The sequence below is a fragment of the Aythya ferina genome (genome assembly GCF_964211825.1).
Source record: "Aythya ferina genome assembly, chromosome: 14".
Classification (NCBI taxonomy): domain Eukaryota; kingdom Metazoa; phylum Chordata; class Aves; order Anseriformes; family Anatidae; genus Aythya; species Aythya ferina.
The window spans coordinates 10,156,538-10,727,448 of NC_140312.1; the positions used below are offsets into that span (position 1 = coordinate 10,156,538).

General features: G+C 48.4%; 10 protein-coding genes and 4 long non-coding RNA genes across 24 annotated transcripts; 4 read left to right on the top strand and 10 right to left on the bottom strand.

Moving 5' to 3' along the window:
- Positions 1-16,275: 16,275 nt before the first annotated feature.
- BNIP1 (BCL2 interacting protein 1) lies at positions 16,276-21,403 on the bottom strand. Its single transcript, XM_084536131.1, has 6 exons — positions 21,257-21,403; positions 21,039-21,131; positions 20,775-20,866; positions 20,209-20,310; positions 19,419-19,537; positions 16,276-17,326 (listed from the first exon to the last, which is right to left on the bottom strand). Exons 1-6 carry the CDS (start codon positions 21,338-21,340, stop codon positions 17,130-17,132), a joined length of 687 nt encoding a protein of 228 aa, XP_084392257.1. The 5' UTR covers positions 21,341-21,403; the 3' UTR covers positions 16,276-17,129.
- A 693-nt stretch (positions 21,404-22,096) lies between these two features.
- Positions 22,097-45,562, bottom strand: CREBRF (CREB3 regulatory factor). Of its 3 annotated transcripts, none has more exons than XR_014698049.1 (9): positions 45,423-45,562; positions 38,284-38,461; positions 37,108-37,233; positions 35,411-36,488; positions 30,986-31,180; positions 29,039-29,228; positions 28,490-28,607; positions 28,275-28,397; positions 22,097-28,033 (listed from the first exon to the last, which is right to left on the bottom strand). XR_014698049.1 is itself a non-coding variant. In XM_084536130.1 (9 exons), exons 2-9 carry the CDS (start codon positions 38,290-38,292, stop codon positions 27,918-27,920), a joined length of 1,911 nt encoding a protein of 636 aa, XP_084392256.1. In that variant the 5' UTR covers positions 38,293-38,461; positions 45,423-45,562; the 3' UTR covers positions 22,097-27,917. The 3 variants fall into 3 exon arrangements, 1 of the variants encoding a protein (XP_084392256.1); XM_084536130.1 differs by having other exon boundaries at positions 28,534-28,607; XR_014698048.1 differs by lacking the exon at positions 28,490-28,607.
- A 1,618-nt stretch (positions 45,563-47,180) lies between these two features.
- Positions 47,181-56,673, bottom strand: ATP6V0E1 (ATPase H+ transporting V0 subunit e1). The gene is made up of 4 exons (XM_084536132.1): positions 56,517-56,673; positions 54,981-55,028; positions 50,515-50,642; positions 47,181-47,689 (listed from the first exon to the last, which is right to left on the bottom strand). Exons 1-3 carry the CDS (start codon positions 56,618-56,620, stop codon positions 50,549-50,551), a joined length of 246 nt encoding a protein of 81 aa, XP_084392258.1. The 5' UTR covers positions 56,621-56,673; the 3' UTR covers positions 47,181-47,689; positions 50,515-50,548.
- A 674-nt stretch (positions 56,674-57,347) lies between these two features.
- Positions 57,348-61,703, bottom strand: RPL26L1 (ribosomal protein L26 like 1). Its single transcript, XM_084536133.1, has 4 exons — positions 61,592-61,703; positions 60,568-60,740; positions 59,732-59,872; positions 57,348-57,519 (listed from the first exon to the last, which is right to left on the bottom strand). Exons 2-4 carry the CDS (start codon positions 60,733-60,735, stop codon positions 57,391-57,393), a joined length of 438 nt encoding a protein of 145 aa, XP_084392259.1. The 5' UTR covers positions 60,736-60,740; positions 61,592-61,703; the 3' UTR covers positions 57,348-57,390.
- A 2,610-nt stretch (positions 61,704-64,313) lies between these two features.
- ERGIC1 (endoplasmic reticulum-golgi intermediate compartment 1) lies at positions 64,314-122,076 on the bottom strand. Its single transcript, XM_084536134.1, has 10 exons — positions 121,898-122,076; positions 100,563-100,624; positions 94,091-94,163; positions 83,749-83,843; positions 82,997-83,121; positions 80,225-80,329; positions 76,162-76,222; positions 75,028-75,128; positions 72,161-72,283; positions 64,314-66,413 (listed from the first exon to the last, which is right to left on the bottom strand). The coding sequence occupies exons 1-10, from the start codon at positions 121,915-121,917 to the stop codon at positions 66,306-66,308; spliced, it is 873 nt and encodes a 290-aa protein (XP_084392260.1). The 5' UTR covers positions 121,918-122,076; the 3' UTR covers positions 64,314-66,305.
- Positions 122,077-149,170: 27,094 nt separating this feature from the next.
- On the top strand, positions 149,171-151,908 carry DUSP1 (dual specificity phosphatase 1). The gene is made up of 4 exons (XM_084536138.1): positions 149,171-149,712; positions 149,858-150,006; positions 150,126-150,345; positions 150,875-151,908. Exons 1-4 carry the CDS (start codon positions 149,343-149,345, stop codon positions 151,243-151,245), a joined length of 1,110 nt encoding a protein of 369 aa, XP_084392264.1. The 5' UTR covers positions 149,171-149,342; the 3' UTR covers positions 151,246-151,908.
- Positions 151,909-155,189: 3,281 nt separating this feature from the next.
- LOC311444765 lies at positions 155,190-169,592 on the top strand. Its single transcript, XR_014698051.1, has 3 exons — positions 155,190-155,592; positions 168,403-168,594; positions 169,127-169,592. It is a non-coding gene; the product is annotated as an uncharacterized lncRNA (long non-coding RNA).
- A 3,085-nt stretch (positions 169,593-172,677) lies between these two features.
- NEURL1B (neuralized E3 ubiquitin protein ligase 1B) lies at positions 172,678-290,015 on the top strand (the record flags this gene model as incomplete). 3 transcript variants are annotated; one of them, XM_084536135.1, is made up of 6 exons in its annotated part: positions 205,724-205,984; positions 218,504-218,590; positions 281,081-281,641; positions 284,340-285,047; positions 285,873-285,998; positions 286,301-290,015. In XM_084536135.1, the coding sequence occupies 6 exons, from the start codon at positions 205,924-205,926 to the stop codon at positions 286,543-286,545; spliced, it is 1,788 nt and encodes a 595-aa protein (XP_084392261.1). In that variant the 3' UTR covers positions 286,546-290,015. The 3 variants fall into 3 exon arrangements, with proteins under 3 accessions (XP_084392262.1, XP_084392261.1, XP_084392263.1); XM_084536136.1 differs by lacking the exons at positions 205,724-205,984; positions 218,504-218,590 and adding an exon at positions 172,678-172,720; XM_084536137.1 differs by lacking the exons at positions 205,724-205,984; positions 218,504-218,590 and adding an exon at positions 258,042-258,143.
- LOC311444766 lies at positions 234,009-236,197 on the top strand. The gene is made up of 2 exons (XR_014698052.1): positions 234,009-234,422; positions 235,044-236,197. It is a non-coding gene; the product is annotated as an uncharacterized lncRNA (long non-coding RNA).
- LOC311444764 lies at positions 284,635-287,702 on the bottom strand. Its single transcript, XR_014698050.1, has 2 exons — positions 287,573-287,702; positions 284,635-285,989 (listed from the first exon to the last, which is right to left on the bottom strand). It is a non-coding gene; the product is annotated as an uncharacterized lncRNA (long non-coding RNA).
- A 4,574-nt stretch (positions 290,016-294,589) lies between the features above and the next one.
- Positions 294,590-364,429, bottom strand: SH3PXD2B (SH3 and PX domains 2B). Of its 5 annotated transcripts, XM_084535330.1 has the most exons (15): positions 364,228-364,429; positions 351,687-351,767; positions 332,222-332,297; positions 322,081-322,157; positions 319,063-319,154; positions 308,857-308,882; positions 308,411-308,446; positions 302,639-302,773; positions 301,079-301,183; positions 300,285-300,368; positions 299,194-299,311; positions 297,782-298,008; positions 297,189-297,238; positions 296,944-297,069; positions 294,590-296,144 (listed from the first exon to the last, which is right to left on the bottom strand). In XM_084535330.1, exons 1-15 carry the CDS (start codon positions 364,297-364,299, stop codon positions 294,714-294,716), a joined length of 2,736 nt encoding a protein of 911 aa, XP_084391456.1. In that variant the 5' UTR covers positions 364,300-364,429; the 3' UTR covers positions 294,590-294,713. The 5 variants fall into 5 exon arrangements, with proteins under 5 accessions (XP_084391456.1, XP_084391457.1, XP_084391458.1 ...); XM_084535331.1 differs by lacking the exon at positions 308,411-308,446; XM_084535332.1 differs by lacking the exon at positions 300,285-300,368.
- A 6,436-nt stretch (positions 364,430-370,865) lies between these two features.
- STK10 (serine/threonine kinase 10) lies at positions 370,866-418,846 on the bottom strand. The gene is made up of 19 exons (XM_084535730.1): positions 418,387-418,846; positions 406,806-406,970; positions 391,880-391,928; positions 389,944-390,093; positions 388,151-388,223; positions 387,218-387,412; positions 386,012-386,093; positions 384,722-384,856; positions 382,950-383,510; positions 378,995-379,125; positions 377,542-377,665; positions 376,150-376,329; positions 375,821-375,913; positions 375,529-375,658; positions 374,995-375,119; positions 374,446-374,634; positions 374,055-374,180; positions 373,695-373,808; positions 370,866-373,585 (listed from the first exon to the last, which is right to left on the bottom strand). The coding sequence occupies exons 1-19, from the start codon at positions 418,540-418,542 to the stop codon at positions 373,445-373,447; spliced, it is 2,919 nt and encodes a 972-aa protein (XP_084391856.1). The 5' UTR covers positions 418,543-418,846; the 3' UTR covers positions 370,866-373,444.
- A 12,819-nt stretch (positions 418,847-431,665) lies between these two features.
- Positions 431,666-486,293, bottom strand: UBTD2 (ubiquitin domain containing 2). 2 transcript variants are annotated; one of them, XM_084535415.1, is made up of 3 exons: positions 486,178-486,293; positions 455,710-455,946; positions 431,666-432,936 (listed from the first exon to the last, which is right to left on the bottom strand). In XM_084535415.1, exons 1-3 carry the CDS (start codon positions 486,245-486,247, stop codon positions 432,539-432,541), a joined length of 705 nt encoding a protein of 234 aa, XP_084391541.1. In that variant the 5' UTR covers positions 486,248-486,293; the 3' UTR covers positions 431,666-432,538. The 2 variants fall into 2 exon arrangements, with proteins under 2 accessions (XP_084391541.1, XP_084391542.1); XM_084535416.1 differs by lacking the exon at positions 486,178-486,293 and adding an exon at positions 482,739-482,963.
- Positions 486,294-553,617: 67,324 nt separating this feature from the next.
- LOC311444820 lies at positions 553,618-557,809 on the bottom strand. 2 transcript variants are annotated; one of them, XR_014698087.1, is made up of 5 exons: positions 557,708-557,809; positions 555,378-556,691; positions 555,187-555,283; positions 554,130-554,222; positions 553,618-553,753 (listed from the first exon to the last, which is right to left on the bottom strand). It is a non-coding gene; the product is annotated as an uncharacterized lncRNA (long non-coding RNA). The 2 variants fall into 2 exon arrangements; XR_014698086.1 differs by lacking the exon at positions 554,130-554,222.
- Between the last annotated feature and the right edge of the window lie 13,102 nt (positions 557,810-570,911).

The window sequence follows — 570,911 nt, forward strand, 5'->3', positions numbered from 1 at the left end:
AGGATCTCAAAGTCCCCTCTCCTCCCTTCCCACTGCAGCTCACCTGTTAGTCCTCAGAAAGCACTGAGCAGAAAGTATCACCAGGGGCACCAACTGAACTAGGTCTGTGTTGATTCTCACCACACTGAAGGTTGTACGGCTGTCCCTCAGCTAACCAACCAGCTTTAAAGCATCTCTACCACTGCCAGCACACTACTGCATATGCTTGCCCCAAACTGTTGGCTGAAATGCATATTAGAGCCTGTGGGCTGCCTGAAATCAGTAAAAGAAAAAAAAAAATAATAATAGATTAGCTTATTTGTGTAAAAGGATTGCTGGAACTGCAGATCACACACGAACAGTGTAAATGGAGCCCTGATGAATACACTAAGATGCAGAATAAGACAAAAAATAAACTGTTTCCTGAACACAAGCAAAAGGAAAAGATGACAGAAACCCAGGAAGGGAGATGAGAATTGAGAAGAGCAAAGCAGGGCACGCTTAAACCACCTCTCTGTGCTGAACCACTGATGCACTGACTCCACCAAGACCATAAAACAGTTGTTAAGTCATCCCTGCTTAAAATAACATTTGTTTGGTGTCAACAAAGCAGCACAGGCTAATGGCTAAAACACAGGTCTGCACGTCAGGGACCTGTGCTGCTTTCCCAGCTCCATTACAGGCGGAGGCATCCCATTTGCAACGGGGTCAGCGCAGGCAGACCCCTGCACCTACACAAAGAGGGGGCCACACAAGCGCAGCGCTCATCCCATGGTCTGCAGAGAGTGCTCAATGCCTGCCCAGTTTGATGTGCTGGAAAAAGAAGTTGTCCAAAATAAAAATCAACTTACAAAGGGGCAGAATCTCTTAGCAGCCAAAACCATTTTATTCCTTAGGTTTGGATAGCATTTATTGGTTTTGGGGAGACCTTCTGGAACTAAATCACTATTTGTGGAGATGGTGAGGCTGAAGGAGAAACAGGCATGAATGATGCTACTGTAGAGTGGGTAAGGTCAAGAGTTAACAGGCCCAAGAAGGAAAAGTAAGTTTGTCCAGCACTTCAAATTCTATGAAATGCTCTATTATTTATTAGGAAACAAACAATTTTAAAAGATTTTTTTATATTATTTATTTTAGAGTTTTGGTCCTGGAACCAAGGAATCTGGTTGTTTAAGCAGATGACTAATTTTCAGGGTTAAAAACACCTCCTCTCAGAAATATTTTATAGGTGTTCTGGATATTGGGACTAGGATTTGGTGCACTCTGCTGCTGCAAGAATATAACCAGAGTTTATTTTAGCACAGCAGACGTTTCCTAAATAGATTGCTTTGTCCTCCAGCATAGGCTTTGAATAAGTCACAGTACTGGCTCCTAGAAATTGTCCCCAGATCCCATCTTCCTGGCCAGGATTTTCTGTACCCCTTACTATCTGTGAGAAATAAAAGCTGCTTTCAGAGCAGCCAGTGGAGGTGCAGCACACAAACATGTGCAGCGCTGGCTGGCTGTCATCAAGAGAAGCCGTTAAAAAACAGGCCACCACCACCATCCCCAAGAAAAAGTGCTTCAGTCAAATAAGTAAGTTTTTTAAATATATTTTTAAGTAAAAAAAAAAAAAAAAAAAATACTAGAATAAATTTGTACTGCCTGGCTTCAGCAAGTCAGTTCTAATGATATCAATGGGATGATTTATGCTATTTCTGGGAAGGAAAACATAAATCTTGGTTAACTTGAGGTTCCGTGTGCTGCTTTATGCTTTGTGCAGTGTCAGCTGCCGCTTCCCTCACCACCACAGAGACAGGTCCAGATCCACCCCGCAAGTACACACACTTCACTTTATGGCCGTGGTTAATCCCAATGAAGGTTCTCATACCAGCACAGACAGCATGTGAGACTTTGAGTGGAAGTAATGGACACGCTGACACCCGGCTGCATTTCTGGCATCCTCCTGTACTGAGGCTCTAGCATCCTGCTGCTGTTTGTTTCTGTCTGGGAGGGCTAGGGGAGTTGTTATGCACCATACCCCAGAGCATGTATACCTGTTGCATGCCCAGGAAGCAATCCACACCCTGCACATCCGTGGGTATTGCAAGAGTCCTGTGCTGTCACCATTAAAAGTACAAAAACCCCACAGAGGGAACGCAGCTCCTCGCTGGCATCTTTATGGGCAGCCCCTTTAGAGCAACGCTGAAAAGTTGCTTTACTCACCCATAGTTCTTAAAACAGGAAAGCTGAATTGCTGCTCTAAAAAGAGATGTTCTGCAGCATCTCTCCCCCAACCACTCACAGGCATCAGCACGCCCGTCTGGGACCTTGGGCTAATTTCTCCTTTTAGATGCACAAAAACAAATCCACAAGAGCCGCTGGTCTGCAGCACCTCAGGGAGCCAGGCCCAAGATGCCAATTTTGAGCCCACTGTTGTTTCTCCTTGAGAATTTAAATCTAAATTAACTTCTTATATGATGAGGCATTAGGACTGGAAGCCAAGTTTCCTTATTCAGTCCTTATCACTAACATTATAGCATGTCATTTTTATACACACAAGGATTATTCCCCAGGTAACAAGGTGGAAATGAGTACTTGATGCTTTTCCCTCAAAATAAGAGCACAGGAGAACTACATCTAGTGCAGCACACTGAGACAGGGATGTTTATAGGTTAATTTCCAATTATCTTTTCTTTCTTTCCCAACCACATTTCTAGTCCCATTGGTCTCAATATACTGGTTGTGAAAACACCGCACTCTGCCCCTTTGATCAGCTAGTGAAAAGCCCTTTCATGTCTTGCTGTCCTCATTACCTTACGTTTTAATTGCTGGCCTTGCATGGGACAGACAGGTGGTACAAGGTCACAGCAGGAGATGATGGATGCCTTTTGGCCGTGCAGGTCCAGATGACACGTGCTGAAGTCAACCTGTGCAGCACCGATCCGTGCTGCATGTGGGGATCGGCAGGGCACCCACAGGAGCTGACAGCTACAGCCAAACATCTACTTTAGAACCCATTAGAAACCAATAATCAATACTGCTTCAGTTCTTTTAATTTGGCATTTTAAAGCACTACACACACAATGCTACTCAGATGAGCGCCACCCTCCCTGCAAACTACTGGGATCACCATTTACACGTTGCTAAGATGACGCATCAGGGCAGAGGGATTTAAATCAAATCAGGAGTTAGGGGCAAACCCCAAAATTTTAACACCACAGCCCCTGAACCCTGGTGGAGTGAAAATTTCTGAACAAAAGAATCAACTTCAGGTGCCAGCCTTATTTTACATTCCACAAAAATCTTGGGAAGCAGAAGTGTTGGCTTCCCTCCCCCCTTCCTTTTTACGCACCCAGAGCTTCCCTCATTGTTCCACAGAGGACAACAGCTCTGTGGTTTGGATCCCTGTCATACACAAGCTTCAGTGTTACCCTTACTCCACCTTTCTACAATTCCTAAATACATACACCCATCGTTACCATGATACAGGAGGTCTCTTCTCCAATACCTTAGATTTGCTGGGCTTCTTGGTCATGACAGGAGTTACACAAGCCTTGCTGCAAGGATGGCTACGTTGGGTAGTAGGCATCATCCTGCTCTTTTAGTTACTCAAACAGAGAAGGGACAAGAAATAACAAGGAAAATACCAGGCCAGGCCATCAAGATTTTTGGCCTTAAAAGCTGAACACAGAGCAAATGGGCTACCAAAGCAAAGGCTGAACATGGACATGTTCCTAAGTGTCACGTAATTCAGATCCAAGCTTCAGTTTGAGTAACTTTTTCAGCACGAAAAAGCCATGATCAGAGTTGTGGTGACACAAGACACTGTTCTGTTGAGGGTCAATACCGTTACGCTCAACTTATCTCAGGTAGAAAGGCAAATTAGGGGTAAATCCACTCAAATCTCAGCATATAATCAAAACAGAAAAGAGGTTTATTTTGCTGAGTCAGACGATTATTTGCTCCCACTAGTAAAACTCACCCTTAACACATTAATTTTGTGTTCTCAGTTAAAGATTCTTCTGCAGGAAAGCCAAGCTGGCCCTCCAAGACTTGTCCTGAAAGGCAGAGAGCCTGACTAACTGCAGAGCAGAAGGAAATGCCTCCTATCTCCTCCTCCCCCTGCCTCCCAGATGGCCATTCCTTTCATTTGCTGGGCAGGTTCCTTCCCCACGCGCAGCTGTTCCCAACTGCAGCCAAAAATCAAGACGTTGGCACTCATTAGCTCTACTCAGTCCTTTCATCCCGAAGTCAACGGGACACACTTAAAGAGCATAAATGACAGGAGTCGAGTTTAGGCTGAGGTACAGGTGGCTGGGACTGGAGAGGCCATTCAAGCAATTAGTTCCCCACTTACAGTCTTTTTTTTTTTTCCTCTGGTGAAATACCATTTAGGAGAAATAAATTTTGCAGATTATTGTGTGTCAGTTGAAGAGCGTCACCCTCTACAAATGTCTTGAGGCCATTCCTGTTGTATCAAGCAGGATACCAGCACGACACCCACCTTCCGAGGGAAAATAAAACTATTTAGAGGAGATCCAGAATCAGTCAAGAAAACCTTGTGGGCTACAGAAATTTTATATTATTTTTCCTTAAGAAAGGAACAAATAACTTCAGAATTTTTGAGTCACTGATGTGTTGTGGAAAACTTTTAGGGATAAAGCACAACCACTCTGAAAATAGTTTTGCAGTGATTAGCTGTTCTGCAGGGCGCTCCTTATGTGTTTTCTATGTAGTATGCACTTCTTGCAGTCTTTTTTTTTGTTTGTTTGTTTGTTTTTTTAGGTAAGCTCCAACTTGCTGAGATCTTGAAATTGGGAAGACCCTATTTAAATTTTAGCCCTAACACTCAACACAGAACCTCACAGGGGTCATCTAAGCTCACATACAGTGCTGCAAACAGCAGCAGATGGCTCAGGTGAGGAACGAGGTCCTCCACTGCCTACTGAACGCAGGCAGCCTGAAAAGGCACGGAGAGAAATCCCTGCTTTGCAGCAGGGATTAGCTCGCATGCTAAATGGATGGAAAAATGGATGGGGGCGAGCGGAGGGAAGCCTCGCAGAAAGAGGAACTGACTTTTCAAAGAGAGAAAACACTTTCTGGTGACCTGAGCTAAAGATAGGATGAGCACAACCAGCAGCTTTTTAAAGCAGCACATCCCATCTTATCAGCAAGAGCCCTAGAAGGGGAAATAGCTTTCACCAAATGCAGCGTTTTACAGAGCTCTTCCTCCAGCCACCGGCCAGCTCTAACAGTGCCACAGGAAAACACACCTGCGAGCACACACAGGGCTCAGAGCTGGCTTTCCCCAGGTTATAGGATGCCCTGCAGGGCCAGCGTCTCGCCGAGCCCCACCGGGGGGCTGGCTGCACCCCACAAGCCCAGAGGAGCCCTCCCTGAAGGCTCCCCCATGGCTGTGCCCGGGTACCACAGACCCACAAATCCTTTATCATTTTGACTTCTGACCTTGAGACGGGTGTGGGGCTGCCCTGCCACCATCATCGCTTCCTTCCAGCTCCCAGCAATGGGGATGCTTAAAAAAAAGAAAAAGGGTATTGTGGTGATAGATTTGTCAAGACCAAGGGTCAAGTTTATGTTGATCTACAGGTGTCAGAAGGGTACTGATCCAGTGATTAAGTTCCCCAAAGGGTCACCATAAATCCTCAGGGGGATGAGAATACCACATAACTTATTTGCAGATGTTGCAGACGTAACCAGATAAGGCAGAGCAACTGCCCAGCAAGCACTCACAGACACAGCCAGAGCAACAGGTGATGCCAAAATGTTCGTTTCCTGTAAGCCTCGGTGGCCAAACATATAAAAAGGTGAAAACATCGACCCATTCAGAATAAGGGCATTTGTTTCAGCTTAAATTGGGATATCTTTGGCTTACACAAGATGAAAGACTCTGTAAACATAGTCCTTGGTCACATTACTTCCCTGATTCAAGAAATACTTTTGGGAACGTAATTACTTCGCAGATGGAAAAGCTGTTACATGAGGTGCGGCAGATACCGGATAATAATTTCCTGCTCCTCATTTCCAGCTCCGCAGCGCAGGCTGATGCTAAAGTTTTCCAAAGCCTTTGACACCAAGCGGGGTGCGATCACAAGCCCTGCAGCCAAGGAGCAGGCAAGCTTTTCCAGCGGCGGTGGCTCGGTATTTCTGCAGCTCAAGCATCCAAGGCCGTCAGTTCCCGCAGAGCTCGATGCTCAGTCCCTTTATCACAGCTCCTCTCCCTGTGGCCGTCAGAGCAGGATCTAATTTTAAAAAGCAGCGATATGGCCCCGCTGCAGTCCCGCAGAAATACCCAGCAGCTAACTAATGCAAGTGTGCACGAGCCCTTATGCAGTTGCAGAGCTGCACTGAACAGAACGCAGAAAGTGAGCTCGCTAACTTGAAGCTCAAAGGGTTTTTTTTGCCAATTTTATTTTTAGAATAGTGCTGGGATTAATGTATCAGATAAATACTTGGGATTAACTGAAGTAATTTTAATAAAAACAAGTCAGTAACTAAAAACCAAGCTTTATCTAACTCTGTTCCTTCAGAAGAATAGCCTTTAATGTAACAAAATCAATACATTTTCCCTTGTGATATATTCCAAAGGAAATTAGAAATATATAGGAATTAAGAAATCTCTTTGAGATAGAAGAAACTCAGTTTAACTTAAAATAGTTTTGAGCACCGAACTGCACACTAGTTTTTCATAAATTCTACATAGGAAAATTGGAAATTACATTCCAGTAGAGCAAAACAGTTTATTATGAGAATAATATGCCATATAGCTGGGTGCAGCACATCTCAGTTAAAACATGCTGCTGTCGCCACCAAAGCCCAAAGATTTATCGTTTTGGAAATGCCTGTAGCATCTGCGTTGCAGTTTATTGTGCTTCTGAGTGACTGTCAGCACTGAAAGCAGAACACCTTGCTGGGTCCAAATGAGGGCTTTCCTCTGGTGGAGCAGGGCAGAGGCTCACACAACACAAGCAGGCAGCTCACTCACGTACCCAGTGGGTGCACGATGAAGTAGTGCTGAATAGTGCCCCAAAATGTCTAAGAGCACATACAGCAGCAAGTATCACAGCTGGTTTCTCCCTGCCTGAAGCCAGAGAGTTTCAAAACCGCCCTTAACTCAATTATATTGAGCTTCAGCTCTATTATATTGAAATTCAACCTCATGGAATCGGGCTTCGCTTTGTGCCGAGGAGGCGCAGCTGGAAGGTGAGCGCTGAGGCGGTGCAGGGCTCGGCAGAACTTTATTTCACAGTGCGACCTAGTGGCTTCTGGGATGAACGATCACCGAGTCAGGAGGAGACCTTGGTGCAGCAGCTCAGTACGAGGCAAACCCAGACCCGTGTAAATGCAAACCGACCTCCTCACCTGCCTGAGCAGAGCAGGAGCTAGCTGTTGACACTGCAGGAGAGGGAAAAAAATAGAGAGAGGGGAGAGAGAGCTGCCTAAGATCACTAACCCAAGCACTTCCAATTGGATATTTGTATATAAATTCACATCAGCAATCCACACTCCAGCAGCTGCATCCCATGCCAGGCAGGTAGCCCCTTTATTCAACAATTCCGATTTTTCCTTCCTTCCTGCTGCTGGAGATTAGCATGGGAAAACTGAGCTAGTGCCACTGGAGGCCTTTCAGAGACTGTCCCTCCCTTTTTCATCCTCTCTCAGTATCAAGATGTCAACACCAGGCTCTGATGAGGCTTTCAGACAAGCCTCTTTGTGCTTCCCCACATTTCCTGCCAGCACAGGGACACTCTGGAAACAGCCACCCAGCCTTCTCCCCATCAGAAACCTTTCCAACCTCTTTTCAAACCTCCCTCTGCTCCAAAACAGGTCAGCAACTGCCACCACTGCCTTTTGCACAGCACAGCACCACCTTGTTCCTTCATCTGCATCCATCCATCTTCTTTCCTTGGGGGGCCCTAGCTGCAGGAGCCACACCATTGCCCCATGCTCATGCAGAGAGCAACGAGCAGCACCCAGGTGCTACACCAGTACAAGGAGATGATTAAAAGGAGATGTTAAAACTCATCAGGGTAGACAGGGAGCCAAGTCTGGCAACATTCGGTGGGAGAAGTCAAACCCTGGTATGAGACAGCCACCAGACACGATGGTTTTCCCATATTTAGAAAGGGGAGAAGGATCCCGGCCTCCCCGGGCAATGCCTCCTGATCGCCAGATGAAAGGAGTCGTGTAAGTACTAAGTAGTATTAATAGTCAGAGGCGCAGTACGTATATATGGGACTAATAGAGTCAAACAAAACTTCAGTGATTTCCAATAGCAACATTTGTATAATGCCATCGACACTCAGCTGCTGATAAGTGGGACACACTTAAGGAATTTTAATAAGCCTTTGAAAAGGTTTAACTGATGTGAATTAAGCCCCGAGATAATTTAGACACAGGGCTATCATTCTCCAGTTAAAAATAATTGATCGCAAATTGAAACACCCCATCTAATGCCCTAGTGTACAAAGGCAAAGAAAATGTTATTTGTCAGCAGCAGCACCTGGGGCTGATGAGCACATTTCTGGAGCAAGCTGCAGCGAGGCGGAGGTGTGCACGGGCTGCAAGAGATACAGAGCAGCTCCACTTACCTGGGGGAGCTTTTTCTTTCACTGAGTCATGGGCAAGGTACTTCATAACGTTTGGATATGTTAATTAACAATACAGGTCTGGTTTCTACTCCAACACTAAATCCCGTGCCTTACGCATCATAGGTCAGTGTGGAAAGGGCTGTTAACGTCAGCTTCAATCCCCCAAAATAGCTCTGCCAAAGCAAAGACTTAATCAAAGTTTATAAATAAACGCAGGAGGGTTGGGGGTTTTTTGCCCCCTTCCCGAAAGGAGCATTCTATATTTACGGTTTGTTATTTTAGGTATTATACGCTGCTGGCATTTTCTCTCTTAAAGCTCACTAACGTTTGCAGGCTCCTCTAACAGCGGTAATTCAATGTGCTTTTCACAACGCAGTAACACCAGAAGCTCTTGTTGCAGTATGTAAACCTGAATATCCACATACGTCTTCACAGAAATTAATCGACTTGTAGTAACGACCAGAAGTGAATCCCCATTTGCTGTCTTTCATTGCAAATATTCTCCAATTGCCTATGAAGCTATTTAGAGTTCGGTCTGTGGGAGATCAGGAGCTAACTCTGGGTCAAAGTCTGCTATCTAGTAACAGCAGATACCAGTACAAAGACAAAACTACTAAAAAAATAAAAATCAGCACATGAAGAAATCCCCTCCCTTCCTTTTTGGCTGGTTCTGAAGAAGCAGACCGCTTACTGGCACAAAGCAGCCACTACCTGAGAGCTGGGAGTCGCTGGCACCAAACTACTCGCATTGAGCTCCCTGCATTTGTGCTTCAGCTATTTGCAAATACGCTCTGACACAAACTAACGTGAGCAACATTATGATCTTTAGCAGCCCACGCAATTTTACATCCAAATGATAAGAGGCAAAGGAAGAATGTTTTGTCGAACATGGCTCAGAAAGGAACTCATTTGTTTAATCCCAAACACACAGCATTGTATCGGAGCGCAGACTCAGCCGAAGGGAAGGCTCCCTTCTCTTGGATGCATTAAGCATTTGCTATTATCAGCCACGGGATAGGAGGCCAACTGGATCAATAGCCTTACTCAATATAGAAAATCTTATCTCCCTTTCAGACTAGCTAGCAATAATGTCAGCACCTAGATGCCACTGACAGAGTTATCTCAGATCAGCAGCAGCACCAACTGCTGGGGAGTTGGGTGACACCTCCGAAAAGCCAATAATCCAAACAGAAATTTTTTCCTTGCTGTCCTTTTTGAAGATAAAGGGAAACCAATCCACCTCTCCGCTCTTGGCGTTTATCAGGACTACAAACCAACACCCTGCAGGGGCCGCGGGTTTCAGTTTCAAATCTGCGTTCCCGTTGGGACGAGGCAGAGCGAGGGCCTGGCGGGCACAGCCAGAGCAGACCCCTGCAGGGGTCAGGTCCGAAAGCGTCCCTGCACGCGATACGTAGCCGGCCCGCTGTTGAAAAGAAGCGAGCAGAAAGCTTTCATGTCGTTCTATATATATGTGGTTCTATCTATAGGGCCTGGTGTGCGCTGATCCCCGCGGAGACGTTCTCCCTGCCTGCCCTTTGGGCGCTTATCGCGGGAGCGGAGGGACGCACGCAGCATTATCACCAGGCCAGGCTCAGAGCAGCCGAGTGGCATTTTCCTTTCATGCAGAAACCGACACCAAACGCAGGGCAAAGCGGCTCGCGGGACGGCGGCACAGCCCGCGACCCTGCCTGGCAGCCTCGGAGCAGGGAGATAAGCGGGACGCGCGCGGCAGCTCCGCCACTGCAGCAGGAGACAAAGGTTGGCAGCGATAGCATCTCATCGGTCTCACGCTGCCCGTTTAAAAATAAAATGACTTAAAAATTTCAATGACTTCGCAAGGCTGCAGAAGCCTCGCGATTCACCCAGCGCTGTGGCATCTGATACTCATTGTTTCGTGAGAAGTGAGACCGGTATTTATCGCATCTCTTCTTCGCAGTACTACCTGAAGTCTGTGCTGGAAGCGTGCCATTCCCCTCGGCTGCCAGTTGCATGAAACCCACTTACATGCAGCACCAGAACTGACATGTTAAGGAAGGAGCCTGTCAAGAGCTGCAGCATCACTGATCTTGTACTAGAGGCGTAGGAATACGCATCCTTTAAAACCCTCAGTAAGTCACCTAACAAGAAGAAATAGATCAGAAAAACTGGTCACCTCTGATGATAAAGAGAAATAATTAGCTTTATTAAAGCTTGTATTTCTCTCTCTTTTTTTTTTTTTTTTAAAGCAATTGTGAGCAAAAAAAGCACATAAATCCAAGACTTCCTACCTATCCAGGTGGGATAGCAATGGCTACAACATCCCATGGAAACACTCCAAGCTAAGTGAAACTGGACTAAGAAATATTCTTTCTAAAAACTAGGTCCTTACAGATGTGCCCTTATTAATCAGTGTGTCTGTAGGTTTAGCCTTACTCAGAACAGAAGGCGGAAAGCAGACCTTTGTTACTCAGACCCTCGCTACCCATTTAGATAGCAGTGAAGTGACACAAGAGCCCCTGGATGCACTCATTCAACCAAAAACCTGACAGCACAGTGGGACCAATGCAGAGGAAGACGGAGCAAGAGCTGGTTCTGCACCTCCCAGCTGCAATTAGTCCACGAGTCGAAGACACTCGCAGTGTGAAATGCAACTGGAAAGATGACAGCGCTCCAGATACTGCAGTATAACTGGAAAGGAGCATGAAAAGTCTGTCTTCACTACCTGTGAGCATTTTAGGTTCAGTTAACCTTCCTGCTTCTCTATAGATCATGACAAATCCTACAGCCATCGAGTCTAGGCAAGATTACATTGTCATCAACTAATCCCATTATTCCTTAAAAAGCATGCCTAGAGATGTACACAATTGAGAAGTGCTTGGTGATACCATCGACAGCTGCATTAGAAAGGTGAACATTATATACTGAAATTCAAAACGTAACACAGGTTCTTTCCACCTCTTCAGCTGAATTTGTTTTTCAGCTACTGTAAAAAAAAAAAATAATAATAATAATAATACCCTACATCAAGGTACAAATAAGGACTGAACGTGGGCTGAAAGAGCTGCGACTCTTCAGCCTGAAAAACAGAGGGGTCAGGGAGACCTTATCAACATATATGAATACCTGAAGGAAGGGTGCGTAGAGGACAGAGCCAGGCTTTTTTTTAGTGGTGCCCAGTGCCAGGACAAGAGGCCAGGGTCAACACCAGAGCAAACTTCCAGCCCTACAAAATGCATTGTGTTTCCGAGCTTTGGTCATGTCAGCAGCTGGAAGAAACCCATCGAGGATACCTGGCACTGGCACCACGGGGCATCAGGAGCAGCCACACTGCTTTGGTAGAGCTGGGTGCCTTCGGCAGGCTGCACCTGCTGCTGGTTTGGGGAACTGTCACCCTACTGGAGGGGCAGCACACAACAAGCACTCCGGCACCAATTACACAAAGGGCTTGGTACACTCTGCAGCAATACAGAATCCCAAAGGCACCACATCTCATTAAAATATCTCACTTCTGGTGGGATCACACCGTTACAAACACGTTCGGATAATTCCCCCCCCCCCCTTCAAAAGAAGGGCGCAGCATATTTGCAGACAAGCACGCACATGCCCCCTGGATATTCTCAGCCCCCAGAGATTCCAGCCTGGCTCGCTCTGGACCACTTGGCATGCGATAGCAGCCGCACGCATTTGGCAGAGACATTTTTAGAAACTTCCAAGCTATGAATTCACCCTTCCATTTCGGTAAAGCCAGTTATGTGGAAAGCATTTCAAAAGGAGAAGTTCAAATACGCGCTTAGTTTTGCCTCAATTCTTAGAAGGCAGAAAAAAAAATTACATTCTTCTTTTTTTTTTTTTTTTCTCCCCACAGAGAATTATCCTGCAGTATTCCTGTATTTGCTGACACCATAACCAACGTCAAAGCATTACAGATCAAGCAAGTCTTTACAGCACAATTACACAGTGTTAGAACTATTCCCATTTCTCTCCCTCAGGTTCATGCTGAACTGCAGCCGCTGCCTGTTCAGCAACCACCTCATTTATTATTTGTTAAATTCTGTGAATAAGCATACATGTATGTGTGTCAAGACTGAGGATCAACTCCCATTCCTCTTCCCCTTTTCCACAGGTGTTCAGAAATCACAACCTTATCTCAGTTGGTTGGACCCCACAGACAAGAACTGAAGCGGACTTCCACAAACCAGCAATTTTTTTTTAAGTAAAGAACTTACAAATCCACCAAACCACTAGAATTGCCCCCACCCTCATCCCTAAGAGCCCCAGCACCACAACAAGACACCAACATCCTTCAAATGGCTTCTGCCAGGGCTGGGCTGGAGGCTGCACAGGTACTTAATGAGGAGCTCATTAACTCACAGCTCTTTGATTGCTGCCAGCTGCCTGTCCCAGCCCCCAAACTCCAGGGCAGGAAGACTTCAGTACTTTTTATAAAAGCTCATAACAGTTACATGCTCCTTGTTTTAAGGGACAGTAGTCTTTGAAGGAACAAGCTTTTAAAGTAGAATTGTTTTTCAGCAATGGATCCTGCTATCAGCTTACAGCCACCACATTTATGTATTTATTTATTTATTCCACCACTGGTACCTGCTGCCTGGGGCAGAGGAGCAGTTCAGAGCACCAGGAGCAGTGCTGTTTGCTTTGACTTGTGTGTAAGCCATGGGTAGCAATGCTGTCACACAGGTGCCTTCATGTACAAGCACAAACCCAAGCACCAGCTCATCTAACACCAGAACTGATGCCACTAAATGGGGCTGAAGAGAGCTGAGGTGCCCGTGCTCACACATGGTATTTTGCAAAGAAAGTGCAGTCCTTTGGCACAGCCCCAAACTCTCTTCTTTTCTTACTCCAAAGCTCCCCAAACACCTTTTGTTTCTTGGAGCTCCCACTCTCAGCAGAGCTCTGACCCATGTTCCCCAAACGACATCCAAGCCAAAACACATGGTAGGAAGGGGAATTGTCTTCTTCTCAGCACCCCAGTGGCTCAGGGCAAACCCACAGGGTGACATGCCTTAGAAAACACTACTTGCTTTCAAATAAACTGCTGTGATGCCAGCTTTTACCTTTCACAACACGACCTCAGACACACAGCAGCAGCAGAACCTTGAGACACACCACCCTGGGCAATTCTTCCCATTCAGGAGATGGCCACCAAGCCCACCCAGAAGGCAGAAGATACAAATAAAACCCCTCTCCAGAGACAGGGGAACCAGACAAACCTAGTTTTCCACAGTTACAGGACAAACATTGCAAATATGAGACAACAAAAGCCAGGAACAATCACCTCCTCTCCCTCCAGTACTGCTCCTGCTTGGTTATTCAAAAACTTAGATGTAAGCACGTACCTTGAGGGCAGGAGAGAGGTCTGGAGGGCAGGAGTGAGCCAGATGCCATGCTGCAGCATGCAGGGCTGATGTCTGAGTGCACCCCTCAGCTGGGGGCAATATGGGCTGATTTCAGCATCCTGCCAAGCCCAGGGGAGCTCCAGCACCCAACCACCAAGCAGAACAGTCCATTAAGGCACCTTAAATCACCTTGGGGTGGTTGGCCCCACCTGCTGGAGATGGTGCTTCATCAAATCACCTGTCTTACCCCAAAGAGGAAACAGCATTCATCTCACTACCTCCACTAATTAATTATTCCAGTCTGTGGCCTGTTAGGAGGCTGGATGCTTTCTGCCTTCCCATGGAGGGAAATGGTTTGAGTACCAAGTGCTGCCAAATGACCCCATGTGTTCCAGGCAAAGTTTCTACTCCTCCTTCTCCCAAAAGGTCTTGCCTTTGATCTTTTTTTCCTTTTTTTTTTTTTTTTTTTTTAAACTTATTTTGCTTGTCTCCAAGGGCTGTAAATTTGAAGTCTGTTTATACAGAGAAGGTAGTTATGTATACAAAAGGGCTAGAATTTTTTTTTAATGAAATCCGGATGTGACAGAGAACAAATGTCACACAGAAGATCCTTAACAGTTATTTTTTGCTCTCAGTGCATGCCAGCGGGTCAAGGTCTGAGAGCTACAATTTCAGTATCACTGCAAAAACAGAGCAAATGACGTTTGGTAATACTTCTATTTCCCCTCACTCCACTACTTTACAATGCCCATACATAAAGATCACCCCTTTGAAACAAAATGTACTGAAACTCGCAGCACTGTGAGAAGGCTGCTTGGTTTTTAAGGTTTGTGTCTGTTCTGAGGGGAACACGTAGCAAAGATAAACCAAGTGAAACTTCCTGCAGACGGTCGCACTGCATCGCTGCTTACAGCACAGCTCTATCATCTGCTTAGCGTCCCAGTATCTCAGAGATTAACAGCAACCTATTTTTGTATTGTGTCCACACGAGGGAGGAAATACTGAGGCAGCTAGTGTCTGACCACCTGCAGGTGCTGCGTTTCAGGAAGACAAGAGTGGTTTGCTCAGGGAAAAAATAAAGCACTGCTGCAGTCAGCCTAGAAGTAAGAAAATCATTTAGAAAGGAGAATCCTGCCTGCTCTGCATGAAACAGCACTGCAGTGCTGGTCCAGAAAACAGGAGCTGCTACACAGCAACTTATCTGAGATGTATTTGTAAACTAAATAATCTGCATGCTTTAAATATTAGTTGTATTTAAAGACTTTCGAAGACTGGGGGGACAGAAGTCCATGCTCTGCACACAGATATCAATGCACAGACACTTCTACGCATCAGTGCAGAGGGGAACAGGTTGAGAATGTTCTAGCCTGCTGCTGGAGGCACTACACGTAAGCTGCACAGCCAGCCAGAGGAAACGTTCTTTGTTGTGAGCCTAGTCCATGGACATTTATTTATTATTAAAAAGTCCAAATGTGTGGATTTTCTGTAACATATCTTTTCTTAAACAAAGTAATTCCCCTCTTATTTAAAACTGGAACGTGCACAGTTTCAACTTACTTCAGTCTTTGTGTAATTCTGCATCTCAGGAGAAGCAGCTAGGACGGCTGCACTGAAATACGATGAGTACACAGAATGGATGTGTTGTTTTTTTTTCATACTATTTAGCCTGGGCGTTACAGCACTGCCAGAGCAAGAAAACGCTCACGACAGATACGCAGCACTGCCCTCTATGGGATGGATCAGTCCTAGTGGAAAGGCTTCCAAATTCCTGTTCCTGCACCAGGAAGAAAGGCTCAAATATTTTAACTCTTCAAACAGAGGCTTTGATTTTAACTTAGATGACAGATTCCAGCTTTTATCATTTATGCACATAGTCACACAATCACCACTTCCACTGTCCTGTACAGGGGTTTGGATTATCACGGTCTACTGCTACTTGCTTATTTAACTAAGCTTGTAGCAGCTGCCGGTGGAAAGGTAAATTGTGCCCACTAATAAGATCTAGAAAACAACTATCACTGTGATAAGATAATCCACTAGTCACCTGTTCTCTCTAAACATTAGGGACTTCATGCAGTATTTCTTAAGATACATTTAGCACTGCCTTTTAAAAAAGTTTACTTCCATCAGTGAAATTAAGACACTATTTAACCATTCTGTGAGAACTTCCTAAACAGAACATCAACTTTACCAGTCAGCTCTGAAGAAGCGATGAAACAATTTCATTAGGGGAAGGTGACACCACTTTGAAGAACACTGCAGTGCATTTCTGGTACTTCAATGCAATGTGAAGAGTGTGGCATGTTGCTACCTACATTATTAAAGCAAATCAACTCCCGTTATGAGAGCACAAGAGATGGGAAAGGCAGTCTTGAAAAAGATTTTACTAACGGAGAAAAGACCAACTGTATGAGTAAGAAACATGTTCAAATGTAGAACTTGTCACTATTTTGCAAATATAAAATATTAAGTGGAATTCCATAAAGTAAAGCAAAAAACAAAAAACAAAAAACAAAAAACAGTCTTTTGATTTCAACAGATTGACTGTACAAAATCTCAAACACTATATGAGTTAATCATAACAAATGAGACTTCCATTTGTCTTTGTTGAGAGTCCTTTGATGCCAGAAGAACAGAGCAAATGTGCTACTTTCTTGGAAAAAAAAAACATTTCAGAAGCACCTACTACTGCAAGCATTAAGCAGAATTTTTACATTGAAAGTTATTCAGGCTCTTTCAGTCCATTAGACTTTGTTTTTAAACAAAATCCAGTTTATATAGATACAATAAATAGTTTATTAACGGAATGTATGTGACTTTCTCTCTTCCATCTTTCCTCTTATTCTCAGCACTTCGCACACAGATATCAACGCAGCTTCCAGTTCAAGCCAAAGACAAAAGTTAATTTCATGGCAAAATGAAGAGAGGATAAAAGATAAGACTGGCACCTCTGAGTGCCTAGTTCCTCAAGTGTTTGTCTGCTTCCCCAAACCTACAGGCAGATTGGTGTTTCTTCTCTCCACACTTTGATCTAACCGCTTCTTCCCAACTTGTCTTCATTTAAGCTCTTCTTAGTCAGGTTGTGTACTCCATGGGGACAGTATGAAGTCATGCCTGCTCTAACACTCTTTCAGCTATTGCAATATCCCTTTTATAATAAGCCTAACATTATTATGCCATCCCTTTCTGATCTTTCATAATAGTTCAGTTTAGCTTTGGAATTTTACAAGAAGGGGAAGAGTCTTTTTTTCAAAATATAAAGCACAGTGGCCAGGAATAAGGCAAGGGCAAGAAAGATTAGCAGCTTGTCTGTCAGTTCCCTGCGATTGTACTTTGTTATTAGCTTTCGCCCCAACTGAATTGTCCCAGACATGGACTTAAATTCTTCATTTGCTTCCAGGATGGTTCGTGAAGAATTGGCTGCAACAAACAAAAAAGAAAAAGATTCAGCTGGTTGTGCTTCAAAAACACCTGACAACGGACGTAAACATGCAATACAGGTAGTGACTGTGAGATCCTCCTGGGTCAGACTTATGGCTAAGACAAAATCAGGCTGTGTTCTGGCAGAATTTTTTTACAACTCAATAGTCCTGACGTGATAAGGAAAAATGGAAAGCAAAATAAAAGTATTGAATGACTTAAAGGCCCTACGTCCCATTACTGAATTCTTTAATTTTTAGGTTAACAGATCAAATCTAGTTTTATAAACAAAGTCAGTTCTACCTGAGAGCTCCCTGAAGTAGAGTGAAATACATGTAAGAATGGCGTTAGAACCACCAATTTAAGAAAAAACACCATCACTATCAGCATCAGTTCTAGCAGCAGCAGATCAAGTCATTATTTGAATATATCCAATGGACAACTGAAACTGTTCCCCAAAGTCAAAGCTGTATATCATTATGATTCAGATGGAGCTAGAGAGAGTGCAAAAGCAGAATGGAACAGCATGAGCTCCTTAATTCTTCTCTTCAAATGATTAAAAATTTGTTTTATGGTTACCATTTTTGACAAACACAATTCTTTTTGACAAATGAATTCTTGTTGTTTTTCTTCTACTCAGAAAGACAAAATCAACTACAGAAAAAGCATATTAATAAACCTTGATTAAAGACAGAATTTGAGAATATGCCAAAACTGAAAGATGGAACATTGATTGTTTTCAGCTTCATTTTCCCTGTGAAAACAGCCAATCAAACAACCAAATCCCTGAGACCCACCAGTCTTCCTTCTTTCAAATTACTAATGGACAGAAAGCAAATGCCCTGGAATCCCCTTCTTCCAGTATAGGATGCGTACTTTGTACTAGAGTGAACGCTGGTATATCACTCTGTACTGATCTGACTGATTAAAGAAAGTACTCTAAGTATGTTGTCTGGTTCACAAAAGCAAGCATAGTGGAAGTACTTCTGCAATACTTTGCAAATCATTTTGTTCCATCTTAAGGAAGTATTCTGATCTAAGTGAAAAAAGAAAACCTGTTGCTTTCCATTACTGAGGACAAAGCAGAGCTTCCTAGCTGCATATATTCACCATGTACTAGGATAAGACTTGTCCAGAAAAAAAAAGGAAGTTCTAACTGCCAATTCAAAATTTGCAGCTGGGTTTTGTAAATGACCTTTTATAGCTTTTCCCTTGATGAACTCCAAGTGTTGTTCAGTCAGAAACAGGGTGACAAAGTGTCTGCCAAACTGTCTTTTTAATGGGAGAAGAAACATGCTACTTTCGCATGAACAAACTGTGCCCAGCTGCCATCCTCGGATGGGGGTAGAAAGCCCCCGAAGGAGGGCAAAAGTTGCATTATTTATCCTAGTCATTAAACCGTTCTCTCTTCTGCACAAAAGCACAGCTAGTGAGAGGCCCAGGCAATGCAGATCCAACTTCTAAATGGTTCATGAATCACCAATTTTGACAGGTCACTTGATTTATTGTCTTAGGAGTCTAAGCCAAAGAACAGAGTGAAATCTTGGTTTCACAGTCCCTGATGCACTGCTGACAGAGCAAATGACCTTGGGTTCAAGTCACTCGATCGCCTCATCTCTTAGTCATCCCAGCTGGAAAAGGGATGAAAACAGTCTTCCTACTCATACCAAGCTTCCTCTAAGTATGGACTTGTACCTATGCTTTTATTTTCTCTGTTACCAAATGCATGCCAGGACAGTAGCACACAGTAACACCAAACACACTCAACACCGTGTGAGCTCACACTGCTTTTACAACTGCTTTTATATGAAACTAGAACAAGAGCTCCTCATCCTATCCCCTACTCCTTGTTTATTCACACTCACGAAACAAAAACTCCAGCAAACAGCTTCATGCAATGTACGTTAATATTTTCTGTTTACGCTCAAATGTTAGAGGAGTTCTGTCTTTACTTATCATCACAGCAAGTTCTCCTACAGCACTTTCCACTGTGCTCCACATCACGACAGTTTACCACTCCTCATCCTAACAGAACCAGTGAAAGGACCATCAGTCATCCAACCCCCACCCTTTCACCCAGTTACATCTGTACCTAGGGTCTGCACAGTCTCCTCGCTCTGCTGGACTTGCTGTGACATCATCCTGCTAATGCCCATCAGACTCTCCGTGATGTTACTTGCACTCTCTGCCAGACTTTCCTTCGTAGTTTTCCTGAAAAAAGAAGAGAAAAAAAAACCTAAAGCATGAAGGGATAAAATTGTGTCTTTGGGTACTGCAAGAAAGTACGACTGTACTCAAAAGACGCAAACAGGTTCTACTGCATAAGAACTAGAGATTATCTTCACTAAACCACCACAGAAAAATTGCAAAATATTAAAGTCATGAGCCAAAATAACTGTGGCTCAGTCTCAAATAGGCCTACATTTTACCAGTTATTCATCCATGATGGTACAACTTCAAGAGGTGGCATGGAAGCACTGATACAAACTACCACTTCATTATCCTAGGTATCCCATGTGCTGCTTCATGATAGTGAATAAGAAAATTTCTCAATACACAAATTATAGAAGCTTATATCCAGTTTTAAATGTGGAAACAGCTTGCACAATGATCCATTACACTTTTATGACCTCAGTTGGAATTAATATAAAAGATTGTCAGGAAAACTGTGAAGTCTACCACAACCCCTTCTCTGCTTCGAGATGCCAACACCTTGAAATTATCATAATTCTTAACAGTTTAAACCTCCACAGAAAACAGCCACCCTCCTTAAAAGAAAAGTTATGTTCAAGATGCAACCTAATAACTTCGAAATATTACATCATTTCCACTTACACTAGTGAATATAGCATATGCTGTTTAAGTTTCACATCATTCAATACCTTTGTCTCAAGGAGTCTCTTCCCTGCAGCAGTTGATCTTTCTCAGCATTGTCAATAGCAATTTTGCAAGCCAGGTTTGCCTTTCTCCAAGCCGCCTGATTGCTGAAATCACAAGAGCACAAAGTTGTGGTATGATGGTAGCACCCTGCAGGCTGAAACACTTTTCACAGTCATCTTAACTGAGCATATGATATGTATGATACATACACGGGCTTTCTCTGTATCATATCATAGAATAACAATACACATTCCTTTCATTTCTTCTTCTAAGTGTAGCATTTATGGAGAAAGGGGAAGAATACTGGGCTAGGAGTCAAAAAATACTCTCAAGCCACCTGCTTACAGGTCCAGCTGCTCAAAGGAAGAGCGTCTGGTCAGAAAACCAGAACAGGAGAGACACAGGAGAAGTGAGCCCTATCCTTTTTGTCCCTGATCCACTCTTGATCTTGGGCAAAACAGCACAACGCCACTGGCTGTATTTGCAAACCAGGATCTGAAATTCCATGTGGAAGTCAGGTACCTGAGGGCACAGGGGACCCGTCAACAGCACTGGCCTCCCAGCCTACCTGAGCATTTGCTTCTTGTGGTTTTCCACCTCCTGCAGCAAGGCCTGTTTCTCGGACTCTTTATCTTGCTCCCTCGCCATCTGCTCCAGCTCCTTGGGCAGAAAAAGAAAACTCAGCCCAACCGCTGCCACCTGCAGCCTGGATCCCCCCTCACACACACACACACCTCCCCTCCGCGAGGGGGCGAATTAGCAGCCATTAATTCGGGGAATTAACACCCTCACGGCCTCAAGCCCTCCCTCAGCTCATCCCCTCCTGCCTCACCTGGATGCGGCCCCGGAGGTGCCGGAATTTCTCCTTCACGGCCGCGTTGAGCTCCGTGAGGGCGCTCAGCGGCCCCGGGCAGTCCCGGATATCCTGAAAAACAACAGCCCGGTCAGCGGGGGCCGCCTGAGACCGAGGGCGCCCTCGCAGCCGGGCGGGGAGAGAGAGGGGAAGAATCGCGGCCTCGGTGGGGTGAAGGGAGCCCCGGGCGGCGCTACCTGCACGGCCGCCTTGATCTCCAGGTCGAACCTGACGATCTCCTGGTGGCAGACCCGCACCGGCACGCAGGCGGCTGCCGCCATCTTGCGAACAGAGGCCCCAGCGCCCGCGCCTCCAGCGCCGCCTGCGGGCGCCGCTGAGGGCACGACCCGGCCGCCGAGCTCGCCCTGAGGCAGCCGGCGGGGCTGGGGGGGCTCCTCCGGCCACAGCCGAGCCCCTGAGGAAGCGAGGAGGCGTCCTCAGGGTGGATGAGGGGCAGGCGGCTCGGCCCTAAAGCGGCTGCGGCCGAGGGAAGCGATGCTCGCTGGGTTTGGGGTGTGGGGCTGGGGCTGTAAGGTCTGTGAGGGGCAGGGGCTGGGGTCACAGAACGGCGTCCCTGAACGAAACGGGAGGCAGCGCAGTGACCTTTTTGCTTCTTTTCTACAGGCTGCTGTTCGTCTTCCCCCCCCCCCCCCCCCCCCCCCGCCTGCAGAGGATGCTGTGAAAGAAAGATTTGGACAAAACGAGCTGCTGGTGGAAGACAAGAGACCACCTTCAAGGGCATTATGGAATGCCAGGGAAGCACCGTGTGGGAGCGCTGACCGGAGAGCAAGGTACCTTGTGTGATCCCTCCCAAAGGAATGCTGTCAGTGCTGCCATGTCCTCCATCACGTTACTGTACCGGTTCTACCAAGGGAGGCCTTCAAGGCTATGCTAAGTGTTAAGCCAGCGTTTTTCATGAGGAAACCCAAATCAAGAATCATAGTAACTCTAAGAAAAGTTATGCCCCATACCACAGTGCTGGGAGAGAGCACACACCATTCGCTGTCACTCCACACACACAATGATTTGAGACAGTATTTCCTCCACAATTTTTATTTTAAATTACAAAGGATGTTGCATACATTGATGAATTTGTATCTGAATAGAAGTGCTAGGGATCAAGGGTGACAGAGTAAACAAAGTCAATAGTTTAATTGTGCCTCTTTTCGAAGAAAAGAAAAAGAAAAACTGCACAACTATTAACCAACATTAAACATTGCAACTCTTAACAAATCATGCTTTTAACAAGGTAAATTTTTCTCTAACAGAGACAAGACTTTCATTAAGTTTTTCTGAGCTCCAGTTGGAAGTAGATTATAGAGTATCTAGGCAGAACACGATGCCATGTTTTGCTTAAAATGCTTTTTTTTTTTTCCTGTCAATCACCTACATCCCCATGTGCCATCAGCCTTAGAATTCACCAAACCACAAATACTGAACAATGACAAGTTTTACTTCAACAATTCAACAGAAAGATTCAGATAAGAATGTATGAATACCCATTATTGTAAGAAAATGGGTAAAATTAAATACTACTACTAGGCTCTGTTCTTAATCAAAAGAGTTTAATAGGGTGGAGTGTGCCAAATTCAATCCACTTTTCCTTACTGTAGCTAGATAACTCATTCAAGTTCAACATTCAGATACATAACAAATATTCTTTAAAAAAATATTCTGAAAAACAACTCAGAACACTGATGTTATCTAAAATGACTAGAATTTTATTTATGAAAAAAAGTGTGGCTTAAAATAGCTCTCGTTCCACATTTAGCTCCACTACTAATTAGAAAGACAAGGAATGCATAGTCAGTATTTGTTCTTGTGGAAGTTCATGAATGTCTAAGAGGCTGAGGATTGTAATTCAGTGTGCACACGCACCTTCTTATCATGCTAAAAGCATTGAGGGAAAAACATGGCATATTGAGAAATGTAAATTGTATGAAGACAGAGATATTTTTGTACACTGCAAAGAAGTTAGAGCCTAAAAGTGCCATCTGTCATTAATGATATTTAAGAATCCCAATTTGTATTGGGATATATTAAAGAGTGGTGTTTTCTCAACATACTAATGCCCTTAATACAGTTACAAGAAGAATAGTCATTGAAGCAGCAACTGTTTGAAATGTACTTCACACGATCCCTGGGGTAAACATAAACTTCAGCTCTGCGCAAGGCTGTGTCAATAAGCCAAGATGCCAGCCATGTCTAGCAGCACACTTAACTAGGTGATTCCAACTGAAGCCTCCAACTTAAAAATAAAAACATCATCATGATTAGATGCATTATTGAAATTCAGGTCTCAAGGCCAATACAGATCCTAACATTCATGGTACATAATTGGGTTATGCCTCAACAGAATTTCAGGAAGACTAGCAAGCAAGTTTGAGGAACAGAATTGCATTTGCTATTTCTGTTAAAGGCAACTTATATACAACCCTTTGAAATTCTCCTGACAAAGCCTTTTAGAGCTTTAAAAAATAGCTATGTTTAAATGATTTACGTCAAAGAAAAGCACACCCATTCTTTACAGTTTGTGAAGAAGCTGTTTTATTAATGAAGGCAAATACCAGATAAATACTGGGGGGGAGGGATGGGATCTTTTTCAGATAAAATAAAAAATGACACCACTGTATTTCAGAAGCGTCTGGTTGCTTTTAGGTTAGTTAAAAGACCCTTCATCCATTTCAGATGGTTTTTTTGTTTTGTTTTGTTTTGTTTTTAAAACTTTTTCCTAGCCTTCTTTTCTAAGTATGGAAAAAGTCTACTATCTAAAAAGGATTAGGAACTGAACACAGCTGAGCCTGACTCTCACATCAACTTTGCAGCAATGCAACTTCATTAAATCACAATGATTTCAACTGGTATGGTAAAAAAATCCAGCCAGTCCACACCTAAACACAGTTTTAGTAATAAGTCTCTCTCATCCAAGAAAAGAACTCACCAAATATCAGTAAATGTGTTCAATAAACCCTAAAAGAAAGTGTTAGCAAAAAGGGGTTTAGGGCTAAAAACGCCCTTCGTGAGCACCCCCACATTTTGCAAGGCCATTCAAAAACTGTTCTTCCATATAAATAGAAAATGACTGCTATTGAGAGAAACTAAAATAGATCTATCCAAACTCTTCTTTTATAGTTTTGATTCACTTTAGGAAGGGTTAGGTTTGAAGTGTTCAGGGGGAATGAAAAACATTTAGTTCTAGATGTACAAGTAAGGCACAATATAAAGCCACATCATAATCTGTAATGAAGGAAGTAGGAAAGGACAAGAATCATACATGGTACAGTAGAACAAGCAGTCCATCAATTCAAGAAGTGTGGCACCTAGTTCAGACTGACGAGATTTTAACAAGAGCAGTTATAACAGCATGCTTTTAATATGGAAACAAATTCTAGAGAATCCAGTGTATCAGAAAAAGGAAGAGCTTTTGTTTGTATTAAATCAAAAGTATGTAATTGTTTTTGGATATAGGATTAAAAGTGAATATTCACAATGCCTACACTCAAAAACAAACAAAAAGAATCCAGGACTTCATTAAGATCCACATACCATGTATGAACACTGAAAATCTTTAGAAAATGGCCTTCTCTAAAGATCACCCAAAAATGCATGCCACAATTGCCAAAAAACAGAACATGTACATTTGTTGTTTTTTATACCCTTATAAGATTTTTTTTTTTGTGATAAGTATACACTAAATGTATATATTTTAATGACACTAGAGGAAGCAGATTGTTACTGGCATTAAAGTACAACCATTTCTAGACGGTTTAAATGCCACAGAGTCCCCTGGTTAAAATGTAAAGCTGCACAGCTTGCCTATGTCACCTTTATGATAAAGTTAAACCAGCAAAAGGTCTTATCTTTACTCTACATTTTACTGCCAGGTTTTATTTATATCAAGTATCGCTGCAGCATTCTGACCAGCCCAGAGTTAGCAGCAAGTGGCAGGAATCATATAAAACGCTTTTTTTTTTTTTTCCTTTTTAAACAAAGTGCTTTTCTAAGATATACATACATATAAATAGGTACAAAATAAAGTGTCAACATTAAAAAGCTCAACTATTCAAAAGCTTTAACTTAAAATAATACATAGAAAACACTGAAATGCAAAGGTATGGAATTCACTAAAGATTCAAAGTCTACTTTGAAATGCTAGACCAAAATCATATTCTGGTTTTCAGACAAAAATTAAGAGCTATAAAGTTATATTTGCCCAGTATTTCTGAGCAGTAAAAAAGGGATTTTTTAATACCTTGTCAGTTTAATTTGTCATAAAAAGTTTTTACCTGATTGCAAGACTGCTCTCTTAATATTTAGAACTGCTGCCTTGTCTACACAGTTTTGATATAGCATAAAGGACCTCTCTTATCTGAGCAGTGTGTTAACACCATTCATCAGAGAGAAGCAACAGTATTTAAATCTTTGTACAGACATGGCCTTAACTTCACAAGAGACATTCTTTGTTGAGGTTTAATGGGCAGTATGCATCTCTGGAATAACTGTAACATTGGCAATGCTTATAATAAGAATGCATCTGACCCACTGTGTAAAGCAGCAGCCAACTCTCACCTCGCCCTAACAGCGACAACAAAAACACCTGAAACAAAAACACCCAAAGTCCACTCAGTTTGTGCAAATCTTAAGTGGATTTACAAAGTTTTGCCTAATTGCCCTGGGTATTTGTTCAGTCTTGTGAAGGAAAATCTTTCTGTACAGCTCAGTAGTGGTATTTTGGCCTCCTCCCTTTTGAGTTTTCTGAAGTACTTAGATACAAAGTAAGCTGTGTGCATGCTCATAAGTATGTGGCAGGATTGCCACCTTCATCTGCAACTCTTAATGCACTATGACCAATTCAGACTTTTTTTTTTATATAGTAGAAGCTTTGATATAAAAATAACCTACGTATAAACAGAAAGGAATCACAGTACAAACAAACTTAGACAAACTAGAAATGAAGTGGAGAAATTCCCCAAAGGGAGCGGGGAGAAAGCCTTCATGAACTTTTGCATTTTTTTTTCAGCAGCTACATTTGAAAATATTTGGTATTTCTATTTTCAGTAAACAGTGTTTTGTCATCTTTAAATAGGGAGAGAAAGAAGAGGGAGGAAAAGGGGGTCCATGAAACCAGAGAATGATCTTGCCTTGAGATAAAGGACTTTCATCAAGGGCTAAAGCTTTTAATCTGTACGTTAACACTGACTACAAAGCCAACTCTTATTAGCAGAAGAGCAAATAAGAACTGTGTTAATATTCCCCAATCATAGAAACTAATGAATTAACAAGAATAAGTCACGTATAAGTTTGAAGAAGCTAGTTTCGAAATACCTGTACAAAAATATAAAAGTCTATAAATTTTTTTTTTGTTTTGTTTTGTTTGAAGCCTGTGTTGATCCTTGGAAACATCACATGCATAATAATACATAAACTGGAAAAGTGGCAACTAAGGAATTAGGTATTTGTAGCTCTTTTTTCTCTTTACATATATACACATTACAATAAAAATAATTTTATTTTGGTTGTTTGTTGGAAGTATACTACAACAAGCTAAATATTTTTTTTAAATTCTCAAAGTTGAAAACTATTTTACCAATAGCTTACTAAAATCCAAATATATTAAAATCTCCTACAGTAAGTGCAGAGAAAAAAGATTTAAAGACTCCGAGACGGCCACCAAGTTATCTACCATGGAAGCGAACTACAAGAACAGCAAAATAATATTGTTATGTATGAATGCTCCTTCTGTAGATAATTGGACCCAAACAAAAAAATTCACAGTTCAGTAAGATCCCTAACCCTGACCTTTAATTTTTTTTCTTTTTTTTTTTCATTTGTTTTTTTTTTTTTTTTTTTTTTTTTTACATTCAGTACAGTATCATATAAGCTGTGCAAAACTTTACTTAGACTGGCAGTTCGCCATATCAGTTGCATTTGTCTTTGGTACAAAAATAAACAATCGCATTAATGTGCAAGTATTTGTTTTCTTCCGGCCAAAGTACCGAAATTGAGTTTCTAGAGCCATCTTTTATACAATACATAGACTCTGTGGCATATATCTACATTTTCAACATATTCCTATATACATTCAAAAATTTTAAGAGCTGGAACAAATACATTAAAACCTATAATCTCACCATCTGTACAGCTTGTTTTCTCCCCTCAGGGTTTTCTTCATACAAAACTTTACCAGCTTATACTGATAGCTCTCCCCCCAAAATACAAGGCACAAAGAATATACTTTTTTCTCTTGCTTGCACAGACATTTAAATACTATATTAAGCTTAGAAAATTAAAGTCTTATATAGCACACTAGCTCTAAAGCCATGTGTGCTATGTACAAGTTAATGGTTGCAAAGAAACCTTACTGTTTTTTTTAAGAACAAAGAAAACCCAATTATTCCAAAACAAACAAACAAATTTTAAAAAGAACAAAAAAGAACCAAAAAAAACTCCTAAAGTGACAGCTTTACCAAAAAAATGCTTCCTCTTATTTTGCTTGGAGCATAAACCTGCCACAATGTCTGGCATATGCTAAAAATTTTTACTAGCAAAAACATGTTTTTGCTTCTAAAATAAAAGTGATAAATCTGGTCCTAGATAACTTAATTTTAAAAAGAATCCTCGAGTCTGTATTTAATCTTAAAGCAGCTTTAGAACTATCTAGTTTATGCTCCAAAAATGCTATTAAGCATTTTATATCATGCTCTGATTTGTTTACTACATTGTTATTTAAAAACAATGGAACCTAATTGTAAGTGTTTACATAATGCTAAACTGACATGCAGACCAGAATGCAATTTACAATGAAATACTTGACAACACAGGAAGAATCTGACCGATGAGAACAGGTGAAATCATGTCTTAAACTTTTGACATTGGTATTCGTAACCCTACAAGGCCACCCGTTGGGTCTCCTTCTGCAGTCTTCTCTAACACTTGATTCACAAATTCTGATGTTTGTCCAGCTACAGGCAGTCCTAAAAACAGAGGGTAGGAAAACGCACTGTAAGGTTAATATTAATTGCACATATTTGCACGTTCCTGTAAGTAACAAAGGCAAAGAACATTTTGTTTAGTAACCAAGCAAAAGGCTTAGTTACAGCTGTAGTTACGAAATGCTTCTTTCTTTTCTCTATGCCACAAATTGTTTGCAATCTAACAGACTGCAGATGACATATCTCTTCACATACATGCAAATACATTACATTTACTGCTTACCAAGTGTATCTTTAATGAGTACGTTCAATCTCTGTTCCATGTTGACTCCTCTATCATCTTTAGGCACCTGCACTCGATTAACAATTTCTTGTTTAATGGAGTTGATCACAAACAGTAAATTATCTGCAAAGAAAAAAATGGATTAGATTTACACCACATTCCCCCCAGAACAAAAGAGATGCTCATTTGTCCACACACAGTTAACACAAACTTGCCTTAAGAACACAAGAAAAACTAACATGTGAAGAGTTGTATTTACCATATTCTGTGTTGAGACCCCAGAGTTTTACTTTATTGGCTTCATACTGGGCTTTCTTCTTTAGTCTACAAGCCCTATAGTAAGAAGAGTGGAAGAATTAGAACATTTTAACAAATGTTCCGGAATACTAAGAGCATCTGTTTCAGTTAGCCACACCAACTTATCAACCAGTGCTCCCAGAGCTTTGACAAACGAAATCACGTATCGACTCACTCACGTCCACTGAAAGCACACTACTGCCTCTATTTGCTTACATTTCACATTTGCGAGACTGTAACAACCATTTGCATTGCAGCTGAGACAGCTTCCAGTGGAAGTATATCTAGTAGGGACTAGGCAAACTGCATCTCCATAGAGCCAGTTGTCCTGCTTTCCGATTAACAGTTAAAAAAACCCCCATCAACAGGGACTGCCACAGTGAAGCAGGATCTCAAGACAAAAATTAGTCTTGGACAGCTCTAGTAACGCAAATGTACTCATCCAAGTAGTGTGAGCGAGTATTTACCTGGAAGCCAGTTTGTTCTTTTCTTTTCTTGACCTTGGTCTGGCAGTTAAGGGAAGTTCACTGACTGGAGTCAGGTCACTGATCACCTTATTCAGTTTCCTCAGTTCATTACCGATCTGTAGAAGTTTTTTGGGATTGGGAGTCAGATCTTCCACATCAGTCCTCCGTGACTTCTTTGCTGCATATTTTCCTGTTTTGAATATGCAGAAAATTGGGTTGGGAAGTGACACAATATGTACACAAACCTGTGAAAAAACATTCTTAAATATGTATTATTTTTGGTGCAGTTTAAGTTCCTTTGTTTGTCACAAGAGAATGGTCTGGCATCATGTGATTTCTGTGGCCTTTCACAATAGAAAGAGCATTTCCAGACAAACTGCTCTGTACAATTCATATTATATCCAGATCAGATAAGAGCAAATACTGCTGGCTGGGCTAGCAATGTATTAGATGTGATGGACAGTACGCACATAACTGTGCTGAAAAACGTACATCACAAGTTCAAACACAGTCATTTTGCCCCAGCTGTAACTTGCTAACTCATCTGTTCAGCCAGCATATTCTCTTGGGACACTCAAGCTGGTTAAATTCCTAAATAATCTTATTCTGAAAGCTCTGTGTTAAGAAAGATTTGAGAGGCCTGGTACCAGCATGATCTTCATTGATATCAAGCTTAAATAACCCACAAAGTTCAGCTGATCCTTTTTTTGATGTATTTGAAGCTATTTAAGGGCTGCTTTTATGGTGGAAATGCACATTCAAGACAAAATCCTTATTCCTCGACATTTTCTACATGTCTTAAATGTCAATTATTACTGATACTTACATGAAAATGTTAATAAAACTGACAAAACCTGCTCCAGAAATATTGATCAGGGAGATGATAATTTATCTGAGGTGGCAGATGACCTTGGTACATGTGTAATGCAAAAATCCTGCATGTGTAATATTCTGTAGTTTCTGGATGTTAACTAGCATTTGATCCTATAAATCCCTTGCATACACAACTCACTGACTTAAAGGGCATTTGCTCCCACCAGAGCCTAGTAAGACTGAATCCTCAAGTTAATTAATGGATTTACCTATAAGTAAAGTAGAAAAATCTTTATTTAACAGAAGGTAAACTGCAATGTTAAAGATAATTTTCAGTTGTAAGGAAATATTCATGTTACAGCCAGAGAAACTGGTTTAATTTTGTTCCTTCAAAACCACAACCAAATGGAACAGCCTACCAAAGAGGTCCTGTGACAAGAGAACAAACATCATTGCTACATGTGTTTTGATCTCAGTGGTGTTAGTCATGTTTAAAGTACAGCAAGTTAGTAATCAAAAAGTCACGGGAATGAAAGACACAGTTATTGGACCAATCAGTCTAAGTTTCTGAAAGGGTATTTTAAAGAAATAGTTCATTCCCAGAAAAGTAACTGCTTCACTGTGTTGCATTTACACAGGTAGGAGAAACACTTAAGGAAGAGCAGCAAGACACAGTTACACCTTATCACCTGCCTGTCCTTTAGTTCACATCGCAGTTAATGTGAACTTTGCATCGCAGATCACTTGCTGCTTACTTGAACACAAGCAAGACTGATACTGTCCAACAGCTCCAAGGAGCAGGTATCAGTCATGAGCCCTACCCATGCTGTTTACAGCATCACACTGAGAAAATTCTGAGCTCTTGGGGTTTCCACTGAAAGCTATTGGAAGTTACAATTCCCGATTCATCCGCCTTCCTCTGGAAGAAACCACACTGAAAGTTACTACTGTACATTCACTGTGCCCTCCTTGGACACAGCACAGAACTCTGCTAATTAAGCAACAGACTTGCAGTGTTTTAAGGATTTATTTCCATGGCCAAAATGCAGCTCTCTGCCATTTCGCATATGGGAATTCGGCTATTGACAGTGTCAGCATGAAAGCCATTCACTTGTACGAGGACTCTATCCTTACCATGGTGGAGACCATTCTTCTGATACATGTTACTTGGTAACGTATCTCGATTCCACTCGGATGGCCTCAGCATCCTTTCTTGCTGTGACGGTGTTAGCTGCTCGCTGTACTCCCAGAAGTATCTTCGCTTGCCTCTTTTTCGAGAGGATATTGCAGTCATTTCTTTTAAATCCTCCACAGAATCATTTTCATACCCTAAAATAACGCATTGCATTGTTTATATAATGTTTACAAGACTATTTCTAGCCTTTTAACTGCAGGCTGAACGTTCAAGGTAAGCACAAAAAGAGCGACAATGGCTTGTTTCACGTTATCTAATCTACTTGGTTTTCAACCTCGACAACTACTGGGCATTTGCTTTAAATCCAAGGACAGACACTGAGCTAGTAATGGTGCTGAATAGAGACAAATTATTTATGCATTGAAAGCTCCTTTTGGTTCTTTGACCCCTTAAGCTCTATCACTCTTCTCCCCCACGATCTCACTACTGTAGAGTATGGACAACAGCTGTTGGAGAGCGTCCCTCCACTTTTACAGCGTCCTCCAGTAGTTTGCATGAACATAATCCTAACTCTCCTCCACATTTTAATTAGTCTTCAATCAAAAAACATAGAGAAGTAGATGATAAAAATAAAGATGGATTAGCAAAAGCCTAATAAATAAAGCAAAATCATTGCTCTACCTTGAGTTTAAGTACCCTTGGGAAATAAATCAAACCATCCATCTCTATTAGACTGCAGGAATGGGGATCTGTTACTAGGACAATGACCCAAAGTCCGTACAAAAAAAACATCTAAATTGAAAGGGTTTGGACACAAGCTGTTCAATCTCTTCTCCACCTCTTCAGTAAGATGAAGAGAAATTATCCACAGTAAAGCTACAGAATATTTTAGAGGTGTATTACAATGCATTTGATATGGCAAACTGTTCTTCAAGTACATGGCAACTATAATGACACTACCCACATTGCATAAATGTTTAGACTGTAACTATGTAAACACAAAATACAATTTTTAAAAGTCTACTAATGCTTTAGGAAATAAATGCAACTTGTACTAAGGTTAAAAAAAATGCTGCATCACCTTTTGTACTAAAGTGCTGTATCATGCTTCATATTTAATTAAAAAAGAGTAGATTTCAAAACACCTTATACACCAACAAAGCTTAAAAAAAAAACAACCACTGCCTGGACTGTAAGCTCAATGGGCCCATGTGCTTGAGTTCTGCATCATCTGGTAATGACAGCACAAAGAACGCCTTCTTTATTTTAAAACAGTCCGTTCAATTATCTGTTTTCACTTGAAAAAGCATTTGAAAGACAAAAAACAAACTTTCTTGCTTTGTCTGACTCACCTCATAACCCAACATACGAATAAAAGTTAGCTACATGGAAGGATGATACCAGCTCTAAAGTTCTGTTTCTAATCATGCCATCAACTCGTTTACTTTGATTCTCTGGTTTATTAAAAGGACAGTATTTTAAAAGGAAAAATCAAATGAAGCATGCTTTGAAGAACATGTTTTTTCTTATATAGACAAAGTGATTATGGCAAATTACATTAAATATAGTTTCAAATACCATAGATATTTTGAATTATACTTCCCTTTGACCCAAATGCTGTTTGACATAAGTATCAAAATACTCTTTTAAGAAAATGCACCTTACTTTCCACTTTAACATCACATAAGCTACATAACTCATTATACAGCTAGGTATAAATTCAGCCTATCTTCATGATAACACAGAATTAAGCCAACCAATGAAAACAAATCTCTTCAATAGCTGATGTGTACAAATGTAAAACAAGGTTAAAAACAAGACTTCCTGTTTGCTTATTTAAACCATAATTAAGTTGGCAATTTAAATTATGTTGACTTAATGCATCCTGCCTTGCAAGTCTAACATTGGCCTGCCATCATTTTAGAGCTACATAGAATAGTCTAGTGCACAATGTCCTAACGTAGTCTGCAACATACAGCAGTGCAAAAGATGTATGTAGCTTTCCTGCATTGTATCAAACTTCACTGAATTCTCCTCCTAGCAAGCAACATACAGCAATCTCACTTTCTTCATCGAGCTTCTAAAAAATCTGTGTAAAAGTTCTTGCATTTACTTTTCAAGTCCCTAGCAAGTCACTCCTAACAATCTTTGCTCACATCCCTTACTAATTTAGGGTTACAAGAGTTAGACTAAGAAAGATAGAGAACAGCACAGACATGACTTCTGCATTTTACCACATTAAAAGCAAAAATAACCCAACCAAAACAAAACCAAAAACACCCTTCTCTGAAACCATTTAATCATAATGATTTCTGTAAAACCACTTATGGAGCCCTTTTCCTCCAGCTGACAGTACAGGTGCTCAAACAGGCAGTGCAACTTTAAACAACCTCTGTTGCTACATGCACTTTTTCCTTTAGTTCTCTCTTCTCCGGTACTACTGAAAACTGAATCAATTTTTGCATCTTTCCTTTCTCGAACATCTTCACTACTTGATAGCAAAGCAGTCATTCATAAATATTTCTAGTAAATGGGATAGATAAAATACACTAGAAATGGCAAAAAAATAATATATATTAAGTGCTAGAACAGATCTGGGCTCCTAATTCCCCCAATAGTTAAGCTTTATAGGGGACCAAAAATGCTAAATCTGTATTCTGATTACAATAAAAGCGTTGGTGAAAGCCAGTCACATTTTCAATTATGTTCCCAAGTCCCTGAAGAACACTATAACTAAGTACTTCCTCAGAGAACACTGACTCCAATGCTCTAAGAAAGCATATCACACATTCCCAAAACACATGCGAAGAAGAATAAACAAAGGCAAACTGTATGTAAAGTACACACATCAGAGGGTCAGCAAATACAAAGTTTTTGTCCTATCTTCACTTCTTTATGAAGAGATTTTGGTTTCATGGAAACTCTGGAAGGTTAAGTCTTCCAGAGCTATGCTCATTTAGACGCCTTTTCCATAGAATTTGCCTTTACTGTAAAGTTTTTTTTGGAGGAAAAAAAAAGGCAAAACAAAGTATGAGTGACAGAACTCAAATACCTGGAAACAATATCTCTTTATATACTAAAAAATATGTGCTGATACTATTTTTTAATATCACTGTACTGGAGGTTGAATGTCTTCATTGACTTGTAGCAGGCTTGTAGAAGCCAATTTCCTCAGTTCCTACACTGCACCATACAGTTACATTTAGAAGGTGAGAGTTTGTCAGCAAAATCTGAACGAACAACCAGCAGCTAATGTAATTCCACCAACTGAAATCCCAGCATTTTAATACAACATCTCTTTTTCAAGATTACCAGGCTTTCTGTGCAACATGCCTCTGTGGGCTGCAAAGCACTGTGTAGTACAGCAGTCATTACAGAGCTGTAATAGCTACTGAAAGCCTCGGCAAGTAAAGGGAGTTCAATTCAGAAGAAGGGAGGAAGTGATTTTAAAATGCTAATACGAATGTGTTATGTACCTGAAAAAGTAACATAAAGGGCACAGTGCTTAACAAGTTTAATTCTAGCTCAGGAAATCTACTTAGAAAATAATTTAATCTCAGAGCGCAGTATGACAAACAACAGCAGGTTTCAGAGAAGCTGCTGTTTTTAAAAGGGAAGAATTTCAGCTGGTTTTCTTCTCCCCCAAAGTTACATACTGCCAAATGTCTGAACACCTTAATTCTTATACTCTACTACAAAGCATTCATAAACCGGGAATACTATATATAATACTTTCTACAATTAACTTAATACTTGGTTACAGTCCTGTCCCTGTGGATTTTCTTTTGACAGAATCTTACCACTCTGTTACCTTCTGGATGAAGGTTGGTTCTTATTTTTGTTGTTAACGCTCCGTTTGTACTTGCAGACCCACTAAGCGTTACTGTTGAAAGCCACCAAGAAATAGTTCTATTAGTTTCAGTGGTAGGTATTATGTGGATTCTGTGGAAAAATATACCTACAGTAGCACTTAAGTAATTATGAAACGCATTCGCTTGGGCTACAATTTCATACCAGCTACCAAGAGGTACAACTCTGGATAAATTCACAGCACAGCCTACTGAAGCCCTAGAAAGCTCTGCACATCCTATCATTCATTAATCCACAAAATGGGAGATACCAATTGCATCTAGTTGCTCTATGACCTTAGGCTACAAACTTGTTTTCTTCTATTGTCCATTACCACTTTTGAAGTATGACCACCATTTATCCCTTTTTTATCCCCCAAAAACAGGGAAAACACAGTCCTTGTACAGTTTTCATTAATTACATTTTGAATAGTGCTTAAAAAATCTGGGATGAATGCTCAGAATTTAAGACCAGTGTTGTTCACCTGTAATTAGAAAGCATTCAAAAGCATTCTTTCTCTCCTGGCAGACAAATCCATTAACCGTAACGTTAATAAGCCCCAACATTGCTGGTACCTGGTTCTGAGAAAGTATCGCTGATGTCATCGTCTTTATCATCCTCATAATCTTCTTCCTCATCATCATTTTCAGAGAGCTCATGCTCACTGCCGAATCCTTCATCGTGGTCCTCATCTTCAATATCTTCCTCATCCTCCTCATCTTCATCAGGGTCTCCTTTGGCTGACTGCTCACCCAGACTGTCCGTTACAAAAAGAGAATAGTTGTGCTCTTCTTTCTTCTGTGAAGAATCCGACACTGATGTGCTGGCAGAAAGACTGCTCTCCCCCACAATAAGTCCTGCGGTTTCCTGGGGTGGACTGAGGAGCAGTTCTTGAGTCTCTTTAAAAGGCAAAACAGGAGGTGTACTGTGACTGTGTGGGGACTCTTTCCTTTCTTGTCGCTTTGCTACGGCACCACAATAACAGGTGTTTTCCTTTGCTGCATCTGCATGTGTTTGGCTCACCACTGGTCTGCTCTGCGGTAAAGGATTGATCTTTACTTTTGCCTTTTTAACATAGTCTTTACATTCAACATGAATGTTCACCTTTTCATTGCTGTACACGTTGGTCTTCACCATGATTTGTGTACTGGAAGCAGGCTGAGTTGCAGGTTTGCTTGCCTTCTGAACATAGTCCGATAGAGGTGCCTCAGCCTGAACGTTCTTGGAGGAACAGACCGGGGCCGCTGCTCTACTTGCAATTTTTTTGCCAGGTAACAGAGGGTTTAAAGGGTTTTGTTTTACACTAAAGAGTGAATCGGGGTAATAGAGCGAATCTGAAACAGGTTGGGAGTCCTCACTGTTAAGCTGAGCCAGAGTCGGTGTTTTACTTATCACCTCTTCATCTTGGTATGGGCTTGAAAAGTCATCAAGGCCCAGATAATCCACCTCTTTTGTTCCCCAGATGTCACAGCTGGTTAGTTTAGTGTACTTAGTTAAGTCTTCACAGTACGTGTCCCACTGCTCCCACTTGGAGGTGAGAGCAACTTCTTTGTCCAGGATGTCCGTAAAAGACTCGAAGTTCTCAAGGTCTTTGCAGTCCTCCATTGAAAGCAGGTTGTCTCTGGAGCTTTGATGGTAGTCCATTTCTCTGTCCTGTAAATTGTAAGACAAGTTAAAATGGAGTTTAAAAAAAAAAAAAAAAGGTATCAAATCATATCTGTCATCTACTTAAATACATACGGTGAACCACAGGCAATGTGTTCTAGTTTCCATTAACGTAGGACAAACCTTAATTAACAGAATGCGCTGAAGTTTACCAGTCCCTGGAAAACTTCCTTCTAAGCCGAGCAGTTAACAGTGAGCTACCTTTCTCCTTTGATGCAGGAAAAAATCATGAATGCTACTGTAAACAGCTCATGAGTCAACTTGTATTTTGCTTCCCTTGCATTCACAGCCTGGGTGAAGTAGCACAGAGCTGCTCTTGCAGAAAATATGGTTTTTAAGGAAGCATCTCAAGCACAAAGACGTAAACACCAACGCAGCTCCATTTGAGACGTGTGTATCAAGCCTCTCCTGATGACCAGCTGTAACGAGCGTCTACGGAAGAAGCATTACATTTGCTGGCCAAGCAGTTAGGCCCTTCCCTAGGCAGTGGCAAGCGGTAACGAATAATTCTACAGCGTTCTTGAACAAATACACCTTTATTACTACGTGAACTCAGGGTGTTAGTCAAGGAGCAGGACGCATGCACACACACAGAAAGATGACCTACCAGTTCATACATGAAGTCTGGATCTGAACTGCTTGCCAAGAGATCTGTGCTCATCAGAGTCTGCTCTGAAAACACATGGCTCCGAAAGGCGTCCCCAAAAGGAGGGTCCATTCCACTCACACTGGGCTACAACAAAATTGATACTGAATATTGAAGCATGCTATAAAAAAGCAGATTCTTTACTTCAATAAAACGTAAAGGGTGTTGTCGTTTCATCCAAGTCTCTGAACTTGTTATACTTGCATCTGGAAGGTTTTTACCTACACGGATAAGTACGTCACTGCTCAGAGTGAGAGAATGCTTTCAGAGCAGCTAACAACATGCAGCTCTTAATCAAAGGACACATTTGTATTCACTATATGGCCGCAAGAGCATTGCTCATTCATTCTATTTGGTTGGTTTGAAATTCTCACGTGTTTGCCAAGTTTAGGGATACATTAGGCATTTGTAGAAGAGGAGAGTGAGTTGCTGGCAAGATCTGGGAATATCAACAGGACTATATGCCTGCAGGGCCTTCACCCTAATACACACCATTTTGGACCAAAGCAGCGTTGGCTGTTTTTAGAACCATTGGAACTTGTTAAACTTCTACCAGAGATTGTAACAACAGCAAAAAATATTATAACGAAATCAAGAGCGTTATCTCTCAAGAATAAAGCAGAACGCTGGAAAAAAGAAAAAAAAAACAAACAACACCATTATGCAGGATGACTAGGCATGCAGGCAAAAGGCAGCACAGCCTTCTGCAACATTTAATGCCAGACCTCTATTTCTCAACTAGACAAACTCGCCTTGAGGGTTGGGAAGAGAGAAACAGTACACTGCTGAAAGTCACTCAGTGTGCTGATGTGTGAATCACTGCAGTAATAAAAGGCTGCTCTCCAGGCATTCACCCTCATCAAGCAGACTGCTGATTCTTGCCGTGTGAACAAATACAGCACCAAGAGCAGAAACACAGCTCCCACCATAGATACCACCAGGACCCTAAAAACAAACTCTTCTGAATTCTTTCCGCTGATTCAAGTCTGCCAGGACCCTGAAAATATATCCCATTTAGTCTCTTCTACGTTCCTCCTACTGATGCCAGACAAATTTGTTCTTACATTTTTCTATTCTTTAAACAAGGAAGCAAAATTATTTGCAGAAGCAAATACAATCGTAACATTTCAGACTTACCTGAGGCATTTCCAAGCCCAGATTACCCAAATCCAATTCCAAACTTCTTGTTTTATTCACTTTTAGGTTCCTTTCCAGCTTTACTTCAGTCTCAGTGAGTTTACACAATCCATGCAATTAATTTTTTCCTTAGGATAACTTCAATTCACCCTTATGGAGCTCTTCTGTTTGTAGATCTCTGTGTAGAATAAACACCAAGGAGGTAAGTATTCTGTCACCAAAACCAACAGTGCTTAAAAAACAGCCAAAGTGAACTAAAACGAAAATTTCTCCCTGAAAAGTGATTATTGCTCATGCTAGAATGTGCAGCAATTTTCTTCCCCTGCCATTTTTCACCAGATGAAAAGCCGTTGATGCTACAGAACAGAGCTCCTGTGAAAACCTTTTTGGCTGAGTTACATTTTGTTGCCTTTTTTCCTCACTACCTAAACTGTGCGCTCTACAGCCATGTGAAAAGAAAAGCCTGCCTAATTGGAAAAATAACTAGCATACCGCTGGGCACACGAAAAGAAAAAACCTTTATGACTAATATAACAGAGCCAATGAATTCTAAAAATGTTTCAGACAAACGTCTCAAAATACTAGTTTTGGAATAGACAGTAACACTGCTTTAGGAATATCTCCTCCTTTTCTTAGGAGTTCAATCCATGCAGCTTCAGATAAGATTACATCAATCACTCATATAGCAACATCTAGTGGTAGAGGGATTGCAGCAGGTACGCTCACTGTCCGGAAAGTATAGGAAGGGAAGGCACAGACTTGCCCAACAGAATTCCTAAGTAACAGGAATTTTAGAAAAAAAAAAAAAAAAAAAAAGTAAAAAAAAAATAATATATATATATAAATATATAAAATAAGATTTAAAAAAATCCGTGCTATCAGATGTTAGTATCTAATGTGACTGCCTTCGCGGAGGCTGCTTTCTTATTGTCTAGCTTTCCCAGGACATCCCTACCCATATACAAAATGCTTCTTTTAGAAGAAAATGCTGTTAGAGAGGCACAGTCCAAAAAACCCGAACCATCACACCGTTTTTCAGCATTATCAGTGAAAACACAGTTGTTTTTCTGACCAGAATTCTTCACTCGGCATTGCTCTAAGTCAGTTTGGTGCAATCTGCTCCAAGTGTTTATTCTCTTGCTTTGAAAAGCACCCAGCAAAGTAAAAGTGTTCTCCTACACTCAGGAACCTCCTCCCACCAGCACATGACAGCAGATTATTCCTGCTTCCAGATACTACCTCAGCTGTTCTGTTAAGTTTCGCATATATATCATCAAACTGAGGTAAAAACAGACATTGTTCAAAAAATTCTTCAGTCATCAAAACATGCTGCTTTTCAAACCTCAGCTGGAGTATAAAGAGGAAAACAAAAGCTGCAAGTCCAGTCCTGCACAAATCACAGTTCCCAATAAAACCACGCTACCGCTGCCAAGCCCAGCCGTTCCCTTCTAGGGTCCTGCGGCAAGTAAGAGCCAGCGCCTTCTGAGAAAGCTTTCCTTCCGCTCTAAAACTTCCAGGGAACTCCTTTTACTTATCTGAAAGTGACATTTAAAGGCTAAGTTTGTGTCCCAGGGCAACGTGCTAAACAACCCGTCTTCCTTCACACAGGGAAGGCGACACAGCAACAGAGCTGGTCCTTCCTACGCTGATAACTTTGGCATGGATGACAAATTCACTTTTTGGCCTTGCCTAATGCTTTAGAAAGGGCCTATTTAAAACAAAAAACAAAACAGAACAAATAAACGGTGTTCACATGCAATGGAAGAGGTGAGAAAGATACCGTCTTTAATATCAGTCTACACATTAGTGCTGTCTTTCTTTCTTTCTCGATAGTTGCAGAAATAATGCCTTTTTCTCTGGAATATCACATTAATACTTTCTGGTGTCGGCAGCAGGACGCCACCCACAACAGCTGCGTTCACATGGAAGTTCTGCCACTGCGTGATATAAAGGGGAACGGAAGGAGAAGCTTGCTTCTTCTCTACCAGGGAATCTTTATGTTTCTGTCAGAACACACAGAATCGTAGAATGTCCTGAGTCGGAAGCGGAGCACAAGGATCACCGAGTCCAACTCCTGGCTGTGCACAGGACCACTCTAAAATCAGACCCCAGTCAAACGCTTATACCGAAACTTAGATGTAAACCCTGAACTGCCTGCAAAGGAAACTTTGTAGACTTCAGCTTCAGCTGAAGCCCAGTTTTTACAAAATGTATCATCGTGGACAGCCTCAGCTCAAGGCTGAGTTCGAACAGACCAGCACAGCCCTGGCACTACCTGCAAGGAATACAGACTGCAGTGAAGCGAGAGATCCAGGGCAGAGCTCAAGAACAGCAATATAAGAATTACCGAAAATAGACACAGCAGGAATTTCTACTTTAGGACAACTTCCATTAATGCCTCACATTAACCTCTCCCACACGCAGGGATCCACAGGTGAAATCCCACGGCTGCCTCACAGCGGCTTCACCGCAGGTGGAATACGGCGCCCGGGGCGCTGGGCAGGGTGCCGCCGCTCCTCCTGGCAGCGGCCTGCAGTGAAATCAGATCACGGTGATTAAGGAACCAGCCCCTGAGCTGGGTCCGTGGCTGCGGACTGAGTCACATCGGCATGGAGCTGCAGCCCTGCTCCTGAGAAAGGTTCGCTCACCAACTTGGGCGAGACATCTGAGAGCAGCTACGTTCACTGAACGCTGAAGAATTTGGGGTACGTATATACACCTACAGCATACACACACCCACTGCTCATGTTTGAATGAAAGTAACCAAAAACTGTGTTACAGAGTTAACAATTCCTTAATCTAAAGCCAAATCCTAACAAAAACCCTCTGCATGTTTACTCACTTACTGAAAACGCGCATCAATAATAGTTTAATAGCAGTCCCAAGGCACCCGGGAAGCCTGAACTTCAAACACCCTAATGGCAGGCTCGTTACAGGACATTACTGATGGAGCAGGGCATCTGAACTGGCAGATAGCAGGACCTGAACTCAAAACACGCGGCATTAAGGAGACAGATGGCAATTCCCATGCGTGTGCCATTTGCCAGACGAGTAAAAACCCTTCTGCAACAATACCTCACCTCCAAAGAAGCCCCTATGAGAGAAAAACCTCCTCTGCCAGCTTACAGCCTGACAAGTCTGAAAGTCTTCCCCAGCCACCTGTACGAATCATTTGCGCTGCAGCTCTAACTAAAGTCGCTATTTCTGTCTGAATTCAGATGTATTTTGTACAACTCGAAAAGCACGCGGAGCACAGCTGTAGCACTTCATGGACTGCACAGTGCCCATTATCACAGCAGCCAAACACTCCCGCAGGCACATCAGGTGCACAATTACACTTCCCATGGCAGTGACTGCGTTGTACAGCACGGCTTGTCAAAGTCACAGTTCTTGATGCAAACAGTAATAATGAAAGCATGTCAGGAGAGCCTGTCAATACCGAGCCTCCAAAGCCAGGGTAAAACATTCAAAAAGCCACACTTGTTTCCAGAGAAGGCACAAGAGCGATGCCACATGCTTTAAAAGAACCTTTCTGTGCTGCGCGCTGGTTGCTGTATCCGAGTGTTTTATAAAGCAGTACAGTTAGAGGTGCAATAAGTACTCCTACGCTTCTCTTAATTTTTTTTCCTTCCAGGGTTTGTGCCAATTTGTTTCCTATTACAGAACATACTCTGTTCAGTGCAGTCTTCAGGCACAGAACATATTTTTCTTAGTTTTGTTTCTCAGTGTAACATTCTCGGTTTTTTTTCTTCCTTCTACATCAATCTTCAATTGTTAACCAGACTTAAAAACAAAACAAAAAAAACAACCTTTTACTTTTCTCCCCCAACATGAAGTCACTCAAGTTTTCTTTTCTTGCTTTTGTCTATTTATTTATTTAGTAGCGGGTGAGCAGAGACAGTCCTGTAAAAGGTCTTCCTCTGCTTCCACCCACTGTAGCATCGTTCCCCTGCTCACCCAGCGAAGTTCCTCTACCTTCTCAGTGAGGTTTTTGCATCAAGACGTCAGCAGAAGCATCTCAGACATTATACGTTTTGCCTTCTCTGTCCTGGAGAACAAACATCAGCTGCCTACGACATCCAGATCCTAGGTCTGACGGAGTGCTGCCATTTAAAAGTACTGAAGGCACAAAGATTGTTTCACTTCTTTTAAGCCTCTTCCCTTCAGGAGACAGAAACTGCTACTTCGCTGTCGTCGTTCCCTTTCCTCTACTGACCTTCCCTATAATTTTATTCTTCAATCCCACTTGCTCAGAGCAGACGTCAAGATCTGGAAGCGATACAGCAAAGACAACCTCTGGGCTCCAATCACGCATGCAGCACCCCAGGCAAAAGAGCGGGTAAAACTCCAAAAAGAACCCAGTGGCATATTTCCCTCTGAACTGCTATTCCCTTTTATATCAGCTCCCAGTAGCTAACTTCAGAGGGGTATTCCACAACAGCAGGGCTGCAGAAGCAAATAAGCAGATGCAAATAACTGATCACTATACAAAAAGCAGAAAAGTGATTTAAAAACCAAAACCAACTGCACAGCATCTGCATGTTTTACAACAACTGCGTCCAGAATACTATTTTCCTGTTAGAACCGTTAGCTTTTCTGTACATTCTGAGACTTTATTATTAGGTAAGGACTGAGACTTTATTATTATTTCACTGCCAAGAGCAGGAAATGCAGCATGTTAAACTTATTAGAACTATGCTAACATACTTCAATCCATTAAAAAAAAAAAAACAACTTTTAACGGTTAAAATATTAATTGCATTAAATTACCACTGTAGAGTTAGGAGAGTTAGAAGACTAATATTCAACTTTTTATTATTTTTTTTAGTTTTTATTGCTAGAAATCTCCCCTGAAACAGCGTGCCATCAAAGCCGTGACAGAAAACAAAAGCAATGCTAGACAACAGTTTAAATTACAATCTCCAGAAACATTTTACATCCCTACACCATGGCTGTTTCTATGTATTTTTTTCTGACAGTGCAAAGTCTGAAGAAAAAAAAATATATTTCTCCAGTGCCCAGAAAAAAATATCTTAGGATGAAGTGAATGGTACAACCTAGTCTACTTCTACTTCATACTGTAAAATTATGTTTTGTTAGAAAGAGGTTATCAGCACAGCACACTCCAAAACCAGCCAAGAAGAGGAGCCTACTGTCCCTCGACTGCTGAACTCGTAAGTGAAGGTAAGTCAGAAAAAAGTCAGAAACACCACCAGTCCAAACAGTCAAAAACCAGCGGAAGAGTTCAAAAGCAGCATGGGGATATTTTTTCTTATAATAATAAAAAAGTGAAAGTATTATAGTAGGGTATAAATCTAAACGTCAGTTCTCCAGAAATTTTCCGGCTTCATTTTCAAGGCAATACCAACTTCCAAGTGCTTCTTAAGAAGTGCCAAATATCCTTATTAAACTTGTATTTCAAAACATGATTTAGTTAGATTTCACAAGCCACGTACCACAGACGTGCAAGTCGCCTGAATCTAAATCTGCATTCATTTCTTTAGACCATCCCGTATCAGGCTATTAGTCAGGCAGAAACTTTTTCTTATTCCCCATTAATTCCTATTAATTGTGAAGGGACTTCAAAGCAGTCGTGCACTGAAAGTTTGGGTATTTTTTCTTGGAACCTTCATTACTTAGAAAAATACAGCAAAGATGCTCAGTGGCCTGATGGCTCTGCTGCAGGTTTCTCTCCACAAACACACAATTATTTTTTTGCTCAGGTCAACACACGGCCACAAAGCTGGTGGCTGTGAGCTGTCCGTGTTATTTATGCCCGTCAGAAGTCCCACCGCTGAGCACTGACAGCTCTGTAAGAAACCTTTCCTGCTCCAAGTACCCCCGAGCTCTTTTCCCCGCAGCAGCCCGGCTCCTCGCCGAACCTGCCGCCACCGAACCTGCCTCAGCTTCTGAGCACCTGCCCCTCTGCAACCCTGTACGTAAACACACGCGATTATAATTAACTTTCCCCACAAGGATGCGAAGAAGCCACTTGGCTGGGCGACTTCAGGCCAAAAGCTAACAGCCTGATGTTAAAAAACACTGAAAATACATTAAAAACTCCGTCAGACCGGGTGTGTTTGGCGGGCGCAGCCCCGTCCCCGCCGCCCCCACCACACCTCCCCGCCAACATGGCCGCCCCGCCGGGCAGCTCGGAGCGCAGCCTAGCCCTGCCGCCACCGCCCCGCCCCGCCCCCCGCGCCCCCTCATTGGTTCACGTCTCCTCGCCGCGCGCTCCCATTGGCCGCCTCGCACGTCGCTCAGCCGCCCAGCGGCTCTTTCAAGCTTGGCTGAGGCGACATGTAAACAAACCCCCTTCCGCCGCGCCGCGGGGCAGCGCCCCCGGCCCGCACCGGGCCCCGCGCCCCGGCCCCCCCCGGGCCCGGCGTGCAGCGAGCTGGGGGCTCCCCCTGCCCTGTGGGGGCCGCCCCCCGCCCTGCGGCCCTCCCGGCGGCTGGGGACGGCCGGCACCCACCCACCCACCGCTCCCCCCGGCGATGCTCCGTCCCCGCGGGCTGCCACCGACCGCCGGTGCAGCCCCGCGGCCCGCCCGGGCGGCTCCGCGCAGCCCCGGGGGCGAGCAGAGGGGGCCCGGCCCCCGCTGTGGGTTAGAGCCGGAGCCTCCCGGCTTGCAACAGGTGGGAAGCGGGGAGCTGGAGAGGAGGCAGCGCGGCGGGGCGGCGGCGTCCCGGAGCACGAGTGCGGCCGGCGGCACCCCGGGGAGGGGCCCCCTCACAAGGAGCCCGGAGCCGTCCCGCGGCTCCCTCAGCCCGCACGGCCCCGGGCTGCTCCTGCCAGCCTGCAGGGGCTCCCCGCCAGCTCGCAGCCCGATCCCGGCCCGTTGGGACGCGGGCAGCCCCCCGCAGCCCCGAGCAGCGGCACAGCCACACCCCCCCGGCTGTGCAGCCAGGGGGCGGCGGGGCTGCTGCGGCTCCGCTCCCAGCCGCTTGGCGAGCCCCAGCCCGCGCTGCCCGCACCCCCCTCACGGCCTCCTCCTCCTCCTCCTCCTCACCCTTCCCACAGGGGTCTCCCCCCCCCACCTCCCCAGGGCTCAGCCAAGCAACCGGGGCCGCCCCCCCCGGGGCTGGGTGAGGCCGAGTCCCGGCGCCTCCGTTCCCTCCCCGCGGCCCAGCACTCACCGGGCGGCCGGGGCTCAGCAGGGGGCGCCGCCCCGCGGGCTGCGGGCCGGACCCTCCATGCGGCTGCGGGTTTGTTTTGTTTATGTCCCTTCCTGACGGGTTCCCGGAAATCGCGTGACTCGCCCCCCTCACGTGAGGAGGGCGGGAAGGAGAGGGAGGGGGGGAGGAGCCGCCCGCCCGCCCCTCGGCCAATAGGGTGCCGCCCCTCCGGGCACGTGATAGGGGAGAGGCGCGCGGGGGGGTATTTAAGGGAGGGTGGCGGGCTGGCAGCGGGCAGAGGGAGGTGGGAGGGCCGTGGGCGTGGGATGTGCTCTGCTCGTCCTCCTGTCAGTTTTGGGAAATGTTCCCCGGGAGGGGTTTCGTGTCAGAGGGGACGATGCAAGAGCCCCGCTCGGCTGTGGGTGCAGTTTCACACTTAGAGCATTCGTCCGTGCCTCTCCTCGATGCTGCCTTGAGTTTGTGCTACTGCTACAGCTTACAGGTGGACAGCCTCAGTTACTCACAAAACATGAAATTACTAAATAAAAGAGGCCCAGCCATTCTTATCCCTTCCTATCATGCCACGTGTGAAGAACTTTCAATTGTTTTCTTCACTTTTTGCAACTCACTCATCCATGTTAATACCACTGCTCCCCACTATACCCCACAGCACCTATAGCTGGAAACACAAATAATGCCTTTTTTTTTTTTCCCCCCACACATGTTGATAACACAGCTCTGGAAACAAGGGGCCAACCACCCACCCTGACAACTCGTCATTCTCAGCACAGGAAACCCAACCTCCATGAAGAGCAGCTCCCTGTGCAGATACTTGCATTTCCCAAACAATACTGACAAAACCAGTTAAAAGCACGCAAAATGACACTAACGCTTTCTCAACAGGCTGTCAGCTTATGACTCGAAGTCTTCAAGACTTCACTTTCTTTAACACTCTTTTTTCTTCTTAAACTTCTGAAAATTATCAAAATCCCTCAGGAGATCAGAGCGTTTCGCTGCAGATCCAGGCTACCTATTTCAAGCACTAACAAGCTTCTCTCATACATATTTTAACTTTCTGCATCCTCTCCTGTTGTCACAAACCAAGAAACTGTCACAGGCTTTGATACCTGAGTTGTTTGTTAAACACAGTGACTGGATCTCTCTTCTAATTTCCTGCAGTCACACACGCACAGTCTTCAGCAGTGTTAATTTCTGGCACACAGGTAGTAGGCAGTCACAAGGCAGACAACAGGTCGCACAACATTCACAAAACAGAGGCAAAACAGTCTCTTTTATCTTCTTGAATCATGCTACTAGCTGGTATCTGTTTCAAAGAAAATATTAAGCATTCAGACAGAGGGAAATTTCTTTATCTGAAAAGCATCTAAATATAAAATCAAGAATGGCTTGTTTGTCCGGGCTTTGAATTGAAATAGAATTCTTTGCATGAAATTCACCACCAGCAAAATATGCCGTGTGAACTGTTTTATTGCTCCTGTAGCTTCAGCAGTGAGAGCTTGGAACCTAAAATAGAAAGCTTTTTAAAAAAACAGTAAATACTAATATATACTGATACCACTGAATATTAAATATGATGAGCAGATCGAGATATTTTAAACTGCTACATATTCAACGTCTTCAAGCATTTCTCATCCCCTCCCTATGTTATATCAATAGATCTTATCCTCCCCTCCCAAGTACATCGTTAGTCCTCAGAGGAACTCTGGCTAACTAGCATCCGATTAAAACCACAGAAGAGTTAAACATGGCACAATAGCATTTTGTATAAAGCAAAGGATTAGTTTTATTTCCAAGTACGAGAAATTTAAGGCTGAATTTCCCCCAAACATAACTCACTTAAAAAAAAAAAAAAAGGCAATCAACATGTGGCAGCATTATTTCTCTTCTCCTCGTACAGTTTCATTGCATACTTTTTTCCAAGTGCAGTCAAACAGAACAGAGGTGAACAGCACAGACGACAAACCTCTAGCTAGTGTTCCTACAGAGTAAAATGAACAGGGAAACTATGTCTCTGTAAGAAACATTAGAAATTTTAATCACATCTGAAGGTAACAGATAAAAGTGTACAGTACTGAAGAGGAGTTAGAAATTGTATTAGGCACACTCTTAAACAGTATAGTAGGAAAAAAATAGAGGGCTTTTAACAAGCCATTTAAAGCACAATACAAGTATTAAGGCATTAATGCAGGCTTGGTATCCAACCAGCTACGTTAAGGGCATCTTTGGATCTGTGGAGTTTTTTCATCTGCAGGAAATCTCTTCTTTACCTGCAAAGCAAGATGCAATTTAATTACTCCTTTCCATGGAGGTGTTTTACTAATTGAAGACCAGGTTGTTGAGTTAACCACAACTATTTCCATTCCAAAAATGCACCAAAAAGTTGTTAAGAACTGTAGGTAATTCATCTTTATGGAGTTAAAAGAACAATCTCTACTTCCTTGCTTTCCTTACAATTTAATTTCCAAAGTTACGGCAGGTAGTTTTAGTTATATTATGAGCTGGTGGAACAATTATGCTACTCTTAGAAAGTTTCAAGTAATTCTGCTGGCTGTAGCAGCATCCAGCCATCAAGATGACAGACCTTGTGCAAAGGCAGTTCATGGTCTGAGAATACACACTGGAGAGACAAATGTAAGGACAACAGCAGGCATTGCATCACACAGCTTAAAAGGAAAGAGGCTGCAGCCCGTATTTACCACAGCTGAAGAAGTTTGCATATCCTTACATACTGCTCTCCGAGCCATTAACTTGATTATAGTCAGCCATCTGATGCATCCCTTAAATTAGAGGGATACTGACCACAGAGAAAGACCAAACTTCTGTAATTTGGTATAGATCAATCAAGTCAGCATCCATAGAGGCATTACTAGAATGCAGTAAGCCTTCTGCATGTATTTTCGGCCTGTTCCACTGGTAAAGTTGAATAGGTTTGCTTACACTACCTTCATTTAAAAAAAAAAAACAAAAAACAAAGAACAACAGTCTCTCTGCTCTGGGAGTTAGTATTTCATTTTCTTTTAACTCCTCACACTCTGTCCATACTAATCCATCCCCACCTCAGTTGAAACAGAGGCTAAAGAGAGAAAGGAGTATATTGCATGCACCTTGAACACTGCAAAGGCACATCTTAGCCAAAAACAACTGATCAAGAAATAAACAGTAGCTGTATTTAAATACAACCATATTTAATAAAACTGAAAATAAACAGTAGCTGTATTTATGGAATTAATTGCAAGGTCAGAGAGAAGGACCCCAACTCTTTCACATGGAATCCAATTCACAGCTCCAGTCTGGTGAGAAACTCGTCTGGAGCCCCTAAGTGCACAGAAGTGACAGGCAGGACACCGCAGCCTGCCCACAGCAGCCACCTTCGTGCAGCCAGACTCACCCAGCTCTGCAGGGGTAATTGGAACAAGACCATGAAGAACTGTGAGTACTGCAATAGCACATTTCTGCTACCGAAAGGCAAGAATGAACGTGGTATCTAACCATGGTATTTGAGGATTATTATTTGCTTCTACTTCTTCTTTAAACACGCTTTTCCCTCAAGGACTAGAATTTTCATTTTATTTCAAAATTAAATCAATGTAATCACATGCATCAGAGGTTAAAACAAACTACTTCATGTAGCAGCAATGTGTACACTACATACAACTTAAATTCTCCATTAGTAAGTTTAGAACCCCTCACGTAATCTCTGTCCATTCCAGAATGCATTAGTTCCCTCTCCTCCTCAGTACAACTTTAAAGTGATAAGAGGAAAGTGGAGATAAGCCCAGATTCTTGTAGCAGACGCCTAGACTACAAGTGTCATACCTCATCTGCAGTTGGTCTTTGCTGGTAGCAACACACAGTCCGTGTATCAGCCAGGAGTGAGCCCAGTTTTTAAATCCAAGGCATCTGCTTCTCCAGATAACTACACTTCAGGTCTCCATTTTTGCTAACTATTTCTGTGTTACCACCACACAAGAGCAATGAAAATGCACCCGGGACATTCAGCTTGCCCGAGCTACCTAATCACAGGCCTCTGCTTGAAGCAGGGCCAAGTCTGCCTTTATTGCTTGCTGCTTAGAAGAGAAGACGCAGGCAAATCCACATGCCAGTGTCTGACACTACCCCAGTTTGGATGAGTCCTACTTTGAAGCAGTGGAGCTTTGCTTCAGGGTGAATGTTCAGGATGCTTTACAGCCAGCATTTAACTGAACTATAACATCCACTGCCATTTGTCTGCTGCTGCTGGACTTCTGCAAACAGAAGTTAAAGTAATAAGAGCAAAGGAGCAGGCAGTAAGAGGAAAAAACAAAAAACAGGTAAAAACCCTAAGGGCGTTCAGCTACTTTGTGTTATCAGCATAAAAACAAAGATCACAGGTAAATCCTTCTGCAGCAAAACCTTCATTTGAACCTTTAATTCTAAACGTTGCCCTTTCAGAGATACCTGAAGTCACCGTGCTACTTTTAATGCAAAACTGTGTATTTTTGCTGGTCATGTCAGAAGGCACGCCTCACAACTGTGACAATGCAATCACCACCAGGCTGAGCTACGACTCAGCACAGCCAGGCTGGCATTGAAACAAAAGCCATCTGCAAGGTAGGTGCTGGTGGTGCACATCGACAGCAGGTGAAGAGCCCCTGGACCTGCAGCTCCCTCTCAGGCTTCCCAGACGAATGGAGGCAACTGGACGCTGCCTTGGAAACCCGGACAGTTCTTGGATGAAATGGTGGTGTGCTGGGAGAAGGGCTCAACAGTTGTAAAAGATTAGGAAATCCACTCATGCTAGCTGTTAATGGAGAGGCCCTTCCCTCCTAACTACGTTTTTTCAGTCGGATGAAGAAATGCGGCGTTCTCCCTATAAATACTGCGTGCTGAACACACGTGACCGGGTGGCAGAGGCTGCCCAATGATTCAGCCCAAGCCTTTCACAGTGTCTGGCCAAGATTAACACCCAACGTTTGTTTTGTTGCCGTCCCTAGAAAAATCATTATCTCCTGCAAAACAGTTAATGATGCCGAACCTGCTGCTTACACTGCTGTTCAATTTCTCCTGAATCATTTAACACACCACGCGTACTAATAGATGTGAACATACTCACCTGGTCAATAAATTGCAGCAGTGGGCAGCCGTCCTTAAGGCCAGTGATATTTGAGGTACCAGATTGTTTCATTGGTTAACTGCGGCCCAAAGAGAGGGTTGAGTTGAGCCAGAATCGCAATCAGCCAACTGCAAGACAACCCCCCAACCCAAAAGAGAGAACATCAGCCACATTACAGGACTTATTACACAGGGAAGGCTTGGCCAAAGCACAGGCACTATCAGAGGAGACAAGACAATATTCAGCAAGGGCTCGAATCAGCTCAAAACCTTGCTCAAGCTCACACAGTGCCTGGATACCAGCAATGAAGACCTGGGACCAAATCATCCCAGCTGAAACAAGTTGTCCTCTTCCATCTGAAGCAGCACAAAACCACCGACAGCACTCTCGCGTAGTTTCTCTTTGGCAGGAAATATATGACAGTCAGATAAATGTGGGTTCAGAATATAGAAACATAAAAAAGTCAGCCCTTTTCTTGGTGCCTTTGAAGCATCCTTTAAATAATCAAAAATAAATAAATAAGTAAATACAACCAAGCTAAGAGAAACCCACTCTCCCTCATCTGCTGTTATTTTCCAGGTACAGCAGCCTGCCCTTGCAAGCCTGGCATAATTTCCATCAGTGCTTGAGCAAAAGTTGATTAAACCTGGCACAGACGTCAAAGAAACAGGGACCTGAAGCAAAATTGTAGACAAACCCCCCAGAACATAAAATAAATCAGGTAATCAATCAGCACAACGACATGCTCATCAGGCACAGCCATCTTGTCATCGCAGCACTCCCAAACCGACGCTGCAGAAGCCACAGCCACCGCCCAGAACAAGAGGAATGCAGTTTGTGGAAAATATCCAGGAAAGCTAAACAGAAATAAATATTCCGCTGCTACAAGACACATTTGCTTTGTAAATATTACAAGGTTCAGAGAGAGCCATGGATGCTTCCATGGATTTAAGTCTCCGTTAAATGCTAACTGTATAAACACGGTTAGCGAACACACTGGTTCATCTATCTGCTATTTCCAGAACGCTTTGTAAGGAGGAGAAAAAGCAGAGCAGCTTTGTAATGGGAGCTGCCACAAATGGATCAGAGTGCTCAGGCAGTCATGGAAAATTCCACACAAACCTGGATGCTTTGACCAGCAAACGAAGTGCAGGTCGGCTGTAAGAAGGCTACAGCAGCCACGGGCAAAAGGTGTTGGCCAGACTTAAAGACAACGAAACAGTAATACTCTTAAACATTACAAATATTTATTTTCAGTGTTGCTTTTGGTTTTGTGCAAATTAGGGCTCCAATTAAAATGAAGCACCGAGCTTGCAGCAGTCTATCAGCCACGCAAGCCTTGAAATACCCAACAGAGACCACAAAGCAACCGAAACATCAGCAAGACACCAGCAAGACGAGCCAACAGCCACTAGGTTGACTTGCTTCTGGCCTTGCTAACTGAAGTGATGACAACGTATTTTGGAACCCTATTAATCATTACATTAAACTTACGTATGGTAAAAGCAAATTAGTTCTTAAAAATTGCACAGAATTCACTCTGAATGGTTCATTTTCAGAGAGAAAAGATAGAAAAAGGGGTGCCAGAGCACTGTACCATCTGCCTTTAATACCCCGGACTACCAGCAGTGGGAGGAGGACAGAACACTGAAAGCCTGAAGGACACGCTTCTCCTCGCGCCGTGCGGCAGGGAGGGACGCTGTGCACCACCACCTCCCCTCGCTGCTGCCTGAGCTCAGACCAGCACGGCTGTGCACTAAACGAGCTGGGAGCACGTTCTAAGTATCAGCGTCATCGCCGTGTCACCAGGCTTTCAGCAGAAGCTGTGCACTTTTCTAAAGCTGTTTGTTGGGACCACGCTGGATGCCTGGCTCCGAGCACGGCGGCATTACAGGTCTGTAGCGTGTTCCTCCTCCCTGCACGGCTAGGGCCTCATCATTTACAGCTCTGAGCTCTGTGGCTCCCCTGCGTTCAACACAGGGCTTGAAAAAGCTTTCCCTGCGTCTCGCCAAGTGACAATCTATCGTGACAACGCAGAACAAAACGCGGCATTCAGAGCAAGACAAAGCAAGCCCCTGTGCCCAACGTGCAGCGTGCTGGAGCTGCTAAAATCAGGTATGGCGTTCGAGCCACCCACGGGTCCTCAAATCCTGCTGGATAGCAGCTACAACAGCTAGTGCTAATTACCCAGCTCATACAAGGAAACTAAAGTCCCTTATGTTCTACCAGAAAGATTTTTAAAAGGTCTTCCTACCCTAACTGCCATCTGTCTGTGCTGCATGTTACAAATTAAGGTCCTCTTATCTCCGTTTAAATGTCAAATTGGGCAGCCGTATTTTAATCCTTTTAGGATCAGTACCAGATAATATTATTTTTCAAACATCCTGTCCTCTGCTAGTAGAATATCACAGTACTGCTGCAGGAGCTGCTTTGTAAACTGCAGAAGAGATTTAGGCTCTTTAGACAAAAGGGTGCAACCTGGAATTTCTGCAGCAGTAACCCCCCACGCTTTACCTTTTATTTTTATCAGATTGTATGTTCTCCTTCAAAAGGCGGCTGGATACAAAATCTGTACACAAATTACACACACACAACAAATTCTGCACAGAACAAGCACAGTAACACCACGTGATCAATGTGGTTACTCGAATTGATCACTGTTAAATCGAAACACAGAAGAAATAGGTTTAAGTTGAAATGTGATCGACTCAAACTTAGTTAAATCCAGTCTGATTCAAATCAATTTGTCAATCAACTGGTGTTTAATAGTAACAGGAAATTCATTTTTTTCCCTCTCCATTTCAACTGGAAAGAAAAGATCAAGAACACAAGAGTAGCTGCAGTGGAGTTTCAAACCACCCTATGAAGAAGTAGATGAACAGTACCAGCCACCTGCTAAGGACACACAAAGACCTGAGATGAGAAGTTATTTCAGCCCCTAACACTGTATCTGATGAAGAATCCTCAGAAACCATTCTTTGGCCTTTCAGCAAGACTGGAACATTCCATACAGAATTCATGACAACACAATGACTCTGCGATGAGGCAAGTTCTGTCCTGGAACATCGGGTGCAAAATCTGCTTTTTGTTCCATCTTGGCAAGCAGAAACTACACATAAACTTACGTGCTTAACTACTGATGGCTTAGAACACAGTAAGGTTTCCTTCTTTCTTTTTCTTCTTTTTTTCAAGGTGCAATTGGAGAAAGCCAAAGGAAACACGGAACACAAGATACAGCCCACAAGGTTAAGAATGAAGACAGAGGCACCCACTCACTGGGCATGCAAAAGCAGACTGTAAATCACATTAATGACATCAGCTTTGTAATAGATCTGCTTCAGTACAAAAAACACTAGACCTACAATGAAAGACCACTGAAAATTTGAAGTGCTCAAAACACTAAGTCAAACTTAGGAAGCTCTGTGACAAATACGTTCCAGATCATAATTGGGAGGATTTTGTGGATGCCACGTGGCCTTGACTTCAAGGAAACTGTCCTTCCTCAAAGAGCAATGCCAAAACCAGCAAACTCTGAACTCGAACTGGAAGACTAGGACATGATTTCTGTTAAAATGCAGCATAGGAAGAAATTCAACAAGGAAACTAAACTTAAATAAATAAATAAATAGATAAGCATCCCCCCAATCTTACCATAATCCAAACCCCATTTTGACACTTTTGCCAAAATAAGCATCCAGTTGCCCATTCTTACCTGAGCGTTTGGAACCTAGCATGAGATTAGGTTGCTAAATAATTGGTGCATAGGGTAGGGAGCCTTCACGGCCCAAATAAAACCTGAATATCACATTAAAAAAGTAAATTAAATGTGCATAAGCCTGTGCAGTAGGCAACCCAACAAGGCCTCTCCTGAAACGTGGCAACACTGATAACGTGGTTTTTGGCTGCCAGTTCTTAGGAATGAATAGAGATGCATTTCTCTAAATATGTTAAGCTCCTCACAGTATGTAAATAATAGCTAAATACTCAAAGTATAAATACTATTCAAGTAGTACTTGAAATTACTCAAGTAATCGTTTTATTACTAGTTATCCTGAAAGATCTAATTACTTTCACCAGTCTAATCTCCATACTAAGTTCTTTCCAAGTACCTTTCAAAGTCACTTCTGCACATAGCTTCCCTGACACGCTGTCATTAAACTTGTGAATGAATAATCCAGTGACCTGGAAAGGAGCAACATCGAGTCACTGCACTGCAGTACTCAACAGTACGTGCCACAGGGCAATGACACAAAACAAGAGGAATTATGGTTTATTTTAATGCACTTTCCACCACCAGGAAAACATTTTCTTCTCCATGTTGAAGGCCTTTAGGATCAAGAATTGTAAGGGCTGTCGAGGAACATCACGTATCCAGGCCTCTGTGAGTCATTTGCTCGAGTTTCCTCCCAAATTTCTTACATGAGAAACGTACCTTGATTAAGAGGCAAGACAATATTTATACTTACAACAGGTAGCAGCAAACAGCACAGGTCACCAGCATTGTGTTGATAACACTGCAAAAAGAACGAGACACAGCTGATTAAGAGTCATGTTGTGACTGACCACAAGATACATAGGGAAAAAAAAAACAAGTTCAGCTGTGATCATATGCAACATGACTCAACGTTAACATTCTAACTGCTTCCAGCTGAGCACACTGCAGAGGCTAAAACTGCACAAAAGAACTGACACTGGGCAAACAGAAGCATGCAGCAGTATTTAGCTGGAATAAAATCCAGCGCAGGGAGTGTCCTTGCTCCATTACACACACTGCCATGTGCACCAGCAAGTTATCCAACTTCTGAAGCTGGATTTTCTAATACCACAGGAAAGTGTTTTCTTCATGTTCAAAACTTTGCTTACAGAAATCTTCCCTGTCAAAGAGATTTCAATTTTTTATCATTGATGTAATTTTTTTTTGCACACAGAACAACTTAAAGTGGCCTTGAGATTTTATCTGCAGAATCAGCTTCCTTTCTTACTGAAAGTAAGAAAATAGTGACAAATGACAGTTAAGCTAAGAAGTAAAAGCCGGCCTGCTCTTGGAACTGGCAGTAGTAAGTCTACAAAAATGGTATTAAAACAAGAGGATAGGAAATAAGTTTACACTGAACTTAGTAGCAAAGTGGGGGAGGTTGTTGGTTTGTTTTAATTTCCTTTTGCATACGCCCAAAGTGAGGAACAAGAACCCGTGCTAGGTGAGCATCTTCCAACACTTTTGTGACATGGGTAACATTCAATACGTGTGTGTGTATAAAAATACATAAATAAAAACAACCCATCCATACACATTCCTCTGGTCAACCTTCAGACAAGGGCTACAGAACCAGCACAGCCTGCACAGAGCTCAAGGCGCCCCTCCTAACCACATGGTCCCAGGCAGGAGCCATCGCTTGGAAGTTTCAACTAGCACAATGTGAATTCCTAACACTGTTAAAATCTGCACTGACTTCCTTGGTTAGAATACGAAGAGGCCAATTCAAACACAGCCTTTGGTTGGTGGTTTTTAAACGAAGAAAGAAACGAAACGAGATGAGAAGTTAGCGGGCCATGCAGTGTCAGCACAGAATCAAAGAAAGCAGCGGTATTAAACGATAAGATTGAGGAAGAAGAACAGCAGCGGCCTGTTACTGGTTGCTAAAGGGTAAGATCGAGGAAGCAGCACAGCCCTGCAACACCCACATTAGCCGGAGCTGAGGCCGAGGCAGGGCTGCCTGCCGGTGCCCGCTCCCCACAGCCAGCAGCTCCCCTTCCGCACCCCTCCCGGGGACACCCGAGGCCAGCGAGGCCCCGGGGCACGAACCCAGCTCAAAGCCGGGCATGGGGAAGGAATTACGGGCAGCGCCTCGGGGGCAGAAGCGAAGGCAGCGCCGGAACCCGGCCCCGGGAGCCGCCTCACCTCAGGGAGCCCCCTCACAGCGCAGCGAGGCCCGGCCCGGCCCGGCCGCGGCTCACGGGGACGCCTCAGGGGGGAGCCTCGGGGCTTGTCCCCGGTCACTCACCCGCGGTTGGGCCCCTTGGGGACGAGCCAGGGCAGGAGGGCGCCGACCACCCCCCAGAAGGCGGTGACGGCCGCGATGGGCACGGCCAGCCCGCTGTACGCCATGGCCGCCGCCTCAGCCGGCCTCGGGCACGGCCGCCGCGGGGCCGCCTCCTCCCCGCCCCGGCGGCCAATCGGAGGGCGCGACGTCACGCGGGGGCGCGCACGGGAGGGACTGCGGGGCGCGTGCCCGCGAGGGGGGAAGCACCCAAGGGTGCTGGTGGGGGGGGCAGGGCCGAGTGCGGCGCTGGGGGCACCAAGGGGAGAGGCTGGGGCAGTGCCCGGCACATGCAGTGGCCGCAAGGTGCCCCGCAAAGGCCTCGATGGCCCCGCCTGCTGTCAAATTCCGTAGATTGGGGGAAAAATGTTAAATGAAGGGGATTGCGGAAAAAGGCTGAGGGCCAGAAATAGTTTGGTTCAAGTAGCCGGTAACACGTTCAATGTGTATGGCACACAGCATTAACGTCTTCATTTAAAACTGTCGACTTCTCTAAGCGAATGTCAGAGATCAGAAAAAGGTTTACCAGGCACTAGATGTGTTACCCAGATTGTACCTGTCCTGCACCGCTCCTCCCGGCTTTGGCTGAAACACACCTTTACAGGGAAAAGGTCAATGGTTTCTTAAAAGCAAAAATGATTAGAAAACTTGTAGGTTACTGGGCTTTTGACATAGCCACCATTAAGCACTAAACTTGTAAGTATTACTTAAAGCATTAACTTTTAAGCGTTAAGTATTTCAACGCTGAGCGGACGCTGTATCAAAACTTGCTAACGCAGAAGACACAACACCAGGTTTAGTTTTAGCAGTTCTTTAATGGTGTCAAATAGAAAACAATCTACTCTTGCATCTTTTCGATTGTTTCTTCCTTGTATTTGCCTTTCTCCTTGCCAACCTGGCGAGATTTTGCTTTACGCTCCAAGATCTTCTTGCGATCTTTGTCCAGCTTTAGCCTTGTGATCACCACCTAGGGAAAAGACAAAGAATTCAGCGTCCTCGGCATGAAGTACAGCAGCCTGACAGCACAGAGCTAACACAGCGTGGCCTGGGCCCATCACCTCCAGCACACTACCAAAGCACAGTTTATTACCACACATTCTTTAAGTTGGTTTGAGTAGAACTGAGGTACTGAGCTGCCCACATGTTCCACAACACTGCGGTGTATTGATTTCTCCAGGTGCATTCAAGGAATCAAAATATATGGACTGTGGCTTGGATGCATGGCCACATTTGAGCTAACTGAAGAGCGGTCAAATTTCGACCCAGCTACAGAATGAAATCATTACTTTGAAGTAAACCCAATTTCCATCTTTTCATTGGAACGCTGTCTGTTACACCAGGCACTGCTCAAACACGATGGACACTGCACCGGCATACAGCTGACTCCTTCCCAGCACCACAAAGGAAAGCAATGGAGCCTGGGGATGCGAGGAAAACAGCCTCAAACTGTGCCAGAAAAGGCTTAGGTTGGCTAATGGGATGAATTTTGGCGCAAGAAGGGTGGTCAGGGCTGGACCAGGCTGCCAGGGAGGTGGTGGAGTTGCCGTTCCTGACACCATTTCAGAGAGGTGTGAACGTGACGCTTTGGGACATGGTTTAGTGGTGGACTCCGGTGGATGGTTGGACTTCATGAGGCTTTTCCAACCTAAACGATCCTATTAATTTCTCCATGTTTTAAACAATGCTACCTGCATTTTGGAACACTAGAAAACCACGCAGCTGCTGGCCGCTGTTGTGTCATTGCTATACTGCCTGGAGTAACCAAACATCTGGCGTTACTGCAGGGAACAATGAAGTCCACGCATCACTGACTCGTACATGGAGAACGCTTTCAAGAACACAATCTGCTACTGACCAGTTGTAAAATGGACAGGAATTATCAATTATTACTACCATGGGCATATAAAAGATAATCTGCCCAATCCATCCGCTACCAGATCCTTAGCGACATTTTGTAACAACGCAGAAGAAAACCCAAGGGCTGATTTTCAGCCCCTGGACAGCTTCAGTTCTTTTTCTGCCCCCAAAACTGGCAAAGAAATAAATACTTTGATATTATTGAAAGGAACACTTTAAAGATACAATTGACATAATCAAATCCTAGAAAATTGATATAGGCTGCAGTACAGCTAAATGCTCCTGGTTAGTTCCCCTGTGCAGTCCGGTCTCAATCATCCCTTCACATAAAAAAAAGGGCGGGCAAGACACCACTGACCCATCCCACTGCCAGTTTGCAACCAAGTGTTCCCCTGTTCCCATGCATTAACAACTAGAACCTATACAAAGCTTTCCCAAGGTCCAAATCGCAGTTAAGGAGAGATTTCACAGAACCGCAGGACCAGCACAAAGCTCAATTTCTTCCACTGCTATTTATCAGGGAAGTAATACCCAGCTGTAGGTACACTGCTTCCATCAGTGTCACCTTGTACCTCAAGTGTTAGTACTGCACACAGGTCATTAGGCTGTTTTGGAACCATTCTGCTCTGCCTCTCCCGTACATACCAACCTTTCAGACCAGAAAACCTGCTACAACTGGATTTCCTCCACCAGCACTTCAATACCCATGCCCACATGGCAGGCTTGAAGCAGACTCATTTCATCTGCTTCAAACTAGGTTTCCGTCTAGTTGTTCTGTTTAAGTGGAAATGTTTTGCTATTATGACCTAAACAGGCTTTGCCTGTTTTTTGCTAACTCTAAACACTGTAAAACACTTCAGGCTAAAACTAGATTCAGGTGAAATTAGTGCCTAACAGTCGCAAGAACAAATCACAGTTCTGAGCATCTATCCAAACATTTCCAACACTTCCTTAGTGCAGTGCCAGACAGCAACAATGAAGGGTTGTTCTACACAATCCGTTCCAAAAACGATCATTAAAAAAAGTAAAACCATTTGTGCTTTAAAAACGCCAAGCTCTTCCAAAAAGCATTTCAGGAACACTCTGAAGTCTGTAGCAACTTCTCTACCAAACAAGCCTCCAAAACATCTGAGCGCTCCTGGTTCCAACCACTACTTCCCTGCTACTGTGACACTGTAGCTTTTCTTTGTTAATTAACGCCCATCCCAATCAATCTCAGCCTGTTATTCCACATGCTGTGACAAGGTTCTACTTATGCAAGTAGCAGATTTTTGATTTGCCAGCAAGGCCTCTTTGTGCACCACCGATGTCACTTTACGCACCTTGCTAGGATGGATTCCCACGTGCACAGTCGTGCCGTTGGCCTTCTCACGCTGCACACGTTCGATGTAGATGACGTATTTCTTCCTGTACACCTGGACCACCTTGCCGATCTGCTGCCCTTTGTAATGCCCCCGGACAACCTACAAGAGAACATAGAAAACGTGTTCCCAAAACTTACAAAATACCCCTGTAATAATTACTAGGCCGTAACAAACACAATGTAATTATCTCAACAGAAAACCAGAACTGCAGAGGTTGAGCTCCCAACTCTACTCACGCCAGAAAGCTATCAGTTACTGGATTCAGGTGATCACTAACATGGAAAATACCATGGATCAAAACTGTCCTTTTCCCTCATTTTGCCTGCAGTAAGCCCTAATCAAGTAACTTCCAATCTTTTCAACCAGAACAGTCAACCTCAACAGTTTTACATCTTAATTTGTCTCTATCATTACATTTTAAAACAAAAAGGCCACCTAACTTCATTCATTTCTAAACTGATCCTGCCCATAGCACAGGTAGCAAACAGCCTACAAAAATGAGATCATTTTTTCACTTTATTCTTTAAAGTCTTTAATCCAGAGTGATCATCAATGCACGCAACTAAATGACACATGTGAACAACGCATATAATTCTACTGCCAGATTTATGTTCCTCTTATCTTCCTTCTCACTGACATGACCTTAAGAAATACTCAACAGGCCAAAGCTATGATTACATTAACTTGTATTATTTTTACAAGACTCATGGCAACGCTGTAGCATCGATTTGAATTTGGCATGGAAAACAAAATACGAATGAACTTCAAGTGTGACAGTACAGCCTGAAAGATACCTGGACTTCATCGTCCTTTCTGATGGGCATCGAGCGGACGTTGTATTTCTGCCGCAACTCCTTGGAGAGCGGGGAGGACATTATTTTTCTTCGGATGTGCGAAGGTGCATTGAAGTGCCGTTTGCGGTTCTTGCTGCGGTCTGAGGTCACAAATGGATTGAACTTCATTTTGGCTGCAGGAAGAACAACAGCATTTTGAGAGACTTATTACTCAAACGCGTTCCTGTTATTGCCTGCCTATGCTAAGTATGCTAAAAGTTAAAAATGCAGTTGAGCTGTTTTTACTCCCACTCCAAATTTGTACAGCTTTGCAATATGGAATTTAAACAAGGTTTAAGGCTCTTCCATAATTGGCAATGACCCTATGGATTGTCAAATGTGCTCTGTGTGTGCATGAGACCGTTCTTTCTAATCCAGAGCTAAGTGCACTCAGAGTTTGGGACATCTGATTGAGCAGTCTTAATTTTGCACCAATGTAAACATCTGCTTTATTTATGAAGGGAGCATACGTTTCAGACTTGCAAAGATAGAATACTTGTAAAGCTTAGAGGTTACAATATTAGTGCACTGCAATATCAGACTTTGCAGCACGTAACAGATTTGCTAAACGAACTGCATTTGGCCATCCCTAAGCCTCAATAACCACGCCTAACGCTGTCTGCCCGGACACAGCTATGCCCTGCCTGACAGACTGGCCCCGGGCGCTTCTGTTTACCCACGCCAAGCCTCCCCGCGCTGCTAACCAGAAAATCTCAGCCTTCCACTGTGTTATTCCATAAAATCAGCCAGGTCTGCGCGGAGCCTGTCCCCCCCACCCCCTCCCACCACCCCCGCGCGCCGCCCGGTGCCGGCTCCGGGCCCCGCCTGAGCAGACAGCCCCGGCTGCGGGCCGGAGCGGCCCCTCCGGGCCCAGCGGCGCCCGATCCCGTCAGCAGGGCCCGGTCCCGGCCGCTGCCCGCCCCCAGGCGCGGCCGATGCCGGCGGATGGCGACCGATGCTCGCAGCCCGCCCGCGGAGCCCTCACCCCGCTGCTGCCGCCGCGCCGCTCGGCCGGAAAGAGAAGGAGGCGCTTCCGCTTCCGGCAAGAGGCCGCGGGGCTCGCGCGAGAGCTCGCGAGGGGGGCGGGCGCCAGCAGCGCCCCCTGGCGGCCGGAGGCCAGCGGTGGAGGCGGAGAGGGAGGGGGCGTGGCCATGTGGGGATGTGGGCGTGGCCAGGTGAAAGGGGGCGTGGTCAAGCGGGCGGCCCTCCCCCGCCCCTCCCGGGCCCCCTCAGAGCTCCCCTGAGGCGCCGAGGCCCGGCCCCAGCCCCCCTCAGGGGAGCCCGCCTTTTTTAACCTTCCCCACAACTTCATTTTTTAGGAAATTATTCCCAATTGCTTCATTCTGGTAGAAATGAAGCTTCTCCCCTCAGAGCTCATTCCCAAAGGGAGGTGCTGGGAGTGCCCGGTGTAGGGCAGGAGCGAGGCAGGAGCAGCCCCCCAATTAAAAATAACTAATTACCGAACGTGGTGCGGACACACTGCGCCCATGCTCAGTCTGGCGTAACCCTGCGCAATTCAATCTTCCCTAATTACCTCAGTGTGATTTCCAAATACTGCGTGAAGCAAGACGAGACGGAAATTAAAAGGTGGGGGGTCAAAACCGGGGTTATTTTACACATCAACTCACCGAGGAAACAAAGCCAAAACCAGCGAGTCCCAAGCACAATCCACGCACCTCATTTAAAAAAAAAAAAAACAAAGGCAAAAAAAACCAACCCCAACCTGAGGTTAGGACACTTGGTACCATGCAAAGCCGAGCACTGAACGTCCAGCCCTGACTCAGGGCTGATTACAAAAGAGCCCCCGTTAACCCTGGCAGTGATCACATTGTGCCATAACACTGAGCTCATTGGAGCAATAACTAAAAACAAACACAAAAACCCTTTCAGAATGATTTTGCAATGGCAGTGCAACAAGAAAGCAATCAAAACACGAGAGATTTATTTGTAATCGTAGAACTAAAAAGCCTAGGATTTTATTAACATCAGGTTGCAAACTAAAAGGGAAAGGTGAGAACTCCTGAATAAACTCCACTGTAAAAATGCTTTTGACTTGTGCTTTAAACATTGCCGTACCGCGTTACAGGACTACAACCCCTGCCCCTCTCCCCCTTCTTCCGAGGACTATTGAGAAACACCTCATCGCCATATCCCAGCTGGAACTTCAAAGGGCTGTTCTAAAGCAGATACTCATTGCAGTCATTTTCAGCCCCAAAAGTTTGTGTATCACACAACCAGGAAGCAACTTTAAATGAGAAATAGTCAGAAAATTAACTATAAACATTGCCATCTACACTGCAGATTTCACTTTTTACAGAGCAGTAGTTAAATGCAGATACTTGGTACATCAAACATTCATAAATGCATCTCAATTTTTTTCTTCTCATCCAATTTCCATTTTCTTAAAAAAAAAAAAAAAAAAAAAAAAAAAAAACACTTTAGCAGTCCACACAGTTCTTGAACATGCCAAAGCACAGCTTCACAGCTTCCCCTAGAGCTGAAATTCCGACTCCACCACCGCAAAGCATCCCGTGCTGCAGGTTCTCATTGTATGATGAAGCGCAGCTTCGAAGAGGTTTATTTAAACCAGAATATACACAAGTGCTAAATATTTTACTTCCTACAGGGATGTCGTTCTTGGATAACCACAAATACTTCTGTCAAAACACTGATTTGAAAGAGCAAAGTCAAGATGAATGAACACCTAAAATCAACAGCTTTCCTTCCACTATGGCTTGAGATTATTGTTGTTTGCATTGATGTTTCAAAGCATCGTTTTATCTCTAGAAAATGTCTGAGAATAGAAGTGAAATCCAGTGACACATGTATGCACGGGGCAGGACTGCTACGACAGTAACCACTGCACTTTGGAGAGAAGAGCAAATCCTTCTGTAAATACACGATGCAGCAACATTACCTGATCCAAGCCAGCCATGCCTGAAGGACAAGCATGCCACAATGTATGGCAAACCCTGAAGTCAGCCTTGGCTTGGTAGTGCTCAAAGGCTTAGACCTGGCTTAGAGAACTAAGGTGCAGACTGTTTCTTCAGCAGAGCTTCACCAGAACTTTATTAGAATTTGGTTTCCACATTTAGGAAAAAAAAATAAAGTGATTTATTACATTATTGCAGTGGACATTTTGGCAGAGAAAGCAAGCACACTGAAGTATGCATCTGTTATTTCCAAAAAAAGCGAAACATTTTCACTGATCTGGTTTAAAGAACTGGCCTGGACTGTGCAGAAGGCAGCATTTAATTCAGATGATGGGGGGGAAGGAGAAGGGCAGAAATTACACACCGGGGGCAGGAGACACGCAGGAATCTGCAACCAACTTTTCTAGTTTGTGTTGAAGAAATTATAACAGGGAAGAAACTTCAGAAAACTGACAGCGCAATCCACCGTGCTGCAGAGATCTTCTCTTGCATCACTCAGGAGGATGCCCTGCTAAGACATTAACATTGCATCCCTGAAATCCATCAAGTTCGCATGCTGTAAGCAAAGATCCAACAAATTCAAGAGGAAAAACTAGGATTTTTTTTGCTTTAAGTTTCAGTTGGTGACAGTGGATCAGAGGAAAGAAATCCTTCAGGCAGCAGGAGAAGGAATTGCAATGGAAAAACCCCAGGCTGCCACTAGGCAGGCGCCGCCACCTAGTGGGTACTGCTCGTGGACAGACGGACACGCGCACCGAAATGAAGACAAGCATCTCGTTTTCAAGTTGATTTTTGTAAATGGCAAAAATGTATAAAATCTATCCATACATTAACAGATACAGGAAATTACACAGTCCAGTTTACACCTAAAGGAACAGCAATCAGTCCATAATAAGAACAAGGAAAAGTTCCAATGCTGTAACTGGTCAGGAATCACTACAGGGCAGAAAATGGGCCAGGGTAGGGCGGGGGGGTTGTTGGCCTTTTTATTCTTAGGGGGGTGTGGGCATGTACGTGTGTGTGCAGATAAAACTGGCTACCTTCCCTACTTCCAAAAGAATGAGACAATTTCAACAGACATGTATTAGGAATACTTTTGAAATGTATTTGACTCTAGCATTAACACTGAATATTCAAAGATTCATATTATTACAACAAAATGTTTGGATACTTTGGCCTCCAGGAAAAGGCAATGGACAGCAGATATTATCCAAGAGAAATCCTGCACCCGTCTTAGAATTTATACCATCGATTGAGTTAAGGATTTTAATTTGTTATGATTTTTGTCTATCCTGGAACACTTAAAATCTGTGTATCCTCGGCTCAGACACTCACAAAGCATGCAGAGACTGTTACTACTCAAGGAACATTTAGGAGGCTATGCAGAATGCACTGGTGGGCATTGGTCTCATTTTCAGTGAACTCATGTCTACTGTTGCATACAAGCCACGCTTGGCAGTAGCTTCCCCCTCACACCTCCATTTCCTGGAGGTCTCAGAAGACGAGGCTTGAATGAACGGGCATGGAAGTTCAGGTACCGTTTTAAGGAATAGAAGAAAATTGCTAGCAGGGGCCGGGTTGTGGGAATGCCTGCCCTGCTGTCGGTGTACCTGTGGGCAAACAGTGTCAGTCTGGGGCTCAGGAAAGATGCCTGATTGGATTTTAAAGAAACAGGTAGGCACCTTGAACCGTGAAGAGACAGACTTCCTGTGTTTTCCAGGTGTATTCAATATACACACACAAAGCAAGACAGTAAGCTGTGCTCATCCACCCAAAAGACTGCATCATTTTTCTGGACACATAGAATGGGCAACCCCTTTTCAAAATAACAACAACAGTAATAATAATAATAATAATATTAAAGCAGAATTGCAGAGTCCAGACTGCTGGGTGGTCTGTGTTTAAAGAAACAAACACAGAAGAAATTAAAAAAGCTAATGCTGTAAAGACAACTATTCCCTTTCAAAGCAAAGGCCACATAAAACTGTGTTGCTCGGTTTGGTTTTTACTTCATGCCACCTGTAAACACAAGACTGGATATTCAGTTTCTGGGAAGAAATTAAACCACTTTTACATCCAGAGTAAAAGAAAGGCCCTTCCTCTGCCTGGATCACAGATCATCCAGGAAAAAGTAGCTGGGGGAAAGCTTCCTTTTCAAATTTGCTCATTTCATTAGAAAGGTCATATCTGAGCAAAAGAGCTTTCCATAAAAGCCCAAGACATTTCTTGATGTTATTTCTGCCCTCTGTCTCTAAAGCTTGCTACAGGAACTAACACTTTCCATTCCTCACCAACAGATACATCACCTTTTTGGCACCACGGGTGGAATTTCTTCCTAATGTATAACTTTGCGTTATATAAAAGTCGATTGTCTAATCATGCAAATCCAACAAAATCCCAAAAGTGCCAAAAGACAGCTTAACTCTTTGTAATCTACTACCTAGTTTGTACACTCCCATCAGAACCTCCCACAGACGATACTGTTCTCCTTACTTAGATCTGACAGTACATTTCATATATAGCATTTCAACCTGTTTCTGGGGGGAGAGAATCAAAATCTAAGCCCTGATTCCATTGATTTTATTTTTTTTTTCTTCTCAGAGCTCTGAAATGCATGGAAATTTCTTTGATTTGTTGAAGAGGTCTTCACTGAACAGCCTCATTAGAGAAAAACTTACTGATTCAATCAAATAGAAAATAAAGACAAAAACAGGTAGTGGTAGGTTTCTCAATCTTTGACCCTGTCCTTGGAGACGAGCTTCACTGCTACTGCATCTTCCCCAGCTGGATCTTCTTCCAGGCTTCTGATGCTGTGAAAATGCAGGAGTCAAGGATCCCAGCTACAGTAAACGTTCCCCCAATGATGGCACATATCTGAAACACACAAAAGAGGAAACAAACGTTAGCAAGGAGGCAAACATTTACGCAGCTTGAAGCTGAGAGGAAAGATATTGCCTACTGCTAGGGTATCTTCTGGAAGCATGCTAAGAACTGAGTAACAGTGCAGTAATTACATGACAATCATTCAGGAAAATTGTTCTCTGTAGTGGAATAATTTAGTGTTATCCAGAATCATCACAGCTTGAGCCAGTCATAAAACCCAGCTCCTAGGAGTACAGCATAAACGCTGTTCTTTTCCAGGCTGAACTCCACCTAACAAAGCTTTCTAGAAGCTCTGTGTTGCTCACATCTTCCTACTACTGTTTTCTATTATAAATATCACGGCCTTGTAGTCTTTTCCCTATTTCACAAGATACAGCATTTGCAAACAGGCAAAAGACACTTAAATAGCATGTTAAGGATAGTGACTAACAGAAAAAAGTAGCTACCAGTGACACCTACAGCTAAGTCTGTCTAACACTTTCCATTACAAGGGCTGCTTACAAAAGCTCTGCCAACTTAACCGCTTGTGAGCCAAGGTTTTCCATACAAGAAGTCTCGGGTAGAATTACATAAACATACAATCATTTTCAAGAACAGATGTAGGGAAAAGTTTAATCTTCTGATAAGCGTAACAGCCTAAAGCAGTTCTCGAAGGTTAGAAAAACACAGCAGTATTCGGAAATGTCAAACTAACGGCAACTTGGCATGGAGCACCCAAAATCAGGGGGCACCAGTTGCAGGCACTGCACCACATCGCTTCAGCTCTTTTATCTATGAAGTGGGGACAAGGCCAAAATTGCCTCCCAGGGAAACCACGAAGGAAAACGCCTTTGAAGTGTCCAATACCACGACAACAGCTGTCTCAGAGTCCTTGTGGAAGCACACAGCCTGAGGCTGGGTTAACACAGACCACCCGAGAGCAACACGGTGGTAGGCAGGTGAACACCACACAATGAGAAGGAACGGTGCTCCCGGGGTGCCACCCCACCACACACCGAGCTGGGCTGGGCTCACATGGAAAGTGTGATGCACAGTAACATAACCTAATGACATTTAACAGCTAAGTTCTAATTACACAGGACGTGGCATTTCCTAACGCCCACATTTTTTGACTTTGTAACTGTGATGCTCTTTTAATTCGGGCTTTTGCATATAATTCGTTGGGTTGGATTAGGTGGCTCTGAGGAGGAGAGACGGTGGGTCAGCGAGGATGGGACACGACGCAGGGCTTATCATCTCCTGAGAAGGGCCTGCCTAGGAAAAGAGGAGCTGGCTGTGAGCGAGAAAAGCAGGGCTTCAGGGAAATGCAATGCAACTAACGCAGAGGGGAAGCGGAGCCACACTGACCTACTGTGCCCCAAAACCCACTAAATCCCACGGGCAGAGTTACAGACAAAAGAGCAACGTAAGAGCAGCAGCGTTGGGTTCAGCATGGAGTTCACAATGGCAACAGAACAAACAGGTCATTAATGACGAGGGAAGGCAGAGAGAAATACATCACTCATTTAGACACATATTTATAACCAGGGTATTTGTGTGTAGTCAGCTCAGTGAGACGTGGAGAAGCAGCAGGGACAACAAGGCAAGGTAAACATGGCTTTTTGAGGGATGGCTGGCATTCCAGAAGATAAGGGCTTCAGAACCCAGAGCAGCAGCCTGAGGCAAAGTTAGTGATTTTAGGGAACAAGGCCAGCTCCTGCCCTCTGGGTCCCCCAAATCCCCACAGCCTGACACAGGGTGATTTTTCAGGGAAAATGACAGCAATGGCGTTGGGTTAGTTCAGTTCAGAGCAGCTCAGCTGACGGGAGATTTTACTCTGCAAACAGCAAAACCGTCCAACACGAAGATTTTGCATCATACGGTAGGAAAATGTGACTTCAGTGCAGCAGCGCAAGGTGGGGGGGGGAAGAGAAAAAAAAAATATATTCATCTGCACTGCTCCGTGCCGCTGAGTGTTTATGACTCACACACACCTGGCACTCGCTTGGAGCCTGCCTCCAAGCACACACACAGTGCTCTGCTTTGTTGCGACAAAAAAAGGCAGCGCCGGGGTTGGTCTCTAGGTCAGCACGGAAGCTGCACCACCACACTCCTGGATCATCGCTGCTCTCATACGTATGGAGCTCTGTTCCTTTGCAGCGCTGAAGGAAGGCAGGCATCGTGCCCTTATTCATATTTAATGGGGTTTTATGCTGCGAATGATTTGTGCTTGGCCCCAGGAGTTTGACTCAGGTCTAAGCATTAAAGGAGGAAGGAAAAGGAATACAGAAATGTAGTCATTACAGAAGTGAGAGACCATGCAACATGGGAGGTACAAGAGGCTTTTTAACAGCATACGATTATCGGATAGTTGCTGGGATGCAGGCTAAGTCTAAAGCAGAACACTAGTGGATATGCAAGAGGTAAGGATGCAAGCAAGACGACAGAAAGGCAAAGGTCAGACATGACTGTGAACCTCTGGCAGGTCTTAAATCTGAAGGTGATTTAAAGGACAAAGGAGACCAGTAGGAGCACCACACAATTCCTCATACAGTAAGCTGCAGAATTCCACCCAGAGGCTTCTGGCTGACCTGCAGCACATCTTGTAAAACTACACTATCTTGGCTCTACAAAAATCCATGGGACTGAGTCTGTGCTACCTGTTGGCAACAAGTCCCACAGCGGAAATAATTCTCCCTGAAACCCATATCTTCCCATTACTTCCAGCTTAATTCTTTTCACACCTAGCAGGCTGACTAGTCCTATCATATCAGGAAAAAAAATAGACTGTTTTTTCTTTTCTTGGATTTTGAACGCTTCACCAGAAATTTGGCTTGTTTTCTGCCTGCTGTCCCCTTCCAGTCCTTAGACTGACCTCACGATAAAACGCTTCTGTCAGCTTGGCCACTTGCAAGAGAACTCATGAATTTTCAGCAGTGAAACTTTCCCCTCTGCACCACAACCTCAACCACAAGGCTATGAATGGCTTCTCTTTACTGGGATGTATCTTGATTTTACACTGTATGATTTAACGGGCAAAAACTACTGTGTGTGACACTCTGCTAGGTGTGTGGTTAACCCCAGGATCCATGGCAAATTCACAATGTGGCAACAGTGGCAGCACTGATTTACAAGCAATTCAAAACCCTCCTTAGTACTGAATTTTCTGAAGTGTGACACGTAAAGTAAAACCTACCCTAAACCAATGCCTTTTGTCCTACCCAGGAGGCACCTCTAGCATGGTACAGAAAATTAGGATAATTCTGAGTACCACAAAAGCCAAGGAACAGGCATGAGTTTGAGTGCTGAAATACACAGTGCAGTGGTTCAGCTGGGAATACAGAGGGCCAGCGACCAATGCTAGGCATGTCACCCTTAGCAGCACTGAAATTTTTGGGAGGCAAGTGCAATACCAACAAAGAGCATCAGATAACCGTCCCAACAGCAGAATGAAATTCCTTGGGCTCTCTGCTGAGCAGCCAATCCCTTTCTCACCTGATCACTCCACATGGGATCGTCCCTTTTCAGCATATCTGTCCCTCCAATATCAACACTGCTTACCCTGACACACCATGCTACATCTCCAACCCTGCTGAAGTTTCTTTCAAACCCTAAGGATCCTCTCACCTCCCCAGGACACACTTATTATTCTGGAAGTCACACGGGTGCCTTAGTAAGTAATCTGCTCGATAAAAGGTGTCACAGCACCCACCCCAGAGCCCCTCTTGTCATTTTAAAATTAAGCAGCTGCTGCTCAGAAAAAGCTGACGCGTTTGCACAGCCCCATTCAGGAACGACTCCAGATGCCCCAGCACAATGGGCCAGATGCCTGGGCCAGGTAGGTGCAGCCTCAGCCCGGTGGTGATGATCATGAACCGGTCTCCAAAGCAACTGTGATGCAAAATGCCACGCAGGAAATACAGGATGGGGCTGGAGCAGCGGAAAGGACAGCAGAGCAGCCTGTGTCATCAAAACAGGGCAAAGAAACCTAGGACAAAAGGTGTGCTAATCCTCTGCAGCCCTGCTCCCCTCCAACCTTTCCGGTGCCACCTGGAATGCTCTAACACCCATGCTAAGTCAGAGCTGCCCTAGCGTAAAACTTTCCTAGCCTAAACGGATGCGAGAGCAGATCGTCTGCACTAGGGCCAGATGGGTCGTGCTGAAAGCCACGGCACAGCACCTGTAACAGGATCAGCTGCCTTTCAGTCAGCCCCGTCTGAAAAGGGTCTGGAAAACCTGCGTCTGACACGCTGCGTAACAGCTCCTGCAGATACCATTGCCACCCGCATGACTCCACAGGAAGGATGTTAAATTGGCACGGCCCCAAGTGAGCTGCTTCAGACTACAGCCAATTAAGACTGAAGTAGACAAAAATCAATTCTAAATCTCTTCTTCAGCAATCTAGCAGCCAGAAAGCACCTAACTGTACAGACAGGACGGGGCAAAGCTCTAAGTGGGCGATCCTAAATCCAAAAGGTCATCGTGGCAATCAGAAAGGAAAGCCTCTCCTCTGAACTCCTGGTGTGAGCTCTGAAGCACAGCATCACATTCAACAAAGATGCTATTTATATGCATACAGGGGCATATCAGCAGTAAATCAATACTAGCAACAGACACGGCAAAAAATAGTGCCAGCCATCAGTGATTTCTAAACATTGTTTCCTGTTAAAAACACCTCCACACTTCCACCCCCACCAAGAAGCTTAAGTAACCTACGAGAGCATAGTGCTCAGGAAAGAAATACATGTAGAGGCAGTGTGAGATGCCAAGTAATAAAATGCTGATGTTTGACCTTTTTTAGGATTATCTTTGGAAGCCAGACATACATGCTAAGATGAGAAGGTCTTAAACCATGACTTTTAGGTTTTGCTTCAAGCCCCTCTGTCTCGGTATGTGTGTATCCTGGAGGTCACACACATCTCCAATGCTAAGTGAAAAGAATTTGGTGTTTATCAGAAACTGCAAAATCAAAATCCTTAAGTGCAACATAGCCACACTGTTTATGTTAACTTCCAATTAAAATATTCAAACAGTTTAAAAATCAAAATCCGAGGTCTTCATTCCAGACAATTTATCAACTACTTCATGTTGCATCATGCCTCACTGGCACAAAGGGACTGCAGTTTACATTTTAAGCCAACTCCCTCAAGACATTTTTTAAAGTTCTGGAAGATCTTGAAATAACTAGCAGTTTGGACAGTACAGCTTTGTTACAGATGCTGAGATCAGTACTGCAGGATGCTATCTGGATAGATCAAAACACAGCTGGTCAGGAAAACACCTCTGGAATTTGATAATGCTGCTCTTCTCCACTTCTGCCCAGGAGCAGAATTCTGGAGCTGGCATACCCATTTAAACCAAGCAGCTATACTGAATAAAACTGCCTTGTCTTCTCTCCAAGTTAGACCTCATCATCAGAGAGGTCTTACTGAAGCCTGCTTTACTGCACACATTAGTTTTAGTTCCAAGTTTCTGACATGCTGCAATCATGCTCATCCTGCCTAGATAGAGTTTGGCATTTCTGTAATAGGGTAATTTTCTTCCTTCTTGTGCCCAACTATTAAATCAAGTTGTTGGAGTATAGGACTTACCGGTTACCTCACTTACACTTCAGTACAAGCGTGGTGATGCACTGCTTTATTTCAATTATGTCATAACGCTCTGAAGCAGAAACTCAATTTTTTCTGGGAAAGTAAGGCTCAGAAAAGAAATGGAAGGCAGGCGGGAAAAAGGAGAACCAGAGATTTAGAGTAACTCACCGATGTTATAAACCTGTACAAAGGCTGTCGCCTCTCTGTGTATTTCACTGTGATGGGGCTCAAATCGTAGCGAAACCAGATAGCTGGTATAATGCGGCCAGTGTGACTGTAGGCTACATACTCCTAGAAGAGAAAGTGGGGAAAAATGTCACAAAGTGTGAGCAGTCTCATTCCATGTACAGCATCTGCAATAAAACAGCACCTGTGGATCTGGTCCTTAACTGGCTGTTCTGTACTAATGATCAGACAAAGAAGTAAATAGCTAATTCTAGTATGATATTTCTTCCCCTATCCTGTTCAAAGAGGAAAATAATTTCTTCAGAGTGTGATTATGATATAGATGGGCACAGAGTGATGATGTTATGTTCACCTTCATTTGAAGTTACAGAAATAAGCAGAAAGACGGTCACTGATTAGCCTAGCTTAGATCTGCTCTACTGAAATGCAAGGAGTCTCTAAATAGTTGCAGATGAAGTTTTTGTACTGTCAACATGTAAATTATATGCTGGGACATTCATCAAACAAACAGAACTTAGTTTGCAAGAACCTGAAAATCCCTGCTTGTCTATGCCCTCAGAATAGCAAGCGGCAATTCCTGTCTGTAAGGCCCCCTTCACATGGGGACCAACAACGCGAATGCTTTGCTCACTACTCAGTATGAACCACGTAGAGCCCTTAAAGCAGCTCTTTTAAAGACCCATTTAGTGGGTTTAAAAATCATGCTGAAAGCTGGAATGAAGCTGTATACAGAAGAATATTGGCAAAGGTTACAAAAATATTTCAAGCTGGTTCAAGAGACCCATCTTTAGATTTCCATTGATAATCTCCTTTAATCCATTTAATTAAGAAGAGGCACAGTGCTATGTATCAGCCACAGGACAACGCCCTGGTAAGACATAGTGCACAACGCCAATGTAGAACAGATACTAACATCAGCTTAGTATCAAGTGTTACATCTTTCTGAGCTAATATTTTGTCTGTGCTCTCAGTGGAAACATCTATCAAGTTTCAAGCAGCAGGACACTGATCTCAACTGACAAGCGAAACCAAAGAAAAATCTGCTAGGAACTCAGGTCAGAGCCATCAGCATTTGCATGGCACACACCGCCTCTTTACCCAGCTGCTCTTCCCTTCTTTTATCCCTGTGACATGCCTGCCAACTCAGATGACCTTTTCAGTCTCAGTTCTCCATGCGGAGGCAAAGACAAGCTCATATACTTTGGAAAGAGGAAGAAATGACAAGCAATATGACACCCATGAGCATGATACAAAAAAGACAACTACTTTTCCCTCTGAGATCAGAGGGAAACAATGAGCCAGCATCAATCTCTTACCAATCTCTTTCATTGGTCTCACATAACTCCCAAATTTTGCTCTATTTAGGTTGGGTTTTTCTGTTTGTTTGTTTATTTCCCCTCCATGAATGACAAGAAAAGTAAAATGGTGCTGAAATGTCAGGATATTTTCAGGACTCTTATTTGCAGACATTTTCTGCAGCATATGTTGAGAGCGGCTACCTGGAGAAGTGAGGAAAAAGGATCTAGCAGCTAAAACTTTCTTCATCTCATCACACTATCCTACCTATGCCAGACTATTCCAATGGCTTCCAATTCCTTTTTCCCACTAATGAGAAAGGCAGTCAAAGACTAAAAACAGTGATATGAAAATTTTCATTTTTAATGAGAAGAAAATGCAGAGGCAGTGCTGTTTCTCCGCTCTTCAGTTTTGACAGAACTGACTTCATTTCTTCCTTCCTCTCCTGTTTTCTCCACCAGCAATTCTACCTTAATGAGTCAGTCTTGGCTGAACTTGCAACCATGTTCACAGAAGTGTCAAAAGCTCCTGCTGTCTGTTTTCCAAATTACTTTCAGAGCTTGTGTCACAAGAGTCTTATCAGAACAGCAGTAGTGACATAAAGCAGAAAGAAGACATTGTTATCTGAATAGAGAGAGACATCCAAATCATTGGGACAAGCAAACCCCAAAATCACTAGACAGGAACACTAATCTGAGAACTAGCCCATGAAAGTGCGTGTTTGAATCTCAGTTATGACACACTAGCAGTCATTAGCTATTAGAAACAGATTCTGGACTTTCACTTAGCACCTGGGTGGCAAATTATTTTAAAATGAATGAGGAATTTTACCTTAATAATTAAATATATTTTTTAAAGAAGAAAGTTCAATACATTTTATTATTAAAATGCAAGTATCTACACATTTATTGTAAATTCATTCAAGAATTATAAAGTTACAGTAACTATCATAATCCAGTATAATAAAGTAGATAACGTGAACTAGTCGAGCTTTGCATATTTGCTGCTGCAGATTCAATGGCTGAGTATCAGAAATCAACATTTGTAAAATGCTGAAAATTCTGGTACAAGTCTTTTCTGCTAATTCAGAGGGTGTTATTTCCTTCATTTCAGTTTATTTAGCTACTTTTATACTGGCTGTTTTCTGCGTTAATAAAAAAAATACTGGAATTGAAAAATTAAAGAAAGCCCAAGAATTCCTATCTCCCCTTCTGACACACACTTAAAATGCAATGTAATAGGAGAGATCTACTACTTATAAAATCCTGAAGAAGAAAAAAATCAGAAATGAGTCTCCTCCCTAGTCAGCTCAACTAACTGACTGAATTTCATAAGCCAACTAGTAAACCAGAACCAGGAGCAACAGAAAGCCCTACTCTGAAGAGCTTCAGTTCCTCCTTCTCCCAGCAGAGGCTACTGCTCACCTACAAACAAATGTACATGGCTGTAGAGCAGAGGAGCAAGAGGGACGAGGAATGATGACTGAAGATCCTCCATGCATCCACTGGGCTGCAATGAGGAGCTTCTCTGAGAACTACCTGCGGCTTCTTTACCTTATTTGCTACAGTATATTGGTACGAGTATCGCTGCTTGCCGCTCATGTCTTCATACACCGTTGGGACTATCTTCAGTATGTAATCATGAGAGGCTAGAGCTGCAGTCAGAAAAGGAAAGGAAAGTATAAATTAGCATTCAGAGAACAGAATCACAGCCTGCATAACATTTCAAAGTAAATATGGGAAATCAACTAAAACAAGTATGATTACAGAAAAGGTATCTCCTTCCTCATTACCTTCCAAGTTTGGATCACTTGAAACTTCCTAGCTGTTTGCAGTTAAAAATGATTAACACCATGAAAAGCAGTCCTGGTTAAATCAAGAAGTAGCTAAGGTTAGAGCTCAGATGCTTTTGACAGAAAGTGCTGAGGCACAACCTGTGTGCCTATTTCTTTTGTGCACCCATCTCTACTCCTTTCTCTTCTTCCTTCTCCTACAGCTGCTTAACAATTACTCATTTTACATTATTTTAATGGCTTGGGCCATTTTTTGTGTCTTTTGTAACAGTTATAAAATATAATTTAAATTGTTTTTATTCAAGATCCTTTGGTCAAATGTAACACAAAGGCATTTGACTCTTGGAGAAAAAAAAAGAGCTATCTTCATGAATGGCCATAGAAATTTTGTTCCAAGAAATGGGCAAAACTGATATCCTACAGGAACATAAAGAATTGAATGAGAAAAACTAAGCTGAATTGTAGCGTATGTTAGAAATTTATTTCTGTGGTGTTGGTAATGAAGAAGGGCAATGAAAAACAACTTATCCTTCCATCCGCAGGGTAGAACTTATGGTGTTAACTTACAATACAACAAGGAAAAGCCTTAGTGGTGGTGGCAGCAGCAAAGGGGAGCTAAAGGAATATAATGTGGATAAAAAAACCATGATCTAATTCTACAGCAGATGGTCATACAGCAGAGGGCAATGCCCAGAATGCAGAAGAACTGCAAAGGACCTTTTGGATGAAAAGTTATCTATAGTATTGGAGGAAATGGAAACGTCTGTCAGAAATGTCTGGATCATTTTGGTTAAAGCAGCAAATTAAAGACTTCTGGATACACCAGTGTTGCATGAATGGCCCTGTTTTCCCTCCTGCAGAGTGGCTAAGACCTGTAATCACCAAGAATACATACGATTTGAGCTGAGTTTGTCTGCTCCCTCCAAGGCATTGAATGCTCCATGAATGTTCTGGACCTGGAAAGCACAAAGACAGATGAAAAAGCTATGCTCTAACTTGTTATTCTTGACCTTTGCTTCCCTATCCTACCCTGTAACAAGATCAGCCTGATTCAACCTCTCTAAAAACAAAGCCTCAACCCAGTACAAGATGACTTGAAATATCTCTCAGTGACCATCAGCACAAGGGTTGGTTCCAAGGAAAAAAGTTGATTTCACAATGTCTTACAAGATGAAACTCCAAAGCCACTCCAAAGGTAAAGGAATTGCAGTTGGAAGAGGCCAATTGAGAAATAGCATAGTGAGATATTTCTTAAGAGCTTTGCATAGCTAACTGTGAAATTCACCTATCAGGCTGAAGGGAAATAAATGGGAGTCAGATTCAGGATAAACTCCAGAGTCCTCCTGCAAAGGTACCTTATGTCAGAGCAGCTGGGTTTGTACAGTTTAATTCATTAGCCCAGCCCTCACACCATGCACACTATGCCCTTGGAGCTGGGAAGGACACATGCCAGCACTGCCATCCATTCAGCTTTTCCTACAGCTGGTCCCAGGCACGCAAGTATTGCTTTGCCCAGAATAACAGGATTTCCGCCCCATACCTTCCACATACTATGATCATCTGGAATCTAATGTCCACCACCAGAATAATCAATTTGTGAACTCTAGACAAGGGAAACCCCACAGAACAGTTGTAGAATCGATGTTGCATCATTCACATAACGTACAGTAAGCTATATAGAAGGAACAAATAACTGCAACCCAGAAATTCCTGACCTTTACTCAGACAGCAGGGAAGAGAAGTTAGGAAGAAGTATTTGGTCATGTGTGAGTTTTACCCCACTAGCAGGACAACATAAAAGAATTTCCTTCCCAGACCCTCACAGTCAGCATGTGGATGCATTTTTCTGATACTAATGGCTGTTTCCCTGTTCTGAATGCTACAGAGTAGATGATGATTTGGAGGAAGAAGCAACTGCACTAGTTTCTCTACTCAGAAAGGAAACTAAAGACACAAAAATCATCAGCAAATTCAACTAGCAAGGTGCTGGTAACAAACACGGAGTGAAAGGAACAGCAGAACCTCCGATGGTGCTTTTCACTCTGCTGGGATTCCAAATATTTTACACAACAGCAACTATTTCTGAACTACACCTGCACCTACACATTCTTAGTTATTATACATGGACAATGTCTATGTAAAAAAGCTTTCAAAGACAGAGAAGCCACCAGCTTGGACTATGGCACTACGTACCATGCCCAATGCTGCTGAGAAGTAAGCTGCTTACTGCATACCCAGGCCAGAGATTTTAAGGTCCATTTAAACCACTCTAACAGCAATATTTAAGTCACTATTCAGCAAACAACTGTATCTATCCTGTGAAGTACCTGTACGTTTGGACTTATGTTCTCGTCCTTGGTTCCCCAGCTTCCACACTGTCTGATCTGCTCTCTCTAAAGGAGTTTGCAGAGCTGTAAAGTACAGCACTTCCACACAAAGTCACCAGACATCTCCACAAGCTCTCGTTTCTGTGTCATCAGGCCCTTTGCTGCACTTGCTTCTCCTGCCTTCGCAGCACGGATGGCACCTGTAACTCCCAGCCCGATGTTTTACCGTGATTTCCCTTGTGGAATATTCTGGACTCCCAGTGCTGTACTTGCTGTCTGTAGACTGCTAATTAATCTCTGCTCTGCAAAGTGCACAGGTGTGTTCCTTGGGGGAACATACTTGTTTGTACCTTGTTAAATACCTGGAGGGACTTCAAGAAGCAATAAGATTTTGGCCACAGTAACAGAATTGTTTTGCAACAGAGAATTTAAGCAAGCCTGTTTAGCCGGACATTCTCAGGACTACACTGCAGTACACTAAGGCCAAACCTCGTGCTTTGAGCAGTGGCACTGAAAGCAAAGGGGGCTATTCAGTTGCTTGTTAGTGCCAACACTTGATCCTCACACAAGATGGACCTCCAGAAAAAAAGATGCTTGCCAGGGCTCTGAGCACCCCAGGTTTTAGCCTCTAGAAGTGCATTCAAAGACACATATAACTTGACTGATCAGGCAAAGTCCAACAGCAAGTTAAAATAACTTCCAACCTTGTAACTATCATGGGAAGACAAGACCTCTTGTGAAAACTACAATTTTTCAACACAAAGGTTCGGCACCCAACACAATTTTACAATTTAAAACGTATAATCTCCTATTTTCCACATCTGTTTTTTTACTTGATTACCTGTCATGCAATAAGCTAAACAGTTTGAGTTTTGGTATTGTTTGCATTAGAAAAAAATCTACAAAAGCCCGCCACTATGGTACATGAACTAACATAGAAGAACCAATGCTCATTCAATGCCAGATAAGATTTAAATCTCTGTTTCAAACAGATTTTTATTTTTTTTTCTGGAGAATGCAGCATGCACCTTAGTGACAGAGCTGGCAACAATCTACAAAGAACTAACTCCCAGCACATGACACGTGTGAACCAGACAAGCTCCTCAGCCCCCTTTAAGTAATTCGAGTGTATATTATATCAAAGCAGGTGGAAGACAAACCAAAAAAAAAATATTTAAAGATGCATCTACATAGCTGTAAAGCTCTCCATACTTGCTGGCTCTCCACACTGCTTGCTGAGTCTTGATAGCACCTGTTTGGTGAACACAGACTTCTTTAATTTGTGCTGTTAAACTCATGTTTGCCTACAGGATCGGCAGCACCTACATGCTCCATTCTTGTGTATGGGGATGATGAGTAGTTATTTTGAGCTTTGAAAAGACTAATCGGAACTTGTCCAAATCATGAGCCAACTGCAGATCTGCTAAACAGGTTTCTCACCACCAGCACAGAAGACGCTCGCTCCTTTGCCCCCAACTGCCCAGGCTTCTCGTCTCATTGATGCTGATTCACATCAATAAGAATTGATGCTACATCATGAATTCAGCTACGCTGCTCAAAGACTCCATGATAAAACAATGGGAACACTACCTTATAGCACCGATTTCCCACGCAAACTGCAGAACTCCCTATTAGCACTTACCTAATATTTTTCATAATCTCAGTGTGCTTTACAGACATTAAGCCAAGCTTATTTATATGCTAATATTGCAGCGTTCCCACACAAGATATTTCCTAAAAGAAGCCGGGAGCAGAGTCAGAAGACTACAAAGCAACGCTTAGACTTGTTAGCATGAAAAAGGGTTTTGGAAGTGGGTGTACAAGAAGCAGACTAATGAGACGTCTGTGCTGAGGAAAGAAGATTACAGAGAGACTACAGGTAAGCAATGTTTAGGGTGAGTCGCAAACTGGGTGTGCACATATATAACTCCCACCTATGATGCTAGCTCCTTGGAAGTAGGCTAGAGAAGCACTGTAATCTGTCCTTATTGAGAAATCAGGAATTATTACATAACTTGCAACACCTGGTGAAACTCTATCCACAGGGCAAGTGCACGCGTTCAGCTTCTTCCCAGCAGGGAACTGGCAATTCTAAGTCTAACTTGTGTTTCACAGAACAAATTTGACTAATAGGTGTCTGCTATAGAAGTCTGGTGATGTGAATTAAAAAGAACTTGCTTGGTGCCACAGTAAATACAGAAGAGAGCACACATCTTCCCTCAGTATACTTACTCACTGCTCCTCTGCAAAGAGGGTCAAGACATGCTTGCTAAATTAATACTAAAAACAGTACTGCATGGTATTTTACAGAAATGCTCCCAGCAGGAACACGGACCCAGTTTTTCAAAGGCACGTTCGGTTTCAGATGAAAATATCTACAACTGAAAACTCTGTGACTGAACATTGCTCTTTCCTGAAGTGGTGGCATGCAAACACTTGCAAACTGCTCTGGACTGAGTGCGTACTGCATGGATCCACAGGATGTGCTTGCTTATTACCCAGGCAGTTCATTCTTTCGTTCCCCCCACACTGTACACGGTCCCTTCATAAAACCGAACAGTCCAATACCCAACTTACTCTGTTTGCATTCAGTTCCCTAGAGAAAGGAAATTTTCAGGGAAGCAAACTCACTTGTAACTTGTCCCCAAATGAGAGCTTGTGGATGATGTGAGTCATGTCAGGATTCTGAGGCTGCGCACTGGCACTGTGCGTCGACACATGAAAGTTACCAGGGACCTAAAATTAGTCAAGACAAGGAAGACAGGATTTCACATTTTATCCCTCAAGGCATTGCTAGGCTCTGTGATATGAAGCTGAAATGCCTGGATCCATCCAGCCTGGCAGGCTGTATCTACTTTGCAGCGGACAACTTCTGGCATGTCAGAGAAAGGCTCTGAAATATCTTTCTGCACATGATCAGCACCACAGTGTTTTATACAGAGCGGAGATCTGTTACATCTCAGGAGTCAGGCATCTTCTCTTTGCTACTGCTGCTGACTAGGAGGTGATGAGTGGATCACTCCCAACTTTAGGGATTCCTAACACTTAAGGCTATGTCTTTCTTTCCCATTAAAATAAGATTCACGTCTCTGACAGGCAACAAACAATTGCTTAACATTTTACTCCCACATCTCACATTTGTAAATGGGCCCACTGTCGCAGAACAACCTAAGAAAGCTGTGCATACTTTCTTACTTTAGTGCCGCTCATGAAAAAAATCATATTTGAGAAGACTGGTAGTTTTCTTTTGATATAAAACTCGTTCTTACCCACAAGAACTTTGGGGCACCCTATATAAATTGTGCCAGGTCTTCAGCTTACAGCCCTGGCAAGTAGCTGGCTTCTAGACACTGGTTCTACCAATACAGAATTTGCTATATATATTTTTTTTTTAATTGAAGGAAATACAAAGTTCTGAAAAACACAGATTTCACCTAAGGTCTCAGTTTCAATACAGGAAACGAGCACGGGTGTCATTCTGACTGGATCAGTCTAGCATGCACAAACTTTTCAGGTCTCTAGACCCACACTATGAAGTCTTTCAGCAACTTCAGCTGAAGCACTGTTAGAGAGCATGCAAGAAATTTTTCCTAGGGAGAAAAGGCTGGGAAATTCAATGGGTTTCATTTGCAAACCCTTTGGCAAAGCTGGGAATCAACCTGACAGTGCCTCAGACAACAGCAGGATGACAGCTATACAGCAAGGGCCCACTGTGCTTACTGCAGAGACTTCACCATCAAGGCCAAGGGAGGCCACATGCTGGTTACATGTGCTTTCAGGAAAGCTAAACTAAATGACTTGAGGAACACCAGTGCACTCCTGAGAACACTTTCAGGCGTGGACATAAGCTGTGTCATCCACAGGCTTGGTAAACAGGGTGGCAGAGTCTGCAGTAAGAATTACACACAATCATCTCACTGTTACCTTGTCCTTCCCCTCCAGGTTTGATGCCCTGCCATGTACTATCATGTGTCCTGGCTCTAATCAAGCCACCAGCTGCTCCTATAACTAACTTACATAAGCTCTTTAAAAAGAGGAGTGTCTTTGTTATGCATGCGTATGGCCCCACAGAATAATGCCCAACCGTAACACTTGGTCACGTTTCAAAGCAGGTCTGTGTCCCACTCTAGTTACCAGCTCACACAGAAACCCCTAAAACTTCTGCTAAGGGTCTGAAGACTTTCCCCTCAGACACGAGAGCCTCAGGTTTTCAGAGACAGGAGCCCTGGGTGAGGCTCCCTCCCTCTAGTCCCAGGCACTACGTGGGACAAGGTGATTAGTGGCTTTGCACAAACGAAGCAGAGAAGGGTGCTCCTCAAGCCCTCGTACAGCAACTCCCTGTCGACTTGCTTTGCTGCGCAGAATGCACAACATACACTGCACAAATCCCGAAGTGTTTTAGCTCTGTGCTTCTGGGATTAACAGAACAAGAACTACCTTTCAAGAAACCCTTTCCCAGTTTTGTGGACTACCAGCTGCCAGTAGTTTTGGTGGCTTAGAGGTCAGGAAAGAAACGTCTTTTTTTTTTTTTCTTTTTTTTAAGTCCCTAATCCTTTCCATGCCACAGAATCAGTAAGAGGTTCTGCCTGTTATTTTTAGATGCGATTTAACATGACCTGGGAGGAGAAGGAAGTAGGATTTTGTAGCCTGTGGTACATGAGGAGGCGTGAATAAAGGGTGTGCCCTTCTTAAGACATCAGTGGGCCCCACCACTGCCTCCCCCACCCCATCTAGTCATCTCTAGCATTACATAGCAAGATTATTCAATTCTGAACACACCCAGCCCAGAGAGGAGCCTCCTCCAGGCCTGGATTTTCATTCTTTGAGGCAGAAGCAAAGCATTCCTACAAAGCATGCGCACAGGCCTCATGCATGTATTCCAAACATCTCAGCATGGAGCCGTTTCTGTTATGTTGGCATCCTCTAGCAGGAACATTCCTGTCATTCTGCAGCTCTAGGAACAAAAGAGCACTAGGATAAAGACACTGCCAAAGACCTCTGCATAGTGAGTCACATTTTGGAGGTGCAAAAATCGTGACGAGTCAACACAGAAGCCATTCGGCATTCGCAGGGAGTTCATACATCCCCTAGACATCAGGCTGCTGCACTGAAAGAGAGCACTGGCCGCAACACAGAGCCACTCTACTGTTAAGGAATGCTATCTGGATTACCTGCTTTGGAGAGTAAGTCTGATCTAACATGTCCTCTGTGGCTCTAACTACACAGCCTCCTCTCCCCATATTGTTCTGCAGCACCAAGAGCATCAACCTCACCTACTGATTAGGGGCATGAACGTAATCCCTGCAGGAGAGACACGAACACAGATTTTCACGAGCTTTTTACAAATAGATCTTCCTAGCATTTCCCCAGCCAGCCCAAACTCACCCATTGTCACATACTCACCTTGTTGATGCTGAAATGTCCCTCAAACCTGCAGCCATCCCCATTATTAAGAGGTATCCTCATCGAGTTGTCAATATGACCCACTTCATGCCTTCCCATTTCATCCTGGATGTCTAGTCCAACTACTGCATGGGTGGGAGGGGAGGAAACAAAAATCAAAATCTAAGAAATAACAGAAAAGGTTGCATAGGAAAAGTGTGCACTGCTCTTACCGGGAAAAATTACAGATCTTTTTACTTGACACATGACTAAACTGTGCATCATCTGTCAAATACTGCTATACCAGAATGAAGTTTGTAACCACACTCTTCAGACTGCTTATTTGACATAAATATATCTCCTATGACCTGCCAGGCAACTTCAATCTCAATTTCAGAATCAGAAAAACTTTAGGTAGAAAAGGCAGGTGATCTGTGAAAAGGCAATAAATGGCTGGTGTGCTCAGAGTTACAAAAGAAACTTGGGAGGTTTCTGGCTTCCAGACACTAAAAGGTCACTATAAAAAAGGAAACAAGACTTAGAAAGAAGCCAGCAAGGGGGATCAGCTACTGACATGGGCTGCAGAGAGCACAGGGTCCAAGAAAACAGGTGGCCTGGCCTGGAATACAAAGCTGTTGAATATTGGCAAAGGCTGCAGTGACTTGATCTCCATCCACCCTATTACAGAAGAAGGGTCACTGTACTAACTCAAGCCTAGTCCAAGTAGTACTTAAAATACAACAAAAAACGTGTAATTGAAAGAGGGTACTCACATTCACAATTCAGGTTTGGTAAACTGATGTTCAGAGTCACTTCTATTTTGCCTCCACTGTCTTTGTCTGGGTCATCCACATACAGCTCATTAACTCTAGAGGACAGAAGACACAGGTGGGTTCAATCACAGCTACTTTTCACAGAAGGGAAAAAAAATTAAACTCAACAACCAGCTTTGCATGGAAAGGGAAAAAGGACATTTTGAGGCACAGGATTTGACTGCATGACAGCCTGAATTACAAGACAGAGCAGGAAGAGCCCTCCATAACTGCATGGGGACAAATCCCTTAAATTTTCCTTATCGCTTGACAAGTGCAGCATATGGTGGCTTTAGGCAACTACTCCCTTGTCCCAACAGAAAAACTGCTCTGATTTATGCTTCCTACCCCTTCCCTAACCTGGGCTTCCATGACTGACACAAAACAAGAACCTAATGCTGAAGAGATGGCAGGAGGTCTGCTAGCCCTCTGCACACCTGGGATGTTACTCCTTTTAAGAAAGAAGGAAGCATGAGCTTTTCCACTTATTTCATAAGTAGTTTTAGAGAAAGGCTGCTTTCAACTATCCCACAGGAAAGCTTATTTGTGTAACTAATTGCCATTTGTTATTGCCACCCAGTTGACACAGCAGTGGCAGGAGAAGGCAACACAGCAGGCCAGTGGGCATGAGAGGCCCTCAGTGTGATTAACCATGCCAGGCAAGAAAGCTGCCTGCATTTCTTCCTTTTTCTTCACTTCCCATCACTGGTACTCCATTTTTGCATGCCAACGTCTCCTCTTACACTTTTCCCCTTGTACCTCTCTCCTTAATGTTTCATTTCAATCTGTGAGCCATAATCAAAAGGAATGACTGAAATTGAGGAGAAAAGGATTCAAGCCAGGAAACAGATGGAAGGAAACATCCTGGGCAGCAGGATCTAACACACTACGCAACAGTCTCCCAACAAGTAATGATGTGCCAGCACTGTGGGTGCTATGAAACAGATTTCACAGAAGACAAAACAGAGATACAGTAAAAAAGAATACAAGAGTATAAATATTTATTGTTGGCACATGCAATCCATCTGAGATAAAATATAAACCAAAAGAACCAACACAAGCACAAACAAATGAGCTAAAATGTCCTTGAAACCCAATACAGCAAAACACACCACACTGACCCAAGAAGATGCCGAGGGTACCTAACTGCTCTTTCTCCCTCTCGAAGTCTGACACGGTTCAGCTTCATCAAGTGAGAAGATTTGACAATTTATCTTTCAGCAGGACAGATAATAAAGCTACTGGAACTTATGTTTAGGCAAGGTGCATAAAATAAACTACCTTTGCTACGAAGCGCTCTGTTTTATTCTTATTTAATGCTCAAAGTGCACGAAACCCTTTGACAAGCCCTTGCCAAAGAATACATATGCTAATAGACAAACCAGACTAAGTGCAGCTAACAAGACAGAATCAAAGTGATTTTGTTCAGGTGATACATCTCTGGTCCATAATGAACTGTTTGCCCTGTGGATTCAGAAGAAACAAGTCTTCAGACTGAGAAACACACGGCTGCCAATTTTTTCTGAGGTAATTACTCACGGGTCAGTGGGGTTTACAGACACTCATTTAAAACCAGCACAGCATTTGTCTTCAGCTTCGCAGCCCTACCTTTCTCTGTTTTTAATTGGCTTGACAAGTTGCTTGCAATCATTACTCAACGTATTTTTCAAGTGATTAACAAAAATGACACAGAGGGAGAGGCAAGATTGCTCATCAGCGACCTAGTTAGTAGCTTCTTGGCTGAGCCTTCTCCTTCCAGGTGGAATGCACTAAATCTTCTACGTGTTCATTACTGGCAGATTGGGTAGTGATCAGGATTAAGTCATATGTCCAAATACGGCGGTGAGGAGCACTCCAGCCAGGAGAGGCGTTAGTTCCCCCAAGCAACGCACCTTTCTGCATTCTCCCATCCAGATCCCAGTCGCCAGCCAGCCTCTTTCGTAACCACACCTGGCTTCTCCCCAGCTCTCTGCTGTCCAAGATGGGTCTGTGCCCAGCCAGCATCGCAGGCAACCTGATGTCAGTGGCAAAAAGGAGCATCCACACCAGGGCCAGCAGAGAAGCACGTGAGGTTTGGCACCTGAGCTGATAAATCCCAGCTCCTTGGAGAAAAATCCTAGGAAGGTCAATGTTTGTAGTTGCTGATTTCCAATTTTGAACAAACTAGAAGATGTGCAGTCAGGCGTGCTGCATGAAGCAACGCCCGTAGGCCTTTCAGTGATACGTGAGCAAGAAGCGGTTGCTGGTAGAAGTCGATGGATACACTGCCCACACGGGGCCTTTACGTGTAAAAGAAGCTTTTACATTTGAAGGCAAAGCAGTGAGGTCACCTGGTTGCAGACTGGATCACTGAGGCAAAGAGAAATAGGTCAGCCTGCCCACGTCACGCCGCCCATCAGTCGCAGAGATAAAGGGAACCGGCGTCCCGTCCTAGCTCCGGTCACTGGACCGATGTCTCCCAGCCTGTCTCTTGGGCAAGGCTCGCGGCCGCTTCCTCCTCCTCCTCTTCACCTGGTAGTCCCCTACTCCTCCTATCCATGAGGAATTTCACAGCCCTGTCTATCACCATGTAGACATCTGGCAGCTTATAACAATCTCCTCACTTCCCCTCCCTCGGGCCTGCAGCGCTGCCTCTGGTGGGGCACCCTGCCTGCTGGCTGCTGCTGCCTCCTCCCAGCTCGTTAGGAGGGCCTGTGCTAACAAACACAGCAAGGTTTCTTAGCGGGGGCTCCAAACTGCACCCCTCACACTGATCTGCTGTTACTGAGGTGTATCTCACCAAGGGGAACCTTGGGCACGGTGAGAACGTACCACAGGCCAAGCTTGCCAGGGCAAACCTCTTTCAACAAACTGGAAATCTCACTCTCAAAACACTTTCTGGAAATCTCACAGGTAAAGCAGACTTCCAGGGTCAAGGCTGCTCCTTCCAGATCTCCCCCAAAAATCTAGATGGAGTTAGCAGAGAACTGGCACTCACATCTCAGCTGCCATCCTCCTCCTCAAGGCCAAAAAAAAACAAAAACAAATTGCACACAGGCTTCTTATTTCATCGGACAGTTCTGGGATGTTGGGGAAGGCAGTATTTGCCACCTCTAGCAACTCCCCCTGAAGGGATAACGTCTCCAGAAGAAGAAAAGTTGGCTGTAATTTATACCTGTCTCTTCTGGAATGTAATGTGTCCCAGGATCAGAGCAACTGTGCCTAACAGTGAATAGGGGACAGTCAGAAGGGAAATAAAATCTGAGGTCGGGCAGGACGCCATAAACACAGCTGCTTCTACAGCTCTTTAGAGAGGCAGCATACAGGGCTGTATTGTGACTCCAGAGGTGGCACATACCTCCTCCAAAGACCCCAAGCAAGTAGGAATTGGTATTTTACTGGTCGATGTTAAGGTCTGTTTGAATAAAAGTGGTATAATAAAGCAGAGGTGAGATGCGGAGCTATGAAAGTATAACGAGGGCAATAGCAAATGTAGGAGGTGTACCTCTCCCTCACCAGGGCCTCCCATCACTGCTTCAAGGAAATAGAGGAAAGTTTCTCTGCGCAGCAGGGGCTATGAGCTACACAGAAAGAATCTGCTTCACTTCTAGAAAGAGCCACTTTGAAATACTTCGCATTCCTAAGCAATGCTGCTGGTGATAGATGTTCATCCCGTTTGCTTATAAATTTGTAGCATTACACAGAAACAGTCATCTAGGATTGCAGATTGTGCAAGTGGCACAAGAGACAGAACGAAAGGGGGGAAGAGCAGCAAGAGGGCTCAGCATTTCTGTAAGATTTTATCCAAAGACGGCCAAAACTTGTTCTCCAAGCTCTGGCACTTAGATTTATGATACAACAGCTTTGTTTCCCCAGAAACAAAACTTCCCCAATAACTTATTTCTATCCAGCAATCCTGGCTACCCTCATTAGACACTTGAGCACTTCCACAGCTGAAGAGCCTGCGGCCCTTTGAAGACAAGAGGAGACATGAGGAGACACAAGGCATCAGCCTTTCAGGGCTTCACACTCTGCCTTGGGTGCTCTCTAAGGACATCGTCCTTGTCCTCTGTCCTCCTTGGCTTAGCATTTGCTTCAAATAGCAGTTTTTTTTTCCCTTTCCTCTTTCAGAGGGAAAAAAACAAGCACTCTCCTCCCCAGTCATCTCCCATACAGACAAAAAATACAACCACTTACTCCAGCAAGCTGCATTTTACCTTCTCCTCTAAATCCCGGGAGGAATTCTTCACTCTCCAGCTAAAATCTTCTCTCAAAAGACTTTCTCAGGCAAACTCTCCAAGCCCTCTTGGCTCTGCTTGCCATTTCATCTCATCATCACAACTGTCCTAAGCCTAGAGTCCTGAGCTACCTCCTTCTCGTTTGTGCCAAACAAGAGACAACCCAACACAGGACAAACAAACCATCGTGTCCTCAATTTGTGGGAAGAAAAAATAAGCAAATCTGCAAATTCTCTGCTGTGTAATAAATTGTGCACATCTATTGCTCTGCCATTAGTAAGCTTCCTTCTTACGCTCTGAATCTTAATCGATTTGTCATCTAGAAGGTCTTTGTCCCACATTAGGTCTTTGCTCAGTGTGTTTTCTATGCTTCACAGATGTCCTACAAAGGAAGGAATTACAGTTCTCCAGGAGGCAGGAAGAAGAAGGGTTCAAAAGATGTCAATGTAGATTTGAATCAGAAATTGCAAATGACATCATGACAGCACCTTCCGCTTCCTGCTAACCCATACACGTACATTAGGACAAATGGCATAACGACACTTCACAAATATATAGCACCTTATATTAGGTAATCTCCAAGGTACTACGCAAACATTAATTAAGCTTCTTAACACCCCTGAAAGGTAGGCAGCTAAGCATTACGTCCTTCTACAGAAAACTATCTCAAGGTCAGACCGTGGAGAGAGCAAGACTGCAGCTCCCATTCCCCTCCGACTACCAGGCCATATTTCACCTGCTGGTCTAGCTTGCTCCAGCATTTCGTCTGCCTCAACTGGATGTGTTGGAGGAGTTGCAGTTGCATCTCCAACCGGTGTCTGGGGCCCGGAGTTGTAGCACTGTGCTCCTGGTGCATGCAGCACATGTTCCGAGGCTACGGTTTCCTGCAGCAGAAATGCTTATTGCACCTGCTGCTTACAACAGGTACCGCCTGACCCTGCAAGTCATGGTGAGAAATCGTCACGGGCCAAGAGCCACAAGACACGTTTCAAATACTTTGGAGAGCTAAGGGACAGAAAAGCTCTCGAGGTAGGTATGATAACAATTGTGCTTCGCTGCAGGATCAGTCTCAGACATGCAAATGAATCCAGTGTGAACAAGCAATCACATGGCTTTTTGCTTCCTCTCATATTTGGGGTACCCAAAAGCCTGCATGAACAGTTGAGTTGTGCTGCCTGGCCCCAGCACAGGAGCTGGGCTGTGTGATATTCACAGACCAGCCAAAGTATTTTTCCTAACGATTAAAGCAAGCAGGTGCCCCCAGTGAGTGCCACAGTCACCTTAAATGAACGAGGGATTTGGACATAGCTGATGATTTACACTTGTATAGAAAGGCAGTATTTTTATTACTGATATCCTTGCTTACATAATTAATTGCCTTGCAGGGGGACACAGCCTTCCAAGCAACGAACTCATCACTTCAGCTTGTTCAGTGTCATTACTTCAATTAAAACAAACAAACAAAAATTAAATAAATAAATAAATAAAACACCACCCACACACCACCACCACTACCAGAAAAGGTCTTCTGCTTTCTACACAGTGTGTTGTGGCAGAGGAATTGTTGTCGAGCAGAAACACTCATACCACAGATACCACATTCATACCCTCCTACCCCTTAACCCTGGCTGCCAATGCAAGGTAGTCTAGATTAGTTAATTACATCTTTCCTTCTTAATAATGGAATACTTGGAAAACTCTTATTGATCCTGCAGAACATAATTCATGACCTAATTACGGCCATAAAACTCCAGGATTATCATCTTGCCGGCTATTAACTTCTGGAACTGATCTGGGTTAATTAGAAAAGAGAGGTGATTTCTACGTTCTTGATTTGCAGCATGACAGCAAGATGAATGAGGAAGGCCGTTAAAGGTATGCCAAGCAATTTCTACCCTTCAATCTACTCTCAACCTGTCAATCCTGCCCAGGAAATACCGGACACAGTTAACACTTTGGCTTTATGTCTACAGCCATTTGAGTCATTTGCTCAGTGGGACAAATGTGTTTGGTACTGCCAGTTTTGCAGATGTTCAAATGTGGGACAAGGACCTCCTTTTCTTTATCTGTCTTTTACAGAATTAAGGAGTTTGATCTAAGGTCTTGTTTTGGACCGTTCTGAAGTCTTCAGTCACTTCCAGTATGGGTTGAAAAAAAAAATCATGACTATCTTTGATTTCCAGAGTTAAACTCACCCCCTCCTTAAGGGCAATGATAGGTTGTGGTTGAGTAAAGAAACAAAAATCTCTTCCCTCACCAGAACTTCGCTGTGCTTTTCCGGAAGAGGATCTAGTCCCACCTAAGAACCAAGCTTTGGTTTCCTTTGTGGCTGCTCAGAGGACTGCCTGCTAGGGTCATGCAGTGGATCCTTAACACGAGCAGCTAGGACGTTTCTAGCCTGCTCAGGGCTCATCTACACAGGAAGCCAGTAAGCAGCAAAATAGGATGTGCAGTTATAGTGCGTTACCTATGCCACATTAACTTCCTGCATGTCCTCTGTAACGTGTACAGCATCTTAATTCAGCTTCCTAGCTGAAGCAAGCTCCCCGCCACAGACGCAATCTGAACGCTCATTAGAAATGCCCACACGCTGAGCTGTGACGTAACCACCGTGATGCACGCTGGTTTCCTCACATTGGCAATCTGTTTGGGTTCAGTGTTATGACTGTTATCCTCAAGATGAAGGTGTGATTTCTTGGCTTTCTGCCACCCAGACAAGTCTTTAGTAGTCGAGACTGTAAGCACTAAGACAACGGGCTGGTCAAGGAAAAACAGATTTGGAGTTGGGCAAGAGTGACCAAACAGACTTCTAGTAATAGCAGGAATTTAAGTTGCTACAGTCACATGAATGTAGAAGGAAGTCCAACAGTGGGGAGAAACTAGCAAGTATCAGGGCTTAGTGTGGTGCAGAGCTGATCTTACTTTCTCATGGTACAGTGAACATGAGCTCAGCAAACCACACCAACCTCCTGCTTCAGATCCATATACCAAAAAAAGCCATTGGTAAGAGTCAGACAGTTAATCCTCTGGGTACCACTGCTGTTGAGGTTGCTGCTGACTTGCCCTCAAGCGGGCTGTCAGTGCACACACGCCGCACACAATTACCGGCTGTAATAGGGCTGTGAGGCAAGTGCGAGTCCATATCAGCAAACCTGGTACTTCTCTGAGGCTGTAAGGCACCAGGCCAAGTGCTCTCAGTTTCACCTTGCTATCAAAAATGTGCAGCTATCCCCATGCAATCTGGCTCTGTAAAGCACGTGACTGCTTTAAGGGAAATGTTACACAAGAGGAGAAAGACTGATACAGCTGGCACTAGCAAAGCAGGAAAGCTCACCCCATGCTGGTGCACACACTGGTTAATCATTCAAATCCTGGCTGACCTAGGAAGTTTCAAGATGGGAGGGATATGTGTTGCAAGAGATGTAACAGATATAAAAAAGAAACCTGGTGCAAAAGAAACTTGAAACCTGCAATAAAAGGTGATGGGAATTGAACCGTTTGCACAAAAGGCATCTCCTGCATCTTCAAAAGTATTTGATTTGTGGGCAAACAAGGCTCAAAAATATTTCTGAGCTAGCATCTCCCTTGTTACCTACCACCACCCAGTTTATAATGGTGGTACAGAGTTCTCACACTGTTCCAGACCACATATAGCTCCACACTTCTGCACCCATGTTCCAAACCATGAGACTATACTGCCTCACAACATAGTGCCAGTAATGCACTAGAGGAAAAAAAAAGGTTAGCAACATCTTTGTACACTTTTAAGGCATGAATTTCCCAGAAGAGAAAGCAATGAGTAAGAAATGGAAAAAGAAAAGTGTACTTCTGCTTTAGAGTTGCTGAACTGGGAAGCACTTTGCTGTATGACATTCTGAAGTATTTCCGCTGTTACAGGGGGAGCCTATTCACAAATGCTGTGGCTGATCTTTCCCAGCAAGAGATTTTGCTGACCTATAACTCATCGAAAGGAGGTTTGCATATTCAGCGAGCTGTTGTGTTGGTCTGCCCATGACGAAGCAGTTTTCCTGCATTCATTTGTCTCAGTCTCTTCCATGACATCCCCTCTAAAATTTTACTGTTTTATTGCTTGTAGACACCTCCTCCCTCTTCCCAGTTCCTGCTGGGAAAGACAGTTACCAACTCTCTGAGGTTTTAACAAGAATCCTGTCAGCTGAACGTTCAGGAACTTAGAGCACTTCTAACATCTTTGTGGAAAATGCATCATCTTGTTCAGAAAGTCACAAGGTGAAACAAGCATGAAGAGGCGTCAGAGAATTATACAACTTTGCTGTTCAAAAAAGAAACCTGTAGTCAGGAAACTATCACTACCTAATGGCACAGACGCTCAATTTGATCAAAATTAGGTAAACATTACTCATTCCTCCGATAAAACATTAGCTAAAAAAAAATTAAGAAAATGAGATCTAAAAGGATAGCAAGATAAGTACTATTTTACTTGAAGCAATTTGTCTTGCTTTTCTCTATTTTTTATAAACAAGAAAAACAAGAAAATTTAGCTCCTGAGAGAAGTGGTTTGATAGGGTGACCCTAGTATTTCACAAGCAAATGCATGGAACTGAATTCAAAGAAACTTTCAAGGACTAAGGGACATGATCTCTGAAGCAATTGAGCAATAGGCATAAAAATAGCTAGAGCTAGATTACAGTACTGTCTTAACATTAAACATTACTCAAGGTTAAAGTTATTCTTGAAGTTAAACTCCTGACCCAAGTCAGAGATACATAAAAACACTGAAAAATTACATGGTCATCACAAGCAACACAAAGCATGGTCAGTGAAACTATGGCACACAAGTTCAGTGGCTTTCAGAGCTTTTGTGCTCACAGTGACATGTGTGTCTATCAACCAGTACACAAGTCTGACAGAAGTTCCACCCTTCCTAACTCTCCAGGAAAACCGCATCACAGTCCAGTGAGCTCACTGCCACATCAGCAGGATGATGGAGAATGTTTCCTAGAACCCTGAAGCTACTTAGGTAAATAGTTACTAAGAAAAGTTAACTTCAAGACAGGAGGAACGTAAGAACAGGGAAAAAAAAAATCCATTTAACTAAAATATTTATTCTATGAGCAATTTTTAAAAGCAGAAATAATTTCTATTTTGCTCAGAGCAGATCCCAAAGAGGTCACTTAGGGACAACTCTTCAGACAAAAAACCTGTCAACTAAGTTTTCAAATAAGGCTTAACAGGTACAAAGAAATAAGATAAAACTCATTGCATGAGTAAAGCTACCTAAATGTATTAGACATCCAGTTCTACCTGACATAGCAAAAATGCTATTATTAACACTAAACTAGTAAGCATTCCTATTTTATGCAATTCCTTTTCCCCAAAAGCATCTCTGAAGACATCCAGTGAAGACTGGCAGAATGGGGTACCCATTCTACCCACAGGGAAGTGAGGGGAAAAGAGAATGACTTGTCTGAGATCAGCCTTGTTGCCTTATCAGCAACAAGACCCAACAGTCTCGGAGCACAGACCACAAGGTTTCAACCAGTTGGCACCACACATTTAAACAGGAGGCACCAGTGAAAAAAAAAACCACTATTTTTCCAGAATCACTTTGAATCGGTAGAGAAAAGCACGTAGTCAGGAGGAGAGCAGAAACAAATCCCAGATGAGGACAAGAAATCAAGAACTTAAGGAGAAAAAGGGAATGTCAGCTGACTGGCATTGATCTTAGCGCTCACAGTGCCTTACACCTATCATCAGAGGACTGAAAGGGGATGAAAGCTTTTTATGGGATCTGTGGTCACATCAAAAATATCCACCTTGCTCAACAGAAAAATCTAGTATGCAACTGATAAATGATCAAGCAAGTCTGGAACAATTTTCTCTAACAAAATTATTTTAGAATCAAGTTTGCCCAGTCTACCTTAGTAAATCTGAAAGCTGTATGAGTGTCTGAGAATTTTAACTCAACCTAAAGGAATCCTAAACTATTAACCAACTAACTGGGCCAGTGAAATTACTGGCATATTTTTCCAATATAACAGAGTAAAGCTGTAAAGAATCATCTATAAAAATACATTCCAACAAAGGAAAACGTGATTTTTACTTACATTTCAGTGGCTATGAATCCGGTGAGCTCAGACAGGAAGAGAAACAGTATGAAGAGACAGCAGCAGACAGAGACTGGAAAAGAGGAGAGTAGAGGAAAAGGTTAATTTCATATCTCTAACAAAGACACAAACTGTTTTCACGCAGGCAGATTATTCCCCCGTATATATGCCACCCAGACATACGTGAGAACTAACACTCTCCTGAGACAATGACTGAGATGAGGCCATCAGAGCAGTGACTTCCATGGCATACCAACACCCAGCATCCTGCTGTGTATCTTAACCCTAGTCAGCTATGCAATATTTCATGAATTAGGAGGCATTTCAGTTCTTTGTCAATTCCTAAGGCTATCTGTAAGTCATCTTGCAGCCTCCCTCCACTAACCACTAGATTGAGTCGGTACAGCAGAGTCACTGCTATAATGGACTCATCTAAATAACGCCTGATACTTCTCTAATTTCTCCATTTGGCAACAAATTGACTCTTTAGAAAAGAAAAATTCCTAATAAAGTAAATGCTAAGTACCTGGACACAAGGCTCATGTTATTTCTAAGAAAGCCAACCTATGGTTAAAAGAAGGGAACCAAAAGTTACTGGTGTATTACTGGTTACTCTTCATCAGAAAACTGTTCAAAGCATCGCAGGGTGCCCTTCAAGCAGCAGTGATGAGCAGTGTCCTACACAACAAAGGCTGGGAGGAAGGACAGCTGGAAATCTTACTGAGTAGGGATGACTGGAACAGACAGGGATGTGTCAATTCAAAGAGACGGGGTTGCAGCGTGCATTTACATTCAATAAAATATCCAAGTTCACCGTGAATCACTATGAAAAAGAGTGAAGAGGGCAATGGCATGCTATTCCAGGATTGTGACAGCAGGCATACAGTCTGGTTCACCCCTCAGTCCCAGCACAGTAACGATGACCAAGCACTCTTTGGACAAGACCATTTTACCATAGCCACTAATTAAGGTTGAGAAATAAATAAGAAAAAAAAACGGGTTCCTCAACTTCATTCCACATGACCTATACAGCCCGAAAACCCATTCCGTTGGAAGGTTCAAGCCACAACTGGCCAGGGAGCAATTTTAACCAAACTGCCTCGGTGGAGAATGTGAGAGGCATGGGAAGGAAAGAGGAGGTACTCAGGGCAAATGCTGAGACAGACGCCTGAGTGACCCAGAGCCTTGTGCCTCATCCATCACATTAGTCAGCAGATAGTTCTGAGGAAGGAGAAGTGCACTGCTTCCCCTTCCTCGTCTGTCACTCCAAGGGTGGGTTCATTTACTGACCCTTTCAGAAGTGCAACAGATTAAGAGAGACGCCCCCAAAATTCATTAGGTAGGATGAAGAAGAGGAGAAAAGGAAAAAACAAACCCAAAGACCAGTAGGAAAATGGGAAGCAAGAGGGGATATTCATAGGAAAAGAAAACCCTCAGATGGTCACACATTTCCTGGCTGTGAAGGCACAGAAGAGCACTGCTGTAACCCAGCTGAGCCGCTGGCACAGTGCATCATGCAGCATGGGGGTGGAGGAAGGTCTACTTAAAGCACAGCAGCAAATTCTTCTGAGAACATCTACTCCTACGTAAGAGCACAAAAAAGCAACCAGTCAGACACAGGACTAGTTGATCCAGTGTTTCGTACCATTAATCACCCAAGAGCAGACACAGAGGATCTCTGATCTTTGGCAGAAAGCAGGGGAGAACATTATGAGAGAGACAACTCTTTCTTCTTTAACTGCTTCCCGTATTCCCCTCTGCCCTGCTATCATCCTGCAAGGGCTTTCCACAGCAGCAGCTCTGCTCTCCATCACTTCTGCACAGCCTGGTACTGCTGTTATAAATTCCTTGCCAGAGTGTTCTTTTTCTTCCAACTTTTCACTTTCTTTTCTACCATTTCCATCATCAAACTCCCTTCTTCTTTCCTGGTATAGAAAGTATCATCTCCCTCAAGCTCACTTTCCAATTCAACTCTTCCAGTGAAGACTTGTTATGATACTTACCAAATACTGCACAATAAAATTATAGGAACCTGTATTTAAGTCCCATAAGAATACCCCAAAACACCTGTCAGGGACTTTCAAAGGCTTTCTATACTTTTGCCAGTCTCTGAACTGCAGTCAGTTTTCAACCTTAAAAAAGAGCTTACAGATAGTGGTCATGACAGGGGTCTACGAAGTCATGAGCAGCCTGGAGGAGATGAATGGGAACAACCACTCGCTGTCTCTTCTACTACAAAAATGGGATGGAAGGTGGCAGTTCAAAACAAGAGGAGGAAGGTTTTCCTCTACATGACACCTAAGTAAGTTCTGAAACTTCTTGACATTGGATGCTGTGGACACTAGAAAAAGTCTGCAAGACTTCCAAAAAGAATCTTCAGGGCAGGGGGTGTCTTTAGTGAAAGTTTAGTGTCTTGAACAGACTCCTGTGCCAAAGTTTTCTCACACAGAACACACATTCCTGTCCTTCGTGTGGAACTGCAGGCACACACAACATTCCCAGTGTAACGATCTACACACTCTGTGCTTCAGCTACTTATTCCATAGTGAAGGACTTTACTTGCTTCCATGTAATGCACAGTTCCTGCCATCCACAATTTGACAATTGTATTACATTTGGAAATGTAGATTAAAAACTGAGATCAGACAAAACAATAAAAATTAATGCATAAAGCTTAACTTAACTGCAAGAGTGCTGTGGTGTTCCCACAGAGCTTGAAAGACCATCTAAGACAGGTTTCTTAAAGGTTTCTTTTTCTTTTTTCTTTTAGTATGATAACACGATCAATATATCAAAGGCTGTTGGCATTAGGCACACAGGAACATACTGCTGTTGGTTGATTAGAAACCCCAAAAGGATAAGAAGCTCTCCCAAGCATTTTTTCCTACTCTGTTTTCTAGAACCTAGCCCTTTTGTACAAATCCCCTTCTGATATACGCTCCATCGAGGTACATTCCTGACTCTTCCTCCCCACCCTGCAAGAAATGAAAGAAATGCAAACTGTTTAACACAGCATGCAGACTGAGAATGTGAACCCATGTCTATATTAAGGCATAAAATTAATAGTATTTATTGTACAATGAAGCAAACTGCTACGAAGTGCAAGGATTGGGTCTCGTTACGGATGCCATGTGAATCATAACTTTGATATTTCCTGATGTGTATTTAAAACTCCAGCCTCCATACAGCATGGAGTATTTCTGGATAACATTACCATGTGTGCATACAACACGTGCACGCAAACTATGCGTCCACACTGACTGTTGAACAGAAGGATCGCTACAGCAGCTGCCTGAGTTGCAAGCCCCTCTCTTAAGAAGTCACACTGCTGCTGTCCAGCTGCCAGATGGCACGTGCCACTGCTGCCTACATACCCTAACATGGCCAATCTGTCACCATGACACTCAGGTCTGTTAGAACGGCTGTGTGCTGGCATCACATACACACTGCACAGGGGTGGGAAGGCTCGCAAAGACTGGCACAAGCACCTGGTGGAAGAGGGACAGCAATAGCACGGCTGAGTGGCACACAGACTACAACGTGGTCTGGAAGAAGAGATCTGTATTGAGAAAAAGGGGATGCCTAACTACCGCGTGCGTTTCGGAGAAGTCCAGGGCAGTGGGTGTGTTGTTCTGTGCAAAACCCACTCCACTGAACTACAGGGGATGTTTCTTGTTTCCTTAGTTCCCACCAGTTTTGAGTAGCCAGAAGGGTTTCTACACAGATCTGAAACACCTTATATGCAGTGTTCACTGTAACTTTTGAAATTACAAAAACCTACATAACAGAAAGACTCTCAATAACCTGCCAGTTGGCTTCTGAACTTGCCTGTGTTCGACACTGTTACGGTGTTTTGGTGGAGAAGAGCAGACACTTATTCTGAGCTGCATCTTTCCAACAGGAGCTGGCCACTTCATCCATGGTGGGTGGAGGCAGTGTTGGTACTTACATCTCTTTTCCGCTGTAATTTGATCTATTCCTTCTTCCCTGATAAACATCAAGCTTCTTACAGACCAAAAGCAACTGGAGGAATCCTGCAGAAAAGCCATTCTCATTCCAGAAAGCCTTCAAAGCTTTCAGCACCAGAACTGATACTGAGCTGAAGTCTCAAGAGAAATCCCGTGAAGAGGGCTTAGGTCAATAGTCAGCTACTGCAGTTTGGATCTGCTCTGTAAACTTTGGAAGACTTAAAGAAAGACAAAATACAGATGCTGCCATAGCCATTTCAGATTTACTACACCCTACCAGATTTTCTGTGAGGAAGCACCTTCCCCTGCCTAAAGCCCCTATTATTCTTACCATCTGAATACCCTGAAGCATTTATCACAAAATCATGAGACCTTCCCAGACTTCAAACTGGCATGGCAATGGGCCGGTCTCATTCATGGCCTCCTACAACACTCAAGATTACTGGATTTCAAATTACAAGTCACAGGCTTGGTCAGACAGAAAGCCCATTAGGAAAGCTGCAGCCAGGATCCTCATATGCAAAGCCACTACAGGTTGTTGGCTGCCTGTGTGGTTCAAAAGCTTCTATCAACCTGTCTGCAAACACTGACAAAAAGAAGGAGAACCAGTTAGAGAAGAAAATCAAAGCCTGAGAAGCTGCAAATAACAATAGAAAGAAATAAGTCAGCTAATAATTTTAAGTAAGAGTCACAGCCTCCAAGCCTTCCCACAACACACTTATCACTTGAGCTGTTTACTGCAGATCTGAAAGCCTAACACTGCTGGATGGCCTTTGATGGGTTTTTTGTTTCTAAAACATTCTCTTTTGCAGGTGATTCATAACAAGACAAATTCTCAAAGGGAAACCAGTTACAGTGTGGGAACTCTTCGTTTCCAAAACAGAAGAGAAGGCAGGATCACTAAGCAAGTTCAAAGTGTTCTTGAAAGAACACTAAATCTTATACGCCTCTAAATTACTAAACAATTTTACTCAAGCTTTGTTCACCGTCTCAGCAAACCTAGGAGGGAGTCAACATTCAAGTAATTCAGTGGTCAGGAGAACAGGGAGGACAAGGACTCCATGAAAGTAAATATTTACAGTACGGTGCTATCTTCACAGAAGCACAGAATAGTTGAGGCTGGCAGGGACCTCTGGAGATCATCCCATCCAACACCCCGCTGTTGCTTGGGGCTGGATCTGGTTGTTTTGAGTATCTCCAAGGTTGGAGACTCCACACCACTCTGGGCAACCTATTTTAGTGTTCAGCCACCCTCACAGCAAGGAGCGAGGAGTTTCTCCAGCTCACGAAAGGCTTTGCTTTGTGCCCCATTGATTCACTGCTATTGACTCAGTTCTATTTGATGCCTGCTGTCATCAAGGGATATGACATCACTCACGTCAGCCGTGACATACAGGGCTACTGACCCATCTACAAGAATGGATGAATGGATCACAGCTCTGTGATCAAAGGAAGTCACTGTTCAATGGAACAGGAAAGCTGCAATAGGCGCCTAATTACAGACTTGGCAGGATCAACCTGATCAATGTTTACCTCTGCACAGTGCACTCACTGGATATAATTGTGTGAAATTGCATTACTCAGCCTACAGCCTACCTTGGGAGAAGGAAGGAAGGAAAAGAGGCCCAAGGCAAGAGATTTATATCAGCTGAAGTCTATGTATTGATACATGGGAGTGAGAGTGGATCACTATCGGTGGCTTCTGACAAAGTAACTTTTCTCCTTTAAAAGCATGAGAAATAATGACAAAGAAAGATCTCTGTTCATTAAGTCCTATCTAAAACATCAAATGAATCCCCTTAGGATGTCAGAAATATCCATTTTTCAAACCATCCTCACTGTTGGCCACTGCATGTTGCCATCAGCCCCGCTCTTATGGATCCAGAATTCAAACTTGGATTCCCCGTTTGTAGCAGCTTGATTCCTCGTGTCTCTTCAGCAAGCAAAAACTTGAGCTCAGTAACTGTGAACACAACTGTTTTCGGCTGTTTTTCACACTAAGAGGATGCCTATCACAGAAAGGCAAAAAAAAACCTGCCGTCGTTCACTCCCCCAGTGTTTGGAGCAGACTCATAGCTTCTGTTCCTGGGAAGATTAGCAGAAAGCTTCACTAGCTACTTCAGTAGCTAGCAGAGTAGGTATTTCAGCATTAGCTTTTAGGAGCTGCCTTTCATAACAATATATCTTTGCTACTTTTTGTTACCGAAATTCCAAATCACAGAATCACAGAATTTCTAGGTTGGAAGAGACCTCAAGATCATCAAGTCCAACCTCTGACCTAACGCTAACAGTCCCCACTAAACCATATCCCTAAAATCCATGCAAACTACCCCGTCGTTTAGTGCAACCTTACAGATTGGGTAAAATGAGCTGTCTCAGCAACAAAGGATACCATTTCCAGTGTTTAATATCCCTTTAAAAATATCTTTAAAGACACAGAAGCCAAAAGATCTTTAATTTTAGATCAGGGGTATGCAAGGACAGCAAAATGAAGTGCTACTTACTAATAGCCCCTGTGTAGGTTGGCTGTGTAAGGTCTTTTGGCACCTTCCTGTAGATGTCAAACCTGAAAAAGGAAAAGTAACAGCCATAAAACAGGTGGAATATTTCAATACATTTCATGTCCCCACAGGGATGAACAATGCTGAACGTTTTTCCATCCAGCTTTCCAACAGCATTTTTTCAGTCTGCAGACGGATGTGAAAAGGAAAAACAAAACAAAAAAAAAGAGTGCTTTTTCTTCTGTACAATTATGTAACTGCTCTGCTTTTTGGCTCCAGTTTCCAGAGCACTTCCCTCCACCTCCCTCTGCTTTGCTGTCATGGATCTTTGCAATCTGAGCTGCTACAGGTGCCAGGGAAGAAGTCACGCTGGACAAGTTTACAGACCACCGTAAAAGGAAAACGATACTCTACAGACTCCTGAATATAATAAAGGCCTCACAAAAAATACAGGGAGGGACAATCTACATTGCACTTAGTGTTTTGTATCCCACGGTAGCCAAAGACTGCCAATACCAAAGCCAGAAATCAAGGTGTTGAGGCAAGAAACCTACCCTTGGACACTGGATACACAGAAGTTCAGTTAACCCAAGAAGTCTGCTACTCCCCCAACAAAATCCAACTTAATATTAGACAGTTGTTTTGATTCAGTCATACCTTTTAATATCCATATGGCTCAACTTTGCTATTTTAAACTCTCCGTGGTTAAACTTTCACTGCCCTTATGATGTTAGCTGTATTATTTCCTACCACCTTGTGTTGCTGCATGTCCAGCCGCAATGCAGCGCTGACATCAGTTTTTCCACCACTCAATAAAAATTAATTAATGCATTAAAAACACACACACCCTAAAGAAGGAAGTGACTGGTTCTCCCCCAGAATAGACTTTTTTGGATACGCCATTAGCAAGTGAGATTTGATGCTTTTTCCAGTCCTGAACAAGCATGAGAGACGCTGGCTTCCAAATTTCTGCTCTATCCAGCACCAAGATGAAACAGCCCCATGTTGATTCAGTGCTTCCTACTACGCCAAATTTTATATTCAGAGCTCCAAAACTACATCAGCCTTCTTTCCTTTACTCTGTATCTAATTAAATCATGGGTACAACGGGTGAACAAAACAGCGTTTGTCACACACAGGATTGGGACACTATTGCTGTGCTTGCCCAGGAGTCGAAGCTGGAGGAAGAACGGGTAGGCCAAGGAAGGAGAGCTGGTTATTACGGTAGCTCGCCTGTGCAATTCAAGCCCTGAACATGCTCACCCATCCTATTTACCTATAAAGTAGGAAGAGTACATCCCTGAAGGGTCTCGTGAGGATGAGCTCAGTATCTGCAGCACATCCAGGCCCTGTGCTGCCGTGGCCACACCAGCACAGAGCGAGATGAAGCCGGCACACTTGCCAGCAGCACACAGCTCTTGCTCATGAGATAAAATTGACAGAGCATGCTGCACAGGATAGGCACGGAGCTGTATGTTTTTATGACTCCGCTCCCTGCCATCCCCTAGATGGATCAGTAACATTCCTGAACCAAAGAGGCCATTTATGGATCTCCAGCTGCCCCGAGAACATCTGGAAAGAGCTGTTTACATTCCTTCCCTGTGCACCACAGCAACAGCAGCAGCGGATGATAAAGCAGCCCAGAGCAGCTGCTGACATCACGGTCTCACGGGCAGAGGAAGTAGCTGATCTTTCCTCCTCGCAGCCCATTAAATGCTGAAAGCTGGCGTCCTCTCACTACAGTCACAATAATGGAGCACCGGGGAGAAAAAGCTGAGAAAGAAAGAGCACATTAAAAAAAAAAAAAAAAAAAAGAGCTGTTTGGTGAGTGAGCAATTAGAAATAGGAAATAGCTCTACAGCGGATTCAGTAGAAACAGCAGTATGGGGATACTATAAAAGGAAGTTTTTTTCTTACGATCAGAAATATTTACGAGTTTTGAAAGGATGACCTATCACAGGTTTAAAAAAAGCAACCTAGCTTTTTAAATAACTCAGTGGAAAGCCGATGTCACAGCATGGCTCTCTCTCCTCTGTCATTTTAATCACATAAGTAACAACCAAAACACACAAATCAAGTTTTACGTGGCTAAAGTACGCTAGGAACAGGCTACACTAGAGAAAGCTGATGATCAGCGTCTGCCAGCCACATTCATCTCCTGGCTTTAAGTGCTTAAAAGGCAGTTCACCCTCTCAGCGTGCTCTTCTGCTTCCCATCTCTTCAGCTACGTTATGTTCCCTCTCCCCTTCTCATGCCCCAACTAAGAAAAGATTTAAGCAAATCTCCGGATCTGATTTGCCTAGAGTTTTGAAAACTTCTAGGTCTATCCTTAGAAGCTCAAGCCTCTCTGTAAGGACAGTATGGCATATGTGCAGCATTTGTCTCACGAGGCCCTTAAAGCACTTCAAGGATCATTTAATATACGAGCACAGTGAACAGACACAGCTAACGAGGCACGAACATTGGGCTAACAACTTCCCAGCCTTGAATTTACAGTCTAGAGGCTCATACAGAGTACAGAACAACCCAGGAGGACTGCATAGATGGGTACATTTCAGAGAATTAACATGTTTCTAGAAAAGAACAGACACTAAGTACCCACGCTGAACCAAGAGTGGACAAGATCTCCAGGAGAGGCCACGAGAGCAGCCTGGGTGGCAGGGAGGAAGGAGAGCTCAGCCGAGATCTTACAGACGAGTGCAGGAGCTTGAAGGATGATGTCCAGAGCCGGACTCAAGCAGCAGAAGGGAACGCCAACAGGGGAGGTGTGTTTAAGCCTGGAAAAGGATGCTGAAGTGGTCAAAATGATTAACAGAAAGGGAATGGAAAGAGACAGGTTTGGAATTAGAGACAAACACTACTGGCTCACATTGCTCACTGACCCTTGATACTATGAAGTCCAAGAGACCAGCAGATCAGAAGAAAAAGGACTGGATATATGCAAGTATCCTGAGAGAATATTCATCTGCTTTGAAAAGGCGTGCTCTGGGTTCAGAGGGTTTATGGTTTGGTAACTGAAAACTACTCTGCAGGTACCAGGTATCTTCACATAAAGCATATGGCACTGGCCACAGCTTGAGGAAGTGTAACTCAGTCTGATCCAGGAAGATGGAGGCAGCAGCTGGGTTTGCATATTTAGAGAAGAAAGGAGAAAACAAAAAGGAGAGCAAGACGTTGGACGTTGAAAAGAATGATGGAGATACTGGCCTGGTCAGGGAAAAAAGGTACCTTCAGTTAACTCTAATTTAAACTCACAGTTAAAAGGAGATTAAAAATTGCACAGGATTCAATGACAGCTGGAAAAGCATGCTTGTGGGACAGCAGAGAGATGAGATCCCAGCAATAACCAAAACAAGACTTCATTAATTAGAAATCATTTTAGCAAATAAATAAATCAAGCAAACTTCTTAATTTTGTGAAGTTGGGAAGAGTTACTGTAACAGGAGAGCCTATGCCCCAAGAAATCAGGTATGTGTGAAAGCCACAGCTCCTATCAGAACTAAGGTTTAAAAATCTGATTAATTTCTATGCTTCACTCAAAGCCACTGGCTTCTTGCCTCTGTCACAGAGTTCAAAGCAATTCCAGGGGATCACTTACACTGTCCTGGGAAGAGGAAAGAATGAGGATTAGCCATCACAGATGATTTGTAACCTAGGAGGGAGGAGGCCTGCAGTTGGATGCATGGAAAAGGGGAACAGGTTTTACTTGCCCTCAGGTCAGATGTTCCTGCAAGCACCTGCAGTAAAAATTCCAGAAAGCCTCAAGGTTCCTGAAGCATTGGTCACTTGGAGGAGTATTTATACCCTGGGAACAGACAGGAACCTTGTGCCCTCTATGTTGCAAAAGCTGCCTTATGGATGTCTGATACCAGCACGTTAAAAGCAGCGGAAGGTATTACTAACGCTGGAGGAAGACGGGATGTTCGGAAAAGTTCTACCAGACAGCTCACGATGCAGCGAGACACACTGTACTACGCTGTGAATACCCACTTTGGTATTTGTGCAGTTAGATCCTAAACAATCACGAGAAACCAGGGCGTAGATTTACAGCATGTTCATCACCTCTCAGTAACGGCGAAGGGAACTCAGCTGGCAGCATCGTGTAGAGTTTACCCCGCTCTCACAAAGGGATGCATCACTTTACGCTTCCAAAGAGTGCACACGGACAGTTTCCACAGGAGGGACAGCAGGTTATTTATATCGAGCTTTTGGCAGCTTTCTTCCTTTGCTCAGATAGGCGAGACTTGTAAGGCAAAATAACATCCTACAGCTGACACGGTTGTAGGATGGAAACAACAAACTTTTCGCTAGGAAAGCTTCTCCTCCAGGTCACACAGAGCCGCATAAAGGCAGAGCTGGACCTCGCAGTACCAGAATACAAGGCTAAAGATAGCACTGGGCTGTCATCAGTATAACAAAGGAATTTCCTGACACATCCAGTGTATCTATTGTCTTGTGTTTCAATGGACAGCATGGTTACAAACAAAGAAACGAAAAAGGGCTGGTGGTAATGTCAGAGTTCCACTGGAACCAACATCGATGATTAACGTCAGGGAACACTACAATACTTTTTTCCCCTCTCCAAAGCTAGAAGGACAAAACCAGAAACTTTCTCACCTCCCTGGCAGGAATGTCAATGAACTGGTCAAGCAGCATGTTTAACAATGATCCTCGAGCAGCTCTTCTTTAGGAAGCTCAAGCAGAATCCACAAACCTTAAGATGATTAAAGGAGATCCGAGGCAGAGCTCAGGCTGTCTGACGGACAGGTGTGCAATAGTCCTCTCCGAGACACGGACGTGACATGTCTGGTCTCACCTTCCCGCAGTTGCACAAGTGGATGGCCAGGTAAAATTGCAGGCAGGCGTACCTCGATGGACCCAAGAAATAGATGGCACATGCAAAGTGCCAGCAACTAGTAGATGAACTTCAGGCTGTATCTAGACTAACATGAGCTGTTACTATTCAAGCATTTTTTCTTAAAGTATATGCTCTTCCTGTTCAGTTTTCAGGGTCTCCTAGGGCCACAGAGAGCATCAAAATGTTTAACAAGCCCCAGGCAGATGCAGCAGCACTCATCTGAATGGGACAGCCACGAGCAATTACGTCCAGAGCCAGCTCAGCAAAGGCGCTGGTCGGTCAAACCAACAGAATGAAGCAAGTCGACATCCCCAGCCCCGGGGTGGTTCCTGACTTTCCTTTCAAATCCATCTGATTGACAGAGCAAGATGGGTGACAGAGAGGGCAGAGGATGCCTACCCAAACGTTAAATTTTCTTCTAGAGTGGATACTCAAAATGTCTGCCTGGGGAAGAGGGATGAGCTCACTCCTGCAGCAGGAGCTCCTACAGGTTGGGCTTCCTGCCAAGGCGTGCTTTGCATACACCTGAACAGTTTCAAGTCTGGATCTGAAATATTTCAGGAAATTAAGCAATAAATACTTTATTCTGTTCAAGATTACCACCTCCCTGAATAGAAAAATCCTGTCTGTTATATTTGGAGTCTGAAAGAAGCTTCAATAAAACACTAGAGTAACACCTCTGTAAGATGCTGTTATCTTTTTTTGGGAGCAGGAAGTAAAAAAATTGAGGCAATACAAAAAAAAAAAAAACAACACAACAGTACTTGTAAGTACAACTCAATGGTGATTTGAATGTCTGGTAGCAAAGGGAAAGTTGGATATGTAAAGGAGCTAATATCAGAGAAAGACAAACACAGATTCCAGTTAACCAAGCAGCCACGCTGAAGTGCAATGCACTCACACTGCACTTGGTCACAGAGCAGAATCTGGGCACTCCAAGTCAGCAGCAGATTAATTTTCCTCCCTCGCCACTTCTCAGGTGATTCAGAAATTTAGCTTTAATGCTTGCAGACAGGGGAAAAACATTTTTATGCTTTATGCAGAGTTTATTTCTCGCCAGAATAAAAACAAATATTTAAACATCAGTCTTCTTTTTGAAGCATATTGGCTCTATCACAGGTAGGTCTGCAGCACGCACTGAAGAGGGAAGGTGTCTAGAGGACACAATCATACATTACAGGAAATTACATTTCTGATGTCAAAAACAATTAAAAAAATGATATAAGGTCTGACATTCCACCTCTAGCTGGTCAACAGTGGCGTAAATACAACATGTCATCTTGTCTTAGCAGCAAGGGTCCGTGGCTGTGATTCACACAGAAGAATGTGGGTGTTTAAACAATGCTCGGTTCCTCCACCTCCCACGTTAACCAGCTTTTTGAAGCAGCATCTGTTTTTCAGCAGATACTGCATTTCAAGTTGAGGCCACTAATTTCTGATGCCATTACTCACTCTCAATAGCTGGTCCACGGCACAGTGAAAAACTACCTTGATTTTACTATGCATCAGTAGCTTTGATGTCTGTTTGAAAAAAAAGATGATGTGGTACTATTGAACCAATTTGCTTCATTAACTAATAACTCTACTTGAAGTGATCTGCCAAGTACCACACATCTAAAAGCAGAAATGTAACTTCACTATTAAGTTTACTGAGAAACCAAAGATTCAAAGATTGGGGGATTGGACTAGATCCCCCAAGGTCCCTCCCAGTCCCGAACATTCTGTGATTCTACAGCAGATATGACTAAACTGGACAAAGAAGAGGCTACTGAGTACAGATACAGAAAAATAACTCTGAAAATAGTATAAAGATCCTCATTTTACTACAATAAGAAGTCTGAAGTACTGCAGAGCCCGAGTTAATATTCCAGCATGCTGTATATTGTAGGCCCACTGCTAAAAATGTGTCACGGTTTTGGCTGGGATAGAGTTAATTTTCTTTGTAGAGGCTCATATTTTTTGGATTTCTGTTTTATCTGTTTTGGATTTCTGATGAAAACAGCAGTGATAACACACTAATGTTTCAGTTATTGCAGAGCAGTGCTTACACAGAGCCGGGGAATTTTCAGCTCCTCGTGCTCCTCCCCAGCAAGGAGACAGGGGTGTACAAGGAGCTGGGAGGGGACAGAGCCAGGACAGATGGCTCAGACTGGCCAAAGATAGAACCGGAGTAAAGCAGAAGGAAGGGGGGATGTTTGGAGTGACGTTTGCCTTCCCAAGAACCCATTATGCATGCTGAGCCCTGCTTTCCTGGGAGTGGCTGCACACCTGCCTGATGGTGGGACGTGGTGAATGGATTCCTTGTTTTGCTTCGCTTGTGCAAGCGGCTTTTGCTTTACCTCATCCCGTGAGTTCTGTCACTTTTACCTTTCCACTTCTGTCCCCTATTCCACCTGGGGAAAGAGAACGAGCGGCTAGGTGGTGCCCAGCTGCCTGTCAGGGTAAAGCACAACAAGAAGGACTCATTCAGTGTGAGCAGGGAGCATCAAAAGCCATCAGATACAACAACATCTCCCAAATAAAGGGTGTGGGGGAGATCTCCCTAAGGTTTTTAAGGAAAAAAAAAAAAGGTTAAAAAGAGCCCACTGGTGAAGTCTTGCAGCGTGAACTGTCCCAAGGGGCTTTTAGGGTCAATAAGAACTCCATCCTCAATTGGTTCCTTCTTGGCAATAAACATCACTGCTTGGAGAAACAGAGGGGCTGCAGGCTGAAAAAGAGAAAGGCAGGACATCTGTGACACACACAGACAGGATTTTTGTCCTGAAGTGAAGTAGAACAAGATTAGGTTGGTATTTGAAGAACTATTTCACACAAGAAATGTTCCCTTGCCACTACACAGGGGAATATAGATTTGTCAGAGTTTTCAAAACTTATTTCCCCTTGTACTTCTGCCCACGTGCTGGTAATGCCCTTACCCAATTCAACAGCAAGTAGCACAGCTCCTACGAACAGGAGATATCTCCAAGTGCAATTCCACTGCTGTTTTTTTTTCCTATTTGTCAAGTCCTTCTTGCAAACCAAAGAGAAGTGAATCAGTGTGGCTGCAGGCCTCAAGTAAAAGCGATCCAAGAAGGCCTGATGTCAGTGTTTCTCCACACACACGCCAATTCCTGACTAACACAACAAAGCTTGCCTGTTCCTCACACAGTCCATTCATTACGTACTGCCCAGCAAACGGAGTTACAACGTGGAAGAGACAACTTCTACCGTTACACACTGTACTTACATTCAAGAAATACAGAGAGAGGTATCTCATGCAGATTACACACTAACAAACTCATAAAAAAAAGCTTTTCCTCAAAAGATAAGGCACTCTATTTGTTGATCCTACTGCCTTTTTCCAGATGGGTAGGACAACTGCCACACGGGGAATTTCTAGGAACACGCGAGGAACATCACTTGGAACAACCACCGCAGACTGCGCTTCATGAAATCTGCCTACACCATGGGAGGGCCTCAAGGAGCCAAATCCACCCCAGCATCCACTTCATCCTCAGTAGCAGGCATCCCAAGGCAGCTCCACCTGGTATCAGGTTAGAAAACATTGGAGTATCTTTTCTTGGTAAGCAGCTAGACATCCTACATCTAAATTTAGACATTCTAAATAAATTCATTTCTAGGCCACATCCTTCTGAATTACACTATGCTCTTTAATTACTTCATGCAGACATCAGCGAATTCAGCCAACTCACATTTTTATTCAGATGCCATAGCAGAGACAAATCATCCTTAACTCTCAGAAGGATTAACTCCCCCTGGAGACAGGGACATAACCTTGGGATTCGTCACTCTCCGCATGCTTTTATTCCTCCTCTTGCTGCTTACCTATCTGCCTTCTCAAACACTTCTGTTTTATCGTCGTGGTACAGGCATATGATTCAGAGCACGGAGACGGTTGGTTCAGTCACCTTCATTCTGCTCCTCACAGGAGCTCTAAGCCTGATGCACAAACACACAGCCAGCTCTTCCCACAAGATCTGTGTGGCCGCATCTATTTTTAAGTTTGTCATTTCACGACAGAAGAGCTGCATTAGCAGTTCAGGAAACCAAGGCAGGTGTGAAGTGAGGAGAGGAGAATGAGCAACCTCGACCCTGCTCCAGGAGCCACGTTTAAGTGCACAGAGGATGAGCTGGAACAGTGGCCCCCAGGAGTTTTCAAGCAGCCTGCAGCAAAGCTGACTGCACAACTTGCCTTCCTCTCATTACTGCTGCTCCCACCTCTGGGAGAAGCATCCCTGGAGACGGGAAGAGTTCACGGACTATGATTCACTCAGTACCTGCTGCTATTAAGGCTCTTACCAGGGATACCACTTACAGCTTAGAACCCTGCAATACGCTTTGCATGAAATGATTTATCACTTCTAAGGAGGACACGGGATGCAGGAAGAAACTCAGTCATTATAAATGTAAGTTGGATTAAGTCCTACTGACATTCAAAGACAACCGTGTGCAACCAGACCCTAGTCTCTCTCCCCAGGAAAATGTTAGTGGAGGTTGGCATTGCGAAGGGGAGCTTAGAATTTAGTCACCGTGTTTGTCTCTGAAGCCTCTTTCTGCACCATCACCATCAGGGTAGCTTGGAGGCAGAAGGAAAAAATAGCAATACAGAGGCCACGCTGGATGCCTTCTCTGTGCATTCACAGAATCAAAACAAAGCTACAAACACACTGTTGTCAGAGCAAGATCATTCAGGCTGGAGACTAATGGCAGAAGGGAAACACCCTTCTTTCACTCCCCAGTGGCATTTCTAGAGAAACCTTCCCACCAAAAGCATGCTGTTTGGTGTCAAGGCGCATTTGTATCTGTGTGATATGTGGCTGCTTGGGCAAGGAGATGTCCGTTACCTAACCAAAGCCTACAAACCAGGTGTACAGATCACCTAAGTGAAAACCTACCTCTCCAGCAGCTCAAGATGCCATGGGGTCTGCGCTCACCGATGTAGTAGAAGTCTCACAAAGCAACTTGGTGCTGGATTACAGAAAGTACCCACCAAAACATCCAGTAACTGGCAACCCTCATCCATCTCCTGATATTCAACAACACAAGTAGGAAGGAAAACAGACTCTCAGGCTGTAGCCACTAGATGGAGAAGGGAAGAAATCGCTGCCCCAGAACATGACACCTCAGTGCTTCTTTAATGGAGACAGAAAGACAGAAAGATGACAGACAGAAACTAGGAAGGCATTCAGAATACTCCAGGGTTACCAGAAGAAGAAAAGATTTTTAACCAAAACAACAACAACAAAAAAATCACTCATCTAAGAGTGATTCAAAAAAAAAGAAAAAAAAAAAAAGCTGTTTAACAGGCAGCAACCATTTCTCCATTTCCTTGGGTCACTGCTCTCAAATAATGGCTTTGGGACAATTCATCCCTGCTTGTCAATAAAGCTGCTTTAACAGCTTTTGAACACCAGGCAGTAAGAGCAGGCAGGCAATGCCAGCAGAACAACACAAACTGCCAGGCATTCAACCCTGGCTTGCTAGCTTTTAACCTCTTCAGAGGCCATTTAACTGCAAATAAAAACAAGCAGGTTACGCCTTTACATACATACGCCTTTACTCCACCAAACACAGGCAGGTCCCTCGAACACGGAGCGTACCTTTCCGGCTTTGTTCTTTCCTACGAAGCACATCGCACAGAAAGATCCTTAAAAGCACAGCTGTTACTTTTGTATAATGAACAAATCCAAAAACACCAATTTAGTTTTCAATGTGACTGTTCAGGCTGAGTGAAATGTCAAGGTAGAACAAACAGCACAGCCAGGCAGGTTTGCACACATAATGCTCTTTTGATTAACGAAAAAAAAATCTACTTAAAAATAAAATCCCAGTCATCCACTTGAAGCTGGGGGGGGACGGGGACTGCTACCATTCACCGTTGTTAAAACCATACCTGCAACTACTGTGACCATGACCAGAGAGAAAAAGATTATTCCCTTTACTTGTTAAATTGATTTTATTCAACAGCATAACAGCAGGCTGACTCTGAGGATATGCGAGGTGGCCTTAAGGACCAATTACCCTGTTCCAAGCACCTAATAACAGAATGTCTGAAATAATCACAATAGCAAAGAAGATGGCCCCAGAGAACTGCGAGTACCTGGGACAATGGTGATAAAGGAACGAGCGGGGAAGACTCCCCTCTGCCTACTGACCCAGATAGGGCTCAGACGTCATTAGGCTGGCGTGGGCGAGAGGACAGGGACGAGCAGACGGCTGGACAGGTGACACAGCACAGCTCAGCGATCGTTGCGGGCAGGATTGTGCACCTCGGGTGTCTGAGAGCTGCAACACAAAAAAAGTCAGACCTGGCCTGACCAGCAGTTTGGAGCGAATCACTATGTTGGGAAAGCATGAGCTGAGAGTAGCTGTCATCTCTGATGGAGCTAGGGACCCCTAAATGACACAGAGAAGGAACCCACCTGATGTGTTGTATTCCCTCCTAAATAATGTCAGAATAAAGAGGGTCCAATTCCTCTCAGGAACGTGTGAAAGAACATGGAAATCAAATTACAAGGTTTAGGAAGTAGAATTTCTGTCAGAACTAAATTGCTTGGTTGATTTTATTTCAATTTTAATTGGGAAAGCTTCTCTTGAAGCACATCTTTCTTACCTGACTCTAAAAAAAAGCAGTGACTTCCAGCTGCATAGGCTTTTCAGCTCCTTACGGCCTTCACTGTAGCTGTTTGTTCTGGACATAAATCCAGAATTTTATTCTACAGATCTGTCAAACAAAGAATTTATACATACCAGTAAATCCACCCTGGAACAGTCAATAGGAAATTGACAGATGCCTTATCCTAACACCTTCTTCTACACATATATAGGAAGCATTAATTTTTCAGTTTTTAGGGGGAAATATTAGTTCAAGAGTTCTTTCCAAAATCCTTCCTTTAGCTCATGGCTGCTTTCCTGCCCATCCAAAGGCAAGCACCTCCTCTGACGGCTCACTCAGCCCTTACCCAATCCAGCACAGATAAAAAGAACCAACCCTGCCAGCAGAGTAGGTGAGATCTATCACCCTGGTTTATAGACCGAGAAGAACAATGGCAGGAAGTCAGCAGCAGGGGAAGAAAATAGGAACTGCTGACTCCGAACGCTTCATTTTGAGATTGATAATTCTTTGTTTAAATGAAATTTCTGTGTTTCCTGTCTGACGGCAGATGAGAACATAATGTGCAGAGAGCAGCTCAGGACAGCTTCTGGCACAGCGACAGGCTGGGATCACGGATGGGATGCAGCAGTGGGAGCCAACAGACCTGAACTCTGTCCTGCTCCCAGCACTGACTCACGGCGTAATTTCTCCTCCGGCCAATTAAGTCTTTCTTCTTTAGCTTCTTCATTTTGCAGAGAGGCACCTGGAGACATCTGCCCGCTTTTCATCAAGCACGTTGAAATCTACAGACTAAAAACTCTGCAAAAGCATGAAATATGACTGATCAAAGTCCCAGTTTCTTTGAAAGCCTCCAGAAGGAAACCTCCAGGAAGATGTTTTTATGAAAACAAACTGTGATGTGCACCGTATGAGCCGAGCCTTGGTTCAGTGACAGGGTTGTGCCTAGAGTGCACGTTTATGAACAACCTTGATTAGGAATGGTTTCCTCAACCGGGACCCAAAAAAAAAAAAAAAAGATCCTGTTAATGTAAGTGTTTACACATGGAAAGTAAACATGTAATATACAGCTATCAAAGTCGGGCCCTGAATGTGAGTTCAAGATGCAAATAAAGATTCAAAGCAGGACTAATAAATTGATACTTGTAAATACCAAGCTGTTATTAACACATTTAATAAGATTAACACCTGCGTAACAGCAGATAACATACAAACATCATTAAGTAATCAGCTAGTCCTCATTTACACACAATGAAGTATTAACACCAATACTGCACAAGTTGAGCTTTAACGAACAAACTCTCAAGGCTTCAAAACCACATTGGAAACTGCTTAATCCTGAGCTATTTTGAGCCAATTCTGGGATGCAAAGGACTAGACAAGGAGGTGGAGGAGCTAATACAGATTTAACCATCTTATCTATACTGCAAGCAAGCAAAGTCTGGAATTCTCAAATTTTGCACGACTTACATTTCATCCCAACATCACATCACGCCATTTTTAAAGCATAATCCTCCAGCAATTTTCCTTCTTTTTTTTTTTTTTTTGACCTGCTGACTCTCCACACTCATAGGCCAAGGAGTGAAATGCAGGAATAGGTTTCCTTGCCAGCCAGCTCCTCCCTCTTAATTCTAGTTCCAAGAACATAATGAAACTAACAGAGGAAGTTTCTGAAACAAGGAGGAGTACTGAGAATGAGAAAACAAGGTTAGCCACGAGGACTGTCATTCATTATATAATTCAGCCTTTGGGTAATTGGACATTTAGGGAAAGGGGCCGAGAGAACTTCGGAAGTATGCTCGGCGGCCGCTTCTGCGGTGTTATGTCATCTGGGCTTCTAGTTACTTGGCAGGTATGGGATTTGTATAGGAAAGAATTTGAACAGAAAAATAGCAAAACCATTTATTTCTAGGACAACAGACTACGAACCCTCACAACACTTGCAGAAAGAAGGCACGAAATGCTTAGATTCCGCTCCTGTTTGAACTGATTTCTTACCAAGGAGCTATTTCTCCTGGTTCCTCCCTTCTGCCAGCCTCCCTCACTCCACTGTGCTGCCCTGCACAATGTATTTTTGTCTACCATCTGCTAAATTTTGTGCTCTTATTCTTTCAGTGTGTGTAAGGAGCTTGGTCTTTATGGCCCAGGAACACGTAGCAATCGCTACTGCTGAGCTACCCCAATTGTGTAAACTATTTCAGATGTCACCAAAGAATGGAAGAGAGGAAGCAGTACAACATGATTTTTTTTTTTTTTTTCAAAATAAAACATTAGGCTCAAGCATATTTCAAAGATAATTATGAAGAGGAATGTACTTATAATCTCAGATGGTGGAGTCCTGCCAGCAAGCATTTTATTTCCTCTTAGGCAGTGAGGCAGGTGTCAAAATGAAGGATGAAAGAGAAATGTATTTTTAATAAAGTGAGCAAACTATGCTCTGCTTCATCAAAACAGGGGAAAAGAGTCACGAAATAAAAATGTTCAAGTAAGGGGACTGGCATTTAAAGGGACCCAGCCCTGCACTAGACTGAAAGTAAAAGATCATATTTCTGTGTGGTACCACCATATCCTGGAGATCTGAGAGAATGGAGGAATAGAGAACAGGATAAAACATATATAGCTGCTACCCAAACTAATTAAATTGCTGCAATCCTTAAAAGTAAAAAAAAAAAAAAAAAAGTAAATGAAAAAAATTGTAAGGTATCTTCCCACATTTTCTAGAAATCACCAAACATGAAGACTTTGTTTCTGCCCAGTACTGCTGAACACCTTGAAACATGATGTTGTAACAGGAATGTAGCATCAGACCCTTGTACCTTTCCTTTGTGCTAAACCTTCTGAAAGGTTTAAGCCCCAGATGCCCTAGGACACCCCACAAATCGGAGATTTGGACCATGCACCTCTACGTTCCCCAGAACTGCACAAAGAAAACAAATAACCTCTGCCAGAAAAAAACTAGAGGACACTAAAAAAAAAGGAAGAATAGCTCCAGCTTCATAAGGCTTTGCCCCAAAAGCACAGAGGCTGGTTCACACTGCTGCGGGACAGCAGATTTTTCTGTATCAGCAGGGAATTCCTGACGTGACCAGTTCAGGTTCTCCTATTTAAATCCCAATCTAAAAGAATTCCTGTCCATGCCTCACCAACTCAGTGCTGTTTTTCAGCTGCACGTAACTGCACTCCCTACAAGCAAGTACAGCTCAGCAGTATCACCTGGCTTCCCCGTGCAGCTCCTGGCTTTGACTCGGTTTTCAAGCAGCCCCCACATCGATCCCACTCCCTACAGAAACCCGGCCGACACAGACCCAAACCAGAGCCACAACTTGCAGCTGGGACCGGGTTTCCCAGCGCTTGTTGGTCGAGATATCGCCTGCCACAACCCAGCAGCCAGACTGAGGTGCCCGTTCAGTTTGCTCATGTTTGATTTAGCAACGTGGAATCAATCGATGAGGCTCTGGGACCACATCTTTATCTGATATCACGAACTTATATTTACATTACTGGCTGCACTGGTGTTTTAGTGGAGATGGACAGCAATTCAGAATGCAAGTGATCTGCCTTAGGACATGACTATTCAATAAATACCAACCAACCATGACTACCTGAAAGCCTGTTACCAGTTCTACATTAACACAGCATTTCGAAGCCTCCTGTATCAAAAGCCACTCTGTGTTTCTACCTGCTCTGGATTAAACTATATACACCAAAATTTGGAATATCCTTAAAAAAAAGTAAAGCAAAATGAGAAACATCCCAACACACAGTTCAAATGCAGCCAACTGCACTGTCCACCTGACTGCAGTCCTTCCTGGTACGTGTCTGCCATGAGCACTACTGAAATAGTCAAATATTTCAGTATAAGAAGATTCTGTAGATCGCGACAAGATTGTTGTTAATAGTTTTTTTGGCAGAATAAGTTTTCCATTCCAGGGGCAGCTGGCTTGGTGCAGGAATACCTAGACAACACTTCAGAGCTTGTGCTTGGATAGAAGACAAAAAAAACAGATGACTTCTTCTTTGGTTGCAAGACTATTCTTTTCTTGCCACCTCCGCTGTTTGAATTACATACCTAAAAAAACACACATGCACTCTTCAAAATACAAGCTGTACAACTTGTGCAGCTTCTCTCACTCCATGGGATTGCTTCAACTCTGTTTACTGTGTGATTCAGTCATTTTTACAGCAATGAACTATGATGCCATGAAGAAAGCATCTGTGTCATCAACGAATGAACAAAGCAGGACAGTTAAAGTTCAGAAGGAACAATTCGAAACTTTCCTACAAAGCCAGACTTTAATGCTCCTGTACTTACTCAGCTGGAGTAGGTAACTTCTATTTTAAGACAAGGATTAAGGAAACTTGGGAAGAAATATTTACACACATGCACTGTATACTCAGTTATTGGTGGCATAAACATCAACAGGCTCTGTCTGTACAGCTCCGTGTGCCCATCCGACTGCAGAATAATTTTTCAGGTGCTCTCAAAGGGCTATTGTTTTAAGTTAGTCACGCTGCTGCCTGGCACCACCACCAACCCTGGCCATTACGTAAGGCAGCAGCAATAGCCCTGGGAAGGCTTGTTTACCAGCACGTTGCACAACGCCGAGAGGAGCACGCTTGCCAGGCATGGTTAAGTTCACTATGGAAATATGCTTGTAGAGTTAGCAGGTGGGCTGAAACAGTCAGCTGGCATTGCAGAGGCTAAAGACAAAAGTGTGGGTCTCTGCAAAGTGGAAAGAGGCAGACATCTAACTGACACAGCACAGTGTAACACCACGAGTTGGAAATGTAGGAGCTGCTTTAGGAAGTCAGCTACCGAGTAAATCCCATAGAGGATTTAAGATCTTGAACAGAGTTATACAAGTGGCAAAAAGTTTAGGGCTGCGGAAAGGAGCATGACCACAGACAACTTAGTACAGGGCACATGCAAACCTTGTTGTTACACCACTGCTGCATGCACAAGGCATCTAACCAGGAGAAACCGTCCCAGCTGGCCTCGGCTGCTCATTCTCCTTTCTTATCCTCCCCACGCCGTTTCAGCCAAGAGCAGGTGATACCTGCTGCTATCACCACTGCACACACTCTGTGGGACAGACACCGCGAGCTCATTTGTAAAGTTCAGTGAGTAATTTTGCCAAAGGAACCACTATGTATTTATGTGGCTTGTTAAACAATGTGCTGAGAGAGAGCAAACAGGTGGATGGAGTGCTGCAGTCTGATGGGAAGCTGAACCGCCTCAGACTTCACAAAGAGACTGCAAATTAAAGCTCCTGAACAAATATGTACATTTCCACCAGCATCTGATACTCGCTAGGCAGTGCCAAAACGTCATTTAGTCATTATTGTTGCTTTACAACTGGAAAATGTTCAAACACAAGCTGAACAGCTCCCCAAAAATCTAAGCCAAATCTTTCTGTAACCCCTCAGATTTCAAGCCGTGACCCCCACAAACCCATCAAACAGTACGATTAGGAGAGCTTTGCTCCTTCTTTCCTTAAGCCTGAAGACTAAAAGCAAGCTATTTTCCTTCAGCTTGCAAGTGAATGGGAAATCGTTGTCCAAGGGGCTGCTTAGTTCAGAAAAAGGTTTTTCTCTTTAGCCTCCAAATCGCCGACAATCCGCCGGTTTGATCTCACTGATCTGGTGGGGAACCGAAGGTGGACAAGCAGACCTCCCTGCTGCTGCTGTATCGCCAGTTTCGCAACCGTGCCAGGTCAGCTGTCTCGAGCATCAGTCTGCCTATTAGCCATCACACCTTGCAGGTCGAAATTAAAAACATTCATAAACATACTGCCTCTCCTGAAAGCAATCACGTCGAAAGTGTGTCAGCTTCTGTTAAGACTGGACAACTTGATTTAAAAAAAGACTACGGGGAAACAAAGCCAAGACCTTCCTGTGTCCCAAAATAACAAATATATATATATATATTTATAAATATATATATATTATTTAGATTTGAATCAGAATACCCATGCAGAATGCATCAATTATTACTATTCTTGCAAAAAACGGCAGACTGGGGCCCCATTGTACTGTGCAGAGGGAGTAAGAGTCTTTGCCACAAAGAACTTCCACTCCAAGTTAGCGCTTAAGTCAAAATCCTTTCTAAGCCTGGTTCCTTTCCCATGACCCCCAAAATCCAGGTATAACATACTGGTGAACAACAGTACTTCAGTTAGGTTGTTAAGCCGTAAGGGGGAAAAAAAAACAAAACAAGAAAAACCCTAATCAAAACATCATGATGATTTGTAGTGGGAAATAAATTCTGAACTGTTCAATTGAATATACCAATGAGGATTCACAGATACTTGCTGCCCTATGCCCATGAAACAGTGGTCAGAACATAACTGAGAATTGCCTGCAATTAGAACAAAAACTTGCTTTCGGAATGGTCTATTTTAGTTCCTCCTGGTCCAATCAGTTATGGTTACCAAAATAGTTCCGAAGTTTCAGAAGCTGATACAAAGCCATCAGGAACCTTCATGCAAATAGGCAGCTGCCAAGAAAAGCCACCAGGTTCAAGAGCCACGTTTCTCTATGCCACGTCCACTTCCAGTGTGCAGGAGTCACTTCATTTTTACTTCTGTAATTCCCAGCACCAGAGCAGGCTCAGTTCCAGCACTGCTGTGCACCACCAAAGCTAAGCCTCCCTGCTAAGTGGATCACACAACATGTGAGAAACCTGGCCTGCGATCACCATTCAAGATGACCCAGGCTTTATAGTTTAATCTCATTATGATTTTTACATCTAGGGAAGCTGCAGAAACACAGGTGACACCGAGTCTTAAAGGCTTGAGGGGGAAGCACCCTTTCTGCTCCAGCTGCATACCTCCAAATCCTCAAATAGGTATGAAGCTGCTCTGCCGACACAAGTTCTAACACACAGGGGGAAATGCAACAAGCAAAAACCTCTTTTGCTCTCTCAGCCAAATATGTTCTAAAAATTAAGAAGGAACCGGGCATTCCAGAAATACAAACTGATTTAGTAGTTCCACAGGAGGGCTGGTGTCTCGTGACAGGCACTGAACAGACCTGTACCGAAGCCTCCAGTCTGGAAAATAAAAGCTTGGTTCCTTACTAACATCACAGCAGGACTGTAGAGATTAGTGAACATGAAATGCTTTGAAAAAGTGAAAAGCATTAGGCAAGTACTAAGGATTACTAATGGCCTAAAGTTACTCGGGACAGAATTAATTATTTATTCACTTGAAATTACTTTGCTGTAAAAGATATTCTTTTATTTATGACTTAAATGTACTTTTTATCAGCAAAGAGTATCACTGATAAGCCAAGAACACAGACGTCTTACAGAAAAAGTACAGAACAAGCAACAAAACAAACTATTTCCACATCTGATACCAACCAATATGCCTCAGACCCTGAACCTGGTAGATAACTTCCAAGAAACTGGTTTAAGCACTTTGGGTTCTTCAATCTGGACAAATTTGAACCTAGAGTCTAGGAGATACAAAAGATTTAGTCAAATGGCTGGAAATGTTTTGATTTTTACTTGAAGAATAGAGATTTCTTTGGTGAAACCTGTGGCTTCCAGAAAATAACAATACCTTTCCACCTGAACCTCTAAATTCTGGACTCTAAAAGATATGTAGGGGCATTTTAAAAACATTTTTTAAAGAATCCAACCCTCTAAGTATACAAAAGGGTAACACACTTTAAAGTATTTAAGTATTATTTTAAGGTGCCAAGCTGTACCTTGCCAAGGGAACATCCAATTGAAATCTCTGAAAGAAAATCCTCGCATTTTACGTGACAAAAAACCTCTTCACCTCTTCATTGAGAAATGTTACAGGTGGTAACTTTCTTTCTCTAAGAATATTGTGCTGTGTGTTATGTCATTGTCAGGAAGCAACTGTAAGTTCTTTAATGCATGCATCATTCTTTACCTACGACAGTAAAATTTTCCAACCTCAACAGATTTTGTTCCACTGGCAGCACAATGAACAAAAACCACATCAGCTAAAAAGACTGTCTCTAACCTTTGAAAAAATTTTGTTCCTGAACTTTGTTCATGTTGCTAAAACAGGAAAGCAGTTTGTTGCACATGACAACAGTCTCTCTGTACAATAAAATATAGTTCTTGGCTATACCAACTGCAGCCTTTTGAAGTCTCATCTCTGCAGAAAAGATGAACCTCAGTGCGCTTACATCATACCAGCAGGTGCTTTGAAATGCCTACTTCGAATCCTCCAACCTGGTGACATAGAAATTACTTGGGACTGTGAATCTTTAGAATGCAGGCTGGAACTGATGCCTCTGTGTTTTTATAACTCAATAATCCAACCTCTGAAACTCAGCTTTTATTCAATGCCTTTGTACCACTCTGAAGTTTAGCACTAGTGCTTTCTCTTAAGGTGATTACTCTTTATGAGCCTGTTTCCCACATGTGCATTTTGAGACCCAACAAAAATTACATCTTTAAGACATCAGAAATAACACTTTCTGTATCTGCTGTTATAAAGTAACAGCCACAACCCAGGATTCCTCATTGTTCGTGTATTCTACAAGTCTGAAAACAGACGGCAACAGGACTTGCAGCTGGCAGAATGTCTCCAAAGCCGAGAAGAATTTTTCTACCAACTTTTAGACAAAAGCAGAAACAGGGCTCTGGGACCCGGATCCCACATGATCCAGCAGATGCTGTTTCCAGCGTCAGCAAGTTTTCATTCAGAAGCAACTGCCTCCATGTTCAATAGTGCCTCACGGATCACATACAAGATCATGTTAGCCTGTATAAATGAGAGGCCTGATTTAGAATTACAGCAAAAACACAGTACACAGCTTTTGTTTGGGAGAACTAAAAAACAACACCCTATCGCTGTTTTCTCCGGCCACCTCACAGGGTTGGTTTTGGATGGCTCGTGATGGTTTAACATGTGAAGCACCAAGAAGCACCTGACACCTCTGAATTCCCCCAACCTCATGTATTCTTATTGAAATCCTAATGTTCTGATGAAACCTAGGTGAGACTTATCTGAGCAGTTTTCATGTAGTGTGTACGAATCTGTGCACTTTGCATGTAGTGTGTATGAAGTGCATACAAATCGACGTACTTTGCCTGCAATGCGTATGAATCTGTGCAGTCTGCATGTAGTGTGCATGAAGTGTGTACAAATCTGTGCACTCTGCATGCAAACTGCATCAGTCTGTGCAGTTTGCATGCAGTGTGTACAAATCTGTGCACTTTGCACGTAGTGTGTATGAAGTGTGTACAAATCCGTGCACTTTGCATGCAATGCATACAAATCCTTGCACTCTGCATACAATGTGTACAAATCTGTGCACTGTGCATGCAACGTGTACAAATCTGTGCACTGTGCATGCAATGTGTACAAATCCTTGCACTTTGCATGCAACGTGCATGGATTTGGACAGCTCTTAGGGTCTGGAGAGGGTCATGCGGGAAACGAATGGTTTCTCCCCCGGCTCCACCATAACCCGAGGGGTCTCTGGGCATTCAGCAGCTCCCACCAGGAGGGCTCCAGCCCCGGGGCCCTGCAGGAGGAGCCCCCCCGGGGCCGAGGCGCTGCCTGCGGCCGTGCAGCCCCCGCCGCTCCACCCCCGGCCCCCGGGGGCGCCCGAAACTCCGCACGCCCCGCTCCCCTTTGCACAACGCCATTATATAAGGCTAATTACCGCCCGCCTGCCTTTCCCACGTCCCTTCCCAGCCCTACTTCTCGCCTCCCTGCCGCTCCTCCCTACCCCGGGACGAGCCGCCCGGCTTCACCCACCCGGGGGAGGCCTCGGGGCCGGGCGGGGAGAAGAAGAGGAGGAGGAGGAGGAGGAGGCGGCGGCTCCATCCCCATCCCTATCCCTATGCCCTGCTCCGCCCGGCCGGGCCGTGCTCACCTCCTGAAGTCAAAGGGCATGGTGCTGGTGGAGGGCGCCGGGCTCAGCTGCGGGCCCCCGGCCCCGGCTCTCGCCCCGCTGCCGCCGGCTGCAAGGCCCAGGAAGTGCCGGCCCCGCCGCCGCGCTGCACCAACCCATTGGGCGGCCCGGCCCGGCCGTCGTTTCCGCCGCCGGGTTAACGGGCATCGAGGGGGCGACGGCCCCGGTTATGCCCACCGGGTCCGGAGGAAGCCGCCCCGATGGGCTGGAGGAGCCCCGGGGTCTGGCGGTGCCCCGCAGCCCTGAGGCAGCCCCCGCCATGGCGCCCCGCAGGCACCCCGAGGCTGTGAGGGGTGCTCCTGGCTCCCTCAGCGCCTCCCCGGGTCCTCTCAGCGGCTGTAGCACCCCGATGAACACCCTGGGGAGCCCAAAACCCTTGGGAACCCAAAACCCTTGGGATCTGCACCCTTGGGATCCACACCCCTAGGATCCGCTGCCACACAGCCCCTGTCCTGCAGGGAGGTGATCCTGCCTAGCTCCCCACTCCCTGGCTTTCCACAGGCACCATCTGTGTTTGCGAGAGGTCACCAGCTCCTCAGCAGTCCTCAAAAAAATTAAATATATATATATATAGATGTAAAGATCCAAATCACGGCCTGCCCTGGATGATCCAGTGGGAACGGCCAGGCACGTGGGTCACAGCGTGGCGGCTCACATGGGTGCGGTGTTGTGGGTTTTGTCAGGCATCTCTTGTGCTTTCAGCATCGCAGTAATGACAGCTTATGTTTGGGGACAGAGGAAAGCTGCAGTGATAGACAGAGAGATGTGTCAGGGTTCAAAGTGACCGTAAAGGACGGAGAAGCACCCTGGCATTGCTGCTGCACCTGCTGACACGCGCTGGGTGAACTCTTTTGGTGCCAGCACGGCTCTTTGCTTTCTCTTGAATATCTTTCTGCAGTTTTGTAGGAGGACAAAGACTTAAAGTATGAAAAAGCTCCCTATTCCGCAGGCAAGACATTTCCCCATCACCAGCGTCTCTCTGATCTGCTGTCTTGCCATGTTGCCTGAAGCACTGATGCTTTTGTCTGGCTTCATCCCTGCTGGGTTTAATGCGATGCACATCGCTAGTGCCACACTGCTCCGTGTACCAGCCTGCGCCACAGGTTGTTTCCTAATGTCTCCAGCTAATAGCATCAGCCAGGGACTTTTTGCTGCAGATAAACTGTGTCCAGGACTGCAATTGGGAGTGGTATCACTCACATACTCTGAATGTTCAATTACAGTGCAGGAACAGAACACAACTACTTTTGTCTTCTCACTCTAAAAGCAGAAATGACAGCAGTCTAAATATGCTTTCTGCTAAATACGGTTTTTCTTCTTGGTTCTGCAGCTTGCTTTCTCATGTTATCATCATCTCCATGCTTAGAGATTCACATCTTTCCACTCTTCCCTTTCACCCAGAAACCTGACCCATACTTGGAAAAAAAATTCCAGATTGAAACAAGCAGAGGAAAACTACCTAAGAGTCAGAGCTGTTAATCAATGCCAATCAATGCCATAGCCTTTCAAAGGAAGAGAGAATAATTCTTGCTGGGAGTATTTAAAACTAAAGTGGAGGAATCCCAGGGATGAGATAACAAGGCACAATCCCTCAGAAGCCCCCAGGGAACAGATAAAAATACCTAATTGTTTTTTTGATCTCAGACATCTAAATGATCCAAACTGCATTGTGCAAGCATATTCAGCAGATTGCAAACTGATCGGCCACGAAATCCTGCTGCACTTTGCATTGTGCTCCAAAATTGAACAACACGCTGAAATTAATGAGACAGTTCTCATCTCTCATGAGGTCAAACAGATTACGTAGGCATAGCCAGCGGGTACTATCTGTAGTGGAAAAAAAAAAAAAAAAAAAAAAAGCAACACACAACAAAACAGTGCCTATCAAGTTCTAGTTACACAACCAAGTGCTAGTCTGGGCTCCTGGCAAGGCCCGGATATCATTAACTATTATTAACTATCTGGTGCAAAGACAAACTCTGTCAGGAGCCAAGATAGTGCTGAAGTGGTTACAGAAGCACTTAACTTGTACGGTAGAGAAATATGGAGGTGGCCTTGAATGTTTTTGTTCCGCAAGTAGTAAGAGCTCACATTGGGAAGATTTTATTTGCAACTAAAGGGTCAAACTCTGAAGGAACTAATGGACTCAGAGCAGCGCCAGGACAGCTTTCCAATTTGATCCAGTTCACTTACATCCTTGCCAAGGGAAGAAGAAGTTAATGCTCTGAGATAAGACCCTCGTCACAATATTGTTTAATTACATAAGGCTTCTAGTGAGACTGAGATAAGCATTGGAATTTGTCCTCAGTCCAGCTGGGTGCGGCTGCTTAGATCATGTTGTGTATTAGAATGGGAACTGAAAGCCCGGATTTATTTGAGGTGCTTGTCACATCATTAGAACTGGAATAAGTAAACCGATACTGACAACTGATTTAAAAGTTAACTATATATTTTTTTCATGTAAGTAATAAGGTAATATTTTCCTGATAATAGTAGCCTTAAAACTATTAATCATTTCTCTTCAAATAGCATTAATAGCGTTGAGCCAAACTAGTACTCTGAAATCAGTAAGTAAAAATTTTGAGAACTCTTTCACTAATGAAGAAACTGAAGCAGAGGGATGAATTGACTCACCTAAGATTACAGAGTAAGGTCACCTTCACCTCTAAAATTAGCAAACAAATCCCCTCATTTCTAATTCTGTGTTCATCATTCTGATCTCACACACACACACACAAAAATGAATATTTTCCTCATTTTAGTTCATTTTCTTATAGATAAATCACATCATGGATGACTATCTGGATTCGTAACTAATGCTTTATAGAAACAAAACTGCTGCCCCCTTCCTAGGGAAGACAAAGACAGAAAGAAAGAAAGAAAGACAGAAAGAAAGGAGAGAAAGAAAGGAGAGAAAGAAAGAAAGTGACCCACAAGTGCTTTATTTTAATCATCTTCCTTAATACTTACTACATAAAGTTGTTCTTACAAGTAAGTTTTTGCCTGTCCAGGTTTTCTAGATCTTCCTCATTTCTCAGTGACATGCTATTCTTTACTTTTAACTTCATGCTAATACAGTTTATAGTAATCTGTGCTAATTCTGATGACCTCTATTTTGTCACCTTTGTTCCTAAGAAAGTGTAACCCATTAAGTATAACTTTATATAATAAAATGCCCTGTAACACTCATGTGTGATTTCCTCTTTTGTTTTGTTTGCGATTCCTTACACATGGCTGAGTTTTATGTGAGCCTCTTGCTCGTACTACAGCTCTCGAACTGAGAACATATTGTAAGTGCTGTGACTGGGTCATGAGCAGCATTGTTTGCTAAAGGTAAAGCAGGGTACATACAGTCATCGTTTAGGTCACCTAGGTTTTGTTCATCATTTGGGAATGTGAAGTGACTGTTAAGGAAGGTGCAGTGCTTATTCACTTCTGCTCCTGCTACCGAGGTGTTTGCTCACAGCTGATCTGAGGCTTTTACTTTGGGACAGTGTGTGGCAGGGTATATACGCTGCGACATTTTACCATTGTGCATGTATTCACAGGACATGCTTGCAGCACTTGTGTCAGGGTGGGTTTGGGATTTAAGTGAGTGCATTGCTTTGCAGGGTGTGTTTACTTGATTATGTGTTGTATTCTGCTGGGTGTGTCGCTGGCTGCATGAAGCATTAAACAACTGCCGTTCAGGAAAAGGAAAAAACATTTTAGAGAATGAACAGAAAATGTTATAAAACATTAAAAAATATAAATAACAGCATATGAGGAAGTCTTTTTGAAGGAACAGGATGCGCATGGAGGTGAGGAATTCAAATACAAGTGCTGTGCTAAGTATAATCAGTAATGAAAGTTCAGCCCTTCCTCTTTGGATTTTAGTAAGCTGCTTGTTGATAATACTTTACAAATACTGGGGAACAGAAAACCAAGCTTTAAGTCTTGACACAGCATAGTATGTGTTTTTCATTATCATATATGGTATTATAGCTATCAATCCATTGAGAGACTGGACTTAAATGAACAGTAGAATAAATTAGTATCTAGTCAACTTGCTACTTAAAAAGGTCCTTCTTCATTGACTGCCTAAGCTTTTCCCTTAAGATGACATAAAAACAAACTTTCTTCTTCCTGCTCAACACACAGAAGTAATAACCTGATTATTTTATAGATCCCAGGCTTGGCTACAGCTGCCGTGTGTATGTTTGTGTACGTGGAAGGGGGCTGGTACAGGCACATGTCCTCTTTCTTGCCATATGGCAGTGGGCAAGCACTGCACTGGGCAATGCTAATGGAAATCTACAGTTATTAAAGTCCCCGGAAAAACTATCCTGTTTTTAAGATGGTTTGTCTTTTCTTGCTTGTTTGCTTTACTTTTCAGTATGTCAGGAATTTACTCAGGGAAAGTCACAGTGAACAGAATATTTTTGTATTTCCTTCCTTTTCCACCGTGGAAATGAATTCCATGAACAAGTTTCAGCTGCTGTCACAGGCTTACCTCAGCTTTCATTGTATCAGTGACCTTTATTGATCAGTGTTTAGTTTAGTTCAGGTTACTGAAAATGCTTGAGGTCATGCCCAAAGGGAGATGCAAGTTAACAGTTAACTAGAGCAAAGTCTCATGGTTGAGGACATGGTTCAGGACTTTGAACACTAAAAGAGAGCACTAAATCTCAAAGAGATTTGGATTAATAGCAAAGATGAGTTGAGGATTAGCACCTGATTTTCAAAGGAGGACTGTTCTGTAGTGAGTTAAATGCCTGAACTCCTTGTACATTGAAAAGGAAGAGTAAGGAACCTAAGGACTTGATATGTCCACAGCTAGTACACTGAGTGGTGAGATGCCTGCATCAGCCAGTAGGAAACACCTGGGAGAAGGGGGCATCTGAATATGTCCCTCTGAAACTCTGATATGGGACCAAAAACCGATTGTGGGTTTAAGTAAGTCACACATTTAGTGTAGACACCTGAATCAGTCTTGTCAGTGAAAATACTCCTGGGAGATGAGCCACCCCCTCTGTTTTATGTATTCCCAAGTCCAGTTCTGGACCTTTGAACTTAAGGGGACAGCGAGTGCTGCAAGAAGCTTAGGGCATTGAGAGGAAGGAAGGAGAGCACTCTCTGTTAGCATCTTAAAGCTGAGCCACTGCGTAACCAGGAGTGCAAAATGCCTTGTGTCAAAACAGAGTGCTTGGTTAGGGCTCTTATCTGGAAAACAGTGGCAATATTGAGACTGGGACACTGGTGGGAGGAGTCCATGACTTACTAGTGTTAAATACATATAAACACATAGGCACTCCGGAGAGTTCCCTTCTGCTTTGTCCTTGGAGTCCCATTCAGTCACAACATGCCCAGGAAATTGGGTCCTTAAGACCTTACTGGCAAAAAAGCCCACCTGATTTCTGGCTGGACTTAGGTAAGAAGTAGCTTGAGAAGTAAGCAAGAGAATTTCAGCCCAGCCAGAGCAGGGGGGCTTCTGGGCACAAAAAGGTGCCAGACCTTTAGGCGCCTGAAGAAGCTTTTGCCAGAAACTGTAGGCACTTACAGCATCTGACGTAGCTGAGGGAGGCTAGGCAGGGCTTTCCTGGGTTGCTCGCATGAGCACAGGCGCCAGCAGTCTGCATAAGTTGCACTTTGGTGCCTGAGTGCTATTTTGGATCTCTCCCAGAGCCCTTGCACCAGCATGCTCTCAGTGGGGAGTCAGCGTGAAAGCTCAACAGGGGCTGGTGATGCTGAGTGCCTGGCTCGCTGCATTACAAACGACCTTCTCAGAATGAATGGCTTCTTCCTAGGTACGGGCTGTGGAAGGCAGCTTGAGCATCCTGACTGCCAGGCAAGTCTGTGCCCATATGGCTGTCTAGAAGGAGGGAATGCTACCCTGTGGGCAGCAAGAAAATGGCATTTTTCAACAGAATGAGTATGGGAGGACTCAACAGCACTGGGTCATCACAAAGGCCCACAGACAGTGGACAAGTTAAACAAGACAAAACCTTTTCAAGGGGTAACATTTCAAAGGAGGCAGTGGAAGGTTTGTTGCACGACTTGCCAAATCTGCAGCAATCTGCGGGCACCCAGTCACGGTAGTGCAGCTTAGTTTCTCACCCATCATTTGACCTATTGGAACTGGCCGTGTGCGTGAGATACTGAATAGCTCTTCACCAACTTGGTTTTGGCGTGCTAGTGTTGCTGCCTTATCAGCTCTCTCAGTGGTTTCCTCCAGATATTATGCAGTGTTCAGGAGCCGAATAAGCCCAGTGGGGCTTTTCAGAAAAGAGATACATACTCTTTTTTCATTTTTGTTGTAACACGGATATGGATTTTTAATTGTTTATTCTGTGATTTGCTAGCAGGCTGCCTCTTCTGCAACTGACACTTGTGTTTTCATCATTCTTGCTTGGTCGCTTGCCAGTACTGTGATGGTCACTGTATTGGGAAGGTTTTCTCAGTGCTAAAGAATCTGTTGCAGAAGTCAGGGTGTGGCCAGTAGAAAATCTTCCAAAAAGAGGTTTTATTAACCCTTTAATGAATGAAGCCAGAGGTGGCTGCTTTTGGCATTGCACTGATTTGACCCAGGGCCTGTGGACTCAGCACTTCTGAAACGCCACCATTAGGGTACAACTTCCCAATACCTGGCCTCTGATTTGGAGTGGGGTTAGTTTTGGGTGGCCAGGTTCAGATGACACGGGGTCCGTTCTAGCATCTGTCCTTCTTGTTGACTTCGGCAAGCAGCCATTTGGTCAATCAGAGGCTCCAAACTGGTGATTATCTCCAGGTGTTGTCTTTTATTATTAATGGAGGCATTGAGAGAGAACAAGTACCATAAATACACAGAGCACAGAAAGTGTGGAAAGATACAAAAGAATGAAGAGAAATTGCTTGAGATGTGAGTATCCCTCAGAAGGAAACTAGGAAGAAATGAGAACAGATATATGAGCTTGTTCAGGAACTTAGAGGTGAGGTTAGAAAGTTTTGTTCTATGGCAGAAGCTAAGAGATGTATCTGGGGAGCTGGTTCATCAGAAACCAAGCTTAGGTGAAAGGTCATAAAATCAGAAACCAAGCTTAGGTGAAAGGACAGTGTGCATAAGGAGAAACCACTAAACCAAATTGAATAAAGCAACAGACAAACACTTACAGAAAAAATCCCCCTGCCTTAAGAGGAAGCCAGGCCCCGCAGTCTCCAGACTCACCCTCGGCAAGAAAGACCCCTTTCAGTCTGTCTCCTGTGAGGCCTTTCAAGGTTCCTGCTCAACCATCTCATAGAAGAGCAAAATGCTGCCCTCCTGATGATAAGCCTGTGGTGAAGTTATCTGGGGTTTATTTTAATTGGACTCTTTTACTTTTTTCCTGGCACTTTAAAGTTTATGAACGGAAAGGATCAGTCTGACTCAGAGACTGGGCCACTTCCAAACATTATTTTAGCTGCCGTATGTTAATGTAGTTTGGCTCTGCAGCATCCTATGGTGTAAAGTAGGATGCCTGTACCCTTTCAACTCTGGTGTCAGAGGCTACTAAAGGGGGTATGTCTGAGACAAGGGCAGATTGGGATCACTTGCTCTACAGTCTATGGGTATTTGATGAGGTTCTATAAGTAAGATGTGGCCTAGAAAACATTCAGATTCTGTTCTCCTGAAATTCATATTTTATCATTCTACGATTCTGGTCACTAAAATGATAATGTCCAGAGCAACTGTTTGGCCTGTGCTGACTCTGAAATCTATATGTAGGTTTTGGTTATCACAGTATCGAGCTAAAAGAAGGAAACCTTGGTGTATTAGGTTGTGTTCAGTGGTAAAATATGTTGCCTTTTGGTTGGATTTGTAGTACTGATGTAACAAACAGATGAACAAAGATGACTGTCCTGTTCATCATTTTTCCATCACTAAAGCATGAGTCTCTCAGCATTCCTGTTTCACTTTCTTCAGTTCTGCTTCCCAAACGCTTCCACTCTACGGTAACTATTTTCAAATTTTATCCATCCTCTCAGGGTGTACACTCAGAGTATTTGCTGTTTCCCTGCCTCTTCCTCATCTTCTTCTTACTCATGCACTGTCCTCCCTGAAATCATCATGGAAACAACCCTATGCAAAAAAAGAAAAAAAAAAAAAAAGTGCGAGAGAGAAGTTTCCAATTCTATTTATTTCAGTGGAATTTCCCCGCTGCCCTTTTTCCGTATTAGTGGATGTTTTTATCCAGAGACAGTAGTGTGAACAGCATCAGGAAGATGAGAACCTCATGGGTTATTTACACAGGGTATTCACAAGGCTAACATTAGTCTAATGAAACCAATTGTCCTAGATTCCTTCTCTTAGCCTATGTGCAGGGAACGGTTCCTCCATAGGCTCAGAGCAGGAACCTCATTTGACGGAGAACTTAGGGTATTCAGAGAGATTCACTGCCTGATCTTAAAACATAGTATCTTAAAAGATTGAAATCCATTCCCGCTGTTGCAGATGTATTGGCCTTTTATGCTGACATAACAAAAGATGTTCTCAACTGGGTAACCACTGGCTTGGTGTACAGGACACCATCCCTTTGTTCTGTTCCCAGCTCTGCAGCCAAGTTTCTGAGCAGTTCTTAGCAGGCAGCCTTCTGGCCTTAGTTTTCTGCATGGGAAATCTTATTACGTTACTATGTTAATTAATACATTACTTTTCTCCAAAAGGACATGGATTGGATGGACAGCTGATGGTCATTCAACGATAGATACCAAAGGCTTAAAGTTGAGATATCAGCTTGTGATGGCGTGGGTTACCAATTGACGGTTAGTTCCCTTCCACTGCAAGAGAGGCTAGACACACGACGTTCCCACACTGCAGGGAAATTTTATGTGCACATTTTACATATCTCGATTTCCCCAGTGCAGGCGCTGAAACAGCCGGGCCGACATTTGTGAGCATATGACTGACGAATGGCACAGTACGTTCACTTATGATCTAGAGAGTCGTCAGAGTGACAAGTTGGAGCTGTAGAAGATGGAGATGACTCATGGTTGGAGCTTTATGTAAATGAAGAACCTCTTCTGTTGCTTCCTGTTGTGCCAACGAGGCCACGTATAGTTCACGTCAGTGACATTGCGTTCCCTTGTCCCCTCCGCTGTTGAGCCAGGGCAGGGATGTGGGGTAAGAGAGGAGTGGTTCCCCCAGAGAGGGTGTTAGGTCAAAACTGATAGTGAATCTGAATGTGAAACCCCTGGAACACCAGGCTGAAGATTCCTTCCCAGCAGCAGCGCCTGAAGAAAGTTTGCTGTTGCCTTTTGCTGTCAGTTGCAAAAGCGATAGGGCCTCTCACCACTGCCTGTAAACTTCGAGGGGGAGACAGATAAGGGGGAAGTTGCAAATTTCAGCAAATTGCTCTCTCCCTGGGAATTAATCACTTTTAGTAAGATGCATGGGTCATCTCTGACATGGCTAATAATCTCATTTAGCTTATCCAAAGCATGAAAAAAAAGCCCTGCTGCTAAGCGGCATAATGCTGCATGCCCTCTCGTAACAGCTTCATGTAGGCAGCGTATCCTAGGCAAGAGTGATGAGGAGGAGTGAAAGCATTAAAACCCAGTGCAGCTGAATTGTGTCTATCCAAAGGCACAGATAATATTAGTCCAGGTGGAGGGCCAAATTCTCTGACTCACTCACAAGAAAAAATGAAAATAATAATTCTGAAGTTTACTGAAGACAATGGAATTAATCTAGTGTGAAAATAATATGAGAGAGGAGAATGTCAGACTCCAAATGTTGACCTCCTTAGCTGCCTTATTTCTAGGGTGCAATGACTCATGTGTGTGTATTGCTAGCAGATATAGCATAGGCTGACTGCTGCAGATGACTGCAGAGAGCCAAAAGGTATGAAAAAATGACAAACTCGATAGGATTTGTCTTGCATTATATACATTGTTCAAAAGTAGAAGGAAGATTTAATTGACACCAGTGGGAGTTTTGCTTGAGTAAGGACTTAGTAGCTGAAATGAGAGATGAAAAAAATCTATCTCACTAGCCCAGAGCTCAGAGAAGAGTCACTGCCTCTGCCTACTCCATGTAATTCTGTTCAGAGAGGCACAGGTAACTTCCCTCAAATCCTTTCAGAGCCCATATCACTTTTTCTCAGTATTCTGCATATTTATTTTCATATGTGATTCTGTTCCTTTACCTCTAGGTATTATCTTACTGAAACACTATATTTTTTTTCTCATCCATTGCAGACACTAAAATTGCAAATCATACTTTACAGTCATCCTAATCTGATAATGCTGAATACATTTAGTGCATTTACCTTTGTTTTGGTTTTTCCTTTTCTAATTGACTCAGGCCTCCATGTGAGGCAAGCAGTCCTATCTATTTTAACCCTACACTTGCTAGAATGCAGACGCAGAACTAATCTGTGTGCTTCGACTTCCAGAGAAGTCTTCAGTAAACCTCCCAGACAGGTGATGAGTGTATTCAACTCAATTTCTCACTGGTCTTTAAAGGTCAGTCTTATGATACTGAGAGTTCCTCCACGAGCTAAGTCCTTCATAGATTTTTGCTCTTTCCTTTGCCTGTTCTCCACTCTGTCCCCTAATGTAACAGCTGATAATTATGCTCTTTTCAGTGGTTTATCTCTAAGTCTCTTGAAGGTAGGACTTTTTTCTCAGCAGAAGGCTGACTCATAAGGTATACTGCCTGCTATCCTTAGAAAAAATGAGTCACTAATGGATTTTCATTATACATTCAAGTGCCATAGACCAAAATTTTGTCCTACCAGTCTAGTCCTGTGATAGATTTTTCAGTTTGGTATTTTAGTTATGTCTTAGTAAGGCTCTGGGAGATTCAATAGATGCTGTACAAGTAGCAGTATTTTATTATATACAATGAGAATTCCCTTTAGCTGCAGCAGTTCCATGGTTTCACTCTTTGTGTGCTGAGTGCTTCCCTAGCTAAAATACAGAACTCCCTTATACCTGCATCATGATATGTTCAGCATCTGTTTTCACCCAACACAAATAGCTTACAGTTGCTTTTCCAGGCTGTGTGAAACATGAGGGGATTAAGGCATGCCTAAAATAATATGAGTAACACTGGTACTACTGGATTAGTACAAACAGTCCTTTTGTTTTAGCAACACCAATTTGGTGATCTTTGAAACACTTACTGAAGATTCACCAGTTCTCACAATGTCACATGGAAAAATAAATTAATTAATTGGAAGCTAAATGCTATTATTTCTATTTTGTGAACAAGGGAATTGAGGCTGGGGCAGATTACGTTGCCATAAGGATGCAATGGAAGCATTGAGGATGGAACTGCACACTCTTTTAATGGAACAATACTGTGTATAAAAGATTTTGCTGCATTTACATTCACTAGCATTTAACTCTGAGTGATGTCAATGTGAACGAGCATCTGGCAGAACCTCTGTAAAATTGCAACATAGTCTGCAATTCACAAGAGGGTACCAGCTTTTGCATATCCATATTGTTAAACTGGCTTTTCAGGGTATTTTGGGGAGAGAGGTCTTGAGTCTCTCTGACACCATCAGAAGCTGTTATTTAAAACTGGATGATGAAGATGCAAAAGGGATGCTGTTAGGGTGGTTGCTTTGTTCTTCATTACACAAAAGTGGATATGCTGCAATGACAAGTTTGTAAATCATAGTTAGTTCCGTTCTCACACCACCCAATAACCTTCCAATCTCTCTGTCAACTTCCTGAAGACCTTGGGAAGCTATAATTTGTGATAAAAATGGGAGTTGAAATGTTACGTGTATATCAAAGCTGAAAATTTGTGGCTGGATGACCTTTTCATTTTGAGCAAATGCACTCATTTCCTTTGCATTGCTTACTGTTTTCCTCTGAAGCTTGGCATAATAGGAAATCCTCCACGATTGTTCTCATTAATCAGTGGCTCCATTGTGCCGGCTGCTGTTCCCTTCAGTGAGCAGTGCAGAGCATCTCGGCATGCTCATAATGGAGAGTCGCTCTCTGGGCTGTCAAGCATCAGTGCCCCAGAAACTCAAATGTTTCAGTTCAGCTGTGATGGACGAGAGAATACCACAAGCAGCATGTGCTAAATTCAGTTTGCTGTCAGAATAAGGAAACAGCCCCCTTATTTTCAGTTTAGGGAAAAAAAAAAAAAAAAAAAAAAAAAAAAGACAAAACAAGCACTCACTGGATTTTACGGTGATATTTCCCATGCTTGTGATTAAGCTTAGATGAATAATGAAAATGAAGTGTTCTTAAATTTAGATTTCAGTTCATTTCTATACATGGGGTAATATAATTTGTCATGTTACCGCTAATATTTGCATAGTCATCCGACAATTATAAGGAAGGCCTATGATTCCTTAGGACAAATAACGTCTCTAGAAATATAGTCTGAAATGACTAATAATTATTACTAGTACATCGGTTTTCATTTTTGGAATTATTTCTCTTTGTCATCCACTCAAGGGTCAGAAGTTCTGCATTGTGACCATACACCGCAAACCGCAGATGGTGTAGCATTTAGGTACATGCCTCTTGCTAAAATTTAGGCAAGAATTTTGAAAGAAAAGATGCATTTGCAATACCTTAAACAGTTTGTGAAATAATCAGAAAAAAAAAAAAAAAAAAAAGGAAAAAGTTGCCAAAATCATTTGTAATGCCAACCTGTACTTCGCAAAACATAAACAAAAACACAGTGACAGATTGGTGCTCAGGAAGCTGATGGTTCACCAAGTCTTATCTTTTGCTTCCTGTTGCAGCACAGTGCTGTTGACATTATGTTCCTGCACATGCAGTATGCAAAAAGCTCCGGGTTTGTAATTTGGTGTTGGCACAAATAAAGAATTGTGCTTGTTGCTATTGATTTTCTGCTGCTCTGCTTTTCTCCAATAAAGCTGATGTCTGCAGGGAGCCAGGCAGTCAGTCTCTGCGGATGTTTTACAGTACATCCAGGCTCTTGCTTTCCTATCATATGGCTCTCAAGTGAAGCTTGCAATAAAAAAGACAGAGCAGTGTCCAGAGGACTTTACTCTGTGTGCAACCCATTCTTTATTCAGAAGTTTAAGTCACCAGAGATGACAGAGGGGGGTTGTGTGACCATATGGTTAACAAAAATGGAGTACAAACCCCAGGATATGGTCTCAGGCATTTGTACTGGAGTCAAATCTCTAGGGAAATGAGGTTAGTGGCGGCGATGATGATAATAATAATAAATAATGCACACTCCTCTGGGATCTTGGCTGACTATCAAGACAGACTTCCCGATGATGAGATGCATATGTCTGTCTCCAGTCTCTTCAAGGTATCTGCAAGGCACCATTTTTTGCAATTACAAAGGACCGGGGATGAGAACATGCACCATAAGAAGCAATCCAGGAACATTTGTCCCAGACTTCTGTCTCTGATTTCCATAATCGCTCTCATCTCAGCTTCTCAGACATTAGCAAGCCAAATCTCAGAACAGCTCTGTCAAGTGCTGACAGCGGTGGCAGTGGCCGCCCAGAGGCTTGCAGGCTTTTCCTTCTGCCCGTCACGCTGCGCCTGGTTTGCATGAGGATGAGACAAGAGGCCCTGCGGTGTCACACGAGGAAGAGCTGGGGTCACTGGACACAGCTCGCCGCTTCTGGAAGGGGCTGGGGCTCTGTGCGAGCGCGTGTTGCTGAGGGCTGGCTCGTGAGCCTTGCAGAAGACACCAGCCCCAAACGGCACGGCCGTCGTCTAGGGAAGTGGCTTTCTGCCAGTTGCCAAACGTGACTGAAGCAAGGCCACAGTGACGTTTGTGGCTTTTCTGTTGGCTGCGTTGCTGATGATGCCCTGTTTCTTCAGATAGGAAGGGAGAAGAGCAGCCCCATGGGAAGCACCAGTTTGGCTGCAGAAAGGCTGCTGCCCTCCTCCATAGCCACCCAGTGCCCCCCAGTGAAATGGGACCAGAGGGCTGCCCTTCCACCCAGGTGCTGAACGAGCTATTCTGGTGTCTAAGAGAAGAACAAGAGGCATCTTGGGTTGCTGGTGTGTCTATGGGAACCCCTTCTTCACTGTTGCAGGGAAACCAAGCTGAATCCTAGTCAGTCATTAAATGAGATAAGTAGATGCTGGCCAGCACAGGTTCCCCCACCACGTAGACCTGTAGCACTCATGTGTGAGTGCATTCAGCAGGTATATCACTCAGGTATCACTCATAAATATTACTTCATCTGCTAAAAAGTAAACAGAAGTTGGCAAATATTAGCAGTGACATTATAAGTCATATTACCTCACATATGGAAATGAAGCACCCTCCTGTCTAATCCTGTAGTCATCCGAGGCTGGACCAAGTGTTTGTTTCAGTTTGTTCCCCGTGTGTTTGATAACGAAGAAGCGAGTGCTGCCTGGCTCATCCACTCTGCCTGACACCAGGCACTGGTTTTCCATTGCTAATGCTCGTAATTTTATCATTGGTCTCATGGCATCGAGCTGTTCAGGTTTAGTCATAGGTACATTTATGATTCTACATGTCTTGTTCAAATAGTACACAACTAATAACCTTTGTTCATGGCATTTCGTATTGATCCTTGCTTTCATAAAGCCGCCATTAGTCACTATTATAAAAAGGGACAACCCCGTGAAATTAACGCTAGGTTAATTCCCCATGAGAGCATTGTCCCAGCTACACTATGAGCTGAGGTGGACTTTTTCCTCTCCTAGGAAGGGAGGAAGGTTTCTTGTATGGGATCGCTTGACTGAAATTGTAAAGAAGCTTTGGTACCTAACTCACTGATAGCTCCTGAACACCCAGACTGTATTGAGCTGTCAGATAGGAACAGGGGATGGATGATTCCTTGGACAGTCCCTGTGTGTGTGGCAGCTTCCCAAGCCTGTGAGATGCTTGGGGCTGTGATGGTGAGCACTGCTCCATCACCAGCTAGCAGAGCCCTCTGTTCTGCCTTCAGGAGAGTTCATAAGACCAAGAGGAAAAGCGTGCTGGGGAGCACTCCACAGGCAGGCCCATCATGGGTGGGAAACTGGATGGGAAACAGAGCAGCTTTAGGACTCCACTGGATACGTCTGTCAGCCCGTCTCTTTCTGCCCACGTAAACACCCAGGCACTGTAATTGCCACATAAACAGTCAGGCATCACTTTTGCCAGAGGATTTTTTTTTTCATACTTTGCAAACACAGCTCTGGATAACTATCCTTCTTCCGCAGGCAGAGAAGCTGAGGCATGGAGAATCTGAAGGGCTTGTACAAGCCCTGAATGTAGCAAATCACCAGGTGTCCTGATTTCTTCTCACCCATATCAATCCCTAGAATTCACCATCTCCCATAATTGAGCTTAACTCAGAGTCTTATTTTGAGATTTAATTAATATGCAAAATGCTTTGATCCCCTTTGATGAAAGATTCAATGTAATTCACTAGAATATTTCAAACTAATACCTCTAATTGTTATGCAGCAGTAAAATGGAATATGGATAACTCATTTGCTATTTTTAGGGAAAAACCACTAGAGTATTTCACTCCAGTGGCTTTAAGTTACAGTCATTTTCAAGAGAAGAGCTGTGAGATTTCTGCTGCTGTTGAAACAGTTAGAAAGCAAAGCTTAGCAAACACGGTGTGCCCTGGGATACTGGCTTTGTAGGGGTGAGTTCCCCCAAGAGGGTGACTAACAGCAGGATGTGGGGCATAATTTGCATGTTCTCTGACTCTGCTGCAATCATTTGTGTATTGGAGACTTGAATTATACATTACACAGGAGGTCGCCCACTTGCCAAGCTGACAGCCCTGCCGAGCAGTGCACAGCCCTTGGATGGGGGCTGCGGGAGGAGGGCTGATGTTATTTCAATAAATGGTTAGTGTTGGTTCAAAAAGAGAGCTCCATGCACAAGGGGACTTGGAAATTGTCACTGAATACTTTGGGGATCTATTTACTCATTCTGCACCACACTCCTGATAGCTCTGACTTTCAGGCTTTTTGCATCTGCTTCTGTTCTCGTCCTGTGGTGAATTTGATGCTGTTGATAGGTGCCATAAATCATCCCAATACACTCAAATGCTCTCCCGTGCAGGAGGCTCAGCATGGGCAGTGGAGCCTTGCCCTGCTCTGTCTGCTGAGGCTGCCACTGGTTTATCTTAGGGAGCTGAGAGGGCTCCCTGCTGTCATTGCAGCCAGCTGAGCTAGGTTTCTGCTGAGACAGAGACCAGCGGGTGCTATCATGCTCAGAAAAAGACTGAGAAAGACACACAGACTCATGTTTATAGATCACCTGTCCAGGAGAAAAGGTGATCGGGGTGGGAACTGATCCTCTGTTCTCACAATAGCAGCTGGCCTCAAAGAGAAATTGTCTTTGTCACATTCATGTTTTGATGAAAAGAATGCTGATCACATATTTTCCCTTTGAAACATATTTTTTCCTGTCAGTACTGCCAGTAAAAAAAAAAAAAAAAAAAAAAAAAAAGCAAAAAAGGGAAGTGATGCAAAGCTAACTGACAGGGTCCACTTGGCTCATCGTTAGAGTGGCTCTCACTGCCTGGCACGCTGCCGTGCTGCTGCCAGGCCTAACAGCCAGGGCTGAGGGCAACCACTGTGTTTTGTGGGTTGGTGTGCTTGCACCGGTCCCAGAACAAAATGCGGGTTTTGGTAGGCGATGTCTCTCTACAGCGTGCTGGCTTCATGAGCTGCCAGCTTGAGGTCAGGAGCCCAGGCTGTGGGGCCCTGCTGCCAGCGCCACCAGCACAAGGCCGGGCTGGCAGGCAAGGCCTCCTCCCTCCCTGCTCCAGCACCATCCCGAATTCTCTTTCCCAACCCAAGTAATCTCCTTTAGGAACAAGTTTCTATAAGCTGAACTCTTTGCTGTTGCTTTCTTCTGCTTAGGGTTGGATACTGCTGGAAGCGCAGTGGTAGTGGGAACCGTTTTATCGAAGGCCTTCTTCCAAAACCTGTTTTTCTTTTGGGGCCCATAGGAAATATGTGAACAGTTTTCTTCAGCGTTTCCACCGAGAGCTCAGATCTTTTAGTTAAGAATTGTTCATTAGACCACATTCAGGTTTCAGCTCTTTATTTCCTCATGTGTTTCATAGGGGCAGCTGCTGTGTGTGAAGTGCTTTGAAACACTACATTTGAAAAGCTCAAAGCATCTTATGAACAATCCTGAAAGTTTTTCTGTTTCATTTGTGTCATTTTTTGTGAAGTCACAGACTGGCTCATACATATCAACACTCTCTTCTCTTCTCTTCTCCCCGGCTGCTGATGAGAAACTTAGAGCATTTTCCTATGGAATTAGTTTTTCTCTCCCTGTGCTCTGGACAGAGCAGAGACCTCTGGCTGACCAACAGGGGTTTCAACACAAAATGTGCTATGACGAGCCATGCTAGATCTGCTTTTTTATTTAAGTCACAAATGCCTCCAAGGCTGGTGTATTTCTGGGTGGATGACTGACCATGTGCCTTATAAGCAAAGCCAGCAGAAATCAGAACTTCTCTTATCTCCGCCCGGAGCAAAGATCTTCACGCAGTCGACCGCGCTCCTTCTTGCTGAGTCAGGCTCCTGCCTGGTATAATTCAACGTTTTTCCATTGATTTAATCCACAATTGCAAAATACATTGACCAGGGAGACTAGAAGCTCTCTGCTGCCAACCTCCCCCAGGAGCACTGCCTGGCACTGGATGTGTTTATGCTCTGGTGCTGGGGAAGTGGCCCCATGGTCCCCACAGCCCCATGATGGCTTGTGTGGTGCCCTGGTGGACTCTGCACTTTAACACCAGGCAAGACACTGGCCTACAGTAGTAATTCAGATATTTTGTCAATGGCACATTTTAACAAAAAGTCATCAGTTTCAGCTTAATGTGCCATCCTCCTATTTCTAAGTAAAAGAGAGATCATAAAGTCCTCAGGGAGAAAGGTTGTGAGTAATAGCAGTGGCACAGGGCCTGCAGCCTAGCCAGCATGCCAAACAATATTCCAAGAAAATATTTCTAAGTTACAGAAGTTGCGTAACAGTGATTATTATTTTTAAAGCACAGAGAATGAAGACCAGTTTCTAAAAAAGCAAACACATATTTTTAGCCTTGCTGGTCTCTTGATCCTACAGTAATGGGAACCATCTGCGCTGGGACTGGCTGACGTTCCTGGTAAATAACATTTTGCTGCAACATTCCAGATGTTTCAAAGGCTTCTTTGCGAAGAAGTGTTTGTCTCTCTGCCTGTCACTCTCACTTTCTGTCTTTCCTGCCCATGTTTACTTCAGTAATATACATTCTTTTATTAAAACAGTTTTTGTTAAAAATAGCCTGTCAGAATTTTGGCAAATCTTCATTATGATCCCTGCTTGCTAGCTGAGTTTGAAAGATTTAGTTCCGTAGTGTTAAAGTCTAAATTGAAGACTCGAGAAGGAACCTGGAAGATTTAGACAAGAAAACACGGTAAAAATATTTGGAGATGGATTTCTACCTCATTGTGATCCCCCTGAGGATTCCAGCTATTGAATACAGATACATTTATTCTGGTATTGAGAGTTTTTAATGTGACAAACTGTTATGGAATACACAGATGTACTTTATAGCAACCAGCCACTTCCCTACAAAACCTTTGCAACTCGTTATGTAAAAGAATCCTGTGGTTTGCTTTGCTTCCTCTGCTGTGCTATATTCTGGAGGTAACTGCCTTTCCTACGTGAATGAAAACATCCCTACACACAAGGGTCACTTTTTTATCCCAGCTGAGCTAAGCTTAGCCAGAAGGGTAGAAAGAAAATAAGGGGATTTTAAACCATCCTTTAGCCTGGTCGTTACCTCTGCCTAGAGTCTGCCCCAAACCTGGTGTGTTACAGCTTCATTAACGCTGTAGCTTAGGCTCAGGCACAATTAGATAAGAAGAGATGTGTTTCCAGTGTCAAACCTCCTACTCAGGTCTCTAACAGAGCGTCTGCATTACCAGCTGATGGTACGATCCTCGGCAGCAATGAAGCCTTAGTCAAGTATTCTCCAGTGGGCAAATCATTTATTTTAAAAAACTTTGTCACAGCCGAAGTGTAAAAGCTCTAGAGGGTGAAGAAGAGTCTGTCTTTTGGTTTCTGAAGCACCCGGTGCTGTAAGGCTCAGCAGTGGCCAGGACATGGCTATTGCAATTGAAGCAAACTTTTCGCTTCTCCCAGGGACAGGGACACGCGGCAGATCTGAGCGATTGCCGTGCTGCTAGGAAGCTGCCTCTTTGTTCTTTTGTTATCAGTTATCACATTTGTTTCATAACAAAGGCTTCCTGAGCTTGGGGGTTTTGTGTGTGTTAATACTGGTAATATGATTTAAATATTCTGATGATTCATTTTCAGTCCAGTGAGCTGAATCAGCCGTGTAGAACATAACTTTCTTCTCCCAAACCGCTACCTTTTCCATCCTTTCTCGTCATTTCTATAAGAGGATGATTCATGCTCCTCTTGTATTTACCATCTGAGAATGTGCATGATTCCTTTAGCTAATTTCGCTTCTTGTTCCTCTTTTTGTTTTAAAAAATATGAGTGTGAAGGCAAGCAAAGCGATTGCTGATTGATGTGATCTGTCCCACTGGAGGTCCTGGCATGTGAACTAAAAACCTGAACTGAACAGAGACAAAACAGAAAGGAAAAATACTTTGAATTATTGCATTTACCAGAGCCCATACTGTGAAATTCAGCCTTTGGCCCACATTTCACGTTTTCAAAATTCTGCGTGTTCAAGCGAGATGTTGTGTTCAAATGTAACTCCAATGTAGTGATCTTATCGTCGTTTGTTTAGAAGAAGTCCCTTTCTTTAGTTATCCAACTCTAATTTGTTTTCTCTGAAGCCTGATCGTAGCTGTGAGTGGCTCAATCAAACCCGGCGGGGGGCTGATTATTGATTTATCTGGTTCCATGAGGGAGCTGCCTGTTCTCAGTAAGGGTGTATAAGAACACAAGGAAATCTTTACGGTGGGGCTCTGGAAAACACCTGGGCTGTCATTCCCCCCTCTCCGCCTAAGACACTGCAATAATGATCCTAAAACCTGGGGGCGTTTTCCCCCCACCTCCGCAGCTCAGACCCAAGGCAGGCATTGCCGTGGCAGGGGGCAGATGCTGAGGCACCTGGGATGCCCTGTCCCTGCCACATGTCCCCAGGGACAAGGATGCTTTTATCCACCTGCTTGTGTAGTCCAGGGGCTGACAAACTGGCAGAAAAGCCTCCCTTGACCCTCAACCCCTCTCATTTCAGGGCTCCCCTCACCCCACTGCATTTACTTCTCGCTTAATGAGGAAGGGAGGTTTTTTTTTACACTGCAGCAGTTGTAAAAAAATACTCTCTAAGAAGCGCCTTAGTGTGAGAGTCCCTTTGGCTGGGCCTCTCTCTGAACAGAGCTGAGCGCTTTGCGCGGTGGCTGAGGTGAAATCACAGCTTGTGACGGGCTCCAAGAGCCACAGCACGGCCGTCCCCCCCCCCGTGCCCCCCCCCGCAGAAACGCCCCATGTTTGGGCAAATTCATTTCAGCCAGCTCTGCCGTATGACTTCACTTCTTATTCATCCCTGTCAAGAAACAGTTTGTCCAACACTTCGGAGAAAGCCAGCACGAATATTTCCTAAACTCACCTGAGGGGAGGAGGTTTCACAGCAAGGCAATGCCTCAGGTTTTGGGTTTTGATAAAACAAAACAGTTTTTTGTGTTTTATTAAGTCAAATGGGGCATGAGCAACGTGGACAGGTCCTGGGTGGCTGTGACAAGGCGTTTCATGGACAAAGAAACGGGTCATTATATGCCTCTCCTGAATTTCACAGTGTGTCCCACTTGAGGTGACTGACGCTCAGAGGACACTGCACCGTGACTCACTCCGTCCCATATGTTCTCATATACTTCTGAAAACAACACAGTGGGCCAAAGTTTGGCTTTTTCCACAGCCTAAAGGTTTTCATATTCAAAACAGTCAAGTTATTCTCTCCTATGACTAACGCTGTGTTTTCACTAACCGCTATTACACACAAACATCACCTCACTCTATCACATGAGAGAATCATGTCATATTGCAAATATTTTAACAAACTGCATAGCAGAAAATGAATAAGCAGTTCTGTATTTACTGATAGGGGGATATTTTTTAACAGTTATGAATTAAATACAAAGACTGGCTATGAATTAAATACAAAGACTGGCTATAAACACCTTGGAAGCTATACTAAAAAAGCACAGAAAAAATAGATGAACACTGAGACGCAGATGGAGCATGTGTAATGTAACACACACTAGCATTTCTTTGTGCTTTTCTTCCTTTAAATGCTTCTCTATCTTTTTACGTCTACCCTTATGAAGTGTACTCTTTGGTCTTCACTCTCCAGAGTCCAAGAACACGGGAGTTGTGATTTTTGATAGCAGAAACCTTACCCCATACAGTTTTATATTTTTGCTTGTTGTTTTTTCAGTGCCATTGGGCAGTGAGGCAAATGCTGGGCTGATGGAGAGGAAACTGGTGTGGGTAAGTCCTGGGAGCACGCCACGAGAGCTCGACGTCTGCACCCCTGCCCCTAGCACAGGACAGCAGAGGCAGGCAGGAGCACCTTCCTATCACCCCCACAGCTGCTAGCCCTGACAGTCCTCAAGCCTTCCACGCTGCCTCTATCCACCCATGGTTATTCCTGTGTTGGAGCAGTCGGGTATGCACGGGGCTCTGGGCACAAAGCTTGTTCCCAGACAGGGTCTTTGTGCTGGGGAAGTCCCACGGTAGCAGGTTGTGCTGGCTTTGCAGACCCTTGCACCAGCAAGCTGCTGGGAAGATGCAGCTGTGGTGATGGAGAACAGGTTTGGGCTCCCTCCAGGACAGGTAAGGAGATGCCAGACTCTGGCTGTATCCCTGCCTTAATGGGCACAACCCAAAATAACCCTGACCAGCCCCTCCACCTCCCTGCTGGTTACTGTGTGCCATGTGCATTTATGATGCCTTCATCTCGCTGTAAAGATAACACAGATAAGGAGAACAGAAGAACAACCTGCAAATTGCAGTGCCTCAGCAGCTCTTATCTCAATCTTTATGAGAGCTGATGGTTCTGGGAATTGGAAGCTCATACATAGTCACTGCGCCCACAAAACACTGATATCACATGACTGGCAATAAACTGTGGCTCACATTTCTGGAGAGCAGAGCACGCCTCTCCCTGCCTCTCGATGCAAGGTACGTCATTTGTTTTCTATTCAAATTCGCCCTCCTCCCACAGAAGCCTTGCCTCGCCATCCTAGCCATTAGACAATGTTATTGAGAAAACACTCGCTGGGGCGGTAGGAAGAATAATTTCCCATAAGTATATTTTGCTATAGATCTAATACCTTTCATCTCGAAATATGAGAACTTTATGAATACAGTGATTTTATTGAATAAATACCCTCATGCCTGGTGCATGTCATGATTCATAGCAGATTAATAGAAGCAATTAAATATAAGATTAAATTGCTGAAACCATTTGCCCTACTAAGCTGATCCTGGTGCTGAGAACTGTATCAGTGCCACTAATTCCCAGAGATTTTCCTTCGGAGGCAGTTATTTAATGATTTTGAATATCAAATCCATGGTATCCCAGACTGGCTGCCTAATGCCTGTAATCATGTTAAAACGCAGCACTAAGCAACTTGCCCAAGGCGTTTCAGTGAGTCACTGGAAGAGAAAGCAGAGCTCCTGCCTCGCGTTAGCTGCTCGAGCAGACGCAGAGACACTTGCAGAATGACGATGGGGGACCATCCCTGCGGCAGACTTCCCAAATGCCTTGGGTTTCAGGCCATGAGGTGCCATATGCTGGGCCCTGGGACAGCCACACACACACAGGTACTAGGTTATATGATGCCAGGCTCGCTGTCTGGGCACCTCAGCTTGTGCAACTAAGTGCAGCTGCAGAGCTGATGGCAAGCCCCAGCTGCAGCGCAGGGCTGCCTCGGTGGGCTGTCATGTTTTGGAGCCAGCAGCCCGCAGCCCTGAATTACAAATACAGCAGGGAAAGGCCCGAGCGGGGAGCGGGGAGCTCCAGGAAGAGTGTTAGGGATGCAGGATAGGCAGGCAGGCACCCACCACCCGAGTGTGGGCTCTTGCCCCTCTGCTGCCCAGAGCCTTCGAGCAGGAGGCAGCCACTGGTCTGGGACAGGCAGGAAAGCAGGGAGTGGAGAAAAAGGGTGTTTTTCCCATTCCTCAGATGGACATCTATACCCAAGACATGTCCTCGGTGAAAATACCCAGGCTGCTCCCCAACCACTTTGCACTCAGCCAGGACCAGTTGTGCCTTCGATGTGGCACGCAGAAGTAAGGCCATGCACAGCAGGTTTGCAGGCTGTCTCCAGCAGTGGGGCCCAGCCCCAATCTGGCTTTCGTGTTGTCTGGGCTGCCCCTTCTGCCTCCTGGGTCCCCCTCCTCATCACCTCTCGCATGCAGAATCTGAGGCACCCTGAGCTCAACAAACCCTGGCAAAAGGGCTCAATCGCAGGATTTAAAGGCATTAAAAATGCTGTTTTCATTGCAATATGACTCACCAGTAATTCTATATTGTTCATACGCTGTTTGTTGTAACCTTTCGTCACTGAATCCTTTCTGTGTCTCATCGTTCTTTTTTTTCTGTTCTTTCTTTTGCTGACTCTCCCTCTCTCCCCCTATCTTTCCTTTTTCCTTCTGTTTCTTATGACTTTGTGCCTCTACAAAGTCCAAATATTTACAAAAGGAAACGCTGGGTTGTGAAACTGAATTCGGAGAAAATGTTACACATGCAGAAGAAATGCATCCAGCACGGTTTCCAAATTTTCCCACATGAATTTTTGTTCTCTGTCTCAAGTGCTGAGGCTCGGTGCTCCGTATCTTTATTCAGGCAAAACTTGCACCGAGAGCAGTGAGATGCAGGCTGGGGTCAGGTCCAACGGTGCTGTCATCCTGGGTTGGCTGGAACGGTTCAGGGCTGATTTTGGCCATGGGTGACTGGTTAAAAGGCCCGAGCAGCCAGTTTTACCGGTTAACCAGCTTGTGCAATGGGCCAGTTCCAGGCTAGGGGTTATCTACGCTTGTCACCAAGTTGCTAACAAATTGGCACCGGTGTCAGGCCGTGCAGAAGCTGTCCGCAGCCCTCACTTTATCCCCTCGCAGATAAACATCAGCCAGGCTGCACCAGGAGACCCGCAGCCTCTGAAGGAAGCCGGCAAGGTCCCCGGCCGGGCTGAGAAGACGACAGCGCGCTCAGCTACGGCATTATGATGAAATTGTCAGGGAATTATTTTCCCAAGAAGTCCCTAATCCCACAAGCGGAGGATCACACTCATGGGCCTTTCGTGTCATTATGGACTTGTAAATATTTTGGCAGAGTAACATGGGAACTGCTCCGGCCCAGGGAATAAAGGAGGGCCGCAGCAACGCGGCAGCGGGTCCCATCTGCTGAAAGAAAAGCATCGCCTTGCACCCCCACCCTCGGGGGCAGCACTGCCGTCGTTTCTATTATTACCTTTACAATGTCATTGTGGCCCAAGTGCAAACACGGATTTGTTTTGGAGGAAGGGGTTAATTTTGTCTTTCCTGCCTTTTGTTAAGACAGGAAATCAAGCCCTTAAGAATGTCATTCAGGTCAGCCTGAGCTCCTAAAAGGCACTTCAGTCCTGCTTTGTATTTTCCTTTCTTTCATTCTTATGGCAGGTTTATTTAAGAAAAGAAAACAAAAATAGAGTAAAGCAAGGAAATAGCTAGTCCAGGATTATAAGTGATTAAATGCACACTGCCACATGTGATTAATTTTTTTCTTCCTGATTTGCGCTGGGTGTAAACAAGAGCAGATTCAAAAGTCCCGTAATTAAATAAGTCCATCAGAGAGCGATTATTATCGCTGTGTGCTCTCGCAGAGGCAGATTCCCCTTGCGCAAAGGCCTCAGCTGAACATCTTCCCTGTGCTGGCCTAGAGCAGCTGAGGCACCTGGCCCAGGGTGCCCGGCCCACGTTTGATATTTGCACCAAGCCAGCTGGCAGCACGGCTGGCACGGCGGTTGCCACGAGAGCACAATGCCTACCTGCGCAGGGGGCACCCACGGCAATGTTGTTAAACTTGGGGAAAACTGAGGTTGCCAAACAGGAAAAAAAAAAACACTCAATCTTTTAATTTTCTTTTCTGTGTAGGAGAAGAGTTTGGGACAAGAAGAGAAATACTGTCAGCAGCATGGGGATACCCCATCCGTGAGCCAGTGGCCATTTGCACTGACAAGGCACCGGTGGCGCTGCACATTAAAATACCACTTTCCATTAAAGAGTTCAAATCCACGCTTCCAGCCCATGCTCCTGCTTCTGGAAGGCTTTGGGCTTGCTGGAGGAGCTCAGCATCCTGATGGAGTCCCCTGGGAGAAGGACGGTGCCTGCTCAGACCCATAAGTTTGGGGCACGGTCTGAGGTCATCATCAAAATGAGGAGAATTGCAGTGAGAAAAACTGATGAATGAAGGCCTGCCTCACGGCCATCTGCCGTTCTGCTGCGAAAAGTTGGCAAGCCATCAATCATCGTTAATTCCCACTGCTGGGATCCTCAGCACAGCCTGGGATGGCTTTTTGGCAAGGTCACCAGAGCTCGGCCACGCATGGTGCTGTCACAGCGATGCCACTGCCAGCTGCAGCACAGCCCATGCGCCCTGCCCACGTGTGCGTGGCACGGAGGGACGGGTGTCACCCATCAGCTGCTGGGGGCTGTTCTTCACACCCAGCAGCGGGCTGTGGACCACCAGAGGGTCCCAGTAACAGCGTGGGTGACCGCATGGTCGAGCGGAGTTGTTTCCCGGCACTAAAGCATATGAATGTTTCTCCCGCAATCTGTTTCCAACCCGCTGTTAAAAGAACAATAATAAATAAATAGAATGAAAAGTGCAAGCCAGTGTTTATTTTTAAAAGACGTGTTTAAAAAAAAAAAAAAAAAAAAACAGATCTGCTTTGAGGCTGCAGTTCTGGCAAAAAAAAAAAAAAAAATCAAAACAAAAAAATGAAAGAAAAAGCCAACATTGCTCAGCAGAGCAGAGCCATCCCTGCAGCAAGCGGGTGAGCTGGGGCCGATGCTCGCTCGGCTGTGTCTATCCCTGTGTCCCCTCCTCCTGGTCACACGCCAAGAGCCTGGAAAGCCCTGGAGCGCTCGGCCAGATCCAGAGGTGTGCTGGTTTGAGAAGGCTGGAGGTGGCCAAAGACTGGTGGAATCTGGTGGAGGAGCGACTGGAAAGTTCGAGAAAGTTGACAGCCAGCAGCCCACGAGGCTGGGAGAGCTCGGAGCTGGGAAAGGCACCCTGAGCCGTGGGAGGGGACCCTGGGGCAAAGGGGTGCATGGGGAGGGCTCCTCTGGAAGGGGAGCAGCTGGGGAAGAGAGGTGACAACAGCTACCTGCTGCACGGGGCGAGCAGGGAGCAGCACAGCAGGGGCAGGAGGTGCTGGGGGAAGGAGGAATTGCTGGAAAGGGGCTGTGGGAAAAGGGTCGAAGCCGGGGATGGTGCTGGGGGCAGGCGGAGGCCAGGGCAGAGTGCGCTGGGGAGCTCATAGGGCCGGGGAGAAATCGCGAGGAGACAGGGGAAGTGAAAGCGGCGCTGCCTGGAAGCCGTGTGTAAGAAACACCCCAGTGTTTTGGTGGCAGCCGGTCGCCCACGGGGAAAAGAGAACTTTTGGGAAGCGCTGATACACTACCAAGGGGAAAAAAAAAAAACAGAGCTCCAGCTGCTTCATTGCCCGTTACCGGGCCGCCCTAACATCTGGGGAAACGGAAAACAAACTACCACAGATTTTTTCCTCGCACACAAAACGTGAGAACAGCTTCTCACAGACATTTCCATAACAAATGCCCTCACAGATACCCGTCTCCGTGTGCACACATTCACGTTTGCCTGTGCCTGTACCTGTGTGTAATTTGCCTATGCACGAACCCAAATCACAGAACCGCCGCGCCAGCATCAGGCTCACGTACACGCGTGCGCTCACACGTGCTGACACGCGTGTGTCAGGAGCACGGCCACGAACACGACCCCCCCGCGACCTTGCGGCCCCCCGATTGCCGTGGGGGGGCTGCTGGGGGGGCAGAGGAGCCACGCAGCGCTGCGTGTGCCCGCAGGCGCGTGCACACCCTTGGGGACGTGTCCGGCTGCGCGTGCACGCGCGTGTGCGCGCTCCCTGCGTGCCCGCGCACGGCTGGATGCGGGACCCCACGCGTGCCCGCCCCGCCGCCCCCCACCCCCCCCACGCGGTTGTAGCCGGGCGGGCGCGCGCGCGCGCCCGGCGGCCCATGACGTCACGCCGGCGGGGCCGTGGCGCGCCGCCAAGGTGACGTCAGCCGCGGGGCGGCCCCACGTGACCCGGCCCCCATTGAGAAAACGGCGGCGGCGGCGGCGCGCCCCGATATAAGGCTGCGGGGCCGCGCTGTGCCGAGCCGAGCCGCGCCGCCCGGGAGCGCTTCGTTTTTTTAAAATTTTCGTGGTTTTTTTTTGGTTCTTTGCTTCGCTCCTCGGGGCCCGACCGAGCCATGGTGAACCTGCGGGTGTGCGCGCTGGAGTGCGAGGCGCTGCGGGGGCTGCTGCAGGAGCGCGCCGCGCAGTGCCTGGTGCTGGACTGCCGCTCCTTCTTCTCCTTCAACGCGGCGCACATCCGCGGCTCCTGCAACGTGCGCCTCAGCACCATCGTCCGCCGCCGGGCTAAGGGAGCTCTAGCCCTGGAGCACGTCGTCCCCAACGAGGAGCTCCGCTCCCGCCTGCGCCAGGGGCTGGTGCACACCGTGGTGCTGCTGGACGAGCGCAGCGCCGACCTGGAGCTGCCCAAGAGGGACAGCACCCTGCTGCTGGCCCTCGGCACCCTCTGCAGGGAAGCCCGTGGTGCCCGCATCTGCTTTCTCAAGGGTGAGTGGCCGGCCGGGGTCCCTCGGGGACGTGGCCGCCTCCTCCTCCTTCTCCTCCTCCTCCTTCCCCGCCGCCGGCCGCGGGCTCCGCTCGCCCCCGGCCGCGCAGCGCTCACCCCGCGCCCCTCTCCCCTTTAACCCCGCAGGAGGTTACGAAGCTTTCTCGGCCGCCTGCTCCGAGCTGTGCACCAAGCCGGCCGCCCCCACCGGACTCAGCCTCCCCCTGAGCGCCAGCAGCGCCCCCGGCAGCGCCGACTCGGGGTGCAGCTCCTGCGGCACCCCCTTGTACGATCAGGTGAGTGGGGGAGACGTGTGGGTGCCGGCACCCCGGGGTGCTCGAGGGGTGTTGGGGATCACCATGGGGAGCTGCCCGAGCGGTGCTGACCGGTTGTCTGTCTGTCTGTCCGCTTCCAGGGTGGCCCCGTGGAAATCCTGCCGTTCCTCTACCTGGGCAGCGCGTACCATGCCTCCCGGAAAGACATGCTGGATGCCTTGGGGATCACGGCGCTGATCAACGTCTCGGCCAACTGCCCCAACCACTTCGAAGGGCACTACCAGTACAAGAGTATCCCGGTGGAGGACAACCACAAGGCGGATATCAGCTCCTGGTTTAATGAGGCGATTGATTTCATAGGTAAATGAGCTCTCTACTGTTCTTTTGTCTCGTGTGGTGTACCCTGTGAGTGATTTTTTTTTCCTTTTTTTTGGGTGGGGGTGGTATTGTCTTCCTCAGCGCAGCTTCATCTGAGATTGGGGAGCCTTTGTTCCAAGGGGATAAATGCCCAGGGACTGTTTCCATTAATTTTATTCAGCTGAGAGGAATAGTCTTGGCTTTACAAAACTGTTTGAAATCTTGAATCAAGAGGCATTAGTCTTGCAGAAGAGAGCTAGTGAACTTAAGCGGATCAGTATTAAAGTAATCTTGCGAGACTGCTAAAGTGACCTGGAGGACCTATTAGTATAATTGGAATTGGAGCCCAGAATGAGAGTAGCTAGAGTGCTGTTTCCCTCAGGACAAAGGCTCTCTTTGTCTCGAAAGCACCGGGCTCACCTATTCGGCTAAGGAAGGGATGGATTAAAGACATGTAAAACGGCAGGCACTGCTTTCCCACCTCTGGAAGCGGTGGGACTTGTTTGCCAACTGTGTATTTTAATTCTTTCAGACTCTGTTAAAAACGATGGAGGAAGGGTGTTTGTGCACTGCCAGGCTGGCATTTCCCGGTCAGCAACCATCTGCCTTGCTTATCTCATGAGGACCAACAGAGTCAAGCTGGATGAAGCCTTTGAGTTTGTGAAGCAGAGAAGGAGCATCATCTCCCCAAACTTCAGCTTCATGGGGCAGCTGCTCCAGTTTGAGTCGCAGGTCCTTGCCCCCAACTGCTCAGCAGAAGCCGGGAGCCCCGCTATGTCAGTATTGGACAGAGGAGCATCGACCACCACAGTCTTTAACTTCCCAGTCTCCATCCCTGTTCACACCTCGTCCAGTGCTTTAAGCTACCTTCAGAGTCCCATCACCACTTCCCCAAGCTGCTGAGAGGCAGGTGAAAATCCAGTCAGAACTCAGATGTACTGTGTCAGAAGTGCAATAACTGTGGGGACAGTGTCATCGGTCACTTGTGTCTTGTGGGGAACCATCCGTGCATCCCAGAACACTGTCACAAAGAGGAGCTCACCTGATGCCAGAGAACTAGGTGTTACAGACTCTCCTGCTGTCTTCTAAAGCCAATATCTGGATGCCTACGCAAAGAGCAAAGGACGCTGTGTTATCCTGAGCTGTTCCCCCTTGTCTTCTGTTTGTCCTAAGCCTGCTGCACATTTAGTAGTGTGCTCACCAGTATTCCCATTCCTGGACACTTTAAGCAACACTGATGCTGTCCCCTCTTATGACAATCCTATTTATTTATTTTTACATTAGAGCATTGTTTTGCCTTCATGAACTTACAGTTTCATTTCTAGAGAAACTAAATACCTCAGCATTTTTTGGTACTGTAATCCTGTGTATATATCTGTCAGCTCTTCTTGTTTCCCAAGCACTGACATGAAAGCACCAGGCGCGTGCTTTTTGAGTTGCCAAGGGTTGTATGTTTGATTTATTTATGATGTGAAATAATATATTTCTTCTTATGAAGACATAGTTTTGTTACGTGACTATAACTTTTTTATACAAACAGAATAAATTATGGTATTTCTATTGAAAGCTGGATATGTTATTTAAAGTCTTGTGCATCTTACTGTTCTAAAACTTCTCTACAAGCTCCCAGATAACAAGCAAAATAAGTCAGTCTGAATTTCTAATGGTGTTTGGCCCCAGGTAATGCAAATTCCTGGGGTCTTGACTGAACTAGACAGAAAAAGGAGTTTAAAAGCAACATACTTGACTAGAAACTTCTGCCTTTTCTTAACCTGAGTTCTTTGTCCCTGTATAATTATGTGCTGTGGCAAACAGCCAAGGCCAGACTCTCAGCTGTAAGGTGGCTTTGGCTGCAGTATTGGCAACAGAGCTGTAATAGTTTGAACCAACTGAGACTTGAGCAAGGGACTACAGGGGAGTTAAAATAGTCCTCTCCCAGGAAGGAGGAAGAAGCTTCCTTATTGCTTGTTTACTTCAAATGCTTCAAAGGTTAAGTCTAAAAATTAACCTGTTGCTAGCTGATCTCTGGTGCTGCTGAGTTTGTGCCAAGGTGTTTTCTTTTTCTGTCTTGCCTCCTTAATTCCTTTTTGCAACTCAAAGCGCCTCTGATCCCTACAGTGAAATATTTGGCTGGCAGTGCTATCTCTGGAGATAAATCAGGGCATAACAACAGGCCAGGTTACCAGCAGTCATATAATTTTTACCAGCGGTCATATAACTTCTTACACAGACCCAAATAAATTCTCTGGCTGCAGATTCCCACTAGACTGGACTTTCCTCCAGCATTTAAGCCGAGGCAAGGAGTTTTATCCGGCATAACAAAAAACAGGGAGACAAGCCCTAACTGGTTAGTGCTGCTGGCAGCTCGTGGGCAGGAGCTGCGGGGCAATGGTGGCAGCAAATGGTGCGGGGTTGGTGCTGTGGATGGGGTGTGACATCCGTGGGGTGTGTGGGGGAGCAGTGTTGCTGTGACATGTCCTTACTGGGGGCAGCTAATGTGCAAGAACTGCAGCTGGAGGGTTGTTTTTAAAGCAAGTTGGTGGTGGCAGTGCCAGCTAACTGGACGTGGGGGGGTGCTGGGACAGCAGATGTTCTGGCTCTGCATCCACTCCAGGAGGAAGCTGCCCGTCCTCGCATCGCTGAAGTTCAAGGAGTCACGTGCTGCTTTTGCCCTGTCAAAAATGGATTTGCTCAGGCAGATAAGAGCTGTTTATGGTACTTTGTGTAATATTAAGGCGTCCTAATCGCTACAATCCAAAGTCTACGTTTATAAATGAGGGTCTTTAAGCACAAAGCAGCTGCAGTCCTGTCACGTAACCGAAGGCGTGCTGAGCACCACAGCCTCCTGCTGAAACCCTGCAAGTTACCTGGAGCGCTCGCGGTGCTAAATCCCGGGCCCCTTGAAGCGAAGGTGCCCTTGAAGGCCGGGATGATGCAGCGCTGCGTCTGAAAGGCTTCCACGTGCGCTGCTCCGCAGACGCAGCTCTGTCGTCAGCGCCGCGCTCCGACCTGACGCCAAGGGATAAAAACAAATGGAGCAGCTAAAAGGGAAGTGAGGAGAGCTCCCCAGGCTCCAAGAACCGAAGTTAAAAGTCATCTTTCTGCAGTGTGAAGCACCTCAAAGCGAACTGTCCTCCCCCAAAGTCTTTCTCTTCCTGCAGAGCCTGCAGAACCCCTTTCTGCCTTCCATGGAAAGTCCCTGGGCAGGTTGTGCTGCTCCATGGGGTCGCACCCAGCGCTGCATTCCTCGTAAAATGCACAAGGCTCTTTCTGGAAACGTGAGCCTTTTTTTTTTTTTTTTTTTCTTCACCTGCAGCAAACAGTGGAACAAACTTTCACCTTCAAAGCCAAGCAGAGCTCGTTCAGTGGAAAAATACAACCTTGGCAGCCCTGGCCGTGCAACTGATAAAAAAAATCCTGCCTGTTAATCACAGTTCAAACAGAAATCCGCTCTCCGTCAGCCGGGGGAGGTTGTTTATGTGTTTCTTGGAACAATAAAACTCATTACCTGGCAGCCGATCAGCTTTATAACCTAAGCAGGCACCTGACAGAGGGGCACAGAGAGCGGCTTCAGCACAAAGCCGGGCTCTCGGAGCTAGCCGCTGAGGGCACCCAGAGGCGCTGTTGGCTCGCAGCGACCTTCGCCGGCTCCGTCGTGACCCTCCTGCTGCCACCCGAGTCCTGCGGTGCTCCCAGCCCCCAGATTCCTGCAAATCATCTGTGAACAGGATCGTGCCCTGATCCCAAAGTGCTCCTGGGCCGTACAAGTGAGGGATAAGGGGGAGACAACAGCCACCAGAAGCAGGAGAGGTGCAAGCAAGAGAGCAAATGCCACATCAGTGTGCCAACGTGTCCGCTGGGGGAGATGGATGGACACAGCCAAGCTGAACTTTGCTCCCTGTGCACGTGCTGGGGGGCATTTTCCCTTCTCCTCCCTCATTTATTCTCCCTGGTTGGCCAGACTTTGAACTCCTGCTATCCCGGCTCCCTGCCGTGCTAATAGGGCTCAGCTGAACTCCTGCCCCCCTTCTGGGGGCCCGAGACCCCCAGAAACCAGGCACACAGCGGGTGTAAGTAGGGCTTAGGCTTATATAAACCCATAATTATACAGTTGCATATGTCCCCATGGAAACCACGAGGAGTTTCCCTTTGCTGAGGACGGCAGTAACATCACTTCCTGCTGCTGACACACCAATTTGTCACAAAGTGATAAAAAGACATTTTTTTGCATTTCGGGAACTGGCTCCCGGCCTCGTTCCTCCAGGCCAGGAGCCGCTCACCCACCCCGAAGGCAAACAGGAGGCACAGACAAGAGCCCTTCAGGTCCCCAAAACGGCCGAACAAGGAGGGCAGCTGGGTGCAAACACACAAAGAACGGGTGCAGCGGCGTGAAGCCCATCGCACGTGGTGTCCCAGCTGCGAGGGGCGGGCGCAGGCAACACAGGACCCCCGTGGGGGCACAGCACACGAGCAGCATGTAATGCCCCCTGCAAAAGGCAGTACCCGGGGGATGTGGTGTACCCGGTTATCACATGACAGGCAGACCCAGCTCCAGATTAGAGCGTCTGGGGTAATCCCCTTGTCTCAAAGCTTTTGCCTTTCTTTTGTAATCAGCGCTCCGAGAGGTGCTGGGCACACGGCCGCTTAGGGACTGTCCTGCATTAGTCACCCCGGTATCAGAGCAGCAGGGCCACAAGGCTGTGTCGTGCATTTAGGTTCAAAAAGAACATTACATCCTGATCATACACAGGCAAATCTAAGTTGCCCAGTTACCACTTTTTTTTTTTTTTTTTTTTTTTTTTTTTTTTTCCCCTCTGGCTCCAGGACAGCAGAAAGGGCATTTGGAAATTGCATAAATTGCATTTCAGTGCAATCCTGGCTTTCCCAAATCTGCTCCGATCCAGGGCTGTAGACAGGTAGGGAAAACAGTTAAAACCCAGGCTAAAACATCCATGCTGAAAGAACAGATTATTCAAGCTTTGTACTGTGTGTGGACACATGTAGCCTCCCCTCTACGTGCTCTTTCCTACATGTAGAGCACAGCCAAGGCACCAGGACAGGTGGGCACAGTTAGCACCCGTCAGGGTTAAGTGGACCAAGGTGTTAAAGGAGGGAAGGCAGGCCTGGGGGGAGAGAGCTGAGAGCCTGGGGGTGAAGTGGGAGCTGCAGGGGCTGGTGTTCTGGTGAGATACTTGGAATCGCTCCGAGGACTTCAGCCTGGACAGATAGCTCTGCGTGGGACCTGCTCAGGTCTGTGCCTTCTGCTCTTGTGCAAATCGTGGCATGTAAAGTTGAGGGCAATACCCAAGGGACGTGCCTGGTACCCAGAACAGGTAAAGGTTATCTGTTTTGAGAGCTATTCCCCATTTTGGAAGTGTAGTGTGCAGATCTGTGCCTGTCAGGAGAGCAGTGCCAGGGTCCTACGTGGACCTAGACTGGCTCCATTACCAGTCACAGAGCAAACTGTCTCCCTCATTTTAGGACTAGCATCCGAAGCCAGGGAGAAGGCAGGTTTGTTCTTTGTCCTTACAAGGTGTGGCACGGCCTGTCCTCTGGGGGATTTTTCCCCTGGGAATTTCCCATTCCCGGGGTTTCAGCAGCTGTGGGGGCTGCGCATCCCTCCTGTGGGGCTGTGTGTGCCCCCAGCCTCGCGGGCACCTGTGGCAAGGCCGGGGTAGGGCTGAGACCCTGGGATGTGCCTGAGCCCCCAGGACACCGTCAAGCTGGGGATTTCCTGCGTGGCTCGCTCAGGATCCTACATTTGCGTGCGTTTCCTGCGAGACGCAGAAATGACTCGTTCTGGGCTTCCCCTCCGGGGCGCTGCTCAGAGACAGATGAGTGGGTGCGATGAGACACTCGGTGCAGCCCGCAGGTGACTTCCAGCTCCCTTCCCACCGCTGTCACCACGGTGGGTGGCCCTGTCCCCATGGCAGGCGCTCTGTGGTGGCGCTGGGCTCTGCGGGGTTGAGGGCAGAAAGAGCTAAAAGAGGGGACGCTCGTGAACACGCTTGGTGTGTGGGGATGGAGATGAAGCACAACTACTAACCGTAGGTGTTAGCATCTCCCTTGCTTCTCCCTGACTTATCTAGGGCTTGCTTGGCGTTCACTGAGTCACAGAGGGGTTGAGGTTGGAAGGGACCTCTGGAGGTCACCGTGTCCAGCTCCCTGCTCAAGCAGGGTCACCTACAGCAGGTTGCACAGGGTCACGTCCAGGTGGGTTTTGAATATCTTCAGGGAAGGAGACTCCCTCAATCTTTCCTCACATGAGAGAAGCTCCCATGCCATCACTTTGGCCTTCTGCTGGATGCCCCCAAGGAGCTCCACGTCCCCCTCACACTGGAGGGCCTGGAGCTGGGCACCACACTCCCTGCAAGGCCCCAGCAGGGCTGACTGGTGGGGAGGATCATCTCCCTGACCTGCTGGCTGTGTTTTTCCTAATGCAGCCCAGGATACCAGCGGCCTTCTTGGCCCAACGCTGTCTCATGGTCAGCTTGGTGTCCACCGGGACCCCCAGGTCCTTCTCTGCAGAGCTGCTCTCCAGCAGGTCAGCCCCAGCCTGTCCTGGTGCTGGGGGTTATTCCTCCCCACGTGCAGGACCCTGCATTTGCCTTTGTTAAATTTCAAGAGGTTCCCATCTGCCCATCTCTCCAGCTTGTCCGGGTCCCTCTGAACGGTAGCACAGCCTTCTGGTGGGCCAGCCACTCCTCCCCGTTTTGTGCCACCAGCAAACTCACCGAGGGTACCCTCTGCTCGTGGTGGTTGAGTCAGGTCTGTGGGAACGGCCATCAGCCAGTTCATCACAACATCCACGCAGGGGCTATCCCAAGTGCCACAGAAAATGCTTCATTTCTCAAAAAATGGTTGTATGACACCAGTCCATCTCATTTCAGTACTTGTTGGTTTCCAAACCATACGCTGTATTTAAAAACAAGCTCCCAGAGCGCTCTGATATGACGTAGTCACTGTCGATCTTGGTAACCACTTGCCTACAAATACTCACTATATAACACTTTAAAATATAATTATAATTTCACATACATGTCTTTTTTTTTTTTTCTTTTCCCAGAGCCAAATGTAGTTCCCACTTGTACTAAATGATCAACTGCAGTGTGATTTAGACTTCCAGCTTCTGATATTAACTAATTTCATTTGAAAGGTGATTTTTTTTTCCTTCCCATAGCAATTTTGGTGGACATATCTAAAAATAGCTTTTTCACATCTTTTACATACTGGAAATAGGTTGTTTCTTTCCAGCGTCTTCCATAAACTCTTGTTGAAATATCATTTATGGTAAATTTGCTTGCACATTGTTATCTTGTTCTTTTAAATCTTGTTATGATTTTGTTAATTGGCAATGGGGTCAAGCACTGTGGTTCCAACGGCAGGTTTTTCTAATTTATAGAGGATATAAACTGTGGGTGTTCATTAACTAATAGATCTTCCTGACACTGCAATACTTGCAGACCAACTGATGACTTCTATCCTTTATTGCTTTCTGCAATTAAATCTTTATGATTGGAAGCATATATCAGGGGGCTTTTGCATGATGAACCTTTTAGAAATTGCATCTACTCTTTATCATATGTGACTGTTTTCGATCCTGCATTCATATGCAATCCATCTGTACAAAATGCCTGACAGCAAGGTGAGAACTTTCCTGCTTTTGAGTGGTTTAACATTAAAACAAGAAGTCAGCAGTCCTACGTGCATGTCGGCTGTGACAGCAGCAGTTGCGAGCCTGGGCTGGGTCTGGGCACGTGTGGGATTTCCCCCTGTGTCGCTGGGCTTCGCTTTGGTGTTGCAAGAGATCAGGGCTTTCAGTTAATGGCTGTGGTGTTAGGGGGTGCCAAGCGCGCCTTTCTAGAGCCTAAGTGGGATCATACGGCTGTGTCTATGTGAAGTCTGCTTCTCCCAGTGCCTGGTCTAGGTGGAGCACCTCTGCCCCTCCAGGGGAGGAGGTGACCTCTGGAAGCATCTTTGGGCCTTGCTGGCAGCTCGGTGTGAGGAGTCCAACAGCTCCACAAACTGCAGCACCTGCTGTGATGGGTGCAGGTGGAGCAGGGAGGTCAGTGCTGGTCTCACATATGAGCCCTGTCGGCTGCTGTGGCTTGGCTGGGACGGCTGTTGTGTCAGCCGGGGGCCTGGAGCTGCAGGATTTCTGCCTGCCCCTGGGAGCCCTGCAAGGAGCCAGCTGTGCAGCACTGAACAATAGCTCCCACCCTTCCCTACTGACTGGGAGGAACAGAAAGGAACAAAGTTAATTGCAAGGAGGAAAAAAAAAAAAACCTGTTGGTCCTAGTCTTTTACTATTCTGACTCCTTTTGGAGAGCTTCCTCTCCCCAGGAGCCAGCAGACACCTGGGCACAGAGCAGACCCCAAATTTCAGCACCTCCACTTGCTCCTTTTCTTTTTTCTTTAAACTCCTGTCTGCCGGCGCCGAAGAAGATGGTCTTTTATAACTTTTTTATTTTTTTATAACTGCCTTTTGTTCCTCTGTTTACAGCTTCCCTTCCAAACGGCAGGGATGGCTGACGTCAGGGTGCTACATTTGGGCTCGCCGCGCCTGTATCTGGTGTTGATGCCTTCCAGGAGCAGCAGGAACGCGGGCTGGGGGGCGAGCAGTGGCGGGGGGGGGTGGGCAGGAGGGAGGCAGGCACAGCATTTGGGATCCAGGGCGATGCTGCTCACCACCTCTCCCCGCCAGGCACCAATTGGCTTGCTGGAGAGCACCATGGTCATTTATGGCCTTGTGCGGGCAGGACCTGCCCACTGGCACCCTGTCCGTCTGTCCAGGCAGCTGGCAGAGCTGTGCGTGGCACTGCGAGCTACGCGCCGAGCTATTTTTGAGAAGCCCAGGCTGCATCCCAAGAATAGCGTACTCTATTTCTGGCGCAAAATGATCTTCCTGGGTGGGGGATGCAGGGATTTTTTTTTTCGTATGAAATGCATGGGTTTGTGCTCGCAGTCGTCGAGAGAAACAACTGATGCAACTGGAAGAGAAGGGCAAAAAAAGGCATGGAGAGCTCACGGCCGAGGAGCTCATACCCAGGGGGAGAGCTCGGTGCTTGCTTCCATCAGTGTGTGCTCATTGCCAGTGATTTGCTCATGGAGCAGGAATTAAAAAGTGCTGGGTTTGGTTTACAGCTGGGGTGTAGTGAGGACACTGGAGGGCTTTGCATTTGTTTGAAATAGGCTGCTGGGGCAGCTTCAGATTCCAAAACATTTAACAAGGCTAAAAGGGATGAACAAGGATGCTAAATGCAGAGTGTAAGCTTGTTGTTTGCTTTCACCAATTTTGGACCCATATCTCACTCCAGATCGGCTGGATCTCAAGGGCAGCAGAACACCATTTGTTTGCCAGGGCATAAAGAAATTCCTAAAAAGAAAGGAGCTGTTTGTTTGCTACGGGTCTTGTAGTAATACCAAGAGGTCCTGAACAGTGTTGCAGGCTCCTTTGTGGTGGGGATGTCTCCTTCACAGGACTGGGAAGGGAATGTCTCCGGAGCCTCCAGCTGCTGGGGCAGATAGATCAGACTATCACCCACAGCCTGCCTGGCTGCTCAGTGCAGAGACCTATTTTACCTGTTTTAGGTGAAAATTGCCATACATGGCCATGGACTGACTTCCAGTGGTTGTGGGGTTTAGCAGGGTAACTTCTGCACCTACATTGGAAACCAGAGATCTGAAATGTTTCCTGTTCTTATGGCATGGGTGGGTGCTGATTGCATAAAGGCTTCTGAAAAAAATAGAGAAGGTTGTAAACTTCTTACCTGAAGCTTACCTTCTTATTTATTTATTTATTATTTTTTTTTCAGCCAACTTGTAAGGGTTGATATCAAAACCAATTCCCAAATTCAAAGAGGCACAACAATGCTGTGACTACAACACTCATGCTGGTGCTGATGAAATTGTTCCTCTTTGAAACCTCCTCTTACCCCTGTCCACCTGTGCACCAGGAAGATCTCTTCCAAAATCATAAAACCAGAGTGGATATACTTCCAAACCTAGCACAAAACTGATGACAGCTTTTTCTTTTTGATGTTCTGGGGGAGTGTTTATTTTTTTTTTGAGGCCGGATGAAAATTTTCCACTTTGATTTCCAATCAGGGCTGCTATAATAATGTCTGTGTATAAAAACTTGGCTCCCAGGGGGGTAGGGATACAAAATGCTTCCCTTACACTTACTACCAAAGCACAGAAGTTAGGGGAGAATAATCTCATTTAGAAAAAGAACTAGGTCTGTTTGTAGGTAGAGACAGACTCAGGAGGCTGGGCTGGAGCTGTTTCCCATCAACTTTTTCTGGTTACCAGTGGTAGCAGATGTAAAGACACAAACCTACTTCTAAGGCCAGCACAGGCTATTTTGATCATGTGGTCTGAAACCTGCGTAATGTAAGCCAAACTTCTGGTCGAAAAGTTTATATCCTTTAGAAGGACACTGTCCTGATGGAAATTTTTAAATGATGGGAATATCATTTTTTACAGAAGAATTTTTGGATGGTGCTCTAGTGGAAAGAGCAGATGACAGTCAGAAATCATTGATTTCCAGCATGGCTCTGTTTTTCTTTCACAGCATCACCTCCTGGTTTACGACCTCACTTTAGTTTTCTTTAGAATGAAGACTGAGGTGCTCAGCCTTAATGCTGCCAGCTTTAATTAGGCAGATCACTGGCTGCTGAGAGCAGAGCAGCTCTTTGGGGAGGGCTCTATCATACTCTATCCGCCAGAGTATTCTGGGCGTTTTTTGGGGAGCCAGAGAGGATGGGCTTGCAGGAATGGTGCCGGTGACTGCTAGAGGCTTGGCCAGCTCAGGCATGGGGCTCTTGAGCTCACCTGTGAAGTGGCCTTGGCAAGAGAAGGTGGGAGGGAAAGTCTCTTTGTATTTGTAGTGGTTTTCTCTTACACGTTGTGGTTAAGATTCAAGGTGGAGAGCTGTGGAGCCTGGCAGCAGAAAAGGAGGCTTAGACAGAAAGACAAGGAGGGTTTGTGAAGCAACATGGCAGAAAATCAGGTCAGAAAGGGGCATAACAAGATGAGAGGTGGGGAACATGATTTCCCTTTCAGGGCGGAGTGCTTGCATCATGCTGGGTCCTTCAGGGAGAGAGCTCTGCATTTCTGACCAGTACTTCTGTTGTCATGTTATTGTTCTGTTTTGGGAGGTTCACCAAAGTCTCCATTGCTCAGTGTCAAAGCCGCGCAGAGGCTGGCAGCGCACTGCCTTTCTAGGACATCCATTTCTGCTCACAGGTCTGTGACCAAAGATGCATTTCCTGAACAGCAGATCTCTGCCTGCTGTCTCCAGCTCAACTGCGTTCGCTGTGAGAAGTTGCTCTGTTCCTTGAGCACAAATGCCTTGGCGAAGTGTTAGGTCCAATAGCTTCCAGCACCAGTATATCCCGGGGAAGAGCTGTTTCACTGGGATGTCTCCGTTCACATCAAACTGGCCCATGCTGAGCTGTGCGCTGCTGCAGTGGGGTTTCTTTTCCCTTGTAACAACCAGCTGGGGCATTTCTCTCCCACGGGCAGGTGCTGCGGGTGGTCCTGCAGCATTTCCAGCCTTCCAGACCTCATTCTTTCCTCGTGCAAGTGAGAGGCACAGAAATGCGGAGGGAAGATGAAGCTGCAGATCCATGTACGTTATGTTGGTGATTTAAGGATCCTGTTGACTGTAATTTGTTGCTCAAGGCTCTCCCCACTGTTGCGGCTTTGGCCGGGTTGTTGCTCCATTTCCCCCTTGCACTGCACTGGCTGCAGTCCCTGCTGAGGGGCAGTTTAACCCCTGGGAACCAGGGGCCTGCTTCTCCGTTGTTTTGTCCTTCCCACCATGACAAAAAGCAGGTATAAGATATTACCACATCAGAATTCTCTTCTTGCACCTCCTTTCCATAGGGAAATAATTGTTTCAGGATAAGGCATGGAAAGATAGACCCATTGGGTGACTGCTTTATCTGGGGCCCGTTGCTCCAGGCCCTTCTTACAACCTGGCTCTCCACCAGATTGCAAGCCCTAGATCCTGCCAGCAATCTCCATTTCCTCACCCTCCTCTTCTTTATCATTTTTTTTTCCCTTTTTCCTCCCCTTCAAGCCAGTACTGGGGCTGTGAGAGGCAGCTAAAGGATGGTGAAATGGCTTTGCAGGAGGAGCAGAGCAGGCGGACCGGGAGCACGGTGGCCATGGCTGAGCTGCTCCTTGTCACGGCCGGTGGGGCTGTGGCTGCAGAAGCACCGCGCTGTTTGCCCTGTTGCCTGGTGGCTGCTGTAATGTGTTTATTCCCTTCCTGAGCTGCCTGGATGGCTGTTTCCCTCATGCTGCAAAGTTCAGGCAAGGTTGCCGAGCTCATAGGCTATAAAAAGTAGTGAGGGCCTGGCGAGCGTGCCAACCGCTCTGCCGGAGCTGCTTATGCAATGGGGATGCGGAGCCCGTGCAAGGAGCAAAGGGTGCATGGGCTGCTGCAGGCTCAGCTCGCCAGCCGTGCAGCCAGCTCCTCCCACATGGTGACCATGCCAGTGTCACTGCCTGCACAGGTTTTGTCAGTGCTCTCCTTGCCGAGGTGTCCCAGCGCGCAGGTGATGTGTGCAGGGGGTGTGCGGTGCCCCCAGGACTGTGTGAGGGCAGGGAGCAGCCTCTCAGGGCTGGGCATGGAGCAGGAGAGGCCCAGCTAGTGGGCACCCCACCACTGCAGCCCCATTTCCCCCAGCCCTTCCCCAAGACCACATAGGAGGACGACGAGAAATGGGGAGCGCTTGGATGTGGTGGTGCAGGAGATGCTTCATACACACCCTGTGAGGTGCTGGCTGTGCTAGGAACCCCTCTGTGACTCTGAGGGGGACAAGTTTCACATCAGAGAGGGCCGTGGGGCACCACCAGCTTCCCCCATGCCACCTGGAGACGCCTGCATCCCACGGTACAGCCGGGACCGGGACTGGAGAGCTTTAACCCCCTTCCCTCCGATCCCAGCCCCACGTGTTCCCCTCTCTCCTCCTGCGGCCCCCCGGAGAGGGGCTGCTTGCGCAGGCCCCGGGGCGGAGGAGCCTTCCTGCCCTGCCGGCGGTGACGTTGGCGCCGCAGGAAGGAACAGCGGGTTCCTGAGGGAGCTGGGGACATTCCTCCCATAGCTGCGTGGGGCCCCTCGCGTCCCGCGGGGCGCTCGGCCTATTATTGCAGCCCGTTGCCGTGGCACGTTTCCAGACCTGTGTTTCTTCTCACACGCAAGGGTGGAAGCGGCTCCCCCCCTGCCTCCACCCCAAGTGCTCGTCCAGAGCCTTCTCGCATGGGCTGTACTTTTCCAGTGCGTGGAGGGAGGGAGCCCTGCGGCTCTGAGGAGAAAGCAGCCGGGGCAGTGCATGGGCTTGAATTTGGGGTCCCCACCAGTAAAGGCACACGTGTCATTGTTCTCTTCACCCCTTTTCATACTGGCTGCTTCTTATTTGCTGGTTATGGTTGAATTAGTGTCCAGAGATTACTTTGAAAACAAAGTGTTGTGTAAAAGGTTTGTTCCTCGCTGCGTTTTGCTTTTGTATTTGCAAACATTCTCAATTTTGCAGCAGTTTTGTTTCTTTCTTTCATCTGCCATAGGACAGCACTAATGATTTTTTGGCCGACGGTGCTTTGGCAGCTGTAGCAAGGTTTCAGTGACAGGAACGTGTGCTTGTCCCTTCCACATCTGCCTTCTGGGGCCAGGCTCCCTCCTGCCAGGTCAAGGCAGCAGCGGCGATTATTAGGCCGATTTCTGTATATGGCTATATCTGCCCTGCACAGCTGCGGTGCTGAGATGTCTCAGAGTTTGTTACCCACACAACAGACACCAGGTCCCTCTGAAAGGCAGTGCTTGAGGCTGAAACTGAAAGTTCGGAGAGAATGAGTCACTCCTGGTGCCCTGGTAACGTTGGCGAAAACCAGCCTTAAACACGGCGCGGCTGAGGGTTTTGCAATCCGAGTGGAGGCCCCAAGCTCCTTCTCACACAGAGGGGCTGGTAGGGACTGAGAATCCTGCTCCTTCGTCCCAACCACTGCAGGGACTTGTTTGCCTTCATTTTAGAGGAGAGGGGAGATGAGATTTTTGGGGGTAAGGGGAGACAAGTCTCCTCAGCACGAATGCATTTGAGTTGTCTCCACATCTCTGCTCTTGCTCCTCCTCCCCCAAATTGCCAAGGGCTGTGAAGCACTGTGAGGCTTTTTCTCCTTTGTTGCCTGCTCAGGGTGATGGGCACCTGCTGCTCCGGCAGTCTGTGCCCCTAGTTTTGCGGCTTTCCACACAGGATTTACTTTCCCCAGTGTCTGCCATGCTGTGTGAGACAGCAAACACAGCCTGAAACCTCTGGGTGGCTTCCCATGTGGTGTTAAATCCAGGGACCCCATGGCACCCCATGTGGTGTTAAATCCAGGGACTTGCTCCCAGCCTGGGCCCAGAGCCGTGCACATCCCAAATTCACTGTATTTGGGAAGGTTTTGAGCCCAGTTCCAGTACTTTTGGGCCCGATCCTTCCCCGAGCAGCGTGACACACTTTGTGGCGGAGCTGCCCTCATGCTTTGCCTCTCGGTGGGGCTGCCGGCAGGGCAGCAGCGATGCTCTGGGGCCTCTTCGACTCCTTCCAGATCCACCGGGTTCACGTCAGCGCCTGCAACAGGAACCTTGTGGCACTTCACCACCGCAAAACATAGCAACAGGGGCACCCGTGCCAGCACAAACAGCTCGAAACAAAACCCAACGGGTTCTTCAGGCTTGCCTGGGCTTTGCAGCGAGGAAAAGGGCAAAGCTTCCAGGGAATGGCAGTCGGGCCGCAGACGGGCTGGTCTGGGTGCTCTGGAAACTCCTGGCTCTGTCAGCAGGGAGGGTTCAGGCAGGGCTGCTGGGGTCCTGCCTCCCCTCTGCTGCCTGCCCCATGCAGGCTGTAAGTTCCCCGCTGTCCGGGCATGGCTTGGAGCCTCTGACACTGAATTGCTCCGTGCTCAGGGCAGCTGCTGCCCTCCTTGAGCTGTCAGAGGATTGCGGGTGTAGGAAGGGGCCTCAGTACTGCCCCAGGGGAAGTCCTGTTTGGACCTAATTTCCAGAAGGTTCCTGAGTGCCAGAAGATGCACCAGGAGATAGGGACAAGTCACAGGGAGCTCCCAGGAGATGTGAACCCCCGTGTGTATGTGACATCGGCTGCTCATCTCCACAGCAGGCCCAACTGCTCTGCTGTGCCTGGCCACCCTGACCCTGAGGGAGCTCAGAAGGGGCAATCCAACCCCACATCGGAGCGGGAGAGATGCGTCCTTGTGCCAGTAGATGACCCTCCTTCCAGCCCCAACACACCCCACTACTGGAGGGGGCACTTTGCCTTGCACCTCCTGCTGGTCCCAGCCACCCCAGAGTCTCCATCCTGCCCTCTGCTCAGGTTGCTGCCCTGCTTCTGGCATGGGACAGATGGAAAACGCCAACGTGCCCGGCTCCAACCCGCCTCCTGACATGCTGCTGGGCAGCAGGGAGGTGGATGGACCAACTGATACCCTCTGGCAAGAGCCAAGATTAATGCTATCGTAACTTCAAGTGCTATTAGTAGTTAGAAAAACAGGCTGTCCTTTAAAAATTCGCTTGCACAATTTGGCTCTCTTGACCCTTCTGGCCATATATTCTCCGGCTTGCTGAATGCTGCAGGACACAGCGTTTCCTTTTATTGCTCCTCACTTGACCAGCCATTTATAACCTCCTCCTCAGACTGTTGGGTCTCGTATTTTGAAGCGGCACGAAGGTGTGGGATGGCTCAGCTTTCCTTCTCTGCCTCCTCCCACATACCTTGGTCACACTACCTCCAGCATTTCCCCTTCCCACACTAAATAAGCTCCCTCAGCGCAGCAAGCGCAGCCCACGATGCTAATTTTATTTGCTGCTTGATCTTTTTTTTGGGGGACTTTACAGGCTCCGCTCTATGCAGGCACATAGCCGTGTGGTCCCAGGACACTGGGAAACATGTGCTTGGACAACTCAAGGCTTTAATGGTGGAAATCTAGAAGCAAATACTGCAGAAAGAGCTGGGGAGGGAAAAGCAGGTTATGGCTCACTGGCCTGCACCTTGAAAGCCATCCTGGGACGTTAACAGGATGCTGAGACGTTGACAGACCACCTGGAGCCTGCTGATGAAACAAAAAAAAAAAGAGGCAGGTGCCTCTCTTCAGCCCAAATTTGGCAGCCTGGGGAGGAAACATGGGCTCTGGCTATGTGCAGGTCCCCAGCCCAGCAGTGTCACCACAGAAAGGCTGTGCAGAGTGACTGTACCTATTCGTCAGCCAACACTTAGCCACTCTGTTAGACACCACATCAGCAGAGTGACCACCGCAGAGATACGATGGGTTGGGGTGATCTCAGGCTCTTATTCAGCCTGTAGTCACATCAACAGTAGATCTTGAAGTGCTTTATCAAGGAGGTGAGTCTCCATCTCCTTAACACAGAGGAAAGAGGTAACTGAGTCATGAGAGTAACTTGTGAAAAATCATCCAGAAAGTCAATGATAGGGGAGAGAGAGAAAAAAATGGGGCTCACATCTCTTGAGTACCTCTGCCAGGTCCAGAAATCAGCTGCTAGTGCTTTTATCAGCTTTCACATGCTTTGAAATATTCCCCGGCACATTTTCCACTATTTTTTTCCATTCAAAAAGAGAGGCCTTTAAGTCCTGTGACTTACAGGAGTGACTCATGTTAAGCCAAAGCAGAAGTTGCTATTGCATACCTAACACATCTGGGCTTCCAGCCCCATGTCAGGCTTCTGACACTTCTCAGGGGTCGCTCTGAAACCTGCAGCGTTACCCCACTATTTCTTGGTGTTAAGGGATAGATGGAACCTTGTGTCTTCAAGGTGTGACGGGGAAAATGTCATACCCTAATTTTCAGTGCAGTAGAAAGTTATGTGAGCACCCTAATACATGTGATTTGACTTGTGGTTTTTCATCTCCTGCCATAGACTCTTGTACGGCACTGCTGTCACTGCCAAACCGCTGTTTCTCGTCACCCCAAAGTGGTGGGTGGAAGCCATCACACCCACAGAAAGACACAATCCCACCTTCAGAGAGATTTGTCTTGTCCAGATTTGCTGTCACAGTAGCTGAGAGGCTTTTTTTTTTTTTTTTTTTTCTTTTCTGTTTCCTTCTCATATGACACCCTCTAAAATAGCTACTGCAGAATGAATAAATAAAAAGCTGCCAAGAGTTTAAATACGGCTACCTTGCTCATGGTGTTTTCTAGAAGTAGCTTCTTTCCTACAGAGGGATATTTTCCAGGCTGAATTTAAGGAGCTGGGACATTCATCTGTGATTCCTGGATATTGTGAGGCCAGAACAATGTAACTGAGCTGGCAGTGGGCAGACGGGGACGGTGGGGGAAAGGATGAATGGGTCCAGGGAGCAGCTCTGGCTAAGGACAACCTGCACAGAGTGCGTGCAAGCTCTCAGTGCAGGATTTATACCCTTGTCTCCATCTACGGAGTTCAAAACACATTTATTTCACAGTGTACACGTCCTGGGCCAGAAATATGGCCTGTTTGGCCCTGCAATAACTCTAGGGTGAAAAGTGCCATAGAAATGTCATCCTGTCATGCTCAGCCCAATAAAACTTGGAATTGTAATCAGGAGGTATTGGGTACTGCTCTACAAATAATAACCGTGTTTGTAATTAATAGTGTGTTCTTCCCCTTCCCTGTATGTCTTTCTGCCATCTGCTGGACTTTGAGGCACAAAATAGGATGGCTCTGTGTGGCTGGCAGAGGCTGGCTTGGCTGGTGTCTGGGAGACAAAGCTCTGGGAGCAGTGGTGAGGAACTGCCAGTGACTTCATTTCATGTGGCCTGCAGCCGCGTCATTTTTTTTTTTTTCCATGTTCTTATCAGATGACATTTAGGTGTGTGTTGATACACGGCCTGCCAGAGATGTCTGAAAAGTTTGCTGTGGCATCAGCAAGGACGTCTCCTTCCTTCCTGCCCTCTCCTCTCCTAGGGGAGATTGTTTGCAGAAGGCGGCAGTGGAAGGTGAACGGACGTCTGCCTGATACCATTTCCCTTCCCTCCTCATACCGGTGTCTGTGGTTACTGCAGAAAACTACTCCAGACCGAAATCTTGCCTAGAGTTTTTGACATCTTGCAAAAAAACCTGTAACAACATGAAAATGTTTGGCTGTGTCTGAGGAGGACCCTGGACATGCTCACTGAAGGATGTCATCCTTCTGCCCGTGCTGGCTGGCTGGACATTGGTTTTGTACCAATGTGTACTGATTTTTACTTCCAAAGGTGAACCCCGAGGTACAAGCAGAGCTGCGGGGGCACATGTCGACCAGCAGATGTAACAAGCCCATTTCCAAGTGGCATAAGCTAAGCTGAAAGGGAAACTCTTACACTTGTCCGGGAGCACTGTCAGTGCAAATCCATCTCTGGAAATCCGTGCTCAGTTTATACTTACAAAGCTTTGCTGCTGGTTCGTAGGGAAAAGCTCCCCTCTAGTGGGCGATCCTGGCAGCTGCCACGCACCCAGAGCAGCCCAGAGGCGCTGCCCTACACCAGAAGGCTGCAGAAACTGCACAGCAGAGGCATTTACTGCATCTCTGGGTGCAGGCAGCACAAGAATATAATCATAACTGATTATATTCTGTAATGAGAATGGTGATAATGACGTCATTGAGGTATACAGTTGTAACAATGCTTGCAGACCATTTTAGATATTATCTATACTTCCATTTAGGTATTTAAAAATAAGTGTCTATTTAACTCCCACAGCATCCTGAAAGCAAAATTCATATCTATTGTTATTTTATGCTTTCTACAGAGGGAGAAAGTGCTGGAAAGATACGTGAAGGACTTTGCCTGGTGTAGTCATCTGAGGTTAGGATTCAAGAGATGTTGGAGAGTCTGATCTGTCACATCACTCAGCTGCTCTTCACAGAAAGAACAAATTTCTGTCATTCTACAAGTGGCCCTTAATGGAGTTGTACACTGAAAAAATGTAAAGTGACTCAATATATATATTCTTTGCTCTTCAACAGCTTCTTACTGGGAGCATGGGGGAGTAACACGCAAGTGTCCAGGATATGAGCAACAGCATGCCCTAACACTGCAGGGATATAAAACCAGTGAGCACTGGGAGATGTGTGGTTTTGTACCAGGTCTGCCACCAAGCGACCTCGATGGAAACATCATTCCTGCTGTTGCCCAGGGATGGAGTTCTCTGTCTGCAGTTTGGGGATCAAGATTTGCGGAGTGCTTTGAGATCTGTTAATAAAATTGTTAAGTAAGAAGCTAGGCATTCATATTATTATTGCTGCAACTCTCAGAGTTTCAGGAAGGAAGACATTGAGTTTTCCAGGATTATATTGTGACAGAACCCAAAATATCTCCTTGCGGGGCAATGGGACAGGGAATTACAAGGGCTCCTTCACAACCACCGGTCAGTTCATGGACACCTTAGGACAGGCAGCACAATTACAGTGTATGCAACCATATGCAGCTGCAGGGACTGGCCTGAGAACATGGATGTGCCCTGGGCAGTAGCTCCAGTGCTCTCCTTGTGTAAGGTCTGCTCTCATTTCTGTTTGTTTGGCACATTGCGTTAGTCTCCCAGTGCTTCCAGAACAAGGGCTGATGGGGAGAGGAATACAAATGGCATGTTTTGTTACTTGCTGAGCTAATTCGCTGTCCTGTTGCTCAGGGGTTGTGGCCTTGTATAACCCATAGCCCCTGTTAAAGATCGCATCCTCCTGCTTCTGCAGCAGTGAAGACAAGGCTGGCCCAGCCCTGACCGGACCTACCCTGCAGAAGTGACCGTGTGTGTGAGTGAACTCTGAAGTCTCCTTCTGTCTTGCTGGGAAAGCTGTGGGCTGCACCACGCAGCTGGAACAGCTGGCTGAGTCGTGGTGCAGATGCCGAATCCCTAGAGCTGAGGTGTGACAGCTTATGGGAGCTAAAGCTTTCATTTCTGAAGGCTTTTGGATCCAGTCCAATAACACATGCTGAGCGTTAGCACTGCCTGACAGCCGCTCGGTGGTCTCGGTATGAAATGAGCTGGTGAACCTCAGCTTGGTTCCCAACGGAGACAGATGTTCATGTTTTAAAAAATCATTACCATGGTCATTGCTAGCCAGACTGCTTCTTGGCAACAGTAGAAAGTTCAGAGCTTGAATAAACACAGAAGAATGTAAAAAAGCCTTTCTACAGGTCAGGATCGATGCATTTTGGCTTCAAATCCGCTTGGGAAATCTGTACTCTTCATGATATGGTAACTGTGGAAAAAAACATTATGAAAATTTAGCCTGATCAGGTCTTCTTCCAGAGAAAAATACTCAGGAACAGCACAGAATTGTGCGGGGGTATTTTAGGCAGCGTGGTGCTAGACAGCCCTTTGTCAGAGCTGCAGTATCACCTTCTGCTGACCAGCAGGCGAGGCTGTACCTCCTGGGAATCCTGTCCCTGGGCAGCGTTTCCATCTGTGATGGGAGCAATCAGTGGGTGCAAAGTGGGGACAGGCTGCAAGGCACAGTCAGAGAAGGTTTCTGCTTCCGTCCTCAGAGCAGTGCTGCCAGGCTCCCTTCAGCCTGCCCTGAGTGCCTGCGAGTGTCCAGCTGAGGGCCGTGGAGTGGCTTGTCTGGGTTTCTCCTCCTCCTGGGGACAGCCTGGAGGCTGCTCCAGCAGGGATGGGAGCAGATGGAGATAAAAGGAGGCTGTTCTTATCCATCTGGAAATTCTTGCTGGGGCTGTAGGGGCTGAGATCCTGGCTACACTGCAGGAAACGAGATGGTTGAGTAATGGAGAGTGTTGAGCATGCCAACCACATGGCTCCAGGGCCCATTTCCCTGGCCTTGGGGTGATCACCTCGCAGTAGGCAATCCGGGGACTCAGTGCTTCTGAATACAGGTTCCCATTGCACCTGCTTAGGGAGCTGCAACTTCCCTGTTATTAGAGGGCTGGGAAAGCTTCTCAGGGCGCTACTCACCCTCCTCAGGAATGAAAGCGTGTCTAAGTGCCTTTTGGGAACCAAGAGGGCAAGGCGTCTCCTCCCTTTTGCTTTGAGAAAGTCTGAGAACCAAGTGCCCTTTCGTTGCAACTGCTGCTGTTACTCAGGGCTCCAGGTCGCGTCCTGCCGCTAGCCCCGACTTGCCGGGGATGTCACAGGATCTGCTGCGAACACTCAGCAGTTCTGCATTGTGCTGCTGCTGCTGGTGATATTATTAGAAACCCAAACCACACAAATGACCCCAAACCTGGTGATGAGACGGCTACAACTGCCATGTGCGAGGATATCACCGACGGCTCCGGAGGCCGCTTTGGAAGTTGCTGAAGCACTCGAGATCTTGCTGTGTTGCTCCCACCTAATGGAGAAGATAAAAAGTGCATTAGCAGATAGATAAGGAGCATCCGCATGTCCCAGACACCGCTAGGCTCGCACTCAAGAAAGACATCCCTGCCTCAGCGGGGCTCTCATCGCATAACTGTGCTGTCTGATAAGGGGCACTGGGATGCTGGGGCACGGTGGAGGCTTTGCTGTAACTCTTCTCCTGGACCCAGCCCTTTCCCTGGCTCGAGGCAGCAGTGTGCTCACCGATCTGCACGCTGTGTTCTCGCCGTGTCTTTCTTTTCCAGGGCAGGACACGTCTTTATCTACATCTAAGCAATTCAAAGCTGCTGGCATCCAGTAACCGTGATCTGGTTGAGGCTGTGAAAGAGGAACTTGGCACTGGGATAAATGGTGCCCCCCCGCTGCCATCTTCTCCATTCTCTCTGTTTTCCCCAGGGGTGGCCAGGCTGCCGTGACAGCTCAAGAATCTCACACCTCCCGTTTTGCTCATTTACAGCTTCCACAACCCACATCGGCCCCGTGGAAAACATATGTGGAAATGGAGTAATGGGGGAACAGAGTGCCTGGGGGGGGGGGGGGCAGCAGGACTCATTTCTGCTATAAATCTGCCAGCTCGCCGTCACGAGAGGATGGCGGGGCACAGATCTGAAACGGGGGCACAAATCCTGGTCCTGTTCGAAGCTGTCTTGCCAAAGCTTTTCCAGAACACAGCCCCAGCAGCGCACCCCGCTGCGGGCACGGGCAGCCCTCACCCCACACCCTCACAGCGCCGGGCGCCATGAGGCAGGTCCATGGCCCCGGGGGCGGGCAGGCGGGCACCCGGCCGCCCTCAGGCCGCTTCCAAGCCGCTTGTAGCCGCCCTGAGGCCGCCTCCCAGCCTCTCGCAGCCGATCCCGGGCGGCCCCAGCCCGGTGCGGCTCCTCCCGCAGGCTTGCGGTTGGCGGCGGCGGCCTCGGGGCGGGGCGGGCGCCAGCTTCGAACCGGCGGCGCGGCGCTGCCCGCCCGCCTCACAGCGCCCCGCTACCTCCATGGGGAACGCCGAGTCCGTCCTGCGCGGTGCCGCCGGCCCCGGTAAGTGCGGGGACGGCGCTGCCCTTCCCCTCAAGCCGCCTTCGTCCCCGTTGTCCCCTTCCCTTCCCGTGCTGTCCCCCTTCGCTGCCATCATCCCAACCCTTTCGCCCCCTCAGCCGCCCGCCTAGCCGCGCTGACAGGCTGAGGGGGTTTAGGGGGGAAGCGAACAAAAGGGTTGGCATTGGGGTTTTGCAGCCGGGTGGCAGTTTTGAGGTGTTTTAACGTGGTTTTGTGCCTGGCCTCCGTGTTCCCCCCCCCCCAGCCGCCTGCTTGGTTGGCTGGGTTTGAAGGGAGCTGCTGGCGGAGCTCAGCCAACCCGCGCCAGGTGCCAAGGCTGCGACCTACAAATAAATAACGCGGGCTGGGGATGCCAAGGGAACGGGCAGCTCCCAGAGGCTGCCACCGCCGCTGCTGCCACCCTCCCGTAACGGCTTTCCGCAAGGCCGGGCTTGTTTCTCCTCAGCCTCTCCTTGGCTTCGAGCCCTTGGCATCTCCGTGCCGCTTCCCAGATGCCCGGGAGCTGCCACGGGCCATCGGGATGAAGCGTTGTCCTTCCTCACGCCCCGCGCTCGGTGGGAAGGTGAGGAACGCGATCAGATTTTCAGGTGGTTTGATAGGGTTTAATGGCTACTTTCAAAAAGTTGTCAGTGTTTGCTTTCGTTTTCTCTTCGTCTGGGGGAAGAGCAAAGCGTCTTGTTGCTGGCAGCGTTCCCTGAACATGAGCAAGTCTCACTTGACATGGTCTGCACGAAGGCAGCGCTGGGTGCTCCTGCCTCAGCGCCCTGCCAGGAGGTCGGGGACCCTCCAGGCTGTGCCAGGAGCCCCAAACCACGCTGCCCTCCTCTCTGGTGAGTGCCAAACACATCTGCAGAGATCCAGGTCATCTGCATTGAGTATGCTCACACTGATGCCAAATGCTGCCCAGTGCAGGAGAAAAAGGCACCCTGAGCAATACAGGCTGTGATTTCGGGGTATTTCCTGCAGATTTAGGCACCTCGCTTCTGGAAATGGGTGAGTGCAGGCAGTGGGCAGAACAAGAGAAAAAAAAAAAGTGACTTTTGATCCTGGTTTCCTAGTCCTGTTGCTCACGTGTGTGGGGCAGTACTGAGTTCAGGTGTGTATGTACATTAAGGGAGGGCCTCTGCTGTTCTGCAGGGTGTTGCTGGCACCAGGGGATTAGGCACTGATTGTGTTCCTGGGGACTGTGTGCCCGGGGTGTAATGTTCTGCCCTAGCTGGTTCCCTTGTTTCTTGTATTTCTTTCTCCTGGGAGCTGCTCCTGCTGTGTTTGTTTTTTGGGGTAGTCAGTCACCATTAGGCTTACATGTTTGCTATGTAATGGAAGATTGTTTCCAACCGATGCGTAACCGTGCTTCCTAATGTCAGTTTTTGAAATCCAAACATCGAGGCTTTGATTATAAAGCCAGTTCTGCAACACAGTACCCGAGATAACATTTTTAAAGTTAATGTACTGTCAGGCAAGTCAGCCCTCGGTAATACATTATGTCAACAGCTACTGCTGCGCTCCCGTTTGCTCAACAGGGAAGACAAATAAATGCGTTCACTGGCGGTTCCAGCAGTGGATAGCAGGGTTTGGACAGAGGTGGAATTAATTGTCAAGGACTGAGAAAGAAAGAACATATAAAAATCTCAGCCTGCTCTCAACCTGAAGTAATTTCTCCATTTGCACAATGTAGTGACAGAAAAATGTGAGTGCTCCGAGCAGTGAGACGTGGAGCCTGGTGCATTGGTGGCAGTTCTTGGTTTGCTCTCTTCCTTATGCATTTCCCTTAAAAACTGGAGCTGTGGCTAAGGTACGAGGGAGCTGTACTTATAAATACTGCTGTGTGTGTCTCCGTACAGAGCAGCAGGGCAGGGGCTTGGGTACCGGGGTGAGCTGTGCAGGACGAGGCTGCCCCTGCTCCAGCAGAGCCTCGCTGACAGCAGGGCACCAGGCTGCGATCCCTCGCTAGAGGGCAGCCGGGATTAAAGAAGGCAGCTCTGCTCTGCGTAACCGGCCCAGGAAAAAAAAAAAAAAAAAAAAAAAGAGCTGAATAAATGCCAGGAAAAGGACACTGCCAAGCAGGTTGCTTAAGGGATTGAGCCTGGCCAAAAGGAGAGCAAATACCATCCTGCAGCTCGTCCCCAAGGGGAGGAAACCTCTCCTGGTAGCTGGGGGGGGCACATCTCAGAGTGGTTCTTGTTTCTTGTGTGTGCTTCTGCAGAAGGGGAAAGGCAAAGCTCCTTTCCCTTGGAGAACCAGGACAAGTTGTAGCAGTTGACAGCTTGTGACAGCTTAGCTGTGCTCATAGCGTGAGCGCTTGTTAAATCTGGACGGAGGTGTAACTCTTCTGCACCCCGAGTGCGGGTGCCTTTCATGTCACGGCAGACTGATGCTTGCATGGGACTCTCTCAGATGGACGTGGCTGGGGGCTGATGCCAGGCTCAGACCTTTAGGTTGGGACCTGTACGGGGTGGTTGGATATCACAGCGTCTGGTCTAACTCCTGGAGAACAGTTTACAACAGACAGACAGGTCTCCAAGGAGTGATTACCTCTTGATCCAAAGAAGCATTCCTTTCAGGGAGAGTTTCTGGCTAGCCATGCCACCTGTCTTTTCTTTTTTCCTATTTTTTTTTGCGTGTCAGATCTTCCTTCAGAGCAACTGCTGACCTGCAGCGTCCTCCAGGAGCAGCGTGCATCCTTGTGAGCAGTGGGAAGCCTCGCGGTGTGGCAGGAGCTCTGAGTTGTTTGCGTCTTGTGCAGCTCGACAATGTCAAAAGTCAGGGGAAGTTTTCTTTGCGTAATACAAATCCACTTATGTCTGCATTAAACAATCATTCCCTGACTGAACTCCGCTAATGGTCTGTGAGTGTAAAACTAGATTGCAGTGCTAGGGAGCATTACAAGTCAGCACAGCGCCCACAGGCCTCTGTGCCGAGCTTTTGGCTGCTGGTCTGAAAACTCTGCCCGCTGCCCTGCTTGTTGTCAGCACGTGTGTTCTGCCAGCAACCCGGTGCTGAGAAGCACGAAGGTTGGTCACGGACAGGCTTCCTTTCCCTGCTCTGAAGCCAGGCAGCCCAGCCCGAAGGACGTACACAGCTCTCCGGTGGTGCCAGACCCCAGGAAAGCTCCCTGCTGGGGTCTGCTCTGCCCCACCGGGCTCAGCACTTGGCCTGTGTGGCTTGTGCAGGTGGTGAGAAGGAGTGAGGCTGCCTGAATGTCGTGGGTTTAAGCGTACTGTTTGGCTGCTATCTTGCACTCACAGCTGGGAACTTAAGCACTCAGGTTTTGTCCTCGCTGCCGTGCCTCTTACTCCGAGTCGTTGTACCCAGCTGCTGAAATACTCCGTACCAGTTAGCTCTTCTATGAGCTGTGTTCTCATGCACTGCCTATCTCATGTGGATTAACAGCAGTTACATTTCTCAGCTAACCTGCACACCTGAGGCTGCAGGTGGGCTCACTTAGCTGCAGGGAAATAGATCACTCTCTTCGTGTTCAGCATGGTTTACTCGAAGACACTTTGTTTCTGCGCTGTATCTTCTATTTTCTTATTAACAAACTGCTGCAGAGCTACATTTTAGCACTCGTACCATTGACTGTGCCGAGCGCGGCTCACTTAGCATCTTGGGACCTTGCTGTACGTGGTAGCCTGAGGTGTGTTTGTCCTGATAAATGAACAGTGGGTACGTAGATTTATCACAAAGGTAACGAGGGAGAGTGCGTGTTGTGTTTCCTCATCAGGGGACCGACTGATACTCTTGCTATTTCTCTGTGGCTCTGAAATGCAGGGTATGGGGGCTGCTCACCAGGTGGCTTCTTTGGGGTTGTTTTTTTCCCCCTCTCTTGTTCTTGAGCACTGTAGGATGACCCCTTCTCTTCCCAGCTCACTACAAGTCCGCTGCTGCATGCTGCATCTTTGGGCTGAACGCCTGCACAGTCCTCCCTCCACAAATACTTCTGATTTCTGGAGCTGCTTTTTTAGTAAAGTGAAAAAAAGAAAGGAACCTGAACTCTGTTTGCTTTACAAAACACAGACAAATGTGTTAGGGCCCAAACGAAATGACTAACTACAGCCTCGAGGAGGGATGGGAATGCTGCTGGTGTTGCGTTCCCATTAGGTCACCCTGGTACAGCCCTATCTGGGGCTCTTCACTCAGGGCAAGTGCCTTATCTTCTCTGCCGGCTGCTACAGATTCCTAAAAAGGAGCATCCGTGTGCCCTGATGAGAGAGGACTCCAGTTCTCAGAGGGTTTGGCATTCAAATAGCACAGTTATAAACGCCTGCTCTTGCCTTGAACTGGAACATAAATGTTTATTGCTTCTGCTACTCTCCTGACGTTTTTCCCGTTGATTTAGTGCTCAGAAAACCTCTCATTCCTGACTTCAGCGGGGTACCAGCCTGAAAGTCTGTTCAAGTTGCAGGCTTCCCCCATCAAGGGCAGGAACTGTGGTTTTGCCCTCAGTTTGTGGAGGTGAAGCTTCTCCCCCTCCGTGCATCTCGTCCCTTCCAGAGATCGCTGCTGGCTCCTGGGGTGCAGGCACACAGCCTGTGACGTGGGGTGAGGGAGCAATGAGAAGCTTTGAGACCTAAAACGATGCTCAAATTCACCCAGCCCTCTATTGTCTCTATTTCAGGGTTCCCGATAAAGCTGAGGCTGGATTTGAAATAACATGCAATATTTCAGCAAGGAAAGGCAAGACAAAGAGCATTTAAATGCTCGGCTATTTAAAGCTGCCGTCCTTCCAGGGCTTGGCTCTCAGGCTCTGCTGCTTTTGTGTCATTGTGTCTGTGGAAAACACATACAAGAGGCTAACGAAATACAATGTGCACTTCACAGGACAAATTTAGAACACATGCAAAGGGCAGGTGTGGTCTGCGCTTGGGGTCGGGCGAGGGAGATTTTGGGCTGCTACGAAGTGTAATGCAAAAATAAATCCTGGAAACGGGCACTAGAAAAGCACTTAGACACTCTATATGTGATACACTGCAGGCTGTGCAATTCAAAACCTGCACAGCCCATTTCTGGGTGCTCGTTTTTGGGTCTGGAAGTTGAGGCATTGCCTTCTAGTCATGGCTCTGCTGTCTTGCTCTTTGGCTTTGGATGAGTCTCTTCCACTAGGGGTATCCTCCCGTGCCCTTGGTGGTCCAGGGAGGCTGTGTGTATCCATAAAATGTTTTGATATCTATAAATAAGAGCACAAAGCCTCACAACATGTGCCCTGCTTGAAAGAAGTGATGAAACTGCCCCAGAGGCTGCTAGGTTGGAACATCTTTGTTCTGGCAATAGGACGAACGCAACAAAAGGACCTGCTAAAGGCTGTGCTGCAGGGACCTGGTTGTCTGAGGACAGGACGTGGGAGGAAGGCTGGAAATTCCCCAGGAAAAAAGGATAACACAAGGGAAGTGCTAAAATCACAGTTAGGAGGGTTGTGCTGTGCTGGTGGGAGAGGGGAGAACCCGTCTGAATATGGGACCTGCCTGAGCTGTGGGGTGGAGGGACAGCCTGAAAACTGGGCAGGAGTTTGGGATCCTGAAGGAGCCCGTAAAAAATCTGAGGAGATGGGGCAATGCTTTTTGTAAAGTGTGTGTGTGTGTATTTAAAAGGTTATAAGAGAATTTTGAAGCTAAGAAAAACAGCTCTTAGGTGTTGTTCAAGGTTAAGGCTGGGATAGCCAGAGAGGCAGAGCAGGCATTGGGGCTTGGCTGAGTTACTGGGGGGAGGTCCGTGATGCTGGTGTGCTCCCAGTAAGAGGGATGCTGGGGAAAGGGACAGGAATGAGGTCTCGGCATCGTTCAGTCCCTGTGGGTGTGGGACCAGCCTGGGCTCCACTTTGGTTTGGCAGTGATGGGAGGACACCCGGTCCCCTGTCTACCCTGGCTTTATGCTAAGGGATTCTGTGATCCCAAACTCTCATACAGACATCAGTGCCGCATTCATTTCTCCACAAGATCTTAAAAAATAAAAAAAAAAAAATCATAGTTATGGGTTTGTCCTGCTGTTGGGGTTATCTGAAGGGGGAATTAAGGCACGAGAGACCACAACCTGTCTGTAGCAGTTCGTAATACCCGTTTGTGGAAGGAGAGCTGCTATTCCTCTTCTCCTGCTTGCAGCAATCCCCCAAAGCTTGAGGGAGATGGAGAGCCCTGGCTGGGATCCCCGCTGTCTTCCTGGTGCTGAGGGGTATAAACCACGGGGTGTGTGTGTGTGTGTGAGCTGTGTCTGTGCCTCCTTTCTTCGGCGTTGTGATGGATTTTTGGCCCTGTTCAAGTAACCTGCGAGGATTTATCTATTTTTCACGTGTCAAAGGCATAATTTATTTTCTTTTAGAAATTCTCCACGCTGAATTAATTTGCTCTCTGTCAAACCTGTTTTGCTTTCTGCTTGTGCCTTCCAAGTGGGAGCACCCAGCTGCCGGGTGCTGCGTGCGCCTCTCTTCCTGCATGTGGCACTCGCGTGCCGAGAAACTCCAACCCTCAGCCTGCGGAGCCCTCCGGAGTCACAGCCACCCCACCGGCAGGATTTGGGATCCCAGCTCGGGGTCCCCGCTCTGCAAAGAGGTTTGGAGCAGCGGGACTCCCCACGCGAGCCATGCGTGGCCACAACGCCTTCCCCTGGGGCAGGGCTGCCAGGTCTACATGGTTTGAGTCTCAGTAAATCAAGGTTTGTGCCGTGAGCTGGAAGGGCAGGTTGGTTGGAGCCCCGGAGCTGCTCTGCCTTTTGTTTTAAGCTCTGTTTGTAATTTGCTGCCTGCTCACGGGGCCGAGACAAGCCTCTTACATACAATAACCCAAATGTTTCCTGTCTGGGGCTGTGACCTGGGGTGCTGCCCGCTCCCTGTCCCCTGGGGATGCCATGGGGTTTTTGCAGCCACCACCAGCCCTGTGGGAGCAGCGGGTGCTGGAAGGGGCTGGGGAGCACCAGGAGCTCCTCTTCCCTCCCTCCTTTAATGCAAGCTGTGCTTTTGGGGGCTCTCCCCCTCCCCAGGTGTGTGTTTTTGGTGCTCCTTGCCCGTTCCCCCCTCCTGCGTGCCCCGAAGCCTGGGCTGGGCTCTGGGGGCAGCCAGGGCTCGCAGGAGGATGGGGAGGAGATGCAGGATCAGAGAAACAAGCAGCAGTTGTTGTGCTGCATCGCCTCGTTCTATTTCTGTACCTAACCTTTTGCTTCTCGAAGCAATAATAATAATAATAAAAACCCTTCAGAAAATATTCCAGCCTGTTTCTTTGTGTGCTGGCTCTGAGCTGTGCCTCGTAAACCGGGGGCTTTTTGCGTAAACACAGCCCCGGCAGAGGGTTTTATCTGCCTCTCTGCTTCCAGTCAGCATCCCTGCTCCCCAGCAGCCTGTGCACAAAGGGGGGCACCGGGCTGCTCCTGATGGGGCTGGGGCTGCCCCCCTGGTCCCAGCCCCACCGAGGGACTGGGGCTGCTTGGTGTTGGATGCCTGAGGCCCGCTGGTCATCGTCTGGGCCATGGGAAAGCCCAGCTCGACTCCCCGGAGCCCCAGACTGAGGATGTGACAGCCAGGGTGGGACACTCAGAAAGCCCCTCGGGCCGAGCCTTTGGGGAAATACTTTCTCAGGCCCAGAACTATGCAGTTGGAGATGGTTATCTCTGGCTGCCCTCTGCGCTTCGGTCCCATGTCAGAGCTTGGGTGGCAGCAGAGCAGTGTCTGATCCCTGATTGCTGTGTCTCTGCGTCCTCAAAGCCTCCAGCCAAAGCTGACCCGAATCCAGGAGCTGCCGGAGATGGGGGGAATTTCCCATCCGCCCCGCAGGCTGGGTCTGTGGGCTTCAGGGACTTTTTTTTTTTTTTCCAGATAAAATGAACAAAAGTTCTGCGTCCCGTGACGGCCCTGATAAGCTGGAGGCTCCAGACATGGCACGGTACCGACGCCACATTGCAGGCCTTTGTTTACTTTAAAAAAATAACCCACTATCTTGATTATGGGAAAAAAAAAAAAAAAGTCACCTAGTGCCAGAAGCGTGTTTGGTGCCAGTGGAAACCAAAAGTGACGCTTCCTTTCCCCCTCCACCCACATTTTCGTGTTTGCAGGCTGGGATGGAGGGGATGGAGCTTTCCCTAGGCACTGCTGCGGGGCCCCTTCCTGTGGACCAGAGCCCTCTGCAAAGCACCCCCTGTGTGCTGCTTCCCGGGATGGTGAAAGGAGCCCTGCTAAAAACCCAGGTGAAGTCATCCAGAAATTGTCACTGGAAGCCTTCGGAGGCTCTCCTAAGGGCAGTACTGACACGCTGTAGAAGCATTTATGAAAATCTCGTTATCAGCACCTTTTACAGCTGTGGATAGCCCTGCGATTTAGATAATTGGGCAGCCTGCTCCCTTTGCTCCTGCCTCGCCGCTGGCTGGCTGCCGGGCTCCGTACCGCGGTACCGGGCTGCGTCCCCCGGGGCACCTTTCCTGCCCCATCCAGGAATGCCAGCACGGTGGTGGCGCTGACCTTCAAAAGCTCCAAAGCTTTCCCAGCAAAGACGCAGCTGGTGCAGAGCGTGCCCTGAGCGAATTTGGTGCTGCCAGGGGTGAGTTGGGTGCCCAGGAGCCCGGGGAAGCCAGCAGGGGTGCAGGCAGCCTGGTGTTTGTGGCCGGGGCTGAGCGAGGGTTTCCAGCAGGAGCCCCGTGGTGCTGGCCTGCTGGGTGCTGTGTTTGTCGGGAGGATTCTTGCAGCACAATGCGCCTTTGTGCAATTACGCGGTGTCTTTTAAATCATTTCCTCTGACAAGTCTGTCCACGCCCAAACCAAAATAGCCGTGGTGAAAGGCCACAGAGATAAACACACAAAGGTTATCCTTCAATGCATCCTCTCCCCCCCAGTGCAGACACCTGCTCCTGTTGCTGTACAACACCTAGGAAGGCCGAGTTAAGATTGCCCAGTATAAACTTTGGCCATCGCTGACTTTCAGACCCTTCATTCACAGCCTCAGCCTTTCTTGGAGAGGAGGAGGGGGGCGCTGGGACTCTGCCACCCCCTTGATCTGCTCTTTTAAGGTGTGGGTTTTCCTTTCATCCCCATCTTTGAGGCCCTGTATCGCTCCCAGCACTGGTCTCCATGGCTGTAATTGGGCCTGTGAGCATTATTCCATCACTAATTTGCTTTATTTCAGCCTGATTCATTTCCAGGTTGTCCTCTTACCTATTTTTGGGCAGGGGTCACGCCCAAGCTGCCCGTGCCCCTTCCTGGCTGGGTGTGGATCCTGTTGGGGGGTGAACAAATCCGATTTCTTTTCCCATTCTGTCAGCTTGGCAGGGCCGAGTTTTGCTCCTGGGGATTTTTCACAGCTTCCCTTTGGGAATATTTCGGGGAGGGGAGAGGGGATTTCAACCCCTCTTTACTCAGCCTGCTTTCTGTGTTGATAAACCTGTGAATCAGCACGGGGATCTGGTGCTCTGAGGTGAGAAAGCTGCTCTAAAGGATCTGCCTGTTGATTTCTCCCCCTCATTCACTCTTTAACTGATCTCCTTCCTTGCCATTTCCCACGACTGCTCGGTTTCTTTAGCAGCCTCTAATGAAGGGGCTCATCAAAGACCATCTGAAAATCCAAATGCGCTGCCAGCCGGCTCTCCTGCACTGCCTTCTTTGCTCACCCGTCCCCTTTCCTTGGTGAGAGCTGCTCTGGCTTTATGGCTTTAGCTCATCTCTATTGCGAGCCCCAGACGGGAGAGCGCTCTGGTTTTAATTAGCATCTTAATTAGTGTACTGGGTAGCAGCACCACGCTAACTGACTTGTCATTCCCGGGTGCCCTTTTCAGGAGCTCTATCGTCGTTCTCCTGCGGTGCTTCGCTCTTCTGCTTTTCACAACGTGCATCTTCTGCCAGCTCAGGGATATATTCCTCTGAAATTCAGCGTGAGCCGAGCAGGGTGACGTATCTCTGCATCCAAACACCACCGTGCTTCAGCTTCTCTTCTTCTTCTAGTTCCAGATATCACCTGATCATTAATCCCAGAACTGCACCGTGGTAGGAAAGGTGGAGCACAGGGACAGGAGAGCTGGATTGACATAAGTAATTTAGTTTCTGTCTACCCTCCTTTTCTTCCTGAACTGCTGGAGGTGGAGGTGACCCACAGAGCCGTATGAAATTCTGCAAATAATCTCCTGGTTTGATTTTTTCAACTATCTGGCAGCTGTAATTTATGGTCGCACTCCGCTGGCGGCACTAAGATTGTTTTTTCTAGATTTTCGTATCATTTTCTGCTAGAGTACAAGCAGGAAAAACAGATATTTTTGTCTGTTTACTTTTTTTGTGTGATCCAAGCTCCGAATAGTGGATTTCCCCCCTGTGGGCTCTAATCAGGCTTCTCTCTGTGGCCGCAGCAGGGGCCCTGCTGCCTGTGTTGTGCAGGGAGTTTGGGTGCTGAGGGGCTTGGGGGCACCGGCTGCTTCCTTGCCTCTGGTACTGGACCTGCTGGAGGGTCCGTGTCTGCCTGGCATGGTACCAATTTCTTCTCCTAAAGACATGAATATCCCGAAGGCTATCCCTTCCTGAAGCAGGGCAGAGGCTCTCCCAGGTGGCTTCCCACCCACGGGGCTGCAAACGAGGGGCAGACCCCAGAAGTGGCTCCATCAGAGGAAGTACGTGGAGGTGAGGGAGCTCCAGCGAGCCCCTTTTCTGGTGACCCCATGTAATTTGCTCCCTCTGTAACCTCACCAGTCTCTACGCCATGGGGGCTTGTGCCTGAAAACCCTTCCCGTTGTATTCAGGCCCACGTTGCTCCCTCAGGGAGGCTCACCCACCTCCGCCTGACCTGTTGGTAGGCAAAAAATCAGAGTCCATATGACCAAACCCTCCTGGCCAGCTGGTGGAGGGAAGGTCCCCGTGAATTATTCCCAGGACACAAGCTAGCAGGGCCCTGAGCAAGGGGCTCTGAGCTGACCCAGGCGGGCAGATGTGGTGTGTCAGCGGGGCGTTAACGCGTTGCTGGCAGGGGTTAGTGTTATCTCGGGGATTTACAGCCTGTGGGAATCAAACTGCCGCTCATGCTCTGAACCTTTTGGGGAAAAAAGCTCCCCTGGCTTTTCGCTTGCAGTCTTGCTGGCGATCCAGCTGATGGGGAATGTCTTGGCTGCCGAGCCTGGAGTAGGGTGGGGGATCCAGGCAGAGCTTTCTTCATGCATCTCTGCTTTAGTGACTCACTTGACACTTGCCTTCAGTCTTTAATTGTGACGTTTTAACCTGAAGCTTTGCAGATGGAGAGCTGATACAAGCGGAGCGAGGTCACTGTGCTCGCTTGGTGTGAGCAGATCTAACCCGGGGGCTGGTGTTCCTTGGCAGGTTTCTGCCTCAGCCCTTCCCCAGCTTCGGGCCTGATCCAGTTCCCAGTGAGAGCGATGGAAATACCAAGTCCCGGTGTGCTCCTTCAGACCAAGGTGCAGAGCAAGCCCGTTGATGGTGATGGTGGCCTTCAGCGAGGCTGTCTGCGCTTCCACGGCCCCATGTCCTCCAGCTCTTTGTGGGGATGCCATCAGCATTGCCGGCGTTTTCTAAAGCCTCTTGGAGACCTGCTGGGAAATTAAATGTGTTTGTGGTGTGTTGGCTGAGGGGACTGTGAGCCCTCAGCCTGGCTGAAGGCAAGCCGTGATTTCATGCAGCTCTTCCTATCGCACTTCTGTGTCATGGAGTGGTTCCTCTTGACCCAAAGTTTTGGTAAAGAGAGAAGTGCTTGTGGGGTGAAACGGATGCCACAGCCATTTTCCAAGGCCCTGAGCTGTCTGAAAGATAGCGTGGGCAAAAAGGTGCTCGTGCAAAATTAGCACCGGGCATTTTTGGCACTGGAATAGCTTTAAAAACCATCTCTATGGGAGTGGCGTTCTCGCTGCCGTCACCAAATCCACCGAGTGCAGGACAGGGCCCAGCATCTGATTCAATTCCTGATGAATCATTATTTCCACTACTTGTTTTTCATAATTGCTTTCGCTAATCCTCAGCTGCATTTGCATTTGCTCGGTGCTTGTGATCCTCTCTGCCTTCATCCATGGGTACAAGTCATGGAGCGTCAACATCCTGCTCGTGTCCCTCGCGTCCCTTGCGATGCTCGATGCTCGGTGGAGCTGTGAACACAGGAGAGGAAGGTCTTTGTCTGGTGTCAATGATCAAAGCAGCGCTGGGATGAGCGAGGCTACCGCAATTTGCACCAGCTGCAGAAATGCCCACAGGATATTTCATTCCTGCTGGCTGGAACAGCAGAAAGCTGGTAGGGAAAATGGACTCAATCCAAACATACCTGACGTGAGGAAGAGACAGCTGAGCCATTCTCTGCTCCTTTGTCTTGGTCTGTTTGGGGCTAGCAAGAAATCTTTCTGTCTTCCGTGCTTATTCCTGCAGAGAGGCAGGTGTGTTGCACGCTCTGTGTGTCCACACGGACATGGAGCATCCCGTTGAATTGTTGTGCCAGGAAAGATGCTTTCTGGCAGCAAATAGGGACGTACTTCTGGTGAAAAGGACTGCTGGATTAAATAAGGTTTAGGTGCCTAAGATGAGAATTTCCCTTGCATATAACCAGAACCAGAGTTCAGAGCTGTAATTTTTGCATTTTCCGGCGCTAATTCCGATCAGGAGCCTCGCAGGGGAAGGGATGGGAAGATGTGGGGTTTGTCTGCATTCGGCTGCATTAACCCCGTGGTGCTGTGTCAGAACAGAAAATGCTGCAGGAAAATAAAAGCACCCAAGTCAAAGCTTGTAACAATGAAAGGAAACGATCCTTTCTGGACTTGAGCTGAATTTGCAGAAAGTCCTTACCCCGGCGTGTGTCACGTATAATTGACCCCATTTTGAAGGGGTTAAGTAACTATTTCACTCAACTCTCCACAGAACAGGAGGAGAATGGGGGCCAGGAAAAATTATCAAATGGAAAAGGACGAGTTTTTTTTTTTTGGTTTGTTTTTCATTTAAGGAAGAAGCAGCTCCTTCCCAGCTTCTCGGAAGGAATCGCAAACAATGGAGGCGAACGTAAAACCCGAGATGCAAAACCATCTCCTGCAATTAACTCTCCTGCAATTAACTCCCCTGTGTGGGCTGCTGGGCTCCCGCAGCCATCCGGCCCTGTGACCCTCTGCCAGCTCGTGCTGGGCTCAGCATTTCCCCTCCCGGCTCTGCCGCTACAGGCTCGTGTCCCCCCCGTTTCCATCGAGGAGCAACGTTGCCAGTGGGCAAACACTAATCCATCCTGACAGCTCTGCCCATCTTCCTGCTTTGGTCTGGCATCCAGCAAACAGCTTGATTAAGGTCCCCGGGGCTCTATTAGTGCAGCTTGTTGCCTGCAAATTAATCAACAGGTTGCGTTGTTTAACTCTTTGCTGGGGCTGCTCGGGGAAGTGTCCGGCTCTGCTGCGGGCTTTGGATCGAGCCCTTTGATGCGGCTCCTCAAGGCAGAGCTGCAGAAATAGCCCCAGGTGGGGTCGCAGCCTCGATCTCTTGGGCAGGAGGGGAGGGGATCCCGTGGGCTCTGCGGGCTCTGATCAGGCTTCCAAGCTCTAATAGGAAATTTTTGAAATCTGCTTGATTTTGTCCGCCCTTTACCCATCTTCTGTAAAATACCTGCTATTCGTGGGCAGCCAGGTGAAACTTTCACTTTGCTTAATCACCCCGAAGAAGCCAGATGTCCTCTGGGCTCCTCCAAAGTGGAAGTGCGGAGGGGAACGGGACCCTGCCAGCTCTGAGGCTTGTTCTGCCGGAGCTGCATCGGTGTTGGGTTTTGTGGTGTTCCTTTCCACGCTTTGGTCTCCTTTAACAGTTTGGTCTGTGCTGTGTTTCCCAGGGTTAAAGGGAAAGGGGAAGAAAAAACCCACCGCAACCACCAACAAAAATTAAAACTCCCCCAAAACATCAAACCCATGTAGGCACTGTGCTCTACACCCCAGCTTTGGTAATAAGCAGAAATTCCCAGCTCCTCAGCTCTGATTTTCCATTTCTGTGGATGTCCTCACACCTCCCCGCTGCTGCCCTGCTCTGTGCTCCGCTTGGGGATGAGCAGTGTGCGCTGGGGGCTTTGCCAGCCCCCTGCCTTCAGCAGCTGGCCAACATCTGCTTTCTGGAGGGTGCAAAAACGGTCACAACTTGATCGTTTTCATGCCTATCTTAACAGGAGCTGTCAGGGCATCTCAGTCCTTGGTTTGACTTCTCTGTGTCCAGGTGAGAGCAGTTTTGTCTCTGTGCACCAAGGGGATGAGTGACCCAGAGAGCTGAAGCGGAGTGCTCTGAGGATCTGAGGATGATGTTCAGCCCTCGACCTCTGCTGTGAGCTCCTTGCTGGCCTCTCCGTGAGCCCTGGTGCTGGTGCTCTGGTGATGGGAGCTCTTGCCAGCCCTCTGCCTGGGGTCACAGACGGTCTGTGCACTTCCACGGTGGGGCTTTTCCTCCTGCTGCCGCCTTCTCCACCTGTAACTGCCTGGGGACCTTTCTAGGTCTTGGGACAACAAGCACAGACACGGCTTTGTACGCCTTTTGCAATGCACTTACCATTAACGCACTCTTTTGTGGAGGTTCTTTGGGCTGGACAGAAGGAAAAAAGGTCTTTCTGAAGGGAGATTTTAAACCAAATGACTTCTGTTCATGTAGTCTTGAGGGTCCAGGGGGTGTTGGTGGGAACATGGAGAGAACAGGTACCAGGGGACAGAGCACTGCCAGTCCGCTGGGACAGCCCCGCGTGAACGGGCGAGGTGGGACAGCCCCAGACATAGCCTGAGATGACTTCACGAGCTGCTGAAGTTTTTAAATGCATGTCATCTTTTTTTTTTTTTTCTTTTTTCCCTTTAATTTAAATTTCCTCTGACATTTCATAGGCTTCATCGCTCGACGTGAAGCCAAAATCCATGCGAGTGTGTGCGGTAGGATTGTTTTTAAATTTTATTTTAAATACAGATGTCTGGAATAACTTTTTTGCACACACTGTAGGAGTGTAAAGGTTTCCAAGCAACATCGTTTCATGCTGTTTGCATTAGAGAATGTAAAACAGGGTTCCTTTTTTTAAAAGTCTCTGCAGTGCAGGCATAATTACAGGATCCCATTATGCAGCATTGTGTCTACGGTGAAGCCTGCCTTAATGGAATATTCTGCCTTGTGCTCAAGTCTTACCTGCTTTTTACCGAGACACTTAAGGACTTAATTAGCGTCGTTATAGGCTGCCACCCCCTCCCTCAGCCCTGTGCGTGAAGGGATAATGATCTGCCCAAGCCAGCGCGTTGGCTTCCCATGGCTAGCAGCGGAGGGAGTGTTTCATAGCTCGCTGCCGCTATCTCGGAGCGAACATGGAGGAGGAGGGGGGGGAAGAAATGAAAGCGTTTCCTCGGAGCAATAAATACACGTTGTGTTTACTTGGCTGATCGGAGCCATTGAGCTGGGATGGCGTTTGTCACGGGGAGATGCCTGAGGAGTTCCCCTGCGTAATGCCTCGTCACCGGCTGCCCCGCGTTCCCCTACCCTCAGCCCTCGGCTCCCCAAAAGAGCCCTGGGGACGGGGCAGGAGCTGTAGGTGCTGGGTGGCACCGAGGGAACAGGCTGGAGGGGCTGGGGATGGTGGGCAAGGGGACACCTCGGTGGGGACGGCACCAAAAGGGGCTGGGGGTGCAGAGAGGGTCTGGGTGCTGCCCAATGCCTGGGTGCAGAGCCGCCAGCAGCTGCCCGGGGCCGTGCACGAGGTGCCGGGGGTTTCATTTCACCCCTAAAGCTTCTCTGGTGAGCAACGCTTGTGCTGAGCTGCCCGGCGGAGTTTTATAAACGTCTGGGGGCTTTCTTGCAGTTTACGAGCTGAAGTGTTGGCTTTCGTACCTGAGAAGGGGCCAGAGGAGGTTTTATGGCTGGTTAGGTAAGTGCTCTGGCATGCTGCGCTGGGGGCTCTCGCCGTCCCAAACGAGGTGCACGCGCATCCAGCGGGGCCGTAGCTGGGAGGTTTTCCTGCAGGTGTTCAGCTCCCTGCCCCCTGCGTCCCTCCTGCCCATCCTGCACTGTGTCATCTCCTTCGTGCCCCCAAGGCAGTGATCTCCCAGCAAGTTTTCTTTGGAGCTTTTCTTGCATCTTGCAGAGGAAAATTTCCGCAGCCCCTGCCCTTTGCCCGTCCCTGCAGTGGGAAGGGGCTCTATGAGCACGGTTAGGGGACGGGAGCTGCCCTTTTGGGGCCTGGCACTCCTCTGCCTGCAGCGCTGCCTCCAGAGGAGCTCCTGGAAGACTCATGGCCCCATATCCTGTGCCACGTAAAAACAAGAAAGGAGGAGCTGTGGTGCTGATGGATTTCCTTTATTTCCTTTGTTTTGGGGTCCTGAACGTTGCCTGCTTGCTCCCTCACCTCAGCCTGTCCAAGCTCTGCTGCCCTTTGTGCTCTCTGGTGACACAGCCAGGGGTCCTGGGCAGCGTTTGCCCCATTTTGCTTCCCAAACACTGCAGATGGTGCCAGGTGAGGTTTTGTAGGACCGTGTCCTCGGCCCTACGCTCTGTGTATTTCAGACGAGCCTGGGAGGGGGGTCCGGGCTGGATCCTTGTTTGTTCTTGCAGGGATTGATGCAGGCTTCAGAGTCCTCATCCATCCATCTTCCATATGGAGATTAAAAGTTTTGGCTGAACACTGCTAAATGTGCCGTCATCTATCACAGCGGAGGCGGGATTGTGTCAAGGAAAAATAATCCACCATCAGGCTCAAAAGGAGGAGGGAAAAAAAAAAAAAAAAAAAAAGGGAAGAACTGAGACTTGCAGTGAAATGCATTGCTTTCAAAAACCCAACGTGCTCTTTGCCAAGTCATTGTTTGGTTTGAGACTCGTTTGACATGAAGGCAGCCTTTAAAGGTTACTTTTATCCCTCTTTAATGAGCGATAGGAACGAGCCTCGCCTGCTGCGGGGCAGAGGCCAGGGGACGGGACCGCGTGCGGGGCTGCTGCGCCTCGGTGCGGCTGCGCGGGCTGTGCCGCCGGCTGCCGGGCTGCCAAGTCCTGCAGCCAGCAGCTTTCAGCAAGAAAAATGAAAGAGGATCATTGAAGTACATCTCTCCCCGTGCCGTGCCGCGGTGGAAATTAGAGATGCTGCAGCGTGTGGGGGAGAGAGAGCGCACGCTGCTGTGTCTGTTTTTCTGGAGCATTGCGCTTTGTGGGGTTTGCACCCCGGGGGGCTGGTTTTCTGAATGCATCCCGAGCTGGGTGCTGAGCTCCCGAGAGATGGGTCCCGCTCGGTGCTGCTGGAAACCCAACCCCGGCAGCGAGTGCAGCGTCCTTCAGCATCCATGCAGCAACGTGGTGGTGTGAGCTGACGGGCTCAGTGGTGCTGCTGGGGTCCTGCTGGGTGTGCGGGGAGGGGAGGGGGTCACCAGCTGCTGGACTTCTGCCTTGGGGAGTTTAGACCCTCACACGTCCCAGCACCAGCTCACAGCACCCTGGACCTTGGACCAAGAGCCCTGGAACATCAGATCCGTCCCTGGTGCTGGTGTTGCTGTCGTCATCACTCAGGTGGGATAGGGGAGAGTAAAACGTGGTGCAAGGCAGCAGAGGGACTTCAAAGTGGCCACAGTACCCAAACTGCTGGCCCTGGGGCTGCACAATGGCAGCAGGGAGGTGTTTGCCCTCCTTACAGGTATTTTTCCCCGTTCAGATCAGCTCTGCCTTCCTTACAGGGCTCGTTTGTACGAGGGAAGCGAGGGCTGCGATGGCTTTGCCATTTGTTGGATGCAGAAGGGAGCTTCCCAGCGCAGCAGGAGCTCCGGCACCCGAAATGCTCAGCACAGGCAGGACGTGGTGGCCGGGACGAGGGGCTGGCGGACACGGAGCTGTGAGCCTGGAGGAAAATCCCTGCTCAGCAGAGCCGAGGATGCTGCTGCTCCACAGACGTGTCAGCGGGCCCCTGGGGGGCAGCGGGCAGCGGAGAACAACTTTCCTATGGGAAAGTAAGGACTTGTTCCATTTTTAACCCTTGCTAATTGAGTCCAGGGTGAAGCGTGACCCCAGGTTACATAGTTGTAATGCCTTCCCCGCGCGCTGGGCCCTCAGGAGGGGGAAGAGCAGCAGTTTGCTGCTTTTGGCCCCGCTCCCTGAAGGAGAGGATTTTTTAGCAGCTGGAAATAAGGAGAACGGAGAGGCAGGAAGCGGACGTCTCCTTAACGGCCAGCGGAGGATTAAGGACACGTCCTGCAGGGACGTGGGGACGCCTTGGCAGGGGTCTCGCTGCCCACTGGAGGTGCAGTGAACTTCCCATGCCCGGCACCCTGCAAAGCTTTACGGATGGAGCCAGCCCACGGGCATGGAAACAACGCCAATGTCACGGGTGGTGGGAGCCAGCGGGGAGCCCCTCGGTGCCACCACCGACCGTCCCAGTGCCTGGGGAGGGGACCCTGGGCCGTGGGGTCTCCTCTCCCCGCCTGCTGTTTGCGGGAGGCTTCAGGATCTGGGGTTACGCCACGGCAGCAGTCACAGGTCACTCGTCTGAGCCTTGGCATGAAAAATAGATGGCTGGAGCCTGGAGGAGGCTTGTGGTGTCATCGCTGTTCTGCTTGGTTATGAAACCTGAAATTGCTGTTGGCTCTAGGTGCTTCTGCCCCACCAGCCACCCGTTTAATTTCTTCAACCTTACGATTATTAACCGTGCCATGCTGGATGGTCGGGCTGGTGGCTTTGGGAGAGCTGCCCCTTGGTAACCTCCCTTGCCATGAGAGCCTCAGCGGATCATTCCTCCCGAATGAGGAAAAGCATGGATGTGAGTGCAGGGAGGAAAAAGACAAGGGGGTTATCAGGAGTCAGCAGCTGCTTCAGACTCCCTTCTTCCACTGTCCTTGTACTAAATTCCCCGTTTGTCTGCAGAGACTTCGAGGAAAAAGGGGCAGGGTAGACAAGACAAGATGTTTTACCACTAAACATTTCCAGACCTCCACGGGCCACCAGGAAGGAGCAGCCCAGCTCCTGGTGAGGCTCCAGACGCTGTGTTTGGGAACGGGTGTCCCACGGGACACGGCTGGCTGCGAGCAGTCTGCAAGGTGCCTTCCTCTTCTGTCTATGGGGGACGCTTCTTATAGGGGCCTCGTCCCCCCAAATGGCGTGAGATCTGTCTCTGGGGCTGGCCTGGGAACACGGGGTGGGCAGGAGGGAAGGGTGAGGAGTCGATGGAAAACCCTGAGGTCTTCAGCTCTGTGCAGCGGCCTCCAGGCTGGACGCAGCTCAGATGGGTGAGGACGGGGCGAGAAGCACACAGGTTTGGCCGTGCTCCTGCTCTGTGGGCAGCTGAGCAGGCATTTCCTCGGGGGCTTTGCCATCGCTGGAGACCCTCACCAAACGTGTGCCATCGCTGCACGGTGATGCTGCCAGCGTGGGCCACGTCGCACAGTACAGAGCTTCCCCAAAATCAAGGGGATGTCCCTTTCCTTCGTAAGGACAAAGGGCTCTCTGGATCCCTTCCAGGTCGCGGTGCTTTGGTGAGGAACAAGAAACGCTCGGTTAACCAACCCTCCTCCCCTCTCCTCCCCGTAAACAGGAGGCACTGAGCAATCCACTCGCTCACCTCTTCCGCCTCTCGGAAATCCTGGAAATAAATGTTTTGCTTCTAGTCCCAAAACAATTAAAAAAGGGGATTTCTGCTTTCTCGCTGGCTGTATCTCTTCCCACCTCCTTGATTAATCTTGGAGGCAGATGCTGGTCGTTAGCCGTGCAGCTCAGGATCTGCAGCCTGCTGCCAGGACCTGACCGGTGCGTCTCGGAGCAACAAAAGCAGCTGAAACATCTGGCCAGAGGGAAAAAAATAACCCTGCCGAGCTTCCTGCCAGCTTGGCTGGGAGGGAGGAAGGGACAGGCGGGTGGAGAGGGTGCAAACGAGGTTCTGGTCAGGGTGGAAAAAATGTGATCTGGATTCTCCATAACAAACTCGCCCGCTGTGCTGCCTCGGGTTTGTGCAGTGCCTGCAAGTCCAAACCTCCCGGTCCCCGAGGACGACGAGGGGCAGTTTGCAGAGGGGCAGCTGGGTGGGGACGTCCTCCCCAAATCCTGTGGGGAGGTGTCGGTGAGGGGCCCTGCTGATAGCTGATTGCCTGCTGCTGAACGGGGGGAAAAAAGGTGGTGTCAGCTGGAGGCTGTCAGCTGGGGGGCAACGGGGCCGTGCCACGCCGTGCTGCTGTCCCCACGGAGGGTGTCACTGCTCAGTTAGCTGCTCTCGCTGTGTGGCTGCTCGGGGAAGGGACAGAGGATGCTCCACATCACCCTCCTGCACAGGGGAGTGGGGACAGGTAGCGGGTGGTGCCAGGAGCCAGGCAGCTGCTGGGACAGCAGCATGGTGGGCTTGGAAAGGTTGCTGTGGAAGTGATGCTCGTTTTATCCAGAGCTTTCTTTTTGGTCTTTGTCTGAGGGAGTTTGCATCTGCCCTAAGCTTCGCTGGGCAGAAAGGGGCAGTTCCTGTAGGACCAGCGAGGAGCCTGCCTGGTGTTGTGCTTCGGCTGCCGTGTGGCCCTGCACTGGGCGTTTGAGATGTTGTACTGCAGGATCTGAACTCTGTGCAGAAAGGTTTTGTGGAAAAGATGCTCACCCCAGAGGCAGAGGGCTGGATTTCAAAGGCAGCTTCCAAGAGGAGAGCGCGAGCATCCTCACAGCCAGGGTAGCAACGGGAAGCTCCCCTCTATGGCCGCCAAAGGCAAACATCGTTATAAAAAAAGGAAAAAAAACACACATCACGGGCAGTTAGAGACCTTGCTCGTGACCACAAGCAAATCAGCGTGGAGATTCAGAGGGCAGCCCTTTCCCGGCAGGCAGCTCCACGCTCAGGGTCCACGTGTGCTGCCCACCCCAGGCTGGGACAAGGATGAAAGCCCGGCCGGCTGGGCTGCCGAAAGCTTCCTTCCTGACGCTGGGAAGGACATCGGCTCTTCCTCGGGGTGAATCACGCTCCCGGGGCCCGGCAGCTAATCCCGCCGGCTGTGCCTGGCCCTGATAAGCTATCCGGCCACCCCTGATTAGTTTCCAGCGACTTCATTAGAAAAATAACGTTAGGAGCAATTGGGAGTCAATTATGTTTGATGTGACTGATGTTGTTAATAATTATCGCTTTTGTTAGCCTGCCTAAGGCAGCAAGATCCTCCCGTTAATAGATGTTGCTCATTTGGACCCACGCTGCACCGACTTCCACCAGTGGATTTCAGAGCCTCTCCCCAAGCTGCACTCTAGTTTGTATTTACTGCGGATCACCATTTTATTTAAAGGTAATTATCTCGAGCTGTAAGTTTCCATGGTGTCCTATAAACATCGAGGAAGCTTTGCAGACTGCGTTATTTTTACAACGTGTCAGGCAAAGAAACCCAGGATAACGGCTGGGGAACGCTGGGAGACGTAGGACTGGAAATGAGAACTGGCAGATGAAGGAGCTGGCAGAGCGAACCCCTCTCTGTGCAGGAGGCAGGTATCATGCTGCTTGTGGAGGGAGGAAAGAGTCAGAAGAATCACGAATTTCTTGCCCACAGACACAGGGCAACTTTCACAGCTACACGTGGGACCTGGGGATTCCTCCCTGTGCTCCGGCGTGAGATGATTTAGCACAAGGAGTTTTTGCAGAAATGCAAAGCGGCTCGGGAACCATTAAGGCAGTAGGCTGGAGGTGGAGGAAAATCCTGTGATCAAAGCTTTTGTTGCATTTCCTCTCATTTTTCCTCCTTTTTTTTTTTCCCCTCCATGAGCAGCTGCACCAGGGAAACGCAGGCCATCGCCTCGTGATGCTGAGCGGAGCAACCGGGCTCGTGGAGCTGCTTGCTGGCAAGTGGGCTTCTCTGGTGTGCGCTGCCCCTTGCATCCCCGGGCACTGCCGGGCAGGTTGGTTTGAACACAAGCCCACGAGAGCAAGGTTTAAAAACAGACGGAGGGCTGCAGGCGATCGCTGCAGCTTGGGCGCGTGCTCGAGCAACCTGTGTGCACAGCTCGGGCGTGCAGTTGTGTTAACACAGCTCCCTGCCTGCCAGCGGCTGTTTGTTTGGATACGGCGCTGTGGTCTGCGCGGGTGTGTGCAAAGCTTATTTTCATTCCTGGGGAAAAAAAATAGCCCCCGAAACTGGAATGTATCGGACAGAAGGAGCAGGAGGAGGCCGGTGGCTGTCTGAGCACAGCACCAGGGGCTCCGATTGTTGTGTTTGGCTTCGATGGAGAGTCCCGGTGTGAATGTTGGGGCCGCAATTAATCCCCAGCTGGTCTGGCTTCCTCCTTGGGTGGAGGAACAATACCTGCCTGTGCTGCAGGGGAGGTCACCCAGTGGCCCCAACCTGCACTGGGGGCTTGCTGGAGGTAGGGGTGGCCCAAAGGGACCCACCTCGCCTAAATGCTTTGGGATGTGAGGCCAGCAGATGGTCAGGGATTCCCCCTACCCCACCCCATTTTCTTTTTGTTAGCAGCCCAGTTCTGTCTGTGCATTGTGTTAGTACAAATGCATCACACATTATCTTAATTTTATCTTAGTCTACACCCTAAGCGCTTACGTTAGCTACCCGCTGGCCCCAAACATTAATAAAATTCTTGATCTTGAAGCAGGAGGATGCGGTGCCGGGGGATTTCACGTTTGGTCCAAGGCATTGATCAGGTTTGTGGAGCTGAACTGGTTCTGGACAGCTGACAGCAAACCTGCATCCTTTGCACTGCAGCTGATTTGCCGTGTCTCTGCTCGGGTCACTCAACTTCCTGCTCTTGCTGCAGTTCTCCACCCCAAATTAGCACGATATTAATTTATTTCTCAGCTTTGATTATGAGTACAACTGTAATGGAAATGTTAATTTACACCGAGTACTTCATAGAGTGGAATTTGGGAAAATGCTCTGAAGTTTTCCATCTGGTTATCAGATAGTGACTGCAGAAAAAAAACACCAAAACCCCCAGACCTCTGCTGGACCTAAACTAACCGGGCTCGTAACAATGGGTACTGAGAACAGAAGTGGCTCGCAGTCTGTTAATGTTCCATGTGATTATTTATGGGTATTTCGGACCGTCTGGTGAGCAGCATTATGAACTCTGCAATTAGCTACAGGGCAAAAGCCACCGAGGGACGTGTTAAGGTGGTGCTTCTGGTGTCGGGGTTGTGCTCTGCAGCAGCCCTGGCTCTGCTGGTGGGGCTGGGCTGGGCATTGCCCTTCCAGCAACTGCGCTTGCAAAGGAACAAAGAAAAATCCCTTTGTGTTTATTTATTTACCTTTGTTTTGTTTCCTAAATGCTTTCCTGCTGAGGATGGGAAGCTTGCAGCAGCCCTCGGGGAGCGTGCCTGGCACTGCGGGCAGCAGAGCACGACGCCTTGGCTGTGAGCAAACACCCAGGCAGGTTTTCAGGTGGGGATGTTGACACCCGGTGAGCACTTCAGACACGTCCCTTGTGCTCTCCTTGCAGTTATCTGCTGTCAGAAAGTGTCCACTGGGCACCTCGCTCAGGGGTCCCTACTGGTCTTACTGGCCAGCCCTTTTACAGTGGGAGAGGAGGGATGCTCGTTGTTATGGGACTGCCCCTTCGCTGCCTCCTGCTTCCAGCGTGAACTCAGACAGACCACTTATTCCCTCTCCACGTTGATTTCCCACCTCAGAAATGGCAATGAGGCAGTTTCCAGCTTTCTGCACTTAGATTCAGAGATCAGCAGCCCCTTAGATATCTTAGACAAAGCGCGGGTGAAACGTCTCTCATCTTCCCCTGCGTCCAAATGGCTCCTCAGTGCTGGCTGGTCCTCAGCATGGGGCTGAGGTGACAAGGTTTTAGGGAGGTGGTGTGGTGGCAGCAAGGTGGGATGAGGGTTGTGAGCTGGTCAGAGCGGATTTTGGAGAGGGCAGTTGTGTAGGATCCCTCCTGGCTGTGCCCTCGCCACTGCCCTGGACACGGGAGCACAGGGCAGCTCAGCCTCGCCTTTTAAGAAAAAACAAAAAAAAAGTTTGCTGAAAAGTATTTGGTTGGGTGCAGATGTTTTGTGTCTCTCATCCATCGAGGTCAGTTGGAGTTCTGCCAACGCGAATGACGTGCGTGGAGAGGAGGCCAAAATCCTCCCGCGGATGAGCGCGGTGGGACTCGGCCGTGCACGCCGCAGGACGGTAGCTTGGCTTCGCTGCATTGCCGAGCAAACGGGGCCAGGGGCTGCCTGAAGCTAGCCTGGTGGCACCGGGGTGGGTTGAGAGCAAGGAGGTCCCATCTAGCACCGCTGCTGCCCATGCACTATTTCCCCTGGGAACCCGTGAGCCCCTTGTCTCCTCTCCCTTGGGGCATCTCGCTGCGACGCTGGTCTTCAGACCCTGTCTGTGTGATGCCCTTTGCTCTATTTATAGAGAATTTAATAAGATATCAATTAAAGAAATGAAAACAAACTGAAGACGTCTGCCAGTGGAAAAACTCAGAGTGAGGCGAAGTTATTGGTAGCAGTTGTTTAGGAGCTTGTCAGCTCTTCTGATAAATGGTCCCGGTCGCCGTGGGATGCTGGAGCTGGGGCAGCTGCTGGCAGCCCCCCCGTGGGACCGGCGCTGGCTGCACCTCCCTGCTCCTACCAGGGGAGGGATGCTGATGAGAAGTGGGCTTGAGGGAGCCCCTCTTGGTAAAGAACTCGCTGGATGGATGCTGCTAATTAGCTCTGGTGATTTAATGTTTTCCTGTTTGCATCCAGCGAGTTTGGGGGTTATGGGATTTACGGTCCTGTGGGGAGGATGTGAGCTGGCACGGAGAAAGGAGATTTCTGTTCCTTCGGTGCTTTGTGACCCCCTTTCCTCTAGAAAACTCCAGCTGTGGGAAGACCAGGAAATCAGAGCTTGCTTTCTGAGCGAGTTAGCGTCTGTCTTTCCAAAATCTGCTTCTCTGTCTGTTTTGCTGCACCCTCAGCATCACTTTGGCTCGCTGCCCCGCACCTCTGCTGTGTCAGCACCGGGAGAGCCTCTCTCTATAACCAGGGACCATCCCAAGGAGCCTGCAGCCTCGGGGGCTGCTCGGGGTCTCCGCTGTGTTCAGTTGGCCTCTGGGTTCAAGAAGGAGGAGGTGAACATATGGAAATCCTCCGGGACAGCATCTCCTCTGCTGACCCCATTGGCACCACGCTGCCTGGGTGCCACCAGCATCTCTGTGCCCTTCTTTCAGAGTTACCTGAAAGCAAATCATTTCTGTTCAGGAGCTGGAGCTCCTCCTGCTTTGTGTTCCCAACCTGGTGACCTTATCCCTTGCTTGGTGTTATCTCATGGGAGGCTGTTGTGATGTACAGAGCAAGGACATCATGATCTTTGCCCGGATGAAGTCCTAACCCCTCTCATCCTTACTGTTACCGTCACCTCTTTGTGATCTTTTCTGCTCTGCTTCTTGTCTGCTGCCGTGCCCACCTCTGCTCCAGCTGCCTGGGGCTGCTTTGGGCAGGTGCTGCCTGCTCTGCCTGCCCACCTGAGAAGTTACCGTGCAGAGCAAACCATCTCCTCCAGCCTCATTAACACCACGGGGGACAGATCTGCATACGCATGGCCCCTGGGCCCCGTTGGATATGGTTTGATCAATTGAGGGCAAGAGGAAGGAAAGTGCTGAGTCCAGGGAATTCAATAGGGGCTGTTAAAAAAAGATCTGTCCAAAAACACAAACATGATCTCATGCAACATAGGCGTTGTGATCTGGGAACTACAAAGGGCTGATTCTTTGTGTCTGGGCGAACAAAGGAACAGAAATAGCAACCCAGAAATATTAGTTCATTGTCAAAGCGACCCTCGCTCCCTGGCCATATGATTTATATGGAGCAGAAACCAGGGCAGCTCCGCTCCCTGCTTTACGTAACCGAAGAAGTGAAAGGACCAGCGAAAATCTTTGTGCTGGGCTTAGCCCTGGGTGCTCCTGGAGCATCAGAGAAAAAGCACTGCCGTGCTCTCCTGGTCGCCGGGGGGTGGCTTCTTTGTGCCTACGTTAGAAAACTCAGCCTGCAGGTCATGCTGAGGCTGAAATGCATCCGGTGCCACTGCTGCTTCTAACACAGGAATGTCACTTGGAGGTTATCGAACCAGCAACACTTTGATCCTGCCTTGGCATCTGCAGAGCCAGCAGCATCCCAGGGCTCGCTCTGGCTGCCCTTCTTAGCACCCGTCCCCCCTTACCATTTCTGTCCCGGAAAGCCAGCCCGAGACCCTCCCTGGAAAAGGAGAACCAGGACAAGCTGGGTTCTCCAGATGCTCTGGGGGAAAGGGAGCTCAAGGAAGAAGGAAGCATGTTTCAGAGCTTGGTCTCGGTCTGTTCTACTTTTTATTTAGGCTGTCCCAGGCACCGCACGTCCTGTGATACGCAGCTGGCCGGTAACTACCTCGGACCTGCCCCGTAATGGGGCAGCATGTGGGCAGCATGGGGCTGTTCAAATTGCATTTCAAGGGGCGAGACGTAGAGCTGGCACTGTGCTTGTGGGGCAGCACGAGCCCCTGCCCTGCTGAACCATCTGCCTTTTGTCTTGCTAGTTTTGTGGATTTTTTTTTTCCTTTTTTTTTTTTTTTTTTCCCTTTCCTCTCAGGGTCCCTATTGTTTTCTTCTTCGGATGCCTGGGTCCGCACAGATCAAACAACATACTTGCATCATGACAAGTCAGTGAGTCACAAGAGCCGTAATGACTCTATCTTAAAAATAACCCCCAAGCCCTCCTGCAATTGCTGTGCAGGCTGGGATGTGTTCCTGCATTCCCCAGGGACAGCTGGAGGCAGACTGAGGAAGAGACCCGGGGAGAGCCGTTCGTTCTCATGAATAGGCTTTGCTGACTTTCCATCTCTGCTTTTTGTCCTGCTTGCAGGCAGTTTTATGCTCTGGTGCAAGTTATCTGCAGCGGATGCCTCCCTTCAATCCTCCTCTACCTCCGTTCCTTTTGCCTGTGCCTCTCCTTCTTCCCCAGGAGTTATATCAGTGACTTGTCCTGAGCTGCCCTTTTCTGACCCGAGGAGTGACCCCATGAGGACGAGGGCTGCGTGGGGTGAAGGGGCACGTGCTGCCACCTCTGTGTCACCAGGGACACGCTCTGGTGGCCTCAGCTTGATCCTGCAGAGCTGCTCCCTTTGCCTGCCTCCCCAGAGCGGGGTGGTGTTGGCGAGTGGCTGTCCTAGAGCGATCCAGCTCTAATGGGCTTAGGCATGAGACGAGGCTTGCTTAGAGACAGAAAAATCCAGACGCATTTAACGAGAGACACAGACAGAACAGGTCACTCCTAAGGTATTCCTTTATTTTGTTTTTCAGCGACGCTCGTTATATGAAAAATAGGGAACTGCCCTTGCTAGGCCTTTTATTGGTTTTCCTGTTTGTTTCTGCTTTTTTTTTTTGCTGTTTGGAACAGAAAGTGTGACTCTTCCAGCTGTCAAGTTTCAAGTTAACCTCCTCTGTGCATGCATCTGTGGGTCTGCAGCGGTGCAGCTTTTTGGGGTGAGTCCCCAGCACCTCCCTGCAGAGCTGTGCAGCTGCTGCAAGGGTTCCTGGTAGGCAGCTGGAGAGGGGTTGTGCCCGTGGCTCTGTCTGGGAAGGAGAAGTCCCAGAGCGCTCAAAGCCTTCAGGAGGGTCGATCTCCTTACAGAAATCTCAACTTGGGCGTTTTCATTCAGAAAGGAAAAGCTGCCGAGGGCCAGAGCTGCTTGGTGGTGCGTGGTGCTTAAAAGAGGAACAAACAAACAGAGCAAACAACAACAAAAAGCAAAGGAAAGGTTTCCTGGAGAGACAAGAGGACAGTGGGTCCTTTGTACTCCTGCAAGTCCTCCTGTGAATTAAGGACCATTTGGTCGCTGGTTCCTAATCTGGGTTCAGGTGCAGTATGCCCAGAAGACCCTCAGCATTACCCGCTTTGAAGAAGCAGCTGCAAACTTTATTGAGTTGCCCAGGTACAGATAATGGCCGGGAAGCCAGGTGTAGGCAGATGCCGTGCAGGCTTCTCCTGCCCGTGTCCTCCAGTCCTGTGTCCTTCATCTCCTGACCTCCAGAGATTCCTGGTGCCCCCCGTGTCGGGCTCCCTGAGCTTGGCTGCGGTGCCTGCTCCGGCCGTGGGCTCTCCACCCGCTCCTCAAGCACACTGAGATCGTCACCTGCACTCTGTCTGCTCTCAGCTCTGGGCTGTGGCCCAGGAGAACCATACATCACGCTGAACTGTGTCATCCTGTACCGGCTGCCTGCGGGAGGAGCGAGGCTGCTGAACTCATTTTGCCTCTGACCTGAGCAGATCGGAACGGAGGTCTGCGGGTGGGCAGCCAAAGGGCTGTGCTGAGTGCTGGTGCTCCACCTCACCGGGACCTGCCTCTTCCAGGAAAAAATCCTCCGATCCCTGCGGCACGAGCCAGACCTTTGGGCTGTCCCCAGAGCGCCGAGGCAGCGCGCTCACCCGCTCTGCTTCCCGAGTGGGGTTTTTATCAGCTGCCTGCTTCGGCCCGAGCTGATACTGAGCTGGTGCTTGGGAGCGTGTGCTCGGAAGTGGCTAATTGTTTAATGCATGATGTTATCGCTCTTTCTAGTGATAGCCGTGGTGCAAAATGAAGTAAAAGCTCCGGCTCTCCTTGCTATCGCTTTCCCAGGAACTCCTAACCTTGTGAGTGCTGGCTTGTCCTTTCCGAGGCTTTCTCAGCCTGGCTCCAGCTTCTTACCTGCACGGACACCAGCTCAATTTCTTTGCTGCTTCCAAGTCATTCCCATTAAGATTTCGAAAAGCCAATTCCCTCTATAAAATATGCACCGAAAAAGAGGAACCACTCAGCCCCTCCAAAAGCAGCACCAAAACCGGGCCCTGTTAGGAGATAATTCTGCATGTGGCTCTGTGGCTGCGTGCTTTGTCCGGCGGGGTCACCAGGCAGCGAGGGCTTCGTGCAGTCGTGTTTATCAAAACCAATTCTCCAAAGGATGTAGGAATCGAGCATCTTTTCTTGCAGTTTCTTGCATGCAAATCTTTGGCATGGCATGTTGCTTAAGATAAGTTTCTCCAAGTGGTTATAAATTATTAGCAGCTGTGGCTAATTAATCTCAAGGGTTTACTGGTAAGATTGTCTAGCACATAAAATAAAGCATTCATTCTGTTCTTACTCGGCCGTTCCTTGTAGTGTACAGTCTGGATCTGCTGGTTGCTTCACACGTGAATTTGGGCAAGTCATGTACCTCCTGCGACTTAATTTCTTCCATCGAATGCTAATTCTGGTAGCTCCTAGCAGCTTTTGTGGGCTACTTTGAAATCGTACGAGATGACAACCACAAGTGAGTTACTAACTGGCCTTGGCAGAGTTCCACCAGTAGTACGTCTGTTGATATGGGGGCTGCAGGGAAAGGCACCGGTCTGTCTTGGTGGCGATATTACTGGAATGAGGTTTTGGTCCAGAGCTGTGGAGACACGTGAGGCTTCTTCAAAGGAACACATTGGGTCATTCCTTGCCTGTAGAGCTCTAGGTATGGAAAGGCACTTTGTGACATGGCTCTTATTTATTACTTTAACTGGAGGTGAAATTGAGAGGAACCACTCTCCAAAATGTCTTAGGATCCTAAATGTACCTTGAAAATAAGTCGAGTTCAAGTCCTTCAATTACTTAGATTATGTTGAATTTTTTTCTGCTCTGTTTTAATTAAGTTGTACAGCGTGTAGTAGCAGGGATGTGTGCTGTGATCAGCAGCGAGCCGCACTCCCTGCTCTACCTACGTACGCTCAATGTATAGAGATCATGTCTTCACCGGTGGGCGGCTGGCATTCTGGATAAGGACCTGCCTCTGAGTCAGCTCTAATGGATTTAATTCTCCCGTTAAGGCAATAGTGGCTTACGCTTCTCAAGTGAAAAGCCCTTCTGGGTTGTGTTGCTCCAGATAAAGTATTACACGCTGTACTAGCCCATAGCATGCTTCAGAGGCTGCTTCCAAAGCCGTGCTGCGCTCCCAGCTTTAATGTGCTACAGAATAGGCAGGACCTTGACAGCTCGCTAAATCAGAGCTGTGCTTTGGAGCCATTACTCGCAGCACGTGTGCGGCTGGCTGAGCAGCCCGAATCGTAGAGAAGCTGCAATTAATGGTGCATCGCTGGGAGGTGCTGGCCTGGGTTCCTGGGTTCCTGCCCTGGTCCCACGTAGGAAACGATCCCAGAGCAGGCAGGGTGGTACGAAGCACAGCAGGAAACAGGCTGGCAAGTCTTGGTGATGGTGAGTTGGGCAGGGTGGGAGAAGAGGAGCTGCCAGGTATTTCTCACTGGTGATACCTGGCCTGGGGAAAGATGCTGCTGTAGGGCATGGCTGCTGTCATCCTGTCACCAGGCTCACTGCCTGCAGCCTCCTGTGCTGTGTCCGTGTCCAAAGGGCCCTTAGTGCATCGTGTGAGACTTGAAATGAAGCGTTTGCCATCCTACCCATAGCTGCCCGGAGAGAAGCACAGCTAAGTACGTGGACAATGCTCAGGCAGGTGATGTTTTCAGAGTTTCTCCCATGTGACAGCCATGGAAACAGAAATTTGATTTTTATTTTTTTATTTTTGCAGGGGGAGCAAAATTTTCTAATTCCTCTGCTCTATTTTTTTTTATTTTGTCTGTTTGGATGCTTGGAAGTTACAGGGTCAGTCCAAAAGAGTCCATGAGCATGGTAACACAAGCAAGCCAGTGCCTGCATGCTCACTAGACTGACATCTGCACCACCGCTGGAAATACTCTCAGGGTTTGCAAAGCAGAGATTACTGAACTCAACCAGTCCGTGCTTTTATCAGAATTTTATAGGTTTTGTAAAATGGGAGGGGAGACAGGAACGTGGTTAGCTATTTTCAGCTGAAGTGACAGCTGACTGGGCTGTGCACAATGCGTGGTGCAGAGCGCACAGGATGTGGAGAGCCATGTTGTTTACAAGGCTCCTCTTTTTTTTTCTTTTTTTTTTTTTTGCCTGAAGTGATTCAGGACAATCCACTGCTCATGACAATGAGAGGACGAGAGCATTGGTTTGACTCCAAGCCGGCAGTAGGTCTCCCACCTGTGGTGCTGCCATCCCTTTAGCTCCTTTGCCCTGCGCTTCCCCCACGTGCCTCAGGCCGTAACCAGACCCTCTGGTGGATGTCCCCAGCTCTGGCCTTGCCTATCCTGTACCCCTCTGTGGAATGGTGAGATTAGACCAGAAATATATTTTCCATTCTCCTAATTTTGGTTGAGTGATCAGATTTTAACTGTGACAGCTGTGATTTGTGCTGTTGGAGTAAGCTCTGGGCTGTCAGCCCGCCCAGGACAGCAGCCTGTCCCGTCCTTTGCATGGCCTTTACGGAGGTGCCCGAGTGCCCCGTGCACGCCGGGAAGCTAAACCACTCCTCAGCATGAAGTACTGCTCCTAGGGGTGTGAGGCTGGAGCCCCGGGGCTCAAAACTTACTCCAAGACTGCAGCCCAAGCAATGCAGCTGTAAATGAGGCCGATTGCTGGGCACAGGCAGTTCTCTTGCCCATGTGGAGCTGAATGGCTCCGTCCAGACTTATTTCTGCAGGGCGTTCGTTTATCAAAGTAAGCGACTTGTCTAGCAAAGAGTTGCCCATCTGGAGGATTTGCTTGACCACAGAAATCAGTGGTACGAGTCCCACCTCCTCTCCGAGCAGAGGCTTTGGCTGCAAGGAAGCAACAGCAGGACCATCGCTCGTGGACAAGGATACGAGGCAGACGCACGGTGTCTCTGGAACATCTGCAGACAAAGTTTTTTTGATGTCTGCTTTATTCAGTACATGTATGTGCCTGTGGATTCTCATTTTCACTGCTGCTTATCTGTCTGATAAGTATGTCCGTGTGAATTAGAGGAAAAATAGACCAGGCTTTTCAATGAGTATCTCAATTAAGGTTTTTTTAAAACGTATTTTCTCAAGGATATTTTTCATTGACACAGTGGTAACATCTAAACCTGCTCTGAAAAGCTGATATCTGAAGCATCTTGCTGTACTTAACGGTGGATATGTAGATAGTGCCTTCCTTTCCTACCACGTGTGGCCTCATAGTTAACCCTCACGGCTCCACCGAGACCTGGAAAGATCTCACTGAGCAACTGCAAGGCAGGAGAACTGCTCCAGGTCAGCGGGAAATTGGTGTGGGAGCTGGGACGGGATCCAGATCTCCCAAGGCAGTAAGAAGTTTGGGTTTTGAGGAATGTCTTCAAGTACATCTGGAAAGTCAGTTTGCATTAAAAAAAAAAAAAAAAAAGTTCTCCATTCCACAGCCATTGCAGAAACAGCGTCTCATTTGTTCAGAGGTAAGAATAGGAAGTTTCTAAGCAGCCTGGTGGAAAGGCTGAAGGGAATTCTTATATCTGAAATCCTCTAATGGTTATTGCAAACCTCTCCTCTGCGGTGGATACGGGTTTGTACTGGGAAATTGAATTAGGGCTTCTTTCTGTGATTCTGTGATTCTTATTGCAGACAGGTCCAGTGAGACCTGGGTAACCTCAGCTGAATCTCCTGCGGGTGAGGACACGGTTACCTGTGCAAAACAGCTCTGCCCTTCCTAAAGATCCCAAAGATCAACCTCCTGGCCGATCCCTCAGCAGATGGCACAGGGCATGGGTGGAAATCTGGCTTGGAGATGCTGTCGGTATGAGCTCTGTGCTCCTTACAGGCTTGGGAAAGCTGCATTTCTGAGGCCGCTGCGGGAGGCTCTCTCCAGCACTGAGGAACTCCCGTGCCTCCCGTTCCCTATTATTCCCTTAATTACCAGAGATGCTCAGCTGGCAGCGTGGGGCTGGATCCTCCTCTGTGGTGCTGGCCAAGGAGACTGCTGGTGCTGTGTTCGATCCTGGCTTCTCTGCTTGCTTTGTGCATGAGGGGAAGCTGCCTGGGGGAGAAGATGCCTCTGCTCATAACGTGGCAGTCCTGCTCCTCTCAGCCTCACAGCAGTTTCCATCTATTTATCTAAAAATATTTTGTGAGGAGCCCAGAGGAGGGATCTCGGGGGATCCAGATTAGCTATCGGCAGCCCTTCAGCTGAGAGTTAGTGAGGCGGAGAGCTCTAACCCCACAGGTGGGTCAGGCTACACGAACCACCTACCCCTTTTGCATAATTGATGATCCCCCCGTGCAGAAACCCGCTCGCCAGTGCTCCTGGCTGGGTTACGAGCACCCAGCCACCTGGTGTGGCTGTAACGAATCCCTCCGTGCCCTGCGGTGGGCAGGTGCTGTGGTGTCCCACGGGGATTTGATGTCCGTCATACCCCAGGTATTGGGTTGCTGGGATGCAGGAACAGGAGCTCTGGTGTCGGGAGGTGACACCGGAGCTGGTGCTGAGCCCTCCTGGGCACGCGGGTGCAGGAGCCGGGGAGCAGCGCTCCGGCTGGGAGCAGCTACAGCAGGTACCCGGGCATGGATGGCACCATGTCCCTGAGGAACGAGGCAAGGAGAGGGCAGCACAGCGGTTTCCAAGGTAGGAATGCTGAATTAGCCATAAAACTGTAATTAACACAGCCGGGTGCTTGGCACGGTTGGTTATCGGTTAGACCTTGTGCTGGCAACGTGTGCGACCCGTGGACAGCAGCTGGGTTACAACTGCAGAAGTATAAACCCCCTGCACCTCTCCTAATGGTAGTGGTGAGCTCCTGGTGTTCTGTACCAATTTTAGTGATTTTTTTCTTTTTCGGTTCTGGGAGCAAAGCTCCCATGTGGTTCCTCTTGCTTTTGCAGCTTCCTCCATTCGCAGTCGGACTGTGCTGCCAAACAGCTGATGCCTTCTGCTCCAGTAGCAGCTGCCTTGTGTTGGGGGTTAAAAAAATCCTCTTGAGCTTTAAAATCTGCGATGAATGGGGCTAGGCAGACTGGACAAGTCACTGTTTATGCTCCAGATAGGGCGTGTGGAGCTTGAATGATGGATCTGAATTCAATTCATCACCCTCGCTGGGCTGATGGACCTCGGCGGAGCCGCTTGGGTTTACACGGGCTGGCAATCTGATGTTTGTTGATTGGAGTTGCTTTGCTTCTAGACCCTTTTTTGGAAAGCACTCTGAAGGGCGACGGATCCCCTGGTGCTGCACTTTCCCTCGATGGCTGGGCTGGCAGGGCTGGAGCACGGGATTTTGGCTTCTGCAGGAGGGCCGGGCAGCCTCCCACTGCTCTCCCCCCGGGCGCTGCTCGGGGCTCTGGCTGCGCTGCAAGGGGTGGAAGGGTGCAGCTCCCAGCACGGGCTGCCTGGAGCAGAGCCAGCTGTGCTGTGATGTGCTGGGCTCACCAAGCTTGGTTGGTTTTCGTGATTCTGGTACCCCTCGCTCTTGGTAAGCACCCTGCTGCGGGGAAATCTCACTGGGTTCAGGTGATGGGCACGTTCATAGCCTCAGGGAACACAGCAGGGCCACGCTGCGTGGGCTGGGGCACTCAATCTTCGTGTTTTGCCCCGAGTTTTGTGTTGAGACAGCAACTCTAAAAGTGACAAACGAGCACCGGTCCAGTGCCTTGTCGGGTGCTGTGCAAAAGCAGACAGACACGGGCGGTTTCTGAAATTCCCAGCCCACCAGGCCATTAAACCGTGCTTCGTAAAGCAGCTGGAGAACTACCCTGTTCCTAGATCAAGGGAAACCACGTGCACTTGTACCGCGACAGTGAGTGGGGCCTTTCTGGAGCTTCTTTGTAGCCTCCTGACTGCAGAAGAGCGTAAGAAATACCTTTTAAATCTGGGGCGGTAAGCTGTAAGACAGCTCAAATTCTGAAGGGAGAATGCTGCTCCCCTCAGCACCTGAATTAAAACCTTTGCTTGCTTGGCCAGGCACCACTTTTTTAAAAAAAAAAATTTATTTCCATCTTGTTTTGTTCCTTTCTGTCCCCGGAACAGCAGCCAGGGGGACACCAGCGTTTTCTGTGAGCTGTTTTTCTGGGAAAGGTGCTGTCCGTAGGGTGCATGCTGCCTGCACTAACTCCTCCTCTGAAGTACGGAGCGCTTGGAATTGCCAAATTTGGACTTTCTCATTCCTTTTGTTTCCCCTCTCAGTCTTTATTCAGGGAAAAATGAGATGTGGGTGAGCCTGGAGGGGGGAGCAGCTCGGGAACCCCTGCCTGCGAGCGTGTCTGCTTTGAGCAGGAGCAGGAGGGGAAGCAGCAGGAGCTCAGCATGGTGGGGACCACCGGGGCCTCGAGCCCCACATTTGCTCATATCACTTCGTGTCTCAGAGGCCGGGGATCCCTCCTTGGCTCCAGAATTCACGTCTCTGCACACCCTGCACCGCCAGGCCTGCCTCCCTCCCCGGGGCAGCCTTCTGCCACAGCCCAGTGGGGTTTTGCAGCTAGTCACGTTTATTGTCACTTAAGAGATTTGGATCTGTGATGCACATGGGATTTCCCTCCCTGACTTGCCCTCTCCGCCAGTAGCTTTTATTTTTTTCTCCCCTTTATTGCTGGTTCCTGCCATTTTGGAGAGCAGCGAGCGTTAGCGCTGTGAAAACAACGAAACCACCAACCTTGAGAAAAACCTCAAGGAGTCGAGGGGACTCGTTTTCATTTCAGTTGGCAACTTCTGCAAGTGCTGAGCAGGAAAACATGATCTTCCCTCTTGTCATTTCTTTATAAGAAACAGCTTGAGCCCCGTGCGCGGGGCTGCGAGCTCTCCGGAGGGCTCCCCGGTGGGGCAGGCAGCCGGGGCCCCGCCAGCGGCCTCCTGCAGTTCGTGCTCCTCTCTTAATCTCCTGCTGCAGAAATCGGGACAGATCTCTGGATTTTAGCGGTGTGTTGTACTTTATCTTCTCTTTTCTTCCCCTTAATTTTGTTTTAGAAAGCAGCCGCCTCGCTCCGACCTGCCAACCACAACAAACAGCGGAGGCTCCTGTCGCCTGCGCGTCTCCCCCCGGCAGCCCCTCGCCGGTCAGGGTTTATCTCCGAGCTTGGAGCCCAGCCTGGGCTGCGGATAACTTGGCGTTTACAATTCAGAGCACTACAATAAACAAGCAAATAGCCGCCCCTTTCCCACACACACACATATACGGTGCACGTATACATGCGGGGCGATGCTTAATGCTTGCTGTCCGTGGGCCTGGGGGCTGTTTATGTACAGCGCCGCGTGTTTATACATGGAGTTCATCTCCTCAAGTGAAGACAGATTAAGCAGCGGGGTGAATAGACCGGTTATGTGAACTGTGGGATTTCCAACCTCGAAATACTGCCAAGACCGAGCCAGACAAATTGGTAGCACAGCAGTGTTTCTCATTAATGTACATGGAAAGTTGTGCCTTGCTGATAATGCACAACAGCATCCTGTTGGGAGCTTTGGGAACCCATCGGGGAGCAGCCAGCAGAGCAGCATTCGAGGCTGGGCTGTGTCTTCTCCTTGCCCTCTCTTTCTCCTCTGAGAACCTCGCAGGAATAAAAAAAAAACATGCAACTCCCCCGTGCTGACATCCTGCAGTTTGTGGGAATGGCAGCGTGGGGATGGCACGGTTTGCCGAGCAGAAATAAGGCTGCTTGTTAGGGCCTCCCTTCTCGCCCCACGGCCACTCCCTGCTGGATGTGGTTTCCTGGGTACGTGGCTGTGGTTCCCACCTTCCAGCCCAGCACGATTTATTTCAAACTTGAAAATAAGCCTACCTGCCTTCATCGTACGTGGTGGTTTCCTTTGCTGCCCCAAGCGTTGATGCTGATGCACAGATCTGTGGGTTGGCTTCTGGGTTCTGCACTGGAGAGCTCTCCCGTGCCCTCCAGCCCCGGCACTCCCAAAACTTCACCTCCTAGAGACCGCGGAGAGCAGCAGCACCGGTGGTGATGCTGGGCTGCTCATTCTGCTGGGAACCTCTGGGAAACCACTGGACAAAAGGAAAGGCTCGTGTCTCCATCTCCCCACTCCTGACCGATTATTTCCAAGTTGGGTAAGGGCAGGGGCAGCGTGTACTTGGACTAAAAGCTTGTTTATGGCAGGCTTTGGAGCAGAGGGCGGCTCCCGCCTGGCACAAAAGGTTAGTCACCTTCAGCCAAGCAACAGGAGAGGCCACTTGGGCTCATTGTTCAGCATCAGATAAAGCAAAATCCCAGTGATCCCAGGTGGGCCAGGCTGGGAGGTGCCCTCTGCTTTCCCTTTGTGCCGTCAGGGTGGTGCTGGGAGCCCAGCCTCGTGTCTCCTCTATTCCTGCCCGTGATGGGCACTTCCATTCCATCGGGGTTTCTGTCATCACTTAGGATACAGCTGCTGGTTTTGGCCAGCACGAGTGTCCCTGTGTAGGCACAGTGGGGAAAACACCAGGGCAGGCACAGTGAGGTGTCCTGCAGCTGGCCAGACAGCGCGGCTGGTGCCAGGGGACCCTCGTGGGGACCTTCTTGCCTTTCTTTGTGCCGGGGAAGGAAGCTGGCAAACGGCTCGCATTGTTCGGAGCCAGGGAACAACAACAACAACTGGCTGGGGTGGGACCTGGCCAGCCCTTTGATCTGCTCCATCGTGATGGCTTCATAGGAATAGAGCACGAGTCGGTGTTGTTGGCTGGTTCCTCCTCATCTCCCCTCTCCTTTCCCAGCGCAGCCTGTGTCGGAGCCGTGCTGAGCATCAGGTGAGCAGCTCCTCCTCTCTGACCTGGCTCCGAGCCTCTGCTCTCTACCTGCAGAAGTGGCACCGTCACAGGATCCCTGAAGCGACGGCACCAAAAGTTCCTGGATATTTTGAGCCGCGCTGAATCGCGCTAACAGCTCTCTCAGTGCCCATCAGTGGTTGATTTATTCGTTAGGATCGGTGTGGGTACGCTTCTCGTAGAGCTAAAATGCTGGAGCTAGCACTATTTGCTCCTTCCCTGACAGTGTTTCCTGAGGGGGGTTGTGTTGCTTCAGGATATGAATAATCTGGGTCAGCCTGTCCCAAAATCAGTCTGAATTCCTTCTAGTAACTGTCATGTCTGCAGCTGCCACATTGTGCCTGCCTGCTGAAATGACAGAGAATAGATATCCTTGATTCATGGAAGGCAATAAGAACGGCAATTCAAGTTAAGAGCTTGGCATAGAGATACTCCAGAAATGCCCAGGAACGAATAAATATAGTTTTGACCCTGAGATAAAAGAGCTTTGCTCTGACAAAACTTGACCTACCTCCATGGCAGCTGAGGGTCAGAGCAGGGTCTGGAAGGAGATGGCCCCAGGTGGGTCCGTAAGTGTTGTCTGTGGGGTTGGAGTGAATCTGGGGGCTGCTCGTGTACCAGTGGCTGACCCTCAGCCCTTGGAGAGCTGCTCCTCGCTGCTATCTCACCACCCACGCTTGGCTTTTTTTTTTTTTTAATTTTATTTTGAACACATTCCTCATCTCTTTCCCAAATCCTGTGGAGTTACCTCTGCTTTTCATCAGCAGCTCTCCGTGTGTCTTTGCGTGCTCCCCGAGGGTTTGCCAGGTGGAGGTGCAGCACGCAGCGCCCCGCTCCAACCTCGCCCCGAGGCTCTGCGAGCCTGGGTCCCACGGAGCTGGGAAGCTGCCGGCAGGCTGGGGCAGTGCAAACTCCCCGATACCCCTGTCGGTCACAGGCACAACTCACAGTGACCCCCCCACAGTTCCCTCAGCAACCTGAGTGCAAGAGGGATGTGATTTTAGGGTGAGGCGGCCACGAGGCTGCCGACGGAGTGAGCGGTGCCGACTGCCCCGTGAGGGTTTGCAAAGGGCTCCAACTTGGCACAAATCCTCTTGGCTGCTCGGTGTTTTTTCCTTTAGAAAGGCTCGGTTCTTATCTTGCGAAAATATAGATATTTCTCCATGAAGACAGAATTTCCCTCGTTAAACATCCTGGCTCATCTGCTCCAAGAAACGCTCTCCTTTCATTATTTGGGTTCATTTGCCAGATTTATGTAATTATTGAAGAGAACATGAAACAGTGAAAATAACACTTTATGGGGTTGGTTAGACTTTTTATAAAGATCTTAACTCAGTGAAAATGCCCTTCTGACTTGCCATCCTCTGTCAGGAGTTGCATAGCAACTACCTGCCCTCCTAGGTCCTGTTTGGAACTGAGTATTTCTTGTGGAGAAGATGAACTTGACTTAAAAATAGATATTTTGCCCCTGTTGAGTCATTTTTCACTGGAAAAAAAAAGTGCTTTGAGTATGACTAAACTTTTCACAGATCGGATCTGACAATGGACATTTCTTGACATTTTAGAAATGTTTTTGTTTGGGACAGCTGGACTAAAACCAAAAGAAACCAAGCGTTGGACTGAGTGATGTTCCCCTCTCATCCAGAGGCTCGAGGACGTTCCCATGACATGGAGGACAATGCATTTTAACAGTTTGTTGGGTTTTTTTTGCCCAAAGGATTTTCCTTTGTGCCAAGAGTAAAAGTGACTTTGACGAGGATCCCATGGGAGCGGATCCCATGAAAGATCCCATAAAGAGTTCCAGCTGGTACAAAACATTGGTGTGTATGGGACCGTCCCTCAGGTGAGCTGTGTTGGGAGCTGAAAGAGGAGCTTCTCCAGCTGGTCTGTGAGTCTGAGACTTTGCTTGCCTTCACCAAAGTTCCTTGAGTTTTTGCTCAGGGACAAGTGAAGCTCTGCATCTGGGCCAAATTAACAGTTCACGTTTTTCAGTCCAGCAAGCAGGAGGAAATAATGGGAAAAAGACTGGGTCACTCTGAAATGAGAATTCATTAGGAGCTGGTACTCTCCTTGGTTCTCTCTCCTGTCTGCAGGAGCCAGCGCAAAGCGTTCCTGGTTTGCATGGCCCCATTTTAAAGCATGAGGAGAGAGTAGAAAAGATTGAAGGAAAAGAGACCTTTTGGTCTTTGGGCACTTTGTATCCTGAGGGTCATTTTATTTGGAGGGTCACCCTCTGCGTGGCACAGGAGGGGAGCCGGCTGCCTTCCTCCACCGCTGCACCTCGGTATCCAGGCGGGAAGAGCTCAGAGGAGGCTGATGAGAATCGTTTGGCTAACTGACAGCTCCTGTGGGGGAGACGAAAGCTTCTCGCAGACGCTTGTGGCAAGGGCTAGGACCTGATGTGAGTAGCACCAGAGTGATTTTTTTCTCAACTCAAAGAAGAAGTTTGGCTCCTCTGCCTTTGTGCGACCTCCTGATTTAGCACCTCCGGTCCTGCCGGGTGGCAAAGAAATCGCAGCAGAGCGGGCTGTGGGTGTGAACGCTCGGTCCCTTGCTCCGAAGGAGCTGCGCTGAGGCTGACAGCGGAGGCAGTTGGCACATCCCTCATTAGTGGCATCGCCTGGAGCTTGCGAGCACAGCTGCTCCTGCTGCCAGCCCCCGGGGAGCCGCGGCGCTGCCAGGGCGAGCGCAGCACTGGGAGCGTTTCCATCCCGCTCCCCTGGGTCCCTCCCCACGCTGAGAAGAGGGGTGAAGCCTCTGCCCTCGTGGCCATCAGGACAGCAAGTTTTTCGCTTTCTCATGACAGCTCAGCCATGAGATTTACTTCTACCACTAAGCCTCTCCTCGTCTCCCTCCTTGCACCCCGTGTAAATATCCATTCGTAGCGAGACCTTCGCACCGTTTGTGCAAACCTATTTCCATCCCGTTAGAGCTGTTTTCTCCTGTGGGATTTCTCCGTGAAATCCATTTGGTAAACGAGTCTCTCATCCCCTTAGGCCTCGCAAATCTCTTGTGCAACCTCTGGCTTTGTGTTTCGTGGCGTGTCTTTTTTTAGGCTAAGCAGATAACCTCGAGACCCCGTGTGATTTGCTTTCCCTGTTGGTCCTTCCAGAAGATCACAGGACTCTGTGAAATATGTATTCTTCGGTGGTTATGAAGAAAAATAAAAATTCCAAGTATCCCCGAGGAGGGGAAATAAAGGCAGCAGCAGGGGTTTGTTAACATTTAGGCAGAATCAGCCAAGAGCCTGACACTGTCCAGATGACACTTCCTGGCTGCAAAGATAACTCACTAAAGGAAACACGAGTTGTGGCTGCACTGGCGATGAGAAATACAACCCCTGCCAAGAATTCACCCCAAGCCCAGTGGGAGCTGCCTCTTTTTCTTTCCCTTGTGCAAAGGGTTCAAGTTTATTTAGTTGGGAAATATGCCCAGCATTTCCCGAGGAGGAGCGGAGGCTAGGTAAAGTGGACTCGTGAGAGCTGGGGTTGGTTTCTTGCTGCTCAAGAGCTGAGGATGGATGTGGGGAAGGTTTGGGTTTGCTGAGGTGTGGGTGCCTGGCTCTGGCTGATGCTGGCCCAGGGTCCTGCATCGCTCCCTGGCTGGGTCCAGGCTGCTGGGGACACAAGGACACATCCGTGCCAGGCGTCTGGGCGGGTGCAGGAGGGGACACGAGGGCACATCTGGATGGGTGCAGGAGGGGACACGAGGGCACATCTGGATGGGTGCAGGAGGGGACACGAGGGCACATCTGGACGGGTGCTGGAGCCTGCGCACCCCAAGCAGCCTGCGGGAGTCTCAGCTTGGAGGTGCACGGTGCCCGAGGCGCACACAAGTCTGTGTCAGATCTTACAGCTCTGTCCCTGTATTTCGGAGCTCCCTCTAGGAGGATGATGCTCAGCAAGAGGATGAGGTGGATGTGAACGAAGAGCAAAGGTTTCGAGGTCTGCTTTCACACAGCAGGGCCGTTTGGTTTGGTTACCCCGCCGTGAGCTCGCTTTGTGCTGGGACCAGCTGGGCTGGCTGTGCGAGCGCTTCCACTGCAGCCAGCGGGCAGAGGATCTGATGAGATTATCTTTGTCTGTGCAGTTTGCTTTCCCCAAGGTATTCAATCGCCTTTTAAGCTACAAAATTAACCGAGCAAATTGAATACAAGGCCATAGATCAAGAGTTATGGGCTCGTGATCTAACGCAGAGGCGAACACGAGGTGTATTGCAGCGTGTGTTTAACTCCCCAGCCCTGGAGCACCTCGATGAGCCACGCACGGCACCTTATTTCCCTCACTCAAAATGTCTGAGCTCATCCCAGCTGGTGCTTGGCTTCAGCTAGTGGCTGTGCCTCAGACTGGAGGTGTTTCACAGCTTTTCCTTTGTTGCCATGGCAGGGATAAATACTTTAATGCATTTGGTCTGGGGGGGTTGAGATTTTCCTGGCTGTTAAATTGAACCTGAAGAGTTGGGCAAATTTCACCTAATGTGCAGGATAAATTTATAGCCCTTTTTTTTTTTCTTTTTCTTTCTTTTTTTTTTTTTTTTTTTTTTCCCCCTATGGAGTTGTGTGCTTTGCTCTACCTGGGAACATCCCGATGTTAACCGGGCATGAGATTTTTCTCTGAGTACCAGAAGTCAAATGCTGAAAATATTCTGTGTGTGGGATGTATTTGGGTTTGGAGTTTTACAGAAGTTCCCAAATGCTATTTTTTTCCCTTGAATAGATCCAAATCCACTTGATAGATTCAAATCCACTTTTTGTGATCTTGGCTTTGTAGGCAAAATGACATCAGCACCAAGCTTGTAGCTCCTCTGGGGAAACTAAGAGCTTGTGTAAGAGCTGACAAGGGAATAAGGATGCTTATGTTTTGTTTTTCCTTAAAATGAAATTTTGGAGTAGTTTGCCTGCAGGCTTTGGCTTTTCCAGCCTCAGCTGAGGCTGGAGCTGTATCAAAAGACCGGGGCAATCTTCTTCAGCCGGGTCTTTCTTAAGCGTCTCTCAATACCAATTTCCTCTCTTTTGGGTCAAATCACTCAGAGTCCCCTGACATTTTCTCACAAATTGCCTTTTTCCAGCAATTCTGCGTTTTCTATTTATGAATTTTTCTATTGTCCTATCAAAGTTGGTTAGGATCCAGTGTGTCACAAGGTCACCATTGTCTTCTGGCCCCCACGCTGAGGGCATCATTTGTCATGCTGAGATCTGGAATGGGTCCACGCTGCACTTGCCGCTGCCTGCTCACCCTTCGCAGCGCACGGGGCAGAGCCAGCGTGGCTCTGCGGTGGGAAAAGCAGCTTTACTGCGGGCCGGAGACTTTTTTTTTTGCTACTTAAATATTTGATTTTTCTCTCTTCTGCGTATTTTCCAGCTAAGACAGCCAGGAGGTTGTGTAAATAGCTCATAAAGTTGATATCGCCCAGGAAGAAATGGAGCTCCCATCAATTTTGAGACCGCAAGGGAAAATAGCGTCTGTTTCCTGGAGAGCTTGCTTCTGCCCGACAGAAATAGCTGCGTGGGGTGGGTCAGTGCGACAAGACTGCCAGCCCTCCTAGGAAGGAAAAACCAAAAAATGGTACAGGTCAGCGCCGAGCTGTTTGGTCCAAGCGCCGGGGAAAAGGGATGGGGGAAAAGTGATGGCAGAGAGCAGCACGGATCAGAAGCGAGAGCTGCTACGGGCCCGTGGGTGGGAGGACGGGTGGCTGCTGTGCTGTGTCAGAGGGAACCCAGGAGGGGATGGAGGGAGAGGAACGAGGTGGCCAAAGCTGCTGCGCATCAGCAGGGCCAGGGCTCCGTTTGCTCAGGGAGAGAAGGGGGAGGCTGTGGTGGTAGAGAGACAGACGTACGTGACATTTACAGTGCAAACGCTGCACAGATTTGAGTGGCACCTGAAAATGAAGCTGCTCTGGGAGCAGAAAATGATGAACTTGCTAGCAGAAGGCTGGTCCGAGAGCGCTTTGCGGAGCTTTTGGGGAGAGCTCACGGGCCCGCGGGTGCTAGGGCAGGCTGATGGAGCAGCTGAGGTTTAGTGCTGGCCACGTGTGGGTTGGGAAGGATGCTCGTTAGTGGAAAGCAGAGCCGTGTCTATTAGACGAGCTTTTGCTGAGAGCAGCAAAACTTTTCGGCGCTCTCTTCAGCCGCCTTAATTTGCTGTGTTCCACAGCTGACCTTCCACAAACGAGCCCTACGCATTAAGCACCCTACAAAGAGCATGCATGTGCCTTCAGGGGTCTTCACGCTTGGCTGCAGCCACGCAAGCCTCGCACGCTAGCTTGTTTACTGCCAGATCCCCGGTGGTGACAGCCCCGGGATCTCAGCATCGGGCTGGGATGGAAAGGTCCCTTCCCTTCCCCGGGCAGAGTCTCCCAGTGCTGCCACTCTGGAGATGCTGCGGTTACTGGGATAGCTGGGAATCTATGCTGTGTGCCCAAATCCTGCTTCTTTTGCCTCGTGAGCCTGTCACAGGCACGGCGCTGGGACTGCTTGTCCCAGGGAGGGTTGTGAGAATTTCTTACGGAGCTGAGCACGTGGACGGCCCCGCCGGCTCCTTGTCGCAGCAGCTCCGTTTGCCAAATGCGTCCGGCTCAGTCCAAGGGAGTTCCCCCATCTCCTGGTCTTCACCGACAGAGCAGCGCTCGTGGCTTTCAGGGCCGGGGCTGAGCTTGTGCCAGTTGGCACTTCCCAGCCCCACGCTGTTATGATTTGCTCCAGATGGTGTGTGCGAGCTGCCATGCCCCGAGTGAGCTGGTTGCTCGGCTCAAGATCTTGCTCTCGGCGTTTGACATGCAACCATTCCCCGGCTTGCCCGTGGAGTACGAGACGAGGAGATGTTGGGCTCTCGTGTACTCCAAGAAGCCTCTGTTCCTGTCCACTTCAGATATTAACCACTTCCCAATAAACGCGTCACAGGCAGAATAAAGAGGAGGTTGTTGCCCCAAAGAGTTTGCAGCTTAAATGGAAACTTTGAGCTGAAAGGGTGGAGGCTGCAAAGACTAACAGCGAAGTGTCAGTGATCCCAAGTTCAGCTTGCAGTGCCCCGTTTTTTGTTTAGATTTGGTTTTGCTGCTTTCCCCCGTGTGTTTTCTGGGTGCCTCCTGAGTGGGAAAAGGGGGTTTGTGAGGAATGTTTTGATGAAAGAGCTGCGAGGAATTGAACGAGCAACACCCAGTGCCAGGCAAGGGATTGAGAAATATGGCCTGGGTGCAAGGAGCTGTGGATGGCACCAGGAGAAGAGGCAGAAGTGGCTATTTATTTATTTTTGTAATGGTTTGAGGAAGTTTGTTGCTTCTGCCCTGCCATGGCTCTGCTTCTGTGGCATCTGACCTCTACCTGCTGTCTGTCTTCTCTTCTGTTCATCTTCCAGCTCCTCCTCACCATCACTCTTGGACAAACCCCGGGCCCCTCAGCCTGAAGCTCAGGGTAATCTCCTAAGGTTAGGGGCTCTCACTGCAGACAAATTGTCCTTTGGTAAATCCTTCACTCGCAGTCTACTCTGAGGTCTCCTTGGCTCAATGGGCCTGAGAAGACGGCACAGGAGACACGTGAAATATCACGGCTGTGTGTGTACGAGGTGATAATGAGGAGGAAGGCATGGGCAGTCCTCTGTTACTCAGGGTGTCCAAGCAAAATAAATGGCCTCGCCCCCATGCCTGGGTGCCTCGGGAGGCAGCGCAGACACACGGACACCCCAGGTATTTAGGATCTCCACACTCCCATGCCGTGATGGAAATTGCGTGCATCGAGTGCGTAAAACTTCCTGGGAAGTGAAGCCAGCCCGTTTGGTCTTACCAGCAAAGCCGTGTGTGTACGGCTGCGTTAGCTGAGGTCAGGGGGCTCTGCCACCCTCAGCCCGTGGTCGCTGCTGTCAGCTTTCACCTGGAGCAGCCAGCTTTCACCTGGGGCCTGCGGAGGAGCCGGCGATGTGCTGTGCCTCCCCTCGCTGTGTTTGTGCCACGGAGCGCCGCGTGAGCAGCGGGTGAAGACGCACAAGCTATTTATGTTTGCAGCCCATTTCCCATGCCTTAGAGGCAGTTTGCCTGGCTTAGCATTCCCAAGATGCTGCCAAGCAGAGCAGAGCGCAGAGGAAGAGCCTCCTGCCCGCGTAAACAGAAGGGCAGCGAGCAAGCCGGGCTGATGCTTTACGAGGCATTTCCGTGCTGAGGCTCCGGCTGTTTGGCCTAGAAGCAATGCTGCGCTCCCATAAATCAGCTGCGTTTTCCTCCAGCTAACACAAGAGTTGGGGCTGAACCCTACAGCTGGCTTCATGTCGAATGTGATGGGAAAGAGAAGAGGCACCGACCCCGGTGCCCTGCTTTGCAGAGTGGGAAGGGAGCCTGGGAATGTGCTGTGTGTGTGTGGTACGAGCACTTTCTCTTCCCCGTGGTTTTACTCATCTCATCCCCACCAATTCTCTCCGGTCCTCCAGGGAATCCCGTGGCAGCAGGCAGCAGACGAGACGCGACGGCCAGCAGGAGGGTCCCCGTCCTCGCCCTCGTGCCCCTGCGCTGTGCAGGTACGGCGGTGCCAGCGGCGCGGTGGGGCTGTGGTGTCCCCCCCGGGGCAGCCCCGAGGAGGTGGCACCGCAGCCACACGGCAGGGTGGCAGACATGCAGGTCTCCAAGGGGAAATGCAGTAGGTGGGTTTTTGAAGAGGGAGAGGTTTAATCTGACAAGCTCTGCAGTTACAAGGTAGAGGGATGCCTGGTGAGGCTGCTCGGTGTGGGGTGAAGGGGTTTTCAGCCCCGGGTGCATCGTAAAAGATATGCTAAGGGCTCTTGTGTCCTGTTGAAGGGCTCTGCTTCCAGTGAGGAGCACGTGGTCGTTAGTATCTGTAAGTAACCAAGGACGTGTTGGGCTACACAGGCACATATTGAGATGAAGAGGACTTCTGGCATGCAAGGAGGGGATTTCTTGCTCACATCTCTCCTCTGTGCCAGACCAGCTTCTCAGGTTCTGCTCACGCTTCACCTCATCTGCATTCGAACAGTGCCTGCCCTCCTTCAGCAGTGTCCCACAGCCTGCTGGCCTCTTGCAGGCTTTACTCTCCCACTTTGTTATGGTCTTTCTGGTCATCCTAGCCATTTCTGTCCCCTGTTGAGATTCTTCTCCCTGTGGAAACGTTTCAGCTCAAGGGCTAAGTTTTTATGCAGAGTCCTTCATTTTTGGAAGTGCCATCAGGAGAGGAAGTGGGTTTTATACCCGTGTTCTGCACCGAAAGTTCAGGCATCTTGAGGGTGTATGTGTTGCCTGCAGTTAGTCAGACAGGAAAGAAAGATTTAAAAAGGAGACCAGGGTATTTTAAATAGCTTGATCTAAAATTGATACCAATCTGTCTCTTTGTGGCAGCAGGCTAAAATAATATTTCCAGGCAGATGAGGGAAGCTGCCTGATGTGGAATTTGAGTATGATCATGACTGACACGGATATTGGGGCTCTTCCAGGGAGGAGACGTGTAGAAGTCAATCCTCTGGCAGCTCGGCAGCAGGGTGGCTTGGTGCCTGGGTGAAGGATTGCAAGGGGTGAGAGCTGGAGAACAGCAGAGCGCCAGGAAGGCTTTGTAGCAAGGAAATGCAGAATATGTGGCGGGCTCCAAAAATCAGCCCCAAGTGTGTAACCACGACCGGGGCAGTGTGCTCTGGGCAGGTTGGTAGCTGCCCCAAAACGGGCTGTGCATCCCCATCCACACAGCTTCGTGGTGCTGCAGGTACCAGAAGGAGCAGGAGGCACGGCATGGCCTTGCAGTGTGTTTGCAGCATCCTTGGGAAGAGGGAGGAAGATCCTCGAGACCCGTTTCTGCAAGCATGCCTTGGAGCCTGTGGTCTTCACTGCTTTTAGTCAAAAATCACTCAAAATATCAGATGGCAAAATGGGAGGCACCTCGCTCAGATGTTTGATTGTCTATTTTTTAACGATTTGGGTTCTGCACTGGTAGTGTTGCAGTCAGGCAGCGTAAGAATGGGAAGAGGAAATTACTGTCAAACAGCCCGTTCTAAATCGCTGTCAGTGAGTGGCAGGAGATGAGCCAAAGAGATCCTGTTCTTGTCAGCCTCACTCGAGTAATGCACTGTCCCCGCTCAAGGAGAGCCCTCGTCTTTTTTAGCTTTGTGTAGGTTGAACCAAATTGTAAGTCACGTAAATGATTGATTTGCTTTACTGCAAATGATTGAAAAGTGGCAAAGTGGTAGGAAAAGTAGCGTGCGCTGCTTGAAACGGTTGAGTAATGAATGGGGAAATGGTTCGCTTGCGAATTGTAGCCTCTGTTTTTCAGCTGGAGTCCCAGGTCTGGGAACTCTCCTGGCTTCTGTGACCTGCAGGGAGAGGAGGGGGACGTGCTGCCTGCACGCAGGGGTGGCACTGATGGCAAGCGGCCGGGCTGGTGGCCTCCCGTCCCAGCAGCAGGGACAGGACGGCAGCAGGGGATGGGATCTCAAGAACAACGAGCTCTGGCCCAGATTCAGACGGCCTAATTTCCACCTTTGTCTCCATCTGATGCTTCCCATTGGCAGATGCTGCTGAAAGCTGTGGGTCTTCCCACGGACCACGCGAGGCAGAATTGAGGTCAGCTGAACCTGGGCCAAATTGTGGCTGGTCTGACTGCCGGTCTGATGCAGCTCGTCCCTTTGAGGATGTCCCTTCCTTCCCGAGAACATGGCATCTGCTGCCCCGTGGGGGTGGACAGGGCCTGAAGGTCAGCTGGGCAGGAAAATGGTCTCTGTTCTGGCTGAAGGGACGCAAAAACCCTAATTGGGAGCAGCTAGCTGAGAGGTTGGGGGTGGACAGAAAGGGAAGTGGATGAGATAATGTATCCGAAATCATCGCTGCTTATTGCCAGGTGACAGCCTCAGTCTCTCCTGTCGTTAACTTGTTCAATGGTAATTGTATTTCAGGGTAATAATCCTAAATATTTCATCACGCTTCCAGGTGGGGTGCAAGAGATGCTTTGTGGAGGTGAGGGGCATCATCTCCGTTTGCAGGTGGCACTGCCGGGGCCTTCAGCTCGTGGGGTTCAACCAGCTGGTATGGATGGTGCCACAGGGCCAGCCCATGCCTGTCCATCCACAGATCACCTTTCTGGGCTGGAAACAGTTAAACTGCAAAGCTTCTGAGGAGAAAAACACACGCCTGAGGTCTGCAAACCTCCCTGGAAAAGGTTTGCTTTAATTTTAGCAGTGTGCTGCCGGCAGGTCCTGAGGTTACGGTCCAGGATTTCCAGGGATTAATGTAAGTAGGGCACAAACTGGCTGGGTTGTGGAAGGTCACCTCCAGCCATCGGCTTGGTGCACAGCTCTCCGTGCTCTGCTCGGTCAGCGCCGGTGTCCCAGGGTGTGAGCTTTGCTGGGACGGGGGAGGACGAGCTGGGGAAGGGGATCTGTCGTGGTGCCAGCTCCTGGCTGGAGCTGACCGCGAAGGCCAAGTTGTTCATCGTCACCCTCTGCTCTCACCCAGCCTTCAGCCCCTTTATGAAGATGATTCAATGCCTTTTTGTATTCTGCAGAGCCTGGATCAGACACTGAAGCAGAGGTGCACGTAGTGGGGGCTTCTATGTAGCTGTGCTGCTGGAGGTACAGCAGCAGTAGCCCACAGCTCACGGCACGCCGCCTGCAGAAGCATTTTTCAGCTTCTTGGCCAGACTTCGGACTGAGCTCCAACCTGCCACAGCTCTGCTGCTATCAGTACCGTCTCCAGTCGGTGTACAGCTAGCTCAGACAGCTCCGTGAGCTGCAGTTGCAGTGCTGGCTCGCTGCTCTGCAGCTGTCCCTGCGAGCGCGCGGTGTGCTGGCTTCAAGGAGTCCCCCCAGCCCTTGACAAATGGGGACAGGGCTGATGCAGAGCAGCAGACGAGGAGGGGAAGTTGGACAGGCCAGCTGGAGAGCGTGAAGGCAAATGGAGTAGGGAAGGAGGGCCTGGAAGGTGGCTACATTTGTCTAGACGATGTCTGTGTATTTTTTTTTCCCTCCCAAAACAGAGTCCGGACTGGACATTACAAATGGTGCATGCGTTCCCTGGGTTGTCAGTGCAGCCTTGGCTCCCACCCCGCTCTCACACGCTGTTCCTGCAGGGAAAGGCAGTTAGGCAGCACCGGGAGCACCCCTGGGAGGCTTTGCTCTGTTCCTCCTCCTTTGGTGAGGCTGGGGAGGAGAGAACCCGGGCTGAGTCCTGCTTGGGAAAGCAGCTACAGGGCTGTCCCCCTGGTGCCACCAGGCACACAGCCACCTCTAGCTGAACCTTGGGGACGAGGTGCTCACAGCCTGGCCCCGGCTGGGACCCGCAGCCCCTCCTGGGGCAGGACTGAGCCCCACAGACACCCAGGGCTGCTGCCGCCGTGGAGAAGAAGGGGGCTGCTTGTTTTGGAGACAAAAATAATGATGTGCCTTTCAGGGGATGTGGGACGCTTTGCGCTTAGCTGCCTCGCAGAGCTGACACGGGGCTATGCTGACCTGAGAGCTGTCAGTCAGAGCAGTGACGTGCCAATTAGCAAGTTTCATCAAGGGTTTTGAGACTGGGGGTGAGGACTGCATTGGCAAAAGCTGTCCTGTTTAATTGCACAAATCCCAGCCTCTGCTTGTCCACGGCAGACTGGGAGGCACTGGGGCAGCCGGCGGCCCAAAGGACTTGGTATGCTTCTGCTCAAGAAGCTGCCTGTGTCTTTTTTTTTCCTGTTTGTCTCGTTTTCTCTTGTTTTTTTTTCCATTGTCTTCTACACTTGCAGAGGCTGCGATTCAGCACTTTTCCTAAGGGAAAAAAATTCCCATTTCTGAGCCGTGATACTTCCTGATCTACCAGTCAGCAAAACCTCTCCAGAATTGTCCACAGCCTTGCTGCGCTCTCGTCTGAGATGGGTTTTAACTCGACAAGAGAGCATTCCTCATAATTGAATCACTTTAATGCTTAATTAGGAAAATTCTCCATTTCCTTGGGGAGAACGAAACGCACAGCAGCTGAGGGCAGGCCAGGCACGCTGCTCTTCATCAGCCCGCCGTGGCTTCCCCGTGGAAATGCCGCGTGGGAGAGCGGATCCCTCCGGAGACGCAGGCTGCTGCTTGCTTTTTGTGCCCTCTGCTCTCTGGGAGGACAGGAGAGTGGGAGCTGAGGCTGGGTTTGGGGAGCTGAGAGGTAGAGGCGGGATGGCCCAGGCGCATTGCAACCCGTGGCGTCTCCTCCCTTGGTCATCCTGGTGTGAGCAGGAGGTGGATTTTCTTCTTGGAAAATAGCTTTTATTTTGTCAGGCTCCTGAGGAAGCTCCTTAAGCTAAGTGTGTGTGAAACAACAGAGGACTGAATACAGATCAATAACAATTAATTTCCTTGGTTAACGTGCTTGCTGAGCTCCACAGCAGCCAAAGCAGATGCTAGGGTACCTTCAGGTCCTTTCCACAAGCAGCAGTCCATTCCAGCATCTAGAGTGTCCATTTTCCCAGATATCTGCACAACTTATAGGAATAATCCTGCTGCAAACTCGCACTGATTCATCATCATCTCCCTGAGCTGACAGCTCTGCTGGAACCTTGCAAGTGTCTTCCAACCCCTCCGAAGTGATGTCTCTGTGACTGGGAGCGAGCTGCACTCTCTTGCTCCCAGCCCTATCAAGAATGGTTTTTGTTGCTCTCCTGCATTCCCCCCTGGATATCCTTGGCCACGAGGAGTTTCCCTCTTGCCATTGCTATAAACCCAGAATCAGTGCCATGAGCCTCAGCTGCCAGGTGGGGAGCGAGCCCTGTCTTTATGACATTAGTCTGGGGTCGTTAGTGAGGCACAGCGCCCTGCAGCACGCTTTTGGAGCCTTGTCCTGCAGCCCCTGTCTGCCCCAGGCTAACAGGGAGAAAATGCACAACCCTAGTGACCTGGGGAAACCAAGGAAAGTAAAAGGTAAAAGCCAGCAGGCCTGGTCTTTCTCCAGTGGTTTCCAGCTGGAGCACTCGCTAAAAATGAGGTGTGGTCTGCCTCCAGCTCCGCTGGGATTTGGGACCAGCAGCCAAGAGCTGGGGCAAGGAGTGATGCCAAAAGGCATGGGATCGGTCGTGATCCCTGCCTTGCAGAGCATCCTTAGCTTCTCTGGGTTCTTACTCATGGGGTTTTACATAACTTAGTGTCAGGTAGATGTGGAAATGGAGCCAGAAATCAGATGATATCACCCTGGTACGAGCCGGGAGGGGGAAGGACGCCAAATCCAGAGGTGGCAGAGGCTGAGGCGTTGGTGCAGTGACAGCAGCAGCTCCGCTGGCTGCCGCTCAGCTGGGGCATCACCAACCCTTCTGCTTCTCCTTGTCACCCTCGGAAAAGAGCTGCAGGACAGCACCTGCACCGAGCACTGCGCGGGGCCAAGTGCTGTGAGAGCGGCGTGGAAGCTGGTGGAGGAGCAGAGCGAGCTGCCTGTCCTGACTGCGCTCCCAGGCACCGATCTGAGCTCACCTGCAGGGCCGACAGCCCTCCTGGCAGCCAGCCCCGCGTCCTTCCCGTCCCTCCCTGCTCACACAGCTCCCTTATGGCAGGGGCAGCCCAATTAGCCGAGCTTTTCCCTTTCGTCTCTGCTCCCGGCGGCTTGGCTCTGTGCTGAAGCGTTCCCGGGGAAAGATCGGCGGGGTTTTAGCAGATGGACGAAGGCTGAAGAGCAAATTGTTTTAATCAACCTCCCCTCTTTTTTTTTTGGGGGGACACTGAGTACTCGCTGAAGTGATAAAACAGCATCCGTGATTTCACAAGGCAGCAGGCTCGTCTCTAAGGAGCTTCTGTGGTTTTTTGGATGCCGTGGATACGGGCAATTAACTCGCAGCACAAACTTGGCCTTTCCCCAAGGGCATTTGTACTCGCTGCCTGTTCCAGAATATGCGGGGGATCCACAGGCTGCGTAAGCTGGTGGGCAAAAAAGTCCTGCCTGCTCCCGTCCTCCTGGGCATCGCGCTGCTCCGGAGGAGGTGCCAGGGCCAGCCCTGCTCGGTGGTGCTGGGGGCAGTGTGTGGCGGTCCCATTCTGCTGTCCTGTAGGGTGGCCGTTTGGGTGCGGTGATGGAGATGGCACAGCAATTGTGGTATTCAGGAGGGAAAATAAAGATGAAAAGCTTGGTTCCAGCTGGCCCACGAGGTCGTTTTCAGAAGTGATTCCCTGCTCTTCCGAGCAGAGCTCCGGTGCCCCTCCTTCAGCACGGGCTCAGGAGCGAGCAGCAGTGAGCTGGAGCAGATCAGAGACAAGCGAAGGTTGCTTTCCACGGATGCGATCGGGATCTGGCTCCCCTGATGGTTGTTTAATACCTGGGTTAGTTTTGTGTGTCTTAAATACTGCCAGCAGAGAGATTCCCTTCAGTGCATCCTGCTAGCTGTATAAGCTGCTGTACAGGAGGCGATTTACTGTTTTTACTCTGTGGCTAGGCCTGTGGATCCGTGAGCCATGGAGCAGGAGCTACAAGCAGTGAGTGAGGAGGATGGGAAGCCTGAGGCACAGCTGTTGCTTTAGCAGCTGTTCATAAAGGACTTTATTCACTGGTAAGAGGCAGCCTGGGAAGCACCCGACCTGCTCCCAGCCCCGAGTGCAGTGCAGACTCGCATCGTCTTGGAAGTCACAGTGCAATAAAACACCTCTGGGATAAATGCAAGGTATGTTGAGGCCCTTCCTTTGCCTCGACAGTAGCCCAGGCAGGTTTTGCATGAGCAGGCGTCTGGAAGTGATGGGATGCTTTGGGGTTTGCTCACTGCTCCCGTTGGCTTAAGTGGAGTCTCAGCAGCCTGGTGGCAACGGCACACTCTGGGCCGATTCTTGTGGTCCCTCACAGGGCTGAAATCCATTTTGTCAGCCCCCTCACCTCTTCTCCCATCCCTTCTTAGTGGCACCCTGCTTGCGGGGAGGTTTCTCGAGCAAATTGCGGGTTGAGGGCTCTTCCTGGTCTTATCCCAGCAGGGCTACTCCTGCCCCCTTCCCAGAGCTGGAGATTTGAGCGTTCACTTTACTTCCAGGGGTACATGTGTGTGGCTGAGCCCCTGCTCGCTGCTCGCTGTGCAGTGATGCCACGAGTCGTGGAGCACCGTTGGGTTTTCTTTGCATGAAAGAAACCGCGTGCAAGGGAAATTATTAATTATCACGGCACATATTTTTATTGCTAATGATTTGGGTTGTTCTGAGTGGCAAGAGGAACTGTCTGTGACTGTGTGGGTGGATAACAGATACTTAGGGGATGTTATAATTTGCATTCCTGCTTTTGCTTGGCCAAGGCTGCCATGGATCTTCTCTGTTTGTCGCTGGCTCCGGTGGCTGTGAAGCAAGGCTGTTGTTTGTGCTGCACCGGGCTTTGTAGAACAAGAAAGAGAATTTCCAAACTTGCCTGAGGAATCGGTTGCCCGGTGACAGCCACGGGGATTGGCATCCTGGAGGATGCTTGCTTGTTGGGAGAGCCAGAAAGCTCTATCTGCTCGGCCTCCTGTATTTGTGCAGGACCAAAAATACAAGCTGCAAGTCGTGCTCCGTCCCGGTGGTCACCTCCCCGTGCTCTCCAAGGCAGCAAACTTGGGCTGTGTCCTTTCCGTGGTCCCAGTCCTGGGGAAGATGCTCTGTTCTTAGCACAGATGGGGACTGAAGGGATCTGGGAGAGTGCCCCAAAAATGTCTTTTGTGTTCTGGGTGTCCAACCATGCTGGCACCAGGGCCAGCACCTCACCAGGGTGCCGAGCACCACCGAAGGGTCAGCAGCAAAGGAGCCTTAACGGGGGGGAAAAGGGAGTTTTCTGCCTGATGCCCTCTCCTCTCAGCTATATTTGTAGGCATGGGCAGGTCACGTACATGCACTTCCACTGTTCCCTGCCTGCACTTTTGCATCTCCAGGAGGAAAGGAAGAAGCAGCGGAGGGGGGCGAAACGCAGCCCTCCACCCCAGCTCCACGTTGGGTTGTTGCTGTTAAAATATGACTAATGCTAAAAATAATCCTGGCGTTGCTATAGAAACTTGCACTGTTGCTACGTGTGAACCTGGAGAGAATTGTACCTCCTCGCTACCTTGCTTTTCTCCTCTTGCTGAGCTCGCCCCGACAAGGACGACCACGCCAGACCCTGCCTGTTCCTCTGCCCAACCGCGCTGGGCTGCCCACGGCTTTTGTTGTGCTGCTGGATGGGAAGGGAGGGCACTATTCAACTGATCTATGCATCTTTCTGCTTCTATTTTCCATCATTTCCAGCTTTCTCTGTTATAGTTTCTGAGCCCACGTCTGTCTGGTTTGTCAGTCCCCTTCTTGGCTCCTTCGCTGGCTCTGGTGAGGCTTTGGGCAGTGCCCACAGGCGAGTGGGTCCCCTCCTCAACGCACTGCCAGGTTTTCCATCCTCAGTGGAGGAAAAGGCTGTTGTAAACTTCCTTTGGGTCTAGAGATAAAAAGGGGTTTTGTATGCGTTAACGTCGTAACGCTGCCCCAATCTGCCATCCCCATCTTCCTGTCCCTCCCAGCCTCGGTAGCTATGTGCAGGAAGCTGAAGTCTTCCAAGCTTTTTGGAAGAAACCAACCAAGGGATCGGTTTACATTTTCCAAACTGTAATGACAAATGCTGGAAACTTCCATTCAATTTGAAAAAAGAAGCCGGGATTAACCCAGATACTGATCTAGCCCCCGAAAGCCAGTCTGGCTCCTGCACAGATTGCCCTGCGCTGCCGGGTGCAGTTTCCCCTCCGTCCTGCCAGTGCTGCTGCTCAGCTTCAGCCTGTGTGAGCGGTCCTGGCTGCTCATCACCTCTGAAAAGCAGCCCAGGAGTTTAGGCACCTGGATTTGGAAGTCCTGTCCTACCCGATTCATGCCCTACCCGATGTTTCCATGTCGGCGCCGCGGTACGGCTGAGGAGCTGGGGCAGGAGAAGGCAAAAATGGTTTAAAGAGATGAGGAAGAGAAGGAAGAGATCTGCACACTCCTGCACCCTCCCTGCAGCCCCTCGTGGGAAGCCCTCGTCACAGAATTATCCCACAGCCGTGACCTGGGAGTGATGGTGAGGAAAGCAGAGAGAGGAGTTTTTGCTTCCCAGAAAAAAATCTTCCTTTAAAATCCAAGTGAAGTCTCTTGCTCTGAAAGCCTCTTTCTTGCCCTGGGGATTTTAAATGGGCTTTAGACACTTACCTCAGACTTGAGGGGTTTAGTTCCTCGGGAATGATGCAAGCTAGCACCTGGAGATGATTCACAGCAGCAGAGAGAGGCCGAGGCTGGCAGGGAGCTCTGGGGACCATCAAGTCCTGCCCCTGCTCAGAGGCAGGTCAGCGAGAGCTGTGCTCGTGGGATAAAAGCTGCCCTGGGGGACAAAGGAGTAAGCATGGTGACAAATGGGATCCAGAATGACTTCTCAGACACAGGCACACTAAATCAGACCTTTATGAGACATCTACAGACAGGAGCTGTGACCGGGGGGCTGGATGCACCTTCCCAAACGGGCTTTCTTCCACCGTTGGGCACAGTTTAACACCTTCCATTTAACAGTGCTTGTGCTGGATCAGACAAAGCGTAGAGCCAACGCACCGTGCTTTGGTTTCAGAAATATTTGTCGGCGTCCTTCCACCCTCTGCAACACTGTATTGGTCTTGGTGATGCGTGCGATCACTGCTTGAGCTGGGGACAGGCCAGGGGCACGTTCGTGGGGTGATGGAGAGGCAGGCAGCTTCTGGCCAAGGCAAGGACCCTGCTCTGAAAGCTCTTGTGATTTATTTACATTTGTATCCCATTTCTCTTTAAGCAACGCTAATTCTGGGAAAAAAACATTTCGGCTCTTGCCCTTCTGGTGCTGGAGAGACAAAAGGGGCCAGCTCGCAGCCAGGCTCGGGAGGGCTGACTTCTGACTTGCTTTTTTGCAGAGTGTCTCCTCTACCAATACCCAGCCTGGTGAAGATGCCAGAAAAGGGTTAAGAACAGAAAGATAAGGCAAGTTTCTGGGAACTTCCCCTTCTCCGCTGAGAGACAGGAATGCGTGTTATTCTCTGCCCCTTTGGCACACACGGACAACGTGACTCCCCACCTACACGTGCTTGCCAGCTGGTCGCCTTTCTGCCTGTCTTTCAGCATTAAGCTGGGCAAAACTGCTCCACAGCCACAACACCAAGTCCTCACCCTGCTCTGATGCCGCCTTGTCCCCCCCTTTTGTCCCCGAGAGGGTCCTTCCCCCCGCGGGGAGCAGCCCCGTGTGCTGGATGCTGCCGTGGGGAGGCTGCACGGCGAGGAGCAGGTTATGCCCTGTCCGACCTCCGCGTTCGATGGGCTGCTCACAGTGCTCTTTTGTTTAAATCTTGGCAGCCCCGCGTTGCTCGCAATTAGAGGAGCTTTGCTGTCGAACCATCAAATAGTTTGGTTAAACATCAAGCTGTGATTCTGCTTGTCCAAACATCGTTGGGTCTGGATGGAGTCTCGTTTGGGACGTGGCTTGATGAAGCAGAATCCAGCGATGTAACGTGGTTTGTGGTTTTTAATGTGACAATTGGGCTTGATAGTCCTTCTTTTGAAGTCAGTGAAAGTAGGATCCAGCCCTTTTGCCATGCTGAGGACAAGCAGATTGGGATAAAACAGGAACCAGCCCAGACCGATGAATCAGCCTTGACCTGAATCTCTTGAGAAGTCTGAGTAGAAAACAAAATAAACTAGGTTGGCTTTTCGTGAAGTTGTTTCCATTTTCATAACCATCTGTAATTTCTGATGTCAAACTCCTGACAGACAGTGTCCTGTGGGAATTCCAGTCTGACTGGAAGTAGGAGCTAAATCGCAAGGAATTTGTTCACAAGATTTATGGCCAGTGGTAGGGATGCCAGGGATTTTGTCACAGGAGTATTTAACACGTGCCTGGCATTTTGAGTATGCCTAGTAATTAATATATGAACATAAGGAGGGTAGGGACTGAGCAGTAAAGTTTGAACCTCAGCTCCTTTCCTTGGCTGTAGGGATGATTTGCAGGTTCTGACTTGGTCTTTTGGGTGCCCAGCTGGGACACTTTCATCTGGATGGAGTACTGGGAGCCATAACTTGAGCTATCCCTATTTCTTCTGCTGATTGCTGGAGAAAACCCAAAAGGTACAGAGCTGGGCATCTTTCAAAGAGCTACCTAAATGGAGGATGGAAATCTCCATGAGAACCAGCTCTCTCGTGGTATCCCAGTACTTGGTGTCATCATCCCAGGGAAGTATAAATAAGCCCTTCCAGAAGGCTTGATTCAAGTTCAGTTCCAGAAGTGGCCCCAGGCCAGCGTTTCTGTGGGGACAACTTCTGCTGCATTTCTGGCAAAGCTTTCCCAGCTTTAGGGCTTACCAGATACCAGTTTCTCTGATCACTAATCCTGGACTCCAAATCTGTTGGCCTGCATCGCAGAGCAGGTAATTACTTTGGCAAGGAGAACTTTGCCGATGTGTCATGCTAGCACAGTTTCAAAGAGAGGAAGGAGTGTTTTGATCTGGAGGAATGGGGCTGGCGTTCGTACAGGATTTCATCCTCCCTGTGTTTTGTGTAGGTAATGTAGACGTACGCTCGCTCTGCCTCAATTTTCCATTTGCAGTTTGGAAGTACCGACACATTACTGCTATCATCCTTCATCAATCTTCCTTAATTAGCTGGTAAGATCATCAGGGTAAGAACATTTAGCACATAAGGCAGCTCCAGTACCTTTAATGAATAATAACAAGCGCCGTCGCCCAATTTTCTGTTTGCATCCTCTCTTACACAAGAATGCCCTGCTAGCTCCTTCAGCAGCTACCCAAGGATGCGGGTCCCAGGTGGCTTAGTTGCTGCAGCCTGTGTTGTGGGCTGGAAATAGGGGGCTTCAGGCTCTCTGGTGATATGGGAGTGCTTGACCAGGCTAATGTGACCTTAAAAAGGATGACTTCTCGCTGCTGCATGCATCCGACCTCGACCTGTGGGGTTTCCAGCTTGTACGTGCTGTTAGCCTGCCTGTGTCCTCAGTCTGGAAACTGAGAGGTGCTCTTCTGTCCTGCAGGCAGCGAGATGAGCAGTTACAAGTCCAGGCTGGGATATCTCAGCCAGGTCTCTTGTGTGCGTTTAGCTTGGGCTGCCCTGTTTCTCTGTGCATCAGCTATCACACAGAGAAAGGGGCTCGGGGGAGCTCGGCTTTTCTTGCAGGGCGCTTTGAGCTCAGCTTGAAGAAAGCTGTCGCGTCTGAGGAAGCAGTTGCATCAAAGTGGTAAGTCTTGGCGTTTAAACAGGATCTGATGACAGATGGGATTAAATGCAAAGCAGCTTGCGATGAGGCTTTAATAACTGTGGCAGACCTGGGGAGAGTGGTGAGGGGTGTGTAAGGGATCCAGCTACGGCAGAAGCACGTGGCGCTGGTGACAGCTGAGAGCGCTGCTCAGGAGGGGTAAGGCTATTCACAAGAAATGGTGTGAAGGTTCTGGGGAGAAGGGAAGGGAAAAAAAAAGCACAGGGGAGGACGTGACGTGCCCACTGTTCTGTCACCTGGTAGAGCCTCTCCTGACAACGCACATCAGTGCCATGAGGTCACCAAACAGGGGGGGAGATGAACCAGTGGTATTGTCAGGCTGAGAACAAGGGAAGGAGAGACTCTCCTCCCTGCTACACCTGAGGATTGCAAAACGTGCAGCTTAGAAACCAGTGAGGTTGCCTCTTCCTCCGTGCATCTTCCCTAGCCCTCACTCGTTTTCATGTCACCTCCTGGGAGGAGAGGAAGGGATGTCCCCCGGAGCTGAAGAAACTGGCTTCGTGCTCCGCGGAGAGCAGCGGGGGCTGCATTGCACTGCTCATGGAGAGGCGTGCGGGGAGGTGTCTGCCTGCTTCTGCTGAGGAAGAGACTCGTGGGGGTGGAGGTGTTGGGTTGTGTGCTTGGAGGGATCCCCCCTCTGCTCCGGGATTTCTGCTGGCAGAGAGGGAGGCATTGCAGTGGCACAATAGGTAGAAGGATCCACGCGTGCCTGCAGTGGTTGTGCCCTTGGTAGCAAACGCAGAGGAAGAAAGACCAAACATGAGGCTGAGATGGGTGAATGAGGAAGCCCTCCTGCTCGTGGCGGGATGGAGTTTGGTGGGGCAGCGTGGGGTTGGAGAGCCAGGACCAGCATCTCTGGAAGGCAGCTTGGGCTGACAAAGAAAGGGCTCGTGTGGTTGCATGGCTTCTGTCTCTGCCTGCCCTCGCTGCAGGGGCCAATAAAACGGCAGTCCTGTCACTGAAAATAAGTCAACAACTGGGTGTTTTCACCTACTGATGGTTTTTCACTTTTCGCAGCTGTATTGGGATGTGCTGCCCCAGTCCTGAAACGTCTCAAAGAACTGAGCTAGGGACATCCCAAACCCAGGTGAGGCAGGGCTGTGTCAGCCAGCTTGCAGGGTGCTCAGAGGTTGCTCTTGATGCTGCAGACTAGAAGGAAGCTCCCCCTGCTTTTAATATGAAATTGAATTTCATCTAAGCAATCCTGTTTTGCAGAGTGCCTCTTTTAGCTAGAAACACCCAGGATGGAGCCTGTGCTTCCCAGGAGCTACTCTCATGTGCTGAGCGAAGAGGCAGCTCTTCAGCTGAGGTCCCAGATGCATTCTGCCTCTTCACAAATCATGATTTACTTAAAATGTTGATTTGGAGGTACCCAATTTTAGCAAGTCTGGAGTCCTGAGTGCTGGGGAGCTTCAGGGACCGAGCACAGCAGGAAGTGGATTTGGCTCTAAGCCTTAAAGGCTGCAGGATCTGTACTTAGATATATCCTGTCTTCCATCCCTCTCCCATGTGCATATACCTATATATCTTCTAGGGTTATTTTGAGGCACTTCCTAGTCTGTGGCAATTCCTAAAAAGAAGTGGCTCAGCCTTCAGCCTAGCAGTAAGGAGCAGGAGATCTTCTGGTGTCAGGGTCACTCTCTTCCTTAGCCAGCTTGCTGACATCTTCTGAGTTTCTCTGCTTAGGGACTTCTTTTTTTTCTCCCTCTCCAACTGCATTCTACTGAAGGCAGCTACATGGAACCAGAGTCTCAGTTGATCTTTTTTGCTCGTTTCCACCCACAGAAGTCTGTCTTTTTTAACATCCCAAATACCTTGGTAACAAGATCATGGGTCTTGATTTGAGATAAATCTTTAGCTGATGATCTTTTTTTCCTCCCTTTCCTTTCCCAGATCTGAACAGCAGCACAGAGGTAAAGATGTACCTTCACCCAGGACCAAGAAGGTTTCAGAATCTGTTTCACTTGGTCTCTTCCCTAATGGGGAGTTTAATTAGGTTTCTTCTTCCCCTCAGAAAAAAGTCTGGCAATTCAAAGCACTGGGGTGAAGGAGAGCTGCCTTTTGCTCTCATCCAAAGTGCAGTGAAGCCAGTGGAAAGCCTGGCATTGACTTCAAGGGATGCTAGCCCAGAATATCTCCGCTTTGCAGCTGTGCAACTTTTATCCCACATAGCTCCTGCCTTCTGACGGGGCCAGCTGAGAGCCACTCTTTCTGCCCAGCTGCCTCAGGGGTAGCTGTCCTTTCTATTCAGCCCCAAAATGCCGCGTTTCAGCCCCAAATTTCCTTCCCAACAGGCCGGGCTTTACGCCCCGCAGCGGCACGGCACAACCTTCGTCCTTTTCTTTGTGCCATGCTGGAGCTCGTGGCCGCTCGCCAGTCTCCACAGCAACGCTTTCTGAAGGCCTGGCAGGGGATTAGGGATAAATACGTGCAGAAATGGGGTTTCTTTTGATGGATGAGGATCTGTCTTACTAGAAAGCGAGTGAAAATAGCACAGAGAATAGCGTGCGATCTGCAAACTGCTCTCTGAAGTTAGGCTTGGATTTTTAGACCCTCGGCCTAAAAGGTATGGCAGCATGGCATGGTTGTGGGATTCTGGCAATGTGCACGTGAAATGTAAGTCAAATGTGTTCGTGGGCCTGGGTGGTGTCAGTGCTACTGGTTTGCTTTTGCGAGTGATCAGTTGTTTTTCCATCTGATTTGTGTTTTAAGGTGATTTGAAGCGGATTTCCTGACCGTAACTTCTTGGTTGGTGGTTGCCAACCCACTCCTGGTTCAAACACCTTGAAAGCTGCAGTGCAGGGTCAGATATATGGACCAAGGTGGAGTGCAGTGATGGGGAAGGGTCTCCACAACAGGCTAATATCCTAAGGTACATATAGATATAAGTAGGGCCAACAGTTTAACCGTGTTGTCATGGGCGGAGATGGGCATAAACCCACCAGGATCACCAAGACCCAGAGCCAGTCTCAAGCAATAGAAAATAACCTTTGAACATCGTTGTTCCAGGTGCTTGGGGGGTGGTAATATTGTAGGGTGCACGATGCAACTGCACAGCTTAAAACAAACATTTCTGACCACTACAAAGCTGTCTCCTGAAGCCTAGCACAGCCGTACAGCTCCACGAACTGAAGCAGGACCTGTGTTGGACAATAAGGTGACTGAGACTCCTGAGACGAGGAGGTAGGTCAGCTGCTCGTGGGGCTGCACAGCCACTCGACGGCCTTTACAGGGGAATGAGTCAGGGATGTCGGTACCATAGCAGAAAGATTTGCCTCCTGAAGAAATCAGGGCAGGTGTGGGATCACCTAGCACACGCTCTCGTTGCCTTGTAAACTCCTGTGGTTCGTGAGCTGGATCAGATGAGGCAGCAGGGCGGTTAACACCTCTGCCTAGTGGCCCCCGGGTAACCCCACGCTTTTGGACATTGTCAGCAAAATCTGACTTAATGAGCACAAAGTCCTTTTGGTAGGGGTGTGGGGGGAAATTTCTTGCTTTTCTAGATTCTTCCTCCTGTGTCACAACAGCAGTGAGTTTGCTTTGCCTTAGTGCTTACTCACCAAAGAACGGCCCCGTCTGCTGCCCTCCCATGTAGCTAGCTGATACCCAAGGGGGAGGTCAGATCCCAAAGGCTGTGAGCTTTGGAAGTTATGCTTTCCCTTGCAGACTGTGCCTGTGATCTGGTATTCTTAAATCCTGCATCCAGGAATTAAACTAACAGTGTGCAGGAGAATTGCAGAAATTCACTGACATCGGTCCTGTTTTTCATTTTTTCCCTTCGGTTAAAAAAAAAAAAAAAAAAAGAAATCCACTGACTGAAACAGCTCTTGGGGTTAATCCTGATGGAATGGGGAGCAGGATGTGGTCGCCAGCGGGTTTTAACCTCTGTCCTGAGGAACTGCAAAACTTTGAAAATCACAGAGGGAAAACACACCGCTGCTTTGTCCATACCCACGTACTTTGGTGTGGTAAGGGACAGTGGGCTCCACGTGGGAGAGCCAGTGATGGTGGCGATGGCTGCCGAGAAGCAGGAGCAAAAGATAAATGTTTTTTGGTCAATATATAATCAACAAAGAAATTTGGGTTGTGAAGGCATTTCTGAAAGAGCTGAGGTAGGAACGTGTTCTCGTCTGGGTATTTGTGGGAGCGACGGCAGCAGCCAGGGAGTGACGATCACTTAGAGCAGGGTAATAAAGAGCCTGGAGAAAACTGCGCATGGAAGATGTGGCAACTGTTAAGAAAATGACTGTAAAATGACTTATTTGTTACTCAACACCTCCCCTCCTTTCTTCTGCGTTGACACATTGCATGTGCTTGCTAAACTAACAACAGTTGTCACCTGGATTCGTATCACCTGATGCCTTCACAACAACTTGGTCCCAGTCAGTGACTTTTTATTCCAAGGGAAGATCCAAGATGAAAAAAAAAAACACACACCACGACTGGGGAATTTCAGCAGTTTGTAGGACTGTAATTAGAACAGCCAAGGAGAGCTCGCTGACCTGGTGTCAAGGAGGGCGAGCCATCGCAGCAGGCCAAAAGGGAGTTGTTGGGACCCTGCAGTATTCGAGCTCTGTTCCGTGAGCAGCGCAGAGCATGCCTTGCTCATTAGGGACTCGTGTTTCCAGGGCATCGTTAGTGTTGATGGGAAGTATTAATGATGCTCTTGGAAGAGAAGTTGAACAAGGCAGAGCCATTCTGGCACGTGGGCCCTAAGAAAGGGAGGAAGTTGCACAAGCTGATATTTTTCAAGTGGAAAGGGATGAAGTCAACGGGGACAAGAGTTGTTGTTCCTTGTGGTTCCAGACTGTGGGAAGAAAAACCCATTTTCCAAAAGGACCGTGGCCGGGCATTTTGCAGCTGAAGGATCCTGAAAATAGCTGTAATTGATCGTGTCCACTTGGAGGTGAGACATGGGATAACCATACTAAAAAAAAATAAAATAAATGATGATGGTGTAAAGCCTTTTTCTACTCTCAGTATTTTTTCCTTATCTGATCCCCACCTGCAGCTGGGAGTTGGCCCAGTTTCTGTTCTGCTGAAAGACCTCTCCTAGCTTGCTGAGATCCTTCCAGCAACGCGTGCAGCAAGGTTTCTTTCCAGATTGTTCTTGTTAGTTTTCAGATGCAGCTGCATCTGTGTGAGAATTCAGCTTTCTACCACAGGCATCTTCAGTGAGCAAAATATAACGTTGCTTGAAATTTTAGGGACAAAACAAAGGAAACGAGGCCGTTTCTGCTTGCCAGCACCATACCTAGCCGTGCCGTGGTTCTGGCTTTGTGGAGGGCGTGCGTGTCAAATGCCATTTATGCCTCAAAGGAAGGCAGAACCATCCAAATGCTAAGATGGGGTTGGAAAGGGAAGAAGCAGAGAATGTCTTTCGTAAGTACTTTGGGAGCAGCCCTGAGGATACCCATAAGAAAGGCAGGGGGAATGAAATGTCAAAACAGAGCTTTCTGGCAATGCTAATTATTTTGCTTTTTGTAGATAATGGTTAAGAGAACATCTTTATTTTTATGGTACATCAGACATGTGCTTCGAGCCCACAGCTATAACGTAAATGCCATGTCCTTGCCCAAAGGAGCCTTCAATTCAGCTGAGCCTCTTTATTTTATAGAGACATATGTCTGTTGGTAAACAAATCAGGCTTGGTTTTCCCTTCCACTCATACAAGCAATTATCATTACAGGGCATGAAACCGGGCCAGTTGGTTGCCTTGTCAGCTTCTCCGATTCCTTCTCCTCTGCAGATCCTGCCCAGAAGGATGTTTCCCAGAGCACAGCTGGGCAAATCGTGAGGAGTATTAACAGCAAAATGTTAGTAAGGGCGTCTAACGTCCACCAGCTCTGGAGCTTTTACCAAGAGGTGGCTGCGCAGTCATCCAGGTTGCCTCTTAAATGCACCCAGGGCCTCACCAACGAGTGGGATTAAACCCTGGATGTAGCCTCCTTTAGGGAGGGTGGGCAGGAATAAGACATGGAGCAGAAATCTGCGGCAGAGGAGAGAGGAGGATGGAGGGATGAAGGCCCCACATGTGGCAGGGCTGGGGAGGAGGCTGGAGCAGCGGTGGCAGGGGGCTTCTCAGGAGGCTGGTGGGGAGAGACTCTTCCAGGTGTGATGCAGGGTAAGGAGCCGAGCCCACGAGCAGCCAGCTTGGTGCTGGTTTTTCTCCCCGATGCCCGTCAGCAATTCTGCAGCGGCAGCGAGCTCTGCTGGAAGCGCACTGGTGTCAAAGGGTCCTTGTCTGGGGGCAAACAGCACGGCACAGCCCCACGCAGCTGAAAACACAATGTGTGACCCTTAGCAGCTCCTGTCCGTCTCAGTTCTGTGACATTTTCTGTGTTGGAGAGGCCGGTGAAGGCACCCCTTGTAAAGTAAAGGCGGTGGGTGAGAAAAGAAAGCTGAAATGACACCTTCCTCTGCACTGACCTCCAGAAATCTAGACCCCAGAGGCTGTGATACAAACTCACGTTCTTGCTTTTCTCATAGGCTTGTTGTATTTGATCCAGCAGTGCTCATGACACGATACCCTCACCGTCTGCTTTAGGCTCACTGCTCCTGAGCAGATCTGAGAGCCCACGTGGGACAGAGAGGGCAGCTGCTCACCTGTTGCAGGAACCGGTGCTCTCGGCTGCCATCTGCTCTTCTTCTCCCCTAGGTACGAGTGTTCAGAAGCACTTAACACTGAGAGGTTTGGTTTCCTGGTCATTATTTCTCCCAAGACGTGCTCTACCATGCATGCCATGTCTGTTGGCTTCCTGCTAGATAAGCCGTGTATTTTCTGTATTAAAGCAGGCAATGGCATCTTCCTCAGCCAAATCTGTTTCTCAATAGTGGGTGTAGGAGAATGTCATCCTCACCGCGTGTTTATGTCTGCCTTAAGTTTCTATAGCTGCTTATTCCTGCCTCACCTTGGGAATAGTCCCTGCAGCGCTGTTTGTAGGGAGCAGGACCCTAAGCTCCGAGCTCCTCTTGGAGATCTGGGGGAGAGGTGGTGGTGTGCAGCTGCAGGTCGATGTTTGGCCAAGGAGAGCAATAAATTTCAGAATCTATGTCATTAAATTGTGCAGTTTGGTCTGGGCTTCTGTCTTGATCTTGGGAACTGTTTGTTAATAGTTAAGAAAGCCTCGACAGATTCTGACCTGGTTAATAAATAACTCAGGGAAGAGAAGGTTTCTTTTTTTACATTACAGGTTAGTTTACTTTATTTTTAATGATGTTCCTCGTGTGTGTCTAATAAAAATTGCTGGAGAGCCTAAGTCAAACAGCAACAGGTTAGTGGCATTGGAACCATTTGTGCTTGTTTCTGTGTCAAGCCAACGCAGCTTTGTTTTAGTCTCCTGCCTCCCATGAAACATACTATAGGATTAAATATCCCATAGTAATTAAGGATTGAAGAGACCCGTGGAACCTGGTCACAGTCTGTCCTCTTGCAAAATCGGATTACAAATTCCAGGTGGCGTCATCTCAGGTATGAGGTGCTTTTAGCCAGAAGAAATCAGCTTATTTTTGTAATTGCGTTCCTGAGAACTACGGCCTGTGAATCTGGGATTCTGTCATTGATTTTGTTTCTCCATATGTTGAAACAGCCCGAGCAGAGAGTGTTCAGGCTCCCATCCCCCTGGATTATTTTGTGAATGTTTCTTTCATCTTAGATCACAGACAGACAAGCATCAGCTCACGAGGTGTCATGTACCAGCTACTGAATATAGAGCTGTAAGAAGCAGAAAACACAGGCTCTGCTTCTTTAATTAGTTCATGCATCTGCTTTGTTAGCTGATCAGAAGTCCAAGAGCATAAGGAGAATTTGGCCCAGGACACTGATAGCCATGCAGTGAGATCATCAACAATTCCTTCCAAGAGTGAAGGTTAAGGAGTCCTCCTCCTAGGTCCCAAAATAGATTTCCTGTTGAAAACCCAGCGAGTTGCACTACTTCAGTCTCACACAGCCACTTCTTGCCATTGCGGGAAAAATAACAAACCTCGGTGTGGTTTGTGCCCCGATGCACGTGGCTTCCAGGAGACCCTCAGCTGTGGGGTCTCGGCTCTTTTGCCATCTCCCAGCTGGGTGGATGTGTCCCTCACCAGCTGCTGCGTCTCGGTTCAGACAGATCTCCCAAAGGGCAAAGATGGCCCAGGGGTCCAGAGGACTGATGTTTGCTGGGAGATGCAAAGGCTTGAAAGGTGTAGGGAAGGGTGAGATAAAATGTACTCGTATGAGGTTTTATTATGCCTTGGGAAAGGTCCTACATGCCTCGTTAGGAGCTGCAGAGAGAAACTTCTGTGTGCGAACAGGAGGAGCAACATCAAAGATTGTGCCCTATGGGATGGTTTTGTAGCCGGTTGGTGGCTGTTCCCTGGAGGGGAGACAGACTGCAGCCAGGTGCTTTTAAGCAGGTACGGCCACCAGAAAAACAGCTGAGACCGGGTGCATATTCTTGCCAAATGTGAGGTGTCTTGTTTTCAGGAACAAGAGCAGCTCTCATTTGTTTCACACATTTTAGCCTGCCCATCCATCCATCCATCCATCCAACCATCCATCCATCCATCCATCCATCCATCCATCCATCCATCTTTCCAACGTCTGCCTTAGCATTGCAGCTTCAGCACGTCTGAAAAGCAGCTGTGTGGGTGTAGAAAAACCAAAGAGGCTGCTCGGCTCAGGACAGCCAATATTCATCACTGTCCTGCTCAGTGTCATGCTGGCCTGGCCTTCCCTGGTTGGGATGGGCAGAACTGGTTCAAGAGCCTTCTGAATTCCCCTGAAAGTGGGATGCTTTGTGGGAAAACCCCTTCATCCTAGGAGTTGTGTCACTGGTGCTTCACATGAAGCTGTTCTTGTAGCCTGAGAACATGGAGCAAGTGGGTGGATGAAGCTAACTCTGTTGTGCAACTTAAGGCTGACATGCAAGTGGGAGCAATGCTGTCTTCTGGAAAATATCTGACCCCCTGGAAACACCAACTTCTGCCCATGTTAATCTGTCAGCCTCAAGCAGCTCTCTGAGCTGAGGTTACAGCCATGCTCGGTACTTGGAATGAGAGGAGCCTAAATCTAGGCCCAAATCTAACAGAAGGAACTGACCCTGCTCTCAGCTTTCCCGTTGACTTCTGTAGGACGTAGCAAGAAATCCTCTCTTAAACCTTGATGGTGCAGTCAGGAGTCAGGCAGAAAACAGGCATGGTCTGGACGTGTGTGGGCTCCTGGGTTTCCGAGTGATGGATGCCTTGGGCTAAGAAGAAGAAGGACTGAACATTTTGAGTTATTTCTACATACTGCCTATCTCACGAGAGTGTTTTTAGGGCTCTTTTTTCCAAGTGTGTCCTTTCTATCTCTAAGTTTTGGGTTGGAAATGTCTTTAGCCCAGGGCAGGTGCTCCGGTTGTTTCAGGGGCTGGGGCTGGCAGACGAGGGCAGCCTGGGCACAGCACCTCTCTGGCACCAGGACTACTTTCCTTGGGCCCTGATCAAGTTGTGCTTAGCCACCACAAGCTGCCCTGTAGATTTGATTCAGAGCAATAGATTTATATCATAAACCGTTTGCCGGCGGCACCACGTTATTCCCACTTCTGTGCCAAGCCTTACTTGACTGCACCTGCACTGTGAATGGGAGAGGAGCCTGCTGTTCTCCGAGCTGGACCTGTTTTCTCTCCTTGGTTCACAAGGCTCCCAGGGCGGTTTTACTGAAACAATTGGGAAGGGAATGTCAGCCTGGTTTGGCAAGGAAGGGGATGGGAGCCAGCAGCGAGGGCTGCAGAGACGTGAACCCTGCCCTGCTGCTGAATGCTTCACACGCCGTGCCCGGGACACCAAGGTAGGGGCGAGATCAGAGGGCTGCATAAGGGAGCAGAGGCTGGGTGATGCCACATACCAGGGCTGCTGCTTGTCTCCAGCCCTTGCATACCAGCCGCATCGCTGTCCCCAAAGGGGCAAACTGCAGCAGCGCTCCCCCAGGCCTGGTATGCAGGCAGGAATAGACACAGATGCACCCACAGCAGCACACACCACGCTTGTCGGGCTCGGAGGTGGGGATTTGTACTTTGCCTGTTGGCACACAAAATAAGACTGGCTCAGGGGAACTGGGAAACCTGTCCCAAGAGAGGCGTTTTAACTCTCTCCAAAGCCTGCAGCTTTCTTTTTCCCCAAGGTGAGAGTCCTCTGTCTTGGCGCTGCGCCTCTCAGCCTGTTCAGCTCGCAGCCTGAACTGCATGGTAGGCACAGAAAAAAAGAAACAAAGAGATGCCCAACTTTCTGCCAACTTCCCTGGAGCCCTAAAGAGAGGCTTGAGCACATCCTTCTGGGCTTTCGTGTACATATAAATATTCCGTGTGTTGTTTCGTGACTCTCCTCCTCTTCTGTGACTTCATCCGTGGTCTTGGAGGACAGGCAGACTACTCGTGGATGCCATCCTCATCCTATAAATTACGAACCTGGCAGCTACCCTAGCTCTCCCTTTCTGGCCTCAGGCCTATCTGCAATGCTCGTGGCACATCGCAGGAGCCCACACGTGCTCCCAAGGAGTCTGCTCTCCGTGAAGGACACCTCAAGCTACTCGTGGCTTCTGCTCTCGCTGCTCCATTGCTCCTTGCTGCATCCCCACGGCCTGGGAGCTGCTGAAGCTTTGCATCTTTGAAAGGGAAAAGTTGGGCTGGGGTAAATGACAGAGCAATGCTAGCACATCGATATTGTGGATGCAAGAAGTTAGGGGGTAAAACTAGTGATTCTGTGGATGGGATTTCAAAGCCTCCAGCAGCCCAGGGTTTCATCTATATGAAAGATGAGGGCCGCTCTCTCTCTTTCCATCTCTTTTCTTAATTTTAAGAATAATCCTTTTGGTTCACCCCCATTAGCATTTCCTTAAAAGGGACCCTTTTTCCACACCAGCCCGGGGAGAGCCCGAGACATCATCCAAAGCACTGCAACGAACGGGGCGATGGCTCACGCAGGCAGGCTGGTCTCCAGAGGTCCTTCCTAAAGGAAACTAAATTAAATGAGGGTAGAGGGTATAATAAATTACTGTTTATTTTCACAACATCCAAAACCATTCAGGGCAGCAGGGACTGACCCGCAGAGAAGCAGCAGGGGGATGGCAGCAGTTACTTTTCCCTCTTGCACTGCTACTGGCTCATGCTGGGTGCCCTTGCTGGCACAGAAAGGACCCAAGGGCACTTTGAGGGGTAAAAGCCACCGCTTCCACGGGAAGAAGCACTCTCGCTGATTGTCCTGCCCTTGCACCAGCTCCTCCCTGGTGTGCAGGTGCGTGAGCCGATTAGATAAGTGACCTGGGTTAAAACCAACCTGGAGGGAAGGAAAGGTGAGATTAAAAGACCAGTGAATTTATTTCACTGGCATGGCTGGTTTAGGCTGGCAAAGTTTGTATCAGAGCATGTGAAATGGCGATGAAAAGCCTTTTCTTTCCACCGTGGTTCTGAGTTTTTGGACCAAAGCTTTGTTATTGTTGTGAGATGTCTTTTTTCTTGTAGCTGAGCACTTGTCAGAGAATTCACTTCATTTTCATTCACTCTTGGCAGGGAAAACCCAGCACTTCCTCAGCGAGAGCTCACTGGAGCAGGACTAGGAAGAGGAGCATGGTGAACTCCAGCATAGCTATGAGAAAAAACAGAGCCTGTAGTGAGAAGGTGCCTCTTTGGTTCAGGGCTTTAACAAATTCCCTGTTAGCAGTTTTTCCTGAGATCTGATTTCACTTCAGTTGGTTCAATTTCACACTGGCCCCGTGCACAAATGCAGTTTGGAGGCATGCTTTTGGAGACTTTACTCGGGGAGTAGCATCTATGGATGGCTCTTTCAGTGAGACTTTTCAGGGTTCAGGGCCGTGAACTCCTTTCTGGAGCCTCTGAGCAGCAAATTGTGGGGCTGTGGTTGGTATTGGGGATGATGGATTTTGACGGATGGGGAGTTTGAGTTTGGTGCTGGGTGAATCTGCAAAGCGAAGGGTGGGAGCTTTGTTCCCTCACGTGCAATTTTCTTCCAGCAGCCAGGTTTTGGCAGGTCAGGAGCTGGCGGCTGTTATCGGAGCAGACTCCAGAGATACGGGTGCTGTGCTCGGTTCATCACCCCAAGTCCAAGTTCCTTCCCTGGTGATTTCCTGCCCTCCTGCAGATAAGCTGCAACCTGCTGCGGCATCTGTAGCGCTGGGAACAGCCCTCGTCTGGAGCTGCTGGAGCTCCTGGAAACCTGGCATTAATGAAGGGGTCCCCATCCCATCTGAGGGGTGGATGGCTCCGATAAGGGCTGATGTCCACGGCACAGAGATGACCCTCAGTGGCTTGCCCCTAGCAGACAGCCGCCAGCAGAGGTGGCAAATGGCTCAGGGGAGCTCAATTCTCTTTGGAAACTAACCCTCAAGGCATGGTTCTGCCATAAAACCACCACCTTTTCCTCTCTACAGAGAAAACAAACATACTGAAAACATCCCTGTGTGCAGGCAGGGCCACTGTCGGGGCAGCAGGGGACGTCTCCTACCTGGTGTTGGGCAGCTGGGTGGCTGCAGCAGAGCGGTGAGCTGCTGGCGTGGGTCACTGCTCCAGCACAGCACCAACAGGACAGGCAGCGTGCGGCGCTTCAGTGCTTGGGGTATCCTAATTACCACGGCTTGGCTCGCTGAAGGGAGGGAAATGTGTGGGTATTTACACGGCAATGTTAGCACAGCCGTATTTTTCTCCTAGGGAAACCTGTGGCTGCTGAGGGACGCGGCTTTGACCTCCCTGGGGAGGCACAGATGAGCTTTTGGTGTCCTGTGCTGTGCTCGCCCTGCTGGCAGCTCAATCCGTGGGAGCACGGTGGTTGAGGTTCTCCTGGTGCCTTTCTCTTACCTTTCCTATCGTGGTTGAGGTGTTCTGGTGGCTTTCTCTTACCTTTTCATCACCTGCTCCTTGCTTTAGCAAGCCTGTTCTCCCTTCTGTTCCGTGATTGCTGTCATGCAAATCTCTGCCAACTGGGAAAATAGCAGAAGTTCCACTTTGCTCTAACCCCCTCGATTTTATCTTTATTTTAAGAGTGAACCATCCCCTGTCCGGGGCAGGCTGCTGAGCTGCAGGGGCTCTCAAGCCGGCCCACTGCACTCGCTCACATCTGCAGGAGTCGCTGCCCGTGCAGAGCCAACATCAGCGTGAGTAAGTCCTGGCTCCAGCAGAGCTGAGAGCAGAGACTTCTGCCCAGCCCGTCCTTCAGGTTGGGGCGCATTCTTGGGAGCAGCAGCTTACCCCTTCACAGCTCTTGCTTCAGCTGCAGCCTACCGAGGCATTTTTTTTCCCAGAGAACAAACCTTTCTTATCGGTAACTGCCCGGGTAGATTAAAAGATGGTAAAACAATGGAGGGTGAGCTGGGATGAGGGGAAGGGAGAGCTGCATGTGGGTTACAAAGCTCAGCCTGGCCGTGGTGACTCTGCACAGCCCATCCCGAGGCTGCTGCGCCTCAGCTCTGCCCTGGATGCGACTCTAGAGTGGAGACTTGTTCCCCAGAAAAGGTTTTGAGATGTCTGTGTTTGTTTTTTTTCTAGGTGGAAGGATGTGTGAGTAAAAAGGGAAGGACTTCTTGTTCTCTGTGGGGCTTTGAAAAGCATCCTCCATGAAAAAGAGGCCCTTGAGTTGAGATTTACAGCAGCCCGAGCAATTACCCAGCTGTATCTAACATCTGCCGCTCTCAAAGGGTCTCTCGGTTACTTAGCTTTGCATGGTTTCTTTTCTGATAGTCACAGGTGTGTGTGCTTGTGTGCAGTTTCTTTACTCCTCCTGATTCAGGAGATACTTTTAACCCAGCGTGTCGTCAGGTTGGGCTGGCTTCCCGTTCGTTCCCACTGGATAAATGGGAGTCCTGGTCAGCACCTGGTGGTTTTTTGAAAGGAGAGCAGGGTCAGCCGTGGCGTCTGGGCCAATCCCTCATTGCCCGAATATCTTCATTTAGCTCTTTTTTGTCTTTAGAGACTTCTCTAAGTCTGCTTTACGTCTGAGCATACACACGTGAGCTGAGAAGAACTGCGGAGGGAATCGGTGCCAAACAGAGGGGCAGGGTGAGGCTGCGCCCAGCTCCCAGAGCGATGCGTGGGCCCCCAGCCCCTCCGAGCTCGTGCCTGGGTGCAGCAGGTGCCTGAAGGCTGTGCCCCCGCTCTGAGCACCTCCTCATCCTTCCCAGCCTCTGTGGTGTGAGCAGCCACGTCCTGGTCCCCGATATCTCTCCTGCATGCAGAAAGGGAGGGAGAGGGGGCCAAGAGGCGTCCTCCAGCCCTTCGTGATGGTGCAGCGGGGCTGCGCTGCTCGCCGTGAGCTCCTCGGAGTAACCGATTGCTCCCAAGGGACACGCCACCTCTTTCCATTTTCAGCCTATTTGTGCGAGGAGGGTGTTTTAATTTTGATTTTTAGTTTTGTTTTACGTTTGATGCCAATCTCTATTGTTTGAGGAAACTTTTGCTAGGAAACTGGGACTGGAGAAAAGGAAACTCAAAGACAGGGCGGCCCAACCCTTTGCAGGAATCTGTTCTCTCCTGAAGGTTAAAGCTTGTCATTTTTTGATTTACTGGAAATGATTGGTGTTTCCTTTGTTCTCCTTTGCGGTGGCTGCTCCGATAAGCCCTGAGGGATGCTTTCCTTGGACAGGTCTGGAACAATTACAGCAAAAGAAATAAGGAAAGTAAACACATGTCCTGTTTTTCCCTATTCCATTTCTGTTAATCAGCGGCTCGCCTTGTTTCGGAGAGAGACTTGGGACCCTGCCTCTCTAATTCCTGGGGACGCTACATGGCTGCAAACCCAGAAATACCAAACACTGCAGAGCTATGTGGTCTGACCTTTTGGGGTTTTGGAGAGCTGGCTCCCGGGGCTGGTATGGCTCAGAGATGGAAGTCGTTTCGCAGCTCGACGTGAAGCTTGCCCCGGCACAGAGCCTGTTCCACACGCAGAAAATCCCGAGTCCTTTCCAGGACCGGGGCAGGGCAGCGCTGCAGCCCCCGGATGCGCAGGGCTGTGTGTGGCCCAGAGGCATGCAGGGGGACGCTGTAGGTCGGATCCTGCTGATAAACCCCTGCTGCTTCAAGGACGGGGACTGGCGGATCGCAGTGTAACGCTGAGTGTGACTGCAGCCAGACCGAGTGCGGACGGGGACCTGGGCAGCCCTGTCCCCCCGCGGTGCGGCAGTCCCGTCGTGTGAAGGGCTGCTGCTGTGGGGAACCACTTCTGGTCCTGGTGCTTCCTAACCTGGAGTCCTCATGCCCCAGGAGAGCTGTGCAAGGGGCTTGCCCCTACAGAGAAGCCTGGGTGCCCCAACCCACGCAGCAGGAGGCCTTCCCAGTGCCTTCCCAGCTGTGTGGCATCTCTGCGCCTCGGTTTCTCCCTGCAGAAACGCAGTGCAGCAGCCCCTGCCTCCATAGGGTGCTCCGAGGCTTGTTTGTGTCTCGTGAAGTGCTGAGATGCCTGGAAAAAGAACCACGAAAATGCCTCCTGAGGAGGCACAGCCTGAGCTCTTTGGGCTGCTGCTGCTTGGAGCCGCAGGGCTGAGCCTCGAGCGTGCTGCTGCTCGCTGTGGGCACCTTTGGTGCAGTTCGCTCAGTCCCAGCCCCTGGCCACATCCCTGACCGCTGTGACCGGCTGCTGCAGCGCTGGGGAGGGAGAAAGGGGACTGCTGCCTCTGCTCGTGGAGGGCTTAGACCAACGTGACGTTTTTGGGGACAACAGCTGAGAGACCCACTTGTCCCAACCTGCCCACAGCAGCACAGACACAACCCACCAGGTCCGAGGGAACGCGAGGAGCCACCAGCTGCTCTGCTCACCACCCTTGCTCCTTCCTCCTGTGCCAGCCTTCAATGCCACTCTGCGGGTGATGGCAGGGCACGCCGAGATGCCCCAGAAACCTTTCCCGTTGCTGTTTTATCAGCTGGCACACAGCTGGCAGGCTGGTGGTGGGAGCAGCTGGAGGGAGATACCCAGCAGCACTCTCCATAAAAGTCCAGATGAAGGATGGAAACACCTGCTAGCACCAGAAAAAATGTTTGCTCTGGGACGCTAGGAATTACACCCTGCAGTGCACATGGCTGCTCACATGCATAATTTCCTCATCATTGCCAGTTAAAGAGGCAGGTGATGGATGGGCCAGTGGAAGCCAAGAGCAGAGTGAAGGCAGCAGGCTCAGTCCTTGCCAGGTAGCGGAGATGATGGCTCGCAAACTGTTCTCTTCCCTACCTGGCTGTATCACAAGTACTGCGAAGCATCTCCTCCTTTTCACGACACAGGGATACATAACAGATTCCTCTTCTCTTTAGATAAAACTCTTCTGTAATAGAGTGCTCTTCCATTCAGAATAGGCATGTTTTTTAAAATAAACAGAGAGAATTCATGGCCATGGGAAAATCGGTGACGGATTTACTGTTGATTTCCTCCCGAAGCTCAGTCCAGTTCCTACCCTGAGCAAACCCAGTTCAGAGCAAAGAGAGATGAGCTGGACTTGGTGCTTGGTGAAAAAAGCTGTCTGCTGCAAGCAGGGACTTGGTGCTGCGAAGCTGCTTGCCAGGGAGAAGCTGGTTTGAGGGTAAAAGAGCGGAGCCGGCTGGAAGATGCAGGGACTGGATGTCTCACCCGAGCTCTGCCCACCAGCACAGCTTCCTTGCATTAAGCTGCTGGAAGCTGATGGCTGCAGAGCCACCACAGCCTCTTCCTCAGTGCTCAGTTCCCTCTTTTTTACAAAAGCCCGGCTCTGCAGGTGTTTTGACCCATGTTGTTTCGCTCGTAATGCTCAGCAGATGAGGACAGATGGCCAGGTGAAGACGTCTGCCCCGGTGTCCTACCTGCAGCTGGCCCTGAGCATCCCCCTGGTGAGGCTGCCAGGAGCACACCATGAAAACCTGCTGGTTTTCTCAGGTTTGCTCACCTTCCTTGCTGCTTCCAAAGTGCTTGTGTGCTTTTCGGCTCACTGCTGGCACACTCGTGCCACTGGCTGCACCAAAAAGCTGGGACCTTGTTTCTTGTCCCTCCCCCGGCTGTTTTGGTGCAAACCTCTCGGGTGCGATGGGCTACGTGACTTGTCAGGGTGGGTCTGTGTGAGTGTGCAAAGCCTGGAATGGGGCTCGAGCTTTTCAAAGGGAAGTGTTAAATGTCAGGCTGCAAGGCTGGCTCTTTGGCACGGCAGAAGAAAGGCTTTAATGTCCTATTAAGTTTCGTAACATCCCCTTCATCTGAAATTTCTTTGAGCCCAAACCCAGTCTGGGGGCGTAATGAATTCAGCGTTCTGCCTTTATTAGACAGCTCTGGCTTCTGCAGTTTTGTAAACATCCCCAAATCCACGTGGCACTGTAGTAGCTGTCTGTCAGCTGCCTATCTCCAAGTGCCTCTCAAGGGGAAGAGAAAGCCTGGATCCTGCTCCCAGTCACAGGGAAAAAGGGATCAAGGTTCAGATCCCAGTCTTGTTTATGGGAGGAAAACTCGCCCTACGTTGGGATTGGGTCTCAGTTGGTGCAAGGTCAAGGTTTTGAGTGCCTGCAGGGACAGAGCCTTGTGAGTTCAGTGCTGCCTGAGCTGGTGGTCCTCCCTGCAGTGCCCATTTAGTCACAGGGTCGGGATTCATTATGAGAAATTGCCTGTTAAAAATTAAAACGTGGGTCAATAGTTGTAAATCGGGTCACTGAGCTCACGGAAAAATAATAATAAAAAAAACCAAACAAAACAGCCAACAGTGGCCAGGCTCATCGCACAGCTACCTGGCATTGTGGATGTTCTCCAGGAGCTCTGGTGCTGCTCTCAGCTGACGTCTGCTGAGCTGGGACCGTGCAGGTCCTGCCCCACGTGTAGCAGGTATGACAGTGACCCGCGAGGAGGCAGAGCCGAAAGCTGGGCGATGCAGAGGTGTGTCGTGGCCAAAAGGATGGTTTTCAGCAGCAGGCTGGTGGAAAAGGGCTTCCCCATGATCTGATGGGCTTGCCTAGAGTAGGAAACGTAGAGGGAAGATTTAGAAAGTGGAGCTGTGTGATGGAGTCTTTTTAAAGCTGCCTTTCCTGGCTGCGGGGCTGTTTGCTCCAGTCCAGGTTGCTGAGTCTCAGAGGGGTTCTTGTTGCTGATTTGCAATCGCATCTCTTTCTTTAATAGCTGAGATAGCAGGTTTAGGCTGTTATCTCCTAGGAAGACTCTAAAATAGGCACCTAAAAACCCGGCACATTTTAAGAACTACCAATGCCTTATAGCACCTCGACGTGCATTTAATTTGGAGACAATTCTGCAGATGTAGCACATCTCGGCAATTGTTTTCTCCCCTTTTTGTGCTGTTAATAAGGATGCGTGGAAACAAGAACGTCATTCATTAGGGATCCTTCTGCTCCCTTCCTCTCGCCTGTTCCTTACCCGCTCTCCTGACCCTCTCTCCATGGCACACGGAGACCTGGCTGTGTTTCTGCAAACAGAGGGGGTAAATGTCTGGCGTGGTGAGCCAGCCAGGGCTTCTCACCAGTTGTTGTGCAGTGGTTTAAGATTACCACGGTGGGATCACCCTTGGTTTGCATGGTCTCTACATGCAAGCTCCGACACCTCTTCCCCATAATTTCTGCACCGAGCCTTTTTCACAAAAGCTCTAACCTGAAACCTCTTGCAGGATTTTTTTTGTTGAATTAAAACAGCTACTAAGATTTTTTTTGGTTTCCTAGCAGGGGAAGCTGTAGCTCCCTGGGCTACCTGCTGTAGGAGAAAAACCAGGCACCATATGCAATGTAGCTAGTGCTCGCTCGGTCTCAAAAATGCCGAACGAGGGGAGAGAATTCGTCCCACCAAACGCCCACTAAGCACATTTTGAAAATCTGGTTTCTCAGCCTTTCAGGAAAGGAGAAGCAAAATCTAGCTATGTTCTTCTTGCCTGCTGGAACCGGGCCCTGTTTCATGAAATTAAATGGCTAAGGAGAAAAAAAAAAATATATCCAAGGCAAAGATGCTATTCTCAACAAAGGGAACAGTATATGCAACAGCTTCTGCAGCATTCCTGCAACATGATGTCTTTCCTTGCAGGCTCTCAGTTAGGGATTGATTGTCTAAGCAGAGAATTGCCCGATTCAGAAAGGCTTAAGGCACACTTCATGAACTGTTTGCTAAGAGGATGAATAGATGGGCATGTGTGTATATAAATCTATAAATCATGCCTTGTTCTGCCCTGAAGAGGACAGCTGAGATTGGATTCTTTGTCATCTGATTTCGTGTTCCCCGGGCTAGGGATAAAGGCAGCAGTGTTATGCACATGGGCTCAGGATTCGATGCCGCGGCTCCGGAAGGACAATGCGTGGAAACCAGGAGATGAGGTTTGTTGTGAGGGCTGGGGCTCACACAGGGAGCAGCAGCAGCCACGCAGCCCTGGTGTGTTCACCTGTGCAGAACAAAAGGCTTTGCTTGTCTCTGTCTCTCCGTGGCTGCTGGGTGGCCGTGCGCAATTCCCTGCACAACCCGGGTGTGACGGGTCCAGCTGCACAGAAGTGTGGGGTTTGGTGGGCTCTGCTCTGCCCCCAGCCCCTGCCAGCCACGTGCAGAGCTGCCCCGCAGCCCTTCCAGCCACGGCTTAGTGCTGGGTGGCTGGCACAGCGGCATGGGATCCCCCGGGCACAGAGCTTCACGCTTACAAATTAACTGTAAGCCACCAAGGGTCAGCTCCCTTTTGCTGTAATGTGTTTGAAAGGACTGAGAAGATTGAACAAGAAGTGAAAGATTTTTTTTTTACCCTGACAGTTTTCTGGGTCATCCAGCATTCCTCCATTCTCTTCCCTCTTCCTTCATTTCGAAGGACTAACTCCCAAGTAAAGGCTTAAAAAGTTTGTCCCATGTTTGGGAGATGTCAGAGGTAGCATATAAGGTGTTTTTTTGTGTGTGTTTTGTTTTGTTTTGCTTTGTTTTGTTTTTACATGAGCTCTTAAGCTGTAAAATATTATCAGCTACTGCATTTCCAAGCGGCCTTTCAGTCATTGCCCTGCCTGGGGAAATGAGTAACAGGGAGAGCTGAAAGCACGGGCAGAGGTCCCCGTGTTTGTGCTTCTCACTTGTCCTCCCCTCCCCAAATTGCTCCCGGGGGCCACTTGGAGCTGTCTTCCTGCTTCGCCTGCCACAGGTGACCTCTCCTCACTGCTGGTTGGGAAAACTTGGTCTTTTGGCCTCAGGGGAGGTTGGTTATCTGTCCCAGACGTCTCCCAGTTCTGGCACAGCAGCCTTGGCAGGAGCATGCTGCTTTTCAAAGGCCACGCTTACAAGAAACCCTCTTGCCAACAAACGTAGACAGTGGGTTTTATTTCCTCTGAATGGGTGCTTTCTTCTCTCCGAGGGGATTCCTCAGTCTCCCCAAACTCCTCGTTTGGTGGTTAGGTTTCATCAAAGTCATCTTCCTTCCAGAAATGCTGCTTCTGGCTAATGCCAGGCCATCGACGCGCTGCATGGTGCAGACAAAGCCAAATGTCATGGGCTGGCGAGGCGGCTGGCCCGAGGGATGGAGAAAGTTCTGGAAATGGGTACCCGGCCTCCCGGCTGCCTCGTGACCCTTTGCTAAATATGGGCCGCCTTGCATTTAAAAAAAGCAGAGGGGATGGGAAGCCTGGGGGGGTTGCTAGTAACAGTTGCAGATGTTAGGCGCTGGGTTTATTTGTTTGGATCTCCCGAGCACACTGTGATCCCAAACTGTTCCGCTCTGCCGGGAGGAACTGGGTGAACCAGCAGCGGTACTCTGAGTCCTGCCTGGAGCGGACGAGTGTCCGCAGCTCCCGGTTCGCACGTGCTTCCTCTCCCCCCAAGGGTGGCAGCCCCTCATCTTCATCACCCCTCACCCTGAGAGCCAAACACGGCTCCTCCTTCGCCAGGCACTGCCTCTGTTCCCCCCAGCAAATAATAGCTGTTCCCAGGTCTGGGGTTTTTGACCCAATGTTGCTTGTCAAGAGCACATTTCCATGCAATATTTGAGGTGTGGGAAGGGGTTTCCACAACGGTCTGTATTTATCTTCTGCATAGCAATGTTTATCAGAAATGATCCTCATTTTCTGAAAAGCTGCAGTTCGGAAATCAGCAGCTTTCCTGGTAGCGTTTCCGATTCCTCATGGTTCTGAAAATCATTCACCGCCTCCCATGAGCTTGTGACAGGTATGCTGGGGCTGTGTCCTGGGAATTTCTCATCGTACTGCCAGAGATCAGCCAGTTGCATCCAAAACCAAGTACTTCTGCTTTTCTTCCCTTATTAAAATAATAATTTTCCCATATGTAACGTTCCTCAGATCTCCCGTACAAACATCAGCTTACCCTGCTGCTAGGCACAGGCTCATTTCTGCCTCGCAGACGAGGAAGGCAAAGCAGGGAGCAGGTAGCACACTTGCAAAGGTCACACCAGCAAGCAGCAGCAGGGCGAGGGCTGTAACATAGCAGATAACCTGCTCTTTCCCTCCTGCTCTGGTCAATGCCGCTCAGCATTGGCAGTCCAAATTAAGAGATTATAATGCATAATCCACACCGGCGTGCCAAGAATTCTCCAAATCGTATTACACTGTCACATAAAATGATGACTCATTCGATAACACAGCCCACAGCCAGTTCCTTTATGTTAAAATTACATGGACAAGACTGGGTTTAAAAAGAAAAATGAGGGCTTGTTATGTGTGTAGCGAATGCTGAGCTCGAGATGCTTTCTTTGAAAGAAATGGGGGGGGTATTTTTATTTTGGCTGATGCTGAAGGAGCATTTGTGAGCGTGTTTGTTGACAGTGGTGCTTGGGACCAGAGATGCTGACATTCCACTAACAATAATAGGAACTGCCTCTGTTCGTTTCTAAATTGGAAATTCTTCCTTACATGGGCCCAACCCACCCGCCGCCCCCGGCGAAGGAAAGGGCATTCGTCTGGGACTCGCAGATGGAGCATCTCCCAGCAGAGCTGGTGCCTCTGGGACCACGGGGTCATGGCCACGGGTCCCTCATCTCCCTATGCCCCGTGCAAAGGGCAGGGAACGACCCACGGCTGATGCTTTCTGGTTCCCCGGACAGCAAGCACCGTTCTTCTACAGGGACTGACAGCGCAGCAGAACAACCAGCCGCACTCTTCCCAGAAAAGATGCTTTCCCCGGGTCTCCCCATTGATGCTTCCTCCCCGCTGGCTGCTCCTCGCTCCTCCCTGCAGCCTCATCATCCTCGCTGCAACCCTGACTTCTGCCCCGTATGTCTGCCTCTGCTTGGTGACCATGCTACTGCTCGTACCAAAGCTGTTTGGGATGTGGCTCGTGCAGGTGATTCTGTACTGAGCCCTGCCGCACATGGTGTCACCGTTTCCTCTCTCTGCCTGGGCTGCAATTCCTGCAGCCAAGGAATCCATCGCCGGGTCCTTTTTGCCAGCGATGCCCACATGTTCTCTGGCTGAGGATTTCTCCGGCTTCTTGTCAGAGATTACTCTTCCATATGCTGCACGACTGGCACATATCAGAGCTGCTTCTGCATTTTGAATACAGAAATGCCACCAGGGCAGATGGGCACTGCAGCTTCTGAAGCCTCAGAGGGTTTTTTTGACCACGGGATGGGTCCAGCTCTGCGGGCTGCATTTCCCTCTCTGCGTCAGATCCCATGGGTCACCTCTGCCCCAACACCATTCCGCCCTGTCTCCCAGAAAATGTGCTTCAATCTCCCCAGCTTTGGGTAAATAAGCCTCACGGCAGCCAAATCTTCAGCAGGCAGTAAGGGCTCGGATCAGGAAACAGCTTCAATTGCTGAGCAGTCAAGGCCAGTTCAAGAAGCTCTTTGGAAGGTGCATGTTTTCCTACTGTCACGCTGGAAGCTTCTGCTTCCCTTGATTTCTTAAAGGGAAAAAAAAAAAAGAAAAGTAAAAGCCAGTTTCTGTGTGACCTGTGGGGACCCTGTGCATCCTGTGCTAGCGCTGAGAGCAGGGGAGGAAAGCAATTGCTTGCAGCAGTTGGAACGTGTGGGTGGCAGGACGGCTTCGCGCCGTGCCGGAGGACGCTCTGTACATGCATCCCTCCTAACCAAATACCTCCCGAAACGTGGATTATGGGAATTCAATTTTTTTATTTATTCTCCTCTCTGAGTAGGAGCGAGGCTCGTTAGTACTCTCATCCCAAAGGTGAGGTGCAGAGGCTGGGAGGTTGTGAGATGAGAGATCTGTATTTAGCAGTCAGACCCACTGCCTCCCCGGGCAGTCCCCGAGCCGCTAGCTCGGGGGGAAGGAAGCACGAAGGTGCCAGCAGGAGTGGGATTTGTGCAGGGGGAAGCACGTAGTGCCATGCAGCACAGCTGCAAAAACAAGCTTTTTGCTGTGCCTGTGTCAGTAGGAAAGCAATTCTTTCTGTGGTGCTGCTTGGTGTGTTCATACTTGTTGAAGAAGGTGTGTCCCATGTCACCAGCGTGTGCCTCAGAGGGACCGTGTCCTGTTCCCTGCTCTTCTAGGTGTGGTGGCATTTGCATGCTGGAAGAGCCTTGTGGGCTCATGGAGTCAACTCACATATTTTTCCAGGGTATTTCTTGTTTGCAGTCGCTGACAATTCCCAAGGAGCTCCTGCTTAGTAGGAGAAGGAGAGGGAGAGCTTGGGGTGAGACGTGATGGAAGTGGAAGTGCTTTGGGTGGTCTCAGAGCTCCAGACAGCTGGGGCTGAAGCAGAAATGGATACTCTGGGTGTCTGTTCAGATTTAGAGTCACAAAGAAAAGAAAAGAGAAGAACTGAAGGCGCAGGGGTGTGAAGCCAGAGCGAGAGGTGACAGTCCTGTAGCCGTGGAGCAGCGCTAAGTGCAACTCCACAGGCGAGTGTTTGCAAGCCACGGTCTGGCTTCCACAAAATGATGGAGATTTGGAGAAGCTCTAAAGATGGCAAAAGAATAAAGTGTAGGTATGGGATGAGAGAGGTTTTCAGAGGAGCTAAACTCTGAACAAGACAAAACCAGACGGTTTGAGAGAGGGAAGCACCCAGCAGCTGGGGCTGCTGGCCCCCGTCGTGTCCCCCATGCAGCTGCCCTGGGAATGGCAGGAGCTTGTGCCCCGCCGGCACAGGGGGGTCGCTGCCCCGAGGGGGGGAGATGGACGGAGCTGTCAGTGCTTTAACTCACTGCTGCTGGAAGAGACGAGCCTGTCATTATTTACTGCCATCTGTTAGCTACACGAGGCTGACAGCTGATAACAGCGATACCTTACAACTCACATTGTCCTTCATCCTAAAAAAACCCAAGCCCCCCAAGGGGTTTGTACAGACAGAGCGACTCATTTGATGCTCTAAGGAGAGTTATAGCTCAGGCTGGTATCAATCAGCGGAAATCTAGCTGTTCTTTGGAAGTAATTTCCATCTCTGGAAACATAACATTGATGAGTATGTTTATGTGTTACCATTCAGTGCAGCCCATTCCATCTCCTGAAAGGCCTGGGCTGTTTACACGGGTACAGGAGGGTTTGAACCGGATCCCTGTCTGTAACAAACCCTAGGTGGAAGTCATCCATGTTTGATTCAGAAAGAAATCTGTCTCTTTTCTTTTTTGTCCCAGATTTTAAAGGCCTGGGTTGCGCATCCACACACGGTAAGCTTTAGAGGCGAGCTGGGAAGTAGATGTCTTACATCCATCTGTGTAATACAGACTGCCTTTTGGATCCTTTTCTCTTGCATGGTATTATCCTGAGTCAAATTTGGAGGGGGGAGGAGAGGGACACAGTGGGAGAAGCAGCAGCACAGCATGCATGGCTCAACACAGCTGGACCCAACACAGGTAAGGGGCTGGGGCTGCTCCGTTGCAGAGCTCTGCTCCCGAGCCTGCTGCTGGCTGATGGGGTGACCTTGTACGTGTCTCCCGTGCCTCAGTTTCATCACCTGTAAAAAACGAATAACGTCACTAACCTTGTCTGCAAAATGGTTTAATACCTAGTAATAAAAAAACACTAAGAAAGAGCTTGGGTGCTATTACTATTTTATGTCTGTGAGTGAGAATGCAGGTATTAAAGTGAAGGACACCTCTGGGGGTCATCCTGTCCCTTGGTCAACGCAAGGGTGAGAGAGGGAAGGGGATTTCTTCAGAGGAGCAGCCATCTGCCAGGCTTACAGAAGAGATTACTGAAGTGTGTTGTCAATAGTTATCAAAGCTTGCTGGAGCGGAAATAATTTAAGCATGCTAATGAGCCTTCATTTGTGGGCCCCTGCTCTGGACAGTTGGCTCCTCTCTGCGTTTCTGCAGGCGGAGCAGTGACTTTGCATCGCCTTTCAGTTCCCGCTCCGTGCCACCTCCCAGTTCTCCTGTACTTTCTCAGTGTGGTTTCTGGGGAAGATGAAGTCATCCTCACCAAACTATTCCTCGTGCTTATTGTTTGGCGTTGTGTGGAGCGGGTTATTTTAACAAACTCCCCGTTTTTTACGATGCGGAGAACTAGGAGCGTCGGTTGCATTCCTGGAGGCTGCCTCCACGTCCTAAGGATGTGCATTTCCATGTCATTGTCTTCTATTTTCGTCTCGTTTTGGGGGGGAGGAAGGGCTGGAACACCCTTGGGAAAGGCAGCGACCGCCTCTGGGCTGCTGTGGATGGGGTGTGGAAGGAGGGACGTGGCGTCACGCAGGGCACATCGCTGCCCTGGCAGCCTGCAGGCAGCTGCGGAGAACCCCTCTGGCACCAAGGCTCAGTTTCAGCCCTAAAATAACTACCACTCCCCGCTGAGGGAAACCGCTCAGGATTAGGCAAAGCCTCACGATCCCCGCTGTGCAGTGAAATGAGGACTTTCCCCTCAGTGCTCAGCGTGGCGTCGCTCCCCTCCTCGTGTCCCCGAAGGGCAGTGCCGGCTCCTGCCCCGTGGCACCGTGCCTGGTGCTGGGGGCAGGCACAGCGGGAGCCATATGCTAACCTCCGACGGCAGCAGATGGGTGCAAGCGCTCGGAAGAACAGCTGCTGGTGTCTCGTCCGATAATCCCGTGTTTAACACCTCCATATGGTGGCACAAAATCGTGGAAATTAGGTTTTTCTGCCCCCCTCTCATCTCCTGAGCCGCGCTTGACCCGTTCAACATGATCTAGGGATTGAAGGCTTGTTATTCCAGATTATTTTAACTGCAGTAGATCAGAGCCTGATCTCTGCCAGGCCGCTGAGCTGCTGGTGCTCGGCTCTCCCCCCTTCCACTTTACGTCCCGGGACATGACAGAGCTTGTGCAGGTGACTTCTGCCATGGGAAATGCCAGCATTTACGTGACCCCACACTGCAGTTTCCCCCCTTTTAAAAGCAAGCAGGCAGAGCCGGAAAAGAAGGGCTTGGCCGCATCACCCCTCAGTAGGGTCAGCAAGAAAATGGACCCCCTCGCACTCCTCTAACAGGGCTATGAACTTGATTTATGCCTGAGACTGAAAGATGGAAAAATCTCAAAGCTGATTTCACCAGCACTGGGTGTCCTTCGTCACCATGCCATCAGTGGGCTCCCAATTTGCTGGCCTCAGCCCCCAGCCGTGTCGGGGTGGTGTAGGGCGCCTCACCCAAGGCCACCCCATGAGGGGACGAGGAGCACCCCGGTCCTGGGACCCTTCGGGGCAGCACCCCCAGCACCCCCACAGCCCCACAGCCCCAATTTATGCTTCTCCCTGAGGCACAAAGCGGGGTCCCGGGGATCAACCACCCCCCTCACAGCCGGGGCGGCCCCACAACCCCACAGCCCCGGCGAGAGGCGGGGGGACTCAGTTGGGCTCGGATGGGCTCGATTGGGCTCGGTTGGGCTCGGTTGTGCCCCGGGTCGGGGCGGAGCCGCTCTATGGGGCGGGGGGCGGTGGCGGCGGGGCCGGGCCGGGCCGGGCCGGGCTCTGAGGGAAGCGGCGGCGGCGGCGGCTGAGGGAGGAGGGAGGGAGGCGGGCGGCGGGAGGCGGGCGCTGTCCATGGCCCTGCGGAGCTCCGGGCTCCGCCGCGCCGCCGAGCGGAGGAGCGATGGGCAACACGGTGCACAAGACGCTGCCAGGTACCGCCGGGGCCGAGGGGAGGGCCGGGGGGTGGCCGAGGGTCGGCTGCGACCCCGGGCAGGAGCCGAGGGTGGGCGGCGGGGATGCTGCGAGCGCCGCCGGGAGGGGTTCCCGCAGCCTCCCTGCCTCCGCGCTGAGCCCTCCGAGCTTCGCCTTTCCCCCTTTTTCTTCCCCTTTTTGTATTTTTCCGTGCAACTTTTTCATGCAGGAGGACGTTGTGGCGAGTCACCGGAGGAAAAGGGTCAGGAGCAGGAATATTGCCGAGCCTGCCCTGGGCTCAAACTGCCCTTGGGGTGTTTGGTCCCTTTTCCTCCTCCAGCTCCCAGCTGCTGGGCTTTTGCCTCCCGTGCATCACGGAGGCAGCTGCCCGCTGGAGATTCAACAGTTTGGGATCGCTGAGCCCTCGCCAGCCCGTGCCTTCGCCCAGTTTGCTTTGCTTTTCTGCTCTGGCGGAGCTCCTGCCTTGCATCCTTTGTACTTCGGGCTCCCCTGAATGAAAAGGGTATTATTAAACTTAGTTGAAGGGGCACGGGGACCTATTGGACGCGCACACACATGCCGCCCTGTAAGCAGCCAGGGAGCTGAATATAGGAATAGAGAGGGGAATGGCTTTGCATTTGGATGTGCCGTGTTTTGTCTTTGCAAAGAGAGGGTACTGGGGACCCGCAAGGCACAAAAGAAAGCTTCTGGCTTGCGGGTTTGCTGTGAACCTGTGGTTCGATTTTTAGTCGCGAGCTCATGCATCTTCTGCTTTCCATTGGGTGTAAATGGGAAATCTGCTACTTTCACAATACGGAAGTTTGCATTTTTTTAAATACCTCACAAACCGGCACTGTAAGGAGTGCATGACCTTGGAGCAAATTCATTTCGTGGGGCAGCTTTTCAGCTGGAGGCAATGTCAAGGGACGTATGCAAAAAACCCGAGAGAGCCAGGGCTGTATCCTCTGGTCAGGGGAGGTTCCCCTGGTGAGGCTAGACCTTCCCAAAGACAAAATACCTGTGCCTGCTGGCCATGGGATCTAGCCGCGAGCTGTTTTACAGAAGGCTGAGTTGTACCAGCCCTTCTGCCTGTCGCTAGAGCGGTATCTCCTCAGCAGCCTCCCTCTGCACAGCCTGACACACGTGAAGTTAAAAAAAGGGATGACATCAGTTGCACCGCAGTTGTGCGATGAAAGAGTTCCTAGCGGCGCTTCTAAAAGTTGGCGAGAAAGAGGAAAAAGTTTGATGGAAAAAAACTTAAGGCTTGATTTATGCAGACCTCCCAACTCCAGCGGTGTTCTGGTGGCCTAGAAATACGCGGTCCCGTCCTGCCAGGTGGAGACCGTCTTCGGAGTGCTGCTTTGCTGGGGATAGTCCCTTGGCAAACAGCGGTCACATTGCGCAAACCCACGCAGGACACTTGAGCATTGTTGGCTAATGTGCTGTAAGACGCCGGGAGCGTGTCTCTTCCTCAAATTCAGCCGTGTTCGGTTCTTACGGGGTAACGATAGCCAAAAGAAGCTGCTCGCCTGTGACTGCAGAAAAGATTACGGGCGTTTTGCAATTTTAAAGCATATAAATCTGTTTTGTCTAGTTGGACAGAGTTCAGCAATTTTTCATATTGATCTTCTTGGGTACATTGTTTGTCTTTCATTAGCCAAATGTCATCAGGGAGGGAAGCAGGTTTAAGGCTGTTCTTGGAACAGTCATCTTGAAAACTGTAAAGTTTTTCCAGCAGACTGAATGGTTGGATGAAATCCTATTTATAAATGCTATGGCTGTTGAGAATTACTCAAAGATAATCAATCAGAATTAAGTCTTTCCTCTTTCTTTCTTTCTTTCTTTTTATTTTTTTTTTGTCCAAAGCGCACCTTTTCTTTTTCACCCTGGCAGACTGAGCACTGCATTTTCACTCTTGTTTCAGCTGACAAAGGAATTGCTCTCCCCTGCCCTATGTGCGTCAGTGGGTTATTTATAAACAAAAATAAAACTCCCCCAAACTAGTATTTGCCTACCTGTTGCGTTAAGATGATTAACTGTAGAAACCTACAGATGTCGTTCCCCTTTTGTTGTTTTGTTCACCATAAATAGCTGAAGGTGGAAAATGCCTTTCCTTTCTGATCAGATGTAGAGGAAGTGTGGAGGGACCTTCATCCTTAGGCTCCTGAAAAAGCCGAACAATCAACAATTCAGGTTTTCTATATAAATGTAAATACTCTCCTCAAACAGTGGAATTAATTTTTAAATCCTGTTGAGCGCCGTTCAACTCATTTTTACATACAGATTTATTCAAAGAGGCTTTCGGCGCTCGTTGCATCTTTAAATCCTTTCTGCCCACATTTCCATTCAATGGCAGCGGAGCACACAGCATCGACGGGGCAGAAATCTGTGTCGGGAGCTTGGGAACCCCGCGCTTGCCAAGTATCTCATGGTTAGCACACAACGGGTGAAGGCATTGTCAAATTAGCAGCGAGGTTTCTACCCAGGGTGGCATTGAAATGAGTAATAGGCCGGGGCTAATGAAAGGCAGCTTCTATATTTGAACCGGTTGAGGAGGCACTGGAGTGGAAAGGAGCCGAGATGTGTCAGATGTGCTTAACACCGGGCCCCGAGGTGCTGCTGGAAGTCGCTACTGCGGGACGTGACATGTCCCCACCAGGCTGGCCGCTCCTCGCCCTCCGGCAGCTCCCTGGGGAGCCCAGGCCGGGAGCTTTTATTGATTTTATTGCCTCCCTCTCCTTCACCCCCCTGCCCATTGTTCACGCTCATTTTGCAGGCGGGTGGTTGGGCAAGAGCAAATTTGGGGTATTGAGGCGCGTTGCTTTCCTATCTCCTACAGTTGAGAGATAAACGAGGGGATGTGGACGTGTCCCAGCCTGCGGGCCGGGCCGATGGCAGCGATGGGTGCACTGCGTTGTATGGCCCCCGTTGGATGCTTTATCACGGCCCCATACAGGAATTGCTCTCCTGGGCCAGCTCGTTGATGAGCAACTCCCCTCCGCGCCCCAGCCCTTGTGGGTGGCGCGAATTTCTCCGTGCCGATCGCTTCCCTCCTGTAGGGCTGGCGGCTGGACGAGGGCAGGAGACTCCGCGGTCCTTGAGGACAAGCAGGCTGGGAGAGGTTAAAATTCCCCTGACCCGGAGAAGCCCTTACATGGGGCTGGGGCTGGAAGGAGATAGCAAGGAGGAACATCTAGGGAGCGTCGGGAAGCCGAGTGGCCTGGTGGCACAGAGGGGACAGCTGCGGGAGGGCAGGGGGCACTCGCCGGCCAGGGCGTGAGCAAAGGGCTTTGCAGTTGGGATGCAGTTGTTGATCCTGGCCCAAATAGGGCCATTGGTATTTGACAAAGGAGCCAAATTCCCTTTTAAGAATCCGGCTGGGATCTGGTTGCAGCGCTTCTCCCACTGCCTTCCTCACAACTGCAAGGAATACCAAGTATGAGTGGCATTTGGGTCTGGCAAGGATGGGGGAGAACGGGGCTTGTTCTGGGAGAAATGGCTTCGGTTTCTGATTTTCTATAAATTATTTTGCATTCTTGCGAGCGATGCTTTTAATAATTAACCCTTTCTCAGCAAGCCAGAAATCCCGAGTTTTGACCTTTCTCGGGCTGATGCTCGCACCTCTCAATCAGCTGCAACACGGCGAGGGCCAGGGCAGCGGGATTTTTGAGGGTAAAAGCTGACATTTCTGTGTGTCCTTTTCAGTATCCTGATGCCTGTTGTCACAACATATGTACTTCTTTTGAATGAGAGGAGTGATGAAGTCCATTTAGCGGGAAGGGACCTGTCTGCCTTTTGCAGGGGGTAAAATCACATTTACAAGAAGCATTTTTATTTAGGTTTCTTCCCTCGTCCCCGCTCCCCCTTTAGTTGCTTGTGATCCACTGTAGGAGGAGTTCTCGGCGTTGCGAGCAGGGAATCAGCTCGGTAAGGTTTCTGGTTTGGTTCCAGTTTGACCTCAACAAAACTACAAAATAACACTTCAGGTTGTTCTGGTTTGAGTGAAAAAGATATCTGTGCAGACCAGTTTCTGCTCTGCCTTTGGTTCAGCTCCAAGATTGCAGGTGTTAATCCTGCCTCGGTACCAGCCCCATTTTGCCTGCTTTCCTGCCTCTCTCAGTCTGGGAGTCGAGCTTTCTACAGTCTGTCACTGATTTTGCTGCTGACTCCCTGCGTCACCCCTGAGCATCTTTCTCATACGGTGCCTTGTGCTTAAAGGAGGCAGGCAGCGCTGCTCGGCTCACATGGGTGTAGGAGAGTTCATTAATTAACATGCAGACGTGAAGCATCTCCAGGAAAAAGGTCGCAGAAGTGCAAAAAAGAGATTAATTCACTGCTTCTTTTGTAGCTTTCTGCTTTTCCACTCTTCAGAAGGAAACCTGTGAAACCGCTTAGCCTTCCCGGTGATTTAGGGCTGGAACTGCCTGATCGTATCCCGAGGACTATCTTTAACCAGCCTTGCGCAGCACATACCCAAAAATGTGCCACAGCCAACTGGCGTGATTAATTCAGCCCTGCCACTGGATCCAGGCTGCTGAGACCGTACAAGCAGCAGCACCCGAGCCCGGGAAGACATCACCTCTTGTGGAAGGCAGTGCTAAGTGGAGCTGTGTGTCATGCCCCGTGGCCGGTTGCGCTGTCAGACACACGCAGCGCACTGCCAAGTGTGTCATTAAGGCGAGAGCTTTAAGGAGCTTTGTGCGCTCCTTCCTTACGCTCTCACGCTGCACCGTGGTGTCCAGGTGCCTTCGCTTCTCTTTTGTTGTTTAGAGAGGAATTGCGTTACGAAGAGGTAGGAGTAAACGGCACTTTCTCCTCTTTTATTTCCCCGGATAATTGCCGCTGGTAAGAGGGAGCTGCGCGTCACCGTCTGACCCCGGTGCAGCTTCCCACCTCACACCTAAGCCTGTGGTTGCAGGCAGAGCTCTTGGAGAGCCCTCACCGCAGGCAAAGGAAATTGCTGCTTCTCAGCACAATAAAACCTGACAACCTATGGAGGTGCTTAAGTGTGTTTAAGGTGTTTAATTTTAGGCAGTCAGGTCTGAATGTGCAAGCATTAATGTTTACTTGACATGAAAAGGATGAGTCACTCGGCAGCTTATGCCGTGCTTTTCTTCCCATTCTAGTAAGGATCCTCCTCGCGCACCACGTTCAGTGACTTCTCAGTTAGGAATGAAGATAAGCACCTTGCTCCTCCTTAGCTGCACTTTCGGACAGCCGCTGTCCTTCTGCACAGGTTGCCTCGAAAGGGAACATTTTCTTTCTCGTCAGCATCCCACTCCTTGCAGAGCCCATCTGTGCAGGTTGGTGGCTAACATCAGAGCGGGCTTTCCTCAGCTGGAGCACTGGGGTGGGTTCGGGAGGGGAACAGGGAAACAAATCTGCTGCTCCCAGCAGGGGGATGAGCAGGGGCTTCTTTGCTGGGGTGGCTGCTTGCACGGTGAGACGTGATGAGGCCAGGTGTGATCCCCTGAAATGCGTGCCAGCTCTCATCTCAGCTGCCTTGTGGTGGTTTCCATCTCTTCTTGAGTCCCCAAATGCCTCGTCCCCTTCGTTCGTCTCCTTTCTTGCTCCCCAAGCTCCTTGGCTTGCCGTGCCTGCTGTTGCTTCTTGCCGCAGCATCCAAACCTCGGGGCTGACCACGCCAAGCACCTTCCCGGCTCCTGATGAGCTCCGTGGCTCCTTTGGGGCTCCTGGCGGCACGGCAGAGCTGGCAGAGCACTTTGCAGACCGTACCCACAGGGCAGATGCGCGTGGGGTTACCAACAACTGCAGGAGCTGGGAGCCCGAGGGGCTGCGGGAAGGGAGCTGCCTCCAGGTCCAGTCTCGTGGAGGCTTTTCTGTCCGTGGCAGCTGGAGGCAGCTTTCCTGCAGGAGCATTTCCATATTTTGTTTTGCCTTCTCACGCAGGCAGTTTCTCCACCCTTGCCCTTGGCATCCCTCGCCTGCTGCCTCCTGGAGGGGCCAGCCCTGTCTGTGGCCCACGTGCCTGATTTGGTGGCCCTCATGCCCTTGGGTCGTGCCACCTCCCTGCAAACCTCCCCATCCCATCCCATCCCATCCCATCCCATCCCATCCCATCCCATCCCATCCCATCCCATCCCATCCCATCCCATCCCATCCCATCCCACCCCATCCCACAGCAGACTTGGTGTGGAGGAGATGCTGTTCTCTCTGCGTTGTTCCCCATCTTGTGGTTGGCTCTATTTTTTTTTATTCCCTATATGCTAAAAGGCACGAATCACTGGCACGGAGCCATCTGCCTGAAAGCCCTACCCCCCCGTACCTGTGGCTGCCCCGTGGGCTCAGGCCCCAAGTGCTGGCACATTCAATTCCTGGTGCCTGAACAGATGAAGCAGGGCTTCGGGGCGGAGGGAGGGAGGGGAAAGTGATTTCTTGCCTGTTAATTTGTTTTTCCCTCTGTGTCCAGGGAGATCTCTTCCTCTGCTTTGTGTAAGCAGGGCTCGCTTTGCTCCCAGGAGTTTTTTTTTCTCCCATTCTTTCAGACGTCTGGCCGTGGAGCAGCTCAGAGGTCTCCCACCGCGAGGAGCAGACCCCATCCCTTTCCCTGCTCCTGCAAAACCCTGCCTTTTTTTCCTTTCTCCACCCGCAGCACTGGCATAAAGAAACCGAATCGGAACATACGGAACGACTTCTTGCTCGCTGCTGGAATTACCCAGGAAGGCTCTGTAAAGAAAAGCCATTTAACTGCGTTTCAAAGCTTTTCAGTACAGCAGGGAAATCACATTTAGGGTTTTTTTAAGAGCTACTGCTTCTTTGAAGGGAGAAAAATGGATGCGTTCGTGCTTGTAGAGTTGGGTACATGCACATAACAGGTTTCTTTTTCTTGTTTCGCTGGGGATCTTTACATAATAATGAGACTTCTGGATTTTAGGAGTTGTCCTCTTTTAACCACCCATTTGTCCGTGACTCCTGTTTTCCTGTGATTGCACCCCTGATGGCATCGTGTCTTACAGCTACATGGCAGAAATAAGTAGGCCACATAAAAGCAAACCTCTGTTTTTCGTAGCCTGTATAATAACGCTGGGAAGGCAGTCAAGAGAGAATTTCCCTGAGCGAAAGTTTTCCATCAGGTCTCCAAATGTCACAGAAAACAGTTGTTTGATTTTTTGCCCTCCTCCATAACGTGAACGTGAAGTCTGCCAAGCCCTGCTTGACAAGCCGGAGATAAAAGATAGAACAGCCCATTTGGCAGCAGAAACGAAATAATTTCATTCAGGTTTATCTCTCTTTCCTCGGCGATAACTGACGCCGTGGCAGCAGCTTTTCTCAGCCTGTTATCTGTTGTGGTCTCACTGGGACACCGGCTGCTCGGCGTGACGCGCTCGGTAGCTCACCGAGTGGAGTTCAGGAGTTATCTGCTGGGCGCGATGCTAAGGTTGGAAGCATAAATCCTAATGAGGGGAAGTGGCTATTTCTTGGGGCCTTGGCCTTGGCACGGTTGGATGGAGATGGTTTTGGTTAACGGAGGAAGCCCGAGCAGAGCTTGAGGTTGGCATCTGGTGGGAGCAGCGGGGCCGGGCTCCCCGTTGTGCCTCAGCTCCGGGCTGACCTTATGGGGCAGGAAAATGATCTGCTGGGGCTGGTGTCCTGACGGGGGGCAGAAGCAGTGCTGGGAGGAGGAGGGGACCACCGGGGCTGCGGCGCATTACGGGTTTTTGGGAGGAGGCAGGACTGGGCTCGGAGCACGGGCTTTCCAGATGCCAGCTGGATGATTAATCCCAAAGCAGAGACTTGGTGGAATAGGGAAAACTGGAGCCATCTGGGTCACTGGAGGTCTTAACGAGCAGGTTTGTTACTCACCCGCTGGGAGGGACATCAGTGGGGCTGGGCCCATGGGGACGAGGGTGGGCTTGGAGCCACTGCCGGTATCTGCGCCCAGGGGGTGCCTCGGCGAGGGGCTCTTTGGCGGTGCTTTCCCCAGCGTGTCGTCCAAAACTCCCAATTACTTCATCCTGCTAAGTGAAAGGGTTTCTAAGTCCAAACCCTGAGATCATTTACCAGCTGGCTGTTGCTTCACGTTCGGTGATGAGAGCATCACCCGGGGTACTGCGCGGTGTCCATTGTGCTGGCTCACAAAGCAGCGCTCACTGCCGTACGGCGGTTCATGGGGACAAACTTCACAAAGTGCTTAAAGGACCTGACTTCTACCTGCCAGTCTGCAGCAGGGTTTCTCCAGAGCATGGCAAACGCCACCGTGTGCCAGCAGGGCTGGGGACACGGGTGCAGGAATGGGCCCGGCACAGCGAGCCCGCTGCCAGCAGAGGGGCAAAACCCAAAGGATGAGCATCGAGAGCAGACGTGCGGAGAAAGACCAAATGCCGTTAAGTGTCCAGAATCGATGCCCCGATTTTGGGTGTTGTTTGCAGCAAGGTCTGAGTGCCAGACCCTTTGGGGCAGCCGTGGTCAGAGCACACTTGGATCGGTGTTTGATCCGTGGGGATGCTGTGGGGCTGCTGGCCTCCCAGCGACCGGCTCGGCAGCTGCCACCTTATGTAGGAAAACGTCTCTCTCGCCTCACCTTGCAGCCTCAGCTCTTTCGTGTAAGACCTTTTGCCTACATGGAGTTGTGCAGGACGAGAGATTTTTCTGAAACACGAACGTCTCCTTCCAAATGAGCTCAGTCGACTGCTTACGTTACCCGCTCCGGAAAGGCACGTGAGCGTGCCAAATGCCAGCGTTGGCACACAGATAGTGGCAATAATGGATCTGCTGTCCCTTTGCACCCTGCTTGCTTCCAAAATAACTCCCATGTCTAGACAAAGGATGCAGCTCACCTGCAAGGCTGGGCTATCGCTTCTGTTTGTTTTGCGATCGCATAGAAATTAAGGGTCCAATTTATTTTAAAAGGTTCCAAGAAATGCCTCTGCAACCCCACTGTTTATTCAAAAGAGAAAGAGAAATTCATAATTTATTGAATTGGCATGTGTTCTGCTGGGATTATTCATTGGAGAAATGTACCGAGCGATTTTTTGTATCCTAGTAACCAGCTATGGTTGCTTTTCCATGAATAATCTTTATGGTTTGACTTGACCAGCCAAATCGAGGAAGGAAAGCTCAAGTAAATTAAATTTATGAAGGCAACAAATTACAAGGCACAGACAGTTTCTTTGTAGGTGAGAGGGAACAGCGTTTTTTTTTTTCTCCCCCATTTAACGACACCATAATCAGATTGACAGATGCTGGCTGCAGTTCGATGGCGCTGAGCAGAACAAGGAGAGCTTCGGTAATTACGAACCGAGCTTCAGAACTTCACTGGTGTGATGTTTGTAATTAAGGACTTGGCCGAAACAGTCCCTTTTTCTCCCAAATAAGCGCTGTGATGGCTCTCAGCACTTCCTAACAGCCCCGCAGGTTCCTTCCCCTTTGTGTGATGGGGGAGCCAGGGCTGGCGATCCCCGCGGCTCTGAGCTCCCTCCTCTGCTGAGGCTCCCAGGATGAACTGGGAAATCCCTTCCCTCTGCTCTAGTTTGGGATCTGGTACCCGAATAAGACTCATCTGCCTGACAAGGATGCTGGGAGGCTTGGTTGGTAAAACACCTCGGGGAGCTCGTTCTCCCTGAGACGCCGGCCCCATGGGAAGCAGCTGGAGTTTGTCACTTCAGCCGAGTGCTCGCGTTTTCCTCTTTGAAAAATCCTTTGCACTAAAAATTAGCCCCGTTTCAAAACTGGGTTTCAAGGTACTGTGTTTATTGTGAAATCTCTCTTGCTCTTAGAAATGTTAAAAGCTATCTTTAGAAGCAAAACAAAAACAAGAATTTGCTTCCAAGCTCCCCGGAGATGTTTACTATCTCTTCCACCCTCTTCAAGCATCCAGCTGGCCATCCCGAGAGGGCAGAGGTATGCTCCTTGCAGGGAGGTCAAAACCGCTTCGCATTTTCAAACAAACTATTTTCAAAACATCTTTTTATACCCTTTCCTATTTGGTAAATGTTTATACAGCCGTGCAAAAAAACCCGTACTGCTGTAAACACCGAAACCCGCGGGCACGCCGTCAGGATCAGTCGGTGAGCCGTGTCAGGCAGCCCTTTGCCAGTCTCGCGGGTTTGCCTTTGAGCTTAAAGGTATGAGTTTCAGAAGGGGGGAGAAGCTTTTCCCCCGTGCCTTTGGCCCGTGGCCATTTATTTTCCCTCCCTGATTTGCTCCCTGCCTCTTGCCCTTCCAACAGCTTCTAAATGAACCCAAGGTGGTGGGGAGGAGCGTTAAGTGGGTCAGTGCCCAGGATGCTTTCCCTTTCTGTGCTGCTGTTCCTGTGCCGAGCCAGGACATCGCTTTGGAGCCGTTGCATCTCCAGCCATCCTTCATCACAGCAGACTCATCACCCGCCTTGCCAAGCCAACGCTCTTCCCAAAGCCCTATCTTTTTCATACCCTTTTCTCCCTGGGGCTAGCACCGGCGTCGGGAGTATGAGTTTTGGCTTGTGTCTGTCTGTGGAAATGAAGGATGAGTTGCTGGAGGGAGCGATGCTGCCTCACAGCTCACCACACCTTGTGGGGTGGAAATGTGGCACTCCTTGGGGAGCGACCCCAGGACTCTGGGGGATCTCAGGGCAGAGCTGCTGGCTGAGCTCCGTCCTTTCTCTGCCCCCCGCCACCCTGGGGGCGTGCGCTGCACCGGGGCTTTCCCCAGTGGGGATGGTTAATTCCAAGAAAGAGGAGGAGGACATCTCCCCACCCCAAACACCGTGGGCCAGCCCTGCCCACGCAGAAAATACTCCAAATCAGTGGTTAGAGCTAGGGGAAATTAGGTGTCGACAGGAGGCAGATGAGAAGGACGGAGCAATGGGCATGGTCGGGGGCACAGATGCCAGCCAGGAGGAGCGCTGCAGGACTCCTGTCCCCGTGCCAAAGGACAGGGGGCTGCCCAGTGGCTTGGACTGGGATGTGTCATGGCTGGGGCCGCAGTAGGGAGGGTGTCCTGGTGTCACCCCCTCCCTGCTGGGCACCTCCTGGAGCTGGTAAGGTGCCCCATGGCAGCATCTCACAGACAGGATCTCTGAGCACAAGGAGCCCCGCGGCTGGGGAGCTGCTGTGTGGCCCTGTGGCACTGCCTGTGGCCAGATGAGGGCTTCTGGTGCTTTACAATCATTAAAAGTTTCTGCTGCTGATCCTGCCTTGCTGGGTGGCCCAGAGAAGCCTAAAGGGGTGAGTTAGGAGATGGTGCTGTCTTGGCCTCACCGAGCTCTGCGTGCACAGGGGGCAGAGCCGAAAACATCCCCAAACGGACCGGGTTTGCCGGTCCTGGGCTCTGTCTTAAAAAAAAAACACTGCAGTGGTGCTGAGGAGAGGATTTCCTGGTTGGGAACCAGCACTTTGAGCACCTCTCCCGGCTCCAGCAGCTTCTCTGGCTACGGGTGCTACATGCGGGTGTCCCCCGGGAGCGGTGCGAGCACACCTTGCGGGGGGCCGCGCAGCGCGTGCCGCTGCTGGAAGCCCTCCATGGAGCGGTGCCACCAACGTCACCTCTGGCCACCGCCGCTCCCCGGCGGAGCTGTGCCAGGGCAGAGACGTTGGCCACTGCCACCGAGCTGATTTTCAACGCTATTTTTAGACATCTCGAGTGCAATCCGGCTCAGCTGAAGCCAATTCCTCGATGTGCTGGCAGGGGCTGGGCGGGCGCGGGGGGACGCGCGGGGAGGCGTGGGGGAAGCCGGGCGCTCCCCTTCCTCTGCCAGCAGCGGGTCGCTGCGGGGGACACGCTGCTTACAAGAGGCTTCCCTGCAGCTCTCGACACCGCTTCCCAAACGAGAGCAGCCTGGGGATGCCAAGACGCTGCTCTGGGAGCGGTGGCACCGGTTACACCAAGCGTCCTGAGCATTCGGGGCTGGGGGAGAGCCCCCACGTGGGCCCGTTTTGGTGCATCGGGTCTTTCCCTACATTTGGCATCCCTTTTTCCACGTGTTTCCAGCTCAGAAGCCCCTGGGAGCGTCACACAGCATGGTGCCACGTGCTTGGAAGAAGCCACAGGACGGCGCGTGGCCGTGCTGCTGCCTGGGCTTCTTGTGGCCGCAACCAGCAGAGGCTCTCGGCTGTCAGCACACCATCGTGGAGCTTTTGTCTGCTAATAAAGCTGTGCTCCGCAGTAAAATTAAAAAAAAACAACAACAAAAACTAACCAAACGAACCACCCAAAGAGAAACAAATTCTTTCCCTCCACAGTTTCTCACTTGTGATTTATAGGTGTGTTTTTCCAAGCACATCCAAACAGGGCCAGCGACCGACTCTGAATTAAAGTGTGACTCTGCCAATTGAAACAAGAGCCATCTGGGTGGAAACTGGAGGTTTTGGACAGCTGTTTGTGTTGTTTTGGTCAGGGTTTCTAAAATTTTCAGCTCCACAGTTAGTGAGGAGTGTGCCGGTTGGCCATACAGTGGGATTTTATCGGTGTAAGCTATCTAGGAAGACTACAAAAAACCTTAAACCAGCCATAAAAACCACAGCAGCTCGCATCTCCGTGGCAAACTCTTTGAAGTTACTGACCGAGCATGCTCGGCTGGATGATGGTCCAAGCTCCACTTCAAAAAGATGGGAAAAAGTGACAAAAAGCAGTGCTTTGCTCTGCCTGCTCCTCCCCTGCCAGGCAAGCGTCCGCGTGGGATCACTTTTGAGGCTGTTTGTTTGCTGGATAATTCACACATCAGCCCCCATCTCTTGGGAGCCATTCCTTCCTTTGAGGGAAGGAGCAATGAAGTGCTTTGGCCTTTTTTTTATTATTTTTTTTTTCCCCAAGAAAAGTTGGCTTTTATCTTCAGCAGTGCAAGGAAATGCCTCCCAGCTCCGGATTCACCTGACTTTGTCGTCTGCTGGCTGCGGTGCAGAAGGAAGAGAAACGGGAGAAAAATGTTGACTGAGGTGTGCTGGGATCAAAATGTTGACTGAGGTGTGCTGCCTAACCGCTGGCGTTAAGAAGATTGACACGGAGGCTTAAAAATAAACCTCTCTTGCTCAAATCCTTCTTGTGTTGAAATAATTGAAGACATTTGAGCTGCAGAAAGGGGCTGAGGTCATTGTGTGTCCAGTAATGGTATGACTGTATTTTCTTTTGTTTGGACAGTTTAATGTCTTGAAGTGGCTCTTGTTTCCTCTTATTAATTCCTGTAAATACCGTGGAAAAGGATCTCACAGCTCAGCCACGCAGCAGCCAAGTGTTGCACAACCCGCCAGCATCTCTCAACTTGGCTTTGTAGCACAGCAGAAAACTGTGCATTGCAGAAAGCTTCAACCCGGGAAAAAAGGATGTGTCCTTTTCGGTGGAACGTTTTCCTCTGCTTCTGGACCAGCAAAGAAAGCTCCTTTTTTTTTCTTTCTTTCTTTTTGGCTTTACTTCTGAAGATGCCGTGGATGCCGTGTATTTGGAAAAAGCTCTATCTTCATCTGAGCATTAACTAAAGCAGCCATCGATATATGTACAAAAATTGTGCAGGTTGGACTGCGCATTAGCAGGGTGAAGTCCCATCTGCGTGTTTATGACGAGAAGGTCAAATGTTCAGCAAAAGACCTGTAAAATTAAGGAAAACACTGCAGAATCACGGTGTAGCAAGCTATGTGAGCTATTCCTTGTATTCAGAATTACATTGCTTGTGGTATCCAGCGCTAAGTCTCCTTATCCCTGACATCGTGACCATCTGCAGTGGCATTGCAGGAGCTTTTCCTGCAAAGCTGAAGTTCGGTGGTGTGCTGAACCCATCTCTCCAGTCCTGCTGGGGCTGTGGTTTAACCCAAGCCCTGTCTTCGAGTAGAGAAGAGGATCTGAACAGTTGGGAACGCTGCCATAAAAAAGAAGCTGTTGCAAAAAGAGGCAAGGAAAAGACCCATTATAAAAAAAAGAAATTGAAAAAAGGGGAAAAGAATCCTTAGCTTGGATGGAAAAACTCCAAAAATAATTAACAAATTAGCCTGCTTTCCAGCTGTGATGAAATCAGGAAAATCACGGAAAACTGCAATGACAGTAAATGACTTGAGAAAATAGGGGTGAAGGAAGAAGAAACGAGAACAGTGTGGACGAGCAGGGCCCTCTCCTGTGCATTGCCGTGCTGCAGAAGCGGAAGGAATGGGAGAACACAAACTGCTGAGATGCAGCCCAGAAAGCCATGCTCGTGTGAGCTAGCTGGAAGCACGGGGTGCACATTTGGGTAGGAAACACCCGCACTGGGGGAACGCTGGGGCAGGAGAGGCAGCGCTGGATGGGAGCTGTGAGCATGGAAAGCTGCTGGAAAGCTGCTTGGATGTGATGCTCTCAGCCCTTTGGGTGGCTTGGAAAGGGGTTGGTTGATAGCAGCCTGGTCTTAGAGCTCCCTGATGGGGTCCCTGGTGCTTACCCTGGGTTAGACCCACCATCCAAACCCCATGGTGGGTTGCCTGTAGTCAGCCAGAGCTCCCACCACCGAAATCCCCTCTGTGCCTTGCGATTCCTGCAGGGGAGCTCTCCTGGCAGAGCGGAGGAGCTGTGCTCCCCCCCTCCTCCATTTAATTATAACCAGTTATTCCCATCCCTTTGCCCTGTTTTGGATTCTTTACATATTGTTTCTGAAAAGCTTAGTGGAATCACAGCCTTTGTATATATAAAATATAGGATGATTGAAGACCTGGCCACTTCTTTATTTAGCTTCCTCAGCCATGCGTTCCTCCCAGAGCATTTTCCCCTCTCCCTGCCAGATCACTGTTTAAACTGTGTGTAAATACAAAGGGAACTATGGACAGCGTTTAAAAATGCTGCACCATCTTGGGAGCAGGGCTGCTGGAAAGCACATCTTCCTAGAGGCCTTTTTTTCCCCTTTCCCTGTGGTTTTGCAGCTCCCTTAGGACAGATCCAAAGCCCTCCTTGGGTGCCACTGTTATGTCTAATGGCTCTCTGGTTGTGAACTAAAATAGCTCCATCGGTTTTGCTTTTAACTGAATTCTTCCCTGTCCTCTGTCTGTAGAGAAGTTGTAATTAGGAGGAAAAAAAAAAACCACACACACACACAAAACAAACCTTACAACTGCTGTGTGGAGAGGAGATAAAGACGGCAGCGGCTTCTGCAAGAAATCTGAAGCAAAGAAAAATAGCAGGTTTGTCCCCTGTATCATGAGCATTTCTTGGAAAAAGCTGAAAGCCCGAATGAACGGCCCGGCTCTCCTCTCTGCTCCCGGAACATCACGCCAAGCTCTCTCTTCATCTGCAGTTTTTCTTCCCATGCAGCCTGTGAAACATTTTGGTGCTCCCGTGCAGGTTTCCTCCCGTTTGCACCGTGAGCAGAAGGTGCCCTCGGCTCGCAGCGCGCCTCCACGTGTCCCATGGCACAGCTTGGGCACTGGCCCCTCTCCATCAGCCTTTTGGGAAGGAATCGACGTAAATTGTGTACGGTCCGGATTGAGAGTGGTGAAGGCGATGTGAGCACTGGCTCGGAGGGTGTTTGCAGAGAGCAACGGGACCAGAAGTGAGGCTCAGCCACCTCTTCTGCTCCTCACGTGTTTTTTTTTCTTCCTGTTCCACCAGCTGCCCTCCCCGTGTGTCTGCAGGGGCTGGGTGGGTTTCCTGCGTCGGGGACAACAAAATTCTTTCCCCCTTTTTGTTCCTACATCGATAGGTTGATGGAAAGGATGTGCCGAGCTACAGCACTCTTCCCATGAGCCCTGGGTTGAAACGCCGCGATGGGATAAAATCGCTGCAGTGAGGATGCTAACAGGGAATGCATTTCATTCTCCAGTTTCATTAAAAGCCATGAACACGGGAACGACGTGGCCACTATTTATAAATCCCCGTGCAGCTGGTCAGAAGGAAAGGGGCTTGGTGGAAGCCCCTGACACCATCAGTGTCAGCGATGCCACCCACTCATCCTCTCCTAGCTCTGCAACACATCGCTGCTGTGCTCGGGGAAAGGAAAAACCCTTAAAACGATGGGTTTTAAACACAGAGCATCGCTCTGAACAACATTTCTGAGCTGTTCGTGCTGTTTGTAGGAGAAAAAGAAAGTCTTGGAAGCCAGGAATTAATGAATGGAGAGAAGCTGGGGATGAGGAGACAAACCCAGGATCATTTTTAGTCTATAAGCTATACTCTAACTAGGATCCTGTGCAGTAACACACGAGGGATGTCCCACGGACACAACAAGGGGTCCTCCCTGTGGGCACAGCAGCCCCCCAGCCCCACTGGTGGCATGCTGTAGGTCCTGGGGTAGCACTCAGGCTGTGTTTGCAGTCTGTGTCTGTCAGACAGACCCTGGTGGCACCACAGCCCATGAATTAAGAATATCTCTGCAAAAATCTGTATTTGAGCCATGCTGCATGGTCAGAAGTCCTCTCCTCTAATGACCGTAGGAGCAGCCAGTGGAGATGAAAACACCCCAATTAATGGGGCACTAATACCCCATTTCTGTATGCAACCAAGGCAGAACCCGACGGCTGCAGAGAACCCGAGGGTTTTCCACCCCTCTGCCCCTCTCCTCCCTCCCTGGGTCCCCGGCTGAGATCGCAGCCCCGTGTGCCCAGCCTGCAGTGCTGGGGCTTGCAGTGCCTCGTCCTGCGCTGTGCTGCCTGCTCCTGGAGAGCAGGGAAAATCATAAATCCCAGCGATCCGTGCTTTAATTGCTGGCTGACAAGCCGAGCAGTTAGGCTTGGAAAATATTTAGTTTGCTAGCGCAGCAGTCGGGAAGCGTTTGCGGAGTTGCTCAAACAGCTGTCCGCTGCTTATTTCTTTGCGCTTTTGATCGCTTCCCAAAATTGTGCCGTGGGCTCTGAGCTCAGGATTAGGAGACGAAGTGAGCGCGGCAGCCCTTTGCTCTCCCCGCGGTACCCTCAACTTTATAAAAAAGGGGAACAATTGTGCAAGCAGATGATGCATCGAGGGGGAAGCCAGGGTTTGTGCTCTTGGTGTATGAAACCACACGCTTCATTTCATTTCTTTCTTTGTTTTTATTATTATTTATTTATTTTATTAGTGGACACAGTCCAAACATTCCCTGTAGGAGTTATTTATAGTAAGAGTGGCTGCTCCGTTGGCTTTGACAAGGTGTTTTCATCTTTGGCCAGGAGACAAACGTTCCGTCTAGTTTTGCATCCCGCGTTTCATGGCTTTCAAATCCCCGACATCCCTCAAAGGCTCCTTGAGCTCTTTCTTGGCTCTTGAGCGTGGCCTTCCCAGCAGCACAGCTCTGGGTGCCGGGGCCACGCTCCCAAGGCTCCCCACCCGTCCTGCAGCTGCTTTCATCGCTCGCACCGAAGGACTTAAGCGGGGATTATGCCATGACCCCTGCCTTTCCTCCATCTCTCTCCCGCTCGCTCTTGCTCTGTCTCTCATTAACCGAGTCTACGAATTTGTTACTAGAGTTGCAGACTCATTGACCCAGATTTGCTAATCGTACGGGGGAGAGGAGATTGCTTCCCTGCCTGATCGCTGGCTTCTGTGTGTTCGTGGAGCTATTTATATGCAGGAGAACCCGTAACAAAGAGGGGGCCAACTTTGCAGTGGAATTCATGCGTGCACAATGGGAGGTAAAACAGGAGAGAACGGAGGGGAGTGCAGGGGGCTCCCCTGTACTTGCAGGCCCGTCGGGAGATTTGGGGATAGCAGACCCTGTGGGATAGCAGAAACTCTTCTGAAAATGCAGCACCATCAAAGCCTGGCTTTGGATGTATCAGGCTTGCTTTCCTTTACCACCAGGAGACAGTTTCTTGGCTGTCTCACCTGTGCAAGGCGATAAATAAATAAATAAAACCCCCTGTAGGTCAAAATATCTTTTCATTTGGTTCCAGATTAGGAAATGCTATTCAGTTTTTTTTTGTTGTTGTTGTTGTGGTTTTTTTTTGGAGTTTAAATGGTCTTTAATTTGCAGGTGATGAAAAGATTTATTTAATTCAAACTAAAGCAAGTCTGTGGCCAAGTTTAAGGGCCAAGCACCTTCAGCCTCAATAAAAGAAGGCAATAGAGAGGCGTGGAAACTCTTGAAGGCACCGGACAGAAGGAAACTGCTCTGTGCTTGTTACGGTAGGGAGGCACAAAGGCAAAGAGACTTAAAGACCCAGGGACAGAGAAGGAATGAAGAAGTGATATGTCCCTGTTAGAGAGGGTGTTTCTGATTACCTGGGGACGATGTGCTGATGTTTTGCTGATTTCCAGCCCGGCTGGATGAGCCTGACCTTACCAGCACGTGCCGGCAGCGCTGCGAGCCTTGGATGCGCTCGCTTTTCGTGCCAGAGCTGCCAGGTGGGGACGTGGCCTCAGAGAGGTTCCTGCACGGCCGAATCCTGGGGCTGGGTGATGGCTTCTCGCTCAGGGAAGGGTTTTGTCAGCACCTTTCAGCCTTGGGGCAGGCCTTCTGCCATGCTTTATTTTCTGCTTTGAGCGAGCTGGTGCAACATGGAGGTTGACAGTGGTGCTTTAGCTGCACTTCTGGTGTTCTGGCTCTGATGCTGCCGTTGTTACGTGGCGTTCGGTGAACTGGGAGAGCGAGGGCCTGGGGTTGTCTTCCTGCCAAGGCAACTGCTCTTTCCCTGCTGCTTTTCAGCTGGCATGGTCATGCTTTGCGTTTGCAGGAGCTCCCCATGGCACACAAGGTGCCTGCCTCGCCAGGTAGTTATGCTCTGTAAGAAACGTGTCTCCTCTCCTCTCCCCTCCTTCCCAAGTTAGTCTCGTAGAAAATGTCACCAAAGCCGTGTTTCCTGCGATTCTCTCCAGGCTCTTACATCTCCTTGACACCTCAGTTTCTATCTCACTCTGTCGCAAGCGAGCCGTGTGGATTTTTTAACTGGCTGGAAATCTGTCTGGGGATAGAGGCACAGGCAGGGAAACCTCTGTCAAAGCAGGGCTCTGGACTGGTCACGCAAACCACAGGGCTTTAAATGGGGCTATTTATTAATTGTACGGTTGTGTTTTCCAATGGGTGCATGTTTGAACCACCAGGATGTCTGGAAACGAGGCGGGTTTCATGCAGCCGCCGTGCGGTGCCGTTGGTAGCCTGGCTGCAACCTCACCCCGCCGAGCGTGGAATACGTCAAAGCCGGCACTTCCCAGAGAGCTCCGACACGTTTTTCATATTAAAACACGAAAACCAAGCGCCAGCAAAACACACCGTCTAGGCAGAGGGCTAAATTTATATGTGAACAGATTTTTATCTCTTGTTCTCAGCAGATAAGATCACGCCGGGGCAGCACGGGGCTGGGCTTTGTTCAACGCGCAGCGGGGCGAGCGCGGCACTGACCCCGCTCCTGCTGCTCCGTGCTCGCCTTTGGGTCTGCGAGGGCAGAACTGCTGGAGTGCCCTGGGTGCGTGAAATGTGACCGCATCGTCCCGGCCTGTTGGGATTTTCCTGCTTGAAAGCCAAAGCCACCTTGCCCCCGCTCTCCAGGAGGCTGGTTTAATGTTCAACGGGGCTGTTGCAGCGGCGCCCCAGCTGTCTAGTGTCGTAGGAAAAAGTTGTAATGCTGCTGATAGAGAGGTGGCCATAAAGATAAGGCACGGGGCGTGGGGTGGGTTCCTTTTCTCTCGTGCAGCGAGTGTTAGTGGGTCAATGCCACGCTGCACGCCACCCTTCGGCCTTGGTTGTCCCCGTGCGCACACCACGGGGCACCACGCTGTGCTCTGCCAGCTGCTACCACCGGGACTGCTCCCAGGGATTGCAGTTCCCCTTACATCCCCCTTCATCCTGTCTGTGTTCCTGTTCAGCACCTGGCTGGCCTGTATCTTGCTTGCCCTGCGATCCTGTGCTTTGTTTGTCAGGGATTTATCCCCGGGTCCCAGGGAAAGGGACACGGGGCGCAGCAAACACCTCCTGACACCGCGGTTGTACAGTCAGTGCTGACCCTGGGGTTACGCACGGCACTCCAGGAGCACGGTGCCCTCCTCCTCCCTTCCTCCCTCATCATTTTCTTCCTGTGCCTTTTCTTCCTCTTCCTCGCACTGCTCCTGCCGCCCTGCTGGGCTGGCTGCATGGGGCCAGGTCGGGCAGCGTTGGGGTCAGCTCCCAGCCAGCTGCCCAGCCTTGTGCCCTGCACAGCAGCGGCTTTCAGAGAGCTCTGGCTCTGGATTTCACCTGCTGCTCTCAGGGGGGGTACCGTGCTGCAGCAGACCTGATGCCATGAACAAACAGGTGAAAAAAATGTGTATTTTTAGAACTGGAGCCGTGACACATATGTGGACTTTTGTCCAGGGTTTGCCTGCTGTAGCTTTTTGACATGCAAAACGCGTGTTTAAAGAAAAAAATCTCCAAAGGTCAGCGCAACCTAAGAAACAAATGTGGCTGCCATGTGCGGCTGGTGAGAGCAGAAAGGAAAAGCAGAAAAAACTCCAGCACAAAAAGCAGCAAAACACTGGATGGGAGCTCAGGGCAGCACCCAGGCGTGCCCGGTGCTTCGTGTCCCATCCAATGGCCCGGGACTGAATGGTGATTCAGGGAGTGCAGCATCCGAGAGCCTCACCATTTGGGTCCTCCTGGCTTCCCGCGGGCTGGAGGGATGCAGGTTCTCTCTTTTAGACAGGGAAGTGAGGCATAAGGAGAAGAAAGGACTTGCTCAGAGCGTTGTAGGAGCCTTGGAGCTGAAGGAGGAGTTGGTGTAGCTCCTGACTGCCCATCTCGGCATCGAGGCACCATCGGGTGGTGTTTCTGCCCCGGGTTTGGCTGTCGCTACCCCTCTGACAAGTTTTTGGGTGGGAAAGCCCAGGCAGGAGAGGGGAGGTTCAGCGGGGATTAGAGCACTAGCAGAGGGCCTGAAAGGCGAGCCTAACCCTGAAAGCTGAGCTGCAAACGAGGGCAATTCAGAGGCACAAACATCCTGCTGAGCTTGCCTCGTCCCCTTCGGTACATAATGAGTAAAACACATGCCTGAGCGTGGCGCTGAGCAGGTTTCGGTGGGACAGCCGTGCCTCCCCTGCCGTGGTTGTGTCAGGCTCTGGTGCTGGTGGCAGCCGGCAGGTGTTCGTGCCGGGGGAGCGGCGTTATAAATAAACGCTCCCTGCATTTCCTCCTGCAGGCTTTCCTATTGTTTAGTCACAATATGCTTTCCTGTTTTGAAAAAACAAAACACCAGAAAAACAAACAAAAATAAAACCCAACACTGTCCTGAGGTTGCTTTCTGGCAGGGCAGGTGGGAAGCAGCTGGAGGGGGGTGCCCCCTGCACCCTCTGTCCTCCGCGCGCCCTCACCGTCCCTGCACGCAGCCCCTGTGCACCTCGGAGCCTGTCCTGGGAGCACCGCCAGAAATTAAAACTCTGCCTAACGTTAAGATCAAATTAATTTCATATTTTTAATCATTTTTTTGGCCTGAAGGCCCCACGGATCCAGGAGGAGCAGGTGAGTGCAGGCACAGCCAGAAGAGCGGCGGCTCCTGCGCGGCGGCACGGCTTGCCGGCACCATTTGCAGGCAGCCCCGTGGAGCAGCACCCACGGGAGCAGCGGGTGGCATCTTCTGGGCCTCTGGTTTTTGGGAGGCAAAGGCCCGGGCTCTCTGCCGTGGGATGCAGCAGGCGGGGGCTGTCTCCTGCCCGTGTCCCCCAGGTCGCTGCCTTCTTGGCCTTGGCGCTGGAGGGGTGAAGCCCCCGCAGGCAGGAGGGTGGGGTGGTGTTTGCTCACGTTGGTGCACAGCAGGATGAGCGGTTCACAGTCACGTGCAGGTCGAACAAAGCGCGCACAAAGGCCCTTTTCTTTAGCCTCTGCGTGTTCCTGTCGTAATTCAGGACTGCCCCGTTTGCTCGGTGGAAGCAGGGGCTGGCAGCCTCAGCTCTTCGGCTCCTGTCGCAGATGGATAATGCAATGCTCAGCTCCTGCCCTGCTCCTCCTGCAGACACAGAGATAGGGATTACTTCCCAAATACCTTCATTGATGCCAGCCACAAATGCAAGCCCCAGCTTCTCGCTGCTTTCTGGGTTTTTCCCTGCTGAAACGGTCCCAGCCAAAGTGGTGGTAGCCCCGTGGTGGTGGTCACAGGGGAGCCCGGTCCCACTGCATTTGGGGCTGTACAGGAGGGAGCATCTCTGCCTTGGGGAACTGACAGCTAAGGCTTAAGATTAGAAGTGTTTCTTTTTTTTTTTCTTTTTTTTTTTTTTCATTCCTGCTTCACGCCTCTGTGAACTTCACTTTAGGCCTCAAATCTGCTTTTTCCCGAAATCGGTCTCGAAATTGCTATTGACTTGAAGTGCTGCAAGATCTCGCTCATAAATTCTCCTTCTCCCATCTGTAGAGGGAGGGTGGCAGGATTTCTGCGCCATCTGTGGTGCTGCGAAGCTGCAAACACGCGTTGGTTACAAGGAGCTCTGAGCTCCAGCGGGAGGCTGCGTGTACCGGCGAGGCTCTGCGGGATGAGCTGTTCCTTCCTGGGGCTGTTGGGTCTGGCATCCGAACCAGGGGCTGGGCTGGGAGCTTGGGGAGAACACGCTGGCGATGCAGGGGGAGTGCTCCAGCTGCGAAATGTCTCGGTGTGTGCGCTGCTCAAAAGCAATGTTCATCCTTACAGAATTAAGGGACAGGAGCCGGTGGCTGCACAAAAACGCGAGGCGTGCCCCTCATCCTGAGCACCTCTGATCTTAACAAGCGTGACTCTCACAGACTGTGGGAATCTGGCCCCGGCCGGCCAACAGGATGATTTAACCACACGTGCCTTGAAATAGGAAACGGGGAGCCAGAGTGAGAGCATCAGGCCCTTCCGACTGCAGTCGGATGCATCTGACGGGAACAAAGGGATGCTCTCTGCCCAACTGCGCAGGGCGCAGAGGGAAGCTGCCTAGCCTTTGCCCCCGCGAGCCACATTTGCCTTATGTTTGCATAAAGCTGGGGGCCAAGCTGCTGGAACAAAGAGCAGCTTGTGGCCGAGCACGGCATTTTAAGGCTAAAGAGCCCTGTGAGCAGCAGCGCAAAGCGCCACGCCGCTGCCCTGCCCGGGGAGAGCCCGCGGCGGAGCTTCCCGGGCTGAGCGCACGCGGTGCCGGGGCCGAGCCCTCATGCCGGGTGCCGTTTTCTCTCCCGCAGACACAAGCCACCAGACCCGCTCCGTCTCCAGCCGCCCCTACTACAGCCTGCCCAACAGCAGCCATGAGAGGCGCTCGGTCCTGGCCGTCACGGAGCCGCCGCGCTTCCACTCCCAAGCCAAGGGCAAGAACGTGCGGCTGGACGCCCACTCGCGCCGCGCCACGCGGAGGAACAGCTTCTGTAACGGGGTCACCTTCACCAACCGGCCCATCCACCTCTACGAGAAGGTCAGGCTGAAGCTGGTGGCCGTGCACCACGGCTGGAGCGGGGCCCTGCGCTTCGGCTTCACCATCCACGACCCCTCGCAGATGAGCTCCGACGACATACCAAAGTACGCCTGCCCCGACCTGGTCACCCGGCCCGGCTACTGGGCCAAGGCTTTGCCAGAGAGGTTCGCCGTCAGGGACAATATCTTGGCCTTCTGGGTTGACCGTCACGGGAGAGTCTTCTACAGTATTAACGACGAGGAGCCGATATTGTTTCACTGTGGTATTAAAGTTTCCAGTCCTCTCTGGGCGCTCATAGATGTCTACGGGATTACCCACGAAGTGCAAATACTCGGTGAGTGTGTGGCTGGGCTTGCTCTGCTCGCGGCTCTTTCCACAGTGGAGAGAAAATGCATGGTCTCTCTGGTTGATCGCTTCCACGGGACACTTAAGAACAACTAATTATTATTATTTATTTTTTTTTCATCAAATTAATCATTTCTCTTTTGGCAGCGGTGAGGATCCAGAAAGCAATACGGTTCGGGGATGTCAGTGAAGGGAAGTGCTGAGGCTGTGCATTGTATCAGCTGTGTGATGGAAATCTCTACAAGTAACTTTCTCCAGCTTTTACTTAGCTGGCTGTGCTGCTATGGCATGGAAAAACGTGGTGCTGCTTGCCAGCAGGGTCCCAGGGATCGAAGAGACAAAGACAAGCAGCTCTGCTTCCCTTTTCTTCCCCAGCTACTGCCAGTCCACTGGAAAATTATGACCCATTCCCCATCCATGTCCTGGCACCCTTCCCCAGCCCCCCTCTGAGCTCTCGGCCTTGGTGGCCACCTAATTTGGCAGTTCAGCAAGCTGTGTTTGCAGACGTAACCTGCCTTAGCCTTCCCTTCTGCACGGGCATCACTGCACGCCTGCAAAGCACCGGCTGCAGCCCAGGAGGAGGAGAGATCAAAAAATACAGTGCAAAATAGAGTTCGAGACCCTGGGCACTGCACGGCACATCTCCCCTCAGCCCTCAGCAGATCCCTGCAATCAGGGGGTGCCTGCCTGCACCTTACAAGGCACCATCCCTGCAGAAGGCTGCAAGAGAGGCTGAATTAATGAGCCGAGTGCCGTGGAAGCACTTTCCCTCTGTGACTTTTACAGCAAACACGTTCAGGGCTAGATGGAGTGTTTTGAACCGGTCGATACCAGAGGGAATCCTTTTATAATACAAGTGCTGCCCTTTCCTGGGTGCTCCTCGGAGCTGATTTAGTGTTAGCAGGCAAGCTCGAGGGGCTGCTGCCTCCACCCTCACACCGAGCAGGCACCATGAAACGGGCTGGTGGGCAGGCAGCCCTGCCACGCATTCTTCAGAGCAGTACCAATTATTTTGCAGCTGAGAACGCTCCACATAAACAGCACTTTGACCTGCCTGCTCTGCCTCAAATGCGTAATTAAACCTTACCAGTAGCTTATCCTGTAATTGCAGCCGTGACGCGCTCCAGCCTCTGGTGCTCATCACAGAGGCGAGGGAGCGTTTGCTGCATTGACCAAGTGCAGCTGCTTTGCCAGAGCAGTCCTTCTTCCTCAGCACATTAGTTAGGCAAACAAAATGCTGCTTATTTCTGCCCTCACGCCTCCCTGCAGCCCTGCCTGCGGCGGCCAAGAGCTCAGCGAAAGCCTGTGCCTGAGGGCTGCTGTACTCTGCCTTGTTTCGGAGCAAAGTACCAAGCCCCACAAGCTGCCCTGGGCATCAGGGCGATGCTCAGCCCCCCGGGGCATCAGTGGATGCAGCCTACAGATGTGGTGATGCCTTAGGAGACGTGTTTGTCTCTCAAACTCCTCCCAAAATTTTGCAAGTTGTGATATACAGACTGAATGCAGATGCACGAAATGCACCTTTCAGCATCACAAAGCTCAGATGTGGCTTACACCTCCTCTGGGGGAGCATTTCTTGCCACATGCCCTTGCCACCAGGACTGCACTGGCAGCCTCTCCTGCACAGGCTCCTGATCTAAGGCAACTCTTCCTTCACTGCTGCCGGATGCATTTGGGGGTTACCTCCTTTGGTAAAACCCCGGTGATTTTCTCCTCCGAGTAGCTGGCAGTGTTGGTGCTGGGATGCTGCACACCTCCCCGTCTTTGGGAAGGTGAGGTGAGGAGTGTGCTTTGCTCCAGCACTCTGACTTCCACTGGTTTTGGCTTTGCTTCTCTGGTTATTGCCTTCCCTCTGGAGTGAAATGCCCAAGGCACCCCAGGCAGTCCTGGAGAAGGAAGGGCACCACTGAACCTCCCCACATCCTGAAATGGCCAATGGCCAATGGCATGGCCAAGGTGAAAATATGGGAAGTGAGTTAAGAGTCAGAATCCTGACCTTCCCTTTGCTGTGAAAGGGGAAAATAACTCTCTTACTGTAAAAAAAAAATAAAAAAATAAAAAATCATCTTTCTAACACCTGCAGCATTGAGGTTTTGTGACAAATTCTCAATCCAAAATCGCTGCAGTGGTGTGAACACCCCTGAGATCCAAGGCTTGAAATCTTGTCATAAAACAACCCCTCCTGGGCTCACCTGTGTCTGGACATGTCACAGTTTAAGGCAGCGATGAGTGTGAAAGGAATACAAAGCCAAGCTTGTGCTCCTTCACCCAGCGCCGTGGCAGCTTGGGCTCGCACAGGACCTTTGGACGTGGGGACAGGGAGACGCTTCCTCCTGAAGGGAGCAGCTGAGAGCAGTCAGAGCCCTGCGCTCAGAAATCTGCAGAACCAGGCTGTTTTTTTACAGCTTCGCCCAGTTCAGCAGAGCAAGGAGCTGGCAGGTGGTGTGGGTATTTCACAACTCTTGTTTCTCCTCAGCTGGTGCCGAGTTGCAGCCGTTCCCCTGCCTGCTGCCTGCCCCTCGTGGGATTCTTCAGCCCTGTGTTTGTTCGTGGCTGACCTCCGTCCAATTTTTCCATTCGAGGAGCAGAATTCAGATAATCCCTGGGCTGAAATAATAATAGCAGAGGTAAGAGTAGCCCGTTGTGCCCTGTCTCTAACGCCCCGTGTCGCTGGCTTTGCCTCGCAGATAGCATGTTTGCGGAGACCATGACCAGCGCCCGCCTCAGCACCGCCCGTCTCAGCACCTGCCTTCCGCAGAGCAGCCACGACTCCGCCAACTTCAACAACAACGAGCTGGAGAACAACCAGGTGGTGGCCAAAATCGCAAACCTGAACCTGGGCCGGGTGCCGGGGCTCGCCACCGACAACCACCTCATCCCCTGCTGCCCAAACCGGCGGCAGCGCGCCCCGGGGGTCCCGGCCTTCCTGGACACGGACCTGCGGTTCCACCCCACCCGCGGCCCTGACATCACCTTTTCTCAGGACCGGATGGTTGCGTGCACCAACTGGCAGGAAAGCAATAGGACCTTGGTGTTTTCTGACCGGCCCTTGCACATCGGCGAAAGCCTCTTTGTGGAAGTGGGACACCTCGGGTTGCCCTACTACGGGGCCCTCTCGTTTGGCATCACTTCTTGTGATCCCAGTACTTTACGGACAAACGAGCTCCCGGCAGACCCGGACTTTCTCCTGGACCGCAAGGAGTACTGGGTGGTGTACCGGGCCTTCCCCGTCCTCAACAGCGGCGACATCCTCAGCTTCATGGTCCTGCCGAACGGAGAGGTGCACCACGGCGTGAACGGAGCCAGCCGGGGAATGCTCATGTGCGTGGACACCTCGCAGTCTCTCTGGGTGTTTTTTACGATCCATGGTGTAATCAACCAGCTCAAAATATTGGGTAAGTGCCTTATTGAAAGGAAGAATAACGGGGAGCACCTGGCTGGTGAGGTGTCCTGGGGCAGAATTGGGGCAGTGGGCTGCCTGTAGCAGAGCTGCTTGCCAGAACGAGGTGGTCACTGATGTGAGTAAGCAGCTCCTGACCTGACCTTGCGCTGGCAAACAGGAGTGAGCGAGACGTGGTAGGTGTCACACAGATGTACGCAGCCTTTGTAAGGCCACCAGAAAGGGCTGATGATAGCTGAGCGATAGCATAAGTGGCAGGTAAGGAGGCAGGGACAGCTGTGTGTGGGGCTGCCTGGTTTATAAAGAAGTTGTGTGTAGGAAAACACCTTTATAAACCCACGATTCCAGTCAACAGGCACTAAACTCCTGCCTCGTTAAGAGCGATGGTTTTTGTGAGGGCAGCTCTGGTTTCAGTACATGTTGCTGACGGACAGCAAGCTCTCCAGGTGCTGCCACAGCTCTGGGATCAGAGCTCACTGTTTAAACTCTTGCCTCTGCCCCAAAACTGAGACAGCGGCAGCCTGAGGCTGCTGTGCTGCAGGGAGCAGGGCTGCGGGGAGTCCACTTGCACCCCACACTGGCTGTCAGAAGCTGCTCACCAGGCTGAAATACCAACAGGAACCGTATGGAGGCATAGCAGGGGCCAGGAGGCAGTGACCCCAGAGGTCCTGGCTAAACCTCTGTGCCCCTGACAGGGCTGCGGGGCAGCACGTGGCTCAGCAGCTCTCTGCGGGGTGGGAGCAGCTCACCACGAGGGCTCAGCAGAGGGGGCCGTGCGTCCACCCGCCCGCTCGGGCTGAGCTCTCTCCTGTGCTTGCAGGCACTGTGCAGTCCAGCCCAGTGACCGTCTCGCCCTCAGGGTCCCCCGGCGGCTCGCAGTACGACAGCGACTCGGACATGGCCTTCAGCGTCAACAGGTCGTCCTCTGCCTCCGAGTCTTCGCTCGGTAAGGAGAGAAGCAAACAGAGGCTGGAACACCGGCTGTTGCGGGTGCTAGGGCTGTGTGAGATAGCAGGGAAAGCTTGGGGGGAGATGCTACCCCTGCTGCGAGGCCAACAGAAATAGTTGGAAGGAAAAGAAAACCACTGGGAAGTTTTCCACAGCCTGAAGGAGAGCCCTGGGTTACTTCCCACTTGGTCAGCCTAATGGAGGAAGGGTGGGCCTTAAAAAATTGACGTGAGGGTGTTGTAGGCGGGCTCACCCCATCCTGCTGACTGACCGATCTCGTTTGTCTCCCCTCCTTCGCAGTGACTGCTCCCAGCTCCCCCCTGAGCCCCCCCATCTCTCCCGTCTTCCCCCCTCCGGAGCCATCAAGCAGCAAGAACGGGGAATGCACCGTCTGCTTTGACAGCGAGGTGGACACGGTGATCTACACCTGCGGACACATGTGCCTCTGCAACACCTGCGGTCTTAAGCTGAAGAAGCAGCTCAACGCCTGCTGCCCGATCTGCCGCCGGGTCATCAAAGATGTTATTAAAATCTACCGCCCTTAGCGCCCGGCTCGGGCTGTAGGAAGGGAGAGCGCCGCTAGCAGTAACCATGCCTTTCCGTCCCTGCTTATGGGTTATCGTGCTGGTCAGTCGTTATCAAGTGGCTCGTTATCTGTGTTTCCTTATTTGACTGGTAGGGCACAATTCAGGGATAAAATTGAGCAGAGGATCACATGGGGCCCAAAGCCAAGGCTGCCGTGCCGGCCGGGCTGCGTGCCCGCGGGTGAATTGGGTGAATTGTGTTAGGGACCTGACCCGGCTGCCAGTGGGAAACTCCCCGTGCAAAGGCTTTTTTTTCCCTCGGAGGATGAGGCTCGTGGTGGTGTGGTCGGGACGGGGACGTTGCCATTTGTTCGGTGCTGGGTGCCACCGGATTTCCCAGCCCCAAAACCCAAATAGCCCTGGGGTGCCTGCGCTGCGGTGGAACAAAATTAGAACAAGGCCCAGTGGGAGAGCTCCAAGTGGACAAAACTGATCTGAAAATGTAAAATCCATCCATTTAAGGTGAACTAGCTAAGGCCCAAATAGTAGCACAGCCAGATTCTCACTTGTTTGGGTTTTGAGCGGAATTCTGGGGCACGTGGAGAAGCTGGTTTGGAGTCAGATAAAGCAGCTTTTGCTTTTTGTGGCAGAGCAGGGACTTTTGGACAGGGAGGCTGGGACACGGGGAGCAGCCGTGGGGTAGCAGCGAGGCGCACAAGCCCAGTGAGAGCCCCGGACAGCCCGAGCTGCTGCAGCCATAAATGTTAGGCTGGTGTTTGGATGAGCGGGCTGCAATCCCACGTTAGGAAAAGCGATGGGCTGCCATCGGCCAAACCGAGTTTTTATCACACGCAGGCACGTCTGCCTGCATTCTGCTCTTCTCCTCCTGGCGCAGGGAGGTGACATCTCACGGGGCCCTGCCCTGCTCATGTCCCTCACCCTGCACCTGCCGCCAGCGCAGGGCTCAGCCTCCCTCCCTGCCCACCACCAGGACTTTCTGGAGCCTGTGGTGAGAAATCCACGTCTGCCCCAGTCCCCACGGGCTCACCTTTTCTTTCTGTGGACTGCAGATGTGCTGGCTTCACCTTCTGCGTTTCTCCTGCCTCTCCAGGTTTCCCAGCATAGCTCCCACTGCCTGGACACTGGGTCCCAAGGGAGGCTTCAGCCATAGACAAGAGCTTATCGGGATGACCAGGGATGAAACCTGCTTTTACTTGGGAGAAGGAAAGAAAAGGGCTCTGAGGCTGTTTTTAGATGTTGGCACTTAAGCGGTAGATGGATTTCAGCTGTGATGTTAGACAGCCACAAGCAGCAGCAACCCAGAGGAGCTGGGTAGTGTACGAGCAGGCAGCAGCGGGGCCTTGGTGTCCTTCTCCTTGATGCTCCTGCAGGAGCTTCCTTCTGTCCTCGGCCCCCTTGCAGGCCTCCCCTCTGGCCCTTCACCCTGAGCACACCCCAAGCCTGGTCCAGCTTGGTGAAGAGGTGAAGGGCACGATTAGAGAGGGGCTGATGGCATTTTTGCTCAGTGACCGTGTGCCACCAAGCACGAAACCCACCCAGGCACACCCCGGGGCTGCTGGGTGCACAGGGGCGTCCTGCTCCTGCCTGCCCCTTCTTGCTGTGGGTGCAACGCCAGCTGTCCTGTGCTGCTGGTGCTGCCAGGCTGCGTGGCTGCTCTCGGTCCCTGGCCCAGAGCCTCTCTTACCTCATGGGAAGCACACCCAGGGGAGCAGATAACCCGTCCCACGTCGAGCCGCAGCTGCTCGGAGGCTGGCCCAACGTGCCAGCTCGCAGGGCACGGAGAAAACTATTTTCTTTTTTTTTAAACTTGAAGAGCTAATTAGCATTTCCATTAAGTGTATAAATGAGAGGCTACTTTATAGAGTGAGAGCTCTCAGACACTGCCCTGCTGCATCAGCACGAGAGCCTGCTGGCTTTGCAGAGCCCTTTTTGGAAACGCGGCTCAGCGCTGGCCACGCAGCATCAGCGCGTGCTGAGCCCCGGCAGAGCCATTGGCGCAGCGACCGCTGCACGTTCGCCTTTGCAAAACGCAGCGGTGAGTTTTCCAGCTTTCTGTCTTGCAGTTTTCCAGCAGCTGAAGCCTTGTGCTGAGCTTGATGCTGCCCGGCTGAGACCCTCCGTGGTCCTGCCCAGCCTCCGGTTGTAGATCAGGGCCCAGCCGTGGTCACCGGGCACAACGCCGGGTGCCGCGGTGGCAAATACGTGACTGCAGGGTGAATCCTGGCCAGGTGGGTTCGGCTGTGCCCGGCTGTGAGCGGGCTGCAGTGGGCAGTTTGGCCTGTCGAGGCGTTCAGGGAAAGCTGTCTGACTTCTCAGCGAGCAACACTGGCTTGGAGCAAGCTGGGCTAACAAATGCCAGCCAGACCCCACGCCGCAGTCCCTGTTTCGGGGTGCCCTGTGCTGTTCAGTGCCAGCCCCCAGCCGCCTGCACCGCCTAAAGTGCACAGCCCGCTCGCTTGGCCGACCCCTCAGGTCCCCAACAAGCAGGGCTGGCTGCACGCCTGGCTTTTTTCTCGCTGTAGCTCTTTTCTTTCAAGCTAGCACGGAGAAGCAGTGAAAGCACTCGCTCCAAGCTGGCAGCCGAGCTGATCAGGTCGCACAGGTTTACTTTGCGCTGTAGCAGCTGCGAGGGATTTCAGGGCACGGCACCCAGCAGGGCCAGCAGGGGAGCGAGCTCGCTGCGGGTGAGGATCCTCGCCGGGGTGCTGAGCGTGGCCGAGCAGCGGTGGCCGCGGCGCCCTGCCTGCCCGAGGGCGACAGGGATGTTCCAAAATGGGCGCAGAGGCCTCTTAAAAATGCTTTCCAGGAAAAGGTAGCCTCTTACAGATTTAACCGTTAGTACTCGTATTGCTATTTTTTTTAACCAGTCCGATGAGATATGATTTGTACAGAAGATCTGTTTGTGCCTTATAAGGGTGTCTGTGCACTTTTTATCCTTTCTAAAGCGACTTTTAAAAAAAAAAATACAAAGAAAAACGGGGAGAAAATATCACAGATCAATGGTAGTTTTATAGATTTTTTTTGTGTGTTCATCGAGAATCCTGCTTTATATATATATAAACGTATATATATAAATTTAGGAGTGAAAAAAGTGGTTATTCCTATGGATTCCCACCCGCTCCCATTTGTTTCAAAAAAAAAAAGAAGAGAGAAAGCAAAAGCGGAGTAAGGGGAGCCCTTTGACCTTGCCCCTTTCCAAGCCAGTTACTCTCTTGGTGTTACCTTCACGAGTCCATGCTGTGACCTGGACATCACGGCGAAGCTGAAGCCTCTGCGTCAGGCTTGCCGAGCAAATCATCGGGGGACCGGGGTGGGGGTGGGTCGCACGAGGGAGGGAGCTGCACTTCTACATGTCAGTACTCTATAGCGTTGTGTTCAGTGCTGTGTGTGTTTTATTTTTGTCCATTTACCTGTTTTACATTAATATAATTTTACTTGTTTATGAAACAAATAAAATTTTGGCTTGTAAAGAGGGCTCCTTGACGCTTAAAAGTGACCAGAAGGCTGAGCAAAAGCTTTTCTTCCAAAGTGGGCTAAGCTAGAGGCTCGGGGATGCTGCCCACCCCCTGCAGGCACCCCTGCTCCAGGACATTTAAATACCTTGCAGGAGCTTTGTTTTGCTCCACAGAGGTCACTGCACAGCGGCTGCTCTGTCCCTTGAAGGCTCATTTAACCTTGCAAGTCCTTGAAAACTTGGCAGCCCCTACAGTAAAAAGCAAGGTGCATTTTGGGGCTATCGAGGTAGGAAGGGGCACCTGCTCCAGCCACTTGCACCTCTGTTCAGGGAGGGGGCCATGTATCGGGGCAGGAGGGCTGCTGGACTCATTATTTTTTTTTATCCCATCCCCCGGAGCTGCCTGGCTCTTTATTTAACAAGCCAAGGTCGACGGCAGGCTGTGCTGTAAACTGTTTATATTCTGAAATGTGGCCGGTTGAAGCCAGACACCAGTCAAGTCACCTCAGATGATATTTGAAGCAGAGGAGAAGAATTCATTCATAACTCTGCCCTGGCAGGAGCACAGCCACGCTGACGTGTTTGCGCTAAGCCCCACGCAAGCTGCAGGTGGTGAAGGAGCCCGACAAGGGCTATTTATGGCCAAACGCCCGGCTATGGGCTGTGTGGCCCAGCTGTACCCAGCGGGCTGATGCTCCCGAGCTGCCACCAGCCTCACGCTGCAGGGTTCAGGCAGCACTTGGCATCGGAGCAATGCACCCCTGGGGCGAGTTTGCAGGACCACTGCCTGCTCCCGTCACCTGCACCCGCAGCCACCAGCCTGGGCACGGTGACACACGTCCCATGCGCCACAGACCAGCTCTGGTTAGGGCTCTGCCTTGTGGGGAGCCACAGCAGCGCTGAGCGTTGGGCTGCAGCCAGCCCCGCACGGTGCCAGGAGCGGCGAGCCCCGGCAGGGTGGGAGCAGCGCGGCACCGCTCCCTGCCCCTCGGGCTGGGGACAGGCCCCGTGCGTGGTGCTGCAACACCCCAGGTTATGGCACCGGCCCCGAATTTCTCCTCCATTCATTCCTGCTGCGTGGTGGCTCCGTGCAGCAAGCGGGCCCCGGGTTGTCAGTGTGCCAGCCACAAAGTGTGGGCTCCCAGCACGGGGCACGTGCTGCAGGCAGGTGAGAAAACAGCAGCTGGAGAGACCGGCCCCGGTGCTGCAGGTAATTCAGCAGGCACGGGGCCATCGCCTGCTGCCTGCACAGCCCTGCCCGAGCTCCTTGCAGCCCTGCGCAGGATGGGGACCTGGGGCACAGCAGTGAGGGGGGAGCTGGGTTATTTCCGACCAGGGCCTGTAAGACCAAAATCTGTGCTCAGGGCTCCTTCACGTCACCGCCTGCGACAAGCTGCAGCTCTTTGTGCATGCTGTGTCCCCCCTGAGCAGCCCCCTGCCCTGTTATCCAGCCACATTTCACACCTCCAGGACGCTTTGCTCAGCGCCCAGACCCAGTCCCTGCGTGGAGCTGCCACCGCCTGGACAGGGAGCAGCTCAGCCCAGACACACGCCAGCCAGGGGTTCACAAGGTGCTTGAAACCAGTCAAGCCATTTCTTTTATTTCTTAAAAAAAAACAACAAACAATTAAAAAAAAAAAAACAACAAACACAAACCACAAAAAAAAAAATCAAAAACAAAACCCCCAACCCCCCCAACCCAATGAATTAAAAATAAAAACCAGAACGCAACCCCTACTGGTGAAAGTACAGATACGGCATTTACACGGCTACATCTATCTTCCGCTGCCACCCCCGCCCGCCCACAGCAAAGTCGATTTCTACGCGCTTACACAACACAGCGAGACACAGACAAACAGAACGGCTTCGGGAGCATGTGAGGTGGCACGGGGGGCCCCCAACCCTCCTCTACCCCCGCTGCGGTGATGCCCCCGCCTCGGGCTGTGCTGGTGCTGGGCGAGGAGGAAGCTCGGGCTTGGACCACGGCGGTGCTCAGGGTCCCGAGCATCCCAGGCCACCCTCCTCCTCCTCCTCCTCACGAGGTAGTCGGGAGAAGGCGAGGAGACGCGGTCTGTGTGGCCACCAAGCACGTGTCCCCCGCTGGGTGTGGGTTTTCCAGTCCCTTTGCAGACGGGGGGGCAGAAGGAGGGGTAAGGCTCCCGGTGTCGGCACCCTGTGCGGGTGTGACCGTGCTGGCACGCACCCTGCCTCCTGGGAAGCTCTTTGGGAACAAGGGACCGATGCTGCCACGCGCCCGCTGAGCCAAATACAGTACTTGTGTCAGCAAAATGAAGCACTACCAGTTCTGAGGCTCGGTCTGGGAGGAAAGCAGAAATAGCCCTCATTTAGCACGGAAGCAACAGAAAGAGCATTGTTCCCTACGAGGAAAAATGGGATCAGTGAGGTCTGTGAGGCAGAGAAAGGAGAGAGCCTTCTGAGCCTAAAAGGACATTCAGCACCGAGAGCGAGGATGCAGCGCCATGGGAAACGGGCACCCCTGCCACCCCCTGCGTGACTGCCAGCAGCCAGAGCAGGTGGGGGGACCCAGCTCCTCCTGCCCCCTCCCCAAGCACGGTGGGGCTGCACCTGGCTGCTGGGCAGCTCTGCCCTAACTGGCCTGTTCCCCGTCCATTTCCACGGCAGGAGAGTTTTTATGGAGCAAGGGATGTGCGGAGACAAGGCAGCGTTGTTCCCTGCAACTCTCCCAGGAGCACAACACCCCTCAATGTGCCACGCAAGCAGCTGGGTTCCTGGGTTGGGTTGCAGCTGTATTGCTTATTGCCAGCTCAGGTGAGTCAGCCCGATCAGAGGCTGATGTGTGATCAGAGAAACCTGGGGGTGGGAGGGAGAGGAATCAGCCAGAGATCGGGGTGCACGAGTTCCCAGGGCTGAAAACAAACCTCGGGGCTTCTGGATGGACTAGGATGGTCAGGGCTTCTCTGTCTATAAAACAGGGCTGGGACAAACTGCCCACCCCATCACCTTTCCAAATGACACTGCCCTCAGGCACCACCACGTTTGTTCCCTATGTACAAAGAGCTATCGTTAAGTCCACATTTCCAGCATAGAAAGTGTGGGACAAGGGAAGGCAGCAAGTGCTCAAGGGAGTGGATAACAGTCCTCCGGCACGTAGAGTGCCCTCAGTTCTGCTAGCCTCAAATTAGAGGGAAAACTCTAATTGTTTTCAGCAGCACAACAACGTAGCCGCAGAACTGCATCTGCAGCACTTACACTTGTAATTGGAATGGAAAGGGCAAACGGGCTGGGTCAGCCGCAAACCCACAGAAGTGCCGGGCATGAAGCTCTTCCAGAGAGAAATGTGGCCCTCGATCTGTGAGCAGCCACGTACGGACAGGAGGAAAGCAGCACAAGGGAGCAATAGGTGAGCAGACCCCATCCATCCTCCCGCTGGGATGAACATCACTGCTAGCAACATCAGACCTGGCAGGCAGGATGGTCAGCGGGGAAAAAAAAAACAGCTCCATCTGACCTGAAGCCCCCAACGCTGACCAACACACAGGGGGAACTGAAAGAATCTGGGGTGTGGGATGACAGAAAGCTGGGGTGGCAAACAAGGCAGGGAGCAACCTGAGCACCAGACACGCCTCACAACTGGTTGCGATGAGGAGCCGAACTCCCACATTCTGGATTGCACTTGATAATATCAGCACCTACTGAGGGACCCACCTGCTGGCTGCTGCCCGCCAGCCCTGGGAAGCTCGGTGGGTCGCGGGACCAGGCAGTCCCCTATCAGTCCGACGGGCAGCGCAGTCTGTGGGGGAAGGAAAGCAAAGCATCCTCTTGCCAGGGCTTCTGGGGTCATTCCGGTCCTCTGTGTGTTGCATAGGATTCTTCAGCTACTGAAGCAAAACACCTCTTGTTGGGTTGTAATACTGCAAGGTACGGTCTGCATAGTGCCCTGGGTCAGCAGAGAGGACCTGTTATGTGTGTGCGCTTGTATGCATTTTTTTTTCTTATTTTTTTTCTATTTTTTTTCCCACCAGAAGGATGTTTAAGTTAACACTTGTCGTTGCAGAGTGGGGAAGGACCATGGGACTGTCCCATGACATGTGCAGGGAAAAGCAGGGCAGAGCGTGGAGTGCAGCACCTGGCTCCCGGCGTGCAGTCGTGGCTGCACATGCACGCAGAGCTATAGGGACCCTGTTCTGAGCAATCATCCCACATTTTTGCCACATCTCCTATGACCCTGCTACACATTTGGACTAAGCAATGCGACGTACAACATTCAACCGTGACCCTGAGCCTCAGGGAAAACCAAATCCCTCCATGAGGCCAGATTTCCCTCACTGGTACCAGGGCCAAGCTGCATTTCTCCCCCTGGCTGCTGCTGCCTCTTGATTTCCCGGGACAGGTGGCAAAAACCACCTATCGAGGTCAACTTCCCCAGCATGGAGAACCATGGAGAACCGTGCTGGGGCCCAGACACCACAAAGTGTGGCCAGGGCAGCCCGTGGCAGCCAGCCAAGGCAGAGCAGGAGCTCGGTGGACGTGATGGGAGCGGGAGGCTGGGCTGCAAGGGGCGAGCGCGCTGCCTCCGAAGGGCACCAGCTGGAATGTGTGGTATCTCAATTATTATTATTTCTTTTTTTTTTTTTTTTTAAAGCCAGCCTTGTGGAAAACTATAAATTAATAGGCTAATTAAATACTCAGGTGGGAGAACGGGGAACCTCCGACCATGTAAACAGAGGACAGGCTATGGCTTCTTCCGCAGGTAGTTGGAAGGGATCCAGCCCTCCCAGCAAGGGCCCCCAGTCAGCACCTTGCAGAACCACCAGCCGCTGCTGTTCTTCTCGCGCACTTCAAACAACGTCCCTTCTCTAAAGCTGTTGGTCTCCTCGTCGCCTTCAAAATCCGCGACGGCCACGTAGAGAGCTTCCTTGGAGATGTCCGGGTTGGAGAAAGGGGCTGACGTCCTCTCCTTGCCTTCCCCTCTCTCCACCGGCTTGGATATTACCTTTGGGCCTAAGCCGCTTTTCGCTTTGGCTTCGTCTTGGATCGCAGCGGACAGGAAGGGTTTGGCTTTGGGAGGAACCAGCATGGGTCTGCCCGGCAGCGGGGAAGCCCTGGCCTCGGGTGCGGGGCCAGCAGCAGGACACGCTGTTTTTTTGGGTGGCGGTGGCCTGCGGGGCGGCACAACCGGGCGCTGCGGCGCGGGCTCCCGGGCAGGCGGGACGATGGCTGGGCCCGGGGGAGATTTGGGCAGGGGTTTGCTCTCCACGCTCAGTCGCTCCTGAAACCTTCCAGAAGCCTCCGGGGTGACCGTGGTGTTACTGCAGGAGCTTTCGCTGGCGGCGGTGTCCGGCTCGGGGGGTTTCTCGGGGCACTTTGCAGGCCTCAGCTTGCTCCGCAGGCTGCAGATGTCCAGTTTGTCGTCGGCTGGAGGGGGGTCAGTCCGAGGGGCTGCAGCGGGTTTGGGCCTGATCTGAGGTCTTGACTTCAAGAAGGGGTTCTGGGTGATTGGCTCAGGCTTGTCCTCCGCGGGCTCAGGTTTTGGCTTGGTTGGCTTGACGATGGGCCGGAGGTTCGGCTTCTTCACCTCCTTGGCCGACACCTTGTGTCCACATTCCAGCCCCATTTCGTTTTTCAGCTGGAAGAGTTTGCCTTTCTCTGATTTCAGCTCGGGCTTCTTGCTGTCTTTTGGGGCTACCGACTGCTTTGGCGGGATCATGGGCAAAATCATGCCTGGGGGTTTTGGGGGAGGCCTCTGCCTCTCCAGCAACTCGCCTTCCGACTTAATGATGGACTCCTTCCTGGGCGGCAGGCTGGGCTTCTCCTCCACCTCACGGTCCGAGATCTCCTCATACCCACAGGCGAAGGCAAGGTCGCTGCTCTCAGCAGCCTCCTTCCCCTTCCAGTCCTTGGCCCACTTCATACCGCAGTCCATGCCGTTGGGGGGAGCCTCGGGCAGAGGTCTGCACGGCCCCGTGGCTTCCTCACCGGCGCTGCTTTCTGCTGCGGCATCGCCCAGCCGGAGCTGGGCCATCTCGTTGGGCAGAGGAGCCAGGAAGTTCGGCCTGGATGCGTTGCTGGTTTTCTTGTACTTGTCAATAAACGTAGCGGGGGCCCAGCCTTCCTTCTCCTCAATCTGAATGTACCACCAGCCACTCAGGTTCTTCTCAATGACCTGCGGGAGGAAAGGAAAGCTCAGACACAGACTCAGCAGCCCCCTCTGCACAAAAGGGGATGCTCAGTATCTCCGAAATAACATCAGGGTGGCACGTAGCTTCCTGGCTCCTGCCTCCCTGATATCCAAATGCTGTATAATCACAAGGAAAGCCAGAACAAATGACTTTTACAAGTGGGTGTTCAGCTCAGCACAAAAAGCACAGAACCAGTACCCAACTGGGAGGGAATCCTACTAAGGGGACCTGAACTTCATGAGGTGGGAGCAAGGAGTGACATAGCCACGACGAGGATGCTGCAGAAAAGAGTAGGACGCCAGGTACTGGCAGTGGCCACTGAGTGGCACTGTTGGAGTGATTAACCAGCAGCATCACTGCACTGATCAGCAGCCATCCTGCCTGTACGCACTCCAGAAGTAGGACTGGGACGAGAAGACTGGGGCAGCCATGGAGAAAAAATCCTCTTAAATAGGCACAGTGTACATTTTGAAAAGCAAAATCACATCTACAACAGGGATTCTGTGAACAAAACTGGGTGTGCAATTCTGGAAGGGTTTTTGGGGTTACACCTGGCCTAAATAAGAAAAAAAAAAGTAATTTCTACCCCCATTTGTGATGAAGTTTTATTTCCATTAGCTCAAACAACACAGCACGCACATGCTCAAGGGACAGGAGGCCACCAAGAGCACCTGGGACCCTAAAGTCTCACGAGCTCCTGCTGTGTGATGTTAACAGTCCACAGAGGTAATCACAAGCACTGTTCTGATGGCAAGATGCGAGGAGGGAAGATGACAGGCTCACCTCTACTTTCATTCCTGCCTGGAAGCTGATGCCGTCAGGGATGGTGGTCTGGAAGTCAGCGATGGTGTAATATTCCTCTTCCACTTGAGGAGGGACGGGAGGTTTAGGCAGGTTCAAACCACGTGGCTGTGACAATAAAAAAGAAAACCCATCAGCATGTCTCACAGGAGGTGTAACACAAGGTCCACATAGACAGAGGAGTCTTAAGGCAGCAGAGAGGTGGTGTGCGTGCTCTATGCACTTACTATGGTGAGATCTCGGCGAGGAGGGGGTCTCTGCCGCATCTTCGGTGACTCTGTGGAGGAAGAATTTCAGATGCTGTTGAAGGTCTGGCTTTTAGTCACACGTGCATTCCCATAAGGCAAGTGAAAGAGAAGGCAGAAAGGCAAGGACTAAGCCTGCCTCAGGCAAGCAAGCCAAACGAGGAACCTCTCTGCCTGGTACCCTGAGTGGTGCAGGTCACCCAGGTTCCAAGGTTATCCTGCTGGAAGAGGAGCCAGCTCTGCACCATCAGGTGCTGCTGGGAAATGCAGCTGAGGTGACCACACAAAACTGCTTTTTCACCCCAAAGACCTGACCTGCTGAGGGATTAAACTGTGCAGCTCCTGTGAGGAGAGGCGTCTGCAGCTGAACCTGCAGGCTGAGAGGCCTTTATTTACTGACACCTCTGCTGCTCCTCAGCAGACCCCGGGGCAGCACTGCACCCATGCCAGTGTCGCCTCCAGACCTTGCTGCAGAGCTCACGGTGCCTTGCAAGCCTTCTGCCTCTCCTTTGAGCTATGTTGCCCAAAATTCTGCAGGATAGGCTGCACTGACACCTTCCCAGATGGCCACTTACTGCGTCGGATGTCAGCGTTGGGCAGGGGACGGCTGTCGAACCTCCCGTCCCTTTGGCCGGCGAGCCCGTCCTTCTCTCGGCTGGCCACGATCTGCTGCCGGGAAACGCCATCCAGATCCAAGGCACAGGAGTGAGTGGAGGAGCCTGAGCCCAGCTTCTGCGAGAACATCTCTCCATTCCCCTTTTTGAGATAGGAGGCGGGGGCCCAGCCTTCTTGGCCCTGGTACCTGCAGCGACAACAACGGCAGCGTCACTTTGCCGAGCCTCAGTGCTGTCCCGAGCCTGTGCGCGGGGCTACCAGGTGTCCCTGGGGCCGGGGCTCAGCACAAGCCTGGATTTGGGCAAAGTGAGCTCGCTTGGTGCCAGGCTCCATGCCAGGTGGCACCTGGAGAGCGGCAGCATTGATTGATGCTCCATGCAGGCTGCTGCAGCCAGCAGGCTGAGGGCTGGGAACGGCGAGGAGCCCGATTTCCTTTTCACCTCAGCGATGGCACCGGTTCAGGAATGAAACACACTGGCAGGGGAAGCGAAGGGGAAAACCAGAGGGTTGCTGCTAGGATTGATGTACCTGTTCTCTGGATGAAGCTCAGCCTGGATCCCTTCCCTGCTCTAAATCTGCGCTGTTTAGGAGAGGAACCAGCGCTGTGATCTGATTGAAAAACCACATCCACGGAGTCTGCCTGCCATGCTCGAGGGTCTCGCGCCAGCGTCGGAGACGCTCCTGCTGGCTGGGCTGCAGCCACTGCACTCACATGGCACCAGATCCTGAGCTTGTAATTGCCTTTGGAGTTCTTGTGGCAGCTCTCCTCTGCTCAGAAAGTCAATGGACATTTTTCTGGGGCTTTGCTTCTGCCAATACCACAGGTTCAACGCAAGGTTAAGAAAACCGTGGCATATGCTCCCACCCTGCTCAAGTCCAGCCATTAGCTAACGCCACAGAGAAGCAAAAACGAGCTTCCAGGAGAAAACAAGTATCAGCTCAGGATGATCGGGAGCGTTTGGCCTCAGCACACCCTGTACACAGCAGAACTGGCCCGGACAACGGCCCTGCTCCGCAGGAACCTCCTAACACAGCCAGAGCATCCAGCCTGCCTCCAGGACACTCGCTGCTTTTCCTATCAGCAGCACATGATGTAACATTAATGCTCCCGGACCCGCTGATGGGGCATGTGATGCCGTGACGCAGTCCACCTCCCCGGCACAGGAAATTGAGGGATTTTCAAGACGTTTAACCACAGCTATGCTTGGCTGAAACCTTGAACTTCAGTTAGCCTTGGTATTTAGGGATGGAGAGAAATGAGTTCTGCTACTCTGCCCTCCTCATTGCTCTAGGCTTGCCCTTGGACTGTGCATCGGGTCTCTGCTTTGCATAGCCTGCAGTGCCAGGGAAGGGCACGAGGCAGGGACAGTACCTGATTTTCCACCAGCCCTCCAGGTTCTTCTGGATCACCTCCACCACAGCCCCTTTGTCCAGGTTCATTTCATCCTGGTCTCTTGCAGTGTATGGGTAAATAACGGTGTACTTCTCCTCTGTAGGAAAGAAAGTGGAGTTTTACTAAGATATTGTTTTACAGAAACCTGGAAATAGTGGCTAAGTGTTTTCTGTGAACAGTAATTCTTGTTGTAACATAGGTGCAAACACACAGAGATACACAACTGTTCAGAAAAAAAATGCCAGTGAAATGAATTCCAAAACAAACCCAGTTGCATTTTGAAATGTAAGCTTTGGTGAGTTTCCCCTATGACAGCCAAGGTGAGGAGGCACTGAATGCCCACTTCTTTTCCTTTCACCTTCTCACATCCATCCAGTCTGTGGTCCCAGCTCTTGCTCTGGGATCCTGTGCTACTCACTGACCACAAGGATACAGCATAGGAAGCTGCTTGACCCTAAAAGGAACCCAATCCCAGCTACCACCACGGTCTTTAATCACTTTCATACATCGCTCAAGCTTCCCCTTCCAGTTGCTTTTTGCCTTCATCCTCCTGAATAGCCACTGTTCCTGAAAATGCACTCCTCCAGGGCTTGAAAACACACCCAAACTGGGTGCCCGGCCCTTTGTCCTTGCCTTCTTGGAAAAGCACAGCTCTCAAAAGACCTGATTCCCCTCCCGCTTCATGCAAATGAGTCAAAGCAGCAAATGTCCTGTCCCATCCAGCAAAACCAGGTCGGCTCTTCTCTTGGTGCTGCCTGAGCCACCGACACCAGGACCTGGCTGAGAGCAGGGACTAAGGCAGCAGCTACAAGAAGTTCGCATAAATGTGTTGGTAGAAAGCAGAGACTCCAGTCTCTGTACCCAAAACAAGCCTCAAAAAGTTAGAAGGAACGGCTGATAGCGGAAAGAGAGGTGGATGTGAGCAGGCTGATGGAAGGCTGAGGAGCACACATGGCACATACTGAGGATGACACAAGCAGAGTCCCTCCCATGCAAAGCAAACAAACATGCACACAACAAGGCTGCAGGCACAAAACCAGGGCAGCTGAACACGTCTCTACAAAGTCCACCTTGACCCCATCCACTGGTGTACAAGTCCCCAAGGGTCCGACGACGGCCAACGTGCCTGGGCAGGGACCAGTATCTCCACGGGACTGGGAAGAGCATGTTGGGGAAGCAGGAGAAGGACAAGAGAGGACGTAAGGAGGCAGCACTTCGGGTCTCAGAGGAAACAGGGTTGACAGCAGAGAGAGGCACAGAGCTGTACTCACCTGGAGCTCTCTGGGGGCCCTCCCTGGTTTGAACCCCCATCCCACCTCCATCTCCCCAGGAAAAGGGCTGAGCAAACAACAGCACTGCTCTGAGCATACAGCGGTCAGTGGAAATGATGCGTGCTGCAGGGCTGGTTCAGATTTACTGTACACAAAGGTTGCAGCTTTGCTACTCTCATAACGTGAACTCACGCATGCTCTTGCTTTCTGCATGACATCAGAAGACACAGGAATTGTCCTAGGATCTGAGGTTTGCTCCTCCTCCTCCAGTACGTGCAAACCACCTCCCTGGGAGCACAGGGGGCATTGTGATGGCAGGACTGGGTGTTCCCCAAAGGTGGCACCTTCAGCCCCTCTGGGGGAGCAGGAAGGCCAAGCAGCTGCACTGCCAGCATCCCGCTGCCACACTCCTGGTGCAGCACTGGAGCAGAGTGGGCAGACCATCACGGGCAAACACGACTGTGGCATTTGTGGGTTTGTCCTCCCCAGAGCTCTTCCCCTCCTTAGGTCAGAAAGGGCTAAGCAATCCTGCAAGCCACTCAGCACAGCTCAGCACGAAGAAGCTGGGGCAGTTATCTCCAGGCACCTCTTACCTTCGTCGGGCTGCATTGAGAACTCATCCTGGACGCCATCCTGGGCCTCCAGACAGGTCGCTGGCACCCAGCCTTGCTCCTCTGATGTGCTCACAAACCACCAGCCTGGGAACAAAGCAGCAGGAGGATCAGCCAAGGACACCCACCAGCCAAAAACCACCTCCCTCCCTACAAGCCCTGAGTCTGGGAGGCTTTGTCCCCTCCGTGCTGCCATACAGGAGGCTGAGGTTACCCTGAAAGGGAGCACACACAGCAGCAAGGGAGAATCGCAGCTGAACGATACCCAAATGTACAGCTCCCTCCCCACGGTCACAAAAAATGGGACAACTCAGAAGTGAATGACTCCAGCCACCTCATTTGCTATCTTTTTTGTTTTTGTTTTTCCCTTCATGGTTCATTTTCTCTCAGTATGGGTCAGCAAGTCCAGTCTAATTAGCCGAGATGAATACACTGTCTGCAAATCGATAACTGACTCCTGCTGCGCTCTCGCCTTCTTAACATTTGTGAAAACAGCAGATTTTAAAAGCTAGGAGCAAACGCAGGATTAAAACACGAGCTCTCCCAGCGGAAACCTGGCCAGCTCCACAGAGGCCACTAGCAATCCCGGGCCACCCTGGGTGTACAATCAACATAAACGCGTGCTCCTCAGTTATGAAAAGCACAAGCTATTTGTGTCTTTAGGGGGGAGAAAAATAAAGACCAGCGTTATTTTCAGAGCCTCGTCAGCAAGTCATTTAGAAAGACAATGATTGTCAGGAAGGGAATCAACAGCTACCTGCCTGGAAGTGAAAACCAGGGCTGACCTTTCATAAATAAACGATTTGCCATACCTTTTGAATTGGCTGTGCTAATAGGTTTCACTTGCTTTAAGATTGCTTTTATTTTCCTCATTCTCAAGCACGGCTGCTGGTTCAACTAATCCTCTTGGGACTGGCTTTCCAGAATTTAAAAATCTATTTTCTTGATTTATCTGTAAACCCCCCTAAGCAACTCCTGTTACCTTTGGGGAATAAATTCCCCTTTTCAACCAACTCCAGAAGGCAGACCTATGACACAACACATTCCCCTTGCAGAGGTTAAAAGCAAGTTTAAGCTTTAGCAAGCGAATGTCTGGGCTGCCTGCCCCTGCCCCAGGGCCGAGTGCTGCATGGTGTTCTCCTTTGGTGGAGGCAGGAATTGCACAAAGGGGGCTTTACATGGTGCTGCTGCCCAGCATCCCCCTCATCAGCCACTGTATTTTTCAGCACAAAGAAGCACAAAATGAGAATGTAAAAGATGGACGGCGCCTGGTGCTCAGCACAGCAGATAGTCAGACCCTTCCTTGAAAGAAAGTCCCTAAATCTCATCCGTGCTCATACAGAAATCCTGCAGACTGATGCTGCTTCCTCCACATCTCACTTAAGCTGCCCATCCAAGGACATCCCTGCAAGGTGCCCGGAGGCTGTTCTGCTTAAATTCCTACTAAGAAGACACTGACAAATACAGGATTGCTATTCCTGTCGCTGCTCTGAGAGGCGGAGCAGATCCGAAGCCCTCTGCCAAGCCGAACTCTCTCTGTACCTGATTCGTTCTTCTCAATGATATCCACCACCTGGCCCACGCACAAGCTGATTTCGGAGCTCTCCTGCTTCTGGTAGTCCGCCACCACGACATACTGCTCCAGCACCAGGGGATCGACCGACGCAGAGTCAGCTCCTGCACAGGGGGACAAGAACCCAGCCGCGCGCCGGGGTCAGCACCAGCTCCCGAGAGCACGGGCCACCGCTCCCGAGCGCCTGCTGGCCTGCGAGCAGCTCCAGGACACCCTGGGGACCCCAGCGTGAGAGAGGTGAGCCAAAGGCTTGGGCAGAGTGAGGACAGAGACCAAACCAGCAGCCAGGTGAGATGGGGACAGCCAGGTGAGACCTCGCGCTTGCTCCCACCTCCTGCTCTCACACGGAGCCGTCCAAGCACCGCCACCACCGCCGCGGGCGCACAGCATCCTGCTCCCTGCTGCTGGACACCACTGCGCAGAGCAGCTCAGACCCCAGCTCAGCACACACCGCCCACAGGGAGGTTTTCTGGTCCTAAAAAGCCTGGCCATCCAAGTGGAGGGGCATTTGTAGGACACAGCAGCATCCCCCAGCCATCATCACCCTTCTTATGCCTCCCTGGCTGTTTGCTGTCCCAGCTACTTGCTCCTCTAACCCTTCTCAGCTCCTGCAGCAGATCCTAATTCGGTGCCAGAAAAACAACCCACTGAGACGAGGGGCAAACGGGCAGGATTTGCAGAAAGCAAAGCACTCCCTGAGCCAGGAAGGGGCCTGCGAGCTGACGGAGGGCTGGATGCGCCCAGGGAACCTGGTGCAGCAGCGCTGGCTGTGCCGAGCCCGGCCAGGCTGAAGGTGGCACTGCAGGCTAAGGCGAGGGGACAGCCAGCACTGCCCCACCGGCCCTGCCAGGGGACCAGCAGGCACCAGCCAGGCACAGCAGGGTGACGCTGATTTATTTTTTCCAGGCACGTTTTCATTTAGTAGAGTGGTCTGGATGCGGATCCCTTTGCTTGGCGTCTCCTACCAGGGCGGTACTGGGACAGAGTTTTCAAGTCAAATCCATCTCTGCTGTAGAAACGCAGCCCCACGTTTGTCTCTACACATGGAGACAAACTCCCCTGTTCCCCCAAGTGCTGGGGTTTGCTGTGTACGAGGAGATCGCGAAGCGACCCAGGGCTTTGCAGACCTGCGGGTGCTCAGCACCAAACCCAGACCCCTCAGTCCCTCCGGGAGGGCACTCACAGTGGGCTCAGCCTCACGCTGAACCAGCCACAAGGCACTTGGGTACTCAAGGCACAGGCAGCACTTGCCCAGCTGCCTGCAAAAGCCTCCAAGGAGCAAAAAGGTGTTAGAAACACCTGCACTCTTTTCCCCTCTGCCCCAAGGCTCAGCTCTAGCCTCCAGCCCAACACTTTGCCTTGCAGCTTCCTAACCTGCCAGCTGAGGATACTTACACTACCCAATTCTCCCAGGTGCAGTAGGAATTAATTAATATTTGCCCAGTGCTTTGGAATTAGAACAGTATTAATTACTCTAGCAGGAGTGATTGTGGGTGTTAAGTTGTACTTCCAGGGGCTGTGCATGTACTCTGAGCAGGGGGCCTCACGTTTTGGATCAAAGGCAGAAATCACATCTGCTCCAGCCCTCTGGCTGCTACAGCATGGCAGATACATGGGACGATTACCTCCCAGTCTCAGAAGGGTTTGGGAAAGAAATGATACAGAGAGCGGTGGTCCCTTGGGATATAAAGGCAAAGCACAGCAAAGAAATTGCGGCTGTGCATCAGGAAGAAATGTCCACAGCCTGCTATGCTGCAAGAGGACCCTGTGGCTCCCCTGCCACGTGAGATATCTCAGCCTGATAAAAGAACTTTCTTACGAGGGAACCTATTGCAGGGCACGATCCTGCAGTGACCAGAGCAGGAGGGATGAGCAGAGATGGATGAGATCCAACAGGTCTTCAGCGGTGCTGGAGCACTCTGCTCCCCCACCGGGAAGTTCTCCTAAGCCCGAGGTCACCACCTCTCAAACAGGTTCTGAGAAAGAAAGACCACAGCCGCAATTTAACTGAAATGCTTTTTCAGGACAGTCTCATTTAAAGGAGGAAGAGGCTAATTGCCCGTGTCATCCTGCCATAAACAGCTCTCTGCAGAGCTGCAGGTGAGCTGGCCAAGTGCACAGGATCTGTTACCACTAATGAAAGCTTCCTCCAAGCCATAACCCAGAGGTGGGGCACCAGACAAAACTAAAAATAGCCCTTTAAAGTGAATGAAGGATGCTAGGAAATTGGGGACTATCTGTTCTACTAGCTCAATTAAAGGTTTGTGCTTAAAGTGATCAGAGGACTTACCCAGCCCCTGAGAGCAGAATAACAGCTACAGGAAGAGAGCAGGGCTCTCCTTTCTGCCTCCCTGGCTGTAATTACACACAATGCCGTGAGGCTATTTGTAGTTTCAGCAGGCAATTCTGGATCCTCCAATGTACCTATTAAACCAGCAACAGAAGCGGCAAACTAAGCTTGGAGGAAGACGTAGGAGTTAATTTCAGGAGTGCCTTCACCTGGCATAATCATCCTCAACCACAAAAATACGTGGTCAAGTTACAATAAAACATCCTATTTAGGGGCAGACTTGGTCTCTTAAGAATAGCAATGGCATAAACTTACTCATCTAAAATAGTACCTAAAGCTCTGTAGCTGGGGAGGGGAGGAAGGATTAGCACAGAACAGAGCCCACAGGAGAGGAGTTGTGTAGAACAACAGTAGCTAGGAGCACAAAGCTTGTATCCCCTGAATATTTTTGAGACTGATACAAACGTGGCCTAGAGAAGGGATGTGCATTGAGCCGAGAGACCACTGGGGTCCTTGGACTGGACTTGCAGAACAGACGCTGGCTATAGATGCCGGAGAGCCGCAGAGGAGATGCACTCACCCAAAGCAGTGAGGTGTACAAAAACAGGTAGGAAATCTCAGATACAGGGTTGCTCCAAGATGTCATGTTTCCAATTTCTGCCTTTGCACTATCAGTGCCAAAAATAATGAGTCTCTTAACGGTACGGACACTGGTGCCTTCAGAGAGAAGCAAAGAGCTCAGGACTGAAATAAAAGTGGGGGCACAGGTATTTGGGCATTTGTTTTTAATGCCTGTCCTTGCTATACACTCCAGCCCCTGCCTACAGCTCTTTCCAAAAATGTTGTGCTTTGGATAAGCTTTCTTTGTCCTAGTTCTCTGGTCTGTGCCGATCAGACCCAGTGCTCTCAGGCCAGCCCCTCTTCTCCCAGACCTGACAAGCCTGCGAGGATCAGCGCTGCAATCCCTCTCATCCCTCCAGGGATTCTTCCTGAACTAGGAAATAATCACATGTAACTAGCACTCACCAGTGGAGTTTCAGAATGGCCCTCCTATCGCTTCTGTAGGATGAGAGCTGTGCTTTCACTGTCCCTCATCAGACCAAACACTGTGGTTTGGGGTCTCTGAGCCACTGCAGGAACAATGCTCAGCACAGCAAAAGGGATGCAGCCAGGCAAGAAAGCATCTAAAATAAAACTAGCAGGGGGATATGGGAGCTCTTCTGCCAGTCTCCTAGGGCAGTTCCACCCAAATAAAAACTGCTGAGAGAGTTTCAGGCTCCTGTGCACTGCATTAGTGCCACAACAAACCTATGAATCTCCATCTGCTTTCTGTAGAACTCAGAAAGGAGGAGCAAATAGAAATGTTTGAAACAGTACTGGGGACCAATTATGATGATTACTTTTAGGTGTACCTAAATCAGTGGCCAAGTCAGGCTTCAGAGTCCCAGAGCATGAGGAATAAGGAATAAAGGCATATAATGCCCACCAGCTCACACCGGGCACGTCCCTGCCTCTGGGCCTCCTCGCAACACCAAACGTTTGTCCCTCGAGCCTCTTGGTCACCGAGGAATGCCGTAGGTACCACTGCAACCCACTTTGTATCCCAGTGCTCGGTTACAGCCCATCAGAAAGCAGGGCTCGCTGCTGCCAGGCACCTGGGAGCGTTTGTTCTTTGCAGTGCTACCCCAAAGAGCAGCTCACCCCCGCTCTGGGGGTGCTGGAGAAATAAGCGACTGGGAGACAATTCCAGCTGTGTTTGTTTGTCAGCAGCTGCTGGATGCCCCCTCCTCAGGGAGTTCTCTTATTAGAAGAGCCTTTTTTGTGCCACGCTGTTCTGCTCTCAAAGCAGGCCTGGCTTGAGTGATAGATGAAGCATCAGGCGCGTCTTCAAGGTAGAATAGGGCTCCAGGTGACAGCAGCAGAATCAAATTTGGTTTCTTTTGCCAGAAAATAAAAGATGGTGAGAGGAGTCTCTAAACATGCCTGGAACAAAGCAGCAGCCCTTTGTAGTGTTACACAAACACCTCTCCCTGATGGCTACTGCACATATGCCATGGCCAAACAAGGGGATTACAATGCCACGGTCTAAACATCATGCCTTGTCCTGCCAGAACAGGGCTCTGGCTTGGAAGTTACCCCAAATCTTCCTCTTCTCTCCCTCTCAATGGTGCCAAGCAAGCAGCATCCCAAAGAGCATTTTCTCTTCGACCTCACAACATCACCGTGTCACACACAAACCTGCCATGCCTACAGGGCTGGGGGCAAGAGGCAAAGTGGAGCTGCCCATAAACCTGCTTCTCTAATGGCTCTGTGTGAAGTGGGAAGGCAGAACGAAGCTGAGTGCACAAACAGGAGAAAAAAATCAAGCCAGTGTCCTTGAATTAAATTCTGCCCTCAAAGAAAAATTTTGCTGCATAACTCAGATCTTTTTCTTCTCCTCAACACTAGAAAGGTCGTCTTTTTTCTCTTGCTTAATGTAAGTGGACTGGGTTCAAAGTGATCTAAACACGCACTGATCTCACGGGGAAACATAATACCCTTCCTTACTCCCCAGATCTTCCTACTGAGCCATCAGACGAGACATTCTGAGACAAGGGATTCTGTGTCTTTATTTTACCTCCGCTTTATCAAAAGAGAGGAGAAGGAAAAAAAAAATCATAGCCTGTTTTCATCCCCACCCACAGCCAGATGCTTCTCTCTGCCTCCACATGGGTTTGCACTGAAAGCAATAACTCAGCTTGAAGCAAAACCTTCAGCACATCTCCTGTGACAAAGCCAGGGAAGACCCACCACTTCAGCATGAGAAAGACAGTAAAAAAAAATGCAGTCTGTGATTACAAATGGCTAATGAGAGCTATAAAACTGCCTTCCCAAGGTCCAGCTTTGACAGACATACCTTATGGCTGTCAGAGTTTGAGGAGGGCATGTTTTCCAAAGGTTTTAATCATACTGGTAAACCCCTGCTAGTCCACCAGGAGACCACTCAGTTATAACCTGCCCATGAGAACGGAGCAAAACCAAGAGCTACTGTTCAAGCAGATAACGTGAGGTTTCCGTACACATCCTACCCCTGGTCTCAGGAGGCTGGGACGTGAGCTGTTCTTGAAGGAGGAATGCCCTTCAGATAAGAAAGTAGAATTAAGTCTTAAGTCTCCCCTGTACCTTTTCTCTCTCCTTAGATAGGAACCCACGTATCTACAGGTAAATTTGCTCACGCAGTTTATGGCAGTGTCAACTCCCAGGCCAGAAACCTTGGGCCCGCAGCCAAGCGCCTGTCCCACTCCCACCGCACCTCCTGGCTGCTGCTGCCCCGTGTCCACCAGGCACCACAGAAAGCTCTGGGGGACGCGGCAGCTTTTTGCAAGGGGCTTGCCCACCCAGAAAGAGCAGGTGTCCCCCGGCGAAAGGCGAAGCGAGAGCAAGGCCCAAGGTAGCGCGCGGCTGTTACTACCTCTCTGCAGGAAAGAGGCCGTTCTCTGGATAAACCCTGATGGAGGAACAAAAACGATGGAAGACAAGGCGTGAGGAGAGGAGGGACACGACCACGGGGGTGGCAGCAGTGGGAACGACTCGATGCACGAGCAAACGGGGTGTTTGGTGCAATGTGTGGAGCTGTAGGTGTCCGTCAGCCCCATTCTTCCATGGGACGCCTGTGGGATCAGGGCTGCGAAGAGCCCCAGATCCTGCTGTCCTCAGCCCTGTCCCTTCCTTGGGGGCGCAGAGGGATGTGGGGCTGGGACTTGGAGGGGACATGCTGTGTCGAGAGCCCCGTGCCCCACAGGGGAGCACAGCAGCGGTGCTTGCCATGGGGCCAGGCTCCCGCACCCCGTGACAGGAGACCAAGGCTGTGGGTGAAAGGAGGAGGTGGTGAAGTGGGAGGAAAAGAGAAGTGCTTACCAGATTTCTTCTTTCCAATGGGCTCCCTGAAAAAGAGAACGAAGAGTGTCAGCAGAGGGATGGGGACAGCTGGCTAGCTGGCCGCAGGAAAAAAACATGCAGGAAAACACAGCGGCGCTGGCCTTGGCGGTGCAGCTGACCTCCCTCACACCAGCTAATGTCCCCGTGGGGCACAACCAGCTGTGCAAACAGGCTGTCTCTCCCGCTCTTGTTGAGTAATTAAATGCTTTTGTCTTTCCCAGGATGAGGGCTGCTGGCCTGGACTCCTCAGCAGCTTGCTCTGATGGCCACAACTCTCACTGTGCCACTTGGAAAAGGAGGCAGACTAGAAAAATCTGGCAGCAGAGTCAGGTGCAAGGGAAACCCAAACCCCAAAAACTGCTCTCAGCACAGACCACAGCTCCCACAGAAGTGGACAACACTTTGAAGACAACGAGGGAAATACTGAAGTTGCTCCATGTCCTGCACCCCTCTTGGAGACAAGGATGGGGAGAGGCTGGGGAAGGGGCAAGCATTTATGCCCCAAAAGAAAACAACTCACTAAAATGGTGTAGAGAGGATGAACACAAGCAGGAGCTACTGGCTGTTATGAGGAGGCAATGAGACAGCTCCAGCACAAGTCCCCTCATTATGGACAGCGCTGGCCACATGGATGACAAGATGGGTTAGAAACCAGAGGTCCTGAGTCCCTTCTCTTATTTGAATGCTGCAAAGAAACATGGTTGCTGAACAGCCTTAAACTCAGGGCATGATTAAAAACCAAACAAGCCCAAGAAAACATGGGCTGAGACAAGCCTCAGAAAAATCACAGATAGTAAACCAAGGCACCAAACCAGGCTGAAGTCCAAACAAATGCACCAGCATCGTCCCCAGCTCCAACCGCAGCGGTCTGTCTTGCTGCAAAAGGGCTCTCAACACTTTCACACAAATCGCCACTGTGGCCCTGAAATATTGCTGTAGTATGGGGTGATGACAACCTGTAATTCCTCTAGCTGTGAGCTGCTTGACCACTGCTTGGAAAGGCAGCTGGACCAGCCCAGGTAGAGCCTAGGAGCCCCTTCCTCTGCTTACAAAATCTGCTGGCAGAACAACCTTTCCCTGTCCCTTTCAGGCCGAGCAGAGAAATCCCTCCGTGCTCAGCAAGAAAGCCAGCCAAAGCTGGGCTACGCTTTGTTCTCTTTCAAGCTTATCTGCATTTTCAGTCCATGATTACTGCAGATGTTTTATTCCCCCGGAGCGATGGGGTGATGCAGGGACTCGGCGGCCTTCAGAGCCTGCCTGCAGATCCCGGCTGTGCTTTCCCTGTGTGCTCAGCCCAGGCAGCACCGCTCCTACTGCTCTGGGGACACACACAAAACCATTCCCTGACCTTCAGGATGGGGCAAGGAGGGAGCCAGGGACACAGGAAAGCACAACCTGATGCAGCAAATAGCTGCTTTTTTACCCCTCCTGTGCAAGGCCCTCAGAAACATATTCAGGCCTCCCTGGCTGAGGGGATGTGGCATGGGCGTTCATAGTCCTGATCCCAAACAAAGAGGAGGGCACAGGAGCTATCGGACAGCCCAGCATTGCTGACTGCTGATGCCCAGAAGCCCCAGTGAGGAGGCTCAGCCCTCCAGCCCCATATCCCAAACCCTGTGTCCTAGCCTAGTCCCACTGGTAACCCCCACGGCCTCTTCTTTGGCCTTAGGTGGGCACTGAGGAGTTAACCTCATCTGCTAGCAATGCTTTATCCTCCCTGTCCCCCCCCACTCCCCCTTTCCCTTTGCATCTGAAACTTCTGCAACTTGCCCACTGAGCCGTCAATAAAATTAAATTAAACGCAGCAAAGATGGAGCAGAAACAAACGCGTCACCGTGCCTATCTTTTAAGTTCAGAGACCAGAGAACTGTGTAAAGACCTGAACACCGTGTCCCTGATGCAGACACCAAGGAGGAATCTAAGGGACAGTGCAGCTCAAATACATTTCTAAGCAGAGACCAAAGTGCAGAGCTAAATCCGAGCTCATTGATGAGAAGGCACGGGGCCGGGCAGCCCTCGCCCACCATGGGCTGCAGTGGGGCAGGGAGGAGAGGCAAGGCCCGGCAGGCACGCAGGAGATGGCAGGTGGGCACTGCATCACCCTGATGGAAAGAGCTGCTGCATTTCCCCTGCCATCTGCTAAACTTCTTACTCTAACTCATCCCCCCGTTTCCTTTCGCCGCCTGCTCCGTCTGGGTGAGGGGGCAAGGAAGGAGCTGCAATTTCACTTTGCTGCTGGGTTGTTTCTGGCACGGATGCAGAGAGCCGCAGGTCTGAAGACCAACAGCCCCGGCCCACCACCTCAGAGGGGACAGGAGCTCAGACAAGACAGGAAACAGCAACAGACTCCCGGCAGCATCTCCTCCTCCTCCGCCAGTCCCCACGGAGCAGAGAAAGGCACGCAGCAGAGCCTGCATGCACGGCCTCCTGGAAACCAGTGGCTCAGGCAGAGGAGGAGGAAAGGCCACTGCCTGCCACTGGGAAACTCATTTAACTCTCACCCTCACAACAGTCGTGCTGTGCAGATGAACCAGGCAGGCACAGCACGACTGCAAGGCACTGGTACACGGTGATGACAGCGTGTCCTCACAGAGCTCCCCGAGAGGTAAAACCCAGCAATGGCTCTCCAAACGCTTCCCAGGACTTTCCCAGTCCCTTATCAGGAACACTGAAGGCAAAGGTTCCCGTGTAATGGGAATCTCACTTAAAACTCTTTAAAACAAACAGAAGCAGGCTGTTCTTCAATGATAGGTATTAAGCTGTTAACCTTGCTGCAGGATGTTGTGGATGCTGAGAGTTTTCACAGGCTTACAGGGTCACAATTCAGGCAAGAAATGCTAATTATAAAACCAGGAAAGCCCTGAAGGCTAGGACAGTGTCTAGAGAGGAGCTGCTAAAAGCTTGCTTGACTTTAAGCAAGCACTCGGGGTTGGTGGCTGCTTAGCTAGGAAGGCGGCTGTGCTGCAGGGGTGGCTCTGCAGTGGCTGTGCAGTGGGACTTGGGGGAGGAAGATCCCACAGGAGGGTCCTGGGAGGAAGGCTCTGGCACAGCACAGCACTCGCAGACCTCAGCACCACCCATGGTGTCCCACTGCCCCAGCAGGGCACAGAGAGAGAGAGGGACAGCAGAGCACACACACAAGGATGACAGCTCCAGCTGCTGCAGCACCATCCACGCAGGACCCACAATCAGGATGAGATGGGTCTGAAGTCACCATGCCAAGAAAACACTCCCCATAGAAAAGCCTAGCCCTTGTAAAGAAAAAAAAAATAAGGAAAGGAAAATATCCTTCAATAATACAGTGAAGTCATCAAAATAGCTATCAGGAGGAAGCTCTGCTTGGAAGCACTCTGCAAGCGTGGAGATGTTAGAAGCCTTAGCAAGGTTTATGCGAGCAAGACAGAGTGAGAAATGGGGTACAACAGGGCTCCTGTTTAAGAGAACTGATGTTTAGCAAATGTTCCACAGAGGACTGAAAGGGCCCCTGTCACCCAAACTGCAGTGCCTGTGCCAGTCCTGTATTTAACCACTGGAGAGCTATCCGAGCCAAACCTTTGGGCTCAGAAGGCTGCCCTGTGCCCTGCTAGCACAGAAAACCAAGTGCTCTCTCCATGCAAGGAGCTTACATTGGAGCAAATCATGATTCAACCCTGTTAACATTTCATTCTATTATCAGCTAGGAAAGACAGTTCTCAGCTGCGAGGGAGGGAGACCACTATTTTGGAGCTGAGATCTAGCCCCAGCTCCTGGTGAATCTGCACGTAGGCACTAGCAGAACTGCAAAACAAATAATTCATTATACAAGCTGTAATTTGTCTGGATAGCAGGACATGGCTCAAAAGCCACAAGCCAACAAGCCTCCCTACCCAAGTCAACATCCATCAACTCAGGGAGCTCCAGCTTACAGGCAAAAGTGACTGGAAGGCTTCCTACATGGGGCAGCCACTCCATCTTGCAGCAGGGACCTGAGCTTCCCCGTTTTCTGTTAAATCCCCATCACCTGGCACAGGATTTGATGCCCCTGTCGCCCCCCAAAACACCACACAAGGGTTACAAGGAAAACTTTTGCTCCTGGCACAGCTCAGCTACAAGGAAAGGTAAGCACATTAAAAGCTACGGGGAAGCTAGGAAGGAAAGAGACTTGCTTCAGGGAGACACTAGTTATAAATCTGCTCATATTTATGGAAATAAGAGAAAGAACCAGATTTGCTCTCTGTTACACTGGTGGAAACACACTTCAGTCTAGCATCGTTTCCTGGTGCTTTGGACCTAACACAAATCTTTCACCCGCCAAGGCTGCTGGCACAGTGGCCCTAAGCAGGACCTCTCAATCACACGTATGGAGACAAGCTGGCACAAGCTGATCACAGCCGTCTTGATTCTCATTTTGGCCCAGCAGTCTCTTCGTTGATTTATTGGAGCTGGTGACTGCCTGGAGTCCCCGTCAGTCTGGGTGCAGGAGGTGATCCATTACTGTGAGTGCCATCGCCACCCCACTCAACTGCCCAGCACCAGAACCTCAGTGTTAATAGAAACATTAGAAATAAAAAAAAATAAAAATAAACAGAAAAATAAAGAAAAATAAACAGTGAACATGAGGTTTGCTGCAGGCATAACACACTCTGCTCCTCTGGTCATGCCCCAGCTCATCACCATGCACCTCCTTCAGTCCTCCACCCCAGCAATGAAAACATCCCCAGCAGCAGAGCTGGATTGCCCTTGAAACACTCCCAAATCCTCTCTCTGTAGCCAAGGGCTGTTTCGGAGAAACAGCAGGAATGCAAGCTGGGGACGTGAGCTCAGATGGAGCCTGCACGTCCATTAGGGAAGGAAAATGATTTCTAAAAGTTGCCCTGGACTTTGGCTGCTGTCAGTGGCCCTGCTGCAACTGGAACTTGCCCCGAGTGTTCCCAGAAGAACTGCAAAGCTGTAGCCACACAGGGCAGCCAAACTGATGGGGACGTTTTGCTGGTGCCCCAGGGGAACAGAGAGCTCCAGGTGGGCTCCAGGCCCCGTGAAGGGATCCTGTCCCTGAGTGCCAATCAGGCTCCCAGGCAGGCACAACTGAAGCACAGGTCAGTGCCTTGGGTAAAAATCCTCAGAGAGGCTTGTCTGGAGCTCAGTGACAGAGCCAGAAGACACCACCAGAATCAAAATGCTGTTTGTTTTATCTTTCTCTGTCTGTTTCCAACATCTTTAGTGTGTATTGATGTATACTGTGGCAGTAGAAGCTGCTGCCACTGAGCAGGGACCCAGGAGGGCTGGGAAGCTTGGGCAGGGACCCACTGCTGTGGGGTTAGGAGATCAAGGCAGAAGGGACAGCAGCTGCCTGTCCGGGCTGCCTTCCTGCCAGGAGAGGGGACACGGCCCAGCCCAAGGGGTTTCCAGAGCTGAGCACAAACCTGCGGCCCTGCTGCTCCCAGGACGCTCAGCAGCTGCCAGCTAAAACAAGGACAGAAAAAGCCACCAGGTCTCGCTTCGAGAGTTGCAGATCAGCTCAATTGGGAAGCAGCAGCCAAAACGATGTGCACAACGCATTTCCTGGAGGATGTTTGCTCAGCAGGAGGAGATGAATTTCTCGTTCATCTGCAGACCAGGCAAATCAGAGGTGGTGTTCCTGCGGCTCCCACCACCACGCAGCCCAGCTAGCAGGAGCAGGGCTCTGCTCCCAGTGCACACGTTGGGGTGGTAGGGGCTGGGAAAGCCGAGCAGCCCCAGCAAGCACCAGGGAGCAGAAGCTGAAGCTCCCCAGCAAAACTCCCAGCTGGGGTCTCCAAAGGCAGGACAGGCCCAGGGGCAACCCCATGGTGAGCCACAGACTCTACCTTCACTGCCATCTGCTTGTGCAGAGGTCATGATCCCCTACTAAAAAGCCTTTAAAGAGTGGGGTGCTGGTACTGGTCCCCACACCGACCCTGCACTAAGCCTTGGGGGCTGCCAAGGGGCACGTGCCAGACATACAGCACTGCCCTCCCTTTCCAGGAGACTCACTGGGTTTGGGAACACTTAGAACCTAAGGGAAAAGCTGTCTGAAAGAAGGACAAGAGGAATTTACATATTTTAGAGACAACACTGGTATCTCCTGAAGCCGGTAGCTTTCAAACTGTGAATGCAGAGCGCGTGAGGAGAAGTGCACGAGGACGTCTTTCAAGCACGGTAACAGACAACAAATTTGCTCTACAGGTGCCTGTGCTCCCACTGGAGGGAAAATAAAAAGGAATCGGCTTTGTACGCTGAAAGGTTCAAAACAACTTCTAGTGCCTTTTACAAGACAAGATGCCCAGCTACAAAAAAAAGAAAGCAGCCTTTAATGAAAGATGCCTCTCACGACCAGGTTACCTCCTGTGTAGCTCCACGGCCCTCGGGCAGCAGATGATGGCTTCTTCCCCAGTGCTCCTCGCCTGCACAGCACCGACAATTACTAAAGGACCTTGCCCCTCAGGACCTTGCTTCACTACAGAGTTAACCTGGGCTCCCGCATGTGGCAGAGCAGAAATTCAGCTGGCGAGGAGTGCGAGCAGCTAAATGCCTTGACTCAGCAGTGGCTTTGTGCCCAGCAGCTCAGCCTTCCCCAGCCTTACCCCGGCAGCTCTGTGCTGTGGTTAAACGACTGCTTTAAACTGAAAAAGGGTGGGTGAGGGGTGAGGGGGTACGCATGGCAACTTCCCACCTCAACTGCCAGGCATCCTGCTGCTGGTCAGACCTGCTGAGATATGCGGCGAGCAGGAATTTGATGATTCCTCTCCTTTGAAACTATGTTTTTCACAAGGCTTTCATCCATCACCAGCAGAAAAACCCCACAGCCCCACCGACAGCTAAGTTTTTGGATGATTTCTCTTTCCATAACTATTTCTGTCCTTCTCTCCCCCACCTCTATTCCATCCCTGCAGACCCATTTTTTCCCAAATTTAATCAATCCCTCCAGATTACAAGCCCGCTCCTACCCACTACTGGGCAGCCCTCTGAGGCAGAAGGGATTGAATTATCCCGTCCACAGATTGCTGGACAGGGATCCACGTCACAAAGCCACCAGGCATCTCTGCCAGTGGAAACACCACAGCCTCAATCCGCTCCCCTGTTTGAAGTGGTCCCTGTGGGCAGGAGGACGCTGGAAAGTTGGCGGGTGTGTGCGGAGGGGATGGAGCAAGGGCTTCACCTCCCTCCTCCACCCCCCAGCTGCTGGAGACTCCTTGTCTCAGCTCTGCTTTGGGCTCTGATCTACTGCCCAACTGGAAGCAACGGGGGAAAAAGGATGCATTTGTCTCTTTCCCTCTCCATTCAGTCCCCTTCTCCTCAATCTTTCTTTGAACATGCCAGCGGCAGGGCTGGGGGGTTGTAGAGTGAGTTAGGGACTAAGATTTTTATTCTGTTGGCGCTCCCAACGGCATCGAACAGACACCAAAGGGGACTTTGCACTGCAGGAAAGCACAAGCAAAGCCTGGATCAGCCCAGGAAGAGCTCCAGCACTGGGGAAAACAGACACAAGAGGCGCCCAGGGATAGATGCACGGGCTGTCCAGCCTCCTCTTTGCACTCCCAAACGCTGCCAGATCCAAGGACTACGTTCACCCTTTGCAGTTAAACAGAGCTCTACAGTCTGCAGTCAGCTGCAGCTCTTGAACGTGGCTGCACATCCCAGTGTGGTGCGAGATGGGTGGATCCTCTCTGCGTAACCCAGGAAAAGGAAAGCAGAGGCTGCATCCAGAGCACCCAAGGGCATGTCCCTATCTCCAACAGCCACTGCTCTGTGCTGCGACCCAGGACAAGCCCTGGGGCATCAGCCAGGCAAGACAAATGACAGGGGACAGGGAGCTTGAAGGCTTCTGGCCGTGGTGCCATGAGAGCGGCTGCTTGGCTTGGCACACAGCATGCTGAGCAGACCTTTTTTCCTCCCTCATTCCCACCTTCCAGCCACCCAGCATAAAAAAATGTTTGCTTATTTTTTTATTTTTTTTTTTTAAATTCTCCGTTCATGGTCTGGCTCCCTTTCAAACTCTCGGAGAGAAATATTTATCTGCCTTATGAATGATGACATCCGGCCAAACCCCAGACACGCCATCACGTCTGATGCAGCCCCGCCGTCTATCACAGCTCTCCTATCGTCAGGGGTAGGCTGGCCGCGTGCCAGCGCTCAGGGCTCGGGAAAGGGTTCCCACCAATCTCTCCAGAGGAGAGAGTCAAGGACTTTTATTAATTAGCATTTTGAATTGTCGCTAATAAATACCCGTTCGGCATTCAGGCTGGGATATGGAACACAACAGAGACGTCCTTGAGATGCTGTAGCATTTTGCTGCTGGAGGCGAACGGACAGGAGTCACCTGCTAAATCCTTCTGCGTGCTGCAAAGTCTCCTCTCAGGAGAGCAGCAGGCAGGGGAGGCAGCGCAGCCCACCACCAGATTCAGTGGTGCCTCACCAGCTCATCTGCCAGCACTCCAAAGGTCAAACACACAGCAGTTTTGCACTGAGGGCAATTTCGCACCCCAGAGGTGTCCTGCAGGACACCACAGGATGTATTCAAGGTTGGATCTTGTGACAGAAGCACATGCTTTGGATTATATTTCAGGCTAGTGCCTGCTCTCTCTACCTCTGATTAGTTCTGTGGGACACAAAGCAGGGAGATGATGAGCAGGACGTGGCACTGATTGCTGCTTGGCCAGGTAGCCAGGAGCAGCAAACACAGCCACAGACAGCTGCACTGCTCTGAGCTGATGTTCAGCACCTGAAGGTCTCCACACCTGAGTGTGCTCCTTGTCCTGGCCCCAGCCCCACCACACCTGATTTCAGGCCAGCGTCTGGCTCTGCCTGTGAGACAAAAGGAAAGGTGGGAAGAGTGGGTGCAGGACTGAAGCTGCCCTGCAATCTCCTATGCGTGCTGTTGCCCCAGCTAGAGGCAGCTCCAGTAGGTGACTTCCTTTGCAGAGCAGCTCATCGTCTTCTCATGCAGGGCTCAGACTCACACAGGCAGCCATGAAAACACCCCATGCCCTGAAACAGCCCCAGGAGCTCTTAACCCCCATGATAAACCCTCACTCAGTGTCTTTGCAAGCTCATCTTGTTGTTCTGTCTCTTGCTTGCCCCTGAACCGCCACCTTTGCTGAGGGACGACCATCAGGTTGGCAGATTAAGTGGTGAGCAATAGCGGGGCAGGATGGATGCGAGCAGCAGCTGACAGCACGCAATTAGTTAATGGGCTGCGGGGCCCTCAGACCAATCTCATCAAGTGACTGTGAGCTGCAGAAGGAATGACGACAGGCCAAGTACTAGAAACAGAAGCCAAAGGAGGAAAGCAGGGATGGGGGAAGGGGGAATTAAAGTGAACAAACGAATAAAATGTAAAACCCATGGAGAAGACAGAATCCACACAAGCATAACACCTATCTGGAGACCCGAAAGACTCAGTGCTCCTGCTCAGAGCAGAAAAACAAAATCCCTTATCTACCTCCGCACCCTTCCAATAGGGAATGATGTCAAATCAATTTATTGCCTTTCCTTGCACAATTAATCAAGCCTCCTCCGTTGCTCAACCTTTGGTAGAGCCGCACATAGTGTCACATGCAGCATAAAGAGCGAGCCGCATAGCGGGAGATGGAGGCGGCTGCTCAGATTTATGCTGCTTGTGATTAGTAAGAGATGGGTGGCTCCTGGCCAAAGTAGCTCACAGTCACAAGACTTATAACCACACAGAGTTGCGTAAGGCACGCGAGATTCCTTGCAAACATTCCTTGTTTTGCATGGAAAAAGTCAGGAGTGGTTAAGGATGGGGCTCACAGGCATTACTAAGGGAGGGAGCCTTCAAACGAGGCAGAGGACGCGCAGTCCCAGCCTGGTTGCTGCCCTGTGAAATGAGGCTTTTCAGCCTGACCATGTTTCTGAAACCAGCATTTCACTGAACAGAAAGTGGCACTGTGTCTGGCTATCATCGGGGGAAATTAATACTTGATGGGGTCCCAGAGAAGTACATCCACTTCCCTGCTGGAGAAGACCACACCAGGACTTGACTGAAGGTGTGGAGCTATCCACCTCAAGCTGTGCAGCCCCCATTCCCTCTCCAAGAAACCAGCCAAATCCCAGATCTGTGACTCCTGGGGGGAACTGTCAAAGCACATCAGATACTTGGATGCTGGCAAGTTGGAGGCAATGTGTTTCATCACCACCCCTGTGGCAGCAGCCACCCACCCAACTTACTCTTTGGGGGGCGTCAAGTCGTCGGGTCGGGTCTCAAAGAACTGCAGAACCTCCTCACACTGCGAGATGTAGGGAGGCAGCTGGATCAGGGCCTGCAGGTGGAACAGAGACACAGGTGATGTGAATTGCTGCCGTCAAGACTGAGCAAGGAGCCTCAGAGCACGGGAGACCGGGTAATGGCATTGCAGAGCGCTGTGCTGGTCCCTGCTCACAGGAAGGAATAGGGCCATGGGTGATCGGAACTGCAAAAAGTAAAACTGACATGCAACTGAAGATCTGAAGCAGGGAGCAATGCTGCAGCCCTGCTTCCCAGGCTGGAGCAGATGTTTGACCGATTTTCTATTCATTTCTCCCACCCTCCGTTTGCTGTCACAGCAGTCTCATGAAAGGAGTGCGGGCAGTCTGAATCTCCACTCCCTTCTGTATCAGAGACAAAGCCACATCTGCAAAGCCCTGGGGTTACCACAAGATCAGATGTGGCTCCATCCTGACCTAATTGCTGGGCCCCCAAAGCCCTTCCAGCCATTCAGCACACGGTCATTCGCTGCCAGCACAGCAGACAGTCAGACCACTAATCACAGCCCTGCTGCAAACAGGATCATGTGAGAGACACAAGAGAGAGAAAAGCACTCACTCCGTGGGTTTTGTGTGCAGGGAAGGGCTATCCAAAGACCAGGCTTTGCATGGATGCCATTCCCATGCGGGCAGCACTCCCCAACACCAAGCATCCCATGACCTACACAACTTCCCCTGTGCTGAAAAATCACCCCTGTTCTGCAGCCTGGAGAAGGGATACACATCCTCTGATAGCAGGGAACGGTCACAGAAAACATCTTGCGCTGGGAGCACAGAAGGCAAGACCCACGGCTCATTTTTCAGGACGTCTTGCAGGAAGCCCAACCAGCGCTGACTCAGTTGGTGCAGCTGTGGCTGAGTCAAGCAGGCCACCCTGCAGCCCAGCTGGCCATGGGCTACAGCGTTGTGGCCACGAACACAAAAAAAGGGACATGAATAGCGTGATGTCTGTCCCACCTCTGGCGCTGAAGCCCGAAGAGTGAACTGGCAAGGGCTGTCAGCACACGGCTTTACACCATGGTGTTAGAACCACAGCAAGTCACTTTGGTCATTTGCTGGACAAACACACCTTATTGCACCAAAATCCATTTTCCAGGGTGTGAGAAAGGATTATTCTCTAGCAGGGATTTTTTTTTTAAGAGGTTCACCCAGTCTCGTTGGGCTAGAACACCACAGCATTGCAAATCCTCCATCCACACCCCACTAACGGCTTCTCAAAAGCCCACTTCAGGGGAAACACCAACAAGTGCAGAACAGAGGGTAAACTAGAAAAAACAGGAAGAAAGTTCAGACTTCTGCTGCCTTCTGAAAGCAGTGGTTCCCTCCTTTGTTGTTCCCCTCACCTGCTTCCAGCCCAAATCTCACCCCCCTTTCCAGGGCTCTCCCAGAGAACGAAGACACCTCCTGACTCCGCCAGGGGATGGCAAGAAAGCACAAACATTCCTATGCAGTTTTCTGCAGGAACCTGTTTACAACAGGCTTGCTTAACCCTCAGTTCTCCTTCAGCAGGCTGGGGGAGACTTTTTATTTCTGTTCTGCGCCACCACACTCTGAGCACACCCAACGTCCACCTCCGACAATAACCACCGCAGGGAGAGCAGGATGGGACCCCCATGCCTCAGCCCTGCAGTGCTACGTGCCCTGGAGGAGATGTCTCTGCTCCCACCAGCTCCTTGCTCATCCCACGTCTCTGCAGCTCTTCAGTCCCACACCCACCTTGGAGCTCAGCAGCAGCTTTTCAGCTAAGCAGCATCGGGAAGGCCAGGCCCAGTGTGCGTGTTATTACTTGGAAATGCATTAAGGGGGGGAGGAGACAGCAGCTCTCTAAGTGGGTCATATACCACCAGCCATTATGTTCCAGTTGTTAAGTCAAATGGATTCATTATATTTTATGCCATTAGTGGCATCATTCTGAAACAGACAGCTGCAGCATCTCATCATTTAGGGACTTCTTCTTCTCAAAAATTAAATTTACGGCTGTCTGTGTCTGTGTGGAGCTGGCGCGTTTCAGTGACTTGGAAGACAAGGGGCTGAACACTGCTGGCTGGAGCCAAGTTATCTTCACTTTCAGCTTCCCTGGTGCTGCTCCATTTGGAGCTCACAGGTCTACGTACACCTTGCACCACATCTCCATCACTTGGCTGTCATCTCCTGTCCTGGCCCTCCACGGTTTTCACCCCCAGCCCCACTGCAGAGCTATCAAGATGTGTTCACTAATTTATCTTTACCCTTGCAAAGATAAATTCTTTACAAGAATGTAGTTCCTGCAGACACAACAACTCTTCCCTAGGTCTGGCTGAGGCCCCACACCCACAGTCCCTCCTGCCATGCAAAGTCGTAGGCCACGGTCACTGCTACACCTCCTGCACCTGAGGAACATAACAAAAAACTCACTGTTTCCCTGTTTTCTCCCTCAGATTTTGCAGCCTGTGTATATGTTTTCAACTGCATGTGTAATGGATTCCAGAAGTACCGGTCCTGCCTCCAGACCATTTAATGGCTGCTGGGAATGTAATTCTTTGACATGATGAGACATGGTGCATTTTGTGTAAAACAGTTTTTTATGGACTTTTTTTTTTTAATGGGGAAAAACAAAATACTAGCAAAAAAACAACAGCAACAACAACAACAAAAAATCTGCCCTGACTTTATAATTTGCTTTATACCTTAGCACAGTCTTGTATTCTTGAAGAGTGTGGATTAAATTGTCTCAGCGTTACTGGTGAAAGGTCCTAGTCAGCTGTACCTTGCCTCTATGATGACAGGATCAGCAGATGGGATAATCAGTGGTAGGTGTTCATCACCAAAAAGGTTTGACGGTGAGGGACTGCTCATGCTCCCCATTCTGCCAGCACTGGGGCACTGTTATATGCTACCGGGACACAACTGAGCCCGATGAAGGTGGTTTCATCTTCGTTTGACACTAGCAACCTTCTCCCTTACCTTGCAGTACTCATCGATGGGTATCAGGCGCTTGACTGCAACATCACGGATGTGACTCCGGCGGAAGAGGATCTTCCCTGGAACAGGAGAGATGAAGAGAGAGGAGCAGGTCAATGCAACGCTCAGGGACGCTCTTCTGAATCGCTCTGTCAGGACTTCTTCCCTGTGTATCCCGTTCTCACCAAAAGTACCGTACCTAAAGCACATTCCCTCCTGTGCATTAAATATTAGAACAAAGCATATTGAAAGTGGCAAACGTGTTTAGGCAGAGAGAAGGGGAAACAACTACCAGCAAAGTGCATCCCCATCTCCCCTCACCAGCGTGGCAATAACGGAGGAACAGCCCTATCGAGCCTGTGTCCCATACCTTACTGCCTGTCTGCAATGTGGCGTGGGTGTACAAGTCCACCAGAAACACCAGCACTGGTCAGAGAAGCAGACATCCCTGCTACAGGGTGACCTCTGCTGCAGGCTACGGGCTCTGAGCTCAGCTCCAGCACCGGCAGCAGCCAGGCCAGGGGGGATCTCCCTGTGCAGCTCCGGTGTAGAATCGGTCCTCGAAGCCACAGCGTCGGGACTGCAGCTTTGAGTCAGACCTATAGGATTTTCCTTCCTGTCTGGGGTTTATTTTTGTTCTCCATTAATGGGATCCTCTTGCCACTCCGCTTCCTCCCCTCTCGCTTGTGGTGCAGACCTATTTCCTTTGAAGTCTAATGAGTCCTAAATGCTTCAAGCTGCTTTCACAGAGAACTGCTTCTCTGGCATTTAATGAGACAAAAGCCATTAGCAGACAGCAAAACATATATACAGAGACTCAGTGATCAAAAGGACCTGTATGTGGTAGGATTTCAAACTTCCAAAATACTAGGAACATACACTGGCACTACTTTGCAATACAATAACCAGAAAAAAAATGTTTTGAGAGAGGGTGATAAAGTTCCTTCGAGTTCCTTCCAACATTTCTTATACAGCATGAAAGCCTTGTCTCTTTTTTTCCCTACCTGGGTTTCTAATCCCACCACCAAACCCACAGCAAGTAACTGATGTGTTTGCCCGTACAACCCCCTCACTTATCAAGGAGGCCACCACTGGGCAACCCAGAAGCCAGACACCAAGCAAGACCAACAGAAAGCACTCTGAAGAGTCACTAAGCTTTTGGCAGCACCGTGGCCACTTTCAGCCACTCCAGCAAGACTTCTCAGGGGCCATGGCAGTGCTGGAAGCAGAGGCTGGATGCTGCCACGTTACCTGTGAACAGGCTGTGTTAACCAGTCACATACCTTCCACAACTTTAAAACCCTCCCCTGCTCCCTGACCGGGCCAGGATCTGGAGCATGACTGACTCGTGCAGCCTGCCAACACATTTTTTAAGCAGAGATGAACTGAAATGACCATATTTCAGCCTGCAAGGAGCATGAATCAGAACCTTATGGAGGAGCCAAATCTCTCATTAGGCTCAGTTAATGCAGAATGCCTTCAAAACTGGACTGTCAGAGGGAGCACAGAGGAATCACACTCAGTACTAGAGCTGTGCTTGCCCTCAAGTGAAATGCAAAGAGTCAGACGTGCTCATACCAGAAGGATTGCTTCTCCTTTATGTCCCACTGACAGCGAGGGACCCAGACGTTCATGGTGGGAAATGCTCTCCTCTGAAATGCATTCCTTCTTGCAGTGTGTCACAGCCAAGTCTGGCAGCCTTTGTGATACAGTGGAAAAAAAAAAGCCCCTCTATTCAATCTGTCTTTCAGAAGGGTGAATAGCCTGGGAACGCAGAATTTGTCTGGAAAGATTGGGAGGGAAAGGGAGCGACAACCAGGTCTGAGCTCCCTACCTTGCCCATAGCAATTATTTTCCGTCAGACAAACAAACGATCAGCAGTTTTCTCATTAGCAGTCGTAGTGGATTTGCTGTGCAGATTTCTATTTGAATGATTTTTAAAAGATGAATGGATCGCGATAGCTTTGCTGCCAATTGTAAGGAATAGCTATTTAGTTTTTACATCTGCCGACATGAAATCCCTGATGGATGGGCACATTATAAATGTCTAAAGGAACAAGCTCTGGGTGTGGGAATATTTAAATGTTTAACAAACAGATGCCAGTGAATAATAATAAAAAGAACATAGTTACAGGGAATAAACGCATCACAACAATTGAAGTGATCTTAAATTAGGCCAGGCACAGCGCACAAAAACCAGCAGGAAACCCAGCTCATCTCTTGATTTGCTCTAGATCTAGTATTTTTCAACAATGAAGTTTATTTTCTAACAGAAAGCTGTTGTTCCATCAAAATGCTTAATTAACATAATTATAGACCCTTCAGTGCTGCCAAATACAGCTATCTAAATCCTTGACTTGAAAGGCAGGAGAGAGCAGGAAACTGCTTCCTCCCCTCCTGGGCTAACAAGACAACATTTTCCTGGGCTTTCTTCCCATAGACCATACCTCCAAAATGGGAACAACAGTACTGCCTCTGGGGCTTTTCATGGGGCTGAAGACCATATAATGCAAGAGAAACATCTGAGGTTATTCATCTCATATCTGCATCCCTCCTTGCTGTAGCTCCTGCCCTCAGCTTCAGCATGAGGTGTAAAAACAGAAAAACCCGAAGGCAGGCAGCTCTGCTCATCTTGCTGAGTACTGTAGGTTTCCAGCAGCTGGTAAGGTCACTGCCACTGCAGGCTCCACTTCACCACCTTCTCAATCATGGCGTAACTCAAGCACTTAGAAATGATCAGTTTTTCATATATTCCTACATACAAGGTTATGCATGCACAAACAGAGCAAGGAGTCTCCCTGTTAGCACAAGAAAAGTCACTGCCCAAGGAGGCGTAGCAAAATACATCTTTATGCACAATTTATGTAGTGTTCTTTCTCCAGATTAATATACAACACTTTATTTCAGTGAATGCATTTATGAAGCGCTACATTACCCTACTGTAACTGTAATCTCACTAAAGCATCGCACCTGCCTTGCTCGATATGTATTTGTTTCACAGCAGAATTTAGGTGTCTTGTAAGCATATGTTCTTTGAGTGCAGCCTGGCAGTATTATTATTCTCCATCGTGTTTTGACTGGAGAAGTCTGAACAGCACAACCCATCCTTTACAGTTAGAGGAAATAAAACTGAAAAAGAGCTGAAATACACACAACTCCTTCAAGATCAGAGCAAGTGAAGTCTCTCTTCACTGGTCTTCAGTGCAGCAGTGGGAGGATGCTCCCTGTCTACACCTGATGTCACATTTTGCACACCTCTTGGCTGGTTGCAGCTGCTGGGGAGAATTAAGCCATGCAGACTCATTTATTAGTGTAGGATTGCTCTGGAGTAGCAAGGATAAGTTTAATTTAGAAAAAAAGTAAGACACCATAAATATTTATATCAACAGGACATCAAAGTCAAACGCAGCCCAGGAAAAGGGAAGGACACAAGGGGCAGCCCTTAGCACAGGATTCATCAAAGGGGAGAAGTGCCAAGGGCAATCGATGCCAGTTCTCGCTCTGCTGCTGCCCTCCAGCCCCTGGCACCTGCGCTGCTGCCAGCACCAGCTGTGCTCCTCGGAGGTGGCTTCCCATTTAGGGGCTTCCACTTTACCCAAAGGCAAGAAAAATTCAAGAGCAACACAGCAGCAAAAGCCATTTATCTGGCTCCCCTGCTGACTTGAGCATTTGTTTACTCATTTTTTCTCCTCGTTGACCTTGGTTTGTTCTTACAACCAGGCCACCCATATGGGTGTTTCAGTGCTAGGGGCACCCAGCACCGAGGGCACTCAGAGGGGCACAAAGAAGGGGGGAAACCTAACAAAAAACCCCAACCCACCACAAAGCCAACATCTGGCCACATCTGAAGGACCTCAAGTCAGCAGCAAGCATCCTGTCTCCCCTGCTCAGCGACAACCAGAGACCTTGCAAGCAGCCTGGGTACACGCTGCGGGCACTCACCCTGCCCCTTCCCTTTGCCCTGCCCGACCTCCTCTCCCTCCCCTTTTGACCTGCTGATACGATCTGACCAGCTCGGGGCTCCCTTTGTGTCAGTGCTTCCATTTCCTCTCTTTCACCGCCCTGAGCTCTGGGCTGACAGGAGGGAGCCGATATTGTTCTTTGCCCTGCTTGGTGTGAAGCCTGGAAAGCCCCAGCAGAGAGCCTTGGTACTGCTCTGAGACTCCATCAGCCAGTGCATGCAGCTCACAGCCTGCTGGGATGTGATGCTCCCAGGTTACAAAGCTCTACGTCCCACCACCACAGAGGCACTCCTCTTTTCTTCCCCTTTTCCATAGGGACATTCCTCTCCCTCCATCACTGCAGCCAGACAAGCACTCCTGCTTGCCTCACACTGCCAGCAAATTAACAAACCCTGCAGCAAGCACCCCCATTCTTTGCCCCATGCTGTGCCTCATCCTGGGGAGACTTCTCCTGGAAAGTTTTCTCCAAACCTCTCCTTCAAGCCTTTCTTTTCCACAATCCCTGCACTCAATTTCTCCCCAAAAATCCCACTGCAACAGAGCTGCGACCAACACAGTTGGGCCAGGACACATGGGGACAGCCTGCTGGATTTTATTCCCCATCCAGCAGTGAACTTGCTGGAGCAGAGCCTGGAAGAAACCCCTCTTTGTGGCTGATCAAAGCTGCTGTGCTTTATCTGATTGTCTGAGAGCAAAGGGTGCTGCAGCAGCGCGGGAGGGGGGTGCGAAGCGATGCAGGCAGCACAGCCCTGCTGCCTCGGGGAGCAGGGGAGCCATCAGGGGCTGCAACGTGTCAGAGAACAGCATGGGGAAAGCGCTGATAAGGACTGTAGGTCTCCTGCAGGGTGAAATAGAGCAGGCAGGCCACAGGAGGAGTTAATCTCTCCAAACAAACAGGTAGGGAAAGAGGGCTGTGCAAATTATCCCCTCTCTCATGTGAATTCTCCAGGCAGAGCTGACAGGAGCAAGAAGCAGAAGAAAACAATGCAGGGGCTTTTCAGTCAGCAAAATAGTTGAGGCTCCTCTTGATCCAAAGGCTGTTACTGGGTCTCAAGCAAGCTGGAGGGGCAGAGAACCTTAAACACATCACCCTGCTGGTCACAGCTGTGAGCGAAGCCAGAGATTTCCAGCCTGGAAAAACGTCTGTGCCTCTCACTTTACCCTGAAGGACTCCCCCCACTTCCCCCACCCCACTGCCTCGGAAAGAATTTACTTCTCTGCACCTTTCAAATCACATCCAGATTTTGCCTGGCACGGGTTCCAAACTGACTTTAAAAAAAAAAAAAAAAAAAAAGGCAGCCCCAAATGTACACATAATTAGTCCCAGCCCATGGAGCAGCCAGCTTGCTACGTGGGCTATTCCTAGGACAGGGAAGCAGGCGTGGGAGACAGCACTTCCAGGAGCCCTGCACTTAGCATCTGTTTGGCAAAGTTGTGTGCTGAGCATGCAGCCTGGAGAAAAGGAGGGGGACCAGCAAGCACCTCCATGGCTGTCATGGGAATATCCCGAGCACGGAGTCCTGTGCATCTGTAAAATGAAGGTGAGCTCAACAGTGCCTCTGTCAAGCTCATGGGCTGAGATCATGCTGGGAAGAGCACAGTTAGTTCTGTTAGTTTGCCAATAATCTGGGAGAACTGCAGAGCACAAGACATGGGGCAAGAAATCTCTCAGGTATTGGGTGTGGTGGCCAGAGGAATAAGTCTGAAGAGATGAAACCTCCATGGAAGAAACGAGGAGCCCTTGAGGCTCCTATGGGTGCTGCTGGTCACCTATGATACACGAGAAGGATTTTGGTCTGGGCTAAAACAGTGAGGCTCCTCAGGGCACCACTGGGCCAGTCTGATGATGCAAGAGAAGCTGCTTTTTCTTCCCAAGTTCAGCAGCAAACCTCAGTATCTTGACTTCCTTGCTACCAGAAACAAAAATAAAATACATTTCTGAAAAAGGCAAAAGGTTGAAAAAATAGAAGGAGGAAAGGCAGCTCCCCAGCTTAATAAATCCTTGCTAATTCTGGTTATCATATCAGACTCAGAAGCTTTTCTTCATGAGTAAGAGTGGAACCAGTTGGAAAGAAGCCTCAAAATCTCCCAAAAGCCCTACTGAAAACCATCCATATAGGAGCTCACTGAGAAATGCAAGAGTTCCCTGGAGCAAAACATTCCCAAGGCCATCGTTCCTAGGGTCTGCTGGGCCACGTAATGGAGAAAGACATGAGATTTTGTTTAAATCTCTCAGGTTTGTTTAAAGACAGCTCAAAGGTCAGGAGCAGAGCAACTGCCTCCACGTAGGACTCTGCTTGCATATCAGCAGAATTCATTGAAACCCTACAGAAAAAGCAACAGATTTTAGGCTGAAAAGTACAGATTATGGGTTGCAAATGAGCCTGGGACTGTCCGTACAACATTGCTATGGCAGAGGCACATCTTGCTAGAGCAGAAAATAGCAACTAAGACCTCTGTACACCTCCAGCTCTGATGCAGATGCAGTGGGAGCGAGAAAGTCAGGCACCACAGCTGGACCAGGGACGAGTTGTCTTCCACCTCCTGCATGAGGCCTTTGTGGGGAGCTATCAGCATCCCCACAGTTGTCCTGGGAGAAAAACCCTAAAGGATGTGGCCAGCACTGATACCTGTGCCAAGCAGGTTAGCGGGCTGGGAAGGGAGCAGAAAGGAGGCATCATTCTGCTTTTTAAACTGATCCCACCAAATCCTCTTTGCTCTCCTCCCTTCTTGGGAGTTTGCTATTGTCTGTAGCTAAAGCTTCCTAAAAAGCAATTTTACAGCCAGTTAGCTCAGCCTCAGGCAACCCCTCCTTGCTGAGGTTCACGTTTCCAGCGAAGCAGGCTGGCCAGGATCAGCTCCAGGCCACTTGGGCTGTACAGCGTTTGGAAGGCTCCGCTCTCCTTATAAAAGCTGTTTCCTGAAAGATCTGGCACAGCCCTTACACAACTGGCCCAACTGAGCTCATTTGTTTTCTTAGTTCATTCTTTCCTGGGGTCTCCATACCATCATCTCTCCAGCCAGCAGATGTGTAACCCTTAATGGGAATTCCTGCAGCGAGGACGGAGCTGTCGTGCCTGCCCTGCCCTGCCCAGCACACCTTCCCCTGGGATCTCCTCTCCCACCAGCTGCTCCTGAAACTGCTCCAGGGACCACAGCTGATCTCAGGCACCCTGGCTGGTGTAGCCAGCACGGTTTCAAAGGGCCATCCTCAACACCACACGAAGCTGGGCAGGCTGTGCCAGTGGCTCCAAGCCAGCAAAAGTAGCCAAGAGTCCACTTCACGTTCCCCTATACAGCAGCAGAGGCTTTCCAGGCACAGTGCTGGAGCTGCAGCATCCTGCCAGGCCAAATCTGACCCCACCGAGCTGTGCTGCGGATCAGGTTGGGGTTTATACCTGGGAAGGGACAGCCCTGGCCCCAAACCCATCAAGTGCAACTGCTCCACTGCCCTTTGGAGAGCCCAGATTTATGGCTGTGCGGGCTGAAGGACGTTCACTTCTGAGAGCACTTTCTGATATACAGATCTACTTCGAAACTCCCAAAGTCTCTACAAATTTCCAAGAAGCAAGTCCTCAAAACAAACAGCAGTAACAAAAAGTGACACAAAGGAAATGGAGTTCCTCTGGGCTGGATGTTGTAAGGATGGAGTAATCGTGGAGCTTTCTTCCCATTCCGGGAAGCCAGCCTGACAAACAAACCCAGATGATACCTTCTCAGGTCATGGTGATGACCTTAAGTTTGGGGGGTTTAGGACTTTTCCAAGAAAGCCAGAGCTGCGAGAGGCACAGGGTCACAGGAGACACTCTGGAGAATTTCAGTGGTTGCAATGTCTAACATTACCCTGCAACCATCTTCCCAGGCAGCAGCATGCTTTTAGTACGTCACTGGAGCCAAATCTCCACCGGTAATGAAATTCAGATGCTAAAAACGTGGCTTAAAATGGGATTGGGAGAAAACTGCAGTGCTCACAGAAGCTGAACATAACCAAAAACCTAGAGACTCTGAGCGTACTAGAGGCACATTTTGCAGGGAGAGTGACCCAGGCCCGTGTGTGCTGAGCTCACTCAGGTGGCAGCCCTAGGTGATAGGTGAAGTCTGGGTTCAGCTGCATGGTACAAAACCCACCGCCACCCCAAACTGGGAAAGCTGAGAACTGCTGCAGAAAGCAACCATTCTGCTTAGCACATCCCCCAGCACAGCCAGAAAAAAAAAAGCTTTCCCTTACACCCAAAGTGAAGTCCTTTCAGAAGCAGATGGCTTGCAAGCAATTTCACTGAGGAGGTACCGCTCGTGGGAGAGCCACCATCTCCACACCTAGTAACACAACTTCCCTGAAGCAAGAGGGCTTCTGAAACTGTCCTGTGGGGATAAGGAGATGTGAGATTTCCTATCTGGTGACAATCTCCTGCTTAGAGGTAGGCCACCATTCCACGCTAGTATCTTCTCACCACAGCCACCCCTTACCCCTTGCTGGCACCTGAAAGTGCAAGTGGTAAATAAACCCAAAGAGGCCAACTGTTGTATATCAATGGTCTTTCTTCTCAGCCATTGCAGAAGTGAAAAAAAAAATAAAAAAAAAAAAATCAAGAAAACCTTCTGCATCTAGCATGGTTTAGCAGTTTTCCACACCAACATGTGACTATCTCTAAAAACTGTATTATTTAATCCTGTTGTAAAAAGGGAGCCACAGCAAAAGGGCAAACACCTCTCCAGAAGAAACACACAAATGCACAAGTTCCCGCGGAGGACGGTCATCCTCACTACCCCAGACTGCTTTATTACACAAGATCCAGGCTTTATTTTCCGGGAACTTCAACTCCCTTTTTTCCTCCAATGGAAATCCCAGTGACATGCTGCTCAGCGAAAGGAAACTATTTCGACACAAAGAAGAACAAACACGTATTGATGAGTCTGCTGTGAGAAGCAGGGCTCCAAGCAGGCTTCCTGAGCCTGATGCTACCTTCCAAAAATAGCGGCATTTTGGTGGGAATTCTTTGCAAGTGCAGCGCAGCCAAACTGTAAGTCCAATTTTTCCAAGTTATGCCCTTTGCCAATTTGGCTTCCTTTTTTTTCTCCCCAGTCCTTGCTGGCAGGAGTGGTTGTGCAGCAAAGGCTTTTCCTCGGTATTAACGTCAGGTGTGCTTTGTTTTTGCTGATGTTACAACACAAGGAACAAGCCAGAAGCAGAAATCCCTCGGTGGGAAATCCGGACAAGATTCTCTTACTCTCAGGAGGGGGTGTAAATGATTTTCTTCAAGCCAGTCAGAGAAAACTAAACCCCACTGAATGTCTTTGTGTGTCTAGAAAAGCCAGGAGGCAGAACACAGCACAAAGGGCTACATTAAGTAAGCCTGACAGTCACTGGAAGTGATTATGGTACCGTGACATTTCTAAATGTGCCCATTAGCTACTTGTGGGTGGGGGTAAAGACAACTTCGTGGTCAAACACATTAGCTATGGGTGCACAAAAGGCTCGCAGGGTCCCCTCAGTCTGGGTATTTTTGCATGGCACATTAGGGCTCTTTCTTCCCCCTGTAACATCAGCCTCAGAGGGCAGCCACAAGCAGTCCTCTCCACCATGAAGTCTGAAATGGGCCACTGCATCTGGTACTTGGGCACGCAAATCCTCGGCTGCACGTTGGACTGGCGGGACACTCGCCATGCCACAGAAATCCCGTCTTTGAGCAGCCAGTCCCAAACATCACAGGAGGAAGCCAAGGCTGCCAGTCAGCTTGATTTAACATATGGAATTCAATTGTTACTTCTTTCTCTCCGGACGGCCCTTTGAATTACTCGGGACAGGAAAAACAGCAAATGAGCATTTCCTGGGGAGCCTCACACCATCCTCAGCTCTGCATCATGCTGGCCGTGCCCTTCCCAAAAACAAGCATGCTGCAGTTGGGTTTTGCTCCTGGCAAAAGCTGTGTAACTGGGATTGCTGGCTGAAGTCACCCGTTAATGCTTTCTGGAGGAAGAGGGAAGGGGCTTAACACTCACGGGGTGCCCTGCTAACACATACAGATGTTTTAATGGGTACAGCACTGTCTGAAGAACTTGCTAATGCTCAGATGGTTCAGGAGGTAAAAGCTAAAGCACGTGTATGCACACACGTGTACTGGGACAAAAGTCACTGCCATGCCAAAACCAGCATGGTTTGTTACTGGAGCCCTCTCTCCTACCTGGCAGGAAGGGGATGATCCTTTGCTTGGGGTCTTTCTGCCCTCCTTCCATCGGAAACTTGTCCAGCATTTGCATCTAGAAAAGAAAATGCAAGAAAAGCGATTAAAGTCAATAATGTGCCCACAACACAAAGCCACGCTCCCCAGGAGGCAAAGCCTGGGGAGAACATCCAAACTAGCAGTGTCCTGAGACATTGTACACAGCATGATCAGCCAGGGTACGGTGACCACAACACCGAGGATTCAAAGAAGTGCCAGAAACACAAGATCTTAACAGCATTTCAATTATTTTCAGGTCATTTCTTACCACCAATGCTGTTCACCACTATCATTTTGCTCAGCATGGGTGGTTAACATCACCTGCATTTCTGCAACTAAGTGTCATCCCGATGGACCTCAGTCGCTGGAACTCAGAAACTCCTCACAAAAAGGCATATTTTAAGCTCAAGGAATATATTAGCTCAAGCATAGCACAGCACTGACACAGCTCCTGGACTACAGCTGACTTGGACTCAGAGCACAGCCTCATGCTCGCAGGCAAGACCATGAAGTTATGCGTCAACTTTGGGGAACGCTTTGTGCTACAAAAGCTGTGAGGGACAGAGGTTTGAGAACTTCAGCACTGAACGAATAATTTCCTGATTGACGCAACTGCACAGAGACTGCGCTCAGTAAATTCGGTCAGCAAGGAGAGGCGATGGACAACTCCCACTCTTGCTGGTGTTCACTGGGTGTCTATACTCGTGCTTCAGGGCGTGCATGCTGCTTACGTAGCTTAACGCCAAGCCCCTGGCAGGATGCATATCCTTAGCATTTCCCTTGCTTGGCCTTGCTGGAAAACTACTTGGATTGGACTTTGCACTTAACAGAGCAGAAGAGGGGAAATGTTCATCCATCCATCCTCCAGCTCAGCTACTCCCTCCGTCGGAAGGAAGGGGATGGAGATGCAAACTCTCCCTTGTTTTCTCTAGGGTATGGCTTTGAGCTCTGTCTCCCATTACTTGAAGAGCTCCCTGGTCCCCCAGGTGTTGGAAGTGGGCTTCACCGTCTTCTGTCGGAGCTGTTGCACTCCGCATAAATAATTAAGCACCTGTGGAAACAACTGAGACAATCTGCCCAGGAATTGCCCTAAGCACACCCTCCCACAAAGCCTATACAGTCATTTTCCCCTGGCACAATTAATATTTAAAGCATTTTGTGCAGAGAGGAAACCACGCAACTGGAGAGACAGAGCCACCCATCCTGCAGCAGCCCCACAGGAGGCAGGAGAGGCAGCACCGTGCAGCCACTCAAACATACAGTGCTCCCCTGTGCCAGATGCTCAGCCACAAAACATCGGGAACCCCCTCATCACAGGGGACCCACCAAGGGCCACAGGGTCCCAGCACCCAGGTTTTCAAGGATCTTGTTCTTTGGCACCTATTTTCCCCCATTTACAGGAGCCATCTGCTCCTAGCTGAAGGCTGTGGGTTCCTCCACTGTGAGGCACGAGCTGTCCATAGAGCACATCTGCTTTGGCACATCAAATACTTGCCTTTTTTTCCCCCCTTGGATCTTAAATGCACCGGGATACAACTCTTGAGGCTTGGTGGAGAGGGGGCAGAAGGAAGGAGGCATTTTTCCTACTTTGCCATTAAAAAAAATACATATAAACCTCCCCCAACACTCCCAAACACAACAGGAAAACCAAAAGAATCTCTCAAATAATCTCTTCAAAACGAAAACAAGCCATCTCCAAACCAGGATGACAATAAGCCCGAGCAGACCGTGCTTACAGCTTCTTTCCACTACAAATTTTAGAGTTTGCAACAGAGAAAACGAGCGCAGACTCAGCAGTAGCCGGGGACAGCTCTGACGTTACCGGCAGCCACAAGCGAGCACGGCCAAGGCAGCACGGCTTCACCAGGCTCCTGGGGCACGTAAAACCCTCCCTTTCTTCCCTCAACCCACAAGAACGAAGGGTGGCCCAACAGTTACCCTGCACAACACCCACGCTGTGCCACGGCGGGGAGCGGCGGAGCCTGACCGCCTCTAACCCCGACTCTTCCTGTTTGGAAGAGCTCGTCAGGGCTTGTGACAGGCGAGGGATGAGCAAAACAAAACAAGTCACAAACGCTGCACATCTGATTGCTGTTAAGCAGCGCAATATTTGAGCCCCTGGAAGCTTTCCCCTCCTCACGTTTTTGAGCACGAGCTGAGCATCTCTCGTTCCTGGAGCATCCAGAGGCTCCAAGGCGGAGCAGGCTGTGGTTTCTCCCATGTGCACGTGCCTGGATGGTGCCCCTGGCCAGAGCTGCTCCCAGCCGTGTGATCCCACCAAACCAGGCCAGAATTTCAGCCCAGAAGCTCCCCGTTTCCTGCTGTTTCTTGACCAAAGGGCCTCTCGTGGCAGCAGCTCAGCAAAGCAGGAGGAACCATGGGGGTCTCTCTCCTGCTGCAGCTGCCCTGCTGCCCCCAGCCCTTGAAGGAGCAAGGCAGAGGGCTCGGTGCCCTGCATCCCACCCAGCCCAGCTGCCACATCACACAGCAGCACACGCTAGTTCATCAGGTTTGCTAGACATAAGCCTGTGGTTGAGGAACGGAGAGAAATCCACTCCAAAGAAAACAGCCCCAGAGCTGGCTCCGAGCACGGCAGGCAGGCTGTGTTCGCAAGATACAACAGCCCACGTCTGCAGAAAGCAGCCTGCCAGTCCCGGGCTGGAAGGTCTTCCACTGCAGCACCACAACATCAAGCTGCAGCGAGGAGAAGAATGTAACAGCAGCGGGAAAAAGTCAGCCTCGGGGCTGGGAGATGGCACTGGAGAGCTGGAGGAACGCAGCTGGAAGGTCTCGGCATTTTGAGGCTCCCTGGACCCCTTCTGGCCCATCCCGTCCCAGCTGATTTTGCAGGACAGAGACTACAGCAGATTGCTGCACTGCTCTTGCCCCAGGACCCCTGGAAAAAAGTATAGAAAACGGGCAAACACCCAACAACCCCACACACCCTGGGGGACAGCTGCACAGAGAGGCACCAGAAGATGCGCAGAGAGGCACACCAGCGAGAAGCCAGGCACGTTTCAGCTCAGAGCACCTTCCTGCTCAGCCTCGGCAGGGAAACGCGCTCCCAGCAGGCAAGGAATTTTGGAACAAAGGCGGCGAGCGCGGGGAGACTCCCACAAATCATGTCAGCAGCCAGGGTTTCCATCCAAGCTCCGAACGAGACTGATCGCATCACATTCCCAGAAGGGAAAACTCGCCCAGCCATCCAAGATCCAGGGGAGAGGGGGGAAAGCAGGCAGACAAGCAGCAGACAGACGCAGAGCCCTTCGGAGAGCAGCTATCCATGCAGAACGTGGGGCAGCGCAGAGGCCAAGAGCCAGTCTTGCTCTCAGCAATGCAGTCAGCCAGGGGGGGGAAAAAACATGAGGGGAAAAAAACAAAACAAACAAGAACCCTATTGTTTCTCCCCCTCTAAGATCGTTTAAAAGTAATGGAGGCAGAACCTTAAAAAAAGAAGTAGATGCTGTAGATGCATTTTGGTGTGAAACTTGAAGTATTGTAGGCATTTTTCACTGACTCATTTGCAGAAATCCCTGGTCTGGACGGTGCTCACACACACCCGTGCCTCCCTGCAGCAGGACCGTGGCACGGATGTCCCAGCAGGGCACCAACCTGCAGCGGGGCTCCTCCTGGCAGCACATCAGGACAGGGCACAGAGCCGTGGTTATCCCATTGCATACATCCCCACCACCTATTTACCATATCTTATCAATTTGCTGATTGCCTTCTTAACCTGGAGAAGACAGCGGGGCCAGCACTCGTGGCACAAGCCAAGGAGCTCCGTGTTCCCCTGCCGGCCCGTGGCCGGGCTGTCTGTTAGCAGGACAGGCAACAACACCGTCTGGGCACCCGGGGAGAGCGAGCCCTTGGCCAGCAGCTTTGTATCAACAGCTAACACACTGGCAGGCAGCTTCTTCGTTAACAGGAAACTCATAAGATAACATCCTAATTGAATCAATTATCGGTGCTGCGGGCTGCCAGGGGTCCTCGGGGAGGGAGAATGCTTGCACTCAGCAGTATTCCCAGGAAGCAGAGCATTCAGGAAGGGCTTTGCCCAAATAAGAGCTGCTAATGCAGACAGCATAACGCCGCAGGGATGGATGGCTGCTGGAGGAGCAGAGCTGCCAGCATGCCCTATCGTTTTCTGGCCCCAGCCAAGCCCAGAGAAGCCTCTGCAAAAAATTAAAACAAGTGCCAGTAGCTAATAATGCACGTCATCGCTTCGCTTCTTTTCCACTACAGAGTGGAAAAGTTTCGCACCTTCGTATTTTGGTGGGGAAAAAAAAAAAAAAAAAAAAAAACAACTTTATTTTTCATTTAAACCTGGTGCAGTGGAAAGAAAAACGTGACAGTGAAATGCATTCCCCAATAGCAATGGAGCGGAAGGAGCACAGGTTGACGCTGGCTGCAAGTGCTCTGCAACCGGTGGGCACTGTGGGATTTGCTCTTGTCGAGCTGCTGTGGCCAGCTGGGAAGCTGAGGATTTCTGCTCCCGGGTGTTGTGACTTGTGTGGGTCACCCCAGGACTGCAGAAGAGAAAGCCAGTCTCTGCCAGCTCACCAAGGGGATGCTGCATCTCAGCGAACAGCCAGGTACACCAGCACATCGGGATGGTGGTGATGAAACACCCAGGCAAGGACAGCAAACTCTTCCACTCTTGCACAACACCAGGACATGATGCATGAGCCGCAGTTGCAGGGAGAGGGAAGTTCCCTCTTCTCTTCTTGGCAGGATTTGCTTTGGCTACGTGACGGAGGTTCGGAGTAAAGCCGTATTTCTCTGCTTTGGTCTCACAAGCAAGAGCTGACCTAATCCAGGCCTGCACCAGGCACTGCCATTATTACCCTGAGCCCAGAAGCTGGCTTTTGACACCACCCAAAGGGAAAAAAAAAAAAAAAAAAAAAGAAAAAAAGAATTCAACAGAACAAAAGGCTTCACAGTCCGGTTCGGCGTGGGCAGCGGAGTCACAGGAGGCTCTTTGTGAAAGCGACAGCCTCCCGCTGAGAGGAGGCAGCCACTTCCCATGGGGAAAAGAAGGGCCTGAGCCAAACCCGCTCTCACCCCGCACTCCAAAATTCCCCTCGGTCCCTGTCCCTAGGGAGAGGGGAAGGCAGCAGGCGGGCAGACATCCTGCATGCCCCGCTGTTCCCATGGAGGCCAGCTCCAGCCAGGGACATTCACACACGTTCACTCTGACCTCCCTGACTCCCTCAACCAAAATCTCCTCCAGACGTGTCCCACTCATCTCGAAAGGCAGAGGAAAAGGGAAGCAGGTCCGGACACTGCCTGTTTTCACAGCAGCACCCACAGGGCCACTCAGAGATGTGAACCAAAGCCTTTGCAAACGCTCTCCTGCAGATCAGAGCACCCTGGCACCCTGGAGCCAGCTTGTTCGGAGAACATCTGCCAAGCAGAGTCTGCAGAGAGAGCAACATCTGGCAGCGGCTCCTGGGCAGCTGCTGCTCAGTCTCCTTGCTGTGCTCTGAGAGGCACCTTCCCCTCATCTCCACAGACTGTGAAGAAACTGGAGGTGGAAGCACAGCAGCACAGGAGACAGAAGGACCAATGTGGAGCAAGCTCAGACCCCAGGCGTCGGTGATGCCGAGCCTAGGGAAGGACTCACTGCTCTACTGGTGCTGCGCCACCACTTTGACCAGTCAAAGCCACCAGTCCTGGAGCACCCAGCTCACTGGGACCATTCAGTGCGAGCTGGATGTTCAAAGACTGAAATCACAGGTGATAGGCAGCAAAACCAAGCAGTTTCCTGATGACCACAGCTTCTCCCCAGTCCCTGCTTTTCTGGTGCAAGGGATGAATTGAAATGCATTTGATATGTTACTGGGCAGGGTGATCCTGACCTGCTCAGCACTAGGAAACGGCACCACAGAGGCCGGATTGTGAAAACCTGATGGAAAACTTTAAGCCTGGCTCAGCAACAGACAAAAAAAGAATTAACTGAGGTCAGAGAAAAGGGCTACACAAATTGGCAGCAGCTGCCACTACAAGAGAAATTTCCTATGAAATCACAGGAAGCGTTAGACAGAGAGATGTCAGTGTCTGTGAATAGCTCCCTCGCATGGAAAGGGAAGCGGGCACGGGGCAGGAAGCACCCCCGGCCACGTCCTGCCCCGGGCAGCCCCCCAAAAAGCAGCGACCGCCAGCTCCGCACCTCCCAGGCCCTCCTGTTCCTGTCCTCCACGTGGGTTCAGGGAACCAAGCGCAACGTGAGGTCTCCAAGAGCAACCGGGCAAAATGCTTCTGTTGTCCAGAGCTGGAGATGTTTCCAGGCAGAGCACACGCTGGTTCTTTGAGCAGAAACCTTGCCAGGGCTTGCTTGACACACTCATCAGCTTGAGCAATCGAGAGCCAGCAGGCTGGGCACTGCATCATCACCGGGCATTCCCAGCAAAGGAAAGCCTGGACCAAGCATCTAACCCCTAAAAGCCTTTATTCAACCTCAGTGTAATGAGCTTTGTATTTCATCATCCGGCCTTGAAACTCAAAACCCCAGAAATCACTAACAGATTATCCAGGTTAGTCACTCATGGTGACAGGCTGGGAGTTTCTAATCACCGATGTCACCATCACAGCCCCACTACTGCAGATGGGCCAAAGACAAAGCCATGATGATCCAGAATCATCACCCATTCCTGGCTGGCTCAAACTATTCTGAAAAGCACTACTTGTTTCCCCTTCTGTCAAAAATATATTTGGGAAAGACCATACTGCTTTAAAAATGAATTAAAAATATTAAAAAAGAAAACCTCACATTTGGACAGCAGTACAGTGCTTCTGCCCCAGCGATCCCAAAGCAGTGATCTCCATTAACACAGCCTCCTCACCACGTTTGCCCCTCTGTCTGCTTCTTGGGCCATTTAAATGGCTTTTAACATCTGATTTGGGGGTAGTGACCCAGTAGGCAGGCCCCAGACCATACCAAAGAGCACTGAAAGCTGCAGCTCTCCATGTCCACCCCTGGAGCGGAGCGCTAACACCAAACAATCAATAAACATCCACAACTCACCAGGGTGACCCAGCCATGGGAAATTATTCTTGCCAGGAGACACGCTTGGGAACTGAGCAATACCTGGGGGTGATGCTGGTCTGCGCCGCTTCCTCTTCCCCTTCCTCGCCATGGGAACTTCCCCACTCCAGCACACCCGGCGCTGCGTCAGCCCTGCAAGGAGCCTCGGCACGGGAGCAGGAAAGAGCTGAGCCACCTGCCTCAGCCCACAGACCTCAGAGCAACCACCAAAACCATCGCCTGAGCTGTCCCGGCAGCAGCGGTCGCAGGGAAGACTGCAGAGACAGTTTGCATTCACCCACATCCTGCTCTGGGATGCTAGCGGGGAGATCTGCCTGGAAGACCACGATGTCATGAGACCGGGTTTCTGCTGTGGAAATGGAAACACCGGTGGAGAAATACCAACAAATCTGCCTGATTGTGTGTGTTGAGCAGCTGAGGTACAGCAAGGGGGTGGGAGCTGAGACCAAAGGCTCCAGGCAGGTCTCGTTGCACATCGAATCTCGTGCTTCTCGTGCCTCACACCAAGATGTAACCTCCAGTCAAATATTTCAGCAACCAGCCGCCCAGCAGAGGCTCGACGTGCGTGCCACCCCACTCCAGGCCACGTGCTTGCCAAAACCTCTGGATGACTTCTCACTAGCTTCTTCCCCAAATAGCTCACGATCCAATTTCTCTTCAACCCCTCCCTTCTCAAAAATCTGCCCCCACTCCAGCACACGAAGAAAAGCAGACTGGTGTGCATTCCTTCCATGAAATTAATGTAAAGTTTTAAATCTGCGGCAGGCCCAAACGTGACGAGACAAAGGAGGCGGCACTCGAGCTACAGGCAGCACCGCAAAAGCTGCAGTCCCACCACTCGGGAGAGCATTGCTGGTCAGAAACAGGAGCCTCATGACCTTCCTCTTGCATCAGGCTTCTTCCTAACCAGCTATTTTCCCTGCTGTTCCTTCTCTAAACACATACCCCGTTTTCCAGCTGAGCAAGCACAGTCAGCAGAACGGCCTGTGTGGAGGTTTTTTTCCCCTCCACGCAAGGGAAGATTTCATCCTGCTCAGGTTCACGGCGGTGCCTGTCACCAGCAGCTCCGTAGGAACCAGGGCCATTACACAAGTGGGACAGAAACACGAGATAAGGCAAACCTTTGAGGTCTGTCTGTCCCCAAACAGGGTTTCCATATAAAACACATATGCCTTCTTAGCATGACCTTGCTCCTGTCCTCCCTCTCCTCTTTCCGCCAGCAGCATCTCTCCGGGGAGCATCCGAGCACCAGGCTGGGTGGCCAGAAGCACCACAAGCTGCCCTTGTATTCCTGTGTTTACAGAAAGGGTGGGATTTAGAGGTGCCAAGTTCAGCAGTGCCCAAAGCCTGAGCACGGCAGGAAGCCTCCACAGCCAGCGCACACACATGCACTCTGGGGCTTCAGAGCTCTACTGAGTCCAGGCAGCCCTTGCCAGAGGACTGGAGCTCGCCAAGAAACTCTGCTTATTGCAAATCCAGAGCGCTGCTGTTAAAGGATATCTGATGGGGGAGACCGGCCTCACAGCTTACTGAGGAGTTAATGCACTTACCAGGGCAGCGCTGTGCAACAGAGCTGTGATCTTGGGGAGCCTTTAGGAATGCACACAGCCAGATGCATTGTCTCTGCGGGGGGACAAGGAGAGCACCCTCCTGACCTGGGATGCTCATTATTTCCCCAGACACAGAAGACAGCAAGCACAAAGCCCCGCAGCAGGCAAAGAGCAGCCCGCAGAGCAGCAGCCCCGATGCTTTCTGCTCATGAGAATGCAGATTTCAAACACACGAAATCAACCCAAACCACAAAGCTGGAACCGCATCTGCTTTTTTAGGACCCAGCAGGGATAGGGGGAGAGAGAACAATGCCAAGAACTGTAAGCATAACTAAACCCCTAAGGAGCATGAACCCGTAACAGCACCCAAACCCTGGGGGACGTTAGAGCCCTTCTCTAAGCACAGTCTTACCACAGAGATATTAAAAGAGATAGCCTGAAAAGCCTCTGGCCAAATGCACGGGCTGATTAAAAAAAAAACAACAACAACAGGGTATTGGGGCTTAAAGAAGGCACCTGTTGGCAGGTGGAAAGCAGCCACCTCTGAAGCAGAAACGTTGTAGCTTCCCAGGACATCCCAGCAGGACTTTTCTTTTTCCTGGAGGCAGCCAGAGAGGGAGAGGAGAGGAGCTGGAAAATGCTGCCTTGCCACAAGGAGAGATCAGCAGATGGGGATCCATTTCAATTAACATTTCATTTTCAATGGTAAAACCTAGCCACGATGATAAGAAGGAATTTACATGTTAAGTGACTCATCAATAAGAAAGTTCTTTTTAAAAATTAATAATTAATAGCAAGAATTACTGATGGTAATTATTAATTTTTAAATTTAAAATGTTTTACATGTACCGAACTGAGTTTCTTTCTTCGCTAAAGTTTAGGCACTAGCTTTCTTCCCAGCGCAGGACAAGGAAACGCGATCATTTTGCAGAGCTGCCTGGCTTCTCAGCCTGCTTGGCACGCTGTGTAGCCCAACACAAAGGCTTCTTCAGGGGCTGTTCCAGCAGTCATTCTCATCATGTACGCATGCTGTTAAAAAATACAGGATTGCAACTCTCTGTTTGATGAGATTGGGTGAGAACTCCCAGATTTTGTGTCTCCAGCATGGGTGCTGGTAGTTTCTATCACCCAGTTTTTCCTGGGACAGGAGAGTGGTGGTGCCTGATACCAGCAGCCGCTCTGCAGATGCAGTTTTTCAATGAGGCAGGCAGACCCACAACCTAAGCTTTATGGAAAGTAGTATTTCCCTCACTTTTTCAGCAATATTTTTCCCTAGAAACACTCCCAGAAGAATATCAGCTGCGCTCTGTGAGGCTGAAAACCCCCCAGACACCAGTTCAGGTGACCTTGTGGTGCCCGAGACAAGCTGTCCAGATACCTGAGAGCGCAGTTGCACAATACAGCTGAAACAAATGGATTTCTGCCTGCAGCAAGACGCAGGGATGGGTCCCACCTCCACCTTCCTCTTCCTCATTCCTGGCCCCCCAGGAGCCACCCTGAGCCCACAGGAATGTTCCTCCACCTCCAGGTGATGCTGCACTGCTAACAGGGATCTGTTGGCCTTCAGGAGCATCGCCTCTCTGTCACAAAGCTACTCTTTGAGGGAGGCATTTCCCAAAGTCTGTTATGACAAAATTAGCAGCTATCTGCCACAACCATCATTTGTTATTCGTTCACTGCTCATTGACTCACCACCATTGCCAAGGCCTCAAGATGTGGTTCCAATAAGGCAGAAAGTATTTTAGGATCAGGGAGGTGAAACTCAGACAGGGAAAACGTTGGCTCTCCTCATGCAGACAGCTCACGAGAGAACATTTTTCACATAGCTTATCACCGACAGCGCAATCCTAGATAACATCAGACGACGGGAAGATGAGCAGAAGGGGCGTGATGCACAGCAGTACCCTCAAGCCCCAGCTGCTGGCAGGGAAAAATGAGGAGCGGCCACAGAGGGGATGTGCAGGCTGCTGGAGCCCTTCAGCATCCACCCGCTGGCACCACGGCATGTTTTCCCCTCTCCACTTTCTGGTTAATGAGGTCCCCCCTTCCTGCTGCCGGCCAGCTGGAAGGCATGAATCACAGAGGAAGGGCAGATCCTGCACACCCATCCTTCTCTCCTAATCCATCCAGCAGAGCAGCCTGGCTGGCACAGACCTGCCTTCCTCTTTGCTCCCAGCTCCGGCAGGATGAGTGTCGCACACCCAGGAAAAGTCTGAGCTGGGTCCCAAAGATGGGGACAAGGAGCCAGACAAGCCTCAGGGCAGAATGCGTACTGGAGAAGGAAAAAAAAAAAAAGGCAAAGGAAATAAAAGGAGAGGAGCATCACTTCTTGGATGGAGCTAAAAGTGCCGGAAAGGGAGAGCAAGTAGTTAAATCTGTCCCTTCTCCCCAGGCCCACTGGGACCCCGTGGGGATCATACCAGAGGTCCACACCTCGTTGTGCTGTGGGACTCTCAGAGCACTGGGTCCTTTACTGAAAGCACTTTCAGCCACCAGAGCAGGGTCAGGATTTCCAGCACTGCGTTAGACCTGGGAAAACCTGATGCAACTGAACAGAAGGCACAGAAAAGTGAGAAATGAGAACCATGAAAAACCCACCATCCCTTCACCTTTATCACCTCCCTCTGCGAGGACAGGAAAAGCCCAGACCATTTTTCTTCACCTCTCCTTGTTCTTGTTTCCATCTCCCACTTGCCATAAAGACGCACGGATGCTCCCATTTCCTAGATGCCCACGCTGTGTGCGTGGTGCTTGCTACAGTCAGTACTACATCATACACATTTAGCCATGTGGATGGTTCCTAGCCATTTCACAAAAAAATTCAGTGCTTCTGACTCCTTCATACTGACCTACTCTCAGCCCTCAGTTCCTCCCAAGCACCATCAGTCAGTGCTTTCTTATCAAACGATAAGCTTCAACCCAGGGCTGAGACAAAAAGAGGGGTGTGGGTCATCTCCTCATGTTACAAGACAACTTCTAAACACTGCGTTACTGAGATCTGCACCAAACAAAGCCATGCTGTATTTCCAGAAGGAGAGCTTAGCTTAGTCCCAAGGAGCCCAAGCTGCTTTAACCACCCCGTGCATCCCCCTGCAGGGGTGACACAGCACAGCTCCCCTCCGGATCGCAGATGTCCACGGGAGAGGCTACCAGGGGTGCCAAAAAGGCCGAATGAAGGTGCACCATGGGGACACCACAGCAGATCCAGGAGCAAAGTAGAAGGGTCAAGGCTGGCCATCAGCTTGGAGCCCAACAAAAACCATCCAGAATTGCTACCAGCAAGCTGCTCGAGGAAGGTTTCAGCTACAAGAATCAAACCTGCCGAGGACGCCTGCTTGCCCCAGGTGTGTGCTGGTCCTGGAGACTTTCATCCAACGCCGTCCTTCTGGGAGGACTGGCTGCAGCGTCCCAGGGGCAGGCATGGCTTTCAACAGCTCAGAGCCCTGTTCGGCTGCCAGGTAAAGAATTTAGCAGCTAGTCAGAGTGCCAGCGAGAGCCAATTATAACTCAACTGACCTGCCTTGGCGCTAACACGCACGGGAATGTGCTGGCTGCCGGCTGCCAAATGCTGGAAAGCTATAAATGGGAGACGTTTGGAGAGAAAAGGATTAAGGAGCCAGCTTTTAACCAGGCTGAAGCGCATGGGACTGTACGTATTCTTTATGGAGGGAGAGAGAATGAGTAAGATCTTTGATGTAGTACTGGAAAAATACAGGCTCTTTCTTCTACAGAGACAGCAGTAGTCCTTACTTAATGGAAAGTGTTTCTTCTTTTCTCAAGTTAGATTACGAAAATTCACCTTTTCTATGCTTCTGCATGTTGCTTAAGCTCGTTATTCTCGGTAAAGTCTGGACACAGAGGAACAAAGGAAAAAGCCTTGCCCGTGCTTTGTAGCAGGAACCTCACCATAGGAAGTTGTGGGTTTTTTCTTGTATTTGGTCACGCAAGTGCCTGTCTTTCATGATCCAGCTGTCTAAGGGAGAGATCCTGTTGATTTATATTTGTGGCTGGGTGCAGTCATTTCACACACAAATGTGCAGAATTTTGCTGAACTCCACAAACCCGGGAAAAAAGAAATTCCCAAAGTGTTGAAATAAGATCCCTGTTATGAAATAGCACTCAAAAGCGCCCTGTTTACAGTCCCTGGACACAAAAAGACATCCATCTTCCTAAGCAGCAGAGTGACCAAGCTGCCTTAGGGCCTTTCCTCCATCAAAGAGGCCGTCAGAAACGCCACCTCCAGCCCAGGACAGGCATGAAATACAAGCGGCAAAGTATGCTGTGTTTTCCACCTTGTGCTGATGGGGACAAATTGCTTTGCATTCCTGCCCCTGGCTTTCTACGTCTGGAGAATGAAGATAACACTCACTGCCCTGCTGAGAGCCGCAGCCCCCGGCACAGCGCAGGAGGAGGAGGAGGAGGAGGAAGAGGAGCAGAAGCAGAGGAAGACCAGCATGGGGCTCGTCGGGTCCGCACCCTGTGCCAGCATGTCTCGCAGCAGGGAAGCAATGCACCAGGCTCATTTTAATTTTTCAAGAGGCCAGCAGCCTGAAACAAGCTGACAAGAACAATTCTCCTCTGTGTGCCAGCCAGCGTCTTCTGAGCCCATTTTAACATAACCTTTTATTTTAAAATGGGCTGAATTACTCAGATACTGACTTTCCCTCGCTGCTGCACGTGCGTGGCAGGTGAAGAACCCCCTCCAGAATGGCTCATCTGTCTTTCACGTAGAGACAACACGCACACACCACTGCCTTTTGCCAATTTTCTCATAAAAAGTAGGCACCACTTCAGCAGTCTGAGTTGTGTTTTTTTTTTGTTTTTTTTTTTTTTTTTTTTTGTTTTTTTTTTTCCCCTCTTACACACAAAGCTGTTGGCCTGAGGGATGCAGGACTCTCTCCAAGATGACATAGCTCCAGGTGGGTCAAGGCTGAAAGTTTCCAGCTAAGAACCTGAAGGATTTGTTAAACATATGGACAGACCAGAGGACTGGGAAACACACTCGATGCGCACACAGCGGTTGAGAAAGCCAGAGCCATTTTTAAGTATGCTTAAAATTCTCATTTTGTCTGTCTCTGAACCATGCAGCAAGCACATTTACTGCAGACTATGTCACGTCTCCTTCCCTGGGCTCACAATTAAACCTTTGTGCAGAGAAGCAGCCACATGGCATCACCCTCTCTTCCTACAGCCTTCAGCTGGGTGGAAGACTAGGAGAAAAGTTACTGAGTGCAAGCAGAAAAATCACAGGTTAACCTGAGCCCAGGGAGTGCACCCCTGTACTGCAATTTGAAATTTAAGGGCTTGCAGCTGCCTGCCAGAGGAGATACTCCTGCTTTGGTGGCAAGAAGGCAAGCCATGGTGTAAATGTCAAATGCTTGGTACCTCCATCACAGCTCGTTTCCTAATGGATCAGATCCATTCCTGACTGCAGAGACATCAGTTTTGCTATCCCCAGTGCAAAACTCAACGGGACCAAAAAGAGCCAGGGTGGCTGCAGCTGAAAGGCAAAATATGCAGAGAGCACAGCACAGGGCCCTAGATGAGCAGGAAAGATGTTAAAGGGTCGAGTTTGGGTGTAAGGACACATCACGGGCATGGCAAGACAACCGTGGCTCTTGGTCACATGAGGACTTGAAACAACTACCACCGTGGCTGATGAGCTCATAATTACAAAGTGTGGAAAAAATGTTTCTTTTTTTGGGGTTTCCATAAAAAAAAAAAAAAACACATAAAATGCAAGCCAGTATCTGATCTCTAACCAGTACCATCTCTCCAGACAATGGTTTTAAGAGGAGCTTTCCAAAAGGCTTGCTAAACTCCTCCCAAGCAGTGCCTGACATGACCCAAAGGAGTGTTGCAGTCACGGCCGGCTCCTCACCTGTGGGCAGTGCTGGGAGCATCTCTGGGGCACACAAAATCCCGATCCTTGATCTTTGTCTCCCAGAGACAGCCCTTGACGTATCTGATCATCAGCTTATGTGCCAGCAAAAAATTTCCAGCATACCTGCCAGCCTCAATTAGCGTCCAGAACACAACTGGCATCCTTGCGAGCATCAATCTTATTGCCTTTATTTCTTAGGAACAGCATCCATCTGCTCCCAATAGCTCACATCTGGCACGCCACGAGTTATGAAAGAGCCCCAATCCTGTATGAAGGAAATTATTCCTCCAGCCAAGAGGCTCGTGCAGAACCGAGTTTAGTATTTGTCGTTACAAATTTACTACAAATCACACAGTTAGTTACCTGGGGGTTCAGATTTCAGAACTGCAACTTCCTGTAGGGGTTGGTTTTGATTTTTGTTTTGTTTTTCTCCGTCACACGTTGATATTATGTAAATTGCTGTGTGATGGAAAACACCACACAGCAGTGGAGAAATACTGAGAAATACAGAGAATACGGAGAAAAACAAGGACTGGGAGTAGGAAGCTTAGTATAGAGATCTACATACACAGAGCAGCAAAAATGCTCTGGAGCATTAACCCAGTGCCCTGATTTCCTCCTGCAGTGAACAGCACATAGGAGGAGGGAGGTGTTAGCCCATTCAAGCACTCCCTTTCCCAATTTCATCGCCTGGCACAGTACGCCAAGCCTTCTCGTGATAACCCCAGAGCAAGTCCTGCATACTTCCCAACACATGAAATACAACATTTGTATTTCCAAACAGCTGTGAGGTGAGGAAGCAGCCTCTGCCTCGTGCTGGGCACATGCTAAATTCTAGAACAAATGTTGGTCACTGGTCCCTGTATGGGAGCTGACCTGTGCAAACCAAGGGATGGCCTATGCTGCAGCCAAAAGGAGGAAAGCAAGTAATTAGGCAGAAATAGGTCTTGTCCTGCTTAAAGAAAAGCAGGGTGGTGCTTGGGAAGGCCGCTGCAGCCGTTATCTCTAGAGGGAATAGCAGAGGGTGGCAGCACCCAGCACTGCCCGAGGCCACGGGGTGACTCACTGCACTAATTAACCAGGGCTGCAAACTAATATCTTTACTGGTGAGATATTAACGTTTATTACCGCAAATCCATTGCTGCTTCTTTCTTTTATCCTACAACCTCACACACTGGTAACACTGAATTTCCATAGTTTTTCCATCATCATGGACCTGGTAAACCTCAGAAGTGGCAAACGGGACCTCTCCTGCAGGGCTCAGCACCTCTTGGCCCAAACAAAGTAGGGGCTCCTCTCATCTGCACAAACCAGTGCAGGAGACAGTGACTGAGGGGTCTTTGTGAGAAAGGTAACTTGCCCCAGCCAGTAAAGATGCTTGATACACAGCTAGGAAAGCACCAGGGTCCCCAGGGAGCTTACAAACTCTAGCAGCTTCCAACAAGAGAACTCAAAGCCTTAAACAAAACACTGATTATTTGGGGATTTTCAGGATGAATTTCACCATAGCTTTTCTCTTGCAACACGGGCCAGTATTTATACACCCACATTTGTGCCAAACTAGGACTTTTGCACAGAGGAGCCAGTCTGGCAGTATCGATGACAGCCAAAGGAAAGAGCTGTAGAAGTTCACAGTATTCAAACAAAATCTTGAATGCTCCTGAGGTGGTAACAGCACATACTGCAGGCAATACTGTGATGAGCAAGGTGGTTTTTGACCATCAATGTGCTTTTCTGGTGGAAAGACAACTCCTGGAGAGGCGATAGAGATGGGGGCACAGAGCAGTGGGCGTTGAGCACATTGGGGCCAGAGGGAGCATTATTTCAGTAAGGGGGACGCAGCCACTCTGTGCACATCTGCGTGCAGAGGCAGGGAACAGCACCAGGTTCACTGCAGGCTTCACCCCAGTTCAGCTGATCTGGCAGTTCGTGTTTCAAGCACTGTTCCAGTGTAGCTGGGGAGGGAAGGACCCCAAATGGCCCCTTTGCCCTCTGACCGCAGTGGGAGCAGGACAGCCAGCGAGGCTGTCAGTAGTAGGAGTGCGTGTGTTTGACTTGGCCCGCCTCCTAAAATAATTGTTTGGCCACAATGGAAGGTGACAAACGATTCAGCTGCAACCCCACTGGGGAATACCAGGAGAAAATCCCCAGCCACTCACACAACTGTGCTGGGACTGCTCTGAAACACCAGCATCACTTAACCTTCTGGTCCCACTGCCCTCACTGACCCCCCAAGAACATCATCTCCCCTCTCCTGCTTGGATCAAACGCCTTCTTCGTCCCGCTGCCTGGGCTTAGCAGGAGGCTCATTGACAGCAGAGGAGGGTGCACCAACCTTCACCCAAACGTGGCCAGAGCTGCTGTTGAAAAAACAAAATCCCGCTCAGCTTCTGGCAGGAGTGCGCAAAGTGCAGCCAGAATCGCTGGGCACACAGATATCAAATTAACAAATATCTCTCCCCAAACATGCATGCACTGAGATTGCTCAGAGCTGTGAGTATGAGCAAGTCTGGATGGATTTTCACTGGATAATCCAAAAGACAGTTTCTTGACACAGGGATCACCTGTGGCTCCAGTTTCCAATCCTTCCTCTAATGCATCAAAAAGATCATCAGAATTGGACACATGAAAACTATTTTTCCCCTCTTACTATGTTTTCAGAAGCAGCCGAAACCTTTTAGCCAATTACTTTTTTTTTTTTTTTTTTTTTAATAGCCAGCAGCGTGAATAATTTCCAGCATGGAAAATTTCTGCCTAAAGAGCTAAAATTGGCATAGAATCATAAAACAGTCATATAATAAAGGCCTCCAGCAACTGCAACAGTCACTGCTACCAAGCCTACCTAGAGCATTTTTTTCCACTTTGCTAAGAGGATCTGTTTCACTCCTCTCCTTTCAATCCAATTTCCACTGTACTGCACCACAAGTTTAAAATAAGGACACCAGGAAGCATGTGCGATAACAGGGAAGGAAGGCAAAAACCACAATTTCATTCATTCTTTCAACAGAGCCAAAAAGGAGTGGTTATTTTTTTTTTTCTTCTTCAAGAAAATGCTGAGGGGAGCAGGGAAGGGGGATGTGCTTGGTTTGAACTTTTGCATCTGTACCACGATACTGTAAAGCAACCCTTCCTCCAGAGGTGCCCCAGGGCATTTTGTAGACTTGTGCTTGCAGCACAGCCAGATTGGGTGTCTGTCCCCATGCAGCCTCTGGTGATGACGACTTCCATCTAGGAGCACGTAGAGCTCAAGCCAAGACGCAAGGGGAAGAAGAGAGGATGGACAGTCACAACATCCTTGTGTTTCTTTCCCCATGAGCAGCAAGGCAGGCCACACAACGACAAGGACACAGCCCTCCACAGCTGGAGGGAGGCACTGCTTTGGCAGACACACACCACCTTGTTTGCCCCTCTTGCAGCAAATGTCCTAAGCTTGGCTCCAACCTTGGAGCACCAGCGAAGAAGATGAGATGCTGCGGAGAAGGAAGAGCTGAGTTCCATTTCCTTCCAGCCCTGGCGGCAGCCCAACAGCTGTTCCCTGTTTATTTACTTTCATATTTCCTTGGTTACACAAGCAGCTGCTCACTGCTTAACCCCTGCCTGCTCCAGCAGGGCCCACGCTGTGCTGCCCACCTTGCCTTGCCCCGGCACGATGCTGTGGGTCAGGGGGAGGGCTGCTGAGGTCCTGAATGGAGCTGGGCTCTCAAAAGGGCTCAAAACACAGACATCCTCACGTCCAGGGCTCTGCAGAAGGTGCCTTGTCGGGCAGGGCACAGGGCATGTCTCCCCCGAACCCACCTGCACACCCACGCTGACAAAGGCTTTTCAAGTCGACCCGAAGCAAACTGACCAGCTGGACCTGCTAAAGCCATCTGGCTTCCCCTGGGCTTACTTTGCTACGCGGGCCCAGATGTGCTGTAATTTTAGAAGCCTATTTGTGTCGGGATGCATCCAATCCCCAGCCGTTTACAGGGAGGCATCCTCATTCCTGGGCAAGCACAGCACCCATTGAGACAAAGCATGAGGCTGCACACAGCTTCACATGAGCAGGGTGCTGGAGGGTGCCCAGCTCCTCTCCCCATCCCACACGCGGGCCAGGAGGGATGTGCCAGCGAGTTTTCTGGCAGGTCCATAGATCACTTCGTGCATTTTCCTTTCTCATCTGTACAGAGCCTGTTCCAGCAGCTCAGTTTGCGTTTTGGCTCATAAAGCTCAGCCAGACCCCTTGGCTCATCTCCACAGTACAAGGAGGGGGTGGAAAACACCCTTTGCCTGCTCGCCCAGAACACCGGCTCCGGTTTGCTGCAGCCCAGCCTGTCCCAATTGCCTTTCCAGCCTCCTCCCTCCATTCTTCCTTCATCTTCCTCCCAGCTGCCTCCTCTACCCCACACCAAGAGGTAATTGCTAAAGCAGTGCACCTCACTAGGTAATGGCAGATCCCGATCGCTTGCTCCCTGAAATGCCAACCTGCGGCCCAGGGGCCATGGGAACTGGTGCTTCTCAGCAACTTTGGTGTGCCAGCAGTTGGGAAAGGCATGGGATTAGCTCCACAGGAGTGGAATTTGGGGCAAACTGTAACACACACACAATAAAAAACGACTCACCACCACCTGCACAAATTCCAGCTGTGGGAATTCAAACATACCTACGTCCCCCCTGTAGCCCAGGGAGCGAGAGATGAAACTAAGACTGGGACATGCAGAAGCCCCAGGGTGTCCATGCTGAGTCATGAGAGGCACCGGAGCTACGAGTGCAGCTTTTGAGGATGCTTTGTTCTTGCTTTTTCAAGGATGTCCAGCACTGCACTTAAGTTTCCTCAAATCTAAACATTTTCTGGTACATTACAAAAGGAATGCTTGCCCCTAGCATAAAACATAAACCATTCTTTGCAATTTACCATGTCTTTCAATCCTCTGAAGTCCAAAACCTAAGAACTGGAGAAATGCTTACCTGCAGGTCAAAGAACTTGCTGTACCGTCGGTAGATGACTTCTGTGGACCCATTGGACCAGGTGACTTTGATAATGTACACCTGTAGGGAACAGAAGAAGAAATCAGGTATGAGTGACAGAACAACCCACGGCACAATCCAATGGCTGCTAAACAGCTGGGCATCAACCAGGGAGCTGCACAGAACACTTCAAGCAGCACTTAAAGTAGTTTCAGCAATACTAGAAAATAAGCATGAATTATTAAGCTCCATGCTACAACTTAGCTGTCTACAAAACGCTTATTCATAATCATGAATTGAGACAGCACCCTATTGCTAACTACAGGTATACAACAAATGTGAAAAGGTGCTTCTATGTAAACATATAGTTAGCCTCTCCAGACGGACATGTGAGGAGTTAATAACAATGCCCTGGTGATCCCACCTATGGCTGCAGTGTTGTTTGAGCCCCTGATCTCAAACCTGCTATGCACTCCCCAAGGCCAGTCTGCACCCCAGAATGGGGCTTGCAAGGAGAACTCAAACCTTGTGCCATTCAAAACTCTGTTTTCCACAAGCAGCTTTGCTGTCACCTTAAGGTTTTGTTTTCTGAGGCTTGCTGAGGTGCAGGTTGCCCTCCTGTTACATAAAATGCTACACAACTAATCCTAGCATTTGTAGGTTATTCACAGATCATGTGGCCAGGCTTTTACTGCTGATGAATGAGAAGGGGAATAAAAAAAAAAAAAAAAAAAGGAAGAAAATACCCCAGCTTTATTATTCTTCCATGAAAGACAACAAGCAAATAACAGAATTGGGAAATTACTTATTTAATGTCCTTGCTTGTTGTTCACAGAAACCAGAGATGACCCTTGATGAGATGCCAGCATAACTCTCAAGTGTTGCAAACCTCATCCTTTGCTAATTGATAGCAGATTGGGTAAGCAGAACGAGGATATGTATGTTAATTTTTCTTCTATCATTTTCCACATATTTCCACCAGAAATTCCAGCATTAACCCACTGAGGCAGGAACAAACTATTCAGAAGACCAGGTGAACAGACCCGGTAGAGACTTCAGTCTAACACAACGAAGAGTGAAGGCCTTTAGGATGGTGATGTTCTGGTATTTAAAACCCAGTCCCTTAACAGTTTCACAACGTTTCCCACAGAGACACATTTTTCCAGATGCTGGAACAAGACCAACATCCCAGCCCAATATCCAAACTCAAATACCAGGAGACTTAAATGGCTAGCACAACAGCAAACTGTTTGAGCTAACCAAACCTACTTGAATACTGTAGTAAAGCTCTTATTGAAAGACCATTCTGCTTCCCAAAGGGCTGATGCTGCACGAGCTACCAAGGTGAGGGGACTCCTAAGGAACCATAATCTCTTCCCACTGCAACCCCTTACTAACTATGATGGAAAAGGAGACAGTGAGATGAAGCACGTGCTCACTGCTAAAATAAAGAAATTCAGCAGTTTCAAGCCAGCAGTTCAATGACCACTTGTCTTAAGCCAGATGCTCAGCTCAAACACAGCTGCTGCTGCTTTTCCTGCCTCGCAGTGAGATGGCTGGGAACCACCACCACCACCTTCTCCCAGGCAAATTCAGAATCACCCGGCTTCACCTCCTGGGCCTTATTCAGCTAACCACAATCCTCTCCTTTCACTCACAAAATATTTTTTTTGAACTGAAGGACCTGCACTTTCTGTACCCTAACTCAAGGAAGACAGAGGACTCCTGCAGTACAGCATTTGCAGCAGCTGTGAGTATCTGGATATACAATGATATGTTACAAGAGGTGCCCTGACAACACACTTAGTTACCACCAAACATGGCTTGACAAGTGTTTTCAAGTGGATCAGGCCAATACCTGTTTAAGTACATGCTCCTAGACCTCAACAGGTAAGAGACAACTTGGCTGACCTCAGTTTGCAACGAGAACAGGTTGAGTTGCATGACGTGGCCTCAAATTCCTGAGAGCATCTGTATAGGTACCACCACTTCATTACACAAAGAAGTCACCCAGCCCAGCTGAACTCGAGGCTTGCACCTACTGCTTACACTTCATGGATCATACCATCAGCAAGCCAAGCGTTAACTTCATGCTAAGCAAGCATCCAAGCTGCCTTTACCCTCACCCCAGGACTTGCGGGCAGGCCAGCATGAGCTCATTTTGGTTGGAAGCTCAGCTGATATCCCAGCTTTCTTACCAGTCCGCAGCACTTCATGGGGTTATATCACTGCTGGCTGCCTGCCTAGAGAACGCCTTCCACTGGGGCAGGAGGAAGAGCCAACTTTTCTTCATTGTTTATTCCTATTCTGCCTTTATTTGGAGTCAACAGTTTATTAGACTGGGATTTTAATCAGGATGTGGATTTGCTCAAGCCAGAATGAATCCAGCGCTCTGAAGGGTAATAAAGCCATGAGATTTGAGGGCACACTATGCTTTATTATAGCCTTTGTAACTGAGGGAAGGAGACCTCCCAGCTGATGAGCTCACTCCTGTATTGCTGGAAGGCAGATCTCCCTGGGGTCAGGATAATGGTTTCGTGCTCATCCCATTTAAATAGCCGACAGGTCTCTGGGTATATCTCCTCATCTATCTGTGAAAAAACTGAAGAGATAGGAAACCCTGCAGAACAGGGAGATCCTCAACAGCCATAAAAATACTGTCTTCATGAAGCTGATTCCCTCTCTACTTGTGAGCATCCCTCATCCTTGACTCCAGTGGCCCCATCCCACTAAGGTACTCTAGGCCAAAAATGCCACAGCTCTTTGATAATTCCCCCCTGAGGGATGAAAAAAGAGATGCCAGAAAGCAAAACTCAGGTGTTCATTAATTAACAAGGAAGCTGCAGATTTTGAAAGGGATAAATAGTACAGTTGGCCACTCTATGATGTTTTCACAGCCCCAGCAAACTCGGTTTCACCCTGGTAATCACAGGGACCGCACCAAGCAGCTTGCTCCTGCAGAGGCTGCTCCGAGGAGGGGCTTTATCCAAGCCTGGCTGTGTGGGTGAGGGCACATGGAAACTTATTTCACGGGCTTTCTCCAGCTTCAAGCGAGCACTGCTGGAAGGGGGGAGCCACAGCCCAGGCCCCACAGCTCCTGGAGGGGTGGGGAGGGCCCAGCAGATGGCAAGGAGGCAGCAGGCGGCCAGGTCCAGGAGGGGGCTGCAGCCCCATCACGTGGGCCGGGCCCATGGCCAAAACCAACAGGCGAAGCTATCTAAATATTTACAGGCCTGCCCGGGCCAGCGGTGGTTTCTGCATGGTGGAGGGGATCTAGCTGACTCTGTGAAAACCGATGGCTGCCCTCCCTCCGGAAAGGAAACCTCACTCTCCTCACACTGAGGGCCCCCACCCCTTGCCCTGCTCCAAACCACGCTGCCACATGTCCATCACATCAAACCAGGCTCGATGGCTGAAGGCACCCTAGGCTACAGTGAGCTTTGGGACAGGCAGTAATAACCAGGACTGAAACCTCTCCAGCTCAACTGCTGCCATAGGTCATGACAGCACAGCTGAAACTCACGCCCCTGCTTCCGAAATTGCTGAAATGCAATTCACACTGTTTGTCCTGCTAGTGCACAGTACAGAGGAGGGGTACAAAGTTTTTGGTGTTACTCACGTGTCACATCCTGGAAAACCTGAGCACGAGGCCTTCCCCACAAGCCTGAGCTTCAGGGCAGGGGGAGCACTCTACCAGGAGATGCCATCACAGGTGGCCACCACCAAAACAAGGGAACAAGGTCTCCCCTGTGCCTCCACGGGGCTCCCTGTGGGTGGTGTGGAGACCAGAGGCCACCAGGACACGTTAGAGGTGCAGGTGGGGCTTGTTCAGTGCTGGTGGGAGGAACACTTCACAGTAATGCAAAGAACACCATGTGCTCCCGTCCCTTGGAGGGATGGAGTGGAACAAATCCTTCACAGAAAATGGAAACCAACAGATGCGGAAGGCTGAACTCTGACAGACGCAGCAGTGTTTTGGCTCCCTAGACTTCCTGCAAAGCTCTACATTACAAGCAATTGGCCGTATACCAACTGTTTAAAAATTACTGATCAAGGAGTTTACCATCAGGCCTCCAATCTTGCAAGATTCTCCTTGGTCATGTTCGAAACCAAGTACCCTAAACGGGAATATAAAGGTGGAAAATTTAAAAATAAAAAATAAAAATGTAGCTTTCCCAGTCCATCATCTTTATTCACCAGCTTGGTCCCTGCTGTCTCTCCTATGGCTTGGTGTGCCGTGCAGCCCTCCCGCTGCTCCAGCGTTCCTGGAGACACAGTTCAGAGGGAGACCGAGCCAGTGGAAAGTGGGACTGAAACCCTTCGTACTGGAACTGTCAGAAGTGACAGGTTGCTAAAAGCAATGCAAATGGCACCTGGCCAACCGTAACAGAGCTGTCAACAAAAGCTGCCAGTCAGCCATCGTGGCAGCAAGGGCTCTGGCAACCGCGGGGGAAACGTGCTGGCAGCTGGAGAATGCTTCCCTGGCTCCACGAGGGAGACCTGTGCTCCCCAGGGAGTGGGCTGGGACATCCCTCCAGGAAGGAGGGCCATAAGAGCCAGCATGGCAGGCACCAAGTGGAGCCCAGATGCTGGGCACTGCCTGGAGAGGCCATGCAAGAGAGCTCATGTGCAAACCCACAGCAGTCAGAGGCCCAATGGCTGGGAACTAGGAGAAAGGGGAGGAGAAGCCGCTGCAAATTATCTGAAAGGCAACCCAGAGATTTTTATTTTTTTCTCCTTTTAAATAAATGGGGCAGCATGCCTGAGCCCTGGGAGCTGCCAGACCTAGCAGTGCTCTTCCTGAGACTGATAAGAGCCTCAGTGCTGCAGATAACAGCGGCTTCTGGTGACTTCCACAGCAAAAAGTGGCTGAGGACTCTAAAGGCTTTCACAGGCCCTCAGTTTTACGCTTCTCAGGAGGCATGTTGTCACATAAAATCATGGCTACAGAGCATGGATGGTTCAATGGGCTGACTTGAAGCAATGAGATTAAGAACAGATACAAAAAAATAAAAATAGTTCCCCATTCTTGAAACACAAGGCCATATGACCTTCTAGAATAATCACGTCTGGACTCCCTACGTAAACACACTAAGGACATGCACAGAGCACAACCAGGAATCCGCCTGGACTGCTCGAATGTGGGGAAGAAGGCAGACCGCAGCTGCAGGAAAGCCCAGAGCTGCGGCTGCAGCCTCCCTCCTCCCACAGCTTCTCCAACGAGACTTGGAAAACATCCCGGCTGTGGGGGTACACGTACTGCTTCGGGGAGAGGGCAGGCGCTGTGAGCTCTCTGAGGGCACCCCAGTCCCCAAGGAGGCTGCAAGCCCACCCAACGCAGCTCAGCCCCATGCTGCCACATCAGCTTGAGCCCAAGGGCAGCGCACCCACACCCACACAGCACTGCCAGCCAAAATCCTTTCTGCAGGCCCCCCCAGCACACTGCCACAGGCTGGCTGGCAACAGCCCCTGCTGAGCTCTGTCTCTGAAACAACCCCATGCCCACAGGGAAGGCAGGAGTGTGTGAGAAGAGGGAACACGACTGCAAGGGATTCTCCTCCTGCTCACGTGGCAGGAGAAAGCCCTCTCTGGCAGCAGGCAGGGTGTGAAGCTGGAGTCTCAGCCACTGAGGGATCTGGGGCAGCATCCTGCTGGCTCCCCTGCTTACTCCAAGGCTCTCCAGGTTCAATGCCAGCCAGATGTACACGAAGAGCAGCAGATGAGAAAGCACTGTTGCTGTCACCTACAAAGGCACTTCCACAGGGGTCCAAGAACACCCATTGCTGCCCACCCGTCACTGACAAGCATCAGTGTGTGTCCACAAAGGTTCAGCAGAGCTCCAAGGGCACAGTCAGACATAACAGCCTCCAGCAGACAGAGCTGTCTGCAGAGCTGTTTCAAATGGGTTTGAGTCTGTGTGGTCCTGGGCCCAGAGAGACTATGTACAATAAACCTCTCTGTGGAAAACTCCACAGATTTAAAGCATCTTTCGCCAGCAGAGGGGAAAAAGCATCAGTCTCTTTATTCCACATGCCCTCTCCCACACCCCGAGACACAGGGAAACAATGAAAGAGCCTGGGGAGCCGACAGCCCCAGCCGCGAGAAAGGAGCACCGAGAAATTCAAAGGGGCAGAGAAACCAAAGCAGCTGAGGGAACGAACCAAAACAGAGCAGGGTTTAATATAGAAAAGGGAGTGGGAAATTGTAAGAGGAAAAGAGAAAAAAAAAAAAAGAGGGAGGTGGCTGGAAACAAAGAAAGTTCTTGGCGGCGAGCTGCTGTGCTTGGCCCTTCTCCATCAACCTTCTCTGCAGCAGGAGCGCAGGGCTGCCGAGGGGAGCAGGGGCTCTGGTGCTGCACGACACCGTAACTTGGAGCAAGAGGGACAACAAGCCCCAGCTCCATCCTCGGAGACCATGCCAGCCCTGCTCTAAGGACAGGAAAAGCCAGGAGAAGGGCCATGCTGTTTCAGATGGCACTCAGAATGCCACAGAGAAGCAACAGATGTGGGACATTTTGGATGCTGCTGTCATTTCTCTAGTTTAGCAGAGGAAGGGGGAAGAAGCAGCAAGACAGATTGCAGGGAGGAGGTAACGGGGATGCAGGTGGCACAAGGACAGGAACATCCTCACCATCACATCAAATAACCAAAGCCCACATGCCCAGGAGCTGCTCAACTACAAGCCAACCACATCCCCCAGCTCTGACTCAACCCTTCCACTGTACCCTCCTTACAGCTCCCGTGAGCAACAGACCATCCTGTCCTGCTGTTGCAAAGCTGTGCACAAGTGTGTGGTCACGCAGGTCACAGGGATCCCAAGGACAAACCCACCAAGCCTTGCTCAACTACGGCGCAGGCTCCTCTCACCAAACATACACACCGGCTTGTTTGCCCTGACTCATGCTGAAGGTCAAACATATGGATGCTTCTGTTTCCTATTTCCCACTGCTACGTGAAAGGGCCGGAAAACAGCTATACCCTCCAAAGCAAAGCTGTGAGGGACCAAGGTCACCAGACCCCTGAGCAGGCAGCGCAATGGCCCTGACACTGAAGTTCACTGCTGAGACTGCATACGAGCACCAGCTTTCCAGTCTGCAGGCAGAGCCTCAGCAGATGCTTGCCAAGCAGGATTTGGTCCTTCCACTGACCTGTGACATTCAAGATTTTCACCAGCATTAGGTAATGCAAATAGGGAAGAAAAACAAAGGAGAGTTTGCATTTGGTTCTTGGTTTCACCCACAAAGCCAAAAGTGCTCCCTGAAGCCTCAACTCTCTTGAGAAGCAAGAAGTGGGAAGGATCAACAATCAGATCTCTAACACTGCACAACAGACACAAGGACAGATCCAAATTTCACCCCATCTACAGCTCCAGACACCCAGTCTTTGGCCTGCCACAAGCAGGAGAGCATCAGGCAGCTGACAGGAAACAGGACAAGATGCAGCAGAACCACAGGACACAGCAGCAAAACCATGCTGAGGCTGCTAAGAGCCCTCAAACTCTCAGGGCCAAAGGCCAGATGCTCAGAAACTCTTTGCAGCAGCAGACTTCAGCATCACTGTTCCAGCCTTGCTTTATATGGTCTAGTTTCACTTTTCCCCCTTTAACTCCTCGCTTAGTTAACAGTCACTGGATGGATTTCACTCTATTCATTTTAACCTTCTGCTTCCTCTGTCTCAGTGCACCCAGCTCCTCCGGTTCCCCACAGGACATTCCAGCCATGCCGGGAGCACGGTCACCCTCCGCAAAGAGCATCACACTGGGGAAGAGTCATCCCCCAACGTCCTTTTTAAGCCAAACAACCGGTGTGAATCACAACAGAAAAAATAAAGCAGCTGTACATGGTGACTTGGTGCCAGGTCTCCTCAGATCTCTCTTCCAATGGACCACGTCAGGACCGGGCAACTCTGACACAAGCCATGGGATAAGTTGTTCAGAAGGCATCTCCTGCTCTATACATATAAGGCACTGAGGAACGACTCAATCTGTAGATCAGCAGCCTTCTTTCTCTTGCCAGTGGAGCATTCTTCTCTGAATACTGAATAATCAATTCCAGATAAGCAATAGGGTTGGGCTGCATGATGAATTAAACCACAAATAGTCTCATGACTATAAGGCACAGGAGCAGAGAAGATACCTAGTAACACTTTACAAATTCACAATTAAAAATAACAACACGTTAATTTTTTGAATGTGGTTTTAATCAAACTTGTTTTAAAATACCTATAGACTCTATAACCTAGACACCGAATTCCAACACCCACAGTTAATTACTTTTACAAGGCAGCTGCAGATACAAATGAGGCAGTTAAATATGCATGGATATCCACCTCGTTTAAAGTTTGCAATCTTGTTAACTGAGCTTGTAAAATAAATGTATGCTGTACACTTTGTTTAAATTTTCCTGTTTCAAAGTGATATTTGCGTGCATTGAGGCTGGGAAAGGAAGTCCCTGCAAGAGCATAGTCCAGATTTCCCAATAACCTAGAAAAAACATACAGCATGCTGCTCTTTTTTTTCCCCTGTCAGACGTATATATAATTTTGTTCTGTGCTGTTGAGCAAACATTTAAAACTATACAAGTTGTGGAAGTGTTCTTAGTGGACAGAACCATAGGAATGAAGGTGCAGTTCAATGGCATGGTTATTAACACAGAACAAAACACACAAGCTGCAGCTGTATTACAAAGAAAGCTCCTAAAGCTTCCTTAAGGGCAAGAAAACAGCTAAGATCTACATTTAGTAAGCAAAAGCTGTATTTTTGAGACTTCTACTAGGAATAACAAACACAACGCTATAAAAAGATCCCGCATGAAGTCCTTTAAAGGAAAATTTAGTCTGTTTCAACTACGGTTTTGTTTTGGGTCTTTTCTGAATAAACACCCATTTATCAGAATTTGAGACTTGGCCAGACAATAGAAATGACAGTCTGCTACTCTGTCGCCCAGAATGATTATTTTTAAACTTTGCGTTTGGATTTTGTCTTTTCAAATGAATTTAATTTGCAATACTGGCCTGGAGCCCTCGCTGCCAGTGTCCCTGAGCACTAGACCTCCAGGACATGAGCTGTAATCACTTGAAATGTGATTGCCTGGGACATGTCACCGCAGGGTGACCCTCACCCTCTGCCTGATGGGAGGGAGTCTTTCTTCTTCGCTCTGATAATGGGCTCTGGTGGTCCCAAGCTCAGTTGTTCTCCTGACAGAGTCCGAGCAGTGCATCCAACAACACACACCTGCCAAAAAATCGTTTCTCCAACAGCCCTTTCCATAAAAATATTATTTTAATATATTAATTAAAAAGTTTAAATATACAAATGGCACAATTGAAAGGCCGGGGTTAGGAGGTCAGGAGGGAAGGTGCAACAACAATACACTGAGAAATGGTTTCACAGCTAGTAGAGCAAACTCAAGGCTGCTATCACTTGGAGCAAGAATCTAGGTTATCCTTCCCCTCTTGGCCCTTCTGCTTGTACAATCTGAGTTGGTTTGACAAGAACAGGAGGCAGACGTGTTGGCCTCACCCCATGCCAACACTACAGCAGTAAAAACCTTCCAGGAGTACAAGGCTAGCAGCGAGACAGCAGCACTGCCTCTCTCCTCCACCGGGAAAATGCACAGATAGTATTTGACCGGCAAGGTGCAGAACACTGGGCAGCATTAAATCCTGACACAGCACACATTAAAGCTAGCATTTGGGTACCCCCACCCATCGGCATGCATCTCATGGGGTCCTTACTCTCGTGCAGGGCAGGGCCCTGCATCAGGGAGCGATGCTCCTGGCTCTGCCTCCGTCTGAGCAACCCCTGGCCTCTCCCAGCCAGAAAAGCAGCATCAGCCAGCTGGGAACGGGCCATGAAGGGTTGGGAAAGGATGGAAACACAGAGGCCCCGTGCAGCCTCTATCCCTGGAAACTGTTACATGTGACATTTCTCGCAAGGCTGCGAAACTCGGAGGCATTTGAGGGTGAAAGGCTGAGGCAGGGATGGAGGGTGAGCTGTGCTTATGAAGAACAGCACCAGGGAGAAATGTTCCTGCCCAGCACCGAAGTGGCATTTGATCACTTTTTGATAAGACAGGCAAATAGTACAGAAGCACCCCCTCCCCCAGTTTAGGAAATGTGTCTCCTGCTTCAAATCAGAGCTTGCAAAAGCACAAGTTTTTGTCTTGGTTGCACAACACTCCGTATCGATTACCGAGGTGATGGGTGAACCCCGCCTGCCCAAACGGAGCTGGCCTCTTCCACCCCAACCCCACCGGAGGAATAAACAAGGACTTTGAAACACTGGTTTGCTATCACTTCTCTGGGAAACTGGAATTTCACGGTTTTCTACTGTGGCCTCATGCAGCCAACACAACCGCACCTTTGTCCAGCACAAAAGAAAAGCCTCACGGATGCAGAGCGGAGGCCAGAGCCAAGCGTCACAGGTCAGCCACGGGTCGGGCAGAGCAGAGGCAACGGGAGGAAGAGCCGCAGGGCTCCTGCTGCCTCCAGGGATGGCAGAGAGCACATTTATCTCGGAGAGCAGAAGCAAAGCAAAGGTTTAGTGCACACACTTTGCGGTTGACTTCGCTTTGCTGCTTGCCAACAGATACAGTCTAAAGTGAGATGACTCAGCCGGGATTTGCTGCCCCTCCTCTGCCTCTCTTTGCAGAGGAAGGGGAGGAAAAAAAAAAAAAAAAAGGGGGTTGATTCCATGTAATTAACTGGCTTTGTGGATCTGCCTCTTTCCTATCGATCCCCTCTAGCAAGGCGAGCGCTCCCGTTTACTCCAGCACTGCCGCGGGGAGGCCGCTGCCCGCCCCTCCCCGAGCTCAGCCCGCCCTGGCTCACGCGGCCGAGTTTGGGTCCAAGACAAGTACAGGGAAAGGTTAGAGGCAGAAGACTCAAGCCGCCAGTTGAGAAGGGAGCGGGCAGCCAAGCAGCCGAGCTGCACAGCTGACTGTCATGAGCTCTGTGCAGGCGCTTCTCCACCGTCTCCTCCGCACGCTCGGGATTCGGCCGCGGGAGCTGCCACCCCGCTGCACCCACCCAGCGATATGTCTTCATAAACACTGCTGTCCCCATTTCTCAGCCCGATAGGATTATTTGTGCTATGCCCAGCTCCACCCGCCTCCCCGCTGCGGAGCTGTGTGGGGACCCCGGTGGGCGAGCACGGATGGTGCCCAAACGGGATGGTGCCCAGTCTGGGGGTTGCATTTCCCTGTAGCAGGGCCTCGGATCTGGAGGGACAGCAGGAGTCCAAGGGCTGTGAGGTGCCCTCAGCCCCTGCAAAGCACAAAAAGGCCCAGAAGAGAAAAGGGAGGAGCAGCCCCAGGCAACCCCAGCACACCCGTTACGGGACCTGAGGGCAATGCAAGAGATCTGCCAAGACAAACACAAGCACACGCAACTCATCAAACCTCCTCACGTATGTGTTCCTCCGGACCTGATGCACAGCCCAGCTAGGGTGAGTAAGTCTGGGGTGGACAGAGCAGGAAAAGGGCACATCTGGAGCTGGGGCCAGATTCGGGCAGACACTGGTAAAACTACTGACAAGGCAGGAGAGGAGGTAGAGGTGATAAGGGGTTGGGGTGGTGGCCACCACATCACAGAGCTAAGGCACTTCCCTGGGTGCAAGGAGAGGATATCGGCCCTGTTTACACTCTCCTCAATCCCAGCTACAGCCAGCTTGTTCTTTCGCTTTCCTCTGACTGTTGCTGACCGCCACAAGCCAGCTGGGGGGGACCCAAAACAAACCCCTGATCTGCACAGAGCTCAGGCTGCCTGGCTCTGCTGACATGAGGCACTCTGCGTGTCCTTGTAACCCAAATGCAACACGAACAGTGTGTCACTGGGTCACCCCGGTCTAAGGCGAACGGGGCGGGGAGAACATTTTGGTCTTTGTTTTACAGTTGCTGCCAAGATTCACCCACAAGGTCTCCATGGATGCCTGGAAGCGCACCAAAGTGTAAATAACAACAACAACAATAATAATAATAATAATTAAAAAAAAAAAAATCGAGAAAAAGACAGCCCCGCAGCTGTTGGGAAGATGCCCTGGAGTGTGCTGGAATGTGCTCCCCAGGACAGCGGGGCAGCAGGGGTGCAGCGGGCACGGAGCCACCTCGGTGGGGGACAGCAGCACCATCCCAAGCACAGGAGGATGGAACCGGGGGGTCCTTCTGCGGGGACCCCACAGCCAACAGGTTCCTGACTCCCCCCGCAAACGCTGCCCCTCACCAAGGCAGGGACACTTTCCGGGGGTGACTCCAGGGGTGCAGGCTGCCCCAGCACCCCCCCAGCCCCAGTAGCACCCCTTGGCACATCCCGACCCACATTCTCCCCCCACTTTGCCCGGGTGGGGAACGGGTCCCGGTACCGGGACAACCCCAGCAGCGCTGCCCTCCTCCTCCTCCTCCTCCTTTTCTTCCTCCTCCTCCTCTTCCTCCCACCATCCCGGAGCTCCCCGGGGATCGGCAGCGCCCGCCCTTTGTTTGCCCAGGGCCGGGCCGGGTGCGCCCCGAGCCGTGCCGAGCCGAGCCGAGCCGTGCCGTGCCACTCACATAGTGCTTATTGGGGATGCGCCTCTTCTGCACGTCCAGCACCTTCACCTCCGCGATGCTCCTCCTGGGCATGCCTCTACCCCTCGCAGCCCGGCGCCAGGGGCCCGGCGGGGAGCGGTGGCGCTGGGGGAAGGCACACACAGGGGCGCACGCAGCCGGGACCGGAGCTCGCAGCCGTGCCGAGCCGAGCCGAGCCGAGCCGAGCCCAGCCACCCGCCCGCTGCCGGGGGCGGGAGGCGGCCCCGGCCCGCCCCGACCTATCCCAGCCGGCGGGGCGGCCCTACAAACGCCCGCTTAAAGGGGGCGAGCGTGGCCGCCCGCCCCACGCGTGTTTGTCCCCTCCACGCGTGGCCGCCGCGCTAAGGGCGCAGCCGGCGCGGGGGGCACCCGGCCGGCTTCTGCCTGCTCGCCCCACGCCGTTCTCTGCCCCCAAATCACGGGAAAAAAAAATAAATAAAGGAAAAAGCTGGCGTGGATGTGGCACGGGAGACGCGCAGGGATGCGGTGGCATCGGCCGCTCCGGGCTTTTCGCTGTAAGTCGCCAAGGGCAGCGACCTGCAGCTCAACAGCTCCCCGTGTCCAGTGCTGGGAAGTGGCAGCCCACGAGTGGTGCTTTTCCAAATAACATGCGTGGAAAAAGCAGAGTGAGGCAGCACAAGTCCTCTGCGGCTGCCCTCTTGCTTTCCCCTTCTGCCCTTTTGAAAAACAGCATCCCGAGGTGATGCCAAAGCACAAGACAGTTCAGTGCTGGTCAGGGGCAGCTCGGCTGTTTCTCCAGGAGGGCACGGCTTCTTGGGGCACAGCTTGCCTCATCTGCAACTATTTGCCTTTGTAGGGAGCTGTAGGGAGTAGAAGAGGGTCCAGGATGATGCCTCCTGCCTGACATGGGGGACCTGTGTGTGGGCTCCACACCCAGGGTTTGGTCCTTGACCCTGCTCTTGTCCCATAACAACTGCCCCCAAGGCTTTGCTGACGTGGTTTCCAACAGCATCAACCCTAAGGCATTTGGGGAATGAATTGAGTAGAAAATAGAGGCTTTGTGTTGGCTGTGGGTATGATGGGGTCACCAGAACGGCCTTACCCAGGACTGCCTCCGTACCCTTTAAAGCTGGGAGCTGAGCCACCGCACCCCACTTGTCCCCAGCAGCCCACTCCATCGGGCCGTGCCCTTGGAGCAGTGGAGAGGACAAAGCAGTGACCTGGTGCTTCTCTGCACCAGCACCACCCTCGGCCTGCTTCTTCCCGGCAGCTTCTCAACACGTGGCATAACCACAGCTCTCCTCCCTGTTGGGCTTTTAATTACATTATAAAGTTACCCAAGACTCATGCTGGCAGGTCATTAGCTTTCATATGAATTTAATTTAATCATAAACAACTCATCTCACTCCTTGGCAGCTCCTTAAATGTGGCTCCTTTTTTTTTTTAATGCTGTTAACTTTGCTAACCCCACCATGGAGAATCAGGGAGGTGCAGGCAGGTTGCCAGGGATTTATCACCCCCCTTGCCCTCCCAAAGCTCTCATTTTCATCTTCTTTCCCCTCTGCTGAGCACAAGACCTCTGTGCCCCTGTGGAGGAGGTGGTTGCAAAAAGGATGCTAGGCTATGTGAAGGGGAAACTACACCACTGGCACCTGCTGGCATGCCCGACTGCCACCATGGGGTACATGAGGATCAGTTGTACATTGCTCCCCTCCCTGAGTGCTATTTAAGAGTCAAAGCCTGGGGGAAGCACTGGGGCAGACAAAATGTGGCAAAACTGCAGCTTTCCATCACTTGGGTGGTGTTCTACAGGCACAAGCAGCTAGAGTTGTACTGGGTTTAAAGCCCTGCTAGATGGGCAAATAAATAATCCAAAAGGTGACCAGAAAATCATTGAAAGCCCCTGTGTATAATGTCTGTAAGAGAAGAAACTAATAGTGAGGAAATGAGGAACACTGGAGAAAGTGGGAGTAAGAGAGGAATTAAACAATTACTGGTCTTTGTGTGCTTAAAAGAGAAATGGAGCAGCTGGGGGCATTGCAGCTGAGCCAGGTGGAGGAGGATGTTAGCTGAAGAGCTCAGGATTGAAAGGCTGGGCAAGGTAATCACCAGGAAACAGCAGGAGTTGAAAGGACATGGAAAAAAAAAAAAAAAAAAAAAAAAAAAAAAAAAAGGCACAGAAACCTGCTAAACAATGCAATGGATGTTAAACTGCAAGGTGATGGGAATTGAGTGAGACAATTGAGTTACAAATGCTACAGCTGCCATCCCTCCTGCTTCAGGTGCAGGTTTGTTCTGTTTAGCAGTGACTGCTGGATGCTGGGCATCTGCAGAGAAGGTGCTTGGGCTGCTGGTCATCTGTATGCACAGCTGCTCTCATGCATTCTGGTAATTTGGTTTTACAGAGTGCACAGGCTGACCCTACACTCCCTGTGCTCTGAAAACAACATAGCCAGGCTGATCGTTTTGCTGCCCAATCCATCTGTACATTAACACAGAGTCATCTAGACACCTCGGACTCATGATCATGAACCTAGGGCCAGTCTGTGCATGCCCAGGAACGTCAGTGAATGTAAACACTGGTATAAAACCACACATGCAGCAAGTTCTCAGTTTCTGCTGCTTTCCTCATCAGGAAAAAGGCCAGTTAGCAAAAAAAAAAAAAAAAGTAAAAATTAATAGAAAAAAAAATGGAAAGAGCAAATAGAGAACATGATAAAAAGTATTCAGAGTGTTTTTACCTATAGGTGTAGCATCCATGAAGATGCTAAACTGTGTTTCTTGCGAGATTGGTTTGGCCTAGTTTTAGGAGCAGGGACAGCTGCAGCGCAGAGGGACAGGGTAGGACTGCCACTGCCTGCTGTGCACCCATCACCCGTACCTGCACAGCATGCCAAAGTAAGGACCAGAAGCAGAAGCAGTGAGACCAAGCAGGGAAGTCGGTGAGATGGCTCCAAAAAGGAACTTTGTCCCTGCTGTAATATCCTGCTGGCCACAAACCTGGGAGATGCCAGCCCCAGAATGTCATGTTAGCATGGAGGCAGGTGGTGGCTTTGGAAAGGTAGAAAATTGGGAAAATTCTGCCTATTTTTACAGGCACAATGCCTGTTCCCTCCTCTGCCCTCTGTGAGCCCATCCCCTGGCACTGCAGTGCGCTGACCATACTGCCAGGCACCTTCATCAGTGACCCCTTGCCTTTTAATCCTGGTCCTTCAGCCACTGGTGCGAACCCACAAGAGGGTGAAACATCACACAGTGCCCCTGGGAAGGAGACCTCGAGTTTGAAGTGGCTTGAAGCAGCCCACAGGGACACGGTCAGGCTTTGTCTGAGGAAGCTTTGCTCTCACCTCCCCTTTCTCAGGAGGGGCACAAAACCTTCTGGCATCCCCTTGCTGATAAATCCAGTTCCCAAGATCCCCACATGGAAAGGTATGAGACTGAAAGCAAAAAGGAGAAGGTGTGAATGAGCTCTCCTGACATCTTGGACCCACCTGCTCCAGGGCCCAGACCCTGGTTTCCTGCCTTCACCTTCCCAGCTCCTTTCTGGGCACTGCTCTGGGCTCAGTGACATGCTGCTGGTCTGTTGGGCCATTCCTTTACATCTGGGGTAAATCACACGTATGAAATAGCCAGCTTGTTATGCACAGGAGGTTATTTTATCTGTTTCTTCCAGGGAAGACCCACTCCAGGCTTACAGACTCTGGCGGAGAGCCAAGAGACTGCACAAAATCAATCGGAAGCACTTAAGCATCAGCATTACTTCCCCAGGGCCGTAATCTGCTTAGAGGGTGCCGAAGTGACTCCATTGCACCTGGACCCCAAGAACACAGACAGCATCTGCGGCTCCATCACTTCCGAGCACCCAGGAACAAGCAGAGGTTGGAGCCGATCACCGCTGATGCCGTCAACTGGCTCCTGTGTTTAATTAACAGGTCTGATGAGAGCTGTTGAGGAGACAGAGCGTGGTTTTGCATGCTGACCTGGTCACCTCCTGTGGGAGGCATGCCAGGAAGCCAGCTGGAGAGCCTTGGCCGGGTCTCTGCTGCTCCTCGGTCATGTATCAAGGCACTTGCGATGGCCGTGGAGTCCTGTGCTTGCCCCACACCTCTGGTGCGGTTGCAGGAGCAGCAGGGATGTGGCAGCAGCACATCCCACACTGAGGTTATGTGGTACAAGGGTACAGGTGCAACTGGGGGGAGTTTAGGGATAAATGAGTTGTTTTCTGCTGCTGGGTCACAGCTGGGCTGTCCCCAGGGTCTGGCAGGTGTCAGAAGTGGAGTGGAATGAGAAATGGTGCCCCGCGATCACCCAGAGAAAACAGCACCTGCAGCCTTTCTGCTGCAGACAGTCCACTATTTCTGCTTGCTCTCTTAATTTAAGAACTGTGAGTATTCTCCTAATCCTTCCTCACATACGGAACAAATTCATTCATCTTCCCCGAGCTCCCTGACAAAGGCAAGTCAAAAACAGTGCTCTTAGCACAATACTTTACTAGGCAGGTCTTTGCAGCTGGAGCACAGTGAGGCAGCGGTTACACACCGCATTGCCACGGCTGTCTTGCACCACTTCTCAGCCACCTCCAGCAGTGATTTCCCACTGCTTTGACCCCAATATTGCCACGTTCAGCTGTGTGCATGGATGACACCAAAGGCAGCCAGCCTGGTGGCAGTGCTCCCCTCCTGCATGGAGGTTTTGTAGCAGGGAGAAGCTGCGCCCGTGCAAGGGGACCTGAGGAGCTCCCGAGGACAACGCTGGAGACAAAATACTGAAGCACCAAGGAAAAGCAGAGATGAAGGCAAAGGTGTGCCAGAACAAATGCCGATCTCTGCATCCAGGATTAAAGCTGTGCAAAGGGCCAGCCGAGGCGGCCGTCTCAGCATGCGTGCCACCTAGTGCCCGAGAGGGGAACGGTGGCCGGAGGTTAAACCTCGTCCCCAAATCTTGTCCCCAGACCTTGCCCTCTGCAGCAGGAGAACATGCAAAGGCCCTCAGCATACCGGGGTGCAGGGGATTTGGGGACGGAGCTCTTGTCTCCAGCTGTGCTCCTGCAGCGAGGGATGGGGAGAGGATGCTGCAAGATCAGGAGGGCAGCGGAGGCACAAAGCCCAGCTCCGTGGCCCTCCCTGCATGCCCTGATTTTTTTTTTCCCCCGAGAGCATCGCTGTCCCCATCACAGCAGGAGCACTGCGAAAGGCCCTGGGCAGCCGAGAGGATGTGACAGGACAGAGAAGGTAATGAGGAGAGCCGAGAACAGTACGGCTTGTGCAGCACCAAGTACTTCTCGGGGATGTCATCTAGCTATTTTTTATAAAGAGATTTGTCACTTTCGCTCTGTTTTCAGTGTTCCACCAGGGCAGGTGGTAGTTAATGGTTATTTCTGGAATATACAGTACTTTCAGCGTATTCATAAATTAAGTATCCTCGCAGCTGAAGCTCCCCTCAGGCACTGCCAAGGCCATGCAGATGAAGTTAAATACTCCCTTGAGCTCCTGGGGATACACTGGGGACAAAAATGACCAGTGTGCCCCAGGGGATGGTGCAGTCCTGGCACAGGTAAATGAAAGAGGTGGTTAATTATGTGTCCTCAGCTAGTTCATCTCTTACTATTTCACAGAGTAAGGAGGCAGGCACCTTGCTCTTGTCCTTCTCTCAATGTAGTGCTGCCCAATTAACCCCCCCAGCCAGCTGGTTGGCACCAACAGCTCCCTCTGCCTTTCCCCACCTCCCCTTTGGACTCCCAGCCTGCACTTTTATGTAACCAAGGTGGACCCAGGTAGCAAGGTCACTTCCAGCATGGCAGAAGTTGGTAGGTTCTGGAGCAACTTTTCAAAAACAAGGGGAAACATCACAGTGAATGCACCAGCTCCTTTCAAAGCTGTTGTTGTACAGCGCATCCCTGCTTGGTGTGAGGTATCTACGTGAAAGAAATAGCTAAACCTGCAGGTAAAAATCTCCAAGCAGCAAACAAAGATCACAAAAGCCCTGGGCCTGGTTACAGAAGTGGTGGGAGCTTTTCTGAGCAGCCTGGGGGAGCAAGGAGAGGTGTGCCCCCTGCACTGGCAGGGGAAGGCGAGGTTTGCATCTTGGTCTCATGACACAGCCCCAGATCCAAGCAAAACTTCAGCAAGAGCAGAAGGACATAGCGGGGAGGAGACAGTGAGGCAGCCCTAGGACATCCTTGTCCCAAAAAAAGCATGGGAACCGAGGCTATCTTCTGCTAAAGCCAGACAACCTCATTAAAAAAAAAAAAAAAAAAAAAAAAAAAAAAAAAAAAAAGGGGGAAAAAGGAAAAAAGTCATGCATAAACATTTTGCATTCTTCAGACAACTGGATGCAATACTCCCCCTTCGCCAAGCAGAGGCACCCGAGCACTGTTCTAACACAAGGAAGGCACCGAGGGAACTGCTGCTTGACTCGGGTCTGCCACACTTCCAGCTTCGGAGCAAGGATGTTACTGTCAGTGAGCTGCAGCGCACAGCAGAAGTGTTTCTGAAACAACTAGCTGCATTTTAATGAACTGGAATTTCAGCCTTGCAAGGCTCACATGCCAGAACTGGCTCTGGAGCTTTCCGTAAGTCAGCAAAACCCAGAGTGTAAAAGCAAAACTGTGCTGATCTGAGGCCACAGCCAGCAATCATGCGGGAAAGCAGACACATGCCTGGGTTTCTCAGTCTGTTACTTTATTAGAAGGCTCTATACATCAGTGGTCACCCCACTAGAGACATTTTACAAAATATTAAAAAAAAAAAAAACAACTTTTATTCAAAGCCACATTTTTTAAAATGGCACCCCACCTCCCCTCAGAAATAAGTTGGATTTATTCATGGTTACTTCTGAACAGGAAACATCCAAGACGTCCTCTTTTTCAAGGGGGAAAAATAAGCACCCTGTAAACATGACAATCATAAGACGTGCTCCCCTGCCCTCTTCTAGGAGAAGGGTTTGGTGTTAGAGCCCCAACACACCTGGAGAAGGAGCTGAGAACAGGCAAAGGGCAGGGGACAGAACCATTCCTACCCTCTGTTAGCAAAAGCAAAACTATGTTGCTAGCTCCAGGCTGCAAGTAAGGTGGACTGGAGGAGGGGACAACCGATTCACCTTGTGAGTACTCACACCAGCCCTTTAAAAGCCCCCAGAAATAGCCTCCGTACATTCACATCGTTGCACAACATCCAGAGAGAACTGATGCTCCTGGGCTGGTGCAAGAAGGCAGTCAGAGAGGCTACACCCCCCTTCAGTGAGACCAGGTACATTCTGCTGCAGGTACAGTATGCTGCAAGACATCCTTCCACTAGTCACGTACAACACATGAAAGGCCAGGCCTGGGGTCCTGATTTCTGCAACAACAACCATTTCAGAGCACAGCTCCAGCTGACCCCAGCAGGACAGCAAACAAAACCTCGGGGGCTGCTATCACGCATTTCTATTGCGACTAAAAGGCTGAAACCAGCACATCGTCCTGGTTCAGGAACACCCCCTGCATTCATTTGTTTTTATGTTAGCTCCAAACCCGATCCTGTCGTTATATCTGAAAGGCACAGTCCGTGTTTTTGGAGACTGGACAGACGGTCTCCTGAGGACAGGCCAGTTACTGAAAAGCCACAAAGCAGTCTGCTGGCAGAGGGGCACAGCCCTTAGAATTCTGTCTAGGCTACATTTGCTAATAAAGACAATAATGGTGTGGATTCAGAAGAAACTTGGCATGGCCCAAATGGATGTAGTCTTGCTAGTTTGCAGGAAGCTTATTAATATATATTATGAACTCTAAATGGTGATGAATGCGCTCCTCAGATAAAGAGGTGCTAGAGACCTGGAGACTGACTCCTTCAGCTAGGAAGTGTAGCATGTCACACACCGCCTTTTCCTGAAATGCCAGCATGTCTCTGAACCTACATGTGAGATTTTAAAATAACAATTTTTAAATTTTATTTTTTTTAAGGGACATTTTATTTTGCTAGGGAAGCAGGTGTTTAACAATTGTCTGGAGATCAAAGAGAGAAAAAGTGCTACCTTACACCCTTTGGTCACTGCCATTGCATGAGGAGGGTGCTGCCCAGTGAGGTCTCTGACCCCTTACTCAGGTCCATGCTCCAGGACCTGCCCAGGAGCTCAGCCAAGCAGTGCCTGGTGCAGGTGGGGAAAGAAAGGCAGCCCAGCCAGGACACATCGCCAGGGAGCAGAGAGGATGGAGGGCTGGACCTGCTGCTGCTCTGCCTCTCAGCAGCCTGACCCTAAGCTGAAAGCCTGGAGAGTCACCCAGGAAACTGTGACACTTCATGAGAAGATGAAACATCAGTGGAGAAAGCAATGCTGAAGGTAACGAGCCACCGTGACCTGTCTGCATCTCCTCTTCCCTTGCTTGAAGAATCCTTTATTCCCTTCCGTAACCCTGACTGCAGAGTGGCTGACCTTCCTGCCCAGATACAAGGCACTTAAAAAAATATCTCAAGCACCTGTGTGACCGCAAGGGCTGTGGTAATGACACCCTTCTGCCCTTCACTGACTAAAGGCAAGTGGCTGTGGCTAACACCTTGTGGTGTCACCGCAGGACAGGACACCATACCAAACCTCCCCGTCCTTACACGCACGTACTTTTCCGTAAGAGACAAAAGCCTGCACAGTCTGTACTAGGAGCAAGAGGAAAAAAGGAACCCAACCCTCCCTGCTCAAAGGAAAAAAAAAATCCAAATTGCTGTCTCCCTTGAGCACAAGAAGGCCACAGTAGATACAAATAAATCTAAGGCGAGTGTGGGGGGCCACGAGGCCAAGGTTAGCGTAAGACACCACCAAAGCTGCTTTGCCCCAGGCCAGCCGTTTATGGAGGACCAGGAGGAGAAGGAGCAGCCATGAGGAGAGGCTGCTGGCCACGAGCCGGGTGAGTGAGGGCCTGCCTGCTCCTCCTGCTCAGGGCTGTTACTGCTCCAGCCCGAACTGATGGGCCTAGTGAGCACCAGGCTCACGTCCAAGGCGACACTTCAGCTAATGGTGCCAGTACAACCACAGAAATGGCCCTCCTGGCCTCCTCACTGAGTGGGCCAGCCCCTGGAAAAGCCAAGCTTTCCTGCCAGCACCCCACATGAAAGACAGGCCATGTTTCTCTCAGACAGAGCGAGGGGACAGGCGGGTGCTGTTGTGAGCAGAGGCTGCCAAGAGGGTCTTCCAAGTCCAAGAGGCCCCCCTGCAGCCCAGGAGGACATGGCAAGTACCAGCTGGGGGCCTGCCAGCTGCCACCTGGGGGTTAGGAGCTCTCTGTAGAGCTGAACGGGATGAACTTGGCGTGTTTGGTTGGGGATGTGGGGGTCTGTTCATCTGCCTCCTCGCTCAGCTTGAAGAACATCTCCTGCTCACGCTTCTTCTGGTTCAGCTCATCCTCCAGGGCCTGAAGCAGAAGGGAACACATGCAACAAGAGATGTGTTTGGCACTGTACTGGACCTACAGACTTTGTCCCCCCCGATCAGCCAAACAGGAAGCTCTGGGGAGGCCATACCTTCTTCCGTGGCCTCAGCTTGTCCCGCCACTCCTTCATGTGCTGGTTGTGGTTCTCGTCCAGGGACTTAAGCTTCTGGGTTTCGTGTTCAATCAAGAGGTGACACTTTTCATTCTAAACGCAGACCACAAAACAAAACACTCATTAAGGAGCTGGGACTCTAAGTCCTGTGCTCCGGCTGGCCGTGCATCAATCAGCCAGAGGCATTCGGAGCTCTGAGCTCCAGGGCATGTCGAGACACGGCCACAAAAGCCTCTGAGGCAGAGCCGAGGACACCAGTTCTAGTTCATTGCAGCCACTTCTGACAATAGCCAGGACTTTGCTGCACCCCTGAGAGGCCAGACCAGGAGGAACGGGTACCTGCAGCTGCTGGAGCTCGTTCGTGTTGCTCTCACACTGGGCTAGCATGTCCTTCATCTGCGTCTCATGCTTCTGCTGCTGGTGCAGCCGCTCTGCCTTTTGCCTCTTCTCTTCCTGCTGAGCAAACTGGCAGAGAAGAAAGCAGAAGTGTGTGTAAGCATCGCTTCTCTGAAGCCGGTTAAGAGACCAATCAACTTATATTATTTTATATGAAGGAAAAGAAAAGCCCTGATGATGCTCCCCAGTGTTACCCACAAAAGCAAAGACCTCTGTCTTCCTGCAGAGGGTTAGAAATTTGGGAATGGTCACTTCTTTCCAACTTCCCTTCCTCAGAGAAGTAACTGTACCCCCAAGCTAAGCCTCAGCCCTGGTATCCTTTGCACGGCCTGACCTGTTTTATCTTCTCCCGCTGCTCGGATGCACTCCCGCTGGAGTGGATGTGAAGGCTCTTCTTATACATGGCCATGCGTGTCTTCCCTTCGCTCCGCTGGATTTTGGGCAGCCGGGCCTTCTCCTGCTGTTGCCGAACCTTCAGTTGCTCTACCATGCGCTGGTTGTATCGCTGCATTTGCTCCCTTTCCTGCAATGGCACAGAACCAGGCATCAGAGCAGAAGACACACATCAGGTGTGCCAACCTTCACTCACTGCTGTGGGAATCCACTGAATGTCATACTGGACAGTGAGAAGTTGCCAGAAGAGCTCCCCAAATTCACAGCTGCTTCTTGGATGTTAAATGCAGGCAGCACAGAATATACATCCCAAGCAAGTATGCTGACCCCAGTGTTATTCTGATTCCTTTGGACTAACTATGACCAAGTCCCTCAACACTTAGCCCATTCTCCACCCTCGTTTAAATCCTAAAAGGGATGTTTTCAGGGACACCCTTGCACCCAGACGAGCAGCAACTGGCACTGGCATAGGAAGGAGCTAACACTTCACCTTCTCATGCTTCCGGAGCAACTCGTGCCTCTGGAGGAAATACTGGTCCTTCAGCTGCTGCTTGACAAGCTGGTGCTTCTCCTGTTGCTGATGCTCTTCAAGATCCCAGATACACGCCTCCCGGTCTGAGGAAGGGAGAAGAGTCAGGAGAAAACCCACCCAGGCCTCCCAGCTTGGACACACGCAGCACCCCAAGCACGAGTGGTCCCTACACACGGGAGCAGCACAGCAGATGTGGGGTGTGACTGTTCACCACCTGTCTTCCAAGAGAAATTGGTTGTAAACCATATCAGAGAATCATTCTTGTAATTACGAAGCCTAATTGGTTCATATTTGTAAAGCACTCTGAAGATTAAGATGCTAAGTATTATTATTGTTAAACATTTAGACAGGATCTGGCAGGGCTGTTTTTTCTAAATCCTATCCTGCCAGCTTGCAACTCTGCTGCAGCATCTGTTGCGTGGGAAGAGCCAGCAGTGGATAAGCCCATCATCACAGCATTTGCTTTCTTCCTCTTCAGCCTTTGCCACCCACCTCTCATGAGCTGCTGCTTTTTGTTGAGGCACTCGCGCTCCTTGTCGCAGATCTCTTTTTTGTTCTGGGCAGTTATGTTCTTCATGGCTAGATCCAGGTCTTCCTTCTGCTTGGCCAAAAACTCCTGTTCCTGGAAGGAAACAGCAATAGCACCATGAGCTCTCCTTCTACTGGAACCCGAAAAGCATCTGGTGGTAATTTACAGACAACCAGTCCCTCAAAGGAGAAGGATGTGTCAGTCTGCTCTGCCCTATCCAGTCTCTGAGTTGTGGCAATCTTCTCTCAGCCTTACCATGGTTTGCTTTTTTTGGGCAAAGTCATCCATCTTCACCTTCATGCTCTCTTTGCGCTGTTGCCGTGGCATCTTTTCAACCTCATTCTTGACCTTTGGAGAGGGAGAGGAGATTTATCAGCAGGTAATTTAGGCCAAGAAAAATCCAGCCTAATGTTGCTAAACAGCAGAATCTCAGGAAAAAAAACAAATATACCAAAGAAAAAGCAAGAGCTTCCTGCTAAAACACCAACTGCTTCCCCCTCGAGATCTGCTATGGAGAAAGGTTGATGCTTTCCTGGAAGAAACAGGTGCAGGAGACCACAATTCCTCCATCCTACCCCATTTACCTCCTTCTTCATCTGCTTCAGCTGCTCCATGAATTTTACATGGTCCCGTTCCTGCTCTAAGCGAATGCGCTTGGCCTCCTCCCGCCGGCGCAGCGAGTGATCCTGTTCCATCTTCTCAATCTGCTGCTTCTGCTGCCGCTCGAGGTTCTCCAGTTCAGTGTCATAGAACTTCTTCTTTGCCTGTATGGGAAGGAAAGAGAGGTCAACCTCAGTCTCCTCTGAGTTTCATTTTCTTACAAAATTGTACTTTTATTATTTTTTTTTTTAAGTGAGGTGGTTGTCCTAGCGTGAATCAAACATTTTTACTGAATACAGAGGAAAGAAATTTCCAAAGAATGACCCATGAAATACAAGCCAGCTCTAGTATGAGCATGAAGCATTTCTGATTTTGTTCTAGTGCTGATGCATTTCAACACTTTCTCCTTGCTTAAGGCCTGATCTGTAACATCCCACTGGGACCCACAGCCCTGAGCAAATATTAGCAGGCATTGGAGCTCAAGCATAACACTCCTTTCTCTGCAGACAAGGATTTTCACATTTGAGGGTACTGTGTTCCGACAGCGCCCTTGTGCTAATATCTCTGTGAGCAGCAGGGATAGAGAGTACTGGTATCAGTAGGACTGGATTGCAAACTGCCACAGGTAAATGGTAAAAGAAGCACATGTGGAGCTTTTGCACATCACACTGCATGGTGAATAATGTCTCACAAATGAGAAGTGACTGGCTAAGATGGAAATTTACAGACGTGGCATGTCAAGACTTTAGAAATATAACAGAGCACATGAATGAACGATGCCTCCCAGCCTGCTGCAGGAGGATGGGGTTATCAGACGCACAAGCTAGATGAATTAATAAAGGAGTATTTAGCACATGGCTCGTGAAAGCTTTAAAAGGATTTACCTATAAAATCATTCTACTTCAACGTAAGCTGCCCATGGAGGAACTAAATAAGCCAACCCAGTTTATCTTTATTCAGTTTATACTCAAAGACTTGCCAGTTTTCCTGCTCTCGCACTCTAACCACACCACTTTCTTATTTGAAGGTTTTTTTCTGTTAAACACAACAGTACTACGAACTGCTTCTCACAGTAGGTGGGAAGGGACATACAAGAAAAGATCACTGAAGAGGGAAAGTCCTGAACAACTTTTTCCCTGCTACACCTTTCAATGGCAATCAGTGCTCCCTAAGCACCTAACACCCCAATAAGGCTCCATCCCCCACAAATGCATCCTGTCCCTCAGATCCCAAAGGGGTTTATCATCTGCTTTGCTCCCAGGAAGACGTCCCAGGATGGCCACAACCCAGACAGCTCTGCCCTTTGATGGGGCTTGGAGGGCATCTGCAAAGAAGCCAAACCAGCTGGCAGCCGGCAGCCTCCCCTGCCTACATACCGTCATTTCTTGCTCAAAGCGCCTGAGCATCTGCTCCATCTGCAGCTGGTGCTTGCTGTTGAGCTGGGCCTGGTTTCGGTGCTCCTCCTTCTGAAGGAGACGCAGCTCCCGCAGCTCCTGGCGCCTGCAGAGGGTTAGAAAAGGGAAGGGGAGAGAGAAGTACGGTCAGATGAGGTCAGAGCTGCGTGCCTGAGTGGAGATGGCAGAATCAATAACCAGAGCACTCCAGGAGTGAGGGAGAACTGCACGGGCATCCCTTAGCACTCAGCTGCTTGTTTTGAGCAGAGGCAGGAGGTAAATGCCAACTGAGGGATGTGCTCTTGGGCTCTGCACCACCAGCTCACTGCAAGGAATCAGGGTGCTAATTACATTAACTGTAGGCATGCAATCTGTTTTCACAGCTAAGGCCTGTTAGCATTCGAGCCTTCACCAACAAGCCTTGACAAAGCTCCTAAAGTGATGCTGCAAGGCAATGCCCTCCAGTCAGGATCCAAAATATCCCTTCTATCATACAGATTAGTGCACACTGGTCTTCAAAACACAGCTCAGGCCAAGCTGGCATTGCCCTGGCCTGGCTCCCACACTCTGTATCCGATTGTGCTCACACCCAGAGGGCAGAAAGGGCAGTTTTCCCAAATTCTGATTGATCTATCAAGATATTGTGTCAATCCTCCCACTGAGTCCCCCAGCTTCATAGCTGGTGAAAGGGAGCCTCTTCTCGGTCAGGAGGTTGTGTCTGAGCCTGTTTGCAGAGTTTGTGCCCCACCAAGTTGGAAGTCAGCGATGTACCACTCAAAAAGAAAAGCAGCAGCAGTTTTCCTGTGCAGGATCCCCGCTGCTGCTGTGCATTAGTGCTACACGCTGCAGTGCAACTCTCTGGGGACCCTCTTGGGAAAACTACTTTGGAAAAATTTCTTCTCTCAAAACAAACTCAACCTCCACTAAATCAGTTGGCTCAATAGGATCGGCTCTTTTCTAATTTCACCTTCAAATGAATGCCTTGGTGTGTTCCAAAAAGTCAGAAACAAGGCTCTTAAGTACAAAACAAGATGCCAGGAGAGTTCACCATGCCCACTAGGTAGCCCCAGTAGAACAGCCACTTCTCCCAAAGGCTGCTCAGGGACCTGATGCTTGCCAGCCCCAGCTTCTCTGTCCCTTCTTCCTCCTTGCAGATGGAGCAAGCACCATCAGAAAGAAGGATTCTTTTATCAGGGATGCCGTCTGCATGGGAATAGAGCTCAGCTGAGACAGTACAGTGAGCCCCCTGCCTGGCACAAATACTGCTAAGAGAAGACTAGAGGAAGTGATGTCCACCCTGGACACTTGTCCTGTCCAAGCTGGACCAAGGCAGGAAACACGAGGACTTTAGGTCACTCCTGGATTTGCTTGTGGAGAAGAAAACGCTGCCCAGTGCATTGCCCTGCCCTCCCTTCCACACTGGTGGCCAACTTGCCTGAGGAATCTCATCTCTTCATCCTTCTTCTCATCCTCGCTGATGATCTTCGAGGTGGTGACGCTCACCTCCACTCCATCCACCACAAACTTGCGGGTGCGTTTCAGCGTCTTGTTGTGCATCCGGGAATCCTGAGTTTGGCAAAAGAGGAAAGAAAGAGGCCATGAAGCAGCTCCCCAGCTTGCTGCTCGGGGTGTACAGCTGGAGGTCTCAGAGCAATTTTGGTGCTGTTGTTGATAAAGAGCAAATACAAGCAAGGAAACTACATCAAAGCAAATATCATCAGCAGATTTGGAGGTGCTGTTCAAATCATGCAGACTTTGTTTGCTGCACGATGGAGTGAAGTGTGATTTCCACCCTGCAAAATTTCCACCCTGCAAAACTGCAGTTCCTAGAAATCCACACGTGATGCTTGCAGTGTTTCCTTTTAACCCCCCTGGGCCATCTGACCCACAGGTGTAGGGCAGCCAAGGCCTCCCCATCAGGCTGCGGCTGCAGACACAGCCATGGGGAAAGGAGTCAGCCCAGCCCAACATCTCTGCACTCGTGTCCCTCTGGCCCTCATTACAATACCTCACTAATCACAAGCAGCTCCGAGCCCCTTACAGCGACCTCCCCAAAGCACAGTCCAGGCTTGTTTCCACTGGAGTAGGGGAAAGTGAGCAAGTCCGTCTCACTCTGCATCCGGAGCCTGGCTGAAGGACTGTGACCAGGGACGTGGCTGCTTTGACAAAAATAATAGGGGCACGAAGGACTTAAATCACACAGTCCTACACGGAATGCGCAGGGGTAGAATGGGCTAAGACTCCCCCAGATCCTCTCATTCTTATGCTGATGGCCATTACAGATAGAGAGCACGGCACAAGAGTTTCCCACGAGCCTGCAGTGGCCAAAGCAAGCCCCCAGAGAGCTCCCAGCAAATGGAGGAGTGCTGTGGCTTAACCCCAGCGAGCAGCACAGCACCACACGGCTGCTTGTTCACACACACCCCCAGCTGGAAGCGGGGAAGAGAATCAGAAGGGCAGAAGTTAGAAAATGAGTGGGTTGAGATAAAGACGGTTAAATAAGAAATGGGGAAAAAAAAAGAAGAACCAAACAAAACCCCCACAACTGAAGGAAAAAACAAGTGATGAATAACGCGATTGCTCACCACCAGCCGACCGACACCCAGCCTGTCCATGAGCAATGGCAGCCCCCCTGCTAGCTCCCCACAGCCTTATCTCTGAGCATGGCATCCTATATGTTATGGGACATCCCTTTGGCCAGTCTGGGTCAGCTGTCCTGGCTCTGTCCCCTCCCAGCTCCTGGTGCACCCCCAGGCTCCTTGCCGGCAGGGTGATACGAGAAGCTGAAAAGTCCTTGGCTCCGTGAGAGCACTGCTCAGCAACAACTGAAAACATGGGGATGTTATCAGTGCTATTTTCATTACAAATCCATAACTTAGCACCCTATGAGCTACCACCAAGAAAATTAACTCTATCCCAACTGAGCCAGGACAAGGAGCCAGGGAAACACCGAGGCCACACAACTTGCCCACTATCTAACGATGTACCAGTACGTTAGAGGTTAAACCAATACAGAGGAACTGGTGCAAAAAGGTTTGCATGGGCTCAGTTTAAGTCACTAAGACTCTTACTGCCTGGAAACTGAATTAAAACAGCTGGCTAAAACCCGGCATTTCCAGGGTGAGAAAATGCCAACATTTAGCAGGTCCAAGCAGTGCCCACCCGGACAAAAATTCAAGCTATGTACTCAAAATGAGGATCTCCTCCCACAAACAGTTTGATCTGAGAAAGTTTGCTTTACCTTTTCAAAGCCCTATCTCTCTCCTTCTATCTGCATCCCATTTTTGACTGCTTTCTTTGCCATCTGCAGCCTCACAGACTCACCTGTAGATTTTTATCCTTAATTTTTCTAAAACAAGATCTGAATACTTTCTGGTGGAATTTTTGTTTTCTTTTTGACTAAATTATAAACAACTGGAAAACGGACCTGGTAATAAGTGTGATATTAACTTTGCAGTTTAGCCTGTGATAAAAGGCATGTAACAGTTAATGTTCACAACCAGATTTGGTTTAACTCTTTGTTGTCCCTTCTCTGGCTGCAACTTGCCTGGTACCCTGTGCACGTAACCCAACATCACCAGAAGCACTAGCAGGGGCAGAGCAGGGGAGTTTACATCCATAAAGCTAAGCCTGGGGATAATCTGTGTGGACAAGCCAGAGGAGGCAGCAGGAGAACCCTCCTTCACCCCAAGTAAATAAATAAGCACAGCTATTTCCTTCAACTGTAAACAGCAGCCCCTGGAAATCACAAAACATCCCAGCCTGGGGCAGTCCCCAGCAGCTGGGAGGAAGAGGAATTCAGCCACAGACAAGCTCAAGAGGAATGAAGAGCACTGAAACTGCTGCCAGGTGAGGAGGGAGCAGCACAGCCCGTACTCTCCACACTAACAGCTCATTTTCATTACAAATCCAGCAAAGCAGAGCCACCACCAGGGCACCCAGGGCCCTCCAGCGGCATCACCCCTGGAGAACAGCTCTGAAAGCCTCGCTCGGAGATGTGATTTAGTCTGTTCTAAGCATCACCTCTCAGTGGGGCAAATCAAACTGTCATCTAACATGACCATCTCTGAGATTTACTCCCTTTAAAACAAACAAACAAACAATTCCTTTCCCCTTGTAGGGGGCTGACTGGGGAGAGCAATTACACGTGTGGCACCACGTGTACCTGCGGCTGGCCTCGAGGAGACTGGGTGGCACAGGGAAGGCATCGTGGAGAGGTGAACAGCTATGCAAGAGTGTCACACCTCTCTTGTTAGCAGATGCACCTTGAGTGTGGGCTCTGCAGGGGATGCCAACTCTCGTGCTCACAGCAGGAGGGAGAAGGGGAGGTCAGCTTTGCCAAGAATGGTATCTGGGCACATTTCTGTGCCGGGAAGCCTTCACTCATGCAGGCAATTGCAACACACGCTCTGCCCCCTCAAGTTGCCTACATTTCTTCTCCTGAAGATCAGCAAATATCATTCGAATTATTTTGCCTCTTCCCCTAAGCCATGCTGACCTTGCTGGCTCTGGCTCACAAGCATTCCCAGCCTCCAGAAAGCCTTTGCAAAAGCCAAAAAGCCTGGGAGGTCTTCACGCAAATCGCTGCTGACACAAACCAGGCCAGATGTACAGCAGGTTGCAAAAGCCGAGAAAGGCACCAGCCCAAATAAGCTTTCTCCTTGGGTCAGATGTTCTAGGAAAGAGCAGGGAATGATGGGCAACATATAAAGTTTAGGAAGTGGCATTTTGGGTTTCATACTTGGGCTTGCTTATACTGTGTATGACCACAGAAGTCAGGCATGTGGCACGGCTCCTTCAGATTTCTCCAGGACCTACAAGTAGCCACCAAGCACTGGACTTCCATTAGATTTCTGTGGCCTGGGACAGCAAAGGACATGTAGCAGCTCCACCGAAAGCTTCTCCTCCCTTTCAAGACATGCCACCATGCACCCATGGCACAGCTTAACCCAGCACCATCATGAGCCTTTCACTGACCATCTCCATGAGGCTATCCCACCGAACAGCACTCTGCACCATGGGGCACCTGGGGCACCTTTAGCACCGTGCTCAGGGGTTAAAGGCGAGGTTCCTGGGCCCTCTGCTGTCATCCAGCCTCCGTGCTCTCCTACTGTACCCACTCCCAATCCAGGCACATGGCAGACTAGGGGCAACTCACTTTCTCCTCCTGCAGTCAAAGAGTCAAAATCTAAATATCTAGAGTAAAAACCTTCCAGAAAAGCGTTCTGCTTTCTCAGGGAGGAGTTTACTGGACTATGGCTGATGCATGCACATGCTCAGCCTCTCAAGGAAAAGATCTGAATTTCAGGGACCGGCTAAAAAGAACACCCAGCACGTATCATGGGCTTGCTGCCCTTTCTTCTCTATACCCCCCTTCCCACCAGTCTCACCTTCAGGGAGATGGAACCGCTCTCTCTGTTGAGGGACAGGTCGGCGGACAGGGAGATGGTGAGGTCCATGCTTTCTGAGGCCGAAGTGCTGCCAGAATCTGAGTCCCCTTTGGACCGGCTGCCAGGGAACGGAGCTGAGGAATCCAAGCTCCCGTTGGTGAGTTTCTCCTCCGTGAAGTTCTCCAGGTGGCTGCTCTCCGGCCGGTCCGCGATGCTGCTCCGCTCCCTGCTGCCAGACTTGGGCTTCTTGTCCCCCTCCATTGAATTTCCCAGCTGTCCAGGCTGCGAGATGATGTCTGGTTTGCCCGAGGTGGCTTTCCCATCCTCTGGGCCAGAAGGAGCAGAGCTGACAAGGGCTTTTGTGGAGTGGTTGTTCGCCAGTTTGTCATTGTCACTGCTTAGCCCTTCATCTGGGGCTTTGCCACCCTGTCCGTTTGCTGTCTCCTTGCCAGTCCCCACGGGGCCGTTAACTGTCTTGGGTGAGGAAGAGTCTGGAGGCTTCTCCCCATCAAAGCTCAGCTGGCTCACTTCAGAGGGATCCCTCTTGTGCTTTCCAGGTGGCTGCAAAGACAACGAAGGGAAGATGTTGGGTTTTGCACCACCCCTTTAACACAACTGCAGGAGCTGTAAGTCACTGTGCTTCAGAGCAAAGCCACCCACGGGTAAAGAGATACTGGGAAGAAATCTTCCCTGTTAGGACATTTGCCCTGGGATACTGATGTCTTTCTCCAGTCCAAAGTGCTCTGGACACTGTCTGGAAGGGAAGAGAACAGTGTAGGAGCCCTGGGAAATGCAAGCACTTAAGAGGCAGCCTAGGAGTTTGCATACTGGACCCCTTTTTCACATGACCATGGATTCACCACCGTCCTTTGCCACAGATCAGGGGGTTCGGGACATCTGCAGCAAAACTACCTGGGCAGCCACACACTGTGCCCTTTCCAGGATCCTGGCTCAGAGGCAGGACTGCCCGGCTCCCTCCTGGGGCTGGTGGTGCCTGCACTGCAGTGCCACATGCCACCCGGTCTGCACCAGTCCTGTTCTGCACAGAAACATCTTTTAGTTTTATTTAGATCCAGTCATTGTTTCTTTGACTGGGAAGGGGGTGGCATTTCCTAACTGCTCCTAGGGTTAGGAAGCCTGGGCTCCATCCCCTGAGTTCCCCCATGCCAGCACATTCAGAGCCCTGCCCATGCACAGCTCTTTTGTTCCCAGCCCACCAGATCAACTTCAGACCCTGTTTTAAGTCAGGATTTCTCGCTTCCCTTTTCAAGGATGACCTCTCTCAAGAAATCAGCAACCTGCCACCCTCCCACCCACACCACAGCAGAGGGACACAAACCAGAGCCAGGGGTGCTCAGCGCACTCACCGGCCACCCCAAGCCCCGTGCAGACAGCACTGCCTGGCAGGAGGGGTGGAGGAGAAAGGCAGCTCGGTGGAAACCCAGGCTCTCCATCCTTCGCACGTAACCCAGCCTTGGCCTCAGCAGCAGCTCTGGGCACACCCCTCCTGCGAGCAGGCAGCCGGGCCGCCCGCCAGCACCATTGTTTCCCTGTGCCCTTGGCAGCCACCGAAGCACGGCCTCTCCCTGGCCAAGAAACTGCTTTCCCGTCCACCAGAGGGGCCCGAAAAAGCAGCAGCCTTCTCCCATGGGTGTCTGGGGGAAGTAGCCACGAAGCAGCCTCTGGGAGCCAGGCTGGGGGCTTTTTCCCCCGCTGCAGCCCCACTCTGTGAGGGGCAAAGCCTGGCACAGGGCTGGCAGGGCAGTGCTCACCGAGGCGGACTCTGAGGAGTCGTCGTCCTCTGCTTCATCCCGGCTGTCCTCGATCTCCTCCATCACCTCGGCCTTCGCCTCGGCCACCAGCTCGCGCAGGGCTCGGTTGCTGGTCACCTTGCTCACGAAGGGATGCTGAAAAGCCAAGCACAAAACACCGGTGTGAAGCAGACAAGAAACAGAGCGACGGCAAGGATCACTCCTTGCTTTTAAACAACTGTGCAGACCTAAGGACCTGGTTCTCACCGGCATCACGAGGCTTAACCCCCTAAATGGATTTACAGCTTTGTACGAGAGAGGAAATGATGCTGAGGTTAAGTGTCAGCTCTGCAAACATGTTCAAAGCACGATGCTCTGCAAAGCTGCTTTAACATCTCCCCCCTAAATGCACCAGCTGCATTTAAACAAGGGGCTCTCGCTGCAGAGGCAATGCCCTCCCCTGCCATGGGCAGGCTGAGCCCCGATGCAGGTCCGAGCCCATGGAGCATCGCTGGGGCAGAGCAGGGCAGCAGTGGGAAGCTTGAATGCAAACACAGGGCGGGGGAAGATTTAATTGAAATTGGGCTCAGATCGCTCAGCAAACAGTGGCGTGTTTGTGCTGAGCTTCGGCAAGAGGCTGGGGAGTCCCTGTGGTTTCCAGAGCACACCGTGCCCTTCCTCCTGTTGAGCTGGGTAAAGACGTGCCCACCTGTGACCAGTGGAGCTGCTCCTCTCCCACCTGCCTCCACAAAGTGCCCTGTGTGTGTGGGGACAGAGCCCCCAACACACACCAAGCTGAGCACCTGCAATTTGGTTGGGATGTGCAGCATGGGAAGGACGCAGCAAACGTGCCCATGATGCAGACAGAGAACTTGCAATCAGTGCCAAAAAAAAAGCATCTTGTGGGGTTTCGTTGTTGTTTTGGAAAGGGACTGGAGGAAAAGGCTTGGATTAAAATTTGGTATGATCAGATATAAAGCAAGCTGACTGCCACATGGGCATTTTTTAGGAAATGGGAGCCACATCTACTCCAGCTGGCATCAATAGGAGCTCTGCAATTTGCTCCAATGGGAAAAACATCACTGCTCCATCTGGAGCATTTTAGTGGCTAAGTACTATGAACTTTCTGAAAATGAGCAAATTTATCTTCAGCCAGTCTAGGGCCATGAACATTTTTTTTTTCTTTTTTATTTTTTAGTTAAAAAAAGAAAGGCAGTAGAAGAAGAAAAGAATAAGGATGTACAAACACAGGGACCCACAAAGACACAGGTACCAGTGCAGACCCACCCCGGGGCCAGTGCAGCTCCCTACCTCCAGCAGCTGGGCTGCGCTGGGCCGGGTCTCCGGGTTCTTGTCCAGCGCCGTCTTCAGGAAGTCTCTGAACTCCAGGGACCTTCAAACACAGTCATTGCGAGAAGCTCAGAAGAGGGAAATGCCTAAAATGCCTCAGGGTCTGCTCAATCTCATGGAGGTTTTGTTCCTGTTTGCATCTGACCATGATCCCCATTTCGCTCCCAGCATGGGAAGAGCAGTGCTCAATTATTCAGATTATTTGTAAGAGAATCATCAATCTGGCCAAGCAAGGAATTAGATTTTCCTTTACCCATGATGGCAACAAGACAGCAGGACTGAGCACTGGCCACTGTGCCCACAGGCAGGGCAGAGAGACTGGGAGAGGGCACCAACACTTGGTTTCTCAGGTGGAGCTTGGGAACAAGGATGCTCCAGCACCCATTCCCTCAACCCCAGTGGGGTGGGATGGCCATGAAAGATGAGAAACCCCATAGGAGGGCACCACCAGCTTGCAGAGAGCAGCTCCCAGACACAGGGTGCGTCTGAGATCCAGTTCTGGCTTCTGAGCAGCCCCAGAGGAAGCACTCCTACATGGAGCAGAGGGCTCGATGCTCTAGGACTCCTGCCTGCCACCTGAACCCTGGAACTGTGGTTGTGGCCCCACTGCTCTCCCAGCAACTTGCTGCAGGCTATCATGCAGCAGGTTTAGTCACAATAGGAAATCAAATGATAGGTTGGATTTTTATTATTATTATTATTTTGGATTGTTTTTAAATGCAGAAGAAGGTTTCCAGACTCCAGGAAAGGAATTCTGGAGTTCTAAACCTCCAGGTTTAGAGGAAAATTTGTCTTTCGTATAAGAATGGGACATTTTGAAACTAATGAGAGGATCCCTCCTGCTTCATCCAGCAGGGCTACCAGGGCTTCCTCCATGCTGCCCTGGCACTTGCAGCATGGTCACAGCCCCACAGCACCTGCTCCATCGCACCCCACACCGAGCAGCTTCCCTCAAACAACAACGCCCGGAGCCCCTAGCACACAGCTGGACCCCAAATCCCACGCTAAGCTCTCAAATTAAACAGCACGGTGATAAAGGATGATTTTTTCTCTCTTGAAATACTGCACAAGCTGGAGGATGTGTGCTCCAGGCTTTGCGCACTGCAGTGTGCATCACAAATCCCAGGGTGCCCCCTCCCAGGAGCTGCCAGGCAGGCCCCCCCTCACCATTTGGAAGGGCAGCTGAGCGTGGGAGGGTCGGACTTGGCAATCTTCAGCAGGACTCGCATGGGGTTGAGCTCATGATGGGGCGGCTCGATCTGGGCCATTTCGATCAGCGTAATTCCCAGGGACCAGATGTCCGCTTTGTAGTCGTACGGCGTGTCCTTCATCGTCTCACACATCACCACCTCTGGGGCCATCCTGCAAGGAGCACAGCAAAGAGCAGAGATGATGCCACAGCTGCTGCCATGCACACGAGCCTCTCAGCAGAGATTAAAAGTGCTTGAAATCTGCAGCATTGCACAAAAAAAAAAAAAAGGCCTTTCCTCCTAGCTCTGGGTTTAGGAAGTAGCAGCATCTTTTCTAAAGGTCATGGTCCAACCTCCTCCCTCTTCTGCAGACCAGCCGAGACAGCCAGAGCAGCCTGTGAAAACCTTCAGGCCATTGACATCTGGCACGGATGTTGCTTCAGACAATAAATTAATACTCGCCGACCCCGTTCCTTCAGCGAGTCGGGTGATTTAGAGGTTGCATTTCTGGAGTGAGGCGTCGTGCTCATGTGCTTGGAGCTGCTTCAAAGCACTCTCCACCACCCAGGCAGAGGGGAGCAGCCAGAGCACACACGCGAGCACATGTGCGTCCCTCGCTCCTCTGAGCCTGGAGCACGGCAGCACCTCGGGGCACTGATGCTGTGCAGTGCTCCCATGCCACCGGTGCTCCTCACGGCTCCCTTCAGGCAAAGGAAAACCTTCCACATGCCAACGCTGGCCCAGGTTCCTTGTTAAAAAATCCTCCCGCCCATGCTTGGTAAAGGCAATACGGACAAACACGTCCCAGACATCACCAGCTCCACGTTTCTGAGTGTGCCTGATTTCCAGAAGTGAAGCCATCACACGGCTCCTCATGAACACGGCATTGCTTACCCATCAGGTCACTCACCAGTAAGGGGTCCCGATGAAGGAGTCTCGCTTCTGCAAGGTTTTCATGTTTTTGGCAGACACTCCAAAGTCAGCTGCAAAGAGCAGTAACATTAGATGCTGTAGGAAAACTGAAAGGCCCTTCTGAATTAGCACACTTGGCTGAAATGCAGATTTAAAAGCAAACACACATTTAAAGAAAGAACATGATACAACGTGCTGTTTCCTCTAAGCCGAGCATCAGAAATTCAATTTGCTTTTGGGTACGCAGCCATGAGGGACCTCTCCCTCCCATGCACAATATGACAAGGCCATAACAAGTCACCCCTGCTGTAACCCAAACCCTACGTATTTACGGGGAAGTTGAGACCTTCTCCACAAACAAAAGCAGCTCCATGACAGATTTCTCTCGGCACTACTATTTCGTAGCAAAAAGTCTCATTTTACACCCGAAAAACCAAAGCACAGTTATAGTCTTTGCCTCCCCTTCAACCCTGTACTGTGTGATGCCGTTCCCTGACTCTGTCCTCCTACAGACAGCTGCTGAAGCCAACCCAACCCATTAAGATCTAAGGAGGGTACCAAGCCCAACCCACGTTGGTTTTCTCTCCACAACAGCCCTGGTGACCTTCAGAGGAGCTGCTGTCCATCCACACCCTGGGCCCAGGGCTTCCCTGACTGTGGGTCCCTGTTGATTCAACCCAGCAGAGCATTTCTTATAGCAGAGCACAGACCCCAGGAAGGTCTCCATCATCCCAGGAGGACAGTGCTTGGATTCCTGCTGTACAGGCCACCCCTGGGTCTCCATCGGCACCCACAGCCACATCCCATGAACACCCACAGCTGCTTTCACCCCCTTGGCAGGTTCTAAAAGGGATTCACACCTTTCTGACCATACCCCAAAGGCAAAGCTGCCTTCTCATCCCCCAGCAGCTAGCTGGACACGAGCTGAGCTCAGACCTGTAGCGAGCTGGCAAGGCCACCCTTTGGCACAACGCGCCCTGTCACCACCAGACCTGCTCTGGAGATAAGACGAATTCTTCCAGCTCCTGGCCCTGCCAACTGGCACCCTTCACAGGATGCTCGGCAGGCCAAAACACATAAAAATCAAGTTCAAAACATGATTAAACAAATTCATGAAAGAAAAAGCCCATCAAGACTGGGGCTGGGGGGTGTTTCCTCTCTCCCGTGGTTTAGCACAGAGCCCCTGCACCACGGCGCTGCGCTCAGCTGTGTTTGGGGACATTCACCGCAGCGATTTCCTGATGCCAGCACATGGGGTACACGTGGGCTGGGACACCCAAAGAGGGAGACACCGATGGCCCCTTTGCCATCTGCTCTCCCACCAGCCCACCTGTGGGGCAGCATGTTTGAAAGCTGACCCCGACTGCCTGCTCAGGACCAGGCAGCAGAGTTTCCACTCTTCCCGACCATTTCCTTCCCAACTGCCTTTAACCCCTGCTGGGTTACAGAAATCAACATCACATTCCTATTTGCAGCAGCTATTAAGAGAGCTCCCCAGCTGAGCACAGCCTGATGGTAGATTCAGCCCCCCACATAACAAAAAGTTTTTCCCCATCCTTTCCTGCCCAAGCTCAGCAGACAAGAGGCAGGGCTGTGAAACCCACGCACAGCCCCAGCCCTGCAGAGAGCATCCCTCAATCCCAGCCACATCTGGCCACAGCCAAACACTGAAATATGGCATGCACAGCAGCCTCCCGTGGCTGTCATCACCTTGGCATGAAATGCCCCAAAAGCAGCACCATCCCCGATGGCATCTTGCCTAGTGAGTGCCCGCGCCGCCCCTACGCTCACCCAGCTTGATGTCCCCGTCCTGGGTGAGGAGCACGTTGCCTGCCTTCAGGTCCCGGTGGATGATCTTCTTGCTGTGGAGGTAGTGGAGAGCTTCCAGCATCTGGCGGCAAATCACTTGGATCTGGGGCTCGGTCAGGCCCCGGTCCAGCTCTGTTGGGAGAGGCAGGGGGGTTAAATGGGACGGGGAGCTGGGCTGGGCTCCACCTGAGCAGCAGCGGGGCATGGGCTAGCCAGCAGACCGTTTAAAAACTGCTGTCCGTGTGTCAAAGCAGCGGGAGACCAATGCAAATCAGCTCATTAGGGTGATTTATTCTCAAAGCCAGCGCTGGCAGCTTGGAGCTGCTGGTGCACGGCTCCCTCCCAGGGATGCGCGGCCAAGCCGCCCGGTCCAGGAGCAGCGGATGGTGGGGACGGGAGGCAAGCGAGCCCATGGGGGGCTGCAGCATGGTGGGGTCCAAACAAGTTTGGGGACACATTCCCCTGTGTCCCTCTCTGTTTCTGGAGCTCATGGGGACACACAACCACTGGCACAAATGTCCTGCTGAGCTCTGCCTGGCCACCTTCACCACCTGAGGCCAATTTCCAAAGCAACGGCTCCGCCACCCAGCAAACCTCCAGATGGTGAGCATTGGCCGAGCCCTCCTCCCTCCCTCTGCGAGCCCTTGGCAGGGCATGTACACCCTGTCTGGTGGCCAAATGTGCTGCAGAGCGTGCCAAAACCAGAACAAGCCTCAGCTGACTCCAGCCACCTGAGCTGGGGTGGGGGCTGATGGATGGGCCCAGCAGGTGGGTAACCTTGTGGTAACTCAGATAATGCAGCCCCCAGCTCGTGCTGTCCCTCGCCTGGGAGGTGATGGCACTCACCCAGGCCCAGCTCACAGCTCCCCAAGCGCCCTTCTCCCACCCCACCTCCCAGGTCCTCCAGGAACTGACTGCCATGGCTCCAGGAAAGTGCCGAGGGGATTTTGGTGTCCCACGGGACAGGGCACCCTGCTCAGGTTTTCCAGGGAGCATTGTTTCCTCCAGCACTTCAGCACAGGCACTTTTACTTGCAGTGATCTGAACCCATCGCTAAGAAGTTCCCTAAATGAGGCACACGTTGTAGGGGCTGGATCAAAAACAATAAATTTGGGTCCAGCTTCAGTTTTCTTGGAAATAAAGAGAAATTGAAGCCTTAGGAAATATCTGAGGCCTGAAAGGGAATAACCCCTGGAGACACGGCTCTGGCCCAGGGGCTTTGCACAAGTGGGAGCCAGGAGCTGTGCTGCCCTCCAGGAGGCAACGTCACCTCCCCGTCACCTCCCCATCACCTCCCCGTGTCCCCACGGCCCGGGGGTGGCTTTGGGGCGCACCCACCCACTCCCAGTCCCAGCGGTTCTACGTGGAAGGGAGGAGTTAAAAACGGGAAGATTCCTGGAACTACTGCAAACTGCAGTTTGTTTGGATGCTTGGGCTGTTTCCCCAGATGACCGATACCATACGGAGCAGTCAGCAAGGGGATCCTGAGGGAATCACCACCATGGGTGCCCAGATTCAGAGCTTCAGCCACAGTACCCTCCCCAGGGAGCTGTGGGAACAGGATCCCGAGCACCCTCAAGCCAATAAATATTAAAAACCTCCTTCCCCCTTCAGTCAGACTCTCCTTTCTCCCGCATGCTTTATGATCTGCTGATCCCAGCAGCATTTAAATCACAAAAGGACATCAAAAATAGCTCAGGAAACACCCAGGGGATGCCACACCTTGTGCTCCAGGTAAGAAAATATGCAAACTCATGGGAGAGAAACAGTAGCTGGAGAGGCTGAGCTGTCTGCTGCCTTCAGGTTAAACCTGGAAGCACGCCCAAAGCTGGGTGTTCGTGGGGATCACCCTGAGCACGGAGCAGGACCCGGGCACGGGGCTGGGAGCAGCAGGGACGGCACGGAGCGCGGCACTCACCCAGCATGGTGGCATCCACCGCCCCTCCCGGGCAAAACTCGATCATGATCTGGGAAAACAAAGACAGAGGAATTACAGTCAGGGCTGGGTGTCACCAGCAAAAACCCGCCGGGTAGGGACGAGGAAACGAAAGCATTCATTTTGCCACTTCCCCGCGTGGCAAAGCTGCCCCTTCACACCGCGCAGACCTCAACGCCTTCCTCGTGCCTCCCCGGGGGCACATCCCCAGCACCAGCCATCACCCCAGCCCCGGAGCCTGATCCTGCACAGCACCCAGCTGGGAGAAGCTGCCCGCAGCACCCCGGGGAGCACAGCACCCCGCAGCCCCAGCGGCACCGCCTGGCCTTGCTGCCCTACCTGGAGGCCCATCTGGAGCAGCCGCCCCCAGCTCCGCTCTCCGCGTTTGTTTACATCTTTTTTGATAGCATTTTGGAGCGAGGGCTGCTCCAGAGACGCGTGTTGGCCTTGCCAACAGGATGAGATAGCTGTCATAGCTGGGAGCTGACGTGGCTAGGAGGAATCAGGCAGGATTTTGCTTGGTGAATAAGAGATGGGGAGGGCTGCTTGGGTCTGTTTTTTGTTGTTTGTTTGTTTGTTTTGTTGCTTTCCCCTCCCATTACTCAGTAGTTCATTGCTCTCTTGACTTTGAGCAATTTGAGGGAAAAATATGTCAATAAAGAGGTCGAGTACATTGGCCGGATTGTTGCTGTTTGTCTCCCAGGGACACGAGCGGAGCCCTGCCAGTCTCCCATGTTCGCCTGCCTGTCCCCACTTTTTCCCCGGCTACCAGCACCTTCAACAGACCACGGCATGAAGCACTCAAGAGCATCAGCTCTTTGCAGGCACCCTTAGGCACTCGGGATGCAGGTCCCAGGGGGCTGAGTCCCTTGGTGTGAGGCTCAGGACACAGCCCTATGAGGGGTGCAGCCCCCCAGCCCTCACGTCGCCAGTGCACAGGCTTGCCAACAGCACACACCCATGTCCCCTGCCTCTGTGCAATTCAGCCGGATCTTTCCTCGGGGACAGCTCGGTGCTGACCCCAGATGGGGTCGCTCAGATAAGCAAAGGAAACAATTCAAAGAGCCCGGGGTTAAGAGGGACAAGAGACACTTCACAGCCTAATGCCCCGACAAGCTGTTCTGTTCCTCATGGCAGCGACTCGGGGCGACATACCGGAGAGGTGAAATGCCAGAGGTCGCCGTGAGGACGAGGACTGAACGCAGCGAAGGAGATGTTTACCAGCACAGCTCCCTGAGCCGAAACTGCCCTTCGAGGGGAGGTCACGTAACTCAGCCCTGCTCCATCCGAGCTCTGCACCAGTGGCTGGGGGAGGAGGTCCGAGCTCCCTCTTTCCCATAGCCTCATCCTGCTGCAACAGGCGAGCCACAGCCCAGCCCTTCATCCCATGGTTCCTACACGTGGACACGGGATATGTATTTTCCTGACACGGACTGTGGTGGAAGACTTTGTTCTGGAGAAGGGGCAGCAGCAGGATCCGGCGCTCCCTGCCGGGATGCAGCACACCTCCAAGGGTGCCACGAGAATCGGCCCCGGTCCAGAAGTGAGAGGGGAGGCGATGCCGAGAGGGGAGCTGCAGGCAGGTTGGGCAGCGTTGCACAAGCACTGGTGGAGGAAGCCGAGAAGAACAACCAGAGGCCAGGAGCGGGGAAGCGTTTGGAGCAGCTGGGGGAACAGGCAGATGGAGAGAAGCAACTGGGAATAGGTTTAAGCTATTTGAAAACCAGGAGAACAAATCTGCACTGACTCAGAGCTGAGCACAAGTCTGGCAGGGAGGAAGCCAGCAGAGCCCTCACGGTAACAGGCGATGTTGTTACCGCACTTTTTCCAGCTTGAGTTTGTACCTCGCATCAGCACGTCACCAGCAAGGGCGAGAACTGCCTCCTGCCACTGCCTGTGTGCTGTGGTCCCCACCCAAACGCAGCACAGACCTGATCCCCTGTAAGTGCAAGCATCACCTCTCTGCACTGCCTGTCTAGCCTAAAACCTGCCCGTGCAAATTATCCTGCCTCATCTCTGAGCCACAGCTGCAGCTTTACTCATCCCGCGGAAGTGATCCCTTCCTGCTCCTCAGGAATCACCTGCCTGAGGGGCAGTCCCTCGGTTCAAGCAGCAGCCTCCCTGAGTTCAACCAGTAGAGGAGACCTGAGGAGAAGCTCTTCCACACTACCAGGCTCAGCTCTTGAATATCAGCAGTCCCAAAATGTAAGGCAACCCAGTGCAAATCAGCTGCTAACGCAGCACCCAGGTGACTCGGGTACTTGCAAATGCTCACAGCTCTTCGTGAGTCCCAGCTAATCCTTGGCACTCCCCAAATCTCTCCTTCTGCAGATCCTCCAGCTTGCACCTTTACTTATTTTGGGGGAAACAGGGTGCAGACAGCTCGGTGACAGCCCAGCAGGGTGGGTGCTGGGGTCTCCTGCCCCAAGGCACAGGTGCCAGCACAGTGGGAGGGGGGCTCTGGACACAGAGGCTGAGCTTCTCTGTGGGGAAGGGCTGAGCATGCCAGGCCCCGCTCTGGATCCACGTGGGCTGCATTTCATCTCCGTTGAGCTTCGTTCTGGTTCGCAGTCTGGCGATGAGAATATTAGGGAAATCAGTACCTCTGAAACAGCATGAGTTTGTGCAGGCACAGCGGGCTGCAAGCCAGGCACTGGGAATATGGAAAATATGGGAAATTTAAAAATATGCATTTTCAACAAGGGCAGAGATGCCAAAGAATAATTACGGGTGTGGCTAGATAGTCTGAACATCCAAAAAAACCTAACGGGCTCGTTTCAGCCCAGAAATCCTGATTTAAATAAATCCAGCTCCTAATCCTATAGTTCACACACACAAACCTTCCTTTTAGGAGCAGGGACAGTTCAAAAGCAGCTTTACCTTCGAACCAGGTAGGGGCACAGGTATCAGCCACACGCAGCCTTCTCTGCATGCAGGCAGGGGGCTGCAGGAGGCTGCAGAGGTGCTTGCCCTGCTGGGAAAAGGCAGGGGAGCAGTCAGGGGGGACCTGACACCCCAGGGTGGGCACCTCGCTGCTCGGGCTGCAACGAGGAACAAGCACAAGGTAAAAAAGAGCTGTTGGCAAGAGCCTGTGCAATGAAGAGATGGACCCGAGGGCTGGGGCTACGGGTTAATGCTTCACTTAGGGCTGTTTTTGTGTTCCTTGATTCATGGGCAGACTACACCTTTTTTTATGTGCCTCCAAGGCACGGCTGGATCAGCCCTCCCTCGTGGCAGTGCTGATCTTGGTGCTGCCCTTTGCCTCTCAGCCCCGTGCTCAGCTGCCCTCATCCTTCTCCCCACGATGGGTGAGACGCGGGGACAGACAGGGCTTGCTGCAGAGCCCCAGCACCACCACACAGCACACACCTGGCCCCAAATGTGCTCCTGCAGTCCTGTGAGCCACAGATTGGAGGCCCGTGGGGTCTCAGCCCTGGTGCAGACACCCTAACAGCAGCTCCTTCCAACTAACAGGAGCTGGGTGTGCAGCCCCATGGCCAAGGAGCTGGCCGAGAGGGGCTGAGCGCCAGCTGCGGGGTCTCCAGCTAGCAGCCTGGGGCAAACATCCTGTTTGTAATGACTTCCTCCATGCAAGAAATCCAGGGACTTCCTCAGCCCGCCCGCTGCACCCGCTCTGGAGGGGAAGCAGCAGCTAGCAGCAGCTCTCCCCCCTGCCTCCGCACCAAATTTATAGGTGAAAATAACACCCCAGAAGTGCATTTATAAGCCCAAAGGCGGTTGCAACCACATATCACAGGCATGTGCAGATATTATTCATCGTTAGCACCTGCCACTGAAGAAAAACAACGCCCGGCTGCCTTTCCACACAGCCAGAGCCCAGCAGAGCTCAGCTCTGAGAGCACGGCCAAGAAACCCGCCCGGTGTGCAGCTCAGCAGGGACACACGAGCTGCACGCGCAGGAACAGATTTGGGCACCCAGTGTGCAGACACAGGAAGGAGCCTGCCCTCCCGAACCCCTGTACCACAGTCCGAGCATTGGGTCCAGGGGTCACGGTGTTCCCTAGAAGGATAAGCAGGTGTGTGTTTGTATGAAAACACAATGCCTTAAATTTATTGCTCCTAGAGATGCAGGGGCTCACGGTGCACCTGAGCAAAGGGACACTGAGTGTTTTGAACAAGCAAGATGGGAATTTGGAGGTCAAAACTGCAGATCCCACGCTGTGGCAGGACGTTCCCTGCAGCCTTCTCCTGGGGTTAGGTGGCAGGGGGACAGCAGCCCGGAGAATAAACATGCTGGGGATGGATCAGAGCCCTTTGCAGCTTTGGATCAAAGTGCAAATGGCATCTCCTGCGGAGGCACTGCTGTCCCCGTGGGTAGGACAAGGAGCTGGCACGCTCCTCCCAGGACAGGCTCTGCCCTGGGTGTGTCTGAACTCGTGGAACTTTCTATGACATGACAAAGAGTGAGAAAAGTTTATCTCGAAGGGTATTTCGCCAAACACTGAGTGGTTGCCCGGGGTGGGACAGCTGATGTCCCTGAACTTTTACTGGGGTTTGCAGCTGAGGCCTGATTAAGAGGACACACCCTCAGCCAAGCTCCTTACTCATCTAATTGGCATGTCAGAGGGCAAAGGCCCATGAACTGTTCCCTCTGGAACAGTGGACTGGAGAAATGCCTCTTCTAGTCACAAAAAAAAGGGAAAAAAAAAAAAAAATCAGCTGGGAAAGCTGGAGGCAGCTCTTCTCTGGCAGCAGTGGCCCGTGGGCAGCCAGGCTTTTCCCAGCAGCACACCAGGCTGTGCAGGGAGGCCACCAGGTCCTGCTGGGATAGACAACAGCACATTCACCCCCAATACACCAGGGGCTCTTGTTGTGGCATGGCTTTTGCAGTTGCACATTGCTTTATTACTCCAGAGCACGGCAGCCACCTCCCTTCACACTGCGCCCCGTGCATCAGCAGGCACAGGAGGTTTTCTGTGTCCCCAGGATCCCTCTGCCCCCAGACCTATGCTGACACTGCTTTAAAACTGAACTACTTCAGCAATTTCCTCTGCAATCTGCAGGAAAGGGCTCCATTTGGTTTGTGTGGCTGGCTGCCTGCTGCTGGGGAGAAGGCAACGAGCAGCAGCATCCTGTGCCATGCGCTGCCACTCATGTACTGTGGTGGCTCTGCCCTCCTGCATGGCCACCAGCTCGCCTGCCTTGTACTGTTGCAGAAGGATCAGGTGAATAAGAAACATGCACATGGCAGAGTAAACTGCACTCTGTTTATAGACCGAGACACTAAAGCAAAATGCTTTTCAGGTTGCCACATTGCCAGCGATCGCGCCCTTTCCACATTCCCTTTCTCCAGGATGCTGAGCGGGCACAAGGCTCCCACAGGGATGCTGTAGCTCACGGTCTTTTCCATCTCTGCTTTCTCAGGGTTTCCTTGTGTCTGTCCACCCTGCCCTGCCTGCTGGCAGGGATTGGCACGAGGATGGAGCCAACAGGCATGGGTAACGGCACGCAGCAGACCTCGGCGCAGGCAGCGCCTTCCTGGCATCGCCCACCCGCTTCCAGGAAAAGCAGAAGAAAAGGCAAACAGCAGAGGGTGGGGGCAGAGCGAGTCAGAAGAAATCTTTCACATTCAGCAGAAACACAACAAAAGGGAAACAAAGAGAGAAAGAAAGAAAGAGCCTGAGCAAGTCAGAGGCCCCAGCTGCCTCCAGGCTCTCGTGGTGCAGAGGAGCTGAGCAGCCTGGCATAAAGGAGGGGTGTGGAGGAGGGTGCAGAGCAGATAAGAGGGGTTGCCACTGAGAGAACCCCAACAACCTGGGGCACTGCTCCCCTTCTTTCCTCCCATATACCCAGGTGATGGACTCAGCTTCCATGCTCACGCAGGAGGTGTGGGGCTGCACAGCCCAGCTCAGCCCCACAACCACCCCCTGCTCGTGCTGGGTCCATCTGTCCTGGGAGGCATGGATGGGAAGGAAGGAGCAAGACACCCCACGACACAGATTTCCACAAAGCTACTTTTCAGCCTGCAGCAAGAGAGCAGACCCCTCTCCTCTGTGCGGGGACTGCCCAGAAAGGGAAGTCCGTGACCTCTTCCTGCAGCAGGGTAGGCAGTCCCAAGCAGCACCACCTCGGGTAAAAACCGCAAGGCCTGTGCCACCGCCCGAGCTGAGGCAAAACGCTGCCTCGAGCAACTTGCCTCTGCAGCTGCAGAGCCTTTCCCCCCTCGCTGCCAGTCCCTGCAGCTATCCACGCAGCAGGACACAGGCTGGGGACGTGCACGGGGTCGGTCCCCCCTGCAGAGCCCCCAGCCCTGCTCCGAGGGGCAGCCGGCCAAGGGCTGTGCTGGAACCGCAAAGGCTTCAGCCCCGAAACCCGGCACCGCCCTTCCGCCACCAGCAAGGGTGTCGCAGCCTCCGGCGCCTTCCTCCCCCTTCTCCAACCCTGCTCTGCACAGCAAACACGCGGCCGAGCCCTCATCCCACCCTGCTGCGCTTGGGGAGCCCACCTGGGGAGCACAGTGCCCCTCTGTGAGCCGCCCCAACCCACCAAAAACATTTCCTGGCCTCGGCGCAGGACAGAGCCTCCCTTCAGCACGGGGGTGACCGGCTTTCCCAGAGGCTCCCTGTGGAGCCAGCCCTGGCACCGTTTCACCCTTGACAAAGGATGACTCTCCTGGCGTTGGAGGTGTCGGGGCAGGGGCAGGAGGGACGGAGGAAGCTGTCTAGACCTCCCCGTCTGCGACGAGGATCGGGGAGCAGCAGCACGGCGGTCGCTCCTTGCAGACGTGGGGCGCGGGTGAGACAGGCTCTTCCCCAGCCCCGCGGGAATGGGGGGAAGCAGAGGGCCCAGACGGTCCCCAGGGTTTTTGGTCTCGGCTCAAAGGCAGGGATGGAGCAATCCTGAAAAGCATCCTCCTGCAGCCCTCAGGGCTGTTTCCAGAAGAGCGGAAGGTTTCCTCCTCTGTTCCTTTGACAGTGGGTTCTGAATTCCAGCTTCCTGAGCCATTAGTTTTTTTTTTTTTTTGATAACAAAGTCACCCAGGAGCTTGCTGAAGCTGGCATCCTACACTGCCACTCAGCCCTATAACACATAGCATGGAAAATAAGGGACAGAGATACAACAGCTAGCTGCATTCTCAAACCCTGCTCATTTGAGAGGTCTCTGGCAGGGTCAGGAGCATCTGGATGGGGACCAAGATCTGCACAAAACACGTGGAGAGGACACCCCTGGTCCAGACACGATGGCTGCAGCAAATACAAGGTGGAACAAGGAGAACACTGATGGCTATTTGCCCCAAAGCCACCCAGGCAACTGAGAGATATGAACCTCAGGAAGGCACAGCTGATCCTGTCCCCTGGGCTGACCGGCTGAGCCCGTCCTCATGGCCCCAGAGAAAGCTTAGGGTGACCGCACACCTCCAAGTGCTGAGAACAGATCTCGAGCTGTGACCAAAACAAATCCCACAGGACAGAGCAGCTCTCCATCGATGGAGAGAACAAAGCGATATATTTAGGCACAGAAACCACATTTAGCCACAGTCAAAGGTCGTGTCCTTTGCTCTGTCTGGTTGACATCTGACCCAAGTTCTGGTGGTTAACTCTGAAGCTGTGCTGCTCTGCAGGCTGGGAGAGGGATGGGAGCAGTGACTCCAGTCCAGCCTCCCCAAAATGGCTGTGGATACACAGCAGAGCCCCGTGCACACAGCCTGCCTCTCCCCATCACACAGGGGCAGGTGCTATTTTTGAACATTTTTTGGTCCCATCTACTCTCTCCTCCAAGTCAAGGGTCATGCTGCTTGGTGAAAACTCATTTACAAGCACACTGAGCACCCAACACACTATCACAGACCTCCTCCATCCAAAACCCAGGGCTTGAGCCTCCATCACACAGCAGAGCAAGGAGGCAGCTCACAGCCCCATGCTCGTGACTTCCTTCTGCCCCTCCTGCCCAAGCCTTTTCACCCAGCATGTGCCAAACGGCTGGAGGGAAGAGAGGAATGGAGCACAGCGGGGCTACCTGTGAGCCATCGCTCACCAGCCCCAGGCAAACGAGCACTCACAGAGCCCCAGCACCCGCTGAGCCCCCCTCAGCCCCAGCATCCGCTGGTTCTGCCATCGAACAATACAGAAACCCTCATTGCTACCACAGAGAACAAATGTCAACAGCTTGCCTGACACGGCAAGTATGCTGTAGGTGGAAGTGAAATAATTAGATCTCTGTAAGAGAGCGTTCCGAGCTTGCCAATTTTCCTTATAGACAAGGATACCATTCAGAGACTTTAAATATAATAAACCTTTTTATTTCCCCTCTCTCCTTCTTCTGAACAAAATAACTTAGAGTAAAATATTAAAAATATTTGGAATAAAAAAGGTCTGTCTCCATAACCAGCGAGGGAAAGATGCAGGGCACAAGGAAACCCATGTCCCGGGGAATTTCGGAACAGCAATGCGTTATCGAGAGCAAAGCCAGGGTGCTCCGCATGCTCCTCTTGAAACACAGAGCTTTCTGGTGAACACAGGGAGACTGGGGGTGAATTCTTTCACATCTAAATCACTCCAAGATGACCAAATATTTCCTTGAACTAATTCCCCCCGGCTGGCAGAAATATTGCTATTCCTACTGTAATTTTGGTGGAGCAAGTGAGAACCCTTTTAGGCTAACCACGTGGTTTTGACACTGCAAAGAGCATCCTTCCCCTTGCTAGAAATGCACAGAGCTTGCTTTTTTTTTTTTTTTTTTATACTTTTGATAAGGGTGATAACCAATCCCACTGAATTCACTTATCCTGACTTTCCTAACCAGTGTCCCAGAGGGATGAGGATCCAGGAATAGTGGTGGGCAAGAAACATGGGCAATGAGGTGGCAGCTGGACACCGAGTGCTGCGGGAAGGGTGAAGTGTGCTGCACAAGGGTCTTTACGAGCAATGCCTGCAGGGATGAGGGGCTCATCCAGCAAGCTATGCATGAGGCTGAGCAGCTCCCAGCACCACGCCTGGCTGCCCCACGGAGCAGGGAGCAAGGCCGGTGCTCTCCCTTGCTATAGGAACCAGAGGCAATGGCTCTCTGCCCAGGCACAGGGGGTATGGGATCCCCCTTCTCTCACCAGGTTAATCAGTGTTTTGAGGCCACTCAGCTCACCAAGAGCATTTATCTCTGAACGGGCAGCTTTATGCACAAAATTGTTTAAAATATAAATAGCTAAGAAGCAAACGGGCTTCTTCAGTGGGACGATGCAGTGATCTCAATTGCCCCAAGGCCATGCCGTCACCTGAGATAGATGATGCCTTCCAGGAGGGCAGAGCTCACCGTGAGAGGTGGAGTTTGACCCGGGACAAGCCTCAGGAACAGCCAGCAGTGCCAGCGCCAGGCTGCCTGTCCGTGAGGACACCTCTCTCAAGGAGGGGCAAAGGACTTGACTTGTCAGGTTTTCCACTCTTGCCTGACCTCTCCCTACAAGCAATTTTTCATTCAGCTCATCCCCAGAAGGTGCTTCCATCCATCGCAGAGGATGAGAATATCGCTACTTAACTGTTCCAGTGAGGGCTTTGAAGGCAACGAAAACCACCCCAGGCCATGAGGTCTGCGGAGTGACATCCCTCCCTCCCAGATGAAAACTTTCAGGCTATATCTGAAGGAATAAAAAAGAAACCAACCTCTAAAACTGCAGCCTATCACTCGTTCAAGGGCATAGCTGGGCTTCAAGGTACTGCCGGCTATACACAGGTAGCTCATAAATATTCATTTACATGCAAACATAGTTCCTTAGCATTTCCCTTGGTAAGCCAGCCCAGTGGGATTGTGGCTCATCGAGATTAATTTCTAAACAAAGTTTTAAAAAAGCTTTGAAAGCGAATTTGCCTATAGGCTTGTTGTCTGCCACTTTCTTTTCATAAATCTATGGCCTCATGGTTATAACCCCGGAGTGGGGTGCAGCACACAGGACTTATTCCCAGGTACCATTTACCTGCTGGGTAAATTTTAGGCAAATTCTTGTCTGTGCCTCAGCTCTCCCTTTTAATAACTGGGATAATGACACTTAGTCTCTTTTATAAAAGCGTTCTGCAGCATATATATGACAAGGGTATGTAATCACAAGGCATTATGAGAGCTTCAATAACCTTTTCTTGCAACGTTATCCTCTATAGAGGATGATACACAAAGGCTCCTTTTCTAGTTTATGTTGTCATGTTGCTACCTGTAGAAGCACTCTTGAACTTGGCTTTGCTATGGTAATTCGCCTGCTGCATAAATCATTTCTGGTGCTTGATCAGAATCGCTCCATGGCAATCCCTGCTTCAAGAGAAGGCCCCAGTTCTACCCAAGATTTCACAGAATTGCCAGGAGCCCAAAAGCTTTGCTCACATTCACAAGATGGAGCAGAGATTTTGTCCCCACCGCCATGCAAGGCGCTGCCTGGCTTTACAGCAGCAAGGAGGACAGGAGAAAACGTAGAGCTCCACGGCTTTAGAAAATGCAGCAAAAAACCTGGATAAGGGAGAGGCAGAGGTCAGCCTTCCTGCTTTGCAGGAGGGTGGCAGGGAGGGAGGATTTACCCCCAGACACCCACCTGCTGAGTCCCGGCTGCTGAAGACACAGCTCAAGCAACAACATCTGCACGCATCTTCTCCTTGCCTATCCATCCCCTGCAGAAGTTACAGGGACTGTTTTGCAGCCAAAACTGGCATGAATTTAAGTTTCTGTTGCTGGGGAAAAGGAGGAGGAGGAAGGGAAGCCTTGTTCTTGTAAGAGGCTGGCTAGGTACTTAAAAAAGCTCCCAGTTCTGGCATTGCTTTGTGTTTCTGCAGTGAGATGCGACCTGATCGGCACAGACACAGCGTCGTGGCAGTCGCGACGAGCACGACAGCAGAGCTGTGCTGCTCTCAAACAGGTGGCTGTGCTGCTCCCAAACACCACACAGGGTTTGGCTCTTGCAAACTGCAAGCGACTGTCCGAGCACTTTCGGGGAGGAAGCTCGGTACAATGCTTCAAGAGCGTGAGGCCAAGCAGGAAGGGCCAGTTTGGACTGCAAAGCTCCTGCCAAGTGAAACTGTAAAGGCACACAAAGAGCTCTCGGAGCACACAGGGACTGACAGCTGAAGCCCAGAGCCCTGTTCTGCTATGGCAATCCCGTGCTGGGGTCCTCTGCCTGCACCCAGCCATGGCTCCAGCCACTCACCCTGCGAGACATTCCCGCAAGTTGTAATCACCTCCTCTTGTTAATAAAAATCTTAAGGAGCCCGACAGAGTTATCAGCTTTTTTTGTTTGTTTGTTTTACAGAAAAAGTATTTCAACTCCAGAGAATTAAAAGCTGTGGATGCTTTACATAGCCCAGCAGTCTAGTGCATGGGATAATGAACATTTCTTTATGATACAGGATTTTCAAGAATGCCCAAGTCTCCCGTCAACATCCATATCAAAGGGGTGGCAATCCAAAAAGTCCCCAGCTAAACAGGTCAGGGCCTGCCCACAGAAAATGCAAAATGCTTTTGTAAGGGAGGTACAAAGACTAGCTACAAAGCTGGTCTATCTGCAAGCTGTACGAGTTGCATACCCACACAGCGGGCCAGCGAGAAGAAACTCTAAGCTGATTAAATTAACCATCCCCAAAACGCTCTGGCAAGGCAGGGTTACCTGCATGGTACAGTGATTTTTGCTTTGATCTCCAGGAAACATCTGTTTATTCAGAAGTCCATTTGCTATAGCAACCATGGTTTATAGAAAAGGAGTGGGGGGAAGAAAGAATTCCCTAGTGCTTCTCTGGCAAAGCTGTACAGCCGCTAGAGGAGTGGCGTTAAACACCTAGGGCCAGACAGCAGTCTGAGTAATTCCTGCAGCACCCTGCAGACTCGGTGCTGGAGCATCTCGACAGGCTGTGCAGCAGGGATGCTGATGTGGGTAGGGACAGGAGGGTGTCCCAGGAGCAGAGATCTCCCGCGGGAGTGCCAGAACTCCTCAGTCCAAATGAGGCTCTCCTTCCCGTCTCTTATCGCTCCTCTGGCTGCAAGAGGAAGCACTCGGAAGCAGCAGAGATACCCAGAAGCAGATCAAAAGGCCCTCCTTTCCTCTGAGGTCCCAGTCTTTTTGTGTTTTGGAAAGGAAAAAAAAAAAAAAAACACAAAGAAACCCTAAGTCACAAGAGGGACACGGCACGCGAGGTCTGCTGTTTTTCTTTCCCATGCACTAAATGCTATCAGCACAAACTCAGCACCATTGATTCCAGGAGTTCAAAACCCATAACTTAGTCCCATTCCTCAATTGCAAAATAGCTTTAAAAAGTTGCACATATGCTGTGTGAGGGGTATTGCCTTTGTGTTTCAAAGTCCTACATCTCCCTTCACAAAAAAAAAAAAAAAAAAAAAAAAAAAGCAAAAATGTGGCCCAGCCACAAGGGCTAAACCAGACTTTTTTTTTTTTTTTTAATAGCTCAAGATTCTCAGCTTTCATTTGGTGCCCCTATTTCCAGCAGCTGGGATTTATGCAAAAGAACATCAAATGCCACAGGGCTTATAATAAAAATAAAAGAAAAATCATGAGAGCTCCCAGCACTGCAGTTTTGCAAGCCTCACTGGGCTGTTTTTAACCAGCACAAGGCTGCTTAGCCTCTGCCACAAGCAAAGAGCAGAAGATGGGGAAGGAATGGAACGAGACAGCAACCCCTGGCTGAGGACACTGCATCTCTGCAAAGGATTTATATGCTAAGGAATTTCATGCTGCATGTTGTCATGTCACCAATTTTATTCTTGGGGACTCACTGGGGTCCTCCAAGCCCAGCCTGTGCTTCCCAGTGGGCTTCGGCTGTGTTTTGGGTGAGAACTGGGGCTCTCCTCCCTCAGCATGGTGTGGATCAGGTATGAAAGCCAGAGCAATTTGCTGCTTGCATTTCGGTGCTATGTACTTAAAGAAAGCTGCTCCAGGACACACCACTTCCCTTTGCACAGAGGACTTTTGCTCCATCAATATTGCACGTCCCCTTCTGGCTCCCCAGCGGGCACCCCGCCTCGCAGCGAGGAGCCCCTGCAGCAGCAGCCACTGAAGGCCAGGTGTCCTCTCACATTTTCCTTGTTACTTCAAGAGCCAGGGAACAGCCAACAGACTGATTTAGCAAGAGCCCCTCTCAGCACTGTCAGCTGAGAGCGCTTGTGGCACAGACCAAGCCATAAATTATTTAGAGTCCAAGTGCTCCTCCAGCCATCCGGGAGGCAGGGCACGTCTGCTCCCCTTGCATGGCTGTGCAATGGCTCCTGCCCCTTCCTCGCTTTGAAAATCACTTTTCCACACCAGGCAGCGAGCACAAGCAAACCAGAGAGCACGGCCCTGCTCGAGAAGCGTGCCCCCAGCCCGAGCCACAGGTCCACGAAGCCACCTTGCAGTCCATTTGCAAATGGAGCAGGAAACAACTGGCCAAAACGACAGCACAGGCAGAAATTGGGATGGGATGGGGGAGGCTAGACAAGGCAAGACAGAATTTATGTCCCCTGCAATGCCAGTGACCGAGAAGCAGAAGCCTTTGAGGGTCGGGACAACCTGGTAGTGACTAGAAGCCTTCCAGCAGGGTAACAGCCTGGCTTATTTACTTCCCTCAGAGCCAGTAAAACACTAGAGCATTAATAAGAACAGCCTGAGCAATGAAATGCAAATGCCACTCAAATAATTAAATAAAGAGGACGATCCTCTCCCCAAAACAATGGACGGGGCTGTAACGCCTGCCCTCACGGGAGAGCCTCATACAGGAGGCTCTTGTTCCATTAGCTTCAAAGAGGCAGTTTAATTTTAGTAGGTCGGCGAGCATATGACATTACAAAGCACTTCTCAGACAAAAGCAGAGCAGAGGAGATCTGCAATCCATTTTCCCTTCAGGAAGGAAGGCAAAACTTCCTATTGCGGGGAGGAGGTGGAAGGGAAAGGGGAGGGGGCTGACATTTCAGCAAGGCCAGCATGCAAAATTCAGGCAGACCAGGAGAAAGCAGGGAGGGAAGAAGCAATAGAGCAGAGAGGAACATAAGGCAGCCCCATCTCTCACCCAAGCTCGGTATATATTTGCCTTTTTAATTTTTGCCAGGATTTATTTTGCTGCAGTTGCAATCTGTCCAAATCCCAAGTCCCCTCCTAGGAAAGATGTTTGCCTTCCACTTCCTTAGAACAGCACATATTTACTCTTGTGCTTTAACATGCCCACGTCTCAGCATCACGACTAGCAGCCATCCAAATACCAAATCTCCCGACAACTTGCACTGCAAATGCAATTTAAGGGGATGTGCCCTTAAACTCTCCAACCCCCTGCACCTGTCCCATGGCAGCACACAGAGAAGCACCTTTCACACCAGCCTTCCCATGGTGCTGAGGAACTAACAGAAAAAGATGGGGTGAAAAAAAGCGTACCCGCTGGGCTTGGGGAAAATAATGCAGGAACCTGCTGTTCCTGCCCAGCACGACTAGCCCTTGCACCAGCCCGCGGGGTTGCATTTTGTGTCCCCAAACCTCCACAGCCAGGGGAATTGAGCTGTGACTTTCCCTTGTGCATTACAGGTGCTGAGCCAGAAATAAGGCATGAATCAAACAGTGGGGCTACCCTCCCACCAAATCCTTCAAAACCGAGTGGCTGAGTGGGGAAGAAAGGCTCCCATCGGTGCTGCCTTTTCTACCCTCACAAGGTCCAAAAAGAGAAAATCGAACAGTTCTGGTTTTCAACTCAGAGTGAAGATCTCTTGAACTTCCCTGGGCTATTTATAACCAGCTCGAGTTAGAACATAGTTTGCCTATCAAAGAAAGCAGGGAAAATCCAGGCCCTGTTCACGCAGCGAGCAGAGCACGGCCTGTGAGTCATTTCTAGCTCACTCCGAGGCTTCGAGCTGCTCCAGAGGTTCTGCTTCACCGTGCATGAGCCATTTCCTCCCTGCCAAGCGAGAAGTGTGCAGCCGTACAGGTCACACACCGTGAGTCTCTTACCCAGAGCTTGCCATCCCAGTAAAACGCTCCCAGCAGCTTGACGATGTGCCGGTGATCGCAGGTCGCCAGTATTTCGATCTCCACCATGTAATCCTCCAGTTCATCTTCGCTCTTTGTTTCGATGACTTTGGCAGCCGCTAAGGCACCGGTTTCCTTATTCTTAGCCTGCAAGACAAAACCCGTATGAGTACAGAGGTGAGGAGAGCCAGAACACGCAGTACTTGCACAGTTCCTGCTCGGCCGATGCGTGCTCAGCACCATCCACAAGGCAAGAACAGGAACCTTGCAGATGTCTCGCTGCTCCCTCAGCCTGCCCAAAGCTTTGAAAGGCAGATGAATGCTGTGCAGGGGCCAAAGCATCCTCCCTCCAGTCTCTAATGCCCCACTGCTTCCCATGAAAAGAAAGAGGCTTTTAGACAAGGAATTTTTTCCTAGGACAAGGAGCTTTTTCCTATTGTTTGTAGCATGAGGAGAGATGGAAGCAAGAAAATCTCAGAGTCTAGAGGCCCTCATAATAATATCGTAGGCAGCATCTCCAAAATCCAACCAAATTCACAGTACAGATGTGTCAACAGCCGTGAGCATCCCTACACTCCCTTCATCATCAGGACTTTTCTGCAATGTGTGAGGGAAATGTAGGGATGTCCTCCTTGACAGGGGAAGCAACAAGAAGGGTGCATTTCCCAGGCACTGGCCAGCATTCCTGGTGTTGCATTTCAGCAGGCTGCTCAGATCACGGTAAGAAAGATACTCCACATGCTTTCCTGTTTGCCTCCTTCATTTTATAAAGTCCCTTTAACCTGCTTACTGCAACGTGCTTCACCAAATAGCTAGAGTTTTGTCCAAACATCTTTCTTCTGCTGCTTGGGAAACCTTTGCTGACTTTCTCTCCCCTTTCCTTACAATAAACCCCTTAGTGACATTGGGTCAGTGACTCTGACCTCGCCCTAGGTTGCCTGCAGTTCTGCCTGCAGATGCCAAGCACGGAAGGTGCTATTGCTGGAGGCACCACGCGCTGCTGCTGCTCGAGGGCTCTCCACCCAGCGTTGCCCACAAGCCTCCCCAAAGCTATCAGGGCAAATTTGCATTTTTCAATTGGAAATTTGCACAACTTCTGCAAAAAAAAAAAAAAAAAAAAAAAGTTGGGAATCCGCAACCAAATGCAAAAAGGTCGTTTGCATTTGGTTGCTCCGCTATCAGCCCTGTCACGGGCTGGGAGTGGGGGCGAGATGGCAGACATTGACTCAGGAGCTCAGCACCATTCCCCGAAGTGCACTGAATCAGCAGGTTGAGAAATCCCCATTAGCTCCCTCACCCCGCTCCTCCACCCACACAGGAGAGCCCCCAGGGCAGGATTTCAGTTCCTTGCCCATTTTCTATTCTTCATGCCCCCTCCAGGCTGCAGAGCCCCAGCTGGGATCAGGACTGCTTCCTGGGGGGAGGAAGCCCTGGCAGGGATGCTCATGCTGTAGGAACAGTTGGGACCTTTCTGACTGCTTTGCAGTTTACGTATCTGTGTTTGGAAAACCTAGGCGGGTGCTTACAGTAGGATTAATTCCTAGTGTAAACACCCCGAGCCCCGCTGAGCAGTTTTACAAGGCTTAGGTGAGAGCGGGGCTGTGTACTGCCAAACAGGCTGGGGAGGGCAGGAGGGAACGAGGGAAAAGCCATATAACGGAGGGAGGGAGGGAAAATAGAGGAGCCCTGCCTCTCTGCTGGGTTTTGAAGGCTTGTTGAATTCACACTGGTTGGCACGCACAGCTGGGTCTTTACTACAAGGGACAAACCCATTTCCACCTGGGCTTGCTGCCCAAATGCAAGACAGCAGCTCAAGCTGGTTTCAGAAGAAAATAGTTGGTTTGTGTGTTGTGTGGTTTTGTTTTTTTTTTTTCCTTTGCTCAAGCTTGCGTCCTAATAAGTTGCCACCAGCAACCCTGAGGAAGGCAGGCAGGCTGGGGCAAGGTGTAAGGGGAGAAGTGGAGTTCTGGGGAAAGCACAGCACTTCCCAGACACCACAAGAAGTGCCCCACCGTGTTTGCTCTACACTTAGGGCCTTGGGAGAGGGCCAAGGAGGGGAAGTAAATATTGTGAGAGAAGGTGGGGCTTCCCTCTGAGGTCAGCTATCGCACACGCGGGGTCCGAGCCAGCTCAGCCCTGCCAGGACTCAGGGGCCCTGAAGGCACCCGAAGAACTTTGAGGCTGAGAGCCTGGAGCACCCAGGGTGCTCGCCCTCATGGGACCTGCAGTCCCTGTGGTCCCCGTGGTCCATGCATCCACTTAACCCACAGCCCCCATTAGCACAGGGCAGGCAGGATGCCACCCCGCAGGGCCACCGCTGGTGCCACCAGGAGCGGGCGCAGAGCTGCTCTGCATGCATGGCAGGGCTTGATCTACAAAGACAGTGAAGAAACAATCAGTGATGTGAAGGTCTCCTGCCCAAACACGGGTCTCCTCTCCCATGCTGTGCATTTTGGAGGCTCTGAACAAAGACCTGGAGGACGCAGCTTTGCGTACCCGGCTGCAAGCTGTGGGTGCAGGAGCGATTGTGGCCCACGTGCTTGGTGGTGGCAGTCTGATCTTATCCATGGCTCCCCTGCGACTAACGGCGAGTAGCCCAGCAACCCACAGATATCGCTTCCTTTCTAGATACGAACGCACCAGCACACTGCCTCGTATCCAGGCCAAACACAACGCAGGTGAAATCAAGCTACCAGCGGTCAGATGGCTTGGTCACGCTGGCAGAAGTGAGACCATCATCTCTGAGGAGAAGCCAGCTCAGGACATCACACAGTCAACGACACCAGAATATGAGTCTTTGAAATAGCAACAGCAAATTCACGTGGGTTGGGATGCAAGAAGGCAGCACGGGCAGGAGCCCTGTACCTCCCCTGGCCTTGCAGTAATGTCTTGCAGTGAGTGCTCTCACGTGCCGTGGGAGCGCAGTTCCCAGGAGAAACCGAAATGCCTCACGGCCCCGTATGAGAGCAGCAGCTGAAGCAAGAAGGTGACCTGAGACCATGAGCTGAGCAGATCTTAGAAAACAAATCTCCTCCAGTGTGACCTCTTACAGCACAGACAGGAGACTGGTTCCCACGCAGCTGCCACCGAGGGGACCAAGGCTCCACGACGAGGCACCGCTGACCCCTGCCAAGCTGCCCACGATCCCACTGAGCCCAAATGCAGCCTTGCTGTCACAGAAGCCCCCCAGCACACTGAGGGACAGCCGTCCCCCTCCCGACAGGCATACGGCTGTGTCACAGCCCCTCGCAGCAGCCAGCCAGCTCCCGGAGCTGGGCCAGATTCATACAGGCGGCGTCAGGTTTTGGCTAAGCCTGCCGTGCGGTCTCTGGAACTCACATCTGGCAATTTCCTCCAGCTTCTCTGCTGGTATTTTCCTGCATACGGCGTATTACAACAGAGATATTCTTCCAGGAAGGTTTGTTTGGATGCTAAATAGGCCAAATGCTTATGGTGCCATCCCTGCAAGCCAGTTTCAGACATCTGAGGCACGGGATGATGCTTTAGGGCTTATAAGCCTTCTCTGATTTCTGCTTGTCCTTGTGCAATAGGGCAGAATCTGTCCTGAGACATCAGCACAAAGCAAAATACAGCCTGCTGCAACCCCAAAAAGCATAGCCAGCAATTTTGCAGGGGTAACCTGCACCTCCGGGTCTGTAAGCTGCTGGCCTGGCCCATTCTCCTCGCAGCAAGGGGACCCAGCACCAGGCTCAGGAAAGGCAGCACCCACTGCTCACTCTCCAAGGGCTGCAGGATGGAAGAAAAGAGTTGTCTCTCTACAGCTTCACCTCTATCTTAAGCTTCAGCAGGGGTCAAGCCCCCATTTTGAAGTGATGGAAATGAAGATTTCTCTCATGGTGTTTCCAAGGCCATCAGATTTTCTGTTGAAATTTGTGGACAGAAGACAAAGAACCACCCCTGACTGGTGAGGTCCCATGAACAGAAACTGTTTGATGCTTGTGTGTGTGACCTATGGCCAGTCAGTCAAAAAACAAAACAAAACAACTAAACCAAACAAAACAACAAAAAAGCAAGCATCCAATTGTCATTTAATTCCTCTGCTGGGCATTTTAATTCCATGGACAATTTGTCCCTGGAGTGCTAATTAGTATAAAAATAGAGCAGGCAGCTACCAGCATACTGCCCAAGACGTGCTGCTGAACCACAGCTGGGTTCATTGCAGTCTCAGCATTTAAAACCCGAAATGCTCTCAGGGCCGGTGGCAGCCTCTGTGCAAACCAAGGTGTGCACAGAGGTAGGCTGACAGGTCTGCGCAGAGACGGGAACGGGGCACGCATTGCACAAGAGAGCACACATCAAATAAAAGTTATCCAATAAACCACTTCCAGAAAGCCACGCCAGGAGCCAAGGTTCGGGATACAAAGCAAGAAGAAGAAAGGATCTTGCTGGAGCCCTCTGGAGAAAGGCGGGTGCTGGGCACGCTGCTGCCATGCGATTGGGAGCAGGGAACAAGTAGGATCACTCCTCGAAGGCAGAGGTGCTGCTTACTTCATGGGTTTAAGGGGTAAGAGGTGACAGTTCAGGTGACAGGCAAGGCTGTTTGGCCTTTGCCTGTGACTCACCCTCTGTGCTATTGTGAAATCCAGGCTATTTTAAGCCTTTCCAGAACGCGTTGCCGGCAGGCAGGATTGCTGTCCTTCCTCAGGCAGCCCAGCTGCCAAGGCACAGCACGCTGCCCTGGGAGCTGCAAGGAAACCCCACGCGAGCCCTCCTTCACCGGTGACAAAAAAGGGAGCAGCACGAGTGCTCCAGGTGGTCCCACGAGAATTTTGTCTGGGCTCGCTTGCCAATGTGGCTGGTGGCCCCGGGGTCTTCCCAGCCTGGGGTGACCCTTTTGAAGCTGCTCTGCAATAACATGCCACCACATTTCTGTCCCTTCCTTCCATGTGCTGGGAGCGCTGATGTTTCAGACCTCACCAAGCTGCAGAAGCAAAAGGGAAAATCCCCATGGTCTCCATGGCTTTGGGGGTTGAGAGCCCTGGCTTGATTTTCCATGCAGCGTATACCCGCTGCGTGTCTTTGTATGCAAACAACTGCTCGTTTAGATATTTCTCAGGGATAACATAATGATTAATTGCCTTCCAATGAACTTTGCCTGAGCTGTCTGCATCAATAAAGCGCAGGACAGACAGGCTCAAGTCAGTGTTTCTGTTATTGTCAAATGATCAATGGGAGCTGAAATTAATTCCATGTCTGACGAGCCCCATGGAGCCACTTCAGTTTGTTACAATAACTCTGAATTCTCTGAATTATTTTTTTCCTTTGGAAATGTTGAGTTTGCCCCTGGCACCAGCCAGCAGAGACAAGGGGGTGCAGTGGTGTGTTTGGGGCAGCGGGGCACCCGAGGGTGCTGTGCCCTGCAGCCTGGGCACTTGTGGGAGGCAGAGAAGATCCCAAGCTCACATCAGCCCAAGGAAGAAGGGAGGCAGCGTGTCCTGCTGCAGGCAGTGCTGAGTGATCCCTCCTGCACCCAGCCAGCCTGGGATTAATCCCAGCCAGACCCAGCCTGGCTCCAGCATGGGCCTCCCAGGAGCTCAGCTCTTTACATTTTGAGCTCACAAGTTATGACTTCAGGTGCGAAACACGTGCTTGGGGAAATTACTCTGAGCCTCATCCCAACATGATGTGGGAGGGTGCCAGCAGGCTCCCTTATCTGCCAGAGGGACAAACGCAGCATGCGTGCAACGAGCCCTTCTGCCCTGCCTGCACATCACACCACCAAGCTCTATTTGCTGAGCACCCCTGGTAAAGCAGCACCCACGCTGAGGTTTGTCTGCAGGCATCGGGCCGGGCTGGGCACCGACCTCGTGGCTGCACCAGCGCTGCCGCCCTGGCAGCTGTGGCAATACTTTTGCAAGAGGTAGGGGGAAGTGGAAGTGGCTTGCAAAACACACAGAAAGGCGTTAGTACAAACGCAGCAACGCCTTCCTCTGGTTTGGCGTGCTAGGGGTAATGGAAAGAAACACTGCCAGCGAGTTTGAGCAAGGGCTTCTTTTCTATAGGGGCGTGTGAAAAAAGTGTGACCAGAGCACGGCAGGTACGGCCCCTTTTGCCTTAAAGGCTCAGCAGGAGGCAGGGAGAGCCAGCAAGCCCAAGCAGCAGAGCTCTGTGCAATGCTGTGAACCTTGCACCCGCACACAGCAGCAGAGACCAGAGGAACGATGGGGAGCTTCTTTGCAGATACACCACACCATAACCCACCTACAGAAACCAGCTGGTTTCTCAGGCCCAGCACAAGCGAGAAATGAACAGAAACCCATGCAAGGTTTGAAGAGATGGAAGAGTGGAAAGATCTACATGGATCTAAAAACTTCAGCCCACATAGACCTCAAGTCTGGAAGCACAAAGCATCCCTCAAACCACCTGGAAAGGCACAGCGCCTCAAGTCAAGTACGCCTGCCTTGATCTTTGCTCAGTCAACACCACAACATTGGGGAAAAAAAAGAACAGGAAAAAAAAAAAAGTCATGAAACCAATTCTGAGTTTCCTAGCAACTTTCTACAACAAGTTCAGCACACGGAGTGCTAAGGGCCTGGCCGTGGGCTGAGTGGCTGCATGCCTGAGTGGCAGGGAACAGGGACATAAAACCCCCAGCCTGAGGGGTAGTGTGGGGTCAGAGCTCCCCATGGCCAAGCACTGCAGCACTGAGGGTGGGCTTGAGCTAAGATGCATTAGAAAAGCCCCAGACTTAAAGACAGAAGCACCCCAAGTATAAGAAAAAGAACATCTCCCCCTCCTCTCATATGCCCCCAGAGAAACTGGGCACTCAAAGGGAAAGAATTAAAAAAAAAAAAAAAAAAAATGAACCAAGAGGCATGTTGGGCAGGGATTTTCCTAAGGGACAACAATTGCCATGTGCTTGGGAGTGAAAGGCTCAAAGGCTTCTCTGAGCTTTCTCTTCCACGCAGCTGCCCACAGCATTGCCAAGCTGCAGGCCATGACACAGAAGTCATTGTCAAAATATTTAGGCCATGCAGAGGGATCCCTCTCCCCCTGCACACACAGCGAGCAGCAGCTCCACAGGGCTCAAGACAAGCCTCTCTTGGACTCATGCAGGGACAGAGCAGCGCACGTTTCAGTGAGTTTTAAGTGACCATTAAGTTCAATCCAGTTTAAAGTTCACCCTGGTTTAATATTGTTGCACCACAGCTCTACAAGTAAAGGCGTAGTGTCTTCCCATTCCTCTTTCCCTAAGAGGTTTTATGGGGGAGAGAACCCTTCAGCTAGTCTAAGAGACAAAGTCATGAAATCATCTTCCCCTCCCCCCCCCCCATTATTACTGGACACAGTTGCAACCAATCAACTTAAAACTTTCTTCTTCTTTTGTCCTTTTTCCTTTTAATTAAAGAAAATAATAAAAATATTATTTTTTTTAAAAAAAGCAAACCAGCAGATTAGCATCCCTCCACAACATCCTTTCCAGGAACTGCACGTTAAAACCCCCATGAATCAGACTGAGCCCAACTCACTCGAGAACCAACCAAGCGTGGTGCAACCTCAGCTGGTGAGCAGAGGTTTGCAAGCAGAAGAGACGCCCTGCAACTTCTCCTGGGCCCAAGTTGTGGAAGCCAAGCTAACGAAGCAGCTGCACGACACCTCAACAATTAGTCCCTTTATTACCCAAATTTCAAAACAGAGCATTTATAGTCTTTTAGCAAGGAGAGCATTAAGCACTACTGCCGCCATAAGATCAGATAACCCAAACGTGGCTTTCTGAGCTGCATCTGGAGAAGAAAGGAGAGCCGCACAAGAGGCGTGCTTATGAATTGCTGTGGCATGGGGCAGAGCGTTATCTATCTTTGTGCCTGTTTCAAACAGAGAGCTGTTTGAAGGCGAATTCAAATGAAGTTTTCCACTGCATTGGGGGCAGCGTGGCAGCCCGCGCTCCCATCCTGTCCCCACCCCACGAAAAGAAAGCGCTATCAGGGAGCCAGCATCCCCATCAGCACACACTGGAAAGCCGAGATAGCGTTTCACAAGAGACACGAGCACAGCAAAACAATCCCATGGTTAGAAGCACGTTGAGCCTCCTTCCAGCAGAGCCCATGCTTTTGTAAGACCGAGCCCTCTCCCTGCCAGCCCAGAAGAGCCTGGACGTATCCATCTGTTCCTGCTGACACCAGTGCAACTGCCTGCAGCAGTAAATCTCCCATCCCTGCACCCAGTGGGTTTTGCAGGAGCTGCAGGATTTGTTTGAAGTACTCAGGCTGAAGCTCACGGCTGCAGCTGAAGCATCCTTGTGGTCCCAAGCCCAGCCCTGTGCCAGTGGCCAGCTCACAGCACTGCTGCCGCCGTCCTCCCTCCCCGCACACACCCACAGACGTCGCCTTCGCACCAATACAGGCCCAGCCAAGCATTTTATGAGATGTGTCTTAGGTGTTTCTGCAGCAAAAAATAACTCTGCGCTTTTAAGGCTGTTTGGAAAGGGCCTGAGTTAGGAAATTGTATTTTTATAGGCTCACAAACGTTGGGGTACTGCAGACTTCACAGGCTAGCACACACTGCTTGCAGCTCCCAGTCACCGGCCTAATGAGTGATGTAAGATCATTGATTTAATGAACTTTGGACGGGGCGGGTAACACATTCTCTTCGGTGTGCAGTGTGTTGCTATCTATGGGCTGCTATTGCTTCCTTATCACAGCCACTGGAGGTACCAAAACCAAGAGATTAGTAGAGTGAAAGCAAGGAAGAAAGTCTCTCCCCACCCCCTTCCTACTTTTCAGCTTCGTTACCCTCTGCAACAAGTTTTGCCATTTCCTCATACCATCAGGTCCCTCTTTTGCAGAATAAAATAAGTCTTTATGTAGAAATAGGGAAATCCCACTGGCTGCAGGTTGGTTCCTTAAGTTCTGCCATATGCATTTCAGGCTCTACTGCAGGCTTGATTATTTTTAATTAACAAACATTTAAATCAAGCCTGTCCTACTTCTGTAGACGCTGTGTCAAACCAGTTCAAGTTTGCTCAGGAACAGCTCCTCAAGTGTTTTGCAGGCAGTAACACCAGCGAAACCACTGCACAGCAGAGCCCTTCTTCCTCCTGCTCAAGCTTGGCATCATAAAAACTAGACCTACTAAAACAGACATTTTTTTCTTCTATGAAAAATCAAAATTACTCCCAGGTCAGAGCTTTCTGGTTGGGTTTCAGACCATTCTCTGTACAAATCCCATCTTTCTGCACTGCACAGGGACCATGGGCTCTTACAAGCAAGCACAGCATACAGGAGGCAGGGCAGGATGCAAGCACAGGAGGATTATATCATATCCCCGTGCTTCCGTGTGTGGAAAGGGGGCGGAAGGCAGGCAGGAACTCCATTCAAACATCCTGAAACTCTCACAGCCATACAAACACCCTGACTTGCTCTGAATGATTGCTTTGGTGTGAAGAGCAAATTGACTTAAGTAACTTCAAGGGAATTATTAAAATAATGGCTGCCTGAGTTTTCCTTTTGCACAAGCGTTGTTTGTCTTGGGCTTTTTGGCAGCTGAGCAGAACAATAAGGCAAGCCCAGTCTTTCAGGTCACCATCCTATATACATCCTATATCATCACCTAGGGTAGATATTTAGAAAGACAAAGGAAGAGAATATGCAAGTTAAATCTTCGCATGGCAGGAAACGACTCCCTAACAATTCTACTGCCTATTATCTAAAATGAGGCTTTAGAGTAACATGTCACCTGAATAATTGGGGAACCTTAAACAAACAAACAAACTTTTGCACCATAACTCCAGCCAAGATGAAGGACGGGCAGAGAAGAGCTCAAAGAAAATGGAGAATTAAAAACCTGAACTATTATGAAGCATGAAACAGCCCTTTGCTTTGTCACAAGGTTAGTCCCCTCCCCATGACCAGCCACAGTAAAACATCTCTAAAGCAGACAGTTGTCTAAGTGTATGTTAACAACTTCACCTACACTTGGAGTGAACTTTGGGTTGTAACCACACAGTCTGCACTGTATCGTATGCTACAATCCCCATTCTTCTCTGGGTTGAAGTGGGGAGCAAAGAAGATGGAATTAAGGTTGAGAAAGTGTTATCTGGCACGCTGACATCCTTAGCCCACCATACATAAAGTTACTGTGGTAATTTAATGTATTAATATCAGGCTGGAGTTAGTAGCATAGGCAGTCAGGTACGACAACAGATTTAAAAACCAAACCAGCCACTTTCAAAGTATGTTCACTCTGAAAAATTCACTATGTAGGATATGTTAAACACATTTAAAATAGCGGATATATAAATCAGGTGTTCGTCTAAGTTTTCATTTGTCTCAGAAGCCTATTAACTTGTTTTACAATGTTTACCTCATTCCTATCATTGCATGAGAAACCTTAGCAAATACAAGTAAATAATTACCCAGAAGAGTGAGCGTTGCTATATACAAACTGGTTTTCAATGCACAACACCAAGGAAACTGGTAACAGATGCACTAATTGCTACCGGTGCTACTTTTAAAATTATAAATATACCAGACATTAAATTATGATTATAAGCAATTGCATTTTATTAGCAGAAAGGATCCTTCACCAAGGATTTCCACCCAGCGCATGGAAAGCGCACTTTAAGCCTGCTTTTTAGAGAGTTTCTCTCAAATAACATGATAGAGAAAATAAATAGATAAAAGCCGGAGCGCTGTGGTAAAACACCCCTGTCCTGATCTGAAAACAACCAGCTTCCTTCCTGACCTTCTCTGCAGTTACTACTTATTTCTCAAGGCAGTGCCTTGCTGAATGTTCCAACGAGGCTGTCAGAAAGCAGCTGCCGAGCAGCAAATTCACAGCTCCAACTCCAAATTATCTTTGTTACGCAGCTTGCCCCTGAAGGCTGGATCCCCAACCTGCTTCTCCAGCCAGCCCCAGCCAAAAGTCTGCTGTCTCAGCCTCTTAGAGATGACCGGAGCATTTCAGAGCCAGCTACAGGCAAGAATGCTGCTTCTTTGGAGAGCAAAGTACAGCATTTGGCCTTTAAAACCCAGCTCCCCAACACGAAGGTTAAACTGGCACAGCACTGGACATGTCCCCACCGGTGAGGAGCTGGGCTCCTCTTCTCCCTCTAAGTTTCTTTTTGCCAGCAAGGACCACAGGAATACAAATAATGTCACCCCCCAGAGGCTCACAAAACTTGGAGGCAGCCCGGAGCCTGCTGACTTCCAAGAAACCTCCATTCATTGCACCGCCAGGTTTGGCAGGGAGCACCTCACATGCTCTGAAAGAGGTCGAGTTAGAGGGAGAGGGGGAAGAAAAAAGGAAAAGAGATGGGGTTGGGGGGGAAGAACTCTCCTCTCTCTTTTTGCCCCGAGCACCACCCCGCACTCAGCACCACCAGCCGCCCCGCTGCCTCTGCTCCCAGGCAGGAGAGGCCGAGAAGTGGCTTCTTTTCCCCTCCAGCAGCTCAGGGGACGTGGGGAGGCAGCGCAAGGTGCCGGGGGTCCAGCTCCCTGCTGCTCCCACGGCTTTTAGGGCAAGGAAAACGATCGGGGGCTCCCCCAGCCCGACGGGGCGGCCGCTGGCGAGGTCCCCCCGAGCCCTTCGGCTGCACACCCACCTTGTAGACTTTGCCGAAGGCTCCGTCCCCCAGCTCGCCCACCACCTCCCACACCTCGCCGGGGTCCAAATCGCGGCGAACGTGCTCGTACTCCTTGGAGCGGCGCTTCTCGAAGGTGGAAAGGCGAAGGATGCGGCGGAAATTTGCGAAAGCCATGCCGCTCCCGCTCCTCTAGCTCCTGTTCCTGAGGCTCCTGCTGCTCCTCCGTGCGGAGCCGGGAGCCCGGCGGCCCCGAGGTCCCGGTAGCAGCCGCCGAGCGCCCCGGGGAGCGGAGCCGTGCCCGGAGCCGCCGCCGCTCCACCTGCTGGCCCGCCCGCAGCCCCCGCTGCCATTGGCCCGGGCCGGGCAGGGGCTGAGCAAAACTCAGCGGAGCTCAGCTCAAGTCAGCTTTGGAGGATGGGGATGGAGGGCACGGGGTTGTTTCAGGCTCGCGAGCCGGTCTGGGGGCGAGAGGGAAGGCGCGCATCCTCCCCCTGGTTAGAAAAATAAATCCCTCGGGAAAGCCGCGTGAAAATCACGTATTGAATGGGGACACCTAGGGGAAATACCCGACGGTGCAGCCGCCTTCGGTAGTTTCTGAGGCCAACCCGTCCCCAGCTGAGGGTGTTTTGCTGTGTACCCCGAGGGCGAGGGTCGGGGCTGGATTCTTCCCCCTGCATCCCGCTGTGTGATGCTGGCAGCGCCCTGCTCAGCCTCATTAATCCCCTAATATATCACACCCGGGAGCGCGGGGGCTGATCGCCGGCTCTCGCTGCCTTTGCTGTTAAGCAGAGCTGGATTTATCCTGGTGTGAGCAGCCCCAGCATTTCGGCTGGGAGCTTCCCAATAGTGATGCTCGAAATGTTATTTAAATCTGCAGTTCCTGGAAATCCGTGCCTATACTAGAATTTCAGCTGCGTTTTTGAAGTGAGCTTTGTGTTCCCCTACTTATTCCCCTCTCCCTTGTGGGCTGTGGGAAAAACAAGCTGAAAATACAACCCAAGTATATCCCAGAAACAGAAATAATGGAGCACTTTTTAAAAATCCAGCTTCCTGAGTCTTGGATACAATGCAATATGCAGATTTGGCAGTGCCGGAGTAAGATTAGAATTAGAGCAGCTGCTTTTCAAAATCACACGCCTTTTAATCTTATTTTTTCCAGTGTTATAGGTATCCTCTTTTCAGTTATTTATATCAGTAGTAGTGTACTTACTTTATTGCAGAAGTGGGCCTGAGTGCTGCACACAAGCATAGAAACGGTGCTCAGATGGCACCCCCAGACCTCACCCAGCCCAAGTTCCCACCTGGGGCAGGGATGTCATGGTACGCAGCAGGACAGGCAGCAGTCTGTCCATCTGAGTGCTGGCAGCCTCCCAGGATGGAGCAGACACCACCTCCCCAGGTTACCTGCTCTGGGACACACGCCATCCCAGAGGAAGTTTTTCCCAGCTGCTACCTGTGGTCATTCCCCTTGCTCTGTCATCTACCTCCCTGATCAGTGTTTGCATCAGTCATCTTTGTAATTGCCACCACAAGAGCTGAGGGCACGTATTGGGAATCTCCATCCTTATCGGATTCGGTAAAGATAAGTCCTGTGCCAAAGGGCTTGCAGTGTGGGCAGATGCCCTGCAGCCTATCGGAGGGTAGTCCGGTCAGATAGGAGCTCACACAGGTGATTTCTCTGCTAGCAAAAATTTTGCAAACACACATTAACCCTTCAGAAGTTTTTGAGCAACTCAGATACAGCACAGCATTTTGAGGGCTGTGGCATTTTTTATCCAGTGCTTGACACCTTATAACCAGATTTGCTGTCTCTTCACAGCCAAGAGGAACCAGCCATCTGCACTCTTTCCACCCATTTCTTGCAGAAAGCGTGCAAATGTTAAACCAAGTCAGCAAGCAGGCTAATCGTCTGCCTCCAGATTACTTCTCCTTACCATTTCCCAAATGATAAATAGGAGAAAGAGAATAGAAACTCCAGAAGCAACAACATAAACCCTTGCAGGTCTGCCCCAGGCTCACGGGAACAGCCCTGATCGTGTGAGCAGACTGCCACGAGCATCACCACTGCGTTAAACACAACTGCTCAGAGCAGTCAGCACAACACAACCGATGGAGCAGAAGCTGCTAACTCGATGATGAGACTACACACAGCTCTGCATTTAAATGTCGGCCACAGAGGGTCCTTGGACTGAAGCAAGCCAGTGGAGTTTGGTTTTATTATTAGTGATCCTGGTACGGTTTAGGGGGTAAGGACTGGGTTGGACTCATTCTGTATGGGAAGAGGAATTGTTGATGAACACTTCAGATAAATATGAGTGGTTCAGCTACCCGACAGCTAACCTGAATAAGAAGTTAGCCATTCCAAAGCAGCCATCTCTGAGCTATAGATCACAAGGATGTTTCACAGGCCAGTACGAGGTACTGGAAATTAGAAAAGTTAAAACCACGGCTAGCAGGAAAACCAAAGCCCTGCACTGGGTGCTCTGTAGGACTACCTCAGCCTGGACATATAAAATTTGAGGTACCACTTGTCTGAGCTTGAGATTTGCATTACAGTCATTTGCTTTGCTAGAGTAAGTCCTTAAATCTGTGTTATCTTGCACAATTTAATCAGACTTAATGCTCTTAAGCATTGCCAGAATAATTTCTGTCACTTGATTTTATTATGTATTATGCTTTAGCAGTCGATAGGTGAGGCTTTGACTCCACAACTGATGGGAAATCTTGAAAACATGGAAAAAACATTGAAGTGTGTGACAGAGGCTGTGTTCTGGTTCTAGGGCAGAGTTTTCTTATTGTGAGGGGTCAGTGCCTTGGTGCTAATTCTGTTTGGGAGATGAAGCTGAGATCTGGGTGTTCTCTGCAGCGTCTGTACTTAGATGAAGCGCTCTGCTTAGTGGCAGTGGCACTGGCACAGCATTTCCAGTGCCTGGATTTTCAGTGCGAGAAAGCCCTAACAGCAAGCGCTTCTCCAAAATGAGATTGGCATTAATGCTATACAATTACAGGCCCCGTGTAATGTTTTGAAAAAAGATATAGGGAACGCTACATCGCTTAGGGTTTAAATCCGGAGATTACAAACACTGCACTTCAGATGTTACAACAAATGCAGCGCTCCGTAATACTAATTACCTAGCCGCTAGCTGATACGAGCGCTTGGCAATACCCCAAAGAGCTTTCTGTTACAGCACACACCAGCACGTCCTCCCTGCTCTATCACGCCCTGGGTGCTCTGGAAGTTACCTGGCCTGGCTGCTCCTGGACCTCATACGGCTTGTGGGACCGCTCGGAGCAGTTGAGGGGGATTTTCAGCTCCTACTGAGGGTATCCCTTTCCCCCTTCAATTGCCTCCTTCCCTATCTGTGAAACAGAAAAGGGTCCAAAATCCCAATAAACCTGTTTGATTTTATAGTATCACCACCCCCTGCATCCCAGCAGCTTGTAAAGCCCCCTGTCAGGCTTACTAGCACTGCACAAACACGATAACCAGCTCCCAGCCCCAGTGAGTAGATAATCAATGTACAAAAAAACCCGGGGTGGTGATAAAGGGGATCTTTACAGCTGTACAAGCAAGATGCCAGGAACACAGGGCAGGAGTGAGTTTCTGGCTCACCGAAGCTAATTCCTTAGTACTGCAGCAAACCCCATCATGTAATCCTTTCCATAAACCGACCGTGCTCTGCGCTACAAAGCAGGTGGGGTTGCTGCCAACAGTTTTCTCCACATGGGGCTGTTCGCAGATGCTGGTCTGCTGGTTCACAGCTTCCTCACGTCCTGCCTGCAGGTCTGGAGTCTATTCCTGTGCTTTTGCAAGCCACCGTGGTGCTCCAGCTCAGACGACACCTCTTCCCATGGACTGAGCCACTGGCAGCAATTCAGGAGAAAAAGAGTTGTTTTTTTCCCCAATGTTTCAGGTTTACTGAAAAAAAGTTTTTTATATATATATATATATATTTTTTTTTTTCTTTGGGGTGTTTTTTTTTTTTTTTTCTTCCAGAAAAGACAGAAAATCATGGGTGCTTTAACGTTGCTTTCCATGTAGAAATTGCATATGCCCCTTTCATAAATCAGACATCTCATTAATGCCATCTATTAATTCCGAACAGTATCTCTTGTCTGCTGCTGTGTTTTTAATTGCCTGTGCAACTTGTTTAGGAGCAGCGGGCATTTAAAACAAAATAAATCCTGCTAATTACTGCTCACAGCTTTGTGCAGACGAGGCCTGAGAGCTTGCTCTTTTCCAGATCTGCAGTTTTATTGCATGCTCTGTTATGACAGGCCTGAATAAAAACCGGCTCGTGCTGCTATTTGACCTTCTGGACCACAACGTGATGGGGAAGGAAGATCGGCCTTAATGACTTCTGCATCACGGTGTGCATCCTGAACCACGAGGAGCCCCCCAGCACAGCCAACAGCCCCAACCCATCCATGTGCTGCTGCCTGTGTGCAGGAAGCACCAGGGGCTTGGTATTTCCTGCAGGCACAGCCAGAAAGGGGTCACCTTTATTCTCTGGACACGAGCACCGTCTGGTATTCCACGTATTCTTGTAAAGCAGGAAATCAGCGCTCGTGACCTGTTTCTAAACCTTTCTGCCCCAAAACAGAAGCGTCTTGAGAAGGATTTCGTCCACCAGCACTGGGGGACTGCCATTCAGCTGCTGGATGTAGATGGTGATGTGATTGTGTCATGAGTTTCAAGCCACAAAACTTCTCTTTAACATCCAGAAAGAAGAACTTAAGATATTCAAAGACCAATATTTCTGGAAATGAGGTAAAATTAGAGAAATTACAGTCCAGACAGAGGCTGTGAAAATGCCCCTGTATTTAAAATTAGTCCTTTGGAGGTGAAAAGTTCGCTACCTCTGGGAGAGGAAGTCAGAAACTACGTGGGAGAAAGCAAGAAGAGCAGCCTGTCTTCTTTAAGGATGTAATTCCCAAAGTATTAATTGAAAATGGTTTAACAGCAAAATAGCAAAAGGTAGAAAGTATTTTGGGGGGTAACAGCGTCAGTCCCACTGGGGACAGCTCTCCAGTGCCCTCAGAGCAGCTTCCTGGACCAAGCAGCCTCAGCCCTGGGCTGCAGTGATGCTGTGCTCCCACCTGAAGGCTGCCTGATGGAAAGGATGCTGTCGGTAGGAGCAGCCCAGCCGTGTGATGCAGTAGCAAAGGCTCTCTGCTCTCCCCCTTTATGCCCACTCAGTGACCCAGAGGTTATGAATTACCATGACACCTGCAAGTCATTACAGAACAGTGGAGAAATATCCGTGTGCCAGGGAGGTGCCCTGTAACGTGTTTGGGTTGAGCTGGGGGCAATAAGTTGAATCCAATTTCTCCCGAGTGAGCTGGGGAACCAGAGCAAGTTGGAAAAGGGAGTGAGAGCTGGGGTGCAGGGTTTGCCTCTGTCTCTGAAATAACTGATTATATCAGCCAAGGCTTTTTTGCTAAGCTAGATACTCATCTCCAGATCTAGAAATTGAGCTACGTGGAATTCAAGATGTTCGCAGTCTTCTGCATTGATAACCAAGAGGAGAAGAAAAGAGGAGAAGGAGAAAAGGGAACAGTAGCTGACCTCCCAGAGGGACCAGCATGCTCCCAGCAGACCAAACCAGACTTTCCCCAGCTGGGAACAATGCAGCCTTGCTTCTCCATCCTCCAGTTCACTTTCTAGACACCAAATAGGTGGATCAAACTTGTAGAAGGTGAATAAACCAAAGGGATGTGGCCCAGCAACTGCTTGTTCTGTTTTCTCCATTTCATGTTGCTGCTGCCCTACCAAGATGAATACCAGAGACTGACATCCAAGGAGGAGGAAGGATGGGCATAACTCAGACTTCAGCCTCATTTTTCACACCTCTCCCCAGGAGTAGCTGATAGCAGTGTTGCCCCCTGCCCTGTACAAAAGGGGGGGTCTCTGCATGCCCCCCAGTGCCATCACACACTGCCTTAGCAAGGAGCCTCCTCCCCGGCTATTTGGCGATGCTCAGATGCAGATGAGCACAAAGAAAAGCCAATTTTAGGTTCAGCAGCCTCATCTCTCCAGTGTAGCACCCATTTGGGGTTGTCAACTTCCCCCTCCTGTGTTTTCTGCCTCAGTGTGCGTGCCTGCGGGTCGGGCAGCTTCCCTGCATCCTCGTCACTGCTCTTATGGGGAACAGCTCAGCTAAAGGAAACGCTGTTTTCTTTGTTAACTAAACCACCTAATTAAAGCCACGTGGAGGGAAAGCAAGAGAGGCGGTTTCTCTTGCTAAATATTGATTGTTTACGCTTTGGACACAGCAGCCCAGTGAATTTATTTCCCTTCTCACCTTACACCGAGGGCATCACACCATTCAGCCTCCTCCACACTCACTGCCATTAAAGACCTCCCCTAATGAAGCTGCAAGGCTGTAGCATAAGGGATTAATTAGAACAGAAAATTCCCATCTCCAGGCTCAGCCACTGACCCCACATGAAGCCAGGCTTGAACACGCCTGCAGCATGGCATCCCGGCTCCCAGACCTTTACAACCGCTCCGACTCCAGAGAAAATAAACCGAGTGCCTGAAAGCCCCACTTTGAGGGATTGTGAGAAGGGAACACAATGAGCAACTCCTTGGAAAGCTGGAATTTACCTTTATGCCCTGTGTTTTTATGAGCTTCCCAGCCAGATTCCCCGTGGCACAGGGGGGCATCTGGAGTTCCTGCACTGAGGCAGCCACCCCAGTATGAGCAGCAGCAAAATGAGGTCCACAGCCAGGACAGTCCCTCTGTGCAGCAGATGTGATGCCTTTGGAGCTGACCACCAGGTACGAGTGCAGCACCAGGTTGCAGGAGCCCAGACGCTTGGGTGTTTGTATGAACAAACACCCAAGCTCACTGCTTGCAGCAGCAACTGGGAAAATTTAATTTCTCGTGCAGACTTTTGACACAAAGTTCACTTTCTGCTGGGGTTTTGCTTAGGTTCACAGTCAGGTTGGTGTTGCCCCGCTCGTTTCACACACCAGGCTTCTGGACACCACAGAGAGTTTGGGGTGCGTGGGGCTGTGCATGCAGACACGCAGCGATGTACGGTGAACATCCCTCCTGCTGTTTCACAGGAGACCACACTGCTCAGCTAGAAGGTGGGTGAAGAGGGAAGACCACACATTGCTTATAAATCATGGTGTCTGAGGGCATCGGCTCTGAGAATGGGAATATGTATATGTAAAAGGGATTATATATATATATATATATACACACAAAAATATATATAAAAATTCAGGCAAGTTTATAATTCACATGGATTCTACCATGAAAATATCCTAAGACTTAAATAAATTAATAAATATATAAAACAAAACAAACATTGAAAGGCTTGGTTGTGATAACATTTGATCAAAGCAGACTACAAAAAAAATTATTCGTACTCCTCTGATACATTAGGTAGTTAATCAAGACTAGGCAGCGGTGACCTGAATTAAGACAACATGTCAGTTAATTTAATTACAGGACAATTACACCGATCCATCATTTTGCACTTTCCCTGTTCACCAAGGAGCCTGAGGCACATTTGCAGGAGCCGTGGACACAGGAGGCTCCCATGAGGTGCCCAAAAGCTGCTCTGCCCTTCCTTAGGGCCCTGCATTGTCCACGGATCGCACACCTGACTTGCAAGGTGCTTTGGCACACACCAAAACCACCACCAAAACGTGGCTCTAGGGTATTAGAAGGCAATGAAAAAGTCGTGGAATTCCAGCTCAGAATTAAAAGTCCTATTTAAAGAAATTCAAAAAGAAAAACAACACTGAGTTTAGTTCTTAAGGCATAGCATTTCCAGTATTATTTTTATTTTTAAAAGCAGGAAAAAAAAAAATCTTTTTGTTTGTTATTTTTTGTTTTAAATACAGGAAATTTTGTACAGCATTTCCAACTCATAGAAGATCATGATGGTTTGCTCTCAATGGTAAAAATCTTCCCTAGGTTAAAAAAAAATTAAAAAAATCACATAATTTAACAGTCTAAAGACAACCTACTTGTGCTTTGCAGTTGATTAAAAATGTGCACACACTACAGCGAGATGTCAGCCAAGAAACAGAGGTACAACGTAAAAATACAGAATGCATTTTAAAAGTTACCTGGTGTTCACAGCATCTTTATATAGGCCTAGAACTCTTCACTGGCTGAATGAGCCAGGAAGGGGGGAAAAAAGTTAAAAACCATGTTTTACACAGTTGTAAGTTTGATTCTAAAAGATTTTATAAAAGTTACAGGGGGGAAAAAATCACGTCACTGGGATTCCTTTGTCCTTGTTTCGCTGTGTGCTGTGTATTTTCTGTGTCAGTACCAAATCTAGCACCGTATCCTACGTAGTATGAGTGTTTCTTTGTTACGTGGCACACACAAACAAACTGCGTACAAAAGGTTTTTACCATAAAAATGAAGATATTTATTCAAGAAGTACAAATTTGATGGTACCAGCCATCTTTGAAAGCCATTACCATGAGGCAGAGAGGACACAAACCTAAGTCTCTTGCTCAGAACATATGAAAGCAAGTGGCTTACAAATCTCCAGCTAACGCAGTAATGTCAATCATTGCTCAAAAGCCACCTCCACTTTTTAAACATTCCCTGGACTTGAGAGGCACAAACAGGGTTTTTAATACAAGACCAGTTAGTTATTTTAATAAAGACATCAGCTAAAATTTAATTGGATTTAAATTTCCTTAAATCGTCTCCAGCCTTTAACTGGACTCAAATTTCCTAAGGAAAAAGGGACTTTGAAACAAGCAGGTGCAGAATTTTTGGAGCTCAAGATGAACTACGAGTTTTAAGGCAGGAGTCAGGATTTTAAGTTCTCTGTTTGCCCCATGGCTCTGATCAAATGGTCATCGTCTGTAAAATATACAAATACAGAGTTCTACCGGATAAATACCCAACAAGTGGTCCTGCTTGAAGGACAGAAACACACTTCTTCGTGGAGAGTCCAGTGGACACGTTTATTAGGTTTCCAAGTCCACAGAAAGAAGCCCGCTGGTTAACACATCTCTTCTTCCAACTGCTTGAATTTTGGAGGCTCGGTGGCATGTATACGTCTCCCGTGGAAGGAGAGCTTTAGCTCCATTTCCTAGGAACAAGAGCAACACACATGCGGCTACGGAGTATCTAAATGAAATGTGGAAGAGGAGAGCCGTTTGCAGAGCAGAACAATCAAAAACACTTGATGAAAATGAAAGTCTTAAAGCAGGCAGACTTGTATATACAGTCGTTAACCAACAAAAGTGTTTGTAGCTGCAGATATAAGAGTAGGACATTCATCTTCTTCGGGAGAAGACAGAAGCACAGCTGCTGAAAAGTTTAACTCAAAGACTTCCTAGAGCTTGCACCAACATCTAGGGGGTTTGAAGGTGTGTTTTTTTTTTTTCTTTTTTCTCCCAAGACAGTTTGCGGAGCGTACAAAACTCACCCCCACCCACCCAAAGCAAGTTTTCAAAAACTCCTTTCTCAAAGTACCTCTACGCCCTACTCCAAGAGGGTGCGAGCTGTCCAGGAGCTGCCAGTCATCATCCAGGAGGGAGCCTGATGTACGGAGGAAGTGGTCAAGGGCAAAGAGAAAAGGCCCCTTTCTAACAGAGACTGCTTTTATTTCAACGTAACAAGGTCTGAGCAGCTTAGTGAAAAAGCCAACAAAAATCTTAACTTTTTTTCTTAAAAAAAAACGTAAACATTCTCTGCATAAGGTGCAGGGTCTTGAACGTATTTACAGTGACATAAAAAACAGTTTGTAAAATACAGATCAAGAGTCAGAAATGTAGCTACCACTTTTGTTTCTGAAGAAGATAGAAATGGAGAAATGTACAGCATTCAATTCGTCAACACTTACACAGCTAAAATGCTTTCAAAATTCCATGGCTAAAAGCATCCCACCACTGTAACAAACTAGGATTTTTAATAGCATTTTTGAAGTTTTTATATTATTTACTAACGATAGATATATATGCAGAAGCATGTCATACTACAGCAATATTTTATCAGTTGGCCACCTGGTTTACTAAGCGTTATGCACATGGCACGTGTTGCCTTGTTGCATCACTGGATCCCTTTCCTCTCCTCCCCAACTTGTGAGTTTTCTGTGAAAGGCAAAGAGGTGCTGTGGGTTTGTCTGGTTGCTCCTGGGATAAGCTGTCTTTTTTTTTTTTTTAGTTTTGTTGTTGCTGCTTTTAGCATTTGTGTGGCTATTTAAAAAAAATAAACTCGTTATACTGATGATTCACATCAGTTAGTTTTCCAAGCTCTAGAGAAGAAAAGGCTTTCAGAAAACTAAAAAGAGGTTTCACAGAGCAGCTATTCTCAACTACGTTTTCTGTAGAAAACACTAATAAGCAGAAGAACACAAAAAGCCAACGTAGTGAATCAAGCTTTTGGGTGCTGGATGCTCTACAGGAGTGCTGTCTCTTGACTGTGGAGGACAACCCAGAGCATCCTTTTGCAATGTACCTGCAGCATCCAAGGCTTTCCTGGAGCTCCCCAGCAGACTCTGCAATGTTCGTGCCTCTCAGGCTGCACAGGAGCGTGGGATTTCCCTGGTTTACTACTTCTGGGTCAGGCAGAAACAACAAGAGCATAAAACTCTGAAGCATGTCAAACAGACCTGTCATTGACATGGCAAAAAATGCACTCTACTGGCATCAGTTCGTGGCCAGAATTAATCAGGAATGACACAAAGGGCTGATGGGTCTAACCAAACAAAACAAAGAAAATCCTATTACTCCTCTCGTCAGCGCTTGGCGTTGCTGTTCATGGCTGCGTGCGCTACAAATCCGCTGTGTTACTTCAGCTCTGCCCAGGACACCTCACCAAGCAGCCTGCCAGAACCAGCACAGGCCAGGCTGCCAGCAGCACCGAGCTTACAGCTCAAAGTACGCCTGTGCTACAGAGTAAAGGTGCAGCACCACCAGCAGGCTTCTCTCCGTCCTCCCCACATGAGCAGCCGCATGCGGACCTGCACCTGGTGCTGTAAGCTAAATGGCATTTTAGTACTTCATTAGTCTTGCTTCAGCCATCCTCTGCTCGGCAAAGCCTCTCTCCTTTCCTCCCTGCTCTGGGAACGGCCACGAGTCCTGCAGGAGCCCCAGCCTGGTCCCCTGCACTTGCACTGAAGACAACCTCACGGGACAAGGACAAGGACAAGGACAAGGCATTGCTCAGAGCCAGCAACGGCTGCTCTCGATGCATACTGCAACCTCTAGGTATGTACAAGGGGTATGTCAGACAACATGCTGTATGCTTTCATTACTGGTTTTTATAATATATATAGATATACTTTGGAAACTTAGAATTCTTTCCTAATACAAATCTTGTAAAATTTGGTTCCAGTAGGGTACGTGCTTGGCACACCTGCCATTTTATAAAGAAGAAATTAAAATTGTCTTCACTTCCACCTGTAAATGCATTTTACCATTTATTTCAGGTTTAGCTATGTACTAACTGGACAGGAGAGGAGAGAGGTTATCAGAGAACAGTGCATCTTCACAAATCAGTTCTCTGTTCTACTCAAAGCCCACTTATGACATAGCCTTCAGATCATCACCTTGCTCCCTGCCATAAAACAGTTGATATAAAACATGGTAATCTGTAACAACATAACACGACTGGTGCTTTTCTAGGAGGGGGAGAAAGGAAAGAAGGAGCTCTCCCAGCTCCTACACGCTGTCATCTCAAAACCAGGACATGCTTAACAACTGCCTGAACAAAAAGAAGAAAAAAAAAGTCTCCAAAAGGCAACCTGAAAAAAAAAATATTAGTGTTTTAGTGTTCGCAGTTGCAGAATTGTCATCCAGGTTTCAGCTTTGCTCTTTCTTAATCAGCTATCACAATTCTGCCCATCTCACACCCCCCTTTCTAGAAAGGACTGGAAGGTAATGACACTGCAAAGACCATTTACGTGAAGACGTAAATTATGCCTTATGAGACAAGTAGTGTCTTCCTGGCACAAAACTATCCTTTGACCAGTGGAAATCCAAACGATTTTTGAGTTGTTTATATATCAAATAAATATTTTTCCCTCTGGAATGCAAAAGATCTGGCTGCAAAACCCCAGTATATTAAATCATACCTGTCTTTAAAAAAAAAAAAAAAAAGAAAAAGAAAAACAATAGAAAACTTTTGTTCTAGATTGTTAATCAGCTTTGATTTTTTCTTTAGAAAGAAAAAATAAAACCAAGTCACTTGGGTGTTTATGAGAACAGAGAACTAATTTTCCTTTACACACCTCTGCCACTACCCTTCAGTCATCCTGTACAGAACTGGGGTTTAAGGAACTGTCAGGAACTCTTTGCATACAACACAAGGATGAAAATGAAAGCTGTATTTATTCGGGGTAGAGTGGGAAATGCACAGAGAACGTGGATCTGTTTTCCAAGTGGTGGATGTTGGCTGCACCAACATCAATGTAAATTTTGCATCCGCTTCCATCTGTTGGGAAAGACTTGCAACATTGCGTGCGTGACCTTAACTTATTCTGGCTCTACACTGATGCTTGTGGAGCAAGAAACTCCAGTGGATTCTGAGAAATAGAGTTCTACTGCATGAATGAAGCAGGAACAGGTTTAAAATTGTCAATCCTAACCCACCAGTTTCACTAGCAGATGACTAAGAGTTGGGACAACTGTAGGTTTAGACCCTAGACGCAGAGAGGGAAGACAGAAACCAGTAAAAAGGATTAGCCTGATCAGCATATTAGACTTTGGAAGAAATAAAGTAATCTCAGTAATGGCTGGAAAAACAAGCCAACTAGCAATCAAGTTTAAAAGGAACAGGGAATTTGATCTCAACCAAAGGCATTGACAGACAAGGGTGCAGAGCAGCCAAGGAACAGAGTGCATCTCTAACCAAGGTGACCATCAAGTTCTTTCCCCCACAGACATGCTCATCTGATTCAGATTTCTGAGACTAGAAAAGGACTTCTTGTGTGCCAAAAAGGCTGCTCTTACACTCTGAAGGGAAAAGCACTGGTTATTGAACACTCTGACCATGCTCTGGGCTGCCAGCGTGTGTTGGTGAGGGTACCTCCAATTGTCCTGACCACAGGATCACCTAAGCTAGAAGACAAACTGCTGCTGCAAATGACACTCAAGAGGAAAAGCTGGAATTTGTGTGCTTGTGTGTCCTCCTATTCCCACACTTTGTGCCCTCTAGGAGCCAAGCAGGGGAAGTTGCAATCCATTAGGTGTGGGTGTAACTGCAGTTTAACCTGGACCTATTACAGCGAGCAGGCCAGCGCCACTTGACAAAGGTCATGCACCTAACCCTTAATCGCAGACCAGCGCATCACGCACCTGAGCTAGCTTGTTCAACGCTTGTTTTAATGATCTGAGTGACATACAGTAATTGGGCAGGCACGTACTCGGGTGCCAGTGAGCCTGTAAGCTTCAGGCTAAGTCAGTCTTGTAGCAGGTTTACAGTACAGTACACAGAAGTACACATTTACGAAGTTATTGCCTAAGGCTCCAGCAGGCTGTTTCCCCAGCGCTGGAGCCAGCAATGGCACAGGACTGCGTTGCCACCTTGGAATGTACAATTGCTTGATCTGAGCATCGCCAGGAGCCACCCATGTGGGGCAGGGACAGAGCCCCCAGCCCAGCTCCTCTGCCCAGGGCTCACGGTGCCTTGGCAGCACCCAGACGAAGCACACAAGTTAGGTCAAACCACACACGATCCCCATGGACACGCAGCGCGGCTCCTACCCAGAGCAGCTGCAAGTCTTGCATGAACTGTAGGTGGTGCTGATATGAAATATTGATTTTCGTATTTATTTTTTTTTAAATCAAAGTGCTCTCTGTTACTCCTGCTCTGTAGATCAGGACACCACTTACAGTTTTAAGAATCATTACGTATTTGTATTGTTTAAGTGAAAGACCACCTCTTCCCCACTCCTCTTTGCGTGTCCCCCCTTTTCCCTTCCCCTCCCCTCTCCTTTCTTTGCCCTTGCCCTGTGCTGCTTGCTGTTGGTTGTGTTAAATACAAGATCAGGCAAACCCCAAAGGCCAGTTTACATTTTTATGTTTTGTTTTTGCAGATCTCCATCACAGATGGAATTTTTGCTGGTCATTTCTTGGAACCAATCCATTAGCAGGACAAACCAAAAGAAGAGAGGGCAGTGAAAACCAATCCCATGACAGAGACGGAGGAAAGAAGAATCAATAAACAAGCAGAAATCAGTTCTCCACCGGGGTTGGGTTCGCTAAGGGCTGGCTCACGATGACTTGCACCACGTAGTCCTTTGGGATTTTCAGCTCCTCCAGTTTCATTTTGTCTGCGAGGGGCCTGCCCGAGAAGAACCAGCGCTGGCTGCCGGGCTCCACTCCCTCCACCGCATGCAGCCGCCTCTTCATGTGGTACACCGTGTCCATGCTGCGGACCATCAGTTTGAGGTCTTTGCCTGTGGACAGGCGCAAACGAAGCTGGCATTCGTGCCCCGAGTTAGGCGGCGGGTCGGGGATATCCAGAGTCTCCAGGTCGCCTTTCTCCTCGATCATGTTGATGGGGGGAGCGAGGCAGTAGACGGGGAGCTGGTACCGGTTGCCCAGTTCATCGTAACACTCCGTAAGAGCACCTTCAGGAGGTAAGAGAGAAGGGGGAAAGTGAGCATCAATGCATTTCACATTGAAAACTGAAGCACTTGTGCTTGGAAGCGTTGACCCTGCTGTTAACGCACCTGATAAGGACTAATTTCAGGCCTTACCGGGATCAGTAGGAAACCTTGAAGTATTCATTAAAAATTGCTTACCTTGTTTTCATATGGAAACTTGGGGTTGAGTTAAAGCACTCCCCACAAAAGCCAAACGCACCCAACCCGACAGATAAAGCAGGGTAAACTTCAAAAGCAGCAGGAAGGAAAAGATGAGGGAGGATACTATTTTCTCCATGTGTAATTTGAACAAAAAGCATTTCACTGGCAGCATGGATGAGATTTAGGGCATGCGAACACCCAGAAAACACTGCTGGGATGAAACGCACGATCCCAAACCCAAAATGGCAAAGACTGGAGGCAAAAGACTACTATGAAAGAATGATTTTGTAACTTCTCAAACATTCAAAAATTGCTGAAGTGGTTTTATATAGGATTTGTGTTTTAGTGATAACTGCCAGAGAAAATAAACATGACCACCCAAGTTCAACAACTCTGTGGCTGTGGTGTCATTGCTGGAGCAGTGACATGCAGCGACACAGAACTGATGCAAGTTTAAAGCAGCTCCCACATTCAAATCCCTGAAGTTTCAGGAATGAATTTTCTCCCCCCAGAATCCCGAGAGGTTCCCCAGGATGATCTGGGTGTTTGTGTTAAAGCAAGACAGGATAGTGGTGTGTTGCCTTGCATATGGCATATCCTTCCCTACTGAAACTGTACAACATGCACACAGAACAGCTCGGAATTACAGCTCCTACAGAACTAACAAACAGCTTTTTGCCTTTTTTTTTTTTTTAAAAAAAAAAAAAAAAAAAAAAAAACAACAACAAAAACAAAAAAACAATGAAACACCCTCACACCCTTTATAAAAAGGCATTTCAAGAACTACCCCTGACAAACAGCAGCACATTTTTCATTACCTCCTAAGAGTTCAAGTGTCAGAAGCCCAGAAAGGAGAGCCCTAACACACAGCACCTATCACCTCTTGCAACGAGCCAGGAAAACAAGATGCAGAGGAAGTTACATCCCAGTCCCAACAGAAATCCCTTCTCAGAGGGGTTAAAAACCCCAGGTAGTCACACTCCAAATAAATGCTTCACCAGTGTCTTCGGTTTACCTGCTGTAACAGATTTCCACATTTTTGCCCCTAGAGGGGGCACATTCACTTGCAAGATTCTCCATCCTTTTGTAGTTGGAAGTGTTTGAAGAGCAGCCAAGTCCTTGAGCTACAGAATATTTAAAAAACTCTTTGACTCGGCAGTTCTGCACACAATGCTCTACTGCTCCTTGTTATAAACTAAGGCTTTTTCTTGTTTTGTTTTCTTGGTTGGAGGCTTTTCTGTGCTGACAGTGAGTTGTCTTAAACTTTGCTGTTTGATCAGCAAAATTACTGCACTATAGAATTATAACTTGGGGATTTGTTGTTGCTTAGCTCACTCTTGTGCCAGATATATACTGTCTTTCAGGCAGAAATTCCCCACTTTTTTTTTTTTTAAGGATAATTTGTGTTGATGAACACAGGAAATCTTTGGCTAAAATATCAGTGTTTTAGGTACAGCCACTTTGGGGGGCTATTCTGTTTGTACCAGTAGTGCTGAGGCTGTCATGTGGTGATATTTGTTGGGAAAACAAAGCAAAAAAAGGAAATTCTGCAGAAATAGTTATACCACTCAGCAGAGTCTTGTATCATTTATGAATCTCAGAGCAAACCAGCTTTATCAAAATTGTATTGGATCCAGAGCTTCCAGCATACTGTGCGTGTGATTTATATACTAGGGCCTGAAGCTCTCATATTTTAGTTTTAAAATGATAATTTCATTCTGTACACCTGATCAATTTAGGTAATGGCACAGTACTAACTTCTAAATCAATGCATAGGAAAAAGCAGACAGTTTTTTGGTTTTTGTTTTGGCTGAAAAGAGAAAAACCCAAACCCCAATAATTCTTAAATTTAGGTAGAAAAGATAAAATTGTACCATTGCTAGGTATCTTAAAAAGGATGTCCCTATTTTAGAGAAGTACACTAAAGAGTTAATTTCAATTACAATGGTAAGCTAGCTATGGTATTTATTCATCATTTATATCCTTGCCCAGTTGAACTAACATCAAGGTCAAAGCATATGCTATAAACATGGGATTGCTTAATCATAATCAGATAAACAAAATTAAAATCCTCTGAAAGAGCAGCTAACTTGGAGGTGTGGGCGAGTTTTTTTCTGTTTGTTTTTATTTAAGACAGCACAGAAAACCTCTTGCCAATAAAACCTGCACAGTTTCATCCGAGGCTGACGATCAGTTAGTGACAAATTGATGATGCAAGCACAAGTTACCATAAACCTAACCAACAAACGCCCATCCCTTCGCTCTTGCTGGTAAAAATATTCCTAAGACCCTCGAGCCGTCTCACGTACCACTCGATATCGTCAAGACTGGACATATTGATTAAAGCAGAAGTCTCCTGCAAGCCGAGGAGACTTTACGACTGCACCTACTTAGCCAGACCACGTCTGCAAGAGCCCAGAGGGGGGTCAGGAGGCGTCAGCCCTCGGTCCCGACAGACGTACGGATGGATGGCTGCGCACAGGCACGCAGCACTGCCCCGTCCTCTTCAGACAGCTCATTCACGCAGGGCTCCTCCAGGCTCTAAGGGATTTTTGAAGAGGATGGGGCTCTGCTGACAACCTTCAAAATGCTGTCAACGGTAACAACTCAAAGGCAGGGCGTGAAGAAGCATCGTGTTGGTTGCAGCTCAGAAGTTAAGGGACGGCTGAGTGCTTTTACCTGAAGGGACGGTGAGTCTGGAGCTATTTTAAGCAATGCAGGCGAAGCAAGTTATCGGAGAGGAAAAGAGAAAGCGAGCACATTACCCACAGCCATCACGACCGGGCCTATCTCCCCAGCCAGATGGCAGCTCTTCACCGAGGCGTTCGCTGCAGCGTCCCTTGCACAGAGCAGAGCACACGGCGAATTACACGTCGGGACTGCAGCCCCCCCCCTCCTAATTTCCCTGCTATAATTGAAAACCATGTTTCTGAGCCTTCCTGCGAGATACATCAGCTCTGGCCACAGAAGTCATTCAGCACAAAGGGGCATGAAAAGAATGTCAAGCTCTCATGAAAAAACACAGAGAAATAAAAAAAAATAAATTATTTTTTGTAAGGTTTCCCTGTTCCCTAGGCAACAAGGGTCCTCAGCAGCCGGTTACGGCACAGGAAGGATGCAGCCTCCCTTAAAACGGAGGAAAAGCAAGTGCCACACACGGAGGTACACACGTGAAAGCCCAAGATGTTATAAAAAGACTTTAAAACAATAGCAAGGAGAGAATAAATTAAGCACATTGATACTTTATATGCTTGAGTATTCATCATGCACTTAAATAGTTCTCTAGATGTTCTCATGACTTCAGTGATGACACACTAATCCTTTCCAAAGCTAGAACCACAGGCAGGTGGTGCTTTTGTTGTTGTCTTTTAGTATTATTTTTTAATAGTTCGAAAGTAATACAGCCCTGGAGACTGGGGAATTCTGGAAAGAACCACACGACCGAGCTTCTTGCTGGTTGTTATCCAGGTAGGAGACAGCTTGAGAGTTTCGGGTGGAAAAATAAGCAGATGTGATCATCCAGCATACGGAATTGAAACATTTTGAAATGAATTGCTTTGCAGGCCATAAAGTTGTTTTCCTAAGATTATTAGGATGTGGATGTTTCTCTGGATTTGTAAGGGAAAACACTGAAAAAGGACTGGCTGAGATACTGTTTCCATCCCCAATGAGTTCCAAATTTGGATGTACTGGCCTTTTGCACATGAGAGCACTACCAGTGAGAGACCTAACCAGCACGAAGGTAAACTTCTCTAAGAGTTACTGAAATTAGGTGTATATGAGCACCTCCATCCAGAAACATAAAAAAGCTTTAATGCATTTTAATGGCATTTCTAGAAAGCTACATGACATTCTTTCTTACGAAAAAGCAACAAATTTCTCGTTTTCTGTTCCTAAAGTGCCTTTTAAGATTTTGAGCAGTTTTGCAGAGGGTTGCTCAGAAAAAACGAGCAGATTTCTTTTCTTACTCCCCTCCCCCAGACAGACTTGCTGCAGGAAGAGAAATTAAAACAACACAACCTAAAATCTAGCATTGCAAAGAGACTAGCTAATTTAAGGAGCTTAAGTGTCTGTGTATAACACATTTGCCCTAGGAACAGCTGCTTTGTTTGTTTTTCTTACTGAAAAACTCCACTCCAAAACCAAGCTCAGCATGGATTGCCGAATAAATTGGCAATAGCAGAGCTCTCACCTGTAGACTACTGGTTTTTTATCCAAAACAGGTCACGAATACCTGAAACTCATTACAAGCATCAGGAAACAAGTGGGTCTTATTCTGGATCCTACAGCACAACAATTCCTAGAGAGCACTGATTAAGTCAGGCAGAAAAGCCGAACTATCTCTTCATCTGTATTAGCAGCTGATTCCAGGTCATGGCTGGGAAACGCAGAACCTTGTAAGAAAAAAGCACACTGACGTCAACAGCACGCACGAGTGGTGAAGGGTGACTTTGCTGGCTAACAGAACAGGATTGAGCCAAACAAGTGAAAACACGCAGAGCTTTGTTCTAGCTCACCTACAACCACTGCAAACCGGGAGGAGTTAAAAGACAGAAGTTATTTCACATTAAAGTCCGTATAATGTAATGACAACTGTAAGGGATTAATGCTGCAGTTAGCAGCTGTACTCGCCCGTTTTCTGGAGAGCACCGTGTGGGAATTATTTGTGGAAGCCTGTGCCTCAAAACATGTATGGAGAACACTAAACTAGAATCATTAGTGGTGTGGATGAACCATTTCATAATAAACTAAATACATGGGCCCCCTCTCATGCTTCTTCCACACTAAATTTCCATTGGCCATGCAAATTTAAGCTACAATAAGCGATGTACAGTCTTGTTTCTCAACTCTTTATGAAGATACACACTTGCCTTCTAAGCCATTGCACAACCACTGACCCAACGCTGCTCTGCTCTCATCTTCAGCCTCTTTTTATTCCAAACAACTTACTCCAGTACCTTAAAAAATGTGTTTTGTAAGTTGTAAGTGTTAAGCATTTAATAATTCCCATTTCAAGTTCCCTGAGAAAGCTCTTCCATTAGGAGAGCATCATCGGTCTGGCTCCGTTCCATGGCAGAGCCGCTCCCAGAGGCGGCAGGGGATGCCAGAGCTTCGGGAGCTGCTCGACGAGCGGGGCCCGGCTCATTCCTGCTTGTGGCAACTGGCACAAGACAGACTGGAATTGCACTTAGCGTACTGCGAGGGAGAGGAGCAGGAAATTTTGGCACTCTGCTACTGCCTTTGTAATCGTCCCGCCCCGTTCCTGGCAGGAGATGTAGCTAGTGGGTGCTGCACTGAGTCAGCTACCGCACTGTTCATGCTCAGATCCCTGCTTGGGTGTTCTTCAGCAAGCCGAGCTCACCTGGGCTCCAAGATTGCTGATAAAATAATGTATGTTCAACTGTCTGAAGGAGCTTGCAAAGCAGTAATGCAAGACATGCTTGCAGCAGAGCACTGGACTGGACAGCCTCGTGTGTCCCTTCCAACCTGAAGGATCCCAGCTAGCTGTAATTAACAGCAGAGCTCAGCCCGAGTATCTAGTCAGAGATCGCGTGCGTGTTCAAGCCCTCTGCTTCCAGTGCAGCAGACCTCACCCGAGCGAGGGGCAGGGTTTGTGAAGCAGATCTCATGAGTAATCCATTCTTTAAACCAGTTTTGCAACTCACGCCTGCAGGCTGGAACACAGGAGGGTAACCCAAGCTGCTCCCACCACATCAGCAGCACGGGGCGCCTGCAGAAACAAGCCAGGAAAACTGAGACGCAACGAGACAAGTTTGGTTCAGCAGCAATTTGCTGGGTAAGAGGGATACACCATCACTATCCAAGTGAGAGACACACTTCATGCACGTGTTGTAAATTAAAGCCGATCTGTCTGCACGTCATCACTACCTACTTTTGTCTTTGCATTTGTATTGGGTTGGATTTGAGGGGTGGGAGGGAGCAGGGAAGGAGCAGAGGTGTTTCGTTTGGAAAAGGCTGGTGCAGATATGGAAAGTTTATTACTGGATATGCTGAGCCCGTCTCTCTGTCGTAACAGCACCAGCATCAGTTAATTCATTAGCACTGATTAACTGGGCTGAAGGTAAAAGTTAATTAAGATTAACATCATCTTCTGAGAGACAAATTTCAGCACTAGATTAGCAATGCACTTTTCCCTCAGATTTCAGCCACAGTTAGTCCAACCCTGCACATCTCCTGCCAGATAACCCCTCTAAATAAGTGGGGCGCCAAAATCCAGGCTGGAAGCAAAGCCCCCCTACGTGACCCTTAGAGCAACACCAAGCCACTCAACTGGGTTTCACCACAAATGGGTGATGATGGGGCACGCAGATACACACACTGCCTACTACACACTCCACATAACAGGGACCGAGTTGACCCTATGGCAGTCTTCTCTGTCAACTCTGACAGAATGCATCATTTCATCCCAAAACATAAGGGGCAGAGGAGGCAGCAACCATTTGCATGTTTCTTCTATCCATGTTTTAGCCACAAGAAATTGCTTTTTCTTTCCTCAGATAAGAGAACAATTGTGTTTCAAGCATGAAATCTGCAATGTGCAATTCCCCCCTCAATTTGCAGGGGACCATGGCAGTGGTAGGCCCATAAGAACTGGGGTCTGCAGTCTCAACTTGCTTTCCTGGTCAATGGCATGGCAGTCCTGCTGGACAAGGAGAGGAAGCTAGAGAAGAGGTGATCTACATCTGAAAGCTCAAAGTTTAACAGCGATGTAACTTACAGAACAGTTACTTTTTGCTTTATACGTTTAAGTAGAGCACAAATACCTACAGCGAGGTTCATTCGGTTTTCACCTTCTCTAGTTGATGCACTCAACTAAGCCACAAGCTGAGCTAACGTGTACCTGTAACTCACAACAGAGCAGAGGGCAGCCAATAACTAGACCAGGACCACCACTAATAACTGTGAGCTAAACATCACAAGAAGACCGTGAACTTTAACCACAACTGTGGGTTCAGAGGCTGGTTAACCAGTCACACGGTCATAGCATCATTTACAGTAAATTTCCACTTCTGTTTCCTTGCGGGCTTTTGCTGTGCTACAAACTCTAGAAGGGGTTTGCTGGTGAGCATTCCTTTAACCAAATGAGGTTTGATAGAGAAAGTCAATTATGCATTAATGCTCCGTAGTTGTCACATTAACAATACCATATGTACTGCCACTTCTCCACCACGCTGTAAAACTTCAATCTAATATTGCAAGAAGGTAACAGCTTTCAAGAAACATTACATCAGGGTTCAAAGATGACAAGTCGTTTTACTAATGAAGTATTCATGCACTATTCTGCTTTGCATTTCATTAAAATGGATGTCTGTCTAGACAGGCTTCTTAGATAACCAGATTTTCATTTTTTGGTAAAAGAGCTCCTCTGTATATCCTTTTCATTTGCATTTGCTGTTCTCCATTATCCATTTTCTTTAAAGGGGTGAAGTGGTGTTAGGGGAAAAAAAAAGGATGGTATTCTGATCATCTGAGCCTGCATCACATCCCTCCACAGACAGCTAACTCCGCAATGTGACCAGGTTATCCGGTCAGTGGGAGGATGCACAGAAGCAGAAAGGCCACCACAAAACAAAGCATATCAGCTCTTGAGCTACAAACATCTCATTTTTTTTTCAGAAATAGAAGAGAAGGTGCCATTCAGACAGAAGAAGTTGTGTTAAATCTAAACTAGACCCCTGTATTTACATTTACAACAGGGCTCCATCACCCTATGAGCAACAACATGCTTTGGGAGCACTGTTTTCTGAGCGAAAAAAGCCTTTGCCCATTACAACAGGATGTTTTGCATAATAACCACATACAAAACATCCAGCTATTCAGCCTCACTTTCCTAACATGACAAACTGCTTTGCTATTTCCAGTTACTCCTGGAAGACAAGGTAACTGCTCTCTATTTGCATTTCCCTTTAAGAGGATTTTCCTCTCGCTGAGATCAGCAGGGCACTATTGATCAACACCATAAACTACTTCATCATCCAACAAATATGCCAGAGCCTGCTGCACTCCTTTCCAAATAAAGGACAAAAGGCAAAGACAGCAGCTTTACCTTTGCTTGGGACTAATCTCATTAGGTGCAATCCACTTGTCCTTGCTGCTTGTTCTACCGTGCACTGACTCATGTACCGACCCCAAGACACAGCACATCCTTTCTCTTGGCAGGCAGAGAAGGCACGGTGTGACCAGTGGAAGCAGTGCCCTGCACGGGGAGGTCCCAACAGCAACTCAAACAGTTGCTGAAACTCGAGCTGCTCCATCCCCACTGCATGACCAGCGTCAGGGTGCTTAACCTTGAGCAACCCCCTGCCAGCCACAATGCCCTCTCTGGGCAGCAGAATGATATTTGAGACTGAGTTTAATACGAGCTAGAAGTGGATATGGATGGAAATTTGGCTCAGGATGGTACTTATTATAGCTTGAGCTAACACAGCAGCAGAGACAACCCCACAGACTGAACACAAAAGCAAACGTAGGCTTTTATGGAATGCACTGAAGTCCCACATCGGTTTGCAGCGAGAGATGGACATGTGAAAAACGTCTGCTTTCTAAGACTAAACAGCAATCCATTCCCCTCCACAACCTACCTACATGCAACAGGGGGATGGGAAGAAAGAATAACCTAGATAAGTTTGCCCTGTAACATTTTGTTACTGCTCCCAAACTTGCTGATACCCCTGTGTTGACATTCAAAGCCAAGTTAATGAGCACCGAGTCATTCATTTGCATGCTCAGTCTCCAAGGATAACCAGGAAAAATGTTAAAGGCTCCAGGGAGGTCAAGCAGACTGACATAATCCCACATTAGTACCTATGTCCTAAAATAAAACTACAACACAGGACTATTTAAAAAGAAGGAAAGAGGAAGGGAGAGAGGGAGGGAGGATTAAATAAGGTTACAGAAAAGATTTAAAGCAAATCTGCAGAATTGCTTTTTACTCCATGTAACGTCCTCTTTACCCTCCAAGGTGCTGTTCCTTCAGAGTTACCTTACTTATAATAAATAAATAAAAAAGTACTGAGTAAGCATAAATGTAGAAGGCAATGTTAGTTAAATCTGTATCGCCCTCTAAGTGTGTAAATTTGGGGGGAGTCTGCACAAATTATGAGAACCCAGGCAGGTTAAAAATATAACACCTAGCTGTAATCTACAAAAAATTACTTGATTGCTACAAAACAATTAAAGACGGGCCTATAATTTAATTATTTTTTTTCTGAACAATGAAATTACTTAGAAATTAGTACTTTTTCTTTTTACTGGTAAATCCATATTTCACCAGATGAAGCCAGTGTCTCCCACATGGTTTTGTGAGGCTTCAACACTCCTTTGCCTACCAGCCTGGTAAACCTGCAAAGCGCTGGGCAGTGCAAGATATCCAGGAACCGGGGAGTTTTCTCCTCCATTTCCAGTGGTAAATCTATTCTATGAAACTCACTGAAACCCTGCAATGACTTAAAGTTACCACCTCAAAGTGTTTATTGAAAGACAATGTGGAAGATTTAGAGTGCTAACACATCTCCTTTTGGGTCGCTTGCAGACTTGTGAGTACTGTGTGGCTCCATAACGCACACCATGTAGGACTTCTCCTTAGTCATCACCTGACCCCAAAAGAAGCCAATTCCTGCAACTCAGACACTTCTGAACATAACTATTTTGCCTTGGCCTTGTAGAAAAGATACAATCATCGTCTTATTCAGATATTTTAAGCTGGAACAGAGAAAGATGACAGATATGCTGACCACCACCCACTCCAGATCACGGAGGAAGAGTGGGGTGCAAGAGTGGGCAGGGAACAAGCGAGGCACCTAAGGCCTTGCTGAGCCCTCATTTATCTACTCAATCCTCCTAACACACAGTGCTTCAGGTGCACCAGTTTGGGGGAAGAACATCTATATCAATTACAGAAACAATACCACCTCTGAAGACCACCTGTGCAGGGCGAAGGCAGCTCCTAGGTGGCTCTCGTGGCTTACACTGATATTTTCTATGAGGAATACATTTTAAATGCTTCATATTTCTTTTTCTCATTTTACTAGCAGACAGCAAGGCAGATTAAGCAGATACCCTGTTTCATTGTTGTAAGCAGTCAAGGAGGGGGTAGAAGTCCACTGTGGAGTATCTAATAAACTACACATCACGTCCTGGCCACTACCAGATACCAAAGGAATTATTCACCTAAGCAGACATTTTCCTATCCAGAAGATCTGCAACACACCATCGACAAGCAGTCTGCAGCTCATTTGTTGCTTAATGGTTAGACTTGATGATCTTAGAGGTATTTTTCAACCTAAATGATTCTTCTGAAATGAATTTGAGACATTTTTTCATCACAAGGCCAATTTTATTTTGAGTGTTTAATGGCCATCATGTACAGTCAGTCAGTCTTTTTTTTTTTTCTTCTTCCCCTTAAAGCAGTTAGCTGCACTTTCCTGGCCACACGTTAATGGTACAAAAAATTGCAGTTTTGAGAACGGTGCTGCACAGTCGTCCTTACCACAGCAGAAAAGGCAAACTGAAACCAAAGACAGAAAACAGACGGGCATATGCTACCAGGGGAAGAGACTTGAGAAGAGTCCAAGCAATTATGTTGACGAAGCTCCTCAAAATACCTTTCAAAAACAAGAGCAGAAGTTAAAAATATTTAAGGAAAACAACTGTAGGATGTAGCCATAAGTGCATTTTTACTTGAAGGGTTGATGCTTTCTAACCTGCACTTAGATATGTAACTATTTCAGTCAGCCACAACTGCTTTACATCCTGATGACTTGATTCAATATTCCATTTGAGGAAAACATGGAAATCCAGCATCCCTCAGAAAGGATACTGTGCATCTATTTTAAAAACATTAATCGCAGCAGTAATGTCAGACAGCATTATCTTAGCTGCTGATCATCAGGACTCAAGAGGTTTTTGAGAAAATACACTGCGTTTCAAGGTTAGGAGTCCTGCCAAGTACCCATTCCAGCCTGCGCAGCAGTAACGTGTCCTTTGCTGGCTTCAAGACACTTCACCAGGAGCAGCAATGAGACTTGTGCAATTCCTACTGAAAACACACGATTCATGAGAAAGCTGCCACAGACACATCACAGTGCCATGAGCACTCATGAAGGCTATAAGGAACCACAGAATGGTTTGGAAGGGACCTTAAAGATCACCCAGTTCCACACCCAGCTGTGTGCAGGGATGCCCTCCACTAGATCAGGTTGCCCAAAGCCCCATCCAACCTGGCCTTGGCCAGTTCCAGGGATGGGGCATCCACAACATCTAGAAATCTGATGAAAACATAATAAAAATAAAAATGGGTGCACCACTGAAATAAAAGTACCTGCAGTAGCAATGTACCAATCCCATTCAAACAGTTATCATTATTTGACTCATTGATAAGCCATTGGCATTTCCCTTCATTCTCCTCTCACAAAACTCCATGTTGAGCTTTCCACAACATGCTATGCAAAGTGGTTGCAATACATAAAACAAACAATAAACCGGCCAAACATTAGTCTGGCTGTTATTTCCTTCCTCAAGAAGCAAAGAAACATGCACACTTCGGAGCACTGTGCAGTAGGCGCTCTAGATGCAACCTTCTCAAACGGAATTTGCCAATTATAGAAGAATTTATTGGCATTTCTCTAGTTTTCAGCCAGGGGATCTCTTGAAGGGCTCACTTTTACGAGCGTTTCTCTAATGAATGCTGCTATATAAACATACGGTTTTGATCTGGCCACAGGCTGCACAGTGACAGCCTAGCAATGGATGATAATCAAAGCACCTCTCATATATCTCTGCCTCTCACCTCTAATCACACCGCAGTAGAGCGCCGTCCTCCCAGGACACAGGGGACACATCCCAGAGCTCTTCAGAAACCTGGCATCACACCCAGCTTACAACTCTCCAGCAGAGGGGATGGAAATGATTAACCCATTTAACGATGCTGTTAAGAGTCACTTTGTTACGTGGCAGACCGAGGTTCCTCTGCAGTGCGTTGCATTTTCAATCGGTGCTGGTTTACATACTTGTCCGAAACACACACAAGCTGACAGTTGTAAAAATAGACACCTTTCATAAACGATCCCTTCCCCATCCACTTCTGAGGCTGTGGACAGATGGATGGATACTTTTCCAAGCAGCAAAACCATCCCAGCAGTTGCCTGACTCCCAGCTCCTGCACTGCCCATTGAGCTGCTCTGCTGTAGGTGCTTGCAGCTACATCAAGAACTGAACTTGGGAACTGATCAGTGCCAAAAGCAACCTGAGGTTGGGGCAAAGGACATTTAAAGCTAGAGATGTTCAGCAACATTGTTCACCATCCTGCAGCCCCATGAACAGAGGTACTGGGGGAAACTAGGAGGTTACATAAAGGAAAGCAAGCAACCTGCTTAGTCTTGCTCCGCTGCTTACAGCTTTCAGGGTCCACAGCCACGATCTGTGCTGGGAAGCCAACTTCTTGCTCTCTTGAACTGAGAAAATGCATGTTCTGCTTTCTTCCATGCTACCTCTCATACCTGTAGTAAACTACAAACACAGACACCTCTCCCCCCCCCAAAAAAAAAATTAGTTCTTGGTGCTTGCCCTGCTAAAATACACACTTCCCCCCTCCCACGTGTCAACAGCTCTAAAGATGGGAACATGGCAAAGCAGCAGCCCCATCGTGCCATGCAGTACTGCTTCCATGCATCCATCTTCTGATTCCAGTAAAAGCAATCTAAAGAATTGTATGAAATAGATAAGAAAAAGCAACGCCTAACTTTACTATTTAGGAAAGCAATCTTTTATACCACTTCACATAAAATCAAGGCTCTCTCTATCTCAGTTTATTTTATACCTTACAGCCACCTTCCCAGTAACACTCCACTTTGAATGGGTCCTTCTGGAGTAAAAACTGAAGCAAACACAGAACAAAACACATCTGAAGAGTAGAAACAATCGGCTGTGAGATTCCAGGTCAATGCAGGATTGCGTTATTCACATTATCTCCCTGCCCCTCTCAGTCAGAAGGCTTTCAAAAGGGAAATGGGTAGAGTACTCAAGAGATTAAGCGTTCAGAGCTCCACTTAAACACAAAAATCAAATCAAAAGGTTTCTCCAAAGCTTTCTACTACCAGCTCTGAAGTGGTTACTACGAAAGATGTTTCTACTGCACCATAGTCTATAAATTAATGCTACAAATTTGCCCCTTTTCAGTGTGAAGGTAAACAAATGCATTTCTTTAAGCACCCAAGAACTGAAGTAATGTGCTGTATTTCCAGCCAGGAAGAGCTGTGTTCTCATGCATTTCTGTATGCTATCTCCTCCCCAGAGTTCTAGTTTAAAAAAAAAAATAATAAAAAAACAGATGAAGTTGCCAACAGTGCAATATAGTCACGTAGTGAGGCGTATGGGCTTACTGTTTTTAAATGACCACAAAGTGGTAGAAAAGAATGCAAAACACAGCCTTGAAAATAATTTAAACATTTAGTAGTTTGCATCTACATTTAATTCCTTTTCCAAAGGACAGAAGAAGGTAATATCATTGGTGTAGTGATTCACTTTTGTCCTTTGTCTTTTTAAATGTCACATGGATCCAGGGCAAAAATTAAACAATTCTCTGCCTTTCACCAGACAACTTGTTAGACCTCCTAAATATTTGGCCGGTCTTAAATGATGACAACTGCAGAGCTGAGGGATCCTCCCTGACCCAAGTCTTACATTTTTAAGGACTTTGCTCATGCAAAGGGCTGCAGCACAGGCACAGCACATCCACTCTTTCCCAGCACTGCTTGCACATACACTTTCCTAGGAAAAGACATTTCACAAATGGAAAAAAAACACCTTGCCAGGTGTATGGGCTGTGTGACAGAGGAGATGCCAGGGAGCCAGGAGGCGGCAGAGGAGGAGCTGCCACCAAGCAGTCCCAGGGCGTGGGTTGCAGCAGGCTGAAATCGGTGTCTGAGCAGGGCGTGCACAGCCGGGGGGCACTGGTTGAAGATCCCTGATTTAGAAGAAGTCTCCTAAGAAAAAAAAGACAATTACTGTGCCTGAGCAGAACTGAAACGGCCAGAGCATTTGCGATGCTTCATACCAGCAGGAGGTGCTCACTTTGTGAGGACGGAGAGGGCAGCAGGAGTGGGCTCAGAGGCGCTCCCTGAAGAGGATGCTGAACACGCGAGGAGCTGGTGCTTGCCTGGCTGCAGATCGAGCAGCTTGGTGGTGGGAGCCCTGCTCACACTTGTCACACCCCTGCGTCGTGTCAGCGGCCCAAAGTAAAGCGACACCTAGACCACAACACCCAGTGGTCAAAGCCTGTGGGAGGCACCACCAAAGCCGAGCTGCGGCTTTCCCCGAGGTGTGCCAGCCTCCTTCAAACATATAGTGGCACTGCTCGCAGGCACGATGCTATTAATGCAGTTTGGGTGCAGCTTTACTAAAAACTGGACTCGATGTATTTATTCACTAACCATTTTAGCAAAGATAAGCCTAAGGAAGGAACTTGATGTCAACAGCTTTTAAAAATAGACACCAATGGGTAGAAGAAACACTGACACACGACGAGCACTCTCCTTATACATACTTATGTCCTCGGCGCTAACAGCAGCCAGACTGCTTCCTTGCAATACACCAGCTCTTCTTGGTTTTAATTCCTCACTCTTGTTTTGTGGTGGTGTGTTTTTTTAAACTGAAGAAAGAAAGAAAAAAAGAGAAAAACCTCCTCCTGAACTAAGAACTGTTTTCTGCTCAGCAGATTTCATACAAAAATAATTAAGTAGCCTCTGTTGTAAGTTTTATGATATCTATGACAGAAAGATTTTCAAGTTTCCTTAACTTTTATAGCCTGCATGCTCATCTCAGTACTACTGCTGATCATATTGACAGATATGCTTTCACAGTCAGACCTCCCAAAGCTTTCATAACTCGACTGAAGTCTAAAATTAGACAGCTAGAGTCACTATAAATATCATTCACTATCGTTTTAAACAGACATTAGAAAAACCTGACCGAGGATTCTGTATACAGACAGAAAAACACGTGGTTCACCACGGTTTTTAATGTTTGAATGTAGACAATATAATACATAAAAAAAATTCTTAACAACAATTAAAAATCTCTTCAGACAAACAAGCTATTGAGAAAGTGATTTCTATCTCCTGAACCCACCAGCAATGGATACAGCAGCTTGCAGGCAAGGGTGGAAAAAACCCACAAGGATTTTACAGCTGAACAGGCAGCAGCAGATGAAATTCAAAACACTAAAGGTGCCCCTGTGAAACATACAGTATAAATTTCTGCAACCATAGATTCATCAACATAACAGTTAATAAATCGAATATAGCTATCACATACAAAGCACTGCAAAAATTAAAGAGTTCCACTTTTGTAGCTACTTATTTTAAGTGAGACGTATCTTAAATGCTCAGTGTTAAAGATCTACTCTACAATTTTGCAGTGCATATTTCTGAATTATTGTACAAATTTAAAGACCAGCTCCTGAGCTTATTGACTACCTTATACTGCTTCCTCTCCTGTCTTTGTCTAGCAACTCACTTTTAGCAATTACAGTTTTGGGAGCCCAGAAAGTCAGGCTAAGAGATGGATACGCAGGGTCTTTTGCAGGAAGCTCTTACAGCAGCACCCCACCACTGGCATCTTTATGCAGCACCTCTTGGGTGTTAGGAAAGGTCAGGCGTGTGGCACAGGAGTCTTCAAAAAGGAGTAAGGAGTTTAGCAGACGTTCCCCATTAACAGGTAAGACACCAGAGTAGATGTATTTTCTAGGACTTGATGTGCAAGATCTGTGGCAGAATAAAATTCATGCCTAATCATTTGAACTACAGATGATGCTTCAGCCCCATTTAGGGAAAAGAAGTCCGATTTCCCTCCTGTATACCAGAAACCTTCTGATAAAGGATCTGGCTTTAATGCAAATGAGTTCGTATGTCTGTGATACGTAATATCTTTAATTAAATTAATGCCAAGTGGCTCAGGCATCAAGGGCTGACAAAGCCCTAAGAGGATGCTTGCTCTTGGGTGCTAACTTACCATCTCCAGGACAGAAAGCTGCCTGGTTCCTTTTCAATAAAAGCACTGAATGTTACTTTCATCCTTAATTACTGTTGCTACAAAAATAAACTACTGTGACTCCCTCCCCTCCCTCGCTCCAAGCCATGCACAACCTTGGTCCATTTTGTCGTGCAAGGGAAGGTCTTTACAGACTCCTCTCTCCTTATGAGCAAGGACGAGGCTGGTTGGGATGTCTAATTAGTACTGATGGTATACACAGATCCGCATTCCCATCACTACTGGGCTTCTTGGCCCTGCAAGGAAGAAGGAAATGGTATTTTGCTTGTGGTTTGCTTTCACTGCCAGTACAGACTGTTGTCCACCCAAACATGCTGGGGATGACTGCTTTACGCAAAGTGACTTTTTGTGTACCAAAAAGATCTTGGTATGAAGATTTCTCATAAAACTAATCACTTTTCTACAAAGCAAGGAGAAGTCCGTCTGCCCAAAACTTCCCCAAACACCAGAATCATCTCAGTAAAGATGGAAACAAGGTAATATTGTCATCTGAACAAAGGTAAAATAACACCATTTTAATAAAGCTAACACAGAAGTAGTGTGTCAGCCATAAACACCTAAGAAGCACACAGATACCCAACATCAATACCCTGTGTGCCTGTACAATGCTTCTGAGCACAGACACAGCTTTCATTTCCAAAAAAGCTTCAATTCTTCTGATTTACACCAAGATCAGTGAGGGAAGGTGAAATAACTGCAGCAGGGAGTAGAAGTTTTCCAACACTCCCAGTGATTTACTTTAGTGTAACAACCTCCTCAGGACTTTCTGCACAACGAATGCAATCAATGCTAAAAGCAACACTGACATCCTGCCAAACACACCCGGGCTGTGGGCTCCTCTCCCACTTACCCAGTGTCATGCGCTGTTTGAGTGCCTTTAACTATCACCCTCTCTCCTCTTCACCTTGCACTCTCACGGTCTTGGGTAACAGTGTGAAAACCTTCATTTGCAAACAGAAACGGAGTTTAACACCATGGAGGGTAACTTCCTTTTAAAAATAAAATAAATACGTGTTCTCCTTCCTTGTACTAGTTTTATACTTTAAGCAAACAAAGTATTAGTGAGGAGCAGATGCATCCTGATGGTCTGCTGAACCCCGGTCCCCATCTCCTGATGTACTGCACCGAGATGCAGTGAGCACTAAAGGACAGCACACACATTAAGGCATTAATGTGTCCTTTCAGATGATGGAAATCCAAATGCACCCAAATGAGGGACGGTGCTCAGAGGGATGCAGGACTTGAGGCACAAACGTTAAGAGCTGAGCTTTAGCGCAGGGAGCCCTCAGCCCAGAGGCAGCAAGCACCACAGCATGATGTATAATTACAGCTCAACAGGGGGAAAAATAGTTTTGCCAGAGTCAGGTTTTTGTGTTTGGATCAGGGTGGGGGTAAACAGAACAGGCACGCTTCCTTTACATCACCATTGTTGGTTTGAGGTGTTGTTGTTTTTGTTTTTTTATGGTTTTCTGTTGAATATTTCACCCAAAGGGGTAGAAAACTCTCTACCCACTGCTAGAACATTTGAGTAACTTCATTTACTTTTCCCCAGCATTTAAGGTAAATATTCACATCCCCACTTTTCACGATCTCGAGTGTTACACACAGTAAATGTGACAGCTCTGCTTACACACAAAAAGCCAACGCTGCAAGACTGCTCACTGAAAAAGCTCGCTGCGAGCTACAGTAGCTGTATTTTAAGGCACACAGAAGTTGGCTGCTCCTGAGCACAAAGCCACCAGGCTTAACAGAGAGGCCCTTTTATCGTTCAAGTAGTATTAAACGAGATAAATTCAATATACTGGTAGCTATGCTACAGTGGATTAAGTGTCCATCCTGAAATTTTAAAACTCCACTTAACCCCAGAGAGATTCCAATTAAAATTAACTACTTCCAGGACAAGTTCAGCCCCAGCATTTGGTGCAGACCCTAATAAAATACTACACACTCCAACATTTTGTTCTTAGTAGCTAAGAAGTATGCAAAGTGTTCATTAAATTTAAATGGACTCATTAATAAAATATTGAGGATGTGCTACTTTAAGACATCAGAAAAACATAAATTGGTGAGAACGTTATTTCTATTTTTAAGTACATCCCACAGAGGCACCCAAGATAGATGAGAAGTGCTAAGCCCATCCCACAAGCTTATTTATTTATTTAATACTTACGTGCTATTTTTAACTGCAGAAGACAGCAAAAGGCATCCATTAGAAAAATTACATTGGTTAGATTTTTTTCTCACTCAGGTTAGACAAGGAAGATGTCTGGCTGAAGGCAACGGTAAAGAGAGATGCATTTTTCCTCACTTCCCTACAGGTTTTCAGAATGAAATAGCAATTTTATATTTGCAGGAGCAGCCAGGCCAGTATCTTTACCTGCAAACCTCTGCCACTCCTTAATCCCCAGAGCCCTCTTCCCACAGGTTTAATTTTGTAAGCAATACACAGTTTGCATGCAAGCCCATCACACAGGGACAGTTAAAATGTAGGTGTTTGGCTATGTTATTGTTTTTTTTTTGTTGCTTGTTTGTTTTTTTTGTTTGTTTGCTTTTTGTTTTTTAAGCGTCAGTTGCGTTCACACAAAAGAAATAAGAGGAAATGCCACAGTCTCATGTCAACGTACTGCATCATTCTATATTTCCACTAAAGAAATTTATCCTAGTTGATGCTTGTAACACAGTTTCCCTTAGGAACTGGGGCTCTTTGGTGAGCTATGAAATCAAAGGAGGGTGTCCCATCCTTGTCTGTCAAAAAAATAAAATCAAATTCCACCACAAATAGCAGCTTTCATGGCCAGAATTACCAGAACTACGCTGTCAAGCTATTTAGAAAAAAAATCTTGACATGATTTCTACACTTCATCTTACTAAATGCTTTCTTGCTTTGAGCAAGCAGTGTTTTCATGCACAGCCTAATCAGTAAATCCCCCTTTTTCCTCCTACCTGAAGGAGCAAAGCCTAAGCTCCAAGGACGCACATTAGCACTCCAGAGCAGTTTCTACCATGGCTTGTGGACCAGACGACAAAACCATGCGTGGGCATTTGTGTGTGTTATTTCAGGAGGCTCTGCAAGCCGTCGATTCCCATGCTAACTGTGAAGGACAGACAGCCTGAACTGGATGTGTATTTGCTGCACGGACAAGTAAACTGCTGTAGAAAATAAAAAAAAAAAAAGAGTACAAAAGCTGGATGTGAGGGGTGACACAGGTGGTACCTGCCATGTTCCAGCGTCAGTGCGAGGAGCAGTCCGCCCCTGGGGGGCAGAGCTGCAGCCGCTGCAAAGAGCACTGCTGGCAAGCACACCTGTAAATCTAGGTGGTGGCACTAGTCGGGTACATGCAGGATTTGGTATTTAATGCATATGCAAGCAGTCAGATTCCTTAACAGCTAGCTTCCCCTCTTTTTGAATTTCACCCAATTTGAGGTTTTTATAAACAAAAACGTGGAGATTTTTAGTGTCCCTTGGAACAAGGACAGTTTGTTTGTTCTACCTGCCTGGGGATAAACTCAGCTTGCTGATAACAGGCACTACCGAGCCCACAGATGAAAGGGTTTTATTCATAATCCATTCACGCATGACACTAACAATGCTTGATGACTAAGAAACACTTGAGTTTCTAAATGAAATGGCTTTCTCTGTAGTGGAAAGGTCACACAACATTGAGAACCATGCAAGCAGCTGACGCACAAGACGACTGCCACCAGCAGAAAGATGGTGAAAGAGCGAGTAACTCAATTTTGTGGGTACAAAAATCACTGCACTCCACTCAAGATTCTGGATAAATACTGAAAATATTCTCTCTGTTTGGAATCCGACCAAAGGCCAGGCCTGCCTAGGCAACAGCAGCTCTGATACAAGCTTGATTCCTGGCTTATTTCTGAAATATTCTGAATATTCTGTATGTGGGCCTCAGAGCAGGCCGCAGTCTGCCAGTAGTAGGCAGTACCCCGAGCAAATTCTCTGCTGAAGAGCCAAAGTTTCACAGCACACATACTTCTTCCCCCTCAAGTATTACACTCAGCGTCATTGAAAGGGCTAATTTCTAGGGCAGGGCGTTCATCCTAAATTCCTCAGACTGCCCAGGGAGGAGAAATGAGAGCTATCTGCCCAGTTTCACATTTTTGCTTGCAACGAGAAACTTCAACTGTGGGACTTCAAGTCTGAAACTCTGAACGGGATTAGTAAAACGCTATTTGAGAAGCTAAGAAACACTATTTTCAAAGTGTGGTAGTGTTAGAGGTATACATAGCACATCCTCCCTCCTGCTAAGGAAAGTGCACGGACACAGAAGTGATTCCATCTCAGAACCCAAAGACCTGAACTACTTAAACTTCCCACTTTGAATAAAATCCTCCTCCTCAACAAGTTGTTGTGCCATTTTAACCAAAGGAAGCAGGAACCTAACATGTCGAGCAGCTTCTTAGCATGACTCGATGCTATAAATTTAACATTTCCCTGCAAGTGTTCTTCATATGTATACTTGTGCAACACTTAAAATGAATACATAATCCAGTGCTGTCAAAATACTTCATTATCAGGGTCTTGTCAAATTCCACGACTGCATTATACAAATAATACCCCTCTCTCTGCCAGAGCATGCTCTGTGACTCAGATTGGCATTTACTAAATGAATTATGCTTCCATCAGTCTTTTGTGTACGGCTATAAGCAGAATGAGACCCTCACTGCAGAGGGTGAGCACTCACACATTAAGAGGTTATTTTTCAGGTTAAGCTCAAATCCCATCTGGAGATAGCTCACATCCGCTGTAAGAAACCATGGTGGGAGGCAATCTGCATTTTGTTCATCTTAACTCACTTGTAAGATTGAGTTTTCCTGACCTCTACTATTTTTATTTCACCACCTAAGCAAGACAATACAGTGGCTATTTTAGGTCTGCAAATACTCAGTTTCTGAAAAATTATTTCCATTTGAGGGGTAACTGAAAATTATCAGTATTTTCACCAATCCATTTTGCCAGACCTCTCCCACCTAGGCAGTTCCCACTAGGTCACAACTTGCCTAAATACCCAGCTTCTTCATATTTTCAGCAGAGTAGATGTTTGGGAAGGACAACAATTCAGTAACATTATCAATTTAGAAGGAGAATATTCTTTTTTTTTTTTTTTTTTTTGGAGACAGTAAATATAACGTGCTATTTAAAATTCATACATAAAATGTGTATTAATGCATAAAATCAAGAAACCTAGTAGGTAATTTAGGATTTCCATGTTCTGGCCAATTTTATGAACCACTGCAAGGGAAGAAAACACATTATGACAAATAGAGGCACAAAAACATTACCCGTTCCACATTAGACAACCTGACTCCTGTCTCTATCTTTTGAAAAATCACACTAGCTTATAAGCAGTGGAATTACTTTTCTCTCTCCGATTAATTAGGACTAGAATATCGACAGAACTGTTGCAGGTTTGTAGAAGAGGAACACCGAGATTTCCTTGGCATTGGCAGGTTCTGGAAATAATTGACAAAACCATTTCCATATGCATAACTGCCCTTGACAAAAACTCCCTCCTTATCAGTCAAACCAGCAAAACAGAAACCTCCTTGAAAGCAAACAATGATCTGGGAGGACTACAATAGGCCGCCCATGAATTATGGAAGAGACAGGTCATGTTGCAGCACTGAAACTTTCCACCTCTCGGCTACGTTAGTGACATCCTACTGACAGCTCAACAGGAGTGGGAAAAAGAATATCCTGAGCCACAATGACTAGCAATGTTCCACACTTCAGTATGGAAAAAAAGACACCAAATCCACCCTTTCCAAAGGAAATAGGTGATCAATCGACTGCTTACGGAAATCGTGATCCTAAACACAACAATGAGAGAAAAAAAGGGCAACACAAGTAGTCAACCTCACAAAGAGCAGTTACTGCAGAAAGGAAGGTGTGAGATCTTCCAAATCGTCCTTTTTCTCTTCCCAGGAGACCTGAGTCAGCATATACACAGTGTCTTCTATACTGCACTCAGTTCAGCGTCTCTGGAAGTAGTTCATTACTTGGCATAAACCTCTTCACCTCCCTTCTGGTAGAAGAGACACCAAGAACAGCCTCTTTTATCCACCCCACCCTCCCTTTCTGTTTTCTCTTGAGATTAGCAAACCTATAAATCCATTAAAACTTTTTTTTTTTTTAATTTTCTGTATTTCTGTTTGGCATAAAGGGAAGTGATTCATTTCTGAGGAGCAGAGTAAGAACAGAGCCTGCAAAAATCAGAATTCAGAATGACAAAGTGAAAGGGAAAACAACCGAGACAGTAAATGCTTACACTGCATCCTGTACAAAGTCTTAAAGCAGAGTGTCAGCACCAAGTTTTTGGGAAAGTTTTTCATATTCTCTACGTACTAACAATTTTGCTTTGAAACACCAAAGAGAAGACATTGTGCATACTGGAATAACAGTGTTTGAAACTACTGCTTGCTGCAATTGATTTTCATGTTAAAACCTCATTTGCTTAACCTCCTGTGACACTTCTCACCGGCCACATCCATCTCAGATGAACCTACCATGTGGTAGTGTTATGTTTGCGCCATCAATGATTGCTTGCGCCAGTTCATGATCATTGCTCTCAAAAGCGTGTGCAGCAGCCTTGAGGGCATCCCAAATCTCCTTGCGGCCTTCGAAAGCTGGTGCTGTGTCCCAAAACTCGTCCCTCTTACTGCGCAGCTGTCCGTCTGTCATGGGGTAATCACTTTTCCATTTCGGTTTCTCTTTCTTCAAGGGTTGGTTCCGACCAAGAGCAACTGTGGAGTAGAAAGAGGAAGAGAAATTGAAAAAACGGTAACAGCACAAAGTTACTCAAGCATATCTTGATTATTCTGTCTAGGTTTTATGAAAAGAAAGTTCACTTTCAGGCAATCCTGATCCTTTTTTCACCCATCTTCTCCAGGAGAGCACATTCCTCCCTCTGGGCTCCAATTTGGTTTTACCTCTCAGAAAAAATTAAGGGCAACCCAACACTTGCTGGTTCCACCTGCACCTCCGAGCACCCCACAACTTCTCTCCAGGCTCCTGGGAAGCACATCCCTCCTCCTGCACCACGTGCCCCTGGCTGGCCGATGCAAACCCCACAGAAATTCTCGAAGACAGCAGCAGTGCTGCAGGCAGAAGCCCATTATCTGCACACCAGGGTGCAGGGAGACAGCGCTGCATCAGGATCCTCCTCTCTGTGCCGCCAGCAATGCTCTCTGCTCAGCAAATGGGATACTTCATTACATGCTGAGTTTTTAAGAGACTAAGGATTATTTTTTTGCATTATCTGCTTTTAAATGGTTTCAGTTCAGAGCAAGTGTGGAAAGGCAAATAAGATGCACAAAGGCTGGAATCGTCAAAGACGAATCCCTGAAGAATAATCCAGGAATCTGTCAAGCTTTAATAAGTAGTTACTTCATTCACAATAAACATAAGAGTGTTTGTTTTATTTTAACTACCGCTATGTTTATGCAATAGCCAGTTAAGATAATCACTTAGGTCTAATGTCGGCGGATTAAAACTACCTGCTCACTCTAAATTACAGCACTGCTAAGAGCATGCTAAAAGCCTCCTCTCGGTTTGGCTGCCTCGTTTCTGTGAGCACGGGGTTAGTTCTGCTCCTGTCTGAGCACGGTGCCCAGAGGTGCCTGGGAGCAGGGTGTTTGAATGCCTCTTTCCTACGTGCAGGAGAGGCTCTGTTGCTAGTGTCTGCCCGAAACATATCCTGGGGACTGGAGAAGTCCATCGTTTGGGCTCTCCTGTTGTGGTTCACGTGAGAAAGCTGGAAGAGATCGGCTCCAAAGGCAAACTGCAATCAGCATTTTAACATTTGGATGGAGACCAAATACACGGAACTGGCTTCTACTGTCCTACAGAAAGGAAAACTAAAATTGTACTTTCCAAACATTCTTTCACATTACTTAACAGAGACTAAAAATTGTCCAACTGCAGAATGCTGAGATAGTACAGAAAAGCTTTTATTACTACCTAAAGTACAAAGAAAACAAAGGGAACAAACTTCAGTGCACACGGGGAATAGTTTCTCCCTGCAAGAGTTAAAACCCCACTTAAATCCATTCCTGGCAGCAGGGACCTTGCTGAAACGGGACACTGCGACAACAGCATGGGGAAGAGAGCAATGACAAACCACGAAAACAGCTCTCACCACGGCTCGATACCGCAAAAACCTTGAATACGTAGTTTAAACGTCTCCAGAGGAAACAAGATGTCCTTCAACAGTTAAACCCCCCTTTCAGGGTGTCTGCAGCTGAAAATAAGCAGCTGCATCAACATGGAAGGGTTGTAAAAACGAGGTGATGAATATTGAATGCTCCTGGGGGACAGGTAAGCTACCAGACCTGAAGTCCATTAAGGATCCCACCACGGAGATGTCCCCTCCTGCGCTCTCTGTAAGGAGCCTTTGCAATCCCAAGGGAGCAGAGGGACTGCAGCAGCTGCCAGGCCGGGGAAGCAGGAGCAGACCTGGTCCGTCATCCGATGTCTGCAGCACCGAGGCCAAAACAAGCTAACACGAGCAAGACACCACAGCTGCCACGGCGTCAAGGCCCGTGGCACAAAGCTGCCCCTTATCAGGTGCTCCTGGTTCATCTGCAAGGAGCAGAGAGCCCCTGGACAAACATGAGGAATTACCTCCGGCATCCTGCATCCCACCTTTGTCCTTATAGATAGGAAGGAACACTGCTTTTCTCCAGGCCCTCTCATTTTTCCAGCACAGCTAACAAAAAAAAACAACTCATCTCTCCCCTTAATCTTACTCCAGCAGTCAGATTTCCACAGTACAACAATCTCATGTCCAAATATTCTTCGGTTCTTAACCTAGACCCACATTGTATCTCCACAGCTAGCTACACACCGTATCTACAGCAATTCACTGCAGCTCTTTAATACAAGCGTGTACACGGTGGTGTGAGGGACATGCTGAGAGCATAAAGCTTCAATACACTAGAAATAGTGATTTCAGATAAATTGTAATGCCTTGCAAAACTATTTAAGTTGAACATTCCCTCTTCTTCCTTAACTTTTTCTACCACGGACACATTCAGCTCTGCTTTCAGAGCAGCAGCCAACAGCAAGCGTTGTGCCTGGGGGCTGACCATCAGCATCTGGTGTTGCAGAAGGCATTTCAACTTCTCAGTCTTTAAAACACATCCTCACGGTTACTGCTTGCCCCCTTCCACAGCCCTACTTGCTACGACCACAGAAGCTTCAACTCGTAGCTCAGAATGACATTCATGCTTAATAAGCTGTGTCTTAATTGAAAATAGGGTATTTAAAAGAAGTTCTGATGGTAAGGTGACATTTCCAACTGCGTGAATCCACGAGGCTTCTTCAGGTTATAAAAAGAAGTCATTGCAGTTTCCATACAAATGCATCATCTAAACCAGATCACAACCAAAATTAGCAAATGACAATTGCGTGGCACCCCAGCTGTTATTCTGCATCCCATGCAGAAACTCCCAATAACCAACTTCTGAGACAGAACCCTTGCAAGTGACCACAAACATTTATTGCCTTTTGTTTCCGCGGGATTGCTTCCAGGAGATTGCTTCCATTTGCTTTTCAGAGGAGCGCTGACCATTCAGCAGATTTGGGAGCAGCAAACCCAAGTGTTTACAAAACACCAAGGCTCCTGGCAGAGCCCCGCCGCTGACGGTCCAAGCCCTGGCTGAGCTCGGGCAAGCTGGGAGCTGGGGACGGCTCGGCCCAGAACAATGGTGAAGGAGGCAGCCCAGGCAAGGACTGCATGCGTTAGGCAGCGTGTTATGAAATGGTAGAAACACATGTGGTGAAACACTCCAACGAGGAATTGTTTCCTTATTGAGGCTTCGCAGGCAGAGCATAAACGTTTCAGACAGAGGAAACGTGACAACGCAACAAATTTGGGTCAGTGGGCATCTTTTCTTCCATTTTACTTAGGCTAACATCTGTTAGCATGTACGCTCAATGGCTGCTAATTTATCCCACAGGGCCCTCTCCTCCTCCCCAAGCATTAATTATGAAAGCGGGTTAAAGGCGCCTCTTGCAGTCCCCGAGCACGGCGGCGGCTGCTGCAGGAGCCCCGTCTGCCGGGTACCCAGCAACACAGCACGAGCTGCTCCAGGCCCTTTCCCTCCCATCTTTACCCAAAACAGCATCCGAATACACAGCTCTTCACCAAACAGGGCTGGCAGGGGGGGACACAGAGATCCTAACAGTCCCAAAAAGCTTCCCCCTGGAGATCCACCCCTGCCCACACAGGCAGTGCTGACGATGAACCCAGCGATAGTTTCTCAAGCTGGAAAGCAGGATGGTGGAAGGAAGTGACTCTATAAACACCACTAAAGCCATTTTTACTCTAAGGAGCCGTTCATCCCAGGACTGAGCCTTTAAACACAACTTGGCTTCACCAGCTGATATTTAAAAAGGTTTTTAGTGTGTTTACTATTTATTACAAGTGTTTCAAGAATCCCCTAAAAGCTTTAGGCCCTCCTGAAAAAATGTTAATCTCTTTTAGCTGTGTTGATAGATGGAGCAGAAAGGATACAAAAAGCCACAAGTCACGTAAAAACGTGTAAAGTGGCCCATTTTTCACTTCAGGGTTTAGTCACTAGGCAGAAACATCACTACACAAACTATGGTCAAAGTTTTGGACTACATCAAAGGACTTTTTTCTGTAATAAGGTTGATAAAGACAGAAAATGCACTGAAACGTTAGCAGTCTGAAAACACTTTGTCAGGTATTTATAATGCCACTTTTATATTCCTCACTTCTGAAGTTAACGAGAGCTCAAAAGAAAACATTGACTTCATTTAAGGCCACGTACATCAGAGGCAAAACAGCTTGCAAGATCTGGAAGAGAAAGTAACATCCCCATTAATTTTTCATCTTACATCACTTCAACATAAGTAACAAATTATTAATATCGTGCTTGAAAACATGAAATACTGTCTTATAAATGCCAAAGAGGCATGTTCTTGCTGAAGCAATATTGAAAGTCACACTTCTCATTAGATGGTGATGGTTGATCTTGTTTGGCAAGAGATTTATTTAGACGGAAAAACGAAGACCGTTAACAGTCTGCTTTCCAAAAAAAGCGAAGATCAGCACATCAGCGACACCTCCAAATAATTCAGGGTGTTCCTGCTCCAGCAGCTCACGGACACCCAGGTGGTGCTGCGTATCTGAAGCGGGGCTAAGAAGTTGCTGACAAGCTGCAGGACCTTGCTTAAGAGCAGCCTTTCTACAGGAGGAACAACCACAGCCCATTCCTGTGGCCTCGCAGATGTTTTCCTTAGGCTGGTCAGAGGGGTTGCTTGAGAAGAGACTACAGATGCTCTTTATCCTCCCGGATGCCCGACCTGAAAGATGCCTCCTGCACTGCTTCTGCTCCCCTCCAGTTCAGTCAGACCCACCTACACGCACGGCACGCTGAGCACAAATTCCAAACACTGTTTTTAGGACTTGCTGTCATTAACCTAAAGGGACCTTAGCAGAAGCAACAGCTAAGATAAGAAGCCCTGATAATTACCAGCTGCAAAATGAACTTCCCAGGCCTCAGCATGCAAAGGAGGAAGATGTGCCTGTGCAGTTAGACAGTCCAGGGTATGGCAGGGGTCTGGGCAGAAGGGCTGGCAGTGCCATGCAGCAGGCTGCAGAAGCAGAGGCAGCCTCACCTGAGCTCTGTATCCACGTGTCCACACTTCTGCCATTCCCACACATGCAAAATCCAAGCACTGCTCAAGTCTCCTTCAAGTCAAGCATCCCTTCTAAGCCTGTTTCATCCCTCGAAGTCTTCAAGGGACCTAAAAATACTTCCAGACAAGCACGTAGGCTGTCTCTGCCCCATCAGCAGCTGCACATAGCGTGCTTTCACTTCCCAGGTAAAGAACAGCCCTGGATCCTGGAGGCAGCCACTCCTGCCTGTCCTGCTAACCTCAGCTCTTGAAAAACTGCCAAGTCGTCTTTTTTTCAGAAAAGACATATTTCTCCAGTCCTCAGACTATTTTTTACCATGAATCGTGAAGGTTTGTTTCCTCTCCCCACAGCTTCCCGTCAAAGCAGGGGAATCAGCGTTATCTGTGCTTCTTTTGAGTGAGCTTATGCAGATAAATCCAGATATTTAAATCAGTTTCTTCACAGAACGTCAAAAAAAATGTCTAAGTAGAACTCTTTAAACAGCTGTTGTGTTTGCTATGTCACTATCACTGTGGATCAGAGCACTGCTGCCTGCTCTCGAGGCGGGCCAGATGAGCAGAAGCAGCTGGTAATGGAAGAGTCTCATAATAAATACCAACATCCAGCTAAAGCATTCATAATTCCTAGTTTATATACCCATGAACTGTAGCACTCGATAATCAAATTGGATAATATTTCTGCCCCAACGGGCTGACTGTCAAATCAAATAATACAAATGCAACAGCCGAATGAGACATCAGGCAACTGACACCCTCCACAGAAGGCTAGGTAGATCTCTGTGTTAGTTGTGAATTTGATTTTCCTGCTTCCCTGCTAATAATCACACTGGTAAACCCCTAAGACAGTCCACAGGATTTGGTCTATTTTAAGAGCCTCCTGAAGCTGAGCTACAACATAACCATCTGGGGAGACGTCCCCTTTGCTTTCAGTCATCTTCCCGTTAGCTTCTTTCCTCCTTCCCCATTTTTTCAAGCATCTTTCACCTATTCCTTAGGACGAAGCGAGGAGTAACATTTGGCTTACGTTAAAATCCATGCAAATGCTCCGCAGTGAATTTCTTCCTTTTCTTTTGAAACAGAAGCATATGTTGCTTGCAGCGTAAGAATTTTGCTGCTCTTCTAAGAAAACACATCCAAATTTGGCCAAAGCATGCACTGGAAACATCTCCACGGGCACCTAATCCACCAGGGTGGGGAGGGCTTGGCAGCACAGATCTCAGAAGACGACTTATGGACTGGTCCCATGCTGTTTGGGGGCTGAAGACCCAACGCTGCTGATCATGCATTTGCAAGCAGTTATGTACAGGAGCTGCAAGAATAGGGCCCTGCTGTGCTTTCAGCTCTGTAGACTCATAGCAAGAACATTGCACATCAAGAAATGAGCACGGGGAAGACTGGCATGGAGGTCTCCTCAGCCTGGAGCAGGAGTTAAGAGCAGATATGGGCAAACGTTAGCAGAGAACATCAAAATGTTGAAGTGCCAACAGTATCGGGAGAAGGTGGGAAGATATGATAATTTTCCTTTTTTTCTTTTAATATGTAAGAGATGGAAACAACTGTTTAAGTGTTGAGAGATGAACGGTTTGGAGTAACTGTGTGGAACAGTGCAGGAACACACAAAAGAAGTGCAAACGAAAGGGCAGAAAATTAACAAAACTGTCTATTTGGATAAGAAAGATGAGACATTTTTCAAAAACTGCTCTCAGTGGAAATGGGAGGATTGATGACTGCCAGGCTCCATGGGTGGAGGACAGAAACGATACTCCATCGAACAAGATAGACCAAGCTCTGCAGAAGCAGAGGCCAGCAAGGAAAGCGTGGCACACAGCTCCCGTGCAGCTTGCTTAAGCTGTAGGCATGCACAGCCTCAACAGAGGAAATGATATCCTCTCAGGGAGAAGCAATTTGAGAAACAGCAAAGAGTAATTATTTGAAGACAGTCATGAGAAGCTAGCTGAATATTACACAAATTGAACTAATCATCAAAAATATTCTTTGCAAAATTGCTTTGCGGTTGAGGATTGATTACTAACAAATTACTTTTCAAAGACAAATGAAATGCAAAGTAACAGTTTGCTACCTATAAAGTTCCTTTTAGTAACAGTCCCAAGGGCTTCCCTCCCCAAAATCAGTGAATAGTACTCTACTCTATCATCAAATGAGTCTCATTTTAAATCTACATTGCTCCAATTTCTTCATAAGCTATCTTGTAATTTGGTATCAATATCTAGATAGAATTTATCCCAATCATTTTTTTCACTCCATCTGTGGCATAATCCTTCCAGGAGCAGAATTACAATGGGGTTTGGAGGAAGGTACAAAGGTTAGGTGCAGAAAAACAAGAATTGAGGAGGGGGAAGGGGGAAATGCATTGCACCTAAGCAGCAGACAATTTGAATTACATTGTCACCCAGGCTCACACAATGTAAATTACTTTAAGTAGCACAGGCTTACACAACAACGGGAAAACAGCAGAACCTTATCTGTTTATTGCTAGTTTTCTGTATTTTTTTCTGTAGAAGGTTACATTTTTGCAATGCAAGAACAGTATTTTGGAAAGAAAGCGTCCCTGGGCAGTAGTAAAAGATTTTCAGCCTTACAAATGAAATATTTCACTGAATAATCAAATTTTCATAACGAGAAGGAACATCAGGATTTCATAAGAAAACATCTATTAGGACAGTCTTGAGAATATTCAGAGTAGTGTAATGCATCTGAGGATGCTGTGGGGCTGAGGGACTGGGAAAGCATGAACTTACCAGATGTTGTGCATGTACATGCATCTGTGTAGGTCCATCTATCTGTTGATGCTTGAAACTAAGATTTAGGCTTTCTAATGAAGGGAGATTGGGGAATGAATGCCACAAGAAAAACTCCATTTCCCAACAGGAATGAACACAAAAATTACATTTCTTGGTAGAAATTCAAGTTACATATTTGAATAGACGTGTCATAAAACATAAGGTTACAGACAAATCCGAGTTATAAAGGCGTAGGCAAAACAGTCAAAATTAAGCCACGCAAGTAGTAAACTTGTGGTGTGAAGATTTTTAGAGCAGCAAACCTAATAAGGACAAACTTGTGCAGAAGAATTAAACCCACCAAGCAACCCCAGGGCTATTTCCCCATTCTCCTCCCTGAGAGGAGGCGAAGGAAGAAAGAAAAAGATGGAAAAGGGGAAGAAGCAGTGGAGGACACGGGACTGATCACTTGAAGCTGGGTCTGCACTCTTCTGTGAGCAGCCTGCCAGACACTTCATGGGCTGGTGTTAAGTGATGTGGTCCCCCTGGGGATGGGGAGACACCCACTGTGGGCATCATCCTGACACAGAGCTGGCAGGGCAAACAGCACCACATCCCCTGATGGCTACTCACCGGTGCCAGGACCATAGGTGTCGCAGAGCACTGCTCAAAGTGGGAGCAGGGAACACGCCTGCCCTGTTTCTCCAGCTCTCTCCTCAACTCTTACCAAGCACCTTCCTCCAAAACCAGCTAATTGCACAGAAACAAGCGTAGTGAGTAAAGCGCAAGTCACACTGGTAATTACAGTCAGCTCTGGACAAGTCATGCACAAGGCACTAAATCTTTGCAGAGTCAATCCAGAGGCTTCACAGCATGAGATACAAAACCCATGAAAGGACGAGGGCGTACGAATGTGCTGGACAAAGAAGAAAATTGACTCTAATTACCAGCTATTACACTGTATTTTCCACCGCTCCCATCATTTTCAACAGGAACTGCAGAAGAAATCGAGAGAGAGCCTGGTATTTCCAAGCAGCTCATCACCTCTCACATTTCAAAGGAGCGAACGGCATTGCAGCAAGAAATAAAAAGCTTCAAAGTTGTGAGATCTGCTCCCTCCCTGACTGTACACCACATCCAAACGTCCCGTCCCACCCCAAAATGCACACACGGGCTCCATCCAGATCGCCAGGAGCCTTGCCACTCGCTTCACACTGCGATGTGCTGTGATAAGGTAGGTGGCCTTTCACACAACCCTGAAACCCATCAGTGTATTTTGTCTAGCAGCAGAGAGCCAGCTGGCAAGAGTAAACTTCAGCCTCTGGTCTGTTCATTCAGATTTTATGAGGATGATTTCTCTGCTTCCAAGGCTGTGAGAACAGGCTGGCAAAACCTGACATTTACAAATGCTCAGAATAAGCACTGTAGGAGAGAGCAATAATGCAAGAAAAGCCAGTGTGAGGTTCTCTATTGTTATTTGCCTCGACTTCTCATACTGTTTTTCAAAGGAAATTTTTCACATTGGTCTGCCACCAAAAAAGCTCAGCATTATTGCCTAGCATTAGTTCTGTGGCTTCATTATTAGTCTGCAAAAGCTGCAAAGCATATTATGGTTACTGCTGGGCCCTGCCTGCTCAGCTGGCTTCCTGCTGGAAGCACAAGCAGAAAATTTTCTGATTATCTCAATTAAGGTTTTGATATAACGTCTCTTCTGACAGATGAAGATGTCTAGGGGAGCAAACACCCCTGCAGAGTCACCACCTCAAATCAGCTCCTCCATCAAGGGGAGGCTGCAAATAAGCCAGAATGCTGCCAGGCAGGGTGATGGGATGGCCAGGTGATGCCCACCTGTCCTGACTGCACCCCATCGGAGCCATCTCAGAGCCACAAATTCTGCTTCTGCAGCAGGTAAGGAGCACAGCAGTGGTGGTACTGACTGCACAGTGCCAGCTTCAGCATCCCAGTGATGCTCAGAGAGCTATGGTGAATGAGCATCAAGGGACTGCCCAATTACCTTTCAGTGCTGTTTACACTAGAATTTAAACTACTCCTATCTACCACATATAGGAGTAGGTTTCATGTTTACAGCAGGACGCAAAACAGGATTAGATTGACCCACCATTAAGGAAGCTGTCAGCAACACGAAAATATTCTGTTTGACATGGGCTGCATTACACGGTTTAAGACTTGATCACAGTTGAGAGCTTCACATCAATACAGCTCCTCTCAGTGCAAACAAAAATCACAGTACACCACACGGTGAAGTTGGAAAACGTGGTGATGCAGCGGGCAGCTTGTGCGGAGCCTCACAAAAAAAACAAGGCCCTCTGTCTCCCATTAGGAGGAAGAATGGGATTCAGCAACTTCACTTTTAACATGTTCAAACAGGGGAACTTGAGACACAGCAGCTCAAACTGCACTGTGATGGTTCCTCTGGTGGGTCAGCTGCATGCCCGCTGGTGGCGATGACGGGAGCACCAGCCTGCTGCTCCTGCCAGCAGGGATTTGATGTACCAACTGATCTAGTGCTCCCAGCTGCAAATGGATGCTGGCCTGGCTCAGAAACCCCCTTCTCTCCTCAATCATGTACTCTCTGTGACCACTGTGCAACAGTCACGTATATGAACTGCTAAGGAAAACTTCAGACGTTTACTGGAGGCTGACATCTCCCGTCAAAAAAAAAAAGGATTACAATTGAAGTGCTGCAAGCTTTTCTCTGCAAGCTAACAGCCAAAACCTGCGTGCTTCAAGCAAGACAGAAGTCGGCGTCTGGCTCAGCACAGTTTAAACTGAAGCTTTGCTTTTATGGAGGCCTTGGCCATGGGAGCCGTGCAACTAGTGCAAGCCTCTGTCACACAGCCACAGGCCAACCACACAAGGTCATCAGAAATTCTCTGAATTTGCTAAGTGACAGACAGGGACATCTGCTGTACATCTGGTCTCTATTTAATGTGCCACAAGTACTTCCAATACTAGCACAATTTTCATTTAAGAAAAAAAAACATTAAAAAAAAAAAAATAAATCAAAGGCAGCCTTATCAGACGTCCTGTCAGAGTTACAGAAAAGATTAGGCTAACAATTTTCTTTAAACAATGCAGCCAGCTCCACCCTGATTAGGTGCAAGGGCGCTGAATGCCAGCAGAAAAACCCTCACCAGCAGTACCACGTACGGGGTGTGTGCACTGACTCTGCAACTTCTGAGGACTCTCTGGGAAACACCGTCGGTGAAATTGCTTCCTTACAAAAAGAAACCCAGATTTCTTTAAACTTTAAAACCAAGCGAGATCCCAGAATCTCAGGAGGCCCCCCTAAAGTAAGATCTGGGAGGAGCTGCAGAAGCTAGCACCAGTGGTACTGAAGAGTTCAGTGGGCAGGGATCTTCAAGGACCATCTTGTGCAACTGCCTGACTTCTTCGGGGCTAACCAAAAGATAAAGCACACTAATGACATTCATGTTAAGAACATAATATTCACATTAACATGTAAAATCATGTTAATAACATTTTCATATCCCATCTCACCAGTGTTAGTTTGCATCAGGCTACGTTGCTCTGAGCCTTCCACACCAAAACCTGAAATTTCACACAGCTCGTTGTGCTGTGTAAGGTATAGTGCCCGTGGCAGACAATATTATGGTCCTAGGAGAGTTTGCAAGAACATGGCACTGCTGACCACGCCACTTCTGTGCACAGAAGTCACACACTCCAAAAGGGAATGAATAAGAAAGCCTCCAAGGTAACTGCTTTTACAACGACCAGTGATTCAATTAGCTTAGTTACAGGACCTAACACCATGGCTTGAATTTATTCCCGTGTCATAGTCATTGGCAGGGATAGAGTTTCACATTAGCCAATTAACTAAATGCACTATTACTGTATCTCAGCTACTTAAGCTCATCAGTTAATTAAGAGATCAGTATAAGCTGAAAATAGGAATCTTACCTGACACACATACCAAACATGCATTACCTTCATGATTTAATTTTACAGTTCTGTGGTATGTTCCACGAGTGCCATTTGGAAAACCAATTGCTCAGTGTAAGGAACAGGCAAGATGCACAAAAGCAAACATTTAAAGATTCAATCAGCAGGCTGTGTTTCTTGTACTTGCTGCTTTACTAAGCTCCATTTTCCGTGGCAGTTTTTCCATGAGAAAGTTACTGTTTCAAATTAATTTACAAATTATTTCTTTATCAATGTTTAGATGCTTTCCACTTGCTTCCCATTAACAAGATGTTTTATCTTGGTGTCTAGCTAAAACCTACCACTCATTTTCCCAGGACTCCACCCCAGCAATTTGGGAGACGTGCTTCTGCCAGCACCCGCTGGACCAGGCAGGGGCAGACAGCAGTGTGCCGATGTGCAATGGGGGGGTAGGATGCTCCCGATGCTCCTCAAACGTCAGGCTTCTTTCTGTGAAGTCATCTCTCATCCATCTCTTAACAATAGGTGGTAAAATCTTCTTTAATAGCTGTCAAATCAGTCCTGCCATACGTAGGACTAGCGCAAGTGATTTAGGAGCAGAAGTTCTTCAAGTTCCCTGCTCGCTGTTTACCCTTTAAGGGTGCACAGCACAAGTCATCACACCTTAACATCACTCAAGACTCCTCCAGAACACACACCTGCTTTTCTGCCTATCACAAAACCTATCTTTTGGGGTTGTTTGTCCTTCCTGGCATGCTTAAGGCCAAAAAAACACAGACTTGCAAGGGTGAGACTTCATTTCTGAGATGGGTTGATTAAAACAAGACAAACCACCCCCCAGAGCCAAACAACAAACCCTGTATACTTCAACTGCCCAGAAGCACAAAAGGCTCTTCATCCACAGAGGTTTCTACGCGCTTCACTAGCAAGAGTCACCCTCCTCTCCTGCTGTCTTGCTTCCCCTTAGCAAAAAGGGACTCATCACAAGATTAACAAATCAGTATGAGCACAGAAGCTAAATGACCACATCACTGAGCCTCCAGGTGCTCCCGAGCAGGGAGATGCCACAAGAACCAGATCCATTTTAGTTTTCATCCATTTGACTGCGCACACTGAACCCCTGCAGGGCAGGAGTCTCACAGAACAGCGGCTTAATGCCCCAGAGAAAAACAAAAACACTTGTTCACTTCTAGTCAGTACTTTCTGGATCCACAAGCCAGTTAATAAGCTTGAAAATTTATTCATAGACGAACCAATGCTCACAGCCTAAGCTAACTCCAGACTTCTATTCGACAGCGTGTCATATTAAACAAGGAGGGGGCGTCAGGAAAAATGATGCGAGATGCAAGTTGGATCTTTTGGTCAGTCATTCTCCAGGCACTCCAGAACCTAAGACTGGAGAAAGCTCAGTAACTGGAAGTCTGGAAGTCTAAGAATCGGTGTAAAGGCCAAGCAGCAACAAGAGCTTACAGAGCAACATCCAGACTTCTCAGACAGCTACTAATACAAAGCTATCAGTAGCTGCCTTGGGATGCCAAAGTCTGCTTGTCCCAGTGCCCCCAATCAGAGGTTATAATGTACTGTGAAGAATGACTGAAGACAAATTTGGGATCTGCTTGAAAATTAACTGCTGTCAAAAATTCCGGTGGGGCCAATCCTACCTTTGATTTTTATCCCAGGGGAAGGATAGGAATTTGCATTAAAACAATGTGTAAGAGCCAGAGAAACTGAAGTGGATGCTGGAATCTGATTAAGTGTCTGGATCAAGTGATGAAATGAAAGACATTACTTACAGGAGCTTGAGAGGACCCCAAAAATCAGGACCTGGCTAAAGCAATTGACTGACAGCTCTGTTCTCTGGCTGAGGATGCTGGAGATTATGAAACATGGGAAGAAAAAAAGCAAAACCCTGAAAGGAAAGCAGTTCAATATGGGAAGCTCCAGAGTAGGATCTCCTGACAGCATGGGGACAGGACAAGAGACGACTTTCTCTCAAGTTTAAGTGAAGCTGGGTAATTTCCTACTACTACCTGCACCCTGAGGCAGCACGGTGCCACCAGGTCTCCTGTACACTGCTACTCCACTCTTAGATGGTGACATCCGTCCTCTTGCCTCTCATTTCCATGGATATGCAAATACACAGGTCATGGAAGAAACGTTAAAGCATGCCAGGAGTTGAGTTTCTGCTGCTGAAACCAAATTTTAACCATAATATCCAAAGGAGAAGATTTTAGGGAAAAACAAACGAACAAAAAAGTGTTACACAGCATCAGAGGGTTCAACCCACAGGCTTAAAGCTCCATTTGTTTTTCAGTACTTTGAGGAACGGAAAAAAAAAATCACACCTATGAATTAAAAATAAATAAATAAATCTTTCAGCTAACTGTTCTTCTGCAGTCAGACTAAGGGCTTACTTTCCATACCATTTTACTACGTAATTAGTAAGTTTAATGATAATAATTGCATCATTAATTAGCACAATTACCTTGGAGTAATCCCTATTTTGGTGACAAATGCAGAGAATTTTGTTCACTGCTTGTGTATAACGCAAGATGACAAGAACCAACAGCATACAAGGTTAACGTGAACAAACTGCACTCAAAGGTTTGGCGAGGTGATTTTTTTTAAGCAAAGGACAAGATGGGCATATTCTACAAGTTCAGTTACTTCTCAGTGTTGTTCTGATTAACACTGATAGAATTTATGGGACTGGGTGGATGTCAGAAAGTCTTTCAAGAACTTCCTTAGCAGGTGATGCTTTGGAACAGCTCAGTATGGGGAGGTTTTGTTAACTGGCATCTGCAAGCAGGACTGCTCTAAAATGGCACAATTACACTAGTTACTAAAAATGCTCAAGATTTTCAACTTCGAGACCTAGCTGCCTTTGAAAAATGATGTCTATATTACACATGAAAGACCCTTAGACAAAGAATTCCTACTTCTGAAGTATATTTTTTGTTCAGAAAGCCATATTTAACCTAGAGTCAGAGACAATTTATAATACATTAGGATACTTAGTGCACTGCTTTGTTATTTAGGAATCTATCATCCATCTTCCTAACCTAAAATGAAAAATGTACACAAACATTTACAGGTTGCAACAAAGGCTTGTCTCTCTCATATATTCAGGCAAAAAAAGCCCTACTCTTAAGCCAGAGCACTTGCACAAAGTAGCCTTAAAATTACATCCATTCAAGGCTACATTAGCTCCCTCTGGATCTACTTAGAAAAAAAAGGCAGGCATATTATAGCCTATGGTGGGGGATTATTGATGCAATCCAACCTTAAGCATTTAACTGCGGGTGTTGAAATTAGGAGCATAACCTTCTGCCTTCGCACAGTCAGCAAACCCTGGCGCACAGCTCAGCTCCTGCTGCGAGCCTCCTGTGGGAGCCTGCTGCTCTCCCCGAGACAGAGGGACCGAGGAGCAGGCCAAGGAAACTGCCCTCTCCGTTTAAATTGCTCGAATTAAGATAGATTAGAGTAGCCAGAGCCCTTCCACCTTTAGCAAATTAATTTGATCTCCTCCAAAAGTCCCCAAGCGCACAGGTCTTTAGCTCTATTAATGGCCTGAGCGATGCTCGCTCTGTAACGAAGGGCAGCCTTTCCGACAGACGCAACAGCACTTCACTTAAGTAACTTCTCTTCCTTTTAAAGGAAGGGATGACTGCGTAATGTGATTTGATTTAAAATGCATTTAATTCTCAACAACTCAGAGCAAGCTAAAAACTCGCAATGCAATGATTGTGTTGGCAAAGGTAGCAGCCGCTGTGTTCCCAGGCACAGCTGAACATGGGCTTGCACATGGGCTACCCTCATCTCTCTTTTTTTTAAAATCTGTTCACCATAACACTCAAGGGAACTTACTTTTCTCATTTTACCATCTATTCATAAGCAGAAATGGTATTGTTTGTCAGGAAACATGCACCTTCCTTTCCTTGTCCTATAATTTAAGTAACAAGTGTCGTAACAGCAGGTTAAACCAAGTGCACGTTGATTCTGAACTTCAGAGTCAAGCTCCTGTAGGAAAAGTCTGGTTCTAAAATTAAGGCAGAGCTCATCATTGTTAGACAGACCTTTTTCCTCATCCCTTCTCCCCCTTACCTGATGAGAAAATACTTAGCTTCGAGTGTAAGAATGAGAAATTTCGGCACGTAATGAGGACGAGAGCATTAGCAAGATTTTTATTTCAGCCACTTAAAAACAATAGCCCAGAGCTCTCATGGGTTTCATACATTTGTTGCAGATACACAACGATTTTATTTAGGTGTAGTGACTGCTGAAAGCACTGAACAAAACGCTGGTTGCTGGTTCCAGCAGAAAAAGGAAGAATTCCCCAAAACAACCGGCTGCAAGTGCATTTGTGATCCGCCCAGCCTGCCGTACTAATTGCTGTGCTCTAATGAGCAAACTATGCACACCAAGTGCTGCTTCTGCAGCTCTGAGCAAGGGTGCCTTGGCTCCAGGAGTGCTTTTTGGACAGGACCCGTCAGAGCCGGGGCTCCAGTGCTGCCTCCCTTACAGTAGCAATCACATTGTGAATACAAAAAAAAGCCATTCAGGTCCCCCCAGCGAATACCGCGGATACACAAAGGAAGTATTTAAGCTTTCTTGCTTTCAGAAGCCTGTATCAAAACTAAGAATCAAAAACGTACAGCCAGGATTGTAACCCATCAATCCAGCCCTGTTATCACAGGCAACCTGCAGGCAGCGATTTTCCCAACAGCAGTTTCTCTCTCTCTACTTTTTAAGCTCTATTTTTGGTTCACAGAACTACGGCCAGCGTTCAGTACCCTCCCTATGCCAGCAATATTTAGGCACTACTAGCAACAGAGGCTATTAAAAATAACCAAAAACGCAGCAAGAAACAAGAGATTCCTTTGCTGTGAGGAGAGCAATCTTTGCTGGGGTATGTCCAAGATGAGCGAATGCAAAATATTTAGGGACGGGTGGAAAAAGTCACCGAGGAAGAATAATCCGCATTTCATGTTCTTTTCATGCTACACCTGAAAGATTGATTTCCCCTATTCCGAACCAACTTCTATTTTGATGACCGAGCTGTAATTCCCCTCCCCAGATCTCAGCATTTTCCTCTCGGCTATCACAGAATAGCTTGTGCCTTCTGATTCATTCGGTATGAACTCGGTAAAAAAAAAAAAAGGAAAATGGCACACTATTAGCTAGAAATCTTTTTCAAAACGTCTATTCCTAGATAGTGAATATTTGCCAAGATTAGATTTTCTAAGCACCTATACTGAACATGCCTTGATGTCACACACCTCCTCTTCCCTTCTAACCCCCTACACGTTAGATAGTTGTAAAAATAATGAAAAACATCAAATTTATACTGAGTCAGGTGTAACTATTTTTAATCTAATTTTCAAGGCAAGGATCTCTTAAATCTTCCTGTAGTCCTTAGAATCAATACAAAATATTCACGGCCCAAAAACATTCACTGAAGTACCCTAAGATACATTTTGTAGAGTCAAAACAGCATTGGCAGGAGTTGGGTTTTTAGTGAGGTTCTTTACAGTTTTTTTTTTTTTTTTTTTTTTTAAAGAAAAGAATTAGGTGCAGATGGGGACAGGTACAGAGAATGGCCCCCACTTAAAGAGAACTGTAGAAGAAAATCTGTCATACTGCCAAAACTTATGCTTTCATCTCCTACTGCAAGAAATGGATTTCAGACCTAAACTGAAAAGAAAAAAAAAATCCCTGTTCAGAAGAAAGTGAAGACAGAATCCCTTCATATCCAGCAGGAAGATACACGGCTTTGGGGTTCAGAATCAGCACAGAAGGTTGGACCACTCTGCTCCCTTCCCTGCTTCCCTAAATCATTATCTAAAAATGCAAGAGAAATGCAGATTACTATTTTTTAAACAAACATAAAAATCACCAAAAAATATTTTTCTTTTTTCTCCTCAAGATGAAAGCCCCTCTAAGACTCGACAATATTATTAGAAGCCAGATGGATTTACCATAATCTAAACGTGTATATAAACAAAAGCTGAAAAACAGCAACAAAGCAATTTTTGGCATTTACATTACCAGTAACTGGAACAGCAGGATCGGATCCAAACTGTCCCAAGCTTTCAATCCAAGCTGCCACCCAAGGAAACAACTACAGCAGGCGTGTTTTCAGCGGTCACACTGCTTGGAAAAACTAATCCCAGAGCATTTAAAGACGGGTCAATGAAGTACCTGGCACTCAGTTAATCAATGCCAAGTGCATTTCCAAAGAGCAGATAATAATGTAGTATCAGCCACAAAGGGAAGAAAGAAAGAAAAAAAAAAAAAAAAAAAAAAAAAAAAAAAAAAAAAGAATGTGCATAATCTGAAGGTTTTGACCTGTGCAAAAGCTAAAGATGAGCATGAGAAAAATGCACCAGGAAATGCTCATGTCTAGGATAGCATTCACCAGAGCTATCCTAGCTGAGCACAGCCCATTCATATGGGCTCATTTTTTAGCATCCATGCTGACTTTCATACATAATAATCTGCACTAAAATATCTTGTTAGAAAATACTTGCTTTCTGAGAAACTGTTTCATTTCTTAGCTTTAAATATGAACAAGTGAATCTGCACTGGAACGTGTCCAAATAAGAACAAGAAAAGTGGTGCAGATACCCAAATCTGACTTGCAAGGCAAGAGTTCCTCCAGTTGGAAAAAAATCCTCATTAATTTATGATAATGAAAGAAGACGTGAAGGAGGGAAGGGTGACTGCACTGAGCAGTTAGAAGCAGACTTTATCAATGGAAGATGAATTCAGCTTGGAAATTTGGCAGGGAGAGCAATCAGATAGTGACAGCATACTTGAGTAGGCAAACCTGGAAATAGTCTAAGAGAAGATTAGGTCGGCTGGTACTGGGAATATTCTGCTTGACACTGCACTGAACTAGAAAATACAGATGCCTCTGCCAGCACTGCTATCTTGGACTTTGTGCAACCTCGTATAAATATGAAACGTCATTGCTAAAAAAAAAAAAAAAAAAAAGCCAACAAAAATCTCTCATTAACAGGTTTGGTTATCAAATAGCAGCTTTCACAGTGTCTCTCCATGTAGTTTGCCAAGAGACATTAACAAGGTGGGACACTTGCAGGAACCGAAACACTTCCTCCCCCACCCTCCAGTATCTATAACATTTTCCTAACTAATGTGGAGCTTAATGCAAATTATTAACTCTTGGTAATAAGTTTCCACCACAAAAAGATAAAATGCTAATGTTGGTTCTTCCCCAGTTGTGCAGCATGCCGTTCCTCCCCCTGAATATAATCAACAGAAAGAGAACGTAACTGGAGTGAAAAAGTTGCCTTCCTAAAATACAGTGAAATACCTCACTTCTTTGGGATGGATGAAGCCATAAGAGTGACATTGCAGAAGTGAACAATTAAACTTGTTTGTTTTCAGATCCAGTATGTTGAGGAAGTTGTGGTAAGTGCTGCTTTAACTATGTTTACATATAAATTATGGACAAAAAGTTGTTCCTTGAGAACTGATCACGAGTGATCACATCCTGGGGCTGATGAAGGAAACGGGGAGAGTGAGAGAGGCCACCCACCGTGCCCATGCCATCACCACTCCTACACATTAGCTAGCTCCCAGCAATGGGGTGGGCACAAGGGTGGTGTTCCTTTCGAGTTTTACAAATTAACATAACTAATGGTAAATAAGCCAGGGAAGAACACCATAGCACGATGAAAAGATCAGGAATTAAAATGTTCACTTTTGATTGGGCCTATTTGACCAAAAAACTAATGCATGGACAGCTCAGAAAATGCAGAAGTTGCTTCCAAGAAACCTGCAATGTTGCAGTCAGACTAAAATCTTTGGGACCTGTACTGTTCCTTATGTTCCATTTATTCCATACCCATTGGCTTGCCCAACAAAGACTTGGTCTATGGCTACTAAAATAGTGTAATTCCATCTGTAAGCACAGCTTCCCCAAAGAAACCCATTTTAAACAAGAGCAGTAGGACAGAAGCCAATACAGCACTGCAAGGTCGCAGCAAGTCACGAAACGCTGGAGTTTTCCTTTCGGCAAGGATTCTGTCCATAAGAAACTAAATGTATGAAAGCTTTTGGAAATCTGCGTTTGGACAAACAGCATCATTTCCATAACGATCTCTTCAGGGTGGTAATGGCCTAGGCAGCTCTGTCGCTGTTTAGGAGCACCAGATGTTTCCACAGGGTTTGTATCATTTAAACACATGAAAATAGCCCCAGTATAGTTGAAATCGTTTTAGAGGTTTATAGGAAGATCAACTGTTTACTGGATTGTTTTTCCTCATATTGAGGAAAAAAAAAGAAAAAACACACTTTGAGTCTCTACTGTGTGTTAGAGTTTGAGGACTGGAGGGTTACTTACAGGACCCTCACGCTGGTACCGCCTCGCAGCGCCGATCCGCAACAGCCACGCGCTCTTGTTCTGACAGTGCTGCTGCTCCTTTCTTCTCCCAGAGGAGAGACTAAAACTCTGTATTCCCTCTTGTTCCATTCCGAAGGCGTTTCAGCTAAAGCCAAAAACTGAGCCTGTAGTATTTTTGGAGCTATTTTTGTGCTGTAATATCAGTGCAGCAGCTGAAGCGCCTTGGATACGTACAATGACCGCGTTTGTTTCAGCCGCGTTAAGACAGTGATGGAACGTTGCATTAAGTGCCATCAGCGTGAGGCTATACAATACGTGACTGATTTAAAGCATGTGACTTCAATCAAGCAATGTGATTTCAATACACATGCGGTTTTCCATTGGAATTCAAGCTGTTTTGGCACCAGAACTAGTTTTCGATTTGGAGAAAGATACAATGGAAATATACAGATGTGAAGAGCTGACATACAAATGAGTAAGAAAACTTATCTGAAATGAGCATTTAAACTTGTCTTAGAATAATATCAGATATTGATGAGCACTTCACACAACATACTGCTATTCAACAATTGCTTGTATTTATAGCAAACCATATTCTTTTAATGCAGTTCTCTAGGCACACAGCAAAAAAAATCTTTTTTAAAAAAATCAGTCATGCATTTTACCGAGCCAAGTCATCAACATGCATCTCAAGTCGGTTCCAATTTTGTTTAAAAAAAGTTTAAATAGATATTTGACAGCTTTCCCCTTCTTCACCCCTTGAAGTGCTAACCCTCGGCTGGGACTCGCGATACCACCAGCCACTCAGTGGGTACGCTCACCGCATGTATTTTGTGTGTGCTACAGACACACGATGCAAAGGAGGAGATCTGCTCGCTCTCGGGACATTCTGATCACGTCCCCAAGAGGCAACCACACCAAATCCGGCAGCAGCGAAGGATGATGCTAGTTAGAGGTGTGAAGGACTGGAGCGCAAAGCTTCAGCTGAACGTATGCTTAACTACCGCTGCCACCAAATATAGCTTCCTGAAGAATGCATCCAGCAAGCCTGAGTGAAATTGTTCGTCCAGCCTTCAGATAACATTTGTTGTCTCCAAACTATTTTCCTCAGACACTAAACCTTGCTTCCCATTAACATTTCTTTTCTCTCGCCTCCTCAGCCTTGCTTCAGCCCTTGTGCCATGGATCAGCTGCCACCAGAGAGCTGAACAGGGATGCAAGCATCCCTCCCCAGGACCCTGCACAGCTCAGCTCCCTGGGAAGAGAGGGGGAGAGTGCAGTGACACTCACAAGAGGGGCTCCAAAATGTTTGTTGGGTAAGAGCCCAACCAGAGCCCAGCACACTGCACTGAACACATTAATTTGACACACGCAGCTTTTGCTTATACCCCAGATTAAGCAAACACGTCTGAATATGCACTGAAAGCATTAAGTTCAATACGTACGACAAACACAGCGTTTCTCTGTACCTCTGCCAAGAAATATTTGTTGGGGTACACACAAACCGTGTGAATTAGCGATTTTTACTTCAACTATTTACCTTTTCACCAGACAGACATTATCCTGCAATTGCCAGTGTTGTACAGTAGGCTCAGTCGCTCAAACAGCAGCACGTTGCCAAATAAAAATTGGCAGGAGAAAATGGCATTCACCAGCTGCAGGTACTATCCGATGTTTTGCAGGTAGTCTTTTAGAAAAGACTGTATTTATCCCTACAGACAAGAAATCACAGGAGATGATAGCTCTGCAGCAGAAAAATAAAACGACAAAGTAAATGCCAGGAGAGATCCTTCTCACGGATCCGGAGCGCCCTTGATCACAGCATGAGAGCAAAAATTGAGTTCCAGAATTGAATTTTAAAAATACAAAGGTAACAAGCTTCCAACCCCAAACTATTGTGCTCTGCTCCTGATGCAATTTCAGGCCCTGGGAGTATTCTCAAAGAACATGCATCTCTAATGAGAAAAAGGTGAAAAATGACAGCAGACAATGTAGGAAGGCAGCACTCCAAGAATTATTTACAGTTGGTACAATTATTAGAAATTCTTGTTCATTAAAAGTTATGAATTATAAGATGCTTGCAATGAATGGTATTTTAGGTATTTATAGAAAAGTGTCAATAACAGGAGATTAATCATAGTAAGGGCAAACATTCCCTGTGAAACATGAAATATTAACATGCAATCTCAAACATTATAGATTACAGGCTATTTCATGGAAATGTTTTTCCCCAGGCAGAACCTGTTCTCACTGAAAACTACTGAAGTAGTCCTCACTAGCATTTGTGCAGGGCCTCCTCTTTCATGTTTGGGATTGTAGGAAAACCACATGATAGATCATGCAGAAACTCCCCAACCCTCCTCTCCTCTACCTCATCTTAAGCACAAGGATGCCTTTATATACACACGCACATAAAAAAAAAAAAAAAATCCTTCATCACATCTGAGTTTCGACAGAAGGGAAGAATCATTTCTTCAAAACCGTGCCTATCTCCTCCCACAAACGGCTTTCAAGCAGTGCTTTGAATTTTTCCTTTTAAATCATCTTCACTGAGGAGGTGGGGAGAAGGGAATAGAAAAGGACACTGGGAAAAAGAAGAACAGAGGAGCTGTAAAAATTGGTCTAATGCACAAGCACAGCAGCAAGGAGCCCCCCCTCTGTATTTGTACTTTATGAAGTGCAATTCTCAATTGCTTTACATTAGCTCCTAGCAGGTCAAATGGATGTACAACAACTGCAAATTCATTAACTGCGTGTTATTAGTGGCTTCTGCACTTATCACCTGCAGAATCTGCAGTTGCTCTGCATCTCTCACTACTGTGAAGTCTCCACATGACAGGCTGCTTATGTCATTTTAAATATTTAAGGTAGCCTAAGAGACTCCAGCCCCATTCAGCATTTAAAACGCAGTCCCATTTATTTCAGAGGCAGGAAACAGGGGAAAAACCATTTACACAGTTTGCACCACCCCAGCTTTCGGCCATCGCTCATTTAAACAAACCTGCTCCAAGCCTGCCAGGAGCAAGAGCAACTACCTGGTAACAGCTGGGAGATCAGCCCAAGGTCAGCAAGGGGCAGAAGGTGTAAAACTCAGGTTCCAGCTGAACCTTAAACCACAGTGGACGTGGTGCATATTTTACTGCACGCAGGTCAGGACAGTGAACTCTCACGTTACGCTGAGCTGTAGGTGCTTGCCGTGGACTGGACACGCAGCGTAACGTGAACACCCGGGCAGCTTTTGGATGTGCTGCTCCGACAGCTGCTGCTGATCAGGGATAAATCAGCACGAGGCACTGAACTCCATTCTGCACTTTTCACACTGGAAATGCAATTACAACATGAGGGAAAAGCTTTTTCTTAAAAATAAACAAGCAATCCTCTATTTCTTCTGCTTCTCAAGCAGTAGAACATTCCTGTGCCTCCAAATCTTAGATTTCAGCTGTTGTTTTTTTGTTGTGTGTTTTTTTTTTTTTTTTTTTTTTTTTTAATTCTTCTTTCTACTCCACCTGCTTCACAAAACTGGTCACCTCGCTGATTTTGGGTAACTGAGTCCTGCCCCTCTCCCACCCCAGTCTCCTACAGCCATGGCACAGCCGATCCCCCAGGGAACGGATCCGACGTGCCGTGTCCTTTCTCCCGACACGCAGATCCACCTGTGCCGCGCCAAGTCCCCAGCTACAAAGTCGCAATGCAAACTCCAAGGGCTTAGCATCTCTGTGAGTAAACAGAGCCCGGAGGTTTGCAGTTCGCAGAGCAAACAGATGACTGAAAGCCCCGAGTATATGCACTTAACGCTCTCCTCACCCTGGCATCCACCCAAGGTCAGCCACCTTTCAGCACGCTTACGTTCAGCATCCCAAATGGGCAAGGCATCCCTGAGTACTGCCTCATCAGCCTGCTGACTGTGTTTTTACTATGATTAAAATGAATACAGCCGTCTAAATGGACTTGCTTCTAAAACTAGATATGGCAACATTCAGAGAGGCTTAATTTCATCATCTGACTTTTGCAAAAAGAAAGAGGAGACCTACAGAGCTTCCAGCTGGAAGAATTATAAACCAAACCTCCACAAGCTACACCCTAAGCACCTGCATGTAGGAAAGATGAAAGCGAATCAATGGCTCCTGCCTTTAAGCTGACGCTTCAGCAACATGCATCCAACAGATGCCACGCACAGTCTTCTTTCTCCCTGCTTCACCCTGGCTGCTGGGAGGCAGGAATCCCTGGAACAGGGATGCCACCAGCTCTGGGAAAGGGAAGCTTGGTTCTGCACGCTCGGCTGTACCTCTTCTCATGGACTATCCCACCAGGAATGGAAACCAAGACTCTGCTGCATTTTATTTCAGAGTACTTTTTTGGAAAGCCACAAGAGCACGGCAGCAGGTACTAGTACCTGGTCTCTGCAGGACAGGATGTCTGCACCACACCAGCCAAGCTCAAAAAGTCATCTGAATCTGATGAGAAAGAACAGGGAGGATCACAAAGCACCTACTGGCCCTCAAACCATGGTTTCCTGTGGCCGGCACAAGCAATTTGCAGAATTACGTGTTTGTGTGAGTATATATATATATATGAACGAACATATGTATATACATATATATAAATACAAGCACACATACACCATTTAAGAGGAAAAAGTAAATGAAGTATAAGAATTTGCATCAGAGCAGTCTGAATTTTAAGGAAGTGACAGAGACACAGCAAACGAGTAACAACTGCCTAAAAATGTAACTGACAAATACAGTGCTAGCCTACGAGACGGGGTGAAAGTGCTTTTTACATAAAGCCCTTTAAGCAAAAAATGGATCGTGATGCTTAAAAACAAAGGAATAGTTGTATTCATTGCTAGAACAAGGTCATGTGGTCAGAAGTTCTTCAGATTTAGTTATATATTTATTTTTAAGAGCTGGGTAAGTAGACCAGCTGTGGCTACCTTGATCCCTCCTTGTACCTGCAAGACTTGCAGCAATTGTCAGGACTCTCACAAAAGATCTGCTATAAGGCAGATCTTTATTTCTGGCTTCAGTTGCATTATAACTTGTGACTCATAAATTGTATTATTCAACATTCATATGAAAAATAATAGCTATCATATTACCCGCTGTAATAAGAGCGGATTGCTGACTTTGAGTTTATTAAAACAGAAAACAAACAATATTTTCCATTTATCAAAAATCTCCAATGCACAAAGAATGTTCAATTCATTATATTTAATATTCAGGGAGGGGAGGATTTCATTGCTTTCAACACTGAAATCCCAAACAGAGAAATTAAAACAAATCACTTCATCTAGAAACCAAACAAACAATTACATGGAGGAACAATGCCAAAAAGGAAACAGAACAGCTGCATTAGTCAGCCCTTATTAACAGCACGAATAACACCTTATTTCATTTGCCACCAGTTACTTGTTATCACCTGAAAAACAAACGAGGTCTCTTGGGTTACAAATGAGAAGTGCCATACCAGCAGAGTGATATTCGGGTGCTCTCTGCGCTAGATCTGCCGATCCTACCCATCCCAAGCAGGCTGTGGGTGCCCAGCCCTTAGGAAACCAAATCATTCATTAACAGCTACTTTTATTACACAGCCCTGATAAAACACACACGTACTGCTGTGGAAATCACGAGAGATTTACAGCAAGTTGTGAAAACCATAGATATATATAAAAAAAAAGGAAAGCTTAGTATATTTATTTATTTTTTTAAGGAAAGCCACAGTAAAACAACACCTAATGCCAGCTCTGAATTTAGCATTACAAAAACACATCCAGCACCTTATTTCAGGGTTGCATTACAAGGCAGCAGGAACTACCTGAAGCCTAGAACACCCTCCTTTAGGTAGCAGCAAACTCCCAGGAAGGTGCTACGTGCTGGCACGCGCTACCCACAGCTTGCGATCAACAGCCCAAACACTGCAAAACGCAATCTGGGAGATTCTTTGTATGCTGATACGCGGGGTCCGCACCAAATGCTCTTAACTGCTCAGTCATAAGAGCCTTGTTTAAAAACCCTGCGCAAGCTGTGCATGGGCCCACTGTATCAGCCCAATTGTGAGCCACAAATCTGACTACTTAATATGCAAATTCCCTTGGTCAGCCTGCCGTAGAGGCACCATGAAAGCAGTTATTGTAGCTTCAAATTAGACATGTGATGCGCAGCATTACACAGCACTCGACTGAAAATATTTAAGAAACTGTTGTCCAGTTCCCAAAAGCAGAGGTCAAGCTTGGCATTTGGCTTTCCAGAGCTTAATGAAGCGCCAGTACTATATCAAGTACTGCAGGAAGAATTTACGCTTCTAATATATTCTGGTGTGTCACTCAGATGGGCAGACCTATTTCCGCTTGTTCCTATTATCACTGCTGGGTGATAGGGGCAGCAGTAAAGAAGACAAATTTCAAACAGAATCATCGTCTTTTATAACAAAGAATAGCGATAAGAGCTCCAACAGGCAGGCTAACATCACATCAAGAGCACAGCAGCAATCAGACAGCTGCAGCCAAAAGACTTAATCTATAATGACTTGTCATGCCCGCGCTTCGAGACATTGGATTTCCTGCCCTTTCGTTACTCCACACAAATAACTGTCTCGCTGAACTTTACGAAGTCAGACAAAGTAATATGCAGCTTATAATAGGGGAAAGAGTTTACTGGGAGAAAATGAACTGGTTCATTTTTCTCCTTTCCCTTCGCAAACTTCCCCCTCCTCCCCTCCAAAACGATGAAAAGAAATTTAAGAAGAGACCTCCAAAAAGGCCCTGCACGTGGGAATGCAAATTCCCTGGTTTATGCTAAACCAAACATAACCTGATAAGCTGTTAAACCATACTTACAAGCACAATACATGTTTCTCCAGCTGCTAACTCCTAACCCAATACTTCAGTGCTTTTCCTGAACGCACAGCTGAAGAAGTCCCACAAGCTCTAAGTGGCCAGAGAACAGCTATTTCTCCATCTACTCTCCATCCTGCAGAAATTCAGTCACCTTTAACACGGCACAGCAAGCAGAGATTGGTTGCTTGGCTCCTGAAAGCCTGGAATATCTGACGGGAGACAGCTGAGCTAAAGGGATGGGGAGAAACACCTGTGTCTATAAAGCATATAACCATCATCTTTTATTGTTCTTTTATCTCCTCTAAAGAGTCACCAATAAATTCATCTCATCATCTAGGACATACGCACACCACAATACAGCTCTGCTGGACTATAATGCACCAAGCTTTGAGACAGGAACTTTCTCTCTAAATACAGCAATATTCTATTAAAATGAAAACTCACGAAAAAGAGCAGTGATAATGAAACAGCTGGTATCAATCTGAAAAGACCATTTCATTTCCAGCAGGATGGGCAAAGCAGCATCTGCTTAATTCTTGTTAAGTAACAGACTCCTCCTGCTTTGGTCAATGTGAGCAGAGACGTGCAGTGAGCGGGTACGCATGTAGCAGAGCTTGGTGTGTTTGATTAACTCATTCTTACACTCAGAAACACACCAAGTGCATTAAATAGTTTTCTGGGTAAATGCAAGCATCTCTCTGACCTTGAAAAACACCATAGGAAAAGACAAAGGAACAGCACACGGTCAGGGCACTGTCAGCTTTGCTGAGCAGCAGGGACGTAACTGGAAGTGCCAGTGATTGACAAAAAGACCAGGGACAGTATGGGGATGTGACAAATTCTCATCTCAATTCCAGTGATACAATCTAGCAAGATTTCACCAGCTCCTCACAGCACTGTAATAGGTTGAGACTGGTAGGAATTAGACTTGAGATCTGGCTCCCAATTTTATGCAACATCAAGCATGCTATTACTATCTAATCAATGTCACAATTGCTTGGAATTCTTTAAAAAACTCTTCTGTTCTGGAGGGGGAAAAAAAAAAAAAAAAAAAAAGTTCCCCCAAAGCCAGTCTATCACTGGCAACGTTCTGGCTATAAGTGAGATGTTTCTGTTCTAAAGCACCTTCCTGAGATTTATAAAATGATGCAGCCCTGCTGACTGACAGCAATTTGAAAGTGATTACGCCGCACTAGGTCACAAAACAGGAGTTGGAGGAAATAACCCTTGTATTGGAAACAGGAATAGGCTGCCCTTCTGTCCAGCACTGGGCTCAAAATCATGTCCACTTGTGCTTCAGCTGTTTCCTTTCCTGATGTCTCAAGACATAAGCTCCCTCCAGAGCTCAAGTACTTAGCACAGGCACACACACAAAGAATTTGGAAATCTAAGGATTAGTGAAGGCTGGACTTCAGTGTCTCAGGAGTTAGATTTATAGAAGATGTGCTGAGGTTCCTGCACCTTAACACCCTTCCTCGCCCCCCCTTTTTTTTTTTGTTTCCTTTCAGAGAAGCAAGAACAGCTATGCAACATTACAAAACAGGCTACTGCACACTGTAACTCATTGTTTAAGACAGTCCTAAGAAGCACATAATTCAACCGAAATTTCATCACTTCTCACTTCAGCGAGACAACCTTAAGGAGCATTATCCTTAGAGCATGAATCAACATGAGCCAGCTGACATGCGTTTTGCATCTCTTACATCTTGAAAAACCCAGCTGCTGCTCTAATGCACCAAGTACAATAGGTTATTTAACCCAGAAGCCATAGCGTGCCAGGCCTGTAAACACTAGGCAGTAACATGCTCTGAGTAAGTCTACCCAGGACAACAATTTTTAGACAACTTGGACAAAAACTGTCTACCTCACGTACTGCTACTGAGCGCTTAAGACGGCAGCATTACTATTTTACAGCATCAGCAAAGTTCTGATTGTTTTCCCCATCTCATTCATTGGACAGCACAGAGAAGAGTGAGGAAATTAAACCACAGCTATTTCTGTGACATAATCTCACCTTGCAACACCTAGCTACTGAAGCAGGTCCCTGAAAAATTGTCAGCACAGCTTTTAATGCTATTTTTTGGTCAAGATTTTATAAGTACGTTACTACTCCTTCCATTCTTTTTCCTTGACATCTAGTATGCTCTGGTCCCTTACCAACCAGTAAGAGACGCAAGAGCAAGTAAGTTTGCTTAGTACTTATGTAGTTTTTAGGTAACTTGCTTTTTTTAAAAATAAAAAGTAGGGGGGAGAGTAAGAAAGACTCACATTAGGCAAAGCTATAAAATTCCTTTTAATGTCAACGATGTGATTAAATCCTACACATCTGGACGTCCTGGTATTTCTGTGAACTATGTATCTGGCATTAATCAGCAGGTGGCTGCCTCAGATGTAAAAGCTGCGTTTTTTGGGCATTATGGAATAGCGATAAAGTCACTGCTGTGACTGAACAGCCATCGGCTGGGCTGTCTGAGGTAAAAACAGACCAATAAATAATACTCTGTAAGGTACAGGAGAAGATGTAGATCTAGGTCAGCAGTTTTCAACCTGAAATCTGTAGACCCTGCATGTGTGAGGACTCCTTATCCAAGCGTCCTGTGGGTAGGCTGACTTTAAACGACCACACAGCAGACAGAGCTCTGCTGGAGAACATCAGGGGTCTGCAAACTGAAGACTGAAAAAGCAATCGCTCAGACGTTTAGGTAGAGAAAAAGCATAAAGGCTGAGGCCACTTACACTGCAGAAGGGTTTCCACACAGGCTAGGCTCGCTAAGGAGGTGTGTGCTTGCACATGAGCGAGCACACGCTGCTCCAGCAGCTGAAGTCCCTGGGAACTGACTATTTAACACGGGAGATCCAGGCTAGAGGAAAAGCATCCATCTTCCTCGGAGAGAATGAGGAAAAAAAAAAAAAAAAAAAAAGCCCAACCCACAGCAGTGCCAGGACCTAAGTTATCTGAAGAATTATTTCCCACACACCACAAGGAGCCGAGCCCAAGGAAAACAAAGTTTGGGAGCCCTGGGCAGGCCGTCCCCCCAGCCCCTGGTTATTTCCCCAGCACCGGGGCTGGGGGAGGGCAGGGGGGGAGGCTTCGTCCGCGTTCCCCGGGGCACCGGGGGGGGGAGCGCAGCTCCCTGCTCCCGGCTCCATCCCGGGACGGCTCCCGGCGAGCGGGGACCCCCGGGAAGGGCTCGGAGCACCCCCGTAGTGCCCTCCCCGGGAAAGTTGCGGCCCGGCCGGGCGTGTGGTGGGGAGGGGAACCGGGCACAGAGCCCCGAGCACGGGCAGAGGGGGGGCACAGCGCTGCCCTCCCCCCAACCCCGAGGCTCCAGCCCCAGCCCCACCGCAGGCCCCGGGTCCCCTCGCGGCTCGGTGGGCAGCCAGCCCTTCCCCTCCCGTCCCTTCCCCTCCCGTCCCCCTCCGTGGGCCCGGCTCTCACCTCCGGTGCCGTCCGAGTTCTCGTTGAGGCTGCCCGAGGAGTCGTGGTGGGAGCCCACACACCCGCCCATGGGGCCCGCAGACCCGCCGCTCCCCTTCTCCGCTCCCCTTCTCCTTGCTCCCCCCACCCCCCTCCCCCTAGGAGCCGAGCTCCGCCGCCGCCGGCCGGCCGGGCAGGCGCGATGGCTCCGGAGCCGCCCCCGAGCTCCGCAACACCGCCTCCGGGGCGCGGCCTCCCTCGCACCGAGCGGCTCAGCCTCCAACGCCGGGCCCCGGCCGAGCCCCGGCCCGCTCTGCCCGCGGCCCGACCCGGCCCGGTGTAGGCCGCGGCGGAGCCTGAGGCAGGGCCGGGCCCGTCCCCGCCGCCCCGGGCGAGGCGGGTTTGGGGTGGGCACCCGGGGGCCGGCTCCTCGCTGCACCTCAGGGTTCAGGCCCTGGGGTCGTGAGGGGCCTGCCCTGAGCTTGCTGTGCAGGCTGGGGCTTTCCTTATCTCCCCCTCATCCCTACACCCTTCACGGTTTTACATAGAAAGTGCACACACACTGGGATAATCACAGAATCACAGAATTTCTAGGTTGGAAGAGACCTCAAGATCATCGAGTCCAACCTCTGACCTAACGCTAGCAGTCCCCGCTAAACCATATCCCTAAGCTCTACATCTAAACGTCTTTTAAAGACTTCCAGGGATGGTGACTCCACCACTTCCCTGGGCAGCCTGTTCCAATGTCTAACAACCCTTTCAGTAAAGAAGTTCTTCCTAAGATCCAACCTAAAAATATAACCTATAAATCTATATCCTGCTAACAGCACCTCCGTGTTAATAGCGTGCTGGTTTAAATTAAAAACAACAAGCAAAAATAACACCTTGTGGCCAAGCAGGACTTGCCTTCAGTCCCCTGAGAGGAAAAGTTTCCTTTTGTTTTGTGCACTTCATGCCCAAAGAGGCTATATTATTTTAGCAGCAATCTCACTGTGGAATTAGGGTTCGGACGCTATCAGATGTACTGTCGCTCTTCGAAACAGCTAGCAATAAGTCAGAGCGTTGAACGTTAAAAAAGAAAACACAAGTCAGAACATTGAAAAATGGAAGCAGATGCTGCAAAAAATAAAACATGGTAACAGACCGAGCTCTGGGTTCCCCTACGTTCTGCTGTACGCAGCAGCTTAATGTTCTGCTACACAGAAAAAGCAGAAAACGGAACCAAAGCTGAGCATATTTTACCTACTTACAGATAGCATTGCAAATGTATTATTTTTTTTTTTATTAAAATGCTGTATCTGTTCATAGAGCTCATAGTCAGCACAATGAGAGGAACACACAGACAAGTCCATTTCTACCATTAATTTTCATATGTATTCTTCATGCTTTGGGAAGGTACCTGTGTCAATAATTAAAATCCCAGATGTATGAGATAAGCTGAGTGCAACAGACTGAACACGTTACCATCTGAGAACAAAATCACATAGAGCCGGTCTGCTTTATGGGCCCAAATAGGAATATCATGAATGCTAAAAAAAATGTGGGGGAAAGATCATTAGAATCTGCCCACATTCACACTAATCACAAGAAAGGCAAATTTTTATTTTCTGTGAAGAACTTTAAACCAGAGAAAGGAAACACATAGCACTCAAGTTGCTTGAGCTTTCTGTTCAGCTTGTATCTGCAGGCCACACAGGTTGTCCGCCTGAGCGTACACAGGTGTATTTAAAAGTATGCTGGGTACGTGTTTGTTAGTTTTTTAATTGAATGTAATTTGTTCAAATTGTAGAAATAGAGAATAAAATAAAGGATGTTTGCAATTTTTCATGACAGTAAGGGTGTAACTGTACAGAGAAAGCAGGCACAGTGCTTAGGTGCAGAAAAGGCTTCTGCTGCTGGCTATCATCCTGCCCAGTGAGATCTCAAAGATCTGTCAGTGAAGCTGGTGGGGGTTAACCAGAGTGTGACTCTGTTCCATAACGGGGTGGCTGCAGGACAGCAAGCTGGCGTGGGAAAGTATGTCCACCCGACACAGCAGTCTGCATTGCAACGACACATTGACGCATGATGCTCTGAGTATTTGGTACTAAACCCTTTCATTAACTACCTTGTTCTCACACACACTGTATTTAGTATTTGGTAGATATATACATGTATTAGTGTGTATGTAAATATTCAAATTGTTCAAAAATGTCAATATTTACTGCTTGATCCCATGTATTTGGATGCAGTTGCAATGTACTAATAAAGTACAGAAGACAAACAAAGGCTTTTCCTAAACAAATGATCTATTTTGAAGATTATACTCCTCAAAGTACTTTTCACAAGAAGCAAAGACTAAGCTTTGCAGCAAAGTTTTTGCACTCTAATCTTGGCTGTGCCCTAGATATCCACTGTGGCCTTGGACAAGTCATATAACCTCAATTGCTCTATTTCTGTCAGTAGATTAATGTTTGTCTATCTACCTCTTGGGGTATGGTTAGGATTAATTAATTCTTACTCTTCATTACTTGTTAACTGCCTGCAATCTGTGGGATGTAAAATACTTTGAAGATTGGAAGTGTCATTTCACAAATTAGATGGTGTAATGAATCGACTATTCCATACAGGTGCAATGGCACTATATGGTTGGAAATTATTCTTTGTAGGCCATAAACCCTACAGCGCTAACTGCTAAAGAATCTTCTTGTGGCAGAGGATGCTAGTGGACTGTGTGTTGTACCAGGAGGGTCAGAACAGTGGGGTTCCTGACCCAGCATCTGGACAAGTCCGAAGTGAATCTGCATTTGCATTGTCAGGGTTATTTCCTGTATGTCCCTATACATTAAAACATTTCATGTACTTCACCTGACTTTGTTTCCAACTGGAATCTCACGGTTTGCTTGCAGTCAATGGCAGTGGTTTATGCCATCACGCGATGATACAGTATGATAAATCCCTGCTCTCTGATGATTCATCTTTGTGTGGGAACAAGAATGAGATACTGACAAATTGCACCAGGGCTGAAACTTCTGTCTCAGGCATCAACATTTTGATTTTTATCCATGCTACCCAGGACTGTAGTATCAAAGTCTTATCACTGTAAGTGAAAGTCTGCCCAGATCTCTTTCATCCTCCTTTGACAGATGGGAAAGGGAGACACAAGAGATGAGGTTATTTGCCAGAAGTCCCACAGGAAGCAGAAGCAGGAAAGAACCGTTGAGCCCAACCACCGTGTGATGCTGAGCCCGTCTTCCTCCTCAGAGAGCCTGAAGAAATTTAGCAAGTTGCTATTTTCAGATTTACTTCCACATGGCTCTCTTCCTGAAAGCTAATGAGGCTGTAGCCTCATTTTCAAAGGCAGCATGATCGAGATTCCCCTGCCCCCATATGATGCATAGTGCTTTCATTTAGATGCGGTTTTGAGGAACGCCAGCTCCCATTCCAGAATTCCCACCAGCAGTTTTTAGGCTGACTCCAAGCTAGTGTAATCTGTCCTTTAGAAAACCATACCAAAGCATCTGGTACCAATCCCTCCCACCTAGAGACCGCAAAGCTGTGTCAAAAATGATGTTAAACTGGGCAGAGTTTGTTTTCATGGGATCACAAGCTGAAAGAAATCTACTGCACAGTGGGGTCCCTGTGGCTGAGAAACCCCATCAGACATCAGGACATCGACAGCTGGCTGAGTGTGTACAGACAGAGGGAATGTCTGCCCAGTCCTGTGCCTTCTGGTAGAGCATGCCTTTATGTGGATCTCCTGCAGCACAAGCACACCACTCTGAATGCCTTGGCACACGTCTCTGCTGCTTGAAGTGCTGGGCAGGTTGAGCTTCTGGGGGATCTTCCATCGGTCAGACAGCATATTGCTGTCAAAAGCAGGCTGTGTTTCTCTCCTGACCTCTGCCAAGCTCCTACACCTGTGGTCGACTTTTGCTGGCTTTTGTTCTCATCTTCTCTGCTAATAGCAGAAGGAATGGTAGTGTTTCAGCCTTCTTTGATACATTTCTGCAAGCTCTGTGGTTTCTGTCCTCGGTAGCTGTAGAGAAAGGGTCACTGGAAAGGCTAAAAATTGCTATTTCATGTGCAGCATCAGAGATGACTGTAGGAATCTCCAGCAGGAGCAGGGGCTTACTGCAGGAAACCACAAAATTCTCTCAAATATTCCTTGCTGGCAGTTTCATTCTGCAGAAGACCCAGATGTCCAGAGTGCACATGGTCCAGTGGTGTCAATACCGTCTGCTGACAGTCTTCAGAGCAAATGATAATTTTCCATTGAACATTTCAGTACCAGTACTATTTTACAGGGACTGTAGATTAATTATTATTATTTTTAAACTTGATAACCTTGAAAATAGGTAAGTTTCTCAGCACCGAGTTTAATCAGAGACTTCTCTCTCCATCAATGCCATTAAAATCAGAAAAATGTGATTTTATGTTTGTCAAATAATTTATGTCGGAAAAGAGTTGCTGTATCTTCAGGCTATAAGTGTATAAGCAATTCCACTGTAAGTTTCATTTCTTGTCTGCACTGGAAATTCAGAACTGACAAACTCATTTTTTAAATGGAGAGCAGGACCATATATCCTGAAGTATTAGCTTTTGGCCAGCAGGTACTGTCATGACAGGCACGCATTAAGGCAGCTGGCAAGTGAGCTGTCCACTTTCATTTTATGTTTTGTGACAGCTTTATTGCTTCTTCTCCTTTTAAACACGCTTCTCATTTTTAATAAATTCTGAATTCTGCAAGCTGTTCTGAAAGCAGATTTTTTTAACCTGCAGTCCCAAACAGCTCCTGTCAACTTAAATTCTCGGAATAAGAGACTTACTGGGTGATATTTATTGCTTTGTCACATCAGTGAGGTTATTCTAATAGTCAAAATATACATTTTTATTTTTAAAGAATTAGCATCGAATACTAAAGAAACGAAAGTGAAACATTGCTTCCCTCTTGTGGTGTGCTTCCTGACTGCACGCTGAAATGCTGTATTAGTATAGAAAAAAATGCAAATATTAAGTGATTATTTTTCGTGTTATTCTGACGACATTTGCAGACTATCACTTTCTTGCTGATCTGCAGCCAAGTAGTCATTCACATCCTGCTGTTATTGTTACAGTGCGGGATGGAGGTTTTCTTTGCGAAGTTTAGCTGTGCTGTTTAAGCACACAAAGTGTCAACTTTTAATAGGCTGTGATAGAAGATGTGCGAACTCACGTCTCATTAGGACCTGCTGTTTATGGACAAGTTCTCCTCTTTCAGCTGCATTTTAATTGATTCTGTGTTTGGGGGGGGGGGGAAGGAGGGGGGGCATGAGTATTGCGTTTCAGTGTGCTAAATAATGAAGTAGATTAGTGGCAGCGGGACAAAGGGAGCAAGCATGGATGAAGGCTGTAATCCTGCTTGCAGAGCACGCTGATGCAGCATGAGCTGTTTTACAGGCTGCTGGGCCAGCACAGAGTGACACCAGCACAATGGGTTGTATTCTTGCCATTTCTGCACTTGCTACTATTATAAATATTGTATTGAGATCTGGAGGGCTCAGCCAGGGTCCCAGATCACCATCCAGAAGGACGCTGAAGTTTCAAAGGGAAGACATGGAAGTGTAGGATGTGGTTTACTTTAGAAAAGGAATGTAGCAGGCAACATGATAAAAATAATCGTGGTCATGAATAAGTGCAAAGAGTCAGGTGGAGAGATTTGGATTTCTTTGTAGTGCAAGAGTGAAGACAAGCTGGCAATGATAGCAGGATAAGCCAGAGCTGCTAAAGAAACTTTTTTTTTCCATGGAGCATGTAACTGAGTCGAGAGTACAAGAAACTGATAACCCTGTGGAAAAAAGTTCCCAGAGGTTCATATGTGGAATTGGAGGAGTGACAGGGGGTGGTCTGTCGCATCTGAACCTGCTGAAGGGTTTCCTGCACCTCCCTGTGGAGCAGCTGGTGCTGGATGCTGGATGCTGGATGCTGGATGCTGGAAGGGGAGAGACCCTAGGTTCAACACAGCCTCTCAGCTGCTTGCTCTCTTAATCCAGAGGCAGAGGGTGCCCTGCCTGTCCGGAGCAGTGTGGAGGAAAGCACATTAGTGGCAGAGTCACAAGCTAACAGGCACTCAGGTGTGCTCACTGCAGAGTGGATTATGAGGGATGGGAGAGGGTGTGGAGAAACTTTCCAGCAGCTAGTTCATGACCCATTGCTTCTATCTTGGCTTAGCACCAAGGAACACCAAAAATTCCTTTTGGAAAGAAGTTTTTGTTCACTTGTTCCTGGGATTTAACTCTGCTTCCCAAATACAAGATATTTGAAATCTGAGCTAAAGCCCAGACAGAATATCCAGACAAGCTTCTCACACAGGACCAAAGGAGGAGTTCATCTGAGGAGAAATCATACAGTTTTTGGCGGGAGGAGAAGGAGGGGTGGGAAAGGGAAGATGCTACCTCCTGTCAAAATGCTCTTCATACAACAAAAGCTGAGCCAGATGGGAACAGTACAGGCTAATGTTACCATATGGCAGGATCAGTCATGCAAGAAATATGCTACGTTAAGGAACGTGTGAAACTGATAGATGTTAATATTCCAAATATTTGAGATGTGTATCTCGAGCACTCTCATGGGCTCTGGAGCTGAGAGAAGATGCACGTGTTGAGGAAGCGTTTGCTTGGACCGCAGTCACACACCAGGGGGATTTTCCTCTGCCGCTCTCCTCGGCAGCAAGGAAACATCTGGCCTAGCTATTGCTTTGCTCTCCCCACGTCACACAAGGGTATGTGCCTGGGCAGGTGCTTGCCCGGAAGGGAAATGGTGACACGGGAAGGGAGAAGGGCTGACGGCATGCAGGGGCAGGGCAGGGACGCTGGCGGCACCATTTAGTCCCCGCTCTGCAGGCGTGCAGGACATCGGAGGAGAGGTGCGGTGTGTGGAGGTGCCTCCTGCACGGCTCTGGAGGGGAGGGAGAGGAAAAGGAGCAGGGGTGAATGAGCACTGGCTCCAGGCCAATTCAATTCTGTCTGACAGTCATAGAGAGAGAAGCAGAAGTCATGGCAGCAATCACAAACAGTGTATTTAGGGCAAAGTGGCCACTGCTTGAGGTAACTCAAGTAGCTCAAAGACCTTCTGCCTGCCTTGTGTGTGCTGGAGGTCTGGAGAAACCACTGAAGGATGCTTCTGAGAGGCGTTGAGGTCTAAGTGATGGTAGCTATTGCTGAGACATGGTTTCGAGGGTCATGAGCAAGCCCACTTCTCCAGGCATTGACTCCTTGTCCCTCTGTCCCACCCCTACCTCTCCTCCCTCCCTATCCTTCAATGCAGGGAAGACGAAACTGTGGCTTCTCACCCACGGGGGAGCAATGTTCAGGATTGCTTCAGATGGTGAAATGCTCAAAGCCAGTTCTGTCTCAGGGAGCCCATGTATTTGTGTCATGTTCATGGTATGGGAGAGATTTCCCATGTTGGTGAGCCAGACACTACCAAGAAGAGGACTGATGAGATTTCTCATCTTCCACATTCGTGCCGGCTTTCCTAGTTGTGACACGTGTTATTCAGAGGTGAAATACTTTGTTCTCCTTTATATAATGGAGTTTTGCATGGAAAAAAAAAAATCCAACATGGCAAGATGTATTCACACTGAAATGTTCGATGACTTTTCCTGGATTTACGTCAAAGCTTGTTTCCTCCTACCACTATTGTGTCTGAGCATAAGCTTATTTCCTATGTACTGTAATTCTAATGAGTTGGTGGGATTATGTCAGGGATAATTCAAAATCTGTTTTGAACTTTTGATGATGATACACATTGACAACAATAGCAAAAATAGCAAGAAGAGGTCTCTCTGTTGTTTGTCCCCTGTGCTGTACACTGCCTCCTGCTTTAGAATAGCATTGTATTGTTATATTTCCAGTAAACAAAGAGGCAGTTTCTCCTCCTGCTTTATTAGATACTCTTTGTATGAATAGAGGAAAATAACGATGACTGTGTGAGACAGAGCACGGTGCAAGGGACCCGTCCTGTCCTGTCCTGGTGGACGTGGCCTACAGCACATGCGAGGGAACCAGCTGAGGGACACACACAGGGAGTTTGAAAATGCATGAATTCAGATAAATACACATTGCTTTAATTTCTACTTCAGAACTCCAAGCTCTTCTGTGAATCTTTTCCAGTGATTCAAACTGTAGAGATGCTGGGACAGAGTGAATGCTACCCCCTGAAGTTCCTTATAGGAAAAACCTGAAGAGAGAGAAAAATGGTTTAAATATTGATAGTAGTAAATGGGAGCATGCTATTACTGTGTATGGAAACATAAGAGAACCCTTAAACTTCTGCTTCAGGACCTGGGTCAACCCCTTTCTTCTGGATCTAGCAAGACACACATTTTTGGGTATGGTACTGAGAAGTGACCATAGCTGAGATTTCCTCTTTTGGCTTAAATAGGCACAGAGATTAATGTGGATGAGCATCTCCAGTCCCTGCCTTCAGATTGGGACAATCCGGGACTCACAGGGCCCATTGGGACATGATGGCATAGTGCACACACCACAGCTCATCCATGCCAGACAGGACTGCAGTACTGTGATTCTGCAGCCTGGCGCTTAATGCTTAACCCTCACACTCAAAACATGTTTTCTCCACTTAGGCTCCCCCCTCCAAAGTTACTTTTTAATGAATGAACCTTGGGAAAAGAGATTTTCTTTGCTAAAAATAAAAATGTGTGAGCTTCCTCCAGCTCTGTCAACATTACTAGTATCAGTACACACAGTAAATTCTAGGTTAACCATTGTAATCAGCAAAAAAATACTCTGCACGCAGGCAGAAGTGATAGAGTAATTGGTATCACCACCCTTTCAGTGATGCTTTGTTAGTTATTTCTTGTTTTGCATTTGTACATTCGATTTTTCCTGCCTAAGCCCAGTACTTTGCATTTGTCCTCATTGAGTTTCAGCTTACAGATTTCATCCCATTATCCAGATCAATTTGAATTCAGATCCTGTCTCTACTGTTTACAATACCTCCCAGTTTATAAGATTATATTATCTTTGCTATCATATAAATCAGTTACTAATGAACATGATGAAGAAACTAGGCTCCTGCGTCCTCACTTCAAATGGCCTCTTTGAGAAGTGCTTTTCCTCCTGCTTATGTGCCCAGATTATGGTAATTCTGTTTATGTTCCCATTTCGCTCACATGCCCCTAATTTGCTCGTGAGACTGTCATGTAATACTGAGTACGCAGTCTTTTTACAGTCAGGATATATCACATCTGCTTCTCCCTTGTTCACCAGGCCTGTTATTCTGTCAGAGGAGGAAATTAGATTGATTTGATGTGATTTGTTCTTGAGAAATCCACACTGGCTCTTTCTTGTCATTTTATTATCTTCTAGGTGTTTATATTGATTATTTAATGATTTGTTCCAGTATCTTTCCAAGAAATAGAGTTAGGTAGGGTGGTGGGTAACTCCTGGGGCCTCTTTTTCTCCTTTATGAAGCTGGGCCACTGTTTGCTTTTCCCCTCCCTTGGGGTCTGCCACTGCCGCTTCTCAGAGATAACCACTGATGCTTTAGAAATCCCCCTGGCTGGTTCCCAAGTGCTCTGGGATGAATTCCATTAGCTCTGCTGACTTCCAACCATTTTCACATGTGCTCCTCCCTTAGTCTAGCCTGTGTACATGGCTCCTTTCCCATCCCCGCACTGGGTGCTGCTTCCTGCAAGGGAGGACACCATGGTGGAGTGTGTCTGCATTGATCCAAAACTGGGGTGCATGCAGGCAGAGAAGTACCCAGGCAGGGAGCTGGGAAGTCCTGGCCTCCGTAGCATAGACCTGGTCTGGCCGACCGTAACCTCTGAGCTGGAGGTTCATTTCCCCAAATGTCTGCAGGAAAAACAAGACCACAGTTTTGCAGCACTTAGCCCTAAAACTCTTGCTATCAAACAGGGATTGTTTCCTGACCATGTGTTTATTCATCGAACAGTCAAGCTACTGAATTAAAAGATGAATTGTGAAACTGTGAAAAATTGGTCCCACATCCAAATTGCTCTATGAGGACATCTATGGCTCAGAGAAGAATGTAGAATTCAAGGGCTTCTGGCAGCTGAAACCCTTACAGCTGAAACTGTACCTTCTAAGAGGTATTGGGGTATCAGAGCACAGATTCTCCCTGCTGCCATGGGGGATTTTCTCTTCCCTCGCTGTTTCAGTCCTGGTCCAGATCATGGCTGCTGTCCATGGGCTGTTGTTTTTCCATGTCATGACCAGAAATAAGGACTGGGAATTTTCTGCATCTTTGCTTGAGTGCAGATTTGCCCAGGTCTGAACCCAGCAAATTCACTCCAAGAGCAAATTTACAAATCTGAGAGATCCCACTGGTGCCAAAGGCACAGCCACACGAGTACTGATACACACATGTGGGACACACCACATCTTTATTTGGGTAGTGAGGCTGGTTACACTGCACCACAGAGGCACTGGGACATGCAACTCAAACATGAAAGTGTTAATTATCAGTGGCCAGGCAGGTGGGCAGAGTAGGGTGTGAGCTTGAAATTTCCAAGTAATTTCTTGCATTTATTAATTATTAACTTTCAGAGTGTTAGGAATACATTTACAAGGTCTGGGAATAAGAGTGGGCAAGAGTAGGTCATGCTCATACCTTTCACAACAATTCATCTTTTTATTAAATTTCCATCCAGGAGGAATTTTTATGCTGATGAAATTATTTGAGGAACTATAAAAAAAAAAATACCATAAAAATCCAAATTACATTCAGGGCAGCAGAGAGGACATTTTATGAGATTTGTTAAAAAGCATTTATCACCTAGAAACACACCATAGTTAGCAAAATCCAGTTTGCTTTTAATTTAACTGCTCACAAGCGATCGGATGACTTTTCCTTAATACTTAAATCACCCAAAGCTATTAAAGAGCATTACATACATCTCATTAAACTTCAGACCACTAGGGTGAGCCAGACTATAGCCAATGCCAACTGCTGTGTACCATGAAATGGAAATGACATTTCAGATCATGAGATCCAGAAAAATAAGATGAAATGTGTGATTACAAACCATGCCCATCAACTCAGGACTTCACCTTTCCCCTTGCCTATGGGCCAAGGGATTGCCTACCTCCTGTGAAAGTCTGTCTTCACCTGGAGAAGGTCCAGAATTAGCTCCTGCTAATGCTTCAGAAATTATGTTGTCTTAGAGCACAATTCAGGTTGGCTGCTTGCAATCACCCATTTCTTCTCCCGGGGCTTTCTGGTGCTAAATTTCATTTTGTGCCTTGGGAACTCTCTAATCTTATCCTCGTTATTGCTAGGAAAAAAATAAAATAAAATCTTTTAGCTGCAGTTCTTAACTAAGGAAAGTTAAAAATTCTGCCTACCAAACTGTCCCCTTTGTCACCTCAGTCTGGGGCACATACAAAGTGACTTAATGTGATGAGCAAATTAAGAACATTTCAGTTTAGATTTGGAATCAGCTGCCCTGTGTAAGGGCATCTTCTGGTGGCTGGTCTAGGGACCAGAGGTAAAACAGCTCCAATTTGGGAATCACATCATGGCATTAAGCTGACATTGAGCCAGAACTTGCATAGCCTGCCTTATGGACAGTATGAGCACACAGCTGGCAGTCCCCTAGCAAAGAATCAGCCTTGTCCACGGATGGCATAAATTGTGCTAAATAATATTTAGGAAAGAAATGCTGGAACTTGACGATACTAAAAAATCAAGGCATGAATAATAAAGTCTTTGCAGGTAACATTGATGATCTAAGGGTATGAGGGAGACAGAGCTGACAGAGGAAAAATGGTAACTTGTATTACATTGATATAATGGGAAAAGAAATGCCAATGAACCCTTGGGTGCACAGTGTCTGGAAGTGTCCAAGTCTGGAAGAGAAAGAGCAAACTTCATGCTATATACAGGCTGAGGTCAATGGCTCTGAGTTTAACTTAACCAACAGGTCAGGAGAAGAGAAAGGGCTGGCGGGGCACAGGGAAGAGGGAAATATTGGCTTCCTGCTTAGAAGTAAGGTGCTAGTGTCTGAAGAGGATGGAGCTGGAGATGAGGGGTGGCAATAGCTGTAGTGTGCCATAAAAACCTCTGCTGAGTCTGCTGGTTTTTAATACCAGGGACTATTAAAATAGTTCCCACCCTTGTCTGGTGAAGCAATTTTCAGTGTTCTGTGGAAAATCAGTAGGAGAATAAATGGCCTGTGAGAAGTGTTCCTCCACCTTTCATGGGGTATTTCTGTCCTTTAGTAATGGCCTGTGTGGATTCATTTAGGTGTGTGGACTGGTTTCACCCACATCTTCGTCAATGGACAAAACATACGACCTTCTGATGTGTGGGTGTGATCCCTAGATGTTGCAGGAAGCTGTCGTTGTAGAGGTTAAGGGAGTGCATATGTGTGCATATGGGCTGCCCCTTGGCCACCTCCTGGCCCCTGCATTGTGTGATGTGACCCATGTGTGGTGTGGGTGCATGCTGCCGGGGGCTGTCCCCTGCTGCCATCAGGGCTCCTGGTGGCACTTACCTCTCCTTGGTCATCGTGCCTGAGTTCATGGGAGAAGGCAGCACCAGCAAATGCAATGCAATTAAAAATACATGAAATATAACAGTGCCTCTTCCTCGTTATTTCTCCATGCTGGGTATCCGGGTGGTTTGTAATAACTTTCATTGGAGAAACCCTATGAATGCTTGCATTAGAGAACATTGCAAAGGACAGCGGGGCTCTCTTGTTTAAGGAAAAACTTCTTGGAATAGTTTGAGAAAAGCCTGCCAAATACTTGTGCATAGCATTGCTGGATAAACAAACAGGGCTCTGCAGGCGAGCACAGCCGGCTTCGCATCATTTAGGTCAAACGGTCACATAATGCTCCCTCTTCATCTCCTTCCAACACCAGAAAACAAAGTGGCAGTTTGCTATTATTTATCCCCTGCACTCATTGATGTCAGTCACTGAATAGCCCTTCAGGGGGCTTTACTGCCCTGAACAAACTGCAAAAAATGTGCTATATTATCTGAGAGCAGGTTGAGCCCACGGCTGCCGCAGTGTGGTACTCCGGCTCTCGAAGGTTTCCCCTGGCAGTGGCATGTCCTTGTCACCGGGCTTTTGTACAGGCCCCAGGTGGCTGAACTGGTCCAGCGATTGGCCTTTCCTTCCCGAAGCTTGACTCTAAAATCTCTGCTGTGCTGGAGCCAGAGCTTGGAGGCTCCTCGCTGTGGGTGATGCTGGACCCTGCGGCTCGGGCAGGTGCCTGGTGCACCGCGCGCTGCAGCACATTTCATTTCTGCTCGACACATCCCCTGTTCTGTAAAGACACAACTCACAACTAAATATTAGAGCTCTTAGGGCTGAAAAATGATAAATTTCAAGCAGTTTTAGGAGGTCAGATGCCAAACCTTTTGCTGCTATTTTTTGGCAGTGGGGATTGAAAGGACTGAGACCTCTACTATGCTGAAATAAATCTTACAGGAATCCTTCCTCGTTTTCCTTCAGCGTTGTCTTTGTCTTCACAGCATGTTGTAATCCTGAATGCAGATTAGATAATACATTCCAAGGAGATGTGCTTGTCCAAGAAGCTATGTACCTACGTTAATATGGCCAGAGTTAGCTGTCATATCCCGTGGCTTCCTGTTAAAAAGATATATCCTCCTTGTGTACCTAGGCACAGCAAATGAGCTGTGGAGGGGAGATGTGCCTGAAGAGCAGAACGAGCTCTTTATCTTGGCTCTGTGTTTAAGGTGGCAGCGAAAAGCTGCCACTGCCACCCCGGACCCAGGCCACCCACCAGGGCCACCGTGGCACCTGCTCTGCTCCACAGCGAAGCCGTGAGCAGGTGCAGGTGACCCAGCACGGTGGGGAGGCAAGCAGCCAGCCTAAGGTACCCGCTGTGAGCCTCTCCTAGGGACACCTCTCTGGGATCCATCCCATGGGCACGCCGGTGTTTGTACCTGCAGAGCAGCACCGGGATGCATGCAAGAGAGCCAATCTGGGTTGAAAGATGCCAGGACTTTGATGACAACACCAGTTTAAATGTATATCAAAGTATTGCCTGATTTTAATTCCCCTGCTTGCATTGCTTTTTATTCCCTTGCTTCCTGCGCTGGAGGATGTTTGAAATACTTTGACCATGTGTATGTTGTCTTTGCACAGGCAGAACAGTCGTCTTCTCTGTATCTATCTAGTCTGCACGCCTGGACTGACGCAGATCCCACCGGCGAAGCTGACGTCCTCCAAGATGTTTGCTCCATCAGTTGTTCCCACTCCCTCCTTCTGTGTCTGGGAGCAAAGCACGATGCTTTCGGCGGCCCCTTTTCCTGCGGTGCTCTGGCATACGCTTCTTAGCAGTGTAACTACGTTGCTCCTTTTCAAATGAAAATATTTGGGAAAACAGGCACAATTTCCTCAGTACCCAACTCCCCACAGATCCATCAGCTACCAAATGAGATAAAATACAAATGTGTACGTCTCTTCCCACATGGCCGTTCTCTTCAAACATGCGGTGATCCCAGAAGCTGCAAATGGAAGAGCCTCAGTGGAGGGGAGCTGGTACAACTTCATGCTTATTGTAGTTTCTGGTGTTTTTGACAAGGCCCAATATAATTAAATACCTCAAGTGTTTTAAACCTTCCTGTCAGTGTAATGGTACACAATTTTCTTGCTAATTTGATTTATGCAGAAAACTCACCCCAGGCAACAACAGTAATAGCTGCAGGCTCACACAATTTTTTCAGTTGTAAAACAACATTTACTCATAAGAGCTGGCTGACAACTCTGGGAATACACAATTATAAACAACTTTTCTTCGGCAGAGTCGTTTCATTCTGGTTTATGGCCCTCCTTCGAGCAGTTGTCTTCACCAAGGAAGTGATACTTGGCACAAATGACAAACAAGGGACATGTCAAATGTCAGCACATGCCTGCAGCGCTGAAGTTTTTGGGGAGAGTGTTTTCAGGAACAGGCCATCTGATTTGCTTCGTGAGGGAGGAAAACACACACCAGGAGAGCAGGTACCCATACAGCACTCGGTGTTTGGCTTTCCTGGACAACAAGAGGCCACGAGGCCATTCTGCAGGTTCTGGATGATGAATGGTGAGAGATACAAATTGCCTTCTCAGATTGCTGTTGCGCATCAGTAAAATCCATTTAAAAGTCTCGCCTTCCCTCCATGGTCTCCACCTCAATTCCTTGGTCCTGTTTGAAGGAGGATGCTCCTGAACAGCTTTCAGGGCTGTTAGAACAGCCTCTGGTTACCTCTGCAGCACCGAAGAGCCTGCAAAGAGAGAGGTGGACAAGTGTCTGCCTTCACTGTTGAAGCAAGTGTTTATGTCATGACATCCTCCATCTCCTTAGGTATGATTTTCCTATTGTACTGTGTAAGCTGCATTTCCTTTCCTGAACACCTTCCAGTTCCCATCCCACAAACTCCTCTTGCATTTCTCATCTCTTTCAGTTCATTATAAACCAGCACAAAAATGACAAATTTTGGCAAAAAGTGTTTCATTAGACTTTGGGGTGAATTCTTCAGAGAGTTTGAAAACCGGACATTTTGGAATTTGCAGCCAGTCTTCAAGGCTGTCTGCAGCCTCTACCCTCATTGCGAAGGAAGGATGAGGATGTCCTGGCCTCTGATGGAGTGGGTTCCTCCTCTCAGTCCCTCAATCATGCTGTGTGGATCTGGTTAAACTCCGGAGCTGATAAACAGTCTGCTGAAAAATGTTTTTTCCACTTTGCCAGGCAGCTGAGAAAAGGCTCTCCTGACACTCCTGGTTCCACGTAGTGCCGTGCTGAGCTGCTCCATCAATGCACTTAGTGGGCTTTGGGGAACAAAGCATAAATATTTCAGAAGGGATCTTTAATAGGTGTTTGTTTGCTCAAACATTGCTGAATCCTTCTTTGGTAGTTGCTATGGTAAAACACGCTGATTTAAACAGGAAAATGAGCACAGGCTGGAGAGGTTCATTCCTCGTGTATATATGTCAGCTCCTGAAACCCATCTCACCAGCCAAAGGAAGGCTCTGAGAAGGTGGAGAGGCAGCTCTGGATGTGACACCAGCCAGGCAATCACGTCAGTGTTCACCTCCAGGAAAATACTGCTGGATTTCCCCACCACTAGTACCTTTATCCTGTAAGTTGCACCCACTCCACTTTTAAAGCGAGGTTTGCTGAGTAACCTGAGGAGTGGTGCGATGTGTGCCATGTCCCTGCCATCTCCACCGCAGTGCACAGTGCCTCTGCTGCTGGAGAAGGACTTCTCCAGCCAGAGCAGCAAGGCTGGGCACGAGCATGGCCATGGGGATGCTCCTTGCAGATAATGAAGACAACTCCAGAGTCTACCACTGTTAAAATCATAAAAAAAGCATATCGCTTTTTGGCCTGAAGAATAGAGCTGAAGTGGAAGGGGAATTTTGTGGGGAGCATATGGACAAAGGATTCTGCTATGTTTGCCACAGTATGAGCAAAACACCACCACCAATTTCCACCATTTCCCTGTTGCAGAGTAGCAAAACAAGCACAAAGCTGTGGAGAAGTGCAACGTGCTATGGGTTTGCCAAGGCCAGCAGCATCCTCCCGGTCACTGCTGCAAGATAAACTTTGCCCTTCTGCCAGCATTAGTGCAGGCAGCCTAGGCAAAGCACCACCACAGATAATGGGAGGGACCGAATGTATTTCCCTCTTCTGATCCATGGCTCTTCCTAAAACAAGCTGCCTTTGTTTCTGAATGTTCAGGAAGCTTTCCATCAGCCTTGGATGCCAAACAGCAGCATGGCGATGCTTAGCATGGAAAAGCTTTAAGGGACACTTCAGAAAGCTCTTGTAAAGACAGAACACGTCTAATTCACGTAGGCACAGTATGGTGCTGCCTTTCCTAAGTGTGTCTGAGAACAACAAAGGCATCAAAGCTCCTTGGTGTCTCTCTTTCTGTGGCAAGTGTACAGAGCACAGGAATTTGGGTTTCTTCCTCATAATATGTTATTTTTTGATATAAAGAAGAATCATTGTGAATCACTAAGGTTACGCTGATGAGGCATTCCCTCGTGGAGCACCTTTAGGAAGGTAGCTGGAGGCAGCACTAGAGAACTACTGCCAGGAAGTACAATACAAATAAAGAAAATATGCTACAGCAAAGAAACAAAAATAGAAAGGCTAACAGATAAGGCCCTGACAGGAAGCTAGATGAATTGTGCCACTTGAGCCGTGCTTGTTTAGACCTGTCCTTCTGTATTTATTCAGTGGATTCCAGCATCTCTTACTTGGAAGCTGCTCAGAAGTGCTGGCCAGTTCCTGTTCAACGAGAGCACACAACCTGCTGCGTCCACTGACAATGAAGTGCTCGGCAAAGAAGCGTGACCCGGACAGGAGAGGATGTGCCCTTTCTGCTGCTGTAGGGATGTTGATATGGGAACGGTAGCTCACTATACAGCATGTTCCTTCTTTTAAACCAGCTGGGAGTTCAGAGTGGGAAACAGGCCGAAGGAACTGCTCAGAGTGCCTTGTGCTGGAGCCAGCGTGGTCCCCTCAGTGATCAGAGGTTTGGTGCCTTTCTTCCTCATTCGTGTTGCTGCTCTGTGCCAAAGAAGAACAGGCTCTGGCACATGCAGCCTCAGATGGGAGATGCCTGCTGAGATCTTCTGCTGAACCTCTGCGTGTGCTGCAGGAAACCCAGCCTGGTGCTCCTCCCTCCTCCGCCCTGCTGCCGTGCAATGCTTGTACTCACGGGATCCGTTTAGCAAGCTGCTGGCTAGTTTACAGGCAGATAAAAGGTCTTGTAACATTGGGTCCAAAGACTTTAACACCAGGAGCCAGGGCCTGCATTGTCCTGGGGCTCCTGCGAAGCAGTTGAACCAGCCAGTGCTCTCTGCAAGCACGCACGGAGCTAGCACATACACACCCACAGGCTGCCTTGCGAACAGGGTAATGCTTCTTGAGAAATTATCATTTTGGACATTTCATCTTCTCTCTCCGCTGTATGTTAAAGCCTTATTAGCAATAATGTGACATCCAGAAGATTCTAATCAAATCTTAAAAGTTTAGATCAATAGTTAATTAGCTGGGGACCTGTGGCAGACAGTGCAGTCAGATGGAGTTGTCAGAGCATAGCCGTCTCCTGTATTAAGCCTTGTCATCTCTGAGTCGGTGAAAATTTGAGGAGATGGCAATGTGAGCTTGCTGTACATAGAGGAATCCCATCCAGACACCTATACATAGCTAGAAGGGACTATTATTTCATCTCCGAAGGAGTTGAGTTAGTGCATTTTTTACATCTCCTTCATCTCCTTTTATGTCTCCTGCATCTCCTTCTCCCACTAAATTTCAGCTTTGCAGAATGGCATCTGTGTGCTTTAAAGCAAAGTATAAAAATTGTGTGGATCTGCCTTGCGACTGCTAAGATTTGATCACATTATACTGTCAGATCTGAAAACAGCCAAACCCAGTGAACACCCCATAGAAAGATGTAATAATCTTTTTATTGAAGCTCTTTTCATAATACACACAATATAAAGCATATTTTATATTTATCACAGCGATTTCTTTCTCTCTTTGTGTGGGTTGCAAATTAACTCAGAAATAAACACTGCACAAATCAATAAATACTTCATCCCCTGGCCTCTGGGCTTATTTATTCACCAATAACTTACACTGCGTAGCCAAGGAAAAACAATTCTCTCTTCATTATTTTCTGGTTGAACAACTCTGAAGTAGCAAAAGTGGACACACTCTGCTATTTTCCTCTGCTGCAGTAGCCAGAATTTCTCCTGATCTGTTAGAGGCAGAGCTGGGCAAACAACAATTTGCAAGTTACATGGAAAGTGGTGCCAGGAACATAACAAAGTGATAAGTCCCTGGGGCATTCAACTAGCATGGGCTATTAGCAGTTGAGACAACTGAGAATTTTCTGGAGAAATAGCTTGTTTTGTTTTGTTTTGTTTTGTTTTGTTTTGTTTTGTCAGAAAATGCTGATTTACTGAAGTGGGAACTTTTTGTGCGAGAGGTTCTGGAGGGGATATTAGGAGTGTTGCTAAACCTCAGGGTTTGGGGTGGAAGTGCTGGGACAGAGGGTCCTCTTTGGGAATTGCTTATTATGTCCACCCCAAGTAGACCAGTAATGACTCCTGGGCACCCCTGGCAAATGCCCCGTTGCCCACCAGCCTCCTCCTTTCATACAGTGCCCTGACGGAGAACAAAAAGGACCCTTAGGACACCTCGGAGTGCTTCCCAGATGAGCAAAACCTCCCTCCAGCTTGTGCCTCAGTGAATGGCCTCCTGACTTTAACCCCAAAACACTGCAATCAGTCAGGATGGGGTCACTGCAGGGAGAATGGGTCTGAGAGGGGGCTTGGGGATACCCCATGGCAGGCTCCCAGGGTGGCAGCCTTTTTGGGGTCCCAGGGGTTTTTCAGCATTGCTGCTGCTTGGGATCATTTCTGTAATGCGGATCTGAGCTCAATTTACCAGGAAATCTGTTTTCTGCAGTTTCCTCCCTGCCGTGGCTTAGGTGGAATATTGTTCAGTATTTCATGCACCAGGATGGCCAGGGAGAGTCCCTGTTTCCTCGAATAGAGTTTGGAACTGGTCTGGGGGATTAAATACAGCAAAAAAATCCCCTGCCATACAACCTGTCCAAGAGCAGGGATTGACTGCTGACTTTGCAGGCACTATTTTTACACCTGAAAAGTGTTTCCAAGCTCCCAAGGGCTTAATAGAACAGATCCAGGGGAGACATTTGCTGGGGAAGGGCTCTGCCGACCAAAAGAGCTTTCTTCCTGTTTCTTAGCTGGACTCGCTGTGTTTAAAAGCAGGAGAGAATTACTCTGCCTATCTGCTGTGTGAGGAAGCCCTGAAACAGAGCGTGTCCCTTGCCTTGTTTACTGGCCAGTGAAAACAATTGTGGGGAAAAAAAAAAAAACAAAAAAACAAAAAACAAAAACACAAACACCACCACCACAAAAAAAAAAAAAAAAAAAAAAAAAGAAAGAAAAAAGAAGAAAGAAAAAAAAAATGAAAAAGCACAAATCAAATCAAACCAATAAAATAAACCAAAACCAAACCAAACAACCAAACAAATAATAATAATAATAATTAAAAAAACACCACCACCACCACTTCTCTCCTTGGGGCGGAGACGTGCATTGTCCTAAGGTGGCTCCCATCATGGATTTGGGGACTTCTCCATGCTGCAAACTGGCTTGCTCATGACTCCTGTTGGCCAGCTGTCCCAAACCCACCTCTCCAGCCATCTCTTGAGCCCCACCAAGCAAACTCCACCTCTCCTCTTGGGAGCCCTCCAGGTGTCAACTCGTGTCGCAAAATATCCCCTTGGTCAGACCTGTCACAAAGCAGTCACTTGATCCCCAGCAAAGCTATTTTGAGTGATAGGAGGCCCATGACCAACTCCTGGCTAGTTTTAATTCTAGCCAGCAGATGGTCATTGGTCCTCCAGAACCAGGTGACAACCCACCTACTGCTGGGTGCCCAGTGAGAAATATCCGAGCAATTCCAGTCTGATCCAGCATGAAATATACATACACAGCGGGGCCAGTGCCGTGTGCCGGTGGGATGCTTGCCAAGTAGTTTTGGAGTGAAGTCAGCATTGAGAAACCTCTGCATCTATCTAATAACATGGCCCGAAGCAAAATGTATTGGACAATCAATAGGAAACTAAGTATGAAATGACAGAGAGCTCTGCAGGCTGCACTTAAGGGAATTATGCTGGGAGCCCTGCATCCACATCTGAGCCCCATGCAGATGCTGATTGATACAGCAAATAGCTCAGCTTGGAAGGGGACTTTGAGATGCACTTTATAAATCAAAGTCTAAGTAAACACAAAACCGCTGCCAAGTGGGAACGTTTACAAACTTTGTAGCTTTGTAAGCTCTGAAATGCCAAGAAGAGAGAAGCCCCTTGAACCCCACGGGCTGGGAAGGCTGCTCCACTCTGGGGCACTGTTCCGGCTTCTCTATTAACTCTTCCAGGGAGAAATATTTTGTTGGGTGTCAATGTGTTAGACACAATAAATATAGATTAAATAAATAAATAAAGGAAGGAAGGAAGAACATTTTCAGGGCTTAATGACCTGAAGGCACATGCAGCACGTACCTTCTCCCAGGTATAACCAAAAGTACCTACACAGACACCATAACCCTGTGCAGCTAACAGAGCTTTAACTCACAGGTCTGAAGGCCAGTGATACAACCAAACTTGGCTTGGATCACCTCAAACTGATGTGAGCTCTTCTGTTTGGACCACAGAGTGAGGTGTAAGAGAGCAGGGCTGGGGTGTGGGACAGCCCCAAGTGCCTGCAAAGGGCTGTGCCGGGGTGAAGGGCCAGCCTGCAACAGCGGGGGGCTGTGGGGAGACACAAACAGCTGCAGGGGCGTGAAAGCTTCCTCTACCAGACAGGGACCTGAGGATGTGGCAGTGTAGACCCCACTCATATGGAGAGAGCAATCAATGCACAGTGGAGATGCCTCCACGCAGCAATTTTCCTCTCCTTTTCCTCCCACAAAGCAGGTGGCTGTCATTCACCCTTCCCAGCTGGGTGGGAAATGCCACCTTACAGAGCACAGCGGTAATTTTGAGCATTTAAAAATAATACCCTCTTTTTTTTTTTTTTTTCTTTTTTTTTTTCTTTTTTTTTTTTTTTTTTTACGATGTCTCAACAAATCTTTCTGTCTGTGTGGTTCTGTGCTTGGTGCAAGTGGCCCAAGACAAGCAGAGCAGCAGCCTGAGCACACCCAGCTCCTCACCTCCTGCATCTGTTCACCCGGCAGGGGGTTGGCAGAAAAGGGTTTTCCTTTCACCAGCTGCAGGAGAACATTTCCTCCCTGTCCAAAGCCAGAAAAAGTAAAGAGGGAGGTGTCTTTTCCTGGCCCCCAAATGCTCCATGTTTCTGTTGACTCCAGTGGGGAAGGACGGGGTGTGCGTGTCTGGCAGCCTCCCGCTCCCAGCCTCTTTGACGTGCTTGTGTTCCCTGATTTCCAGTCAAAGCTGGGGTGGACACAGCCGGGACGTGATTGCGGGGACGTGCAGCTACGTGGTCGCTTTCCTGCTCCTCACCAGCTGCAAGGCGCTGCTGATGGGGACACCACTGCCTCCTCTGCTGATCTCTCAAATCTGCACCTGGCCACTGCTGAAATCAAGCAGCCTGGGGTCGTTGTTGCTTTCCTGGGGCACCAGGTTTTGTGACAGGCACACAGCGTGTTGTATAAACACACATGTTATTCCTGGTGGTGCTGCACCACTGCATCCTTTGGGCCAGTTGGTGCTGGGACAGTTTGGGCTTGGTTGGGAGGTTGTCTGCAAGTGTCCCAGTTCAGAGCAGGTGTCCTACAGCATCATCCCTCGGCTCTTCTGGGGCAGCAGGGAGGGGACCGCAGTGCTCACCATCTGTGCATTAGCTCTTTAGTTTCTGGACCCTGCAAACGAGGAGGGAATAACTCAGCTCTGCTCCCATCCGGTCTCTGGAAATCTACAGCATGACTTCAGCCCAGGCACTGTGCTGGCATCAACCAGAGGGAGAGGAGCTCCTTCGGGACTCAGGAGCCAGCCTGAAGGTGCAGAGGTTGCTCTGCGTTCCTGCAGCAGCGTGAACCACCCCGAAGGCTGCAGGGAAGCAGTCCATCTTCTGTACGTGCTGGCTTGCATGCTTGGTGTGCTTCTGCTGAGCTTGCAGAGGATCCTCGAGGTAATGCCAGCCAAATCCCACCCAGGGATGGCTGCAGTGAAGTGTGGCATCTGTGCATGTGTGTGTGTCAGTGCCAGCGTGCACACCCGCAGGTGTGTGCCAACTGAGTGCCTTGGGGAAGGGCAGACAGCTGAATGGTTTTGGTGGGGTGCAGAAAAATAAATTTGAGGGGTTGTGCCTTCCTTCTCCCCCAGACAAACACCTGGGAAGTAGCCCTGTTGTCTTGCTAGCTCCTGATTTCCCTTAGCAAAGGTAACTCAGCAAAAGTTTTCACTTATGAAAACTTAGGTAGGTAAAGCAATAGAGAAAAAGGAATACCCAGGAAGGGCTCCATGAAAACATTTGCATGGTGTAATGTTGTCTGATATAAGTGCTTGTGCTGTTCTTGCTGGTATTGCTGTGCTGCAGTGCAAAGCTAAATAAATGGGAAATAGTTTTTGCCTCAGATTCTTCCTGGATTTTTCCCTGCATTCCTTTCTGGTGCTCATCTGGACTGATAAACTGCTAATCCAGACCGCCTTTTGTGTTGCAAGGCTTTATTTACAGAGCCAATAGGAGATGTAATTATGCTACAGATACAGCTGAGTGCCAGAAGTCTGGAGAGCGCAGGGAGGGACAAGCCTCACTTCGTGCAATTTGCCACCTAAGTAAGAAACAGAAATGCATCTGGAAGATCTTGTGACAGTTCCAGCACCACCTGAGGCTCTCCTGCCATTGTGTCCCCAGTGGCAAAGGCGGTGAGGAAGAGCCCTCAGCTGCTCCTGTCTCAGCCAGTCTCTGCACCAGCCTCTGGAGTTTTCCTATCGGTATTTTATCATCGATCTCATCAACACCGGTACAGGGAGACCTGTGCACAGAGCATGTGAGAAAAGGGGAAGACGTCAGGAAGCAGTGAGATGTCTCCTGAACTGCTACGTGGCACCACGCTGGGAGCCCACAGTGCTGCAGCAAGGGAGCAAGGATGCTCAGGAAGGGAAAATTTGGGGTGGAGAAAGTGTGTGTATGTCCGTCCTTCCTGCTGCAAAGGAAGGATGAAACTCTGCTACCGTGTGCTCCCTGTTTTTTCAGGGCTGAGGTCAATGAAGAACATCACCTGTGATGCCTGGGAAGTGGGACAAGATGTCCTGGTTGCCTCATTTCTGGGGCTGCGGGGTTTTATCACTGCCAGGAATAAGAGACATCCTATTTTCCTGTTACGGACAGGCACGAGTCCGTCGCCACCTCCCTCCTGTGAAGTCCTGTGTCTGCCCCCAGTGGAAAATGCAAGCTGCCATCCCAAACAAGGTGTTCTTTCACTGGGTGGTGAGAAAGTCGGATGGCCTCACCCAGTACGTGCCCTGGGGCTGGCAGAGAGGCTGTCCTCCCAGCAGAGGCTGGCTCTGCAGAGCCAGGCAGCGAGCTGTAAGAATTAATATATAGGCAAACAAAGTGGAAGCAATCAGGAGGGAACATGATATCTGGAGTGCGTCACAAAGCAAGGGCGAGCAAATATACTTTCCAATTAAATGGCTAGAAAGAAATGGAGGGGACTACATGAGATGAGGGGAGGGAGGACAGGAGGTCCTTCTTCATGGCTTTTTTCCCTGTGCGTCATCTTTTTTTTTTTTTTTTTTTGCCAGTGGAAAATGCCTGTAAGAAGCAAGCAGATCAAAATGGTAACCTTTCACTCTGGTTCCAAGCACTGAGATGCTGACTCTGGGAATAAGGGCACTGCAGCCTGGCTGGTTACACCGTGGAGGCCACATTGCCAGCCTGGTCCTGCCCCTTGGTCTCGGCTCTTGCAGCAGGGAAGATGCTATTAAGCCTGAGGTACTGGAGGGCCAATTGGTGCTTTGGACTGCGAGTTAAATTTACATGTGATTGCAGGATTATTTTGCAGACTAGAACCCTCTTCTGGTAGAAAGTTTGTGTTTGAGGTTGTTTTGGAAAACTCTGTTACTAAGAAGAGCAAGGGTGAGAGTTTCATAACATTTCATACCAATGGTTGCTGGTGTCAGGGAAGATTGCTTCTTTAACGAGCTGACGGTGGGGGTCAAGCACTCTTCTGAGATATCATCACTGTAAAATACCCAGTGTTTCCAGGAGAAAAAGTGTCCGTGTCCTACAGGATGTGCTCTGTGCTGTACACTCTACCTTCTGCACCCTAGATTTGTCACTTGGCTGGGTAACACAGCTCAGCTTCTCACTGTCCTGTGGCTCTCAGACTCTTGTTTAAGTTATTCCCAGTGTCATATTTGGGGCATTTAAAACAAGTTTCATTCTACAGGCAGAAAGACCTCTCCCCCATGGGAGGCAAGAGCTAAGCTCTGTGCTCGCAGCGTCTTCCCCTGTGGGAATGGCTGTTTCGTTCGTCCACTTGTGCACCCATCTTCCCAGCAAGACGAAAGAGAAAGTCCTCTGCGAGGAATTAGCCCATCTCCATTTGTCATCTTGAAGGGTTTGTTTATCATGCTCGCTGGCGTTTTCCAAGCTGGATGATTAAGGGGCTGAAAGTTTCCCACAAATATATCCCCAAATTAGCACAGAAACGCTGATGAGTTAAAACAAACGTGATATAAAAGAGGGAGAAACAGCCCTGCCTGCTTCCTATCTCTGCATGTCTTTGCACAGCAGATCTTTACACACCTCGAGCTGCTCTCCTGGGCCTCACTTTCCCACACCGCTCTGTCACAGCACTTCTTTCCTGGCCCCCGCTGCCTCCTGCTCCATCCCAGTTTCCTTCGGGAGGAATTTGCTAAACACACCAAGTTATGGTTTGGTTAAGTGGAAAAATTATTCTTGGTATGACACGGCGAAGCACAAATGAAAAGCTGCTTCTTGGGGATGTACCCTCTCCTGCCAAGAGTGCTCTGAATTAGCACAAGGGAAAAAAAGAGGGCTTTTTTTTTTTTGATTGATGCTTGAATAGAAAAAGCTAATAAAAATTTAGCCTGCACTGAATTGAAACATTTTTATTTCCTTCTGAAAAAAAAAAAAAAAAAAAAAAAAAAGGATGAAAAATGTTATTTTGGCTCAACTCAAAAGCTTTCATTTAGTATCATTTTCAGCTAATTTAACCCTTTCAAACCTTTTTTTTTTTCTGTGTCTTTTTCACAGAATGGGGCAGTTTGGCAACAAAACCATTTCAAAATTATGGTCTGACCACTTTGATTGTAGCCCATCTGATCTTGAAAATGATGAAACACTGCATTTTGACTTTCTCAAGATGTTGTTTTCTTCCATCTCAGCTTTTGTCTCTGGAAGTGTTCAAAGTATCAAAGAATTCAGCTTTCTTTTTTTTGGGGGGAGGAGGAGGTTGTAAATCTACTGTTCTCTGAAAAAAACATTCCCACAGTATTATTCTCAACTTTCTTCATCTTTAGCTTGTCTTAGCTGACTCACTAAGAGCTACTGTAATCATATGCTTTTCACACAATAATTGTTTACAGCCAACTTCAACCCATTTTCATCTGTGCTTTATCAGTCGCCGCTACTTAAACAATATTTTCTGTCAATAGCTGTCAGGAGTTCCCGGGATACTAATGTGTTTGGGCCACACAGACGATGAGAAGCTCACAGATTGTGGGGAGAATAAAATCAGTCATCCAAAATAATACGAAGTTCTTTCCAAAGGGGAAAAAAAACACCCCTGAAATGTAGTTGCAAAGCTCAGAGGAGGAGAAGAGTCCCCAGAGGACAGCAGGGAGCACGAGGACCTGCTCCTGCTCTGACTCCTGTGTTAGCCTGACATGAGAATGAAGGTGAAGCCGACCTCTGCTCGAAGCCTGGCTGTTGAGCAGGTCACTTCCCTGCTCTCTGACATGGGAGCAGGAGCCCGGTTCCTCACACACGGTGGGTAGGAGGCAGGACGGCCCAAGAAAGCATCATTATGCAATTCAAGCCCTCACCAGGGCAGCTGGCTGCTTCTGAATCTGCTAACTCAATAACTGCTGTGCCCTGCAAATCCTCTTCAGGCAATGAATCCCCTTTTACTCAAGAGGTTTATTCAGTTACTCTCTGCTATTTTCAGTAGAGAAGGCATTTTTATTGCAGCAATTCAATAAATTAGCAGGGATTGGTGTCAGTAACCTCCTTGCAACGTCAGAAATGCAAAGCTTCATGTGGCACCAATCCCATTATGGGCCTAATCTCATCTACTTCTCTACAGATAACAGTGTGATAAAGGGTCAGATTTCCTTGGCTGCCTTTGTGAGCGTGCTAAGCTTATTATCCTCTCCTCATCCCCTACAGGAGACAGGCTTTCACCTCCTAACCTCTGCTGTAATTATTCACTCTCTGTTACTGGAGCATGGCAGGCCTGGCTCTTGAATTCTACTTAATATGATATTATTTATCTAGCCAGTATTCTCCTCTCAGTAGGTTTCCACTGATGGCCTTTTCCTCTGCTGATTTCCCCCCCCCCCCAGTCTCTGCAGTTCCTCCCGCTGTGTAGGCTGACCTTTTAAAGCATTTCAAAGGCCATAAGGATCCTCCCGAAGAAACAGGACTTACAAGGAGAGAGGACAAGAGAGAAACATTCTTTGCCAGGTTGTGTTGATTACAGAGAAATGAATGGACTCCCCAAACAGCCCGTGATGAGTTACTGTGAGGGCCCTCCTTCTGCTCACATTCCCTGCTGGTGATAAATATTTGCTTTCTCTTCTGGAGGCTGGATCACGTCGGGTTTCATTTCAAGAAAGCTCTTTTACAAGAAAATATCTCTGCTCAGTAAGAAGAATTTCAAATTCTGTCCCTGACTATATTTAGTTTATTGGGAATTTATGGCTTGAATATGCTTTTGTTAGCACAGGGGTGGTTGCAGATGGCACCGGCTGGCAAAAATGGGAGCTCTCCCACTGGAATGGGTTGTAGGAGGGAAAGAGGAGGCACACTTTGGCAGGCTCCTATTAATCGTGATAAGAAATGTTTTAGAAATCCCCTTCCAAAGAAGAGAGCTCAGCAGCAAGTCCCAATTACACGGTAAACTACACAGCCTGTTTTGTAATAGATCGCTCCTCGCTGGCCTTGCTGCTGTCAGCTGCGAAACACCGCTTTCTTCAAACAGGCTTAGATTAATGAAGTCACAATCATAGCTCTACAAAGTAAGTGTGTCAATGGGCACCGCTTTTATGCGGAGCACAAGACTGCATTTTTCCTACTCAGATCCTCTCCTTTCATCTATGTGCATTATAGATTTCATCACAGATCCCTTGATACGATTATTTTATCACCTCAATGGATGGAGGAGAAAGTCAGGATGCTCAGTCCGGCCATCTGTATGCAGGATGTGCATGGATGTGAAGGCAGCTGGCAGCAGTACGAGCATGTCAAAGACCCCACTCAGGCTGGGGAATCTGAACACAACAGCAAACCAGAGGACATAGAACTGCTTTTGACTCCAATTCCCCTTGTCTACTCTCCTTCCAGCCTGCGGACATCCAGCATGTTTGTCTTTGGCTGCCTTCCCATCATTTCCCCAAAGGCAGCCAGTGCTTACTGCACACCTAGCTTGTATTTCGAGCTTGTGTATTGGTTAATCAGCTGGAAGTTATGTTCTCTGATCTTAGGAGCTGCATTCTTCCTCTGAATTGGGAAATGCAGCAGGAATTCTCCATCCTTTCTCTGTTACTGCTTTCCCTGGCACAGAGAAGTTGACCAAGAGAACAGAATGAAGGAATGGAGGCCAAATCCATTTTGTAGGAGGTACCTCAGATCCACAGCATGCTCTGAAATCACTGCTGGAACTCTTCTAAATCTATAAACAAGAATTCAAAATGGATCTCAAAATGGTCTACAAATATTAACAAACAAATCCTTAGTGCTCCGAGCTGTTATTCCACTGGTAGTGATGGGAAAATTGATAGAGCAGTCAGGAAACACAGCAATTAATTTTACTAAAGTAAAATTAATGATAGAGCTAAGCTTAGAACTTAAAAGCCCTGATGTGCAGTACCTGAACCTAACCACAACATAGGACAGGTCATTGTTTTACTATCTGCATTTAGTTTTATAAAATTAAGATTTTTTTTTTCTCTCTATCTCCATTTAATTTTGGAGCCCAGCAATATTCGCAATGACTACCAGAGACAGAGGTAGAGAGAGGGAAATTGTCATCTCCATAGAGACATTATGGTACCTTAAACATACCTTGAGCAGAGAGGCAGATAGAGCAGCACACCTCCTTAGTCCTGCAGATGCCTGTGAACACAATCCGCCCTGTGGAAAATGGAAGCAGGAGGCTATTGGCAGCTGCTGGAGCTATGAATTAAATGATCCCAAGAGCCCAATATTTAATTTTCACTCCATGCAGAGGCTGGCTCCTGTGAAAGTGAGAGCCCTCACCCTCTCACCCCAGCGACACCGAGAGGAAACCTCTCACCTCCGTGACCCCAGGAGGATTAACAGGCTGGCTCCTTATCCTCCCACTCAGTTTTTAATGAAGTGTGATGGCATGTTGAGGGAACCTGTAAGTGGGAACAGGCCATATGACATCCTCTGTCCTCAGTGGCACACAAATGGGTCTGTTTACAAAAGCAAGATGAAATGAAAGGAAAACCGTGCATCCATGCCAGCAAATGAACGTTCTGTCCTGCATATGCTTCCTCTGGGACACGGGGAGGAGGAGGATTGCTAATCGACCAACTATTTCTCACCATATATTATTTGCGGTTGCAGGATTGCTTATTTAAAGCCACTGTGTATGCAGATGGTTTGGTTTGGGGGTTTGGCTGAGGAGATCCTAATTTGTAAAGAGCTATCTCATTTAAAGAATTTGAAAGGACAACAGATTGGAAAGACCGCTCCACCAGTTTGTATCAAAGTCCCTTTTTATCTCCAGAGTGTGTATTCTGCTTCTCTAGAGTCTGCATGGGCTGTGTAAAATAAATCCCTATGACTTGAGAAAGGTTCATTAAGTTCCTATAATTGCAGCTCACCAGGAGAGGAGGAGGGTGACTGTATAAACAAACAATGCAGGGCTTCTTGTTCATTTGCTAAGCAATGCCAGACAATCTTTTTCTCCAACTAGAAATTAGGAGCTGATTTTCCTATTTACTTACACCCCAGACTCAGCCTTGGGACTTGGAGCCTTGTAGTGGGACCATTCCTGCCTCTTACTGGCCATCCCAAGAAGAAATATCCTTGCTGTATGGGGCTGGGTTGGACAAGGATGTGGGCAGTGGGGTGACAGGCTGCATCCCCCATGGGGCAGCCGGAGTAACTCTGTGACAGATCTGACTTCAAAATCTGTTGCGTGGGAGAAGCAGCACAGGCCCAAGGATGGACAGAGCATATTGTGTCCTCAATCATATTTGAAAAACAAATTATAATGTTAGATTTCATATCCCGAGATGTGGTCTTCAGCATATATGAAACAGACCCTTGCTGTACATGCCAGTAACCTTTACCCATGGAGCAGGCTGCATTTCAGCAAGGCAGTGTGTGAACAGCAAGCAGAGAAGCAAAAAGGTGCAGTAAATGCAAATGCTGACAATGCCCAACAATCTTCTGCAAGTTTTAATACAGAGAAAAAATGTGTACGTGTGCCCAGCCTGTTCCACAGGGAATTGCTCACAGTTGTGCTCGTGGAGCCGTTTATCTCAGACCTCACAAGACGCTGCTTGCCCTGTAGTGACGCTCTCCAGCCTTCCTGCTGTTACATCCCCTCGTGCCAGGCATCTCTGAGAGCTTTATGACAATAATCTAAGCATGGTGGAAAATAAAAATCACTCCGTTCCCTCTGCCTGCTTGTGAATATAGTGCCAGCAGCTCTTCATAAACTTTCCCCATTCTTCTAGCTCATGAAACGTTTTATGTTTTCTTGCCTTTGGGGAAGGGCATGTGCCAGGCACACAATGCAACAGAGGAGGATAACTAGGGTGCAAAAAGGCTTTCCCCACACTCTCCCCAGGGTTAGTATCCCGTTTCCATGTGTCCTTTATTGCCCCATGGCACTCTGCTGGAAGCTGTAACCAGCTGACTGCAGACCTCACCAGCTGAAAGCTGTGAAGCCGACGTTTGCTGGGGCTTTCCCTCTGCCCCACAGCTGGGGATGTACCAGCCACTTAACAGTCAGGAAAGCCAAGCTATGGACAGGGCTGAGGCATTTTAAGAGCAGTGCTATCAGCTATTATATTGAAATAGATCCAGATTAAGGGCTAGGAAAGCCTGATTTCTTGGTGCAATGCTGATTGCCAGGTATGGACCCTTCCAAGTTTTTTGTCCCTTTGTTTGTTGCCCATCAGCTCCACCAACATTAGGAGATAAATATTTATGGGGAGCCTTCAATGCAAGCACCTCTGGGGTAAATAAATCTTGCTAAGAAAATACTGCTGAGATAGCTGCCCTCACCAGGTGCTGCAGAGCCGTGAGGCAGTGCAGCAGAGCTGGGACAAGACATTTTGGTGTCAGAAAACATGGAAGCCAATCTGTAATTCAGTGGGAAACCACGCAGGGTTTGAAAGGTGCTGCATTGCCTCATTGTTTTCTATCTCCTTATGTTCTGGTGGCTGTGCTGTGTTCTTGGGTTGGATGAGAAGCCAAGAGCATCTCAGGCACAGGAGCTTGGAAAGCTGGTGTTGGGGCAAAGCACAGTAACCAGGTTCCAGCTGCAGGACAGATGGACCCTGCCTGGGCTCTGTGTTGGCATTTGGGATTCTGAGCTGCCTGCCTGCTGCTGCAGTGTGAGGGCGAGCCAGGTTTGACCAAGAGAAAACAGCACAGCCATTAATATTCTTCCATTATTAATTCATTGCAGCACCTGAATGTGAAATGAGAGAGAGGGATTCAATTTGAATGGCCCAGAGTGGAGTCCTGGACCTAAGCAAGGCCCTTTCGTTCGGGGAGGTTTTTTCTGCTGCTATTTTGGTGACAGCTGCTGGGCAGAACCCCTTGTTCCACAGTGATTATCCAGCCTTCACAGCAAGTCCTGTGTCCTGGCTGTGCCAACCAGGGGGTTGTCCTCTCATACCCCAAAACCCACTCTGAGCAGTCGGAGAACCTGGCTCGTGGCTCACTGCGTGGCTTTTCACCCTCCCTCTGTCCTCACTGGGCATTAAACAAACCTCCCAGTGTACCAGGGCTGGGCGCTTGCCACCAGGCCTGGGGACTGGAAAGCTCTCTTGTTCCACACTGATCTTCCTGCGTTTCCATCCATCACAGGAAGGACTCCTTGTTCCGCTGCCAGGATTAGTGCTGGCATCGCTCCTGCCTCGGTCTGAATGCCCTCCTCTGAGCGCGTCTCGGTCCTTTCCGGGAAGGCTGCACGTGGAGGTGGACAGGCATTGATTTCATGGCCAAGAGGAGGGAGATGTGGCCACGTGCATCACAGGTGAGAGCCTGGAAGGGGCCTGGCATCAACTTTCTGCGTACCTGAGAGGCTCAGGACCCTGCTCTGAGGTCCTGAGTGATGCCTCCAGCATGGCCTCAGGCTGCTGAACACAGCCACAAAAATTATACCCTGCAATCCCAAATGGGGGGCAAACCTCACAAAAAAAGGAATTTTTTGTCTGGTGTCATAAGGAAATAAGGCTTCAATCATCTTTCTCTCCCTCACTACCTGTCCCACTGATGACTTTGGGGTTGTTGGATAAATTTCACAAATCAGAGGGACACAGGTGCCAAGGATAATGTAATTCTTAAAAAAATAGATGTCCAAGCATCAGAAATTCAGTCTATCAATACCCCCTCTGAGGAAGAGGCTGCAGCATCAGCAAAACTTCCTGAGGTCTCGGGGCATAGGCATGGGCACTGGATGTGGGAATGGCTTCAGCACTGGAGTTGCTGGTAGGAGCTGGCGTCTTATCAAGCAGCAGCAATTCCAGCCCTCCAGTAGCGCTGATCTCACAGGCATCATGCCCTGCATTGGGACACTCAGCCACAATGGTACACACAGAATAATTTGGGTTTAGCTGCCACAGCAGGGTTTGCTTCTGGCTTTTTACACCTCGATCTTTGCTGACAGCCCCTTTCCCTGACTGTCCTTTGGGCCAACAGCAATCCCACGCCATGAGACCCCTTTCTTTGACAAACTACCTAATGTTCATCCTTCCCTCTGCTTCCTAGTGGGGCCATCTGTCTTCCTGCACGCCGGAGGTTTTCTTGGAGGCAATAGCCTACGTGCAGCCTCGGGAGCAGGACAAGTGCTAGCAGGCACTTACCTTGTGGAGGCAGCGAGCCCCTGCTCTCTGGTGACCCTCAGTAGATTAACGGGCTGACTTAATGGGAGTGAAGCTCCATTAGTCACCAACAACCTGACACGTCTATCCCTGGGCTGAAAGCACTTTGCTCTCAGTAGATGAATAAGGACAAGCTGTTGTCAGAGGTTGCAGAGCTATAAACAGCAAGTTGCAGAAGCTGGCAGAGCTGTGGAAATCCTCTGGAAGTGTCTGGGGTCATGAGTCATTTTGGAGAAGATTTACCTGAGTTTGGCTTCTCAGTCTGACTTTGGAGCAAACATGGTATGGTCAGGGGATGCTCAAGCTCAAGTTTGGAGTCTGGGATATGAGGTGCACCTGATTTTGTGGCCCAGCTCCAGGATCCAGAAATTAATCTGTAGACCAAAATTTGAAGTAAGCTGAAGACTTACAGAGCAGATGTACTAAGACATGTTTTAGAGCTTGAGAACCCTTTATGGTGTCTGTTACAAAGCAGGCTTTGTAACTCATTGCCTATCACTTCTCTGCATTCACGTCATAGATGAATAAAAGTGAGTGAAAATAGAAGGTCAGATCTTTAATTCACTGCACAATTTGAACTGTTTGGGAAAATCCACCAGTTCAGGGACATATTTATTCCGTGGACAAACTGCCTTGTCCAGTCCCTGGAACCAAGAAAGGAGCATGCATGAGCTCCCTCCACCCACCCTGTGTGCAATGGGCAGCATGAGGGACCTTACAGAGCAGACGGTGCTGAAGAGGCAGAGCTGTGATGCTGTGGAAGCAAAGCAGTCATCCCAGAAATCACACACAGCTGCAAAGGTCTGGGTACATGTGGCCAGTCATGCCCAACGTAGTGAAACTTATTTTTCCTGCTGTCTGCCAAGGGCACAGATGAGTTTCTAGCTGTTCCCCTCTCGCCATGCTGTTAGATTTCATGGATGTATTTTACATTGCTTAGCCACAGCTCTGCAGTGCAACAGACCTGCAATGCCTTTTCATTAGCTGTGAAGCAGAATGGTCACAAGAATGGTCCCCATATTTCTTTGTGCCTCTGGCAATCAATAGAAGAGTTTTTATCTGTAGCAGCCAGGAAACTTGTGTGGGCAGGTCCTGCCTTCTGGTTAGAACTGATGGAGTTTTAAAGGCCTTCCTCTGCTGTTGATGCTGCCTGGACTCCAGGGTAATGCTGCTACTCCTTTGTTTTTATGAGGTTGCTCATATATCAAAGCTGTGGGCACAGCCTGCCTGCTCAAAGGCAATCGAGATATCTGCACTTTGGCATCCAGATTCAGCTGTTGCATGAGAGGATCCCACATCCCTGCATTCATCTTATTTATTACTGCACCACAGGGATTCTGGAAATTTTAGCCAAGAGTACTGTTTCTTTTATAAGAGGCTTCATGTTCAGAGGAAAGCACTTTGTGATTATATAGACCATTAAGCATCACGTGGCATTTCCAAATCAAGAGCGGGCGAGAAAACACTGGATCATATTTCTTCCCTTCCTTTCTCTGCCTTGGACCAGGTGTCCTCTGTCACATCCTGCTGACCCAGCCAGGCTGGCTCGCTGTGCCCGTACAGCCAGGCTGTAAACAGAGCTATCCGGACAGGAGAGTTTTTGCTGCCTCAGCATCTTTGGTATGGACAACATCTGCTGCCATCCAAGGGCTCTTCTCGTTGTGGGAAAGGTCTGCAGCTCAGATTTGCCCAAGGGCAGATCCTGTGTGTCTTGGGCTCCCTGTCCCCCCCTCTGACTTGCAGGAGGCTAAAAATACAAGCTAGTTCATAGGTGCTATTTTGGGGGCTCTGTGTTTTCCCCTGCTATAGCTCCCCTCACATGTGCTGCTATTTTTTTCCAGTAATGATGAGAATCACCCTGTACATTTCTCTTCGGAATATATAATTTTAGACCCGATTACGTAATTATTACTACTCTAAATCATTTACTGAGTGAATTCTTTTTTCTTAATTAAAAACAATAACAATTTTGGATTCATTTATAGCTTTGCAAAATGGTTAGCCCCAGGAGTGGAGCCAGCTTCTCTAGGGACTGCACTTTCCCCAACACACATCAGTCTGTGCAATGTGTTTCAGCCCTGTGTTTCCTCCAGAAAATCACCAAAATACGTCAGCTTTCATATTGTTGTATGAGATGAGGAAATACTTGTAGGAAAGGAAGACAAGGCTGTTCATAACTGCAGGCTCAATTATAACATTATTACCAAATCAGGGGGAGTTGAAAACGTATTGCCAGAAGCAAAGTAACTTTATTGTCTTAATACTTTGTGATGTTTTGTTTTGTAAAAGCACCATGGGATGCATTTTCTCATTTCCATTTGAGGGAGTGAGAGGATCAGAGATGCACTGGAAGCACTAAAATGTTCAGTACTAGAACAGGAAATGTTACAAGTTACTCATCTTTTTGTCCCAGGACCGGCAGGTCCCAAATGCTTTGACCCTCTTGTGTCCTCCTGCTCTGCTCATCTTGCATTTTATCTGTGGTGGTTCAGTTTCGATGTCAGTGTTTGGGGGGAGCTGGGAGGGCTGCTGGGGAGCCTGGGTACTGAGCATCCTTTGGGGCTCCTCCAGGAAAAGATGAACCTGCCTTGGAGCAGGGGGCAGGACCAGCTGGCCTCTTGCAGTCAATATTTATTTCTTCCAGGTCTCTTTTTGTCCCCTTCCTCTGATTTTGGCCAGATTCTACAGTTTACTGCTATTACTGTGAAAACGATTCTCATCTTCACTCCATGCTTGTGCAATCCATCCACCCTTAGTGAAGGCATAAATTGAATATGGCACAAGAGTCAGTATGTGGCATTCTGCAGTGTTCAGGCAGCAAACCCTTTGTTGGGCTTAATCTCATGCTCTCCTTGCTGGTGTAAGCCAATACACTTGAGTAAATGAGTCCTTTGTATTAGCAGAGCTGCTATTCTGTGCAAATCGTCAAAGCTGCAGCCTGGATCTGGACAGCTGGCCATTCCTTTTTCTTTAGTAGATAAAGTCCGTGAGCTCTTTTTGGTTCTGTTTCCCTTTCTACAGTTTTTGACACCCAGCCTTTTCTCCTGCGGCACAGACCCCGGCAGCAGCACAGGCATGACACGCAAGCATGCTGCTTGCCTGTGCAGCTGCGAACTGAACATGTTGCACCTGGGCTTTCAAATAACCTCGTCCGAGTCCTGCAAGGGGTGTCATCAGCAGATGTTCAGTGGGTTGTTCATAACTTTCCTTGGAGGATAAGAGCAAAGATGCAGCCGTTCAAGTCTGATAGTGCACATGTTCAGAACAGGAGCAGCCACGTCGACATTCAGCCTGGTTCAGCACAAACATGAACAGGATCTGTGGGAGGAACCGATGAGTCCTCCATCTAACTATGGCTAAGGGAGCAATGTGAGCAACTTTGCCAGTGCTGGAACTCAGACTTGGAGCTCTTCTCTCAAGAAAGGCAGCAAAGCATGGCCTGGGAGTGTGTGTGGCCCTGTCTGCAGGCTGCCAGCTCCGGTTTTGCTTCCCTTCTGCTGCCTGTGCAGAGCTGAGCTTGGCTCGGCTCCAGGCCCTGAGGCTGGGCATCTGGCGGGGGGACCCTGATGTCCCGTGGAAAGCAGGAGCATCACAGCATGCTACCCACTAAGCTTGGGCTCCAGATCTTCTCCCAAACAGGGACTTTAATTGTCTTTTATCCCACTTTGCTGCACAACAATGATGGAAGACAAAAATCTCTACCATGAGCTCTATACAGTGGGAGCTGACCAGAGGTGGGTAATTCGTAGGTGTTTTGTGGAGACTTAAGAGAAAAAATGAGAAGGCTCTCAGGTTATCTTAATGTCAGATGATGCTTCAGGGATGCTTCCTGGGTCTCTGCCCCTCTTGCTCTCTCTCTTTTCTGCTCTGCAGGACCACAGTTCCTGGCAGCTGGCCATAACACTGGTGCTTTTTACAACACCAGGAGCTCAGCAGCTCACTGGCATTGCAGAGGCCTCAGAGTTCAAGTCCCCAGCTCAGAGCACACTTGGTGTCCCGCCAGGACTGAGGTCCTTCTTCATCTGTGGCCTGACGGAAAAGAGCTGGAAGGACTCCTTTAACTTGGCCTTTATCTTGTTGAGAAAAGCAGAAGAGTGTTCATCAGGTTCACATGGTAGCTGAGATAATGGCTTAAATCTTCACTCTGTGCCTGCCTTTAAAGACAGCTGTGGGGGAAGTTGCTGAGGGCTTTGATTCCTGGCTCCCAGTGGGCCAGTGGCTGAGTCAGGCTGCTGGGAATGGGAGGCTTTTATCAAGGCTGTGTTTGAAGAGTGGGAAATATTAAAATGGGCTGGCCGCCTGTGCTAACCCATGACAAGACAAGGAGACCCTTTGAGGCACATCCAACCCAGTGTCCCAGTGAAACAGTGCCTGTGAAACATCTACCACTCTGAAAACAGCATTAAATGTGGCAGAGGATGCAGCTATGTGGAAGGATAAAACAAACAAACAAACAAACAAACAAACAAACCTGACTGGTACCTCAACAAAGCTGATCATATGGGGAAAGCCTTGGCTCAGAAGCATCCAACCACCATTGTGTCAGGAAATGTACGCATGAATGGGGCGGATTCACCTGCCTGCCAGCCTCCACATGCCTCCCACTAAGGGCTAGCTCTTCATCCCCGTGAGCAGAGCTCTGGCAATGCCACCTTGGTCTGAGAGGCCAGGCAAGGGGAAGGGAAGGAACTGGCTGGTGCGGGATGGAGACTTCTGAGCCCAAACCTGAGCTGGGGAAGGAGAATGGGGAGAAATCTGATGAGTTACAGGGAGAGGGAGAGTGGAGCTTGCTGGAGACGGCTTGGGAGCTGGCTCTGATGTTGAGCCATGTACACATCCAGCCCCAGTAGGAACCAGGCCTGCAGGCCCTGTTGGATGGCGTCATGTTTGCTGGAGCTACTGGTGGCTGTACTTGCATACACACAGAGGTGTTTATGTGAGGAACACGCCACATGAAGGCTGACATGATGCATGTGGGCCTTGCTGCCCCATACGGGGAAGGCCCAGCTGCACCCGAGCCGTGCTCTTTCCCATTTCGCTTGGGATCAGCAGCCTTGTGTTCCCGGTGGTACCAATATAGAGCAGGGAGGGGATGTGAATTTGGGCACTGTCACCAGTTGATGGATTGGATGTCTCTGAGGAGACCGAGCATGACCCAGGGTGGTGGGGGCTGGCACGTGGTCCTGAGCGGAGGTCTCTGCCCCTTCCTGGGGATCTGAGGGTGAGGGGGAAGGTGAGGGTAGGAGAGTACTTGTGCATTGATATCACCCAGGACAGAAGCCAGCGTGTGGCATTGACGTCAAATCTGACCCCCATCAGAGCCGTGTCGCCTTACAGTCCAGCAGCATTTAGCTTCAGGAAAATGCCTCTGTGCTGAAGCGGTTACTAATGGGATAAATGCTGGAGCTCCTGAGGGTCTGAATAACTACAAGGTTCTCACAGGAATACAGCACTGCCTCCTTTAAAGTAATGACAAAATAAAACTTCCGAGCTGGGAGAAGTGAACTGGCTCTCAATGATGTAAACTCTGGAGTTACTCTAGACAGCTTCTGTCTGCCCTCACATAACCACCTTGTTAAGGGGCTCAGAAACTGATGCTAAGAAATCCTGAGGGCTATTTATCCAGACCTGGAAATGATGATACCACCCCATGAAATATGTATTTCTGTGTGGAAGTTTGTGGACCAAGGCCAGCAGCTCCAGCCCCGGTACCTCTGCTGCAACAGTTTGCTGCTCCTCAGCCGCAGGCAGCATGCCCTGGTGCCCTGATGGAGCTGAGCCAACAGGACAGGAGATGGAGCTCAAAGCCTGAGTAATCCAGCCAGCCCTTTACAGTCTGATGTGTGGCTGTCTGTACATCTTAAAGCTTGATGTCAGTCCTAGGACTGGGTTAGGATACTCAGGACCAGAGATGTTTGCACAGAGCTGCTGCTGGTGGTTGAAGATGGTGGTGTTAGTGGGCCGGTTCTCTTCCAGGGAGAGCTGGAGACGTGCAGCCAGGGCTGTGCTCTCCCTCTGGGCATGTCTGGTGCTAGGTAGGGGCTCTAAGAAAATTAAAAATGTTTCAGAGTGTTCAAGCAACAGCATGAGGATGTCTGGAGTCAACTCCTGCTCCCATACACTTCCTTGGATGTGACATCCACTGCAAGAAATACAGTATGTTTGACCTGCCCCAAACTGTTGGTGTTCCATATTTTTTTTTCCATCTGATCCTTGCCTTTGTACCAGAAGACACTTTCAGCCCTTTAAAGAAGCTTTTCTGAGAGAGGAGTGATGTGCCAGGGAGATGCTGGGCACTGTCCACTCCATCCAGGCTGCCAGCAAATTCAACATGGTTAAATATAGGCTCTGAGCTGAGGCCTTCGAAGCAGCACTTGGAACCAAGTTCCTCGAACACGGCTGGAAAAATTCCACTTGGCATGAGGCTATTCGCCATATGCTGCTGTTCTCCTTTGCTTTTATCCGGACAGTGCCTCCAAGCTCCGTGCTGTGGAAGAGCACCTATTTTAGGAGGAGCATTTGATATCTTTCTGTCTCCCAGCCATTCTTGAAGGGGCTGTCTCCCTTCCTCCAGGCTAGGACACAAACTTCCCAACTTGCTGCACCAGCCCAACTTCCCTGATTTGCAATGGTGTATGGCCAACAGCTGGGCCATGGGGCTCTGGGGGAGCTGAAGGTCTCACCCTGTCATTGCTACATGTCAGCAGGCTGAGACTGGCAGACACCAGAACATTCACCATCTGCACTAGGTTTTCTCCAATACAACCTATGAGGCCTGTAACTTTCCTCCACAGCTTCCACATTCAAAGAAGACTTCTGCATTTCTATTTTGACTTGCAGCTCTTCTGCAAAAGTGTCTAGGAAGGAATTTTTGTGCCTTCTATTTTCACCCAGTGTCTAAGGCTTTATTTATTTATTTATGGCTCTGTAAAGGAGAAAGTTCTTTGAACATCTACTCTCAAGTAATTCTGCCGTTAGGCTGGGTCACACACCAGATCACACACAAAGTCAACATGCACCTAAATCATCAAAGCATGCTTGTACCACCCAGTGAGTTTGTCCTGGGATCACTAAGAACATGGGTTTCACAGCAGGCCTCCTGCAAAGCTGCTGTAGGTAGCCTGCAGCAAATCTCAGGGAGGACCCTCCTGCTGGATCTTCAGGACAAGCCTTTGCTTGCCCATCACTGCCAGGCGGTTGCATGGCAGGGCGAGCTCTGCTCGGTGCAAAAGCCCTCAATGTGGAAGCAATTACTCGGACAACTTCTTTATTTGTTGAGTCTGGAACAAACCTCTTCAGATAAATACAGCTTTCTTGAGGGAGAGGAGAAATGCGCCTCCCTGCAGAAGTGTTGGAGGTGCCTAAATATTTATTTTGCAGCCTGTACACTGGTGTGATCTGCTGTCTGACACTCTTGCAAAGATCCTGATCAAAGATCCTCAGAGAGCTTTCTGAACTTGTTTCTGCAGGGGCTGTGTCTGGAAATAAATTCCCTTCCTCCAGACCTTCCTCCCCTAACTCCCCTAATGAGGACAAGCTATACACCTCTTCTTCATGCTTGCATAGCATCCCTCTTTTCTCTCATACATGGAAAATAGTATTGGGAGCTAAAATACACTTGTGTATTTTTAGCTACTTCTAATTGAAGTAGCAGCTGGAAATAAGGAGCAGAGCCAGCGCTGCGGTGCCAGCCAGCTCTTTGCAGACACCCAGCAGCTGCTGCCCAGCCCTGGGCTTGCAGTCATTTGGCAATTTGGGACACCTGGGTGCATGTTTGGGGCAGTGCTGAGGGAGGTGCTGCCCGGCCAGAGAAAGAAGCTGTGAGTACTGTGTGTGCTCCCATACACAAACCTGATCTCAGGGTTGTTCAGGCTGTGGCCAGCCACAGCAATGCTGTTATCGCTCGTCCCCCATGCAGCTGGAGGCTGGACAAGCTTACAGCGAGGAAAGTCAATATTTGTCATCTCTTGTGTTTGTTAGTGTTATGAGAACACCTCACCCAGAGTTGCTTCCCTGACTAATCCATGCTTATGTTTATCTCTTAGTAAGAAACTGTTATATAGAGGTAGCAGGGAGAGGGTGATAAAATAGCAGCTCATATCACCCATGGTAAGAAACTGGAAGAGAAACTGCACATGCTGCCAAAAGATCAGGAATTGGGGTGGCTTTGGAGAAGCGAAAGGAGACAAGTCAGTGAGCGAACCCCCAAATAACGCTGAGACCCTGGGAGGAGTTCAGATTATTAATAGGCAACATGCCATCCTCCCTGGTTGTTTCAGCAAACACAGAGGGAAATACATTTCCTTGCCTCCCTATGTACACACCTCTGTGTGAACGCTGCATGAACTGGAGACCAGGCAGGGCATCTCTCCCTGTTTGCAGCCAGCCCAAGGAGAGCTGGCAGGGCAAAGAGGAGAAGGGCAGGGTCTGGGCTGTTTGTGTGGGGTCCTGCTGGATGGGGGAGCTTGGAGCTTTCCCGGGATGATATGGGGTGGGAAGTCAGGTCTGCGGGCAGGCTTGCTGCTGCAGCAAGGGCACCTGGGCTAAAGGAAGCAGAACCTCAGGTTGTACTGCTATAAAAACTGCACAACTGTCATTAGATAAATTGAAATCTGCAATCTCTCTAAAGAACAAAGCTCGATTTTCTTAGAAATGCTCTCTTCATTCAAACTGCTTGCACAGCTCTACCTCCAGAATGAGTAAAGCTGGAGTCGTGGTGACTGTGCTCCTTCCTGAGTGCTCCCAGACTCAGTACTCTCCAGAGCAGCCTAGGGTGAACACAAACTGAAATTGTGAAACCTGCACTTGACACTGTGCTAAATTCATGCTTAACAGCCTCTGCACAGAAAAGAGAAGCACAGTTAATTTTCTGTACCCCAGCTGGAGGGCTGGCTTTCATCCCAGTGCTCTTCATCTTCCTCTGTTTCAGTGTGAAAGGTCCACCAGAAAAACCTTTGGCGCTGGGGATTTGTCAGCCTGCCATTTTTATTCCCATATAAACACCTACTGCAACCATCAGATTTAGTGCCTGGCAGGAACAAATAATTTCTGAAAGACAGGAACACGGAGCAGGCGGGTGATTAGGAAAATCCACCTCCAGTGGAGGAAACATGCTCGGCAGGCAAAACACTTGGCAGTGTGGGAGCGGGCGGCACATCTGGCGAAGGCAGGCATCAGGCTGGCCAGCATCCAGCTACAGGAAACATCTGGGCGAATGCAGCCTGCAGGAGGGATTTGGGATGCGTCTTTGGGTAAAGTAAACCCTAGCTAATCTGCACTGCTTAGCCTATGTGAACTGGAAATCTTAGAAGGGAAATTGTGTATATTCATGAGTGTTTTTTTGCCTTTTGCAGAAACTTTTCTCTCTCTGTATTGCTGTTGTGATTTCCTCTGCTGCTGTGGATTGCTGGAGGACACCCACAACAGCTGCAATGCAAATTGGGAAGGGTCTGCAAGTGCAGCAGCTCAGTGCCACCCCATTCTCTCTCTGAGCCATTAGCAGAGAGAATAAGGAGGAGACCCAAGAGGCAGTGGTGGGATGCTTGGTCTTCTTGGGAGCAGGGTGGCCCTTGAATCACAGACTCACATGGGAATTCTTGCCTGTGTCATCCATAAGAAAAGGTCTGGCAAATTGTTTGGGGACTTGGTACACCTCCCTGTACTCGTTCTTGGCACTGGGTTCCTACTCCATCACCAAAATCCCAGTGAGGATAAGTGCAATCATTCCCAACTGCTCTTGGAAGGACTGTCCATTTCTCTGCTGGGCTTAGTGTAGTTCTCTGCAGTTATGTGTGACATTAAAAGTAGCAGAGCTTTTATTGTCAGTGGGGTGTGATGAGCCTGAAGCATCCAGCTGGACTCCGTGTGTTTGTAAAATGAGTAGGCTCAATCTGGAAGCAATTTGGAAGAAAACAAATGGGAAATATTGCAATGGTTTGTATCTGATTTTACCTTGAAGGACACAAGTGCCATTTCCCGGTTTTGCAAGGTACGAGGGAAATATTCCCAGGCACACCTCTGAAATGGGGTGGTAAACACAGTAATCTAAGAACTAACAGGCACAATTAATTCTCTTCGCATTTTCTAGTAGCAGGAGAGGCTTTCATCTAGCCGGGTATATCCATTTCAAGGCAATTTCCTTTATTATTCAAGCTTGCAAATTGCCTATTCCTATTGGTCTCCAATGTAAGTCTTTCAAAGTTTAACACATCTGCAATTTTATAAAGTCATTAGTTTTAATTAATAGATAAAGCTCCTCCGTTATTCTCAGAATTAACTCCAGCTGAGAAGAAGACACAGAGCTAATACATGGCTGTATCTATTCACAAGAAAATTCTTCTGAAATGCTGTGATTAAAGGCTTGAAAAGGAGGAGGTGGAATAAAGATGGATTTACTGAAGATAAGGCATAAGGCGGTCAAACACATCACCCTGAGACCCAAAACCTGGAGGTTCTAAATGAAAATTTCTAAGCTGGGATATGTGGAAGTGTTTCCATTTGATGGTCCATCCTGGACAGGAGCTGGCTGTGCACTTTCTCACTCTCCTATGCTGGTCTGGCAGTATTAAACTCCAAGAAGCCATCCCAGATCTGAGCAGCAAATAGCTTTCCCATTGTAAAAAAAGGTCCTGAGCTTTCAAGAATTCAACCCTGCTGCTAGAAGGGGACATTTACAACTATTTAGCACTGTGCGATGACAGCCTAGGGCTTGTGTCATGTCTGTTGAACCTTTCTGTGAGCGGCTGGGCTTTTTAACAGCAGCAGCTTTTCACTACGTGCAGAGCTGGTCATCAGGATCTTCCTTCCTGATGCCAGCCAGATCCCAGTCCTGAGCTCCTGAACCCAGGGTGCAGCACGAGCTGAGGCCCTGGAGGGATGTGCAGAAGAGCCACGTACACACAAAGCAGAATAAGAAAGCTTGGCACTATCCTGCACGGACAGCAGTTGCCGCCAAGCAGCTCTGCTCAGCTGAAATCAGACAGTTTGCTCCTTTGCTCAGCAAAAGCCAGAGACAGAAAAATGGCCTGGACATAATCAGCTGTTCCCCTGGTGGGATAAGGTTGGAAAACTCAAGTGGAGCAGGAAGGCTGGGACAGACAGCAGGGAATTGTCCCCACTCCTGCACCAGCATAAGGCACTGAGTGACATCCGCAAGCTGACCTGGCCTCACTAGTGCATGTGTTCATGGGCAAAGAATACAGAAAAAAACAAATAAATGCCACAAGGCTTAAGTGGGAATTAGTTCTGCAGAGCAAAAGGCAGCATGGTGATGACAACTCAGTAAGTGGCAGCACTGTATCTCTTTGGGCCAAATGTGGCAGTTCCAGTTCAAAGCAGAAGTCAGAGGAGCTGTCAGCAGCTTTGGTGGGATAAAAAATGGTGCTCTGCAATTCTTATGCTCCATTACATGAATACAAAGAAGCACCTGGGCTATGGTAAATCAAGATAAAAGCAGTGTAAGAAATGGTCTTCTGTGACACAGCAGGGAGAGATGCATGAGGTGGTTTGAAAAAGTCTGAATTTTCACTGAAGTCACTGCCTCAGCTCCTCAGCTTCTATGGTGGCAAAAATCAAGGTCAGCTGAAAGGGACCGGATTAGTCTGAAGTGATGGGCTCAGAAGGAAGCCACCTCTTCTCAGCAGCTTGCAGAGTCTTTTGCATTATTTAATAGCCACAAAACAAAGGCTTTGCCTGAACCTGCTCTCAGCTGGCAGCACAGGGCAGAGCTGTGTGGGGCTGTGTTCACAGGGCTGGGGGCAGCTTTCAGAAGAAAACTGGAGCTGCTGGCTGGGACACTCTGCTTTCCTGCCTCTGCCATCTGTAGCTTCCTGAGAAATCAGCCAGTGCAAGAAGGGACTTTCTGCCTGGTTTAGGTTAATGGGTGGAAAAGGGCAGTGGAAGGTGTTCAATTCAAAAATTAGAGGTGCTTGGCATGCTCTCTGGGTATGAAAGAAGCTAGAGCTGGTGCGGGGGAGATGTCTCGTCTAACGTAGAGGCAGGGTATCCCAAAGCAACTGCACACCACAGCTGAACAAGGAACGAGACAGGTTAAGGCTTTACACAGGCTGTCTTGGTCAATTTGTCAGCCCAACAAAAAAAGGTTTCTGCCATGCCTGAGTTGGATGCAATGCTTCACTGTGCTCTATTCCCTGCTATCCCATTGCTCCTCAAACACCAGCCAGAAACATCTGTGACAGAGCAGAGGTCTGTGATGTCGGGGAAATGGTGAATGGTCCTGGTGTCCTGTAGCACTGCAGAAGCCTGGTCTGGCTTGTTAGGAGATGGGAGCTGCTGTGCTGGCTCTTAGGAGGCTGGGTGTGCCTTCCGTCGCTGTCTAGAGCCATCTGAGCTCCTGGGATGGGAGGCATTCAGCCAGTGCTGAGCACTATCAACCTGGGCTGTTCCCTTGCTGTGCCCTCATTTCCAGAACATCAAAAACTCAATAAAGTCCTGTGGTGCTGGTTTAATTCATCAGCTATTTCAGATGAGAATGCCAGAGCCCAGCAGCTCCCCAAATTGCCGTGAATGATGAATACTGAGGAGGGCAGTGAGGTGGAACAGACAGGGAGGACATGGGGTCTGCAAAGAGCCAGGGGTGACCCAGGAGGGCTGGAACTGAGCTGAGACAGCAGGACAAACACAGGAGTCACAGCTCCACAAGATGCTTCCAGCCACCGAAGAACAGAAGCAGCGTTAATGGGGACATCACCCATCGGGATTTAGAGACATGGTAAAATCCTGTAGTCTGCGATCACCAGGCCCAAAACAAAGACATCAAAGCCCTGTGGTCTCACAAGCAGCTTCCCCTCAGTGAGCAGCCAGGTGAGGCTGATCTGGCTGGTACCAGCACCAGGCTGCTTCTTGTGTCCCCACGCTCAGGGTTCAGTGAGACCCTTTGTATATTTATAGGACATGGAAGGCATCTGGCAATGGGGAAATGAAGACCCAAATCCCCAGCTAAGTGTGAAGATTTAAAAGTAGCCGGTCTCCAGCAGGAGTAAAGCAGCAGCAGCAAGCCTGAGGCAGCAGCAGTGTAATGCTTTACACCACGGAGGATACGGCCCCAAGGGTTTTAGTCTCTGAATTTGCAGTGCTGGGAAGATTTACACAGGGCTGCTATTGCATCTACAGGAAGGAAGCATAGCCACTGTCTGGGTTCTCAGAATTCAGAAATGGGTGCTTTTATTTTTAGCATTCTTGATAAAGAATGGTCCGTGGTGCTTTCCTCTGCTGACATTCAGCCTCTGTTGTCACGTTACCTCTTCTGCCCCGCTGCTGAACCCATACCACACAATGCCAGCTGTGAAATGTGCTCCGTACATTCATCTGCAGACACAGAAACAGCATGCTCAGAGCACTTGGCTCCGGTCAAGAGGAACCGAGCTGGGGAAAGGAGGCCAAGATAGGCAAGTGTGGGGAAGGAAAGGATGAGAACTGGGGAAATAAAGACTGACAAGTGGGTGTAAAAGCTCTCAGACAAGTGTGGGATGGCAGAGAAGCATCTCTCCTTGCACTGTTTTTCTCTATCACTAACCCTATGTATCTAGACTTGCAAGTCTGTTCATGTTCTCTCCTTCCTTCCTCCTTATAAGAAAGGATTTTTCAGAGGAATCAGGACCTCCTTTCATTCCTGATCTTTAACATTCACTTGCTTTGAATTTTCAAGCTCTGCAAATACCTAGAACCATTTTTTCCTCCAAGAAAGCTGAGATCCTGATGCAACTTCTCTAATGCTATAAGTGAGGCTACAACCCCCGAATAGCAGGAAAATCCCAGGCAGGTAAGCTGTGCCTCTCACAGCACTCTGATTATTCCTGCTACCTTTGTAGCAAGGAAGCTTCTCACCACTTAGCTGTACACTGTCTCATCTACAAACTGTGGCTGGGAATGGCTGTGCCTCTGCAGCTGCTGCAGTTTAATGCTGGCTGTTGCCCTTGTGCTGTCACTGCCCGGCTTGGGCCTCAAAAGGAGCAGATGAGCACCCCATCCTCTCCAGCAGGGACTCCAGCATCTCCCAGACTGGTTTACTCTAGCCATGCACCACGACACCCATGTGCCACTGGCAGCATGGCCAGCCAGCTGCTGGAGACGCTGGCAAAATCAATCTGGATTAAAGCCGGAACCCAATTACTTTGCCCCCAGTTATTTTTGAAGGCGGTCCACTCCTCCGAAGAACCACAAGGGACTGCTTCATCAGCACACCAGAGGTAAAACTGCAGCTGCTGTGGGATGCTATCAGCTGCAGTTCTCTGCTGATGTATATCATCACTGTAATACACGTATTGTTTGTGCACGTTCTGAGACATTTTGGACTTTCTGTATTGTTGTGGATTATAATTCTGGTTAACACGCCTACTCTTAAATGGTTTGTAGATGGTATAACTGCAGCACTTAGCTGGCTGGGTGAGCAGCCTGAAGGCTTGCTGTGGCCACGTGCACAGTGCCTAAATACAATGGCAAGGGCTTGCAGAATTATTGGAACCTTTGGGGTACTGATGCTCAGATTTAGTGTTTTTTGTTTTTCAGTGTGCAGTGAGGGAAGGGCATGGGGAAGGGAAAGGAGACAGTAACAGATGTGAGAGGAAAAGAAGAGGAAGGGAAGGGGAGAGCAGAACATGTCTTTGAAGAATGTTGCTCCAACTATTCATGCTCTTGGGCTGTTTCACTGGCATAGCGCTCCTGGAGCAGACAGAGCAGAGCTCCTGCAGGTAGGTGTGAGGGCAGGGAGCTGCCAGCTTGGGCAAGAACCAAAGGTATCGAAAAATTGGGCTACAGCAAACTCAATGGTTCTGCTAGGACTCTGCCCTTATAGAAAAACTACCTCTTTCCAAACCAGGCTGAGCCTGGCAATGCACCAATAGACCGAGGAAACTGATAAAGCATTGTAATTATTATCAGGGCTGGCAGGAGGAAGCACAGTGAGCATCAGAGGGTTGTTGGAGCGTGTGGCAGGATGATGGCATCGGTCCCAGCCAGGCTGTGCCCGTGAAGGTGTGCGGTGACAGCTCCCTGCTGCGGCGGGACAACTCTCTGTGGTGTGGGACTGAGATAACGGGGTGTTGGGTGGAGGATCTGGCACCTTCCCAAGTGGCTTGTGGGGCCCTTGAGCTTCAGGTTTCTTACCAGCTCCCGTGAGGCTCAAATGTGGCACTGTGCCTGAGTTCAAAGGGCAGCAAAGGAGTGCAGACTAGACATAGGTGCTAAGAAGGGGAAAGGGCAGGCTGGGTGTATATCAAAAGCAAGATAAAGCCAATTGTAATTCCTTGCTGGTTTATGGCTCCCTCCCATCTGCACAGTGCAAACAGTGATGACCTATCCCTTTCCATCTACTGAGACAAGCTGATTTTGCTCTCACGTTTCCATCAAGGAAAAATGAGGCACAGCAGCACATAGGGTCTTACCTAAACAGGTGCATGATCAGCCAGAAAAGAGTCCCAGTCACTAGGTTTCACTTTCTCCATGGGAGAATCATGCCATGGAGAAGGCTACGGTCAGGATGACCAGGTTATATTGCCCCACGCAGCTTGCACTGAGATCTCTCCATATTCACATATTGCCTGGCCAAAGGTTTCTCTTCTACTTCAAAACTCAGCCTCCCTTTCCCTGTTGGTAAAGCAGGAGGGTTTTCTGTGACCCTGGGAAGGACAGACCATAGCTTGGCATTTTGGAGAACCCTTGGACTCCCTCACCCACACATTCCCCAGCAGCTGCAGTTTCCTTTGCGGGCTGGAGCCAGCTCTGTGTGCACATTCCTCACACATTTGCAGCATCTTTGCCCTTCTTCACCCAGCACCTGGTGGCCAAAGTTATTTGGCCACCAGGTGCTGGATAAGAGCAGTGGTCGCTCTTGTCAGCCACAGAGGCAACAAGGAGCACTATGGAAGTATTTTGTCTCTTTCTGGGAAATCCAGCAGCAGGTTGAGCCCTGCACAATCTGCTCCAGTGCAGCACATCGCACCCTTGTGGGTGCCTCTGCACTGACCTGGGGCTGAGGCACTCTGTGATTTCCTGGGCACTCACCCACCAGACACAGCCCTGGGCAAGGAACAGCCTGTGCTGCAGTCTGAATTTGCTTTTCCCACTGTTTGGGCTGACTCGTGATTGCCAAACTGCAGTTAGGACCATGGGCCAGAGCCGAGCTCCTTGGGAGCTGTATGTCAGAGCCTCTTTTACAAGCATGGTCTGGAGACCGTCTCCTCTTACCTGGGCTGCCCCTGCTACCAAGCAGGCCTAGTGGAAAACAAGGCTGTTAAAGTACCTTTGACACAAGCAAGTGAAAAATACCATGTCAGAGCATTTTCCTTCAGCCACTTGAGATACTGGCTGCTAGGAAACTGTAAACCTGGGTTGAGGCTCGCAGCCTGCTTTGAATGGCTCTTTGAGAAAGAAATAGCTAAATCCCAGCCTGAGCCCCAGCTGGATGTTGTCCTTTGTGTGTGAGAGACATTAGCAGGACGGGTCTAAGCAGCAGAACGTAACCAGGGTGGCTCAAGCAAGAGGGGAAAACACGAGTAAATAAGAAAAAGGTTACTATGCGAGGAAGGCTCCAGGAGTAGGAAATGTGAGCCTCTCTGCCCATGCAGCGGTGTGCCAAGAACCTCTGACCCTTGGAGAGAGGCAAGCTGCCTGATAAAGCTACCCAGCAAAGCCCTTTCTCAGTGTAAATGTAAACTCAGCCTCACCTTTCCATAACAAATTAGGTGTTTGTTAGTCCCTTTGGTGCCTTACTGGTCCCAGACAATGAGACGTGGCTGTGCTGTTTTGCGCAGCAAGTGACAAAATTCAGCATCTTTGTGGAAAGGGTTGTTTCCTAGAAATAACCGTTTCCTGGCTTCAAAAGGAGAGGTCAGACAGAAGAAGGGGTAGTGGAGAAGTTCCTGGAAGTCCAAATGGAGAAAAAAGGGTGGTGGCAGTCACTGCAGTACCTCATAATATTTGGTCTCATGGGGGAATGAGAGTTGGAGGGGTGGGGAGAAAAGAAAAAGAAAGGAAAAGAAGAAAAAAAAAAAAAGTGGAAATTAGCAAGGCATAAGAATCTGTGCCCCTCGAATAAGTATCAGTCAAAACATGAAAATCCATCCTAAGCACAGCAAGAAAATTGTGTTGGCAACTCGAATATAATCCAGAAATGAGATTATTTACTTGGCACCAATTTGCACCTTTCAAGATATTTTTTCCAAGCAATAAAGACGAAGAAATTGTCTAAAATTGGAGTGACCAAAAAAGAAGTTCTATTAGCAGTTTATGAGTTGGTTCAGGGAAGGACTCCAAGCAACGTGAGAGCTCCCATAGACTGGGCAGGATGAACTGCCCCCAGGAGCAGAGAGGCTTTACACAAATGCTTATGGGGTGTTACAGTGGTTGACAATTTTACAGATTTTAAAGGAAGAAAAGAAGGAACCACAGTTATCATTTAGTTTTCAGTGTAAGGCATGAAGTTTCACATAGTGCTTCCATTTTGGTTTCTTTCTGGTCTGGTTACAAGGCAGAGGAAGTTTTCTGGCTGAGGTCTGCAGATAACTGGAGCACACAAAAGGTTTCTAAAGAAGTCAGCTCCACACATTCTTCATTGCAAACCCCATATGTGACACTGACAAAAAAAAAAAAAGTTTCTATCTTCACTGGGAAATTTTTAGCTGTCCCTAAATGAAAGCAGCTGAAGAACACTTGGAAAGACATCAAAGTTTGAGCTAAAGGCCAAAACTTGTTAGTTTTCTTTGTAGCTAAAAAGAATAAAGTAGCTGAAGCACTGACAAAGGAAGACTCGCTAAACTATCAGAAGACTATTTCATGGCAAAATGCCTGTCTTTGGGTCTAGGAATTGTCTGAGATGAAACTGGGGATTAAAACTATGAATGCTTTTTGGCTTTAGGAAGCACTGTGTAAACGCCAAATAGATATGGCACAAGAACCAAAAAACAAGCATAATTTATATAAAGGATATTTGTGCTCCTCTAGTCTATTATAATTATTTGACTACAATGATAAAAGTATAGATACTTGAGAAAGAGAAACCCTTTGCATTCCAAAAAAAAATAATTTAAATTAGGCCAGGAAAGATATTGATTTATTTTTAAAGGATGTCAAACGCTCAAACAAACAAACAGCACCATGTCATATCATATGCCAAATACTAGGTCACATTGGAAGGAATGGATTGAACACCTCGTACAGTGAGAGCATTGCTGAACTCCAAACGAATGGTACCCATAAAGGGAATGGATCTGGGCATATACACACAGCTAAATAAAGAGCAAGGCTCCCTGTGCAGCACTGGCCTGAAGAGTAAACAAAATGGTAGGAGGCCTCAGGGTTGGGGTAGGAAATCCTCTGCCACAGCTGCGTAACCTGGTGGAGCCCTGACCTCTCCAGCCTCGTTTAGCTGTGATTACCCTGTCTCAGAAAGGCACGTGCTGGGAGGGAATGGAACGTCTGAAAATGCTCAGAGGCCTCCTGGAGAAGAGAAGCTAAGATGGGACCTGTTGGTCAGGGCCCCGCGCGCACTGGTAGGCCTTGCTGCTAGGGAAGCAATGAGCTAAGGAGGAATACAACAGAGAGATACTGAGAAACAAGCAAATTTACATCCGCTGTAAATGCAAGGCAAGAGAACAATCAACAGAATCAAATGGCAATGTGTTTAAATTGATAATAGCCCTTTTATATGAGTCACAGTTCATCTTTGGAACTTGCTGTTACAAAATCATACAAGCCAAGAAGGCTTAAAAATCAGCTGTCTTCCATATTATATTAAAACATTGATGGCATAACCTTGTGAAAATCTTATAAATTTTGACAGGCATGTGAGGACCTTGAAAGTACTGAAATCTCCCAGTCAGAAGCACATGAGGAAGACACCTTCGGGTCCTTCCTCACCTGGGATTTTTGCTGTGTATCCACGAGGAGCTCTGGCAGTCAGCCTCCCTCTGATCAGTGCTAACTAGATCTTTGCTGTTTGACAAACAGTTGATCTTCCTGGTTATTGTCTTGGCCTAGGAGGCAGCAGCACACCAAGAAAATGCCAGTTCTTCTGCCAGGAGCTCCTCACCAGCATGAACTGAAAGGCCAGGCTTCCATCAGCCATCCGTGTGTTATCAGTGGTGATATCCTTCAGGGTGCAGAGAAAGCAGTGACTGCTTACATGTTTGAAATGTGCCACTATATAAAATGTCTAAATGCATCCTTGGAACTGAATATCTCTACCCTGTTTATCTGTAACATGCAATGCATAAAGCCCTCTCAAACTGGAGGCTTTTCTGAGCAGCCTCCAGCCTGACGGAGATTTTTAAGCAACATGCCTGTAGTTGGGTGCTGTGGCAGCTTAAAAGCAAAGCACAGTTTAAGGACAGGAAAATGCCAGTCTTGTGACTGTAAAGAGCTTGTTGTGTAAATACAACAGCCCTGAAGATCTTTATGGTGTACTTGGTATATGGTATATAGCTCTGACCTGTTAGTATCCCCAGGGTCTCTGCGGGATGTACCTGAATTTTGGAGCCCTCCATTGGTTCTGGAGCAATTTTTCAGGTGTGGAGAAATACAGAGAGTAGATGGTAAATGGAGTCCACCTTGAAAAAGCGCTAGAGGGCTGTGAAAGCTTGTAAAGAAGAAGGGAACTGCTGAAGTGCTGGAGATGTCACAGCACAGCTCGTGGTTTCACTTCACCCTCCTCCAGTTGTTTGTCTATAAAAGGTTCATTCAAGCTTCATTTCTTAGCTGAAAGGATTGATAGCAAAGATCTTTATCCTCCGGTCAGCTACTATTCTGATGAGCAAAACAGACAAGCGCTGCCAGAGAAGAGCCTGTTCTGTGCTATATTTGTAGCTGTGAGAACACAAAAAGATATGCCTTTGGAATATAATTGCCTGATTTCTCAGATGTCCTTCTGGACCCAGGCCTGGCAGCTAATTTTCCTATCTCCAGTGTTAATCTCCAGATTATTCCAATTGGGTACCCGGAGTTTTCATCTACAGGCAGTGATGCTGCAAGTTCTCACTGCTCAAAAGGAACATGTCCTGGGAGTATCTTTAATCACTGAAGTTATTATCCTGCAAACAGGGGAAGGGGGGGAGGAGGCTGAACGGCTTCTTGTACCTGCTGCAGAGGCTGAGTGATCGGTGGAGCCCACACTGAGCTCACCCCTCTTCAAAGTGGAGTTGTGGCTTTTTTAGGGCATCACAGAGACAAAGCTCTTACAAATGCAGAATCAAAATCTTGCATGGAGGCTCTATGATGAGCATAGAAAAGGCTACAGGTAGGATGCTGCCCTGTCCCCATCCACCACTTTTGGTGGGAGATGGACATGTAGCCCTGTTTAGAAGAGAACAGGAGTAACCATATTCAAGCCCCAGCACATGCTGGGTATTCTGTCTTTCTTCCTACCCGTTAGGATTGTAATTCCACAGCAACCAGCCCCGGCCTGCTTTCTCCATCAGGCAAGCAGCACCCAAAGATCTGGGCAGTCCTCACAGTTGCTCCTCCCTTCTATCACCTTAAACACTCTGCTGTTGTGTCTCAAAGCTCCAGACCACAGCCCAAGACAGACCTTCTGGGTTTGTTTTTTGCTTGACCCAGCAGAATAAAGAGCTTTCTTCCCACTTTCTTCCCCTTCGAGCTGTGAGAAAAACAACATCCGAAGGAAACTGAACAAATCAAGCTGATGACCCAGATGCAATGATGGGGAGCAAGCAGTGTGCTGGAGCTGTGCACACAAAGAGCTGAGGCAGCGCTTTCCCCAGCCCAGAGCACGGAAAAGGGGCCAGAGTAAATGAAACCTACAGGCTGAAAAATGATGCTGAGAAGCCTGGTTAGCTGCCTGCATTACATGGTGCTGGGTAACGGGGATGATCACACGCCAGGCAGGCGGTGAGGAATCCTCTCCCTCCTGCAGACAGATTGGATGTCTACTCCTGATCCGGTGTTTTTCTACTTTGCATGTACCAGGATCCCAGATGCAAGAGCAAAGGAGTAAATAGCTGTTGCTGGCCCAGCCAGGGAACCTCTGTCCCTGGAGCAGGGTTTGGAGCACCCAGATCAGGACTCTGCCTTCCCTCTCACACTTTGGCTCCCAGCTAGGAGAGCATCCAGGAAAGATTTGTCCTCCTGCATGAGCCAGGAATGGAGGTGCAGGGGAGGGAAGGTGCACTGATGACAGAAGAAAAGTCATTAAATCAAGTCAGCCTGCAGGAATGGGCCATGAAACCCAGCGATGCAGAACTGCAGAAGGAAAGCAGCTGGAGGAGGGGGCCCAAGGCAAACATCTCAGGAAGAATTGGAGTAGAATCACCTGGAGAGTGTCTGCCTGCATGAAGTGAGACCGTGTGCCTGCGAGGGGACAGCACCAGAGCCAGTGCCAGCAGATGGCACTCCTGGGTGTGCTGCCAGGCTGGAGATGCACTGAGCTGTCACACTGGGGATGCACTCCAGACTGGTCATACTGGGGACGTGCACCATGAATCCCACCCAAGCTGCCACCAAATGTGACTTCTGCACAGTCCCAGGTGAACACATAGCCTCGGGGCAGAGTCAGGCCGTGCAGTGAGGGACTGAAAGCTGGAGGGCAAAACATAGCCATGCATCTCCTACCTGCATGACGGTGCCCAACCCTGCTGCACCCACCCCGGGAGTGTCTCAGCATCCTCCATGGCTGTCACCTGCTGTACAGTTTGACCATTGGCATGAGATCCATCACCATCCTGAACTGCCTTTCAGGCCTGGTGAACTGAAGGAACTGTTAAGGCTCTGAACCTCCCATGAGTCACTGGCTCCCAAAAAACTGCCAGGGCTTGCTTGCCACGCATTGACCTTCAAGGCTGTGAGGTGTAAGCCCTGGTGGTTCAGGTCTACCACACCACTCTACACAGGACAGGAAAAGAGGGAGCAAAACAGGGAAAAATCACAATCGAGCAATAAGAAGTCAGCAAAAGAAGGGAGATGAAAAAAAATAAAATAAAAATCTAGTGAATATACACGGAAATGAGAGCAAAGTGAAAAACACACAAAGAAAATGAAAAATGGAGCAGAGAGAGTGTTCCCAAGAAATTCATTTTGTATACAGGGCAAATTCTAGGCAAGCCACGTTTGGACCACATAACATAGACTTTCTTCTAACTAGAAAAACAATTGCAAACCAAATACTGACTCATGCTTGGAGAAACAAAATAGACACCACTTTCGGTTGCAGGAGGGGAAAGTCTGGGAGCTTTGGTGAGATCTGCAGATGCCAGAAAAACACCTCATAGGGTCTGGGGGAAGCTTGTCCCAGCATGGCCAGATCCAGGCCTGGTAGGAGTGGGAAACTGGCATGGGAAGGAGGAAGAGCAGCATTTGCAACAGCACAGGCAGGCAAAACAGCTGTGCAGCAGCCTCAGGAGAACAGCCTCTCCCCTCTAGGGGTCATGGTGACTTCACAGAGAACCTTCCTGGGCCAGGTCTTGGTGTTGAGCCGCCTCCTGGCTCTTAGGTGAGGTTTGTAAAGCTCTTGAATGTGCCCTCCTTGGGGACACCTTCAAAGAGATGTCACTTAGTGGCTTCTCAGCATCTTCAGCTCAGCAAACAGCACAGCAAGGGGCTCAAGCTTTGCTCTGCTGCTTTGCTTTGCCTGGTGTCGTGGTGGTGCTGAGCTGCTTCCAGCCATACCCATCTGTGGCTGGTATTCAGCCTGCCCAGGAGGGTGTCCTGGAGAAGGCAGGCTGAGGAGCACAGCTTGTCCTGCAGCTCTATCTGAAACCAAAGAGGGGCCCAAGCTGCCATCTCAGCCTGACAGACCTGGGGATGCATCCACAGCCAGGACGCATGGCCAGATGATGCAGAAATAAACAGATACACAGCAAAGAGCCAGGGCCGTGCAGTGATGGGGGAAAAGCAAAATGATTTTTCAAAGACAGAGATGAGTTTCAATCAACACACCATCCCTACAAGGAGCTCTGGGCTGAGAAGCAACCCCTCCTGCTTGACCCTTGCATGATGAGCTCTCAAAGCCCATGGAGCTGTTGCCAACAGTATCAGGGTCACAAGTCACCCTTTGTGGTGACAGCTGCTCTCACTGGCTAGCAGACAGTGGCTGGAGGAAGGTATTAATTTGCTTTTCCATTGAAGTTTAAAACAGAAAAATCCCATCTTGCAACTATGACCAAGAAAGGAGGCAACAGCACAAGGCAAATAAACAGTCGCTAATGTGCTTTGGAGAGATGTTTATGCTTCGTTCCTGACAAACACGGGCTATCTGCAGTGCAATGCCCCAGGTTGGGACTGGGGATGGGCTGAGAGCTGGGGGGAGATGGCCTGGATGGAGCAAGGTCCTGTCACTGCCCGCCCGTGCAAGGGGACAGCCAGCATCCAGATAGGGAGAGGTGTCGGGCAAGGGGGTGATGGCTGGATGCTGGGCTCCTGCCTGTCCTGCAGTCCTTTCCTGCAGAGCCACAACTGGCAAGGCACTCTCCGTGTCACCAGGCAGTGAAAACACCAGAGACAGAGGAGAGTGCTGAGGCTGGGTGGGCTGAGGATACCCAGCTAAATCCATGCACACTGCCGGACCAGAGAGGTTGCTGGAGCGTGTCCTACTTGCAGCGCTGGCACAACCATATTCTGGGTGCTGGGCAATATTTATCCCCTTGGAGATGAAGTGATAAATGGTGACATCTGCAGCTCTGGTCTGTGTAACCCGAGTCCTATAAAACCCACCCCAAAAAGCTGGGCTGAGATTCCTCCACAGGCTTTGTTTGTTTGCAGCTTGCGCCTGGCTCCCGCGTGGCTGCACCCAGGGCAGGCTGGGGCTCTCCTGGCCCAGCTCGGGTTTCTCTTGCATGGCCTGGATGCAAACACATGGAGAAGATCTCTTTGCTGAACTATCAGAGAGCCAGTTGCTGCACAAAGCCATTTCTGAGTGGCAGTATTCCCCACGTTGGTGCTGCTAAGCCCCAGGGTGAATTTAAAGAGAAATGTCCAAAGGATAGTACTTGGATCATTTTGGAACAGCTGATGGCTTGCCAAAGAGAGGCAAAATGCTGGTCCTAACCAGCAGTATTCACCAACCTCTGTGTTTGTCATGGGAGACTCTGGGCCCCAACTTGCCTGAATTCCCCTTCAGCCAGCTGCATTCTTCTCCTCCCAGACTTTGGACACAGAACCTGACAAAACTCACAGTGTACTTTTTCCGTACTCTGCTCCTGCTCACTTGTAAAGCTGTTGTGTTTCAGTGATGAGCAGTGTAATCCTCACCCATAAATTATATTTATAGCATGCTGTTGGATCTTACAGACTGAAAAACACTGGAACAACGTAAGTTATTATTTTTCCCATCAGTTTGGATGGGAAAGGGGGGACTTGAGTCCTTCCCCTTTAGGAAACTCTTCTCCATAATTAGGAAAATGTCACGGTAACTGTTTATGTTAATCAACAGGCCTAGAACTGTGAGCACCATGAGCTTGCCACAGCCAGGCTGATCTTTTTTCCTCCCTGGTTTGATTTAGTGATGAGCAAAGGGCTGAGGGAGGTTTGTGTCATGCAGGAACCGAGTCCTCAGCTCACCTGCTGTTTGTGGAAGAAGGCAAAGACAGACAGAACTGCTTCGATGTCACCGGCTTTGCGAGGCTGGTGCTTTGCCTGTGCCAAAGGTAGAAATCCTGCTGGGCACTGTGGCTGCCTGTGCCTGCAAGATGAAGGTGATCCCAAGAAATGGTGCCTGATGGGATGATGGACAAGGAGACAAGCTCAAGAGTTTGTGTTTAAATTGTACATTCAGGAAACCACGTGACCATGGCCACCTCACTTACTTGAATCTTGCCAGGCACCAAGCCATGTGTGCGTCTCCCTGTGTCTCTGCAGAGCTGGATCCATGTGCTACAGCATCTCCATGGCTCCTATTTAAAGCCATTCAGCACCTCTGTGCTGGCTCCAAGCTCCAAGGCTCTTTGGAGAACCATTCTGAGGAGCAATCCCACCTTGGGAATACATGAGTCCTTGCCTGGCTGATGCAGATGCGTTCAAACATGATTTGGGCCCTTTGATTTCACTGCTATTTGTCAGATTGGGATAACCACCTCATTAAATCCACCCCTGCCCTGACAAAGCATTGGCAGGAAGATTGCAGAGATCAGCTTTGTCTCTGGGACAACTTAATCTGCCCTCAGGCTGTAGCTGCTACGGAATAATAAAGCTCCCCAGCTCGGATGTGCTCTACAAAAGGTCACATCCTTTCCCAACGCCCTCCACGGGAGAGCAAGGCTGCTATGGGAGGGGAAGGGAGTTCCTGGCCCCACCAGCAGATGCAATTCCAGTCCCCTGCTCCCATTTCAGCGTGTTCCCCCTGCCCTGCAAGCTCTCAGGGTGATAAGGTGTTGGACCGGCTCCAGTGCTGGATGAGTGTCAGCCCCATCCCAATACCCAGAGAGTGGCAGAGGCCAGATGACTCTTGCTGGCCATTTTGTGTGCATTTCTCAGCGGTGAGGAAGGAGCACTGCTGCCCTGGGGGTGCTCGTCTGCCTGGATGCTGTGGGCATGAGCTTTGGTAGAACGAGATGTGAACTGGCATCCTCTCCTGCACAGGATGAGAAGAAAAGAAAACGAGACATGATCTTGTTGCCTTTCATGGTAGAATATGTTTCTATTTCATTTTTCAAACAGGAATATGTTAATAAATATTGAAAAATAATAGCAAATGTTCTTTCCTCAATCTTTCTGTAAATATTTCCAACATATAAAAATGCACCTTTCCCTTTGGAAGACTAACAACATTTAATTTAGCCAAAAATAATATATATATATATATATATTTCCCCAGTGGAAATGTGTGTTTATCATTGCAAATTGAAGTTTCATGCACTTGTTGAAATATTTTCCACCATGATAGCTAGAGTGAACTCCAAAGGAGCTACAAGCCGTGGTGTGATTGTTGCAATGAAGCCACTGCTGTAACCCGGAGCCACTTTTCTGTGCTTTCTGCAAGCTTCTTCTCAGAGCTGGGGTAACTTTCTCTCTGCTCTTCACATGGCTTTGACTTGTTTCTCAGCTCTGCAATGCACCTCCTTTGCAAGTGCCGCTACTTTTTCTTTGATCTGCTTTTTCAAATGTTAATTGCCCAGAGAATAATTAATTTAAGTTTCTCTCCCCATTGTGTAATAGGAAGGCTTGCAAGACCAGCCAGAGCTCTGGCACTGAGTTTTGTCACCATCCCACCCCTCCACTACACCGGACTGGCACTTTTGCATGCAGTTTGATTTTTTCTCCCTTTCTTTAACCTTGTCAAGGCTCAGCAAGGGATATGGAGGTTGTCCCAAGCTCCTCCTGGCAGCCAGCACCACGCAGCCATTAATTACCAGGAACCCTGCTCGTTGGCTCAGAAGAAGCCTGAAAGGAGAAACAATATCCCCAAGGGCCATCAAGGCTGGCAGGAGAGGGATGTTGGTGGCAGCTTCTGTATAGTCACTTCTCAGGCCACGAGGATGGATGTGTTTTACCTTCTCCTGGACAGAGGAGGTGGTTCAGACCAAGACTTTTCCTTCCATGTATCCCATAATAACCTTATCTGAGAGCCCTTAACATCAATTCCAAATTTTAGGCAGTTACTCCCAAGTAGCCCCTGGGTCAGCAAGACAATGCTGTGGAAAGATTGTCACCATTTTTCACCTTTGAAATACTGCCCTCAGCTTTGATGGATATCTAACGATATTGAAGACTTAGGAAATCTCAGCGCCTTCTTTTCAGACTAATAGATCTTTGTTAGGTGGCTCCTGTGAAACCATGAACATCTGGGGGACCTGAGGGGTGAGCAAGTGAGGACATTGGGTTCTTCCTTCAGCATGTCTGAGTGAACAACATGAGCAGGCTAACAAAGATACTTCTGGAGAACCTTATTTCATAAGGTTTCTTGGAGTCCAGTGAGATGCTTCTGCTCTAAGACCTTATTTCATGGTGAAGAATCCTGCCTTTTCTCTGCAAAGTTGATATTTCCATGACTATTTAATATTTAATGTGAGCCAGAAGAAGTAGCACAGTACGGTCAGCTTGTGGTTGTATCCACAGGAAATGTGATCATATTAGAAAACACATGTAGCACATGTAGCTTCTTATTAATTTTGCAGCACCTAATAAATTGCTCAATATGGCCTGAGCTCAATTGTCTCTTTTTTTTTTTTTTTTTCCTCATGCACAACAGAGTGGAACTAAACTCTGCCAGATTTGGGTTTCTTACATTTTAATTCCTCTGGGGGGAGCATGTGAACATTTCTTATCAGAAACTTAGACGCAGAGTGGGAAATAACCCTCCACATTTATTACTTTCTCCTCAACCCTGAACAAACTGCATTCAATGTGGCTTTAAATTCAATAATATCTGAATTGGAAGGAAACTCATTTGCTGCCAGAAGTTTTTCTGTCCCTTGTTCTTGCACTTTTTGTCCCTGGCTCTCCATGTCTTTCTGCAAAGGGCTTTCTACTTTGTACAGATTTATCCCTTGCTCAAGTGTAGTGCTGCAGTGGAAATTTAGCTGGGAAATTGGGCATTTGTCCTCAATGGAAAACAATTTTTGGGGGAAACTGCAGCTCATAGGAGAAGGAAATTTTCCACGATTTTGGGGTTGAGTTTAATGAGAAATTCTCCCCTCTGAGATTACCCTTCCACCAAAGGCACTGAAGTTTTTTTTGTTTTGACATTTTTGAAAGAAGCCTTTCAACCTGATCTATTAGAATCACTTTTTTTTTTTTTGTTCTTTAGAAACTTATTTATTTATTTATTTATTTATTTATTTATTTTGAGAAAAAGAAGAATGAACGCTTCTCAAATAAATTAAGCCTCTGGGTCTAGTTCATCTTCTTTGTCATTGTTATTCTACAAAGCAACTTAGGGGAAAATGCAGTTCTGTTCGGACTGAGCTAATATATTTTTCTCTCTCTTTTTTTTTTTTTCACCAACAAAACTGAAAATTCAGCTGTTCTTGCAGCTCTATTTGCAGCACAAGACATATTTGCAAATGAGCTGGACAAGTTCCTTATTCAAACAGTAAGACTGTAAGAAACATCCAAAGGCTCTCAAGAGGAATAGCACCAGGGCAGAGCATTTTGTTTGGAAACATTTCTCTTGTTCTTCGGAGTCAAATTCCACATTTCCCAAAAGAGTAACACAACATTTGTTATTTAAAAATAGCAAAGACTGCTCTTTAGGAATCAGGCTAGAGCAGGGCTGTATGTTTCATCTGATGTGCTGAGAATGGTTCCTCTGGTCCTGGTAATATCATTGTGCTTGTGGGTGCTAACAAAGCATGGGGCTGTGCAGGCAGGGTGAAACAGGAGGGATCCAGGGCTGGCTTGGGCAGATGGAGAATCAGCCTGAGCAACTGAGGGACTCCACGACTGGGCTTTGGCTCTGTTTTTCCAGAGTTATTTTTACCCCTCATGAACCCTCGGTCCTGGTGAAAATGAGCTCAGTAGCACAATGCTTCCTGTGGTCATCTGCCAAGCCAGTGGCACCCATCCCATCCCATCCCATCCCATCCCATCCCATCCCATCCCATCCCATCCCATCCCATCCCATCCCATCCCATCCCATCTCATCCCATCCCATCCCCCTGTCCCTTCTAGTCCAGGAGCTACAGGACACTGCCTGGGGACAGTAGCCCCCCAAGGACCCCCACAGCATCCCTGTTGATGCCTGGGCCAGGCAGGGGGATGTGCTGTGGGTGGGGGCAGGCAGAGGGGACAACCTCCCCGTCTAGCTCAGGGTATGGTGCCAGCAGGCAGTCTGAGCAGCCATGCCCCAAATCCTGAGCCACAAGCAGTGCCCAGCTGCAGGGCAGTGCCTCAGCTCTCTCCTCATGGTGTCTGGGGTGTCTGCTCTGCCAGTATCCCCAAAAACACAGTCACCACGCCTGTGCTTCCTCCCAGTGGGCAGTCACACTCCCAAAACGTTTCCCAGAGGAGTACTTTCCTTTTTCCTAGATCACTGGAGTGGGTTTGAGAACAATTTCACAGAGAGCTTGGAAAAACCGAGTCCTTTCCGCTGCTTCAGATTTGGACTCATGCATGACTTCATTTGACTGTTGGGATTTTTAATTTATGGGATGTTTCAATTACTTGCAGCTGGTGATGCAGCAGAAGGGCTCAGAGAATCTCCTACCTTCCTTGTGGATAACTTGCAGGTAGATATGGTGAGTGGATGTTACTGGCAATGGACAGCAAAGGTGGACAACCGGTCCCTCTCACCTATGCCCCGTCCTCCTCTTCCTCCCCACCAGCTCATAGTTTCAGCCCCCACCCTAGAGAACATCCTAAGAGGTTTCTCCAGGGACAAGATGAATGTGGTGTCTCATCACTGGCCCGAGGATTTCTGCTTATTTCTATCTAGGGATGGGAAAATTAGGAGGGAATAGTTCATTACCTTGATCTTTCCCAATGAACCTGCAAACTGCTGGGCGTGGGAGGGCAGAGGAATTGGGTCAATGCCTTCTGGGCCACGCAGAAATTCCTCTGTAATTCCCCAGGTCCCAGGAACATCACAGCCGCTATCCTGGAGCACCGTTTCCAGCAGGGACAGCATAAACAAGTCAGCCTTAATCTCATTAGCTCAATGATGCTCTTTATTAGCCTAAACCAGGCTGGCATCCATTTGATGTCTGTCCAAGATAGATTCTGTCTCTCTTTCTGCTGTTGGAAAGGCCATTAAAGTGCTCTCTTCCTGGGCTGTAAATAGAAAGGATAAAAAATTCCTTGCTGATGAACTGTTTTACTGGCAAGCCAGCAACCAGCACAAAGGAGGAAGCAGAGAAGCAGCTGAGAAAACGCAATGAACAGAGGTCAGACCTTCTGCAGACTGGGGCTGACTTTTGGGAGGATGAAGCCCCTGCACTCAGCAGTGAAACCCCAGTGACTCTGCCAAGCCTCTGGTCCCAGGTGGGACTTGTGCTGCGGGCTGGGAACAGCTAATCCAGCTCTGACTGCTGCGACCTCGTTTGTGTCTGTGGGTTTCTTCCCATCTGCCTCAGAGTAGATGAGAAAGCAAGGCAAGGGGAAAGGAGCAGAAAGATCAAGACAGTAGAGAGACAACTGATCAGGGCAAGGCAGGCAGGGACTGGATGCAAGGTATGGTTATCCTGGCTTTGGCTATGGGTCCGTCCCATCCACCGTCCCCACTATCCTGTCCCTGGGAGGATGAGTTACAGGAATCCTTGGTAGGAGTGGGAGTTTCTTCACCTTGAACACTGTGCATCCTGCTGAGCACAGCTGTTTGTATGTGTGTGGCTACTTACAAGCCTGAAGGAGTTAGTGCTGTTGGCGATCGTACATGGTAGAAAACCTCCTCGGCATCTCCTCCCTCCAGCCAGGAGATTTAGCTCACAGAAATGCATGTGGCAGAGTGGTACTACAAACATATATTATTTTTTTTTCACATACAAGAAGGATGGAGAGATAAATTAATATATGGATGACAGGCCTGTTGTTTTGTACTGCCTGTCTCAGTGTTAAAGAAGCTGATGTTCACTTGAGCCCATACCTTCAGCCTGAGACAGCCCTGATGACAGACAGCGGCTTTTCTCTTTCTTCTGCCAAAAAGTGTTGAATAAAAGACCTACATTCTTCCAGGGTGTGGCTGGTGACACCACACATTATATCACTGCCTTGGCAGTGCCAGCACCTGGGTCTCGTGGCACAGCCCAGCGTCTCTCCAGGTGTGGCTTCAGGAGATGCTATCTCCCCTGCCTTGCTGCGTCCTGCCCGAATGCCACACCGTGACACCAGTTTCTCCCAGACAGGATCCCGTCTTGGCTTCAGCTCCTCATTTCAAACTGATGTTGGCAGTGCTGTTGTATAACCATGTTTTTGAGTATACTTTTTATTTTTTGTTATTATTACTATGTTTTTTTTTAGTGTCACTTGCTTTATCTTTCTCTTCTTCTGTCATCAAGTATCTCTTCAAAACAGTCTTTAAAAAGTTTTCTTGCTGTGAATTTTGCCCACAGGTCCCCATCCCAGAGCTGTGCCTCTGTTGTAATTAACTCAGGCTGTAAGGTGGTTAATGATGGCACATCATGGCCTCGGAGCCTGGAGAGCACTGGGCTGTGCACAGAGGGACAGGGGAGTTGCTGGCACCAACTATCCCACAGCACTGTGACTTTCTGGGGGCAATGCTTTGCCATAAATCCAGCAGCCCGCTGGGCTGCGGAGCTTTCTGGCACCAGGGAAGCTTTATCCCTCAAGTGTGAAATTACTGCACTGGGGAAATTAAGGAATATTAATTCATGCTGTAGCTTTGCTATGGAAAGATAATTCATGTTTCCCCTATGCAAAATGCTCCAGGCATACTAATGGCCCTTGAGCAGAGGTGCTGCTCTTAGCTTTATGTTTCATTGTGGGAATGAAAATGATGGGCTGAGTTTTTCCTGGACATAAACCGATAGCCTGCAACGTGACTACCAGAAGTGGGAAATTGTCACTCTTGTTTTGAGAAAAATGTTCTGAATCTGACATTCCTCACATTTTAGTAAAATAATTTTAAAAAAAATCTAACAGGTGAAGATGCTCACTCGTGTAGCAGGTATCATTTCTCAAGTATTTCTGTCTGGGCAGATAAAGAGAGATAAGCTGCTGCCTTGGCACTTTTTCTTCCAGTTTTCTTTCAATACATTAGATACAGGCTGAATAGGAAGCTAGATCTTCCTCTGCTCCCACTGTTCTGTCTCATTAAATACCAGAACAGTAAAAAATGCCACCTCATTCAGAGAGTTTTCCATCAGTTAAGAAACAATTGCAGTCAAAGCAGGAACAGAGGTGGCAGCAAAGAAGAAACACTTCAGTGAAGGCAGCAAAGTCTCAGTCCCCTTTGGGGCTTTTGAGAAAATCAAGAGAAAAGCCGGCTCCCTGGCTTATCTGATCAGCAATGCTGAAAGATGTTTGAATGGTAAGGAATTGCTGCAATATATCACTGCAATTTGTCTTCTGCACAAAGTAATTACTTGAATTCTAGTTTGCTGCCCTCACTGATCTTGGCTGGTTATAAAGACAGAATAACTCCAGTTAGAAGGGACTTCTGGAGGTTATCTTGATCAACGCTAAACTCAAAGTTATTAGAAGAAAAAAAATATATATTCCTATAGGGAATTAAACTGGAAATAAGATCTAGCTTCAGTCTGAAACAGGGGCAAAACATCTTGCTGTGGGTTCCTTCAGCAAATAATACTTTGTTACATGGCAAAGGAATGAATGCCCAATTTCTTGCTTGGTTAATGATGCTCTCCACAGAAAACTGGCTACCGGCAGTGACTGCTGTTTGGATTGGATTGGACTCCCATCTCCATGCCCAGCAGCAGCCAGCCGTCTCCCACTCCTGCTGCTGGGGCTCAGCATCTCTTTCTGCTTCCTGCATCCAGAGCCTCCTCCAGAGCTGCCTAAATCTTGCCAAGAAAATGCCTCTTCAGTAGCCATTTGTCAGCAAACTGGGCAGCCTGAGAATCAAAGAATGCTTTTTAGCACCACACCAGGGAATCATTAATTATTTCTGCTCATTCAGTTATTGACAAAAGCAACGTTGGACTGTTAATCCAATGCAGAGAGTGATGGTAGTGCAGGTGTAACAGCTCCTATGCATGAAAACCTTTCTCATCACTCTGTAAGAAAATATATCCAGGACCAATTTGAAGAGTTAAACATGTAACATCTGTTTATTTCTTTCCTCCAGGCAAGAGAAAATTCAAGAGCTTACTACCTACTAACAGAAGCCATGGAATTTTTCTAAATAAAATGACAGAAAACTGATACTGGGATACTCTATGTTGTAAAAAAAATTACAGAACTTACAGAATCTTAAGTGGAACATACAGAAACCTACTGACAATCTGAGGTTTCAACTCACTCAGCAAGAAATAGCCTAGGGAATCTTTGGAGTGCAGTGTAAAGAGGGTCACAACTTCACTGAAATTTGACTTCAGCTTTGAGTCCTGGAACAGTCATAGTGAATAGTATCAAACCCATATATATATATCTTTGGTATGAGAAAGAAAGGCTGCAAATTCATGTTACACTGGGTACATGCATATTTGTCCTAATAACAATCTGATATTTACTAGAGATAAATTCAAAGCTTATCAAGAACAATCTTTTCAAAACAAACTCCATACTAGCAGGTCTGGTAGAAAAATAAAAGCCTTAAAGAACTCAAAAAATGGTTTAGTAACGATTGTTAAGTTGACAGGTTGTGATATTTTGATTTGAACACTGGGTAGAATGAATATACATATGTATGACCCAAGTTATTTAAGGTCTTAGATTATTCATGAATTGTTTGGTGTTTTATATATAGCACATGGTATTAAAAAAATAAATAAATCAGCATCTGTCATTAGAGCCCACACAACTGTATCTGGAAATAGCCCAGTTATTTGCCAGTTTATATTGCAGGGATGGATTGTGTTATCTCAGGGACCACCTGGATAGTAATGGTCAGCAAATATTGCTTTATTGATGGCGACTTGATTGTCAACATTAACGAGCAGATGGAATAATGAAAAATTTATGCTCACATTATCTGATACAGAATGTGCAGCCTCCATTTGACCACCCCTTGGTTTACAGATCAAGTCGGCTACAATCTGAACAAAATTATTAGGCAAAAATTATCTAGTGAAAACATGCCAAAACACGCATTATTCTCTTAGTGAGCATATTCTACCAGTGCATTACTGCACTATTATGTTATGCACATGTTACTGGCAGAAGAGTATTTCTGAATGTTATCATATTGATATTTTGGTATTTAATTATGTTGCATTTTGTCCTAAAAATAAAAATATGGATGAAGAAAAGCCATACGGGCCATCTTTTCTTCCACTACAAAGGTTTCCAAGTCATAAAAAGGTCTCAAGAGACCCATCATAAATACATGACAAAAAGAAGCCTAATTACTGGTCCACTGGAACTGAGACCCAAACCCTTACGTACATGAGAGTATGAGCCTTTTCCCTAAATAATTGATACAAGTGTGTTAGTTATGTACATTGTGGCTAGAGGAGAAAGGAAACAGGGAAGAGATCCTATTTTTCCAACTATCTTATTTGACCAGTCTCTCTCCCACAATGTTATTTTTCAGTGGTGATTGATTTGAGCATGGTGAAACATGCCAAAATGCCATGGTTTCTCCCTTTATTTGCCATGGGAATTTGGTTCCTGTTGACAAGTTGCAAGTCATTAGCATAGACAGTCTGCTTAGGAAACAAAAACATCCTGGCCCGGATGATTGTTCTGCAAGTTCTTGGTGTTCCAAAAAAAAAAAAAAAAAAAAAAGCCATTAAAATAATTGGGCTCCTAATTTAGTTGAGCAGCAGCAGTGTGTATTTTATTCACTAGGACAAAGTGTTCTACTTTGAAGAGTTGGGGACACTCATTGGCCTGGCCCAACGCGAGCTCCAGAGCAGGAGGCCAGGGCAGTTTGGCCCAGGATGAACGATGAATCCTGCCCTCAGAGGTGCTGAGCTTGTGTCAATAACAAGTGCCAAGGCTCTAGCAACCCACTGCCAAAGCCAGCAACAGGGCTGAAAAACACTCATATAAATATATCCTCTCAGCCTTAGTTATCCATGGGACAAAAAAAGCAGGTGCTTTTGTTATGGCTCTTGGACAACAGGAATTGCTGGTCCTCTTTTTCTCTGGGGCAGAGAAAAGGCATCTTTTTCTCTGCAGGCAATCTGGGCGCTGTTACCCCACCAGTAACAAGCTATGATGCTGCCAACATGAGGCTAGGATGCTTGCCTTTATGTAAAGGAACCAGTCTCTAGCCAGAAGTAGTTTTCTGCCCCTCAGAAACACTCTGCAATTAGAAGAAAGGAGAAAAAAATAAAAATAGGAACCTCCAGATCTTGATAGCTAAAAGAAATGAACAACCATCACAGTTCTGCTAATGGCAATCTCAAATCATCCTTAACTGACTGCGGTACTGCTGCTGTTGGAACTCTGCTGGCAGCAGGCTTGCCTTTCTTATCAGAAATAATGAAAGCCCTTTGGTCACCTGGATGCCAAGCCTGGAAAACCGTGCTCTTTAGCTCTTAAAAAAAAAAAAAAAAAAAAAAAAAAAAAAGCTACAAGTAAAAGCTCCATGACAAGATGCCGTCTGTGCAACCTCCACCCCTGTGTGCCTCCTGCAAGCTGCAGGGGCTGGGCTGTGTAACTTGGCTCCCACCACATACCTGGAGCTGCTTCTGCACCGTGGCAGGGAATCAGTGCCTGGTTTGGCAGGGCTGTACCTATATTAGAGCCCTGGGGTTCTCCTTCAGAAACATCTAAGATGGAAGAGGTTTTTCAGTATGCTCTTACAAGGATCTGCCCCAATCCATCTCTAGGAAGCTGCAGGGCTTCCTTGCCAGCAGCAGCCAGCCCCTTGGTGGGCAGCTGATCCCACACAGCGGTGCAGCACCAATCCCACCACCATCCCTCCACCATCCCAGGGCTGCTCTGATGTCCAGAGCCCCAAATATGAGGCTCCCAATGCTGCTCTTATTTCCTGGAGGTTCGTTGTCCAGGCTACATAAGCCTCACTGCAGGGCAGGTTACTTGCAATAAACAGCTTTTTTTTTGAGACTGATTTAATGCCTAACCATCTCTCCAGTTATTAATATAGCGAGGGTGGAGGTTTATTGCTGTGTATACTGCAGACCGATAAAGATTATCACTTAATTAATTTGCAACTGGCGTGTCATTAGGCTTGGAGCCAAATGCTCTGTTTTATCAGTGTGAATAAACACTCTGGAGTAATTTCTCAATGAGTCTATCTTAAATGGAGTTCTAAAGGAAAGCCTTTAGACATAAACTGTCTTGAAAGTAAAAAGATCAAACACCACTTTTTTTGTGGTTTGTTTTAAAAAACAAAACAAAACAAAACAACCAACAACACCTGGTTTCTCCTCTGGCCCCATCATCTGCATCCTGTTTTAAGACAGTGCTTGCAGGGAGTGTGCATCCTTCCCAGATTTTGGCCATTAACCTTCGAGGACACTTCTGTCTTCCTACTTTCTCTCTCTTACTTTCTCAGCAGAGCATTATGGCTTCTCTTGCACTTTCAGTTTCTGACCATGGGCAGTGAAGGACTCTGCCTTGCTGCTGACTGTTTTGAAGGGAGCAGGCAGTTTATAGAAAACAAAACTACAGGGGTTGGTGATGACAATATATTTTAAAAGAAGGTAAATTTTGGGAGACATTGGCCAGAATCATTTTATATTTGTACAAAAGGCAGAAAGCTTCTGTCACCTGCTGCAAATGATGTTAAACTTAACTTTCCCTGAAGTGTTGCACATCCAGAGACAAGAGCAGATGGTGTGGAGGCTGGCAGTTTGGAGTTCTTCACCTGTGAGAGGAAGGGGAAAAGATTCAAAAATAAAGGAAGGACGAGACCTTTTTGACACTGCATTGTTGTCAGCTGAGCAATATTTAAAGCTTACTTCATCTGAGAACAGGCAAGACCAACACGTCTCTTCCCTGTACTGCATCTCACAGTTTTAAGGCTGTGTTCTTGCTGCCCAGGTCCATACCATGTGATGCCGTGTGGCACAGGTTTGTGTTATTTACACCTTCCTTTAGCAGAGCAGTGCCAGGGGTGAGTATGACTTCATCTAGCCCTTCCTTCCAGGAAGAATCACTCCTTGGCACCACAGTGAGATATTCCAGGATTCTGCAGTGAGGCTGGGAGCAAACCTCTGTGAGATATACAGCACAGAAGCATTCTGAAAACTTGGCAGCACCTCCAGCTTCTCTTTTAGCTAGAGGCTCTTTCATTGAAGATGCTCAAGCACCGTGAAGTGGGCGCTGTCACTGTGCCTGCCTGGGTGCAACACAGGATCCTCAAGGAGTATCTGCACATTTGTGGAGCTGCCATCGTTTCAAGGTGCAGCAGTGCTGGGAGAGAGAATTGCGCCCTGGGCTAATGTTTTTTTGCAGCAGCACTTCACGAGCAGTCTTCCAAATCAGCCCATAATTTATTATGGGAAGGGAACTTGGCCCTCTGTGGAACTGGCTTCTATATCTTAAACAAACTGGTTAAAGAAAAGCAACGTCTCATCTTTGCATTGGAAGACATCCCAGCGCAAGGTCTGTGTGCCTTGCTTTGGAAACTGTGGCTGAAAAGGAATTTGTGAAGAGGAGCAGCAAAAAGAGATTTGGAGCAGCATGGATCCGGCTGACACCTCCATCTGCCTGGCAGGTCAGGCCATGCTGACACAGGGATGCTCTCAGCCAGGCTGCCAGCTCCTGCTGCAAGGCGAGATCACTGCCCATAGCACCCTGTCCCAGCAAAGGACTTTAGGGGACAACCAAGGCAAACAGACACAGACCAGACGTGGGATGTATTGACAGATTCTGACTTGCCTCCTCCATCCTTTTCTTTAGAATGGTAGTGCTATCTTTCTGGGAAAAAATATATATATAGTAGTAGTAGTAGTAATAATAATAATACTATTAATAACGGCTTGGGCTAGTAATGTGGCACCTCCATTGTGCTTAGAATAAGATGTCAAACTAGGATCTGTGCACTTTCCACTGCTGAACATAGGAGTGGGCTCACACACTCACGTTAGAGATGGCAGCATGAGTTCAACAGGATTAGTAAGCTTGAAATCCTATTAGCCATATATACATATTCATAGTCTTTCATGCAGCTGGGCAGGGCAGTATTTGAGTTCAGTTGGCTTTTCTTGCCTCTCGCAGTAGGAACGCCAGGACAGCATGGTGGCATCACCAGCTCTGTGCCTCCTTCATGCCTAAGGGTAGCCAGTGTAGAAAAAAACAATAATGCATCTGCATCATTTATAAATCAACATTTGCACTGGCCTTATGCTGGATCTGTTTTTCTCGTTTATTCTGCTTGACACAAAGACTTTGTGCTCCCTAAACCGTGTTAGACTTGAGAGCAAAATCAGACCAAGCAAATGGCTTGGTCAGCCCTGCCTACCTCTTGTCTGTACCCAAATCACCTGTAACTGCTTGCATCCCCACAGCTTTGTGCTTGCTCTCACCTGTGGAGGAGACAAGACTCCAGTAAAATGACCCCAATGCCCCCGATCTAACTGTAGAGCTTGGAAAGCAATGACTAATTCATTTCTCATCAGGACTTCCCCTTGCTGCTTATTTCTCCAACTCCTCTCTTTCCTCTGGGATGGTTTGATCTTTGAAAAGATCAAATCACTGCAGGAAAAAGTGTTTTGTGGGCTTTTGCTCTTTACATACTCAAGGTTGGTAAACCTCCCCAGACTGCTGCACAGGAAAGGAGTGTGAACTACTCTTGTGAAGCAGCCCTGCTTGGAACAAGCTGCGTTTGCCCTTCTTCCAGTGACCATGAAGGTGAAAAATTGAAAGTAAAGCACACATTTCTTGTATTGTAATTCATTGTTGTTATACTCTGCTGGCTTACAGGGTCTGGAGAAAGCAGAGAGGAACAAGGGGTTCACCCAGATTGTCCTCCACAAAAACTCTAATCGCAGGAGGCGAGCTACATCTTATGCTGTGTCTAGAAGAGAGGGTGAAGCTGTGACATGACCGTGGTCTACCAGTAACCGCAGGAGAAAAATGGCAAAGCAAGGGCTGCTCAGCTAAGTAGAAAAAAAAAAAAAAAAAAAAAAAAAAAAAAAAAAAAAAAACATAACAAAATACTGCTGGTATTTGTGAAGTAGCCAAAGCAAGTAAAATGTGAAACTAAGCAAACAGCACAATGTAGTATGCTCTCTCCTGCATGCACCCTGCTGATGTACAGCACATCAGCACTGTGAGGTACTCTCACCTGGAGCTACTTGCCAAGGCTATTTTTCTTCTTCACCCAGAAAATCATCTGTAAAAATGAACGTCCCCAGGTGGTGACTGCCAGGGGAGGGCTGTGAGCTGTTCCCCACCTTGTGCCGCTGCCCAATGCAACCTTGGAAAGCCTCACAGCCACTCACCTTCTGCAGCCAAGGAACAGCACTGCCAGAGAGCTTTTATTGCATGTCTCAGGCAGCAATAAAACCTTGTACACCTGAACGTCGGATGCCTGACTGATGAACAACACCTGGGAAAACCACTTGTTAAGCCTTTAATTATGACGATTTGGGGAACTTCTAAATGTACTGCTATCATTTGCATAAGCCTTGGTAGCATCCTCTTGGGTGTGTTAGACTAGCAGCAAAGTCCTGGGTGATGCCACTACTTTCTTAGTCACTTAAAGGCTGGTTGTGAGCCCTGCCCATGACTCCTGGTGTAGCACAAAAAGGGGCTTTCACCTTGAGCAGGAGGCACTGCTGCAGCAGCACCGTGGTGTCACAGCACCAGCTGAACCGTGGCTGGACTCCAGCATGCCAGGCTTCTCCCCATCCTTTTGTCCTGATTCCCAGGCGTGTGGCAATCAGGCTGTCCCCTGGAGAAACAGGGTGTAAATTGCTAATTAATGCCTCCCAGCTGCACAAAATTCAAGCCCATTTGTGCATGACAGAGATGTGTAGCACGAGCTCCCCTGAGAGAGGTTCCATAATCTGCTACTAATCACCGAGGCTTCAAAATCATTTAGAAGGATGTCCCTGTGACTTGTCCCCATGCAAGCATCAATTATGTTCTCTCCAATGCTGTGGCCTCAAAGACTGCAGCACAGGGGGAGCTTCTGAACACTTATCCCCCTGCCCTGACACCCAGCTTGCTGTTTTGTAGGTGGCAACATTATTTAAGGTAGTGCCTGATGTTCAGAGAATGGTTGAGGGAATTTTATGAGCAGGCAAACAGAGACTGGGACACAGTAAAAGGCAGAAGGCATTACAGTTTTCCAGGACATCACATAAAGAAGGGCAGCAGTTTGCAGTAGCAAGTCAATGTTTAATGCTGTTAATGCCCTCTTACATGTGGTACAGATGTTTGAGGAGATCCTGGCCAGGATTGGACCCGGTGTGTTAAGCGCCAGTCAGATACAGAGGATGTGACATTTGTTTCCACTAAAGAACTCACATAAGGGTTTTTTAAGCCAACAACCTGAAACCATAGATAAACAAACCCACCCCCCTCCCTGGGTAATTCTTGTGTGTGAGGGCAGTGCTGAGACATTTAAAAACTTTAATACTTTAGCAAATGTAAAATGTTTACTATAAGCACTTTTTAAAATAGAGGCAGCCAGTAAATCTCATACACTTCTGGCTCTAGCTCAACTTGGTGAGACATTCATATGGCAAGAAACACGTCCCGGCAAGCATAATCAGGGACATTGGAGGAAATCGGATTTTTAATTACTTCTGGCATTTCAGTGCCGTTGGTTGCCAGCGGCCAGCCTCCTGGAAAATGACATCACTGCGATCACAGAAAAATGCCAGTCTGTGAAACCAGTCTGCCAGCCTGTTCTCCTGCCACTGGGAGGAGGTTTCTCTCTGTCTATTTATCCATCTTTTAAACTTTAGAACTTACGATTTACCGACTACATTTAACTTCTTACTAACAAAAAAAAAAAAAAAAAAAAAAAAAAGCCTCTAATTTTATGCCTGCAATCAACCATGGGCATACATTTTCCCAAGCAATCAACTACACATGGCAGCATTTAGCTGTGCATTAGCATTTACAGATAACTTTCCATACATCCAGTATTTTCCCAAGTAATTGAGAATTTCTTCACTGACTATGCTTTTATGAAGGCAGCCTGATTAATGTCTTTAATTAGTTGGCAATCATACAGCATCATTTTATTTAAAAATGTATAAATATCGAAGATTCGAGGGTTCACAGTGAGACAGTAGCATCTTTGTGCATTTTTAATGTGGAAGTTGCGTTTTTGTTCACAGGTGAAGGGGAAATAAATGCACCTTGGTCCCTGGGGACCAGACCTTTCACCTGCACAACCAAGAAGCCCTGCATCAGGATTGCACTGCCAAGGCTGGGCAGTGCTGAGGAGATGGGCTGGAGAGCCTGGATGCAATGAGGAATGTCCTGAGCCAGGGCTAACACTCCCTCTTTTTTCATGAGAACCAAAGCAAATATTTTAAAAGTTAGTTATTTGTCCCAAGAGATTAATTGCCAGCCAAAAATGAGATTTTAAAGCTATTGCTGTTGCCAATATGAAATGCTCTGTTTGTGCAGATATTCTGATGACACCTTAATGGCTTGTTACTTATCTCTCTGATCAGTGGGACTCGGTACGTTCTGCTCTTCGTGTCACTGGTAATTTAGGGAAATCAGTCCTTACTCTGCCTTTTTAAACCATATATTTTTTTTTCCTTGTGATTTGTGTAGATTTTGGTTGTGATCCTCTAAGAAGCAGACACAGCTCTTTGGGCTCAACCTGAAATTCTTCAGGAGCTCCTGGAGTGTACCTCTGCTGAGTGCTTCTCTGGCAAACATTAGCTGTGCAGGTTTGCTTTTTCTTTCTTTCCTTTCCTTTGAGAGAAGGATCAGAGGTGATATCAGCAGGCTCCTGCATTTTATCCCATGTTACTTTAGGGCTCTTCAAGTCCAAAAATGTGAAGGAAAAGCTTAGCAGAGAATCTGCTCCATGATGTTATAGACCTTCTGTAAGATTCTTCACTGAGGACATCAAAGCTAAAACCACCTTTCCTTTCCCTAAGGTGCCTCCCTGAAGCTCACTCCTGGACCACAAGCCCTGAGAGCCGTTACAAACCCATCCGTGCCTCTCCATGCCTTGGGCCCGACCCTTCCTTGTTGTCTGCACTCAGGTTTGCCCGGCCACCTCCATGGAAGTCATTGCTGCAAAGCTGGGAGCTTGGCTCTTGCAGTGTACGTGTGTGGGAGGGCGTGTTGGTGTTGAAACTATTCTACTCTTCCATCGGTATTCTATTTATTTTTAAAATAAATAAAAATCATGTGAGCCGTTACGCATTATTTAATCATCAGAGAGCTAGTTAACAAGTGAAAATGTGGGGCTGAGCCAGCTGCAAAATTCTTGGAAGTAATTCAGCAATTGCAATGGAAGGAAAATACCCCAGGGCAGATCTTCCCAGAGGGGGAATGCAGTTCTGATTCTGCTCAGTTTCCTTTAAGCAAATGAGGATTATCATCTTGATGGATATCTTCAAAGGATAGCCAAAGTGGAGCTATAAATAAAGGTATGGAGTTGCTTTCACAATGGGATCTCATTTCTTTTGGAAGCATTTCAGATGATAAGCTACACTGCAGCGAACCTCAGAGATCCAGGCTCTCTGTCAGGGTTTAGCTGGTACAGAACCACTCTCACTTCACCCAGCCTGTTACATCGCTGACACTTAACGCATCCACCTATTAATTCGCTTTTGTAGTGCGTGATAATGAAACTCAGGAGGACTCAGGGACATCTTTTTGAGTGCAAGTGCTGGAGGGAAGGAGTCCAGCCCCAGCTCTCAGGTGCATTGGGAGCAGTGGCTCTGTCTGTGCTCCAGATGAGGCTTCCCTTGTACACCAAGATTTGCAAGCACAGCCTGCTGTGGCTTCTGCCCCACTGGGGCCTGGGATTGTGTTTGTCTTTCAAGTAGCCCTGGAGGCAGCCTGGGACTGGGCGTGGAGAGCCTCTTGTTGGCATCGCTGGCCACCCAGACCCTGGAGAGGCTGCTGGTGTCTGGGACCTCTGGAAATTCAACAAGCTGTTGCCAAATTGATGTTTGTGCCGGTTCTTCATTGTCCCTTTCACAGGCTTTGCTTGAAACTGCATGCTGTGAAGAGAACACAATAAATATCCCAAGACCCATTCAGGAGTGGCTGCCTTACCTCTGGCCAGCCCAAAGGCCCCAAGCACAAGATGTGCAGAGAGAAAGCAGGGAGGTGAAGCTAGGAGCACGCCGTTCCAGCTGGTTTCCAGCATAGCCAGAAGCCACAGTGACCCAATACTACTGGAGTCCGAGGCAGGAGGCCAGGGCTGGGATGTTCTGACAGGGCCCTGCAGGAGGATTTTGCACAGGACGTGCATATCCCCCACCCCAGCCAGACTTAAGCTTGTCCATCCGACTTAAGCTTGTCCATCCCTCTCCAACACCTCGGCTATTTGCAAGAGCAAAGAAATAGATGTCAAGCACACGGTGGCTACTGTGGTCGCTGAGGGGCCAAGGAAAAGCAACAGCACACAAAATGCCTTCATAAGGATCTTTTTTTCCTAGGCTCATCATGGAAAGCAGGAGCTGGGCTGCCAGGTGTGTTGTCTGTATTGGTGTATTGGGCTGCCAGAACAAGATGCAGCAACATCTCTGTTTTCCCAGCTCTGTTGCTAGAAAAAAAAGGACAGCTGCTAATTTATTTGTTTCTGCACCATGAATAAGACCAGGACAGGGAAAAGCCTGGAAGCAGTGGCACAATCTGACCCTGTACACAGTGATATACGTAAAGGGACTGACAATTTATGCCTGAAGCAGTGGAGCAGATCCAAATATTTTTTCATATTCTGTATCCTGCCTTTCAAGTCTTCAGCGGTAGGAAAAACGTTTTCTTTACATCTCTCCCTGGAAAAACAATTATGGATGTTAATTGCATTGACCAAGAAATGGGACATGAGCTGGCCAGGAAGGGGTTTGCTTGGCTTGTAAACAGGAAGAATCAACCTTCCCCGCCACTATCCATGTTTTGGAGATGGAAGTGTCGTGAGGATTTCAGGGAGCTGGAAATCATTGTCCTGTAACCTACCCACCTTCTCTGAGAAGTGTGGGAACACCTGGTTCCCTCTCCCCTCCCCAAATTGCAGAGATCACAGGGGCAGGAGGCAGAGTTACAGGCAGAGCTCTGTGCCTGGTACAGCTCCACCATCCCAGACTGATGGAGGATCCCATGACGAGGGATCTGCAGGGAAAAACCCTCCTCAAAATAACAGCGAGGCTGTGCAGGCAGCTGTGCTCAGGCACACCACGTTACTGCTCTGAACCCATTTTTTCTCCTCAGTAGATCTTGGCATGTGTGGTCTGGTTTGTTTAATGTTGATTTTTTTTTAGAAATATGGTTTTTATGGTAAAAATGTGACTTAGGCTATCCAGGTTGCAAGTGTTGAGCTTTGTCCATCTGTTGAGCCCACCACCATGCAAGACTTTGAGAATGCTACCTCTGCCACTACATTCTCTGAAAGTGCCACAGTTGGATCCATTTAATCATATTCAGACTTATTTATATTGTAAAATGTTATGTATTTATGTAACCTGCCGCAAAGTATTCCTTGCCAACAATTTCAAGTCAGTTTTGACTAAAAACACCGAGCACCTTAAATGTCCCCTCAAAATGATTTCAATGAAAATGTGTTCTTTTTCCCCTCATTTTTGCTATGACAATACACTAGCTGTGTTGCAGCCTGGGGGCATTTTGGCATACCCTAATTCTCAGCACAAAGCAACTCCCCGAGCTGCTGCCTGCTGGGGAGCAGAGGGCTGGGGCCACCTCGCAGCAGGGGAGAGCAGAGGCAGGAGGTTGTGTCCCCTGGGTGCGTGGCAGCCATCAATCACAGGTGTCCTCCTGCTGTCCAGGTGTTATCTGACCCCCAGACCACACTGCGGAGTAGGCATTCACCCACTGCAGGTGCAGCGAGTACAAATGTGCATATCAAATAAGAGGTCTGGTTGTGTGTAAATTATCCTACAGCAATGCAAAGTAGCAGGTTTGGCTATGTGGTTCTCCTTTGATACCTGTGGCATTTCAGGGGACTTGTCTGTGGCTCTTCCATGGACACAGGGTGGACACAAGGAGGCCAGGGCTCTTTGATAACACCGAGCCAGTCATATCCCCCTGCTTTGCTTCACTTTCCTCATCTGGAAAAGGGGAAATGGTGACATTAGCTTCTCCTTGCGGGTATTGTGAAAGTCAGCTGGCAGAAAGCACAGGATCCTGAGCTGGCAGAGTCCAGATAGACCATGTGTTATTATTTTATATTGAATAAACAGAGTCATTTCCCAAGGCTCTTTAAGATAACATTGCATTTTAGCGAGTGCTAATTGACTCAACTTTAAGGCATCCGATTTGTCTCTGTATCCCTTAATTAACACCAATGCTGTTTGGCCTAAATGTTCTAACGACAAGGTAAATATCTTTTAAAATGAATTTTCCATTACGTCCTTTTTTGACAAAAGCGGCTTTTTGTCCTTTGTGCAGTGATTCACCACATCCATTCTGCTTCCTCCCGTAGCCAAGTGGCAGTGCCACCGGCGGCTGAGCGGCCCTGCTGACGTCCAGGACGTCCTCAGAAACAGCTTTGTCTTCCAGCCTCTGCAAAACAGGAATTGTTCTCAAGGTGTCCTGGGATGGACGTGCCCAGGACCTGCCTCTCCATCAAGCAGAGTACGGAGCTGTCAGGGAAAAAGAAAGGAGGGTGAGCACTGGAGGACCTGGCTGCATGGAGGGATGATGCAGGTCCCAGCGGCTGCGGCCAAGAGGGGACTCCAAAGGTGGAGGATTTGTGCTGAGGGACAAATCCTCTCCTCCAGCCAGGGAGAGAGAGGGGATGCTGTGCTGCAACAAAACCTCAAAAATGAAGTGAACCTGGACAGGCAGACAGTGCCATAGGGCTCAAGGGAACAGGGTGTCACCAATCTCCGCTCATTTCAAGAGACCACATCAGCCCTTGACTCATGGCCAGATTACAGGGGAAACGTATTTCCATCCACTGAGGTTATTTGTCCCTTTCCATCCTCCACCTCCCTGCTTACACCAGCCCGAAGCTTTTGGAGGATGTTCTGGAGCACACAGCAAGGAGACAGCACCCGGCTGCAGGAGGTGTCCCATGGCAAAGGGCTGCTTATGCAATCAGCAGCTAAGGACATGCCCTCGTTCATGTCTTTTGAGCAAGTGTGGATGGCTCCAAGTCAACCACTTGCTGAATAGGGAAACAGAAGTGCCCTGGCACAGCTGCCCGCCTGCAACTGGAAAGGAAGCTCGCTGCCAAGCAACTGAGCTTTGCTGTGTGCTTCCTGGGAGCCCCTGCCAGAAACACTTCTCATTTTATGGGACCTTTGCTTCCCTTCCTGGTATCCTGAACTTTCTTTGCTTGGGAAACTCTGCAAAGAGCCTGATGCCAGCAACGCCTTCCGCCTGCTTTGGACAGGGCTCAGCTGCTCCCTGGGGAGCTGGGGGAGAGCAGCACCAGCCCCCTGCAACCAGCAGCTTGGTGCTGGCCGTGCCGGTGCATGGACCTTTTCCTGCCGCAGAATTCGGCACATGCAATAGCTGGGGAGCAGCTGACCTGTGGTCCCCCGACACCTCTGTTCTTGGTTTATATCCCTCTTATTGAGCAAAATGGTCAGCCTTTTATTTTGCCCCTTCATCCTCTGAAATGTCCTCTTGACTGCAGTGTCCGAGCAGCCTGAGGAGCATCGTGGAGAGAGTAAAGATGTTCCAGAAGTAGCTCAGGTAGCCCCAGGGCCTCACAGTGCTATGCCAATGAAATGGGTATCCCCATTAGTAAAAGTTGTGCATTTCTGAAGCAACAGCTACAGTGAATATATGAGTTTCATGAGGTGGGTAAATAGATGGACCCACTGTGCTTATTTTCACTCCTAAGCCAAGGCAGGAGCTGGGCTGAGAACAATTTTATTCGGATGCATGACTGTTGCCCACAGCCAAAAATTCATTCTGCACATGTCTCAGCAAGGTTTGCCCACATGGTTATTGCTACAACTCTGTAATTTCCTCAGCTTTCTGATGTGAATGATCTTTGATGAACCATTCCCAAAATGTGGTAAAAGTAGCTGAAAAGTGAGCTGTCTTTAAGCTTGCCCCTGGTCCACTTCCATCAGCTCCCCTCTCCAAAGGTAATCCCGAATCATCCTCTCCTCCCAGACTTCCATCCCCAGGAGCGCTGATCTTCTTCTTCAGGTCTCAGCCATCCTATCACCCCTGTTTTTCTCCCACTGTTTGTTTTCTCAGCTATTTCAATTGCGAAATCTTTGGACAAAGGTTGTCTCTGGAGATGTGTAACACCTAGCGCAAGCAAGATCCTGGTCCTGTCTGGGGCCCCTGGGCATTATTATTGTGCAAATAAAAAATAATACTAACAATAGCTCTCAGTGAACATAGGAGAAGTCTTATGAGCCACCCTACAGCTAAGAACTGCACAGAGGCGCTGGGGTTTACATGTGTGGTCTACAGACCCATGCCAGCTTTCTAGCAGACACTTGCAGTGAGTCTTATAAAGGATGAAAATCTTTCCACCTGTCTTTGGTGCTAGCTCAATAACCATCAAAAAGAAAAGCATTTGATCTTAAAGTTGCCATTTTATTTTATTTTATTATTATTATTATTATTATTATTATTGATGTTAGGTGTGTTTTTCAACCATTTGTGCTTAAAATAAAGTCTTGATGAAAATACCCAACATGCCACCCTCAGGGCTGTGTTTCTTTTTCACCTAAGAGGCCAGCATAAGCTGAACCTCGTGAGCCCAGAGGGACAACCTCCAGAGTTTGTTCTTCCAAGACCCTCTTTAATGTGTGGCTTCTCTTAGCAGCCTTTCAGCCCCGCAGGAACCAGCAGTCAGTTTCCAAGGTTTTTGCTAAATTCTTGACAGTTTTGAAGGAAGCTAATTAATTATCGTGGGAAACAAACAACAAAAACAAACAAAAAAACTTCAGGAGAGACTCTTGAAGCTATAAAGTGCACGAGTGAGCAATTTACCTGGATCTCACAGTTAATGTATGCCTCCTCAGTAGCCAGTGGAAGAACAGATAAGGGATTTCAGATCAGAAGTACTGTGCAGACATTCGGAGCCTTGGTGTAAAACCCATTTCAACAGTCTTATTTACTTACTGCTACTTCCTGGGTTCATTTTTAAACATATTAAATCATATTATAATCTAATCCTCAGCTTTCAATTTTTGCTTGTCCCAGGAAAGATAAATAAATAAATAAAAATAAAAATCTTTGGTTTGAGAGTGTGGGGCACAGAGTACTTGAAAGGACTTGAGCTTGCCTGGAAAGTCCAACACACGTACAAAACTTTCAGGATTCACTTCAAAATCCCATATAATAAGGCCTCCTATCAAGTCTGTTCAAACCAGCAGCAGCTTTTCCATTGACTCGAATGGACTTTGTAAAACGCCCTGTAACACAGCAAGGAGCCTTAATCCACCAAAATATGCTCTCCTAAAGCAAACAGCGTGCTCTTTCTTGGAGATTAGATATGTGAGCAATTTGGGTGGCCCTTAGTGGCCCTTAGTTCATGGTGCTCACTGTTTCCTACTCTGCTGGCGGAGCAGGCATGTTGTGCTTGGGAAGGACTGATGTGCAGGCTGGGCTAGGGTTGTGATGATGGGCTAATGCCACATAGGAGGAAAATAGCAGAGGGAAAAAGCTGTTTTACCTTGTTCTGCTGGAAGGAAGCTGCCCATGTCTTTCTAATTAGCACTGCTACTTTATTTTGATGAAATCCATCAGCTGTGCAAAGATAAGTCAGCATTTTTTGCCAGGCTGATGTGCATTTGGGAAAGGGTTAGGACTGGATGGAGCTGGTGGCTCTCCATGCAGGGCTGGAGGTGCAGTGTCAGGGCTGTGTAGGACAGCAACAAGCTGCTGTCGGGGCCAGTTCACCAACAAAGGCTGCCCTGTGTGTGCACTGGGCTGGGTTGTGGCTGCCTGGGTTGGGTTGGGTTGCTGCAGCTATGATTCAGTCGACTGCCACTTTCTAGTGCCAAAGCATCATTTCCACAAGCATTAAAGAACATGAAGAACATTAAGAAACTCCCCTCCTTCCTATTTCCCCAGGAATAAACATCAACATAATTTCTGTTGTTCTTTTGTGCCTTCTCATGGCTTTGCTAATTTAAGAGGTCAAGTTGAACACAGTAACCATATACACCTTCCCCAAGACATGGACGTCACTCTAGGAGCCAGACATTCAAGGCTATTTATAGACCTTGCCCAGGGAGAGGAGAGGGCAAGAGGCTCGATTTAAAGGAAAACAAACAGGGGCAATCAGAAATATCTGGGGACAGTTCTGTTCCCTGAAAATTCAAACAAAGACCATCAAGTTTTCTTTTCACTGGAGCACTAAGAAGGTGTTTTTCAAAGAGGAGGGCTTATTTTTAAGAACTCCATCGTGTATGTAACCCAAAGATTCATATGAGCATGAGGTGTGTGTGAAGCAGGGGAAAATACATCCTGATAATTTGCTTGCAAAGTACCTTAGATTCACATAAACTTCTCCCTGGAGCCTAATGTTCCCAGAGCGTGTACAGCTGCCTGGCTATAAACTATTAGGGAGATGCAAAGAGGAGCATTTTGGCTTCTGGCATGAGGATAGATGACACTCTTTAGCACCCTACTTCATGTGGGAATGAAAGGCCCAATTTGTATGACTGACAGTGTGAAAGTGGGGCTGTTAGAAACCCTCCTAATAAGAGAGGTAACTCCCAGTTTAGGAGACTTCCCTTGCTGCCAGCCAGACATTAAGTGCTTATATAGGCTGTGCTGCCTAACTCTGCCTTGGCATTTAATTCTAATACCCAGCACTGCAAAGCCCATGGTGCTTTTCCATCCGATGTGGTGCCCCAGAACTGTAAATGCATCCCAAGGAGCCCACAAAGTAACTCAGACTGATGTGAGCCCAGGGGGTGAAAACAGGAGCCTCAAATTGTTATCAGTAGCAGTGAACTGATCAGAGGATGGGCTGGGTGGGATGCTGCATGGGGAGGATTTAAAAGAGCAGAGAGGAGATGCTTGGCATGGGCTCATTACAAGAGGATGGGGAGGGCTTGGGAAGAACATGGTGATGAGAAGGAGAAAGGATCGGTCTGGAAAAGGGGCTGTAAAGAACAGTAAGGAGAAAGGGAAGAGTAAAGCTGTGACCAGATGAAAACCGCTCAATTCAAGAGTGGAAAAGCATGAACCAAGGCAGGGATAGCCTTGGGAAAGAGGAGAAATGAGGCACTTAACCCTGAGTCCCCTTAGACACTGCTAAGGATGGGCCTGGGAACGGCAGTATCCGAGGGACGGATAATGCCAGCAGACAGGCTTTGAGCTGGCCGTGGTAGAGAGCAGCACTGGGATGGGCTGTGATCGCAGGGAGCAAAGGAAGGGTCTGCAGGCAGCTGTGCAGATCTGCGGGAGAGGGACACTGCGCTCCCTCGCAGGAAGACGCCAAGCAGCCCACTGAAGGCATGAAAGGAAACACGAATTTGGAAAAACAAAGAGGGAGGGCTCCCCTTGCGACGCCTCTGTCGGTGGGATTGTGGACTTCAAAGCTCCGTGCTACGCCCTGCGCCGCTTGCTACAGTGCTTGCGGTGGCTGGGAGCCAGGCCTGAGAATTGAGAGGGGAAAAGCTGCCTTGTCTTGTTCTGCTGAAAACCCGTGGCAGTGCTGCAGAAAGCACCTGCAAAACTGGAGTCTGTGGAGAGGGGGGAGACTCTAAAAGATGTTTCCAAATGCATCAATGTCTCCTAAGGGTGTGAGCTCACTTAGAAGGCTGACCTACATGAAACTTTGTTTTCCACATCACTTTTTGGAAAGTAATGGAGTCACCTAGATGTGAGCATTTAGCTCAGCAACCCCCAAATGCATTAACATGCTGGGCTGCGAGCTCCCAGACTGCTGACACATTTCAGAAAACGGTACCTTAAAGCCATTCCGCAGTTTCACTGGAGCTGAACATGGAGACAGATAGTTTGGAGGATAGCAGTTGAAAAGTACACTTAGAGAATGGGGTTGCTGGCAGAGAAGTTGGGAGACCAGAATTGTTTGAATATATAAAAGAAAACTGCTTCATTGTCATGTTCACAAATGAAAAGAATTAAGCTGCTGCCATTCTTAGGCTGATGCTGTTCACAAGAGTCTCAATGGTAGCCCCATGGAAACGTGTGTGGATCTCAATACTCTATTAATGGTAGCATTAATTATGAATTTTCTCAAAACGTGTGCCTGCTGAGCGTGCCTGAGGAATTGCTGTCCACACAGCTTAAATCAAGCAGCAGAGAAGCAAAGCACGGCTTTCCCAGGCGCTGAAGCCCATGCTCTTTGCCTTGGCCGTGCCATTTGCTACGTGTGCTTGCACAAGGGGTTGCTGCAGCCCAGCTGCTGCTCTGCAGTGTGTGGAGCTGCAGGGACTTGCCCATGTGCCAGAGGGATTTCCAGTCACCCGCTGGGGCTGTGCACACAGGAGCAATGAATGATATAACTTCCCAGCTCTATGTCCACTCCTGCTTGCTTTGGGGCTGCAGAAAGGGTGGTGCACAGGGGTGTCTGTGCTGAGCCCACGCACAATTGCAGCTTGAAAAGTTCCCAGTGGGTTTGTGAAGTGGGGTGAGCCCCCCGTTGGTCTTACTGGGGCAAATGCAGGAGAAAATTACTCCAGGATAAACACAGGTTGCACAGTCTGGTGCTGGCTGCTGTTGGCTTCATCCTCGTTTGGCCCCTGGAAGCAGGACCTGCTGTGATCTAACTGGCTGCAGACTGGTACAAGCTGTATTAAAATGACAGCTCTGGATAGGTTTTTCTTCCTGTTTTCACCCCTCTGACAGTCAAGGAGATGCTACACTTGTTGTTTCTGAAATACTATCCCTCATCCCAAGAGCCTTACATGGGAATTGCATGCCAGCTATTCCTAATAATTTATTTCTGGGCACTGTTCTCTCTTTCTGTAAATCAAAAAAAAAAAAAAAAAAAAAAAGTTTCGTCTGCAGATTGAGTGTGTGGCAATTTAAATAGGCACACACAAAAAAAAGAAAAGGTTAAGCACCAGAACCAAAATATTCTTCAATGCCTCAGCTCCTCAAACAGCAGCATGAGACTAGCACAGCCCTGCAGAGGGGCCACCAGGGCCAGCATGCTTGTTCCACTCCGTGCCCCATCCATCATCTTTCCAGCCATTACCACTCGACACCCCCTGAGAAAGCTGAGCTTGGAAAGCCCAAAGGAACAGCCTCAGATGCAGCCAGGGCTGGCAGACACCTCGGATCAGCCCCGGGCAGTATCACCCCAGGGCAGAGGGATGCCCAGCAGGGTTTGGGGGAGGCAGGGCCAGGGGCTGTGACTCAGCTCTGCAGGTGTCAGCTGAGGGGCTCTGAACATTACCAGGAGGTGTTCGTGCTCGCAGTTC

Coding starts and splice junctions, on each gene's coding strand:
- BNIP1 (XM_084536131.1), bottom strand. CDS start 21,340: ATGGCGGCAGCCGCCTGCGTGCCGGTGCGGGTCTGCCACCAGGAGATC. Junction 20,867..21,038: donor ACCTCCGGGGCCGCATCCAG/GTGAGGCAGGAG, acceptor TTTCTGCCCAAG/GAGCTGGAGCAGATGGCGAG. Junction 19,538..20,208: donor AGAGACTCCTTGAGACAAAG/GTATTGAATGAT, acceptor TTCTTTTTTCAG/GAAAACTACGAAGGAAAGTC.
- UBTD2 (XM_084535415.1), bottom strand. CDS start 486,247: ATGGGCGGGTGTGTGGGCTCCCACCACGACTCCTCGGGCAGCCTCAAC. Junction 455,947..486,177: donor GAACTCGGACGGCACCGGAG/GTGAGAGCCGGG, acceptor TCTACTCCACAG/TTGCTCTTGGTCGGAACCAA. Junction 432,937..455,709: donor AAACATAACACTACCACATG/GTAGGTTCATCT, acceptor TACCTCCTGAAG/GTGCTCTTACGGAGTGTTAC.
- ATP6V0E1 (XM_084536132.1), bottom strand. CDS start 56,620: ATGGCGTACAGCGGGCTGGCCGTGCCCATCGCGGCCGTCACCGCCTTC. Junction 55,029..56,516: donor CCCAAGGGGCCCAACCGCGG/GTGAGTGACCGG, acceptor TTCTTTTTGCAG/TGTTATCAACACAATGCTGG. Junction 50,643..54,980: donor GCTGTTTGCTGCTACCTGTT/GTAAGTATAAAT, acceptor GTTGTCTTGCAG/TTGGCTGATTGCGATTCTGG.
- DUSP1 (XM_084536138.1), top strand. CDS start 149,343: ATGGTGAACCTGCGGGTGTGCGCGCTGGAGTGCGAGGCGCTGCGGGGG. Junction 149,713..149,857: donor CCGCATCTGCTTTCTCAAGG/GTGAGTGGCCGG, acceptor TTAACCCCGCAG/GAGGTTACGAAGCTTTCTCG. Junction 150,346..150,874: donor TGAGGCGATTGATTTCATAG/GTAAATGAGCTC, acceptor TAATTCTTTCAG/ACTCTGTTAAAAACGATGGA.
- CREBRF (XM_084536130.1), bottom strand. Junction 31,181..35,410: donor CGATACTTTCTCAGAACCAG/GTACCAGCAATG, acceptor GCGTTATTTTAG/GGTATGAAAATGATTCTGTG. Junction 28,608..29,038: donor AAGAACAAACTGGCTTCCAG/GTAAATACTCGC, acceptor TTCTTACTATAG/GGCTTGTAGACTAAAGAAGA.
- RPL26L1 (XM_084536133.1), bottom strand. CDS start 60,735: ATGAAGTTCAATCCATTTGTGACCTCAGACCGCAGCAAGAACCGCAAA. Junction 59,873..60,567: donor GAAAGGACGATGAAGTCCAG/GTATCTTTCAGG, acceptor GTTCTCTTGTAG/GTTGTCCGGGGGCATTACAA. Junction 57,520..59,731: donor TGGGAATCCATCCTAGCAAG/GTGCGTAAAGTG, acceptor TCTTTTCCCTAG/GTGGTGATCACAAGGCTAAA.
- SH3PXD2B (XM_084535330.1), bottom strand. CDS start 364,299: ATGCCCAGGAGGAGCATCGCGGAGGTGAAGGTGCTGGACGTGCAGAAG. Junction 308,447..308,856: donor CATTGGAAAGAAGAAATCTG/GTAAGCACTTCT, acceptor TTCCTCCATCAG/GGTTTATCCAGAGAACGGCC. Junction 296,145..296,943: donor AGGCAGGAATGAAAGTAGAG/GTGAGCCTGTCA, acceptor TTCCTCCCGCAG/GTCATTGAGAAGAACCTGAG.
- STK10 (XM_084535730.1), bottom strand. CDS start 418,542: ATGGCTTTCGCAAATTTCCGCCGCATCCTTCGCCTTTCCACCTTCGAG. Junction 388,224..389,943: donor GGACGGGGACATCAAGCTGG/GTGAGCGTAGGG, acceptor TGCTCTTTGCAG/CTGACTTTGGAGTGTCTGCC. Junction 374,181..374,445: donor AGCGGGAGAAGATAAAACAG/GTCAGGCCGTGC, acceptor CTTCTCTGCCAG/TTTGCTCAGCAGGAAGAGAA.
- ERGIC1 (XM_084536134.1), bottom strand. CDS start 121,917: ATGCCCTTTGACTTCAGGAG. Junction 94,164..100,562: donor AACCTACACAGGGGCTATTA/GTAAGTAGCACT, acceptor CCTCTTTTCCAG/TCTCTGTCTGCTGCTGTCTC. Junction 75,129..76,161: donor AGACAAACTCAGCTCAAATC/GTATGTATTCTT, acceptor TTCTGACTGCAG/CTCTAGCCTCTCATGATTAC.